This window comes from Pleurodeles waltl, chromosome 9, assembly GCF_031143425.1.
Source record: "Pleurodeles waltl isolate 20211129_DDA chromosome 9, aPleWal1.hap1.20221129, whole genome shotgun sequence".
Taxonomy (NCBI): Eukaryota; Metazoa; Chordata; class Amphibia; order Caudata; family Salamandridae; genus Pleurodeles; species Pleurodeles waltl.
The window spans coordinates 422,701,455-423,220,718 of record NC_090448.1 but is presented as its reverse complement, the minus strand read 5'-3'; the positions used below and the strand labels follow the sequence as shown (position 1 = coordinate 423,220,718).

The 519,264-nt window shown below is 45.2% G+C and overlaps 1 protein-coding gene across 3 annotated transcripts; it reads right to left on the bottom strand.

The window, feature by feature from the left end:
• Window positions 1-43,866: 43,866 nt before the first annotated feature.
• On the bottom strand, window positions 43,867-271,306 carry PRX (periaxin). Of its 3 annotated transcripts, none has more exons than XM_069207228.1 (7): window positions 271,218-271,306; window positions 149,416-149,471; window positions 110,092-110,193; window positions 104,883-105,002; window positions 99,070-99,229; window positions 88,064-88,257; window positions 43,867-53,825 (listed from the first exon to the last, which is right to left on the bottom strand). In XM_069207228.1, exons 1-7 carry the CDS (start codon window positions 271,273-271,275, stop codon window positions 47,094-47,096), a joined length of 7,422 nt encoding a protein of 2,473 aa, XP_069063329.1. In that variant the 5' UTR covers window positions 271,276-271,306; the 3' UTR covers window positions 43,867-47,093. The 3 variants fall into 3 exon arrangements, with proteins under 3 accessions (XP_069063329.1, XP_069063330.1, XP_069063331.1); XM_069207229.1 differs by having other exon boundaries at window positions 88,097-88,257; XM_069207230.1 differs by lacking the exon at window positions 271,218-271,306 and adding an exon at window positions 222,561-222,715.
• Between the last annotated feature and the right edge of the window lie 247,958 nt (window positions 271,307-519,264).

Below are 519,264 nucleotides of genomic sequence, written 5' to 3'. Positions count from 1 at the left end.
AAGGGATCAATTTTTGACCGTAGAGGCACGAAACATGTTGACCACTTTGTGTTAGGACTACGTACTCTACCTTTTTCCTTTCATGGAGTAGAATGGGACATTGTTCCCTGTATTTACTCCTCTAGTTTTCCCTTTTTTAATCTTGGCCTGTTCCTTTTTTTGAGTTATTAAATTATGATGCCTAAGGCTCAGAGCCAATTTTAACTCACTAGTCTCTCCTACTTTTTTCTATTTTTTTCTATTTGTCAGTATTTTCCGCAGACCCAACTACATCTGCTGGATTATCTACGGTTGAGCACCACCACCTTGATTGGGGTGGTCCGCCTGACATTGCAGTGCCGGTCTGACGAGGAGATTGCCCAATGATGACGCTCAGCATCCTAGTGGATGTTTGAGGGCTCTTCTGAAAATACTGGTACGCCCCCACTCTGCATGCTTATTGTATTGGAACAGTGTACTATTTCTATTTACAGGTTCAGGTCTTGGGAGACCGTACACTGGACCAGAATTCTCCCAGTCCCTCTCTTTTTTTGATAGTAATGTTTGAATTGCCAGCTTAACAGACATGCTACATAGCAACAAGTATATCACACAGACTGTTGGGTTTAAATTTGACAGCTGCTGCATTGTTACTCCATGTGAGGAATGTTATCTAGAGGTCAGTCCTTGGCAGGACAAGAGCAGTCAATACCCACAACAGTAGGTCGGTCTCAGCTATGTGACAATGCAGTGTCTTCATGTCTCAATCACAGGTGACAATTCATACCATATTCCTCAGTGACAGCCACATGCATGACAAATAGTGTGTGACATATAGAGGACACTGCACCAGTATGTCTAGGTCTTTGCAACTCAAATAAGTACTCATCTCCCATGTATGTCAAACAATGTCATGGCATCTCTCATTCCCTTGGCTAAATCCAAGTATCTATCAGGACACAGACATACTTTCACATGCATGTGTGTACCGCACCTGTCAGGAGTACACATACAATCCACCCACACTCATTGTGCTTCTGACAAAATATCTTGGTAGCAGATGTGTTTGTGTGCCCACCTTAATCACACACATATTGAAGGACAGCTGAGACACTCTTGTACTGAACTGGCACAGCCACTTTGTGGAGTGACTAACAGACTATACAAGTGCTACGGCTGGGGTCTGGAGATTTGTGGATGTCAGTCACTCATCCTGGATATAATGGATATTCTATGGTAAATATTGCTTGCCCTGTAGCAACCTCAAGGTTCATTGCCAAATATCACATGGACAAAATACAATGACATGCATGAAGGACTGGACAATGAGGATGATGAAGAGCAGTGCCAGCAATGTGCAGGTTGAGGCCTTCAGTTCACTATCTGGCTTCTACAGGTGGAAATGTCAACACAATCTCAATATATCAATCCACAGTACAACATTGTAGATATGTAAGGCCACACACTTATGGACACACATTGTGTAGGCTACTTAACATCCAATTTAGACTGTCAGCAAGTCCAACCGTGTGTTTGCCCAGCACAAAGAAGTATGAGTGATGCATGTGTAAACTGACAATATCTGTACCCTGGGTCGACAGACATGTCTGTGTCCCACTATCAACGAATGGATTGCTTATGCAATAAAGGCTCATATACCATTCCACATCACAAACTTATGAAATTCCCAGTTGATAAGAGTCCAAGTCAAGTACATGGTTACCAGGAACACATGTCCACGTCCACTAAGTGCTATCTACTGATCTCTGTTGCAAAGTCATGTACATTTGACCTAAAAACAATACACAGGGGTAAAGGGAGTCATGGCTGAGTGTGTCCTGTGAGTCATGTATGTGCAGAGTGACATTACAATTTGCCATGCTTGAATGTTGCAGTAGGATGTCATCTGCAATTACTTAACAATGTAGTCGTGACATGTATGTTAGGTTCCAGAATCTACGTGTACATGTCAGCCTGCCCTACCAATGTATGTCACTGAGACATGTATGCCATTATTGAGTATTCATCAACATAGGTATACTAGGGTTATTGGCAAATGATGTCTGATGTGCAATAGTTGTCCATAGTGTTCATTGTGCAACAATCACAGTGCCATGTTTCATATTCCCTCTTGCAGGGGGATCCCTATCATACACTATCGGAGTGGTGGCAAGCTTCGATGGCCCTGATGCAACCAGTGAGTCACAATCTGTATGTGCAAGTGTGGAGTGCGTAGTTGTATGTTGTATGCAGTGCCATGTACCAAGTGCATGTATGCTACCACAAACATAGTAGGCTAAACCTGGATATGGACTGTATGGTTGCAGTTGTGCCTAAGATGTGCATCCCATGAAATTAATTCACTGGTGGCAAAATGTGTAGTAACGCCATGGAAATGTTGAACATCGTACATGAATCCCCTAACTGTGACAACAGTATGGTCATGTGGCTGAAGTTAAGGGTCCAACACGTGTGCAGGGTTGCAAGATGTTATTGAATGTACATGTCACTGATTTGTGTGCCACACATAACACTGATAAGCTCAGGTCATGGTGTGATGCATAAATATGTGAATAGACACCTAATATTAACAGGTCAGTGGTAAACATACCACACTAGATATGCCAAAATTTCAACCACCATTGTGGTGCGATGCCCTATTACCAGAGTCATAGTTTGCAACATTTCTAGCCTATGTCATCATCACATAGTTTATCATGTATGTTTGGGAAGAGGGCTATCCGTACTACTCTGACATACGACATGCCATAACCCACAGCATTGTCTACTCGTGGTGATCCAGATGGTGTCCAGGATGTGATGTAAAAACAAATGACACACAATGTACAGCATTAGCCAGTGCTGTTCCAAGATCGATGTGCAGATGAGGTGTAGGACATGCATGCACCCACATACGAGATGATGAATCTGAGTGCTGTTATGTAGCTCGCTGAGCATAGTTTAGGACACATATACAACCTATTTCCAGCATAGTGGGAGAAAACAAGTCACTCTGGCACTATGCACCAAGTCATAGCACAGATTACCAGGTACAGACCTATGTCACTATAAGAGTAATGCCATCATTCTATGTGTGACATGAGTGACTGCACCACCCTACAGTTTCACATTTGATGCCTGTCACAACCAGTTTAACATTTAGCAATGTGTCCTGACATTTGTCCTTGCCATTTGTGGCCCTGTTTGGTCACATTTTATCTGCAGTCTTTGCTCAGATGAGTTTGTCAAATGTCAATGCATCTGAGGTCATTTGCACAGGCATGAGGGACATTGTTGAGCAAACCACCATGATGAGTATGACGTTGCATGGCCACATGGCAGATGCGTATGACAATCTTAGTCAATGGTGACATAGTCCTTCAATGATTTTCAAAATGGGTCACTGTTAACATGCAGCAATAGCTAGTCACGATACATTGGGCATGGGCAATGTGGAGTTGACGGTTGGTGTGCAGATGTATGTCCCCCCTGCCCTTCAGGATGTTATTGTGCATTATGGTGGACAATGTGTTACAACTGCAGATGGTGTAGTCATTGCATGTGTGTTGTTCACTTACCAAAAATACAGTTGTCTGGCATGTCCGATTCATGTTGCAGCTGCCAACACGAGTGCATCCCAGAAGCAACAATTTGTGAAGAGGGCAGAGAGGTAACACAACATTCGGCAGGTTGCCAAGGGGTATCGGAGGATGCAGAAAAGATATGACCGGAAGCAGGTATTGGGGCCTGGAAAACCTTCCCTCAAGTGGATCTAGCCAAAGAACCATCCACTGCCACCCACACAGCAGCAAGGCCTGTGGCTAGAGGCAGTGCCATTTCTCCTGGGGCATGACCTTCTACCTCGGCTCCATCGACCAGTACTCTGACGCTACTATGGCTGCACCAACCTACGAGCCCCCCCCACATGCAGGAGTTTCTAACGGAGTTGGTGAAACAAAAGTACTGTATTGCCCGGTTGGAGCACCAAAATGGTCAGATATTATTGTTGCTCTGTGAACTCAAAGCACAAATAATGATGCGCTGAGGGGACACTTGGACACAGACACAGAATGTGCCTTCCCTTTGGAAATATGCATGTATATTGTTGGAGTATTTAGTTAGTTAGGGTTAGATAAGATTGCATAGTGTATATTAGTTTGTAGTACTTAGTGATAGTTTTTTCTTAGGGGTGGGGGTTTTGGGTATTTCTTTTACTTTTTTGGTTGGGGAGGAGGTGACGTTTAGGGTATGTGTACATAAAAAAATAAAAATACAAAACAAATTAAATTTTTTCAAAAATGTACCAAAAAAATCTATATTTGTTTATGCCATATGTTTAGTTAGTCAATGTTTAGCTTTAGTTTGGGTTGTCCTTGTCATTAGATGTATATTAAGGGGGTTGGGGGGGGTTGATGTTTATCATGTGGCGTCATATGTTTAGAATAAGTAGAGATAAGTTACTTTAGTTTTAAGAAGATGTTAGGCTAAGCTAGTGTAGTATAGGTTAGTTTTGGTAGTTTAGTGTTTTTAGGCTTAGTTTTGTAGTTGAATAAATATTTTTTCTATTCCTAATATATGTTCTCCATTCTGATTTACTGTGTAGGTGGTAGCATGTATGCACATATCATGTTAGGCACATGCCTTTGCAAGTAGTATTTGGTTTACATGTCTGACTACGTGTATCCCCTATGGTCAAGTTCCTGTCAGTTGGCAATGGTGTCACATCAACAACTCCATACATCTTTCAGCAATGTACGTGACACTCTGGATGTGCATAGATACACATCCCAAAACAGGTATTCACACAGCATTTTCTGTATTGTTAAGTATTGTGACATGCATTGTCATTATGTTGTTTTTATTTGCACTCCCCCTAAATCTAGATGTCATGAATGTGAAAGCTCATGACTGTCCCCCGCATTCTTACACATGCATCATTTATCTGTCACATCAATGGTTGTCCTGTAACTACCATCCTTGCTAGGCCCAGCCACTTGTGTAGTTATTGCTGTCAGCTAATACATTACATGCATGATAACTGTCAGATGCTATGCTTGGGATGCTCTGGTAGCACTTGCAAGTTCACATAGCTATCAGTCACGCCAATCATGTTGCAGTGTGTGTGACTTTGTGTATGTAACAAATCCACATATATCCCTTAGGCAAGTAATCAGTCATATTGACAAGCCCTTGCATCACCAGAGCATCTCTTTTTGTGATATTCCAATGGCACTGTGCCCATTGACTAATTTTTAAGGTGGCATAAAGCCACTTTGGGTGGCTTCAACTCCGCATTGTATACCTGGCTCCCCACCAACTCAGATTTCTGTGGCAGAGGGGCATCCAATGGGTGTTGCTGTGGGGTAACCCATGCAACACCCATTCCATTTGGCACTATCTCAGATTTATAATGGAATGTAGACCCGACACAGTGCCAGAATAATGTCAGCCCAGGGATGTGGTTTGCATGGCACAACAGGGAGATAGACACATCTTTGGGGTGGTTACATAGTAAGAGCAAGGAGCTTTTACTGTTTGTATATGTGCAGGGAGGACAACTTACTACACATAAACATCCAATCCCTGCACTGCAGACACCATTACAATAAGCATAGTTCCACAGTTTCCAATTGAATACAGTACTCACCTGCATGTTAGTTATGACACAGCTCATCGCAGCTACATTGATTGTGGCATCACGCTGCCCTATTTTTTTGGTACCTAGGCCCCTCAGTGTATGAGCTTCACACAAAGCATAAAGTTCACACAGTTACTGCCTCAGACAAAGATTCATGACAATTGATCTTTAGAGTTTATTTATTTGCATGTGAAATGATGTAATTGGTTTTACTGTACAATACACAGGAGACTGATTCCAAACCACTGGAAGTCCAGACAGAGTCCATGGGGGGGGGCAACATGTCATGAGACATGTTTAGGAGATGAGTGCATCAGTGAGAAGGTGATCACATTGCCAATAGGTAGGAACTGGTCACAATGACAGTTCACATGTGTGATTGGTCAACGGTGGGAAGGTAAAGGGTGGACGTTAATATATGTTCTAACACTGGCATGATATTAAGCACAGAGCAGAAGAGAAACTGTCCACATGCCACAGACTGTAGCAACTGTTTTTTTTCCGGATCAATGTTGTTCCTTCAACATCTTCATCCTCTGATGTGTGCGGTGCCTCCCGTGCCATGGGTGGTGCTTGTGTTGAAGATGAGGGGGGCACACACACATCTGGGGCTGGAGATGTGGATTCCAAGGTCCTGACAGCTGTCATCTGAGGAAAGATGAATGGCATCACTGCAAGGAGGTACTGCTGGTTTCGCAACACAGCAGCTAAATCATGGTGGTGGGCAGCCAGGTTGTCACTAAGGGAGCGCAGCATCCACTGCATGGACTCCAGAACAATTTGGATAGCCCCCAGCCTGTTGTCAATCACACTGGTGCCACTTTGGGAGGACAATTATTCAAGCCTCTGCCTCAGGACACCAGCTATGTCGGCCATGGACTCCTGGAGTTCACGTAGCGGAGAGTGGGTGCCTTTGGTGGCAGCCGAGTTGTCTTTATTCAGACTGAGGCACCTCTAGACTCCTGGTAGGCTGTCCGCCATGGTCTCCACCCTCACCCGCACCTGCTGTGTAAGCTCCCGCTGGACTCCTACCACTGCATTTTAGAAGATGATGTCTGGGTCCTGGGAGTCCAGGGCTCTGGATCAGGTGGCAGATGGTGTGTGTTGTCTGTTGGGTAGTTCATTTGGAGAACCCACAATGCTGTGTGTATTCCTTGCGACCAGAGATGGTGTCCAGATGGCACCCAGGATCTGCTGGAGAGTGTCAGAATTGATGATTTGCAGCTGATCATCGCCATCATTGGTGAAGTCCAGGACAGGCAGCTGCCCGTGGAGTATGGCATTGTCCTCTGCAAGGAGATGGAGATATGTCAATGTTGATCTGTGTTAGCTGTTCACATGAGTGATTAGGTTGTTAATCATGGTGCCTCACTTACATGGCGCAAAGCCACACATCAGGTCTCTCATATGTGGGTCCCTAGTGGCACATTATGTCACTAGGGTTTAATTTTTTGGAACACACCGTTGGCACAATATGCCAGTCCACACTTCCAAGTTCGCGTGCCATGGGTGTTGCTTGGGGTGTTCCTATGCAACACCCATAGAAACGTACAGAATCTGTTGCATTGCCAGATCTCTAAGTTTTAGTATGTGTCACATTCTTCTGCCAACCCACATGTGTTGTAAGAGTGATGTAAAGGGGACAACTGTCCACATGAATTTTACTTGTCACCTCTTAACATGTGTGCTGTATCCAGAAGCACCCATTGTAAGATGCAACCACCTCTCAAGTATGGGATTGTACGGGAAGGTATCCCTTCCTGCACAACAACACTCATCCCTGCAACACAGGCCTCCTTGCAGCATGGATGCAAGGGTTCCTGTGTTGCAGGACTGAGTGTTGTTGTGCATTAAGGGACACCTTCCCATACATTCTCATTCACTGAAGGTGGTTGCATCTTACTATATATAGTTCAGGATACAGCACACATGATAAGAGGTGAGAAGGAGAATGCACGCATGTAGTTCTCCCCCTTGCATCACTGTTACAACACACGTAGGATGGCATAAGAAGGTGACACATTGTGAAACATGTCAATGTGTGAATGCATCAGGTTGCTTCACTGCCTCAGGGGTGGTACTGTAGTGGTGCTACATATGACCAACATTCTTATTAGTCCTTTTTTCCATCTTTCAATATGTGTTGAAATTGGCAACAGACATTGGAAGTGTCAGACAGCATTCCTGATTGTTGATGTTGCAGGATGTGTTCCTTCTTGCAAATGTGCAATAATACCTGCAACACAGGCACCCATACACCATGCTCAATGTGTGTGTAAGGAAGTGCCTCCTTGGCATGGTTACCCCCTGACTTTTTGCCTTTTGCTGATGCTAAGTCATGATTGAAAGTGTGCTGGGACCATGCTAATCAGGCCCCAGCACCAGTGTTCTTTCCCTAAACTGTACCTTTACTTCCACAATTGGCACAGCCCTGGCACTCAGATAAGTCCCTTGTAAATGGTACCCCTAGCACCAAGGGCCCTGATGCCATGGAAGGCCTCTAAGGGCTGCAGCATGTCTTATGCCACCCTGGGGACCCCTCACTCAGCACATGCACACTGCCTCACAGCTTGTGTGTGCTGGTGGGGAGAAAATGACTAAGTCGACATGCCACTCCCCTCAGAGTGTCATGCCAACCTCACACTGCCTGTGGCATAGGTAAGTCACCCCTCTAGCAGGCCTCAGAGCCCTAAGGCAGGGTGCACTATACCACAGGTGAGGGCATATGTGCATGAGCAATATGCCCCTACAGTGTCTAAGCAAAACTTTAGACATTGTAAGTGCAGGGTAGCCATAAGAGTATATGGTCTGGGAGTTTGTCAAACACGAACTCCACAGTTCCATAATGGCTACACTGAAATCTGGGAAGTTTGGTATAAAACTTCTCAGCACAATAAATTCACACTGATGCCAGAATGGAATTTATTGTAAAATACACCCAGAGGGCATTTTAGAGATGCCCCCTGAATACCAATCTGACTTCTAGTGTGGGGCTGACCAGTTTCTGTCAGCCTGCCACAACCAGACGAGTTACTGGCCACATGGGGAGAGTGCCTTTGTCACTCTGTGGCCAGGAACAAAGCCTGTACTGGGTGGAGGTGCTTCTCACCTTCCCCTGTAGGAACTGTAACACCTGGCGGTGAACCTTAAAGGCACACCCCTTTTGTTACAGGGCTACAGGGCATCCCAGCTAGTGGAGATGCCCGCCCCTCTGGCCACTGCCCCCACTTTTGGCGGCAAGGCTGGAGGAGATAATTAGAAAAACAAGGAGGAGTCACCCACCAGTCAGGACAGCCCCTAAGGTGCCCTGAGCTGAGGTGACTCCTGCCTTTAGAAATCCTCCATCTTAGTTTTGGAGGATCCCCCAATAGGATTAGGGATGTGTCCCCCTCCCTTCAGGGAGGAGGCACAAAGAGGGTGTAGCCACCCTCCAGGACAGTAGCCATTGGCTACTGCCACCAGACCTAAACACACCCCTAAATTTAGTATTTAGGGGCACCCCAGAACCCAGGAAATCAGATTCCTGCAACCTGAACCAAGAAGGACTGCTGACCTGAAAGCCCTGCAGAGACGACAACTGCTTTGGCCTCAGCCCTACCGGACTGTCTCCTGACTAGAAAAACTGCAACAGCGACGCATCCAACAGGGACCAGCAACTTCTTGCAACTTTTAAAGGACTTCACTCTTCCCGCCGGAGGCGTGAGACTTCACCCTCTGCACCAGACACCCCCGGCTCGAGATCCAGAGAACCAACACCACAGGGAGGACTCCCAGGCGACTGCGACCCCATGAGTAGCCCGAGACGACCCTCTTGGACCCCCCACAGCAACGCATGTAGAGAGGCTCCCCCTGACCGCGACTGCCCGTAGCAAGGGACCGACGCCTGCACCAAGCACTGCACCCGCAGCCCCCAGGACCAGAAGGAACCAAACCTCAGTGCAGGAGTGACCCCCAGGTGACCCTCTGCCTAGCCCAGTCGGTGGCTGGCCCGAGAAGCCCCCCTGTGCCCTGCCTGGACCGCTAGAGTGACCCTCGGGTCCCTCCATTGAATCCAATACAAGACCCGATGCTTGCTTTGCACACTGCACCTGGCCGCCCCTGTGCCGCTGAGGGTGTGTTTTTTGTGTGTGCCTACTTGTGTCCCCCCAGTGCCCTACAAAACCCCCCTGGTCTGCCCGCCGAGGACGCGGGTACTTACCTGCTGGCAGACTGGAACCGGAGCACCCCTGCTCTCCATAGGCACCTATTTGTTTTGGGCACCTCTTTGACCTCTGCACCTGACCAGCCCTGAGCTGCTGGTGCAGTAACTTTGGGGTTGCTTTGAACCCCCAACGGTGGGCTGCCAACGCCCAGGAACTGAGACTTGCAAGTGTCTTACTTACCTCACAAACTAACCAATACTTACCTCCCCCAGGAACTGTTGATTTTTGCACTGTCTACTTTTAAAATAGCTTATTGCCATTTTAACAAAAACTGTATATGTTATTGCTCTAATTCAAAGTTCCTAACTTACCTGTGTGGAGTACCTTGCATTTTATGTACTTACTTCAAATCCTGAACTTGTGGTTCTAAAAATAAATTAAGAAAATACATTTTTCTATATAAAAAATATTGGCCTGGAGATAAGTCTTTGAGTGTGTGTTCCTCATTTATTGCCTGTGTGTGTACAATAAATGTTTTTAACACTACCCTCTGATAAGCCTACTGCTCGACCACACTACCACAAAATAGAGCATTAGAATTATCTAATTTTGCCACTATCCTACCTCTAAGGGGAACCCTTGGACTCTGTGCACACTATCTCTCACTTTGAGATAGTATATACAGAGCCAACTTCCTACAGTGCGTCAGTGTTGGTGTTAGGCAGCAGTTAGTGCCCCATCACCAAGGGTAGTACAGGGATGCATGTTAGTGACAACTACACATCCCAGCACATTCATGATTTCATCATGCATGGTTAAAAATGGCCCCCCTTTCCCAGACACTCACTGCACACTGACCTACCAGAGCATCGTTTTTGTGTTACGATCCAATGTGGCAGAGTGCAAGACCATATTTACTAGGCCAAGGAAAGCCCCTTGTGTGGCTTTTGATGGCCAGGTATTATGTGTCCCTTTCATACCTCACACTGCATGTAGGTGTAATTCCATGTGTCTTGCTGGAGTTGTTCGCACAAAATACGCATGTAACCCACCCAACTTTGGAAACTTTCCAAATTTTCATGTCTGGGAAGGCTGCGATTTCATAAACCACCTCAGGGTTTGCATAGACACGAGGGGAGTGTAATCTTTGTTTGTCCCAGTAATGTCATGTTACTCTATGTGCTGCATTGTGCTTCACATAGTGAGGCAGAAACACCACTTGTGCCTGATGTTGTGCAGGAAGGTGTCCCATGATGCACAACAGCAATCATCCCCAAAATCACAGGCACCCTTGCAGCATGGTGCAGGTGTGCCTGCGTGAGCACATGGCAGAAAATTGTGCACCAGCACAGACGGTAATGACAGAAATGCATATGTTGTGTGCACGTTACTTTAGTGCCCGCTTCCCAGTGGTGCAAGAAGGCGTATCCATGCCCTTGCTGGCCCACTCTGCACTACAGGCCTGGTTCATGATGGCCAATGAGAGATAAACATGGCACAGTTGATACTTTGAAGGGAATGTTGTGAGGGTTGTGAAGTGGCATGTGCATGGGGTGGGGGTCAGTGCACATTACATGTGCTTGGTGTTTCACAATTATTGTGCCGCCATGCAACCCTTACACATGCATAGAGTGCCTCCAATGTGCCTCCCCCTGGTGCCATTAGTTATTTGCAACATTGACCCCCTCTGCAACTTACCCTGTGTTTGTTGTTGCTCATCATGTGCTCATCATGTGCTGGAGTCCTGTCCCTGGACTCCGGTGACCAACTCCTCCGAGTTGACTGCTGCCACTATCTCCTCCAGCTCATCCAGCACCTCCTGTGGTGCAGGACTTCCATCTCCGGTCTGCAGATCTCCCTTTCGGTTGCTAGCCAGTTTCTCTTTAGTTCTGCCCTTGCAATCATGCCAGCACTTCTTTCAATCTATCACAGTCCTCTTCACCTCTGCTACACTACTGACTTTATCAACAATGAGCTGCCATATGGCCAGCTTCCTACTTATTGGCAATTTAGAGGTGACGAAGAGCTGGTGTTGGTGCTCCGTCAGCTCTGTGATCAGGATCTGATTCTTCTCCTCACTGAACCTGCATTTCCTCTCCTTTTTTCCTTCTCCTAGGAGTCTGTCGGGACATCTTGGCTTTTACTAGGCTGATGGGGGGTCTCCTGTTCTGATTTCTCAGTTTTTTTATCCTCGCGGCTTCGTTTTCGCAGGCGTTTTTGATGCTTTTAAGGCAAAAAGTGACACTAGCACGATTAGTGTCAAAGAATGTGCCGCAAATTATGCTAGCGATAATTTCGCCGCACTAGCATCATTTTTTCGCGACATGCCACAAAGGTTAGTGTCATTTTTTTACGCTAGTCTTTCTTACCGCCATGCTCCACCATTTTGTAAGTATAATCAATAAAATGTTTGATGCACAACTGCACTAGCACAGTTATGCGTCATTTCATTTAAATATGCCCCTGTGTATGGAGAAACTGTCAAAACAGGCACAAAGTGAGGAGAAAGCTTTCACCAAACAATGGGGTCATCTATTGGAATAGTTTAGCATTAGCAGAAGCTTTAAAGAGCTGTCTTGTCCAGAGCGACTCTGAGTCCTGAAACTCCTAGACCCTTCTAATCTACACGATTACTATGCTGCAATACATTGGCGCCATGATGGACTACAGAGCCCACACGTAGCTGCAATTGGCACTTAATGGAGCATGAACTCTAATACTGCTGTATCTAGATTGCCTGGGCACAGAGGGATAGGCGGGCAGCAAGAGATGGCTGATTGGGGGAGATTAGGGATTACCTATTGTTCACTGTAGGGCCTGATGCACCCTTTTATATCATTTAGTGGATAGTTGAACATTGCAATAAAATGTCAATAAAATGTAGTTAACCCTAAACAGTTTTTACAAATTACTGACCTTGAAATTAATGGAAGTCCACACAAACTGGCTACAATATATCCACATTATGTACCACCACCATGGCATTATCCACTGCTAATTTAATTAATATGTTTTCCTCTCTCCCAGCTCTCCCTCATGCCGCCAGCCCACCGCTGCCGCTGCTGCTTCCCTGGTGATGATCTTGACTGCTGTTCTCTGTGTGCTTCTCCTGATGACCCACTTTTCTCCCCTTCCTCCTTCTCAGATCGTTGTTCTCCTGTGACTGATTTCTTATCCCTCTATTGTGCCTCCCTGCCCATTCTCCCCATTAATCGCTGTGCTCCAGTTACTGTTTGTTTTTCCCGCAGTTGGGCCTTTCTGCCCACTTTCTCTTCCTTTAATCGTTGTGCTCCTGTTTCTGTTTGATTTCCCTCTGTTTTGCCTTTCACCTCTGAACCCCCTTTCTCTCATTTTTCTCCTCCTTTAGATTTTCTATCCTGATAGCTGCTTCTTTTTCCCACAGGCTTTCCTCCCAATCACTGGTGTCTGTATTTCCCGCCTCCAACCAAGCCTTGCCCACCACCTCCCAGCGCTCCTCCTTCCTCCTAGGAATTACATAATGGAGGCCGCAGCTTGGGCATGCAGCGGATGCAGGCAGGAGGCAAAGGCAAGCCTGTCTGCACCCGTCCAAACCAGGACTGCAGCCAGTGCCAGGCCCCTATGGCCCCCTAGCCCACCTGCAGCTTCGCACGGCCGTCCTCTGCGACCTGAACACCGGACAACGCAGCAAACGCAGCTGCAAAGTTGCAACGCACTCTACGTTAGGGATGTTTTCCTGCACGAGATGCACCTTCTCCTCCACCAGCACGACCACCATCATGCCACAAAGCACTATGCTGACCCCTCACCACACTAGAAGCGAGCCACCAACTCCATGGCCTACTCCTCAGCACACACTCGATGTGCAAGCACTCCACTGAGTTATAGGAGCTCATCACTACCCTCACAACCGGCATCATCTTCCTCATTGAGACCTGGCTCCACCCGATCTCCACCGCCGACACAGCCACATTGATCCTCGAAGGATATAAATTCACTCATCTGGACAGCCCCAACAAGCCGGTAGGAGGAAACACCATCAGCCACGAAGAGGCCATATAGGGTACCACCACCACCACCACCAACAATGCCACCACCCCATGGAACATCTCAACTTCAAGCTCTACACGAACAACAAGACAACAATCAGAGGCACCACTGCATACCAACCCCCAGGCCCAAATTCCAGCTTCTGCAGCACCATCACATATTTAATTGCGTCCCTAACCTCGGAATCTAAAGAGTGCCTCTTCCTTGGCAACCTCAATTTCCACATCGGAGACCCCAACAACAACACCGCCCACCTCTTCGACACTATAAGCAGCCTCAGACTGACCCAGATTGTCCCTGACCCCACACACACTGCAGGACACATGCTAGACCACATTTTCACATCTAGCAACTGCATCAAATACAGCCATATCACAGAACTCACATGGACCAATCACTCCATCATCCATTTCAGCACCTCCAGCACCCGCACAACTAACCGCAAGATGGCCTGCACCCCCCACTGTAGAGGGAGCAAAATTTCAGAGACCACCAGGATGAATTCCCTCAACACCTCAAACCCAGCTGCTGCCACCATCCTGGAAATAGGGAATTAAGAACTTCAACACCAGGATCACCAACTGTGCCTACAGCATCATCCCCATCAAGAGCAACAAGCAGAGAAGATCCTTCAAAATACACAAAAGAACTCAGAACAGTGAAATGTGACAGCAAACAGCTGGAGAGTAGAGGGTGCACCAGGAAGGACACATCCGACAGATCAGCCTTCAAGACCACCCTCAAACTCTACCACTGCTTGCTAAGGGCAACTAAAAACACAGCCCTAGCCATATGCATCAAAACTAGCACTAACAACAGCAGGGAACTTTTCAACATTATTAAGGAGTTCTCCAACCTGGCTGCTAGAGAAAACAACATGACACCCTCACAAGAGTTCTGTGACAACATCACCCACTTTTTCCATGACAAGATCGCAACCATATACAGAAACTTTGAACTCCAGCTTACAACTACAGACTTCTTCGATAGACACCCCCCCACCACAACTGACATGAACCATCAGACTAACCACCTGGAACCACTTCTCCACCCAGGACATCACCTCCATCATGAAATCCATCCACTCGGGAGCTCCCACTGATCCATGCCTACACCACATATTCAACCTCAGAAACCAAAGGATCGGCCAGGAACCTACCACCCTGCTCAACACCACAATCACCACCGCAACAATACCACTGCAACATTTCCCAACACCTGGAAACACCCCAAGGTCAGACCTCTACTCAAAAAATCTCTATGCCGACCCCAGCAAACTAAAAAAATACCGGCCAATCTCCTGGTGTCCATTCCCGGTCAAGGTACTGGAATAGACTATCAACAGACCGACACCACCCTGACTGCAGCCAATAATGACATCTGAACCCCCCTCAACAGCAGCTCTAATCCTCCTTGACCTCTGGGCAGCTTTTAACACAATATCACACCACATGCGGATCGAAAGACTCCTTCACATTGACATCCAATTGGACACACTCAGATGAATCATCTCCTTCCTCACTGCAAAAACTCAGAGGGTCCGCCTACCATCCTTCACCTCCGAACCCAAGGATATGGTCTGCGGTGTCCCTCAGGGCTAATCCCTCAGCCCCACGCTCTTCAACGCATACATGACCCCACTGGCCAACATCGTCAGATCTCAAGGCCTCAACATAATATCCCACAAAGATGACACACAACTCATCCTCTCACTCACTGACGACCCTACCACCACCAGGACCAGCTTCCACAGATGCATGACAAACATCGCCGATTAGATGAAGAACAACTGCCTGAAGCTGAACAGGGATAAGACAGAAGTACTGATCTTCAGCAACAACAGCAACCCATGGAGTAATGGCTGGTGGCCCTCCGACCTGGGGACCTCACCCATAACCACCAACCACATCAGAAACCTCACAATCATTATAGATAACTGGCTCACCACTAAATCACAGATCAACGTCGTCTCCTCCACCTGCTTCCTCACTTTGCGCATGCTACATAAGATCTTCAAGTGGCCACCCCTGCACACCAGACGCACTGTGACACAGACCCTCATCACCAGCCGACTGGACCATGGCAATGCTCTCTACAAAAGAATCAACACATACCTTCTACATAGACTTCAAACCATACAGCATGCCGCAGCCAGACTCGTCCTCGACCTTCCCCGACGAACCCACATCACACCCCACCTCTGGCAACTCCACTGGCTCCCCATGCAGAAGAGATGCAACTTCAAAATGATAACCCACACACAAGGCTCTACACAACCAAGAACTGGCCAACATTAACCACAGCCTGAACTTCCACCAACCGTCAAGAAGATTACACTCCACTTTGCTTTCACTTGCCCACACTCTTCCCATCTACCGAAGCAGAAGCGGAGGACAAACCTTCTTCCACATCGGCGCAAATACCTGGTACAGCCTCCCCACACAGCTCCGAACTATCACCTCACTTCCCGAATTCCAAAAGGCCCTGAAGACCTGGCTGTTCGAATGAGCCTCCCTGGACCTGCAACAGCCTGGATACCCTATCGGGTGATTATCAGCACTATATAAATCCTGATTAATTAATTCATTCATCATCATCACACAAAAGCTTTATTCGGTCATTGACCATCAAAGCGTCACATTACATTTTAAATAAAAATAGGTTTAAATCCTAAACAACCCTTAATTAAAACAGTGAGTAATAAATACTTTTAAATGCTACTCATATAACCCCTCCAAACAATCATCACGGGGTCCCATTTAAAAAACAATTGCATTTATGCCACGCTGCCACTAAAAACTTACTAACTGCAAAAAATTAAAACATTAGAGCAGGAACTTTTTAAAACCCTTAATGCTATGTTACATTTCCTCAACCCCATCTCTTGACAAATTTTATATATCCATTTGGACCGGGGAAAGTAATAGGCAGGGCAAAAAAACATGAGGTGCTCTACTGTTTCTGGGGCACCACCACATGCCGGACATGTATCAGCAGTAACAATTGGCCCCCATCTACATGTCAATGACTTCAAAGGCAGAGTCCCAAAGCAAAATCTTGCATATAAACCTTTCCCTAATAAATCAGGAATCATATCTAGGTAGGGTTCATATTGTGGATACCACTTAAAATCAATAAAAAGGTTAGTTAGTTGACCATGAGAATTTCGACAAATGTAAGCATTCCTGACAAAAGCCCAGTATGCAGATTTCAAAACGATTTTGTGAGATTTCTCTAATTTGTGGGTAGTCTCCCGATAATCTCCCAACCCCAAGGTACGAAACCAGTTGGACACATGCCTGACCCAAGGAATATTAACAGCATTTGGTCTCTTTAATAAATCGAGTAAGAAGAACATGTATATTTCCAGTTCAGGGACAGTCCAAATCCTTACCCAATAAAACAGAGGTCTTAAAGCTATTAAATCAACTACTCGTTTTAACCCTACATCAAGGAACATTGGGATCAGTGGTGTACTGCAAGGGAATGCAATCAGTGCCCTCGCAAAGTTGTTTTCTCCCACAGTTAATCTGTTGCAATTCGATGACCCCCATATCTCCGCACCATAGGCTGCAGCTCCCTGCGCCTTAGCCACATAGATCTTAATGGCTGGAGATACAGCTTTTATTGTCATGCTTTTTTTTAAAACGTAGGATAGATGCTGCTCTATGTTGCAAGAGCCCCACGCTTTTACTAATCTGATCCTCCCAAAGTAATTTGCTAGTTAACCTCACTCCCATATAATCAATTAAGCTAACCTTGCTCAAAGGAGCGCCGTCTAGTTTAATGGTACAATTCTTGCTGGGGCCAGGACTGAACACCATCAGTTTTGTCTTACTAAAGTTCAATTCCAAGCCATAATCTCTGCAAAATGAGTTAAATCTATCAACAAGAGTTTGTAGGCCCATAGGTGTCTTAGAAATAAGAAGTGAATCATCAGCAAAGAGAAGGATAGGAATTTTCTGTGCATTCAAGCAGGGGGCATCATTCTGGCACGATGTCAGGACCTGTACCACTTCATTAATAAATAGTGTGAACAATAGCGGAGCCATTACACAGCCCAGGCAAACTCCCCTTAAAATAGGGATTTTTTTAGTCAGCTCGCCTTGATTACCCCATCTCACTTGCGCATTAGTGTTTTCGTGCAAGCGCATAAGTATTTAGATTATATTAACTGGGGTCCCTAGTCTATGCAACACTTCCCACAGTTTTTCCCTAGGGACCACATCAAAAGCAGATCGCAAGTCTACAAACACAACATACAAGTGTTGCTTGGCAAAAACTACATATTTCCAGTACAAAACAGCCAACCTAAAGACCTGATTTACCGTACTGGTTTTTGGGCGAAACCCTGCCTGAAGAGGAGAGAGGATCTGATTGTCTAGGACCCAGGTATTTAGCCTCCCTAAAAGTTGTTTGGCAAAATGTTTTTGTAAATTGTCAATGAGGCTAATAGGTCTGTAATTAGTTGGGGAGTTTGCATTGCCCTTTTTATAAATACGGATAATTTCAGCCCATTTCCATGTGCTTGGAATTCATTCATTAATTAACAGTTCATGAGCACAAGAATACGACTTGTGCAGCATTGCCTATATATTGTAAGAATAGCATAGCATTATTTTCTGACCCAAGGTAACAATTTCGGGGACATATTTATCAAGGGTTTAGGGGCGTAAGGCAACACAAAACCTATATTGAGATTACCAAGCCACGCAAGGCCATTTTGGGTAGCCATGCGTGGCTTGGTAGATCTGGAGTAATGCAAGGCAGTGCAAGTTGCTTCCTTGCATTACTCTGCCCCAGGAGGGATTCCATGGGTGGGGTGTGGGTGTTCCCATGCATCCACCCATGGATTCTGAAGCATTCACAGATTTACTAATACTGGTAGACCTGGGAATACATCAGAAAGCTATGCCTTCCCAGAGAAGGCATAATGAGGAGAAATATCTTTATTCATACTACGTGTGCTGCATTCTACAACACACATAGAAAGAGGAAAAAGCCTCAGAGAATTGTTTTTGTGCAGGAAGTTGTGTCTTCCCACACAAAAAACAATCCTGCCTGTAACAGAGGCACCCTTGCACCGTGGTGCAAGGGTTCCTGCATTGGCGCTAGGCAGCAGTTTGTGCGCCAGTGCTGACAGCAGGAATGCACCATGTCATAATAGATATGCGGCATTCCTTCCCTCTCCTTTTCACGCAGCGCAGAAAGGTATCTTGCTGCGTTGCGTGAAATAATGCTAAATATGGCCCAGCATCTCTAAGTGCAATGTGTCCTGTTCTATGATATATTTTATCACTCGTGTTGAATGATGCATGAATTACAGTCTGTTGACAGTCCTAATTACCGAAACTACATCTGTACTTGTATGATGTTTAGCATGCAATTTCTGGGTTGCCCTGAAGAAAAAACTGTTCAGTATTGTTCTAAACAATTTTAAAAGTGCTACGCATACTATAGTTTGTACTGGTTTTTGGGCTCTCTGCATTACCGTTGGCAGATTAAAATGTCATATCAAGAAATGCCTTTCACCTAACCCACGTTTTCACTACGTATTAACATTCAGCAAAATAATTCTAGCCTGCTACGCCTGTTGCCTACTTTATGTGTGCCAGGTGTGCTCAAGCAAGCCAGTATCTGTATTACACTTTTACAGCTCTACTAGAACAGTAATGTAGAGTCCATCTGTATTCATATTGAACAATTTAGAAGCAACCATACCTTTGTAAGACTTTTTTTGTACATAAGACTTATTTGCGGGGCGTGGCTTGCGCTTGATGGAGTAGGCAGCAGGAAAAGAGAGCTCTGTGTTCCTCGGCCCCATCCAGCCCCATCCTGCTACACAGAACCCCAGAATTGAGGGTATAATAATGCGTCTACAGTCCCCTGAAGTGGTGAGTACATGCGAACAGCGCTGACTGGTGCCAGGAAAGAAGGGACACAGAAGCACTTAGAGCGGGCGGCCACCACATGTTTCGGCCAAAGATGGTGGACCAGAGAACCAGCTATCCGTCCTGATCTGACGAACCTTGCTGGCCCTATTGGTGCCCCAGAGCTGGGTGCTGGGCACTGGTTTTTTTCCCTATTAGGCATGGAAACACAGACTGATCGGAGCTCCAGGGCGCTGCCCCAGGTCCCTGAGGCACGGCGGCCTGCTGCAGTGGTGTAGTGGATCTCACTTAGTTTTAATTGGAATTAGGAGTTTAGCTTAGCCTTCTGGCTTGCAGGCCTGTGCCCCTGTCACCTAGTGGCTTTTAATCTACTTAGCTTGCTCTGTTTTAACCTATTTATTTAATTATTTCTTTAAAAAAGGCTGCCCCCAGGTCCCTGAGGTGCGGCGGCCTGCTGCAGTGGTGTAGTGGATCTCACTTAGTTTTAATTGGAATTAGGAGTTTAGCTTAGCCTTCTGGCTTGCAGGCCTGTGCCCCGTCACCTAGTGGCTTTTAATCTACTTAGCTTGCTCTGTTTTAATCTATTTATTTAATTATTTCGTTCAAAAATACTGCCATGTTTATAGTTAGTGAAATATTTAGATTTTACGTTATCAGTGCCACTCTGTAAAGGCGTCACTATCAGCGTCAAAGTTAAGTGAGATACAGAGGTATTCACATCATCCACTCACATGTGATGGGAACATAGGGGGTCACACGGGAGCACCGCCAACAGGCTGGCGGTGCTCCCACGAGCATTCTGACCGCGGCGGTTCAGCCGCGGTCAGAAGCGGAAAGTCGGCGGTCTCCCGCCGACTTTCCGCTGCTCGGGGGAATCCTCCATGGCGGCGGAGCGCGCTCCGCCGCCATGGGGATTCTGACACCCCCTACCGCCATCCTGTTCCTGGCGGGTCTCCCGCCAGGAACAGGATGGCGGTAGGGGGTGCCGCGGGGCCCCTGGGGGCCCCTGCAGTGCCCATGCCAATGGCATGGGCACTGCAGGGGCCCCCGTAAGAGGGCCCCACTCTGTATTTCAGTGTCTGCAATGCAGACACTGAAATACGCGACGGGTGCAAACTGCACCCGTCGCACATACCCACTCCGCCGGCTCCATTCGGAGCCGGCTTCCTCGTGGGTTGGGGTTTCCCGCTGGGCTGGCGGGCGGCCTCCTGGCGGTCGCCCGCAAGCCCAGCGGAAAAGCCTGAATGGCCTCCGCGGTCTTTTGACCGCGGAGCGGCCCTATGGCGTTCCCGCGAGGCGGGCGGCTACCGCCGCCCGCCTCAATGAGAATCACCCCCATAATGTACTTGTGGAGGGAATTGTTTATATGATTGCCGCCTCGAGCATGCCTCCTTATCTATTGTTTGGTAACATATCTGCATCAAGGGTCCTACAAGATCTGTATAAATACATCTCATGCAGACAAGGTTATCAGAGGGATTCCTACCAGATGCTATCAATGCTATATGCTACACGTCGCCTTGATGAAGACCCAGACTTCATGTCACCACGGAGTCTGATTTAGAGACCTTATTCCAAGGTAACAATGGTTGGGGGCGCTTCTCATGGACACAGTACTGTCAGATTAGGTTTATCACACCTAGCTCTCTTGAGGGTAGAGATTAAGTTCTCCATGCTAGGATTTTAGGGATATTTTACATTTCATGTTTTTGCAAGATGATGGGGTTCTTTGTATTCACAACTCTCTTCTTTACCATTCTGCTTCTTGCATTGTTCATTATCCTAATCATTGCAGCTCATGCATTTTACAGTAGATTGCAGTATTTTTCGTAAACCAATTGAAAACTTTACTGCATCAACTTCATTGCCTGTGTGTGACTGAGACTTATTGTTCATGTGAGAAAAAGGTAATCTCCATTACACCAGGACTCCCCTGAGAAGTCGCACTCTTGAGTTCATGTGTAAAGTCTAGCAGAAATCAGCTTTTACTGTTTGGGTTTTTAGCAAGGTACTGCTTGTGAGCCGGGAGGGAAGGGCCCACAGTTGCAACGTGTTGTAGGATTGGCCCAGTCACCTACAAACAAAAGGGCTATTATGCCTAAACCAGCAGTCTCGCCTAGGAGCGAGGGTCCAACTACGACATGGCGCTACCATCAATGGTGTTTTGGCACTAATTTACGGATGTCCAGAGAATCTGTCTCACCCACAACAGGTACCTGAAGTACCATTATACGAAGACGTCCATGGTCTTGGGGATAATGCTCCTCATCTGAACAGAGAGCCCCTAACTAGGCTGTAGGTTGTTCGAGCTTGAATGCTTAAAAGGACTTTTCTCCCTATTTGGTGTTCCATCTCTTTACCCATTTCGCAATATCGCTAACGCCATAGACATTCCAGAGAATGTCAGACATGCAATAACACTACATCTAATAGGGCATGGCTTAACAGATGAGGGCAGAGATGTCACATTCATTCAATCAATCAGTGTATTTGTAGAGAGCGCTACTCACCGGTGAGGGTCTCAAGGCGCTTTGAGGGGAGGGGAGCTGTTACTGCTTGAACAGCCAGTTCTTAAGGAGTCTCCTGAAGGTCAGTAGGTCCTTGGTCTGCAGTAGGTGGATGGGGAGGGTGTTCCAGGTCTTGGCTGCGAGGTAGGAGAAGGATCTCCTGCCAGATGTTGTCCTGTGGATGTGTGGGACGGTGGCGAGGGCGTGTTGGCAGAGTGGAGCTGACGGTTCGGGGTGTAGAAGGTGAGACGATCGTTGAGGTATGCTGGTCCAGTGTTGTGGAGTGCTTTGTGGGCGTGGGTTAGGAGTCTGAATGTGATCCTTTTGTTGACAGGAAGCCAGTGTAGGTTTCTCAGGTGGGCTGTGATGTGGCTGTGGTGGGGGATGGTGAGGATGAGGAGTGCCGAGGCGTTCTGTATCCGTTGCAGTCTTTTCTGGAGAGCTGCTGTAGTTCCCATATAGAGAGCGTTGCCGTAGTCCAGTCTGCTGCTGACGATAGTCATTCTGGTTTCGGTAGGGGTCCACCTGTAGATTTTGCAGGGCATGCAAAGGGTGTTGAAGCAGGAGGACGAGACGGCGTTGACTTGTGGGGTCATGGAGATCGATGAGTCAAGGACGAAACCCAGGTTGCTGGTGTGGTTGGTGGGCATTGGTGCGGCTCCCAGTGAGGGAGGCCACCAGGAGGTGTCCCAAGCAGAGGGGGTGATGCCGAGGATGAGGACCTCTGTCTTATCTGGGTTAAGTTTTAGTTGACTGTTCTTCATCCAGGTGGCGTGGGCCTTCATTCCCTCGTGGAAATTGGTTTTGGCTGCGGCGGGGTCCTTGGTGAGGGAGAGGATCAGCTGGGTTTCGTCGGCGTAAGAGATGATGTTGAGGTTGTGAGAACGGAAGATTTTGGCGAGCGGTGCCATGTAGACGTTGAAAAGTGTCGGGCTGACGGAGGAGCCCCGTGGTACGCCGCAGATGGTCTTGGTGGCTTCAGATAGGAGTAGTGGGAGACGGACTCTCTGTGTTCTGTCGGTGAGGAAGGAGGTGATCCAGTCCAGGGCCTTGTCATGGATCCCTGTATCGTGGAGGCGTGTGCGCAGGGTATGGTGGCAGACGGTGTCAAAGGCGGCCGAGAGGTCCAGGAGGATGAGGGCTGCTGTTTCTCCTTTGTCAAGGAGGGTCAGGATGTCGTAGGTTGCTGCGATGAGGGCGGTCTCGGTGCTGTGATTGCTGCAAAAGCCGGATTGAGATGGGTCCAGAGTGTTGTTTTCCTCCAGGTGGTGGGACAGTTGCCTGTTGACGATCTTCTCGAGTACCTTTGCCGGGAACGGAAGCAGGGAGATGGGTTGGTAGTTTTTGAGGCCCGCCTGGGGTAAGGCGTAGATCTCGGCGTGTTTCCAGCTTTCCGGGATAATGGCAGTCTCGAAGGAGCTATTGATGATCAAACGGAGTTGGGGGGCGATGATGAAGCTTGCTCTGTTGTAGATGTAGTGCGGGCAGGGGTCAGATGGAGCGCCGGAATGAATGGTGTTCATTACTTTGATGGTGTCGGCGTCGTTGACGTGTGTCCAGGAGAGCAGGAGGTTGGTGTGGTTGGGGAGCGTTGAGTCAGAGGTGTTGGTGGCTGCTGGTGAGGTCATGTTGTTGAAGCTGTCGTGGATGTCTGTGATCTTGCGGTGAAAGAAGGTGGCGAGGGAGTCACAGAGGTCTTGCAAAGGTGGGATGTCGTTGGTGCTGGAGCTGGGGTTGGAGTGTTCCTTTACGATGTTGAAGAGCTCTTTGCTGTTGTGCGTGTTGTTATTGATACGTTCCTTGAAGGAGGATCTCTTGGTGGCTCTGATGAGCTGGTGGTGCTTGCGGATGGCGTTCTTGAGGGCTGTGTGGGTGGCTGGTGTCTTTTCCTGGCGCCACTTCCTCTCGAGTTTGCAGCAGACCTGTTTGGAAGTCCGGAGGTTGGTGGTGAACCAGGTGGCCTTACTGATGGTGCGGTTGTAAGAGGGTCTTTTGAATGGGATGAGAGTGTTGGTGCAGTCTTCGATCCATTGCCTGATGTTGCGGGCAGCTGAGTGGGTGTCGGTGGAGTCAGCTGGTGGGGCTCGGGCGAGGGCAGAGATCAGCCGGTCGTTGGTGATCTTGTTCCAGCTGCGGCGGGGGATCGGTTGCGGGAGGTAGTGGGTGGTGGGTTTATTGAAGGTGAAGTGGATGCAGCGGTGGTCAGTGCAGTGGAGTTCGGTGGTGTGTTTGAAGGTGATGTGTCTGCTGGCGGAGAAGATGGGGTCGAGCGTGGGTCCGGCGGAATGGGTGGGAGATGTAACAAGTTGATTGAGTCCGAGGTTGTCAAGCAGGGAGATCAAGTTGCTGTCATTGGTGTTTTCGAGGTGGAAGTTCAGGTCCCCGAGGAGGATGTAATCAGTAGAAGCTAGGGCTTGAGCACTGGCGATGTTGGCGATGGAGTCACTGAACTGAGGTCATAAAGGGGTCTGTAGATGAGGGTGCCCCTGAGGGTGGTCTTGGGGTCGATGTGGATTTGGAAGTGCATGTGTTTGGCGCTGCTGAGGGTGTCTTCAGTGTTGGTTGAGATTCTGATGGTGTTCCTGTGGACAATGGCGATCCCTCCTCCCGGTCTCTTGGTGCGGTCTCTGCGGGTGATCTTGTAACCGTCTGGGATGGCTATGGCGATGTCTGGAGCTGAGGGTGGGTTCAGTCAGGTCTCTGTCAGGAATGCAATGTCCGGGGAGGAGGAGACGAGAAGGTCCCACAGCTCAATGGCATGCTTGTGGACGGAGCGGGTGTTGAGAAGGATGCACCTGAGGTGGTTACGTCTGGTTCGTGCAGGTGAGGTGGTGGTCAGAAGGGTGGAGAAGTTGCAGCTCCGGAAGGAGAAGGGTCCGTGGGCGAGCTTTGGTAAAGCTTGAAAGCAGGTGGTAGAGCGTCCGGTGTTGAGGGTGTGGAGGGCGTTGGCATTGTAGTGCCATCTGGCGGTGGGGGTATTTCGGCGGCCAGGGGGACTGGCGCTGGGTGCGGTCCAGGCGCGGACGGCACAGACGGGCCTGCCTCTGTAGCGCCAGCGGCGGGCCGCCATTAGGAGGGGGAGGTGGGAGGGAGGAGCAGCTGGGAGGTGGGAGGGAAGCGCGAATGGGCTCGTGAGGAGGGGTGGGGTCACGGGGGACGCAGCGGCAGGGGAAACCACGGGGGAAGCCTAAGAGCAAGAAAAAAATAGAGGAAAAAGGCACAAAAAATGGGGGAAGAAAAACAGAGAAGCAGTGAAAAAAGAAAGTGAAAGACAGACACAAGGCAAACAGACAGACAATACTTACGGCACCACTGGACCACCAGGGAAAAGGCACAGGTGGGGTCTGCGATTGGAGGAGGGCCTCGAACTCGCTGTAGCAGCTGCGAGGGCGGGGAGAGGGACGTGGGCACAACGGTGGAGCTGTGCGGCGCGGGGAGCTTCTCCCTACCTAAAAAGCAGGTCAGGGGTTGCTCACCTCACCACGGCCGACTTTAAGAGGGGGAGGTGGGAGGGAGGAGCAGCAGCTGGGAGGCAGGAGGGATGCATGAATGGTCGCGTGAGGGGGGCGGGCCACACGGGACGCAGTGGCAGGGGAAACCACAGGGGAAGCCAAAGAGCAAGAAAAAATAGAGGAAAAAGGCACAAAAAACGGGGCAAGAAAAACAGAGAAGTAGTGAAAAAATAAAGTGAAAGACAGACACAAGGCAAACAAACAGACAATACTTACGGCACCACTGGACCACCAGGGATGAGGCGCAGGTGGGGCCTGCGGGTGGAGGAGGGCCTCGAACTCACAGTAGGAGCTGCAAGGGTGGGGAGAGGGACGCGGGCACAAAAGTCGAGCTGTGCGGCGCGGGGAGCTTCTCCTGACCTAAAAAGCAGGGTAATTGTAGAAGCCAATGAAACTTACCAAACAGAAACATTCTATTCCTGGAACACCTTTACTGAGGAAGACTCTACAATATACACATTCCACACATACAGGGTTGCAAACGTACTACAGTGGTACCAAGCATACCAGTATATTGAAATACCGATTAGTTATCAAGAACCTCAGAAATGGTTTAATGTCTCCCTACCACACGTAATACAACCCGTGAGATTAGGTCCCTTAGGTAATGACGGACCAACATGACCAATGTTTGCCACATATACACCACACCCCGGTGTACAAAACATACAGGCAGCTGATCTGCGTAATCTTTACAATGAGCTGGTAACATCATATAGACGACTTGTTCAATTTGTAATACAAACTGAAAACAACACCAGCGCGTCAAGCACCAAAAGCACCCACTGGATATCAATTGGCCGTTACTGAGAATCAACCCACAAACAGTACATTCTATCAGGGGCAAGGTGCCCACGGAATGAGAGAAAATACCGTTCTGGATATCCCAGAAAACTAATCAGCTGGAAGCTGTGTTTCCCCATAAGGGACTACAGGAAAAACTTAGAATTCTCACAATGTGCTTGCCATTCGGAAAAGTTCCCTCAGTGGACAACCGCTCCACATGGGGTACAGTCTTCGCTGCCATATACACTACCACACATGGTTCCCCCACCCTTGCAAATTTGCCGGAAGTATTAAAACAAATTTAAAATGAACATAGCGCTGCACCAGCCCTAGACTTGGGGATGAAATTGATGTGTAACTTCGATGCAGTCTCCTCAATAATTCTCGGTAATATTAAAGGGGAAGAGGTAGCATTAGCCATAGGCCAGTGGCTCTGGGAGATTCCATACCTGGAACAGGAGAAACAGCTACCGAAGATTATTTCTGATACCTATACTAGTATAGGACAGGATAGTTTGGGAGCCAAGCCGAAAAAGCCTGAAATTCAGAGTACCACCCCTAAGAAAGGTACCAAACAAGCACAGAAGGGTTCTAAAAAGCGCTGGATAAACAAAAACAAAATAAAGACAGACAAAGTCAGAGAGCAGACTCTCCATACCCGGAGAACTCTGAAAGGACATATGACCTCAAAACAGAGAAAATATAAAAGCTCCTGACGGATATACTGATTCATGTTCCTCTTGTTCCTTTCAGGATGCACTTGATAGACGTAGCGAGAGAGTAGGCCGGTCAGACTGACTACGTGAAACAGAAAACGACTTACAGTGGTCTTTAGACATGAAAGAAGACAAGTCCCCACAACAAAAGTCACAATTTAAAAAGAAAAAGGTAGCAGCACTTTCAATTAAAAATGCCAGCAAACTTGAGAACATTGCTGAAGAACAAGACCTGAGCAGTGACACTGCTGGACAGCACAGCAGAAGTCATGATATGTTGCTAGAGTCTGAAAGATCATCTGGATGCAACAGCAACTAGCGACTTTATTGCAGCCGAGACTGCGGATGGGCACGTTCTCCTACCTGACAGAGTTTATGATTTAAATATCCAAATTGAGGGAGACAGAGAGACCACCATTAGTGTAGTATTCTGGGATGAACTTAGTTATAATATCCTATTGGCCGAAAGAGACTGGTCTCCTGAACGTGTCCGTAAGCTCCCACATGGGGAAGGTGTAATTTTGCTGCCTTTCTCTGATCTTGTTCCCGAGGCGTAAAACAAGCCTACACTGTCAATTGGGCTTTGGTGCAGGCACCCGCGCTATACTACAATCACATAGGGTGAGATAGAGATTCCCCACCAAGTAATACCTATCAAATCTACACCCCAGACTCAGCCTCAATATTATGTTGAGCACGAGGCTAAAGCTCCAGTGACAGAGATCCTCACTCAGCTTGAGCACCAGGAAGTAATAGAGCCCTGCGTCTCTGCAATGAATAACCCATTATTCCCTGTTGCAAAGCCGGACCATTCATATAGAATAGTTTTAGACTGCAGACATCTAAACAGTCACACACACACATATGCATTACAAAATTCACACACACTGCACTAATTAAGAAAATTGTGCGTAAAAAATACAAAGCAACCTTGGATATTTCCACCGTTAGTTTCTGCCAGAACTTAGTGGATGAAAGTCAGGACCTGAGTGCATTCTCATTTGGCTCACAAAAACTCTTCTGTTGCTTGCCCCAAGGCTATAAGAACAGTCCAGGGTTGTTCTCATCCTGTGTAACATCAGTATTGCATGATATTGATCCAGAGGCGTTGTCCTATGTGGATGATTTCGATCTCACAGATGATGACATCAACATTCATCTTGCCAGGGTTGATCGGTTCGTTCTAGGATTCGCAGCCCTTGGCTACAAATTCATTTTTAGGAAAACTAAAATAGCCTTTCTCAGTGTATTGTTCCTGTGATACGAGCTATCAAACGAGGGCAACAGCCTGGCCCCACACGTTTTAGAAAAATGTGCTCAACTCCAACCCCCAAACACTATCAAGAAACTGCAATCTTTACTTGGTTTCTTTACCTTTGGCAGAACTTACATTCCTGATTATGCACAACACATGAAGCCACTTTATGATTTATTTCGCCCAGATTTCTCCAACAGACACTGGACAATTGAAAACATGCGCATACTTAGTGGATTGCAGCAAGACCTGCTAGAAGCAAAACACTTACAAACGTGACAACAAAATGAATTTGGTCATCAGAATAATTGCTGGTGCCATTGGGTTCACTTATGTCACCTTTAACGAAGGCGACACGGTGCCCATAGCATATAAATCACATTTATACTCCAATGCATAACAAAGCTTTACACCCATAGAAAAACTGCTGTACAGATGGCTGTCATCAAGGAAAAGCCATTTGCCAAAGGGAAACGCATTATTGTCGTTATGCCGCTGCCATCCTTAAGGGCCGTCACCAAAGCAAGTGTTCAAAACGCTAAATCATTACATCCACAATGGTTTCAATGAGCAACCTCCCTGACTGCCACTGATGTTGATTGCAACTTTGATCCAAAACTTCAAACACAAGAATTTCTCCAATACAAACAGGAGTACCAGCACCTCTTAACATCTTGCCATTTGATATCAAACTGTAATTTACACTGACGGTTCAGCACAACCAGCTCTAGGCACAAAACATCAATACTCAGCTGCTTGCGCAGCTGTGAGTGAGTGATGAAGGATGGTGTATTCCACCCTCACAATACCTACAAGCAGACCCAGGGGTCTGCACAGAACAATTGCCTGAACTCAAAGCCCTCATCCTGGCATAGGAACATACGGATCGAAGACACCTTAGATTGAAAGTGTGTGAATCGTTCTACTATTGTGTCCAGTCTAACAATGATTATCTCAATCATTGGCGGTTGAATGGGTTCAGAGACTCAAAGGGTACACCATAAAACACAACACTGTAGGGGAGGGTGGCTGATCTTAAGGATAAGCTAACTGATGCTCATGTAGTCCATACATTGGGTCATTACCGTGTAGGAGTACGTTATTGCAAACACCTTGTCTGATGAAGCAGCCACATTTGTAGTAGCTACAGCTTCTGTTGCTGCAGTGACTTGTTCTCAGATAAGATTGGATAATGAAATGCTAGCTGCCGTGAAAGCCTTGGCTGAAGGCAAGCCTCTCCAAAAAGCATACCCTACTAAATATTCTTACTCCATCAGTGCACAGAATGTTGCTTTTACGACAATTCCTGGGGTTCAACCCACATGAGGGTGTTGCTTCTGCTAATGCAGGTGTGTTGGCCACAATAACACTCTTACAGAAACAGTTCTGGTGGTCGGGTCTATACATACAGACCAAGCAATATGTTTTTACTGTGACATTTGCCAGCATATAAAGGGCTCAACCATCAAACGCCCACCGCATACATCCCTCTTAGTATCAAATAGGCCACTACAATGTGTGTACCTGGACCACTGTGGTCCTTTACAACCTGCATACCAATACATCTTAGTCGCTGTTGATTCTTGTTCTATATTCCTGTGGGTATGGCCACCGTGATAGGCTGTCACTCGAACTGTTATAAAAGACTTTCTGATCTTTATCGGTACATATGCGGTTGCAGCATTCCATTTGGAGCAGGGCCCTGCCTTTGCCACTAAGGCATTCAGAGACACCATGAGGACGTTGGGTGTTGAACTCCACTACTCCTTAACCTACCATCCCAAGGGTAATTCAGTCGTGGAGTGGTGGAATCGAGATCTAAAGCAGTCCTTAACAGCTAGAGTATTAGGTTCAGGTCGCGGTTGTCTTCATTACTTAAAGGTGGTCCAGAAAGCACTGAATAATCTGCCAAGACGGTCCTTGGGAGGACGCACCCCTTACAAGGTCCTCATTGGGATACCTATGTATATCCCTGATCTAGATGACCCTGGTATGGAGGCAGCAGACATACGTTTTGATATAAATGAACGTCTCACTCTTTTACAGGATCTTCAGCAATTTTGAGATAATAATTCATCCGCCAATGTTGCCAATTTAGGAATAAGGGCCTCATTATGACCCTGGCGGTAGAGAACCGCCAGGGCCAACGGGGGCGGGAGCACCGCCGACAGGCCGGCGGTGCTCCCTTGGGCATTCTGACTGCGGCGCTTTGGCCACGGTCAGAACGGGAAAACCGGCGGTCTCCCGCCGGTTTTCCACTGCCCTTAAGAATCCTCCAAGGCGGCGCAGCTCGCTGCGCCGCCGAGGGGATTCTGACAATCCTTACCGCCATCCTGTTCCTGGCGGCTCGCCCGCCAGGAACAGGATGGCGGTAAGGATTGTCGTGGGGCCCCTGGGGGCCCCTGCAGTGCCCATGCCAATGGCATGGGCACTGCAGGGGCCCCCGTAAGAGGGCCCCGCTAGTATTTCACTGTCTGCATAGCAGACAGTGAAATACGCGACGGGTGCAGTAGCACCCGTCGCACCTTCCCACTCCGCCGGCTCGATTACGAGCCGGCATCCTCGTGGGAAGGGAGTTTTTCCCTGGGCTGGCGGGCGGTCTTTTGGAGACCGCCCGCCAGCCCAGGGAAAAACTCATAATACCCTCCGCGGTCTTCTGACCGCGGAGCGGTATTATGGAGGGCGGCATCCTGGCGGGCGGCATCCGCCGCCCGCCAGGGTCATAATGAGGCCCTAAGTGTTTTTCCAACAACTTCTACAGGAAGGATTCCTAAAGTTGGGGATCTGGTTCGTGAGAAGATTGCTGTGAAGAAGGAATTCGGTCCATCCTACAGAGCACCGGTATCAGTCCTGGGAATACAAGGCACCAGAACAATCATCTTACCAACGCTGCCAGGTTCCAAAGGCAACAGATTTGTCTCCATCGACAACATCAAATTGAATCATGTGGCCGATCCTACACAGTAGACCAACAGATCACTTGGGTAGTTCCCGGTCCCCTCTTACTACCCAACAGGATATACCTCTTCAAAGAATAAAAAACAACACTTCTGACTACACCAGTATGTACAACAATGCTACAAATGCCTCTTCGAGCATGGGGAGGGCAGAGAATGAGCTTCTGCTGATTCCTGTTACCACTTCACAGACAAGAACTGTCCAAGATGTGGCTGTCTTCTAATCCAACTCAACACAAACAGACGACATTGTCTAATATGAACCTCCACGCAAAGTAGATCCATCCACCAGTAATGCATCGGCTCCTGTGTTTGCAGAGACTGCTTCTGGTTATTTAATCGAACTTGATAACTTTTCTTCAACTTCATCCGCACCTGAAACATTTTCAAAGACATGTAAGCTGTACATATGGCTTAGAAATGGCTTAAAAATAACTATTTATTTTATCCATGGAATTATCTGTGAATATTTCTGACAGTGCTTGCCTTTCTGTTATGGGTTAGTTTTGTGACTGTTTTCTTTCTCTTGATAAATGGTCATTATCTTCCTGAACGCTCTTCTCACATAAGGTCCAAAGAGACCTGTCCCTTGTGAACATTTCGGCAGTACCGATTCATGATGGGATTGTGTGGGCTAAATTACCCCTCGATATTTACGGGCCTACTGAGGTGATTCGAATTCCCTATGTTTTCAACATTTCAGAGACTGATGCAATTACACCTGGTGTTGTTTCTGATGACTTGGATGTTCAAACAGTTGATTCAATGCTTGCTGAGCTGCAAGACTACACTGTATTTGAAAGTGCTGATCTGTACACTAACACAAAGAATTATGGGAGAAATGTTCTGTTATAATAATTGGGGATATTACTGCCTGCACAAGCAACAAGACATAAATCAGTATTTAATTACACACAGTGGGAACACTGTTCAACTCCATCTGTGGGGAGCCCAAAGCTTTTTTTAGATACATTTGCATATTTTCCTGGGCATGACATTACAAATGCAGAGTCATACTACTTCAAGCTGCCACCTTATAGAATTAGGAAGATTTTGCTAACACTAAATCGATCTATTCAGATTCCTTTGTTTCCCGACTTGCACTTGAAGGATACGAACACTGGAAAAACATTATTGATGTAAAAAATGTAAGTGGAACACAAGATTGGCAGATTCAGGGTATAGAGTCTTTGTTTAGAACATGCCTTATTCCTGTTCAAATGATATTTTTAAGTGACACAGTTCAGCAGACACCCTGCCTATGATTTGCAAAAATGAAGGAAATGTGCCCAGTATCCCCACACCAGCCAAATTCACCAATTGGCAATCCTTCCTAAATGTCACCTAGGAAGAATTAGTTGCAAAGGTTCAGGCTGGTTGGTATCTGTAATTTGTCACTTTCCAGACCCGTCGGGTGGTTATTGTGGCCAATGGACACAAATGGGTGTCAGGAGCATTTTGTTAATTCCTCAGGGGGTTTCAAGATTAGCCAGCCAGATGCTCGCTTTGTCTCAGGTCAACACTCGGGTATATTTACCACATGCAGTGTGGGTAAACTGTGCCAACAATGGTTACCGACGAACACCTTTGCAGCAGTTAAGGAACATCTTCATCTCCTTTCTGTAGAAATGGACTTGCAGGATTTCTTGCTAGGTCCCAGAAAACCGAGCTCTAAGAGATTCTTGTGCGCCATATACAATGCAATGAGATATGGAAGCTTTCGCAATTAGAAGCGGCTGCACCTTTAAGGCAGATAGATAAGGAAAATTCGGAAAAGGCTTTAACTGTTGTAAATAATGGCATAAATACTCTGTACGACAGAATATACACTCTTAATAACATAGGGGGTCATTCTGACCCTGACGACCGCGGAAGCACCACCAACAGGCTGGCGGTGCTTCCATGGGCATTCTGACCGCGGCGGTACAGCCGCGGTCAGAAACGGGAAACCGGCGGTGTCCCGCTGGTTTCCCGCTGCCCCAGGGAATCCTCCAGGGCGGCGCTGCAAGCAGCGCCGCCATGGGGATTCCGACCCCCTTCCCGCCAGCCTGGTTCTGGCGGTTTTCACCGCCAGAACCTGGCTGGCGGGAACGGGTGTCGTGGGGCCCCTGGGGGCCCCTGCAGTGCCCATGCCATTGGCATGGGCACTGCAGGGGCCCCCTAACAGGGCCCCACATAGATTTTCAGTGTCTGCGTGGCAGACACTGAAAATCGCGACGGGTGCAACTGCACCCGTCGCACCCCTTCCACTCTGCCGGCTCCATTCGGAGCCGGCATCCTCGTGGAAGGGGTTTTCCCGCTGAGCGGGCGGGCGGCCTTCTGGCGGTCGCCCGCCAGCCCAGCGGGAAACTCAGAATGACCGCCGCGGTCAAATGGTCATTCGGCGGCTCCCGCCAGGCGTGCGGTTACCGCCGCCGGCGGGAGTCGGAATGACCCCCATAGTGTCATCTGTGATTGACATCATTCAGAATGATATGTCCCTTCTACACCATGGACAAACACAGCTGCGTTCCATCATGCAGTTAGGTTGGACGTTACAGATTCTGATTCAGATTCATTAACAGTAGTAACCTGTTTGCTACTTTTAATTTATCCAGGGAACAACAGCTAATGGCTAAAAGGGAATCAAATTTCACCTTGCTTCATGTAGAAAAGTTAGGAAAACTGCCTTTCACAGTTGCAGAAAGTCCATCAAAAGTATGGCTCGTACATGGCATTATAAATCTGCCCATTCCACCTTTCATTTCATGAAATGCTTGAAACGTCTTGTTGTGGGAAGATATAAGCTGCTAGGAGATAGCTATATTAAAGACAAATGGGAGTTGCTTGCTGAGTACAAATGTCTAAACGGCGAAACAGAGGTCTTTCTCAGCGGAAGCGAATGCAAAACTACAGTTAGTCATTAGAAGATTTGCAAACAGGTGTCCATTCATGGTCTTTGCAATGTGGGGGCGTCACAAACTTGGCCTGTTTTCTAAAGGGTATTTCCATCCCTTTGATTCGTCCAGCATTTCATATACGTTTGAATGGAAGTTATCTGGTCCTGAACAAACAGATCTGTTGCAGTATGAGACCAGGAATTGCCTACGTAATTTCAGTCTCTAAGATTGTAACTTGCTGTGAACATGTTCTATTCCCCCAACACAAGAGATAAAAGTAGCAGAAATGTGGCCTCACATTGATACCACTAATGTAAATTATGACAAGCTGAGCAGACTAAAGGTGCTACTGTTCCAGAAACAAGTTGCGTTGACATCGGCTTGAGAGACGTATGCTCTCCAGATAGCAAGATCATCAGTTGAGATACAATCCCTATTAAATACCAACTTCCCCAAGCAGTTTAGACAGCTGGTTTCCAGAATATTTGACATCCTCGAGCATTAAGAGGATTGTGCACTTCTTTAAGGCTGTTGGGTCTGGATTTGTTTCCATCTACCAGATTGTTTTCAGAGTCATTCCACTCACAATCCATTCACTCTTTTCAAGTGTGTTTGGCGGCTTTCGAGTGACAAAGCATTGATTGGCAAGATACTGCTGCTGCTGTTCCTAATACGCTGTGGTTGTGGCTTCTCAGCTAAGCAGATTGGAGCTACTACCACCAGCCCAGTTGTGCCGTGATCGCATGGTGCAGTTTTTTGGTGGTCTGTTGTTGGAAGAATTGGAGCATGATTGGTCACTGTCATTCTGGCCAATCCTATGGTGTGTGCAACCAGTCTTCCATTGCACCTGGTCCTCTTTGAGTGTCTACGTTTGGTGTGCCTTGCTGTTCCTCCGGTGCCTCCTTTGGACCAAGAACTGCTAGTGTCCCCGATGAGGGTTCATTTACAGTTGTGACCCATGAAACTGAGGCTGATTCGTGAGGCCACCTCTAAGTCACCCCTTGTCAACTATCTGGTTCCTTCAGGCACTTTGAATGGTTCTCCCTTCGCTGGTGATCCTGCGCTTGAGGCTTCTGCACACTTCTGCTCTGTGGACCGTCTGCCAATCCTGTCATCTACCTGACATCTGATGATGTGGAGTCATTCCTGGATGCACTTCCTTTCGGTGACTTCAGAGACATTCTTCAAGATCATGACTATTGTTAACTGATTTGACCATTGGCATTAGGTTCCCCCAATCTATGGTATCCCTCTGGTGTGGGTGGTCGTGGGGTTTGGGGTGGGCACCTGTGGGCCCATTCCATGGTATTTGGCCATGGAAATGGGTCCACGGGTACCTTAATGCCTGATCTGACCCAGGCATTAAATAATGGCGTTAAGCAAGCTTAGCGTTATTATTTGGGTCCGCCTCGTACCCGTTGATCATTTTTGAACAGGGGGATGAATTTAGCACTAAGGGTTTAGCGTCATTTTATGGATGGGAATGCCTACCGTGCATCTTATTGACACAAGGAGGGTTCGCGCATCCGAAAAATGATAACTCCAATATTTTGGCGCTAGACGTTTTAGCGTAAAAAAATATGACGCTAAAACAGAACAAACAAAGTATAAATATGCCCCTAGGTTTATTACACCTAGCTCTCTTTAGGTTAGAGATTAGGTTCTCCATGCTAGGGTGTTAGGGATATTTTACATTTCATATTATTACAAGATGGTGGGGGTCTTTGCATTCATGACTCTTGTCTTTACCATTCTGCTTCTTGCATTGTTCATTATCCTAATAATTTCAGCTCATGCATTGTACAGTAGATTGCAGTCTTTTTAATAAACCTATTCAAAACTTTACTCCATCTCTCTCATTGCCTGTGTGTGATTGAGACTTATTGTTCATGTGTGAAATGGGTACTCTCCGTACCACCACGACTCCCATGAGATGTCGCACTCTTGAGTCAAAGAGAGAGTCCAACTACGACAATGGGCCGCCCGGAGGCCAGACGAGAGTACAGGCAGAGGCCTACCCGGCTTCACTCGGTAGGGGCGCGGCCCGAAGAGGAGCAGCAGACAACAGCGGCGCGGCGACACCGTGATGGAGAAAAGTCCCAGGGTGGGTGCCTCTGGGAAGGTGGCAAGAGAACAAATTACCTCCTACTAGCAGCGAATCCATGCTGGCCTGGTTCCGCACGGGGGACAGTGGAGCGCACTGAAGGTGGGGCTGACTAACTGGAGACCGGGCAGTGCCCGCGATGGGGGCCCTGAAGTGCAGGCAACCGTAAGACTCCACAATAGGGACTATAAGAACACACAAAAGCACCAACTAGGCTGCAATGCACCATATCTGTCTAAGGTGGCTGGCGATTGGGGTGGCACACCCTCCCTCTGCCCAGGCAACTCTAGTAGGCACACTACTGGACCGTCCACATACCCATCCCAGCAGAGGGCGCCTTCACCACCAAGTGAGGAAGAAATCAAGGAGGAAACTTGAAAAGGGCTGTCACTCTCCCCAACGGGTAGCACCCCGTCCTACCCAATGGACTAGACACAGATCAGGAGAACCCCTCAGGTGAGAGGCGATAGTCTGCCCCTCCTCCCCACATCATTGCGAGCTGGAGTGCACCAAGTGGAAAAGTGAGGTTGACTGGTGCACTCCCATGAAACCCCTGCATAGAGCTGTTTTGGTGAGCTCAGGCATTGGGGAGACAGCGGCGTGCCGCATATAAAGGTCCTAGATCACAGCCAGTTTGCCTGCTCAACACGAGGCTGCACCATAATCCTGGGCAATGTGGAAAATCTGCGAGCGGTACAGCCCCTCCTCAGGGATTAACTGGGGCTTCCTACCACAGCGGAATGTACCAGGCCCTTCCTATCCACTTGGACGAGAGAACCCATCATGGGTAAAGCAGTGAGAAAGTGGGACAAAGAGGCTGCAAGCTTAACAACCAAATGAACATGGGATAACCCAATGGACATGTGGCATGGATGCATCTCTGCAGAACCCACCCTGGACCTACCTTGGCATCTTATGCTTCATGACATCCTACAGGCCATAACAGCCTCCCACAAGGCCCTCAAAACCAAAATTGATTCCTTTGCAGGCAGACCTGGGACTACTCAGAGATGATCATTGCCGGCTGGCAGAAAGGGTCATTACAACAGAGAGAGAACCTACAGATGTCTCCCCTGCATTAGCTGCAATGAACGGAAACCTCACCACCATGGAATCCAAGATCGGCACCATAGGGCTACGAGCCAAGGACGTGGAGAGCAAACCCTGCTAGAACAAAATTCTTGTGGTGGGATTACCTGAACGGATCGAAAGAAACAACATGATTATCTACCTTGAGACATGGATTAAAACAGAGCTGCAAGAGGACAGCCTCTCCCCTTTCCCAACGGGTGGCACCTCCGTCCTACCCAATGGACTAGACACAGATCAAGAGAACCCCTCCGATGAGAGGCAATAGTCTGCCCCCGCCTTCCCACACCATTGCGAGCGGGAGTGCACCAAGTGGAAGGGTGAGGTTGACTGGTGCACTCCCACAAAACCCCTGTATAGAGCTGTTTTGGTGAGCTTGGGCATTGGGGAGACAACGGCTTTCCGCATATAAAGGTCCTGGATCACAGCCAGTTTGCCTGCTCAACACGAGGCCACGCCACAATCCTGGGCAATGTGGAAAATCTGCGGGTAGTACAGCCCCTCCTCAGGGATTAACTGGGGCTTCCTACCACAGCGGAAGGTACCAGGCCCTTCCTATCTACCTAGACGAGTGAACCCATCATGGGTAAAGCAGTGGGAAAATGGGACAAAGAGACTGCAAGCTTAACAACCAAATGAACAGGGAATAACCCAATGGACATGTGGCATGGATGCATCTCTGCAGAACCCACCCTGAGCCTACCTGGGCATCTCATGCTCCATGACGTCCTACAGGCCATAACAGCCTCCTGCAAGGCCCTCAAAACCAAAATTGATTCCTTTGCAGGCATACCTGGGACTACTCAGAGATGATCATTGCCGGCTGGCAGAAAGGGTCATTACAACAGAGAGAGAACCTACAGATGTCCCCCCTCCATTAGCTGCACTGAACGGAAAACTCACCACCATGGAATCCAAGATCGGCACCCTAGGGCTACGAGCCAAGGACGTGGAGAACAAACCCCGCCAGAACAATATTCTTGTGGTGGGATTACCTGAATGGATCGAAAGAAACAACATGATTATCTACCTTGAGACCTGGATTAAAACAGCTGCAAGAGGACAGCCTCTCCCCCTTCTTTGCTCTTGAAACAGCCACAGGGTACCCGCACGGGGACCTGCTCAAGGTGTGCCCCACTGGCTGGCGATAGCCAGAGTATTATTCTACAAGGACCGAGACTATATACTGCCCCAAGCATGCCGAAAAGGTGACATCCTGGTGAACAATAGTAAGATGCACATCTACCCAGATTTCTCCTGCACAGTTCAGCAACGGCGTGCCACGTTTCAAGTGGCTAAACAGAAGCCGTCACAACTTGGACTACAATACGGAATGCTCTTTCCGGCAAGGCTAACGGTGGTTACTGTTGAAGGTACCTATTTCTTCAACTCCTCACAAGAGGTCTGGGAATGGCTAGACCTCCATCCATAGCCAGGCCCAAGGGCTAACACAACTCGCAGACCCAAGAGAGGTCCCAGCAGGAGCCGCCCCAAAATCAGCCATTCCAACTCAGGAAGAAGCACAGCTAGAAAGAAGATGAGCGATGGAGGTGTGGCTTTTCTCAGCGGCTCTGGGTCAGCCCAGTCATTTCCGCTGGCTGAAGGGCCTGCAGACAACTCTGAACCGGACAGCCTTCCCAGTGATTCCAAAACTTCCAGCCTGCAGTTACCACACGTTACACCTGGCACATCAGATTACATTATTTGACTGATGTGAGACCGGGGTGGAGGATCCTGGAGAGATGCACAGAGCTGAGTTAACACTTACAGAAAGCTAGGGGATAAGTATGAGGCTCAATGGTCACTCCGTGACGATGGAGATACTACAACTATTGAGAGTGCTGGATGGGAAGCCTGAGGGCAGGGGTATTCTCACCACCTGAACTTGACCTCTTTGACCCTGCAGATGGCACTTGTTTTGCTTCATGTTTGGATGAGGGATCAAACCCTACTTGTCCTGGTAAACAGGAGTTGGGCTAAAGTTAGGTTCAGTTATAGTTATGAACTAAATAGTCGTAGCCACACATGCATCATACCTGCAGTTGTCGCTGGATGTCAAAATCAATGTGGGGGTGAGGTTAAGGGGGGGGGGGGGTAATGACTGCTGAACACCATTAATGATGACACCCACACCGTATACATTACTCTTGTGGAACATCAGGGGAATACATACCATGTCTAAAAGATATAAAGTGGTGACATACTTAAACAGCCGGCATATACAATTGGCTCTCCTTCAGGAAACCCACCTAACAGAAAAAGAGGGACAGACCCTACAGAGGAGGTGGAGGTCAGCTCTACTATACCAAATATTCGGCCTTCACCAGGGGGCTACTAATCTGGGTAAGAGCGAGAGTACCTTTCCAACGAACCAAACAGCTGACCGATCCTGACGGCAGATATGTCCTTATAGCAGGCAGATTAGAGGGGAGAGGCATTACCATAATTGATATTTACGCAAGGATCAGAGGTCCTTTCTAGCACCCCTAACAGGCACTTTAGCTCTATACAGCCCCTAAACTGGAGACCCTGTATAATGCTACCAAGGCCTCAGAAATCCTACTGCTTACAACAAAAGAGGCAGTAATTATGCCCTTGTTAAAACCAGGAAGACCAGCACACGACCGAACGGGATACAGATCACTATCCCTGCTGAACGTGCATTATAAAATCCTGAGCACCATTTTGCAACTAGGCTCCTCCCATACATGAAGTTGCTTGCCCACATGGAGCTTCATTCCTGGCTGCAACACAGCCCTAAATATAAGGCAGCTTGTGGTCCTCATAAAGACAGGAAAGTATGACCCAACCTCAGCAGTGTTGTTCGCCATGGATATCAAGAACACATTTGATAGCCTGGAGTGGGAGTATCTGTATGAAGTATTGCACCATATGCAACTAGGGCAAAACTTCCTGAAATGGACCAAACTGCTCTATACTAACCCCACGGTATGGGTTAGAATGGGCTACACTATCTGACAGCTACGGGGTGGCACAGACCACCCACCAGGGGTGTCCTTTGTCCCCCCCTGCTTTTCGCCATGGCCATAGACCTTCTGGCAGCCGGGGTGCGCATGGGGATGTACATCCAGGGCCTCAAGGTGTGCGTGCTTTGGCATAGCATCTCCCTATATGCAGATGACCTATTATTCTTCCTTGAGACATAGTGGACATAGACGGGGCCAGGGTGATGCTGGAGCACTTTGGCTCCATATCGGGGCTCCGAGTAAACTGGCAGAAATCCTGTCTTTCCCCCTAGCAGCAGAAGGCCACCCTCCTGAAGAGCTCCAGCAGCTTCAGTGGGAGCCCAGATGTGTGCCCTATTTGGGTGTTAAAATCTACCATGATTGATTAGATGTCCTAAAAAAAGGGAACGTTAGAGGAGCCATTTGATCCTGCATGGCCTTTTGGAAAATACTGCCATTATCAGTGATGGGCAGAATAGCCTTATTGAAAATTATAGCGCTGCAGCGGCTCCTATATTTCTTCAGGACGCTCTCCGTTTGGATCCCTCGGACAGTATTCAGGGATCTTGATACCTTGGTTACTGCCTTGATCTGGGGATGGGCCATTGCATGGTCACCTCCACTACCTTGAGACGTCCAGCGCTCGAGCACAGCCTGGCAGTGCCGGACTTCGAATCGTACTATTTAGCAGTGCAGCTCCAGTGGTTGGTGGCTTGGCTGGCATGCAGGTGAATACCCAAAAGAGAAGTAGGTCCCTTTGTGCCATTGCACAGGGAGCTTGTGCTAGTACCGCTCCAAGTGAAACAACCCTCGATAACACGATAACAGGAGCAGCAGACATCAGCGTGGTCACACAATGTTGGTGACGCTGCCTGTGAAAAAAGCATACCAAAGCCCCTCACTCGCCAGGCGTAGAGAACTAGAGAAGTGGGTGAGCTGCAAGGGAAGGCTCCTACTTAGGGAGGCGGGCCACGGCATTGGGACCAGGGAGACAGCACAAGCACAAGCATAGGAGGCTTTGGCGGACATTCTCTGAGACCCAAACAGCTGCCACCTGAACTGATATAGTTTAGGCATGGCCTCATCAAGGATCCTAGTTATTACTATGACACCCACCCTCCTATCATGCATGGTAATAACACACACCTGAAGGCTCCAGAGAGGAGGGATACTCACCACACTCACTGACTAGTTGGCTGTGACTCCAGAGAGGGTGAAGGGAGAGGGGGATAAGACTACCTTAATATAGGTGTTGTTTTACCTTGCTTTTTGAGAAGTTGCACTCCTGCTTATCAATAACTCAAAACAATTGGCACTGACTTAAATGGGTATCTGTGTGGATTGCCTGATTATGTTGTATAAAACTTAATAAAGTTTGTTTACAACAAAAAATGATTAGACTTATTTGTAAGTTTTTCATTTATTTTATGATGAATAACCTAAAGAACGCAGAGACCATATTTTCATACCAACTTCTAAAGTATACCCTAAAGCCTGTTTTTTTGTTCTTCTGTATATTAACACGTATTTCCCCTACACACTCCCAGCCAAACTGCCACTACTCTTAATGGCACAGTTCTGAAGAAGTCCCTGGTATCAACCATCCAGAGGGGTTGAAATGTGTCAGTATAATTTCTTGTATACTGGGGTGCTGTATAAAAGAGAATCTATACCAAGCTGAACTGTTTGTGAATAATGGACTTGTGTTCCCAAAACAAAGACTGGTGATCTATAATTTCCAATTTTTGTGTACCGCTAGGTTACTCACCTTAGGCTTTATGCATGTTTTAGCATGACATATGTCACACTATTGGAGGGACATTTTTGCACAATTCAAGACAAACATGTTAAGCAATGATGTTAACCCCTGGCGTGCTCTGATCTACTTGTCTATACATTTTTTAGATATGTTGTTATAAAAGCAAAGTATTAAATATTGAGTATGAGATTTTTCCATTGGTAACAGTAGATTTAGGTGTACTGTTCCATAGAAAACATCAAATTCAAAGCCATTTCTTTTGTAAATATAATTTCACATGGCATACGTTTGGAGGGTTAAACCTGTAGGTTAGGGCTTGGCTTCTGTTTGGTTGATATGTATGGCTCTTTAGGATGATAAGCCCCTTCCCCTCACTCCCTCTTATGTTCTAAAATAGTTTTGGAGTGTCATCTGAGACAGCTTAACATGTTTAATCACATATTTGGTTGATGTTGTGAAGATTTGTATATTAATAATAACAATACTGATAATAATAATAATAAAAAAAATATTAATAATACATACATACTGTTTTTTTCTAGACCCATGGAAATTAAAATGTATTTATGCCAATGCAAACATGTTGATGTGTATGTACAATTGGTCTAAAAGATTACTAACATTATTCACTAATATGATATTACATAAAATTTGCGTATGGTTATTGGTTATCTGGTATTAGTTTTATTGGAGTACTAAACACTTTACACTATAAAAGGCCGAACACCAGTGGCAATTCATTTTTGGTCATTACCATGTGCCTGGCTTGTCTCGGACATTTACTTGGACATTTACTCAACACAGTTACAGCAAAAAAATTATCTATACCATCCAGGGTTTTATGTGGTGTCAAATTTCCAGGCAGATAAACCCAAGCTAAAGATTTGCTATCATCGAATTAGAATGGCATAACTCTTCTCACATTTAATTTGATTGGCATGCCCTTTTCTTAAGTTATTTATAGTCTAAAAAGAGGAACACCTTGGTAACTAATCCTTTTTTCTCTCCAAAGCGATCACAGTCTCTTGTTTTTAAATACTATCTGCTCTCATTTGCCACCTTTGCCCTTTCCTTTCTTGTTCAGTCCCACTCTTCCTCACTCTGCCCTTTCACTCCTCTTCATCTTCTTTTCCAATGTTTGCCCCTACCTTCCAATTTTCCTCCGACTAAATTCTTTATTGGTTGACGCTCTGCATGTTACTCCCGTCACCTTCATTTCCTTTCTCTTTCTATCCACTCCATGACTCAGTGGCTATGCTCAATCTAGGTCCTATGACCCCCTCCTCTTAACTTTGTTCTTCTATTTGCTGCTCCTCTGAATCCATCTTTACCCGTTCCTCTATGGGTCATAGTTGTTTGCAACAGGTCATCCCAGACCACAGGTATTGGTGCCTGCTGTGTAAGCCTGTACAGCAAATCAGTATGTTGTTTTGGCCAATCATCACTTTTGTTGATAATTATTTATTCTTTAGGTTCTCCAGAACTTGCTGATGTGCAATTTATTATTGCTTATTTCTCAGTCTATTGATATTTCATTTCTCTTTTTTCTTCTGTATGCCAGCATATCTTTGCCATAAATATCAACACCTTTCTGTACTACAATCAAACATTTTAAATCTGTTTAAGGACCATTAACAAATTCAACATACAAATAATGTGGAAGGAAAAAAATCCTTTTAATGACAAATACATGTATACAGGAGAAAGACAGAGCTCAATATATTACTGCAAAAGGCAAACTTCAAATATTTATAACAAGGAAAAAACAAAATACAAGGCAAATCTTTTAGTAAAAGAAATTCTTTTCCAGTATCTTTATACAACTTCAAATTAATAAACTAGCAAATAAAAAAGAAAATATGGAAGACAATGTTAAAGGAATGAAACAGAACTCAACACTGTTTTTAAAATATTAAAGAAAAATCTGATACTTGTCTTCATCCATGATAACTGTCTCTTTATCTGTATGGCTTTGTTAATAAATAGAAATCTCTGTACAATAAGTGTCCACAAGACGTTTGCAATTCCACCATAGCACAGGTTAGAAAGTACTGTAAAGGTCAATAAATCTGTCTCAGATCCCAAAGAAACCTTATTTCTATGTTACTGAAGGATTGTCTCATTGCAAATTCTGATTTACTCTGGCAGGAATTCATATTGTGAGACTGTCCTAAATCATACTTGGCAGTTACTTCCATTCCTGTGTGCTACTTTGTGGCAAGGGATCCATTAGCCGAATGATTACATTTAGTGGTTAGACCAGAAGGTGTAATGCTCATCTGATTTTGGCCAAAATGTTACCCTCTTTTACGTTTGACCCCTTAACAATATTATTATCACTTAAACATTGGCAATTTAGCATAAGATAGGTTTTGCATTGGAACATGAATTATTCACGAGAAAGAGCCTTCTTCCAGATGAAGGCCATGGTACGTTTGTGGGGCACCACTGGTAGCACACATTCCCCTCTAACTCTCTGGTGATATACATCACACTCGCAAGCACTCCAAATGTTCATGAAAAAGGATCAAATGTTCTTATTGTTAGATATTAATTTAATTTATAGCCGGGCTACCAAAATTTCCATTTGAAGTATGCCTTGGGTTGCTCAACCACTGTTCTCAGCTCACAACAAGACCTCATTTCCACTTTTTTTGCATGTCTCAAGTTTAAATATTTTTAGGATAATAACTGCTGAAAAAAACTCGGGATACGACACCTTCATAGATGAATGTTGTGATGAATACATTTTGTAAGTTATGCAGCCATTCTTCATCTGCTTTATTCCTGTAATAAGCAATACTGAATGGAGGACTGTTGAATACTGCCCATATTTTATTGGGTTACGATAGAGACGTTCACTGTAGGATGGTACTGTCTATTGGACAGCTACCTGTAAATACAGAGTTACGCAATCACACTAGGGCAAATCATAATTAACTCAGAAAACACTGAACTCTTGAAAATCAAATAAAACATAGGGTTGCAGTGTACCCTTTGACTTAATGTTGTGTCTTGGAGAAAAAAACTGAAAAAGTGTCCGCACTCTGTGTAGAAATACCACATATCTTTCTAAGGGAGCAAGCCTTGCTTTCTTTTACAATGTCTTTGAAGAGTAACAGCAGATACTGAATTCACTTCATAGACTTCAGGGAGGGTCCTCAGGGTATGCAAGCCTTCCAGAATGCACTGTAACACAGACTGTGACAAGTGGCCATCTCATCTTCAGGACAAAATTGTGAAGTTACAGAATACCTCCATGTGATCCTGAAAAGAGGTCCACTAATAGAAGAATCTGACAATTCATAAGGTAATCACAAAATACAGCTAAACATTGCTCCATGTTGACATGGATTAAAGAGGCACATTCTGGGAATCTATATTGCGCATGGTTATCAACCTCCCTTTAGACGTACAGATACAATTTTGATTAAACCATTAACACTTTATGCTATGCTTGCGGTTCTCAATGAGAAAAATGTGAGTAGAAATATTATTGAAGGTAGAGGGTGCACAGGACACCCAAATCCTGTATGCTTCAGTGCAACATACTTGATATATATACAAAGCAGAAATAGCTCTTTAGGAGTGCCCAGCATATTATGTCGATCCAAAGTCTAAACTAAGGGGTAGTAAATAAAAGGAATTTCAGGTTTAGCAACAGTTCCACCTACCCATACAACTTCTTGACAGAGGATCACGTGGTTTTAGATGAACAAATGAGATCAGCGAACCAAACTGCTCCTCTGTTCACCATCAGCAAATCTCAAGAACAAACACTTGCAGCCGAGGGTCAGCAATATGGAGCAATGGTTTAAAAACCCAGCTGCTGTCAATAGTAGACATCATAATTTCTATGGATCAATGCACTATCTTATGGCATGTGTTGCGCTGTTGTGACAACTAAGACTTGGCAGGCCATATTGCAAGAATATAGGAAAACTGATTTACATATTGTATTCATCACAAGATGCATCCTTAGCTCTCTTCCAGTATTATTTTTTTCTAATTATTTGGATGATATCTCTGTGAACAAAATACCTGATTTCCTTGACTGGCAGCACAGCTGTAGTATTATTTGCAAGCTATAAACATTTGTCACACATTCAGCCTGTGAGTGAATAGATACGTAAAGCCAACACAAATCTAGAACGGTTCTTAATCAAAGGCAACAAGATACTAATTTATCATTTGTAGAATGGCCTTTAACATGATGTTTCTTCAAGATCTCACCAGCACCCTAATTTTCCCAGGTTTAGTTGTTTAAATTGTTCTAAGATGCATAAAAATTAGTGCGGCTTAACTAATTGTTCAAATTCTTGATTAGTGTACCAGCTCATCCTTAAAAGTCTGCTATCAGTGAAGTGCATGTTCCCAGATTTTTTTATTGCTACATGCTCATTGTCATGCTTGAGAATCAATGCACCAAGCAAATTTCATTGCCCACACTATGAAGGTTCACATAGTTCTTTAAGTCCAAAGCTTTTTCTTGATTGACAAAAATAATGTAGTTTTTGTCCCAATTGCATGAGAGCAGGTCAAGATAAGTCAGCAAGACTCAGCAAGGCTAACAAGAACAAAGACCTGTCTCTTCTGCCAACAAGATCCCAAGCTTAAAAAGGGAATGATGGGAAGGAGGTCCTCCACATGAGAAACTGACAGAACACAACACATATGCAATTTGGAACTCCATGACAGTTGAATTGGAGATACAGTTGGGAGTTGGTAGAACAGCTATGGTTTCCAAAATCTGTTCACTTGTCATGTTTGTCTCTGGTGTGACCTAGGCAAAGGGGCTCTTCAGAGGCCATGAGAGTGACAGCAATATGGGTGCCACAGAAGGCCAGCGGTTTATTTTAGAAAATCCTTGCTGTCCAGTGAGACTCAAATAATTGATGTTTCTGGTCCTGTTTCTGTCTTTACCCGCTTTGTCTGTGTCATCTGCAGAATGCTGCCTCCTTCCTCTGTAATGATGTGCTCCTCGGAAGTGTGCTCCTGGTAAGTGCTGAAGCCAAGCTGTGGCAGGCTGACCTTGAAACCTGACATGCCCTCTTCTTCCCCTGTTCCTTCGCTGTAGACACCCTTCTCCAGGATGGAATGCCCTGATGTTTCCCCCATTCCCTGGGACTTCTGACCTAGTGATATCTTGGGAAACTTGAATCTAGCTGTCTTCTCTTTGCTGTCAGCATCACTCCCCTCATAACTTGCTACGTGGGCGCTTTCTGACTTGGACACACCTCCACTATTATCAACAATATACTCCCCTCTTGATTTGCTAGAGAAGAATCCTATGGAAATCTTGGATTTGCTTGACTTTGACTCTCCCTCACCTTCTGTTTCCATTGAAGCCATTTCAGTCCTTGCAGAAGAGGTCACAATGTTAGTAGACCCTTCTATGTCTTCGGTTTTATCTGTCTTCTTCTTGAAGCCAGAAAAGGACATCTTACCAGGTTTGAATTTGGTTCCCTTGATGGCACCAAATGTGCTGCCTTGGACTTCGTCCTTTGATGTCTGCTCTTCTGTTTTGACCAGCTTTAAGTTCATTTCAGAATCCGGTTCCTTCCCTTTGTAAGGTGAAGAAAATTCTAGTTTGGGAAATTTCAGCTTGGCAAGTTTAGCCTTATTGTCTTGTGAGCCGTTCTCCAGCGATGCTTCGTGGTCTCCATTAAGCTGAGGGGATGAACCGGATGGAGCAGATCCATTCACGTTGACATCTAGAGCATCAGTTTTAGAATTTGAAAATCCCAATTTGGGAAACTTCATCTTGGATCCCTTAGCATCACTATCGTCCCTTGCTGAAGCATCAAAGTCGCCATTTACTTCTGCACCTTTCTGCTTTGAGCGAGACATACCAAATGAAGGCTTCTTTTTTATTTTTGGCAGCTTTATCTTGACGTCTGCCGTCGGCTGCTCAATTTCTAAAGTTCCAGTTTTAGAATCAACATCTGATTCCAAGAGTCCAGAAGTGGCTTCTGCCCCTTTTTCTTTGGATTTCATTATGACAAAAACTGCTTTCTTCACTTTAGGCATCTTTACCTTACCCGCCTGCTTTTCAGTTTCAAGCTCAGCAGTTCCAGGTTTAAAGCTAAGTTCTCCAACTCCTTTGAGTTCAGGATTCTCAGAGTCTCCCTCCATTCCAACTTTTGGAAGACTGATTCCAAACTTGGGAAATTGTACTTGATATTTTTTCCCTGCATCATCATCCTCCTCTGTATCAGGTGTCTTTGTACCATCTTTTTTATCAGCCTTCATTTTACCACTAATTGTAACAGGGGAAGCCACTGCCTCCTTGTCTTTGTACGCAGCAGGTTGAACCATAGCATTCTCTATTTCATATTCACCATGAGCCTTGATTTTGGGGCCTGAAAATTCCACATCTGGCATTTTGAAGTGAGATTTCCTTCCTTCCATCTCCTCTGCATGGAAGTCTGCCTTGCTTCCAAGCGAGACAGTCATGTCATCATCAGACTTACCTTTCCAACCAGAAATTCCTATGGAAGGAACTTTCACATGAGGCATTTTCATTTTTGCATCTGATAATCCTACCTCAAGATCCCCAAAACCTGCACTTTTTGGACTCTGAACTTTGGTAGCTTTCAGTTTTTCATCAACCTTGAATTCAGCTCCAGGATGACCGGCTCCTACTTTTGCTTCACTTTCTGTGAAGCCAACATCAGGAATGGAGATTTTGGGCACCTTGATTTTCAATTCTTTTTCATCTTTCTTCGGATGAAGTGGCTGCATATCAGCATCACGTTCCTTAACTTCTCCCCCTCCCACTGAAATACCAACCGCTGGAACCTTAAATTTAATCTTTCCACTATGTGGCTCCAAGTCATGTGACATTATGTCTGCAGATGTTTCCTTGACTTTGACTTCACCTTCAGTAATTGCCTCACTGTCATCTGTTTTTCCCTTCAGAGAACCAAGTTGAAGTTTGGGCATTTTTATTTTTACACCTCTGATCCCCCCTTCCGCATGTTCACTTTCACTGCTTTTTCCTTCAGTACTTGAGCCACCAAACGCAGACATTTTCATTTTGGGCATCTTAAACTTTAAATTGGTTCTTTCCACATCTGGTCCACTCAGCTCAATGTCGGGAACTTTCATTTCAAAATGTGTCTTTCCAAATCCAGGATCCACAGGTACATCCCCATCTTTATGTATGTTGATATCTAGCTCTAATTCTGGCGCTTGGAGATGTGGGGTTGGTAGCTTAGGCAACTCCACAAACGGCAATGAAAATCTTCCTTCTACATCTCTAAATCCAGGACCCTCAATGTCGACATTTGCATCTGCAAATGGAATATCTGCATCTTGTGTCCTGATCTTGGGCATAGAAATGTCCAATGTGGGCATTTTGATCTTGGACCCCTTTCCGGTTGCTTTCTCATCTTCAGATGAACCTTCTGTGCCATCGCTGTCCAATCTTACATTTTGAGGCTTGAGAGTGATGGCATAAACTTTCTCTTTTTTGCCTGTGAGCAGGTGCATCTCTGCTTCCTTTTCTTCAGTGGCTGTACCTCGGCCTCTGAGGTCGGGCAGGCCAATAGAGGGAAGTGCTACCTTTGGCATCTGCAGTTTCACTTCAGACTTTTCCAAAGCAACCTCGCTCTTGCCTTCCTGCTGTAACAAAGAACCTACTTTAGGTGTTGGTAAGCTGAGACCAAGTTCTAGGCTGGGCGCTGAAACATCAAGAAATGGCATTTTCAAGTCTTGTTTGTATTCTATCAGATCTTCTCCAGATAAATCCGCAGTTGTCTTGGGTATAGGTATTTCTATGTCAGGTTTAATACTGGGAGCCAAAATTTCCAAGGATGGCATTTTCACTGTGCCTGGTTTCAAATCAATATCAGAGGTATCTTTTGGTAGGGTGGCATCAGCCCCAATATCAGTCTTACCTTCTTTGCTTCTAAACTTAGGCAGTGAGATTTGGGGCATTTTCATGTGGAGATTAGAACCCTGGAGGTCTTCTTCGGAACCTCTAACATCAGATTCAGCAGATACTTTGAGATCACTTCCATGTGCTTTACCTTTGGGAGAAGCCATCTTAAACTTTGGCATTTTCATGAAAGATAGTTTTACTTTCCCTTCTGGACTTTCAATATCCACCTCTGGTTCTGGGACTTCAGCCTTCTCTTTTTTTAATTTCACATTCATTTCTGGAGGAGAGATGCCAACCTCCACTTTTCCCCCAGAAACATCAACCTCTTTTTTTGACAAGTTAAATGAAGGAATTCTGAATTTTGGCATTTTCATTTTACCTTCCTTGATTTTCACTTTACCATCTGTCACAGTGACCTCAGAGCCACCAGGAGAACCATCAGCACTTACTTCTATTTTAGCTTTCGCTGAGGTCTTTGAACTATCAAAAGCTACATCAAGCTCTCCCTCTTTAGCTTTTCCCCCCATTGACGGTAATGAGAATGCAGGCATTTCCAGCTGCACGTCTGGGACCTCAATATTAATTTCAGGAGCCTGAATACCTCCAGCACTTGGAAACTCATTACTTCCTTCTATATGCCCATTGCCTTTAACCTTTGCAGCATTTATGCCTATGTCTACTTTTGGTACAGCAATGTCCACCTGAGGAAGTTCAACAGCTGGTAACTTAATTTTTGCCTCCATTAAATCTAGTCCATCTTTAGACCCCGCTATGGCAAGTTGTCCTTTTGGGCCCTTGAAGTCTGTCTTGGCACTGGATTCAGCTGCATCTGCAGAGCTCTCAAGGTCAAGTTTTGCTTTTGGGAACGATCTTCCAAACTTGGGCATTTTTAACCTGGGGCCTTTCACTGTTACATCTGGAATGTCTGCTTCTCCCTCCAACTGCGGGGCTTTCGTATGCCCCTCTCCTTTTTTGGTCTTAGACCCAGACATGCCAAATCTTGGGAGGGAAAATTTGTGGGATTTCAATTTTCCCTCTGACTCACCAGACACTGTTACTGCCACGTCGGCCTGCGCTGATGGTCTAAGAGAGGCCTTTGGGGTGCCTGCCTCAATATCAACTTCTGGAAGCGCGGGTGTCATGATTTCTACAGAAGGAAGTGTCACAGAAGGCAACTGTATTTTGCCTTCTAAACTTCCCTGTGTGTTATCATGTACTGTTTTCACTTCAGGGAGCTTTTTATCAATTTTAGCCTTCAATTTTGGGTCTTGAAGTTTCATTTCATCATCTAGTGCAAGTGTGCCTTCAGGAAATGAAATACCAATTTTGGGCATCATGATCCCCTGAAGTTTTCCTGTCAGACCTGCTCCTTTGACATCTACACCAACATGGGGGGTTTTCAAGTCAACCCCAAGCTTTGCAGAAGACACATCATGCTGCATGTCCATATCCTTCTCCTGGCCATGGAATGCTGGAAGAGACACTTTTGGCATTTTCCATTTGGCATCTGGTTCATCAATTCCATAATCTGAAATTTCAGTTTTTGCCTGTGGTAGATTTATATTGAGATCTACTTTGGGCACATCAATATTAAGAACAGGCATTTTAACTGAAGGGAGGTCAATTTTGTTTTTAGAACTTTCCATTTCTAACTCATGACTTTTTAACTTGATGTCTACATTTACAGGTTTTTCACCAACCTTTGGTTTCCCAATAGACAGGTCTACCTCGGTTTTTGAAGAAGTAACCTCTAATTCCATTGGTTTAATCTTTGGTACAGAAATGTTCACTTTGGGAATAGATAATTTGCCTGTGTGCATCTCCAAGTCACCATCTTTCAACCCAGATTCCAATTTTGGGATTTTAGCAACTGCTCCAATTTTTGGGGGAGACACTTTAACATTCATTTCAGGTCTTTCTGATTCTACTGAGGTGTCAAATTTTGGGAGGGATACAGATGGTAGTGTAAATTTAATATCAGGTCTTTCAAGACTTTCTGATTTATATGATTTCATCTCTCCTTCATCTCCAATACCTGAAATTGAAATATTAGCCTTTGGCAGTTCAATATCTGTTACTTGTGGGGCTTTGATATCAATCGAAGGCATTTTAAGGTCAGGGAATTTTAAGTTACCCTCAGCGGCCACTTCAGGTTCTTTTGTTTTAATTTCTACTTGTGCAGCAGAAACATCATGCTTGTCTTTGGTTAGTGAGAGCCCAAAACTTGGCATTTTCATCTTAGGTCCTTTTGTTTTCATGTCTGGGCTTTCCTCTTCAATTTCACCATGTTTTGTAAGTGTCACGTCACCTTGAACTTTTGAAGGCAGAGCATGCACATCTAAGTGACCTTCTTTACTCTTGACACCAAATTTTGGAAGAGAAATTTTAGGCATTTTTATGGTCACATCTGGGATTTCAATGTTTGGTTCAGAAGGATAACCAACATAATCTGAGGAACCATCAAGCTCTTGTTTTTTCTTTGGAAGAGTTATGTCAACATCCAACTTGGGAGCTGATATGTCAAGGGATGGTATTCTGATTCCAGTATTGTATTTTCCATCTGGAATATCACTATCCATTTTTGCCTTTTGCACTGAGATGCCCATCTCACCTTCTGCTTTGCTTTTAGGAAAAGAAATTTCAATTTCTGAGACCTTCATTTCAGGCATTTTAAATTCTGTCTTTTTCACTCCAGTATCAACTGTGTCTTGGCTTAGAGACATGTCCAAGTCAACCTTAGGGACCTTAGCAGAGACTCCAAATTTGGGCATTTTCATCTGGAAACCTTCTCCTTTCTCATGTACATCTTTTGGTATCTTATCTCCTGCTCTTGCAATAACAGCCCCTTCGACATTTGGTAGGCTTAAGTCAATGTCTACCTCCGGTGCTGCTATTGCTACTGATGGAAGTTTTACTCCAATGTTGGCTTTTTCCTCCAGGCTTTTAATGGTAGTGCCAGATCCATTTACTTCACTTTCAAGCCCAGGGAGGGAAACTCCAATTTTTGGCATTGTAAGCATCTTTGGCTTTTCTTGTGGGCTCTCATCTTCAACCTCATCCTTATCTAGTGACAGGGATGGTTTAACCTCCACATCAGGTATCTTGGAAGTGGTCCCGAATTTAGGTATTTTCAATTGAAAGCTTTCTCCTTTGCCAGACATCTCTAGACCCTCAGCTGCAACATCTGCCTTGCTTGTGGGCACAGACACTTCCAATTCCACCTGGGGAGCTTTGAATTTAATGTCCTCCTTGACTTCAATATCAGCTTTTGGTAAAGGGTTTTTTTTAGACTTTGGGAGACTGATCCCAAACCTGGGAGATTTTGCTTTGACTTTACCTTCCACTTCAAGTCCTTTCGTATCCACTTTATCACCTGGTAATGTTGAGCTCTTTTTCCCACTAGGCCCACGAACCTCCAGCGCTAGGCCTTCCACAGCTGCAGCTTCCTTCACCTTCATCCTAGGGAGTTTCAGTCTCATCACCTTTGCGTCTGAGGAAGAACGCTTCACTTTGAGGTCAGGACTGGCTCCTTCACTTTCGGCTGCTGTAAGGCCTTTAGCTTTTCTGAACTTTCCAAATTTTGGAAGGGAAAACTCAACATCAACAGGTGGAATGTCTATCTTCCCTGCAGATATCTCCCCGTCCACATCTTCTGCTTCTCTTAGGGTACCTTCTTTAGAACCTTTCCCTAAGCTCTTCACCTTCTTCACAGGCTTGAGGCTTTTCACAGTCTGTAGAGACAAGCAAACCAAAAAGGCCTTAGTTGGTTCTTATTCACAGGCAAGATATACTTTATATTAGGTATATTTCGGAGGCCTGGATTTAAGCCACATTTTCATTAAGATCATTGACTATATACTTTAATTCAGTTTAGTTTTTTTCGAATGTAAAAGTATCTTTTGTTTATATCTTGAAAAGCTGGCAGAAATCTGACACTCCTGGACTAAAGTTAGCTATCCTCAATCAATATACACACCACACTGCCTTGTGACCACCCAATATGTGTTAACTCAAACATATCTTTAGTGAATTGAGCAAGAATAGGGTTATTTTTAGACCTGGGTTTTTACAGCACAGCTACTAAACAGGCCTCCTGCTAACAGTTTAGGTAAAGTGAGCTTTGGGTTCACCCCATCCGCATTTGCTTTCTTTGACCATCCTCTTTCTGCCATTGGCGTAAAACGTTGTCAATCCCATTTTGGCTCAGCCCAGTGAAGTATTAATTTTTCCCCTAATGCTACTGGTTGTTTGGGAGTTTCTTTATGCCTCCAGTCATGCCCTTGCATTGAACTGCATGAAGGACACCTTTACTACAATAACTAATACTGCTGGGTCACTCTTGAATGTCTTGCTCTAATGTACTAACGCTGTACGCATTAGCACATTAAACTTAGATTATTGACTTTGCCAACCTTTTTTTAACTTTGGATCTGCTTTCTCACACCTTCATTCCCAACCTATTTTAAAAGCATTCAATAAGCTTGTAGTGGACTTTTTTTTATAAAGGAAAAAGAGTTATTTATCACCAGCTGCTGGTCACTGGAATTTACATTTAAGTAAATACGTTCCCCACTCAGGTCAGTAACACTTATAAATGATTAACAATGACTAATAACTGATTTTTATGTGCTCTGTAAATGGCAGGTGTTAGTACTTTACAACACAATTGTACTTTTTTTATCAAGTTCCACAGGTTGAAAATCTGAGGAGGGAGTATCAGGATTCAAATCTGTGATCTGTATTTTGCTTTACAACACTGAGCCGTATGACTAGCAGAGAGACAAGCAATGCGCTTTAATACAAATCTGACAGGCCACTGGAGTGGCTATGCATCACCACACAATGTAATTTGTTTCCAGTTTAGGACAGGGGTAAGAGACCATATTATGTATGATTACTCCATTAAATCTCTTCCACTGCATAGAATTTAAAATAAAGGACAGCTAATTTTGGGACCTATACTCAACATAAAATTATGGATGGGTCATAAGTGACTAATGGGTTTGCTTTTCACAGAGAGGTTCTGAGTGGCATCTCAGACATTTCAAGCTTCTGTCTCATTGTCTATGTGATGTCACTCATAATCCCTTGGTGAAAAGCAATACCCATTAATAACTGCCACACACCTATAATCATATATATATATTTCCATAGCAAAAGCATGTTTTGGCTTGCTTAAAACGTGGGCGCTGTTTGACCAATCTTCACAAACCTTTCTCATCAACCTCTGCTACTCTCTGAAAAGTTTGGGGTGATCCGCCAAGCAGGGGGCAAGAAATTATTTTTCCCATAGGAAAATTAGACACAGCTACCGCCAAAACCGCCAAACGGAATTACACCAAATTTGGCAGTAAGCTAGATCTTGTTCCAGAAAGCGTAATGTTTTGTGATTTGGTGTAAATCCATTCAGTAGTTCTGGAGACATTAAGGCTTAAAAAACTTTGGACATTTCACCTCGCAGAGCCAATGGATCTGAAAATGAGATCTGATTGGCTGCCACCACATCAAGAATGATGTGGTGGCAGCCATCTTAGGACTCGAGGATTCAGGCCCCTGTCCTAGATAAAAATTTTGAGACGATGTAGAAGGTAGGGTCGAGATACTCTGCCCTCCAAGGCCTGGTAGTGTGGTCCCAGAGGGTCCCCCCCTCAAGTCGCTCTAGGGCCCTGGGGACCCCATCCCCCAGGTCCGAATCTCAAATAAGAGGGACCATTATTGGGTACTGGAGACCCATTCCCTACAGCCATTTTAAAATAAAAAGGAGGAGGCATTGGCATCCCTCTCCTAGCCACTGTTGGCCCCCGGGGACCTTATCCTCCAGGCCAGTTTGACTGTTATGGACGGGGGCTTCAGGACCCCCTCCCCAGCCACACACTGGCTCTTGACCCCATCCCTTGAAGTCAGGTCCAGCAGTGACCTGGGGCCCCGTGACTTGCGACTCTGTATTTCCCTGTCTGGGATAGTGCAGGCATACCCTGCCAGCAATCTCTCCTTGACAGGGAACACAACTCTGCTCTCACCTGAGTGGAAGTAGTGAAAAAGGCAAAAGTAATGGAGCATTTTCCCACCAGCCCCCACAATGGTGTGGATGGGGAGCAGGCTGCGAGGTCTTTGGGGCTCCCCCCCAAGTTGAAAAAAAAATAGGTATTCATGCCCTGGGTGGGCACCAAAATATGTAATTTTAAAAAATGAATAAGAAAGCAGCAGGAGCTGGATTGCTCCGGAGAAGGAGTGCCCCATAATGCCCTGCAAGGTCTTATTAGTTTTTAGTCCTGCATTGCTCCGGAGAAGGAGTGCCCCATAATGCCCTGCAAGGTCTTATTAGTTTTTAGACCGTCTTCCACCTACATTAATTACCATATTTTTAAAGCTCTTCTAGCAGGAGCTCTATGCCCTTCAGCTGGAGTGCAAGGCCCTCTTGTGTTTTTTTTTTTTTAATAATTATATTTTATGGGCTGAAAATGTTAAAAGAAAAGACTCAGAGACATGTTGGTTACATTTTAATACAAACATGTCTCTGAGTCTTTCTTCTACCACTTTTCAACCCCCACATTACAAAATATTTTGAAAGAAAGACTCACAGACATATTTATTAAATTGTGTTATATATTTTTTATAATAATCTCTATTATTAAACATTGAATTGAATGTATTACTGAAATATACATTAGATTAAATATATTGGTGATTTTTTTAGACAGATAATAACTCTGCTTTATATATACTGATGTGCTCACCCCTTGAAAAAGCAAATAGGCTCACATTTTATATTTTGGTGTTGTGACTCTATGACAAAGTCAGTAAGTCTGCCTGTGTGTGGTCAGGACCTGCAAGGCCAACCGCACACTTCGCATGTCAGACAGTGATGCGTGAGGTGGGGTTCATTGCCTGCGGGGGCCAGCCTCTGCAGCCAACACCACGCTGAGCACAGTCGAAAGCCAGGGGTTTAACGCAAGCCAGGCTCAGCATGGGACTACTTGCCTTGTGGCCAACCCCAAGCAAGAATGACCAAATGCCATGCGCAGCTAGGGGTTGGCTTTACGTATGGTAATAAAATATTACTTAGGGTTTAAAAAAAAACTAGAAATTCAATGAAAAAACAAAGTTTAAAGTGCTGTTAAAGTTAGGTGAAAATTTCAGTGACAGCGTAACGTAAGGTTAAAGTGACGTTATAGATAGATTGGTATCCCTACCCTGCCTCCTTATGCCTTTTTAATAAAACATCTCAGGACAGGTTACTAAGTCCTTCACTCCTGTCATGGCTGTTGCAACATTTTTCTTCATGTTGCAGCAAGCCAATCAAAGCGCTTGCTCCTGTGGAAGCCTTACTCCTGAAAGAATGAGTTAGCCCAAAGGGAAAAAAGCCCCCAGGCCAATCAGAATGTTATATTTGTTGATAATGGGTTTGAGAGTGAGTCCCTCAAACCCAACTGTCCATAAGTACATTCATTTTTGTTCCCTAATTTCTAAAAAACATACTTATAGGAATTTAAAATTTGGTGCAATAATGTTCAGCAGAATTTGCAATAGTGTTGTTCTAAAAAGTCCATGGATAATGCATGGTGATTCTGCATTTTGGGACCACACTTTTTTCTCACCCCGCTTGACAGATCACCTCAAAAGGTTCCAGGAAGGAGCTGAGGTGGATGAACATTTTTTTGGAAAGTTTCATGATAATTTGTCAAATGACACCAAAGTTATAGGCAAACCAAAAATGTTCTTCCTATGGAAACACATAAGAATAACTGCTGACCTAGTGATCGCCAGTGTGTTTATATATATATATAAATATATATATATATATATATATATATGGAATATGGGCCAGATTTACAAGGCCCTAGCGCCTCCTTGCGCCACATTAGCATCATATTTGTTTACGCTAATGTGGCTCAATGAGGCATAAATCACTGCACCATATCTACAAGGTTGAGCATTGCATGCATTGCACCACTTTGAGGCCCCTTGCGCCACATTATGCCTTAATCAGGCATAATTTATGCAAGGACGGCATTCCGGCATTAGGAGACCCGCAAAAATGTCGCAATGAAATCTAAAAGATTTTTGGCGTCATTTTTCAGGCCTGCTCAAAGCAGGCATCAAAAAGACGCACCCATTGAAATCAATGGGCCTCCTTGTGCTTAACCCCTACAGTGCCTTGGACGAGGTGATCTCGTCCAAGGCACCGGTTCCCGGGTGCCTTGGACGGGATCACCTTGTCACACACCCCCGGTTGTGGTTGGAAGGGGAATCACTTCCCCTTGCACCCCCGACCCCTCCCCCTGTGACGTCAGCGCGCATCGCGCGCTGATTGTCACAGAGGCCTCCTCCTTCGCGCTGGAAGCTCAGTTTACAGCGCGCTCGGAAGAGAAATGCCGCGGAGGAGGCCGAGAGAGGCTTCAAAGGGAAGGAAATGTATTTCCTTCCCTTTGAAGTCTCTCTCAGCATTTCAAAAGCCGGATTGCAAATTAATCCGGCTTTTGAAACGCCCACTAGACACCAGGGATTTTATTTTGAAATTTCGGAAACTGGCATAAGGGAGCGACCCCTTGGGCAAGGGGGGGAGGGGGCATTTTTTTTAAGGCCTTTTCTGCCCCCCCCCCCCCCTCCCCGGGGCAGAAACCTCTCGGCACCAGGGATCTTTTCTTTTTTTTTTTTTGAGGTGGGGAGCGACCCCATAGGCAATGGTCGCTCCCCTAGGGGGCAAATTACATTTAGTCCATTTCTGCCCCCTTTGGGGGCAGATTGGCCTATTTTTATGAGGCCAATCTGCCCCCAAGGGGGACAGAAACCACTAGACACCAGGGAGGTTTTTTTGGTGGGGGAAACTGGCATAAGGGAGCGACCCCTTGGGCAAGGGTCGCTCCCAGGGGGGGGCATTTTTTTAAGGCCTTTTCTGGGGGGCAGAAACCACTAGTCACCAGGGGGCATTTTTTTTTGTGTGTTTTTTTTTTGTTTGTTTGTTTTTTTTGAGGTGGGGAGCGACCCCTTAGGCAAGGGTCGCTCCCCTAGGGGGCAAATTACATTTAGTCCATTTCTGCCCCCCTTGGGGGCAGATTGGCCTATTTTTATGAGGCCAATCTGCCCCCAAGGGGGACAGAAACCACTAGACACCAGGGAGGTTTTTTTGGTGGGGGAAACTGGCATAAGGGAGCGACCCCTTGGGCAAGGGTCGCTCCCGGGGGGGGCATTTTTCTAAGGCCTTTTCTGGGGGGCAGAAACCTCTAGTCACCAGGGGGCATTTTTTTTTGTGTGTTTTATTTTTGTTTGTTTGTTTTTTTTTTTTAGAGATGGGGAGCGACCCATTAGGCAAGGGTCGCTCCCCTGGGGGGCAAATTGTATTTAGACCATTTCTGCCCCCCTTGGGGCCAGATCGGCCGATTTTAGGTCAATCTGCCCCCAAGGGGGCAGAAACCACTAGGCACCGGGGATTTTTTTTTTGCGTCAATGTCATGCAAGGGGAGCGACCCCGTAGGCAAGGGTCGCTCCCGGGGGGGGGGGGGGGTTTAGGGGGGCAGGGGCCAAATTTATTTTAGGTCATTTCTGCCCCCCCGGGGGCAGATCGGCTTATTGTTATTAGGCCGATCTGCCCCCGGGGGGGGGCAGAATCCTCTAGGCGCCAGGGCAAATTTTTTTTGTGTGTTTATTTTTTTTTGTTTGGGAGCGACCCATTAGGCAAGGGTCGCTCCCCTGGGGGGGGCAAATTGTATTTAGACCGGACGATTTTAGGTCAATCTGCCCCCAAGGGGGCAGAAACCTCTAGGCACTGGGGATTTTTTTTTATTGCACCAATGTCACGCAAGGGGAGCGACCCCGTAGGCAAGGGTCGCTCCCGGGGTGGGGTTGGGGGGTGGAGGGGCAAATTTATTTTAGCCCATTTCTGCCCCCCCCTGAGGCCGGCTGAGCTAGAGGCCAAAATCCACAGGTAGGCACTTTGCAAAAAACACCTCTGTTTTCTGTGAAAAAATGTGATGTGTCCACGTTGTGTTTTGGGCCATTTCCTTTCGTGGGCGCTAGGCCTACCCACACAAGTGAGGTATCTTTTTTATCAGGAGACTTGGGGGAACGCTGGGTGGAAGGAAACTTGTGGCTCCTCTCAGATTCCAGAACTTTCTGTCACCAAAATGTGAGGAAAACGTGTTTGTTTAGCCACATTTTGAGGTTTGCAAAGGATTCTGGGTAACAGAACCTGTCAGAGCCCCACAAGTCACCTCATCTTGGATTCCACTAGGTCTCTAGTTTTCAAAAATGCACAGGTTTGGTAGGTTTCCCTAGGTGCCGGCTGAGCTAGAGACCAAAATGTACAGGTAGGCACTTTGCAAAAAACACCTCTGTTTTCTGTCAAAAATTGTGATGTGTCCACGTTGTGTTTTGGGGGATTTCCTGTCGCGGGCGCTAGGCCTACCCACACAAGTGAGGTATCATTTTTATCAGGAGACTTGGGGGAACGCTGGGTGGAAGGAAATTTGTGGCTCCTCTCAGATTCCAGAACTTTCAGTCACCGAAATGTGAGGAAAACGTGTTTTTTTAGCCAAATGTTGAGGTTTGCAAAGGATTCTGGGTAACAGAACCTGGTCAGAGTCCCACAAGTCACCCCATCTTGGATTCCCCTAGATCTCTAGTTTTCAAAAATGCACAGGTTTGGTAGGTTTCCCTAGGTGCCGGCTGAGCTCGAGACCAAAATGTACAGGTAGGCACTTTGCAAAAAACACCTCTGTTTTCTGTCAAAAAATGTGATGTGTCCACGTTGTGTTTTGGGGCATTTCCTGTCGCGGGCGCTAGGCCTACCCACACAAGTGAGGTATCATTTTTATCGGGAGACTTGGGGGAACATAGAATAGCAAAACAAGTGTTACTGCCCCTTGTCTTTCTCTACATTTTTCCCTTCCAAATATAAGAGAGTGTGTAAAAAAGACATCTATTTGAGAAATGCCCTGTAATTCACATGCTAGTATGGTCACACCGGAATTCAGAGATGTGCAAATAACCACTGCTCCTCAACACCTTATCTTGTGCCCATTTTGGAAATACAAAGGTTTTCTTGATAGCTATTTTTCACTCTTTATATTTCAGCAAATTAATTGCTGTATACCCGGTATAGAATGAAAACCCACTGCAGGGTGAGGCTCATTTATTGGCTCTGGGTACCTAGGGTTCTTGATGAACCTACAAGCCCTATATATTCCCGCAACCAGAAGAGTCCAGCAGACGTAACGGTATATTGCTTTAAAAAATCTGACATTGCAGGAAAAAGTTACATAAAACATAGAGAAAAATTGCTGTTTTTCACCTCAATTTCAATATTTTTCTTTTTCAGTTGTTATTTTCTGTAGGAAACCCTGGTAGGATCTACACAAATTACCCCTTGCTGAATTCAGAATTTTGTCTACTTTTCAGAAATGTTGCGGTTTCTGGGATCCAGCATTGGTTTCATGCCCATTTCTGTCACTGACTGGAAGGAGGCTGAAAGCACCAAAAACTGTAAAAATGGGGTATGTCCCAGTAAAATGCCAAATTTGTGTTGAAAAATTGGGTTTTCTGATTCAAGTCTGCCTGTTCCTGAAAGCTGGGAAGCTGGTGATTTTAGCACCGCAAACACTTTGTTGATGCCATTTTCAGGGAGAAAACCACAAACTTTCTTCTGCTGCCACTTTTTCCCATTTTTTGGAAAAAAACGAATTTTTCACTGTATTTTGGCTAATTTCTTGGCCTCCTTCAGGGGAACCCACAAAGTCTGGGTACCTCTAGAATCCCTAGGATGTTGGACAAAAAGGACGCAAATTTGGCTTGGCTAGCTTATGTGGACAAAAAGTTATGAGGGCCTGAGCGCGAACTGCCCCAGATAGCCAAAAAAAGGCCTGGCACAGGAGGGGGAAAAGGCCTGGCAGCGAAGGGGTTAACTGCACTAGTGTCAAAATTGTTGGTGCTAGTGCAGCAAAGCGCCACAATAGCGCCAAAATGTTTTACGCTATTCGCCTAACATGCGCCATGGTATGCTGTATTGTAAATACGGTGCCCCTCATGGTGTTGTTAGGTGGCAGTGGAAGGCGCAAGAAATCTGGCGCATCAGTACTGATGCATCAGATTCTTGTAAATCTGGGCCCATGTTACCATTAAAAAAAAACAATTTTTGACTTGCCTATATCTTTGGCGTCGTTTGACAGAGCTTCACAGAATTTTCCAGAAAAAGTGTGCCAATGATTCTTGTTACCCATGGGAAGTTTCAGGATGACCTGTCAAGTGGGGGCTGAGAAAAGAAGGGGGGTAAAAAAACGTGGGTTTCCCATGTTAATTCCCCTGGGAGTTTTGAACACGACTACAGTCTGAACCACTGGACGCAATTACACCAACCTTGGCAAAAAACTAGCTGTCAGTACGCAGATTGTGCTTTTGGTTATTTGGTGTAAATCCATTCAGTAATTTTTTAGATATTAAAGGGAAAATACATTTCTATATCTATCTGAGGTACTGAGGTTTTCGCGACGTATTCGCGAATACACGTGAGAACAGGAATGCTGTGAGTGGCTGATAGTAACCTGAGTAGAAAGCTGCGCCCACCATTTAAGGGAACCGGGGCTGAAAACTGAAATTAAAAGTGTCATAAAGTGTCAGGGTGGCATTACCCTGACTCCTGGGCTGAGATACAGGAGTTTTTGTAGGTCAAATTATGACCTTACAATGTTTTTTTTTCATGCTGCATGATATTCGCAAATACATCACGACACTCAGCGTAGCCTCAGTGTAACATTGTGACAAATTCACGAATATCGGCCACAACAACAAAAAATACTGAACAAGTTATTCATAGTCTAATTCATTCACTCACAGATGTAGTCAGAAACTCTTGCACCCATTCACTCACCCAGTCAGACTCAAACACACACTCACAGACCCACACAGACCCTCTCACACCCATACACAGACCAACTCAGACACAGATGCACCTCACTCACAGACCCACTCAGAGTCTCATACACCCACTCATAGACCTATTCAGAGCCTTATTCATCCACTCACAGACACACTCAGACACTCATGCACCCACTTACAGACCCACTCAGACACTAATGCCCTCACTCCCAGACCCACTCAGAATCTCATGCACCCACTCACAGGCTGAGTCCGAAACTGATACACTCACTCACAGAACCAATCTGATTCTGATGCACCAGTCACAGAACCACTCACAGCCTCATGCACCCACTCACACATCCAGTCAGACACTGAGGAACTCACTCATACACTCACTCAGAATCTCATGCATCCACTCAAAGACTAAGGCCCTCATTACAAGACTGGCGGTCATGAGATCGCCAGCCTCGCCATGGCAGTCCTATCGGCACAGAGCTGGCAGTATGGACCACCACATTATGGGTTGTGGGGCTTGGCAGACGCCAAGCCTCCGCAACCCTGCCTGGCCCGCTGGTGCGGTCGCACAGCCGTGGCTGGTGGGGAGCACCTCCAACCCCGATTACGAGGTTGCACACCACCCCACCACGAAAACTCTGCCGGTTATGCACCCGGTGACAGGAATCTTCATTCCTGTCGCCGGCCGGCACTCACACACAAGTCATCGCACATGCACACATCCCCCCCACCCGTCCACACACTTACAGGCACCCCCTACCCCTTCATGCATACATTCATTCACATACACACCCATTCAGCATACGCATACATGCACTCAGACACGCCCGCTCACTCGCATTCTCCATACAGACACCCCCATACACACGCACATACACGCACACAGACATACATATACACTCGCAGACACACACGCATTCACCACCCCCTCCCCAAATACACACACACACACACAACCACCAGTGACACCCCTCCCCTTTCGGCCGCCCACCTACCTCTTCTGTCAAGGAAAGGGGATGGGTCCTCGCGGTCTTCACTTGCCGCCATCGCCACGCCAGCAGGACTCCTCCAAGCCGTATTACGGCTTGTAATACAGAGGGCGGGGTCATGCTGGCGTGGCGGTGCCGGCGAGGGACCCGCCTCTGCAGCACCGACTGCCAGCACGACTGCTGGCTGCTTTCCGGCTCAATAGTGGCGGAAAGCAGCCAGCACTCCTAATATGGTGGTCTGCTGACCGCCAGCACTGGCGGTCGTCCGGCGGGTTGGGCTTTGGCGGTCAGTGGAATTGACCGCCAAAGTCCAAATGAGGGCCTCAGTCTGATACTGACACACCCTCTCACAGACCCACTCATGTTCTGACGCACCCACTCACCGACGCACTCAGACCTCATGCGCCCACTCACAGACCTACCAAGACCCTCATACACCCACTCACAAACGAATGAATGATGTAAAATGCAAGGCCATAAGCAGTGCATTACTGAGGCGCAAGTTATAGTAACTATAACTGCGGAATTCAACTAGTTTTGTACGTGGGAAAAGTCACCCTAACTATAACGTCCCTGTAATCTTTGTTTTGTTGAGTGAAAAAAAATAAGGTCATAGGGACGTTATAGGTTAGGTTCTGAATTTACTCGTACAAAACCATAGAAATTCAGCAGTTATACTTAGGAGTTCTTTCAAGTAATCATAACGTGCATCCTAAGGTAACTATAACTCGCGCCCTTGCCATGCACAGTTTTCTTATCACTAATTTTATTGCAAATGTTGCAGTGATAATATCAGATGCCAATCAAAATCTCATCAGTGATAAAATATGTGGAGTAAAAATAGCTGTGCATGGCGAAGGCGCAAGTTATAGTCACCTTAGCGAGCAAGTTATAGTTACTTGAAAGAACTCTATGGTTTTGTAGGAGTAAATTCAGAACCTAACAATAATGTCCCTGTAACCTTTAGTTTATTCAGTGAATTTCTATGGTTTGTGTTAGTAATTGTAATTATTATACGTTATTTCAAGCCCCGCTGCGCATGGCCTTTGGTCGTGCGCGACATGGGTTGATCGTAAGAACTGGTCTGCAGCCAGGCCTTGCATCCAAGCACTTATAACCACCCAACCCTGCCCGTGCGCAGCTGAGGCTGGCCACAGGGCTTAACTCTGTCAGTGGGCCTGAAAGTGGGTGTGTGAGTCTACGAGTGGGTCTGAGTGGGTGCATGAGTGTCTGAGTATGTGTGGGAGTGGGTGCCTGAGTCTCTGAGGGCATGTACGAGTGAATGAATTAGTGTATAAATTAGTCTGTGTTTTTGCTTTAAAAAATGTTCATATTTGCCAATATTTTGCAACTAAGTCGCAAATAATTTGCGAAAATTTGAGAATTTTCATGAATATCATGCATGGTAAAGAAAAATTATTTTCATCCTATAGTTTGCCCTAAAACACACCTATATCACACCCGTGGGGGCAGGGTACCTTCACTCTGCCCCCTATGCCACTTTCAATTTGGATTTTCACCCCCGTGGACCGTGTCCTGTGAAATAAAATGACGGCTGCAACTTTCTAGTCAGGTTGCGGTCAGCCAATTGCAACGCTTCTTTTCTCATGCGTATTTGCAAAAATCGTGAATTTTCATGATTTATTTGTGAAATATTTGTGAAGGCATCACGGCCAGAGATATACAAATTTATTTTCCCTTTACTATCTCAAAAACTTCTGATCAGATTTAAACCGAATAAATGAAACCGTGATCTGTATACTGAAAGCTAGCTTTCTGCCAAGTCTGGTATAATTCTGTCCAGCGCTTCGGGCTGTAGACGTGTCTAAAGGTTCTATGGGAATTAACATCGGAAACGCACCCCCCTTTTTGTTCTTGGCCCCCGCTTGACAGATCACCCCAAAACTTTCTGTGCGCAACAAGAAGCACTGCAACACTTTTATTGGAAATTTCGTGAGATTCGTCAAACGGTGCCAAAGATATAGGCAAGTAAAAAAATGCTTTTTCTTTTTTTTTTTTTTTTGGAAAGGAACATATAACAAATATACTCTTAAATCAATTTCCAATAACATCTTAAAGTTCAAAACACAGAGTGGAACAAACAAGAAAAGAACATTGCCTGACTATACAAAGAGAAAAAAAAAAAAAAAAAACAGCCACCCGTCTAATCCAGTCCGAAGATGGTGCCCCATTAAATTGAAAGAGGGTGGCCCTGATCATTATGGGCCCGTATCCAAGCCTGAAATGGCCCCCATATTGCCATCCCTTTCCTCCTAGCCTGTTTCCCCTTACGTTCATATAATGCTATCTCCAAATGGTATACAGGTATACAGACAGCAGCCTGGCCATCCATTGCTGCCAGGACGGGGGTCGTACATTCAGCCAAGCAGACGCTATACAGATTCGATGTACTGCCATAGCTACAAAGATAAATGCTCTATAAGGACCAGCTACTTCTTCATCAGTCCCAAAAACCATGATTTCCGGTGTAAGGGCTAAGTCATATCCCAAAACTTCCTTCAGAACAGATTGAATACCTTCCCTCACACCCTTTAATTCCCCGCAAGTAGCGATCATATGCACGATATCTATACCGTAAATCCCACATCTTGGACAATTTGTTCCTGACACACAACCCCACTTGGCGAGGTGAGCCGGAGTATGATACAAGTCGAACATAGTTTTATAGCGCTGTGCTTGCAAGGAAGATGATAATAAAGTACTACATCCCAGCGACCTCATAAAGTTGTTGCTCTCATCTACCAGCTGCTTGCTCCACCTCTCCTTATTCTTTTCTAGGTCATCTGGTTGTTCTGCCAGCAAAGAGGGATAAATTGACCTAATAGTTATATTGGGATTAGCCAGAATATCATTCAGCAATTGGTTGCTTCTAAATCTCTGCACTCCCCCTGTTTTTTTCCCTAAAAAATCCCATATCTGTAAGTATTTGAAAAAATCCCTTTGCTCTAAACCATATTGCTCCTGTAGATCACTAAACGCCTTGATCCCGAAGTTATCGAAAAAGTTCCCTAACCTATTTATGCCTAAGGAGGACCAGTTTGCCAGATATTTATCATGGAAAATTTCAGGGAGCAGTGGATTCTTCTCAATCATGGTATAATAATTATATCTACCGAATCCTTTCTTCTTGTACCATGTTCGCCAACAGTTCTGGGCTGCTCCCAATACCTTAAATCTAGTTTTCTTATAATATCCAGGCTCATGATATGTTACCAGACACCCATTAGCTGCTAACCCTATCTGCAGTTCGTATATATTGGGGACGTCCACTTCAACATTTCCTTCTTTATTGGACCCCCATAAAGGGCGCATATACTGAAAGGCTGCTGCCATTTGATATAATTTAATATTCGGTAAGGACCATCCACCCCTTTCCCGAGGGAGAGACATAAATTTACTTGCTCTCCTGCATTTACCATATGCCCAAATAAATCTCATGATCACTCTGTCGATCTCTTTAAATCTTAAATTAGTGAAACTTAGTGGGATGGCGCGGAATAGATACAGCAATTTCGGGAGAAAAATCATCTTTACCATATTACACCGCCCCACAATAGTCAGATGCAGATTATTCCATCTGCACATATCTTCTCTGACTTTTGCCAGTATAGGATCTATATTCAAATTGACAACATCCTCTACCTTTGATGTGATATCAATACCTAAATATACTGCATGATCCACCCTCCGAGTGTCTTTAGTATTTGTATATTGATTCGCCAACAGCTGCGTTTTAGTTCCATTTAACAAGTACCCAGAGAACCTTCCGAACTTTTTCGTCACTTCTTCGATCTCTTTCAGTGCTGGGTCAGGGGAGGGTGTTAATATAGCTATATCATCTGCGTATGCTAACACTTTTGTGTCCCATCCCTGCCTATGTATTGGCGGGATCTTACTATTTCCCTCCAATTGTCTAAGCAGAGGATCTATATACAAAGCGAAAAGGAGGGGGGAACATGGGCATCCCTGCCTAGTGCCTCTCCTGATCAAAATACTCTTGGATTGTCCTCCCATTAATTGTATTTTTGCAGCCGGAGTTCTATATAAAGCCTTTACTGCTATGATAAATTTCTTCCCTAGCCCATAATACTCCGTAACATACCATAAATACATCCAATTTACCCGATCGAACGCCTTCTCTGCATCCAAAAAAGCAGCCGCCATAGGTTCCTTTGCTACTTCCGTAGCATCAAAAAGTGCTAACACTCTCTGAATATGATTGGTTGTATCTCTTCCTGGGACAAACCCATGCTGCCTAGGGGAGACCAGTTTCTTGATCACCACTGATAATCGAGCGGCCAGGATTTTTGAGTATACTTTAACATCACTATTTATTAATGTAATCGGGCGATATGAGGCTGGATTTAGCGGGGGTTTTCCCTTCTTTAGAAACATGACTGTATTAGCCAAATCCCATGATGGAGGGATTTTCCCTCCATTCTGTGCCTGTATAAATACCTCTACCATTACTGGTAGCAATAATAATCTGAAAACTTTATAAAATTCTAAAGGAATTGAGTCAGGACCTGTAGCTTTCCCCGTAGGTAAATCACTCATTGCCCTATCTATTTCTGAGGCACCTATCTGGTCTCCCAGGCGTATACTGTCACTCATACCTAGTTTCTCAATCTTAATGGGATATAGAAACTCCGAAGTTTCTTCCTCCGAATACGCTGCTATATCATTGTAAAGTTCCTGATAATATCCATGGAACACCTTTCTGATTCCACCCACTTCTGATATTAACTGCCCTTGCCAGTCTTTAATCTCCCTAATGACCCCGGACGCTAATTTCTGAGTTGTCCGTATTGCTAGCAAACGCCCAGCTTTTTCTCCATACTCATACCCTTGTGCACGCTGTGCTAGATATTTCTCCGCTATTCTTTGGGCAATTACCTCATTCATTGCTGCTTTTGTTATGGCAACTTCTTCCTGCGCCCTCCTTATATCTAATCCGGTTTCTATAGCTATAACCCTTCTACAAGCCGCAATTTTGCTTGGGACTCTATTGTTCTACCTTGAGTTTCCTTCTACCTTTTAATACTAAAGCTTAATGTTTCACCACGAATACCTGCTTTCAAAGTATCCCAAACTATCTCTACTGAAGCTGACCCCTGATTAAACCCCAAAAATTAAATTATCCATTTTCTCATATGCTCACAGTATTCCGGATCCTTTAGAAGTCCCCTTTCAAATGTCCATCTACTGACTTTTGGCTGTAACCCATCCAATTCGATATAAAAAACCAAGGGATTATGATCCGATACTATCCGTGGATATAACTCAATCTTTCCCTGCTTTAAAAATACAGGAGAGATGAAAAAATAATCTAGCTGTGCCAATTTCGCATGAGGAGCCGAATAATAAGTGTATCCGGGGTCGGGTTTACGCAGCTTCACCCAGGCACCCACTAGCCCTAATTCTTGCTGAATAGCAATCATTGCCACTTATAACGGGTCAAAGCGCTTGTGCACTCGACCAAAAAATGCTTTTTCTATGGAAACATGGTCCCAACTATAACTACCTCGTGGTGACCGCCACTAGGTTATATATATATATATATATATATATATATATATATATATATATTATCTACTGGCGATAGCCAGAAGATAGTTATAGATAGGACCAACTTTTTCCATAGACAGAGCATTTTTAGGTCGAGTGCACAAGCGCTTTGACCCGTTATAAGTATTGTGGGCTTTTAATCACGCCCATCACTTTAACTTGTTTATGGGTTTGCCTTTGAAAAATCACTTGATGTCATTGGTAATTGCTTTATGTTTGTCCTAGCTCGAGGCTGTTTTTGTCACGTTTTGCAGACTGCCCGTTACATGGATTATTGCACGAGTGCCCATATATTTTAGCATGGGAGAACTATTTATTTTGTCTCTCCCCTTTGTTTACTCATTGAAGATGTGATGTAGCTCGCAGGACTGTGGTCCTGGCGCCAGATTTTAGGTGTGCAGTGCTATTGTCGTCACTAGTTGCCCCTCCCATTGGGAGATACATTTGCTTTGTAAGGCTTGTTTCAGTCCTTCAACCTGGGCTCTCTTAACCAACACCCTTCCTTTGCTTCTCTTCCATACTTTCTACTCCTGAGTCATCATTCCTATCTCTCCTTTGACACACGCGTCCTCACCTCTTCCCTTCAGTTCCTCCCTCACTGTATCGCTTTTCCTCACTTCTCTTAACTCCGCTCAAGCCAAACCTTTTCTCTTGCCTTTTCCTCCTGCCTGCACTCTCCCACTTCGTTTCTCCTCCTATGAACTACTGTTGTTGCCTTTTCCTTTTATTGCTCCTCTGAAATTTCAGTCTCCTCAAGGTCTATGTCCCTATATCGTCCTTCCTTCCGTCTCGCGTTCTCCGAGCACCCTAGCCCTCTTTCTGTTCTCACGTCACCTCCAGCCCCATTCTTTGAGCACCCTTTCACCGCAATCAGCCCCTTCTATCCCGCTCTCCTTTTCTCAGTTTCTTACTTCCTCTGTACCTCATTTCTAGAGTTCTCCTTTCCTGAGTCACCAATACAATATACACTACACTAAAGAGTGCATTAGTGCTCATTTATTTTCTTCGCCACATTACCTATTCTCCTTTCTCTCTCTGTGCCCTCTTTGAGCCCCTAGGCATGATTTCTGCTCCTCTTCACGAGTCAGCCGAACAAAAACATATTTCACTCCTGTAGAATCTCATCTTCCTTTCCCACTCGCACTCGTCCCTTCTCCCTGAATCATCGCTCTTTTCCTCTCCCTCTACCTGCCTCTACTCTCGCTCCTCCTCTTCCTCCACCCTCTTCTCACTTCTCCTCTTCCTCTCTCCTTCCCCACCACTCTCTGACGTAACCACCACACCACGGCTCTTCTCTATTTTTAGGTCGAGTGCGCAAGGGCTTTGACCTGTTAAAAGTATTGTTAGGTCAAGCGCACAAGCGCTTTGACCTGTTATAAGTATTGTGGGCTTTTTACAACACCCACCTCATGCCCATCACTTTAACTCGTTCATGGGTTTGCCTTTGAAAAATCACTTGATATCATTGGCAATTGCTTTGCGTTTGTCTCGTCTTGAGGCTGTTTTTGTCACGCCTTCCAGACTTCCCCTCTTACATGGATTATTGCACGATTGATTAAATACTACGGCATGGGCAAACTATTTCTTTTGTCTCTTCCCTTCGTGCTGCATGGTGGCCATGGCACTCACAGTGCGAACAGGCACAAAAATGTGAACTCGATCGGCGGTATTGGATTTCTGGTCATATTCTTCATAGTTACCTAATCAGAGTAATTTCTTCTGGCTCTCCCCTTAAAACACTTGAAATTGCTGAATGCTTTACTAAAACAGAAATCCTCAAAGCGAAAGCGGCTCTCCTGGCACAGCCGGAGAGCCACTACTACAATATTTACTGCACTCAGGAAACTCATTCCATAATGATATGCAATCATTCTTTTTCAAAACATTTTTGCTCTTAACTCAGCCTTGTGATGGTCCTAGGACAATGGGACCACCACCAAAGGTTCACAATAATGTGCTCTTTCTGTCGACATCATCTTTGGGTCCCCACACTAGGTTAGTGGGGACCCCAAAATAATAACCCTTCCCACCAATCAGTGTCTCTTTAATCTATCTTGTGGCTGGATCTTTTGTTTTGTAGTTGAGAGTAGCTTGAGTTTTAAGGATCTTCTTTGTAAAATCATTGCTATGGGCCTGTTAGTTTTGAATACGGGTAATATACTATGCATCCTAAGGGCTAAATTTGTGGTTGCACTGCATTACTTTCTGCCAATTTTGGTGTTGTTATTTCCTCTAGGGGCTAAGTATACATGACCATGTTTCTTATAAATGCTAATTTCATTGAGGGGTCCTCTAGGGGCTGTTCTAAGCATTCCAGTCATATCAACATATTTAAATATTCATGCCACGGAAACCTATCCCATAATGCTTTGCAGGGCATTACTTTTACAAAACAATTTTGCTCATAACTCAGCCTGTGGTGGTCCAAGGACAATGGGACCATCTTCTAAACTTTGCCCACAATGTGCTCTTTCTACCTACATAATCAATGGGTCCCCTCACTATGTTAGTGGGGACTACAAAATAATAATCCCTACAACCATGCATTATCTTTTTAAGTTTTCTCATGGTTAGAACTTTTGTTTTATAGCTGAGAGAAGTTATGTTTTATTGACCTGGTTTGTAATATCATTGTAGTGGTTCTGTTAACGTTGAACATGTGTTACACACTCTACTCTCTAGGGGGTAAATATATAGTTATACTTCTTTATTTTCTCCCATTCTCTTTTCATGTGGTCATGCTCTCTAGCTGACTGCATGATTACATGACCATGTTTCTTCCAAATGCTATTTTATTATGGTGTTCTCTAGGGGCTGTTCTGAGCATTGCAGTAAACATACTATACTATATGCAGCACAAAAACTCGTCCCATAATGCTTTGCATTACTTTTACAAAACATTTTTGCTCCTAACTCAGCATCTGGTGGTCCTAGGACTATGGGACCCGCCTTCAGAATGCTCTTTCTGTCTACATAAGCTCTGGGTCCCCAGACTAGGTTAGTGGGGACCCCAAAATAATAACCCCTCCCACCACTCAGTGTCTTTTATGCTTTTTCATGGCTATAACTTTTGTTTTACAGCTAGGAGAAATATTGTTTTAAAGGCCTTGTTTATAATATCATTGCAGTAGGATTGAAAACTTTAAAAATACTTTCTAGGGGATAAGTATATGGTTACACTGCATTACTGTCTCCTGTATTTCTTTCATGGGGTTGTCTCCTCTTGGGACTAACAATATGGGGTACATGACCATGTTTCGTACAAGTTATGAGCCTGATTTATACTGTGTTAGTGCCGCATTCGCGTAATTGTTTTATGCAAAAGCGGCGCAAAATTACAAAGTCCAATTCAATTTTGTAAGCTTGCGCTGCTTTTGCATAAAAAAATAATGCAAATGCGGCACTAAAAAAGTATAAATCAGGCCCTATATTTTTGTTATGGTGCTTTCTAGGAGCTGTTTTGAGCATTCCAGTCTAATGCCAAAAGGTTATTTCTGATAAAGGTTTGTATGATAATTGTATATGTTTTAATAATCTCTCTTCATCACAATTATGACCATAATTCAGGCCAACTTAACATCCTTATTACACTATGACTGTTTGAACACTCTTGATATAGTTGGGTGACCCTTCTAGTTTATTTCTCATGTCACTCCTCCGTGGCTATCTTGTGTTGTTTTTGGGGGGAATTGTGCTAGCCAGCCAGCAACTCTGATGGTGGGGTGGTGAAAGTGGCATTCTACTGGAATTAGCATGGCAGTTTTAAATTAGGATGCTAAATGGCAACATTTTAATTTTTTGCTGCAGATAGAGGAATAAGGTAAATGGAGGTGTTTTAGTTATGTGCAAGGCCACTGGAATGATATGGCAGGAAAAGACAAAATTATAAGGCACGGTTGACCAATTTATGTGGCAAGAAAAGTCAATTTCTGAATTGCAAATGCTTGCGCTAACTTTAGCGCCATTGGATGAATCTTCACAAAATATTCAAAACTAATACGACAGTCAGTTCTGCTGTGTGTTGAAAATTTTGGGGTAGTTCGTCAAGCAGGGCCAAGAAAGAGGGGGGAGTGCACTTTTCCCCATTCTATGCCTATGGGATGTTTTGCATTTTTGAACATGCTTACAGCCCGAACCACTGAACGGATTTACACCAAATTTATCAGGACGCTAGATCCTGGTCCAGAAAGTGGGCTTTTTATAATATGGTGTAAATCCGTTCAGTAATCTTTGAGATTTTTAAGGTTAAAAAATATATTTATCTAAGGACGTAGATCCTTTAAGTATCCAACCAAAGAGGATTCTCCGATCCGGGTGTAAGGCAAGGCCTTGATTGACTAGCCTGAACCTGGAAGGAAAGTTATGGCTGCCATTTTGTTTCTCGCATCAGCCCAGGGGAGGTAAATATATAGCATAAAAACTTTTAAGGGGTCAGGATGAAGGTATGCTGACCCCATTGGACAAATGGAGGGGTCTAAATTTACAACGTGGCACAATACATGCATTGTGCCACTTTGTAACCCTTTGCGCTACATTATGCCTGTGCCAGGGATAATGGATGCAAAGGGGGCGTTCCCCGGTTAGAGGGGCCGTAAAAATGGCGCACAGAAATCTAATAGATTTCTTTGCATCATTATTTTCGGCACTTTTAACGCCTGCCCAGCACAAGCGTTAAAAGGAGCCACACCATTGATTATAATGGGCCTCAATGGGCTTTGCAGGATTAGCGTCAACATTTTTGATGCTAATACTGCAAAGCTCTGAACTAGCGTAAAAAATTCTGATGCTAGTACCCTAACTACTGGCACGGTGCGCCGTATCTTAGATATGGCGCACACATAGTGGCGTTAGGGGGGCACTAAGGGGCGCAAGAAAAGTGGCGCTGCAATAGATGCAGCGCCAGTTTTCTTAAATCAGGCCCAAAGTATCCTGCAGGTCCAAGGATAACATCTAGCTGTCCAGATCGAGGGCAGATAGCACCTGAGCTAGTGTAAGCATTTTGATAATTAGAGGGCAAAGATCTAGAATAGGATGAAGGCCTCTATCCTTTTCTGGCACAAGGAAATAGCAAGAGTAATATCCCACCACAATTTCCACATACAGAACCCACTTGACGGCCCTTTTGGAAAGTAGAGCTTGCACCTTCGGAAATAAAATGAATAGGTCCTCCTCTGAAAGCCACTCTGATGTGGGGGAAAACTGCAGCAGTCAGAAAGGAACACAAAGATATAGCCCTCTTGGATGATTCATGTATCGGATGTGAAGGTTTGCACCCTAGGAGAAAATGTTTGACCCTGACTTCCACTGGGTGGTCGTAAACTAATAAAGGCAAACTAAAGAAGCCTGGGGGCTGATACCGCACAGGAGGGGGACTGAGAATAAAGGTATACCTGCCGCCTTGCACAATGCATTTTGGGGGTGAGCGGGCCTGGCATTATCTATATGAAAATGCTCTGTAGTACCCTTTGAAGGGTCAATACGGATGAGGAAACTGTCTAGAAGGGGTAAAAAGGCCCAAGTAATGCACTCTGGCTCTACTTTCCTTAAAGCCTTTGAGGGCGAAATCAGCCTTTTCACCAAAAAGGCGGGATCCATCAAAAGGCACCTCTGCACATCTCTAGAAAAGCCTGTGGATGGAATCTGCACACAGTGACAGAGCACCACACTAGTGCCAACTGCTCACTCTAAGCAGACCAGCCTGAATCACATATTTTATGGCATCCTGCCCATCTTGTATGGTTTTAGCCAAGGAAGCCCTAAACTCTTCTGTGACTGCTGGTAAGATCTACATGGCCATGAACCAGAAGGTTTGCATATATTGGCCTTAATGCCAACTTCCATTGAACAACCTCAAGACTAGGCTGGCCGAGGAGAACAAGGGGCATATTTATACTGAATATGTGTCTTTTTTTTTTTTACTCTAATTCAGTGCAAAACTAACTCCATATTTATACTTTGGTGCTAGACCCATCTAGCGCCAAATTTATGGAGTTAAAGTCATTTTTTGGAAGTGGAAACCTACCTTGCCTTAATGAGATGCAAGGTAGGCGTTCCCGTGCAAAAAATTACTCTATGGCCTTAACGCCATATTTATACTCCTGTGCAAAAATGGTGCACAGCAGGGAGGAGGGGTCAAAAAATGGTGCAAAGCTAGCTTTGCTCCGTTTTTTAACTCCTGGGTCAGGGCAGGCGTTAGGAGACCTGTAGGCCTATTTCCATGGTGGAACATCATGGAATAAGCCCAAAGGGGCCCTCCCCATGCCCAAGGGGCACCCCCACCCACACCAGAGGAACTGTGGAGGATGGGGGATCCCATCCCAGGTAAGTACAGATAAGTACTGGTAAGTACTGCATTTTATTTGTTAAAGTGCCATAGGGGGGCCTGAAATGGGCCCCCATACATGGCACAGGGTGCAATGGCCATGCCCAGGGGACCCTTGTCCCCCGTGCTGGTCATTGAGGGGGTGGGCATGACTCCTGCCTTTTTTAAGGCAGGAGTCATGTGGCATAGTAGGTTTAACACCATAAAATGACGCTTATCTGGTTAGGGTCATTTTATTTTACTCTAACCTGTCAAGTCATTTTTTGGTGCTAAACCCCCTTCTTCTACACCGCCAGCCCCACCTGACTAAAGTCATTTCTTTTTTACTCTAGCCTACCCTTTGCACCGGCTTGCACCATTCCATAAATATGGTGCCCGGCTGGTGCACAGAAATGGTGAGTTAATGCAGTTTTGCACCGAAAAGTATAAATAAGGGCCCAGGTGTTTCCCAAAACCTCAGTTCTTTTAGACTGCTTGCCACGGGGCTCATGGTAAACAAATTAGGATTTACCTTGCTGGGGAAGCTTGGACCACCAAACTCTCAGGATTAGAATGCTGTGTAAGAAAATCAGGGTCAAAAGGTGCTGAACTGCGGCACTGGAAGGCTTTGGTTGCTGGGACACTATTAGCATTACATAGTTGGGGGATGTTTGGTCTGGTACGCATATGACCGTCTTCCAAGAACTCCAGACCGCATATGCACTATCCGTGACCCATTCTGGTCACCTGCCTGTTAACTGGTGGGAAAGAACAAGGTTTAGAACAAGTGCCTCTAAAAGTACCAGTTAGACCTTCATTGAATAGTAGCTGGGGCTCAGAAGAAGCCAGACCTGGCTGTAGAACTTCAGTAAGTATATTTGTTTTAATGGGGCATGGTTTGGGAGTGTCAAGGTGGCAGTCGCACCCTCTGTCATCTGCTGCCATCTGCCATTCCTATAAAGAGCTGCCAGAGTGCAGATTTGGAAGCGCAGATCCCCTGCTGTTTCTGCCCGGCAGGGGCCGCCTAAAACACCAAGACTTACTCCTGCGGTGTGGGAGACATTGCAGCTGCCACACTTGACCCTAAGATAGTGGGCGAGGGAGGGCTATCTGCCTGCTGCCCGCGAGGGCTGCTGAAGTGGTGGGGGGCACTGGGGATTCAAGCATACTGAACTCTCCCCTCCTCTCCTTGCCTTCTGGGACACACCGCAACACTGCCATGAGAGATATTTAGCTAAAGACCCTCTCCTCTTGATTCCGGCATTCAACGGAGCACCGTGAGGGTAGGCAGGAATCTTCCCCTACCCCCTCCTTCTTTGACAAACACTGTAGGCATTTCCAGGAGAAAGAGAAGGAAAAGGTGCATGGCCATCACAGGCTGGGGCCCTATTCAACTAAATATGGAAGCTACAAGGGCTACTGTGGTATAGTCTCTGGACTCTGCATACTCTCACCTCTGGGCCCACTGGATGACTGTCTACAATCCTTGGTGGCCTGGTGTCAGTAGTGGGGCCCTGCTCCATAAGGAACATCTGTGAATTTGGGGCAATCCTCCTTCCTATCACGGCGAACCTGGAGCGCCACTGACTCCTCTATCCTGTGACAAGAACCCTGCGTGACACTGGTAAGGAGGCTTCATGAGGTGTTGGATGCAGAGGCAAAGGCAAATCTCCTCCACGTCAATCTGCAGACATTATTCTCCCGGGGCCGGAAGACTCCCCACCTCCTGTGATCTCTTACCCCAGTGCTTGGCTGTTTGTGCTAATGCACGCCTGCAACAAGCGGGTCAAGCCTAGATACACCTTGACGGCGGCCTTCTGCGCAATCATTGGGAAGGATAAAGTCCTGAAGCCTCACTTTTCCCAGCCACGGATTGATCAATATACTACAGGACACAGGGCGAATGGAAGTGAGATGACGGGCAGAGAGGTGCCTCCTGGGGATGATCTAGCCACAACATTGCAAGCCATCCAAGCATCACAAACAACAGTCGAATCTAAAATACGAGAGGTCCATGTAGATGTAGCACTCCTTCGTCAGGATGTATGATACGCCACTAACTTAATTACTGAGGGGAGGGGAGTCTACCTATGGTTGAAAACGAGGTGTCAGAACTTAAAATAAAAGTTGCTTGCCTTCTCTACCGGACAGCTGAGTTACACCAATGTGCAGAAGATGCAGAGAATCACTCCCGGCGCAACAACCTCAGGTTTGTGGGGTTTCCCGAAGTGTAGAATCTACACATCTGGCCGAATTCGTTGAACAATGGATTAAATCCAAGATTCCAGTGGATAAACTCTTCCCCTGGTTCGCAGTGGAACGTGCTTTCATGGCTCTTATTCTTAAACCTCCTCCTGGAGCACCTAATTGGCCCATAATCGCACGCTTCCTTAATTTCAAAGATAGAGACTATATCCTAAGGGAAAGCTCGAGCCCGCCCAGAACTCTACTGCCAAGAGACTAAATTCCTCATATTCCCCGACTACACCAAGGAAGTGCAGGCAAAGCGGGAGGTCCTATGAAGTGGTTAAGCAGAAACTTAAAACTCTCAACCTGTCCTATTCCCTTCTCTTCCGAGCTCGGCTTAAAGTGATCCATGCAAACAAAACGCAGTTTCTTTGAGACACCGGAGTCTGTATGGCATTGGCCTACTCCACAGGCCGGGTTGCTCGTTTCCCCCAAAAACGGACTTGGAAGTGGCCCGACGCAGAAAACTGACTCATACCCGCTCCCATAATGAGCCACCTCCTCGCCATCCCCCAGCTCTGGCTCGCCGAAGCCACTGATCAGGGATCAGACTCAAAGGGACTGTGCAGCCAGAGACACTAACGATCTGGCCCTTATGGGGGGACTTAAGCGAGGACAGCTTTCCCCTCCCTCGACCACCGATCTACCTGTTTTAGCCTAGCCTTGACATGCTCAGATGCAGATGATTGCTCCACTCCAGGGACTCGTGTGCACTCCACTGTTCAGCACACCCAGGCACAGTATTCATCCTACACCATGGAGGGATCCACCACTCCACTCCTGAAGACACATTGGTTTTATATTTGGTAACAGGTTTCAGGGTAACAGATGCTTCTTGGGTGGAGGTATGGGGTGTGGAGTTTTTAGAGGGATGGTTTATTTTGCTTTTATATTTACAAGGTTTTTATTTGTTGTTTTCCATACACAAGCTTAAGCTGTCATACTGATTTGCTACCAGTGCACCTGATGGCTCAAAACTGCACCTTTTCTGTGGAGAGTAGCACTCCAGTACAGGCCACCCCACTTGTCCTTGAGAGACCCGATTCTTATTTCCCTTGCCCTATCCTACTCTCTCATGGAATCCCTTCACGTCATGACCTGGAATGTGAACGCCCTTCTCGACTGTATTAAATGCTCCATTGTGCTGCATTATGCCCACTGATTCTTACCATCGGTCCTGATACTGCAGGGAATGCATTTGCTGGACACGATTTGGCCATTCCTGCCCACCAGGAACACAAAAGGGTATATCATAGAGGTTACACCAGAGCTCCTGTGGAGGGCTAATCCTTTTACGCCGTGCCTTCCCTATGGTAGTAACATGATCCTGGCTGGATCCCCAAGGCTCTTTTCCGGCAGCTGGAAGGTCGACCACTGAAACTGCTGCGCCTCTACACTCCCCCCACTGCGTGAGACTCCTTTTTGGCCACAATTACAGCAGTTACAGCCAAATTACCTGAAGGACCCACAGTTATAGGAGGGGATTTTATGCAGTCATTGACCCAGCAACTGATTCTACCAGAGCCCAGTTGGTGCGATGCCCCGTTGGTGCACCGTCGCACAGGTGCTCATCACTTACTTCAAAGGGTAAACACTCTAGGCCTTTGTGACAGCTGGTGGATATGGCACCCCAGAGCGCGGCAATATACACATACTTCTGCTGCACACTGATACACATGCGCACATTTGCTTGATCCTACTGCCTGCATTCACTATTTCACGGTTTCTCAAATACAGATCTTCCCACATGGAATTTCTGACCATGCCCATGTGCTCCTACAAATGAGTAAAGAGACTAATGCTGTGGTTTCCATGTGGAGACTTAACGCATGGCACCTTCAAGATGAGGCATACCCCTGCGAAGTGGAACAGGAGATCAAAGTGAACTTCCAAACCAATGAAGGCACATGCGCTCTGCTGGTAATCCCTGGGAGGCTGGCAAAGCCACCATTAGAGGCTATGCTAAAATATTTCCTTTGAGCGAAAGAGAAGGCAAGAACACACCATATTACCCTGCTAGAGGCCAAAGCCCTCCGGCAGGAAACACAGCTCCCCACAGACCCTCAAGGGGATGTAATCAGTTGATGCTGATTCAGAAGGAATACCTCCCTTGAAACTGTGAAGTAGCTCTGGCAAGCAACCGTCGCCTGCATCGTATTGGCTGGCTTCCAGGCCCCTGGTGGAAAGGGTCATACCAGAAATAAGGGACTACATTGGTGCTTTCCATCCCACCACTCCTGCTATAGTCCAGATATTCATGCATACTAAGCTCACCCATATGCTGCAGGTTCCCACCCTCCTGATGAAGTAGCCTCTCCTCTTCTGGGTGAGGTGCCTCTCCCCCAGCTCTCTCCCTCAGATAGGCAGGACCTGGATCATCCTATCACACTTGAAGAAATTGGAGTGGCTATCTCAATAATAGCACCTGGGAAGACGTCTGGCCCTTACGGCTACCCCACAAAGTTCTATGCGAAATATAGTGAACTTCTTGCTCCCTATTTACTGAACCTCTATAAAGAAGCGGTGGAGGTAGACTCTTTCCCACGTGATATTGATCACGCCACTATCGTGGTCATGCCAAAGGTACATCCTACGTCGATCTCAAGTGCAGAGAACCATCCTATCTCTCACATCAATGGTGAGGTCAAAATTGTAGCAACCATCTTACCCTCACACCTTAAAAGTGTTCTCCAGAATTCACCCTGATCAATGCAGCTTTATGCCTGCTAGGAGCACTGGGCATTTTTTGTGATGCCTGCATGTGGCCCTGGCTTGTTGCCAACTCTTCCCACTCCAGTTGCCCTACTCCTGATTGATTCTGAGTAGGCCTTCAATACAGTGGACTGAGGGTACCTCCCTCGCATAGGTCATGCAGATAGCCGGGAATGGGCCTCACTTTTGCAAATTTGTCTGAGTGCTTTACTCTAACCCTACAGCTCGACTATAAATGAATGGAGTGATACTTTCCTCATTCACAGAGGGACTAGGCAGGGCTGCACCTGTCCCCCCTACTGTTTGCACTGGCAATTGAACCTTTGGCCCATTTCTTTCAGTGTGACATGCAGATTAGTGGGTAGGCATGGGCTACTGGACATGAAGATCACAAGACATTATATGCTGATGATGTCCTCCTGTATCTTTAAGACCCCCCAGGCCAGTGGCCCTGTTGTCTCCAACTCTTGCAGATATTTGCAGAGGCCTCTGGTTTACACAATAATCCAGCAAAATCGATCGATCCTAGTGCTGCTGTCGTCAGTGCACAGTTGTGAGGGGTGGCAAACCACTATTCCAGTCAACTGCTTAAGTTTTTGTTATGTAGGCACCCAGGTGGGGCTTCACCCTGAGTTGACCTGGTCACTTAACATTACCCCTTGACTTGCCCGGTCAAAGCAGATATTCAGAAGTGGCTGTCTCTCCCACTGAATGTAATGGGTAGAAATGCCCTTCATAAAATGATGGTCCTGCTGAGGTTCCTGTACCTTTTCCAAAATGTTCTGCTGATGATTCCACGCCACTGGTTTCATGATTGGACTCCACAGCCATTGCCTTTTTGTGGCATAACTCTAGACTGTGTTTGATGTATGATGGAGGCCTTGGCATGATCAACCAATACTTATAGTTTATGACGTTGCAGCTCCTGGCGATAAATGATTGGCATACCTGAGGGTGGTCTGACCTGACCTACAGAGTCGAACTTAATTTGCTGAGGTTCCTAAGACTAATAGCCATGCTTTACAGTGACACTGTCCCAAAAGCACTACCAGAAGTGACCCGGATGTTTTTTCTGGCTGGAGGGCGGCACGTCGCCACACTGGATGAAACAGTACGCTTACCCAGCAGACACTGCTGTGGCAGGGTAGGTGGCTGGGGGAGGTGGCGGCACTGGAACGCTTTGGTCGCTGGGACACTATTGGCATTACATAGTTGGGAGATGTTTGGTCTGGTACGCATTTGACCGCCTTCCAAGAACTCCAGGCCTCATATGCACTATCCGCGACCCAGTTCCATAAATATTGGTAGCTGCGACACGTACTATACACACATACCACACAGGGCATGTTCCTCCCAGAGTTCAGTCCTCTTGAGGCAAACAGGATGGAAGCTCTTGGGAAGTGAGGTGCCTCCCACATCTACAGCACACTTATCATTAATCTCCTGACTCAATGAGTCAACGTAGAATTTGATGGGAGGGCTGGCTGGGTCCTCTTGAGGATGACGACTGGAGAGATGCAGTGATGGACCATAGACTCATCACAAAATCCTCCAGACTGAAAAAGGGAGCAGAGATCCAGATCCGTGTTCAAAGGTACAGAAAGAGGGCCTGACTTTGACGCACAGTGGTGACAGTTATATGTGGCTCCACTCCATCACTTCTGGGGTGGATCAAGGCCAGTGCAAAGCTGCACAGTGCCACCTACCACGGTGCAGGACCACTGCTGTAAAAACATCCGGATCCAGTCTGGTGCCTGGGGAATATTCTAAAGATGACAACTCTGTGGTGAGAAATATCCATCGGAAAGGTATGGTATTTGGACCTAGAACAACTTCCGCAGCGGGACCACAACAACCTCCCCTAAAGTAGTGTGCTCCATACATGGAAGGAGGGAAAGGTTTGCACTCATGCCTGCTTTCACTCAGGTTGAATGCATGGTCCTAGAAGAGCTGACTTTAAAATATTGAGGCCTATTCTTATATAATGTGGGTGGGCCTACTGCCAGGAAACTCTACAGAAGAGCAAATGACTGATCTTCTGGCACTGACCCCATATTACAAGCATCAGCCAACATATCAGCCATCCAACATACTACTAGTACTATGTGGTGCCTTTTTTGTATCACATGGCTCAGTCAAAGGTGCTAGTGGACATTTGCAATACCAACCTAGTGCCTACTGAATCCTCCCAGAAAACCAACAAGACATCTAAAAGACTGAAATCACTTGTTACCTCTAATAAAACATCCCACAGCACCTTAGGGTCTGATACTTATCTTGGTCAGGTTAATGTTCATCAGACTTCTTTCATCCAAAATTGAGTTTCTAATGGCCATAACCTAACTCAAGCGCATAATAGAACTACTACATACTCTTTAAGCCTCTGAACATTTCACCTCGTTCCACAGACAAAGGATATTCCTGGACACCATCAATCCTTGATTACCCAAAATACAGCTGGAATTGCATCTTTAAAAAGACATTGGCCCATATTTATACTTTTTGATCAAAAACTGCGCAAATGCAGTTTTGCGTCAAAAAGTATAGCACCAGCTTACGTCATTCCAGAGCACCAGCTGGGCGCCAAATTTATGGAATGCCGCAAACCGGTGCTAAATGTGGGCTAGCGTAAAAAATTTTTTTACGTTAGCCGGGTGGGTGTGGCAGTATGGGAGAAGAGGGTTTTGCACCAAAAAAAAGACGTTTGGCTGGTTAGAGGCAATAAAAATGCCTCTAACCAGCCTAGCATCATGTTCTAATGCAAAACCATCCATACCACATGACTCCTGTCTTAGAAAAGACAGGAGTCATGCCCACCACCCCAATGGCAGGCAGAGGGGACCAGTGTCCCCTGGGCACGGCCATTGCACCCTGTCCTATGCAGGGGGCCCCAAGTTGTGTCCCCGATGGCACTTTAATTTAAAAAAAAAATACTTACCTATATTTACCCTACTAACCTGGGATGGGGTCCCCCATCCTCCGGTGTCCCTCTGGTGTGAGTGGGGGTGTTCCTGGAGCTTGAGGAGGGCACCTGTGGACCCATTCTATCGTGGTCTGACCCAGGCATTAAATAATGGTGCACAGCAAGCTTTGCCCCATTATTTAGCCGCTCTTCCCACCCTTGAGTCATTTTAGCACAGAGGGATAAATATGGGGCTATGGGGTTAGCACCATTATTTAGATAGGAAAGCCTATCTTGCATCTCATTGATGCAAGGTAGGTTCATGCATCTAAAAAATGGAGAAACCTCCAATATTTTGACGTTAATAGGACTAATGTCAAAATATAAATATGGAGTTAGTTTTGTGCCAAATTTGTGTCAAAAAATGATGCAAGTTTAGCGCAAATGGAGTATAAATATGCCCATTGTTTTTCCCACAATTCCACATTCCAATGATTCCTCCGCAGAGTGTTTGCAGAATTTAGGTGGCTAGTGACCCTGTGCTTCTATTTACACTGCACCAGAGACCTGTGTGAACAATTGTGCAAGCCAACTGACTAGTAAGGCCACTATTTTCAGATAAATAAAGTCATGCCTCATCCGTTGCTAAAATCTGCATGGAACCCGACTGCTAACAGATATTGGAGCACTCTCCGCAAGGAATAAGGCAGCCATTCTGTTTGCCTACGTTTAGGGTCAGTCTCCAAGTCTTTCTTACTAATTCTCAATTGCTGAAGAATTATATCACGAGTTTAAGAATGGGAAAAAGCCAAGAAACTATGCAAAGGTGTAAGCCATCGGTTAGAAAACATACACTAATCGACTCTTCTTAGGTCTCATCTATAGAGAGCCCTAGCTGTATGCTGGCAAAGAGAACATCTGTATTTAATAATGACCTGGGGTGGGTTTTGGCCTCACTCTGATTCGATGGCTTTCTTGTCTCTCTTACTTTACTGCTCCAGATGTCATGGCTTTCCTCCCTGGTCTTCTGTTTGCCCCACTGGAAGAACATTTCAGTCTCACCGTGCTTTGATTGGAAAAGTTATATCATTCCACCACTGACGCCAGGGCTTTACATTGCAGTGCACAAGAGATTATTTCCCCCCTCTCTCCACTTGTTCTCCCGCTTCCCTTTACCATGCAATCTTTATATAAATGATTGCCACTCCCATGCGAGCCTGCTTCCCCTTCCACCTGTCGCTTTATTGGCTAGTGGCCATTTCTTCATAATTTTTAAACTACTTCCTCCCATTCATATACACACGCATAGAGGTCAACTTTGGAAGGTTGGTTCACTTTAAGACTAATCGTTCAAAAATGCCTGCCAATACAAATACATTTGCAGTCATCTTACAAAGTTTTTGCCAGATACAATGGCAAAATCAAAGAAAATTGGCAAAGTCATTAGGTCTAAGCTCCAGCATAAACAAGACCAACTGGCCCTAACATTGCTTGTTAGAAGAAAGCTACTGATTAGGACACACACATGCAGGGATGGGTTATGCCTTATATGATGCACGCAGGTTTTGATGGTACTAACACTCAAAGATCTTAATTTATCGCGCTTTAGGTGGCAAGGATACCCACAGGTCGTAGAAGCACATTGAGACTAAGGGTAATGGGCCACTAGGGGTCATCCCAAAAAGCTTACTAACAAATATCCCCAGCAGTTTCTAAGTTTCTGGATTCAAAAATGGGCACAGATAGCATACATCCAATAGACCTGATTCAGACAGGAGACTCACGATTTTTAAAGCCAAAAATGGTTTTAAGTCTCCCGCCTGAAAATGCCTCTGCTTCCATAAAAATCAATGGGGGAAGTACATTCTCCAGATTATTTTGTTTTTTAAGTCTCCAACTTTCCTCTTCTAAAACGTTGCCATGTATGAGATAGCAATGACGTTCTTATGCCTCCTAACTAATCTAAATGGTTTAACTTAGCCTAATATTAAGCATTATCTCCAAAATTCACAACTGACCGAAAGTAAGTCTAAATCTTAATATAAAGCAGATAACAGAGAATATTTGGGACACTTCCATACGCCCCACCACTTTGTAAATTGTATATTATAATCTGGTATAAAGACACATGTAAAAACATAACTTGTAATATAGAGCTTGGTCTCCCAGCATTATTTGTGGACTTTATTAATTCCTCCAATTAACATTACAAATGTAGCCATCAGCTATAATGAATAATATATTTAAAATGTCCACAGTACGAGAACTAACAAGATCACGAGCTTATCCAAACACTTGTTTTCATGCTACATGAAAACTGTAGTAAAATAAGAACATTATTAAAGATCACAATGGATGAACACCCCTTTAGTGTTATAGCTGAGCTACTCCCCGATTGTAAGATTTCTTAATGTAGAAATGAAATCAAATTTCATGATGTTCTCCAAGGACCAACCAATTGAGAAGCTGGGGTAGAAATAGCTCAATACGACTGGGGAACAGAGGGCCAAGTCTTTTTGGGAGACAGTTTTATCGATACAAAAACCAGTAATATTGGTCTGATAACTCCAGGATCACTATTCTTAGGATATAACATCAATATTATTTTTCTCCAAAGCAACTATTCACATTTCATCTGAATGGATTTTAATAGATCTCAATAATGTACTGTGCAAAATTATTATGGAAATGTCCCAAATTAAAAAGATATTGCAACTTATCACTGAAACAGAGACTTATAAGCAATTTTGAGACCACCAAATAACAATTGACACTTAAGAAAATATCCACTAAATGTGCATATTTGTCAAACAGACAGCAGATGAAATAGTGGAGATACATTTTAAACCAAAACGGATTTATTTCATAAAGCGCAATTGTGCTTCACATCTGATCCCATTATAAGAGTCCTGTTCTTAATTTTGGCATGAATGGGTATATAGTTAGAGGAATGACACATGCACAGTTGAGCTGAGTGACTGGGTCAGAAATTGCTTGAAATCCAACAGCTGCTACAATTACTACACTGATAACAGTTCTTCAGCTGTTCTCAGCTGGTTGCTTTCTTAAAATCCATTAGTCCTTATAATTCATGGTTATCTTTCCCTAAAATTACCCTCTTACTCACTGCAGAAAGGAATGTGGGATTGCTTCACATCTTAATCAATACATTGGATACACGACTGTCATAGTAGATGCAATTGTAAATCTTTACTCTAATTAGAAGTGAAAGAGTTTCAGAGTCATTATTTTGAAGGTTGCAGATGTACTAAAAAACATATTATCAGGAACCAATAACCCCTTGTATGCCTTTATAATCATTACAAGCCGGTTAAGATGGGTCCCAAAACATTTCAGAGTTCTGTACTTCTTTGTGTTTCTTTCTGGAGGCACTAGTAGCAGGTCTTAAGCTGATTTTTTTCTTCATTTACAGCACATAGAACCATAACTGATCAGGCACGTGTGTTCATAATTATCTATAGTAGTTTATGTGTGTCTCTTTGTATTTGCCTTTCTTTGTAATGCCTCTTGTTTACCAGACACAAATTGTTTTAGTGAGGGCCTCAGACAAACCATACGTTTGCAGGAACAGAGCCAAAGCAAATGGTTATGATCATTACTTACCTATTTGCCCTCCTCTATTGCTACCATTTATCAGGAGGAAACCTGCCAATAGGACGTGGAGTGGGTTAGCAATGTGTCATTCTATAAGAGTAGTTACCCACAAATGTTTTTTTTTTTCCAAAAAAGCTGTTCCTCATCAACAACAGCACTGGCCGTCATGCACTCTGTAACGAGTAGGAGTTGTCTGTCCCAGCTAAATCCAGGTTTCTGAGGTTGCTTTCATTTTTTTCAGTTGTGGATGCTTCATTTACACATAGCTAAAGGGATGAGGGCACTTCCTAATTTAAAACCGAGACTTTTGAAGGCAGATAACTATACATAAACTCTTGGAATTGTTGTGTCTAAAGACTCAAGTGAAAAGTCATTGATGAAGCCCAGAGAAGTGGAAACATGTCTGGATTGCTTATCATTCCAAGCAGTGAGAACATGGCAGCTGTTTAGGCTGGGCTGATGCTTTTGGAGTGTGCTCACTCTAATTTGCATGTAGATAATTGTTTCTCACAGACTCACAGGTGAAGGCAAAAAAGTGTCAGAATTCATGTTAGAGGGTATATTCTGAGAAACCCACAACGGAGATGGCTACTATTCCCATTGCAGCTTTCGGGTGATTTTATTCAACAGCATAGTAACTAGGAGTATATTTGAGCTGTGATCTAATGAAAGATGGAGGCCACATGGAAGGACACAATCTGAAAAGACATATAATCAGAAAACAGCTCAAGGTAGAAGAACTCATACCATTTTTGGCATCTTGGCTTTTGGTCCCTTTACCTCGAACGTGCCGGTTCCCGGTGACATGGAAACATCGGCCGATTGTACATTCCTCTTGAGACAGAAGGAGATCTTGTAGGGCTCAGCACACTGAAGGATTTGGAGGGCGTCTTCATACTTCACATTGTCAAAGTAGACTTTGGCACTCAGAATCTGATCTCCTACAAGAACAGATGCATGGCTTTTAATGGCATAGAATCTGCCAAGCTAATCCCAAGCACTTGGAAAGATGGCTTCATAAATATAGAATATGAAAGGAACTCATACTCATGTTAAAACCATCAACATGTAAACATTAAGTCAACCCAAAAGAAAACACACAACATCACTGTATATAACACATTCATGCATATGAAATCGTTTTCATTTGAATCTATTCAAATCATCTTTAGTTGGAAGTACAGACCTCCAATTGTGCTGATAACTATTGCTTTTATTTTGCTTTATAATTATTTAGGACAAGACCTCTATGAATAAATCATTTTTGTTATCCTCAAAGCAGGCATAAACATATCTGCCTGATACATGTCAAAGAACACATTACACAAAGCTTGAAAACAGTTGTAATTTTGGTACAAGTGGGTAGGGTTCCACTTAAATTGCTCCAACTATTATCATCTTTTGACATAGGTATGGAATGGGCTCCAGACGAGTTAGGCACCACACATCTATCTCTAATGGTATCAGACATCTTTTGTACAGCACACACTGCACTATACTTTCACCACCACACCTTCGGAGGAGGCAGTTCCATGGCTTTCCAAACCCATGCTATCATGAGTTGTGCTGCAAAGAGAAAATGTAAGATGTTTGCTTTTCACTTATTTCAAGTTATGTACATAATGCTTATCAAATTCACCTATTAGGATGACTAGTGTGCCAAGTGGTAAATGGAACCTTACAAGCCTCCCTTACATACCAGAGAGCCTCATTTAGAGTTTGGCAACTAGTTACTCCATTACAATGTGGCAGATATCTTGTCAACCTTATTACTAGTGTCACAGGTTATAATGCACTTGTAATAAGACGGACTGGATAGCAGTCACGTTTTGAGAGAGTAACCGTCTGCCAAACTCTAAATTCAGCTCTCAGTCCTCTTGTTGCTTGCAACTCCTACAACAAACAGTGGGGCCCATACATACGGTTCACAATCTTCCTAGAGGGTACCAATAGAAGCAAGGTTTTAGGTCATCTCTCCTGTTGAGAATGTTCCATAGGGTTATTCCATGATAAACATTCTTGTACCATCCACTTTAATGCTATTCTGCGTCAGCAGGTGATGGGTGATGATATTCAGGAACTTGCCTTTTCCATCAGCATAAACGCTGCTTCACAGAAGAGAAGTTCTGTGTGGATTATAGGAAAGAGTCAGAGGAGGTGCATTCTTCAATCTGAAGATGTCCCAGGTGCACCATGTGGGAGCAAAGTCAGGATTTTTCAATATCGGAGAGAGAGGGGCGGCAAGTGCAGTCCCACAGATTTCCTCCTGTGCTTGTGTAAGTCAGGGCTTCCCAAACTTCTTGTGATGTTTAGGAAGAAGCCACAAAAGTTTGCTAATTAGGGTTCAAGCTAATCTGCTCAATGGCGAAGCAATGTTTATTTACGGGATATGTTCATACTCTAAGAAGCGTTCAAATTAAGTTACCACAGTATATTTGATAAATTCCAGTATGCATAATCTCCCACCATAGATAGACCAAGGTACAAAACGTTCGGCTAACAGCTTCCGTCACTTTTGATGGGCATCTGTCAAACTCTTAACATTTTTAATTAAGACTCCCAAAGTCGGGTTTTGTTATTGAAGAGAACACTAATGATCCTCAAAAGCTGGACGTTTTCTCCTACAGTGTGGGGTATATTTTTTCTTTTTTTTCTGTCTCTCTCTGATTTTCCCTGGTAGTGACAGATTGAAAAAGAAAACATCGAACCTCCCATTCTAATAGACTAGATGGTTTGATGGCTTTACTCCGACAGACCCTACTCTATCAGGCCGTAGACAGTAGCTTCCCATTGGTGACAGGGGTTAATTCTTTGATGGAAAGCTGATGGTTCAACCTAACCTAGATAAGGTGATCGTCCCTTCAGTTTGACAGACAGGGTACCCTTTTGCTCTTGCAATAGAATACTGTGCCAACCCAACTCTAAATCATCCTCGTACTCTCAGTTACTCATCAAAAGAGTACACAGAGCATCCCACCAACTGCAGCCCCAACTCCAAACATGGCTCTGCTACTATCATTTATCAAAAACATAGCATGTTCATTTTCAAGCACTCAGCCTCCTGGGGCATGTAAAGATGTTATGTCTCTAGCCAGAAAATCGAAGAATGGTGCCTAAATTTCATGAAATTGTGGCTTTCATTATCACCTGGAGGCAAAGGATAGCATGGTTCTCTGCCAGTAGTAAGGAGGATATTGTTTTCATCTTGGTGCCGTTTTCATTTTGAGACCATTTACTGAGTAGTTACTTCTGAAAGGCCCCGAGCGATAGCACTGATGGCCTCCCAGTGAGTGTAACACTGATAATTGGGTGTATTCTCTCCAAAACGTAATTCTAGTAGCCATGCAGTTGAGGCAGGACCAAAGAATATTCCTAAGTGATTGTACTTTGCACAGTCTCTAAAACCGACATGTGACTGTCCATTATGACATCTATCTAACCAGACAGGGGCATAATGCCATTTACCTAATATTTTAAAGAACTTTTCTTTACCTTGGGTGTATTGAGCAAAGTTATTTTGCGTCTGCGTTATTTGCTCCCATTGATCGGCATCTAGGTGATCCCTAGTTCTCTTTCCCATTGTCCCTGAAATGGGAGTTTAATTAGGGTCAGTGGTGTTGTTTAAAACCTTGTAAATAAGTGGTACTGAGCATGGTTGAGCAGCTTCTCAAATGGTGTCAATGGACTCGTCCTCCTTCTCTAACCTGAGGTTGCAATGCCCAGTGTCTCACTTGTAAGTAAAGTAACCTCTCCTCTTCTTGGGGGGAATGGCATAATGGTGCCCTCCTGGAAGACGATCTGTCGCTGTGAAACATTCAACTGAATTCCAGGCAGAAAAATATTGTTGTCCATCAAAGGAAAGAAGTCAGCATTACTGAAGAGTCGGGCAAACAGCAAACGATAGATCAGATTAATTGTAGTACCTATTTCATCCCATGCTTCCAGATGAAGTGGTGAGGGTCTCTCTGAGTTCCACCTACCCATGCTACCTCTAACATAGCTCAACTCAAAAGTATATGACCAATGGAGCAACACTATCTTTGCATCTCCTATGCAACCCCTCCAGTACCTAAAGCAAATTCCCTCTAAAACCCCTTACTTCAGGCTGGACGTTTCATCTTGAAGTCTTGCTCACACGCAGGCATGGATTAACAATAGCCCTTCTGCACCCAACCCAAGAAGCATTTCACAATGCTTCTGTGGCCCCATAGCTGTGTTTTTCCTGTATACCTAATTTTGTGACTCTACTCAACTTTGCTTCTCGGCTATCAGAACCCTTCACACACAACCCCCGGACTGTCCCTCACCCACGGTGAGGAGGGTGTTCCAGTCACTAGTGGTGACAAACATACAGACGTAAGGGCCCACACCCCAGCCGTGGTCTGCTTGCGTACGCATTGCACTGGGTATGGCGTGCCCACCCTCTGTTGCTCTGGACCCTGCTCTGGACCCCCACATTTCTGTGGCCTAGTAGGACCTAGAGGCATCACAGATCTTTCTGGCACAGTATTTGCCAGCACTATTTCACTACTCCTTAAAGTTGCCTCCTTGGGCTGCACCACCCCAGCATCTACCCTGAGCCTGTCACCTCCACTTCCGAACACAGATCAAGTTGCATTTGTCACACTATTCAATCCCACTCATGCCGCCACCACCACCGACAGGGCATAGAGATATTTCTGCTGTTTGCAGTCACCACAGATGTTTCTGGGGAGCAGCTACCTGCTCTAGCACTCTATGGTGGGTACATCACATTGCTTGCTCTGTTGTTATCCTTGAGATTCCCTGCTCCTTACCATTATTGTGAGACCCTCTTTGTGCAGCCAGCGCTTGTTTACTTGTGCTCAGTTCACCTTTCTGCGAGTCCTCTGCTCTGTAGATCCACCGGCAGGGTCCTTCACTGATTTGTTCCGGGCCCTATAATGGCCCAGTCTCTACAGCCCCCGTGACAGGGTGGACATGGACCTGCTCCACCGCAGCAGATGCCGGGCCACTGATCATTAACCCACAAACAAATAGAACACATTACACCTGTATTGTTTCTGCTCTAATGGATCTCCTTACAGGCCAGACACTGTTTCAGCTTGGCCTGCATCATCTTCAGAGTGTTGAAATTGAACACTGTTAGCCTTTGAGAAGAAATCCACACGATGGCTCTATTCATTTGTTGTGCAACCATGCCAAAGCATAACAGGTAAAAAGAAAACTGCACAGTGAAACACTGTTGCTTTCGAAAATGTCTCTTATGGTCGAGTGACATGCATGTGGCTGACAGCCATGCGTTATGCAGCAATGATCGAGAGGATTCACAGAAGCTCAAAACTGTCTGTTTTGTGTACTGTGCTGGTGCCTTAACTGTGGGTGATGTGGCTATATGAAAACCCAAGTTGAAATGCTGTAAAATTCAACATAAAAGAATAGGTATGTAGTGAGTCAAGACAGTGATGCTGAGCCGAGATTCAGAGTTACATTTCCTCATCAAAATCTCTATGCTTGCTCCCTACATCATCTTTTTGCACATAGGCGCTATGGAAAGCCCTGCCTTTGTCAGGATCCAGTATGGAAAATACCATGTGACAGAACATGGACTGAATTATAGGAACAAGCCCGATCCACATAGAGCAGCAGGTGTTTTCCAAGGAGGACTTTGGCAACAGACTAAGGGCTTGATTCACAAAGGTAAACTTCCACTCTTGTGTAGGTTTACGATTATTTGGTACTCACAAAGGAGTTTACGAGTAGTACCTTTACGAGTGAATGGTATCCGCACATAAAAAGATAGGACAGTGCTACTCTTAAATCCCTTTGTGAATACCAAACAATAGTAAACTTACACAAAAGTATTAGTTTACCTTTGTTAATCAGGCCCATAGTGTATCTGCATCATTTAAATGTTATTAGTCACGTGTTCAATTAAGAGAAAGGCAACACAGCCTAAAGGGAGTGTGTAGACTATCCCAGATGTAAAAAATAAATGTAAATTTCGCAATTGTATAGCGCACTACTCACCCATTAGGGTCTCAAGGCGCTGTACGCATAGCGCTGTGGAACCCCTCCTGGCTTTTCCCTGTGACGCACCTACTCCTGGGCAACCCCTAGGGTGAAGCCAGGCATACAAGCGCTGTCAGGGCCGTTGTGGAGATTAAGCAAGCTATTGCCCAGAGTTACAGAGTGGGACCCATTAATTAGATTAGGCACTGAGGCGAGAATTATCTGGTCCAAGGGAATTGAGCTCAATACCCGCTGAGGCGGGAATTGAACCCTGGTCCAGGGCCAGATCTCCGCATCAGGGTCTGCGCTCTAACCCAGATGTTGGGCATAGCATGGTAGTGTCCAAACCTGCAGGGCTTTGAGATTACAATTAATGGTTGCAAGATAAAAAAGGGCCCCTATTTAATAAATACATGTAACTGTGGGTAGGAACCCAGTAAGTGAATCGGTAACTATAAGGTGTAGCCAGACTGAATGTATTGTGAAAGGCATAGGGCAAAAAGAGGTCACCCAAAAAATGTGAATGGAAATATACCCTACAAAACAGTCAGATGTTATCATACGAACCCCATGGTATATATGTTTATTTGTGAGCTCCGGTTACAAACGTCTTACTACTCCTTTGTGTGAAATGTAGGCAATTATGTGTATTTCTAAATAAGATTATCCATAATAAAGTTCTGATGTATAGCAAAGTTTGGAAGTCCATCAAAAATGCTAATTATATGTCAATGTGATTTGAACTCAGAGGGCAGCCTCGGGTAAAAGTCACTCTGAAATGGTTACCGTCCTTTTGTAAAAAAGAGTATCGGAGGAGATGTTTGAAACAGGCTAATATTCATTTTCAATGCCCTCAGCGCTCCATAAGTGTCTACGCTTATTTCAGGGTGGAACTAAAGTTGCTAACAGTCGAACCCATGCAAGGGGTTGGGTCCCATACAAAAAGAATATTAAAACACTTAAATAGAGGGCAGAAGGAAAAAGGAGAAATCAGACTGACGCTTTTCCCAATTCTTTCGCGTGATCTCTCATTTCAAAAATCTCTGTGAAGCACAAAATAAACTTTTGCCCACAATAAAATTGCTGCACACAACATAACATCTGATGCATGAATCTAGCACAGGCTGGCAAAAGAAACGGCAGAACTCCCTCTGAGGAAAAAACAGCTCCTGGGTGAAAGGCCACTGATTCAAAGAGCATATTTAAGCTTATGTTTGAGTCGGAATTCCCAGCAGTTGAACCTGATGCTGAGAAAACTCCTTCCCTCCCATTTTTCGACACTTCTGGTTTCCACCTTATATTGTCATTGAAATGGCTTTGGATTTTGGATACTTTCAGTTCCTGATTCTGGGGGTACCAATCCTTTGGACTGGCACAGCAAGCACCTGAAAATGCAGGTGGATGTTTTGTTGTTCCCAGCACAAGGTCAGGGCCCCTAGTCTGTGAGCGAATACTTTTGTCAGCGATTCATAGTAATACTTTGGCCTAGGTCTCAAGCATGAACCAATCAGAATAGCTTCTCTCTCTGTCCCATTTTTATCAAGATGTTGAATTTTATTTTTGGAAGCTTCATTAGACAACAAATGCCCTTCTTCCATTTTATTTTTAATCCTGCATATATAACTGACAGTAATTTAGGAATCCAAAATTCAATATTTGCACTTTAAGATTCTTTACAAACTGGAGCTATTCACAAACTGCACGTTATAGTGACTTTACTAGCATTACAATAGTAATATTCGCATACTACAAAATGCTATTCACTAACCTACGTGTGGAGGTCTTGTCCTCAGGCGCTCCTATCTCTTTGATGCAGAGTTCCACACTCCCGTTTTGGAAATCTCTGTACACATAGGTGTATGTTTTAGTAGTAAATGTGGAAGGGATGGGGGAGTAGAAAAATGGGAAATACCTACTACAAAAGGAGAGGAGTTTGGGGGTAAAGAGAGGTTGGGGGGGTTTAAAGAGGGGTTAGGGAAGAACAAACACCCACCCACAAGAGTAAGCTCAATCCAATCCACAAACTGCACTTCTGAAATTGCTACATCCAAAAGGACCCAAAACATTAGTACACGTACTCCAGCTCAGACATGGAGTAAGTTCAGCATGACACATGGCCAACCTAATAGGACTGCAAAGCAATTCCATATAAAATAATGGTGCCACCTAATAACTAAATAAATATATTGGAAAATAAAGGAAGATTGTGTTTTGGGATAAAATAATTTTGTAAACTTTGAAGAAAACCCTGTGTGATATTATTATTTGTTTTTTTATTATTTTTTTTAATCCAATTTTTCATCTTCATGGTTAATCCAGTTGATTTTATAACAAAGGCTTACAATATTTGCAACATGCCTCGTATTGCAGTTCTTGAATATTCTGAACTCCACCACCCATATTCAGGTGAAACACATTTCAACACCAACCAATGATATCCAGGCTGACAAATTAAGAAAAGAACCTCCACATCAAGCAACTTTTACTGCCTTCAATTAATGTGTTTGCTGCTGTTCCTCATTTTGAGGAATAATTCTTTAAAGAGTAGAGAGAGTCTTTAAAGGCAAAGGCAGTGGTGGCTGGTAATTTTAAGAAGGAGGGGGGCGGAAAGGAAGCACATACAATTATTCATTCACACACGCACGAACATCCATTCACAACACTCATCAACTTTCAAACATAAATGCACGCACCACACATTCATTTAAAAAACACACACACACACACTTACCTTCAGCTCGGAGGTCCCAGGAGGGTTGGGACTGCTGCCTTCCCTCTCTGGTTGACCTTAGCCCAGCTAAGTCCAGCCCAGCTGGGGTTAGCCCAGCAAAGCCCAGCAATGTTCAGCTCAGGCAGCTAGGAGTTTGCGCAAATCGTGCATATCACGCTCCTGGCTGCCCGATCTGAACATGAAGAGTGTCTGTCAGGATGACCTTTGCTCAGCATGACAGACACTCTTCATGAGGGGCAAAAGATGGAGGCGGGCGTGGCCCCTCCTCCCTAAAGGACAGGCCGCGACTGGGAAAAGGATCAACATCCTTGGGATGTCCTGGGAAGCTTTCATTCCAAACACAGCTTCCCACCTGAAGTGATCCTTGACATGGTCGCAGACTGGAAGCAGGAGGTTGGTTCACCTGCAGCCTGCCCCCAGGCTATCTCCGTCCATGTCAAAATACTGGCTGCACTCCATCTCATGGCCACTGGACCTTTCGAGGGAGGTCGGTTCTGGTAAAACAGGCGCATCAACAAGCAAGTGAACCAGTTTATTACCATGCCACTCTCACTGAAGGAAAGGCAAAGGCTGGTAAGAAACTTGTATGTGTTTGCCCACTTCCCTTGTATGCTATGTGTCACTAAATGCACCCTCACGTCAATATAGCCACCTAACCACAATGCACAGCTTTTCCGCAACAGACAGCGCTGGCACTTCATTAACATTCAAGCTGTCTGCGTTGCAGGGGGCTGCTTCACTAATGTGTACACTACCTTTGCTAGAAGCATAAACAATTGCTACAGCTTTCAAGGACCACCTCTTGCATGTCGCTTGGTTGCTGGATTTCATAAGATGTGGCTCATTGGTAAGTAACAACATCTCACACTGAGGCTGCAGGTGCCTCTGTGGAGGGATCATTTCAAAAATACTCATTAGTCACTACAACACAATGCAGACTCATGACCCTGAGAAACACTGCATGGCTGTGACCATGATGTATTTACCTTTAGAAAAGAGCCCCCTCGTAAAACATTTCAAGTCTTTTTGTAGGTTAAATCTGGTATGCTCTTTTCCCCCATCTCCTCATACCCTGTACGTCCAATCACACTAATTCAACTGAGATACAACAGGTTTCACATATTGTACATACACAAGCCATTATTGAACACACTTTTGGGATCCTTGAGTCCCAGTTCAGGTGTCTTGACCGTATGAAGGTGCAGTTGTGTACTCTCCAGAAGGTATGTGTGAGACTGCTGTAACCTGCTGTGCACTGCACAATGCTGCAATGTGAAGGTGCATACGTATAGATCTCGACCCTAATTCATGCCCACATCCATTTACCTGAAGTAGAGTACAGGATGAAGGTCAGGGTATACTGGTGAAGGATCGAGTAGTTAACGCACATTTTCCTTGAGGTCCTATTTTGTTTGCTGCATTTATGTGGGTGGACAGTCTCTTGTCAATGAAAAATGGTGTCTACCACATGGTCCACTTGTACCATCCGGAGACAACTCTGTTTAACTTATATACTTTCATCAACAAACATGCTAAGCTCTAGTAAAACTAAATTACCACTACTTTTTGATAGCATACAAATCCCTTTTATTAACAACACTTAAGTACAAGCTCTCACATGTTGGACTCATACTTTAGATCATTCATACTCAAAAACGTACTTTTGACACATAAATGACATACACAAAAAAATCTCAGTTACAGTTTTTGGGATTGTTTAAATTGTGTTGTGGTTATCTAATTGCAGGGTTCTCTCTCCCACATGCAGAGGTTTCTCCTCCACATGCAGTGTTCTTTCCTGAATGCGGCAGTTTCTGCCAAGTAGAATGTAAAATACAGTTGTGAAGTTGCAAGTAAAAACTTTACTGTCATAAATTACGTCGGTGCATATTACCCTTCCTAAACTGAGGTTGGTGAGGACATGTAAACCTGCACTCAGGAGTAAGTTTACACTGAGAAATGGTGATAGCGAAAAGTAGTTAAGTTGTAATAAACTGTGAGAGAAAAATTACAAATGGGTAAATCTACATGGGTAAATGTATTTTTGTGACTAGGCCCCACAGACTGTAACCTTGTTGTTAACTAAACTTAGTTACAATTAATGTTTCGTTATTCTTTTCTTAGCCTTACACTCTAATTTCTCTCAATTTAAAGCGCTCTAACATTCCTCAGGATGTCCACGCTTCGGACAAAAACACAAAAACAAAAAGATAACTACTGTATACACTGAGGAGTGGGAAAATTATTTTTGAAGATTCAGATAGACCTGTGGAAATTCTGAGGAAGGTTTTAGTTTAATCCGAACTACAGAAGCCAAAAAGAGGACCACTGTTAAAAAAAAACTTCTACAACCAGGTAGTTTAAAATTGTTTAGGCATCAGATTCATGTGACTGCAGTGTAGCTTATTGTTGTGACTATGCTGTACACAGTGAGTGAGTTGAGTGTGAGGTATTGGTATGTGGTGTTTTACCTCTATATTGTAAGTGGTACCGATTTGTGTATTTATGTTTGTTTGGATTGTTGATACTTCGAACCACTTGGTAAGTGAAAGAATAAGATAGCTGAATAGATCAGAAGAATCAATTTTGTACACAAGTATGGACACGAACGGTATTGAAAATTAGATATATGATAGCTCTTTTCCCTAATAGCGGTGCGCATTGAATCAAGAGACTTTTCTTTACAGAAGCCTATTTTAGTCTGTCAGACAGAACCAGACAGAACCAATGCAAGGCTAATCCCAACAGTTAATACACACTAAAAATTATGTTATCATTTTATCACATTTGAAATACGTGTCTGCATGACAGGTTCAACCCTGCTGGCAGGTTGGAAATGGATCTTCGGAGTAGGTGCGTTGACCCACTGAGCTATTGTCCTTGTTTGCAATTCAAATTCTGCACGATCCTTCCAGATGCCGACAGTGTTCGCTCTGCCCCTTCTTCCCCAGTCAACTCATTCGCTCCATGTTTGCACGAACCTCTTTCATTTTGGCCCAATAAACGACGAGGAAACTAAGACGCTGCTTACCTTCCTGCAGGCTCAAGGATTTGGCAGCAGGAGAATCCTTTTTCACGTCTTTGATAAAAAGGCCGCTTTTTCCGCCGCCAGAAACACTGATCCCGCTCACCCCAGCCTCCGCTTCCGTTTCCATGACGATCTGCACCATCTCTGATTTTTTCACATCCTCCTGCCAGGTGAAATACAGGCCGATAATTCGGGAGGTGAACACCAAAGTAGACAATTTTCTTAATGAAGACACCGACTATGCTTCTGTATATTGACAATACAGGGTCAGAACAATGTAAAAGTGCTATATTTTGGTTCACAGAAATTGGGAAAGTAACACTTTTCCTGTACAACAGATGTTTTCACATTCAAAAATTCCTCATCGCACATCCAGTTTTAAATTTAATGTTCTGCTCTCTAGTGCAGTTACATGAGCCGAAAGGATAATTAAAAAAAGACTTCCCACATTGGTTATACTACGTGCGTTTGCGTAATACATGTACAAAAATTGCTATAGTACTTTCAGCTGAGCATGTACAACAAACAGATTCACTTGCTTCTGGTGACCAGGTCGAAGGCATTGTTTTCACCAGCCCCCCTTTGATCTTTCTCCACATCTTTCTTACACAGAAGCTATACATAATTTTCTGATATTCAGCAACTGACTGTTTACACAAAAACAAAATCTTATATTTAATGTGCACCGCCATTTATTTGTAATGACCCTTGAAGCTCTCTGCACTTCATCTGACCTGTACAGATGTATGTAATTTTCGAAAAAATGCTGCCTCCGCGCACTTGGGATGATTAACTTGCAACTTAACAACTAGTCAATGATGTTGATAACCTGTGCCACTGTTTCAGTATGGAGGCCTACGATCCGCGATAACCAGGTGGGCTCATAGAGAACTATACCATTAAAGCCATATGCACCTAACTGAAGCTGGACAGATTTTCTTATTTCAGGCAAGCATGTTGCCATGGGCCGCCATTTGTCATACTATTTTGGGCGACCACAGTATCTCAGGCAAATATGCAGACATTTTTTTTAAATAAACAACATCAGTAACAGATTTAAGACAAATAGCAGGAATCGGGTGCTGATACTGGATTTGAATCAGCATTACCCTCTATAAAAAATCTCTTAAATGTTGGGACTACATGGAATAACAGGTCTTCTAACAGGGTTATTCTCCTTTCCACATGTCTTTAGTCAGGCTGGACTGGAGATCATTTTGTAGTATCACAGGCCTGGCACTAGGTCCTCCAGTTCATTGGTCAACATAGCTGTCTTGGGTAGCAAGTCAGTGTTAGGCACTCATAAGATCTCAACCCGTCATACATTTTTGGGTAGTCATGTTAATTCCAGCAGCCATATTGTCATGAAACTTTACTTGTAGGCGTACATGGGCTAGAGAGTACCAAGTGCAAACGTCACCATTCGATAAGTGGGGATGGGAGACAAAGTGCAAATATATCTGCAATAGTTAACATGGAGGCTTGTCTGTGTGTCCCGCCACTCTGTATGTATGTCACGCAATAGCTTTGAAACGTGGCGTGTATAAACTTTCAGCCTTTAAGAAATGTCCAGTTATTGTGAAGGATGAAACACATCCTGGCTGGATTAGGAAACAAGCTGCAATAAAATATTGCTGAACTGAACTCTCACAATGAACACATCAAAATTAACTGGCATTATGCTATCTGGCCCTATAGTTTATGGACCTTTAACTATGGTTGGTGTGCCACTCGTGCATATTTGAAGCTGTCTAAGATGTCTGCTCCATCAGCACCAAGGGAGACATCAGGGCCACACATTCTAGCAGCGACTGGAGGGAGTGAAGGGCACACAACTGGACAGTCTTACCATAGTGACAAGCAGCTTTGTGGGTACTAAGATCCTGGAGATTGTGCTTGCTGTTGTATTATATGCATCCCCAGCATGCATCCTGCAGACCTGCAGGCTTTGAATCACTTACACTGTGTGACTGCATAGGGAACGAGAGGATGGTGCGTTGGAGGGAAAGAGGGCAGGGCTGGGGACCCTTGGCCCTACCTGAACAATCACACTTACCCACCCCTCTTGCTTCCTTCCCAAAACAAGCCATTCTGGAACAACTGTTCTTGTCCTGTAGCAGTTTCATAACCTTAGATGGATCTTCTCGATGTAGTGTCTCCAAGCACAAGCTGAAAACCTACTGTGTGCCATGATTCCCAGCTAACGTTATGGTTCACTGTGTGACAGTCTATATTTATGGGGTGTCACATGAAGAGTACCAAAACCCTGTGTCACGTGGTGTGGCTGTGTCTGTTGGCAGTCCTGCTTTTGAATAGCAATTAGCCAACTGTTTGGTGAATCTGGCCCCAACAGGTCGTTTTGTTTGTCACGGTGGAATCACAGTGGGTTAACAGGGTTCCATGAGACCTGTGTTTTTTCGACAGGCCAGCAATCATAAGGGGGGCAAGGCGCAAGTGGAGAATGGAAACAAACGATGCAGAGTTTAAGTCTACGACCTATATGGTATAAACTCAAAGATCGAAATATACACAGACCAGATGGGTGGAAGTCTATGTGCCAGGTGGGGTAATAAACACCCAAATGACTCAAAGAACTGGACCCACAAAGCATTAAAGACCACAAAATGAGAATGTGAAATCCTAGTTAGGGCAATTTATATATGCAGAGGCTGGTCAAGGCATGAAGCTGCAGACCAGCAACTGTGGAAGAGTTAGGATAGGTTATGAGCTCCACAAAGGGTTTATTCCTTACAGATTAGAGAGGTAGCCAATGAAGGCAGTATAAGGCTGGGGTTCAAATGGGATTTGCAGAAAATAGTAAATTTCTCAATTAAATGGGCTTAAGATTCAAAATAATGGGCTTCTGACTCTAGGCTTGCACGGCTGTGGCAGGATGTGGAGCATCTGACTCCAGGCGTGCACCGCTGTGACAGGAAGTGGACCCCCTGACGCTAGGCATGCAACGGTGTCACAGGATATGAACCCTATGTGTCTAGCCATGCAACGCTGTCACAGGATGTGCAGCTTCCGACTCTATGCGTGCACCGTGGTCACAGGATGTAGAGCCTCTGACTACCTGACTCTAGGCGTTCACCACTATCACAGGATGTGGAGCCCCTGACTCTAAGCATGCACTGCTGTCACAGGATGTGGAGCCTCTGACTCTAGGCATGCAAAAATGTCACAGGATGTGGATACTCTGACTCTAGGCATGCACCGCTGTCACAGGCTGTGGAGCCCCTGACTCTAGGCTTGCACTGCTGTCACAGGATGTGGAGACTCTGACTCTAGGCATGCACCGCTGTCACAGGATGTGGAGCCCCTGATTCTCAGACTCTAGGCATGCAACACTGTCACAGGATGTGGAGCCTCTGACTCTAGGCAGGCAGCATTGTCACAGGATGTGGAGCCTCTGACTCTAGGCATGCAGCAATGCCACAGGATGTGGAGCCTCTGACTCCCTGACTCTAGGCATGCAACTCTGTCACAGGATGTGGAGCCTCTAACTCTAGACGTGCACCGCTGTCACAGGATGTGGAGCCTCTGGCTCTCTGACTCTAGGCACACATCATTGTCACAGGATCTGGAGCCTCTGACTCTAGGCATGCAACGATGTCACAGGATGTGGGGCCTCTGACTCTAGCCTTGCACTGCTGTCACAGGATGTGGAGCCTCTGACTCTAGGCGTGCAACGCTGTCACAGGATGTGGAGCCTCTGACTCCCTGACTCTAGGCATGCAACGCAGTCACAGGATGTGGGGCCTCTGACTCTAGGCGTGCACCACTGTGTCAGGATCTGGAGCCCCTGACTCTAGGCATGCACTGCTGTCACAGGATGTGGAGACTCTGACGCTAGGCATGCACCGCTGTCACAGGATGTGGAGCCCCTGATTCTCTGACTCTAGGCATGCAACGCTGTCACAGGATGTGGAGCCTCTGACTCTAGGAGTGCAATGTTGTCACAGGATGTAGAGCCCCTGACTCTAGGTGTGCAAAGCTGTTACAGGATGTGAAGCCTCGGACTTGCTGACTCTAGGCATGCAACTTGGTCCGAGAATGTGCAGCCTCTGACTCTTGGCATGCACTGCTCTCCCAGGATGTGGAGTCTCTGACTTGCTGACTTGCGGCGTACACAGCTGTCACAGGATGTGGAGTCTCTGACTCTAGGCATGTAACGCTGTCACAGGATGACTCTAGGCATGCACTGTTGTCACAGGATGTGGAGTCTCTGACTCTAGGCATGCAACACTGTCACAGGATCTGGAGCCCCTGACTCTAGGCATGCAATGCTGTCACAGGATGTGGAGCCTCAGACTCCCTGACTCTAGGCATGCAACTTGGTCCGAGAATGTGGAGCCTCTGACTCTCGGCGTGCACTGCTCTACCAGGATGTGAAGTCTCTGACTTGCTGACTCTCGGCGTACACCGCTGTCACAGGATGTGGAGTCTCTGACTCCCTCACTCTAGGCATGCAATGCTGTCACAGGATGACTCTAGGCATGCAACGCTGTCACAGGATTTGGAGCCACGTACTCCTTGACTCTAGGCATGCAACTTGGTCTGAGAATGTGGAGCCTCTGACTCTAGGCGTGCACTGCTCTCCCAGGATGTGGAGTCTCTGACTTGCTGACTCTCAGCGTACACCGCTGTTACAGGATGTGGAGTCTCTGACTCCCTGACTCTAGGCATGCAACGCTGTCACGGCATGACTCTAGGCATGTAACGCTGTCACAGGATGTGGAGCCTCTGACTCTAGGTGTGCACCGATGTCACAGGATGTGGAGCCTCTGACTCTAGGTGAGCAACACTGTCACAGGATGTGAAGCCTCGGACTCCCTGACTCTAGGCATGCAACTTAGTCCGAGAATGTGGAGTCTCTCACTCTCGGCATGCACTGCTCTTCCAGGATGTGGAGTCTCTGACTTTCTGACTCTCAGCGTACACAGCTGTCACAGGATGTGGAGTCTCTTACTCTAGGCATGCAACGCTGTCACAGGATGACTCTAGGCGTGCACCGTTGTCATAGGATGTGGAGCCTCTGACTCTAGGTGTGCACCGTTGTCACAGGATCTGGAGCCCCTGACTCTAGGCATGCAATGCTGTCACAGGATGTGGAGCCTCGGACTCCCTGACTCTAGGCATGCAACTTGGTCCGAGAATGTGGAGCCTCTGACTCTCGGCGTGCACTGCTCTATCAGGATGTGGAGTCTCTGACTCCCTCACTCTAGGCATGCAACGCTGTCACAGGATGACTCTAGGCGTGCACCGTTGTCACAGGATGTGGAGCCTCTGACTCTGGGCGTGCACCGCTGTCACAGGATCTGGAGCCCCTGACTCTCTGACTCTATGCATCTAACGCTGTCACAGGATGTGGAGTCTCTGACTCTATGGCTCTAGTCGTGCATCGCTGTCATAGGCTGCAGAGCCCCAGTACCAAGGAGAAGTAAATACACACTCAATGGATCTTCCTCCTCTATACAGGTGGGGTTAGGGGTCGGGTGTGTCTGTGATAGTATGTGCGAACAAATAGCACTGATGCCTTCTCTTTTTCGCAATATATGTGGACAGCTATTTTTTAAATATTTATCTCTGAGACAGTATGTGTCGGTCTACTGAGACCGGTATACAGTACCTGTGTAAAGTTGGATATGAAGGTACCTTAACCAACCCGACCGAAAGTATGAGGCCTAACTGGATCTGTGAATTAATTCACCAAGAACATGCATTACGTGCCTACAACTCTGTAGGGCTGTCAAGCCTACAGTGCATCTCTGTCAGAAATAGGACAAGGTCAGTATATTCCAGGGAAACGGTACCTCTGTTACTGTTTTTTTAGGGTCCATGTCGGCGTCAGATGGCTGTAAACTTCTCCTCTGATTCTGTCCTTTCAGCTGCAGTACCTGCTTTAGCTCAGCGTGCAGTTTTTCCTTCTGCGCCTAGGAAAGAACGACAGAGTTTGTCAGCAAAGTATTCCCTGCTCAGAAGAGGGCGCCAACAGACAACACATAAACAAAAAGAGCAGGCGACACCGGCATCGCTTTCCAAGAATACAATAATCAAGGCCTCTAGGGACTATTTAGTCTTTCCTCATCTTTTCATGCAAAGTCCCCTTGGAATGGTAAGCAACTGAGTCACATAAAAATGCAGAACATTGCTAAATAAGGTGATGCTCGCAGCCAAGGCGAGGAAGGGAATGCAGGAGGGCCTCGCAGGCTGATCCCGAGGGCTGATTCCACTGCGCTCTCTTTCACTCGGGCCTTTTTATTTTATTTTTGCAGTTTTTATGTAGCGCAGCTCCAAGGTCGGAAAGTATGGCCATTGGGCCTTATCCTCTGTATATTTATATGGACCCGGTGAGAGCCCCATCTTCCGAAGATACAGAGAGAAAAACAGCGGGCAAAGCATTTCTGGCCTCCGAGATGCTTTGGGAAATTCTTGGCCCAACAGCAAAGCGGCCTAATGTCACGTGTTCACCTTCAGTCACTAGTCTACACTTTTTATCCAACAAAACCTTGAGATAAACTCATAGTATAATGAAAATGGAAACTACAAGTCCCAGAATACATTGGGAAACAGAGCTTGCTGTATCACAAATGCCGTCTACGTGGGATACATACTTTTACAGCGCAAACATGGATACCAGGTTCTGCTGCTATAGGGATCTCTAGCCCTTTATCAGGGTTGCATGGCGCACAGATGCCTATTTTCTGCTTTGCATGGTCATACTTGTTTTTTTGAATTTGGAATATTTGAACCCAAAAATACAAGTAAGCAAATGCAAAGAAAAATGTAAGACTGGAGAAATACTCGCTCATGGCGCAATAGCCACCTTCCAACCCTGTGGGACCTTCATAGGATTTCAATAAACAGCCTTCGCCTTCGTTCCTCTACACGGTCACAGAATGCTAACGTCTAATATCCTTGTAATGTACAGAAGGGGGTATGTTATCCCATATATAATACTTGGAAGCCTGAAATCCTTTTCTAAAAGCCTGTCTCTAATTTCCCTCTCACACTCTAGTTGTGACATCATTGGTCACTGCAGGAAATCTGTCTTTTCTACATGGTCATCCCCAATTTCTCACCTTTTGCTGGACCCTATATTTCTGCTGGCTTTACCCCTGCTAACCAGGAACAAAAGTGTCTGTAAACCCTGCCCCACCCTTTAAATATGGTTGAATTGCATAATAGGTACATATTCCCTGCCCTTAAGTCCCTAGTATATGATGCAAAAAGTACCCATCACTGGGAAGTCAGAAGCCGCGAGTGGACTACAATACATACTGTGCCACCCACTACAGTGGCATTGCAAACATGGCTTCAGGACTACCACTGTAGCCTGCCTTTAACAGTGCAAAACATGCACTGCAACCTGTTAATATAAAGCCTTTTGACAAGTAAAAACCAACCATTCAAATATTACTGAGTTATCCCTATATAGACAATATAGCCCACAAGTCAGGGTACATTGTATTTAAAAGTAGAACATGTAGAAATTTTAAATTAATATATCCTTACAGTGGCAAGATTCTAAAAACTATTTTCACTGTGGCAGGCCTCCCTGTTCTATGTAAAAAATGAGAGAACAGATTAAAATACTAATACTGTATCTCAGGAGCAGAATCAGCTAGAATAATAATGAAACCATTATTTTTAATAGTTATTAAAAATCCGATTCAATGTTGAAGTCAGATTATAAATAAATATTAGGGAGAAGTAATTTATAGAAAGGTAAAGTTAACATTTACCTGCTTGAAATTTCAGAGGGCTAATTGGCATAAGTCTCTGCCAGCTCTCAGCCTGTGCTCAGCCTTGAATAGGTATGAAAAAGTTGTGAAATGAATCCTGGGGCTGACCTGAGTAGGCAGAGATGGTTCCTCCAAACTACACAGAATATGCAGGATGGGTCTGTGGTCTCCCTTTTTGACACCACAGTGTCAAATCCTGCTTGAGAGGTCTATTTAGCCACATGTATGACTTCGGGCATGTGTGAAAGGGAGAGAACACAATGCCAAGAAAATTATTGTGTGCCAGACATTTGTCTCTGGGTTTGCTGTGGGTTCAGGGGCTGCCTCAAACTGGATTTGAGAGTTAGATGTGGGAGGACACTAGGATTAAGATAGTACACTCCACACACTCTCCCACAATACAAGTCTAGTGTGGCTGAAGACTTTCACCATCTTGAAAATGTCCTGCTACATGGCATTGTGGGCCTGTTTGCAGTAAGGCAAACAGGAACTGCCGCACATGTGGGTAGAGGGTCCCCCTGGGAACTTTTACCCCAATCATAAGGGCATGCTCAGGAGTCATTACCACACACTTGCTACTGCCTGGCATAAATGTGGCACCCCAAGCACACACCTCAGGACACTTTCTGGACCTGAAGAAGATCAGAAAAGGACTGGACCTACCATCTATAATTTGACAGGAGCCCTGAAGGACTAGACCTGCTCCCTCTTGTACCCAGGGGAAAAAGTGAACCCCAAGGGTCAGTTGAATAACCTCCCGTGTGGCTACTGAGACACAAGCTGCAAGAGGCCTTTTGCTGTAAGCACCCAGCTGACAAGTGGCAACTGGACCTGGACTGCACCCTGCTGCTGGCCTCTCCCTGACCCCTTGTGAGTCTCTAACTGCCTCCCCTGAGCTCAATGGGCACTTTAGAAGTGTAATTCTGTGGTGGATTGGGATTTAAGAGACTAAGGATCTGATTTAGAACTCGGCGACCGGGTTACTTAATGACAAATGTGACAGATATCCTGTCTGCCGGAATCTAAATCCTATTATGTCCTATGAGATTTAGATTCCATTGGATGGGATATCCGTCATTGCAGTGGCAGAGTTACCCGTCCGCTGAATTCTAAATGAGGCCTTAAGTCAAAAGATAAAATCTTTGACCAAGAGAAACCTAATCGATGTAACTGACCCGTGCTTCATCAGCCTGAAATTTGACATTGACTTTAGGCGCTCATTGCCACTTTATGCTTTTTGGCGCTATTTTCCCTTCAATCTTTAAAAAATCATATCTCTGGTTCCCCTTACTGGATTTTTATCATTTTGGTGTCATCTTCTTTATTAAATTGTGCTCTATATTTGGCTAATTTAGTTTGGGAGTTTTATTGTTTTTATATTTTGGCTTTATTACTGTTTTGGCCCTGCATAAATACTTTAACATTGCCCTAAGTTAAGCTGTCTGCTCTATGCCATAGCTACCAGCGGGTAGAGCCCAGATTAATTTAGTAACTTGAAAGGTTAACTGACAAGGGTTGTGATATTCCATGAAGTGGAAGGTTCAATGCCCATGAGCAGTGGATTAGCAAGATTGCCATGGGCACTAATGCAAGTAAGCAGGCCAAACCCCTGGTTGAGTAGTAACAAACTGCCATATTTGGGTTTTAAGGGGCTTCTCACACTCTGCTTCAGTGCCACCGCTTCTGCTGCACTATTTACTATTATCATTAATACTTTCAGAAACAATTATATTGGTAGTTCTATATCTACATAGTGACAATCTCCCAGCATCAAGATAAGCAATACAGCAGGAGTACACAGTAGTACACCAGATGAAAGTTCGGGTCACGCACTTGTAAGTCCTATACACTACTTCAAAATATTTCATATCATCTTCACGTCCAAAAGTGGAAAAAGGAAATGGAGCTCTGCTGGAGAAATGTGTCCCACTGTAGGAAGAATTGCCTGGATTAGTCCACTGCCTCTGTATGAATTCCAGACATCCCATATTTTGGAATGCTTTTGTGGACATCCCCTACTTGCTGCACTAGTGATAGTCATGCCACTACAGAGAAACAATAATCTATCTCCATCTTATCTAAACATTCTAAAGGACAAAACATTATGTACCACTGTATTTATTATAAGGATTTATATATTGTACGTAAGTATGATATTGAATGTTAGCTCGGAGTTTGTGAACCTCAAAGTGTTGTTAAACCCTGACAAAACCAGACAAACACCATCTCATTACACTATTTGGTTATGAAGCTCCCTGGATACCATACTTACAGTTTCTAAATGTTTCTTGATACCTGGGTGAAATCCCACAAGAGTGGGAACATCTGGTCTGTGTGAAAACATGTCTATAGTTTCACAGGAAATATATCCTTTTCCTGGATTCTGTCTCAGTGGCATTCCTGCTTCGCAGAGCTTTCAAGTTTCCCAGCTCCATATGTGAGTAGCTCATCCATCCCAGGCTTACTCTTTGTATTCTGGGAATTGTCTCTGGATCCTGTATTAGGATCAACAGGACTACAAATTACAGAATGCAAAAATAAAACATAGAATGGATGAGTTACTAAGCAGGGAACTTGGGTTGGTGACTCACGCATAGAAGTGAAGAGGCCCAGTGTCATGATGGAGACATTTAGCCAGTCTTGGTCCATCAGCCACTAGCGTAAAGTGTTCTGGGCCTTGCTGTTTCAATTTTCTCATCTTAAACTATTAGCCTGTAAGCTCTGGTACAGATAGTTCTTCTGGTTGAAAAAATAGACCTGGCTGAAAGTCACCCCATGACACAGGGCCAACTGATATTTAAGCTCACATTTTTTGGTGCTTGCACTGTTTCGTGGCATCCACTTTCTATGGCAGAACTTCTCATTTTCTATCTGTAATAGTTTGACACTTAAAAGCGAATGGGGACAGGAAATATGCCAAATATCCTGGTAGTCATTGCATTTAAAAGGCAATGGAAGAACCCATCAGCCATTGCCTGGCATATAACTGACTCAGTCCCAACCTCAGAAGCTAAAGCTTGTGAAAAGAAATGTTCCTTTTTCTCTAAGGCCAGCATGCCTCTGGCGACACTCGATGGTCAAAAGTGAATCAACATGTTCCCAGCCCTGCTCCCTCGGCCAAGTCAATTTCCGCTCCTGATTACGCTCAGGAAGCCCTGCCCGCCGGGATGCCTGCAGCCTCTTGCCGATCAGTTTCCCGCCATCTGTTCCCTCTTCCTGTCCAAAAGCCCGCCCCCTGCTGGCCCAGAGTGAGTCAAAGGAAGTAGCCCATTCTTACCGCCCGCTCGGCGTTGCTGGCTTCCTCTGCTGACAGGGGCTGCTGGACTGGAGGGGGAGCCTGGGATTTCGGTCGCTTTTCCTTCTCCTTTACTTTCACTGCCTGGAAAAAACAGAAATTAGAAACTATCAATTTGAATCTAATTAACCAAAAATTACTGTTTCTCCGTGAAGTTAAAAGCTGGAAGGTGGTGACTGGGTGTTGAACTCCAAGTTGGGTTTCACCTGGGATCAGCAATACTCAAAGCATAGGCGTATGTCCCTGTGATTGACAAAAGCGATTCTTTATAGATCAATCCTTCCTTTCCCACCGAAGCACTCAGGGCTGTCAAAAACACAGAGAATTATTACCAGGCATTGAGGCTTGGTGACTCTTTAACCAGAGGACGCAGTGAAATCTTTCACATTTTAAAATTATGATTCACGTTTGTTCAGCCCTGAGAGAACAGGTTGGCATCTGTCGATTTTTTGATCAGCTACTTGAAGCGTCAGTCGCACTATGGTAGAATAAAAATGCTGAGATGGACACTGGAGGATGGTAAAAACACAAATGGTCCACTTTCAGTATCTCTTCTCTTCTCTTTTTCAGGACGTAAGAGGACATTGTAATAGGACAGCAGGCCAAAAGGGCACATCCTCCTCTTTGTATTTTTATGTTTGTATAGGAGAAAATATAAGTATATTTCCTTAAATCTTACCATACCTCCCATATATCCTCTTTTAGCTAAACCATCCTGGCTTTCAGACTTGGGCAAATGTGGAGATGTTTTATTAATCTTTTTTCTTACAAGCCCACTCTACTGAATACTGGAAGGTACATTTTTTTCTTTTAAAGGAGAATGAAACTTATAAACTGGCAGTGTGTTAGTTGCTCATAAATTTCTTCCAATTTCTTTTAATGTAGCCACAGTTTCTCATTTTGATCTTTGAACCTGCAGCCCTGGATTCTAAATCATGTGAATGATGGCAAGCGCAGGGTCTTCCTATATTTCAAATAACAGATTTGTGTGATGTAGAAGCCCTTTGTAATATGAAAAGTACAAGTATACTGTGCTGGATTACATGTTGGCCATTTCTTCACCACAGCCTGCCAGGGCTCACTACGGACAACTACAGCTGTCAAAGAGTTACATACTGCTGTGGTCACTTTAAATGCATCTAGTTTACTTTTGTAATTGTTGCATGCTACTATTACATAATAAGGTTCTGATTCTATGTCAGGACCGGAGGCTTCAGATTATGCTATCTCACTGTTTACTGTCAACACACAGCAGCCAATAGAAAAACAGAACTACATTTCCCAATACTAAAAGGAGCCTCTTTAAGTTCAGTGCGAATGCGTCGGGAACACGGAGCTCGGAAGGATTTGAGCTCGCGCGCCCCCCATTTTACACCCGGAGAGGCTGCAATAAACTTTAGAGCTCTGCTCTAGGGGGTTTTCTGGTGCCACTCCTCTTGTGATTTGCATATTATTAACAAAAATTACCGGCTGGGAAAAATTTCCAGTTTTTTCACTGCACCTGGGTGTTTTTCCCCCCTCCTTAAATATTTTTGTGCTTTGAGACCTCTAAAAAGAATTTAAATTACAAACAAAGTAATTATGGCACAGTACCAAGATGATAAGCAGTTTGGGGTCTATGAAGCCGGTCAATTTGATCAACATATGGAAGAGCGCCTAGTGGAAGCCCTTGACTTCCACGTGCAGGATTCTGTAAATAAGGCCCTGGTGAAAGCCTTGCGCCCTTTTGCACAACCCATTTTTAATATGGGATCAGGCGTTTTGGCGCAGGATCAGGGAACCCCAACCCAACAGAGGTCAATATAAATGAGCCTGGCCTGTCATCTTCGTATGACCCTTTGGATCAGTCCATGATTGCGATCTTAAATGATCATGAGCATGAATCTTTATGAAGCCACAAAGATGCTCAGTCCTCCCGGACTAATCAGGACTCCTCTGACAACTCCGATTCTTCTGACTCTGAGGATAAATCGTCCCCTGATAAAAGGCAGGGTAAACGCAAATGCAAAACGCGTCATGCTGAAGATCCTTTGAGCTCTACGGCTAGTAAGAATCTTATTTTTGATCCCGAAGCTCTGATACATCCCAGATCAACCGAATGGACCCCTTGTTAAGAAGTGGCTAAGTAAGTCGAATCTCGACTTCGGAAGAGCTTTGAAAAAGACATTTGCAGTACATTGCGTTCTGAATGCCCTCGACCTGCCTTAGCCAGTAAGGTTGCAGATACCCCCGAGCTAGATCCCCATATGGTTACTTTTCTAAAAAAAAGTATGCCAAGGATCCACAAAAAGGTATTGACAGGGCTTGGAGGAGATGTCAAGATAAATTACTGGATGTTTGGAATTGAAAATTCTTGTTACGCAAGCTAGAGAATGTTTGATTCTCGATTGGCGGTTGTTGCCGGCCCTGCCTGAGCTGCAGACAGTACTCTGCTGTCTCCAATAAATCTTCTAATTCATCTTGGGTGTCTACTCTTTGAATGCAAAACTGGCGATGAGGGAAAGAAAATACAGAGATACCTTGTACCAATATTCAGCACAGGAGTGGTATTGTGTTACTTTTGGCAACTGACTCATGATTTATTATCGAAACAACCTTTGAACCTGTATGTTCTGCTGCCTTGGACAGGATTTGTAGCAGAACCTGCATGAATCTTCACAACAGGAACGGGATTTTAAGCAAGGTATCATTTTAATCTTTAGTCTGACGTATATATTGTAAAAACTCAACGTTGGCTGTTCTGCGCTTGCTCTGCTGAGCGAGGACCTCTTGTGCAGTTTCTGAACGAGAATTCTGCGGCCCCTGCATTAGTGGTCATTGGAAATTCTGTGCAACGTTTAACTTTCCTCCAAGTTGGCTCTCGTGTGTAGATGTCGGCTTCCAGGAATGAAGAGAACACTTCCAATAGTGTAGTGACATCTTCACGCACACACACGCCATTTTTGATCGGGATTTGATATTCTGGAAGCACCTGAACGCCAATGCACATGGCTGGTTTATATTTACGTACAGTAGTGTTACAAGTGGTTTTGTTTTGGGATTTGATATTTCTGAGAGCATTTGCATGCCGATGCACACATCTTATTTGTATTTGCGCATGGCAAAATCACAAGTAATTTTGTTCGGTAAAATAAACATTAATGCGCACGGTTTCATCACATTAATGTACACAGCCCACAAGTCTGTTAGGGAATTTCAGTCATAACTACTGTTCGCCGACACACATGCTAGTGTGTGACATTACAACAGTTTGTCATCACTGTTATTTCACACTGACATGGACGGCTGCGTGTGGATTTCATTGTTTGATCTACACGTCGATGCACACGGCTGCACATAGTTGACTGAAGGCAATATTCTAAAATTTATTATAACTATATTACATTTTTATAGAGTATTACTACTAGATAAATTTTGAACTATTTAATTTAGTTACCGATCTTTGGAGTTATTGCATTGTCTCGTTATATAGAACCATCCAATTGATCCAGCAGCTACATTTTTGCAATCTAGGGTGATCCGCCTATTCCTTGGGCTCATTGGAAAGAGGAATTTTTAACATATTTGAAAAGCTATTGATGGGGTATAGGACGGGAGCTAAGAGAAAAAAGAACATATTAGTGCATTGCTTAGGTTCAGAAGGGCAACAGATGTTTAGAATTTTACCACAAATTACTCCTCAGGGAGATCTAAATGTGTTTGAGGAGGCCTTTTGCGGATGGAGTATAGATTCAAACCAATGTCAAGTATAGCGCTGAATTCTACACTAGAGCTCAAAATGAGGGAGAGTCTATTGAGTTTCTTACTGCACTCAGAGCGCTCTCTATACACTGTAATTTTGGTAACATCAATTATGAAATTATTAGGGATCAAATAATTGCAAATGAATGATAGAAGCAAGTAAATACAAGAACAGTTGTGGGTGATGGGAGCCCAAAAGTTACAAGATGCCAGAGCTACTGCAAAGATTTTTGAACAATCTGAGAAGTGGATTAAATCTTTACAAGATGGTTGTTCGAAAACTACGAATGTGACAAAAGAAGTATGTGCCATTAACAATGGTTTGAATTGCAAGAATGAGCATATGGGAAGGAAGTTTGATAAAAAATGTTATGTGATGCAAGTGTGGGATTTACAACCACATAGCCTTGTCATCTTAGTCTCCTGCTGTGGGAAAAGAGTGCAACAAATGTGGACAGGTAGGACATTTTACACATGTGTGCAGAGATAACCAGAAAAAACGAATTATCCGTCCAAGAGTAAGGGTGCGAGTATTAAAGAAGTATCATGTGTGGTGTGTGTATGCAAACGTGAAACAAGTAGTGAGAAAGAGAAGGGAGTAGTATTACTGGTGGGCACATGTGGAGAGCATCAATTAGCTGAGGAGGTTAACAATCCTACCAAATGCAAAGCAGCTGCACCAGACAACAGAGATAAATTACTCTGCAGGATTATGTGAACACTATAGAACATTGTTTACGGATTTTGCAACTACAATGGAACCACTGAGAAAACTGACCAGAAAGAATGTAGAATTTGTATGGTCAGAGAAACAACAGCAAGCTTTTGATAATATAAAGTCAGAGATTGTTAGGGCACCTATGTTGAAACCATTCTGTGTAAACAATGAATGCATCATAATAGTTGATGCAAGTGTATATGGAATGGGAAGTGTATTGTCACAAAATAGTGGTAAAGAGAAATGGAATGTGGTATTTGTTTCACTTACTTTAAACAACACTGAAAGAAGATATGTAGTCATAGAAAAAGAGCTTTTAGCATATGTGTGGACTCTAGAGCATTACTGCAATTATGTTTAGAGATCTTGTTTCACTTTGAGGACAGACCACAAACCATTAGTAGGAATATTATCACCTGGAGGAGGGTGCAATTCCATCACACACATTGCTAGACTGATGTTGAGACTCCAGGAGCATAACATGAAGATGGAATATGTCCCAAGAAAAACAAATGTTACGGCAGACTGTTTATCCAGACTGCCATGTACTAATGGAGAGGAAAAGAGTCAGATTACTGATGATAAAATGATAGGTGGCATTATTGATATTGTGTCAGGAAAGCTTGGTAGTCTGAGTCAAGAACTGTGGAAGAACGGTATGGACGTGGATACTTTGCTAAGAGAAGTGATAGAGCATGTGATGAAAGGGTGGCCTGACAGAAATCAAATTTCAGCTGAGTTGTCTCCCTATTGAAAGTTTGCAGGAGAACTAGAAGCCAGGTGATCTTCTATTAAAGGAAGGGAAATGTATATTACCTGTAAATTTGCGATATCATATTTTGTCAGTAGCTCATGAAGGGGATATGGAAATGTCAACAATGAAAAGATTGATAAGGACGACTTTTTGGTGGCCAGGTTTTGACATTAGTGGACAGAGTTGAACGCATGTGCAAAGTATCTGCCAACAGTGACAAGATGCTAAAATTGGTGCCAGGACCTTTGTGTCCCATGCAGTGGCCTTATTTTCCTTGGCAAAAAGTAGGATTTGACATTTCTGGACCTTTTAATTAATTACAGCAGGAAAGCAGATTTTCCATGGTTGTAGTCATAAGTGGCCTGAAGTAAAGTTTGTGTCTGAAGTTACTACTGATGTAGTTATAGAATTTTTCAAGAAGGGCTATCCAGGGGTTTTAATCACTGACAATGGAGTGCAACTGAAGTCGCATGATATGGAGAGTTTCCTCAAATTTTGTAATATCCGTCATGTCACTACATCTCTTTTTGAACCCCAGGTTAATGGTCAGGTAGACATATTTAATTGTGTGTTGAAGAGAGCATAGTGTGGGCACTGAGAATTTGAGGAGTGTGGAAGGACAAACTGCAGGAGAAAGTATGGTCATATTGCATTAATCTGCATGCCATTAAGGAAGTCCGTCCTTTTAAATTGCACAATGGAAGGAACCCTGTATCCAAGTTGTGCCCTTGGTGGTTCAAAAAGAAGCATAAAGGGAAAGGTGAGACGGAAAGTAGAGGTGGAGTAGCCTTGAGAGTGAAAAGGGAGCTGGAAAAGACCAAACATGTTTATGATATCAAGTGGAAGGTCAATAAGCCCAAGTCTGAAGTAGGAGATTAAGTTAGGATTCGCAAACCTGGAGTGGTGAGTAAGAGTGAATCCACCTTGGGTAAGGCTAAGAGGGTAGTCAAAGTCAACAGGAATAGTGTGGTAACACAGTATGGGAAAGTTTGGAATGTCAGGAGAGTGGAAACACTTATGTAACAGTGTGGCATGTGGGGTTAAAAAAAAAGTTCTGTGACATAAGGTTTCCAAAAATATGTTGATTATGTGCAGATCTGTTACCGTGGCTTCAACAGAATAGTAATTTATTTATTAATGTGTACTTTTCTATTGTCCTGTTGGCAGTAGTGTTTTTCCCATGTTCTCTTTACCTGTTGCTTTCCTTGTTTGTGTTGTTTCTGTGTTACGTACTGCTATGGCCAATTTAAACGCATCTGGTTGACTTTTGTGATTGTCGCATGCTAGTATTACATAATAAGGTTCTTATTCTAGAATGGAGGTTATTTCCCTCCGCCCTACCTGAGCTGCAGACGGGTACTGCACTGTCTCCAATAAATAATTAATCTTGGAAGTCTACTCTTTGAATGCAATACAGGTCTTATCATCAATCCATCAAAAAGAACCATAAAGAATTATAAAGAGAGAGTGGGCTTTAGGTTGTCCATCGTTAACCATTGGTTTGCCATTGCTTGTATAGACTCTCTGTCAAGGTGAAGGCATTTTGAGGATGGTTACATTGTCCCATTTGTGATCCTATTAGATTTTCATAATGGGATCAATCAATCTTTTTGTTAAACTGAGGATGCAACATGAGTTTGCTCCCTATTTGTGTTGATTGATTTTACTTTGATGAAACAGTGACACTTTAAATAGTGACCTATGTTTTTACTGTTTAAAGTCTGGGTGTCTAAGCCTCTCATAAAATAAAATCACACTGCTAATCACTAATCGCCTTGGAGCTTTTCTTTGTTTTAGTTTGTGTCATATTGACATGTTGTTGGAGGAACATAATTTTATGTTCACAAAGTAAAGATGTCTCGGCAGGCTTTCTCAAAGAATAGCTAAAATACCAGTCCTTTGTAAAAAGTATCAACTATGTAATATTTCACTGTGTATGACTTGTAAGTTCATCACTTGCAACGGAAATGTCATCTTCTGTCTCAATTTTATAACACTTCTCTTTCTGCTAATGTAATTTGTTCAGCCTGGGACCCTTTGAATTGCTCCTATAATAATAACAATGATAATAATAAGAAGAAGAATACAAATAAGAAGAACAAGAAGAAGGAAAAGCCATTCAAAAACCATTCATATTTAAGATAAAAGTGTGCTTGATTATTAAACAATACATGTTATAGTAGTATGGGTTTGTGTTATGATCTGTAAGCAAGAATTCTAGAAAATGCTTTCATAGCACAAACTTTTAAATGTTATTATATCCTACCATACCTAACCTGCTATACCAAACCTACCATACTTACCAGCAGTATCTACCATACCTAAGCTTCCTTACCTGCCTCCAAAACGAATTTACCATACACGACCTAATAAAAACCACAACTTCATTACCATATGTACCTACCATACCTAACCTATCTGCTGTACCTCCCTACATACTTAAACTATCAAACCTAATTACGATACTTATCTGCCATACCTACCACACCTATTGACCATATCTACTTACCTACATACCTGCTTACCATACCTTCCAATCATACCAGCCAACCAAACCTACCTGCACTATGTACCTACTATACCCACCTAACAAACTTACCTACCAAGCTTAATCTACATTATCTAAGATACATGCCATAACTAGGCCAAAATACCCTTTATACCTCCCATACCTACTTATCATACCTAACCTATCAACCCCAGCTTACCTATCATCTGCAACCTAGCTATGTTCCAATCATGGTTGTTTACCCATCATACATACATACCATACCTACGTACCTTACATTCCTACCAAACCTGCAATACAAAACCTACCTACCTATTATACCTATCATACCTATCTAACATACTTACCCTATTGTAAATACCATCCCTAACCAATTCTGCCATACCCTTCTACCATAAATAGCCTACCTTACATACCTAGCCTTCCTACAATACCCAGCCTACCATATATACCACACCTACGTCACCTCTGCAATGCATATATCTTACACCTGCCATGATGTGCAGATCTACTGAAAACTAGGCAGGTTATGCCTGTGGTATCACTAGTAAGGGCTTTAGGTACCGTAGGTTGCTAAAGAAAGCACTTGTGTGTAACTCATGAGACTTCTCGCTACAGTTTAAGTTACTGCAGCCTGCTCGGGAAAGGGCAGATTTCAGCTTTTAAAGGGCGTCAGAATGTGAATGTCATTGTTTCTTCACGAATAGTGAGGGCTATTAGCTTTTGCCAATGCATGTTTTTTGTAATGTGGTTTAAACCAGAGAATATGCACACTGTATTGTTCTATGATCAGTACCTGTGCTTTGAGATTCTTCTGCCGACATGAAAACAAAATTATCTCTAAAGTTTTCTCCTGTTCTGTGAGTTAAGACTCAAGGTAAGTTGATTCAGATGGCTGACCAAGTGCCATCTCATTCTCTTACTGGCACCCATAAAGTAAAACTGTAGGAGCCCATAAATGTACCCAACAGCAAAGGTTGGGCCTCATGCTGCTTTCTATGCTATTAACTATTATGTTTAGGGTAGGTGTAGTATAGTCACTAAAATGCAAATTGGAGATATGATTATAAGGTCGGCCTTCCTGATTGATGTGGATGAAGAGACAAAATTAGGGACTCCAGACCTATGCTTCATAACACTACAGACCCTAATAACCAAACATGATCAATTGTCACCTACATTAACAATATGACTTCTTATAACAAGGGCACAACTCAACAGTTGGGTTTAAGAAAACGACAGTCAACCATCTAATGTTATCACTGAGTGTTCAGTAACCTAAACGTTAAACCATATATGTTGGTAAGGAAGCATGTAAGCCCATTTAGAAAGCATTTATGTTATGAGACTTTCATTCATTGGAACAAAATACACCACCTTGCGTGGAGATCTATTTCATCATGTGCAAAGTGGAGTTGTGATGCTGGCAAAGTTATTTTTTTTCTTCCTGCATCTTTTCTTTTTCCAACAAGTTTGAAAACATATACTCTCCTCTCTTCATTTCTTCATTTGAGAGGAAAGCAGCACATGAAAGATCCCCAAATCCCAATAAAGCAACTACCTGCAGAATTAAACTAAATTCACAGTAGCATTGCAGCCTGCATGTATTAACTGTACCAAGTTTAACCCCCTAAACTTAACATGCATTTGCCATTTACAGTGTTGACAATTACACCTACAGAAAAGTGCTCCTTGAGGGCAATTAGTGTCAAACTTGCTTCGTCCAATGTAGATATGTTATTTTTTGTAGAGTGAGAGAACTATGCAAGTGTCAGGATTTAGTGTCAAAGGCACATCCAGGTCCCAAAATATCCCTATCACCTACAGAGTACCCAAGGGTTCTATATTGCCTTCCGTCATTGTCAACCATGACATAACACTGCTGGATGCCATACTAACAGACAACAACATTAAGATTCACTAATGTGCCAATGATATACAACTCTACTTGAAATTCTCCACTGCTTTAGACATGCAATGCCTCAAACACTGCTAGCACATCATCCAGATACGGATGAACAGCATCTACTTGAATCTCAAACCAACCACAAAAGAGATTCTTTCTTTTGCCAGAAACAGGGAACAGTACAAGCGTGGCCCAGTGAAACGAACCTTGACAGCTTCACACCCAAACTTTCACCAAATGCCAAGTAACTTGGATTCACCCCAGACACCATCGCCCTCAAGGAACACATTGGTAAAGAATAAAGACAGGCTGGCACCTGCTTTCTGTAATAAAGAAAGTTAAGCTTTTTCTTCTTGAAAACGATTTCATAACTGCTATTTAAAGCCTCATACTCTTGCATAAGACCCTGCTCCATAGCCTCCCAGACTCCACACTTGTGTCATACTTTCATCAAGGGCCTGGAGAAATATGATCAAATCACCCCCATCTTTATAGAACTCGATTGCCTCCCCTTGCTGTCTCACTGCATCTAAAACCAGCTGCATCATTTACAAAGCCATAACAACCATTACCCCCAATCATCTTGCAGACAAGCTCACCATCTCTCTGGCAGTTCTCGGCATATCTGCAGCCAGGACACTATCAGACTGCAGATTAAGAATTGTAAAAAAAAAAAAAAAAACAAGGTGGCAGGCCATTTTGATCCACGCACTCAGGATCTGGAAAACCATTCCCATATCCATCAGGATTGTCCCAACACTGCTTCAATTTAGAGAAGAGTTAAAGGTGCACTTCCTTAAAGAACAATTCATCACAATGTATTAACTATCCATAACCCACCTCCCTCTCCTATCACTCACGGACTCTATGCTTGTCTTTGATCCTGAACAGCACTCTGCTGCCTTTTGACCAGGTTTACACTATAGAAATACCATGTACGTACACGTAAATTCTTTTAAATTACCTTTTGTTTACATTTCACTATAGAACTAAAGGAATCATGCAAGAACATTCAGCAAATTAACAAAGATCTGGTTACCCATGTTGAATCTGATCACTTGGCTCAGGCAGAGCAGCAACAAAGCCACTGAAACTGACATAGTATAACAGAACAAGCATGCCTCAAAGGCTTCTTTTGAGGACAGGTTATCCTGTTAACAGTGACACCAAAGAAAACAATAGGTATCACAGCGATGTGCTGAAACTAACAAGCTCAATTTCTCAATCAGGATTTTTCAAGGCCTCTCCCTCTGAACCAACCCCCAAGCAAGCAATATCACATGCAACACCAGCATTATTTAACTGACTGGTTATTAGAATTTTTCTGTTGCAAACTTTTGAAAGGCACAACTTTTTTAAAAGTTTCGTAGTATGTTTTCTTGAAACAAATTCCAAGCACCTGCAATGAAAAGTATACTGCCTCTTGTAGACCCGGTCAAAAGTCTGGCCTGTAACTACCCTTGGTTAGGTAAGATCGCATTAGGCTTCTTTAGGTATGGGCCTATTAACTTACTTTCCAGCGGATTTTACCTTTTACTGTCCGTGAAATCAGAAAATCAAAAAATAACAATCTCCAGAAAGTGACAGAAGCCTTTCTCTTCATCTGATGGTCCTTATATGACTCATATTCTGGAAGACTTAATTTATTGATAGGACGATATCAACCTTTCTTTTCCAGCAGTGTTGTGGTATGATGTTAGGATCTTCTCCCAGTAATGTCTTCTAGTTGTTAAAATCCTGGATTTCTTCATAAAACTCGGTCTGTCCCAAAGATCCACACATCAAATGTATTTCAAAGTTTGTTTGATGTGGTGCAGCTGTTGATTTTTTTTTAATAGACACCATTTCACGTGCGGTTTCAATAAAGATTTATTTATTTGATTCTTAAAGAATTCGTGGTTTAAACGTATTTAGAATTTTGGAGATTGTGATGCATTTATGTGTAATATTTAACGTTCACTAAAACTTTTAAAATCCCCCCAAAAAAAGACATAGATTACAAGTAACCTGGTCTACGACTACAATGTAAAAAACTATCAATTTTTATTTCTTATGGTCTTTTATTTTCTGGAGCAGACACTTCGATAGGACTTGGAACGGTGCAGTAATTTAAATATGCTGTTATTGCTCCTGTTATTTTCTCCATATGTGGTTTCCTCTGTAGTTCAAATATGTGTTTGCAGTGAATCAAATGTTTCTTATACCACATACATGATTTGCAGTTATGCGCAAATATTGTTCTTGGGCACTGCGAAATACCCATAAGGACGTTTGAGAACTGCCCGTGAGACCTTTGTTTTTTTAGCCAATATATTTAAAAAAATTGGAAAAGTACAATGATTATGCTTTTCCCCTAAATCTGTCTGTGGGAGCGAAACTCACCTTCCGCTCTTGACCCTGGCCTCCCCTCCAACCACCCCCTTCCTCCGGGGCTGCACCGGCTTCTGTGATAAATTCACACGTTTGGAGTATTTTGAGTCTGGTATTTATTTTTCCAGGGCTGCTTTCGGTTCCCATTCCAGCTAATTCCACGTGAAATCACGCCTTCGTGTGTAGACGCCTTTCAACGACACTATGCATGCCACCTCAGAGCTCAGCCATGTAACCAAACCCACTGAACAATACTGAGCGCACGGGGGATCTTCTGCGTCTGGAAAGACGCCAAAGCACTTCTGTCAAAGACGTGCAAGCACTCCCAGGCCTGCTACTCAAGTGTGTCCTGTTACACGTAATAAGTGAAAGAGCCAAGCTTTGACGTCGTCGGCAACTCAGCTGACTCAAAGGTCTAGTTACAGACCTTCTTGGCGCCTCCTGCTGGAGGTTGAGACGCCCACTCCATCTTCTATATACTCTTATTTGGACGCCCTGACTCGAACCTGGCTCCGCAGTTCCAGAGTCGGCACCTCTGGCATTACGCCACACTCTCTCCCTTTATTCAACGCGTGTGACGTCAATGCTCCGTGAAATCTACATTTTTGTACAGAATGGCTCCCCGGCTATCAGGTGAGCGAAGTGAAAAAGGCCTACACACTCTAAGAGAGGTCCTTCAATCCCTCCTATCCATCCTTTAAGCCTTTCACACTTCCACCCATCTTTTCTTTAACACTCTGTCTATTCAGCCTTTTATCACAATTCTTTCCATCCTTCTTTCAATCCTTCCACTCACACTTCCAGGCATTAATGTATCCTTTTCCCATCCATACATCCCTTCTTTTTCGTTCATAACTCATTTCACTCTCCTTTTCCCAAGTCTCTCATTCATCCAAATTTCCATTCATCCATCCACACTTCGCTTCTCCTTTCATCATTCCAGCCTGTGTTTCCTCCACCCACCCAATGTTGTTTTACCTTTCATCCATCAAGCCTTTCACCAACTTTTCATGCTTCTTCCCCTTCCTTCCTGTCAGAGTTTCTTTGTCATTTTTATATGTTTGTTTCAGGCTTCCTTCCAGCCCTCTCTCCCACATTGTCCGTAACCAGTGAATTGTGGGCAGGGGCGCTTTCTCTTTTAGGGCTGAGTGGCTGCGCTCCTCTGAAATTCCTACACATTCAGATATATAAAATATTAAATAGATCGATTTGTTTAGAGATAGGATTTAAGTCTGGGCTGTCTGTCCCAGGCCGCCTGCCCCGCCTCGCTTTGAAGCATGAGACTCAACGTACTACATTGTGATGTATGATGCAGGGCTGACTGCTCTGAAGCCCTTCATTTTCATTGTGGTCTACGGCAGTATCCACTATAGGCCAGTGACGCTTCTAGCGTCATGATTCTGGGCATCAGAGTCTTCATCCCTGCGTGAGGGCAGCCATCTGTCACAACCAGGCATAGATCACACCTTTTCCTCATTTGTCACGCAGTAGGAGTGGATGCAAGCACGTGTGATTCAGTGCCTTGTCTTTGGTAACAGTAAGTGTTCTAATTTTAATCTTGTGTTGTTTTTATTGTACTGAGACCCCTTGTCATGCTAACCTCCCCATGTGACACCCCAGGCCTTGGCTGCAGATCGCTGGCTCCTTTAGAAGTGGAGCTGCTGTATTTGATCCTTGTGAAACTGTTCTAAAGGACGAGCAGGGTTCTTGATTCCTTGTGAAATGGATATATCTAAGTCAAGCGCAAGGGGAGAAATCAATGCTTACAGTAAAGGCAGATATCTGATGTATGACGTTAAAACTGTCCCTATCTTCATGCCTTTAACATTAATGTCAAGATACATAAAAGTCATACCCAACTTTTACGCCCCACCACTTTCAAATGTCACCAGCAGCCACTGTGTGCCCTACTGCAAATAAGTAAATAGATCCCCAGCTGCTATTTGAATGATAACATACAGCAATAAACAGGATTTAGTGGTCCCCGCAGGCAGACCCTCCCCTGCTGCTGTGACAGAAGATCCTCTTGAAGGGGGAGTGTGATCGGAGGATCAATGGCCATGTTCAATAGCTCAGGATACCAGACTCTTCATGTCCAGTCCGGAACAACAAGGATTACTTGAGCCCGGTTGTTCTTGATCTTCTTGAGAACTCTGAGCAGAATTTCTCCTGTACAGAAAGGTGTACAGGAGGCCTGAGATCCATTTAAGATGAATAGCGTCGCCATGCAAGTGCCACTATGGAAACTACAACAAGCAAAACTGCTGACATTGCACATTCTCTGCAGAGACAAACAGATCTAACCAAGGATTTCCCTATTGCTGAAAGAGACCTTGCATCACCTCCGGATGGAGACGTCATTCCTGATCGACCATGCATTGTCGGCTGAGTTTGTCTACTCTGGCGTTTAGAGAGCCTGCCAAGCATTGAACCACCAGGAAATGCCCTGATGTTCCAGCCATGTCCAGAAGCGAAGAGCATCCAGACAAAGGTTCCACAACCCCGCCCTGCTTATTGCAGTACCACATGGTGGGGGTGTCTGTGAACAACTGCCCTACTTTCCCTTTGAGAGAGGGAAGAATGCTTTCAATGCTTGTCTGATTGCCCTGAGCTCCAAAAGATTGATGTGGAGCCCAGACTCCGCCGGAGACCAGATGCCTCTGATTTACACCTTTTCCACGTGGTTGTCCCATCCTAGGAGTGACGCGTCTGACACTACTGTCAGATCTGGTTGGGGTAGGGAGAGGGATCTGCCTCTAACCCAATCATGGTTCAAGAGTCGCCACTGCAGATCTTGCACAATTCCCTCTGAGATCAGGACCATGTCAGAGAGACTTCCCTGATGCTGCGTCCACTGGAACTTCAGGTCCCACTGCAGAGCCTGCATATACCATCTGGCATATGTCACCAGCAGGATGCAGGAGGCCATGAGGCTCAGCAGCCTCAGAGTAATTATCACTGATTTCTAGGACAGAGGCTGAAACATCAGTATCATAGCCTGAATATCCTGTACTTGCCGCTCTGGAGGATAAGCTCAAAACTGCATTGTGTCCAGAACACCTCAGATGAAAGGGAGCATCTGAATGCGAGTCAGGTGTGACTTCAGCACCTGTATAGTAAACCCAGTGAATGCAGGAGGTCCATCAAAGTCTGGAGGTGGGAGAAGACAGCCTGGGGTGAGCCTGCCTTCAACAGCCAGCCGTCCAGATAGGGAAAAACTGAAAGCCCTGACCTCTACAGATGAGCTGCGACCACCGCCATCACCTTGGTGGACACCGGAGGGCTGCTGGTAAGACCAAACGGAAGGACGGTGAACTGAAGATGCTTGTGGCCTATCGTGACATCTGTGGGAAGGCAGGATCAGAATATGAACATAGGCATCCTGCAAGTCCAATGCTACCATCCAGTCTGCTGGGTCCAGGGCAGATAGAACCTGAGCCTGAGGGTGCATTTTGAATTTCTCCTTCTTGAGGAAGGGACTGAGGGACCAAAGGTCTAGGAGAGGACAGAGGCCCTTGTCTTTTTTGGGCACCAGAAAGTAGTAGAAATAACAGTCACAACCTACTTCTGGCACAGGGACCCTCTCTTTGGCTTCCATGGCCAAGAGAGCTGTAACCCCCCGCAGAGAAGTGCCAGGTGATCCTCCGTCAACTGATCGTAGGATGGATGGCCCCTTCGGACTATTTGCAAATCTCAACTGCCTGACGTGATGGACTGCCAGCAGGGTGGGCGATAGCGAATACTGCCTCCAACTGGTCCCTGGTGGGGAAGCATCAGGCTAGGAAGGTTTTGAGGCAGCTGCACGGGGGAGGGGTTGACTGACTGGGCCACTGGCTCCCTGATCCACAAGGACGTTGGATCCCACAACCCTGGCCAAGCAGAGGCTGGAAGCAGGTGCGGCAGGGTGGTTGGAGGGGAATGAACGTGGTTGGGCATCCACTCCTTAGTCACAAAAGGGTCAAAAAGCATACTGAGGGGGCGAGGGGCAGCTGCGAGGCCCAAGGACCTGGCCATAGCCCGGGACTCCTTAAGGTGCTCACTTTTTCTCTGATGAGACAGGTGCCATCAAAGGGCATGTCCATGAGGGTGGACTGGACAGACATCCCCAACCAGGCATGGCTCTTCAAGGCTACCAATTGCTCCCATCAGCTTGGGAGAGAATGGCCCGGGCCTCCTCCGGGACCTGTGGCCGCACCTGCGCAACCGTGTCCCATAAAGTATGGCTGTAACGGCCCAAAAGGCATGCAGTATTCACGGCTCTCAATGCCAGGTTGGAGGAAGAAAACATCTTATTCCCAAGTTGATCCAGCCCCTGGATTCCCTATCCAGGGGTGCGGACAGGAATGCACCCAGGAATGTTGAGGCTTGGATAACCAAGCTCTCAGGGGTTAGGTTTTGCATCAGGAACACTGGGTCATTTGGAGCGGGTCTATGGCTACAGGTGATTTTCCTGTTCACAGGATCCCCTATGCTGGGTTTGGACCAGGTCCCCGGCAAGACATCAGTGAGGGCTTCATGAAAGGGCAAAAGGGGTTCAGAAGAGGAAGCCAAAGGATGAAGCACCTCTGTCAAGAGGTTAGTCCTAACTGTCACTGTAGGCAGCTTGAGGCCCAGAATCACAGCCGTTCTTTGCACCACCACTGAGTAGGACACTCCCTCCTCCATAGCCACGGTAGGGGGAAAAAATAATGCCAGTGTCAGGGAAAGCGTCCAGACATCTGGCCTCACCCAGGTCTGTCCACTAGTCCATGGGATCTTTTAGTTCGTATTCCAAATGGTCCAGCGACCTCCTCCCAATCCCCACTGTGCCCCAACCCAAGAGAATAGGGGTCAGGATCCAAACTAGGGAGCAAGGTCTCTATCGAAGTCAGAATCAGCGGCCGTGTCGGAGTTGCAATGAGGATGGGGTCGATGCCACCCAGGGGCACAGGCAGCGTCAGGAGCATCCGCATTGGAAGTGGTGTCAGGGAAGGTCAGGGTGCTACGACACACCGGTTCAGATCCAGGAACAGATCCATAGGTGCCCCCCGGAGCCAAGGAGGAAGCCACTGGAGCAGAACCCAAGGAGGCACATGGTAACCCCATGGGGCCCGAAGGAGCTCTAGCAGAGTCTGACTGCCCAAATATGAGGTGCATTACCTCATAAAACTCTTGGAGTTGGGCAGGGGTCGCTCCGGCTCCCGGAACCTTGGGGAGGCAAGAAGCTGATGCAGGCTCCAAGGACAAAGGCTTGGAACGACGATGCTCCTTTTCCCTCGACTTATTGGCCGACAGACGGGGTGAAGTCGAAGAACGTTTGTTCTTCTTCAACTTCTTTTTGTGACTCAACCTACCTGACCACTCCGAGGACTTGGAGTGGGACTATGAAGAGTGAGGGCTCCTTGACCGTTCTCAGGACCTTTCTCTTGACAGAGAATAAGATGGAGGCGTAGCCAAGCACCGGACGCAATGAGCTTTAGTGACCGCTCCCTCGAAGCTTTCATATTCATGGCCCAGCACTTGGTGGACGACTTTGGGTTGTGGGAGCGCTAAAGGCACCATGAGCACAAGAAGTGCGGATCTGTCACAGACATTGCCCAATGACAGGATCCGCAGGGTTTGAATCACATTCAAAAAGTTAAAAAAGCCCAGTCAAAGGGTGACTGAGAAGAAGCTCTTCTTCAGGTCTACCCTGGCTCATGTGGAAAGAAAAGAACTGACGTCAGCGCGCCAGGGTGGCACCTATATAGGTCCTGTGACATCATATCCGGCACTCAAAAAGCCGACGGCGGACGCGGAACCAACCAACAACACCTGACGGCATGCAGGGGTACTACTCGTGAAAAATCTCCAGATCCAGACTAACACCTGGGGGGGAAATTCTAAGGTAAGGAATCTGCAACTAGAATATGTGTCTGCCAGATAAGACTTACCAAAGGTAAGTAACTTGTTCATCAAGTTATTTGTAGCAGCTTCAAGGCCGTTTTAGAGCTCTCATTTTCCAAAGTGGTAATTTCAAATATTTCTCTCATTACATGGACTTTATTGCTTTCTTTACTCACAAGTATGTGTCACTCAGAGTGACACAAACTTGGCAATATAATGTCAATAATATGTACACTGGAACCATGAAAACGTCATACATAGGAGGTCTAAAAACCTGCCAACTATGCCAGTTATAAAAGCATCAAAATCTTAACTGATCAGCTTGGACCAGTAAATAATAAGAAAAAATGGCACCTGCGTCATTTTGTAGGCATGTATGGGTAATGGTGCGTTCGTGCACCAACAAAATGACCCGACTGCTCCGGTGGGATCATCATGTCTTATTCTGCTTCTTTTTATTTTACTTTTGGTCATGCTGTACAGAGGTGTGGGGCCCCATTTCTCCCCAACTACTTGCTGTTTCTTTACTACAAAATATAAGGCTAGGAGGGAGCATCCTTCCTCTCATTAGAGCCTAAGGCACCCTTGCTACGCCACTGCAAGAGGTGGCCATCCTCTCTCTCCCCCATCACTCCAACAAACGCACAAACACATAAATCATACCTAGCAGTGGCATCCTCAGCCCCCTGCGTTCAAAGCTTAGGTGAGGTGATGTTGACCCATGATTACTTATGAACCTGTTCTGTCTGCAGTTCTTCAGATAAATGGTTTAAAAAAACATAAAGGGAACGCCATTAAAGATGAGAAGCCAGTCACAGTAAAAAAGGCCCAAAAGGTGCAAAGAAGAGTGAAAGAAAGAGTGTGCAGGGACGTGGCTTCAATTGGTGCAGCAGGTGGAGTGACACTGAAGCCCAAAAGCCTGAGGAGGCCACTTTATTGCAGTATTTGATCAAATAGCAGCCGAGGACCTATTTCTTTCCTTGCAGTAGGGCCCACAATGCACTGGCTACGGAGAATGTGGGAGAGGGAGAGCTGGAAGGAAGCCTGAAACGAAGAATATATGAAAATGATAAATAAACTGTGACAAGAAGGAAGGGCCAAAAGCATGAAAAGTTGGTGAAAGGTTTGACAAATGAAAGGTAAAACAGCATTGCATGGGTGGGTGGAAGAAACACTGACCGGAATGGTGAAAGTCTGGATTAAAGAGTGGATGGATGAATGGAAGTTTGGATGAATAAGTGAATCGATAAAAGGAGAGTGAAATGAGTTATTGATGAAAAAGAAGGGATGTATAAATGAGAAAAGGATATATTAATGCCTGGAAGTATGAGTGGAAGGATAGAAGGAAGGATGGAATGAATGATGATACAAGGGTGGATAGACAGAATGGTAAGAAAGATGGATGGAAGTATGAAGAGATGGATGGAAGCATGAAAGGCTTAAGGGAACCAGTTGATGGTCAGTGAAATTGCTGGAGAAATCTCTGTGCAGTCTAGTCACAGACTGGACTCATCATACATGAAGGCTTAATATGGATGCTGCAAAGCACAACGTGTACCAGGCAGGTCAGATTTGTATTTTATGTAGACAGCTCATTGGGTTACTGCTTATGTTTGAGAGATCATTTTGTTACCCGCATATACATTTTGGATTATACAGCTCAGTGAGCTACAAACTGGCACCAAGGAGCTGCATACAGCCTGCAGAGCATACATTTTTAACCTTACTATGTTTTTCTTTACTCTAAGGGTGCTGAAATGGGTTCCTTTGTGTAGCACTACTAAAATAATGTGTGGTTTAGAGTTATTTGTAAATTATTCATTTCGTCCTATTATATATCCGACCTTATTACAATTAATGCATACCTCTTATGATGAACAGATTGTGGAAAGTCAAAAACCTGCCTCCAAATCATAGTTTGAGCACCTGTGAAGTGGCAAGATGAAGTTCTCCGACAGCAATCGGGTTGTTGAGCTGCAGGTAGCCCTCAGCCAGGATGACATTCGAACAAAAGCATTGCTATCTGAGCCCCTTACCCTATCAAACATGGACAGCAGCAGGTGAGTACTTTTTACACACTCTCATCCGAAGAACCAGGAAAACATGATCTTGCCAGGAGGGCCTGAGTGACACCTCCTCTGCAGCATTAATCGGCACGGAGGTCACACGTGGATCACGCGAGACGCCAGAGCTGCCACTTGCCACATCAGGGGCCAATCAGACACCAGCATGGTCACATTATGGGTAGCGCCTTGCCACAAAATAACTGCGGGCAAGGCATCACCCTGGATCCACGTAAAGGCAGTCACTGCGGGGCGTGGACGTCAATTCACCAAAAGGCCAGGGGTAGCAGAAGAGATATCACACATCATTTGAACTTTATGTTCACTCAAACACACACGCTCCATCACATGCACACACTCACCTGCACACAAAATATATTAAAATATGTTTTATTTACCTCACATGCTAAGGAAGGTCATACTTGAACTCATTTTACTCCACTTTATTACACTAATCGGAATAATATGTTGTTATTCACTATTAGTGTAATAGAAATTAACAAAAAAAAGGAGATTGGAGCCCCAACCTATGTCTATAAGGAGGAGCTGCCCTCGTGTTTCTGGCACTGATTCTGCAACCTTTAATGCCAGGGGTCGTTAATTCAGTGCCAGGGGTGACAGAATGCACGTCATGGGCCGACCCCTGGCGACCTGTAAATGACCTCCATGCTGCGGGGTCCTCATTGCATTTATGTACACCACGCCTAGCTCTGAATGAGACCACGTGATATTGGGCCCTCAGTACCAAAAAGCAAACACTTCAGTGGTGTGTGTCGACTGTTGTCTCAGCATATTTATGAATAATTATCTTATTAAAGAGGTGTGCCACAGTTGATTTCAGACAGCAGGTAGGCAGCACTGAGTGCATTCACTAGGATCGCCGCGCTCACAGCTTAAATGTAGCTCTTTGTCAAGCACGCCTTACGTCGTGGTCAGGGTGCTACAAATGTATAACTAATGCATTTTAGTTTCATTTTAGTTTTATTTGGTTTCATTGGAACAACAATCCAAAATACACCGCCTGCAAACACCTGGCCAGCAGGTAAGCTAATAAGGAACGAAGGAAACAAGACCAAGCAAGGTGCCAAACCACCCCCAACCTCTTCTTCCTCTCCCCTCCCCTCGCCCCTTCTCCACCCAGCTGCCTGCTTCTGTCTGGTCCCTGACATAACTATGCTCTGATTATGCCCCAAAGATGATGCTAGTCAGTGGTCAAAGTGGGCAGGATCTGAGGGGCATGATGTGCCATACCTTTTTAATTTAAGAAAAACAGTTCCCCTACTTTTTTGAAAAGACAACCATCCCGGGACGGTTAATTCAGACAGCTAAAGTGCTTCAGCTGAAGTGTAAGGCAGAGGGAGTTCCTGTGCTGCGAAATCGAGAGAGGGACAGACAGCTCAGAGCCGGCGTTAGGCATGGGCATTGTGGGAAGCTGCCCAGCGCCCCGCACCTTCTCACTATGACGGGACACCCACCAGTCGATCACCATTTTAAAAAAAACATCAGTTGTATGATTGCCAGGAGGGCAGCCCCCTCCATTGGGCCTTGCAGCCATGGTGCAGCATTCATGGCCCAAGGACATGGCTTCCCTCTTCTGGGCCCTGCAGCCATGGGCTTTAAGAGCAAAATGACCCCGTGTCCCTGCCATGGCCTGGGCTGGTCTGGGTTTCTGGACTGTGTTCCAGTTCCATTGCAAGTATTTCAATTGCCCTTCTAAAGACAGACCTTGCTGGCACCTCTGTCTCTCTCACTGCATGATAACAGCGATCAGACAGGCGCTTGAAGTGACCTTAGGTGTGAAGTGAGCCCTGCTCCTACATGAATGAAAAGCAGTGCATCTTGCAGGGCTCACAAAAATGGCCTTGCATTACAATGGGCGCTGCTTAATTCCAATGAGGAGAAAAGGAGAAGAGCAGAAAACGGAGAGAGATGTGACTTTTTTTTACACAATTATATTTTATTGCTTTTTTTAAACAAGCATGTGAATACAAAAACATAAACAGAGAAACCCTAGTTGAGTATAAGTATGCAGTGTCTTTTACTGTCATATAATTTACATAAAATGAAGAAATAATGAACTATTGGGTATGTAACAAAGCAAGTAGGGTTGATAAAATTGAGTTGGAGCAATAGGGAAGGAGGGTGACCCCACATCCATTATTACCACCCCCGAGGGGAGCGCAATGAACCCTCCAAGTTACACTCAACACATATAATTTGTGAAGCCATCCACCATACTTTGTTTCATATATCTGAAAAGGTTGCACTAATCCGCACATCATGCTTGCTCACATCTGAAGGTCTGTTGTCCTCTTTTGCTTTTGTTATAAGTATTGAGGGAGGAGCAAATCTAGAGGGGTAAGACAAACTAAAGAAGGCAAGAGGTGGGGGAAATGATAGTGTACAGCAGAGAGCAGCCAGCCACCTGAGGTCTCATGCCTCAGTGACGGCTGTCATGGGGGTTGCGAAAGGTAAATTTTCTACATATTTAGCCACACAAGATAATAAGGTACTACTTTCAATGTACGCAACATGTTGCCCATAGTATACTCACTGTTTTAAACATGAAGGAAGGAAATCGATTCAAAAATAAAAAGGATAAGCCCTGAAGAAGTCCTGTTCTGAGGACAAAACACGTTGGCTGATGTTGTTATGAACGTGTTTTAACTTTGAGAGAAAAAAAGAGTAAAGAGAAGACAACAAGGAAACGATATTGAATGACTGGACTTTCTTAAATTTATTGAAAGTGGTGCACCATCGAAGTCTATATACTTTATAATCTACATGGAAGCAGTTAAAATAGGTGCTTCTAGAGAGGACCTAGCACCCGGTACTAAGTAGTGGTAGGGATGGAAACCTTCTGATCTGAAACAACTGGCCAATGCAGCAGACCGTTGTGAATGCGGTAAAAATCAAATAATTCATTATCACTTTCTATCTCTGTTAAGTGGGCAAGGGAATGATCAAGGGAGGAGAGCCTTCTTAAGCCACCAAATATTTTCCCAATCTGAAATGGTCACTGTAAGTTGACACATGCTGATTCTTGTTTGAGGCATGACATCACTTCATGATGCATACTAGCATCACTGCGTTCTTTTTAATACTCTTTTTTGCAAGCTGCCATCATTGGGGTATGATACACTGGAAAACCTCAGCACCATTGGGCGAACTCGAGGTGTTTCTGGGATTCATAGTTAATACATGGGCATGGCCAATAATATTTTATAGTGTTGGGGCTAACACGGTCTGGCTTTAGAGAGGACTTAGAACATAATATTGAATGGGTATAAAACCTGAAGGCCTTCCCATCTTATTAAGTCGGAGAATTATGCCCCGTTCCCTAGTTTCCATTTGCATACCGCCACTCATTTGTCTGGGTTTGATGATTCACCATCCCAGCTCGCCATTCTTAGGTGTGCATTGTGGTAATTTCACAATGCCACTTATCTGCCACCCACTGAGACTCTCAACTCAGATTGGTGTTTAATAGCTGGTTCAAGTTTGGAACACATTTTCAAATTCATCTTGTGTGTCTTGGTGAGCTCCTCCATTCTACCTTCCACCCATAGGTACTTAACATTCATCTTTTCAAGCGCCACACTCATTGAGACCTTGACCCCTTGTTCACAAAATATCACTTCTCTGTGGCAAACTTGTTTCCTTTTAATCTAATTAGCAACCACATTGTTATATATATGATGTTGTAATATCAGCGGTGAATGGCAAAGTCCTGATGAAGAACACTTGACACATGGAAGGCATCTTCCTGGAGAAAAAACAAAGGAAAAGGAGTAATATATCTCTGAATAAAAACGAAGGAATGATTAAAGACAGGAGGCTAGAATAGTTAAAAACATTCTATAGTTAAATACTTTCTTCCTCATGGGTGTCTGTTTCGTCCTTGTTAAAACCGTTGAGATGGTGGTATTGATTAGCCATAATAATAATGTTTTGTTTTTATATATTATTATTTGCTTCGTTGTTGCTTTTATTACTATTTCTTTTTGCATGTCATCATTTTGGATTAGTAACTAAAGAAATTCTGAAGGGTGATTCTGATGATGGATGATGTGTTCTGAAGTCACAGTTTAGTAATAAGTTGGTGTTCAGCTTCATTCTTCGGATACCAGTTCTTAAACAAGTGGCCAAAATAGAAGACATATGAGTATGTAGTAGTAATAAAATAATAGTGGCTCAACATTCAGTCCCTTTAATTCATTGTTGGGTGTCCTAAAAAAGCTGCATTGGTTCTGGTGATCGAAAGAGAAGAACATGAACAAATTAGTTCATGTCTATGTAGGGCGCATTTAAAATCCTTTGGAAGGAAATACCTTTGGTTGTGCCTAATTTTACACCCAAACTAATGAGTTACATTCTTCTTGTCTTGTGATGCTCAGATATTCCTTGTATACTACTTACTCTATGTTCACGTTGTTTTCAGGCCATAATCGGGATTAATGAAGATGCCTAAACTGGCTCCACCCCTCCCCCCTTGACCTTCCGCTCCCAGCACAATGCATATACTGTAGCTCTTTGGGCACTTGAGGAGAAGTCAGATTTGCCCAAGTTCCACTGGTGCACGACCACACACAATAAAAAAATCTAAAGTAATACTTATGTGCATCTGATCTTTTTTGGGGGCATACCTAATGCAGGCAAGCTTCATGGAACAAGCCACCACAGAAACAATGCCAGAAGATATTCACTCTGACTGACCATGCATCAGAGTGACCTCTGCAACCGTGCAAATGGACACAACAAAAAGTAAACACCTTCAAATGGTTCGTACATTGAAAGCTGGTCAAAAATTCTGTTGGAAATATATTCTCAACTGAGGACACTTTTGTGAGTTTGTCAAACACTAGAATATCCCTTTCAGTAAATCAGTGGTGTTCCGCTCCGGGAGTTGAAAATCTCATAAAGTCCCAAAATAAAAAGGTTTTTTTTGACCAAAAAAAAATCAGCCTGCGTGACATTGGTTCCTAATGAGTATTTCAACACCCCATGGTCTGAGAAATATCTCAATTAAATCAACGCCCTTCACTAATGTATTTGTGGTGAGAAGCTAGCCAGAGCAGAGTGCTCTAGATTTACAAATTTGCCATTTATTTTTCATAATGCTATCTGCATCAACACTCAAACTATAATTTCTGGTGAGTTGTGTCTAATGCCATTTGTAATTATTGCTTGCAATGTGATCATCAGGCCTAATGTTCCACGATGTTATTCCAGTCATATCATGATGGATTTGAAGCCTGAAAAATCTTTCCTCTTGATCGACACAGTGGCACATGTAGATGGCTACCACCCTCGAAAATCAGTGGTGTGGTGGTGGTGATTCTTAGTACTTTTTGAAGAATGGAAGATGTTATCACTACATCACTTTTTTGCAAGTGTTCACTGTGTCCTCATTTTTTAGGTTGCAATCTACCAGCCAGCGCAGATGGCTGGTTTGCTAAAGACATCATGGGACATTCAGAAAGTTGACCAATGAATGCATTTTGCCCGTTGCTTGCCATTGGCTTTGTGGTTTGTAACTCACATTATTTTCCTTTCCATTTTCTGGCTTTATTTGTTTTAGGCTGTCCAGCTTGAGTTTGTACGTTCCCTTACCCAAGCCTTATTTACAGTACCTTTCGGAGTGGTCCCTTTCTGCAAACAGGCCTGTAAGTCTTGTTCTTATCGCAACACATTTGCTGTGCATTCAAAGACCAAGGTCAAATGTCAAGCGCTGTCTTCAGAAAGCGCTTGTTCACTTTTATTTCTCTGGCTTCAAAGTGAGAGGATGTTTGTGGCAATTTTGTTGGGTACAGGAGGTAGGAAAGAGTTTGTTTCTAGCACACAACAACATTTAAATGAACTGTGTAAGTATTTCAAAATATATCAGAATTAGGTACACAAATTAAGCACATATTTATTTCTGAAGTGTGTTGGAAACAAATACTTTAATATGATTAAAACAAATCATTATGCAATGATGCAATTTTCACACATTTTGTCTGCAAAATAGTAAAATTGTATGTCTCTGTAAATGTAATGGTCACTTCAATTGAAAATGTGTTGCCTGTAATTGCAGTGTGCTACCACACCATGCATTCTCCACTCTACTCTGCACCACTCCACACCACTACACTCTACTCTGTACCACTCCACTTTACACCACTCCATGTCACTACACTCTGCACCACTCCACACCACTTCACGCTACACCTCTCTACTCTACCATGCAGCAATCTATTGTATGCCAACACACTTTTCCCCACTCTACTGTACACCACTGCACTCTTTGCCACTGAACTGTACGCCACTCCAGTCTAGGCCACACCAATTAACTCTGCACAACTCCACTCCACTGTACTCTACGCCACCCTGCAACAATGCACTCTACACCACTGCACTCTATGCCAATACACTTTACGCCAATACACTTTACTCTGTAGCACTCAACTCTATGCTTCTGTATTCTATGCTAATTCACTGTACTCCATTCTAATCTTCTCTCCACCACTGGACACTACACCACTTTACACTGTATGCCACTCTACGAAACTGCACTCTACCCTGCAATACCTTACGCCACTTTGCTGAACTCTGAAACAATCTTCTCTGTGCCACTCTACTCCACTCTATGCCACTGCACTGTATGCCACTCTACTCTTAACCACTGCACTCTACGACATTGCACACTACACAACTGCCCTCTATGTCACTGTCACTCTGGGTTACTGCACTCTACTATGCATCACTGTACTCTATGCCACTACTCTCTATGCCACTCTGACACTCTACTCTGCAACACTGCATTCTCTATCTTTGAACTCTCTGCCACTCTACTCTGCACTACTCCACTCTACTCTGGCCCACTGCACTTTACAGCACTATACTTTACTCTGCACCACTCTATGCTACTCTATTCTGCACTGCTCTATGCTACTCGACTTGACTCTGCCCCACTGCCATCTGCATCATTCAACTCTACGCCACTCCACTCTGCACCACTCTATGCCATTCTATCCTATCCTGCTGCACTCTGTGCCACTCTACTCAGTGCCACTCTAATCTGTGGCACTTCACTCTGTGCCACTCCACGCTGCACCACTGCACTCTACTATGCTCCACTCTAATCTATGCCACTGCATTCTATGATGCTGCATTGTATGCTGCTAAATTCAATGCCACTGCACTCAATGCTACTGCAGTCTACGCCACTATACTCTGCAACACTCTAAGCAAATGCACTCTACACCAGCCCACTCTACTCTATGCCACTCCAGTGTATGCCACTCTGTGACTCCACTTTATGCCACTCCAATACACAACATTCTCTGACACTCTACAACACTCTACTCCATTCTTTGCTATTCCACTCTACAATACTCCACGCCACTCTCCTCTGTACAACATGGCTAATACAACACTTGATGTACAACATGGCTAAAACACATTGACAACGCCAATAGCTCTTGCATGGGCGAGACCAATTGGCTTTGACAATGCTTGTTTTGCATACAGTTGAAAAAATGATAAACTGATTTACTTTTATATAATACACAGGTGCCTGCAATCCCTGTATAAAAGGTCTATAATTCTCTTATTAGTCGCCTGTAATAAAGACATGAAGCAGCCCCTCAACTGAAACAAGTTTTTACAGTTGAGTTCTGACATCACAATTTCTATTGCCAGCAGCCGGGGTCATAGGCAGGTCACAGGGCAAAAGGGCAGCAGAAATTTAAAGAACGATAAGCGAGAACTCCATTTTCTTTTTCTGATATGTTTTCCTACTATGAAAATCATTCAGCAGAAAGAAGATATTATTACAAGGTGTTTATTTTTCCCCACAATGTTCCTCAGTACAAGAAAGCTAGAATCTATGCATGTTTCAACACAACATTTTTAATCTTATCTACATGAAACTGATTCTAATATCTTTTGGCAAAAAGGCTACTGTTTACTAGCTGGTGTGTTTAATCACAGTCCAGATTCTGCTTTTATTTTTTGTGCCTGCAATGAACATGAAAGAGCAAGACACAAAGGGCCTGATTTATGAAAAGTTAGCGCCGCCTTTGCGATGTTTTTTGACGCAAAATCAGCATAAATTTACAAAATATAATTATATTTAGTAAGTTTACACCGCTTTGCGTCAAAAAAATTACACAAAGGCGGCGCTAACTTTTCATAAATCAAGCCCTAAAGATTTAAGCAGTTGGTGGGAGGGGTGATCGTGTGACCATGAACTATAAGCAATAAAATATCCTCTGCCATACATTATAAGAATATTTCAAGTCACCTCAGAGTTCCATGACCTTGTTAAGAAACTCAAACCTTTGGCTGTGTTTATCTATATGGGCATGGAATACCTTATAATGTACTGCAGTAGGTATTTTATCCCATATGTAATGTCACATTGGCAGCGGGACAACTGGTTGAAAAAGCAAGATATTTCATATTTCCACAAAGGACATTATTTGTCTTATTGCCTATGTTTTGTTGCATCCTAATTGTATTTTTATGCTTGATCCCTGATCTCTGCGCCTATTCAATGTACCAAATTGGTGCTTCTGCTTTATTCTACATATTTGTTTTTATCTTTAGTATTTAACTCTGGCACGCATAGATGTACTCTCAGTCTTTTTTGCTAAATGTTTTAGTGAACGTTTAATATATATGTTGTTGATACATGTAACACGTTGATCCCTTATAATCTTTTCATGGAGATCTCTAAATTTGCACAAGACTATGAGTGCTCTCAGAACAGACATACTGATCTGTCTCTCCTGGCAATTGCGTCATGAAGACAAATCTATGTCTTTCCACTACTATATTGACACTTGCCTTATAATTGTGCTCTAGTGCTTGAATGGCTATTTCATATTCAACATCATTGTGCTCCAGATCCATATTTTTCTATCCCCCAAACTCTACCTCTTGGGTAATGGTAACAACTAGAGTGTGCCTTAAAAAACTTTACACTTGGAACAAAAAATCCCCCCTAAGGCTTCCAGATAAGTCTGAAAGGCATCTTTCCAGTTCTTCAGCCACATTTCTGGTTTACCAGGAGACTGCAGCAAACATGGCTGGTGGTACTATGGATTCTATTATCAACTGCCTTTATTACAGTAAAGTAAAACAATAACATTAGAATCTATAGTCTCAAGAAAAGTGACTAAATTCATGGGGGAATGGTAAAGTATGCATTCTTGGCTCATGTTTTAATTTTGTTGCTTGTAAAATGGGTACTTGTTCCAAACTTCCGTAAATGTCTTGGTATGTTACCTTACTACATGCAACTACAATAGTTAATCGGAGTGCAATGTTCATAAACCAACTGTCACTGTTACCTAATGTCAGTGGTATTTGATCCTCACCAATAAGGAAAGGTTGTGTGCTGTTCAATTCTGTCATTTGTGGTGTTGCTCATTTCGATACTTAAGGGCATTGAACATAGTACCACAGCTTAACTGTTACTAGCGACTCCAGATGTTGCCTTACATCGCAACACACATACCAATGTCTTGCATGCCAGGTATGTGTACCAGTCTATGTGCAGAACATCAATGGCTGACTGCCTACTGTGCTTATTTGCCTGGTAGTTATGTTATGGTCTCTTCACCGATATAAGAAATGACAAGAAATTGGTATTTGTATTTGCATTTGTAAAGCTCATTAAACCAACAAGGTATCAAAACACTAGAATCCAGGTCAAAGGAGAAAAATGGCAAAAGTCCAAAGGAACGTGGAAGCCAAGTAGGTCTAGCAACCATTATACTGCTGCAAGCCAAGCAGCCAAGTTTTTACCAACCTCTGCAAAATCATATAGGAGTCAGTTCCTCTGATGAAATCAGGCAGCTTATTCCATAACCTGGCAGCGGCCGCTGCGAACACTTTCGCTGCATCTCGTTTTCTGAAATCTGAGAACATTGACTTTTCTCTGGCTTATGGATCTCAATGCTCAGCTGGGAGCATACCAGGTAAGGGCGAACCTAAAGTACTGTGAGCCTGGCTGGTGGGGGGCCTTGAACACCAAGCATAAGGTCTTAAAGCTAACTCACTTCCTCACTGGACTGAAATTAAGTCAGCTGCAACAATGAATCAAGTGTGATGATTCAGTTTAAGTGTCCCATGATACTGCTCCACTCGATCTCGGTAGCAGCAGCAAATTTCACCTCAAATGGATTTTAATGAGAAATTTTATTACAATCTTCCTTTGCAATACATGATGGTCACTAGTTTGTCTGCAACTCATCCCACTATTACAATGAGCTTCTGACCACTCAGAGATTAATTCGGTAAGTTCTTCACTGAAAACTCTCATAGTAAACTCCATAGATCAAGGGCCCATCATCAATAGCTTGCTAGTCTTGGAACCTTCCTTCCCTTACAAAGTACTACGTTCCAACCTATTAGCAGGGTCAGGCTGGCCTCTATGACCTCTCGTCAGAAAGGTCAGTGCCTGGGCCACTTTGTTGGCTGTTTGTGGGTCTGTTTTATAGTCTGCTGGTTGATATTCCTGATATTAATGTGAGCATTCCCTGCAGCAATCTTATACAGCATGTCTTTACATTTTCAAAACTGCCCCAATTTGCAAACTGCTGCAACTTTTTTAGCTATCAAATACACTAGCTTGGGCCACTTTTATTTTGGTATCCTGGCCTATTTTCTGTCCCAGCCCGATCCTGAATATCAGAAGCAATAGTTACATTGTACAGTTAAATGGGAATACATATAGCCGCAGATAGCACCATTAAGTATGAAAACAAATTCCTGTGATCATGGGACACAGGCAGGCAGAATAAACATGCAGAAATCACATAAATAAACTCTAGTTACTTGGCAGTAGTATGACATAACACTGTACTTAACATCAAGTATTTATGAACAGTAATCAGGGTCAGATTGGGACAGAAAATAGGCCTTGGCAGCAAAATACAAGCCCCCCTGTAACAAATCAGATAGCTACAAAAGTGGCCCACATTTGCAAAGTAAGCCAGTTTTGAACTTATAAAGACACAGTGTATAAGTGTTTTGCAAGCTATGGGAGACTGCATGCATTAGTTTGTTGCATGCAATGTTTGTGGTAATATCAGGGACAACAACACTAAAACTAGCCTACCAGACCATAAAACAGGTCTACAAATTGCCAAAACAATGGACCACACAGTGGCCTTTCAGTCCAGCCCTTCTACCACTGCCCGGTTGCCCTGTAGGCCCGTCCGAGAGGACTGATCTTTGAAACCACAAACTGCGGTGCTCTAAAACTGGAGCCTGGATGTGAAACAGAGATTAACAGGCTGAAAAACAGGCTCCAGCACAATCTAGATAATCTTTGTCTCCATCACTATGAACACTGGGATTTTTAGCAAGCAAGGGGCTGTTCCAGATGCCCAGGCAAGCACCTGCTCCAAGAGGAAGTGGGATTCATATGCCACCTGGCTCTGTATCCCAAGGCCTTTTGAAGCTTCCAGATTAAAGCAATCCTTGAAATCTCTAGCTCTCCTATTAGTTTTGTGTTTATCTCTTGGTATTGAAAGAGCTTCGCTTGGCTGTGCCACTACGTCTCTGGGAACAAAATGTGAAAGGGTGATCATTTTCTAGTGGTCACAATTTGGTGGTCACATCTTGTATAACAATTAATATGATTAATTTAATTCTTGCACTGCAAAGCATTTGAGTGGAGTGCATCTTTGTATATGGCATAAACTCAACATTTTATGAATATCTATTTGAGACTAACATTTTTAAAGTATTGTTTTCCATAATCATTTTGTATATTCTTACATGTAGTGTTTGAAATTAATTTAATTAGAAAGTATATTCATGTTTTATTAATTTGGTTGGAGTGAAGGCCTACAATTTTCTTTTTACGATTAACTTTCACTGTGAAGTTGTTTTTCTTAAATGTTTCTTTTGAGATGCAGGTGTTAGGAGCAGAGATGGAGTCAACAAGAAGCTCATTGTGCGTTAAAGATAAGAAAGCATGATACGAACTATGCAAGGGACGAAGAGCTTGACAGTCGTAACTCTTTTGAATTTGCTGAGACTGAAGAGCCCAAGATGGGATGCATGAGGGGTTGGAAAGTGTCACTTCTAATTCATTTTATTTAGGGTTTCATTTTAGAAGCTTCACCTGTGTCTCATCGTCTTGGGAAACTGTGATTTAAGGAAGGTTTAGTTAGCAAAAGATTCAAACCCTTTCCTATCTTTAGAGCTGAATGGACATACAGGCCTCATACTTTATTGTGGCTTCATGCCAACACATCTCTCTTAACAGACTATTCAACTTAATTTCTGTTTGCAGACCATTCTCAAGTACTTGTTAAGTATTAAAATAGTTAGGGCATAGTTTGAATGGTTAGGTAGGAGAATTTGGTTCTAGTGACCAAGAATCATATGCTTTTTCTGATCTTTTGCTTTGTTGCAATAGAAGTTTTAGTCTTTTACATGCTAACTAGGTTTAACACTGTACAAAGCTTTAATTCCCCTTTGGTGATCTTATATCTTTACACTGTGGAATTGAGACTCATTTATGTAACGTTCAGTTTGAGTCTGTAATAAATCCTTTTAACCTTATGAACTGACTCGGAATTTTATTATGTGACATTTGGGTTGTATAGAAATTGTTTAATGATTTAGGTAACTCTTACTCTTCACTCCTCTGAACTGAGAAGGAAAGATTTCATCACACCCCAGAAATAGTCAGTATCTCCTTTGTTTCTGTTGGCAGTGCATTACATATAATATTTGGTCCTCCTCCTGGTGCACCTCATTGAATATCTAGTTCTATTCACAGGTGTAATGAGAGACATTTTACATATTATTTGGTACCGATAAAGGCAAACCCTGCAATATTTGTGTTTTTTCCTGTTGCTCCTCTCCACTTATACTCCACCCTGCGTGACTACTGCTTTACTCTCCACCTTCAGTAGGATTATGATTTTTTTCTATAACAATACGCTAAATTACTGCTTGGTACAGCCACCCCGTATAGTAAATGTAAATATATAATAAATGAGTAAGCAATGGAAATGATTGGATAAAAGATAAATAAATAAAGCAAATAAATGCATAGATAAATAAAAAAATAAAGTCAAAATAAATGTCAGTCAGTCAAATTCTTTATTCAGTGAATTGCCTTAAAAATCACAAATCCATTAAATACAAGTTAAAATGTTAAAATATTTTAAAAATTTTAAATAACAATTATAAGACATTTTAAGATCATGGCCTGTATCTAAATCAAATTAAACAACTAGATCAGCAGATTCATATTGTTTCCTGGTAGCAATAGCAGATGTAATATAGTTTACGATATAATGACAAATTTGAGTCGTTGGTTGTTTTTGAACAAAGCTCACTGCATCCTTATAGTGTCTAACTTTTGACCTGCATAATAAAGGCAGTACAAGGGCATGTCTAGGTGCAGTATAAAGTGTGCAAAATAGGAGAAAGTGACAAGTGCTCTGCTTGGACCTGGGATCACAGGGACAAGTGGGTAGATCTTTTTGCCAGGTACACTGCTTGGGAAAGGCCACTCAAAAGTGTATTAAATGTAATCTAAAAATGGTTAGAAGAGAGCATACTAATGGACTCTGAAACCAGGCTAAGTAAGGTTCCATAGTATCCGTAGTTGAAATCGGGTTATAAGGTTTGAAAGATTTCAGTTTCAGCGCACCACGAAGTCTAAGTTTTCAGATATGAAAGCCAAGGAATTCTATTCATTTTGGCCAACTGTAGACAGTCAATTATGCAATCTTGTACCAAGCTGGCCTCGGGGTTTTTCCAACAGCTGACTCGCAATAAAAGGGGAGCAACAGCAATCAAGTCCTCCAGGTACTGCAGACCCAGTTCCTTGTGACAAATAATATTTGCTGGGTTCTTAGGTACCAGCACTATGTACAAATTTGTTCTCGATACGTTGTAGTGGATCTGCTTTACCATAACCCCACAGACCCGCCCCATATGTAGCTGCTGATAAACATTTAGATTTATAGAGCGTCATCATCTGAGGTACTGGTCTGTGACCTAATTTAGAGGCAAAGCAGAATATTGCTTCCATATTTCTCACCAATTGCTGAGTCTTAGCCTTAAGATGGGAGTTCCATAGCATAGAGGAGCTTATATGCATGCCTAGGTAACAAAAATCTTTCACCTTATTAATAATGTTTCCTCCCATTGTCAATTGTTTGGACTTTGTATTTTCTGGGGCCACATGTCATTACATAGGACTTTGTAAAATTTACTTTCAGATCAAGATCCTGCATAAAAGATCAAAAAAGGTCTAGCAGACTTTGAAGGCCATTTGTACTACGCACAATTAAAACAGCATTTCCTGCATACAGTAAGACTGGGAGCTGTCTCTCCCCCATCCTTGAAAAGTCCTTCCCATACTTTAGTAGGAAGTCATGTAATCCATTTACATATATTAAAAATAAGAATGGAGCTAAGATGCAACCCTTTTGTACTCCTCACATAGATGGAATAGGGGGCGTTCTTTCACCTTGTAAGATGTACTGCACCGAGACCATCAGGTCTATATGTAGACGTTTTATTAACTCCAACAGATTTAAAACAATATCTAGAATTCCCATGATTTGCCAAAGCTTCTCTCTATTCATCAGGTCTAAGGCGCTCAAGAGGTCAATAAATACCATGTGGATTGCTCCTTTTTTGCTGTTACGTATTTGCTGAGAATGAGGTGCAAATTTAAGGCTGAATCAACTGTGCGTAAACCGGGCCTGAAACCATACTGAATTGGGGAAAGAATCTTTGCCTCCGTCACCCATTCCTCCAGACGTAACAAGATCACATTTCCTGATATATTAGCGGTGGAATCTATAACGGAGATTGCCCTATAACAAGTTTGATCTTGTCTAGTACCCATTTTAAAAATGGGGATGATTATGGCCAGTTTCCATGAAGGAAGTATGTTACTCTTTACTACGCTTCTTAGGACATTTGTGACTAGAGGCCAATAAATGTTAAATAGAAATACAAGCTTTTTGAAACATCATTCTTTAGAACGTTTATTTTCAAACTTTGCCCTATCCCCATGCATCTCTCATTGTAAAACAAATTAATTTTTGGGAGTGCTATGTAACTACGTGGGAAGAAACCAGAGTACTAATAAATAGCTCAGTATGAGTATGGGGGAGCAGTGGGACATAAGGTTCTTTTCTCATAAGTGTGGTTTACAGAGCACTAACATATAGCCATATGGCCAGTTCTCAGCCTTTGATTAGCGGGCTGCCCATGCACAGTATCAGGTGGGTTGATTGGAAGAGTGTTCTCCAATTGATGGATCCCAGTAGCTTAGAAGGGGTAAAGTTCCTGTCCATTTCCAGTCAGTTAGGCTTTAATTGGTGTATCTCGTTTCTCTTACAAACGTTGAGATTACATGCAAGCAGGTTTGACTGCCATTATCAAGCTCAACGTAGAACATAATCCAGTTCATACTTTTTAACAGGCAGGGAGAACAAATGCCAAAAACTGCTTGTTATACCTCTCCATTTAGAGGTGGGTGAACCACGGGATTTCTGTTGGCTGAGCCTTAGCCTGCTCTTCTGGTGGAAATCCTTGACCTGGTGACCTGTCACTGTGACAGTCGCTGCCCTATCTAGGGCCTGGCAACCGTCACTGGAGTTCCTTGCCTGGGAACGCTATGCTCAGGTAAGCATGATGCTCCCCTACAGGCAACTCAATCAATGGTTGAGAAGTACAGGTAGAAAACTCTCTGTGTGTCAAAGCAATTATTGTTTTGTTATTATACAAGTCTTATTTTAGGACCACAAAATAATTTGCCACATGGGGCCAACAACACATGGTGCTCAGTCAGACTTGTGCTTGTCATACAAAGCATCTGTAATACCGACGGAAGGCAGTGTGATCCATGTAAGGCAGGCCTGCATTTAAAAAACGGTGGGCAGTCGTCAATGAGGAGACTGGAGGCCAGGGCACACCCTGGCCAACAGTGTCTACATGACAGTCATAGTCTCCTATCTCTCCCCTGCAATCTAATGTCTATTTGCTTTGCTGTCATTTTCCACCAGGGGACAGCACACAACTTTACCATCATCATCATGGTGGAATGGTAGATGTCACTGTTGTCTTTCCAAGGTCACTGCATGCAGAGGATAGTGTGATTCCCCACACAGCCATTACACGTTTGAGAGCCCCTTGATTTATTTGTAGCAATGTCAACAGGTTCCTGTGTTAACACAATAGAACAATATGCCCCACCAAATCAACTCCATATGCACTGCACTGTTTCATCATAATCTGATGCCCACACACATACTTAAAAACTTCAAAATAGTTCATGTCTACTCAGGGAAAAAATATTACACTTATACTTCAAAGGTATCTGCCTTTTCCTATTTTTAATTGAGTCAAAGTAAATAGGGACAACAGAAGTGTTCTTTTCCCAGAGAGGCAATTTTGAAAACTGGGTATCTCTTACTGAGCAACTTTGTACCAAAGCCTCAGTCACCTAAATTTCAAGAAATGGCAGGACGCCTGACTAATCCTTCAGACTTCATACTGCGTTCTTCTCTCTGACAGAACAGTTCCTCACCTGCACAGTAAAGCTGGATTACACACCTTGGGGGGTGCCAATATTGAGATAAAAACAGAGACAAGAAGCGTAGGCACAGCTGCACCATGGAGAATAGAGATGGGGCACAAGGGGGCACTCCCCTGCTAACAAAAAAAAGAAGAAAACCAGAAGCGTAGTGACACAACTAAGGAGGTGTACCACAATATATAAGCCAGTCATAACTTTGCACCCAGGTCGCAACCTCGCCACATTCATCCATCCCTGAATGCTGTCCTTTCCTGAAAAGACAAAAGAATTCCAGGAAAGAAATGCATTATAAAGAAGTAATACACACATTAAAAAAGAGAGGTCACTATGGGATTTTACAACAGGACTCACAGGTGCACAGCGCGTGTCAGTGACTGTAACACTGTGAAAAGTCCTAGAGCCCTTTTAGTTACTCATAATGCAAACAACTGCCCTCTGGGATTCTATCATTTTGCAACATCTCATCCAGCAACACAATCATGACAAAGACAGCATTAGCTCAGAAGCAAGATTCCAGAGTAATATCAGACAGAGCAACTGAACTATACAGCAGGAGGAGTAAACTTGAATAAGCTTTTGGAAAAAAAATAATTTAAACCGTTCTGACAATTCATGTTGAGGAGTGGCAACCATGGTAACCAGCGGGTGAGGCCTGTTGTGGAGACGGTATAGGGGTCAACTCACCTAGCCAAAACGATCATGAGCTACAGCACAAAATACGTTGTATCTTGAAAAACAGGGCATTTTTCCATGCCAATATGATGAACCAACTCAACTGCTGTAGAAAGCAACAATGGAAAGTCCAAAGCATAACTATATTAATATTCAAGGGGATCATGAAAAAAGCTGGTAACCCTAAAAAAACAGCATGTCACCCTAAGCTCCCAATACTGTACCAAAGTCCCTGAGAGGAAGGGCCCAAAATGAAAGATCGGGGGTAGGATCCTCAGAGAATTGAATGCCAATCTCACCTTCAAGCACACATTGCCAAAAAACACAAAGGCAGCCTGGTTCCTTCTCTCTCTTCTAAAGAAAGTGAAACAGTTCTTCCAGACAGTGACGTCAGAGCTGCAGTTCAAGATCTTATAGTCTTGCGTCTATATGGGGGTAACGCTCTGTCCCTTGGCCACCCGGACTCCACACTGTCACTGTGGACGGGTATCTAACATGCCACAGCACATCATGCAGGGCCTGAACAAATATGATTAGATATTCTCCGTCCTGATAAAAGTCCATAGGCTCCCAGTGACAACAAACACCATTTTCAAAACCAGCTGCATCATTTACAAAGCAACCATGATGGGCAGCACCACGCCTGGTGGTTCTCAGAACACCCGCAGACAGGAAACCATCAGACTGCAGACTAAGAAGTGTAAAAAGAAAAAAAAAACAAGGCAGCAGGCTTTTTCCATTTATACGCACAGGATCTGAAACATCCCTTTATCAAACAGGACCACCCAAACACTGCTCCAATTTGGGAAAGAGTTAAAGGCGTACCTCTTTAAAGAACACTTCATCACAATGTATTAACAGTCAACAAACTGACTACATCTCCTTGCACTTATTAACTTTATACTCGTCTTTACAGCACCCTGCTGCCTCTTGGCTAAATTTGCGCTATAGAAATACCACATATCAACACAAAGAATCATTAAAGCTAATCCAAAAGCAAAGGATCAGAACAGAAGGAAGGATTAGTATCAAAAAATCACATCAGTATGTATAGCAACGTAAGGAGTACTACTAGATCATATACATGAGAATATATTTAGGACTACTTCTTAAAATAAAAATGTGATATTTCAACACAGAAAGAGACAGACACTGAACTTGGTTATTGCATATTCAGTTGAAACCAAGAGGCTTCTAATTTCTTCAAAGGACTCAGGGATTAATGCCCCTTCCAAGGCACTCCTATCAGGTACAGCTCTTTGGAACAGTCGCCTATAGTGGACATCACTTTGTTCTCCCCTTAGAGTCAAGTGACACAGGTGATCCTATGTGGCGGGCAATGCCGACAATTCAAGTACAACAACAAAAAAACACTTTAATAAGTTGAGAAACTCAATGGGCAGGGGTGGGATAAGTGCTGCTTTTGAGGTGCTATTATCCCATGCTGAAAATGTTTCTCAAATGTTTTTGCTTGCTAGCTTTCTTCAAGTTACATTAACTATGGGAACAATTATGATAACTTCAAGCACTCCCATTTCTGATGTTTTGTCCCACTCAAATGTCCATTTCTGCACTCCACTTCTTGGCCAGGCTACCAATTTCCACATTTTAACTCAAATATGGCGACTTTATCACCCCTTCTGCCTAGATGCCTGCTTCTGGAGTGTCTGCCAAGATCTGCATCTGATACATTTGCCGCCTTCTTACCTAGTTGAGCAGCACTAAATATCCCTACCCGTCGTTCATCTCTTCACAATGCTAATCCCTCTTCAATAGTGAAGTGAACCAATGAGCATCTGCCAAAGCTGATGTAATGAACCAGTTTGTTACGCAGTTTATAAATCAATAATGTTGCAAAGTTGCTCAATGCTGGAAGTTCATGGAATAGTCTTTTTCAGGAATAAAGAAACAGTGAAATCAATGCTTGATAGGGAAGCAAATTCCTATCTTGTCAAGTCATGGAGCAGAACTTGGACCTAGGTCTCCCTGCTAATCCACCATGAGTAGGCCTGCTAAGACCCATCATGTAATCACAATGGAAATGTCTGTCCAACTGATTAGCAGAAAAAATATAGTCCCCTTACTGCATAATAATAAGCAACAAAATACTGTAAATGCAGTCAGTAACTTACCGATGGTGGGTTTCCTTTGGCGAGTTCATATCTTTCCTGCAATTCCTGCTCTGCGCCTGTCAAGGAGGAAATAGAAGAAGTCAGTAATCATATCCACAGAAATACTATGTGGCCGTGAAGTGGTGACGGCTGAACGAGGCAAGGAAGGAAACCCCAGTGAATCACAGCCCAACACCCTGCACATTGCTTCACACTGAGTGAACATCCGTTCCAAAACTCTGACATTCTGGAGAAAGGTAACACAAGAGAAGAGGCGTTGTCAGACTTGAGCACTGAAGTCAATATTTTTGGAAACAATGTCTGGCTTTGGCTCAGAATGACCTTTTACACCGTGGCTCATGCCACTATTCTGTTACTTCTTCTCATTCCATGAGAGCAGTTATATAATTGAGTCAGTGACAGATTCCTCAAAACCACTCAGTATGCCTATGAAAAAATTACGATTAGATCAATTTACTCTCACTATGTTACGTGAAATCCTGAAAATGCATGTCTGGGTCGTCTACATTGTATATTTAAAAACTTGACGTCAAGCCTGCTTTGTTTCCTGCTCACTCGTAGGATACGCATTTACTTCAGTTCTGGATTTACATCTTTTCTTGCTTAAGGTCAAACATTGCACCTAATTGACATGCACAAGATCACCAAAAAAGGCCTCCACCTCTGAGTGTTACCCAGAAACTGCAAGGACTGCATCTGTACAGGCAGGTAGGCTGTGGCCAAGAAGGTCCAATCCTTCTCCTCTGTACAAACATTTTACATAAATCAGAAGATTAACCAGTTAATATTTCATGCAGATCGCCGAGGAACACAAGCACCTCCTTATAAGCTAAAAAACATATCTTTCAGGGAACAGGAATTCAATGCAGCTTCATCACCAGCTGGCACCTAATTCTATAACTGTTTTAGCTGGATCATCATTAACTGTATAGGAGTGCTTCAAAATGTGTAAATAAATTTAACAGAATGACAGCAGGGCCCTGAAAAACATGGGCAGAAGAAATAGAGCCTCTTTAGCGCCTCCCTTCTGACTGTCCTGCCTCTGGAAGCTCAAAAGGGGAGAAAAATTTCCTGTGGCCGGTTACAAAGGAAAAGAAGCTGTGGTGAATTTGGGGAAGATCGCTTAGCATGAGAGTCATGAGTCATACACATTGCTGATACCTAACATGATCCACCCCATTAGTACATTTTTGGAGTCATCAATCTTTAAGAAAACTCCAAATTCCCTACGTTTAATTTTGCCTTTGGGTCTCTGAACCCGCTTCTTTACAAAAATCATCTAAGTTTCCAGAGAAAGTCAAAAACAAATGTTGGGAAATTTGTTTGGGAGGTCCGACAGTCATATTATTCAGCATGGGTGCTACCAATGTTCAGTTGTTAACATTTTGTAAGTGTGGCATCTTCTAAAGATTGGGCACCCCAATATTCCGATTCACCCTTCCCCTTCTAAATTCATACACATCTGTCTTATGAAAATATACTCCTCAAACCTTTGAAAGACCACTGGAGTCGGTATGTTCCAATTAACTTGCTTTATAAGAACACTGCTAACATATTAAAGAATAATCTCAACATGTGCCGAAAAACAAAACCCAGAAGGGCACTGAACAATAGAACTTGGAACAAAAGAACATTGTGTGATAATGACAGTGTCACTAGGAGCCAGTGCCAAAGGCATTGATGATTTAGGAATACAGGATCGAGACAAAGTTACTAAAACACGCAGACTATAACTAATGGGCGGTGACACAAAGACAAACCCACTGGGACAGGGACACCGAGTCAACATCACAGGGAAACAGATCCAATGGCACAGGACAAGGACATGGGGAAAAAAATATCATGATAAAAGCAAGAGGGGTATATCCAGAGACCAAGAATATGGATGCAGTAACACTGGAGAAAGGCACTGGGGTTCAGATAATAAGAAAAAGACATTGGGTCAGAGGATCAGTCATAGTTCACAGTGATTAACACATAAACACAAGGGCACAGGCTCATGATTTGGAACAAAGACCAAACACCAGGGGGCATATTGCCAAAGGTAAACTTACACAGGAGTAAATATACTTGAGCAGGTTTTTTCTTACACGTTTGAGTAAATGTACTACTTTGGTCTAGTCATCGTTTATGACTGTAAACTTACTCAAAAACATAGACCTACATGTGTCCACCCTCCCCTTCTAAACAGGAGTGGACCCAAAGTTACTAGTGTAAATATGCTACAACCAAAAATAAGTAGTAGTAAGGCCAGCACTACATATGGCCAACCACTAATACTGTAATGCAATACTTTCCCAAAAAAAATAATGGAGGCAGAGACTAAAAACTGAACTCCATCGGAACTAATGTTAAATGAAAATAATGTATTTTCAACTTTTTAAAAATGCATATCAATTAAACTGAATGTTAAATCACTTCTATGTATTTAAAAAATACATTTTACTTACTGATTTTAAAAAGCCTTTTTCAATGTAAAAATACATGTATCGTATTATTATAACTTGAATTAGTTTGATACATAATTTTTTCTACATTTTAATGCATAATAAGCAAGTACAAACATTTTACATAAATCTGTATACGTCATATGAATTATAAATTATTGTTTTTAACTTAAGATATTAAGTTAATAATGTTGTAGCATTTTATTTATTTTGTTCAACATTTAAAATAAATATGTACAATTAATTCACATTAATATTGAACCTAAAAATATTTTTACCATTTTTTTTCAAGTTTAATAAACTTTAAAATGTTCCCTATACTATACCATAGATGGTAGAGAGTTCCTTATGTTAAAGTATTGGGGAAAAAGTAAATAAGCAACCACATCTTCACCCTAAAGTGCTACTTTTCTTGAGTCCCCAATAGGCAGTTACTGTTACAGTGCAAAGAATGAAAATCTGATCAGACTTCAGTGTATTTATTTATGTAAATATGAATGAGAAAGTGAGATCATTTATACATTGCACACCAAGAAGGGAATCATCTCTCGACCCTGTGACCGTGAATCTAGCTGGAAAACAACAGAGCATGCATGAATCAAGACTGAACATACTCAGAGGTACTTGTGATATATTGAATGAAGTACCGCTGCTGCACATCATAAGGATACTGCAAGTCATAGAGGAGTTACATGACCATGTATGGGCATGAGGCCAAAGGCCGAGTTCCTCTATGAAGTTATGGAACTCTTTATCATGAACTGCAGGGCTTACATTATCCCAAATAATACATGGTCACACCATCATCTCACAAACCACTTAAATTCTTGGTGCATAGCTCTTTCATATGAGAAAGCATGTAAGAGAGAGTATGTCTGCCAACATGAAGAATAAAAATAGAATCTCTGGTGCAAAATTAAACACATCTATATAGCCGTTATAGGCATTTTTTAAACAGGTGCAGTAGCACGGAATATGCTGAAATATTCAGAATAATTCTAGCTTTTCAATAATTATAACAAGTTTCCATAAATGTCTCCTATTTGCTTGTCACTGTAAGCTAGAAAAACAGATCAGAAGAAAGGAAAACAACAAACTTTTTTAAACAGCTGCTATAACTATTCTCTGTGACCTGACCTGCCTTTCCTCGTGGCAGCCACTGAGACATCAGAACTTAATTATAATAAGTCATTACACAGGAGTTCTGATGTCAGTTCTTTATTGAAGGCAACTTGGTGCATTACAGGACGTCTATTATGAAGAAATTAAAGTTGTACTTGTATACAGGATTGCAGAATATGTATTAATAATAATAAATAATAATGTATTATTAAGATATAATATACGGAAATAGGGACGAAAATGTAACCATAGAGGGATTTTCGGGACGAAAATGAAACCACAGAGGGATTTTCGATGTTTCAGTTGCTTTCTAAACTGTAGCGCCAACCTGGACTGGCACACATCACCCTCCCTGCAATCTTTCATGGTAAGACCATAATGACGTCTTTTTCTGTGGACATAGAGTAGACCATTTTCTTTGTCTCATGTGCTTTCGGTGTTTTGTAGCTTTTCTAGCCAAAATAGTACAGTCTTATAGTACATCATCTCCCACCAACATGTCGTTCTGCATTTTTATTAATCACTCTTTCCTTCCCATTCATGCAAACAGCATGCTTTGCTCCACCCAGTCCCTTCCTGGATTTATAGAAAGGGCACTTGGTGCCAAGGGCACACTCTGTGATCTGGCATGTGAGGAATTCATGACTGTAGTTCCCTGGGGAGCTCCCTTATGACCCTCTTCCTTCCCCACCCAGAAGCTGGGAAGCAGCTTCCTGTCTGTGTGTATGCGACTTCCTGTCCCTCCGGGGCTGTCCTTAGCACAGCTGCTTTGATCAGCTTTGAAGATAATTAAAAAAGCTATGTGTTGACCTCATTACAATAGCATCACTGGTCTGGTTAAACGTAGAAAGCTCATCTTTTTAGCACGCCAAAAAAATATCAGGTTGACTTAATGTCCCCCTGAAGATCATCTCACTTGGCACACCACACAGTGGGGCAGCCATCTTGCTTCTTAAATCGAGAGCTTAGATGCACTGACCAGTAAGCCAATCCATACAGAGATGGAGCCAGTGCTCTCATGGGCTATGGTGACATCCAGGGCAAAACATTTTAGTGGGGCCCCTTAGCCCTGGCATTTTAGAAACTTTGGGGGAGGAGATGTGGCCAAGTGGCCACAGCTACTGACTTCAGAACTAGGAAAGCAAATTTGAATCCTGGCCTTTGCTTAACGTCCTGTGATTCTGGGCGAATCGTTTAATCTCCCCAATCCTAAAAACATGTGTGGTTCTCTTGTAAAGCAATCTGATGCTCACAGGCCAAGTTCGGGCTATACAAAAACTGCAAAGAAAAAACCTGAAAGGATGGAAGACGGGGTGGATTTGCCAGTATTCAAATCTGGGATATGTACACTAGACATATTAACATACTAAACTATACTAATTACACACTCAAAATAAAGTGTGCTTAGAAATTAGTGTAACACCAGCATGAAGCTCTACATATATATTTTCTCTCAATCTGTGTCACCTACTTTCCAAATGATTGATCATTACAAATAAAATAGGCATGGAAAAGTCAATAGGTCTCACCTTTGTGACCTATTGGCTTTACCAATGCTTTCTGCAGATGCTGTACAACATTGGCAAAAAAGCAAAATGTTTTTTGGTGAGGCTGTAAGGCATCTTCTCATATGTACCCCTCTTGTGACATTAAACTTTCTACATGACTCTCTCTCCCTCCCTTCCTCGTAACCCCCCTCTTTTTTGCTAGAAGAGCATTGCAAGTTGCTCTTGTAGTTAGAAAACAGTCAGCATATGGACAGAGATGATAGCCTCCAATGCACTGATTTGACTAATAGAAAATTATTAAGGTATTTTTTATAACATTCCAACCATGGGAGAGTCTCACTCAAAAGCACCTTCAAATGTATGGCTTGCAGTGAAGCTTGAAACAGTCATAAGACCACAAAACAAGAGATGAGAATAATGCTGAGATCAGGCCACCATAGGAAGTATATGTGTTATGAGGCAATTAGCACAGGGTCTGAAATCCTAATTCAAATACATGAAATGTAAAATGGCGAATACAATTTTAAATAAGATGAAAAGGGTTATTGAGAAGAATAATATAAAAAACTTTGAGCAACTTATTACTAGTGGTTTGGAGCTGAGTATTGTGGTAGCCAGCGCAAAATGTTAATCCCAATAGGAAGGCAATACATGCTCATGGGAGAAGGCACAGTCAATTTGTATGGGTATGAAATCATAACTGACCCTAGTTTTCGTCTCTCTAGGGATTTTCAACACATTTTTTAAAAGCATCTAAATCTGAGAGCTTAAATATCTAGCAAGTATTGTTTTGAGAAGGCATCGTAAATGATGGGTTGGTGTTAGTACCTGTGAGGGCCCGGAGGCTTGAAGTGGATCAGTTCTTGCCCTTGACTTTAAAAGGGGGGACCCCTGGTAAAGATACAATTATTGTTTAGCAGTCGCCCTCTTTATTTAGACTGGGTCCCGGACTGCTCATTTAAATTTGCATAATTGCTTACAGATTGTTAAACTGGCGACAGCGGCTTCTGCTAGGAAAACATCATTCCTGTATAATGTCTTTGTAGAATAGGGTGGGGTTCTGGCCCGCCTTGGCATGGGGCCGCATTCCCGGTCACCAGACAATTTTTCGGTCCACCACAGGTGGCAGAATTTGGTATTTATCTATACTCTGTCCACCTATATGTCAAAAGCTACAGCCAAAGACATCCAATTTTCCCCACACGTATGCGAAAGAAGTTTAGGCCAATGGCAAAAGACTTACCATCCTGCATTCCCACGTCTCCTGACAGACATGGTAATTCAAATTTGGTTGGCCTAACCCATGTGATAAGAACAGTAAAACTATAACAATCTGAGGATCACATTGGCAATCCACTGACGTCACAGTGTCCAAGTTTTGCCCTGTTTCTGTTTGGTATGGTAGGCCTACCCACTAATGTGGAGCACCCTTTTCATCCACAGAAGAGTGGGGATACAATAAAGTATGGGATGTGCTATTGGCTGCAATAGGTCAGACTTACCACAGCAAACCCTGTGCTGATGCCATTTTTTTAAAACAAAAATGCACACTTCCTTGCAAAGCAGAGGAAACTACAAACCCTGCATACAATTACAATCCCCAATAGGTGTGAAACAAATAACACAAATTTGGCCTGGTTATCCTTTAAAGGAAAAGGTTATGAAGGCTTAAGCACAAACAGCCCGGATATCAAAAAAATGATCAGTGCTCCCAGAGGGTGGGAGGTTTGCCGGGGCAGCTTCAGCCCTAAATAATGCTGATTTATAATGTGTTTTTGTATTGTTTGTTTGTGATGTGTTAACCAAATAGACATCTTTTATAACAACTGTAAAGGTCACCCTGTCCACATTTCAAGGGAGAGGATTATTCCAACTCTAGGAGAGAGCTGGTAGGTACTCTAACAGTAAAGCCACCACGAATAAAAACCCTCGAGAAAGACACGCCAAGCAGAACACACAAGTGTATTTTTATTTCTCACAGCGCAGCGGAAGTTGCCCTTTGGTGGGTGGGGGTGCCTTGTATTTCCCACTCTTGTGCAGAGGGTGTTCCAAAAGCCCTCTGCTAGTGTGGGATTCTGGGAAAGAGATGGTTCCATGATACAAGAAATGCCATATAGGTGCTATTTAAGCATTGAGTGGCTCTGGGAGGGAAGTGGCTCCCGGGTATCCCATGACACGCTCAACAAATTAAGAGCCTGATTTAGAGTTTGGCGAATGGGATACTAAGTGACAAACATGTTGGATATTGTACCCTATAGCACTTGTAATATGGTAGATGGAATATCTGTCATGTTTGTGATGGAGTAACCCGTCCAGCAAATGCTAACTCAGGCCCTCAGACCCCAACATTGTAGAAATGCCCCTCTCTACTTTCATAAAAAGAATAACTCATCTCTTTTATCTTTTACTTTTCCTTTCTTGCACATTTTTAAGTAGCCTCTCAGTCAGATAATATGGCTGAGAATCTGTTTTAAAGAATCAGAATGGGAAACTGAAACCCTACACAGTTCCCTATGCCCTTAGACAACAAAGCCATTCTCCTAGTTAGACTACAATCCAATCACTCGGTTTATAGAGATATTAAAGAATACGATAGCAAACACATTCCTTTGATAACACCAATCTTCAAGGCTCATAATCACATAAATCTCTTCTATGGTGAAGAGAAGGTCATAAAAAGCAAATATTAAAGCTCGTGAAATAACTCCACATGAGTAAATAAATTGCTATTGACACAGTGTCACCAAGAAGGCCATGCAATAACATCATAAATAAGTGCCCGAAATCAGTATGGATATTAACTCAGATATTATCTTGAAATATTTTAAAAGTAATAATCAATTTTGTTATAAAATATCAACTTATTTTTAGTGCCCAGAGATGAGCTTATCGTTTTCTTTAAATACAATAATATGGCCCTCAAATACCATTTTTTTTCATTTTAAGGAAACGCATTAATTAGACTGCCACTTTCAGAAAATATACTAATTTTTCCCCAAATAGCTCACTGCATAGCACGGCAAGCTAATTGTTGGGAATGACTGTGCCACGATGGGCCTCAAGCTGTTTTCAGTAGTTCTCTGTTTAAAGCAGTGTGTGCAACTTTTACGGTTGGAGAGTTCTGCCTTCAGCGTGGTTTCTGCTGCCTTGTGTGCGTCCGAAGACCTGGTGTTCTTCTGCTGCCAGTCAATCCTATCAGACGTCCATGCCCTCTAGCAGATGCTGGTCATTGAGATTATGTACCCCACCATATGTGAGTCACTGTGCCCTGGTACCCAGGTAGCTCCATCGTATGCCTCACATTGCCACCATGTGCCAACGGATCCCATCCTGTACGCAGGAGTGCCCTTCATATGCCTGTCATTTCCGCAGTGTCCACGTTTTCTTTATGTTTCGCCAACTAACAAGAATAAACTAAAGCACAGGCAGTGGCTGTAGTCTGGCCACCATGGAGTCATCACTCTACAAACATACAAGGCACAGATCGAGGGTAAACGGGTGAATCACTGCCTGAGAGGGCTCTTCCTTTTTCTGAGGTCCCTTCCTTCCTCTCTGACGCCCGTGATTCCTTCCTCTCTGACGCCCGTGATTTAGTGGTCCCACCCTCCTGCTATTGTTCAGAGAAGGATTCATTCCTGCTTGGAGGCGTCTGCCAGCTCACTTTGCTATAATATAACCACAAACAGTTCAGCTGTGAAGAGGGCTCCGGCCTGGACACAGCCTGATAACGCACATCCTGCACTGCTAAACCAGGGCACTGTGTCTTTTTAAGAAATACTTCTAGGAGCTAAGGGCCATACGTACGAACACATTTTCCCATAGACGCAGAATGGGCAAAACTGCTTGCTACATCTGGCCCTAAGATCTCAAAAGAACTAAGGGGTATATTTATAATGCCCTAGCGCCACCTTGCGCCACATTAATGGCATTATTTTTTACGTTAATGTGGCCCAACGAGGCTGAAATCCCCGCGCCGCATTTACAGGCTGGCGCAATGCATGCATTGCGCCATTCTGTATCCCTTTGCGCTGCATTATGTCTGCGCCAAGCATAATGCATGCAAAGGGGGTGTTCCCCTATTAGGGGAGCTGGAAAAATGGTGTAAGAAAATGTATGAGATTTCCTTATGCCATTTTTTACGGCACTTTTAACGCCTGCTCAAGACCAGGCGTTAAAAGGGGGTTTCCATTCTTTAGAATGGGGCCCTATGTACTCTGCAGGAGTAGCGCCAATATTTTGGCGCTACTCCTGCAGAGTACATCAATAATGTCATGAGAAGTGACGCTATTGCCCCCTACCCTGCGCCATGGTGCACCATATTTTAAATACGGCGCATACATGGTGGCGGTAGAGGGGTGCTAAGGGGCGCAGGGAAAGTGGCGCTGCACTTGGTGCAGTGCCTCTTTCCATAAATCTGCCCCTAAGTTCTAAACAAATGAGGAAAAGGACAGTCTCCCTTTCTTGGACCTTGTGTGCGCCTTGCGCTTTTGGTCTGTGAGTCAAAGGCGTTGTGAAAGAGGGCCCACAAAAAGTACAATCATAAGAACCTGGTCTACAAGCCAATCACAGTATGGGAAGCATAGAGCTACAGATTACTCTCTATCCAGCTAAGGCTACAAATCAGTGCCCTGTGCTAGAGTGTGGGTCTGTATGGCAAAGATGGCACCCTGAACTGGCACGATCCTTCCACCAACATGGCACATGTATGCAAATACCATCCAGGTGGTAATGAATTCTGTTTAACTTTAACCAGGCTGGCAGGTAATTTATTATGTTAATAATAATATTATTAATATTAGTATAATGTAGTACATGTTAGTGATTGGAATGTTCAGAGAGATATGACCAATCATGTTCCTTGGTTCTTTGCTTAAACTTCTTGCCCGCAGAAAAACAGGACTAAACCGGAGACCGGGAGGGAGTGACAATCTGTAACAAGTAAGTGGTTTCCAAGCCCCTCAGAGTACAGCACTGCTCAACACCAAGGACATATAGTTAGCAAAACGATGATCCCTATTGGTCAGGACCACTGGAAGTATGCAGCAGGGGAGGATAAAATTATGCGGCATAGTTGACTAAATTATGCAGCGAGAAGATTATAGTGATAGCATTGCTTCATTATTTTCTCATTTTTACACATCGTAACACTGTCTGGGCAAATAATGTCTCCTCATTAATACCAGTTTAACAACCAAATACAGCAATAAACAACTGAAAGATGACAGTCAACCTTTGTGAAGGCCTTCCAATGCACCCGAAAACACGTTGCCACATTTTTAGTACCTTTTGAATCAACTGAGCTGGAAACTATTTTTGGTTCAAAATCTGCAGGTTATACAGCAGATGGTGTAGTAAGTGGCGAATGTGGCAAATCAATAATTACGTGGGAAACATCACGGCCATACAATCACATAATTCCAGTGGCCCTGCCTACAGCATTAATACAAACATCATTCCCAGGCTAAATAAATCATATTGGTCCTTGCTGCACCATCTTGTGTACAACACTGCACCAAAGATAAGTCGACAGTGATGCTCTCAAACAGTACAACTCGCTACACAGACATATCAATGCACACAGATGCCAAGAAAACATTCGGCAGAACACCGTGACTTCTAGCAAACAAAATACCCACCATGGCTGTTTAGGGGTGCTTTATTGACTAACTATGCACACTCCTGAGCACCCGCCGCACTGCTACATTGCCGCCAGCTCCCTGAGGAGCCGGCGTCAATGTACAGGCCCTGCATTCAGCTGGCGGAAACATTGTTTTCACCCGCCGGCCCAGCTGAATGTACATATTCTGGCCGGCGGGTCTTTTGCACGCTGGCGGTCTTTTGTTGACCGCCAGCGCCGAACTCAGTGGGTTTTACCGCCGAGTCCATAATGAGGGCCATAGTGTCCAATGCATCGGAGACAACAAGTAGGATTAGAACCGAATGGTCTTTATCTAGGATACACAGAGCATAACCATTTAATTGTAGATGGACAGTTTTGGTACTGCACCCTGTCCTGAAACCAAATTGAAAGTGATGAACTAGCTGGCTTACTACTACAAACTGGTTTATTTGATTGAGCACACAACTTTCCATGCTTTTGCAAAAGAAAGGCGGTCAAGAAAAATAGTGGAAACTGCTGGGCTCACAAGGGTCTGTAGTGATTTTTTTTAGATATAATGTACTAGAGAGGACATGCACTGTCTGCTACAAGACGTATTGTAAGCTCAAAGTAGGCTTAGAGCACACCAATTGCTTACATCATAATCACTCTCATTTGCTGCCTTCTAATTTGGCAGTGCTCGTGATACATCACTTCCTCTGTCACTTCCTACACGATGTGTGGAGCGCTGCCGAAGTACAGATTAATTAAACTTTATTAATGTTCCTCCGCTGCTCGTGCTGTGATTGAGGTACTATTTTCGACTGGCGAAAAAAAAAGCATTTGTTTGACTTTTTATTTTTTTACTCGTTTTTTTCTTTCTCCTGTTGGATTGCACTGCTGATGTGAATCATCTCTGTAGTTTTGAGGTACTCGCAATTGCTTTATTTCCTGAATTGTAAAGTTTTGTTTGAATTACCGTAGCTTTCAGCACTATGGCCCATATTTATACTTTTTTGCGCCGCATTTGTGTCGTTTTTTGATGCAAAATCGGCGCAAACTTACAAAATACGATTGAATTTGTAAGTTTGCGCTGCTTTTGCGTCAAAAAATTACGCAAATGCGGCGCTAAAAAAGTATAAATATGGGCCTATATCTTTTGTATTGTGTTCAGGCTCTACAGCTTAATTCTTTCTTTATTTCCATATTGTACTTTAAAAAACATGTCTTAATGTATTTTAGGGGTAGATTGATGCTTATCACCTTTTGCTTGTTAATGATGTGTGTCAGTTTTTTGGGACACTTCATCCAAATTTTTGAGCTCCTATTAATACACACACATTATCTACATGTGGGGCAGCAGTAAAAAAAATCGATAAAGGAGCTGCGTTCTGCTTCCATCACGCAGCCAATCACTGGCAGGACAAGGGCACTCAGATGATAGTGCAATTTCAGATGTAAAGCATCAACCCTATGAAGCATGCCATATTTTATAACTTTGTTGAGAACTGCAAAGCAGGGTGTGGCTTCTCTCTTATTAAGATCCATCTGTCCCCAGCACTCTCCCAAACCCTCATTGTTACATGCCCACAATTGAAAATGTGGAGGCGCTGAAGAGAACTCGCAAGTTTACGAAAATATGTTCTTATAATTAATCTCACTCTCCTAACAAGAAAGCTTAAATTGGGTTAACAAGAGCACATGATTCAAAATATTAGTTAATATACTACACCTACTTAATTGTATCTAGAACCCAGAACCATTTATTCCACTCACCACGTTCAGTGTTACCACACTATTGTGGTCTGTAATTACTGGGCACAAGGCTGTCTTAAACTTATTTTACTACACAAATATTGCTGAAAATTTCCCTTGTGTTTATTATATTCGGAAGCCCCCTTCATGTGCAAGAGAAAAGCCCCATAAATATAAAATGGATTGGTCTCCTTTGTAAAAAATGCTTAGCTTGCACAAATGTGTGAGATTAAGGAGTAATTGTCTTTTTAGGTCTCACCTATCACAGATTATGCACTCTCACATGTAAGAGAAAAAGCAGTCACACTGTTTCGCTGCGTGGCTAAAAACATTACCAAAGCCAGTCGGTCTTATCAGCAAGACCTACTGGTTTTGCCAATGCTGGTTGTTTAGGCACTCAACAAGAGTGCGTGTGTTTTCTGTCTCCCTCCTGTACTTTTCTCACCCTCAGGTGCATTCCAGGTTCCTAACTCTCACCATGTGCTTCTTTCCATGTACTCTCTCGCCTGTTTGCTTTTGTTTAAGCACTCAACAAGAGTGCATGTGTTTTCTGTCTCCTTCGGGTACTTTCTCCCCCCTCGGGTGCAATCCATGTTCCTAACTCTGGCCCTGTTCTTCTATCTCCATGCTACTCTCTCGCCTGTTCACTTTTCTCACAACCGCACCTTCTGTGTTGCAGCTGCCCCCACTCGCACACTCTGTTGATTTCACCCACCATGTTGCTCAGTGCTCATTTTGTAAATAAAAACGTGCCAGTGCCCAAAGCCCTTCTCTTAAACACGAGGATGCTGCAATTAAAAATGCGAACAGGGAATAATACTGAGGCAGCGTAATCCTGAAGCCATCTCCGGGTTCTTCAGTCCATATAAAGCCACTCCCTGCCCCTTCAGCTCACTCTTGCAGCTTTCTGCTTTCTCCCTTTGTGACGCTTCTTCGTTTTACTCTTCCTCCGTCTTTCCCATATGTGTCTTTTGCTCGCAGTAAATGCTTGAGGCCGAAAAATAGGTCCCGGCCCTCAGAAATAAGTACCAGTGCTCAGCACCGGAAACAACAAGCACAAATTAAACACTGAATTGTCGCTTCCCCAAACCCACACTTTTTGTTTTGTTTCCACCTCCCCCACACACTCGTGTTGTTCCGGCTCCCCTACTCCCTGTGTTGTTTCCCACAGCCACATCCTCTTTGTTGCTTGTGCCACCCTGTTGTTTCCGCTACCATGTTGTCTCCTCCACCTGCTTTGAAAAAAACATGTTCACCATTTTTTTCCTTTTTCGTTAATGATTAAACTGGGATTGATAAATAAAAAGGAAAAAAAAAAGTGATGCAGCATTTTTCGGCATGCACATAGGTGGTGTGTGCACCTATAAAATGGCATGGCTGGCAACGTTAAAGGCTTTTTAAAAATGTTTAGCCATGCTGCACAGCACTAGCTGAAATAAATGTAATAATACCAAAAACAGAAGATGAGAAAATTATTCTCTCAGTGTTCAGTTGTCAGAAGCTGGTGTCTGAAACGTCACCCAAGCCCCAGGAATGCAGGAAACCTCGCCAGGCCTATGTAGCAACGATGGGCACAGCCCCTCCCCCTTCCACTGTACATTCCCAAACTATCTTTGGCCAATGTAATCTCCGTAGATGAAACTGATCCAAAACACACAGCAGCCTGGGCCAGATACAGTGCTCTGATCCTCCATTAACGGTATTTATAGCTTGTGTGGGGTAGTAAAGAAAATGGCGGCAAGAAAGAACAAAGGATAACACGCCTGCATCTCGGGTTTTATTTATTTGCCAATTCTTTTTTATCGTTTTGTAGAACTTTGAACATTCCTGTCGCAGCATTGCACAATTCTGGGTTCAGGTGCTCAGTGGATAGGACTTTCACAATTCAAAATAAAGTCTTCACAAAGATTTTATTTCAATTCAAATCCAAATCCATACACCAATAAACTACATAAAAATGCAAACTTAAATATATAATGTTTTTAAAGCTATTAAACGTCTAATTATCTTCTTAAAACAGTAAAAAAAAATCACGTGAAGTAAATAATACATTTATTTATCTAACAAACGTTTATGAAATGTGCATTTCTGATGAATACGTGTATGCGGTGGAAGATATTATGTAGTATGTAAATGGCTGACTTGGGAGCTGTAAACCTTAGACTTGAACACCCATTTTGTCACTTGACCAAAAACGTGTCATCCCTTTTAACCTACTTCTTTTATCTGGGCCTCAAATTGTAAATGCGCGGTGCTAAAATTGTTTTAAAACTAATGCAGGGTTTAATGTCTGTTTTACTTTGCAGGACTGTATGCGCCCCAATCAAGCCTGGGCTCAACATAGTGTTCCAAATGCAGCATCCTAATTTACCTGACCCCTTAATATAGTATGCCTGGTTTTAAAATCTGTTTATTGCTGTTTGGAGCTAGGTCTGCAAGGCAACAAACGCTGAAGCAAGCTATTTTAGATATATAAAAAAGGATTAAACATTTAAAAGCAGTACAAAATAGAAGAGCTCCATTTGAAAGATGCAAGAGTAGACCTGCAAAAATGGACCACTGAAAAAATAAAAAATAAAAAACATGAAGTGAATGGAGAAATGAAAGAAGAGTTTGTACTCCTTTCCTGGCACTGAAGCAGACTACTTTTTAGGTGGATGTGCACACGAAAAATACCATCACTCACAGTGGTGAGGAACAATGGCTGGACTAAGCAGACCAACTGCCCCACGCTGCATGATATGCTGGATTAAAACAACATGGAAATGACACTCGAACAGACCAACTGAGGAAGACAGCTGACCAAAATCCCCTATAGGTGTACACATATATATATATATACATATATATATATATTTTTTTTAATATGATATTTTGGAAAAACAGAAGATTGTCAAGAAAGCTACAGCTGTCTCTAGATCAGACATAAAAACAGATACATTCCACTAGCCGGTGTTTGACTCTCTGACATATATTTTTTAGTACATGGGCTGCTTTGTGCAGGCATCTGGGTCACTGTGCCCATCCAGATCTTCTTTGCGGTGCAAGCAATTACATTTTTACCAACCTTTCATTTGTTTTTTTTCCATTTGAACTTCTGAAGTCGCACCAATCTGTCTGAAAGCTTGAATTTCACACCCTTTGTTGGCTAGCACTCGACAAAACGTTTAATTAAAATCATCTTCGCCATTTCTGATTTGAAAGACGAGCAAAAATATAGAGGAAGCGGGTCCCAGAGACATAGTTCCTGATTACAGGCTTTCTTGACTGCAACACAAGTACAGAAGCAATCAATGCGAATTCTGAGTGGCATTAGACAGATACGAGGCCTTTCTTGTAAAAAATTAGCCATGAAGTGCCTTCAAGAAACAGCTAAGCATACCTCCTCCACCCCTGCGGCATTAACACAGTACTGCGTTCCCTGAATCCAAACTCCAACCAACCAACAAGACTATTAGTTTGACTTTTTATGGAGTTGCCAGAGCAATATTGCCCTATGGACTTCAAGACTAAGGGGGTCATTCTGACCCTGGCGGTAAATACCGCCATGGCGGAGGTTGGCGGTAGCACCGCCAACAGGCTGGCGGTGCTCCGCCGGGCATTCTGACCGCGGCGGTACAGCCGCGGCCAGAAGCGGAAAGTCGGCGGTGTACCGCCGACTTTCCGCTGCCCATGGGAATCCATGCGCTGCCGCGCCGCTTGCTGCGCCGCCATGGGGATTCTGACACCCCATACCGCCATCCTGTTCCTGGCGGTTCGCCCGCCAGGAACAGGATGGCGGTATGGGGTGTCGTGGGGCCCCTGGGGGCCCCTGCAGTGCCCATGCCAATGGCATGGGCACTGCAGGGGCCCCCGTAAGAGGGCCCCACAAAGAATTTCAGTGTCTGCTTTGCAGACACTGAAATTTGCGACGGATGCAACTGCACCCGTCGCACCTTCCCACTCCGCCGGCTCCATTCTGAGCCGGCTTCCTCGTGGGAAGGGTGTTTCCCGCTGGGCTGGCGGGCGGACTTTCGGCGGTCGCCCGCCAGCCCAGTGGGAAACCCAGAATGACCGCCGCGGTCTTTTGACCGCGGTACGGTCTTCTGGCGGTTCCCGCTTGGCCTAAGACTCTGCGAACATACTAAATTTGAAGTCTTAAGACACTGCGAACATACTAAATTTGAAGTCTTAAGACATTGCGAACATACTAAATTTGAAGTCTTAAGACACTGCGAACATACTAAATTTGAAGTCTTAAGGCATTGCGAACATACTAAATTTGAAGTCTTAAGGCATTGCAAACATACTAAATTTGAAGTCTTAAGGCATTGCAAACATACTAAATTTGAAGTCTAAGACACTGCGAACATACTAAATGATCCCACATTGGATACTAACCCGGTAGAAAGCATTGCTCCTGCTATCCTATAAATAAGTACTAATTGCTCATAAGCATGCCCCTCAAGTGCCTGTCGAACAGAACTTGGAAGATGCCCACTAATACTCAATATAGAAAAACAGACAGAAATAAAATTTGCATCTCTAGAAAAGCAAAATCAAAATTTTGCAGTTCAACCCCGATATACATTGCAAATTGAAACAGCAAACTAGCTCATCATTGACCACACCAGAGACTGAAAAGCACACTTCACGGAAATGGAACAAAACCCTGATCCGCGCTATCTGAAACGCTGAACAAAACAGTAATTTGCAAAGCCAATAGCTGATGCCTTTGGAACCTATTGGCATTATCAGTACTGTTTAGCCATGCTGTACAGTATGGCTGAATAAGAAAAAAAATGTTTATAGCATCATTTTGTAGGCGCGTGCACTCTGATTTTTACACTGAAGGGGTAAAACGAAAAACTGTACAACCTTACCTTCTCAAAAGCAAAACAAAAATTGCACACCCCTAAATGTGGCGAAGTTGTAGAAGGCGGAACAAAGAAACCAGAAATCTCAACTCAGCTTCCCTAGTTCAATGTTTGAAATCTGGTACGTTGGGGGTGTAAATCCCATTTTGGGTGAAGACACCCATTTCCACCCAAATTACAATTTGGGAGCCAATTGCAGCAGATGTGGCTGGTTGCTGCTGCTTGTAAAGCCTTCTGCATGTCCCAGGATGGATTAGCGCACCGACGCTGTCTGCACACAGATGCGGAATATCATGCACTCTTAGCTTGTTATTCTCCATTCTCAGGTGCCAAACTCAGGTCCGGATACAAGCTGCGCACCAGCCAATGAGCGTCCCCTGCGCGAACACTAACTAACGAAAGCTCCTTTTCCACCGCATTTAACAGCCTCGGTGTAAACTAAAAGGGTCGCTAATGAGACCCTGGGCAAAGTATGCCACTGCCAACTGCCTCGGTTCCATCTTCTACGCTACAAGCCGGCATTTAGTACCATAAAAATGACATTTATACAAACACTGGGTTTTTGAACTTGTCCAGGCACAAGTTCCATTTATTATTGTGAGTACACTTCTGCGTGAGCCACTGAGAAGCCCAGAAACTAATGTAGCGCTAATTAAGAAATAGTTTACTATCTGCAGAAGTTAAAGACTAAAAACATTGGAAACTCATTATCCACATACCCCATAATGCATGAATCTTTTACTCGAGAGAACTTCACACATCGGACTAAAAGCACAAAACACCAAAGGCGGGGTCTGCAAGCTAAAAACAGAAGGCTCTCCAGCTATGAGGGGAACGCATGCCGAAGGGCAGGGGGCATATAGATCTGAGAGGTACAGCTGCTCCCCTCACTCCACACCCTCCTTCTGACTGCAAAAGGCCCCCACGTGAGGTAAGGGCTGTTGGGTGGAAGATGCACACGGCTAGTGATTGCCTACTTTATCCCCACTAGAGGAACTTATGCCCATATTTATACTTTTTTAGCGCCGCATTTGCGCCGATTTTTGACGCAAAAGCGGCGCAAACTTACAAAATACAATTGTATGTTGTAAGTTTGTGCCGCTTTTGCATCAAAATATGACACAAATGCGGCGCTGAAAAACTATAAATATGGGCCTTAGCTTTTAGGAAGTTAAGACCCATATTTATACTTTTTCATACTTTTGATACTTTTTGACGCAAAAGCGACGCAATTGTATTACGTAAGTTTGTGTCGCTTTTGCATCATAAAATTACGCAAATGCGGCGCTAAAAAAGTATAAATATGGGCCTAAATGTCCACTGCTGATAAAGTTTGGGCAGAATTATAAACTAGTTTAAGTACTAAGCAACCGCAGCAGTCATCTGTCAAGGCACTTATAAAGCGCTCCACATGCGTGTGTTGTAGTGCTCTTGTTTAAGTTCCTTCTTGAAAGAGATGGGCTTGATTCAAAAGGGAAAGTATACACGTAAATATACTCTACAACTGATCTAAACGTACAACCTTAGGGAAGTCTCTCCAAATGAGAGACTGTAGCCTCCTGCAACAACATTACACTTACTGATGGAAATCTCCACCATCATGGAGAAGCCTCAGTGGCAAAGTATAGGAAAATGTAATGATGTTTATTTTTAAAAACATATTTTAATGTACAATATAAATGTAAATTAATCATTCAGTATTTATATTGACCTGGAAATAATAAAACAAATGTTTACAGCAAATTAACTCATACATTGTTTGTGTATTAAATAATATATATATTTTTTAAAGTTTAAAAGTATAATTTATGTTTAAACTATTTTTTTATATACATTTAAAAAAGCAACAATTCTATAAAACATTTTATTACTTATAACTGACTGTAGGAACTGAGTTGCTCTGGCAGACAGTGTGTGTGAGGTTCTGGCATGGGCACAGCTGAGGGTCTTTGGAGTGTATGACTTAGGTGCACTGATGGAGCTGCGCCCGAGGTCCCAGGACTGGAACAGCAGTGTGTACTGACTGTAAGAACTGAGGTGCTCTGGCAGACAGCGCGTGGGGTTCTGGCACGGCTGAGGGGCTTCAAGTGTGTGAACTTGAGGTGCACTGATGCACCGCTAATTACCACACAAATTACAGCACTCATTACATCTTTGATAACATCATTGATAATGTCACTGTAACATCTGCAGTAAAATTATTGATCAGATAACTGTGCATGGTACCTTAGGGCACAATTTATAGTTACTTGAGATAACTCTAACTAGAAGTAGTGAATTTCTATTGTTTGGAACGTTTAAAATGTGAGCCAATCTATAACTTCCCTGTATATATATATATATATATATATATATATATATATATAAAAACATTTTCCCCACCTACTTAGGCTTAAGGAATGAAACACGTCGGCTGACCCTCATTCACAAGTGTTGTCCTCTCTCAACGCATTACTCATCGGATTCATGCCTTATAAGTCCACGCTGAAAGTTTTCCAGCTTTGGACCATATGAACAAGAATACTTTCTGTCCTTCAGTGACTCTTTTATTTCTTATGGCATACTGCATTTTAGATTTCTAAGTTTACTTATTATCCACCAAGGACATACAAGTTTTGTTTATTTCTGGTTAATTCTTCTTTATATTACTTTGACTCTTAATATAGGGCCAGATGTAGCAAGATATGCTTTTGCGAGTCTGAAATTGCGAGTCGGTGCGACTCGCAATTTCAGACTTGCAAAAGCATATGCACAATGGAGTCTCAGACACCTTCTGCGACTCGCTATGGGGTCGCAAAGACCCACCTCATTAATATTAATGAGGTGGGTCGCTTTTTGCGACCCCATAGCGAGTCCCTGCACTCACAGGGATGGTGGCCTGCTGAAGTCAGCAGACCTCCATGTCTGTGACTGCTGTGTAAATAAAGCAGTTTTTTTTTTCATTTTGCAGCCCGTTTTCCTTAAAGGAAAACGAGTTGCAAAATGATAAAAATACCGAAACCATTTGGTTTCATTTTTTCAGAGTAGGCAGTGGTCCATAGGACCACTGCCTGCTCTGAAAAAATATTTTTGTCGACATTCACAAAGGGGTCCCATGGCGACCCCTTCCCTTTTGCGAATGAGTTACCACCAGTGTGACACTGGTGGTAACTGCGAGTTGCTTTGCGACCACATTCGCGGTCACAAAGCAAGTCTGAATTGCGATGCGAGTTGCAAATAGGAAGGGAACACCCCTTCCTATTTGCGAGTCGCATTCCCAAATTGTGAGTCGGTATCGACTCGCAATTTGGGAATGAGCATCGCGGGAGGCCGTTTGCCTGGCAAATGGCAAATGGCTTGCTACATCTGGCCCATAGTCTTAATTGCACGGTCTACTTTGGGTGTACAAGTTAGTTTCTTTCACTTCCGCCTGTTACGTTCATCATACAGGTGTTGGCTCTCCGGCAAAAGAATGATATCATAAAACTTTCAGACTCACAGCACGTCTATCCTCTAAAGTACACACAAGCCTAGGATTTGGTTTCAGATAGCAGAGCTATCCCCAGGCGACACAGAACCTAAAGGCTTTGCCAAACATCAGCAGAAGAGATGCTCTACTATACGGAATTGCAAAAGTTCAGATCTCCAGATAGCGGTGCTATCTTTCAGATGATACATATCGTGGAAGCACATGGTGCAAACAGAAGCACTATCACGTGGTGCAAACAGAAGCACTATCGCACATTCCCAGGCAGAGTGATCTAGTAGATTACACAGGCCTTAGAGTCTAAAAACTGAAAAAGTAAGGCCGTATTTCAGGTTCCATAGACCATCAGACTCTGGCTTTAGGCACCAGAGCACTCCTTAAAGGACACTACTCTTACAGGTATTAGCTTTAGACAGCACTGCTATCACTCGGTCATCGAGATCTTAGAGGTTTTAGCTTTTAGGTAGCAGAGTTACATTTTAGGTTTCGCACTGTTTACTGTTGCTGGTTGCATAGAGGAGCTATCCATTAAGGAACACAAAACATACAGACTTTGGCTATAGAAATTAGATTCAGGTCCTTTTCTTTGGTACCTTTTGATGCATTTGAGGTGTTAAAAACTGCAAATCATGAGCAGCAGATTGATAATGGGGAACGTGCTTTCAGAAAATACTGGACCACAATTTTCCGTAATTCCTTTGACCTCATGCATGTTCTTTCCCTGGGAAAGAAGAGGTGATGGTTGAGCGTAGGAGATTTAGCTGCACCGATTTTGTGAAGTGAATAAAGGAGATCAGAGAAAGATATTACTGGATAAACTACAGTTCTATGTAGGGTAGTTTCTCATAACAAGGAGAAAGATAAATATTGTTTTACCTAAAATAATTTAGGACCATATTGTCTTTTTTAATTTCTATCACCTGCCTGCTTACTCCTTCACGTACAAATCCAGGAGTTGGTGCGCACTGAACTGACTAAGGATGTCACTACAGTGACACAAGTATGTAATCTTGTTTTCGCTACAGTCTGTAACTTTCAACACCCATAATACCAAGTTCTTAATAGAATGAGCATGAAGTGTCTTTTTTGCAGTCTTATATAGCGCAAAACTCGAGCCGAAGGTACTCGAGCACTTTACATGAGCACTAGTTATAGTACACTAGGACAGATTCATTTTGGGGTCGAGCGCAAACCGCTTTGTCCCTGGTGTTATAGCTCTATGGGCTTTTAACCACGCCCATCAGTTTAGTAGGTTTGTGGACTTGCCTTTTAAAATTGCCTTTTCCGGTATTTAGCCCTCCTCGAGCGCACCGGCCAACTACTGAAAACATAAGAGGCTCCATACTTTCAGTATGGTTTCTGGACTACTTGTTCTCTTTATTTCGCAGGCAACGCGATCTCGCTGGGCAGTAGTCGAGCACTTTGCATGACATCGACCATGTTACATGGCTAATTGCACTTTTGCCAGTACGTTTCACTGCAAGCTAACTTCTGTTTCCTTTTATGTGTCTCCATCAGGCTTCATGGTGGTCGTGGGCTCACTTATGTGAAACTGTTTTACTTTTCAGTTTATGTGGCAAGAAAAGTCTGGTTAGGAGTTTAAAACGTGAATAGCTCTAACTCGAGCAAACGCGAGACCCGTTGCATTGCAAATGCTTGTTTTTTTTGTAGGCACGCAGAAATTAAGTGATTTGCCCAGGATCACAGGATGTTGAGCCGAAACTGAGACTCGGACATGGCTCCCCAACTTCAAAGACGGCAGCTCTCTCCATTATGCCAGATCCTCCCAACTTCCGTACTAGTCTGTCGAGCCTAGCTCCAGGGTGTACAGTTGTGTTTCTCTGGTTCTAGGTTTCTTCTAGTACGCAAAGTTCTAAAGGCACCCATCTCCCCTTTTGTCATGTTTCCCTCTGCCATTTGAGACTGAACTCACTCATCCATTCATTCAAGAGCCTCTATCTCTCACAGAGATTTAAGGGATATTGAGGTGCACGAAGGTGGTCTCCAGTGGCTAAGAAAAAACTCTTTAAATGAAGTGTTTTCACTATAGAGAAAGAGTCAAAGAAAAATATCATCATACTGGCTGCAAAAATTGACCTCAATTTGCAACCTGTATTGATCATTGTACCAATAAATTGGTTTCCAAAATTCTGAATCGGAGTGGGGCTTAATCCAACCTACCTAAATAATATTCATTAAGTGGGTCACAAACTGCGCTCACTCCCATTAGACGCAATCACTGGGATAGTAGCAGGCAATGGTCAGCAGTCCAGCATTTGGTTGCATTTAAATAAACTTTTTTTCCTTAAAAGAAATGAGGCTAGTTTCATACAAAAAATATATTTTTTTTAATGTTGGCAGTGGTCCTTAGAAAGAATGCCTACTACCCCAGAAATGTTTCCATAATTCATAAAAGGGCTCAAAGGGGGGGGCTCTTCACATTTCTGAATAAATCACCACCCCAACTTGTAAGGTTGTACATTTCAATAGTTTATGACTGGGATTCAGATCGTAAACCACTAATACTTTAGAACTGATACGGAATTTGGAAGGGATACCCACAAGTGCCTCCGAAATGCTGAATTGGTATCCATTTGCATACCAGTATTAGGAGTCTGTAAAACTTTACCGACACCTAAAATGATTTTTTTTTTTTTTTAGCCAGTACATTTGGCCCAAAGGGAGAGAAAAAGAGGGTAAGTTGAAAATACAAAGAGAAGAGAGAGAGGTCGGATAAGCGGTGACTGAGAAATTGTGCTTGGAGGCTTAAGTGCATGCACCAAGCAAGATGCATACTTGCAAATAGTATAAAAAATATTTAAAAAGAACTGCACTCAGAATTCTGAAATTCCATGATGCAGAATCGATCAATGAATCTCCGATTAGAGAGGGATCAGAGCAATGACAGCGAGACTGGGATTCAAGTTATGAGGCCAAACACAGTTGATCTTTGTTACCTTTATTGATCTGTTCAATAGGAGCATTATGGCCCGAGGGATAGCTCTGCAGTTTAAAGCTTTGAGACATTAGAAATGTATGTCTTGAGAAGTAGCTCTGGTGCTGAGGCCTCAGATAATAAGTTACATCTATTGTCTAGGGCCTGAGCTTGTAAAGAATAAGGATGCTGACGCCTGCACACACACGTTCTGTGCAACTGAAGAGAGAGCTCTGTTATCCAGACTTGAACATGTAAGGGCCTGTCTAACCTGCAGGACAGCTCTGCTTTCTTCACATGGTACCCCTGCAATGGCAGACCCGTTGTAAGAGTTAAGAGCCACCCTCCGGTTGCTAATTCGTGCGTTCACGTGATGAACTGATACTAATGAGGTCAAAAAAAAGTTACCCCGATGACATTAAGTTGTGTTAAAATGGCAAAATAGCGATATAAAACTACTACAGAATATGCCACGTTCTGCCACATAATATTGTTCTCCACTGCTGCATTTTATGGTGGCCCTGAGTATATTTTACATTAAAATAAACTCAGGTTGCCACTTAAAAAAAAGCGCTGTGGTGCTCCAGTTGTGGTGAAGAAAATTTAAAAAAAGATCTGGGGCAGATGAATGTGAGTCACTCTCATGAGAAAAAATGAAAAGTCAATTTTAGATTTAGGGGGGTCGTGCCCTATTCAGGACACAACTGATGACGTAACTTGGTTTCATTTTTGTTAATAGTATGTAAATTTAAGGTATGCGGATCTCCTGATAATCTGGCACGGACCCAGCCCTCTTATCTTAGACTTAAGTTGGACACCCATGGTCTAAGCATTACAACGGGAACTGGAAATTGCACGATGGCATTCCCTGTCTCCAGGCGATGCTATCTATTTATACAGGGGTTTCCCTCTTTATATGGTTCTCCCCTCTGGGTGTCTTGTCGTCTCGGAGTCGTAGGGCATGGGAAAAGTGTCAAAATGATGGCGGTGCTCCAAGGCCTGTTAGCAGCCTTCAGGGTGCGCTCGAGCTGATGACATCCATGATGACCTAGTGTATTCCCGTAAAGTTCCCACATTTTGCCACGGACCGTGTCCTGGGGCGCTTCCACGCGCAGCAGACCGCGCGCCGCGTGCCATGCTTGGCCTTCCCTTCCCACGCTCTCCCGCGAGGCGACCCACATTCACCGCCGCTGGAAAGGTCAGCCCCTGATGCTTGGCATTCTCGGCCGAGCGGTAACAATGGCCGCTGATGTCGGAGCCCGCTCACGTGCATATCAGGCATTCCACGGGCGGAGAACCCGCGAACAATGGCACGCTCGGGAACCCACGAAGACTGCTTGTGGAGACTAGGGACCGCCCAAGGGAGATTCTCATTGCCTTCCTGTTCGCGTCGGTTCCATTTCAAACTATCACGGCTGATATGTGACAGACTTTGATACAAGCATCCCAGCTTTATGAAGGCTGCAATTGAGTGATTCGCTACAGCCATACCATCCTTACAGGCACAAACCCCAGGCAACTGACTATGCTACAGCCCTAGCAACTTTACCAGGACATAGGCCTGAAAAATGACCGACTCTGCTACAGGCCCACCAGCTGTACAGTCTTACATGTTTGACTTCTACAGCCACAACTACTATCTGGTGGAAAAAGCCAACATCTGACTGCCAAAGCTACAGCTCTACCAGCCACAAATGGGCGTTAGTGTAAAATCTGGATGACTCCATTACAGCCAAACCGACTTTACCTCGGTGAACACCCAACATCTGGGGGACTCTGTTAAAGCTATACCTTACCAGCTATACAGTGGCATAGAATTGACTCTGAAACAGCCCTATAGTCACCTCGAGAAGCGAGAAGGCCTCTTATGTAACCGACTCTGCTACAGCCGAGCCTGCTATCCAGGAGTGTAGGGTTAACATCTGAGTGACACAGATACCAGGTAGGGGCACATGTCTAATATGTGACTGACTTTGCCAGTCATACCAGCTTTATATGGATGTAAGACTGCATTGTGATTGACTCTGGTCCAGCACTAGCATCCTTTTAGAGGCACATGCCTATCAGGAAATGAGCACCTGCTCATCTCCCTATTACCTCCTTCCAGCTGGCTTTACCATTGCACAAGTATTGCTTTTGTATTCAATCTTTTTCAGCTCTGGAAATAGTCTAGCTATGCTTATACATAAATGAGCATGTGACATGATATGATATAATAAAAGATAAATAAACTCTTTATGTTGTAATGCACCTTCAGAGCTGTTTGCTGCCTCGCTGCTATATTAGATAGCCCTGTTTTTTAGCCCAGACTTTAGGTGTTCAGAGGGTGGAAGGGGAAGACCAGGGTCCCAACTCAGATGTCTACTTTACCAGCACATAGGTTGAACACCACCGCCAACCCCTGTTTATAAAAAGTAACCAACATCACAGGTGATATCCTTCTGGAATGGACAGGTGGAAAATGTCCTCAGACCTTCGTTTGGTTTTACAGGGTGTGGAAGCGCAGCCAGTAAAGTTATGCAAGGTATACCCGGACCAGCTCATTTCAGGTATGGGAACACAGGCCAACTAGAACCAGCTTGGAGCTTTGGTGCTGGCCAACTCAGGAAGAGGGCCTAACTTCGTTATGAAACGGACAGGTCAAACGAGGAAGGTTGATTTTGGCTATTGATCATGGCAATTGTGTTGTCATTAATCCGAATGTCACTGTATATCTGTGTACCCCAAAGTTTATTGTGCTGGTCTCTTTTACACATATGATATACCAGTGCAGTTACACACCGTGGCTAAACGTACATCCCTATCCTGTGACTGTGTAGGTGTTGGAAAGGAGTACGTTTGACTCAGAATCTCTCAATTAGTTAACATAAACAAGAGCTGAACAAATATAAAAATCTGGACTAATGTTCCACAATTAAGTGGATGACAACAAGAAGGATTCCATTGCAATAACAGAAGATCAGCACCAGGTGTGTACCTGAACGCAAAAAAAACTAGATTTGGCTCAGTAAAACCAAGGGTTCGACCAAGGTGGAGTTGCCAACACTCCCTGGAATTGGCGCCCAGATTCTTCCACCTGTTGCATAAGTTTTGGTTAGCCACTTATCAACACACATTTCTTCAATGGAGGCCAAAGCCGTTGCAGTTGCTTCCATCTGAGATGCTCCATGTGGAAAGTCCATGCACCTCTTATGTTCAACTTCACAATTTATGATATGTCCGACATAGGTTTGTTTATAACTTTACCTAAAACTACAGAAGAATATGCTCAAATAACTCCAAGATGTATAAACAAAAGCTACCTGTGTCACCAGTAAAGGTAAATGACAAGACCAGTGCTTAATTTGACCTGGTGGTTTCCAGTGCAGAGTACCGGCACATATTTCTGAGTGCCGGCACATATTTTTCTGCTTCGAGAATTTACTGAGACAAAAGATACATATGGGAAAGACGGAGGAAGACAAAAATGAAAAAGGTTCACAAAAGGAGAAAGCAAGAGTGAGCCAAACACCTTCCTTTGTAGGAAGGTCTATTATCTTGGCTGCAGCCTACCAATCAGGCACTGGTGTAGTCTGGGATTGCAAGCTACCAGAATATCATAGCCAAAATATTGAGCACCAAAAAACAGAAGACCAAGGGGGTGATTCTAACATTGGCGGGCGGCGGAGGCCGCCCGCCAATGTCCCCCGTCAAAATACCGCTCCGCGGTCACAAGACCGCTGAGGGTATTTTGAGATTTGCCCTGGGCTGGCGGGCGGCCGCCAAAAGGCCGCCCGCCAGCCCAGGGCAAATCTACCTTCCCACGAGGATGCCGGCTCCGAATGGAGCCGGCGTAGTGGGAAGGTGCAACGGGTGTAGTTGCACCCGTCGCGTATTTCAGTGTCTGCTTTGCAGACACTGAAATACTTTGTGGGGCCCTCTTACGGGGGCCCCTGCAGTGCCCATGCCATTGGCATGGGCACTGCAGGGGCCCCCAGGGGCCCCGCGGCACCCCCTACCGCCATCCTGTTCCTGGCGGGAGACCCGCCAGGAACAGGATGGCGGTAGGGGGTGTCAGAATCCCCATGGCGGCGGAGCGCGCTCCGCCGCCATGGAGGATTCTGTAGGGCAGTGGTAAACCGGCGGGAGACCGCCGGTTTACCCTTTCTGGCCGCGGCTGAACCGCCGCAGTCAGAATGCCCTTGGGAGCACCGCCAGCCTGTTGGCGGTGCTCCCGTGGTCGGTGACCCTGGCGGTCACCAGCCGCCAGGGTCAGAATGACCCCCCAAATGTCAACAGGTGATTATTTAGGTAAGTATAGATTTACAGTTCTTAATTCCATATCTATGTACCTTGAAGAGATATATATCATCACGGTACACAAATGTGGAGCCAAGTATAGCAAACTTATATTTAACTATATGAATACCTGGGGGCGCTGGTAATAAAAGTGCTACAAAACTTGATTTACGGTTTTATTTTTAGACTATTATAGTATGTACATGAAATGTTCTTTTTAGTCATACCAAATAATAATGCTGAAGAGATAGTTTATACCTCCAAAAGGAAACCCAGTGAGGTCTGGAATTCATTGAGAATTAGCAGTGATACATACATGATTGATCCAGCATTTGAATTGTTAAACTGGGTTTGATAGAATGAAGAATGTGAGAAGAAAATGTTGAAAAAAAGCAAAATACGTGAAATTACTGAAAGGTTACTGGAAGATTAACTCATACTGAAAAAATAAATTAAGCCGAACCAAGTACTATTCTGAGGACTTGTTTGGAACAATTTGTGAAAAACAAGATGTGTACTAGCTATGCGCGATGGCATCCAAACAGAATCTGGGTGCAGGGCCTGTCAGATTTAATGGTCCAATGACTTGAGGGGCCAAGTAAGGCATGCTATGAAATGTTTCCACGAATAAATCAGGAATTCCATATTTTGCAGATCTGTGGTGTGGCTTCACAGTAGAAGATAAGTAGATTCACTAAAGAAGAATCACGAGGAAGAATTCAATCTGAATGCAGAAATACCCAGAGGCATCCCTGGGATGTTTACTAGAGCCACATCCAACTTGCAGTGGCATGGTTGGCATGTGACACTGGGACGCCAGATGTTCCCCACGCCAACTCATAGTTATGAACAATATGTCTTATGATGCTGAGACTCCTGACGAGCCGCCTCCTGGAGCAGAAACGATGGGGCTGGATTGCTAGGACGCTTGATCACAAGAGACACGGTCATGCAAGCAGTAATGCAAGTGAACATCCAGCTTCTTCTGTAATTGGTTACGAACCATTTCATATGGCTTTTAGCTCCATCTTGAAAATCAATGTAGCTTCCTTCCTCTTCTTGTTTAAATGCATATGGCGCGTTATTTCGTCACCATTCCACATGTCAACAGTTTCCAATGAGCTGGTTCTTTTTTCCCCAAAACTATCTTTAGCGTTTAAAGGTGTGTCAGGATTAATAGCCTCTATTTAAAAAACAGACCCACAAAACTATTCTTTCTCGTTCAAGAGTAATTTAAGCCGACATGCACTCAAGCCACATTTAACCTCATCCCCCCAAGAGACAGTCATCCCTGAATTCTCCCCTTTGGAGACAAAGATGTTGCTCACTGACATCTCAGAACGCAAGCTATCCGTTCTCTATAAGATGCTGCTGCGAAACCGACCAGACCTGATAGTGGAAGTGCGGTAGGTGTGAGTGTGGGACCTAGGGCCATTAGTTGACGATGACTCGATTGAGGAGGCGGCCACCCCCCAGGGATGCTGTGATAGCCACTCACTTCTGCTTAATCCAACTACAGATACTACACCGTGCATACCTCACACAAGCAAGACCCTAATAGGGATGATCGTCCTGGGAGCTTGCTTGTGCTGTGGTGACCCCATGGGAGATCTAATACACAATTTCCTGCATTTCCCTGCATTATCTCACTTTTGGGGTGGAGTGCTGGGACCCTAGAGACAGTACTGGGGTGGAAGATTCCCAGAGACTCCAAGCTCATTCTCTTACACATCACGGCAGATAATGGGGGAAATAAATGAGGGGGTTACTCTGGCTGTGGCTGGTAATAACCAAACACGACATTGCAAGGGCATGGAAGGATGCTACGGCCCCATCAGTGGCTCAATTGTCCTCAGGAGAAGACTACTCCATGGGCCTGGAGCGCCCCTTATACCTAGCACGGGGTCGTCCACAGAAGCACCACAAGGTTTGGAAGGATTGGGCCAAATTTAGGGGAACAAAACCGGCACCTTGCCTTCTTCGATCCTGGTCCTTGGAAGGGAAGAAACACACGTTTGGGACTGCCCCCGATTGACACTTTATGATATTGTTAGTTGCTTTGCTGCTCCTTGTGTGGCTGTCGGCGGGAGGAACATGTGGGCTTTTCGATGACACTGTGCAATTGAACTTGTGTATCCCGTTTTTCTTTACTGCTGGCCTACACCGTACCTGGGTGTGTTTGTGCTTAAAACTAACAAAAAAAAATATTTTTTATTTTAAAGTAATTTAAGGAGATTACCCCGTCCTTTAAGATTAATTTAAGGGAACAATGATGGCCTCAAGTTCTCTCAAACCCCTTTTGCACAATCAAGTGACAAATCATCTAATGGCAAGCACTGTAAACATCACAGAAGTAAACAACTAATTTAGGCAATAGATCTTTAATGGCAGGGTTGTCTTGTGTTGGTCATTGTAGGTCAATGACCCCTAACAAACTTGTGGACTAGTCACTGACCATGTAAACAACTCCACACATTGTATGTTGTTTGTTCTCTGTGTGTATGTCATGTGAATGGAAATCTAGCATGTATCAGAACTACAACTCTGTTTTAGCAGAAGTAAAATTGGGATCTATACTAACTGGATAATTCAGTATTAGTGATTACTGTATCACTTACATGAATTGCATGAGTTACTAATCCAGTAATGCCTCTGAATAGGATTCTTTTTTCTAGGTACTTTAATGTGATGCCACTGTTTCAAAGTGCTGTAGAGAACATGAGAGTCAGCAAGGATAAAGAAAAGAAAGAAAGAAAAAGAAGAGGAAATATTGGGAAATGTTACTGCTTGTTTAATTCAGCCTTTAGCCAACGTCAAAGCACCACAGGCAATATTAGAAGAGGAAAGAGGGCATAGGAAATGAGAAGGGAAATATGGGCATCAGATGATGAGGGACATTCTCACAGAGAAAAAGAAACCTCAAGGACGGAAGACACAACTTTGAGCACAACTGCGACTCATTCTACTTCAGTGGTTCCCAACCTTTTGACTTCTGTGGACCCCCTCTTTATCATTACTGGAACCCGGGGACCCTCACTGAATCATTATTGGAATCTCTGGGCCCCCCACTGAGTCATTGCTGAAAACTGGGGACCCCGGACTAAACATTGTTGATGATTTGAAGCGCAAAGCAATACACAAAAAATACAGAAATAAGGATTCATCAAAAACATACACAAATTATAACACATTTTATATCATTTGCAAACAAATTTAAATAAAACAAATAGAAAATGTAATTTTAATAGGAAGTGTGGATCTTTTATAAACTCAATTGATGCTGTACATCTTCCATACTATATTCTGTTTGATGCACCTGCACTGCTCCCAATCTGAGAATCCCAGTGAAATTTTTAGCCTCCAATTTCAAATTCCTTGACATTTACATTATGTTGTAAAATTTTCAATTGTACATTTACCCACTTAATTTATATACACATTATTAATCTGTTAATATGTTTTAATTTTCTAAGCAGTCGCAGACCGCCTGAAGAAGCTTACCGGACACCCAGGGGTCCCCAGACCACAGGTTAAGAACCACTGCTCTACTTCATTCTACTCCAAGCAGAAGAGCAGCTACACGATCACAACGATACAAGAAGTGCATGTTACCACTAAGCCCTCACCTCTCCAAAACACTTCCCACAGAGGCCACACCTAACAACTCACGACCTTCCAACCAGGCACAAAGAGATCATGCGTTCTATTGCTCACTCGGGATAAGAGCACCAACGTATTCATCACGCACTACTTTTAAAACACTGCACTTACAGGCCACACTGAAATTTAGCATTGGTCCAATCAAGCACTTGCACAGTGTACCATGCTGCCTGTATGCTAATGTGCTTCAGTGCTTTGTCAGTGGTATGAAGTGACATATAAAAGCAGATACACACAATAAAAAGTGCATATCATGCCATCTCTACTTGCCAATTGCTATTTTTCTCAGGTGCTGGAAGATCTCACAATAGTATTTGCGCATTCAAGGTTCTTAATTTCTGCAGGCGTTGGGCGTTACTGCACACTTTTGGGAACCTGACTTATGTTTCATTATCAGTTTGTTTCCGGCCAAGAACGATAAAGACAGTAAATCGACAACGGTGGAAAAAGAGAAAGGTAGGAAAACATGGATAGGGATAAAGTGGGTGAAAGATAACCTGCAGACACTGAGTTAAGGGTGACAGGAATTGGTCAAAGAAAGAGGCATGAGGTGGAATCAAGACCATCCAGTCTTGGCATTCGCTGCTGTATTTTGTTTTACAAATTAAGCAGTGTCAGAAACTGTGAATGAGGTTCCTTTAACACAGTAATTCACAAGCAGGCTAGAGATTAAGGCCATAATCCTTTTCTTATTTATCTATAGTCAACTGCAGTGCTTAAGTGTATCACTTGTCCCAATTGTACGGTATAAGGCGAGGAAGCGCATGGAGCATGGAAAAATATGATGCTTTAGCACAAAAGGGTTTCTGCAAAAGGAGCGATGATATTCAATATGCACACAATTATGCAGCTTTCGTACACCATAAGCACGGTTTGATGGAACCATTTAACTGGATTATGAGGCTAGGGAGGAGTTGGAAGAGTCACAGGCCAATAGGCACAGTAATGTAACATCAGCCTTTCCACAGGCCTTGCCATAGGTCTTCTTCAACTTTTACTCATCTTTATCGAGTCCAGTACTTGGATCCTAAGAAGACTTTGTGAATTAGAAGAAATAACAGGCTTCTGGTCAAAATCTCTCCAGACCACTAGACTTCCCCCTCCAGTTACACACTCAACCGAAGACATTAATCTTGACCGGATAACACTCACCCCACTGGTGTGACACAAAATGATGGCGCTCCATGCAGAATGTGGTGAGGGTTCCCACAGCCTCCCATATCTCACAGACATGCATGTATTGGGCTTAATGGGAGTCCCTAAAGGTTGAGGGCCCCCTGTACCTCATGGGCTTCACAGGTCTGTGTTACACCCTAAAAAACACCGTCCCCGCCAGCGTAGACATTGACAGACCCGTCCCGCAATGTTGTTCAACAAGCACCACACCTTAAACTTCCCTGCACGTAGGGCTGGCTAAACATTTGTCATCACCACTACAGTAAGGTAAAAAAAAAAAACGGAATCAGTCAGAAGCCCCCTCACTAGACTTTATTTAGAGTGTCTTGAGCATGCATTAATTGTGCAAGAATCAGATTCACGCATGCTGAATAGGTTCTGCTGACCACATTACATCATGCAATACAATTGATTATAACAACAAGCGAAAAGCTGGTGGTACCTACTCCAGAAATAAATGTGGAAAACCTTTAGTAAATATGATTATACCAAGACATTCTGCAATCATGAAGGTAAAGGCCCAAGGTCAATCTCACTAATCTCAAATACGGTAACATAATTATGACTTCATCATATTATCCAGATTTAGCATACCATTTAAAATGAGGCCATTTGAGCCCAAGGTTTGCAATGGAGTAATATTTTGGCCTTTATACAGTCTGCATAGCTCTGAGGTTCCAAAAGTGGGGGTGTGGTCCTCCATCTAAATACCAGCATTGACAAAGTCAATAGCTTGCATGTTTTGGACTTATTTACCTTGTCAATACAGTTTGCTGTTGCTGTGTACTTTCAGCAAAAAGCCAAATGCTTTTTGACAGTGCCGCACCTGTTCCCAGTCACGTCACTCTGCAGGCACATGCATGCGCCATACCACACACACACACCAGCGAAAGGATGCAAGCACCATTTTACTTTCTGTTATGTACTGATCCAAAACTGAACTAAAACTTGGATCGCTAAATAAAAAAATGTTTTTCTTATCATGGGGGACAAGGGAAAAGTTAGCGCCCAAGGAAGTGAGCAAAAGGGGTGGGGTAGAAGCACATGATGGAGAGATCAACATGGAGCGTGGAGGTTGGGAAACGCACACAAGAGAACGGGCAGCACACTCGGGAGAGAGCAATACAGGGCAGGGCAAAAGCTACAGAAGGAGACAGTAGGGAGCGGAATGGGGAATTTGGGGAGGGGGTGACGCATACAATACAGAGAGTGAGCAGCATATGAGGGACACAGCAACATGGGGGTGACTGATATTAAGTGGGGGGTGGCTTCACAAAAAAAAAAAAAAGTAGCTCCTTGAATGTTAGGGTGACCAGGTGTTCTGAACAAAAAAACGGGACAACCACTGACATAGAAATAGGACTAAATGTTGAGACTGCACTGACCAGTGTCAACATTTGGTCCTATTTCTATGTCAATGGCTTTTCCGATTTTATATATATATATAAATATATATATATATATATATATATATATATATATATATAAAATCAAGGCAGCCATATGGAACACACACCACACCATGGCCAAGGAAGTTAAAGACTCCCTTGGCCATGCTCAAGTGTGTTGCAATGGAAGCTTTCTTATTTTCTTATTCTGGCCTCAGGTGATGGTCTCTGCAGGGGTTTATTTGCCCCCATTAAATCCTGCTGTGCTGCCTGAATTAAGCCAGGCAGCACAGCAGGAGAGTTTTTTAAACAATACTCTGTCAGTGGTGTAATGAGAGGGCCGGTGTGAACACAGTGCACAGTGATAAATGTGCGTGCTCACCGCACCCTCTCCCAAAACCAGGACATTTGTGTATTTTTTAAACAAGTGTCAGGACACCAGGACAGCCATCGGAAAACTGGGACTGTCTGGGCAAAATCCGGGACATCTGGTCACCCTACTAAATGTGAGCAGTAGAAGTATACAAATCTGCCAATCAAAAGGATGATAAAGAGGCTATGCTCCAGGGAAAGGGAATACACAAGAAAAAGAAGGCAATACGAAGCAAGCTAAGACAGTTACAATAAAGCCAGCCAACAGGTTATGGTACCCAATAGACCTATTGCAACCAGACTGCTCGAAGTGCTTGGTATGCCAGACCTAGCAATATAGTAAATAAAGCAATCCAACCGAAAGCACTACATTAGATCTGATGGGAGGAAAGACCGGAGAAATATGCACAACAAAGGAAATGTCTGAATTTTCCCTTAAAGGCCAAGCTGCAAGCAAGTGATTGACTCACTTCCTGCTCTCCACGACTTGTGCTCTCTCGGAAGAAAGGAAACTACTTTGCAGTCATTGCTGAGGGGGGCAGAAGTCGTACCACAGGTCATGAGCTATTTTATTCTGGGGATCTGAGATAACATACATAAACAATTCTGCACTGATCCTTTTCCTTTGACCTTTGTCACGTTCCCAGACTTTGAGAGTTCTACTTGCGATTCAGGGTGTTTCCAAATTCCAATAGCCATTTCTGGCCAAAAAGCTGAAAGTTGTAAATGGTTGGGTTCCAGCCTGTGTGGAGAAGGGGGCTCGCCCTGTGCAGGACCTCTAAGTTATTGGTTTCTACTCAAACCCTCAAACATTTTGTTTTATTTGCAATAAACGTCTAGCAATTGATTGACACTATGGGTGCCTTGGGAGCGAATGGGCACATATGCAATAAAAGTAAATGTATATCTAAAACTTACAAAATATACCTTACATATTTATGGCCAAAAGCCTGAAGGCGGCAAACAAAAGTGCAGCAAACATTATGAAAATATAGGCAGGAGAGGAAAAACAGATGGAAACAGATAAGAGATACCAAGAGAATGTGAGAGAGATAGCAAGTCAGAGAATCTGTCAGTGGGACATTTATGGGTAGGCAATGCTTAATTTGTGCTGGTGATTGCAGCTGGCATTCATTTTTTGGGACTGGGATTCTTTTGTCTTTTTTAGAATTTGACCCAGAGTAAGACAGAGAAATTCAGAAAAAGGAAAAACGGGGGAAGATAAAGATAGTAAAACAATGACAAAGAGAGAAAGCAGGGATGAAAAAAATTGCAAATATGTGATAAAGAGACCGGCGCATTAGGTAGGTGGAAGAAAGAGGCATGAGGTGGAATGAAGACTTTGCAATCTTGGTATTCAGCAATCTTGGCATTCGGCAGCACCGGTGGCATGGCATCTATAAAAATATTTGGGCCCCTTCCTTATATATTTTTTTCGCAACTAAGCACCACCCATAGGGGTATTCGGATGACATATAAGCAGATCTTCGAGCTATGATGTGTAATTTCAGGTGTGGGTTATTGTCCATTTCAATTCCATCACAAGCTTGATGAGAGACCAGTTTAACAAATAAACATGCAAAGTTAGACCTGCAATCCTGGACATATCTCCTGGAAGTGTTTAATACAAAACCTGGCAGCTACTCACCATTTATTCTTTATTGTGCACTGTCAATTGCACAGGACTGAATTTTCCGAAAGGTTACACGTTTCGCATTCGTCCTAATGCATGGTCATTGGTGTTATTTTAAGGAATTACTTGTGTTATAGTTGACGACTTGGTCCAGGTCATACTGATGCTTGCCTAGAAGAGGCAGTGCACAGTCTTTGATGGATCAAAACAGTTCAGGGCAGGATTGACGTTTCCAAAGACCCAGCATATTTTGCTTTTGTCCTAACACTATGAAATTGCTGTTACTTTGTCAAAATTGTTGTGTTATAGTTGATGACTGGTCAGACTGATGCCCGCCTACTTGGTAGCATCAATGCACAGCCTTTGGTGGATCAAAGACATTCAAGTTTCATCACCCGCTAGTTAAAAGAGCAGAGTGGAGGTGTTGAGTACAGTATTTGAGTGAATCTCTATGCATCAAGTGTACATTACAGAAGAAGCTCAGTAAGACATTGAGAGCAGCTATTCGCCCGGTTACTAACGCCAGAGTCTGTCTCCATTGATTGTATTTCCTGTTTCTATTTCTGGGTGTCACGAGGCAGTATCTTCCCAGTGTCTCTCCGTCTAGTCAGGATACCTAGATAGTAGGGCGTTCACTCTTCCATGGTCACGCAAGGAAGTGCTGTGTAAAGGGGTCATATCCTCTCGCAACCAGAATACACAGAAGCAACCCTTAAACTATATAATTTTGATGTGTGCTACGTGTTACCTTACTACATAAGAGCTTGCGGGCAGGATGAAGCCCATCTAGAAGACACCCTTATACAATCTTGTATGTTTTTTGTCAAAAACATACATTCTCATTCACTCTATGGATAATAAACTCTGTATTGTGGCAAGTCCCTCTACACAAATGGTTCGTTCTACAAAGAGATTGTGCAACAGGGACAAAACTACAGCTCTTTCTTAGGCTGACCATGGTCTTTCTGTGCCAGAGTCGTTTTGGTATCGCTGGTCCAAGTCTAACTCTATGTCGGATCAACTGAGGAAGGGTACGTTGTAAGTAAAGGCAGTAGAGTGTTGTCAGGCTTGGTTCTTGGAAGCATCATGGGGAGAAAGGAAATATATAAATCAGTGTCTGGAAAAAGGGCCACAAGGGTCACGTGGACACCTGGAACGTGTGGTGATCTTTAATAAGGATTAGGCTTTCAATAGATCTCTCCCTTCCTCTAACAACTTCTCTGATGTTTCTCACTGACATGCTCCTTTTTGTCCGTTTAATTCCACAAGGCACAAAATAACACTTAGGGCCCAATAATGTCAGACCCACAAAAATCAACTCCAAATTGTGCATGATTTGCTAATTACAGGTGAGAAAGTTGTGTAGGAGTTGAGCAACTCGGAATGGGGTATATAGTGCTCATTCTCCTTTCCAAGCTATGCAAACACTACATTTGTGCATGTGCTTCCATGATTTACAGTAAGGTTCACCTGCTGAAAATCGCACAAGCCTATTCCTGTTACTGTAATATTGTAATCCCATTTTGCAGGAGACCAGAGTTTGGGCCACGAAAGAATTAGTGACTCCATCAAGATCGGACCCCAGATTTGGTCTTTTACTAGTGTGAAGATGGCCCCACCTTAATATGCAGTTAGAGCAAGGCTGTGGGGTTACTCAATGCCAACATATATTTATTGCCAGGATGAGGACCAGCTGGCAGTACCCAAGTGGATTTGATCCCTAAAGAGACAACACCTCTGCTTACGAGTTCCTAGTATATATCTCTGTGTGGCTCATTTGGGAGCTCTCCGAGAAAAAATTTACAACGCTTTTTCAAATCATCAAACTGGTTGTCGGAAGGAAGCCAACAAAGAACTAAAATCCACTGAAGAAGTTTTGTCAAGCTGTACAATCCTTCAAAAATCTTTGTCGGTCATGCAAAACATCATGTGAGTCGTTTATGGCATCTCTCAGTGAAAGATACAGCAGAGACAGGCCCTTCATTCTTCCAGTCCACGCTACATGATGGTCAATCATTGGGTCGAAGTTTGGTCATGTAAATCGAATCATCTCGGTTAAACATTAACAATATTTTTCTTTCTTTGCAGATTCACACGCCAGTTTTTTAACATCAGCTATTGTCCTTTTATAATGCCATTTATAAGCTTGAAAACTGTAATGAAAGGCATGATCCCATCCCTATTAAATTATTTTGCTGCACAAACTTCTATAGCCCAACAACCTTCCCTCCACCTCCAACCCAAACTGCAACAAGACTACCACTCTAACCCACCCACACCAGTATCCTCTATACCCGTTCCTCACCCACTAAGCACATAACCTTGTCAAAGCAACATGACATTCTAAGGAAAGAAACACAACTAAAATGCTTACTCTTTAATGCAGTACCCATGAACACAAATTGCTTCAACATTTTTGATCAACTCTCAGAAACCAAACCAGACCTCACATTCATTACAGAATCATGGCTCAGAGAAGACTCTGCACCCACCTGCCACAAAGCCATCCCACCTGAATTTTGCATCATCAACAAAAATGTTATTGCCAAAATTGGAGGAAGACGGCCATCATCCATATAAAAACACTAAAAATAACACACCAAAAACATCACTGTGGAAGGCTGCAAATCCTTGCTGATAAGACATCACTCCAGTCCAAATATCACTTATTCCTTCCTCCTGCTACATAGACCGCCACCGAGCAATGTAAACTTTAAAGGTGTCTTACTTGATACAGTGACCCGTATGAACACCCACATCTATTTATTTCAGGAGACCTCAACATGTGGTTTGATAATAAGAATATAACTGCAGCTATCACAGCTAACCCTGAGACTTTCAATCCCTCCAGTAAATTGTTTGTGGCTCAATTCACTCCACTGAACACACTCTGACTTTAGTGTCATATTCGTCCCCTTGGGACAAGCTAAGTGGCAGACAACTCCCCAGTAAAGTGGAACGCCCATATCACCATCACCTTCAGGATCAACACACATATCAACAACAAGAATTCAAAGCACCATAAACCACCAACAACACTCATACTGACAATGGAAAAAAGTAGATCTCCATAAACTCAACTTCTATCTCGAAAGAACTCCAGTAAATATGCAATCTCATAACATACACATCTATCTCCGATGCACTGAGCAGACACCAATAAAGACCTCATCCAGGATTAACCACAAAAGAACACCACGTGGATTAATGATAACATTAAACACAAAAAAGCACCACATGGATTAATGATAACATCAAAAAAAAAAAAAACACAACTCAACATACTACAAAGGAAGTGGATAAAATCAAGCGATGAGAAAGACACATCACACTATGATACTATAACAGAGCTAACAGAAGAGCCATCAGAACCACAAAAGATACCACTACTCCACATGCATAAATGAAGCCAACTGCCTTTCTGAGGGACTCTACAAAATTCCAGTATAATTCTGCATTTCAGAGTACTAAAACACAGAAACACCATATTCGCAATTCTTCTGAGACATAATATCTATGAAACTGATCTAAAAAATTAGAAAGAGTGGAAATTAACTTGAGGACAATACAAACAACACTACCCCAAAACATGGCCTAACCATTGTAAAGAGACAAAAGCAATCTTTCACCACTACATACATTCAATGCCCTCTCAGTCAAAGATTTCCTTGACATTATCAGTGTAAGAGGACCGCCAGCATCCTTTAAAATCCAGCACATTGAAAATGTTTAAAGCTATTCTTCACACAACCTGTGCAGTGAAGGTAGCTGTAAGCCTACTCAACAAGTCCCTGGACTAAGTTCATTCCTACCCAAGCTAGAAATCCTGTACCTTAGATCACTCCTCTAAAAGCAAAACCTTGACTCAACCTACTCAGCAAACTACAGACCTATATCAAAGGGACCATTCTTAGGAAAATTATTTTAAAATCGTACAAATATGCTGAAGAAAAAGATCTGATGTCAGACTTACAGTCCTGCTATAGACCAGGCAGAGGCACAGAGTCAGCCATCATAAACTCACAGTGGACAAGAACGGAGTGGTTGCCCTATTGCTTCTAGACCTATCCGCTACATATGACACTGTCCACCACCATACACCAGTACAAAGACTCCATCATCACAGAATATGTGAAAATACTCTAACATTGTTTCTTCACTCAGAAACAGACAAAACATAGTTTACCTACCACCTTTCACATCATCTCTTCACATCCAGCACCGTAGTGTTTCTCAGGGGTCCAGAATGTATCCTCTATTATTCAAACAATACATACTCCCTTACCACACCTGATTAAAGCCTTCAAACTCACTTGTTACAACTATGCAAATTACGTTGAAATAATTCTGAAAACAGGTGGCATACAAGCCATCTACAACTCAAAACTTGGCAAATGCCTGGGCACCATAAAATACATGACTGATGAGTAAGCACTTCGAGTACAACAAAGAAAAGACAAAGATCATGACCTGCAGACAATGACAAAAATGCAAGTCTAGGGCCATATGGCACAAGGAACTTGAGGCCTCCTCCAACAAACAGCACAAGAAGTTCAGAAACCTAGGGTATCCATGAATTCAATCCTATCCCTGATATCACATATCAACATGACAAAGAGTGCCTTCTACACAATGAAAACACTGCTTTGCATCTTCCTATACATTGTATACCAACACAAACTACAAACTATCTCACACTCACAGTCTCTTTGGCACAGCCGCATTAATCAAAAGCGACATATAACTTATCAAAAATGCTCCCACAGAACTACTTCTCAGCCTTCATCCAAGGGAATGCATGACTCCGGGCCTATATTCACTCCTAAGTTTATCCATTGTTAGAATAAAAAATGTTCAAGGCACTCTACAATCATCATAACAACTTACCATAATAAGTCCATTAGGGGCACTGCTTTGTCAGTACACACTACTAGTTCTGGAACTCACTTCCAGACAAGATTCGAAGTATTCAGGAGCATACACACTTCAGGAGCCAGTTCATTATCCCCCGCCCTGGTACAAAACCATGAAAGATAATTGCATTTTCAAGTACAATCTATATATAGTTCACAGATATGGAACAGCCCAACCAGCCACTAATGTTTATGTTTAGGGAGACTAAGAATGGCTGACAAATGGCTAACCTGGCTATTATATACAAATGTCAATTCACATACAAACTTACTGACCCACACTAATACTATAACACTCAGTATTCGGCAACCAACTGTAGCTTAATCCTCTGCTATGGGTCTTGTCCATCACCAAGATCTATACTAGCCCATAAACCAGCCATCACCAATTAAGCAGGCATGGAATTACTGAAGAGATCTGTCACACACTGCTGGCCCCTCAGAGGACTAGAATCTAGCCCATACTGCAGGTCCCAACTAGTTACTTCCATTTCTTTAAACCTCACAATGACATTCAGATATGGGGAATAGTAACAAAGCCAGTCCTGGCAGCTCTTTGCACCACTTCCCTCCCCAATTATGCCTGCCCAGGACCATAAACCTTAAACAAAATATCAGGTGGGACAACTCAGTGCAGTAACCAGCTATGTAAACTATGATCTTAAGAAATACCATCAATGGGCCCGCAGAGCTGCTCAAAGCTGCCAGCTTGCTGAAAACCATTAACTGTGCATCATGTCTCCCATCTCTTCATCCACCACACTGCTAAGCACTCTGCCACAATAACATGATAACCACACCTCAGTGGTCATCACGCAAGATATGGACACACATAGGGCCAAATTTAAGAAGCCCTTAGCGCCACCTTGCGCCACATGTGCCGTTAGGTTGGCAAAAATCCTGCGGCATATTTACAAAGTGGTGCAATGCATGCATTGCGCCAGTTTGTAAACCCTTGCGCCACATTAAGCCTGCGCCAGGCATAATGTATAAAAGGGGGGCGTTCCGGCATTAGGACGTCCAGAAAAGTGGAGCATTGGAATCTATAAGATTCCACTACGCCATTTCTAGCGTCATTTTAAATGTCTGCGTAAGGTAGGTGTTTAAATGAGGCTCCCATTGTTTTCAATGGGTCTCCTGTCACTTTGCAGGATTAGCATACATTTTTGGGCACTAATCATGCAAAGCGCCAAACTAGCATCAAAATTCATGACACTAGTTCCCTGACGTGTACCATGGTGCGCTGTATCATAAATATGGTGCACATGTGGTGGTGATAGGGGGGCGCAATGGGGTGCAAGAAAAGTGGCGCATCATGACATGATGTGCTACTTTTTATAAATCTGCCCAATAGAATCTAAAAACAAAGGTAACTTGCTTTCAACCACACGGTACACAGCTTAGCTTCCTGCCCATGTAGGCAAGTGCATCAGTGTCCCATTAGGGTTAGTAAATACTGCAATACAATACAGAGTGATTTGCTGACAATAAGGAATGGTTAGCTCTCAATTTACTCGTTTGAATACTGTAGGCATGTAGGCATCCTGGAATTAAGATCATCTTGTTAACAAACTAAACGCCTGTCCATAGCACAGTGGGCGTGGAAGCATGCACAGCTGGAAGAGCATGATAGCTGACAGTATTAATTTAGATAAAAACAATTGATTCAGCACCCCACTTTGATAATGCGCCTTCGTTTTTTTGCGTTACACACATAAACCCCCAAGAAATGTTTCACCTACTCTGAATTTACGAGGATCGGCCTATTACACCCGACACCAGCCTCACTGAAGAGTCAACAAGTTGAGAGGTGAAGACATGGTTTTGTGGGACAATGAGAATGACCAAAGTAAAAGGGCTAGCTTTGATGTTCTGGACGGGTTACACCAAGGTTTGGGGTTCAAATCAAAACCTTTATTTAACCAATTATTTCTAGGGCCACTGCAGTTATGCGACAAAAATGGCATAATGCATTAAAGTCTGTGGAAGTATCACAGATGTATTTTGTCATTCTAGCATACACTAATATTGTCTCATCAACATATTCACCACATTATTACCATTTTAACCCCCGAATAGGGAAATATAAAACGGACAGGTGACCAGTTAACCTTTACAAATAATCTCCCACTGTGCAGCATCATGTGTGATGCTTTTTGCAACTGTTTATCCATTTAGCTAGAAACACTCTTTCGCTCAAAACTGAAAATTTAGCAGCAAAATGGTGGATTATAAATCAAATCTGTTTAATCCATATTTCAGTGAAAAATACCATAGATGTACAATCCCAGTGGCACTGAGTGTATCTTAACTTCTCCTGTGCCAGCTTTGGAACTTGTGTTTGCAGCAAAAAAATCTGAATGTGAGGATTTGCAGGCCCCTTTCCCAGTTAGATGCTCAGATCCCCAGTGAAAAACTGGGCGAGCCTGAACATAGGCTTGCCGCAGTTTATTTCACTTATATTAGTTGATAATTCAGAACACCACCTGTTGGTGTGATGTTCTATGTAGGACAAGCGTAACTGAATTCCTGACAGCTTTGATTTACATCACTGTTCTAAGACAAAAGTTAGTTGGACCTACATTCTTTGACAGGAGTGGATAGCAAAGCATTTTTGGGATACAAATTTTTGGCATACGAACGAGGAATGAATGAAAATTTTCCTGGTGGCCCACCTTCTGCCCCCTGAAAATTGTCATGCTTGTAAATGTACGACATCTCTCTGAAGTGACTGCAAAGCACATGGTTGTCAATTTTTAACAAAATGTCAAGAAACACAGTGACATCAAGAGCCAGAAGTGATATTACAAACTTTTTGACCACCAAAGACATCAGAGGGTTGATCTATTGTCCCACCCACTGGTCTTCAATAGTCTCCTATTGCTGAAAAATCCTGAGACTCAGTGATAAACCTTCTTCTGACGACTCTAGAGTCATTCTTAGATCCCTCGCATGCTAGGAGCAGCAGCACTGAGGAGATCGGGTTCTGACCAGAAACCAGTGGGTCAGTCACTGCAAATAGATCGTTGGGCAACATCCAGGGGAGTCAGAAACCAACCTCCTGAATGAACACTGTCCAGAAGTACTTGGCAAATTTGTGTTGTCTGAGCTTCCATCACAGTAGTGGGTGATGCAGCCTTTAGGGGGAAGATGCAGCACTGTGGACTAGCTCATAAGAAAAAGAAAGAAAAGCAAATGGAAATCTACGTTAGAGTTCAGAGAAGTGGTAAATAACAAGACAAAGTTTTGACTAACAGAGTACTCCATTCTTCTGACAGGAAATACAGAATGATTGACACCATAGAACAAATTTGGTATCCGCCTCAATCTGGGGGCAGAGGCCAGAGACATCTAGCTCCTAGGTGGGAAACATAGATGTTTCGGTGCAGCTTATAATCTTGACCACTAAACAGAAGATGGTTAACAGTGCTCATAGTATATGTGTGTTTACCGGTTTTTGGAAAGTGTAAACGCTTATTGAGCAATGGACTGCTGACCTGGTCACATGCCCTAAGATATGATTCATTAGTTTACTTTAGAGGCAAAGTATTCAAGAATGTGACACATATCACAAAGAGATGTCTTAATGTCTGAAGGGCTGGTTAATCAGCTGATTATTGAATCTCCGGCGAATAGGGGCAGTTCTGGTGTTGACGGGATGTTGTTCTAGTTTCTGGGGGCAGAGATTGAAAAGGCCTAACCTCTTTTTTCTTACCATTTTTAATAGCAAGTCAGTCCTTTTTACGTGTTCCTGTCATGGAGAGTTGCTTCCTGGCCCCTGCCAACTTTAAAATTGATCTGCCAGTCCCCTGCAACCAGAACAATCACCCATTCATGCGGGACCTGGGCCCTGAGTATCGAAACCACAATATTGGCAGAATAGAATGTCAAGGACAAAATATTGAGGGAAAACAAATATCAGCAGGAAAGTATGTCTACAATTTCTATACCTACCACATGTTTGTACCAACATGGTACATAGCTTTGGAGTAAGGAATAGTAAATCAATAATTCCCTTTATGCACTTACGTATCAATATTTTGTCCCTCGATATTCTGTCCTCGTTATTCTTGTACGCTGATGTTGTTGGTGTCAATATTCAGTAGAACAACCATACACTGCATGTGTAAAGAAAGTGTGTGGAGCGGTGTAATTCATGTGACAGTAGCCACACTGGAATCCATTTTGTATGTAGTACATCTAAATGGTACCTAAGATTGATGGCTTGAGAGCGTGCAGATAGCAGATGTGATTTGTGGGACTCTACATGGCCTTCCCAATAATTCTTTGCAATCGTTCAGACTTTTGGGTGTGGAGGAAATGAGTCAAAAGGGGCGCTTTGAAGCTTGTGGAGTTACCCCTCCCTTTTCCTGGCCCACTGTGTACTAGAAGGCCTAACTCCACCCAAACCACTCCCTCCAGCCACCCCAACACACACATGTTACAGGTAATTCAGAGGAACAGCCTCCTCCTGCTTTTGTATCTTTGTTTTGGGTTTCTCATGACAGAAAAGTCACAGCTTCGCCACACCTTCTTGCTACCATCTGACAACAAAGGCATTGGCTTGACCAGTCTCAAAGGAATAAGAACAATGGCACAACTACCCAGAACCGATCTCAAAGGTGACTGCTGGAATGAACAACTACTGCCTGCAACTTCAGTATAAAGATGGGGGAAGAACTTCCAGGTACTGTACCAAAGAGTAACTACTAGAATCTGGTGTCTTTGTACTAGTGGTGAATGAGAAACTCTTTTGTGCGCCAGGAATGGGGAAGAGCTTATCTAACCCCAGCTCAGGAAAATAATCTGGGAGCCTTTGACAGAGCCCTTTGCATGAGGAAGATGTTGGTCAGAAGGAGATGGTGTGAAGGAGGAGAGGTAGGTTGAATCGAAGACACCCACTGCCACATCAGGAAAGGCCATACATTGCTCTACGAAGGTGAGGCTAAGGGATCCCAAAGTGACCTTGCAGTGTGATCAGAACTGTGTGCTCCTGTGGACCAAGGGTACTGAGGTACTTCTGCCCAGTGGAGTTCTGTTGCAGACATAAGCACCAAAAAGCAGACAGACTTCAGTCTGTGGTGTCCACAAAAAAGTATCAAGAATGCTGGATGAGAACACATCAACTGGGAGGCTTGCAGGTAGAAGTAAACACTCAACAAGAACAGTAAAGGTGGACACCTAGATTGGTTGGGTGGTGGATTTTGTGTTTGAGCGACAGGGTGAACCCAAGCCTCAAAATCCATTGAGCCGAGAGCACCACAACTACTCCACAGCCTTCTCAACTGGTTCAGCACTGCCTCGGTTCACCTCATGTCATAGCTGAAAACACCACACTAGCACCAGCAGGCCGGAGGCAGGATCATGGCTCTGCACACACTGTAGGCCATATAGTGCACACCATGTTGAGAAGTGAGCCCCCCTGGTAGAATGCATGCACAGCCTGCACCACCAACATCTGAGACAACAGAAAAGGTACTTTGCATACCTAGGAGATTCAGGAGGAAGGAAACAAGATCTCCACCAACAGGCGGAACAAATACTCTGACACACTGGCCCACAGCTTGTCTGTCACTCTGCAGAGACCCTCCAGAAAACAAACAGACTGGAACAATTCCACGGAGAGTATCCTAGGAGATTGTCCCATCAGAGCAAGATAGGCTGTCTCGACTAATTACTAAAGGATATTAGTACTGCCCAGTATAATTTGTTGTTTATGGACCAATTATCTAGAATATCATGTTGTCTGTGTGTTGAGTAAAAATAATAGTTTTTCAAGACAAAACATTTAATCGGTAGCAAAATGTGAACTAGTATTAGTTGTTTATTGCATTCTGAGTCTCTAGCCCACAACGTCTCCTTGAGTAAGCCTTAGACTACCAAACGTTTCTATCTTGGAAGTATGGGAGTGAGAAATCTGCATTATTTCTTTTTGAGTAATTGTTTCAGAAAAATTGTGCGAGATGGAAATCTGCAATAGCGCTGTATGCTAGCACAAAATGCATACTGCAGTCCATTTTGGATGCGAGGGCACATTTCATGCTAAAAAAAATAGCATTAAAACCACAGGTGTCACAACAGCTGCTCGCGTTCTGGTACTTTGCGTTGTCCCCGTGCTCCATCCATAGGATTTCACCACAAACTGTCTTTAATTATCTGACCAGGCATAATGGTGTACCTTTGAGAATTTCGCGCAACAAACGTAACTCAAAATCTCAGAAATTATCAGAGTTTATGTCAGATTAACGAAAATTTCACCCAGGCGTACTTCATGGTAAAATGCCAAAGAAATGTACTTGGTGCTAAATTTCGGCCTCAACAGTAAGGTTAGGCCCCACGACACCAATAGTTAAAGGTTTATATTGACACAATCTGAGGTCAATAAACCCGGATTGCCCTTGGACTTGAAAAACATTCCCACATTTCTGCTACTGCTGTGAATCCTGGTATAACACCCGCAGAGGAGCCTGCTAGGAGCAGAGCAGCTATTAAAACATAAAAGAAACGAATCCACCTGAGACACTTAAATCCGGTTATCTAATACACTTAAGCTTTAATGGACTTAAAAAGAGGCAGAGACATAAAGGTATAGTAAAAAAAATCGAATTATTCTGTTTAGCCCCCTTGTAATACAAGCATGTGCAATTCAATAGGTCTTGTATTTGATTGAGTTAGAGCTACTGGCATTGTAAATGCATAACTTGACTTTTCTTGCCACATAAATTGGTCAACCCTGTAGTATAATTTGGTCCTCTTTGCCACATAATTCGAGTGGCCCTGCATATAACTAAAACACTTCAATTTACCTTCTTCCTCTATCTGCTGCAAAACATGAAAATCTTTCTAGTATTTATTATATTTATTTATGTTATTATTTTGGGGTCCCCATAACTAGTACGGGGACAGAAGAGATGACCTAGACAGAAAGAGAATGTCATGCTGGCCATTTTGATGGTGGTCCCATTGTCCTAGGACCACCACAAGGTGAGTTATGGACAAAAATGTTTTGTAAAAGGAATGCCCCGCGTTTCTGAGTGTAGAAAATATTGTAGTATGAATAGCCTCTCGATGGTACCACAATAAAAACAGCATTTGTAAAAAACATGGTCTTGCAACCATATAGTCAGCCACTAGAGAGCATAACCACATCAAAACAGAACGTAATGCAGTGTAACCATATATTTAGCCCCTAGAGGGCATGATGCATTACACATTCTCAGGCCTAGCAGGCCTACTGGAACAATATTACCAACAAGGCTCTTAAAACACAAACTACTCCCACCTATAAAACAAAAGTTCAAGCCATGAGAGAACTTAAAAAGACACTGAATGGTGGGAAGGGTGATTATTGTGGGTCCCCTCAAACCTAGTGTGGGGACCCATTGTTGACCTAGACAGAAACAGTGTATCGTGCTGAACGGTTTGGCGGTAGTCCTATTGTCGTAGTACCACCTCAAGCTGAATTATGGGCCAAAATGTTTTGTAAAAGAAGTGCCCCGCAAAGCATTAGGGAACGATTTTACAGAGTGCAGTGTGGATTTCTGTGTTTTTTCTGTTTAAAATGCGCCAGCTTGTCCATTTTTCAACAGCTAAACTTGTAAGTGGTACTCATGGAAAGCGCTCCCCGGATCACGTTTGCGCTAAAATGAAACTTCATTTAAAAAAAAAAAAGAACCCCTGTCCAGCTTGCAGCCTTTGGGCGCAGACACCACAAAGAAACAGCAGCAAGTCCAAAAACAATAATCCATGTAACAGGGTCAGTCTCCGAGGCGGTAACAAAGCAGCCTTAAGGTGGGACAAACATAAAGCATTTACCTACGAAATCAAGGTAATTTTGAAAGGCAGGCCAAGGAGCAAATGAAAGTGATGGGAGTGAGATGGCATAGTGAAAGCCCACAGAACTAGATTACATGTCAAGAGACAGCGCATGCGCGCTCCCTAGACTTAACCTAAAAAGGACTCAAGAGAGTCTTAGAGTTAGAAGAAAGACTTCTATTGTGCTGAGGTCTTTAAAGACTCCAGCTCTAGAACCATCACAGTGGGGCCACAAATCACCTTACGTAGTAACCTGTCAAATAAGAATCTAAGGCCCATATTTATACTTTTTTAGCGCCGCATTTGCGCCGCTTTTTTACGCAAAAACTGCGCAAACTTACAGAATACAATTGTATTTTGCAAATTTGCGTCATTTTTGCGTCAAAAAATGGCGCAAATTAGGGGCTAAAAAAGTATAAATATGGGCCTAAATTCCTCCTCTTGGTCATACTGAGACCAATCAACAGAAAAAATATAACAAATGAAGAAGCGAGAGAGGAAACAAAAAAGGAGAACAAATTAAGGACCAAATTTCAAAACCAGTTCTACTATTTAGTTGTGCATCAGATAACTAAACCCTCACCTTGACATTGAGCGACTCAAGCAGCTTGTTTAAAGGTTTAGCACAACACTTGTAACTGCAACTCAGCATAATATTAGCAAGCTTCATGGCTTATACTGCGGGCACCACGAGTGAAATGTGCTTAAACAAAAAAGCTTCACAATTGCACACCTCAACCACAGCCATTGTACTGACCTCAGCGGGAGGACAGGTGAAGGGGACAACGCCCGGTGTAAAGCATATGGCCTTCAAGTTGTACATAACACTAGGCACAGCGCTCACTGATCTCAACAGTGGGCGCTCCTCTCAATCAATTGTCTTCCCAGCTGAGAAGTAGCTGGAAATTGAAGTTCAGGTTGCAGTTTAATATCAAGTTACCAGTATTTTACCATTGTGGCGGAATACTTTACTTTTTGCAGGCCCTGATCCTGGTTGTTGTTACATCGCCTGTCAATCATAGTATTGTGTGTTTTTTTTAAAATTAGCTCTCTTTAGTGTTTCTTACACTGAAAGAAGGTTGCAATAGAATTGCACAAGGGCAGTAGATAGTGGTGTCAACTAAAATGCCCATAGTAAACCTGCTCAACTTTGTTATTTGGTTTATTTAAGTTAATTTTGGCAATTTATAAGGCATAATAATTTGCTTAGGGTTCAAGCCACATAGGTTTAATTCACTGCATGTGCTTGTCACAGCGTAAGTGCGTCATCGGCTTCACATTTGACAAGTCTCAGAAGCCACACCAACTTTGTTTGAATCTCACACCTGATAATATTTTTTCTGCTAAAAAGAGCACTTGTTCCAATGCTCTCAAATCTTTACCCCTGCAAATATAAGGCCTTGAAATAGTTTGGGGTGTTTTTAAAACAGAGTATATTCACCTAATTCAAGTAAGTAAGACATCTGTCTTTTGACTGCGTTTTTTAAACAAGCATTGCCAAAGCCAAAAGTCCTAGATTTAGGGCCTGATTCTAACTTTGGAGGACGGTGTTAAACCGTCCCAAAAGTGGCGGATATACCACCTACCGTATTACGAGTCCATTATATCCTATGGAACTCGTAATACGGTAGGTGGTATATCCGCCACTTTTGGGACGGTTTAACACCGTCCTCCAAAGTTAGAATCAGGCCCTTAATGTCCTAATGCATGAAAACTAAATGTGCATGCTTTTCTTCCGTTCTTTACACATTAAATTCAGACCTACTAACTCTGCTGATGCCTGTTTGGTTTTAGCAACTGGATTGTTTGCCCTTATGCATTTTTAAAGCGTGTGTTTGTTTTTGCGCATGAGTGTGTCTGTAAATATACATGTGTACAAGTGTCAGTGATGTGATTCCTGGCAAAAAGTTGAAAAGCCTGCTGCTGTGAGAAAAAAAGGGTTGCTTTCTGTATATAATGCATGTATGAAATAAAAAATTTAATGCATGACGACTCAATTTACCTTTGAGATGTAAAACAGTTCCTCCTGCATTGCAATACAAACACTCCATAGGAGAAAGCGTGACATCAAACAGGCAATAACAGAAGGTGAGCGAGAAGCAATCCTCTTGGTGGAGCCAACGCCCATTCTGTGTATTTTAAAAGCTTGGTAACATTAGGTAAAGCAGACTACTGTACTGTTGTGCCAAATTTAAAAACGCATCTCACACTATTGACTGAATAGATTTTTACTTGTTCAAAGGCAGGGCTCTTAATCTTCTACTCATGATTCCTATATAGCCTCTTAGTACCTTAACATCCATAATCCATATGTAGCCACTTCTATTAAGGAGTGAGGCCACTGAGTATGGACTTAATTATAATACATTATATGTCTGTAGACACCAGGTTCAATTCCTAAACATACAGATAACACTCCCCATACTTGACATTTTATCATTTCTTGCCATCATAGTTACAATAAAGTAGATTTTTTTCTCCAAATTTTCTAAATTAGTTTACTTACAATGTTGAGCACATTATTAAACACAAGGCTGGATTTAGGGGCATTGCAATGGGAGCCTCACTGGTTGCCCAGCCTAGGAGTGCTGATCTATCATGAGCCGGCAGACCTATTGGAAGGAAATTGAGGTAAGGCCATTAGAGCATTCCATTGTGGAGTTTAGGAAAACGCTGCCCCTCTCAGTGGCGGTCCGAGGGGCCTTGTTGAAAATGGTGACTCTTCCTCAATTGCTATACTTTTTTGTAGCACTACCGATGTGGATCCCTTGTGCTTTTTTTGGAGAACTCAATAAGTTGGTTACAGGGTTTTTGTGGGGATCAGGTCATCAGACAGTGGAGCTAACTACACTTCAAAGACCAACAACAGAGGGTGGGTTTGCTGCACCTGACAAGGAGGTGGGTCCTTTTGTCTCTGACATTCAGAAACTCGCTAAAATACTACTTCGGCTCCACTGCCCCAGCATAGACGACACCACAGAGCTTGAAGTGTTACCCCAGTGCTGGACCAGAAGCCTGAGGAGGGCCTGGGTGAAACTGCGGTAATCGCCTGATATTCCGCTGGGCTTTCTAGAGGAGCTCCCACATGGCGGAGATTAGCGGGGTTCTTAGACTGGGTTGCAGCAGGGGCAACGACCCTGGAGGCCATGTTTGAGGCTGAGGCGCTTCACCCTCTTTAAGGAGTTCTGCTTGCAATATGACCTACCCCAAAGACACTTCCTCCTTCATGGAGCACTGACGGCACTGGGAGCAGTGAGTGGCCGAACCGCCTCAGACCAAAGGCTGTCAATAATTGGTTATCTCCTTGTGAACCTTTAAAGCGGTTACTTGCCTATGCAGGAGGTTACGAGGGGACATGATGTTGCCCTTAAATACCATTAAAGCCCGTTGGAAGGGAGATTTGGGGGTCCATATCTCAGAAGAGGACTGTGAGAATATACTGGAGCGCATGCCCAGGGGTCCAGGAACGCCAGGTTTAAACTCATTAATCTCTATGTCCTGCACAGAGCGTATCTCACCCCGGGGAGAATTGATAGCTATTTTGCCGTGGAGCGTGCCAAATGCCAGAGGTGTGGGGAGGTCAGAGCCGAGTTTCTCCACATGTTTTGGGATTGTATGGTGTTTGCAGATTACTGGGGAAGTATTACAGAAACAATGGCTGAGGTTACGGAGGGGACATGCCATGTATTCTGGGATCATGCTTATAAGCTGGTTCCTGCATACTGCTAAAACTAAAATAACAAACCAGCTCTTAGAGTTGATCATTTCCAAGAGAGAAATTACTAGAAATTGAAAGGATCCAAGGGGACCCTGGGTAGCAGTGTGGAGGAGGGAGTTGTTAAGATGGGTGAGCTATGAGGGTGCAATAAAGCTCCAAGACGCCAGGCGAGGTCAAGGGTACTTTGACGGAGGTAGGGCCTGGGAGACATTGGCGGACGTATTACAGAATACGGACTCTGATGTCCCTGAGGAAGAGTCGCCTACCTCCTAGACGTAGAACATAAGTAGTAAGCAAGCAGTCCTCCACAGAGCCTATGACTATGAGAATAGGAGGGGTGGACCTTCATCGGAGACTGGGAAAAGAATGCAAGACTAACTGGGGCCACTTCCGCAGGGGGTCAGAGGGACGGCATGTTTTAATATAGTGCTGTTAAGGGTTGTGAGAGGGTTAGGCTGAACGACCCTGAAATATCAGGGACAGCGTACTGCTGTTACAGTATATTCTTGAGCCATTCTACTGAACGCTGTAATATGATTGTTGATTTCGAGATCTTCTGATAATACTGTTTACTTGTTGTATATATCCAGCGGTGCAACACCCAGATTGTTGCGGTATATGTCAACTGAAACCCCAATAAAATCTGTTTGACAAAAATATATAAAATACAAGGCTTCCTTTGTTACATTTTAGGGATTCACTCCACTTAATAATCTCTGGAGTAGTTTGCATCTCCGTCAAAACCAAAGGAACTGTAGGATCGGAAGTTGAGCATGACATCCGTAAGGTTGGCCATCTAACGGGTCTTAGTGATTTCTGTGGACAGTGCTGTTTTGACACATTGTAATTTTAGGGTGCAGGGCCATTACCCACTTCAAGTGGCATACTTCTGATTGTCCCGTCTGGGTAGAGCATTAATCTGTGGTGGGCTCGAATAATTGGGAGATCTTCAGGAGAACTGGAGAATCTAGATGGGGTTTTTCCACTTAGAGCTGGAATTCTTCAAAGTGTCAAAGTCTATATTCTTAATCTGCTTTTGGTGGTTAAAATTGTGGCACATATTAAAACAACATGTCAATCAATCAATCAGAGTTTTATAAAGCGCAGCTACTCACCCATTATGGTCTCAAGTTACATCATGTTTATATGTCGACATATTTCTGGCCTAACTGCAGCCCAACTGTGTCTGTTACACTCGAAACACAGTGCAATTCTACGTTTTAACAAATACCCTCTGAAGTGTATTAAGGAGTTTGGTTGTCTGCCTAAGTAGGTAAAAACCCACAAACTTGCAAGATTGTGGGCATAGGCACACTTTTTATTTCCAAATTCACATTCAGAAGTGGGTTGAAGATTTACTCCTATCAAGGTCAGGAGTAAATCCATATTTGAGTGTGGGATTTAAGGGATGGGGACAGAACCACAATATGACGGAAGGGGTTGGGACGAGGTTTTTCTACAGGAGAAAAAAATAGTTTACCTGATGAGAAACAAAGTGAAAATTGAACATATGCAAGCGCACCGCTGAGTTATACTTATGTATGTGTAATGTTTGTCTATTACATTTATTTATGTATACATAAAAACATATGCATATGAGTGAACTAGGAAAACTAAGACTGTCGAGGTTTCGCAAGAATGCTGCTGGAAATCATTGGGACTGATGACATATAATATGGAAAATTAAAAGTCTCTGCAATAAGGCTGAAAGTTAAGATTTGCAGAAAAAAGTAAGTTTTTGTCTTTTAGGAAAAGTGTTGAGATGCAGACACTTGGGAGTGATGGATATCTTAATCAGGGCAGCCTTCCGCAAGTGTCTAGACATCAATCCTTCTACAGTGCGTCATAGGGTCAGACTAGGACAGGTTCGGGGACCACAATAAAAGTGACCCCCCCTTAGTGAATTAGATAGCTTAACAAGCATTTGCAATGCAGTGGGTCTCGCATTTGCTCGGTTTGCTCGAGTTACAGCTATTAGTGTTGTAAATTTGTAACTGGACTTTTCTTGCCATATAAATTGAAAACGAAAAGTAAAACAGTTGACAGAAGCGAGCCGATTCAAAGCGCCACAGCCGCCATGAGTGTGAGCGCGAGAGTTATTGGCACCCTGCGTGAATATCTACAAAGGATTGCGGCTGGGATGAAAGGCAACCCGAGACTGGAGGAGGGGCCATCGCACACTGTAACAGGAGGAAGCGTGACGTAGTGTGAGGGCCAACAAAAATGTTCACTTAGTGAAATCGCCATGGAGGGAACTCAGCACACAAAGGGGGGACATTTCACAAAATGCACCAATAAAAATGCAGCATTTAAGACAAGCACAACAAAGAGTGAATAGCAAGAGTGGGCGTGGTTAGAAACCCACAGAGAGATTACAACAAGCGAGAGCGCTTGCACGCTCGACCCTAGAAAGTGGCCCATGTTTGCAAATTGTGGTAGTTTTTAACTTGTAAAGACGAGGTGTAGAAGTGTGTTTCGCGATATGGAGGACAGCATGGATCTGAGCATGCTGCAGGCAATGTTTGTTTTAGCATCAGGGAAATCAACAGTAAAAACCGCCCCAGCAGACCTAAAAATGGGTTCACAAAAAGCCAGAAACCCGCCCCACAAACTGGCCTGTCAGAGCAGATCTGGCACTGCCAGATTGCCCTATAAACCAGTCTGGCCTTAGAGTGTCATTAAAACAAGATTGAAAAGAGCATTCCGGTTAGCCAGATGATAAACAGATGCTGACTTTTCCCACCAAAAATATCAGTTTATATTCAAACATCCATATTCATTATTTAAATACCAATAAATCCACCCACTACTGGTTTCGAAATGAGGACACAGTTTAGAGATATCAAAAGAGTCAGAAAATGGTCCCAAAATAAACCGAGAGAGATAATCTCCAGCCTCTAGCAAGCTAATCTCACCAGAGCTCACCAAAGTCCTTAAAGGGGTTTCTAAGAGGGCTTGATTCGGAGCACGGGGGGAGCTACTTCCTGGAGCCCGAGTCATTGCCCTCTCGCGGACTCTGATGTCCTCACTGTCAAAACTGGTAGTCCTTCCCCTTTCTGTAGTTCTGAGGCAAAATCTTTTAATGAGGAAACAAGACTGGCTCCCCAAACTTGAGTGTTGGTGCCCACCATCTTCAACCCCAGCATAAACCAAGCACTGGTTCAATGGTCAGGTGCAATGATACTGCCCTTGAGTGGTAGGTCCCTGTTGCAGATCAAACAAAGGGAGCTTGAAGCTAGCGTTAAGGGGAATGCTACTACAAAACCAGTTGCCACTGCTGAGAATCTGACACTTCAGGGCTTACTCATTTAGTGACCCTAAGAGCCACACCCCTCTCTTGAAGGGTTAGGGGCCCCTCCTGAACTTTCAATTTATCTTGTAAACATAAATTTTGGACTCCAAATTACATCAATCCTACCCCTGTGCCTCGAGATTTCTGAACAATTGCAGGAAGCATAAACAGGAAGAATAAAAATGCCCTCCAATTTTCTACCATTAACGCTGGCCTTGGCTAGGACTGCACAGGCTGTAAAAATAGATCTAGCAACAGGGCACGGGCGATCACTGTGGCTGAGAAGTACGCAAGGAATCAGGTTTCAAAAGCTCTGCCAGAGTATTTGGTAGAAGACATTCCAAAGACTCCTGTTTGTGTCTTTTCTCTCTCTTGATTTCACGTGCCCCTGCTTCGGATTCATGTTGAATCTATATTTATTGTCCAATATGAACAAAAAAATCTACACACTGTCCATTTTGACTACTAGGGAAATGAGGTAAAGAGAGGGATTTGCCCTTGGAGAATCAGACTATTTAATGAAATGGGGAACTTAGGATTCGAATTTTGTACTTTATTGTTGCCTGAAAAATGTTCTTGCAATTTTTTGTTTTAACTAAAAAAAATGTAGTCACAGGCTTTACTATCAATCCACTATTGCCCTGAGCAGACAATACTATGTTATTTGTAAGGCATTTCACACAGTCACATTGGGCACTTTCTCAGCTCATGACGAGACTCCACAGATCGAGAATAGTCCGTCTGGGCTTGACCATCCAATCAAGTCACAAGTGGATTCATTAGAAAGACCCTGTTTCATCCTGTGATAACTCCACCGACCGACGTTTACTGGTACCCAGGGATTTGTTTCTCCAGAAGGCGGAGTTACTGGGGATTACGAGCAAGATCCTGAAGATCCTATAAGAAAGGAGGAATTATCCATGAAATCTGTTGCTAGTTCTTATGGTAATTCTTAATTTTCCCCCGTAGCAGGTGACGCCAATGAGTGAAACTTTGGAAATTGCCATAATCTTGTATCACTGACGCTCCTAACCTCGATTCATCCAGTACCTCCTGCAAAATATGGGTTAATAGAGACCTTGTATTGAGGTCCCTGGTGCTCAGATATGAGGCATACTCTTATGACGCCGAATAAGGCCACAGTCGGATGATTCCTGCTCGCAGATTTGTAGGAAAGAACAATCCATTAATATTTGGTAAGATCAAAAATGAAAGCTCACGCTGGGCTGCGGTGGTGATCTAAAGCAAAATTCCTTAGTGAAGAACCAAAGGGGCATATTTATACTCTGTTTGCGCCGGAATTGCGTCATTTTTTTTGACGCAATTTCGACGCAAAACTAACTCCATATTTATACTTTGGCGTTAGACGCGCCTAGCGCCAAAGTCCATAGAGTTTGCATCATTTTTTAGCGTGGACACCTACTTTGCGTTAATGATATGCAAGGTTGGCGTTCCCGTCTAAAAAAGTGACTCCGAGGCATGTGCGCCGTATTTACACTCCCGGGCAAAATTCACGCCCGGGAGTGGGCGGGTCAAAAAAAATGACGTACGGCCGCTTTTGCGCCATTTTTTAGCGCCTGGAAAAGGCAGGCGTTAAGGGACCTGTGGGCTCTGAAGGAGCCCACAGGTGCCCTCCCATGCCCCCAGGGACACCCCCTGTCACCCTTGTCCACCCCAGGAGGACACCCAAGTCTGGAGGGACCCATCCCAGGGACATTAAGGTAAGTTCAGGTAAGTGTTTTTTTTTGTTTTTTTTGTGGCATAGGGGGGCCTGATTTGTGCCCCCCTACATGCCACTATGCCCAGTGACCATGCCCAGAGGACAGAAGTCCCCTGGGCATGGCCATTGGGCAAGGGGGCATGACTCCTGTCTTTGCTAAGACAGGAGTCATTTCTATGGGGGTTGGGAGTCGAACAAAATGGCGCAAATCGGGTTGAGGCGAAAAATTTGCCTCAGCCTGACTTGCCCCATTTTCTGGCGCCCAAGCTCCATATCCCCCTACGCCGGCGCTGCCTGGTGTACGTCGTTTTTTTTCACGCACACCAGGCAGCGCCGGCGGCTAACGCCGGCTAACGTCATTGAATAAATACGGCGCCCGCATGGCGCTTCAGAATGGCGTTAGCCGGCGCTAATTTTTTTGACGCAAAACTGCGTTACGCAGTTTTGCGTCAAAAAGTATAAATATGGCCCAAAGTGTCTTCAGAAACATGACAGCTGCTCACGCCCCAAAATATCCACCATTTGATTACTCCTCGGTCAAAATGTTTGTTAGATGACAATAATTAGAAATGCATTCAGCTTTTGACATATATTTCCATTGCATACCTAGGAGCTGAGACATCCTTTAATTTATTTATGAATGGATATTGTTTTTGTTAAACGTGGACTAGCCTAGTTCAGGTGAGCCTTAGGGACTTGAACTACGCCACACATATTGCATACTCGTAAGAGTCCAGGTCGTGTTCATTTACACCTATCAGCACATATATATATTTCGGTGACGCACAGCTTGTAAAAGAAACAGTTAAATGGTGGACCATCATTGTAAAGGGGGAATCTTGCTGGGTCCTGAGACAAGGGTGTACTGCAGGTAATACGCACTAAAACGTACTGAAAAGCTCTTTATAGGTGTAACACTGTAACAATCCATGAATATTTAATCCAGTGATCTGATCCAGACATATTTGGAAACTTGGCAAGAAATCCTGAAAAAAATCGATTTGTGGAACAGCCACCTACAAAATCTACTTTTGTTTCTAGAGAAATAATCTTAAAAATAAACTCACCCCTGACATAGAGGTTTTTTTCTAGGTGAACTTTGAAGAAAGTGACATTTTAGAATGTTGTCACCTGCGCAAAACTTTGACCGCAGTATTATAACTACAGTCACCGCTAAGGTAAGTGTTTGTTTTGAGCTGTTTTAACTGAAATTCGCGTTTCATAAATTAGCTGCTTTAACGCCGATTATAGAGCAATAACCAACCGATTTACGGCGTTCAGTCATTTGCAAATGAAGTATTCATCAACCACTACTGAAGCTAATGTGTACAAAATTAAAAATAATGTCCATTGCATGTCTGCATCTTCAATCACAGATTTAAATATGCACTGCAGCCTATGAAGATTAAACATTTAAATATAAACTTTGAGCATACAAAGTATATGATATATAAAAGCTGCAAGCATCTCTACATATACACATTTCTAAAAACAACGAACATGTACATGCCTTTGACACTACCTAGCCGGCCTTTTAGCGGTGAAGTTCTAAAACGTCAATTTATCATTGCTCGACCTACTTGGTGAAAAATGTTAGTTAATCACTTACTAGCAGTTTCAACTGAAGCCTGCCACTGCCTGTGGGGTGTAGGTCAAAAGACATATTGTGACCAGCAGGAAAAAACATGAAATCACTTTTCGTAACAAAAGGTCGCCATCACGGATGTATATTTCAGCTTTGTGTATTTTTGAATTTCGAATTCTGTCATATTTACGTCAATATATTTATGCCTGGGAAATGCAAACAGATGCGGGGCAATAACTCAGGTTATTTAGAACAACTGTACTGATAAAACACACATTCATTCATTACTACTGTACAGCAGATGTGACATTAGGAAAATACTGCATACTGCCTACAGACTACGTATTTTAATGACTCTACACAGTGAAATAACTATTTTAACAGTCGCCAGGCTCTTCAATGTGATTTTACAACACAGAATACATTTAATCCATGTGAACCTGGATTTGGCTGGTTTTAAAACACAATGCAAAAACTGACCTAACAGTCCAAAGTATTATTCTGGTGGATGGAGCTGCATTTTGAATGAAAGAACTCCAGGGTTAAATATCACAAAGTTCAGGGCCTTTTTAGGTCTCGATTATACAGTGCATGCGCTGTGATGCAAGGCGTATTGTTTACAATTCAGTGGATTCACACACCCTCCCAACCACAGCATACTAGTAGTTGTTTTGGTTCTCACTCTCACTTGAAATCTTTCCATTGCTTATCTCCTGTAGGCTTCCCTTCCTTTCTTGTGTTAACTCCTCCCTGGAGCATGGACCACGTATGTGTTGCTCCTCATCTTTCCTCCTCTTTTAGCAACACACTATTTTTTATTTATTTTATAAGTGTTTCAGTATTATTGCTGGGCATGGAATGTACTTTCCTACTTTTAACACAGACATGGCTTTTTATTTATGTTGCTTTCACCCTATCTGTCATCTCTGTTGATCTCTTCGCTACTTACACCGTCAACAGTACTACTCTACACCACTCTACTCTACTCCATATCACTCTACACCTCTCCACTTTACATTACTTTTCTCTATGACACACAACTCTAAGCCTCTCTACATCACTCTATTCTATGCCACTTCACTCTACCCCACATCACAACTCTACTCTATGCTACTCCCCTCTATACTACTTCAATCCACACACTGCAACTGTATGGCACTCTACACCACTTCACTCTGTGGCATTCTACTCTACGCCACTCTAATCTATGCAACTCCACTCTATACCAGTCTACTCCACTCTTCTCTACACCATTCCATTTTACACCACTCTACTCTCCGCCTCTCCATTTTACTCTCCGCCACTACACTCTATGCTACTCTACTCCACTCTACTTCACGCCATTCTACTCCACACTACTCTACTTCACTTCACTCCACCTCACTTTGATCTACACCACTCCATTCTATGCTATTGCATTCCACTCTAAGCCACTCTACTCCACTCTACTCTATGCCACCCTGCACCACTCTATTCTAGGCTACTCCACACAATTCCACTCTATGGCATTCTACTCTATGCCACTCCGTTATGTGCCACTCACCTCCATGCCACTCTACTCCACTCTGTGCCATCCTACTCTACATCACTCCACTCCACACAATGTCACTGTATGGCACTCTACACCACTCCACTCTAACCCACTCCACACAACTCAACCCTACTCTATGTCACTCTACGCCACTCTACAGCATTGTACTCCACTCTATGCCACCCCAGTAAGTAACTCTATTCTATGGCACTCCACTCTATGCCACTCTACACCACTCTACCGTACACCACTCCACAAAGTGCCACTCTATGCCACTGCATGTCTTTACTTTCCATGACTCTACTCCACCCCACTCTATGCTACTGAACTTTATGTCATTTGACTATACACCACTCTACGATACTTCACTCCATGCCACTCTACTCCAGTCTACGCCACACCATGCCACTCCACACTACACCACTCCACTCTAGCCACTCTACTATATGCCACTCCACTCTATGCCAATCTACTATTCGCCACTCCACTCTGGTCCACTCTATGCCACTCCAGTCTATTCCACTCTATTCTCTGTCTCTCTACTCTATGCCACTCTACTGTACGCTACTTTACCCCCACATCACTACAATCTACGCCACTGCACTCTATACCACTCCACTCTGCGTCACTCCGCGCCACTCCACACTACTCTCTTCAGCTGCACTCGCCTCTACTCCATGCCACTAACTTTTAGCCATAGTGAACAGCAGCCATGCTGCTGTACAACATGGTTACAAGATAATGACACAGCCAATAGCTCTCACATAGACAAGACCTATTGGCTTTGCTAATGCTTGTAAGGTCTAGTTTGACAGTGCAGTTGTCTTCATTACCTATTGTTACAAACTCTTTAAAACATTCATTGAGTGAGCTTTGGCTCTGCCCAGAGGAGTCTTTCCTGTTCACATTATGCTATTTGCTGTTCTGTGCATCATTCTGTCTCTTTTGTTGTTATTGCACTGCAATGCACGAGGAAATACTTCATCTCTCAGACGTAAACTAAATCATCACTCATTCAGTTATGATGCATTCTATACATGAAGCAAACATTTGTATTTTGTTTTTCGCAGAAGGCGTTTAAATATATTAGGACTCAAAATACAAGCCAGGCCTACCGGCTTTGCCAATGCTTATTGTACAACTCATCGACTGGAAACTGGAGTTTCTTTTATAAATGGCACTGTTGACAATGAATCTGAAAAGGCAGCAAAAATGACAATATCAGTAAGTTACAACTGGGAGGATGAATGTGCCTTTGTGAGCTTCCCACTGAAGGCACAGCTACTTCAAGGATCTTTCCAGAGGAGCAACAGCAGTTGCTATTTAGCCATGGATTTTGGAGACTTGTTGCTCTTCATACAATAAAAACCACTGTCCCGGAGGCAGCTTGGAAGATTTAAATGCCACTGTGTTATTATCTGGTCAGCTGCAGGAAAAGTGCATCCTCGCTCCGATCCGTGGCCTTCCGGCCTCGGCCACCGGGCAGTTCTTATTATAGACAACAGAGCAAGGTGAAAGTGAGCGGCATTGTGGGACTCCCAGAAGGACTGGGCAGGCCTTCTTACCCGCTGAGCTGCCCACGCTGACCCTTGCGTTCTCTACGTGCCGGGCCTCATTTGTGAAAAAAAGAAAAAAGTAAGTGCAGGGACCCAAACTTTCCTTAGGAATCTGCTTCAGGCGCTGCTGAATGTTTCGTTGCCCATACGAAGGATGCCTAGCCCTAATACCACCTCCTGCCTCTTTCTTTTACCACCCTCCACTCCAGTGCTTAATTTGAAAATGAAAACGTGCCGGTGCCCAAAGCCCTCCTCTTGAACACGCGGTGCTGCATTTACATGTGGAGCACGGAATACTGAGGCAGCGTAATCCCGAATCCATCTCGGGCCTCCTCAATCCATTTAAAGTCACTCCCTGCCCCTTCAGCTCACTCTGGCAGCATTCTGATTTCTACCTCAGTGACGCTTTTTCCTTTTTCTCTTCTTCCGTCTTTCCCAAATGTGTCTTCTGCTCGCAGCAAACGCTTGAGGCAGAAGAATAAGCCCCGGCCCCCAAAAATAACTGCCGGTGCTCCGCACCGGAAACAACAAGCACAAATTAAGCACTGCTCCACTCCCTCTCTCTTTATCGCACTCTTGTATGAGCCTTTTCATCCCTGCTTTCTCTCTTCCCCACTGTTTTCCTATGTTCACCTTCTTCCTCTTTCGCCTTTCGCTCTCTTGATCAATGTCTGATGATGAAAAACCAGTCCTTGTTTCCAAAGATAAGTGCGGGTGCCCACCTCTGCAAACAGCGGCACAAATTAAGCACTGTTCATGTGGTAGGAGACGTGATGAGAGCACAAGCAGCTGCTGCCACGCGGCCCGTGCACAGCTAGCGTTGCCTGGCCTCTCTGCAGAACTTGGCCTCTCACTGCGCTGCTCGAGGCGCGCTTGGCTGGCCTTGGCAATTTTGGTTCCATGTCTGAAGCTGGGGAGCCAGTGATCCATGGCCAAGCAGCCATGAGCTGTGGTTGGAAGATTCAGCATCATCACACAGTCCAGTAGAGCCTACTCCACTGTTTCCATGGCAAATTTACATTATTTAACCACTAATTCTGCAATGTAGTCACTGGAATGTCGTGATTTACCAGAAAACATTAAATATAGCATCTAGTGTTTCAAGAGAAGAGGGCTGTCCTGGCAGGGGATTATTCGGCTTTGCTCTTCAAATCTGTGAATGTAATCGTTGTTAACAACTCAAATGGAGCAATTTGATTGGACTCTGCCTTGTCTCTGTGCTAGATGTTCTGCAGGAGAGGGAGAAAGCCCAGGCAGCAGCCTCCAAGCTCCTCTCCTAGCACTGTGCCACTAAGATGAGAGCGCAGGCCCAGGTTCCGGTACTACCCCACTCTGCTGAGGGGGGGCTCTCATCTACGTGTTCCGCCAGTCACCTGAAGGAGCGGTGCTCTCTTCTAACACCCTGGGACTGGTTAATTGCCTGCTGCTCCCAGCCCACCAGCTACACACTCTGCTACTGAGCTCAATGGCTCTCCCTCGTTCCTCTCATCGACCACTGCTGAAGAAGTAGTGATGGGATCTGACCATGCTACCGCCGAGCTTAGAAAGCAGTGATCCTGCACCAGCAGGCCTCCACTGAGCTTAAAGGACAGCGATCCAGCCCTAGTGTGCAGCTGTTGAGATCAAGACGCAGAGATCCTGCCCCAGAATGCCTCCACTTAGCTTAAAGAGCAGCGATCCCATCGTAGCATGCTATTGCTACGCTTAAGGAGCAGTAATGGCCCATTGTATCATACCACCACTGAGCTTAAGAACCAGGGGCCGGGTCCTAGCGTGCTACCACTGAGTAAAAGGAACAGAGTTACCTTTGGGTGCTACCACTGAGCTTAAGGGCCACATTCCTGTCCTAGGGTGCTACCACTGAGCTGATAAAAACAGTGATCCCGTCCTAGGGTGCTACAGCTGAGCTGAAGAAAGCAGTGATCCTGACCCAACTTGGCTTCATCGAACTTAAAGGGGAGCTGATCCCATCCCAGCATGCCTCCACTGACCTTGAAGAGCAGCAATCCCGTCCTAACATGCTGATGCTGAGTTTAAGAAGCAGTGATCTGTCCCACCATGCCTTCACTGATCATAAAGAGCAGAGATTCCATCATAGCATGCTAACCCTGACTTAAGAAGCAGTGGTCCCATCCTAACATGCTAACGCTGAGCTTAAGAAGCAGTGATCACGTGCAAACATGCCTCCGCTGAGCATAAAAAGCAGTGATCCCATCATAGCATGCTAACGCTGAGCTTAAGAAGCAGTGATCACGTGCAAACATGCCTCCGCTGAGCATAAAAAGCAGTGATCCCATCATAGCATGCTAACGCTGAGCTTAAGAAGCAGTGATCACGTGCAAACATGCCTCCGCTGAGCATAAAGAGCAGCAATCCCATCATAGTACTCTAACACTGAGCTCTATCCTAACATGCTGCTTCCGAGCTTAGGAAACAGTGATCCCAGCATTTCTCCACTGAGCCTAACAACCAGCAATCCTGTCCTAGCAGGCTCACGGTGGACTTAAGTAATAATGAGTCCACTGTGGTATGCTGCCACTAGGCGTAAGAAGCAGCGATTGGGATCTAGTAAGCTGCCACCGAGTAGAAGAAGCAAGGATTCACCTTTGCATACTACCGCTGAGCTTTAAGGAGCACATTTTCATCCTACAGTGCTACTGCTGAGATTAACGACCAGCGAACCTCTCCTAACTTGTTACTACTGAGCTTAAGCAATGGTGATTGGGTACTAACACTCCAGCAGTGAGCTAAAGGATCAGTGATTCCATAGCAGCATGCTGCCACTAAAGTTTAATAAGAAGAGATTCACTCTTGGAACACTACTAATGTGCCAATTCGGGGAGTAATCCTTTTCTTCACTAAGTTAAAACTAAATTAAAAGAGTAGGGCCTCCGTCCTTCACAGAGAATCAGGGAACTAGAGAAGTACTAACCAGTACTCACAATCACTTCTGAGTGTCCACTTACATAGGGTTGCTGCATCACATTGGTGAGCCATATGTCGCACGCGATATATCGCATGGCAGTAATACTGCATCCACTAGATCGGCCTACAACTATATTATATGGTGAGTATATAATTAATATTCTTAATTGCACTTATTCTTTCATTCCAATGCAGTATGGGTGGAGTTAAGAATATTACATATATACTTACCTTACGAGATGGTGGTAGGTTTTTATTGTGCCTGTGATATTATTGAAGGACAATTTTACCATACCTGGTATAGTGTCATACAACTCTGCACTGCCACTCTTCTTACTTGTGCCAGTGGAAATAAAAGGGGACCACAAAACATACATTAAGTTCTCCAGAAAGAAATAGAGACGCATTCTCGACGCCGTATCTAGAATCAATGCTGAATTAGCTAAATCAAGCTTTCTTCAGGTGCAGAGTCTCGTGAGATCACGCAAATCTCGTTTCGGTGTATCTCACACCAGCCTTTGGCGCAGCACTCAAAGCATGGCCTGCTAACCTGCACTTGAAAACATGGACAATGAGCGTGAGAATAACGGGCATGTCCCTAAGGCCATTGGCAATGTTGGCGCATGACAAACTTTAAAAAATAATTATATTTGGTATTTGGCAATCCTGGCATTCAGCAGTGCCGGCGGCGGGCGCCTAAACATTTTTTTGGACCTCTACCCTTCAGTTTTTCACAATTTAAGTACTATATCGCTCCCTAAGAGGAACCGTTTGAGGATAGTATCGCAAGACAGTTTTACTCATATGCATTTTTATGTTTAACTTGGAACCAAGTACAAAATGTGAATCACGTCTGTTCCCTGAGGCGTCTCCATGAAGCAGGCTACAGCTATACACAATGGAAAAAAACTCCCTTCTAGCAGATTTGTTTCTGTGAGAGTAAAGTACACATAATGTCTGCCACTCTGGCAACAGTTTAAAGACTTTCTGGAAACACTAGAGGATCCACCCCAATGAATGTGCTTCACAATACATAAAGTTGATATCCTGCATTCTGAATCAAGCGGAAACATCTATGTAGCACCTTGAAGTCCATACCGCTAGATCTCTAGATTGGAACTCCAAGCAATATTTTGCCCCTCAGTTTTAGGGAAAAGGGAATCTACTGCAAAAGTGCAAAGATGAAAGGTACACGGATACACATGTTTTGGTCTTATGCGAAGGAGACTTCATCATCTATACAGGTTATTTTCAACCAAAACACCCATATCTGCTGCAGCAAGCAGATGCAAAGAGTTTCATGGTGGAAATTGGACAGTTTTCGGTTGCACCCAATTCTAAACAGGCAGATCTGAACCCTTAGAATACCAACTGACTAAGAATCTTTTTATGAGTATCTTAGAACTTCCTGATTACTATGGGGTATGGGCATTAGTTGGTGCGGTATTACTTTTTAAGTCTAGTCTAGAGACAGCTTTAGGTGGTTTGTCAGCTTCACGAAATAAAAACACATACGCATACACAGACGGGCTTTGGGTCAACCTTCTTAATCCTTTGGTCTATTCAACTGTCATTCACATTTCCACCCCCCACCAACCCAACCACGTCGAAGGGCAGGGGATCTGTCCCCTTCTGCCTTAGATTTTCTGACATTGAGAGTGACAGCATTTTCCCTCATCACGTGCACCTTTATCTGAAAAGAAATGCACTGCACTGTCAGGGCTCTTGGGCCAATACTTTTTCTTCTCCAGTGCTTTGATTTTTTTCAGCATTTACCCTCTTTAATTTTTTAGTCCTCGTTTTGTGTTTAAACTGTTTCTTCGGTTTACACTATTTCAAAGCTAATAGTATATTTTCTTTGCACCAATAAGGATCTAATCTTCCTTTAATTTTCATTAGAACTTAAAAAGGATTTTGTATATATGTTCTAAGAGTATACTTGCCTGTTAGGAAGCCCCATACTGCTCCATTAAAATCATATGCAATGGTTCTTTTTTTAATCTAAAACTTTAATTAAGCATATTGCACAATATTTAGGAAGTGGGAGGTCTTTTTTTTCTTCTTCTTTGGATTTTTGTGGCACAGGCTAGCAATAAAACAGTTAACAAAAATAACAATTATCGCACCAGTGTGCCAAGGTGAGACCTATTTACTTTGCCAATGCTCATCATTAATTATTATAGGCCTGGAATGTGGATTAACCGAGAAAAACAGTCTTTCTGCACCAATGTCTCCCTGTTTTCCTAAAATTCAGACACTTTTCCCAGGACAATCTCTTATGGCTTTTCGGAGGTGAAATGTGCCCAGGGAGAATCCCAAAGCTGTTAAATTACCAAACAGCATGTAGTGTTGATTTCGGCACAAATACGTGAGGGGGGGTTCAAAAATTTCAAGACACTCAAAATGAGGGCCTATCAGTGAGTTGCAGACCTTTGTACTATCTATAAATCTTACAGCACTGGGAAAGTAAAGCTCCTACAAGAACTGATGACTGGTTTAAGAAGATTTCTGAATTAGTGGTTATGAATAAGGCAGAGACTACTTTCCCTGGAGGCACACCACAGATTTCCGACTCTTGTCCACGTCGTAGATTTTCACTTTTATAATTTCTTTTTTTTTTAGCTTTAAGACTCTTTGGTAGTTGTATAAAATATAACTTTTTGTGCCGAATAGCAATGTGAAATGAGTAATGCAACACTGCAAAAAACACTAAATATTTCGTACAAGTAGAGAAGACGACTTTAACGCATGGGCAAAACCGCAGGTCCCATGGGCAGAATCTGGCTTCCCTGTAGTTTTCTTTAAGCTAGGCGTAGGAAACATACAGCCACAGGAATCAAACCAAGTACCAGCCCGAGTACTGCGGCGGGACCTTGCACCAAGGGCAGTTTTTCTATTTACGAAGTTCTCATTAGCGACCACAACACGAGCGAAGGTAGACGCCATGTTGCTATTAGCAGCCGGCCCTTCTGCGATTTTTTTTACTCACTGAGGTCCCAGCTTCTACAATCAGCGTGTGAAGGTAACATCTGCCTCCCTCTGCACAGCTGGCCTGTCCCACCGCAAGCTCATTTGGTGGCAACACACAGAAGGCTGTGCAGTACTTCCCCAGTACACAGACCTTTATTTGAAAACAAGCGAAAGGGCCCAAAGTTTCCTTAGTAGCACCGCGGGTTCCCCTGAATGCATAAATGTAGCTAGTGTACCAGGGGCCCAAAGCAGGAAAGGAAATCGACACAATGGCTGCTGTTTAAATCATAATGTACACCAATAATCAGGGTTTAGTGGGCCCCTTAGACCTCTGGGCCCTGGGGCCACTGATCCTGCTGCACCAGTGGAAGCTACTCCCCTCCCCGAATGATTAGCTGCAATATTACCAAGGTCCCCTAGTTGTGACACCACCTCATGACGCGTAAATGCCACCCCCTTACACTTTTTGTCTTTTTATCTCACTGATGCTGGTACTGTTTCATCCCTAACTTCTCACTTGGCCTCTGTTTTCTTTCTTTCATTCAGGCCTTTTTCTCTCTTGCTCTGCATCAAAGTCTATTGATGAAAAATAAGTCATACTCTCAAAAAATGAGTCCGGGAGCCAACCACCAGCAAACACCAGCACAAGTTAAGCATTCCTGTTCTGGTGTACTACCACACCACCAAAATATAATATCCATGAAGTCAACTACCGACATATTAGGAAGTGCAGTTGTACTATCTTTAACGCCACATCTACCTACATTCACGATAAGTTGGTAGTCTGTGCAATATGTTGGTGGTTAAGATCAAGAATGCAAAATGTTGGCAGGTCGGCATTAAAATAATGAAATTGTGATACATATTTACTGCTTCCACTCTTTCATCAAATGGACAAACCGTGACATGGAAATTAACCAATGCTTGTCTACCGCCTGCACAACTTCAAGAATGAGGCAGGTCCTGTGCCTGTGCAGGTTCACTGAGCTCCATCAAAAAGCTCATCTTAGAGGTGGAACCCGGAAGTGGCATCACTTTAAACAGGGTTAGTCGAAAGACACACCCCTCGAAAGGGTCAGCAATCACAGACATATTTCGCCCGGTTTGGGACTCACCAGCAGGACACAGATCATACGCCTGAAGGAACGGCTGGACTAAGTTACTCACCCTTCACAGGATGAGTAAATTCTTTGAGTTTTAGGCCGAGCCAGTGGAATTATGAGGAAACAGAGGACAACAAATGTGACAGAGGTAGATCAATTATCCGGTCAGGAAAGTCAAATTATACAACCTTAGGCAACATGTTCTGTAGGTTGTTAAGGCATTAATTTGACATTTTAAGACACCAGGGTACAACTGTTTCCTAACGCCGCAGAAAATACATATATTTCACGAAAATGAAAGCTATAAACATTGTGCAGATCTTATTTAAGGCAATATTTACTAACATATAATGAAACTAACTTGCACCCTTTCATTAACACAGTCCTTTCTACCTATCAGAATAATAAAGTGTGTATGAAATTTACAATGTTATGTACGCTCAATAGAAAATAAGTCACATATTTCAATAAAAGTCGCGCATCTTTTATTACCCAAAACTCAGTTATGTTTTAGAACGAGTACTGTGTTTTGGGTTTACCCTGTGTTCACTCTCTAGGGTCTCAGGAAGCCCCTATGTCCATTAATAAACAAGGAGGAGCTGCATGATACAAAGTACCCCAGCTTAAAAAAAGAATCAAAACGTGGACATCTAAACTTAGAGCGGTCTTTACATTTAACCACTACTTTCAGAACAGTGTCTGTGGAGTAACATGAATATGCACGAGTGAAAACAAATTTCGTCGAAGAAGGAATCATTCTTTCCACCAAATTTGAATTACATTAAATGTGTAAGGATTTTTTTTCCGCTTCAGGCAAAACATTTTCCCTCACTCCACCAATTTAGGCATAAACAGTACTTGGGCAAAATTCTCACCTCTCTGGGACCTGTCTATAACTCCATAACAAGGACGAAGCGCTTCAGTGGCATGTTAACATTTTAAACGTTTTTAACCGCTTCTTTGTACCCAGCGTGGCATATTTTTGGTAACTTTTGATTTGTTTCACCAAAAAATAAAGATTGCTTTTGTTGAAAGCTGCAAATTAATCAGCAGGTGGTAAATTCTGTGGCATGTGCGGCAAAGAAATGGTTTTGCACACAGTGCCACCGACGCAGAATCGTGCAATTTTAGTGGCCATCGTCAAGGCCACTGGAATTACGCGGCATAGGAGAAGCTAATTATGCGGCAGCCTTGACTGAACTGTGATGCAAAAGGCGAAAATAATGTGGAAACGAAGCACATCTTGTGATAGAATTACTTCATTCTTTCCTCGTTTTCACATGCTATAGCACTGGCAAAGCCTCATTAGTACCAATGTAACACCCAATACGCCCAAAACACCCAACGGCGAGGAGACTAAACCTTTCCACCGGGCCTTGCACTGCGTGGCAACAGGTGACATGCGTTTTTTAAGTAACCCCGAATCCGCTTGCAGTAGAGACAACATTTTTGTTTAAATCTTCAAATTACGCAGCAGATGATTGAATGTGCTCGAAATGTGGCAAATCCATAATCATGCAGAAAACTTTGAGGTTGCCGAATCGCATAAGTGCAGGTACCTTGTCCATGGTCGTACCATCAACTTTGGAAGGCCTTCTACACAGTACCCTAGTTTTTTCATAGATACGTTTTTGGCAGAGTACCATATATTGCATTTACGTTACGCACTTTTAAAGAGCTCTAAAATATCTATAGAGTCTTGGTGTAGACAGCTAAGGAGAATTATTAAGGAGAAGAGCCACGTTTTTAACAGTTTGAGACACAGCAAGTCAGTATCCTCCAAATCGGGTAGACAGGATTGCCATTTCCCCGTATATACCCCGTGGGTTCATTGGCGGTTGCAGATATGTGCCTGTAACCTACTAGTCATTAATCTGGACAACTGCAGCACTGACTCCGCCTTTCATTCTTCTGAGGTTGATAATGTGCGCAACCATAATGTGTTGGTTACTAACACCTTTTATTCACAGCACATTAAAGCTGTGAGCGTGTAATGAAAAGTACCATAAGGAAATATATTATTATTAGTAGTAGTAGTATCATTATTATTATTTCCATAAGAACTTCATTGGAGCACATCACAATCGAGTCTCTCTCTGAACTAGATGTTAAGGATACTAAACGTGCTTTTGTAAAAATAAGAGGAAAAAAAGCCTAGTGATGGACTTGAGGACTAGACACATCCGGCGCATACAAACAGCAGTTTGAGTAACTCCCTCCTCAGAAACACAGCCCTCAAACATTTATGGCAACAGCAGCGCTGTGGCTGAGGAGAGCCCGCCAAAGCCTCTTAGAACAACAGCTGCCAGTAAAGTACACTGCAATGTCCTGAATGTGCACGGACGCCTGGCAGCATGATGGCTCACACCGACTAATAACAATAAAGTTTTGTTTTTATAGTGCTTGCTCTCACTACTGTAAATAACAGGCGTCACGGACGTGGCGCATTCATCTACGGCGTCACCCTGTGATCTGTAGCTTGCGCGCAGAGTTCTGCAGCGGGCGCATTTACTTTCTCACCTATCCCAGAGCCTGTAAATCATCCACAGGTGCCTGCAGAAGGCGCGTAAACTTTCCGGACTAACTCACTGAGATTTAAACCCGTGACCGTCAAGCTAGACGTGGATCTGGGCAGCAGGGGCATTAACCCACTGAGCTACCGTCCATCTCTGTACCAGGCGCGGGATGTGACTGGACAGCTGCAGGTGGGGGTGTCTGGTCTGCGCGGTGCAGAACATTATCCTAGCGTGCCCTGACCTAGGAATGAAGCTCATGCCTGTCATCGCGTGCGCTCAACAACTTAACATGTTCTAAAAGCGCTGCCCCTGGTGGGCGACGGGTGAAAAGAGTATGTTTACAGGGGCATTTCACGAGCTATTCTGCCAGAACGGTGTCACAGGCTCCACCTCAGCTCATCTTCAACAAGCACCTAGATGTCAATCTAGATCACTGTGCTCTTTACCAAATTTTGCGACGGACCGCTCCGACCAATCCCCGCCCCCGCTAGCACCCACTCAGATCAAACCCACCCGACCTTCAGCAAAAGGCTTCCCACCCACCTGTTCGTTTAACTCCCTTCTCATAGCTCCCAAGGAGTCCTATGTCAGAGGCACGCTGCTTGCCCAGTCCTGGGTTTTTTTCCTTTTTAATTTTAGGGCCTATGGCTCCCCATGCATAACAGAAAAATAATGTCTGAGGACGTAAATTTTAATCTCTCCTACTTTTCCGAAAACGCCTAAAAGCTTATCTTTTTCACTTTAACTCACTTGTTTTACTAAGCCTTCCTTCAGCTATAGCGCCTAGATACCTACTGGTGGTTTATCGCGCTTTGCAGTTTCCCAGTAAAACATAACATAACAATGGCTTATGACGCAGAATACCTGAGCTTGGGGCATGTAGGGTCCTGCGTCAAATCGAGTGTTTAGGCGCTTTATAAAGAGACTGACATTTAAGCAAAGACGTACTTGACTGTATTGTGTGCTCCTGGCGAATTACTTTATCCGCCTAAGCATTAGTTCTCAACTGTCAAAACTGTGAGAGCTGAGAAACAGGCAAGTGAGGCGCTATATAAATAAGTAGACCATTACGGAAAATAGCTCACTCCCTGAAAGTTCCCAGAGAGATTCGCTTCTCTTATCAGTGCGCCACCACTGTACAAGCAGGTACAAATCTCTATGCACCATGGTCTCGGCCCCCTCCCTATACGAATAACTGTTATGACAGACAGAACTTATGAGTGATCCAACAGATTTAAAATTGCCAGCAAACTTTTAACTTTGCAGCAAACTTCAGTGAAATTGGATTCGCGAAATACTCTCTTACCGAAATCCCAGCAGCGGAAACGTCGCTCCTCCTCCTCCCAGAGACCTCCGGGCGCAGGGTGGGGTGAAAGATGGTTAAGTCTTCCCCAGATCGAAGCGCCTCGGTGGTCCGTGCAGGCCGCCTGGAACTGCCAAACCCATCTGCGCAGCTCCAACCAAACCCTCAGTGGGAAAAAGAAGAGGGAGGGCCAATGCACTCCAGCAGGCACCGGGAGGGAGGGAACTGAAGGCTCACTGGCCCTCCCTCCCGCCGGTGGGGGCTTCGGTAACCATGAAACGCAAGCTCTCTGTGGCACTGCGCGGTTACAGAGTGCCAGGACTGCCGCAGACCTTCCAACTCTCAGCTGCCTTTTGATCATCTCAATTTCACTTCCACAGCCTCTGTACCCCCTATTATATATAATCCTTTATTGGGCAATAAGGGATAGGGGTGTGTGTGTGTGTGTATGTATATATATATATTTATTTTTTTTACAGGAAAAAAAAACAAAGGTTAAAGAGAGGTATAGTTAGGTTCTGAATTTACTCACACACAACCATAGAAATCCTTTTGAAGTGTGCAGTGGGGGTTGGCCGCAGGGCTTGGCTTGTAGCCAACCCATATAACAACACAACCCCACACGTCCCACCCACCCCAAGCCAATCTCGGACCCGGGGACCCCATCCCCCATTCCCCAGCCAAAACATTAATTTTGGGGGGGAGAAGGAGGGGCAGCATGCCCCCCCCCGGCCAATATCGGCCCCGGGGACCCCATCCCCCAGGGCTTAGCCATCACCCAGTGACAATATTGGGGACCGTGGGGGGAGCCGGAAGGCCCCAATGGGTCCAGCTGGCTCCCTGCCTCCTCTGTGAGCAAGCAGTGCTGCACAGAGAGGGAGCTGCTGAAGCAGCTCCCTCTCATTGAGAACAATTGTTCCCTCTGTCTCCCTGCCTGCATCTCAGTGGGCAGGGAGAAAGAGGAAACCTCTGATTGCAGTGAGCTGTTTGACAGCTCTCCCTCGCTGCAAGCAGAGTGTTTGATGTGGCTTGGCTGCAACTGTCAAAGCTGCCTTTTCTATTTTTCTTTTTTAAAAATTTGTCCAGAGAAGGTGGTGGTCCCAGGGTATTGGGGGGGGGGGGGGAGGGGGGTTACCATGCGTATCCCCGCCTACAATTTAAGATGCCCTGGGTGGGGGGTTTCAAGGGGCTGAGGGGGTGCCACGTGGCCGCTCCCCCAAATACAATTGAGCATGTCACCGGGACCGCAAGGGGGAGGAGGGCGCACGGCCCTCCCATACAATTTGAGCAATGCCGCAGCACACATTTTGAGACATGCTCCGGGGAAGTGGTGGACCACAGGCCTGCGGGGGAGGGGGAGCAAGCGCCCCCTTCATACAATTTAAGAAATGCCTGAGGAAAGTAGTAGTCCCCAGGACTGTAGGGGACTGCATGCCCCTCCCGCATATAAGTTAAAAAATGCCTTGGGAAGGTGGTGGTAAATGGGGCTGCGGGGCCACCCGGTCCCCCCCCCCGGTCATACAATTTAAGAAATGCTCAAGGAGGTGGTGGTCCCTAGGGCTGCGGGAGGGTCACGCAGCCCCCGCACACAATTTGAGACATGCCCCCGAGAGGTGGTGGTCCCCAGGGCTGCAGGGGAGGGGGCATGCGCCCAGTGCATACAATTTAAGAAATGCCCCAGGAAGGTGGTGGTCCCAGGGGCTGCGTGGGGACCATAGGGCCCACCCACAACAAAATGTAAATGCCCCCGGGACCTAGCCCACCCGGGGGCCTAACAGAATCAAGTACTTGTTTTTCTTTTCAATTTTTTGCCCAGCCCCCACCCCTTCCCTTGAGATTTGTGACAGCCGTCGCTCCCAGCGATACTTCAGCTCGCTTCTGTACCGAATGGCTGCCACCCTTGCTGGCCTGAATTCAGTATTGGTCCCGCCCCACCTGGTTGTTGGCATAACCGCGGGCCTACAGCACCAACAGTGCACATGGTGCTGTTCTCGCCAGCCTTCCACCTCAGCCAAACGGCCTCTCCTCCCATGACTAATCTGTGTGGCGGTGAGAGCATCTGGATTGCTACTGTGTTTGACAATTAGGCAGGCCTACCATTCGACTGCTGAGTGGACCCCCACCACTTCATTCCCTCAACACTCCAGTTGATGACTGCCTGTGACGGTGGGCAGTGGCCCATTCTTTTCCTGCACCCACGGCTCACACAACCCTATCCTCTCCTCTAGCAGTGTAGTGAATCCTAGTTTGTTTTAATGGGAAACAAGAGTTAGCTTGGCCTTTGGCTTGCAGACGTGTGCCTCGTCACCTCGTGACTTTTACCCTTCTTAGCTTGCTCTGATTTAGCGCATCTATTTAATTATATCTTTTAAGATGGCTGCCTTGTTTTTAGTCAGGCCTGTATTTTAGTTTCACGTTATCAGTGCCACCGCGCTAAGGCGTCAATATCAAGCGACAAAGTTAAACAAACTGTAGGTGTTCACATTAGGTACCTATCCTCTTCACGCCTTCGAGGGAATTGTTTATATAAATTACTGTCCCAAGCATGTCTTGTTATCTATTGTTTGGGAACACACCTATGTCAGGGGTCCAAACAGATCTGTATAAATGCACCTCACTTAGACAGATAGTCAGAGGGATTCCGACTAGATGCCATCGCTGCTATCGATGCTGCCCATCGTCTTGACACTGACCCAGTCTTCGTGTCCCTACGTAGTCTGAGCTAGAGATCTCATTCCAAGGTAACAAGGGTTTGGGGGCTCTGCTCATGGACACGGCATTGGCAGATTAGTTTTAACACACATAGCTCTTTTTTAGGTTAGTGATTAAGTACATCATATTAGGGTATTAGAACACATCTTATACTTTATGTCATTTCTTGTCATTGTAAAATGGTGGGGGTCTTTGTATTAATGATTTGTCTTTACTCTTGTCTTTTACTTATCTTTATTTCTTTATTTATTAATTATCACAATCATTGCAGCCCATGCAACTTATCGTAGATTGCAGTTTTGTTAAATAAAACTGATTGAAACCTTACTGCATCTCCTTCATTGCCTGTATTTGATTGAGACATTTTGTTCATGTGAGAAAGGGATACTCCCTGAGATGTCACACTCTTGAGTCCATGTGTAAAGGCTGCCACAAGTCACCTTTTACTGTTTGGGTTTTTGGTGAGGTGCTGCTTGTGAGCCGGGAGGTTTGGGACAACAGTTGCGATCTGTTTTAGGATTGGCATAGTGGCCAACAAACATAAGTACTGTCATCCTTGAACCAGCAGTCTTGCCTAGAACAAGACTCAAACTACAACACGATGGTGTTTAGGCACTAATTTATGGATACCCTGACTATCACTGTCTCACATACAACAGGTAACCTAAGTACCATTATACGGAGACGTCCGTGGTCTTGGGGAAGATCCTCCTCAGCTGAACAAGGATCACCAATTAGGCTGTAGGTTGTTCAAGCTAGAACTCATAAAAGGACTTTGCGCCCCATTTGGTGGTCTATCTCTTTTACCCATTTCACAATATGGCTATCGCCATGGACATGTCTGAGAATGCTAGACAAGCATTAACACTACAGTTAGTAGCGCATGGCTTAACAGATGAGGGCTCAGATTTTACATTCATAGTAGAAGCTAGTGAACTTTACCAAACAGAAACACTCTACTCTTGGGTCACCTTTTCTGAGGAAGACCAAAGATCATTTACATTACAACACAAACAGAATTGCTAATGTGCCTCAACGGTACTAAGCATACCAGTATCTTGAAATACCGATTACCTATCAAGGAAATAAGAACTGGTTTAATGGCGTCCTACCACACGTAATACAACCCGTGAGATTAGGTCCCTTAGGTAATGAAGGACCAACGTGGCCTATGTTTGCCACATACACACCTCACCCAGGTATACAAAACATGCAGACAGCAGACCTGCAAAATTTGTACACTGAGCTAGTAACACTATACAGACAACTTGTTCAGTTCATGATGCGAACTCTGAACACCACACCAGCGTGTCCAGCACCACCAGCACCAGCTGGATATCATTTGGCTACTGGGATCAATCCACAAACAGTACATACTACCATGAGTCAAGTATCCACAGAACAAGAGAAAACCCCGTTCTGGATAGCACAGAAAACAAATCAGCTGGAAGCTGTGTTCCTGCAAACGGGACCACAGGAAAAACATACAATTCTCACAATGTGTTTGCCCTTTGGAATGGTTCCCTCAAGGGATGACTGTGCCACATGGGGTACAGTCTTCGCTGCAATTTATACTACCACACATGGTACCCCGACACTTGCCAATTTATTGGAAGTGTTGAAACAAATTCAGAATGAGCACGGGCTGCTTCAGCCCTAGATGTGGGGATGAAATTAACGTGTAGTCTCTTCAATCATACTCAGTAACATTAAAGGGGAAGCGGTAGCACTAGTTATACGCCAGCGTCTCCGGGAGATTCCACGTTTGGACCAGGAGAAACAGCTACCGAAAATGATTTCCGACACCTATACCAGTATAGGACAGGATAGTTTTGGAGCCAAGCCGAAGAATCTTGAATTACAGAGTACCACCCCGAAAGAAGGTACTAAACAAGCACAGGAGGGTTCAAAGAAACGCTGGGAAAAACAGAAACAATTTAAAGATAGACAAAATCATAAAGCAGATTCTCCAAACCCGGAGAACTCCGATAGGAGATATACTCTCAGAAATAGAGAAAATATAAAAGCTCCTGACAGGTATACTGATTCACATCCCTCTCGTTCCTTTTAGGATGTACCTGATAAATGTAGCAAGAGAGGGGGCCGTCGTGATCGACGTCCTGAATACGTGAAACAGAAGAAAGACTCAACACAGTCTACAGACAAAAAAAGAAGATAAGTCCCCACAACAAAAGCCACAGTTTAAAAAGAAAAAGGTGGCAGCACTGTCAGTTAAAAATGCCAGTACACTTGAGAACATTGCTGAAGAACAAGATGTGGGCAGTGACACTGTTAGACAGAGCAGCAGAGGTCACGATGTGTCACCAGAGTCTGAAAGATCATCTGGATGTGACAGCAACTAGTGATTTTATTGCAGCTGAGACTGCGGACGGCCGCATTCTCCCACCCAACAGGGTATATGATTTAAATATCCAAACTGAGAGAGACGTAGAGCGCACCATTAGTGTGATATTCTGGGATGAACTTAGTTGTGATATCCTGCAAGCCGAAAGGGACTGGCCACCCAAGCACGTCCGTAAGCTCCCACATGAGGAAGATGTCATTTTGCCTTCTTTCTCTGATCTTGTTCCGCAAGCTGTAAAACAAGCCTACACTATCAACTGGGCTTTAGCGTATGCACCTGCATTGTGCCGCAATCATGTAGGTTGGGACAAGATCTCTCTTTGTCATGAGGAGGAACTGTGATCTAAAGCAGCCCTTAACAGCTAGAGTATTAGGTTCTGGCCGCAGGTGGCTCCATCACCTATATGGGGTCCAGAGAGCACTGAATAATCTGCCAAGACGGTCCTTGGAGGGACGCACTCCATATGAGGTTCTCTTTGGGATACCTATGTATGTCCCAGATCTTGATGGCCCTGGTTTGGTGGCAGTAGATACACCTTTTGACATAAATTAACGTCTCACTGTTTTTTCAGGAACTACAGCAATTTAATGACGATAAATCATCCAACAGTGCTGTCACCTTAAGAATAAGGGATTTACCAACAACTTCCATTGGCTGGATTCCTAAAGTTGGGGATCAGGATAGTGAAAAGATCGCTGTGAAGAAGGAATTCGGTCCATCCTACAAAGCACCGGTCCCAGTCCTGGGAGTGCAAGGTACCAGAACTTTCATCTTGCCACCGCTGCCTGGTTCCAAAGTAAACAGATTAATTTCCATTGATGACGTCAAACTTCACCATGTGGCTGATCCTGCACAGTAGACCCAGAGGCCCCTTGGGTAGTTCCCGGTCCCATCTCACTACCCAACAGGACATACCTCTTCAAAGCAGAAATAACAACACTACCTTGGACTACCCAGCAATGTCCAACAATGCTACAAATACCTCCTTGACCGTGGGGAGGGTGGAACATGAGCTCTTGCTGATTCCAGTTACCACTTCTACAACAGCACATGTCCAAGATTTGGCTGTTTTCTACACCAACACAATACAGACTCACGACACCATCTACTATGAGCCTCCACTCAAAGTGGATCCATCTACCAGTAATGCACCTGCTCCTGCATTTGCAGAGACTGCCTTGGGTTATTTCAAAGACATTGATGACTTTTCTTCAGACTCATCCACTCCAGTTATTGAAAATGTATCAAAAACACGTAAGCTATACCCATGGCTTAAAAATAACTAGTTAATACACCCATGGAACTATTTATGGTTCTGCTTGACATTTTTTGCATTTTTTCTATGGATTGGTTTAGTGACTGTTTTCTTTTTGCTTATAAATGGTCACTACCTTCCTGAACGCTCCTCTGTTGAGCATGTGGATGAAGTCTTAACTACATATCATTCATCACATAAGGTCCAAATAGACTTGTTCCTTGTGAATATTTCAGCGGTACCAATTCCTGATGGGATTGTGTGGGGCAACGTTCTGTTTGATAAATACGGGCCTACTGAGGACATTCAAATTCCATATGTCTTCAAAATGTCTATGACTGATGCAATTACACCTGGTGTTCTATCTGATGATTGGGATGTCCAAACAGTTGATTCTATGTTAACTGAAATGAAGGACTATTCAGTATTTGAAAGTGATGATGTATATACAAATACAATGAATTATGGGGAAATGTTTTGCTATAACAACTGGGGACATTACTACCTGCACCATGCCACTAGACATAGACCAGTACTTAACTACACACAGTGGGAACACTGCTCAACACCTCCTGTGGGGAGCCCAAAACTTTATTCAGATAAATTCACTCATTTTCTGGGCAGCACAAAACATCCAGAGTCATATTATTTTAAACTACCTCCTTCAAAAATTAATTTTGCTACTGATTTATTCAGATTCCTTTGTTTCCCATCTTGCAGTTGAAGGTTACGAATACTGGAGGAACACTATTGACTTAAAGAGTGTATGAGGAACGCAAGATTGGCAAATACAGGGTAGGGAAGCTTTGTTTAGACCATGCCTTATTCCTGTGGAAATGATCTTTTTAAATGACACCATTCAACAGGCATCCTGTCTGGGGTTAGCAAAAATAAAAGAAATGAACATGCCCAGTATCCCCACACCTGCAAAGTTCAATAATTGGCAATTCTTCCTGAATGTCACCTTGGACGAGCTAGACGCAAAGGTTCAGGCTGGTACCTATAACTTTTCACTTTCCAGTCCCGGCAGGTGGTTAATTTGGCAAATAGACACAAATGGGGTCAGGGCGTTTTGTGAATTCCTCAAGGGGTTTCAAGATTAGCCGGCCAGACCTTCGCCTAGTCTCTGGTCAATACACGGGTATAGGTACAATATACAGTGCGGGTAAACTGTGCCAACAATGGGTACAGACTAACACGTTAGCCGCAGTTAAAAAACATTTTAACACTCTATCTGAGGACATAGACTTACAGGACTTTTTGTTAGGTCCAAGAAAGCTGCACTCTAAAAGATTCATCTATGCTATGTATAATGAGATCTGGAAGCTTTCTCAGATAGAAGCTGCTGCATGTTTAAGGCGAATAGATAAGGAAAACTTAGAAAAGGCTTTAGCTGTTGTCGATAACGGCATGAACACTCTGTCCAACAGGATTTTTTCCATGACAAACATAGTGTCGTCTGCGATAGATATCATTCAGACAGACATGTCCCTTTTATATCATGGGCAAAGTCAGCTGCGTTCCATCATGCAGTTAGGTTGGATATTACAGACTTTGAAAAATGGCCGAGTTCCATGGAAGTAGATTAACGGTAGTGAATTGTTCAACACATTTAATTTATCCAAGGAACAAAAGACAATGGGTAAAAGGGAAGTGAGTTTCACCATGCTTCACATAGAGAAGTTAGAAAAGTTGCCTTTCACAGTTGCAGAGTCCTTCAACAGTATGGCTCCTACATAGCATCATTAATCCGTCCATTTCCACTTTTTGTTTTTCAAAATGCCTGAAACATCTTGTCGCTGGCAGGTACGAGTGGCTAGATGATAGCTATTTTAAAGAAGAGTGGGAGTTGCCCTTTGAGTACAAATATCTGAGTGGCGAAACAGAGGTCTTTCTCAGTGGAAGCGAATGCAAGACTACTGTTAGTCATTCAATGATCTGCAAGCAGGTGTCCCTTCACAGCCTTTGCAATGTGGGGGTAGCAAACCTGGCCTGTTTTCTGAAGGGTACTCCCATCCCTTTGATTCGGACAGCATTTCATGCACTTTTGAATGAAAGTTATGTGGTGCTGACCGACCAAAGCTGTTGCCGTATGCGACCAGGAATTGCCATTGCGATTTCAGTCTCTAAGGTCGTTATGTGTTGTAGACAAGTTTTATTCCCCCCCACACAAAAGATAAAAGTATCAGAAATATGGCCTCACATTGATACTGCTAATGTAAATTATGACAAGCTGAGAAGACTAAAGGCTCTACTGTTCAAAAAACAAGTCTTGTTGACATCAGCTAGAGAGACGTATGCTCTCCACATTGCAAGATCGTCAGCCAAGATACAATCCCTATTAAATACCAACTTCCCCAAGCACTTTGGAGAGCTGGTATCCAGAATTTTCAACACCTTGATTGGGATTGTCCACTTCTTTAAGGCTGTTAGGTCTGGATTTGTGTCCATCTTCCAGACTTGACCATTCACTCTTTTCAAGTGTGTTTGGCGGCTTTCCTATAATTTTGGCATTGATTGGCGGAATACTGCTGCTCTTTCTTCTGATTCGTAGTGGTTGTGTCTTTTCAGCTACGCAAAGTAATGGAGCCACTGCCACCAGCTCAATTGTGCCGTGAACGCATGGTTCAAGTCTTTAGTGCTCCGTCGCTGGAGAAATTGGAGTGTGATTGGTCACTGTCATTCCGTCCACTCCTACGGTGCATGCAACCAGTCTTTTGCTGCATATGGTGCCAACACTTGTCTACAGTGTGTATTGCTGTTACGTCAGTGCCTTCTGTGAACCAAGCACTGCTGATGTCCCCGATGAGGGTTCATTCATGGTCATGCCCCTTGAGACTAAGGCTGATTCGCGAGGCCCACTTATGAGCCACCCTTGGTGAACAATCTGGCTCTTTTTGGAGCTGTGGAGAGTGCCACTCCTGCAGGTGGACCTGCACAAGAGACTACCATGCACTACTGCCCCGTGAATCCGATTGCTCATCCTGTGATCGATCTAACATCTGACGATGTGGCCTCTTTCCTGAGGTCCTTTCCATTCAAGGGCTTCGAAGATGCTCTTCAAGATCATGACTATTGTTAGAAAATGTGATGATTGGCTTATAATACAAATTCAACATTTGTATTCTTTGCCCTTACTTTGACCTGCTGTGCTTGTCATGCTCGACATTATGGCCCTCATCATGACATTGGCGGTAAATCCCATTTACCGCCACGGTGACGGCTGCCGAATATCCGTTCGCCATATTATGACACACACACACCAATCTGACAGAATACTGCCACATACACAAATCTGCCAGCCCAAAGGTCAGTGTTAAACTGTCGGTACCAACACCCATACAGTTATGCCAACAAAACAATGCCCACTACATCATGACCCACGAATCACCATGGCGGACATTCAATGGCGGTAAACCATTGACGGTACACACCGGGGCACTTAGAATGGACACATAAATACTAAACCACACAACATTGGCCAATGCCAAAAACACACATCTGACTCTCATACACACACTACACCCACCCACTCACAGCACTATAAAACACACACCCACATCACCCACAAACCTTTACGAATACAAATTATTGCCACCAGACTGACATCAAGACCACTGCGACAACTAGACACACACACCCATACATTCCTCACTCACCCCACTACGCACACCCAACCACAGTACCCAACTCCCAGACACTTACACACACCACACAACACCCATGTCCCCACAAAGGCACCCCCGTTTCACAGATGAGGAGTTGTGGGTCGTGATTGAGGAAATAGTCAGGGTAGAGCCACAGCTGTTTGGAGCACAGGAACAGCAAATATCTATTGCCAGGAAATGGAGCTATGGCAGAGAATCGTGGACAAGGTGAACGCCGTGGGACAGCATCCAAGAACAAGGGACGACATCAGGAAGAGGTGGAACGACCTACAGGGGAAGGTTCGTTCCATAGCAGCAAGGCGCCAACTCGCCATACAGAGGATTGGCGGTGGACCTCCACCTCCTCCCAAACAGCTCACAGCATGGGAGGAGCAAGTCTTGTCAATACTGCATCCTGAGGGACTCACTGGAGTTGCCGGAGGACTGGACACTGGTGAGTCAACATTTACTTTATCATACCCCCATACCTGCATGCTATCTCACACCCTCACCCTCACTCCCATCATTCCACTCCATCCCACACACTGCACCTTCGCATATGACTATCCTCAATGCCAAGCCTTGCATGCTATCGAAAGAATGGACAGCCCTCCCAGCCCTGCATGGACACCCATCACCAAAGCATGCACAGAATAGTTGAACTAACAATCCCACAATACGTCACCATACACAATCAAAGGTGGCAGGGCAACAGCAACAATAGAGAGGAAGCTAGGGATGTACAATATGTCACAGGCATGAAGCATAATACATCACTTAAATCCCCGCAGGTGCCCCTGCCAATGTCAGCGGAGAGGAGGTGCCACAACTCTCCAGTCCCCCAACAGTGATGACAGTAACTCTGGACTTCAGGATCTGGATCAACAACCTGGCCCATCAGGGACCACTGGACAGTCGGTCACCCCAGCCAACTCTCAGTCGACCACAGAGCCTACCCCATCAGTATCCAACACCACAGCACCTACCCAGCGTCCCCACACCTCTGTCCCCAGGACACGTGTGCCCACCTGTACAGGGACCCCAGGTCACACCTCACACTCAAGACAATAAGGGACCTGGGGTCAGTGGCAGTGGGCACACCGTTCAGAGGACAGGGGCACAGGGGAACAGGGACACTGGGAGGACTGCTGTGCGTCAGGGGGAGGACAGGCCCAGGGAACCGACTCTCCAGGAGGCACTCACCAAGATACTGGGGGGCCAACCAACAATCCCAGGACATGATGGGCCAGATCCTTGGTGACTGAAGGAGGAACACCATCAGGAGATCAGGGAGGACTTGTAGGCCGTCAACACCACCATGATCCCCATAGCAGGGGTGCTGGCAGACATGACCAGCATCATGAGGGAATCAACAGCACAGCAGCGGGCCCCTACCACTAGCAAGTCTATTGACCAGCCCTCCACTTACGCTGCAGCTAGTGGACAGGAGGCCCCGCCACAGGACCCACAGGCCACAGGCACCCCTCTCCCTGCAGAAGGTAAACTACCCCGTAACCGTTCCCTGCGACCCAGACAGAAGCCAGAGACACTTGCCAAGACCAAGACCACTGCTAAGAAATGAGACTCTCCTGATTGTCCCCCTTGTGTCCCACCCTGTCGCCTTGTCCATTTTGAACTGCCTTTGCTCCCCTTCCTATGGCCCCTTGGATACTGGACCTGTGCTACAAACAGACTGGAACAATACCCTAGACTTTCCTCTACCACCACCCCATTGCATTGCACCTTTCCCTCAATTTTATAGCACTACAATAAGCACCCTTGAACACAACTTGACTGATAGCATTTTATGTGTTGAGAATGTGCATTTAGGGGAACAGTCACATCTAGTGCAAATGATCTGAACATTGTGATAGCATACAATTACTGACCTGTAACTGTCTGTAGTGATCACATCAGGACACTGTTGTCATAGCACCAACATCTGTAAAATGACAAGCCATAGGTGACAGTAAGTTGAGATGCAAAGGAAGTGAATGCCATCATGCAACAGTCACACAGATTAAATCAATAGTCAGAGCAATGATCAGTTCCACTGTCTCACCTGTGTGTCATTGGAAGTATTGACGTATAACTGATGTCCTGTTGTCCCCATCCTCATCCTCTGCCTCCTCATCCTCACTGTCATCAGGGTTCACTGCTGCCACAGGGGCATCTCCATTCTCCTCCTCCTGCAGAAAAGGCACATGTCTTCTGAGGGCCAGGTTGTGCAACATGCAGCATGGCACTACTATCTGGCAGACCATCCCGGGTGAGTAGCACATGGATTCACCTGTCAAATGGAGGAACCTGAACCTGGACTTCAGGAAGCCGAAGGTCCTTTCGATTATTCTTCTGGTTTGCCCATGTGCCTCATTATAACGGTTCTCAGCCCCTGTCCTGGCATTCCTCACAGGGGTCAAGAGCCACAACAGGTTTGGGTAGCCAGAGTCACCTGCAAGTATCGAGGGACAAACATTAACCTAACACAATGCTATGGGGATAACACTTGAAGGCATACACTCATATACAGTGGGTGGGGACTCTGGCTCACCTATTAGCCACACCCTGTGCCTCCGTAGTTGGGCCATCACATTTGGGATGCTGCTATTCCTCAGGAAAAGGGCGTCATGCACCAACCAAGGATACTTGGCAGTGACGTGGGAGATGTACTGGTCCGCCAGGCACACTATTTGCACATTCATTGAGTGGAAACTCTTCCGATTTCTGAACACTTGTTCATTCTGGCGGTGGTGAGGACAAACGTAATATGTGTACAGTCAGTCTCCCCAATAATATTGGGGATATGCCCCATTGCACAGAATCCTGCCTTCACAGTGGCCAAATCTTCCACCTGGGGGAAAGCAATGTAGCTGCACATGTGTTTCACCAAGGCAGACAATACCCTTGCCAGCACAACTGAAAACATTGGCTGTGACATTCCTGCTGCCAAGCCCACTGTCACTTGGAAAGAACCAGCTGCCAGGAAATGGAGCACTGATAGCACTTGGACAAGGGGGGATCCCAGCGGGATGACGGATAGCTGATATCAGGTCAGGCTTCAATTGGGCACTCAGCTCTGTGATTGTGGCCCTGTCCAGTCCATAGGTGACTATAATGTGCCTGTCCTCCAGTGTAGCCAAGACCACAAGGGGTCTGTACACGGGGGTTGTCGCCTCCTATTAATCTGCAGCGGTAGGTATCTAAGGGACACAAGAGTGAGTAGGCTGTCATAATTTGAACAATGGAACCACCACCTCAGTGTACATACAGCATCAATGTGATGGGACAGTGGAAATGGCAATGTATGTGCAATTCTAGGCAATGATGCAGTTATGGATAATCTGATCGTTGTCCACCACCATGAAATGGCGACCGCCTGCCCTGTATAATGGGACAAGTGGAAGTGAGGTAACTCCGCCGACGTTGGGTGTCATGGCGGAAGGCGGTCTTGCACCGCCGTGCAATTCCTCATTGGCTAATATGGGGCTCTATGGAGCACAGTGGCCAATGGGGATCAGCGCCAGCGGTGGTGGTGTACATCGCAGTGGATGTGACCACCATTTTTTATCTAAATCCTCACTTGTTTCCTTACTTTCCACAGGACAACATCTACACTGTGTGTGCTGCTGTGACCTGTGTCTGGAACCTACCATGGCCCATGTGACCGGGGAAAGGGCCTCTGCCTTCACTTTGGAGGAGTTGGAGCGACTGGTGGATGGGGTCCTACCCCAGTATGGACTGCTGTATGGGCCTCAAGACCAACAGGTGAGTACACCTTGGGCACGATGCATGTAGATGTGTGCAAGCATTGTGTCATCAGGGGGAGGGAATGTCTGGTGGTAGTGTACATGGTGGGCGACAGGCAATGTGTGTGCCAATGGAGATGGAAATGGGCTTGGTGGGCCATATGTGTGACAGGCTGGATTGTGTGTGTAATGGTGTCCTCCCGTCTGTATCACCTCTGCAGGTCAGCGCCCATCAAAAGAAGGGATTGTGGTGTGCCATCGTCAAGGAGGTGCGGACCCTGGGGGTCTACAGTAGGCGGAGCACCCACTGTCGGAAAAGGTGGGAGGACCTGAGACACAGGCATGGAAGACCGCGGAGGCCCAACTGGGGATGGCCTCCCAATGAGGAAGGGTTGCCCGTCAGAACCTGACCCCTTTGATGGCCCGCATACTGGCGGTGGCCCACCCAGAGCTGGATGGGCGCTTGAGGGCATCACAGCAGCCACAAGGGGGTGAGTACAGTGGGTGTTACAACAATAATTGGTAGGTGGCATGGGATCCGGGTGGTGGGTGTGAGTTAGTGGGTGCCCCTTAATGCCAGGTAAGACATTGCTGTGTGATCCAGCTCAAGGGTAATGGGTGTATAGCAAATCCAGGTAACCCAGCTAGGTTGCATTCCATGTCAGACTTGGCTTAGTGGGCCCCAGGAGGGGTGCAGTTAGCAGTCGTTGGCCCTCATCTTGCTGTGACATCTAGCCAATTGAATGCCAGTGCAATACATAGTGCTCAATCCTGATCCCTGTGTGTGACAATACTGTGTATGCCAAATGTGTTGTTGGTGTTGTAATTGACCCAGTGCTCCCTTTCTCGCCCTCCAGCCTTTCTCCTTCTGTCATTCTGTTCATGTGTGCATTAGTATAATCTGGCAGAGGAGCAGGGGCACCAGCGACAGAGGGAGCTGCATCCAACAGGACCCAGGAGGCAGAGTCCACCGACACTGAAGGGACCAGTGGGACGGAGAGCGAGGGGAGCACCACAGCAGAGACAGGAGGTGACAACACTGACTCAGATGGAAGCTCCCTGGTGGTGACGAGCACCTCTGTGGCCACCCCAGCTCCAGGTACAGCCCCCCGTACCAGCACCGCCCTCCCAGTATCCCCTCAGCGAGTTTCCTGTGCCTGCTTACCCAGGAGGGTGGGCATCTCCTTCGCCCCAGGCACCTCAGGCCCTGCCCCAGTGAGCCCTGCTGCCATGAGTGAGGAGGCTTTTGACCTCCTGAGATCCATCTATGTAGAGCAGTCAACCATTGTGAATGCCATCTAGGGACTGGAATACCAGATGCAGCAATGCAATGTATTCCTGGAGGACATCCACAGTGGATTGTCGGCCCAACAGAGATCGATTCAGGCTCTGGCCTCCTCTCTGATGGCCACCATTGTCCCTGTTCCTTCCGTCCCCCCTCCAACTACCACTTCCCAGTTCCAGTCTCCTCAACCCCAACCCATCCCCTGCACACATACAGACGAGCATAAACACAAGACATCACACAAGAGTGGCACAGTCAAACACAGGCAGCACACTTCAGTCAACAAGCACTCACGCAAACACCAGACAGTGGCACACAAAACCTCATCCACTGCCTCCACTGTCTCCCCCTCCTCCTCCTCCACCTCCCTCCCAGTCATGTCCACACTCACACCTGCATGCGCTGCTTCAACATTCACCATCAGCATCACCGCACCAAGCAGCACACACACCTAACTAGCAGACACCTCCACAACATCCATCCACGCTTCCCCTGTGTCCTCTCCTACCCTGTCTGTTCCCCCCCTTAAAGGACACAAACATAGGCACTCAGACACCCAACAGCCATCCACCTCACATCAGCACACTGCTCATGCACCTGCACCCAAGTCCAGCAGACATACTCCTCCAAAAACCACTCCCTCAACCTCCCCTCCCATCCCTCATCCCTCTTCCCGCCCCACTGTCCCTAAGAAGCTTTTCCTTGCCCAACTTGACCTCTTCCCTCCCCCTTTCCCATCCTGCCCGTAAGACTAGGGTCCCAACGACCCAGCCCAGCACCTCAGCCAAACAGTCCACGGGGACAGTGAAGGCACCTCCTAGTCGTGGAGGCAAGACAATAAAGGATCCCACTCCACCAGCCAGGAAGGGGAAGGATCCCACTCCACCAGCCAGGAAGGGGAAGGTTCCCACTCCACCAGCCAGGAAGGGGAAGGTTCCCACTCCACCAGCCAGGAAGGGGAAGGATCCCACTCCACCATCCAGGAAGGGGAAGAAACCCACTCTACCAGCAAGGAAGGGGAAGAAGCCCTCACCTCCTGCCAGGAAAGGGAAGAAGTCCTCACCTCCAGCTGAGACACAGCAGCCCTCGCCTCCAAAGGAGGCTGCCCAGGAGGCCCCTTCCCCTGCTGAGACACAGCAGCCCTCACCTCCTGCAGTGGCTGGCAGGGTACCAACACCACCAACACCAGTGGGCACAGGGCCCTCATCCCCTGCTGAGGCACAGCAGCCCTCGCCTCCAGCAGAGGCTGCCCAGGAGGCATCTTCCCTAGCTGAGACACAGAAGCCCTCACCTCCTGCAGAGGCTGCCCAGGAGGCACCTTCCCAGGTGAGACACTGCAGCCCTCACCTCAAGCAGAGGCTGGCAGGGTACCAACACCACCAACACCAGTGGTCATGGAGCCCTCACCTCCAGCTGAGGCAATGCAGCCCTCAACTCCAGCAGAGGGCATGTAGGCCACCCTCCAGGGACTGCAGTACAAGGAGCCCCCTCCAGAACCAGTGAGCAAATACCCCACCTGAGAGACTGTGACCTTGCACTCCCCAGCAATGAGTAATGGGCATGGAGCCCCTTCCAGAACCAGTGTGCAAGTACCACACCTGGGAGACTGTGACCTTGCACTTCCCAGCAAAGGATAATAGGCGTGGAGCCCCCTCCAGAACCAGTGGGCAAGCACCCCACCTGAGAGACTGTGACCTTGCACTCTCCAGCAATGAGTAATGGGCATGGAGCTCCTTCCAGAACCAGTGGGCAAGTACCCTACCTGTGAGACTGTGACCTTGCACTCCCCAGCAATGAGTAATGGGCATGGAGCCCCCTCCAGAACCAGTGGGCAAGTACCCCACCTCAGAGACTGTGACCTTGCACTCCTCAGCAAAGGATAATGGGCGATGAGCCCCCTCCAGAACCAGTGGGCAAGTACCCCACCTGGGAGACTGTAACCTTGCACTCCCCAGCAAAGGATAATGGGCATGGAGCCCCCTCCAGAACCAGTGGGCAAGTACCCCACCTGAGAGACTGTGACCTTGCACTCCCCAGCAATGTGTAATGGGCATGGAGCCCCATCCAGAACCAGTGGGCAAGTACTCCACCTGAGTGACTGTGACCTTGCACTCCCCAGCAACGTGTAATGGGCATGGAGCTCCTTCCAGAACCAGTGGACAAGTTCCCGACTTCAGCTCAAGTGCCCCCCACCCGTCCTTCCCCCTGAGGTGCCTGCCCACTTCCAAAATGATGCCCCTCCATAGTTCTGTGCGAATGTTGTCAGGAAACAAGTTGGGCCTTGGACTGTGCCCTGTGGCCATGTGGGACCTTTGTACTTTGGACTGGCCATTGGGCCCTTCTGGACAATTGTACATATCTCTTTGTTATCCAATTGGTTATTTGGTGGCTGTTCCCATTCAATACATTCTCAGTACCGCCTTATTGTAGTCCTTGCATTATTATGACGTGTGGCCTGTGCCATTGTTTTTCGTCTGCAGCTGGTTGTGTGTGTGGTGTGTGGGTGTCTAGTTGTGTGCTGTGCGTGTGTGTGTCACTCTCCTGTTCCTCCCTCCCTCCCTTGTGTGCTAGGCAGCTGTACTCACCGTCGTCGTCTTTTTCGGCATAGGTGTTCCAGGTGGAGCATGGCGTAGAAGAGCATCGAGAAGACTTGCAGTTCCGATTCCATGGGCGCGTTGATCTTTTCTGTGTCTTCGATGGTGAGTCTTTCGTGTTCTGTGATGTGTTTTCGCCAGGCTTTTGATGGCGTTGGTAACGCTCCGGAAATCATGGTGGATTGCAGTGTCATGATATGGTGGGCGGTAACTTGTCTTCCGGCTGGCTGTTGTTGGCTACCGCCGTGGTGTGTGGTGTTAACGCCCTGGCAGATGGTGTGATACATTGGCTGTCCATGGTCTTAATTTGGCGGTAATTACCGCCAGCCTGCTGGCGGTATTACTGCCACTTTAACTGTCACTGCCAATGTCATAATGACCACCTATATCTCTTCGTATGTTTTTTAGCTGTTTTGGTTTTTAACATGTTTTTAGATATGATTTTTACCATGTTTTTAGCTTTTAGTCCGGAGCACTTTTTAGCATTTGGGTTCATTCGCCTTCGTTAGCGCCACTACTATGGCATCATACTTATTATGGCAATAGGGAGAGTGTAGTGAATCCTAGTTTGTTTTAATGGGAAACAGGAGTTAGCTTAGCCTTTGGCTTGCAGACTCGTGTCCCAGACCTAGCGACTTTTACCCTACTTAGCTTGCTCTGTTTTAGCACATTTATTTAATTATATCTTTTAAGATGGCTGCCTTGTTTTTAGTTAGGCCTATGTTTTAGTTTCACGTTATCAGTGCCACCACGCTAAGGCATCAATATCAAGCGACAAAGATAAACAGACTGTAGGTGTTCACATTAGGTACTTTCCCTCTTCATGCCTTCGATGGAATTGTTTATATAAATTACCGTACCAAACATGTCTTGTTATCTATTGTTCGGGAACAAACCTACGTCAGGGGTCCGAGCAGATCTGTATAAATGCACCTCACTTAGACAGATAGTCAGAGGGATTCCGACTAGATGCCATCGCTGCTATCGATGCTGCCCGTCACCTTGACGTTGACCCAGTTTTTGTGTCCATACGGAGTCTAAGCTAGAGAGCTCATTCCAAGGTAATGAGGGTTGGGGGGGGGCTGTGCTCATGGACATGGCATTAGCAGATTAGGTTTAACACAACTAGCTCTCTTTTAGGTTAGAGATTAGGTACATCATATTAGGGTATTAGGACATATCATACTTTGGGGCTCATTCCGAGTCCGGCGGGCGGCAGGCGCCGCCCGCCGGGCGGAAACCGCCCAAAGACCGCACCGCGGTCAAATGACCGCGGGGGTCATTTTGACTTTCCTGCTGGGCCGGCAGGCGATCTCCAGAAGATCGCCCGCCGGCCCAGCGGGAAAGCCCCTGCAACAAGGAAGCCTGCTCCGAATGGAGCCGGCGGAGTTGCAGGGGTGCGAAGGGTGCAGTAGCACCCGTCGCGATTTTCACTGTCTGCATAGCAGACAGTGAAAATCATGGTGGGGCCCTGTTAGGGGGCGCCTGCACTGCCCATGCCAGTGGCATGGGCAGTGCAGGGGCCCCCAGGGGCCCCACGACACCCGTTCCCTCCATCCTGTTCCTGGCAGGTTTTACCACCAGGAACAGGCTGGCGGGAAGGGGGTCGGAATCCCCATGGTGGTGCTGCAAGCAGCGCCACCATGGAGGAAACCGCCGGTTCCCCTTTTCTGACCGCGGCTTTACCGCCGCGGTCAGAATAGCCCTGGAAGCACCGCCAGCCTGTTGGCGGTGCTTCCGTTGCCCTCCACCCTGGCGGTTTCAAACCGCCAGGGTCGGAATGAGGGCCTTTATGTAATTTCATGTCATTGCAAGATGGTGAGGGTCTCTGTATTTATGACTCTTGTCTTTAAAATTCTATTTGTTGCATTATTCATTCTCCTAATAATTGGAGCCCATGCAACCGATCATAGATTGCAGTTTTGTTAAATAAAACTTATTGAACCCTTACTGCATCTTCATCATTGCCTGTGTTTGATTGAGACATGTTGTTCATGTGAGAAAGGGGTACTCTCCGTTTAACCATGGCACTCCCTGGGATGTCACACTCGTGAGTCCATGCGTAAAGGCTGCCAAAAAATCACCTTTTACTGTTTGGGTTTTTGGTGAGGAGCTGCTTGTGTGCCGGGAGGGTTGGAACGACAGTTGCGATCTGTTGTAGAATTGGCATAGTCATCTACAAACATAAGTGCTGTCATCCTTGAATCAGTAGCCTTTCCTAGAGCAAGAGTCAAACTACAACAGCAGCCCACTAGTGCCTGTAGCAGCCCCCACTGTCCCCAGCACGACAGTCCCATCCCTGCTCCTGTGCTCCAGGGAAGATGACATCTACACAGGCCTTGGAATCCTTCTATGTGACAGGCCCTTTGCCAACTCAAGCTGCGAGGTAGAAGGAATAGGTTGAGCTCCTTGAAACATACTTTGAGGCTGTGGGCATGGCAGATGAGAGGAAACAACCATTGCTCTTCCACCTGGGATGGGCGACATGCATAAGATATCCAAATTAGTTGTGGAAGCTTGATTGCCTCGCATGCAACACTCAAGAATCCAATCACGGCCATTACTGAACCATTTGAAAACTCAGCCTACAGATGTTTGTTCCTCTGCAAAACCGGATGACTCAGTAGATGCCTTCAACACCCATCTGAGGGACCTGAGTAGCACATGCACCCTGCCAAATGAAGAGGATGAACTCAGAGCACAATTTATATAAGGTTGTGTTTCTGTAAAGCTCCAAAAACAAGTCCTGCAGGTAAGCAACATGGCGATGAAAAATATTCTCGCTCTGGGGCGGTCCAAGGAGTTGTCGCAATCATGGGTGGGCCACATGGAAATGACTTGGCAGCAGACCATAAAGATGGAGCCCATTAACCTGATTAACCTGATTAACAAAGAACCTCATAGGTCAAAGTCAGAGACATCCTCACCCAGGCCACCCAACCAGCCCTTGTTAATAGTGTGGGATCCGTTTCCCCGTTTCCCCATCAAGGTGATTGCCCAGCATGGGGGGAAAATTGTTGAGCTTGAACGACATCTCCAAGGTCTGTCATTCATCACCAAAACATTCCAGCTCCCAGACTAAATGGAGTGTGCGCACCGTCAAAACCCACCGAGCAACAGTGGAAGGAAGTGATATGCAGGATGATCTGCAGGAAACTATTCATGTAGTGCACACAGTGGAGCAGCAGTACTTCTATACCGATGCCTCCCCCAAATGCCAGGTCGAGATACAGAACCACCCTATCACCTCCTTAGTCGATACAGGGGCCTCAATCAATCTCATGGCCACTGATCTGTACCAGGAGCTGTCTACCCCGTCTACACTACGCTCCACTAAAGTCAAGGTGTAAGCCTTGGGCAACAGCTCACCCCTGGGGCTTGCAGGCATATTCTACACCCACAGTGACCACCATGAAAGCCAAGATCTATGTGTCCAACAAAGGCAAAGACTTCCTGATAAGCTGCCAAATGGCCCAGGAACTCAGGACACTATGCTTCGCATTCAGCATCCATGCCAATGAGATTGACGATCTAACACAAGAGCTTATACCACTCTTCAATGGCATCTGGTGACTAAAATGCCAAGCAGTCCAACTCCACATTGACAAATCAATTGAGCCCGTGGCACTTCACCACCAACAGGTGGTGGTTCACCTTCATCCCAAGGTGGAGCAAGAACTGAGACACCTCGCAGAGACTGGCCTCATTGAAAGTCACTGGCCCCACCCCATGGATCTCCCCCTTTGTGGTTCCCACGAAACGCCAAATAGGCAGACTATGTGTGGATCTGCATAGACACGAGGGTGCCAAATGTATCACCATCAAACGAGAACATCACCGAACGCCCACCACAGACGACATCATTGAGGAACTCGTGGGGTCACAGTGGTTTCTAAGATGGATCTCAGGTCAGGTTACCACCAGATTCCCCTTCATCCAGACTCCTGTCCCATAACTACATTCTCACCCACACTGGCCTTCAGAGGTATAACAGGATGAATTTTGGCATCTTGAGTGCTGCAGAAGTTTTTCAGAAAAACATAAGAAACATATTGGCTTGCCTCCCTGGAGTCCTCAACATGAGCGATGACAATTTGGTGCATGCACCGACCCTCGACAGTCACCTCATGCGCCTCAGAGCAATGTTCATGCGGCTCAGAGGCACACCTCAGTGCAATGTTCTGAAGACTCAGAGAGAAGACTGTGAGTTTCTGCAAAGAAGTATCACCCTCTTCGGCTATCAGCTTTCAGGACAAGGCATGAGACCCAACCCAGCAAAGGTGAAAGACATTCAGGAGGCACCTGTCCCCAATTCAGTATCAGGGGTCCAGGGTTTCCTGGGCATAGTGACATAGTGCGGGCAATTTATATAGAACCTTTCAGACCTCACTGTCCCCTCCGTGAACTAACAAAGGCATCCATCCCCTGGGTAAGAGGTGAGGAGCAAGAACAAGCTTTCAAGAACACCAAACATTCGCTGTCAGCCAAGACAACCCTAGCGTATTTCAACCCACAGTCACTTATGCAAGGTAACCATTATAAATGTTTTCTTCTGCTACTCAGAAGTGGACGTCGTGGCCTCCACCTTTGCGTCCACTTTCAACAGCAGAGAGTGGGCCGAACACCTTAGGTTCTGCAAACCAATACATAGGCGCATTATGCAGAGAGGCCTCCAGACCAACCAGGAAGTGGAAAGGTTTGTAAGAACAGTGATAACAATTATCCAGATAGTGGCAGCCGAAGGCAGAAATTTGGATGGTGACATCTACTTGTTTCTGCAGGATTATTGTGTGACCCTGCACTTCACCATGGGGATAGCACCTACCTGACTGTGCCTAGGATGTGTGATCCAGGATGCAATTCTTCATCACACCCTTTGGCCGAACACCCAAACCCCCTGAATCGATCTGATCCTCGAAGGCAAGCAACAACGAATGCGCCTCAAGGAGGAGATATGCAAAACAGTTCCATATCCAACCAGGGGGATCTCATACATGAGCGAGATCGACATGCAGGAGGGAAATACTGTTTGACTTTAGAAAAAGCCTCTTGGGCTGTCACAGCCATGAAAGGGAGCATGTTAACTGACAACTGAGAAGCTGAAAATGTCATTCTGAACATTCCTCATTTTAGGAAAGCGCAGGTGACTACAAGCTCTAAGGAGAGGAGTTCGCCTGACCTCACGAGATGACCTCCGCAGAACAGTGCAAGGGCCTAAGCAAGGGTCCCTCACTGTCACCAAGTGTCTCACCCTTTCATCCCCAGAGCCCTTGGTCAAAGTCACACCAGGCATCCAGCCCCACATCATCACCTTTGGGAGGAGGGGCGAGGCGGTATCACCTCAGGGCGAACCCAGCCCATCACAATGACTCAGGGACTTTGTGTCGGTCTAGTAATATCCACCCCAGTTCTCTTATTGAAAATTGAACAGATGCTTTTTAAGTAGTGTTTGATTTTGATAGGGAATGATGTTGTGTTGTTATTCATGCATAAAGGAGGGATGTAGTGTTGTGGTCCGCAATGACTATCTCACTAGTGCTGGATTACAGAGGGACACCCTGTTGGCTTGCCTGGTTGGGGAGGGGAGGGTGTTGTCATCCAGACATTAGAACTGTCTGGCGCCCGACTTTCAGGGACGAAAAAAAGGAAGGCTCGCCTAGGCGTGGCCAGTAAGGAACTAAGTAAGCTGTGCCTGTATCCATAATCCCGTTATTGCTCCAGCGCAACACCAGACTATGATAGAATCGACAAAAAGAATGTTCAACAAGCTGTAAAATGAAGCCTTACCATTAAAATTGTAATTAAGAGTTTTGGGAGCAGAAGAGAGCTGGGCCCATAACCCAGAGGTCGATGGATCGGAACCATCCTATGCTACCAAAACTGCTGGTGCGTCATTTAGGCCTTATATTTCAGTAGATATCTTATTTTATAAGGGGACTGTTGGGGGAGGTCGCATGGACCTTTGGACTTCAACAGTGAGAAAGGGTATGGTCTCAAAACAACTCATCAATGAACATTTCAATCAGTAATATCACAAATTCAGATAGGGAACTTGAACGCACTATGACCGATTTGGCCACGAATCACCACACCAGTTTGTTAAAGTTTAAACATTTATTTCCCTAGATTAACAATGCTAAGATCATGTAATTCGAGTGCAGAACAAAATGATATAGCTACACAAATAACACGGGCTGTCCAAATTGCCTAAAGAAATTTAGCTTCTGCAAAGCTATTATGATTAAACACTCAAGAATAATCGCACAGAATAACAACAATATCAAATGAATAATTGAAACAGAATACATTGAATTATGGCAGATGAATCAGTAACAAACAATTTCAAACAACAGTCAAATTTGGGGTATGTGACACCCTAAGCTATTACCCTAATCAGATTGCACATATTTGTGCTTCATGCAAAAAAGAAAAATCAGGCCAAAATATAATTTGGAAAACATCTACATATGGCGCTAACCAAAATCAGCGGTTTGCTTCTAGATGGGTAAACATAAAAACCAGCAAGAAAACAGATACACATATATACCTGTCCTTAATTGGTTTCAGCAAGCAGCGAAGATTTACTTCAGCAGAGCATCTTCACAGTCAGCTTCAGATGGTAAATGACATAAGGGGAACAGTTCAGTAAAAACTAGGCTTAAGGTACCGAAACCATCAATGGCAGTATGCTAAGGTTAAGTATCAAGAACAGAACAGAAAAGACTGCAAAAGAATTGCGAAGCAACTGAAATATGAATGAACAGAAAATAATCTAAAGAGCAACTGAATAGAACGCTGAGCAGGAGCTAGAGACTGAAACTGCAAGAGACAGAGTGAGAGAGACTGACTCTAAAATTAACTTGCCTTCTCATCACTCTAGGTTTTTTATTAAAGTCTCAGAAAATATCTAAATTGCCTGCCATTGAACAATTACTAAGGTGCCTAGGAAAGGACCAATAAAAAATCAAACAAGTTTCATAATATAATAGCTTTCTTATGTGGCATCTTTTCAGGCTCCTGTTCTCACGTAGAGATTGTCACCAACTGCTTCTCACTGTATTCAGAAACTGAAGACTGTAGCCATTATTCTTCCCCAGCACACTATTAGCTAAGAGTTACAAATATGTTGCAGCTAAGAAACATTTTTCATGTGCTGCGGGATGCTCTGGGAAAGAATGAGATAGCTTCTTCCCTTCACATCATAAATTCTAAGCCTTGCTCTACATGTCAAGTTAAACTAACCCAACCTGGCTTTCAGCTGAAAGAAAACAGGTATTTAAAATGTGCAGTATAAACATTTCAGAAGCTCTAAACTAAAACTTTCATTTAAAAAATCATTAGTTAATCATTGTGCAGAGTTAGTAAAATACGAAATACATTTCACAGTGTGTTTATTTCAGTAATACATTTATGTAACATTGTGCAGTCATTAGTAAAGTGTAGGCCACATTTAAAATGTGTGCTCATAATATTTAATTTGTGCACTGTTTAAAAATACATTAGTTTAATTAATTAACCACTCAATTAGTCAACACTAAGAAATATAAGGTCTAAAGGATGCGCCAGCAGGATAAACACTGACCGGTCAATATCGGGAGTTTTGTGGACTTTATGTAGCGTAGATTTTGGTGTGGTAAGCACCAAAATCAATGTTATTCCCCCAAAACGTTTATTTGGATGGTATTTTTCACACCAATATATTTGGACTTAACAGTCTCAGGTTTTATTGGTTGCGATGAATATCACACCAATATATGAATATTAAATAAATATCATATAAATACCATTACAGTTACAATTACCAATTCATGGCCAGTCATAATGAGGGTCTAAGGCCAATTCCGATATGGTCAGTGTTTTCTGGGATAGGCGCTATTTATCAATCCAATAAATTCCAAAACCCATAGTGTTGGATTTGATCAGGTGCGATAAATAGCAACTACATCTCCCACAAACTCGTTATCAGGGCCTAAAGGCATGATTACAGATGACTCTTTAAATTGCGATCTGTGCATAAACACCAGTTTCTGAAGGGATTGCAATTAAGATCAATGCAATGTTTATTGTACCAGATCACCTGTTGTTACATTTGGGCTGTTCAAACCTATCAGAATTTAACAAGAGGAAAATACTCAGTATTTACCAGGACAGGCAGATTTTGGTGCATTACCTACTCTCCTCCTCTTTTTTATTTAGAATGTCCCAGCCTAGTAGGATATCAGGCCTTAAACCCCAAATTAGCCATGGAAACACATAAGACACACCTCCTTAAGCACTTACTTGGCCTTCCCACTACAGCTCATTTTTAGGTTGAGCGCACAAACTCTTTGACCTGTTGTAAGTCTTGTGGGCTTTTAACCACGCCCCCACACGCCCATCACTTTCACTCGCTCGTGGGCTTGCCTTTCAATAATCCTTTGTTATCGTTGGTAAATGCTTTACGTTTGTCCCTCCTTGGGGCGGTTTTGTTACCGCCTTGGGCACTGACCCTGTTACATGGATAATTGCACGTTTGCCGATACGTTTGACTGCGAGCAAACTTCTTTTCCTTTTGAGGGTCTCCTTCGCGCTCAGTCTCATGGCAGCCATGGCGCTTTGAATCGGTTCGCTTATGTCAACTGTTTTACTTTTCATTTTCAATTTATGTAGCAAGAAACATCCAGTTAGGAATTTCCAACACCAATCGCTCCAACTAGAGCAAACGCGAGACCCATTGCATTACAAATCCTTGTTACACCCTCTAATCTGACAATTATAAACTGGACAGGAGTGGTGGCTGGGTATTATAGAAATCATGATAAACATAGGTTAAACTTATGAAGTCAAGGGCGTTGGAGAGACTGGAAGCAGTCAAACGTTAATCAAAGTAGTTTAAATGTATAACCGGATTCAAACAATGTGTCAGTTATCGAAGTAGCATGCAATGCATATTGTTTAGAGGTGTGTGGAGGGGCCAAGTGGCTGCCTTTCAGATCATTTCAATATGAGTCTACCTTTTGAGAGCCCATACGGCTTACTAGAATCTACATATCCACATGAACAGAAATTTCCTGTACTGAGTGTTGTTCAGTAAGGAATAGCCACTGTTTAATTTGTAAAATATTTAAGTTTATTGACCCAAAGGATTTTTAGAACCACACTAACACCACTGCCAAATGCCGGGGCTACCGAATCCCAAGGCTGTCTATCCTTGATTCCAATTCATGCACCCTTCTTCCATTTCTGTACCCTTTCTAAATCTTTATCTCACAATTACAAGCCCTTTGCCATCCTCCCTTTCCCTCTTTATACTATTTTTCTTTTTCATTTTTTGCCTTTCTCTCCCTAATTTAAAGTCTGACAATGAAAAAATAATTCTTGGGCCCTAAAAACGGGCCCATTGCCAATCTACTGCAACATCTGGCACAAGTTAAGCACTAACTGAAGAGCACCACTCTAAAAACTAGACGTGCTGGAAGCCTTCCTACTGGGTGTAGACCCTCTGTATGTGACAAACAGTTTATCACAGTTAAAAAAAAAACAATTGTGTATGCTGTCAGGAGAGACAGCCTTGTGAACATCCAGAATGTTATCCTTTCCATCTCTACCAAAAGGTTACCAAAAATTCAGAAAGGGCATTGCTTGATACATGTGAAAAGCCAAGATGACTTTGGAAAGAGAATACTTTTGAGTTCAAATGACTACTTTGGCTTTATTGGCAAATGCTCCCCAGCTGATGTTACCTTGAAATTGCTTACCCACCAGGCAAACATACAGAGGTTTAGAAGATCTAATTTTCACAACTAGGGAACAATTAAGATGAATAAGCATGGAGACCAGCTTCAGAATGTGTGATTTGCCTTTGGGATCAGGTATGCAAACATTGACAGCAACATCTCATCTAAAAGTAAGGTATCATGAAAATCGGATATTCTTTTAATCCTTTCCAAGAAACAAGCCTGTCATATTTCCTGTTGTCTTCATAAGTAAAGGAGTTGAAGAAGGTGCTAAAATGTTCCTCCTTCTGAAGAGCCTGGTCATTAAGGGAATGTAGGTACCTGTTAAGCGTATCCACTAATGTGTTTCCTACCCATTATAGACAAGTCAGAAGAGGCAGAAACAGGTTCTAGACTATCACCTAAAACCAAATCTCCATAGTCAATCCACACATATGTTACAGCTGTGTCTTTTCATGCTTGTTTACATAAAACAGTCCCTGGTGTTGGTGGCAAATAGTAAGCCAATTTTCTGTTGACCACAGAGAGTAAAACTTCAGTGCTAGAAACATGGCTTTGAGTTGTAAGGTGTTCAGATGCAATTCTTCAACAATTGAAGGACACAAGTCTTACCACTAATGCTGACCCATACATGTTGTCACTAGTTTTTTTAGAACTGTTGAAAAATGGATTATTGGTAAGTACCTACACTTAGCAATAGGCCACTAACCTCCACTTAGGTCCAGTTAGGTCTCAAATAATCAAACCCAGCTCAACCCTTGGTAGCTTGACAACAAGCGACAAGACTTAACTTAGGAGACAAATATGTAAAGCATTTAAAAATCACAAAACAGTAAATAAGTAAAACACAAAACACAATAAAAATCCAACACCAATTCTATAAAAATAGATTATATTTGTATCTTAAGAATGACACCAAAACCATTGAAATTGAATAAGGGGAACCAGAGATATGAATTTTTCAAGAATTACTGTTTTCTAGCGCATAGAAACAAAAAGCGCCAATCTGGTCGCACCTCGACCAGGGCAAAGTCAAAGTTGAAGGCCAGGCCGCGATGAAGCCTCTGCCAGCTACAGCCCGCAGAGGCCGCGGTCAAAAGTTTACCTTCAGACTTGGTCGTTTTCTTGAAGATTTTCTTCAGCGGAACCAAGTCGCCAGTCCAATCCGACCTGGAACTCATCCTGAGATACGGTTCGCGGGAGCCCTCGGTGGAGATTTCTACATTCGGACATAGTTGTTTTTTCGAGATGAAAATCCTTCGACCGGGGCAATCCTGAATCTTGATCCGAGGTCCCTGATGCCCTCTTCGGATACACTGCCTGGGAGGTCCCGGTCAACTTTCTACGTTCGGACTTAGTCACTTTTTTGGACATTTTCTTCACCGGGAGTCAGGCCGGGTCACGGTTAAAGCAAGCCGGCTAGAGTTACTGTGGCAGGTCGGTCCCTTTAAGGAGCATTTTTCCAAAAGTTCTCCAAACTTCTGGATCTTCTCCCAGATGTTCTTTTAAGGTTCTTTTGAGGTACACAGCTCACCCCAAGGTTCAGAAGCTCTGAGATGCTCCTTGAGGGGAGCGGACTACAACACCCAGAATGCACCTGGTGCAAACTACAAATTGGCTACTGGACAGTGGTCAGCTGGTCAGATTCTTTAGGAGTTGGTGCAGGGGAGTCTGGTTAGCAATGTTTCACCTGTAGCAAACAGGGAGTCCCTCCTTGAACCAGTTAAAGCCAGGCAAAGTCCTTCTTGTGGTGAAGCCCAAGTGTGCAGTTGGTGCAGTTCTCCAGAGAGCAGTGTCCAGGTGCAGGTCAGGGGTCCAGCATGGCAGTCCTTCTTCTGCTATAGTTCTTCCTTGTAGGGATCTGGTAGGGATCTGAGGTGTGGGTGCAGCTCTGTCATATTTATCCTTGTTCCTGGGTGAAAAACAAGGGGGTCCTGGTTCTCCAATCAGATGCAGGGTCCTTCTCCCTGTGATGACCACTTCCTGGAAAGTGTAGCAAAAATCAATCCCAGGGAGCAACATTCTTCAAAAATCCATCATGGCTGAAAGTGATTTTTGGAGGTTACATTTCGCTGAGCCCAGCCACCGGTGTGGCTAAAAATCTTAAACACACCCCTCTCCTAATCTAATCAGGAGGGCACCTAATTGTTTGGGGTTACAAGATGTGAGGAAGGTGCTGGGATAGTTCAAATGTCCTTCCCTACCTTTAAAGACTAGTATGGCGTCCCTTCCCCATTCATGCTTCTCCATCTGCTCAGGGGAGTTCTCCTCCCACAGGCACATTTCTTTGTGTTCAATCCAGGCTACTTCACACCTCATCAAGGCAGCCTGGCCAGGCTGCTGGAGGCTGGCCAATCAGAGCAGAGCACTACAGGGCTGAAGTTGGCAACTTTTCAGGTAGAGTTTAAAACTCTTTAACTGAACAAGTTATATTAAATCCAACGATTGTAAGTTGTGGGATTTATTATAACAATTAATTTGATACCAAACTTGAGGTATCTGACACTGAAGGGGCTTTATATATTAAAATAAAGTCTCCCTATTCTAGCCTATGGATGCCACTCACTACAATGAGGGAAAACAAATGTGGCTGTTTTACCTCAGCAGGGCTTATAAAATTATTTTTGTAAGGTCCCTCCTTATAGGTACATGGCACCCAGCCCTAGGGGCACATAGGGTACACCTTAGGGGTGACTTATATGTAAACATAAGGTAGTTTAAGACTTTGGAAGTACTTTTAATTCCAAAGTCGAATTTGCATATAACTTTAAATTAAAAGCAGCCAGCAAGGTAGGCCTGCTTTTAAAATGACCCTGGACACCTCAGCAGTGCACCTATGGGTGCATTATCTATGCTGGGGTTCCTAAACCTACATGCCCTGCCATTTACTAGGGGCTTATAGGTAGGTTGACATAGCCAATTATAATTAGCCTAATTTGCATACTTATTTCATACGGAGCGCAGGCCCTGAGACTGGTTAGCAGTACCCAGGGCACCATCAGAGTCAGGAAAACACCAGCAAAAAGTGAAAATGGGGACAAAAAGTTAGGAGGCCTCTACAATCAGCCTTGTTTTCTCACAAGAACACATGGACATATTTGAGTTGGGTAGTTAGAATGTGCTTCCCAACCCACAAGAGTTGGTCATGGTGGACCAGAAAGAAATGGGTGCCTTGTTGGACTCTGCAACCATTTCCACCATCTCAAGATGAACAAGATCCAGCTGGTCTTCCTTACCAGCAACATTGTAAATAGATCTACTTGAACACAACAGGCAACAAGGCCCCTGACCTCTTGAGCCTTCACAGCTTCACTGTCTATTCCACTTAGTTAGTAGGTCTATAAAGGGCACACTCAGAGCTAAAAAAGATAATTGGCATTGTTTCATTGCCCAATCAGTACTGCATTGACAAAGTGCAATAAGCTAGCTCAACAATCATATACGTACAGGAAGGGTACAGAGGTTGGTCAGTCCGTCACACACCCTCTTGAGGCATAAAATGTACAACACAAATCTGAAGTTCCAGAAAAGTGTCAGTAACTTTCAATGGTACCAGAACTCCGAAAAAGAACTCCAAAAGGATTTCCGTCCGGTATTGCAACGAAGAGCCGGTCCCAAAGGTGAAGCATTTCACCTTGGAGGGTGAAAGATCCTGTATCTTTTTTGGGGTCTAACCACAATCCTTTTCAAGGGATTCATATTGAACACAATTTTAGAAATACACTACCAACAAAGCTATAGATTTTACAGGCCAGCCTGAAAATAAACACATGAAATTTTCTAGGCTTCGTTTTCTGAAACATTACATAGAAACATTATTTAATTGGCGCAGTAAATCATGTATGTGTCCCTAAAAACATTGTGTGGTGCTACATAAAGTCTCAGCAGGAATGAGATAGGATTTTTTCCAGATTGTTCAACAGAACCAAACTAAACAGGGCACCTGTCACAGATTCCAGAGGAAGCACAGAATTCTGATTCAATGATAAGTGAAACAGTCAATCTAATTTAAAGAAAGTATGTGGATTCCACTTTGGCCCCAGTTCAGAGTGGCAAACAACCCACTTCTGCATAGTGATCACAGTTATAAAAATGTATGTTAAGCACCAAACCCTCTCAATTTTCCTCTGGTGAATTTCAGATCAACCTTGCCAAAATTTGCCAGGTGAAACGGTGTGCTAAATTTTGATTAATGTGGAATTTGGTGTGGAAAGCACCACACTTTGCATGTTATCCCTCATTTGACTCTACAACTCAGAACTGAAGGTTTTTTTCTGCAAGCAGTAAATATGGTATCACAGACTGTCTGCATTTACGGAATGCAATAAACACTTCAAACCCATCAGACCAACTGAAAATTAGGGCCTAGTTACAATTGAGCTGCTTCTTCTTACATCAACTGGTAAATATTCTGGAGTTTCACTCAGGTCAAACCAAAGCACCTTGTCTTGCTAGTCCACCTACAGCCACATACTTGGAAATATCTTCCATGAGACTGCCTGACAAGGATAAGCAAATGGCCACTGTTGCACTCAGGTTCTGGCCCAACAGTACGTCTGTTTTTTTGTTGCTTTTTGATCGCCCAGTTTTTTTTACTTTTTACTGTGGGTGAGCCCTGTTACTGGTGTATCACCCACGATAACCACATGGTAAACGGACTGCGCATGTTTACTGACAGTGCCTGCCTTTTAAGGTAAGGCCGCTGCGACAAAGCAAGGGTAGGGACCACTTGGCTGGGTACACGTAAACATGTGTGCCCATGCATGAGCACACATGAGCAGGGTGAGTGTGGGAGACTACTGTCGTGCGCAGCCATAACAGGGCAGTGGGGACTTTGCAGGTATAGGGATTCACCTGGAAATGGCCTCATGAAGGAAGTGTACACTGTTGGGGAGACGTCAATGTGCTTTACTGTTTTAACTATAGTGACACTCCATTAGACACCTAAGGAGGGAACTGCCTTAGAGTGTAGTTTCACTCCCCCTTGGCCTAGCGAGATCATTAAGGTGTTGAACTAAAGTATAGCCTGTACAGGAAAATCAAATGTGACACTTCCAAAATGATAACTGCGCATCTTGTGGCTCATTCAGAGTTTTCATATTCCCCCTGGCTCAGCTCATGAGCAGAGCATAGGCCTGTTGTCACCCTGCTGTGTCCAATAATTTCATTCTCTCCAGCAGCAGGAACAAAGGCCGCCTCCACACAAAAGGAGCTATTAGCACTACTTCTCCTAGCTCCTTAGGAAGAAAGGGGTGGGATGGAATGACCTGTCACTCACCTAGCTGTCACACTGCACCAGAGATGGGCCTGCCCAAACCCCCTGAACAAAGAAGAGTGCCAAAACAACGGGAGCCAATCCACTGGGAGGGCTGCCTTTGAAATTCTAATGTGCAGGCCCCTGGCAGTGATGTCAGCGAAAGGTGGAGCGGAGGTCCAAGGAGCTGATGTGACCAGTGACTGCTTGGTGATGTCATTTTGGATTGTCCCAACATGAAGTGCAGGAAGGTTGGGACGTGGTGGAGAGGTGATGTGGCACCCCAGGATTGGTTAGGGGTGGCTGTCTTCTAGAACATTCCTCTCCCCTTTATAAACTCTTGCCCAAAGGGAAGACTCTCTCTAGCCTGCAGATTTTCCCACCACCATGCTGTTGGATCCTGAGACTGGCATGGAGGACTGGAAAGAGGAATATCACCTGACCCCCACTCAGGACCCAGGACTCTGTCCAGTTGACCACAGGACCAGTGGCTCTCCGAAGGACCTGTGATGCTGGCCCTCTTACTCATCAAGACTTTTCTTCGCCCACCAACAAAGCCCAAAGGAAAACTGGTGAAGGGAGCCAGGAGGGACCAGATTTTCGAGGGCTACACTGCTTTGGAGGCAAGGAGGGTACCCAGTTTTGCCCATGGCGGATAGAGCTCGCCACCAGGAGTAAAATGAGTCCTCGATCGTTCAAATCGGGCCAACTGGCCCGAGTTATGCCATTTTAAAGTTTGGCAACCTTTGACCTAATTCCTCTCTCGGAGCTCATGGGGCTCCACTGCCGTTTCATCAATTTTGTATCTTGCCCAGGGACCCCATCCCACTGGTGGACTTATGTTGTAGGGGCCAGAGCCCTATACCTGACCCCCAAGGGCTTCCAACTTTGGTAGGATGACCAGATTTTTATAGCGAAAAACCGGGACGGGCACGAATATAGAAATAGGACTAAATGTCATATTAGGGCTTATGTATATATATGTGTGTATATATATTTTCCCATATTCACTGCCTTTTCTGGCAAGAGTTCCTGGGTCAGGCTCCTGGTAGGCCGGACCTTGACTTACAGGCTCTGCAACACTGATTAACACCTCATTAAATCCTGCTGTGCTGGTTGAATGATGCAAGGCATGACAGCAGGCAGTCTAAACAAGTGATCTTCTGCACCCGGTTTTTGAGAGAGGGAAAACTGAAAGGTGAACACTGTGATTAATGTGCAGATTCACACTACCCTCTCCTAAAATCTGGGACAAGTATTTTATTTGCCAAAAGTGTTGGGACGCCGGCACAGTCCTTGAAAAAACAGGACTGTCCGGGCAAATTCAGGACGTCTGGTCACCATAAACTATGTGGAAGCATTGTTGCGCTTCCCCGAAGATCCCCAGGATGGGGGAAGCTCCATCACCCTCCCCGGCAGGAGGCAGAAAGAGTCCAGGACCCCATCACTGGAGCTTGCTGGATTTCCTGAGGATGGAGGCAGTGCCGCCGCACCCCCCCCCCCCCCCACCCCATGGCCTGCACTCCCCATGTCTGAAAGGAGCGGGAGGCAGCCACCACCAAACATGTCTGTCCACTGAAGCGGGCAGACACAACAAAAGATTGCCAGCTCCAGCAGTTGCACACAGGAGTGCGAGCCACGTAGGGAGCAGACAAGGGAAGCCGCGGTGGGCTCCCCAGGCTGTCCTCCAACTTTGACCATACCAAGGATGCCTGAGTTGGACAAGGCACTCCCCCTCCAGCAAAAGAAGAAAGGCAATGCAGCATGAGGCTGCCAGCAAGGAAGAAAACCAGGGAAAACCACAGTGCAGCTCTCCCCAGCACAGTGAGAGAGTCACTACTATGAAATCAGTGCACTCAGGAAACTCGTCCCATAATGGTTTGCGGGGCCTTCCTTTTTATATGCATTTTCATCCATACCTACACTTGTGGTGGTCCTAGAACCATGAGACCACCACCAAATTACTCAGCATCACAAGCTCTCTCTTCCTGGGTTGTCTTCTGGGTCCCCACCCTAAGTTGGGAAGGGGAAAAATCATCACCAGCCCTGGTTTAACTTATATTTTCAAGTTCTCCAATAGCTGGAGCTTTTGCTCTACAGCTGGGATTGATTCAGTTTTTAGAGGTCTTGTGTATACTACCATTTTAGGAGGCCTGGAAGGCCTCAAAGTTTTAGTGCTATGAGGTCCCGGCTTGTGGCAGAAAGCTCTGTGAATATGCAAGTCATTATTTTAAATTAGTATTACAATCAATACAAGATAGACTGCTACGGTTTTTATTCTTTTGCAGTTTTATATGGCGAGGACTCAGCCCAAAGGTACAGGGGCACTTTACATGAGCACCAATTGCATTATGCAAGGTCAAAGTATTTCTTAAGGCATGGGGAGATTAGGAATTTGCCCAGAATTACAGGATATTGAGCAGACACCAGGACTCAAACCTAGTTCCCCAGTGCCAAAGTCAGCAGTTCTAGCCAAAAAGCCACATCCTGAATTAGTATTTGAGATAAATGAGTTGCTTTTGAAATATATATTTTAGCAATAAGTAAATATATTGTACTTAGTGCTAACATTGTAGTACGTTTCTCAGTTACTCCTGAACTCAGTTGATAACATGCTTAGATTACCTCTTAAAGAGAAAAACATCTTTGTAACCATGACTCCATCAATTAAAGGCTGATGAGAAGCCCTTTTTATTCTTCTTTACCTCTCAGGCACAGGCACCCCAAGGTCAGCATTTCGTTCAAGGACAGATGTATTTGAAAAAAGTGAGTACAGGGGGTAGCAGGGAAGACGCAAACAGGGTTGTATTCAAATGCAGGACCCTTGGGACCTCAGAGTAATGGAGGAGAAAGAGGAAAAGAACGAGATCCTTAGAGATTGGAGGAGAAACAGGAAAGGGGCGAGGTCCATGGGTAGTGTCAAAGATATGGCCCAGAAGAGAGGCACTATGTGGGGGCCATCATTCTTGCAAAAGGTACAGAGACCAAAGATGAAAGTGAACAATTATGTGTCACTTACTATGAAAAATTGGAGTAGGATTGCATTGTTCTTGCTCGCATTAAAGCCCACGTCACACTTGCTGCTTTTTTTTTCTTTACCACAAATGGGCAGAATGTAGCTGCAGGTACAATGCCACCAGGGCCCCATGTTAAGAGAAGCCAACTAAACCCCAGTCATTGTGGTTTTACTATCCTCCTTTGCTTGCATGAGGACCCAATACACACTTGCTATGCCAATGTTGATTTTAGCCTCAGATCAATGGCTCAAAAAGGGGAAAACTGAAGCACAGGAGACACCTTAATTTAGCCACAGAGAGATGGCAAGGAGAGGGTTGTGGCAAGGTGGGAGCCCTGCCTTTAACAGACGCCAGAGGAGACAACCTGTTTTCCAAGCCAGTGGCATCCATTAGTGAAGCGGGTGCAGCGCACTGGGGCCTGGGACTGAGGGACACACTGCATCATAGTTGTAACTGTCTCATTTTGAGAAATGGGCATGGTGGCTTATTGTCCTATCTAGCTTTAAGGCACCCTTCCAGAAAAGGAGGACAACATGTGGGAGTTCTTAATTTTATTGAAAGGGGCAGAGAGCTTGTTGCAAGACTGGAGTGATGGTCAGGCAAGGTGGGGAAGGGGTAAATAAACAGCGGTTAGAGTGTGCTACTCAGGGCCTCAGTTATCATTAGATCAGCGGGTGCAGATGCACTAGGGCCCAGGAGAACAAGGGGCTCACAACACCCCACTTTTTGGAGGCAGTATTTTTAGGCCAATAACTGGTGATGTTTTTGCTGTTTTATAAGTCTCACATTTAATGATCTAGTGTTGATAGACCGCCAAACACACTCCTCGCTTCAATGGTGGAATCCTATAAATTTAAACCAAGGGCGGCCATTCCAAGACCCTGTGCCTCAAAACGTGATCACAACAGATGCTTCCATGGTAGGGTGGGGAGCACACCTCAACCAGCACAGCATACAGGGACAATGGGACGCTCAACAGCCCACAAACACATTCTTGTCAAAACAGACAACATGACAACAATGTATTACCTAAACAAACAGGGAGGGACACACTCATCACAGCTGTGTCTCTTAGCACAAAAGATTTGGCATTGGGCGATTCACAATCACATTCGCCTAATAGCACAGTACATCCCAGGAATTCAAAACCAGTTAGCCGACAATCTCAGCCGAGATCACCAACAAATCCACGAATGGGAAATTCATCCCCAGATACTACAAACTTACTTTCAAAACTGGGGAACACCACTAATAGACCTATTCGCAACAAAAGAAAATGCAAAATGCCAAAACTTCGCGTCCAGGTACCCACACCCTCACTCCAAGGGCAATGCGTTATGGATGAGTTGGTCAGGGATATTTGCTTATGCTTTTCCCCCTCTCCCACTCCTTCCGTATCTAGTAAACAAATTGAGTCAAAACAAACTCAAACTAATACTAGTAGCACCAACTTGGGCTCGCCAACCATGGTACACAACACTACTAGATCTGTCAGTAGTACCTCATATCAAACTACCAAACAGACCAGATCTGTTAACTCAACACAAACAACAGATTAGACACCCGAATCCAGCATCGCTCAATCTAGCAATCTGGCTCCTGAAGTCTTAGAATTTGGACATTTAGGCCTTACACAAGAATGTATGGAGGTCATTAAACAAGCTAGGAAACCTACTAAAAGACATTGTTACGCAAATAAATGGAAAAGATTTGTTTATTACTGCCATAATAATCAAATTCAACCACTACATGCGTCCACAAAAAACATTGTAAGCTACTTTTTACACTTACAAAAATCAAACCTAGCTTTTTCGTCCATTAAAGTACATCTCACAGCAATATCTGCCTATCTGCAGATTACACATTCAACATCACTCTTTAGAATCCCGGTCATAAAAGCATTTATGGAGGGTCTAAAAAGAATCATACCTCCAAGAACACCACCAGTTCCCTCATGGAACCTCAATATTGTATTAACACGACTCAGGGGTCCACCATTTGAACCCATGCACTCTTGTGAGATGCAATACTTAACCTGGAAAGTAGCCTTCCTAATAGCTATCACTTCTCTTAGGACAGTAAGTGAAATACAAGCATTTACTATACAAGAACCCTTTATACAAATACACAAACATAAAGTGGTTCTACGCACAAAATCCCAAATTTTTACCAAAAGTTATATCACTGTTCCACCTAAATCAAATTGTAGAACTCCCAGTCTTTTTTCCACAACCAGACTCAGTAGCCGAAAGGGCATTACATACATTAGACATCAAAAGGGCACTAATGTATTACATTGATAGAACAAAACAATTTCGCAAAACAAAACAATTGTTTGTAGCCTTCCAAAAACCTCATGCAGGAAATCCAATATCCAAACAAGGCATTGCCATATGGATAGTTAAATGTATTCAAACCTGCTATGTTAAAGCAAAGAGAGACCTGCCTATTACACCGAAGGCACACTCCACTAGAAAGAAAGGCGCCACAATGGCCTTTCTAGGAAATATACCTATGACAGAAATCTGTAAGGCAGCCACATGGTCTACGCCTCATACATTCACGAAACATTACTGTGTTGATGTGTTAACAACACAACAAGCCACAGTAGGACAGACAGTATTACGAACATTATTTCAAACAACTTCATCTCCTACAGGCTAAACCACCGCTTTTGGGGAGATAACTGCTTACTAGTCTATGCACAGCATGTGTATCTGCAGCTACACATGCCATCGAACGGAAAATGTCACTTACCCAGTGTACATCTGTTCGTGGCAGGAGACGCTGCAGATTCACATGCGCCCTCCCGCCTCCCCGGGAACCTGTAGCCGTTTACGTTGATGATAATTATATATATTATATGTTGATAAAACTTGTACATTTGTAAATTTGTAAATATATACAGGGAGTGCAGAATTATTAGGCAAATGAGTATTTTGACCACATCATCCTCTTTATGCATGTTGTCTTACTCCAAGCTGTATAGGCTCGAAAGCCTACTACCAATTAAGCATATTAGGTGATGTGCATCTCTGTAATGAGAAGGGGTGTGGTCTAATGACATCAACACCCTATATCAGGTGTGCATAATTATTAGGCAACTTCCTTTCCTTTGGCAAAATGGGTCAAAAGAAGGACTTGACAGGCTCAGAAAAGTCAAAAATAGTGAGATATCTTGCAGAGGGATGCAGCACTCTTAAAATTGCAAAGCTTCTGAAGCGTGATCATCGAACAATCAAGCGTTTCATTCAAAATAGTCAACAGGGTCGCAAGAAGCGTGTGGAAAAACCAAGGCGCAAAATAACTGCCCATGAACTGAGAAAAGTCAAGCGTGCAGCTGCCACGATGCCACTTGCCACCAGTTTGGCCATATTTCAGAGCTGCAACATCACTGGAGTGCCCAAAAGCACAAGGTGTGCAATACTCAGAGACATGGCCAAGGTAAGAAAGGCTGAAAGACGACCACCACTGAACAAGACACACAACCTGAAACGTCAAGACTGGGCCAAGAAATATCTCAAGACTGATTTTTCTAAGGTTTTATGGACTGATGAAATGAGAGTGAGTCTTGATGGGTCAGATGGATGGGCCCGTGGCTGGATTGGTAAAGGGCAGAGAGCTCCAGTCTGACTCAGATGCCAGCAAGGTGGAGGTGGAGTACTGGTTTGGGCTGGTATTATCAAAGATGAGCTTGTGGGGCCTTTTCGGGTTGAGGATGGAGTCAAGCTCAACTCCCAGTCCTACTGCCAGTTCCTGGAAGACACCTTCTTCAAGCAGTGGTACAGGAAGAAGTCTGCATCCTTCAAGAAAAACATGATTTTCATGCAGGACAATGCTCCATCACACGCGTCCAAGTACTCCACAGCGTGGCTGGCAAGAAAGGGTATAAAAGAAGGAAATCTAATGACATGGCCTCCTTGTTCACCTGATCTGAACCCCATTGAGAACCTGTGGTCCATCATCAAATGTGAGATTTACAAGGAGGGAAAACAGTACACCTCTCTGAACAGTGTCTGGGAGGCTGTGGTTGCTGCTGCACGCAATGTTGATGGTGAACAGATCAAAACACTGACAGAATCCATGGATGGCAGGCTTTTGAGTGTCCTTGCAAAGATAGGTGGCTATATTGGTCACTGATTTGTTTTTGTTTTGTTTTTGAATGTCAGAAATGTATATTTGTGAATGTTGAGATGTTATATTGGTTTCACTGGTAATGATAAATAATTGAAATGGGTATATATTTTTTTTTGTTAAGTTGCCTAATAATTATGCACAGTGATAGTCACCTGCACACACAGATATCCCCCTAACATAGCTAAAACTAAAAACAAACTAAAAACTACTTCCAAAAATATTCAGTTTTGATATTAATTAGTTTTTTGGGTTCATTGAGAACATGGTTGTTGTTCAATAATAAAATTAATCCTCAAAAATACAACTTGCCTAATAATTCTGCACTCCCTGTATATCATTTTTTACAGACATTATGTACATAAATACTTACTCCATTGCATGGGCACCTTTACTATATACACAACTCCTACCTCACCCTCTGCGGGAAGAGCGGTCTGGGATGGAGTCGACGCCCATGTGCGGTGGAGCTGAGGGGGGAGGAGTCCCTCGGTCTCGTGGCTCGGGGGGACTTCTTCAGGGAGGGGCGGCTTGTGGCACTCCGGGCCCGGCACTGGATGGCGGGGTGGTGCACAGCATGTGGGTCTGCAGCGTCACATGCCACGAACAGATGTACACTGGGTAAGTGACATTTTCCATATATATATATATATATATATATATATATATATATATATATATGAAAAAAACATCTTGTACTACCTGAGGAAGGCGGAAGCTGAAACGTTGTAGTAGAAATATATTTTTGTTCTTTAGTGAGATCATCTGTTTGAGTCACTTCCTTCTTAGATATTACATTTTCTTGTGGCTCTTTGTATCCTTTGGGATTCAGATTTTTGCCCTGGCTGGCTGTTGTTTTCTTGTGATCCTGCACCTTCCAGTATATATATATATATTTATATATATAATAAATACAAGAACATGATATTTTTACTCTCTTGTAAGCTTTACTTTGTCTATCCATCACCATGTCATGTCTCTATCAATCTATCCTCCATCCCCTCTCTGACTCATCCCAAACCCATTCTACTACTTTCATCTTCTAAGTAGCCCTGCCTAGGCTCTTCCCTCCTCTTCCACATCTAGCTCACCCAAACCTCAGTTTACTACCATGATCTCCCAAACAACCCTACTAAAGTCTCCCTCATTTATCTCACCTTTCACTCATCCAAAACCTCTCCTGCTACTATGGTCTCCCTAACCCTTTCCACAGACTCTCCCCTTTACTCATTCCAAGCCTCATCCTATTACTATAAACTCCCAATTAACACTTCTGGATTCTTTCCTCCTCCACCCCTCCATTACCCCAGTCAATCCAGCTAACAAACTCACAAATCCGCGGCTCAAATTAACTCATAATAATACTAAAACTGTACTCCTATTTCCCTACACTAATCCACCCCTAATTCCTTTTGGGTTCCGGAGTAGCGTGCTACTCGACGAAAAGCACTTCGATGCCTCGTCAGGGGTAGTAAGCGCTATACAAATACTATTACAATACAATACAATACAATGTGCGCTATTAGCTACAGATTAAATACCACTGAGATGACCTCTTAAGCTCTGCCCACTTCACTCAGCCCCATCTCTCCTCCCCCAATGCTTGTAATAAAGTTTTGGAATAGGTCGGACTTCAAAATATCTTGCTTAGGATGACTCAAAGCAACAGACCTCTGGTCTAAAGTGCCCACCTCACTCCAGGTCATTACTCCTGTCCTGAATGTTTTACTAACAATCGTTGATTTCAGGTGTTAGTCTAATTAGTTCAATGGCAGTAAAACAAGATTACAACAACCAGAATGCATTTGGCCAGCACAAAAAAAGTCCAGAACTGAAAACAGTGTCCATACTGACTGTGATGGAGGTGATCATTCTACCTGTATCTGAAAAGGGTGCTGCTTTTTATCAGGTGCTGAGAAAGGACAAAACAAAAACAGGATTTGGACTGAGGTATGGAAATGACATAGGAGAGGGACACTGCCATTTGAGCCGTGAAATAAGCAAAAGGTAATTCCAAGGTTAGACTGGCACGATGTTTTAGGATATTGGAGGAAAAGTCTGGCACCTGTCGCAGATGTCATCTGAAATCTGACTAAAAGGGTACAGTATGGGGTTTTTGGGTGGTACCTGAGTACTGGGCTGCAGGAGCAGATAACATGAAGGCTGTCAAAGGCAGTCTGGTTGAGCTGTTGTTCCAGCAATATATTCTTGGCCTGCACCTAAGCCAACAGAAGGGAAATATGAAATATAAGTTTGTAGCCTTAGTGCATGTTGCTAGCACTATGTAGGACTGACTGCATCAAGCGGGCCTTCCAGTTCAAAGTGACAAAGCACTGCATTGGAGAGACATTGGCAGGGGTGCTTCACATTCTCAAATCTCAAAAACCCTGAAGCTGAGAAGGAAAGAAATCAGAGGAGGCGTTTGTGAGGACACAAGAGTCTTGATCTAGTCTCAGGGAAATATTGTGTTGGGGAATTTGTTGGTTAGGATAACAAATTGTAGAATGCCAATAGTTTTTTCATCTTTTTTCTGTGTTTAGTGTTTTGGTAACGAGCAACACCAATGTATACATGAGCATAACTTCTGTGAATGTTTATGGCTTGTGTGTAAAATTATAAAAATATAATAAATAAAACACAAAAGTCTTTTTTCATCTCACTGTGCTCTTAACTCATGATGCTAAGCCTAGGGAGTAGTGTGGTACTTGTCCACGGTCAGTGCATCAGGGACTCGTTAGTGGTAGGAAGTGCGACGTAAATGCAACTGCAAAAAGACTGCACATACTCCTATAAAAGGTAGGCTTTATCGCTGGGGACGCCCAGTGCGACAATCATTTGTCGTGCTAACGCACAGCCCCCCATGATTTCCTCCTTCAATGCCCTAACTAGCACTAGGCAAAAGTGCCCCTCACCGCTCCATAGACCCTCTCCTACATACACTTAATTTATTTTAAAGCGCTGATAAAGGCTGGCTTTAATAATAATGATGTATATCTACCCAAAAGAACCCTTTTTAGCCACATTATGAATAGATAATGAAAGACTGGGTAAAAAAATATCATGTCATAACCTATTTTAAGCAGTTTGTAAGCAGGTCTTTGATGACAGTTCATAACAGTCATTGTTCTACATCAGGGTTGTATCTTGTCAACTGCTTTATCAAAAGAATAACTGTGAAAAAAAGCAGTAATCCACTCTCGCTATTCACATAAAATACAGATCTGTGATCTGCACGGTATGCGGTCTTTGGAGAAGGCATATTAACCCACTTTGCTACTTTATGGCGAGTCAAAACAGCCACTAGGCAGAACTCCGATCTATCTAACTAGCAGGAACATTATCTTGAGATTGTTACTGCTGCCTGGAAGCTAGACACACAAGGAACTCTGCAGCAGGTGTTTTTTTTAGCTCATAACATAGCGCCCCCCCACCCAAACACCCCCTGATCGGAGTTCTGCCCCACCTTCCCTAGGTCACCACCCAGTGCGGCCGCATCAGTGGCACTGACCTAAAGCAGCCCTGCTCTCATACATCATGTCACAAAGGGTATCTGCACATTCTTTAAGTGGCATTCATCTTTGCACAGGGGCGTGGCTCCCATTGGTGCATCAGGAGCAGTGGTCCCTGGGCCCCGAAAGAACGAAAGCCAGAAGAGGGAGAAAGAAATAGGAAGAGAAATCAGGGAACGAGTGATGATAATAATAGAAAGCAGGGATGAAAGATAACTTTTGTGACTGAATAAAGAGACAGGAAGGAGTTCCATGACACATGGACATTTTTATTTGACTTTGTGGCTCCAGCTTGCCAATGTCTGATGTACCCGGACCTGGCGCGTTCTTGATGTATGGCTTCTTCGTTCCCTTCCCTGTACATTTATTTCTATAGACAGGATATCCATGGAATTCTTGGGACATTACTCTCTGCTTTTTGTTTTTTATAACGCACCCTGTTCTGGTGATGCTTTATATCAACTTGGACGTGCACTATATGCGATTGTACTGGATTCAATGTTGTTGTTACTGTGAAATAATAAAAACAATTACAAAATATATATAAAGGTGGTAAAATGTTACAAATGTCTCAAACCATTTGCCTAGACATAACATAATTTGCCCTTTTTTAATTGCATTAATTTAGGCAATCCTGACGCATAATTTGGTCATCCATTGCCACATAATTCCAGTGGTTCTGGCTATACTGGTCTGCTATATTGTTCCCTCTTTGATTTGTGTAACTTGGTCATTTAATTATAAAGTGCTGAAGCATCTTGACATGTTACCCCTGCAGGACATCAAATGATGGTGGCCAGCAGAGTGAAACCACGACATTGAACAGCAGAAACTGCATATAAACGCGCTGAAATCCCAGCAGCGCGTTACATGCCCCATTCCCACTTCTACAGCAGGCGCCATTCAAGTGGAGGCCTGGTTGCCTGTTTGCTGTGGTGAGACTGAACATAATGTAAACAGGTCGGGAAGCGATCACACCCGCAGATTAGAGGAGGAAACCGCAACATAAAGCCAGGAAGTACCTTCGAGGAACTGCAAAGTTAAACAAGGCAACCAAACAAAATAATGTGGTCCAAATAATTCATCGCCTTGAGTCCGAGTATTCGCCCCCCCCCCCGTGCCCCCACCCACGTGCTTGATTACCCTTCGATTACAAGTGCCTAGAAGGTTGGAATTTTCCTGGTTTGACAAATTGCACATATTACCCTTTTAAATAATAAATACCACGAAAGTGTTATTGCACACTGCATTTTACTTTGGTTGGGTAGAAGAGCAATTTAGGGGCATCTGTAAAGATGAGAAAAAGGTAGGTCCCTCTTTGCAATTAAGGATTTTAATTTTTAAAGTAAATTAATGAGATCACCGCCAATAAAACCTACAGATGTATTGATTATCTTCAACTTCTTGCAAATACTGCTAAGATTGTTGAGAGTGTATTAACCAGCATGCATTGCCAAGCCATAAGACTCTGGAGAAAAAAACATTAAATTAATAGAAAGATGTACATCACCAATTTCAGTGAAACCAGACCACAAGATCAAACCAAATCCACCCTTAAATATTTATCCTTGATTTTGTGCATCAGAGAGATAACAAATTCACACTACAGTGCATACTCTACAGGGGCAAAGAACTCATTAAGTTCCCATATATTTGGAAACATTCTAGCCCTGAGCTGGAACTTACTGGGTCCAATTCAGTAGCAGAATGGCTGAGAAACAAAGGCTTGAAACTCAGCTCCGACATACTGTCCTTGGAAGCAGAAACTCCCAGTGGGACACCACCTGGTGGTGGACAGAACTAGGACCAGCACCTACATCCACCAACCACGCTAGAAATACGGGGATCATCCTTCATGACAAACTCAATTTGACAGCATAAGACAATGCAGTGAGCGCTGCCTTCTTCCACATTCTGCAGATACTGCAAAAATCTTCAAGTGGCTTCACACAGAACACAAGACAAACTATCTAGCAAGCACTCATCATAAGCGCACTCAACTATGGCAATACAATGTATGCCGGAATTTCCAAGCAGCTCCTGAACAGACTTTACATCATTCAGAACACAGTTGCAAGGCTCACACTCAACTTTCCCACATCTCACAGGTGATTTGAGCAGTCTACAAATTGATATGACATAACAAAGGTTATGTTGTTGTTCCCAGATACTTTAATGCCAGGTTTGAAATCCAAATTCCGGTTCTCACGGGAGCTACCATCTGGAAATATCTACTAGAAATTCCATCACTGATCATCTGCGTTAGGGTGAAGATTAAAATTAAATGAAAATCATGGAGCCTGACATAGAGTCGGATTCTACAATGGAGGAAAATCCACTGGTGGATTCTCCTCTGCATTTAGTGGACTAGAAGCAACGTAAAAGTGTATATTCGACCACCAGAAGGTGTTAACTTTTTGAGCCTCAAGAGGAGGTCTCAGTTGGTATGCCCAGTGGCTACCCCCCCCCTGGAGTTACCATTGCAAGGCACATGTTACTCCACAGCAGAGTTACCTGGGATTACAAGCGTGACCCACTGTGTCTCCTCAGAAATTCGGAATTATTGGGACAGTATGCAATCCTGCACTTCATGATAATCTGGGCAATGCCTAATTTTCTCGCCAGAGTAATACAGAGGGTTTCTGATGCTGACTTGCTGAAATGAAAAGGCTCATCAGTGCTCCAAGGGATCTCATAATTCCGAAGTGGAGGTAATTGTTATTACATGCCACATTCAAATTACAGAGTGGCATGTAATGAGGCCCTTAGTACGTGCATTTCAAACTAGAGGTTTTAAGGTAATATAAATTTGTGCATTTAAACCGCAGTTGATAAGAAGCTTTCAAGTTAAAAAGATTGCATACATGTGGTCAAAAAGCAGTCTGCTAGACATTTGAACTGCATGGCGTCAACCACAATCCTAGTAAATTCTCACATAAAATATAACATGTTTTCAATTATACAATGTTACATTACCATAAAACTACAAAAACATGAAAGAGTCTAACACAAACCTATTCGAGAAAAAAGTGCGTGCATATTGATAATTTTACCTGTGAATAAAATGTCCAAAAACGTCTTTATTAAGAGAAAGGGCTTACTAGTACATAATTAACTGACCTTTCCTTTACCATGGATACAGTTTGCTGACTTGCACACATTTGAAATACAACGTTTGTATAAGATTTGGAATTGTTGTAGGGCCTCAAAGCTGAAAGGCTATTTGGTTTCGCCGACATTAGGGATACAATTACATTATTTTCGATATTTTCAGAATACACACTGTTGACAATGTTGTCAATACCTTCCATTGCATTTGCAGCGATTACAATTCATTGGCAAGACAAGCAATCGGTCTACTGAAAAACTCAGTTAAGAAAAGTAAATCGATTTATAGCATGCAAGGAGTGTTGGAGCTTTGTAGCACTGCAAAAAAATGGTTGCCGTATTCATTACAACAGTATTCTTTTTTATGATTTTACTACTGAATATCGAACAGCAGAATATTCTGGTACAAGACTATCAAGGACAGAATATCGAGGGACAAAATATTGAAAAGTGCATATAAGGAAGTACAGATTTACTATTTGTAACTCCACATCTACTTACATTGAAGGTATATGTACTATGTAGGTCCATATATGCAGAGTTATGTATAGAAAATCAAGACTTATTTACTTGTTGATCATTTTTTTCAACATTTGTCCTCGATATTCTGGGATCAATATTCAGGGTGCATCACCATTTTCCCAACCATAGAAGTATGAAACTTTGAATTCACCCTCACTGGTATTTAAACCTAAGACTTGCAGACAGTGCACAAATTTCTTCTGCAGGTGTCTTCACATACTGAGCTATTTCACCATTTTTTTAAAAGAACATTTCAATCAAGCTACTCCAGTGCAGAAATCTATGCTTGTTACTGTATTTTCTGTATAGCAAATTGTGTGGCTAAAGTAAGGATGCCGATTAACAGACAGGTTGCTAGCTTTGGGCCCACAGGCACAGTTTTTCTATCTCTGCTTCCCCACTTGATCAATTTGCTTGATTCCCTGACAAATCAGTTCAGGTCCCTACAGGCCTGCTAATCCACCAAGCATTTCCCTGGTGGGCTGGAGCCAGCAAGAGGCTGTTTTTGAAGACCCAAGGCAGTACCTGGTGCCACTTTTCCCGGCTCCACAAGGTTAATTGCAGCAGGCACAGAGAGGCTTTAAGAGAGAGCGAATGAGATGGAGGGAGTGAGAAGTTAGAGCGAAAGTGATCAGAGAGGGAGAATAAAGAGAGAGAAGAGAGAGAGAGATAAAAAGGCTCTATACATAGAGAAAGATATAGCGAGGGGACAAAGGGAGCAGGGTTGGTTTGAGCATGTCTGGTAGGGCTGCTTCCACCCTCCCCCCCCCCCAAGTCCGGCTCTGATTCATTCTCCTCCATTTACCCCAGATTCGTCATCAGCATAAACTGTGAGCACTTAAATGCGGGTTAACCACCATACTAATATAATAAAAAGAATCTATATTTACATTCTCATCACAGAGCCCTGAATGGTGTCCTCTTCCTGAAGAATGTCTTTTTACACTAAGCCTGTTTTCTTTTGACCAATCACCTTTCCTACACCTTACCTCACAGGACCTGCTCTGATAATTTTCTAAAGCATGAAAAATCTACTTTTTTCAGTAGGCTATTAAGTAAAATACTACCCACCCCTGCTTCTTGCCGCACATCTTCTACACATGCAAGTCACAGTCAGAGGGCACAACACCTGAGTAGAGCTCCTAAGTTGTCACATGTGGTGCTAGAATCAAGTAAGTGACTGAACCTATGTTTTTTCCACTGTGTTCAGGTACTTGTAATCATAATTTTATATAATTGTAAATTAAAACCACCATTCGTAAGAAAATAAATGGCAATGTCTGACTACTCAAACGTGACATGGCACAACGTGACGATTGTGCTTGGAAGCACGATTTGAACAGAAGCCCTTATAATAATGGACACACAAAATTCCCCTACAGAGTCGGACTGGGACAGAAAATAGGACAGAGCACCAAAATGAAAGTGACCACATTAGAAAAATCAGAGAGCTAAAAAGGGCCCCACATTGAACTTGTAAATACACGGTATGGGAAACTGCATGCATTTGTGCTTGCTGCTGTCAATGTTGGTGTAATATTCAGAAAAATCGACGACAGAAAAATCAACAGTAAAAACCAACACACCATAAAGCAGGCCACAGACAGCTAAAACAAAAAGTCCCACACAGAGAGTTGTCTTTCCAGACCTTCTGGCTGCACTGCCAAATTGCCCCATAGGCAAGCCCGACCCTGTTTCCCAATGTCATCATAGTGATGACGTCATCGAACCTCCTTGGATTTTGGGTTCCCTCGTACCAGGATCGCAGCCTTCAAAGATGGCTGCCAAGCACCTACCGCGGGCGGACGCAGGTGACCAGGTAACGCCACAGAGCTGATTGAAGCAGTCGCACATGCTTGCACTCTCCGCGCGCGGTCGGTTCGTCTAAACGAATGTCGTCGGTCCATGCTGTGTCCAAGCCATGACCCCCCGAAAGTCTCGGGGCCGGAGGCCTGGGGAGAGTGCGCAAGAGGGTAAGCCTCAACATAAAGCGAGAGAATGGACTGAAACCCAGCAGATTAGAGCGAGCCCGGAGTCAGCATTTCCAAAGGCCCGTCAAAAACCTCCTCCATTGTTGCACACAGGATGGGTTTAACAAGAGAGACACATTCGCTGTTCGAAACTCCATTCAGACAGAAAGAACTTGAGGTTGCAGAAATCTCTCCGTCTGTTTGTCTACATGCGTCCAATATTACTGGGGCTCCGGTGGGGGAAGCTGGGGTCTTAGCTATATTCACGCCAGTCCTAGGTTGAGTTCGTAACTGGCAAACTTTAGAAACGCGACCCGTTCCCTTTCACACCTTGGGCCATATCATGTAAACAGGTTTTTGTTAGTGATACTGTTTGCTAACTATTCTGCACGCTGGATCCTTTGCTTACTCTCCCTATGAATTCGGTGGCTTATCCGCCTCTATTTGGTAGTGCAGAGATTGACTTCCTAAATGTTTTCGGACATAAATCTATTGCTGTTTTAGCCCTATCACACAAATAGACTTGTATTTGAAGTATTTGAATAGGAAGGTGGTTAAAGTCAGCTCCCGTACACCTATGTAAGGCGTACGATTCAAAAGTTCATTTTCACAGTGCTCTTTGAAATAATGTCTTTCCAACATTCATTGGGGCTGACATAATATTTAAGACCCACTGGCCACGATTGAAATAAATCACAAAAAACATCTTCAGTTCACCCATGGTGACTAGCACATTCCCGAACCTCTGATTCAGCATTCATAACATTAGAAAAACCCGAGCAGGCCAACATCTTCGTTCTTTTATTCATGGGCGCTGGAAGTAGTGGTGTGGAGGGTGCTGCAGCACCCCCAGAATACACAAGCTGGAATTCAGAAGGTGAATGAGCACTTAAGATGGCTTTACATTTTGTTTTTAAATTGTCATATTGCACTTCCGTTCAAAGGCAGGGGTCAAATGTCAGGCTATGTCGTATGGATAATTGTTGTTTATTCTTTGAAAATATAGATTGGTGTTTACATTTCTTCCTCTGATTGCAAAGCTATAAAATTTTGTGAAGTGATCTAACAATCTTTCTGAGGTACACCTCCCCCTCTGAAGACTGTTCAGGTTCCACTGCTTTTATTGCTTGTATCAAAGATAAAACTGCAACAACAAAGTGATGGGAGGAATGGTTGAATAAATCTCAGCCACTGGCAGTCGCTGGGGCCACATCCTAATCTATCATTTTTCAAGGACCATGCCGCCCCCTGGGTGGCATGGTGGGCAAAATAACAATGGGTTGGAATGCCACCTGAGTGATTGCCTGTTTTTAGACTTACTACAAACATCCTTCCATCACCTTTTGTGTGTTTGATGTACCACCCTGAGTGACTAAGAGAATGACCAGATGTGGATACCTAGCTCACTGTGCCACTCAAACCAAGCAACACCTGGCTGAAGAGCCACAAGCAGGGCAAAACCGGCCCTGAGTTCCTTGTATTCCATTTTAGAGAGGACCTGTCTTGGCAGTTTGGCTAGACTGTTCTTATTGGAGCATGGTCAAGACTGATTTGCCTAAAGCTGGGTCTAATCTGAGGTGGTATGGTGGGCAAAAGAACAGTGGGTTAGAATGCTACCCCAAACGATTTCCAGTGGTTACGCTTGTTGCAAGCACCCTCTCATCACATTTTGTGTGTTAAAAGATAAAACCACCAAGCTGACTTCCTGATCAGTGACATCTTAAGGATTTCTGGGGCCCTGGGCAAGATATATTTTTGGGTCCCCTTTCTGGAACAACTTTGAATTCATTATCCCTTTTCAGCTAATCCAAGCCTTCGTAATGCCAAATAATTTTGAATCATATAGTAAACTTTCTGAAACAGGTGCATGCAAAAACTGCTGAAAGCTCAAGCTGGCTGCTGTCCACTAGCCAAATGGTACCAAAAGAAAGCTTGAACAAGCATTGATTAAGCAATATCATTTTGAGTTTGCTTTTAGATTTTTTTACTTGAAACACCAACATTTTATGTAGAATTCAGTATCAAACTAGCTTGTTACTAAAATGCATATGCAAATATTTCCAAATATTCTTAATCCCAGATATATCCCTTCTCATTACTGGAGTTCTTGCTGCAACAGTGAAAAACAAAGTGTTGCTCTAAGGATTTACACCATTCTATTGAATAAAACCTAATAACGTCATCCTAATTTGTCTTCCCTTGACCCTTTTCTCGTCTGTGTGTAGGCACTTCTCTGGCTAGACAGTTATTTGGAACCCTGCAACCTAAGAGAAGTCAGTCAGGTACTGTATGCTGTAAATACCACCCAACTCGTAATTGCCTCCCTTGCACAGGCAGAGGTTTACGGAGGAATTGAAAAACATTGGCCCACCCATAATCAGGGCCTGAGAGATGGGAAAGAAAGGGAAGTGAAGTAGTAAGAGGAGGTGAAGAGGTAAAGTAATTAAAGAAACAACTGTAACTGAGGTAAGTCAGACGTATTCAGTAAGAAGGAAAATTGTCTCCAGTATCACCACTCAGCGTAAATATAACAGACTTCACCAAGATTGTAAATGAGCTCTCACAGGAATATACAAACCAGAACAGGGAGAGGGATGGGAGAGGAAAGAGAGAGAGATATTATAGTTAGGTTCAGATTTTACATATGCAAAACCATAGAAATTCATCTGTTATATCTTAAGGTGGATCCACAGCTCCAGATATATATACATCATTTTTCTTTAATAACTCCAGAACTACTGACCAGATTTACACAAGATTACAAGAAGAAAAAAGACCTTTCTAGACCAAGATCTAGCTTTTTGCCAAATTTGGTGTAACTCTATTTAGCGGTTTGGGCTGTAGCCTTGTTTGAAATCCCTATGGGAAATTGCATGGGGAAAAATGTTTTGGGACCCACTTTTGTCAGCCCCCACTTGACAAATCACCCCAAAACCTTCCAGACATCATCTGAAGTGAGTGGCAAACTAGTTTTGAAAATGTTAGGAAGATTCGTCACACGGCACCAAAGTTATTAGCAAAACAAAAAACAATTTTCCTATGGAACTAGGTCCTAACTATAACTACCTATTGGCGACTGCCAGTAGGTAATGTTAATATATATAATTATCTACTGGTTATAGCCAATAGCTAGTTATAGTTAGGACCTAATTCCCATAAACAAAGCGTTTATGCTGTTTTGCAAATAACTTTAGTGCTGTTTGATGAAACTTCACAAACATTTCAAAAGTAGTGAGCTAGTTACTTCAGCTGCTGTCTTGAAGGTTTCAGGGTGATTCATCAAGTAGGGGCTGAGAAAAAGTGGGGGTCCCAAAACATGTTTTCCCTATGCAATTTCCTATAGGGATTTTAAGCATGACTACAGCCCGAATACCTGAACAGAATTCCCCAAATTTGGCAGAAGGCTAGATCTTGGTCCAGAAAGATCTCTATTTGTGATTTGGTGTAAATCCTTTCAGTAGTTTGGAGTTATCAAAGAAAAAATAAATTTGTATATCTAGGGACATGGATCCAACCGAGGGAGATCTGTGAATCATGGTGAAAAGCAAAGCCCCGATTGGCTGACCGCAACCTGAGAGGAAAGTTGCAGCCAACATTTTTTTTTGTCTCATCAGGGCGGGGGGGGGGAAAACATGGAAAAACATACATAAGATTTCAGGATTAAAGTATTCTGACCCCACAGGATACCCACCATGAGCAAAAATTGCCAGTTTTTTTCTAGCAGATCTCTTGCAACACTCAGCATGGCCCACAGTGTAAACTTGCGAAGGATCTGCAGATTCTAAAAAGAAGAACAAAAATACACCCACTTACGCACCAAAACCCGCTGTACATGGCCAAAGGCAGCACATGGCGTTGGGTTAAATGCACTCTGCAGTTTGGCCGCACAGCCTGGCCACAGGCCATGAACTGCAGCCAATTCCCACTTCGCACTGCCAAAGACTGTTTGTGGCAGTGGTTGTATTAGTGTGTGGTAATTTGATATTACTTTACCCTTAAACAACCAAAGAAATTCACTGAGAAAACCAAAGGTTACAGGGATGTTATAGATAGGTTGATGTTTTACCCATACAAACCATAGAAATTCAGCAGTTATAGTTATACTTATGGTTATACTTATCTGAAGAAACTATACCTTGTGCCTTTAAGTAACTTTAGGCTATGAATTATAGTTTCTTAACATAAGTATAACTATACGTATAACTAGAACTGCTGAATTTCTATGGGTAAGACTTAATTCTAACTATAACATTACTGTAATCTATATATATATATATATATATATATATATAACACTTAGTGGCGGTCCCCACTAAGTATAGTTAGGACCTAGTTTCTATATAAAAAGCATTATGTCTGTTTTGCTAATAAATTTGGCGCAGTTTGAGGAATCCTCACAAAAATTTCCAAGAAAATACAAAGCTCACTTCAGCCTCTCTCTGAAGAGTTTCGGGGTGATCGATCAAGAGGGCCTGAGAAAAAGGGAGGGTCTCAAAACGCATTTTCCCCAATGCATTTCTCCATAGGTATTTTGAACAGGAATAGCACCAGAGCCATTAGATAGAAATACACAGAATTTTGCAGAAAGGTAGATCCTGGTCCAGAAAGCACCCTTTTTAGGGTCGAGCCTGCGTTGCATGCGTTCGCGCATGCGTATTGCAGCAAAACGCTTTAGTTATTAGAAAAGGGCTCGGAGCCCTGTCGACGTCACGTCTGTGTTTTTGATTGGTTCGTGGGCTTGCCTAGTAAAATCTGCTTGCTTTCATTAGTCGAAGGCATGCCCATGTCATGCCTTTTCCGGTGGTCAGCCCTCCTCGAGCGCAGCGACCAAGTACAGAAAACATGCGAGGCTCGCTGTTTTCTGTCGGATCGTGGACTACTTTTTCTCTATTTTCTTAGCGCTATTTAACTTGGCAGAAGTCGAGCGTTTTACACAGTTAATTTCACTTTTTCGGGTAACGTACATAAAAGCACTTTTGCCGATAGATGAAAAGTCGGGTTAGGAGTTTACAACGCGATCAGCTCTAACATGAGCAAACGCAAGACCCGTTGCATTGCAAATGCTTGTAGTTATTTGGTGTCAATTGGCTCAGTAGTTTTTGAAAAATAAAAGAAAACCCACATTCAGATATATATATAGGGACGCAAAGGGTCCACAAACCTTCCCGATCTTGTACTGAAATCTGATTGGCTGCCAACACTTCAACAGGGAAATGTTAGCAGCCATGTTGGGACTCAGCCTCAGAAAAAAAGATTTTAAAAAAAGAAAAGGGGCCAGGGTAGGGACACACTGACCCCTTTAGCTCTGGTGCTAGGGTCCCAGACCCCTTCAGAGCAAAATTGTATTAAAAAAAAAAACATTTTTGGTGGGAATCGCAGCGATTTTGCTTGGGTGGGCCAGGTCCCAGGGGCATTTTAATTTTGAACGGGGAGGACTCCTTGCCCCCCACAGCCCCCTGGGACTGCCACCTCACCAGCGCTTTATAGAAAATGGATGTGGGGAGGGCGCCCGTTCCCCCGGCAGCCTCAGGGATCGGCACCTCCCTGCGGCACAAGTTCCAAAGCACAGATCCGCCTGTCCGTCCCAGCCCCAGGGACCGCCACCTCCCTGAGGCAAAGATAGCAGTAAATGCCGGAGGGCACGCCCCCCGCAGCTCCAGGGACCACCACCCTCGGGGCTAAAATACAACAATGAGCTGACAACTCAGACCAAGCAAAAGCAAAGTCTGCTTTCTGACAGCGGGGGCTGTCAAATAGCTCCCACTGGCAGAAAGCAGATTTTTCATCTGTTTCCCTCCATGCAAATATGCATGCAGGAAACAGATGACAACATTGCTCCCACAAGCAGGGAGCTGCTATTTAAAGCAGCTCCCTGCTTGTGGGAGCAATGTTGGCTCCAGCAGGACGCGGGAAGCCAGCTAGGAATGCAGGGGCCTTCGCCCCCGTGATCCTGTCACTCTCTCTCTCAGCCATCCTATAATGGGATGGAAGAGAGAGAGAGTGAAAGAGATTGTCATTGCAATTGTCTCTCCATACAATACCTCGAAAGAGTAAGACTAGCAAGTTTGGTACGAATGTTATAATTACATTTGGATGCAGAGCAAAACACATTCACTTCTGGCCTGATGGTCAAGTTCTTGTGCTGTCACTCAGTAGGCTGAAGGTTCAAATCCTAGTGTCGCTTCACAGTATATTTATTTATTTATCAGTATTTTGACTGGTAAACCTTCCTAGTGACAGAACATTAATGTTTCTTTCCAGTCACATGCTTGAGTTGACTGTCACAGGTATGTCTGGAAGCATTACGGTAAGGAGTCACCTATGGCCTAAAGGTTAAGATCACAGACCCTCACAGTGAAAGCTGAGGGTTCTACTCCAGGTGTGTCCCTGGTCATTTTCCTTCTTTGTTTTCCTTTTAATGTCGAAAGTTTAAGGTCCATACTGAAAGGTGATCTCACTCTTTTTAATTGACAAATACATTTTTCTGTTCAATTTGTCATGAAATATCTCATTCTATGTATATCATTCACCAAACCCTAAAGAAACTCTCTCTCTCTTTCCCTCTCACTCTCTTCTCTCTCTCTCAATTTCTCTTTTTCAATCTTTCTCCCACTCACACACCCACTCAGACCCTTAAGCACCCACTTATAAACCCACTCAAACACTCATGCACCTTCTCACAGACCCACTCAGACCCTTGTGCACCCACTCACAGACACACTCAGACCCTCATGCACCTATTCAAAGACCCACTCAGACACTCACAGACCCACTCAGGCTCTCACACACCCGCTCACAGTCCCATTGAAACGCTTATGCACCCACTCACGGAACCACACAGACACTGATGCACCCACTCACAGACCCACTAAGACACTGATGCACAAACTCTCACATCCAGACAACTACTCTCACAGCCACTTTCACACAAGATATACCATCTCACACCTATTCTGACACATAGAGATACAGGCTGCGGCCAACTTCCGCCACGCACAGCCAAAGGCCGTGTGCAGCATGAGGTTGAGTGATTAGGGGGATTAGTTGTAGGGTCTGGCCGCAGGCCAAGCCCTGCAGCCAACCCTTGCTGCGCACGGCCAATGGGTGTTTACAGGGGTTGGCTTTTGATGAAGCATGTAACATTACATGAGTTAGCCCACCTCGTCCAAATCTTTGGGATTGTTAGTCTCTTAAATAGGAAGTATAGCAGTAGGGTTGCAGGAACTCCAGAGGAGCAACTTTCCAGGTACAAGTTACCACACACATTTTTGTGCTTTGAAACCTAATTACAACGTCCCTGTAACCTTTGTTTTTTAAGTGAATCTCCATGGATTTTTAAATTTGATTTCCTAACTCTAATGTCCCTGTAACCTTTGTTTTTTTCAGTGAATATCTGTGGGGGTTTTTAACGTTAAGTAATTTTAATTACTTTACGTTAATTCAAAGGCTGTGCCCAGCGGCAATTAGTTGTAGGGCCCCTATGAGCACCAAACAGCGTGCCAGACACGTCAGGGGTGCAGTCTACCTCCTACAAGCAACCATCCCTCTGCCAGGCATGCCTTTGGCTATGTGTGGCAGGGGTTGGCACTAGGGCCTTGCCTGCGGCCTACCCGTATCAGCACCCAAAACCGCACCACACATGGCCTTTGGCTGTGCATGGCAGGGGTCAGGCACAGGGCCTCGCAGCAGCCTACCCCCTACATGCACCCAACCCCGAGCCACACATGGCCTTTGGCTGTGCACAGCAGGGGTTGGCCACAATCTCTGGCCTGTGGTCAGGCCCTGAGGCCAATCCGCTATAAGCACCCAGCCGTGTGTGGTGGGGGTTGGCCGCAGGGCCTAGCCTGTGGCCAGGCCTTGTGGCCAACACCCATTAAGTAGTCAACCCTGCGGCATGCACAGCCTATGCCCAGAAAACAAAAGGGGCAGGGTAGAAATACCCTAACCTCTTAGCCTTGGTGCAGGGGTCCCCCCTGGGACCTCGCCAAGGCAAAAAAAGATTAAAAAAATTGTTTTTGTTGTACCTTCGCGGCGGATTTGCAAATCTGTGACAAAATGTTTTTAAAATAAAACAAGCTTGGGCTTCTGCGCTTGTTTTTTAACAAAGCCCCAGGGTAGGTCAGGTCCCAGGGGCATGACTATATATACAAAAATTAAAGGGGTGGGGGTGCACAGCCGCTCTCCACCCCCCCTTCTGTGGCTCTTATAAGTCCTAGGGACCACCACCTCCCCAGAGCTTTATTCATATAAAGGAGGGGGCCATGCAGACCCCCCTCCATTGGGCTCTTTGAGCTCCAGGACCCCCAACTCCCTGGGGCTTTAATTAAAAAAGGAATGGGGCCCCGTCCTGGGTTTCACTTTGCCCTGGGGACCACAACCTCCCCAGGCCTAAATAACAAAAAATGTAAGACATCCATGCGGACCCTCTGGGCCCTGGGCACCACCACTTCCCTGGGGCCAAATACATTGTCTCAAAGGGGAGAGGACCCTCCCTAGTTCGATTTCGTCCCTGAGGAGCCCGGGGCTTGGCCACTAGCACCTGGCTGCCATGGCCCCACCCAAGGCACCCAGTGTGCATCATTGGGGACCGCAGGGGAGCCTCAAGGCCCACATGGTCTCAGTCAGCTCACAGGCTTCTGCAAGAGCTGGCATTGCTCCTGCTCGCAGGGAGCTGCTACAAACGCAGCTCCCTGCATGCTGGAGCAATTAGTTCATCTGTTTCCTTGCCCATATGGCTGCATGCAGGGGAACAGATATAAATTCTGTTTTCACCAAGCAGAAGCAGTTTGACAGCTCCTATAGCTGGAAGCGGAGTTAGTGTTTGTTCTCACTTGGCAAGAGCTGTCAGCTGCTGTCAAGCAAGAGCAAACAGCTTTCTCCTGAGGGCGGGCACCTTGGGAGGTTGCAGGAACCGCTCCGGGTGGGGGGGTACCCCTCCATTATTTGACATGGGCTGGCCCGAGGAGGTGGTGGCCCCCAGGGCTGAATCCCCCCCATTTTAAAAGTGTTATTTGGCTTTGGGCAGTTGGTGGTCACTGCGGCCTGGGGATTCCGTGCAGTCCCCGCATAATTATTTGGTTAGCCCCGGGGCGATGGTGGTCCCAGGGACCATATGTAAGCCCCAGGAGTGGGGTCTGCGTGGCCCTCCCTCCTTTTGCATTTATAAGGCCCCAGGAAGGTGGTGGTCCCCGGGATCAAGGAGTGCATTAGAGGGGCTGTCCACACAGCCCCCGTTGTTAATAACAAAAAAAAGCCCAGGGGAGGTGGCGGCCTCAAGGGCTCATAAAAGTCTTGTGAGGGGGCCTGTGCCCCCCCTCCTTTAATTGTTTGTATATATAACCATGCCCCCAGGACCTGGCCCACCCGGGGGCTTTGTTGAAAACAAGCACTGGAGCCCACAGTTTTTTTTCCAATTGTTGATGCAACTTTGTGCTTTTTTTGCCTTGGCTAGGTCCCAGGGGGATCCCAGCAGCAAAGCTAGGGGGCCAGGGTATTTACACCCTGCCCCCTTTTCTTTATTTGTTATCTTTTTGTTTGGGACTCAGCTGAGTCCGAGTCCCAAAAAGGCTGTCAAAACTTCCTGGTTGAAGTGTAGGCAGCCAATCAGATCTCTGCAAAAGATCAGGAGAATTTGTGAATTATTTGAGCACCTAGATTTTCTTTAATATCTCGAAAACTACTGAATGTATTTACACCAAATAACAAAAAGACACTTTCTGGACCAAGAGCTACCTTTCTGCCAGATTTGGTGTAATTTCATCCAGTGGTTCGGGCAGTAGTTATGTTAAAAAATCCCCATGGAAATTAACATGGGGAATGCTTTTTTTTTTTAAACCCTCCCCCCCCTTCCCCTCCAGCGCGGATCACCCCAAAACATTTTATGCACAACAAGACCCAACTTGACATTTTCTTTGGAAAATTTAATGAAGATTTGTCAAATGGTGTCAAAGATATAGCCAAAGTCAAAAAATTATTTTCCGATGGAAACTAGGTCCTAACTATATTTAGGGCTCCCGGTTTTATGGTATTTATTTTTTTAACGTTTCCGTCTATATTTATCCATATATATTTTTTGCCCATTTTATTGGTATTTATCCATATTTATTTTATGTTTTGAGAATAAATGGAGTCTTAAAATGGCATATTTCCACATTTATTTAACTGGTAAACATGCACGCATACTTTGATACCTGTCGCGTTTTAGCTAATTAAGAAGGCAAATGTATCAAAACACTACACCGAGAGCTAAATATTAGCACTACATACAAATATATGTTAATATATGCCTGTATTTAAATAAATCTCATACTGTTTTTGAATCCCCATGGTGTCTATCTGCTTAATAGTTTGTCTGGAATTCATAAAGGACAACAAGGAGAGTCACTCAGAAAAAGCACAATTTTCTGTAGTTTTCTACTTTCAAGAATAAATACAGAATGAAATCAGTAAAAGCATAAACCTGGAAGCCCTAACTATATTATATACAAATTTTCCCATCCTATGGCGATCAAATAGGTTTCAAACAGTTTAATCCATATTTCCTAAGGGAAGTTTGACCTCCCCACTTCATTAAGGACTGGCAGAGGTCGACTCATGCTAGCTCCTGTAATATTGTAAAGATCAAGGTAAATACAAAAACTGTAGGTGATTAATTTAAAAATTGTTTCAAGATTATAAATGTCAATGTGTATACTTGCAAGTATTGTTTGAACCGTAAGGCAGACGATACATTATGTCAGTGTGCGGTAGGGAATTTTGAATGCAAGGGGGGAGAGCGGGCAACACACACACACCCATGCTTTCACGAAAGCGCACACACACATACATACACACCCATTCACAGCACTCACTGACAACAAATTCATACATTTACAGGGAGTGCAGAATTATTAGGCAAGTTGTATTTTTGAGGATTAATTTTATTATTGAACAACAACCATGTTCTCAATGAACCCAAAAAACTCATTAATATCAAAGCTGAATATTTTTGGAAGTAGTTTTTAGTTTGTTTTTAGTTTTAGCTATGTTAGGGGGATATCTGTGTGTGCAGGTGACTATTACTGTGCATAATTATTAGGCAACTTAACAAAAAACAAATATATACCCATTTCAATTATTTATTATTACCAGTGAAACCAATATAACATCTCAACATTCACAAATATACATTTCTGACATTCAAAAACAAAACAAAATCAAATCAGTGACCAATATAGCCACCTTTCTTTGCAAGGACACTCAAAAGCCTGCCATCCATGGATTCTGTCAGTGTTTTGATCTGTTCACCATCAACATTGCGTGCAGCAGCAACCACAGCCTCCCAGACACTGTTCAGAGAGGTGTACTGTTTTCCCTCCTTGTAAATCTCACATTTGATGATGGACCACAGGTTCTCAATGGGGTTCAGATCAGGTGAACAAGGAGGCCATGTCATTAGATTTCCTTCTTTTATACCCTTTCTTGCCAGCCACGCTGTGGAGTACTTGGACGCGTGTGATGGAGCATTGTCCTGCATGAAAATCATGTTTTTCTTGAAGGATGCAGACTTCTTCCTGTACCACTGCTTGAAGAAGGTGTCTACCAGGAACTGGCAGTAGGACTGGGAGTTGAGCTTGACTCCATCCTCAACCCGAAAAGGCCCCACAAGCTCATCTTTGATGATACCAGCCCAAACCAGTACTCCACCTCCACCTTGCTGGCGTCTGAGTCGGACTGGAGCTCTCTGCCCTTTACCAATCCAGCCACGGGCCCATCCATCTGGCCCATCAAGACTCACTCTCATTTCATCAGTCCATAAAACCTTAGAAAATCAGTCTTGAGATATTTCTTGGCCCAGTCTTGACGTTTCAGCTTGTGTGTCTTGTTCAGTGGTGGTCGTCTTTCAGCCTTTCTTACCTTGGCCATGTCTCTGAGTATTGCACACCTTGTGCTTTTGGGCACTCCAGTGATGTTGCAGCTCTGAAATATGGCCAAACTGGTGGCAAGTGGCATTGTGGCAGCTGCACGCTTGACTTTTCTCAGTTCATGGGCAGTTATTTTGCGCCTTGGTTTTTCCACACGCTTCTTGCGACCCTGTTGACTATTTTGAATGAAACGCTTGATTGTTCGATGATCACGCTTCAGAAGCTTTGCAATTTTAAGAGTGCTGCATCCCTCTGCAAGATATCTCACTATTTTTGACTTTTCTGAGCCTGTCAAGTCCTTCTTTTGACCCATTTTGCCAAAGGAAAGGAAGTTGCCTAATAATTATGCACACCTGATATAGGGTGTTGATGTCATTAGACCACACCCCTTCTCATTACAGAGATGCACATCACCTAATATGCTTAATTGGTAGTAGGCTTTCGAGCCTATACAGCTTGGAGTAAGACAACATGCATAAAGAGGATGATGTGGTCAAAATACTCATTTGCCTAATAATTCTGCACTCCCTGTATACATACAAACACACACACACTAAACATTCAAAAACATAAAACCTACCTGGCCTGAAGCTCCAGGAGAGGAAAGCATTGGTGCTCCCAGGGGGATTGTTAATGCTACTTTCCCAAATTGACTGACCTTCGGTCAGCCAATGAAGGAAGGTAACAGTCCCTCACTCGTCACAGAGTGGGAAGGGTTCAGTGAGAGTTGTTAACCCCACCCCACTCTGTGATGGGGTGTCACTGATTGACACTGTGCCCTGGGCAACTCAGGACTTAAAACTGGAACGGCCAGGTCGGAGACAATTGGTGATGCTCCTCCTTCTCATGAGGAGGAGGGTCTCACAGAAATTTTGCCAGGCTGAGGAGGTCAAGCCCACAGGGCTATGAAATCCTCAGCCTGGCAAAGTTGAGCTCAGGCAGTGAGAAGCATGCCCATTTAGCACATGTTTAGCTCCTGCCTGTCTGACCTGAACAAGAAGAGTGTCAGGCTGACCTTTGCTCAGTCTCACCAACACTCTTCCTCTCTGGATAAGAGTGAGGGAGCGTGGCCCTGTCGCCCATATGGACGGGCTGCAGCTGCATTATGCTATTACAGGTAGAGTAAATATGAATGATACTAATTTTTAAAATGTATTTAATGATATACATGGGAAAAGAAATAACTGTGAGAATAATAATGCTGTAAATTAGCCAGTATTTGATTGTTGCTAAAACATTTGCAGTAGGAAAAAAGACATGGAATACAGACAATATTTGAAGTAAGAAATAACCATACCCATATAAATGTTAAAAAAATAGACTTCCATACATTTTCTACTCAGTCATAGAGCGGTGCAGTTGTAGGAATCCAGGGAGGATTTTGGGAAAAGGGGGTTCCTGTACAAGGATAGGCGACACCTTAGAGATATTCAGCACGCAGGAGAACAATGTCAGATCTTTCTGCATCCTGTGCCCCATGGTGCACAGATTGTGAAAGGCGCTGTTTGTGTGCCACTTTGGGGATATTAAGCTGCAAAAGCCCTTCTTTATTTAATAAATAAATATGGCTCTGCCGTGCTCTCCCCCCCTGGTGTAATGCAGCACAGCAACTTTTTTTTTTGCTCTGCGATGGGATAAAAAAAATAAGATCTCAACCTTAGTGTGCATACTGTCCTGCCTACAGTTAACTCTTGCACTCTCAGGCAGTTGGTAACAATTAGATGAAAGAACACCTGTGTGCCATTTCTTTCTGTCATCTCTTCTACTTTAAACTTTTCTCTCATGCTCTCTATCTCGACTTCTCTATAAATCTATATTATCTCCCTCTCTATTTCAGCTCTCAATACCTCACCTCTCTCTCAATACACCCAATCTGCCTTACTAGACTTAGTTTTTCGCTATCTCTCTCTCATGACCTTTCCCCTTTCTATATCACTCGCTCTGCTTGCATCTATATCTATTGCTCTTGATCCTCCCCTACATCAACTGGGTACCTCATAGATCTTTTCTATCTAACCTCCCAGTATCTCTCCTCCATTTACTTCACTTCGCACAGAACCGTATGCCTATCTTTAGCTCACAACTTCCCATGGCTCTGTAACATTGCCCCATTGTACCTCTCAGCCCTTTCTGTGCCTCACCAACCACCACCACATCTCTATCATTTCTCGCTACTTTGCGTCTCCCTCACTACCTCATCTCTTTCTTCCCCAACCCTTTCTCTCACTACCTATCTTCTCAATTTACTTCACCGGTAGTTCATTACTGTTCTGCATTCTTACATTTTGATAAATGTGTCGCCACGTTTGCCTGTATTTATTTTCCCTAGTTTTTCTCATATATACATATCCTGTTCCCCCACCCTCTTTCTGAACTAGTTGGTACGTTCCTGTGAGAGCTCATTTAGAATGTTGGTTGCGTCTGTTATATCTGCCCTCTATGGTGAGACTGGAGACACTTATCCTTTCTACTGAATTAGTTTGACATACCTCAGTTACAGTTGTCTCTTCTCTCTTCATTGGTGATGAGGATGGAATGCTGTACAGGGGGCAGCAAAGTGTCTTCAGCCCTGCAGAGATTCTCAACGTAATTCCTTTACTTCGGAGAAGTTTCCTGAAGTTTACATTTACTAGAGTTTTCTTCACAGCTGTGCCTGCACCTTCTCAGCATATCATGAGGAGCTGGACTGCAATACAGGTGCCGGTCATTCCCAGCTGTGATAAGGTGCTACTCGAGCAATACACGGTAGGAGGGCTGTTTGATGTGTGAAGCACCACTGTGGACTGCTTTATATCTCAGCTGCCTGAAATCCCTTGCCTACACCCAGTCTTTAGGACAGTTGCAGTACTTAATGCATCCTCAGCAGACCGCTGATAATAGTGAGTACCTTGTACAGCCTCCCTCCATTACTTCTCTGCCCCGGTATCCTGGGTCACTTGCTGTGCTTGCAGAGCCTATTCTATAGTTGTTCTCTCTTCCCTAAGGAATCTTCAAAGGCGCCCATGCACTTGTACCTCTTGGTCAGCCTCAGCGCAGTTGGGTCTTACACTACGTAACTTCCAAGGACTCTTGGCAGTTTCACTCGGTAAAGAAACCATCTAGAGCTGCAGTTGGGCCTTCCACTGTGTGTCTCCCACCAAATGCATCTTTTTGTCATATTCTCCACAGTGGCTTAGTTGTAAGTATCACACGCTTCCCTTTTATCGCAGTCGATGAGGAGTCTTGCCTGCTGTTCTGCGCAGTACATGACTTTTGAGGGTGCCGCCTACTCCTCCAAAGGCACCACCCTGCTCCACGTTCCTCCCAAGATTTCCACTGCTGACCTTTTCTTTTTCCTGGGTGTCATAGGCATTATATGTAAGATTTGCTTTTTGTCCAGTGCATTTATTGGGGTGCTGCCTAATTCTCCAAAGGCACCGCCCTTCTCCACACTCCTCTCAGGATTTCCACTGCTGTTGTGCTGACTTTTTCTTCTTCCTGGTTGTGATAGGAGTTATATGGAAGGCTTGCTTGTTTCTCACTTAGGGCTACAATTGTAAAAAGAACAAGTGATGGATGGAATGCTGAACAATATCAAACATTCACCCCCAGTACAGAGATCTCAGCCTGGATCCATTGTTTTTTTGCTACCAAGCCATTCCAGTTTGGACCCAGCCATACGCAAATCAGTCTTGACTCTGTTCCCCATGGGAACAGTCCAGCCCGAACTGCTAGGCCAGGCCTTCCCTGGACTGGAAACAAGCATCCTGGGACCGATTTTGGGGTATCACCCCTCCTCAGCCAGGCTAACTTGACTCCAGTGGCATGGGGAGCACGGGACCCACGTCTGGGCATACCCGCCCACTTGGGGCTACATTTGGAAAAAGAACAAGTGATGGATGGAATGCTGAACAATATCAAACATTCACCCCCAGTACAGAGATTTTGGCCTAAATCCATTGTTGTTTTGCTACCCATGCCATTCCAGTTTAGACCCACCTATATGCAAATCAGTCTTGTACCTGTTCCCCATGGGAACAGTTCTTCCCTGGACTGGAAACAAGCATCCTGGGACCGGTTTCAGGGTATCACCCCTCATCGGCCAGGCTAACTTGACTGTAGTGGTATGGGGAGCATGGACCCATGTCTGGGCATACCCGTCCTACTTAGAGCTAGGGCTTGTTTGTCATGCCTGCCGCAGTCCTCTTTGCGAGAGCGGCAGGGGTGGGGTGCGGTAGCATTAAAGCCATTCTTGCCCAGCAGGAAACTGTTTAGCGTTCTGGCTACACATCTGCAGGTCCTGCCTTCAGGTACTTTCCTTCTGCTTCCAGGGCACAGGATGCCGTGTTGGCATTGTCACTGGTTCTTCAGTCTGGTTTTCTACTGTTTCAGGATCCTAGGGAACTCGTTTAAGGATGCTCCTGCTTTTTCTCCCGAAGTATACCTGTGAAGAAAACAAGAGGATAAGAAGATTTTACACATCCTACAATTCCATTAAAAGGCGGTAACGTGCTATGCACCTGCATGATTTATTTTGCTATGTCATGGGTGTGGAAATTAATAAAATATCCACTTGTCCTTGAGGCAGGTTGCTTTACAAATCTGCTTGTCCTCTAAAGAAATCATCTTGTCCCTTTGGTGCCATGTAGTGTGGCGCCAAATTATGGCAGAAATCTCATTATTTAAGAGCTCTGATAATAGCCTCTCTGATTATGCCAGAGCTCATAACACTGTAGGGTTTTAATACTAGCAATTCCCTTATTTTGCCACCTTTTTCAGATCTACATACTGGGGTTAGAAGTAGCAGTAAACAATAGTTCCAGCATTGGAATGTCCTTTTGAGTCTGTGCAAACCTACTAACTTGCATTTTTGCTAATCTTTTCCCATACTTAGGAAGGTTAACAATTTACTCCTGAAAAGGGCAGAAGTAAAACTTATTCCACAGTTGAGGGAAAATAGTGGTTGGAGGAAAAGTGAACTTGTAAAACGCTTAACAGATTTTCGCATAAACAAATCTACACATGCATATATGCTCATACAAAAATGAACTTCGCAAATATTTTCTAGGAGTACGTTTTCCTGGCCTACTTCTGTACATTCATGTGAATTTATGAAAGCCATATATCTGCACTAATGCAAGGACATTTACCATAGGTGGCTTTTGTGACTTTCTTTAAGAAATGGATCCCTAATTAAGTCTGGCATGAACCAAGACCTTTTGTTTTTATGAAATTCTGTCTCTGTCAGCTGGCTTTACTTTGAGTGACAGCATTCTGATCTTTAACAACAAGCATATCAGCACACAAAGTAGTTTTGTTCAGTGCCAGGGACTACTGTGGTAATGTGTGTGTTTTAAGACCAAAATATATTTTAGTTTTTTGACAATGTTTGTAATAGTGGTGAGGGCCCAACAGTTCCCAGAACAAAGTTTTACAAAACCCATGTCAAAACAAGATATACATTGACAAAACCAAAAGACTGGCCACCAATATTAGACCTGTTGGTTTTGTCAATGTCTGCTTATTTTCATGTTTCCCATAATATGCTTGAAACCGGTTACACTGTTTTTCCAATATGAATACTTTTAGAAATACCAGCATGTATCAACACATTTTACTAGAAATTGTATCAAAAATTTCACAGGCGTTTGTATAGGAAAACATTTGGGCCCTTATTACAACCCTGGTGGTAAATGCCGCATATCGCTGTGCTGACGGCCGCCAACATACCCTGACTGCGGTGGTATTCCGCGGCAGGTGTTATGACCCACACAGAGTAATCCGCCACTATATAGACACCCACACAAGTCCGCCAGACCTAAGGTCAGTGATAAACTGGTGTTACCAAAACCCACACCATTATGCCAACAGGAATACGCCCACAGTATCACGACCCACGAATCACTGTGGCAGTCTTTCAACCGTGGTAAAGCTTTGGCGGTACACACCGCCGCACTCAAAATACTCACACACTAACATAACTACACCTCATTGGACAATTCAAACTACACACACCTGACACACATACACACACCACACCCACACACTCACACCACTATAAAACACACACCCACATTACCTACAACCCTTTACGACCCAAACATTTTGGCAAGTGAGAGAGAGACAAGCCAGGAGCACCCACTCAATCAGAGCCACAAAACAACCTCACCCATACACCATCCACACACCTCAGACCACACACCCCAACACAGCACCCCACACACCTGCACACATATCACTCACACCATATCCATGGCACCCCAAAGACATCCCAGGTTTTCAGGGGAGGAGCTAAGGGTCACGGTGGAGGAAATCATCTGGGTAGAACCACAGCTATTCGGATCACAGGTGCAGCAGATGTCCATTGCTAGGAAGATGGAGCTATGGCGGAGAATCGTGGACAGGGTCAACGCCGTGGGACAGCATCTAAGAACAAGAGATGACATCAGAAAAAGGTGGAACGACCTACGGGGGAAGGTGGGTTCCGTGGTTGCAAGACACAAGGTAGCAGTACAGAGGACTGACGATGGACCCCTACTTCCTCCCCCACAACTAACAACATGGGAGGAGCAAGTCTTGGCAATAATGCATCCTGAGGGCCTTGCAGGAGTAGCAGGAGGATTGGCCTCTGGTAAGTCAAATCTTTACTACTATATCCCCCACCCTACCTGCATGCCATCACAAACTCCTACCCCTACCCTCACCCCCATCACTCCACCACCTCACATATACCCCACTATCACAACCCACCCATCCCAATACCAAGCCCTGCATTTAACACCAATCCATGGACCCCCATCACAGACCTGCATGGACAGCCATCACCACAGCATGCCCATTAGAATCACCTAGCCCACAAAATCACCACGCACACAAGGCAGAGCTGACAGGGCTATCCCAGCCATACAGGGAAACACACCTATGCACAAGATGGCACACACAGATACAATAACACTGCATTTTCATCCCCACGAACCCCTACTCAACGTCACCGGAGAGGATTTGCCAGCAACAACCAGTCCCCACCCCCCAGAAGAAGCCCACAGTGATGACAGCAGCTCTGCACGCCTGGATCAGGATGACCAACCTGGCCCATCAGGGACCTCCGGACAGTCGGTTACCCTGCCACAGTCCCAACCAATGTTCCCTCTAATTTTTTTCCACTGTGTGCGGCAGCATAAGGTCTCTGGACGCTGCAGCTAAGGATACGTGCGCCAAGAAATTAACCATTCACGCGAGCGCAGCGCATAACTACCAAGATCATTGGCATTTCCCACTCCATAGCTTTGTTTTACCACTAAAGCAAAAAAGGCAGGGCATTAGAAGTTAAAAAGAAGAAAATAGTATCTCGTTCACATCAGGAGCAGCAAAGGGGCACAGATTAAGTTGAATCAATCAGTGCTTGGTACCTGCTCCACACAGAGGAAAGCAAATGATGCTTGGCTTCCAGTGACGAATTACAAGACTGTAGAGAAGAGTGCCACGCAAGCCAACAAAAAGTAAGTGACAGGCAGGCTCCAAGCCCTTTACTGTACACAACAGAGTCTCCCAATCAAGACGCAGGCGCTAGCACATGCACTCACAGCAAGCAACAGAAAGGTGACCAGAACGGCCTTCCACTCCAAATCTTCATGTGGCGGTGGGTTTTAGTAATATTCGAACCGTTTGAGCTATAAACAATGTATTTTGGTTGCAGATTTTTGTTTATGTGGAAAATCTATAATTATACAAAAATGCTGCGGCCACACAATTGCATAATTTTAGTGGCCCTGAACATAGTGCATCTTACAAACTGAAGTCATGGCGGGGGCTCAACAAACAGACAACATTAAGGCATAGTTTGCTTAGTCCCAGGATTGTTAATGCGGACAGTGACTTTAGCCCATCCATAACCCTGGGTATTCCTCACAATAACCAGCTACCTAATCTGTGACTTGCAGTACAGAGTACAGCATTTGGCACTTATCCTTCTTGTGTTCTCCGGTTTTGCAGCATGTTATTAAAGCTAGGCATTCTGATTATCTAAATCAGTCAATTAGAAGGACAGTATATAACAAATATTTGCAATACAATAGGTCTTGCATTGGCAAGAGTGCAAGCTATTGGTGTTGTAAATGACAATGTCTTTTATTTATGTGTTTTGATTTGGAGTGTAGAGGATGTATGTGGTGTGGAGTCGGAATTTGTGGTTTGTATTTGAATTGTTACTTGTGGAATTGTGCGGTGTGAAATTGTGTGGTACTGAGTGTATTTGGGTAGTGCAATTATATGGCATGGTGAAAATATATGGGTGAGAGCTGCATAGAATACATAGAAAGGAAGATAGAGAGGGATAGGTAGTTTATATCTTAACTGAGAAGATACAATGCAAGCTTCCCTCACATAGAAGGTACTATGCAAGCTTCCCTCACAGAATTTACCATACAAGCTTCCCTCACACAAAGCAGATACAGTACAGGCAGCAGCGGTGCATGGTTCCCTCACACACAGCAGATACAGCACAGCAGCAATGCAAGCTTCCCTTACACACACCAGATCTTCATAGGCAGCAGCAGTGCAAGCTTCCCTCACACACAGTGCAGATACAGCAGCAGGGCAAGCGTCCCTCACACACAGCAAATACAGCACAGCAGCAGTACAAGCTTCCCTCACACACAGCACCGATACAGCAGCAGTGTAAGCTTCCCTCACACATAGCAGCTACAGCACAGGCAGCAGTAGTGCAACCTTCCCTCACACACAGCACATATACAGCACCAGTGCAAGCTTCCTTCACACACAGCACAGGTACAGCACAACAGCAGTGCAAGCTTCCATCACACACAGCACAGGTACAGCACAACAGCAGTGCAAGTTTCCTTTACTCACAGCAGATACAGTACAGCAGCAGAACAATATTCCCCACACACAGCACAGTTACAGCACTGCAGCAGTGCAAGTTTCTCTCACACTGAGCAGATACAGCACATGCAGCAGCAGTGCAAGCTTCCCTCATACACAGTGCAGATATAGCGCAGGTAGCAGTGCAAGCTTCCGTCACACACAGCACACATACAGTTCAGGCTGCAGTGCAAGCTTCCCTCATACACAGCGCAGATACAGCACAGCAGTAGTGCATGAAGCACTGGCATTGCCTTTAGGTCTTGGCTTTGGGACCTTATAAGTGTTTAGCCAGAGCTATTGGCTTTGCCAGTGTCTTGAATCTATATTGTAGAGCACTGTGTCTGCTGTTAAAACACCACAAAATGTACAAAGGCAGATTTAATTTGTTTCCTTCCTTTGTTTTATGATGCACTATACAAGTGAGCAAGCAGACAAATCACTGCACTTTCCCAAAGCGCTGAGAAGACAGATGTCAATCCCACTGAGCACTAGTCTGTGCACAAGGGTTTGGCTCTGTCACCTGCAGGTTTGAACAAGACTGGGGAACGGGATTGAAGTTTTGGCATGCTCTTCCTGCAGTAACAAAAAAAAACTAGGAACACATTTAAATACTTACGCCTTTGCTGGCGGCACTGCCTATGGGCGAGCCATTGGCTTTGGCAATCGGGTGAGGGCGGTGAACAGGCAGTCGGGTGGGGCAATGAATGGGAGGGTGAGTGGGGCAGTGAATGGGAGGGCGGGTTGGGTGTTTAATGGGAGGGTGGGTGGGAGTGATGAACAGGAGGTTAGATGCAGGTGGTGAATGGGAGGGCTGGTGAATGATGAGTAAAAGGACTGGCGAAAAAGTGTTCACCAAAAAAAGGGGCAATTACTTGAAAAAGAACAGATTCTGATCAGATAGCTGGTGTACACCAAATCAGAGAACGAGAAAAAAACATTTAATTAATAGTCAGCCTGGGTTCACAAAAAGCCAGTTTTGAAATGGCAAAGAATAGTGACTGATCTTCCGGGCTGGAACAAGTTTTCCAATGATGGGGAGGTACTTTTATCTAACTTATTTAAAAAAAAAAAAGATTTACTTATGGATTATTATAGGACCAAGCAATGGAAATGCCAGGTACAAATAAACTTGTTAAATATAGGTCACATGGTTCAGATGAACATTAAAAGAACCACATTTGAAACACGATGGTAAGGTTTGCTTTCTTTACATGTAAAATTATGTATAGAGCTTCTTTGGCACACTGAAACAGCTTGTTGTTCACAAGGAAGATCTGGGGTCCAGGGTGCATGAAAAACACAACATGCATTGTGAATGGCTTCTTTGGAGTACTCACCCATAAAATGTGAACTTTAATGTGCCCCATCAACAAAGGGAAAGCTTATTTCCTAGTGTAAAAGTCAAAGCCTGCCCCTTGAATTAATGAAAAGTATATACATGCTTAGTGGAACATCCCAGAAACAATCTATTTGCATTACAGATATGAACCCAAGAGAGTGTGGCTTAATGGCCAGAGCTGCTGACTTTGGAGCTGAGGAAGCCAGTTCAATCTTGGCATCATCTGAATATCCTGTGATTCTGGGCAGATCACTTCATCTTCCTGTACTTGCCCATACATTAATGTGTCCTTATGTAAGGTAACTGGTGCTCATGTAAATATCTCCAGTACTTAAATTTTGTGCAATGAGGGTGTTGGTAAACAAGAACTGCCAATCTTGTTTTTGTAAGCAAACACAGACTGCACTTCCGAGGCCTGCTCTACATTCCAGGTATTCCTCTGGGAGCGAGGGGCTCCAAAGAGACAAGCAATTCTCCACAGAAAATGCAAAAAGAAATATGTGAAATGCTTTACCTAAAGAAAGACCTTTTGAGTGTTCAGTTTTTAGTATTTTCTTCACTGTTAATAATTCTTTTTTCTCTCCCAGAGTGTGATTAAAAGTGTTTTTTACCCTTATAGTGTGATATGGGAAACACAGGTACGGTTTGTCAAAGGATGCTCCTGCACATTCAAATTTGTAACTGCATATAGTTAATGTGGTTTACACGAGCACCAGTAGCTTTATAGTTAGAGACATTTATTTTTAGTCATGGAGAAACTAAGCACCTTTCCCAAAATCACAGGATGTTGAGCCTCCGAGACTTAAACACTGTCCCAGCCTCAAAGTTGAAACAGCACATCCTCTTGCCTTTGCGCAAAACGTTTAACGAAATTCCAGTCATAAAGCCGGTGAAATGTACTTTGAAATGTACCTATGAGCAGCACTTTTAATTGCAGCAGCTCTTTGGGCACTGGCACCTTTTTTTATTTAAGATAAACGTTTTACTTGTTGTTTCCTATTTTTGAGGGCCGGTGCTTATTTTTCTTACTCAAGCATTTACGGCGAGTAAAAGACACATATGGGAAAGACAGGTGGAAAAGAAAAACAAAAAATAGTCACAATGGGAGAAAACAGAAAGCTGCACGAGTGAGCTGAAGGGCCAGGGACTGGCTTTAAATGGATTGAAGAGGCCCGAGATGGCTTCAGTATTATGCTGCCTTAGTATTCCGTGTTTGCACTTTTAATTGAAGCAGCAGCATGTTTAAGAAGAGGGCTTTAGTCACTGGCAAGTTTTTTTTATTTACAAATTACGCACTTGAGAGAACACAATGCCCTCAGTGACAAAATAAACATTTTATCTAGCAAGCGATCACCTCAGCCAGCCAGCCTGCTGATAAGCATGATTTATTGCCCTGAATGCAGCCCGGTGACAAAGCTAATAAAACTCCGTGACCTGGGCGCAGTGTAAAGGTGTGTGCGCAGTGGGAAAAGACATCCTGCGCGCATGCACACGCACGCACCTTAAAGGGAACATTGGTCCCAACCCACCACAGAGCCTCCCACCTCAGGAAACACCAGCACAGCACTCAACCAGCCGGCCCATGCCACTGTCCCCAGGACACGTCAATCAGTAGTGTGTCCACCCTTACAGGGACCACAGGCAACCCCACAAACCCAGGACGATCAGAGACCTGGGGTCAGTGGCAGTGGGCACACGGTTCAGGGCACAGAGGCACAGGACAACAGGGAAGCTGGGAGGACTGCTGTGCGACAGGGGGAGGACAGGCCCAGGGAACCGACTCTCCAGGAGGCACTCACCAACATCCTGGGAGCATCCCACCATTCCCAGGAGACCATGGGCCAGATACTGTACATGTTGCAGGAGCCCCAGTGAATGCAGGAGGAACAGTACCTGGGGATCAGGAATGACCTAAAAAACATCTATACCATCCTGGTCACCATTGCAGGGGTGCTGGCAGACATGGCAAGACCATGAGGGTGACAGTGGCATAACAACTGGCCCCTGACACTAGCCACACCGAAGAACAGCCCTCAACCTTCGCCGGCACTAGTGGACAGGAGGCCCCGCCACAGGACCAACAGGCTTCCAGCACCCCACCCCCCTACAGAAGGAGAACTACCCCGCAAACAGTCCCTGCGATTCAGGCAGAAGCCAAAGAACATTGCCAAGACCCCCGCCAGGAAATAAGACTCTCCTGATTGTCACCCTTCTGTCCCACTCTTTCACCCTGTCCACCTTGAACTGCCATTGCTCCTATTCCTATGCCCCCTTGGACAATGCACCTGTGATACAAATAGACTGGACTATACCCTGGACTTTACTCCACCATCACCCCAGCCCATTGCACATCCCCCTCTACTTATGAGCACTTAAATAAACACCCTTGGAACATATACAAATCTGGAGTCTGTCAAATGATTCAAATATGTATTAGTACAACATTATCAAAGCATAGCAAGTCATATGTACAGTTAAATGTTCATTGGAATGACCTTTAGTGGGCAGCAGTAAATACACCAGGAGCCAGAGTTGGCCACAGAGATCTGAAAATAGAGATGCCAAAGGGTACAGTAAGTGGCCATAGACATAGGGAAATCAGGCTGCCATGTACAAAGTCCAACAGAAAACTGAAATGTAAAGTGGAGTTACAGTGTCTTACCTGTGTGTCACTGGAAGTACTGCTGTATTATATTACTTCTGTTGTCCACATATCCTTTCTCCGCCTCCTCTTCCTCATTGTCCACAGGCTCCACTGCTGCCACAAGACCATCTCCAGGCTCATCCCCCTGCAGAAAAGGCACCTGGCGTCTCAAAGTCAGGTTGTGCAACATGCAACGATAATCTGGCACACCTTCTTGGGTGAGTAGTACAGGGATCCACCTGTCAGGTGGATGCACCTGAACCTGGCCTTCAGGAGGTCGGAGGTTCTTTCAGTTATCCGCCTTGTTCGCCCATGTGCCTCATTGTAATGTTCCTCTGCCCTTGTCCTGGCATTCCTCACTGGGGTCAGTAGCCATGAGAGGTTGGGGTAACCAGAGTCACCTGCAAATATCGAGGGACAACTGTTAGACACACACTAACCCTTGGGGACAACCGCATACCCAGACACCTACTTATACTGGGTGGGGACCTTGGGCTCACCTATTAGCTACACCCGGTGCCTCTGGAGTTGGCCCATCACATATGGTATACTGCTATTCCTCAAGATAAAGGCGTCATGCACAGAGCCAGGATACTTGGCATTCACATGGGAGATGTACTGGTCCGCCAAACACACCATCTGCACATTCATAGAGTGATAGCTTTTTCTATTCCTGAAAACCTGTTCATTTCTCCGGGGGGAGGGGAAGGACAAATGCCACATGTGTACCATCAATGGCACCAATGATGTTGGGGATATGTCCCAGGGCATAAAAGACAGCTTTCACTGTTGCCAAATCCTCCACCTGGGGGAATATGATGTAGCTGCGCATGTGTTTCAGCAGGGCTGACAACACTCAGGTCAACACGTTGGAGAACATTGGCTGAGACATCCCTGATGCCATGGCCACTGTTGTTTGGAAGGAACCACTTGCCAGGAAATGGAGCACTGACAGGACCTGCACTAGAGGGAGGATACCTGTGGGCTGGCGGATAGCTGACATCAGGTCTGGCTCCAATTGGGCACACAGTTCTTGGATTGTGGCCCGATCAAGTCTGTATGTTTTGATAATATGTCTGTCCTCCATTGTCGCAAGGTCCACCAGGGGTCTGTACACCGGAGGATGTCGCCATCTCATATTCAGCCTCAGCAGCTGAAGCCTATGGAAGAAAACGGTGATCAGTGGGTCATATACTCACATCTATTGCATTAATGATGCATTTTTTCCTTTACAGAACCAGAATGTGAATCCGAAAATCGGTTGCTGTGCCAATGTCTGCTGTGACGCAGTTAGGTGCCATGCCTTGTGCCCCCCTGAAATGGCGGCTGCCTGACCTGTGAGGAGGGACAAGTGGAAATGAGGTAATTCCACTGGCATTGTGTGCCGGTGCGGTAGGCGGTCAAAGACCGCCGCGCAACTTCGCATTGGTTATCATTGGGCCCTATGGGTTCCAGGAGCCAATGGCGATGTACGCTGGCGGTGACGGTACGCACTGCAGCGGATGTGACTGCCATTTTTTATATGTTCAGTCACTTGCTACCTGACCTTCAACAGGAGAGGACCTACGCTGCAAGTGCTGCTGTGACCTGTGTCTGGAAGCGACAATGGCTCATGTGTCTGGGGAAAGGGCCCCTGCCTTCATTGCGGAGGAGTTGGAGAAACTGGTGGATGGGGTCCTACCCCAGTACACGTTACTCCACGGTCCTCCAGACAAACAGGTGAGTACACTGTGAGCATGATGTGTGGGCCATGAATGTAGGGATTGCTGTGTGTGCAAGCCACATGTAGGGGGCCAGAGGCGTCCTGGGCAGAGTGCTGCATGTATGGTGGTCAATGTATGTGTGGAAGGGGATGGGAGGGATATGGTGGGCCATGAGTATGACAGTCCGGACGGTATGACTAATCCCTTTTCTGCTGTCTTTTTCCTGCAGGTCATCGCCCATCAGAAAAAGGGTAATTGGCATGCCGTCGCCAAGTAGGTGCGGCCCCTGGGGGTCTTTGACAGGCGGAGCACCCCGTGGGAGGACCTGCGCCGCTGAACAAAGAAGACGGCGGAGGCCCAGCTGGGGCTGGCCTCCCAAGGAGGAAGGGGTGCCCTCGCACCATGACCCCCTGATGGTCCGCATCCTGGCGGTGGCCTATCCGGAAGTTAAATGGGCGCTTGAAGGCATCACAGCAGCCACAAGGGGGTGAGTACAGATTCTGAATCCTGACTTTGCGCGCGTTAAGGGTTACCTGGGTGGGGGATGTGGGCTGTGGGTGCCCCTAGGCCAGGGCGAAGAAGGCAGGGTAGGTCCCTTGTTGAGCAGGCTCTGGAGCACTCCTACCCCAATGGTGTTAGTGGGCATCTACTACTGCGCAGGGTCCTGTGGGTTTCAGGTGTGCAGCTGATTGGCGGTAGGCATTGTACCCCATGGGCTGGTGACTATCTTAGTAACTGGTAGTGCATGGCCTAGTGCATAGGGCTGCTCCCTGTGTGTTGTATACGCCAACGGTGGTGGTGTTGCTGGCATTGACCAAGTATATCTTCTGTCTCTCCCCCCCTTTTTGTTTTGTCATCCTGTCCTTGTGTGCATTAGCATCATCTGGCAGAGTAGCAGAGGCACCGGCGACGGAAGGAGCTGCATCCCACATGGGCCTGGAGGGCACCAGTGGGACGGAGGGTGAGGGGAGCAGCACGACGGAGACAGGAGGGGACACCACAGACAGCAACTCCTCCTCCGATGGATGCTCCCTGGCGGTGGCGGACACCTCTGTGTCCACCCCAACAACAGGTACAGCTGCCACCCCCCCTACTAGCACCGCCCTCCCAGCAGCCCCTCAGCATGTTTCCCGTGGCCGCTCACCCAGGAGAGTGGGCATCTCCTTGACCCAAGCACCTCAGGCCCTGCCCCAGTCAGCCTTGCTGCCCTCAGTGAGGAGGCTATTGACCTCCTGAGATCCCTCACTGTTGGGCAGTCAACCATTCTGAATGTCATCCAGGGTGTTGAGAGGCATTTGCAACAAACAAATGCATACCTGGAGGGCATTCACTCTGGTGTGGCGGCCCAACAGAGAGCATTTCAGGCTCTGGCCTCAGCACTGATGGCAGCCCTTGTCCCTGTCTCTAGCCTCCCCCCTCCAACTTCCTCTACCCAGACCCAATCCCGTAACCCCAGCCTATCCCAAGCACACCTCCAGACCAGCATTCACCCAAATCACCACACAAAAGTGGCTCAGGCAAACACAAGCACCACACTTCATCTCACAGACACTCACACAAGCACCATGCCTTTGCAGACACACCAACATCCACTGCCTCCACTGTGTCCCCCTCCTCCTCGTCATCCACCTCCCTCCCAGTTGCATCTCCACTCACACCTGTATGCACTACATCCTCATCCAGTACCTCCATCACCAGCACGCCCATCACAACACACCCCTCACTGGCAGTCACCACCACAACATCCATGCACATGTCCCCTGTGTCCTCTCCCAGTGTGTCTGTGACCCCCTCCTCCCAAAGTACACACACGCAAGCACCCACCCGCCCAACAGCCAACCACCTCACAACAGCATCCAGCCCATGCACCTGCACCTAAACACAGCAGACAGACACCTCCTACAACCACTCCCTCTTCCTCCACTCCCAAATCCTCTCCCTCTTCCCGCCCAGTGTCTCTAAGAAGAATTTCCTGGCAAACATTGACCTCTTCCCTACCACCCCCCCCTTCCCCTCGGGCCAGGTTGTCTAGAACCCAGCCTAGCACCTCAGCCACCAAGTCAATGTCCGCTGTGGTTCCTGCAGCTAACAGAGGCGCAAAGGGGGCACCCGTCAGCCCAGCCAGTGTGCCACCAACACCTGCCAAGAACAAAACTATTCCGCCACCTTCCAAGAAGAGGGGGACAGCATGCAGCAACGGAAAGTAGCACCAACCACCCAGCAAGGCCACCTCAAAGACTCCAGCTGCAAGACCCAAAGTGACACCACCATCTGCCAAGGTGAGGAAGGGGCAGAAAAAAACAGGCAAGGCACTTCAGCCGTCGGAGGCTGCAGGTGAAGGCCTGGTGGCTACCAGCACAACCGCCAGCACCGCCACCTGCGCCGCGGCCAGCACTGCCAGCAGCCCGCCATAAACACCACTACTGTCAGCAGCAGCAGACCCAGTGGGCAGCCGTCCAAGGCTGCAGGAGAAGGGCTGGGGCCTCCACCCACCACTGGCAGCACCGGCACTAGCACCACGGCCAGCACCACCAGCTGCCCCGCCGCTAGCACCGCCCCAGGCACCACCACAAGGACCGCAACCTGCACCGCTGACACTAGCACCACTACCAGCAGCAGCCCTGGTGGGCAGCCGTCCGAGGCTGCAGGAGAAGGGCTGGAGCCTCCCACCACCACTGACAGCACCCCCACCAGCACCGGCACTACAACCAGTATGCAGCCTTAGCCGCCGCAGGATGGAGTCTAGCCCTGCCTCCATGGACTATCATGCAACCTGGTCCCTGCAAATCTTGTGCCTCAGACACCCAGGTGAGGGACTGTGAACTGCCAAACCCCAAGTGTTGCATCACTGGGCACAAGCTCCCTCCAGAACCACTGTTGATGTGCATCCACTCACCCAATCCTTGGCAGGATGAAGCACACTGGGCACAAGGCCCCCTCCAGAACCAGTGGAGAAAGGCATCCACTCACCAAATCCTTGGCAGGACGAAGCACACTATGCACAAAGCCCCCTCCAGAACCAGTGGAGAAAGGCATCCACTCACCCAATCCTTGGCAGGATGAAGCACACCGGGCACAAAGCCCCCTCCAGAACCAGTGGAGAAAGACACACACTAGAGAGACTGCTGCTTTGCACTCCCCAGGACCAAGCAGTGGGCAACCCAACCACTTGAGAGACTGTGGCTTTGCACTCCCCAGGACCAGGCAGTGGGCATGGAGCCCTCTAGAGGAGCAGTGGCGTTATTCCATCTTCTGGCTGAGGTGCCCCCCCCCCTTCCCAATCCCACTGAGGTGCCTGTATGTTTTCGACCTGGTGCCCCTGCAGTGTTAACTCTGTATTGAGGCAGGAGTGTGGGCTTAGCCCATGATTTTTGGCCCAGTGGCCCATTGACATTTTGAATTGACAATGTTCTGCCTTATGTACATATTCTATATTTTTGCAAATACTATTTTTCTATTTATGACGTACACCTGCCTATTTCTAATATATCACTGATTTGACTTTTTGTCCTTGCGTTCTTCCAGTGGGTTAAGGGGTGGCGGTAACAAAAATGGAATCACAACCACGACGGAAACCACCAACACATACAGCCACTTTAACACTCCGACCGCCACGGCGTTAGCAACAGGCACTGCGGAGGTAACCGCCAACAGCCAGGTGGAAGACAATGTACCGCCCACCCCATTACAATACGCCCATCGGCCAGGTTTTCCGGGGCGGTACCAACACCATCAAAAGCACAGCGGAAACAGTACTTTGAAGGTAAACCACTCACCTCTCGACACTCAACAAAGAACCAGGACGCCATGGAGCCCGAACTACAGGTGTTACCCATGCTGGTGTATCTTCTCATCTACCAGGAGTACCAACGGCGGTGGCGACGACCACGGTGAGTACTGCACCTAGTACACAGGGGAGGAGGGGAGGAAAAAGAGAGTGACGCACACACGCAACACCCCCGCCCTCACCCCAAACACCATACACACAAGCACATGCAGCAACATTACATATACACCCCATAACCCTCTGGAATAACGCAAGGACAAAAGGAAAACAATCAAATGAGTGTAATATTTGAAATTTAGAGAAAAACGTTCATAAATAAATGAACAGTATGTACAATATACACACTATATACAAAATGAGGAACAATGTCCGCACAAAAATAGTCCGTGGCCCACTGGGCTATAACACGTAGGCCAAGCCCACACTTGACTCCAAACGGAGAGAACACTGCAGGGGCATCAGGTCGAAAACACACAGGCACCTCAGGGGGAAGGAGAACGGGGGGCACCTCAGCCGGAAGATGGTACTACGCCACTGCTCCTGGAGGGAACTCCATGCGCACAGTTTGGTCCTGGAGAGTGCAAAGCCACAGTCTCTCAAGTCTCTCAAGTGGGTGGTTTGCCCACTGCTTGGTCCCTGGGAGTGCAAAGCCACAGTCTCTCAAGTCTCCCAAGTGGGTGGTTTGCCCACTGTTTGGTCCTGGGGAGTGCAAAGCCACAGTCTCTCAAGTCTCTCAAGTCTCCCAAGTGGGTGGTTTACCCACTGTGTGGTCCTGGGGAGTGCAAAGCCACAGTCTCTCAAGTCTCTCAGGTGGGTGGTTTGCCCACTGTTTGGTCCTGGGGAGTGCAAAGCCACAGTCTTTTAAATGGGTGACATGTTCCACTGGTTCTGGAGGGGGCTTTGTGCCCAGTGTGCGTCTTCCTGCCAAGGATAGGGTGAGTGGATGCCTTTCTTCACTGGTTCTGGAGGGGGCTTGGTGCCCAGTGATGCTGCACATGGGGGATGCCAGGTCACAGTCCCTCACCTGGGTGTCAGAGCCACGAGATTTGCAGCCAGGATGCATGATAGTCCATGGAGGGAGAGCTACAGTCCATCCGCCGGCGGCTACGGCTGCACAATGTTGGTAGTGCTGGTGCTGGTAGCGGTGCTGCCAGTGGTGGGGGTGGCTCCAGCCCTTATCCTGCAGCCTCGGACGGCTGCGCACTGGTGGTGCTGCTGCTGGCAGTGGTGTTACTGTCAGCTGTGGAGGCTGCGGTGCTTGCGGCGGGGCTGCGCACTGGTGCAGGCAGCGGTGCTGGCCGCGGTGCAGGTGCCAGTGCTGCCAGTGGTGGGGGGAGGCTCCTGCCCTTCTCCTGCAGCCTCGGACGGCTGCCTACTGGGGCGATTGCTGCTGACAGTAGTGGTGCAGGTGGCAGTGCTTGCGTTGGTGCAGGTGGCGGTGCTGGCCGCAGTGCAGGTGCCGGTGCTGCTAGTGGTGGGGGGAGGTTCAAGCCCTTATCCTGCAGCCTCGGAGGGCTGCCCACTGGGGCTGCTGCGGCTGACAGTACTGGTGCAGGTGGCGGTGCTTGCGGAGTTGCTTGTGGCGGAGCTTGCGACGGTGCAGGTGGCGGTGCTGGCCACGGTGCAGGGTCTGGTGTTGACGGTTGTGTTGGTAGTCACCAGGCCTTCAGCTGCAGGCTCGGACGGCTGACGTGGCTTGGTTGGTGTTTTGTGCCCCTTCCGGCCCTTGGCAGATGGTGGTGTCAGCTTGGGTCTGGCAGCTGGAGTCTTTGAGGTAGCCTTGCTTGGTGGTTGTGGCTCCTTCCCCTTGCTGGATGCTGTCCCCTTCTTCACCTTGCCAGGTGGCGGAATGTTCTTGCCCTTGGCAGGGGTTGGTGGCACACTAGCTGGGCTGACGGGTGCCCCATTTGAGCCTCTGACAGCTGCAGACACCACAGCGGATGTGAATTTGGTGGCTGAGGTGCTGGGCTGGGTTTTGGCCACCCTGGCCCGAGGTGAAGGACGGGGGTAGGGGTAGGGAAGAGGTCAATGTTTGCTAGGAAGAGCTTCTTAGGGACATTAGGGCGGAAAGGTTTGGGAGTGGAGGAAGAGGGAGTGGGTGTAGGAGGTGCCAGTCTGCTGTGTTTGGGTGCAGGTGCATGAGCTGGATGCTGTTGTGAGGTGGATGGCTGTTGGGTGGGTGTGTCCTTGTGTTTGTGTACTTTGGGAGGAGGGGTCACAGACACAGTGGGAGAGGACACAGGGGAAGTGTGCATGGATGTGGGGGTGGTGACTGCCAGTGAGGTGTGTGTATTGATGGGCGTGATGGTGATGGAGGTAGTGGAGGAGGATGTAGTGCATGCAGGTGTGAGTGGAGACGCTACTGGGAGGGAGGTGGACGACGAGGAGGAGGGGGACACAGTGGAGGCAGTGGATGTTGGTGTGTCTGCATGGGGATGGTGCTTGTGTGAGTGCCTGTGAAATAAAGTGTGGTGCTTGTGTTTGCCTGAGCTACTTCTGTGTGTTGATTTGGGTGAATGCTGGTCTGAAGGTGTGCTTGGGATAGGCTGGGGTTGAGGGGATTGAGACTGAGTAGAGGAAGTTGGAGGGGGGAGGCTGGCTACAGGTACAATGGCTGCCATCAGTGCAGAGGCCAGAGCCTGAAATGCTCTCTGTTGGGCCGCCACGCCAGAGTGAATGCCCTCCAGGTATGCATTTGTTTGTTGCAAATGCCTCTCGACACCCTGGATGGCATTCAGTATGGTTGACTGCCCAACAGTGAGGGATCTCATGAGGTCAATAGCCTCCTCACTGAGGGCAGCAGGGCTGACTGGGGCAGGGCCTGAGGTGCCTGGGATGAAGGAGATGCCCACCCTCCTGGGTGAGCAACCACAGGAAACATGCTGAGGGACTGCTGGTAGGGGGGGTGGCGGCTGTACCTGTTGTTGGGGTTGGCACAGAGGTGTCCGCCACCGCCAGGGAGCTTCCATCGGAGGAGGAGTCGATGTCTGTGGTGTCCCCTCCTATCTCTGTCGTGGTGCTCCCCTCGCCCTCTGTCCCACTGGGGCCCTCACCCTTGGTGGATTCGGCCTCCAGGTCCATGTGGGATGCAGCTCCCTCTGTCGCTGGTGCCTCTGCTCCTCCACCAGATTATGCTAATGCACACAAGGACAGGGTGACAAAACAAAAAAGGGGGGTGAGAGACAGAGGATACACTTGGTCAATGCCAGCAACAACACTACTGTTGGCGTACACAAAACACAGGGAGCAGCCCTATGCACTAGGCCATGCATTACCAGTTACAAAGATAGTCACCAGCCCATGGGGTACCTAGCATAACACCATCAGCTGCACACCTGAAATAAACAGGACCCTGACCAGTAGGAGATACCCACTAACACCATTGGGGTTGGAGTGCTTCAGAACCTGCCCAAAAAGGGACCTACCTTGCCATGTTCGCCCTGGCCCAGGGGCATCCAAAGTCCACATCCCCACCCAGGTAATACCTTAGCGTGCCCAAAGTCATGATTCTGAATTTGTACTCACCCCCTTGTGGCTGCTGTGATGCCCTCAAGCGCCCATCCAACTCCAGATAGGCCACCACCAGGATGCGGCACATCAGGGGGGTCAGGGTACGACGGGCACCCCTTCCTCGTTGGGAGGCCAGCCCCAGCTGGGCCTCCGCCATCTTCCTACCCCAGCGGCGCAGGTCCTCCCACTGATTGCGGCAGTGGGTGCTCCGCCTGTCAAAGACCCCCAGGGTCCGCACCTCCTTGACGATGGCACGCCAATTACCCTTTTCCTGATGGGCGCTGACCTGCAGGAAAAAGACAGCAGAAAAGGGATTAGTCATACCGTCCGGACTGTCATACTCATGGCCCACCATATCCCTCCCATCCCCTTCCGCACATACATTGACCACCATAAATGCAGCACTCTGCCCAGGACACCTCAGCCCCCCCATACATGTGGCTTACACACACAGCACTCCATACATTCATGGCCCACTCATCATACTCACAATGTACTCACCTGTTTGTCTGGAGGACCATGGAGTAAAGTGTGCTGGTGTAGGACCCCATCCACCAGTCTCTCCAACTCCTCTGAAGTGAAGGCAGGGGCCCTTTCCCTAAACACATGAGCCATTGTCGCTTCCAGACACAGGTCACAGCAGCACTTGCAGTATAGGTCCTCTCCTGTTGAAGGTCAGGTAGAAAGTGAGTGAACAGATAGAAAATGGCGGTCACATCCGCGGCGGTGCGTACCTTCACCGCCGGCGTACATCACCATTGGCTCCTGGAACCCATAGGGCCTAATGTTAACCAGTGTGAAGTTGTGCAGCGGTCATCGACAACCGATCGCAACGGCGCACAACGCCAGCGGAATTACCTCATTTCCACTTGTCCCTCCTCACAGATCAGGCAGACGCCATTTCAGGGGGGCACAGGCCATAGCACCTAACTGCGTCACAGCAGACATTGGCACATCAATTGACTCTCAGATTCACATACTAGTTCTGTAAAGGAAGATATGCATCATTATTACAATAGATGTGTGAATATGACCCTCTGGTCACCGTTTTCCTCCCTAGACTTCAACCACTGAGGAGGAATATGAGATGGAGACATCCTCCAGTGTACAGACCCCTGGTGGACTTGGCGACAATGGAGGCCAGACACATTATCCTAACCTACAGACTTGATAGGGCCACAATCAAAGAACTGTGTGCCCAATTGGAGCCATACCTGATTTCAGCTATCTGCCAGCCCACAGGTATCCCCCCTGTAGTGCAGGTCCTGTCAGTGCTCCATTTCCTGGCAAGTGGTTCCTTCCAAACAACAGTGGCCATGGCATCAGGGATGTCTCAGCCAATGTTCTCCAACGTGTTGACCAGAGTGTCGTCTGCCCTGCTGAAACACATGCGCAGCTATATCGTATTCTCCCAGGTGAAGGATTTGGCCACAGTGAAGGCTGACGTTTATGCCCTGGGACATATCCCCAACATCATTGATGCCATTGATGGTACCCATGTAGCATTTGTCCTGCCCCCCCCAGAGAAATGAACCAGTGTTTAGGAATAGAAAATGCTATCACTCTATGAATGTGTAGATGGTGTGTTTGGTGGACCAGTACATCTCCCATGTGATTGCCATGTATCCTGGCTCTGTGCATGACGCCTTTATCTTGAGGAACAGCAGCATCTCATATGTGATGGCTCAACTCCAGAGGCACCGGGTGTGGCTAATATGTGAGCCCAAGGTCCCCACCCAGTATATATTGGTGTATGGGTATGGGGTTGTCCCTAAGGGTGAGTGTGTGGCTAACAGGTATCTCTCGATATTTGCAGGTGACTCTGGTTATTTCAACCTCTCATGGCTACTGACCCCAGTGAGGAATGCCAGGACAAGGGCAGAGGAATGTTACAGTGAGGCACATGGGTGAACTAGGTGGATAATTGAAAGAACCTTCGACCTCCTGAAGGCCAGGTTCAGGTGCCTCCACCTGACTGGTGGATACCTGTACTACTCACCCAAGAAGGTGTGCCAGATCATCATTGCATGTTGCACAACCTGGCCTTGAGGCACCAGGTGCCTTTTCTGCAGGAGGATGAGCCTGGAGATGGTCTTGTGGCAGTGGTGGAGCATGTGGACAGTGAGGAAGAGGAGGCAGAGGATGAAGATGTGGACAACAGACGTTCTCTCATACAGCAGTACTTCCAGTGACACACAGGTAAGACACTGTAACTTTACTTTACATTGCAGTTTTGTGTTGGACATTGGACATGGCTGCATGATTTTCCTGTGTCTATGGCCACTTACTGTAGCCTTTGGCATCTCTATTTTGAGATCTCTGTGTCCCACTCTGGCTCCTGGTGTGTTTACTGCTCCCCACTACAGGTCATACCAATGTATATATAACTCTACATATGAATTGCAATGCTTACAGATTGTTGAACTAATACATATTGAAATCAGTTGACAGACTCCAGACTTGTATTTGTTCCAAGGGTGTTTATTTAAGTTTTAAGAGGTTGAGGGAGATGTACAGTGGGCTTGGGTGATGGTGGAGGAATTTCCAGTTAGAGTCCAGTCTCTTTGTATCACAGGTGCATTGTACAATGGGGCATAGGAAGGGGAGCAATGGCAGTTCAAAGTGGACAGGGTAATAGAGTGGGACACAAGGGTGACAATCAGGAGAGTCTTATTTCCTTGTGGGGGTCTTGGCAATGTTCTCTGGGTTCTGCCTGGATCGCAGGGACCGTTTGCGGGGTGCTTCTCCTTCTGCAGGGGGTGGGGTGCTGGTGGTCTGTTGTTCCAGTGGTGGGGCCTCCTGTCCACTAGCGTTGGTGGAGGGCTGTTCTTCGGTGTGGCTAGTGTCAGGAGCCCGTTGGTGTGCCACTGCCTCCCTCATGCTGTTGGCCATGTCAGCCAGCACCCCTGCAATGGTGACCAGGATGGTGTGGATGTCCTGTAGGTCCTCCCTGATCCCCAGGTACTGTCCCTCCTGCAGCCGCTGGGTCTCCTGGAAATGGTGGTATGCTCCCAGGATCCCTGCAAGTGCCTCGTGGAGAGTGGGTTCCCTGGGACTGTCCTCCCCCTGTCGCACACCGGTCCTCCCAGCTTCCCTTTTGTCCTGTGCCTCTGTCCCCTGAACCGTGTGCCAACTGCCACTGACCCCAGGTCCCTGATTGTCTTGGGTTTGTGGGTTTGCCTGGGGTCCCTGTAGTGGTGGACACACTGCTGATTAACGTGTCCTGGGGACAGTGGTATTGGCCCGCTGGGCGGGTGCTGTGCTGGTGCTTCCCGAGGGGGGAGGTTCTGTGGTGGTGTGGGACTGTGCCTGGGTACCCGACTGTCCAGTGGTCCCTGATGGGCCAGGTTGGTCATCGTGATCCATGCGTGCAGAGCTGCTGTCATCACTGTGGGCCTCTTCTGTGGGGGGACTGGATGTTGGTGGCACCTCCTCTCCAGTGACGTTGAGTGGGGGTCCTGTGGGGATGTAAATGCAGTGTTATTGTATCTGCGTGTGCCATCTTGTGCATGGGTGTGTTTCCCTGTATGGTTGTGATAGCCCTGTCAGCTTTGCCTTGTGTGCGTGGTGATTTTGTGGGCTAGGTGATTCTCTCTAATGGGCACGCTTTAGTGATGGGTGTCCATGCAGGTCTGTGATGGGTGTCCATGCATAGGTGTTGCATGCAGGGCTTGGTATTGGGGTGGGTGGGTTGTGATAGTGGAGTATTTGTGAGTTGGTGGAGTGATGGGGGTGAGGGTAGGGGTAGGAGTTTGTGATGGCATGCAGGTAGGGTGGGGGATATAGTAGTAAAGATTTGACTTACCAGAGTCCAGTCCTCCTGCTACTCCTGCGAGGCCCTCAGGATGCATTATTGCCAAGTCGTGCTCCTCCCATGTTGTTATTTTTGGGGGTGGAGGTGGGGGTCCACCGCCAGTCCTCTGTACAGCTACCTGGTGTCTTGCTACCACGGAACGCACCTTCCCCCGTAGGTCGTTCCACCTCTTCCTGATGTCATCCCTTGTTCTGGGGTGCTGTCCCACGGCATTGACCCTGTCCACGACTCTCCGCCATAGCTCCATCTTCCTTGCAATGGACGTCTGCTGCACCTATGATCCGAATAGCTGTGGCTGTACCCGGATGATTTCCTCCACCATGAACCTTAGCTCCTCCTCTGAAAACCTGGGGTGTCTTTGCCATGGATGTGGTGTGAGTGGTATGTGTGAGGATGTGTGGGGTGATGTGTTGTGGTGTGTGCTGTGAGGTGCGTGGATGGTGTATGGGTGATAGTGTTGTGTGGCTCATATTGAGTGGGTGCTCCTGGCTTATCTCTCTCTGTTTGCTATCTTTTATTTCGTGGAAAGGGCTGTGGGTAATGTGGGTGTTTGTTTTATAGTGGTGTGGGTGTGATGGGTGTATGTGTGTCAGGTGTGTGTAGTTTGAATTGTCCAATGTGGTGGAGTTTTGTAAGTGTATGTGTATTTTGAGCATGGTGGTGTGTACCGCCAATGGTTTACAGCGGTTGAAAGACCGCCGCGGTGATTCGTGGGTCCTGATACTGTGGGCATATTCCTGTTGGCATAACGGTGTGGGTTTTGTTACCGCCAGTTTATCACTTACCTGTGGTCTGGCAGACATGTGTGGGTGTCTGTATAGTGGTGGATTTCTCTGTGTGGGTCGTAATACCCGTAGGGGTATACCGCTGCGGTCACGGTATGTTGGTGGCTGTCAGCAGGCCGGTAGGCGGCATTTACCGCCAAGGTTGTAATGAGGGCCATAGTGCATTATTTTACAGAGGACTGAAAGATTAATTAAAATACTTATTGGCTCAGATAGTAGATCCTTCTGAATCCTATCGGTTTTGTAGTTAAACTTAATCACAGTCTAAATGAACGACACAGAGAAAAAGGATGTTCAGATACCAAAGTATTAGTATATAGGGTGAGAAAGACAGAAAATGAGACGATAACAGAGGAACCAGAACCAATGCACATTGGTAGCAGGCTTGGTCTTTTGAGTGATGAGCGACAGAGACGCAGAAATAAAAGACTATGTGGGTCATTCTGACCATGGCGGTCATTGACCGCCAGGGTCAACGACCGCGGGAGCACCGCCAACAGGCTGGCGGTGCTCCCAAGGGCATTCTGACCGCGGCGGTATGGCCGCGGTCAGAAACGGGAAACCGGCGGTCTCCCGCCGGTTTTCCGCTGCCCTGAGGAATCCTCCATGGCGGCGCAGCTTGCTGCACCGCCATGGGGATTCCGACCCCCTCACCGCCATCCTGTTTCTGGCGGTTGTGACCGCCAGGAACAGGATGGCGGTGAGGGGTGTCGTGGGGCCCCTGGGGGCCCCTGCAGTGCCCATGCCATTGGCATGGGCACTGCAGGGGCCCCCGTAAGAGGGCCCCTAAAAGATTTTCAGTGTCTGCCATGCAGACACTGAAAATCGCGATGGGTGCTACTGCACCCGTCGCACCCTTCCCAGTCCGCCGGCTCCATTCGGAGCCGGCTTCCTCGTGGGAAGGGGTTTCACGCTGGGCTGGCGGGCGGCCTTCTGGCGGTCGCCCGCCAGCCCAGTGGGAAACACAGAATAACCGCGGCGGTCTTCTGACCGCGTAGCGGTATCCTGTTGGGGGAACTTTGGCGGGCGGCCTCCGCCGCCCGCCAAAGTTAGAATCACCCCCTATATTTATACTGCGGAAAACAGGGACATTTTTTAACGTGACTGCCCTCTGAAATCCCCAAAAAGTGGTGAATCAGGAACCTAGCCCTCCCAAAACCTGCTGCGACAAGTATTTCGGGTAGTTCAGGTCTTATAGTCTCACAGGCCTTAACTCCTATTGCCTCTCTATCTTTCCCCATCATTTAGTTAGCAAAACAGATGGGGATTCTTCTATTACAAAAAGATAATATAGACGAAGTTTCGACCACTGACAGTAGTACCATCAAATCAGGTCCAATTACTCACTCAACTGTAGACCTTTATCTTTTCATACAGGACATGCTCCTCAATTCCAAGCAATACTAGGTATGCCTTGGCTCACGATACACAATTCAGACATTGATTGGACTAACTATACTGTCTCTGTGTCTTTTCTCCGTTTGTAGAGGTCAAAACACAACTACAACCGAGAAAAAGATCATGGTTACTGCTGAATGCCCTATACCTAAATTGCCACCATTTTATCATAATCTGGCACATGTGTTTGATAAAAACTAAAGCTTCTGATCTTCCCCACCATAGACCCTATGACTGTTGAATCAACAATCCATGTAGAAGGATATATGCTTTGACAGAAAAAGAAAATATACATTTCAGGGATTACCTTGACGAAATGCCTAGTATTGGTTTCCCCAGGCCTTCTAGGTCACCAGCTTCTTTTTGCCCAATAAAGAAGGAGGTCATCATGCCTGTATTGACTATAGTGCTCTTAATGAGGTTACCATTAAAAACCGGAATCCTTTGCCCTTGATCCATACTTCACTCAATCAAGTGAAAGATGCTAAAATATTCATCAAACTTGATTTATAAGGTGCATGCCATTTGGAATGAGTAAACGAAGGAAACAAATGGAATACATCCTTTCATACCAAATTTGGGTTGGTGTTTGATTATGCCTTTTGGTCTTTGCAAAGCACCAGCAGCTTTATAGTACTTCATGAATGAAGTACTGAGGGAATATCTGGACATTTGCCCCAGTGTATATATTGATGTAATTCCCGATTAACTCCCCCCCAACAATAGACAAGCGTAAGAAACATGTCAGAGCCATCCTAAGCAAATAAAAAGATAATTAGTTCTTCCAGGGCTACTGAACCCTAGGTCTCCTGAGGGTACATTGACCTAGATCCTCTGAGTGCACTATATCTTAGGACCCCCAGGGGTACCAAACTCTAGGTCCCCCAGAGGTTCTGAGCCTGGAGGTCTCCCTGGGGTTATTGAGCCTACGTCCCCAACGAGATACAGAACCGTAGGTCCCCAGTGGTACTGAACCCTAGGTGTCCTAGAGGTATTGAGCCATAGGACCCCTGGCATACCAAATAGTGGGTCTATCGGGTGCTAAGTCCCAGGTCCCCCAGGTATTTACAAGCACTTGGTCTCCTTATTTTTACTGAGCCTTAGGTCCTCTGGGGGTTTTGACTAGTGGGTCCCCCAGAGGTACTGAAGCTTAGGTCCCAAGAGAGTACTAAGTAGTGGGTTCCCCAGGGGTACAGAGTGATGATCGTTGTAGGCTTGGGCCCAGACTTAGAGAAGATGGGTTGCGGGATGTTGGCTGGAGTTTTGTGTCCTGTGATATAGTATCATGTAGTAGCTTGATAATGACTGGCAAGGTGCACTGTTAGGTTTGTTATAGTGTGGGTTTGTTAGGCATGGTTTTGAGTCATTTGGAGTTATGTGGTGGTCAATAGTGTGATACGTTTTGAAGCTTCTTTTGGTAGTTGAGCTTTTTATATCATATGGTGGTCGTTATTACTTATCTGTGTGGAGAGTTATGAAAAGGCCAGTGGTGTGATGTTTGCATTCTGTACTGTTGTGATGGTGACTGATTTAAGTTGCAGTAGCAGCATTTTAGGCTTTAGCTTGGTGCTCATGATCTTGCATGTTAGTGGATAATATCATGTAGTATCTGGAATGTTGTTCCATTTTAGGAACAATATTGCATTGGTGTTGTGTAATATGTATCCACTTGTTGGTGTGATAACAAGTAGTCTCATCTAAAGGATCGCCTTGGCCTGGCAAAACAGAGTCTGCGGTCCAACTCCTACTCCTACTCCTCCATCTAACAAAAGGCAGTGCTTCAGGAAGTCTAATCAGCAGTACCTTGCTAACAAAGGCCCTCATTCGGACCTTGGCGGGCGGCGGAGGCCGCCCGCCAAAGTCCCGCCGTCAAAATACCGTACCGCGGTCGCAAGACCGCGGCGGGTATTTTGACTTTTCCCCTGGGCTGACGGGCGGCCCCCGAAAGGCCGCCCGCCAGCCCAGGGGAAAACGACCTTCCCACCATGAAGCCGGCTCGTAATAGAGCCGGCGGAGTGGGAAGGTTCGACGGGTGCTGTTGCACCCGTCGCGTATTTCACTGTCTGCAAGGCAGACAGTGAAATACATTTTGGGGCCCTCTTACGGGGGCCCCTGCAGTGCCCATGCTGTTGGCATGGGCACTGCAGGGGCCCCCAGGGGCCCCGCGACTCCCCCTCCCGCCATCCGGTTCCCGGCGGGAGAACCGCCAGGAACTGGATGGCGGGAGGGGGAGTCGGAATCCCCAAGCCGGCGCAGCAAGCTGCGCCGGCTTGGAGGATTCCTTGGGGGCAGAGGGAAACCGGCGGGAGACCGCCGGTTTCCCTTCTCTGACCGCGGCTAAGCCGCCGCGGTCAGAATGCCCCGCGGGGCACCGCCGGCCTGTCGGCGGTGCCACCGCGTCCCGCGGCCCTGGCGGAAGTAATCCGCCAGGGTCGTAATGACCACCAAAGTCTCCAACTAATTCAAAGGGAGCCATCTCACCTTAGTGTCTGCCAAAGGAATACAGGCAATACACTTCCACTGTCTGGTAAGCTGCCCTAACCTCTGTCTTGTGTCATGTTAAATCAGACCCATCCTAAATGAATCTCATTGTGTTATATCATTAATACTGTGAGCCAAATGTGTTGATGGTAATCAGTAGACATCTGCTCCAGCACTTGCAGAATCTCTTTAAAATGTTTAGGTCCAGCTAATACTTTACACTTCCCACCCCTGAGCTTATCAGTTCTCCTTGCTGAAGTGGTGGTCTAGTGGTAGACTAGAAGTGGACAAGACAGTTCTCCTGATTCTGAGTGCCTATCAAACTAGCATAATATAGCACTGTCTTCACAAGAAAATCATTTTACTTTGTATAGTCTTGCAGCATCAGATTGCATGCTATTTAAAAAAATCCAGCACAAAAAGCTGATCTTTACTTAAAACTCCTGTTGGTCACCTCTTCCTCTTTCCTTTCAAATGGCTCTCTTTCCTTTACATCCTCTGCATGTGTCTCTTGGAGCACAACCACACGCAAGTCATACGCATGATTGCCTTAATCTCTCTTAATCACTCGTAAGGTATTTCTGCAAGTTGTCTAAGAGCCATTTTAAAGATCACAACCTCTCCTGTTCTAGGAAAGTGATACCGCTGTAACCTAACACTGCGTAATCTCCACTAGCTCCTCTGTTAACCCCACTGAATATCTGCAAGAACTCACATATCCTCATTTCCCCACTAATTATGAGACCTACTTGCTTATTAATTTAATCTACCACAAAGAAACTGAAGTACATGCATGGAACCAACAAGAGCTAACAACTAACCTTGGGTATCTGAGCAGGGCCCTTCAATGCCTCATCAGGCATAGTAACCTCTATATGCATTAACATTTTTGCATTTACATTTTTACATATGACATTTTGGGCCACATTTGAAAGGCAGAGTCTAGGATGCCAAGATAATTCTTGTCTATAACCTGGCTGGTTGTTGAAAGGCCCTTCTTTGTGCCACCAGACTTCTGTCTCTGGGTTTTAAATATAATACTGGAGGCGCACTTGAAGAACAACATACTTATCTTTAGTAATGCTCTTTCTGGTAGAGACTCTATCTAACTGCAGATTGCTCACCTCTTGGATTACTCCAGACTCATCAGACTAGATACAGAAAATCAACAGTACCCAGTGTGCCAGCAGGTTGCCCCGATGGCTCAGTGCTTGCGTCATTCAGCACCAAATGTGACATACTTGGACTTATACAGGCATCACACATGCGTGCAGGAATCAGTTACTTTCTTGACACTTCTGCGAACACAAACACAAAGCCAATCAAATTAGACGCTATCAGTGTATATATTCCTAATTTGGGATGTTTAATGTGAAGAGACAAGATCACAGAACAGGGGAGTGGGAGGATAGGTGAGGAATCTGTGGTTAAGTAGAGTCTATACCCAAAAAAGTATTACCAAAGGTAAATTATTTGTTCTTCCAATAGGGACTTTTAACCACAGATTCTTCAACCTTTGAAAAGATTCCAAAGCCGTACCTCCCAGGTGGTGTGTCTGTGAATTGGCACAAACCAAAAAGTCCTGCAGGACTGAGCGGGCAAAATACCCATCTCAACCAACCTGACTGTCTAGACAGCAGTGCTTCATGAGCATACGAAACGATGCCCAAAAAGGTGTCAAACTAATGTCTAGGACAGGCACCCCATGTGCCAGTGCAGTGGTAGCAGCCTTTGCTCTGGTAGAATGGGCCTGCAGCTATGTAGAGGCTCAAAGGACGCTCACATGAGGAACAGGAGAACCAAATTTAAATCCCATTGGGGCATAACAAATGGTGAAGGCAAAACATATATTATAACCATTTAAGGAAATGCATCACAACAGGTAACTTAAAGAGGGCATGTTGAACAACTAGTAAAAAAAAGGCAAGGCCGAACGAGCTGACAGGTACCCTTTAACAGTGCTCAAGACAAGGTCTTGCTGAGCTAATGACAACACAAACAGCAAAACTTTTGACAGCTTGGCATGAAGTGGGTCAGTTTGTTTAGAAGAACACTAGGCCACAAACTAATCCCAACCACAGACGTATACAGATTTGATTGAGGGATCCCTGGCTGCCAATATGACGTCAACTACTTTGGGGAGAAGGTCAAAGGCACTTAACTGTTGCTGCTTAATCTCCAAGCATGGCGATGTGAGGTGCGCAGAGTTGGGTGCAGAACTCTGTCCTGCTGTGACAAGAGGTCCTCCCAAAGGGCAGCTTGATCGAAGGATAGATGCTCATTCCCTGGAGTTTGAGATACCATCCTCTCTGTTCCAGTCTAACGCCACTAAGATGACTTGGGCCCCATCGGTCCTGATCGTCTTCAGAAATCGGGCATAAGAGGTGTTGGGAGGAAGACATAGAAATCCTGAGGTTCACTCAACTAGGAAAGCACAAAAGTGCTAATATTGCAAGTTCTATGTGGAGGTGAAAAGATCGCGCTAGGGTTCTCCCCACTCACGCAAATGGCCTGGTGCCACCTCTGGATGTAATTGTCACTCGTGATCCGTGAGGCATCATCAGATTAGTTTGTCCACTCTGGCATTCAAGGAAGCCACCAGGTGATGTATTTCTAGAAAACTCCCATGGCGGTCTAGCCACATGCAAAGACACAAAGCCTTGCCCAGTGTCCACAACTCCACCCCGCTCGTTGCAGTACTACATGGAAGTGGTGTTGTCCATGAGCACTTGCACCAGCGTCCTTTTGATGGAGGGCAGGAAGGCTTTCAAAGCCAAGCATTTGGCTCTTAGCTCCAAAAGGGTTGATATGGGTCTGGGCTTCCACCAGAGACCAGAGGCCTCTGATCTCCACCTCTCCCAGTTGGCCTACCCAAACGCATAAGCGATGCATTAATCACCACTGTGAGCACCAGGCTGGGGTAAGGAGAGGAGTCCACTGCTGACCCAGTCACAGTCCTCAGCCACCACTACAGATCTTTTGCAGTCTTTTCCGAGATCTGGACCAGATCTGATGGATCCTCCTGGTGCAGTGCCAACAATGATTTTAGATCCCACTGCAGAGCCCATATATGCAGTCTGGCATGCTTGACTATCAGGATGCAGGAGACCATCGGTCACAGTTGCTTCAGTCATTCTCCGTAAGATCCAGGACAGACGTTGAAACATCAAAATCACAGCCCAAATGTGCTGGACTCTCTGCAGCGGGATATAGGTGAGAAACTGCTCTGTGTCCAGAATGGCTCCAATGAAGGGTACCAAAGCAAAACACAACGCTGTGGGATAGCGTAACTGGATGGACGGAATGCAGAACCAATCAAACATTCACCCCAGTCACAGATCTGGGTTTAATCCATCCATTATTTTGCTCACCATGCCACCCCAGTTTGAACCCAGCCATATGCAAATCAGTCTTGACCCTGTTCCTCATGGGAACAGTCCAGCCCAAACTGCTAGGCCAGGTTCTCCCTGGACCGGAAACAAGCATCCTGGGACCGGTTTCGGGGTTTCACCCCTCATCAGCCAGGCTAGCTTGAATCCAGTGGCACAGTGAGCCCGGGACCCACGTCCCTGTGGGATAGCGTAACTGGATGGACGGAATGCAGAACCAATCAAACATTCACCCCCAGTCACAGATCTGGGTTTAATCCATCCATTATTTTGCTCACCATGCCACCCCAGTTTGAACCCAGCCATATGCAAATCAGTCTTGACCCTGTTCCTCATGGGAACAGTCCAGCCCGAACTGCTAGGCCAGGTTCTCCCTGGACCGGAAACAAGCATCCTGGGACCGGTTTCGGGGTTTCACCCCTCATCAGCCAGGCTAGCTTGAATCCAGTGGCACAGTGAGCCCGGGACCCACGTCTGGGCATAACCGGCGCACTTAGGGCGGCAAAAGCAAAGCAAAACACAACGCTGTGGGATAGCGTAACTGGATGGACGGAATGCAGAACCAATCAAACATTCACCCCCAGTCACAGATCTGGGTTTAATCCATCCATTATTTTGCTCACCATGCCACCCCAGTTTGAACCCAGCCATATGCAAATCAGTCTTGACCCTGTTCCTCATGGGAACAGTCCAGCCCGAACTGCTAGGCCAGGTTCTCCCTGGACCGGAAACAAGCATCCTGGGACCGGTTTCGGGGTTTCACCCCTCATCAGCCAGGCTAGCTTGAATCCAGTGGCACAGTGAGCCCGGGACCCACGTCTGGGCATACCCGGCGCACTTAGGGCGGCAAAAGCAAAGCAAAACACAACGCTGTGGGATAGCGTAACTGGATGGACGGAATGCAGAACCAATCAAACATTCACCCCCAGTCACAGATCTGGGTTTAATCCATCCATTATTTTGCTCACCATGCTACCCCAGTTTGAACCCAGCCATATGCAAATCAGTCTTGACCCTGTTCCTCATGGGAACAGTCCAGCCCGAACTGCTAGGCCAGGTTCTCCCTGGACCGGAAACAAGCATCCTGCGACCGGTTTCGGGGTTTCACCCCTCATCAGCCAGGCTAGCTTGAATCCAGTGGCACAGTGAGCTCGGGACCCACGTCTGGGCATACCCGGCGCACTTAGGGCAGCAAAAGCAAAGCAAAACACAACGCTGTGGGATAGCGTAACTGGATGGACGGAATGCAGAACCAATCAAACATTCACCCCCAGTCACAGATCTGGGTTTAATCCATCCATTATTTTGCTCACCATGCCACCCCAGTTTGAACCCAGCCATATGCAAATCAGTCTTGACCCTGTTCCTCATGGGAACAGTCCAGCCCGAACTGCTAGGCCAGGTTCTCCCTGGACCGGAAACAAGCATCCTGGGACCGGTTTCGGGGTTTCACCCCTCATCAGCCAGGCTAGCTTGAATCCAGTGGCACAGTGAGCCCGGGACCCACGTCTGGGCATACCCGGCGCACTTAGGGCGGCAAAAGCAAAGCAAAACACAACGCTGTGGGATAGCGTAACTGGATGGACGGAATGCAGAACCAATCAAACATTCACCCCCAGTCACAGATCTGGGTTTAATCCATCCATTATTTTGCTCACCATGCCACCCCAGTTTGAACCCAGCCATATGCAAATCAGTCTTGACCCTGTTCCTCATGGGAACAGTCCAGCCCGAACTGCTAGGCCAGGTTCTCCCTGGACCGGAAACAAGCATCCTGGGACCGGTTTCGGGGTTTCACCCCTCATCAGCCAGGCTAGCTTGAATCCAGTGGCACAGTGAGCCCGGGACCCACGTCTGGGCATACCCGGCGCACTTAGGGCGGCAAAAGCAAAGCAAAACACAATGCTGTGGGATAGCGTAACTGGATGGACGGAATGCAGAACCAATCAAACATTCACACCCAGTCACAGATCTGGGTTTAATCCATCCATTATTTTGCTCACCATGCCACCCCAGTTTGAACCCAGCCATATGCAAATCAGTCTTGACCCTGTTCCTCATGGGAACAGTCCAGCCCGAACTGCTAGGCCAGGTTCTCCCTGGACCGGAAACAAGCATCCTGGGACCGGTTTCGGGGTTTCACCCCTCATCAGCCAGGCTAGCTTGAATCCAGTGGCACAGTGAGCCCGGGACCCACGTCTGGGCATACCCGGCGCACTTAGGGCGGCAAAAGCAAAGCAAAACACAACGCTGTGGGATAGCGTAATTGGATGGACGGAATGCAGAACCAATCAAACACGCAGCCACCACTTCCTCCTCCTGAGCTGGCCGCGATATGAAGCTTCCAGCGCTGCCTTCTCCCATTGTGTACATGCCTCTCCTGCTTTATACAAGGATGCGTTGTTTCCTCTCACTTTTTAGAATACATTTATATTTTAGTTTTCCATTAATCTATGTTTGCTTACGGCCTGGAATGAATTCAAGCTCTGTCTCATCCCTTTCCACACCACTCCTCTCCTTTGCTCGGTTCTCTCTCTCTTAGCTATTTTTATTCCTATGCATGTCTTCCATGCTTCTTCCTTCACTTCATCGTTCCTGTCCAGCTCTCTAAACCCCTTCTTACGCCACCCTCCTCCTCCCTCCAGTTTCTTCAGCCTCCTAGTGAGGCTTGCCATGTAAGGCTAAAAGTGACATGTTTTTTGGACTGTGGTTCATACACATTACACTTCAATTGTATGCCTCACCTATGACCCCTCCGTCCTCTTTCCCAGATTATTTTCCCACCCTCCTTTCTCCTCACACCTTCTCCATCTAGTGCACTTCATCATGCTGGTCTTAGACCACCCCCCAATCCCTTCTGGAAGAGGTACCCCCATCGCCCGCAATTCAGGCATTATGTTGAATTCAATGAAGGGGCAGGCTGGCACCTACCACTCTATGACCAGGAGTGGCAACAGAGCTGATTCATGCTCATGGACACTGGATCAGCCTCAGCCTCTGGATGGGCACATCTGGGGGACTTGAGCACGATTTGTGGCACTCTGTTCTTTCCCCTAAGTTTATGTAGCACCAAGCGATTGATCATTCTCTGATATGTGCTGCACGCACGCAGAGTCTCAGAATCCATAATGGGCAAAGAAAGATGCCATTCTATCTGGGGTAAACATGAGTTGAGGTGCTCTGCTTCGATGTTTCACCCTAGGCTGTTGTGCCTACCGCAATGACACAAATTAAACGTAAACACCTGGCCCTTATTTTCAGCAAGAGGATTTCTGACCCACGCTCCGATTACGTGGTTTATAGTCAGCTCATTAACTCAAGCAGTCCCTGGACACCTGGTCCCCACCCACACCCTCCAAGGTGCGAGCAAGTCAAGTGTACACGTGAGGAGGTACTCCTCATCATTGTGATAGGGTGTTCCATCCATGGTGGGGCTGGTCTGGGCTCAGGCAGGAAGTCTGCGCTCCTATTCCTCAGCTGTTTCATGTCGACCCAATGTTGATTCTGTGCCAGCATAACAGGTTGTGCCTGACCCACTTAATTATCTTACAGGATTGCAGAGTCACCCTTCAAGACATTAATTGCTGGGACTGCTTCCACTCATTTTGCCTCTATAAATTTGTTCAGAATATCAAGCAAGCTCGTATGCCCGATTCAGGATTATCACAGTTCTCTGCAGTACATTTTGCCTGCTACCCATTTCAGCTGTGAAAAACACCACAAAACTCTGAACCTATTCCCTCCTGGTCCTTGCAGGTTGTTAATTCTATTGTTAAACAGATACTTTAATAGCGAGTACTGCACTTATTCAAACACCTCAGAGTTTTCAAAGGACCTGTTTAATTGTATAATTACATAACAGACCACCTCTGGGTTAAATTCATTAACGTTGCCTCATTGCAATTCTACTCCGGTTGCTCTTAGTGTAGAGGAGGTAGATTGCCCATAGCAGGTCCCTGTGCGATTTTCTTTGGTGTTCCGGCAACTTCTGAGTACCCAAATCAACACATCTGCCACTCAGCCATTGTTGCTTTGAAGAAACGGTTTCAATCATTTAATTTTGTCTTCACTTCAGTTTGCCGATGGCCACCTCACCCGGTTTGTTTTCATCCAGTAATCATGGATTGCAGGTATTACCGCTTTATCAAAGGCACAACATTTCTCAATGAGGATGTAGTCTGCTTGGGGACATCGTGTGGTTCTGTTAGTTTGGCGATGTGGTCATATCTTTTTTGAACCTCAATTGGTTTGGAACAGTGTTTAGACAAATATTTAAAAAACATTCACATTGGCAATGCCAAAAGCTCAGAACTCGACCATTGCTGAGACCTATTGGCTTTGCCAATGCTTGTTTCTACTGTATGCTGCTATTGTTGAAAATTAATAAAAATGTGGTTATCAAAAAAAAAAAACATTGACAAGGATGAACCTGGTCGGTGTGTCTGACTCATTCACCATTGTGGTCAGCATCAAATGGCCCCTGTAAAGGTCTTCCAAGACCTTTGACTACCATTGGCACTTTGTGGTCCTTAATGCTATTCCTATTTAAAACTTTGAAAAACATGTTTCCGGTTCCTTTTATTGGAATTTTGTAATTTTGGTCTCATTTTGTTTATTAAATGTTACTCTATTTTTCAATTTCAGTTTAGGATTTGTAATGTTTTGCAGTTTGACTTTATTACTGTTTTAGTACTGCATAAATACTTTAGGCATTTTGCCCTAAGTCAAGCCTGTCTGCTCTCTGCCATATTTACCAGGGAGTTGAGATCAGGTTAGTTTTGTGACTTTAATGGTTTTCCCTGACAAGGGCTGTGATTATTGCTTAAGGTGGTTTATCACCCACCCTGAATAATAATCCAAACCTTACAGCACAGATCAAAGCAATATTACATTCTGGGGATTATTTTGTCCCCCCCATTCCAAAAAAAAGTAAATCAACTAATTTACTGATGACCTCCACTGGCCACCTGTAACAGCAAGGATACATTTTAAATTTAGTCGCTTCAGTAAGCTGTAAACTCATTTATCCATCCAAATTATTTTGTGCTGTAAAAAGGAACTCAGAAGGCGAAACTGCTCACAACCTGAGATAACTGGGTTCAAAGCTTCTTGTGAACCAAAATCTCATCCACTTTTACTGTAACTACTGCTCAGAACTTACTCTCACATAATATCAGAAGAAACTACACTTTTATACTTTCATGAAGGGGGTTATTTTGGTGTTTAAGAAATGATTAATTACCCACCTTTTTAGGTCTCATGCAGGCAGCACATGTGCGGTTTCTTTGAGATATGCTGCATCTAGTGTATGGGCTTTTGGCACGCCCCTCGCTTTTCATTTGTGCTTTTGTGTGTCTTTTAAAATTCAGGTTTTTTTGGGTGGTGAATCCACCCCAATGGCCCCGCCTTTTGTGTTTAATTTCCAGCCCATGGCAACTGGCCCTTTCACATGTCTTATTTCTCAGGGGAGCATTTGGTTTTTTTTCGACGGCCTATTTTCTCATTTTGTCTTGCCATGGTATTTTGGAAAGATGTGTTTAGGGGTGGTGAACCAACTGCGCTTAAGCAGACTTGTTTTTTTCATGTGTTAAAGCAAACATGCTTCTTCTGATGGTGTCCTTTGTTTAAAGTTTTCCAGTAGTACTGTTCATGTTGTTCGTCGCTTTGAAAACACAGCAGTCGCGCACGCACTGTCTGTTTTTCTGCAATTTTTCACTTTCACCTCAGCGCTCCTAAGCTAACATTACAAATTTACATTTTTTACATTTCAGTATGGGGAGATTACGTGATTTGATCCCAGACAACAGATGCAGACGCTAAGTTGCTACACTCTTAGAGCACATTCCAGTGCTGAAGGTTTCTGTTTCACTTGTGTGCTTAAAAAACGGCTTTTATGCTTGCACTGTGTTTTTGTGCAATTTTCTCACTTTTACTTCAGCTCCAAAGCTTAGGTTGCTGATTTGAAAACGCAGCATTCGCGCTTGCAGTTTTGTTCTTTTGTGCAATTTCTTATGTTCACTTCAGCGCTCCTAAGCTAACATGGTGAATTTAGCTCTCTGTTTGAGTATGGAGAGATTGTATGCTTTGATCCCTTTCAGCAAATGCCAATACTATATTGCTGTATGCTTGGAGCATAACCCAGTGTTATAGGTTTCTGCTTTGCTTGTGGGCTTTAAATACAGCATTCAGCACGCACTGTGTGCATTTGTGCAATTCCTTAACTTTCACTACAGTGCTCCGAAGCTTACATTGTTAGCTTGAAAATGTGGCATTCGCACTCACACTGTATGTTTTTGTGCAGTTTCTCACTTTTACTTCAGCATTCCAAAGCTAACATTGTAAATTTACATTTTGGTTTTATTACGGGGAGATTATGTGAGTTGATCCCATTCAGTAAATGTCAATACTAAGTTGCATGTCAATACTAAGTTGCTGTACGCTTGGAGCACAATCCAGTGCTCTAAGTTTCTGTTTCCCTTGTCGGAATTAAACGCAGCATTCATGCATGCACTGTGTGTTTTTGTGCAATTTCTCACTTTCACTTCAGCACTCCAAAGCTAACGTAAATTTACATTTATTTGTTTCCGTATGGGGAGATTAAATGATTTGATCCCAAGCACCACAGTCCATTGTTATATGCTTGGAGCACATTCCAGTGCTATATGTTTCAGTTTTGCTTGTGCCCTTTGGCCTGAAGCCTTATTGAAAAAAATGACACATGTGGTTTCTGACTCCTGTAGTTTTTAAGGTTTTGCCTAGGCAGCGCGTGCGCTGTCTCTTTGGGACATGCTGTATCTTTTTATTTAGTTTCCAGTGCGTGCTTTTTTCTATCACCCTTGCTTTTTTCCCCTTTAAATTGTTTGCTATAAGGCAACCCCACAGGGTATAGTATTAAAGGAAGGATTTACATTTTTTGATTGGGTAATGTAAACATAAAATAATTTGTTAATCACACAGTGAGAGTTTTTTTTTTTCCAAAAAGTCTACAGGGTATAAGTCTCTGTACTTCTACATCCTGAGTGTTGCTAAAAGCTAAAAAGCAATGTAAGCTTCTATGCGGCCTTCTTATTTTGACTCAGATTCTTTTTGTTGCTGTCTCACCTCTGCATATATGTCTCTAATCCACATTGTATTATTTTACACATTTGGTTTCTGCCCCACTTCACGTTGTCAAATTTTCAATGTGTGCTGCTCCCAAGCCCTTTTCATTTTCCACAGTAGTTTTGAATTGGTATATAGTGCGAACACAAAGGTTAGAGTACTGAAGGGTGGTTTGCTATTATTTTTTTGTTTTAGGCATGGTAAGATTACATAGTTTGCATATAATGAAAAGATACTGAGGCCATATTGCTCCACACTATAATCACATTGCATTTGCGAGTAGATATTGGCATTTTTTAGGTGGTTGAAAATAGTCACTTTATAGCTCTGCACTCACATACGCACTGTGTGTTTTTGTGCAGCTTTTTCTCACTTTCACTTCAGCGCTCCAAAGCTTAGATTGTAAATTTACATTTATTTTTCAGTACAGGGACATTATATGATTTGATCCCATCACTAGAGGTCAATACTATGTTGCTGTACGCTTTGGAGCACAGTCGAGTGTTCTAGGTTTTTGTTTTGCTTATGGGCTTTTGTCCCTGTGACACAATACATGATTTCTCACATTCACAAAACGTTGATGCTATATTGCACAATTCTTTGAACACTTGGCATTTGCAGACAGGTGTTAACATTTTTTTCCACTAGCTTTAGTGGAGCTGGGTTTGTGCTTGGTGGGTGGGGTAAGTCAGTCATAGTTAGCTTTATTTCGGTAAAACACAAATACCATAAAAGCACTTCACAATTTTACAAAAATAGACTATAAAAAAAGATCCTTGATTGTAAAACATTTTCCCTTTAAGATCATACGATATAAAATCGTGATAGAAAAAATATTAAATTTTCCATAATAAATATCTTGACACATATATATTCCCAATTAAAAACGACAGATAGGATCAAATGAAGTACAGAGCATTCCCATTATGGACTCCTATTAATGGGATGACTTTAACATTTTTGTTCTAACACACCAAATTTCATCTAAATAGCTTGCTAAGGCAAATGCCACCGTGCCCTCAGAATTAGACCTAAAAATTCTGAGGGCAGTAAAACGATTCTGGAAGCCCATAATTCTACAAAGAGGTACAATCCATTTGATTAGTTGTTTATCATAAGCAGGACAATGGAATAGTACATGTGCACTACATTCAGGAAGGCAGCAGCCCATCGGACAAAAATTGGCATAAGGATCATCTTCAGTCCAAGTACAGGTGAAGGAACACAGCGGTAACGAGCCTAGACTGAATCTGATGTAAAGGGCACGGGCTCGAGGGAATGTAATCAGATCCATATATGATTCAAACTCGTACTGACATTTGACTGATGTAAACTTATCTGTCAGACTACCTAGAGGGACCTCTGCTAAATTTCCCACTTTTAGCCACCGCCAATATCCTTCCTTTACAACATGTGCCGCATTTTTGGGTAAATCATTAGGGGCCATCCAGAAAAGGGCCAGCCCCAGTTTAGTCAGACTAGCCTTAATATACTTGCACCAAGGGATTTTTTCCGTGTAGTTTCCAGTAATCAAAGCTTTCAGCCATGTCCTATACGGGCTGAGTGTATCCAAGGACCATATTCTGATCCAGTATAATATTGGTTTCAGCTCTGCTATATGTGCAATAGAATCAAGGTTCACATCCATGCGGACAGGCAACGTAGGAGAACTAGTGGGTATTCTGAGAATAGACTTTATGAAAGAGTTTTCAGCAATCTCCAGATCCTTTAGGTTACCATGTCCCCATAGCTCCGCTCCATAAAGAGCATTCCCTCTTGCTTGTAGCTTGTATATTTCCATTGCTGGAGTGATTGCGAACCTAAGGGACCTATTTGCAAATCTCAGTACCCCTTCCATAAAGATGCTCTTTCTTACTTTATGTTTGTTATCACTGAAGATCATGTACTTTGTTTTCATAGAATTCACTTCAAGACCGTGATCTCTACAGAAGGACGTGAAGTTTTGGAGTAGGTTTGCTAAACCAGAAGCAGTTTGGGATAACAATAATGTATTGTCCGCAAAGAGCAGACATGGTGTCTTCACCCCCCCCCTAGTTTGGGGGCATCGTTATCACAAGCAAATAGTTAAGGAATGCAAGCGTTTATAAATATTAAGAAGAGGGTTGGGGCCAAAACACACCCTTGTCTAACTCCCTTTTGATTGGGATCTCTCTTGTTACTTCCCCATTTGCTCCCCATCTAACTTTGGCAAAGGTCTTATTGTACAAGCTTATGATTGTATTTAATAGCGTACGTGGGAGTCCTGCTCTGTCCAATATCTCCCATAGCTTTTGGCGTGGGACCAAGTCAAATGCAGATCTAAGGTCCACGAAGGCTACAAATAGCTTCCCTCCTTCCAGGTCGACAGACTTCCATTTAATCGTGAGGAATCTAAATATCTGGTCGATTGTGCTAATTTTTTCCCTAAAGCCAGCTTGGAAGTCACTCAGGATTTGTGATTCTTGCATCCATACCTTGGTTCTCATCAGAATCTGATGGCAGAATATTTTTGGAAGGTTATCCAAAAGACTAATTGGCCTGTAATTTATTGGGTCAGATCTATTTCCCTTTTTATAGATAGGTATAATGATAGCACCCCTCCAGGTGCGAGGATAATTTCCAGTGGCCAAGACTGCATTTGATATTTTATTTATATATGGGACCCAATATCTCTGGGTCAGATTTATATAAATCAGCCGGAATACCATTGAGACCAGGAGCCTTTCCCGTTTTTTTGGCCATAATGGTCTCTCTCGTTTCGGATAGTGTAAATGGCATAGGATTGTTCTCAGAGAGAGAACCCAATTTGTACGCCTCAGGATCATGAACTTCCTCTTCATAGAGTTTTGTGAAGTGATCAGCCCAGGTATCAGCGGGGATATGGCAGTCAAGTCTATGGCCCTGGTTTCGCCAATTGGAAGCTACCAGGGACCAAAAGCGTTTTGTATGCTTTTCCCTGGCTGCTGTCAATAGATTCTGCCAGGCCACCATTTCCCAATTATTTTTGGCATGCTTTATTGTTAACGCATAATCTCGCCTGGCATTCGTTATCAGGGTTTTATCTCTTGATTTGACCGCTTTGATCAGGTCATTTCTAGCAACCCTGCATGTTTTGTCGAACCACCTGTGACAGAAGCGCACCGGGTGTTTGACTTCTCTACTGGTTTTTAGGAAAAGATCCCGAAGAGTAACAAATAAGGCCGTATGGAGGCTCAGGATCTCATTTGGAGAATGGAAAGAAGGGGTTTCAACAAGCTGATGTGTTGATACTATATCATACATAGTCTTCTGCAATTTTGTTGACTTTTGGAAGCACTCCCATTTCAAGGTACGCTTGTTAGAGGAGAGTGTTAGGGGCAGGGAAACTCTCTTGTTACAATGGGTATCCTAATTTTCTAGAATTAGGCCCTCGTAGGTGACTAAAATTAGGGCATGGTCAGGGTGGGGTAACACTCTGTACTTTATTTTACTTGACTTCATTGCTTTGTGTTTCCCAGTATCTCAAATGCATCTTGTAGTCCCAATAAAAATCTTAACAGATACTAATGCATTCGCTCAAATAGGCAAGCAGACTATTCTGTTAACAGAGCCTGCAAGATACATTTTTTTCCCACTCTACATGATGCTCCAACCTGGCGCTGGTTTCTTGCCAAAAAGGTGTGTCTGCCACAAGCTTCTACATAAAGGTTGGCTAAAGGTTAAAAGCAACCTGGTAGCTGTTAAATTTACGTCAAATGATTGTTTTATTTTATTTGCCAGTTCTAACGGATAGAGGATTTTTATAAATGCACTTAGTACAATGCATTTTGCTTTAAAAGGCTGCATGTTTGTCTTTTTAATCCGTGCAAAGGGAGTTTGTTTTCTGGTATACATTTTTGGGGGGGCTTTCAATTTTAAATGCACTGAATTAATTGATACACTACTGACCCAAATGTACCAGCCTTTTATGATTAAAATGGCTCACATTATGATTCAGTGGGAGCTTTATATTACTGTGAGACGTATTGGGGTTTTAGTTGTGTACAGATGAACTCTATTTAACAAAACTCCCATGTTGGTTGTCTGGTTACATTTGCTGATAAGTGGTTATTAACTTCGAACATACATTAACCTATTCTTTCATCTGGCCTTTTCGCACAGATGGTGAGATTTAAAAAATGTTGTAATTAAGCCCACAAGAAAAATACAATAGTTTTTTAGCCAACTCTAATTGTATGAGCCTCTTCCTTCTTCACGCTGCGTGTCACTGCCATCCGATGGGATTTATTTGGGGAAACAGTAAAAAATTGAAAGCCTCACACCTTGAGACAACAACATGTGGAGGCAGGAAGTAGGGCATTTTTTAAAACTAAATTGTATGAATCACCAGATTTTTATGGATCAAATCTGTTTATTATTAATTTTAAGATGTAAGAAACACATTACACAGCTGTGTGCCTACAACCTCTCGGGCCTGCAGTGTATATCATCTTCCGTTAAAGAGCTCCAGGAGGTAACGCCGGTGAAAAGGCCATACAGCCATAGCTCAACACATTCCCGTCCCTCCCTCAACAATGAACCCAAATCAGGACGAGACCCATCAAAAGCTGATGGCTCACTAAAAGAAACGACAGAGAACAGAAAGAAAAATCAAAGACAACATTAACAAATGAAGCAACATGACCCCTCACAGTAATGCTCCGTTATACACCATCCTGCGCCCACCTGGACCCCGCCCCCCAGCTATAGAATCTCCCGCTCAACTCCCCCCAGGCCCTACTACCCCCAACCCTGTCACTCATTACCAAGCGACCTCAGTACCTTCAGATATACGGGGCATGTGAGTTCATTAAATTCAGCAGATAAGATCCGAATAAAGGGTTTCCACAGCTCAGCTAGTTCATCTGCCCTCTGACTGGGCACTAGAGTTAACTTCTCCATCGCCAGAATATACCAGAGCTTGTAAAGCCAAGAGGTATAGCTCGGAACCCCATCCGTGCCCCACAGTCCTAAAATAACTTGGTGTGCCGCATTGAGGGCAAGGGCAATCTGACGACCCCTCAAGGAGCGGAGGGGAAAAGTGAGAGGATTGGATAAACCCAAAATGGTGTATATCGGAAGCCTTGGGACCTCCGTGGAAAATACTCTATCAGTCTCATCCAAAATGCAGTTCCAATATCTCGTCAGCTTCGGGCAATGCCACAGCAGATGAATAAGCATGCCCATGTTCCCGCAGCCCCTCCAGCAGAGCCCAGACTTAGTGGAGTCCCACTCTCGAATCCTCGCAGGGGTATAGTACCAAGAAGTAGCTATCTTATAAGCCGTTTCAACCCCCGGGATATGGTGAGCCGTGTGGTGCACCCTGAAATAGATTCCCTCCCACTCCTCTTCTGTCAATTCTCTCTCCATCTCCCTCTCCCAGCGCCTCTGCCCCCTCATCTTGGCAAAGGGTATGGTCCTGAGAAGATGTGCATAAATTTCTGATACCAACTGCTTATCATCTTTCTTCCCTACAAGCCACTTCTCAAATGGGGTGAGCGTTCTAGCAACCAAAGGCTTAACTTTTGGCTGCAGCACCCAATGCCGACCTGATAACAAGTCAGTCTATCTGCTTCCGTTAAGCCATAAGTCTCCCGGAGCTGATCAAAGGGAATAATACCATCTTTGTCAAATAGGCACCCCACCCTTCTGCACCCCGCGCATGTAGATGCTGAAAGCCCTCTGAACTTAAGCCGGGAGAAACTCTGGGTTCGCGCATATCGGTGTCATGGGTGAAGGGAAAGTCGTCAGACCGCATCTGAGCGCCACCGCATCCCACACCCCAAAGGTCGCGCCTGTAATAGGCGAGGAGTAGAGTCCCGCCGCTCTGTGTCGATGTCGTAGCCAGGGTTTCCTCAAGATATGGGACCCAGCAACCGCCTGATCCATAAAACACCAATGCTTTTCCGTCAACGGGCGGCCCCACTCCACTATAAACTGCAGCTGAGCCGCCTGATAATATTTTAACAGACAGGGAACCGCTAACCCCCCTCCAACCTGGGGCGATATAGAGTGTGACGAGATATCCGTGCGGGTCTCCAGTCCCAGATAAACTTCAAGATCACCGTCTGAAGCGTAGCTAGAGTGTTAGGTGGTGGAGTGAGAGGAAGCGTCTGAAGTAGATAGAGTATACACAGCAATATATTCATTTTAATTGCAGCAACCCTGCCGAACCATGATAGCTTATGCTTCCCCCATGCCTCCAAGTCCCTGAGTATCTCCCTGGAGAGAGCTGTGTAATTCAACTGAGCTGTCTTTGCAGCCGTCTTCGCTAGAACGATGCCCAGGTACGGGGCATGTGATGACGCCCATATAAAGGGAAATCTAGAGCGTAGCTCTGCCTCGTGATCCGACGGAACCGAAAGATTCAAGATCTGTGATTTCTGCGCATTCATTCTGAACCCAGAGACCGTGCCAAATGCATCTAGAACGTCCACCAGCACTGGGAGCAAAACCATGGGCCCTGCTAGCGTGAGAATCACATCATCTGCATACAGACTAATAAGATGGAGGTCACCCCCAAACTTAATGCGCCTGAATATGAGGAGCAGCTCGGAGTCTTTGTGCCAAGGGTTCCATATAGAGAGCAAATAGAAGCGGAAAAAGGGGGCACCCCTGCCTCGTTCCTCTTCCTATGTGGAACGGCAATGAAACCGTTCCATTAACGCGCACTACCGCCCTGGGCCTGCTGTAAACACACCTGATCCAGGCCAAGAGCGTCGCCCCCATACCGAAAAACTCCAACACCCGGAAGAGGTACAGCCAATGCACTCTGTCGAATGCCTTCTCAGCATCAATAGTAAGAAGGAGTGCCTCCCTACGGGACCTGTGTGTTTTATCTATCAGGTGTAGTATCCGCTTCGTATTGTCCCCACACTGTCGATGGGGTATAAAACCCGCCTGATCCGGGTTAACGAGCCCGGGCATGTACGGGTTTAGGCGCTGCGCTAGGATGCCCGTAAACAGCTTGGCATCTATGTTGGGGAGCAAAATGGGTCGATAAGATCCACATTCCCCCGGGTTCTTCCCAGGCTTAGGGATAACCGTGATAATAGCATCAAGCATACTAGGAACAAGAGTCTTAGTCTCCGCGAAATAATTGAACAGCTGAGTAAATACCGTGGCAAGCTCCGGACAGAAAGGTTTATACAAAAACGGAGTGAAACCGTCCGGGCCAGGCGACTTCCCAACCTTTATGCGCGAGATCGCAGATATCACCTCATCCAATCGAATAGGCTGATCGAGGAGAACTGCATCTTGCTCCCTGAGTGGCGTGACTGCGCAATCAGCGAGGTAGGAAGAGGGGTCGCAGTCAATAGCCAAGTCCTCCATATAGAGTTCCCAGTAGAAATCAGCAAAAGCCTAAGCAATCTGCACATCCATGCGCGCCTCCCCCGTGAAGAGGAACGTACCATCTGCACCGCAGTAGCTTCTCTCTGGGCCCTCAACTTCTGAGCCAGGAGCCTCCCATATCTATCACCCCCAACATAATACTTGTGCTTAAGGCGCGCCAAAGCAAATTCCGCCCTATCCCAGTCCAGTCTTTTCAATTGCAGGTGTGTCTTCTCCAGTTCCCTCCAGACTCTGGGAGCTCCCGTAGGCTTATGAGAACGCTCCAGTGCCGTTACTCTCCGTTCCAAGGCCTCCCGCTTATCCCTCTGGGCCTTGTTGTCTCTAGCCGAAAGGGAAACCACCTCCCCGCGCAGGACCACTTTAAGCACCTCCCACAAGGTCCCAATGCTAATCAATCCATTGTCATTCTGCTCAAGAAATATACCGGCGTATAGAATCTGCCACCTCCCGAGACTGCAGCATCATGTCCCGAAAACGCCATCCAGTACCCGGGGTATGACCAGTGTCCACGTGGGCCGTCACAGTTATGGGGGCATGATCCGCCAGGGCCCTTGGCTCAATCGAGGTCTCCTGAACCTGTTCGTGGAACTCCGAAGTGGCCCGGAAGTAATCTATGCATGCATAGGTTTTAGAAGCTGCCGAGTAAAATGAGTAGTCTCGTAAACCCAGGTAGGCTGCCTGCCAAACATCCAAGTCTCAATCAGCCAGCCACTGCAACCCTGCCATAGTTAGAGCCCCAGTCTGCCCATACCTATGCCCTGATCTATCTAAATCGTTGTCCAGAACAATATTGAAGTCCCCACCTACAAGTAAGGCCCTGTCTGAAGTCGTAAACGTCGAGGAGAGCACCTGCTTAATAAAACTTTCTTGTTGAGTGTTGGGTGCATATATATTGGCGAGTGTGAAATGAAAAGAGCCTATGCGGACTTTCAGGGCCAAATATCTACCCTTGACCTCATGGATCTTGGCAACCACCTCCCCAGGGAAGGACCTTGTGAAAAAGATCGCCACACCATCCCGCTTCGTGGTAGCAGAGGACCAGTACTGCTGGGGGAACCATCTAGAGCGCTTACGGAAGGCATCAGCAGCCAATAGATGTGTTTCCTGTAATAAACAAACCTGACTCCCAGAGCGCTCTAAGAAGGATAGGACCGCCAGCCGCTTCGAAGGATTATTGAGGCCTCGAACATTGAGGCTGATACACTTAAACCTCAGACCTATGAAGGGGGATGAACAGCAATGACAGCCGAGTCCCACTATAAGGCCAAGCTCGGCAGTAGCCCCGGGTAAGGCAGACAGGGTATTCCATGATAATCTCCAGCAAAGAGCAAATATACTATTTCAAAGTAAGAAATAGTGTGCACAGGGTCCAAGGGTTCCCCTCAGAGGTAAGATAGTGGCAAAAAGAGATAATTTGAATGCTCTATTTTGTGGTAGTGTGGTCGAGCAGTAGGCTTATCAGAGGGTAGTGTTAAGCATTTGTTGTACACACACAGGCAATAAATGAGGAACACACACTCAAAGACTTACTCCAGGCCAATAGGTTTTTATATAGAAAAATATATTTTCTTAGTTTATTTTAAGAACCACAGGTTCAAGATTTACAAGTAAGACTTCAAATGAAAGGTATTTCACTCAGGTATTCTAGGAACTTTGAATAATCACAATAGCATGTACAGTTTTGACAAAAATGGCAATAAGCTATTTTAAAAGTGGACACTGCAAAAATCAACAGTTCCTGGGGGAGGTAAGTAAATGTTAAGTTCACAGGTAATTAAAAGACTTACAGGGTTCAAGGTTGGGTCCAAGGTAGCCCACCGTTGGGGGTTCAAGGCAACCCCAAAGTTACCACACCAGCAGCTCAGGGCGGGTCAGGTGCAGAGATCAAAGAGGTGCCCAAAACACATAGGCTTCAATGGAAACAGGGGTGCCCGGGTTCCAGTCTGCCAGCAGGAAAGTACCTGCGTCCTCGGAGGGCAGACCAGGGGGGTTTTGTAGGGCACTGGGGGGGACACAAGCAGGCACAGAAAGTACACCGTCAGCGGCACAGGGGCGGCCGGGTGCAGAGTGCAAACAGGCGTCGGGTTTTGTATTGGAATCAATGGGGAAATCTGGGGTTCTCTTCAACTATGCAGGCAGGCACAGGGGGGGCTCCTCGGGGTAGCCACCACCTGGGCTAGGCAGAGGGTTGCCTGGGGGTCGCTCCTGCACTGTAGTTCGGTTCCTTCAGATCCTGGGGGCTGCGGGTGCAGTGTTGGTTCCAGGCGTCGGGTCCCTTGTTACAGGCAGTCGCGGTCAGGGGGAGCCTCTGGATTTCCTCTGCAGGCGTCGCTGTGGGGACTCAGGGGGGTCCTCTCTGGTTACTCACGGGCTCGCAGTCGCCGGGGAGTCCTCCCTGAGGTGTTTGTTTTCCGCAGGTCGAGCCAGGGGCGTCAGGTGCAGAGTGCAAAGTCATAAAACACAAAAGGAGAGTACTGGGAGTATTTGCTAACCCACACCACCTCCCAAACGAAATCTATAAAGCCACTAAGGGTGTGGGGTAGTAGAGGTTGAGGGTGGAACTTGACCAGTGTTCTCTCAAAAGGCGGTGTCAGTTAGGTCGCCTTAACGTACGGTTTGCAGAAGGCATGAGCAAAGAGTGTCCCAGGGATGAGAGACTGTGTTGTCCTAGGGGGGGGGAAGAGGGAAAGGGGGAGTCCCCTTATGGACTAGGTGGTCTCACACACATAATAGTGTCTTGCTTCATCATTTGACCACCTAGCCCCACCCAAGTGAGATGATACTACTTGGGCGGACTCAACCTCTTGGTTAAAAGAACCAGAGGGAGTGCTGAAATTACACTAGCTGGATAAATGCGGGGATCCAGATGAGGTAGAGATAGAGATAAAATTACCATACATGTCACCAGTTAGTACTAGTTAAATTTTAATGAAGGTGCATGTTGGTAAGATTAAGAAATAGGGAGAAGGCTCACTGGAGAATAATGTCTCCTAGAGTCTAAAACGGAATGTATATGACCAACATGTTTCTGCCCTCTCAAAGTGCTGGTAAGTCAGGGGCATTCTTCAGGGTCTAGGATCCCGGAGCACTAGCAATAAGTGAAGTGCTCAAAGTGAATCATAAAGAGCCTACCTGAACAGGTGGTTCATGGTGTGGTAGGTCTGTAATGGCACCGGCACGTAGGTACTCTCCACGGTAATCCCTTTGGAGTGAGTGTGACTACAAGGGAATACCCCTCCCCCGGCGCTATTCAGACCAGAGGCCATTTGCCCCTGACTCCGGGCCATTACAGACCTACCACACCATGAACCACCTGTTCAGGTAGGCTCTTTATGATTCACTTTGAGCACTTCACTTATTGCTAGTTCCTGGGGGAGGTAAGTAATAATTAGTTTCTCAGGTAAGTAAAGCACTTACAAGTTTAGTCTCCTGGGCATAGGCAGCCCACCACTGGGGGGTTCAAGTCAACCCCAAACACCCAGCATCAGGTGCAGAGGTCAAAGTAGGACCCAAATAATATAGGCACCTATGGAGAACAGGGGTGTTCTGGTCCCAGTCTGCTAGCATGTAAGTACTTGCATCCTCGGGGAGCAGACCATTGGGGTTTTGTAGAGCACTGGGGGGGGGTCCCAAAGAGGCACACAAAATACACCCTCAGGGGCACAGGGGTGGCCGGGTGCAGTGTGTGAACAAGGCGTCGGGTTGTAGATATGAATCAATGGAGAGACCCGGGGGGTCACTTTGGCGAAGCAGGCAGGGTATAGTGGGGCTTCTCGCGCCAGCCACTGACTGGGCACGGATGAGGGCCAACTGCTGGTCACTCACCGGTCGTTGGTTCCTCTCGGTCCTGGGGGCTGCAGGTGCAGTGCTTCTTCCAGGCGTCGGGTTCCTTTGTTACCGGGCAGTCGCGGACAGGGGGAGCCTCTGGATCCTCTCTGCAGGCGTCGCTGTGGGGGTGCAGGGAGGTCGACTCAGAGTGTCCACGTTGTTGGAGTCACCTGGGGGTGCTCTCTGCGGTGTTGGTTTCTCTGGACATGGGCCGGGGGTGTCGGGTGCAGAGTGTGAAGACTCACGCTTCCTGAGTGAGGCTGGAGTCTTCTTTAAAGTTGGTTTCTTTGTTGCAGATTTGGATAGAGCCGCTGTCCTCGGGAGTTTCTTGATCCTTTAGGGCAAGGTCAGTCCTCTGTGTCCTCAGAGGTTGCTGGTCCCGTTGGATGCGTCACTGTGCAGGTTCTTTGAGTCTGGAGACAGGCCGGTAGGGCTGAGGCCAAGTCAGTTGTTGTCCCCGTCGTCTCTGCGGGGCTTTCAGGTCAGCAGTCCTTCTTCTTTCTTCAGGTTGCAGGAATCCGATTTCCTGGGTTCAGGGTCACCCCTAATTACTCGTTTTAGGGGTGTGTTTAGGTCTGGTGGGCATTAGCCAATGCCTACTGTCCTGGAGGGTGGCTACACCCTCTTTGTGCCTCCTCCTTGTGAGAAGGGGGGCACATCCCTAATCCTATTGGAGGAATCCTCCAAAACAAGATGGAGGATTTCTTAAGGCAGGGGTCACCTCAGCTCAGGACACCTTAGGGGCTGTCCTGACTGGTGGGTGACTCCTCCTTGTTTTTCTCATTATCTCCTCCGGACTTGCCGGCAAAAGTGGGGGCTGTGTCCGGAGGGGCGGGCATCTCCACTAGCTGGAGTGCCCTGGGGCGCTGTAACACCAGGCTCGAACCTTTGAGGCTTATCGCCAGGTGTTACAGTTCCTGCAGGAGGAGGTGTGAAGCACCTCCACCCAGTACAGGCTTTGTTCAAGTATGGTCCATCAGAAACAGTGGTCTCCTGTGGAGGAGAGAGGAAAGTATTTAATCTAAAGGAACACGGTCTGTTTCTGCTTCCATAACAGCTCTTGGGAAAGATGTTCTCCTAAATTGAATTGGTGATGACTTTTCTCAATTCATGGAAATACTCAGCTGTTGTGATAGTTGTGATGTGCACTACATGGGGGCTTATGCACCTTCTAACGCACCTGATGTTATCAACAATCCTTTGAGATAAATGGAGACAAAGATACCCTGTTTACTGAGAACAGGATCTTCTTCTGCATAAATTTGGAGAAGACTCCCTAAGTAGGCCTCAGGAGAAAAGGGTAGAAATTTGGATGGGTAAGACAGGGCCAGGCTTTATACCCTCTGAACACCTGTATACAATGGCGCAGAGGCAGTCACTTTTGTGAATGGAAGGAGTTGTATGTTGCAAGGTCAACATCCGGAATTGGTTTCTCTTAATTAATTTTCTGTCAAACATCAAGTCCAAGATGGGTATTTGGACTTCAGCTAAGGTTTTCATTTGGACTAGAAACTATCTGGAGTGTTGTCATCTTTAACTCTTCATTGACTTCCCTTTTTTCAAACATCAAAGTAACTTTGCTGCAGAGGAGGCACCTGTGAATCAGTGGCTAAAACTGTAGAGTGTATCTTTTCTGACAGAAACTGAGAACTCATATACCTGTGAAGCTGTTGCGCCAGGACAGCCTCCGCTAAAGTCACTCCTTTTTAGGTGATGACAGATAATGCCTTTAGAAGCAATGTAGAAAAGATAAGTGGTTCTGAACCTTTTCCACAGACATATCATTACTGATTGAAAGACTCCTATTGCTTGTTGTGAGCAGATCAAACTTTGTATACCTCAGCTTAATGCAAGCCTTGTGTGCAACAGGCATTTTCAATGAATGGTTTTTCCTTCCAGTCAGTCCAATGGCCTTAAAGATGTCAATCAATAAGGTATTTATAAAGCATGGCTTATCACCCGGAGGGTCTCATAGCACTGGGGTGAAGAATGCGGATCAGTCAAAGAGCCAGGTCTTGAGGTCCTTTCTGAACCGGATCAGCGAGGGGGGTTGCCTGAGGTGAAGAGGCAGTGTGTTTCAGGTCTTCACCACGAGGTAGGAGACATTTTTTCCTCCAGCAGAGTTCTTACGAATCCTTTGGGTGGAGGTGAGGGCCAGCTGAGCGGAGAGGAGCTGTCTGGTGGGAGTGAAGCAGGAGAAGCAGTGGTTGAGGTAGGCGGGTCTGAAAGTTGTGCAGGGCCTTTTATGCTTGTGTGAGGACCTGGAAGCTGATTTTTGTGTTGAATGGTAGTCAGTGGAGGTCTCTCAAGTGTGTGGTGATGTGATTGTGGCGGGAGATGTCCAGATGAGTCTAGCCGAGGCGTTCTGGATTCTCTGGACTCTTGTTTGGAGTTTCTTGGGGATGTCAGCATAGAGTGCATTGCCATAGTGAAGCTTGCTGCTGATGAGTGCCTGGGTGACTGTTCTTCTTGCCTCAGTCAGAATACATTTGAAGATCTTTCCGAGCAGGCGAAGCGTGTGGAAGCACAATGATGAAATGGCGTCGACTTAGCAGGCCATTGAGATCGAGGAGTCAAGGATAATGCAGAGGTTGCGTGCGTGGTCGGTGGGTGAGGGTGGCCGAGAGCTGTGGGCCACCAGGAGTCGTCCCAGGTGGAGGGGGTGGAGCCCAGGATGAGGATCTCAGTCTTATCAGTGGTGAGCTTGAGACAGTTGTCTTTCATCCAGGCGGCGACTGCCTTCATTCCATTGTGGAAGTCGTTCTTGGTTCGTCTGTGTGAGGGAATCAGCTGAGTGTCGGCATAGGAGACGATGTTGAGACAAGGGTGTCTGATGATGTTAGCGAGCGGGGTCATGTAGATGTTGAAGAGGGTGGTCTCAGGGAGGAGCCCTGGAGAACACCGCAGCGGGGCTCCATTGGTTTTGAGGTGAATAGTGGGAGCCTGACTCGCTGGGTTCAGCCGGTGAGGAAGGAGCGGATCCACTCAAGGGCTTTGCTGTGGATGCCGGCGTCATGTAGTCTGGTGCAATGGGTGTTGTGGGAGACGGTATTGAAGGTGGCGGAGGGGTCCAAGAGGATGAGGGCTGCTGTTTTGCTGCGGTCGAGGAGGGTGCAGATGTCATCCGTGGCTGTGAGGAGTGCGGTCTCTGTATTGTGGTTGGTCATTGTGGTTGCTCGTGAATCCAGTCTGGAAGGGGTCCAGGATGTAGTTGGTCTTGATGAATTCGGTGAGCTGAGCATTGATGACCTTCTTGATGACTTTGACTGGGTAGGGGAGCAGTGAAATGGGTCTGCAGTTTTTAAGGTCCAGCTGGTCGGCGTAGGGCTTCTTCAATTGAGGGTTGATCCCTGTGTGTTTACAGTCTTTCGGGAAGGTGGCGGACTCGATGGAGCAATTGATGTTACGGCACAGTTTAGGGGTGATGGTGGCATTCGCTTGGTTGAAGATGTGGTAAGGGCAAGCTTCAGAGGGTCCAGAGTGAATTGATTTCATGTTCTTGAGGGTGCCTTCTGAGGTGAGGGCCTTCCAGTGGTGGAGGTTGGCAGAGGGGTGGAGTCTTTGGGTGTGGTGGCAGTGGGTTTGCTTGGTGAGTCTTGGGTGGTGAATCCATCATAGATGTCCTGGATTTTGTGGTGGAAGAAAGTGGCGAGGTTTGTTGCAGAGGTCTTGGGAGGGTGGGATGTCTGTAGTGTCTGTGCTGGGTTTGGTGACTATGGTGAGGAGTTCCTTCCTATTGTGAGCGTTGGCGTTGATGTGTTCCTGAATGGCCAATATTCTTGCTGTTCTGATGAGGTGGTGGTGACGCGTGGTGACGGCGGTTTTGAAGGCTCTGTGGTCTGCCATGTTCTTGCTGCTTCTCTACTTTCTCTCAAGTCATCTGCAGGTGCACTTGGATTCTTGGAGGTCGAAGGAGAACAAGCTGTTTTTTTTTGTGATGTTAATTGTTGGAGGGTTATCTGAGGAGTGCCAGAGTGTTGGTGCAGTCGGAGATCCGTTGGTGGAGGTTGTGGGCTGAGGCATTGGCTTCTGTGGTGTCCAGTTGTGGGGCGTGGCGGAGGGCTTCAGAGAGTTAGACTTTGGAGACATTGCTCCAGTTTCTGCAGGAGTAGTGGTGGGCGTGGTAGTGGTCGTTGTCCTTGGTGACGGGGAAGTGGACACAGTGGTGGTCGGTCCAGTGTAGTTTGGAGGTGTGTGAACGGAGATGTTGTTGCCAGCAGAGAAAACGTGGTCAAGGGTGTGTCCTGCTGAGTGGGTTGGGGAGTTGACCAGTTGTGTAAGTCCGAGTGTAGCGAGGTTCTTTAGTAGGCATGACGTGTTCTTTTCACTGAGGTTATCTAGGTGGAAATTGAGGTCACCAAGGATGATATAGTCCGTTGAGTTGAGGACGTGGGGTGCGATGAAGCTGGATGGGGACACAGTGTCTGGGAGTCTGTAGAGAAGGGTGCCGCGGAGGGTGGTGTTTGGGTTGTCTCATTCTGGAAGTGGAGGTGTTCCATGCAGGGTGAGTGGTTGTCGAAGCTGGTCGTGAGGCGGAGGGTGTTTTTGTGGACGATGGTGATGCCTCCTCCTACTCAATTGATTAGGTCTTTGTGAATGCTCTTGTAGTCGTTGGGGATAGCAGTGACAATGTCCGGGGCTGAGGTGGGGAGTCATCCAGGTTTCCGTGAAGAAGGCTACGTCTGGGAAGATGGTGTCGAAGAGGTCCCATATCTCTATGGCGTGTCTGACAAGGGAGCAGTTGTAGAGTAATATGCAGCTCAGATGCCCTGGTGGGCGCGTGCTGGGTGGGTGTGGTGGGCGGAGGCAGGTGAAGGTGCAATTATGGCTGGAGAGCCCTGTTTGTTCAAGGGCGAGGCATGGCGGCAGGTGGTGTATCCTCCGGTATTGAGGGCGTGGAGGACAATGGAGTCAAACCATTGGATGTTGCGGGAGTCGGCGTGGTCCCGGCATGGATGGGTGCAGACGGGCTTGCCTTCGGCGCACCAGCGGCACACCCGCTGTGCGAGGCCACCATAAAGAAAGGCAGGGAGGTGGGAGGGGCTGGTCATCTGGGAGGCGGGAAATGCAATGCAGAGAAAGGGGTGGGGCCAAGGGCCAGGCAGGGGTGGGTGGGAATTTAGAGAAAGGGAAAAGGGGGGCTGTGAGAAGTGAAGGCAAAAGAAAAGCAGAATAAAGAACAAAAAGCAGAAATAAGAGGCAAAAGCAGAAAGGAGGCAAAGACAGACAGAGGCTTTCCACTGGGCCACCTTGGATAAGGCACAGGTTGGAGCCTGCGGGTGGAGGGGGGCCTCAAAGTCACAGCAGTATAGCTTGCAGAGCAGTGTGAGGGGCAGCAGCACACTGGTGGAGCTACATGGTGGGGAATGAAAGACGCTGACCAGAGGTCAGTTTAATCTCCCTGACAGCACGCAGCAGCTGCCATTAAGAAGCACCCGCAGTTGAGCTCCTCACCTAGCCAAATAAATTACTCCCTGAAAAAGGAAGCACCATTATTTCCTTATGGTTGTCTGCTCTAAGTGATTTAAATAATAATGAAACTCTTCAGATAGTTTGCCTCATGAGCCACAACTGTGCCTTGTACATCTGCTAAATCTGCTGATGCTCAGATAATGTAATGGAACATGACCTGCCTCTCTGCCAGCAGATTGTGGCTTCTCTGCAGAAAGATAGTACACCTTACTTCCCAATTATTCCACAAATACCAGTCAAAGAAGCCAAGCAATGCCGGGCAGCTTACTGCATGCATTGCGGATGCATTGGTTGTGCAAACATTTTAGCCGCCCAGCAGAATACTTCAACTAGACAATGCCAAAAACAAACCCAAAAAACGATTACAAATTGTGAAACAACAAGCACCTTCCCATTCTAACCACCACTCTGAAGACACCAGAGCATTGACAAGCAGTGATGATTTCTCCGCCCGTTTCATTGATAAGATAAGGAGGATTGAATCTAAACTGCAACTCACCTCCCAGCCAGGACCAGCCCAGTCTCCTCCCCTTGCAGCCCCTTGATAGAGCCCTCATACTAGCTATACTAAAAAAAATAAGGCTACAATTATATCAATAAAACCTTGCAACCACTTTAATGATCCTGTACCTACCAAGCTCACCAAACAGCTTAGATCTTCCAGTATGCCTCTATGGATGAAGATTGTCAGTGCAACTTTTGCCTCGATCATAATTCCTCATTACCTAAAGGTAGGACAGGTCAGCCCAATTTAAAAAAAAAAACAAATGTGGACCAGTCCGACCTCAACAATTTCCATCCGATTTCCAACATCCCCACTCTTGCAAAGCTACTTCAGAAACGTGTACACCTACAACTCTGCAAACACATTCAACAGTTTCATCTCCTAGACAATTTCCAATCTGTTCAGAAATGGACATAGCTCTGAAATGACTGTGACACACATTGTTGACAATGTCCTGAGATTGCTTGATCAGAACGAGCCCTGCCTACTTATACTTCTTGATCTCTCCTCTGCATTCAGTACAGTCAAACATGACAGTATGACTGACCTTGAAAAGGGATGGGGCTGCATGGTCCCATTTTAAACTGCTTTTCTTCGTTCCTTCATAACATAACCCATAGAATCAAAGTCAATCAAACCCTATCTGACATTACACCAGTCACAACTGGAGTTCCTCAAGCATTCACGTTCTCACACGTTATTCAGCTTGTTCATGGAACCTCTGACCGAAGTTTTGAAGCTCTCAAACATTTATTACCACAGATTAGCTGATATGCAGTTGTATTTGAAAATCTTCTCACCCGATGATATCAAAGCGCTTAACTGTACCCTACTGAAAACTCAACGATGGCTGACCTATAATCACTTCATGCTTACCACCCTCAAAACAAAATTCTTTTTGATCGCCCATCACAATCACTCTGCCTCCATAGAATGGCCCAAACATCTCACAGCTGATCACCCCCACAGTACTGAGCCTACTTGATCTTTAGGGATAACATTGGACAAATACCTGAATATGCAAGATAACAGTTCAACCACCAGGGGAGCCAAATACCAAATGAACACGCTAAGGAAAATCAAACACTTCCTGCCACTGATGACTTTCAGTTAGCAGTACAATCCCTAGTCATTTCCTGATTAGATAACCAGAGTGCTACTCTTGCTGGCTTACCCAAAGTAAAGCTGGATCCGTTAAAGGCTACATTGAACTCGGCTGCTACGCTCATAACACAATCCGAAAGCGTTAAGCACATCACACCAGACCTAAAACATCTAAAATATCTCCCATTTGAAGCAAGAGGCCAACTGAAGATTCCGGGGTAGTTGTTCCTTAAGAAGCGCAGACTCCCTACTGTATAAACCACATAAGTTCAACAAAAAGAAAACTTATAACTGCTCTTTCTCTGGCCTTGCTAAAAAAAAATGGAATGCTTTACCTCCTGAAACCAGGAGAAACCCCTTGACTACCTCCTTCAAAAAAATAAGTAAAAAAGCTTCAGATGCCTAGATTCCCTCACTAGTAGTCCTGAAGTTTCTCAGCTTGCTTATTTTCTGGTGGACTTCCCTGGATCTTAGATCCGCCATGCTGAATGATATACTGTATTTGTTTTGTTCCTTGCTTTTTCCTTCTTGACTGTTACTTTCTGTTTCCTTTTCCCTGTGTTTATGACTTGACTGCTATATGTACAGTGCTCTCTTGCCCAAACGGGTCATGTTTACGCTATATAAAACTCCTCAAATAAGATATCTACCAAAATACAAATCAGCGAGCCTCGTGGTACACATTATGCCTTGGGGTGGTAAAAATTAACCTCTATGCTGTTTTATGATGAGTGGAATGTGTAACTAGAAGGCACAAAGATCTCTCCAGCAAGTGCATTAATCACTACAATCATCTTACTGTTATGCTCTGGATATCACTAGGTACACAAAGGTCTCTGTACCAGAGGCCTTATCCCTGTAGGCTATAATAAAATGCAACTTATGTGTGACCAATAAGTAAGCCAGAACAAATTTGGCACATTTGTCACTTATTAATTTCTTTTAAACATTTAAAAAAAAACATAAATGTCTAAGTAGACTGTCAGACTCTGCTTCTCATGACTCTGCCCCTCATGACTCCCCATCCTTCTTGTTGCCACCCAATGCCCCCCCCCCAATTTATGGGACCCTTGAGCAAATTGTTTCTATTCTTAGCGCAACAGTTTCTGGTAACATGTTTGATACAAGAGACAATCCATATGGCTATAGTCTGCTTTGAGGCTAAAAGTTCTGAATGTATAGCTCTATATGTGACAAAAACTACTTGGCTTTGCTTATTGCTGGGATCTCATCTAAGTAATAGAGCAATAAATGTGTGCAAAAATCTCCATATCATCGATGTGGTATTTGGAAAGAAAAGGTTTCACCAGATGCGACAATGTTAATATGCTTACTGCACTTCCAACCTTGGGCTTCTGAAAGGCAAATCAGCAATATTCTGCCAACAGCTGTCAAACTGGGCAAATCAATGGCAGGGACTCTGACTTTGTGTCCCAGCAACACATGCACCAGTATGGCACAGTTACGTATGACATTGGGCACCCCTCAGGCCAACTAGCATAGAGTCTAGCATTCCTGCCACCGACAGACCCTCTAATTGAGCCAATCAGTGGTAGGCAAGATTCCTAAGTAATGATATGTGAGTTTTGGCATTGGGCATCTCCCAGGCCAACTAGCCCACATTATAGCATTCCCTCCACTGGCTGATCCTCTCTCCCCTTTTTATTTTAACAGAAGTTTCTGGCAACCCAAAAAAGATGCTCCCTTTAGCGGCTTGTCTGGGCCAGAAATAGCTGAAGGCCAGAATCCCTGCAATGCAGGTAAGCAACCTAAATCATTTGGCTCACGCACCAGGCAAACTCCTGCATGCACCCTCATGCCCAAATCACACATACACACTCACTTCAAGCTCCTCATTCACATGCCACTCACTGGCACACAAACCACCATCATAAACTCTCCATCTCACGCTCATTGACACACATTCTGCTGACATTATTATGTAACATATCCTAGTTGCGCTTTTCATCATAGAAACATACTTCACATTCTCCTCCACACCTATATTTGATGAGCTCCTCCCCATAGGATACAGGATAAATACACAGACCACCCACAATAGACAGGAATAGGACTCACCGTCAACAACAAGTCAATATTGCACTTCATTTTGAAAGAACTTTGAAGACTCAAGTCGTTCAAGCTCCTCCCCTGCCACTTTCCACTCTCAGTTTCACTGACAGCCTCCTTCAGTCTGATTGTCTGACCCCTGGTATCCAAGAATTACTTTATAGAACAACTTCTGTACCTCATTTCTCCTTCTCGATTCAGCACACATCCATACTTTTCTTGGGGACTTTAGCCTTCCTGGCAACATCAGCATGAAGATAATAAATTAATTCCTCTACATACTGCTCCAAAATCTGGACACCAAGCAGTACACCAAACTAACATCCCAACACAACACCCTACACCTCATCATGACAGCATCTTACAATTCCCTGTAATCCCCAAAAATCCTTGACTGGAAAGACAGTTTTAGTGGCCTGTAACCCTATAAATCAAGGACACCTGAAAATAGAAATGAATATTACTGCTCCATCTAAGACTTACACATGAACTCCATCCAGGAAGAAACAATTAACGTTAAAACTTCCATCCGATATCAACACACTTCTCGTCAGTCTCCGACACTGGATTAAAATAACTTGCAATGATTCAGAGAAAACAGAGCCATCAACACGAGTGACTCTCAGTAAACAAATGTGCCATGAAAAGGCAAGAAAAGAAATGGAGGTGGGCCAATTACCTTGCACAGCTCAAAGCGCTTTTTTAGCACACACAGCCCTCATTACCACAAGTAAAGCGTGCTTGTACAACAATAAGGTAAACAAAGTGACTAATAGGACAAAGCAAACTTCATGACTGTCAATCATTGTGTGAACCGGCTCCCACATGCTCCAATCCAGTCAATCAACAGGTGCAATGCCATCAATTACTTCTTCATCAAGATCAAAAAAATCAGTTCCCACAACAAAACACAGATGCCATCCACTTCACCTCTATTAGCCCCTAACTTCTTTATTCCTAAGTGAACAGTCTTCAACATCCTTTTGCATGTCTAACTCTCTCATGTCCCCCTTCTACAAAGACAAGAAGAAAAAGACCTCACTCACCAGATATCATATGTGCCAACTTCTAAAAAATAAATCTTCCCAGATGCCTTCAAGATAGGACAGAAATGTCCCCTGTTGAAGAAATCAGTCAGTACAATAGAACCTGATCTAGGACCCTCCTAGATTTCATTAGAAAAAATGAAAAAGCGGCCATGAGAAGATCAAGAAGAATAACCTTCTACAGGACTACAAGTCTGGATTCACATAACGCTGCAGCACAGAGACAGCTGAAGAGCCAGAGGTCATAGACCAGAATGATTTCTGCCTTCTGATCATGCTTGACATCACTGCAGCTTTCAACAGTTGACAACCAAACACAGATTCATGATGTAGAAATTTGCATGGATTTCTACAACATTGTGCTGCAAAGGTTCCACACTTACTTTGCCAACCTCCACTTGTTCATACATATGGGAATCCGTAGATTGGGAAATTCCTGCTGAGTGCTCCAATAATCCATCCTTCGCTTCCTCACTTTAAATCACTATATTGAGCTATTACAAGCCATACTAACCAACAATAAGATGCAGACCCATAAATACTCAAGATGACACACAGCTGCCTCTGAATCTCCTCATTTCAGGTCATTCAGAGTCAAAGCCTGCCTCGAGCCAATCAAAGGGGTGGGGGGCAGAAGGGGAACAAAGCTGAACTCCACAATGATGCAACTCTCCTATTTGCTGACAACTCCAAAAAAGCACACATTACTCTTGGGCTGTCAGGCGTGAAACTTGATCGCTTCACATTACGGCTGACAGAGAATGGAAAATCATTTGAGTTTACCCCTTGATAAAGATCTCTCTTTCAAGCAACACATAGCCAGTGAAACTAACAACATGTCACCGTCCTGGAAAAAGTGTAATTCTTAATATTTGAAAATAAATTTCTGACAACAGTTTAAACATTGACCCTCTACCACATCGATGGATGCAGTGCTTCTCTGTACAGCCTTCCTCGGATCACACCGGCCACCCTGAAGCATTCTTCACACTTAAGAATGCTCCATAAGGGGCTTACATAAGTTCAACAACATCATTGTAACACTGGAGGAACTTCACTGATTCACTCTTTAGGACTGCATAATCTTCAGGACCAGTTGCGTAACATAGAAGGTGCCCAGCAATGGGAACCAGGCTTCCTGACTGAGAAACTAAGGCCCATATTTATACTTTTTGACGCAAAACTGCGCTAACGCAGTTTTGCGTCAAAATAATTCGCGCCGGCTAACGCAATTCTGAAACGCCATGCGGGCGCCGTATTTATTGAATGACGTTAGCCGGCGTTAGCCGCCGGCGCCGTCTGGTGTGCGTTAAAAACAACTACGTACACCAGGCAGCGCCGGAGTAGGGGAAAATGGAGCTTGGGCGTCAAGAAATGGGGCAAGTCAGGTTGAGGCAATTTTTTCGCCTCAACCCGATTTGCGCCATTTTTTTCGACTCCCAACCCCCATAGAAATGACTCCTGTCTTAGCAAAGACAGGAGTCATGCCCCCTTGCCCAATGGCCATGCCCAGGGGACTTCTGTCCCCTGGGCATGGTCATTGGGCATAGTGGCATGTAGGGGGGCACAAATCAGGCCCCCCTATGCCACAAAAAAATAAAAATAAAATACTTAACTGAACTTACCTTAATGTCCCTGGGATGGGTCCCTCCGGCATTGGGTGTCCTCCTGGGGTGGGCAAGGGTGACAGGGGGTGTCCCTGGGGGCATGGGAGGCCACCTCTGGGCTCCTTCAGAGCCCACAGGTCCCTTAACGTCTGCCTTTTGCAGGCGCTAAAAAACGGCGCAAAAGCGGGCGTACGTCATTTTTTTTGACCCGCCCACTCCCGGGCGTGATTTTTGCCCGGGAGTATAAATCCGACGCACATGCCTCGGAGTCGATTTTTTAGACGGGAACGCATACCTTGCATATAATTAACGCAAAGTAGGTGTCCACGCTAAAAAATTACGCTAACTCCATGGACTTTGGCGCTAGACGTGTCTAACGCCAAAGTATAAATATGGAGTTAGTTTTGCGTCTAAATTGCGTTTAAAAAAAACGACGCAATTCCGGCGCAAACGGAGTATAAATATGCCCCTAAACACCTACAACTGACAGCACCACACAAGGAGCTGGGGCTTCACCATACTGGAGAAAAGAAATACAAGAAGGAAAAGACCAGAAGGGAAGCCATCTTCACTTTCGAAGCCATGATCTGGAACAACATCACCATCAACATCAAAATGGGTCCAAACAATTCTGAAAGAAAGTGAAGACACACTTCTTCAAGGAGCATTACCACCCTTCATGACAACAACCTCCTTAACGACCCCAAACCATTTCACAGAGATCCAACACTTGTTCAGCACTGCACACATCACATAAGAACACCTCTGTTGGTATTTGTGACGGGGAACCTGAACACCTACTTCTGAATCAGGCACAATAACTAGCTCTCACTTGCCTTCAATTATCCTCTGTCATGCCAGTAGGTGATTGGATACGGTTTCCACCATGTGGGTGACCCGTAGGGGTGGGGTGGGAGCGTTGAAAATGGTAGCATCACTGTCTTGAGGCATGGGGGCTTTGCTTAAAGAAACAGAAAGTTGCTGGTCTCCTCTGCCCCTCTTGGACTTCTTTGTTGGAAGGACGTTGTGTAGCTGCCTCAATGTCACTGACAAGACACAATGACTATGATGCCCAAAATCAGAGTTAAAATCCTCAAGGATGTGCTTGTAGATCAGAGGTCAAATACAGAAGGATGTGAGGATCATTTCAAGGGTGAAGCAGGAGGAATATGTCCCACTGTCACCCTCAAGACCGGATGCAGTGTGTGCTTGTGGCAGGCTATTCAGTAACCAATCACGGAGGTATTCATACACAAAGAATGTAATCTACTACCACCATCAAGCACTTTGAAAGTGCACAAGGGGCTGATTACAGGATCAGTGGAAACAGTCTGTATCCATAATGTTTGGTGACAGTCCTAAAATCCAGGAAATAGCTGCGCCTTATTGCAAGTCATAATGTGTAAATTTGCATCCTACACACCTATATCATACAACCAGTGACCCTGAAGAATCTAAAAAAAATTTTTTTTTCTCTTTTGACCCTTCTGTTTGCCATCTTCAAGATCAGAATAGGTCATACGAGGGTTATGTTCCTCTTTTGGCCCTTCTTTCCAAGGGTACGCAATCTTAATTTTCCAACTTCTCCAAACAGGGTTCAGAGGCAAACACTCTCATATTCCCCCAGCTTTCCTTAGAACTTTTCTTGACTAATGTCACACACTTTAATAATACGAGAAGCTAGAAGGCCGATTGCACAAACTTCGTGGTCATCCGTCTGAGACATTTTCAACTCTTAAGAAAGGTACTTGTTAAGGCTGAAAAGATAGAAGGTGGTTGTTGGGATGGAAAGGTCCCCTACATGGTAAGAGACACGTACCCTTACCGTGAGAGCCCAACTCTACTGTTGTCTGAATTCCTAATGCTGATTTTCTCGCCAACATGAGTCATTCATGTGCGCCATGAAATAGGTCTGTCTCATGGATTATGGATTATGGTCTTGTTGGACTGAGAGGGGCACCCAAAGAGCCACCCTCATAGTGGTGGAAGGCTACCACCTTCGCCAGGAGTTCAGCAGCATAAGCACAGTAGTACCAACATACTGTGTAGTTATCATTAGTGAACAGGACCTTTTAACATTTATGCCATTGGAGTGAGACCTGCAGGCTCACTCACCTCTTTATAAGTTCCACTGCTGTGTGATTATTTCACTCCTGGCCTACATCAGGTAGATGTGTAGTTCTGTGCAGCGCAGGAGTAGTGACTTTGCGTTAATTGTATGTGTTCTTTTGAAGGGTATCGTCAAAGATGGAGAAGGACTATGCAGTGCATGTGTGGTTAATACATGTACTGAGTGTATGTATGCCTGAGAGGAATACTTTACATGAGCAATGCAGTGCACGGGTGTATGAATCATGCTGGGTGTACGTGTGCTTGTGTCAAGTACAATACATGAAATATGAAGAGTTGTGCAGCACACATAGTGATCCCAGAGCTATATAAGCCACTCCACTGCAGGCATTAATAGGGGATCGGAACTAGAAAGCCAAACATTCAATAGTTTTCTGAAGGGCAGTCAAACGGCCATGTTTTCAGATGTTTCTGAAAAGAAAGTTCCGAATCAATTAGCCATAAGGGGGAAGGCAGAGAATTCCACAGCCCGGCGGAACTATACCACCACTCCTTGTTCTTTTGAAGCGGGGAATCGCTGCAAATCGGGCATTAGTGGACCGTAAGCTTCTTGTAGGAATATAAGAAGTAATCAATGATTTACAGATATGAGGGCCAGTATCCAGCAGAGCCCTACTGGTAATACAAAGAGATTTAAATTTGATCCTTTGGGCCACAGGGAGCCAATGGAATGATTTAAGAGGCTGCTGTGTTGACACATGACTGGAATGTTGTAAAGTAGATGGGCTGCGGAGTTCTGCACAACCTGCGATTTCCTAATTGACGATTTAGGCGCAACTAGGTACAAGGAAATTCCGTAGTCCAGGCATGCTAAAATAAATGCCTGAACTACTATTCTTTAGGAAGAGAAGGGGAGCAGAGAAAGGATTTTCCTAAGGATTCCATATCATGATGAGGCAAATTTTGTGGCCCAAGTATCCATAGAGCATTGTCCAGTCAGACTCCCAGGCTTGGGGGCAGGAGGAGAGCCAAGAGGACTAGGCAATCCCATCTCCATCTGGGGTTCCAGAGAATCACCCAGGATCATAAGTTTTGTCTTTTATCCGTTTAATTTTAAAGCAGAATTATTCATCCAATTTGCCACTGCGGTACGACAAGGGCCCAAGGCAGATTAACAAGGAGCCTGAGAGTGAGAAAAAGATAAGATCAATTGTGTATTATCTGCATACGAGATTATAGTAATGTTGAAAGCCAATACAATATCCACCAGAGGCAGCATATATACATTGAACAGTGGCGGGTTTAGAGATGATCCCTGAGGAACTCCATATTTCAGAGAAAACATATCTGAGGTGCAGCCACCCTCAAACACCGGGAAAGCCCTACTGCTAAGAAAGGATTGAGGCCAAGATAGAGCATGGCCAGCCACTCCCACACTCTGGATTTTCTCAATGAGGGTCTCATGACTGACTTAAAAATAGGAAATCTTCTGTGCTGAACAGTGTGCACGGGGAAAAGGCCTAGACACATCTCAGGAAGGGAGATGGGGATGATAAGAGAATTATAAAGAGTAGGACTGGGGTCTGGGATTACCCTTTGATGCATAAATCACTGAGGCTGACATCCAACTCTGGTCACTCCCATGAATTATTTTTTGGACAGTCAGCTTCGGAGTCGCCTTTGCTGTGACAGACCTCTTTTATGAAGGAAGATGAAAAGGAGAAGTGCCCAAGAAGCAGAAGCCCATCATAAAACTTCAAAGACCTAAACCCTAAATTATATTTGGTGTCTAGAAAAGGATTATAAGAAGAGGAGGCTGAGTTTCCAAAAATGTGTCATCTGCCAAGCAGCCAGCCTGACTGTGTGAGAAGGGGACGCTCTGCAAGACTTATCCCTGTGACCAGGATTGGGGCAAAGACCTGCTAGTCTCCCCGCAATAGGATCACCAGCCCTGCAGCCTCATCGCCTGCCTGCTTGCTGAGTCTGGTGAACGCTGGAGGGAGTGAGGTCCAGTAGGGAGCCCTGCATAAGGATTTCCTGAGCGAGGTGTGAGGCAATGCATCGATCCGGCTGTTGCCGTTGTGCAGTATCAGCTCTACCGCTCCTGAATGCCCGGAGAGGACTGCATTGTTCTAAGTCATAGTGAAATCACTGGGTGAGAAGCATCACTGTGCCGCAGTGACTTTGTATGCTAGAGGGGGGTCACCTGTGATCTAAGTTTGGGCCAGATTTGCAGGACCTATGACTACTGAGTTGAGCAAACCCGTATGCCGGGCGGGGTTGCCTTAGGAAGGTCAATCGCCTTAGGAGAGTCTACGCCCAGATCGTGAATACCATGGCAACCCCATACACCAAGAGTGCTGCTGGTGCCACCTTGGCCTAGAGTTCGGGCCATCGCCGTGGACCAAATAACAGCTGCTGTGACCAGTGGTTTGAGTCTGCATGCCAGGATCTGCTCCTGACAAAGCTATTGAGGCTTGCTGAGATACTGTCAAAGGTGTTAAACAATTGTTGAAGCTCTGGTCCGAGCCCAAGTATCACACCAGCAATGACCCCCTGATCCTCCTAACCCTTCACAAGGGGGAAGAGAAACATACCAGTTTTAATCCTCTGAGCGGGAGCAGCTCCTATCACTGCAACCCAACCAGCAGCGGTGCTCAATGAGAAGATCCTGCACTGCCAGGTACTGCCTTGTCCGTCGTGAGCGGCCTACCTTCCCGTACAGGATTCCAAGGAGAGGGCACTTACTGCACCGCTTAAAACTGCCGTACTAACAGAGTGGGTAAGACTGAAACCAAGATTTGGGGCCCTGGAGAACTTGCTGATAAAGGTGCTGCAGCACTGTAGATACTTTTGACTAAGTTCCTAAACGGTCAGAAGGGAGAGCTCTTGGGTACGGCCTAATAGTTTGCATTCTCTGATGCGGCTACCAGTACATGGGGAATAACCCTGGACATGTTACATGAAGGTGAGTTTGACAGGGATTTGACTGACAACTACCAGAGCCCTGACTTCAAGGGGGATTGTATTATTGCTTCTGAATATAATATCCCTTTGCATGTGTAGAACTAGAAATAAAATATTACTTTTTTGGCTGTACGTGATTTATTATTTGTACTGTTTGCATTTTAAGTTTTATTTGCTGACCTGTAACTACATCCCCCCCAGAGGGAGCCTTGACTGCTCAACCACAGCCACCTCTTTATTATTATTTTATTGTATTCAGTATACATTGGAAAATACAAATAGCATGAAATCAAACACTGCCACATCCTGAAAGACAGAGGCCCATATTTATACTTTTTTAGCGCCGCATTTGCGTAATTTTTTGACGAAAAAGCAGCGCAAACGTACAAAATACAATTGTATTTTGTAAGTTTGCGCCGCTTTTGCATCAAAAAGCGGCGCAAATGTGGCGCAAAAAAATTATAAAAATGGGCCAGAGTATGCAACTTGTCACACCGTACATCAGCAAGTGAACGGTCCAGTCAGTACATCCCAGTCTATGCGTTAGCATTCGTGCTCACACCGTTAGGAGGAATCCGGAATGGTTAGCAGGAAGGTAGTGAGGGGGGCCATATGTCCTTAAGTCGTGAGGGTGCCGGTAGTTCCTCAGCATATAGTTCTAATTGTTCTTTACAGTAGGTCATGTCATTTTTTGTGCGTTACTTGTTTGCCCCAGCATATTGCAACTCGCCTCTTGGCCAGCAATAATGCCCCTGTGGTCTGCGCACTGCTGGCTGCAAATATTTTACTAGACCAAGAAGACAAAGGTGCAGGCAACACGCTACAGGCTCCAGTGGTGGAAAGAGCGTCAGTGACCTGCATCCAGAATTGCCATATGTGGGGGCAAGACCATGCCAGGTGCATGAAGTCAGCATCGGTGCACTGCATCTTAAACAGTCAGCAAATAACTTAGCAGGGGTATACTAAGTGTACAAGTAAGCGCCCAGTTAGCTGGCCAGTGGCGGCCGGCAGCTTTTGGAGGGAGGGGGGCGGGCGGGATACACACACACACACACACACTCATTCTTTCACAGACACGCACGCACGCACATCCATTAACAACACTCATACCATTCAAACATGCACGCACGCACCAAACATTCATTTTAATAGATCGCACACACTCATCCTTTCACACACACGCACGCACGCACGCACAACACTCAAACATGCACGCGCGCACCAAACATTCAATTTAAAACATCACACACACACACACACTTACCTTAAGCCTCCAGGTCCCAGGAGGGTTAGGACTGCTGCATTCCCTCATTGGCTGACCTTAGGTCAGCCAATAAGGGAAGGCAGCAGTCCCAGCCTGTCACAGAGTGGGATGGGGTCAGTGAGACTGCTGACCCTGATGAAGCTGAAAATGAAGGTTTTCATTTATTAGCGCTTAAATGTAGTACTGCAATAATCATGTGTGGCTTTAACCGAACTAATAAAGATTGTACGGGGACAAAATGTGCCCTTAGAGTAGTTTGCCAACATTATAAGCGTCCTTTATATAACGTGATGTATTAGAAGTGCACTAATCCGACATAATCATAAACGTGTGCTATGATTTGCTTGTTTGAAATGTTTTAGCTTAGCATAACTTTAGTGGAGGCTTTGGCCTAGTTGCCTGGTCTCACGGTTTAGATGCTCGTATTTTTCCAATGTGCTATTAAACGTGTATTTTGCTTGAAGCTGTACTTTTCCACTGAGATCGTTCACATGCTTATCTTAAGGTTTCGTGCCAGCTTGGCATTTTTCTCTTTGCTCCAAGGTCGATCTGCAGGTGCGGACAATGGAAGCTCTGAAAGTGAGTTAATTGGTATAAAATGTTGCAACTTGCGTACCCGTCTCCAAGGATAATGTATGCTTAAGTAAAAGCTTGAGAACTGTTGTTTTTGATTGGACAATTTGAAGCTAACCTATGAACCCTCCAATGGAAGACCCTACTGGATTTGAACTGTTGTCTATTTAAACCAGGTGCACGAGGAGAAAGTGGCTATTACCCGACATCGCACCCATTGCGCCATTTTGCAGCTATTATGGCCCACCTTGCTGCGACGCCATTTTGAAAGAGACTTTGATGCTTTCTCTAATCGAGAGAAAGAGACTTTATATGATTCTGGCCCTAGAGACTTTAACTTTGATCCCTTTGCATGAAGTAGTAGTTTATCTTGCCGCCGTGAGGCAATTGCCCCGTCCACCCCTTCCCCTTTGCCCCGTCCCATGCTGATCGAGAAACGGTACCTGTGAGACGAAGACTTCCTTCAATGCTGATTGTAATTGGTAAATATGAAAGGAAATTGTACAATTGCATTGTGTTTCTTTTAGGTAACCAACTGCTGATTTTTTATAAGATCCCTAGTTAGGAGTTTTCCAAATTAATGTTGCTAAATTGTTTTGCATGAAGTCCCACATGCCGATGCTAATTTGAGGTTAGATGAGGATTCCTTTTGTTGCACGATGCAATTCGAGACCTTGTTATTCTGACTAAATGTATGCAATTAGCTCATTACAGATTATAGTTTTAGTGATTTGCATTGCTATTATCGAATGCCTTGTTATTCAAATGCTGCATAGATTGCATCTGTTTCGCCGTTATGGACAGCTATTAATGTTCATTTATGTTTATCATTTGGTGTTGAGACACATCTATATTGTGCTAGCTTTGTTAATATAGGGAAATAAATTCACTAACTTTGAATAAACTGGTGTGGTCATTCCTGACTGAAAGGTCAGGGTTCGCCAAAATGTATTCTGGATTAATTGTTAAGTGTTATGTTGATCAGGGCATTGCTTATGTCCGTTATTGATTTGATTAAATTGACCGATCTCGGGTGAGGAGAGTCCCACTTAGCCAAAAGATTCATCGGCCTAAAGAGCGTCCAAACACAGGTAAATTATTAGTACGGAACGCTCTATCAGTAGATGGTAGCAGAGGATGGTTTCGCCTTTTGGGACCCCTCACTCTTAAAGTACATGGTGTTGAATTAACGGTTACGCCCTTTGAGACCCCACTCGAGAAGTTGAATTAGATTTTCTTGGGTAAAACAGATTGACAGAATGATGATGGGCTAGGTCCACCGCGACTTTCCCGGGATCTCGGAGCTTGCGAATGAAGAGCGCTTGCACAGCTTATTGCCGCAGATTGTGTGAAAAGGTTGCGAGGAATTTTTTTTCTTTTTAGAGGATAGCGGAGGTGCGACTCCGAGTGTAGAAGTAGGGAAGTCGTCGAACTTCATAGAAATAGCGGAGGTGCGACTCCGAGTGTGAGAGTAGGGAAGTCGTCGAACTTCATGTGCGTGTGGCGCTTTGTGCATAAAAAGGTCCACATGGTTGTTGTTGTTGAGACGGGCCCTGCGAGGTCAAGAGGTTCCGGAGTATGTTGTTTTATGTTGTGGTCTGGGCGGTTTAGTAGGTTGATCGGGCGTGGTCAACGAGTCGGTATGTGTGTTAAGGGAGTGAAAGGAACTTCGACTTCGGGCTTTGACAAAATTCTAAGTGCACTAGAATAGATCACTGACAAGTTGAGAGCAGTCTGCGGGTCAGATTTGCTTGCGAACGTGGGGACCGAGAAAGATGGAATAACTGCCGAGGCTAGTGAAAAATCCCTAAGGTCCTGAAGCGATTGTGTTACCCTTCCTGTAGTAAACCGACAGATCTGTTTTATTTTGGTAGCTCGCGATACATGCCAGAAGCTGTTACGAGAGGAGTTGAGTGAAGGAGGATTAGCCGCAAGGCTTTGTCAGCCGCAGTGTGTGTGAGTGTGACGTCACTAGGAGCCGCGCTGGGATAGGTTGGTTGTAGAGAAGGGTCGCGCACGGATTGGACGCAGTCCGTGGGGCTCGATTGGAAGGGGAAAGGCAAGCGAAGAGTATTCCGGGAATTAAAGTCACCTATTGATTACAAACTTTGTGAAATAAAAGACGAGAAAATGAAATTTTTTAAAGCATTAAGGAGTGCGATGAAGGGGGAGTCTTACATTAAAGCGAGCATAGGAGAGGAAACGCCACCCGAAGGCACACCAGCTTACATTGTAATGGAGGAAAAAGGGGTAGCTCCGTGCCTTTGGCTAAAGCAATGGCACAAACTGACAGAGAAACATGGGAGCGTAGCGTTCCCGATCCATGGGACATTCAATATAAGGATCCTAGAGAATTTGAGATTTGCGATGTACGACATGAAGGTACCTCCAAGGCCAGCACAGTTTGAGGCTCTAGCAATTTGGGAACTGATGGCTAGACAGCAACAGCAAAATAAGTTCGAGACCAGGATAAGGAAGGTAGAAAAGACACTAGCGGACGCTAGGTGGGATAATGCACAGAAGGTGTGGAGGTCAGATGTATTGCAGGGGATAAAATTGTTTCCCGCAATTACTAAGGAAGAAGAGGAGACAGGTAAGAAAGCTACCTGTAAGACAAACAGGAGGTGTTCCAAGGATAGAGAGGACGAGGAAAAGTTGAGAAGAGAAGAGGAGTTAGAGGATGAGGAGTTAATCATGCAATTGTTGAACGACCGTCCGCCACCTTATGCAGAGAGTGGACAAGGTCCAAGTACCAGTTCTGCCCCTCCGGCACCGGTACAGAACAGTGGAACTCAGAGTTCTGAAGCATCATCGGGATCTAAGGATCCGAGTTTACTGTTTACCCCGCAGATACCGCAGGTTAGGAGAATATATCCAGATGTGCCCATGTTGAAACCAGCAGAAAATTATCAGCCGCAGGTCCCAAGGTACTGCAGCAGTGACAACAGTGCAGGAATGATTCTAGATCCGACCGTAATGGGAGGACAGAATGGTCACAACCCGACATTGGCACAAGCCGAATCAACCCAGTTTTTGATGCCTCAAAAGCAGATGCAGGGGGGAAACGCACATGCTCAGATGACGGGGAGTCAGATGGGCATGCCGGCAATGATGACCCATAGTTTGGGAATGAACATGTCTCAGAACATGGGAAATGGACAGAACCCAGATGCGATATCACTACCCATTACTGTAGGTCCACCGGTACCTTTATACAGTCAGCCTAACTTGGGTATGAGCGGCCAGGGATCAATACTGCAGAATGGGACAGAAAGGAGGTGCATAGAAAACACTCCAGGGATAACTCCGATAGCGGCTCAGCCAACTGGATCTGGGTCCTTGATGGAGTTTAGTCCCATATGTGCTCAGTCAACACTGGTGAGGTCGAGTCCCCCACTGGTGATACCGCTGTCATCGAATACTGAAAAGTTGCCGCAACCATCAATGGCAGTCGATGTGAATCCTACACTGATGGGGTTGAATGCGCAACAGCTGACACAGTGGCTCAACAGTCTGAATTCCACACAAAGCTCAGCCAGTGGGAAGGGAGAAGATTATCTGAATAGGGTCAGGTTGAACATGGAAGCACAAGAATTGGTGGAAGGGACTATGGGTGTGAATAGGTTAGAGTCCTACTCGGAAGAAGAGCTGAGGTATCTATGTCCCAGGATTACGAGAGAAGTGAACAAGGTACATAAAAGCTTGCAGGAAATAGCTGACAAAAACGGGGTTGATATAGACAAGACAAAACACTTGAGCAGGAGCTATAGGTTGGATTTCGGGACCACAGATTTTGAACACATGAGGTCAGCAGGCATGAAGGCGCACCTTAGAGAATTGCTGCAGAGTGCACAAGTGTGGAGGTGCTTAGACAAATGGGAAAGCAGATGGGTAAAGAGAAAGGAAAAGAGGAAAGACAGTGTCTCAGAGCTCAACGAGAAAAGACCGCAGAGTAGTGATGCAGTAACCATGTTACCAATGAGGGAGACAGCAGGGGGAAAATTAATACATGTACCATGGCACAGAAGCGACATTCAGTCTTTCACGGATGATTTTCCCAAACTGAGAGAGAAACCGATTGAATGGTATCAACAGACTGACAGGTTTGTGAAGCTTGCAAAATGTCTCTGGGAAGACCTGAACACTCTCTTTGAGATTGTGGTTCCGGCAGATTTGTGGGAGGATTGCAAAAGAGCTGTAGGTTGGCCGACAAGTGAACCAGAGAGAGACAGGGATACGGGTGCACCATCACCTATGGTGATGAGCCTGTACTACAAGGTGATTGAGCATTTGAAGACGAAGGTGGCCGCGAAAAATGTGGATTGGCAGAAGATAGATCGAACTGCCCAAGAGGCTAAAGAGTCGATTCACAGTTACTATGAGAGGTTGTTGAAGGCGTTCAAGAACTACAGTGGCACGGAGACAATAGAGGCGAAGGACATGCTTCATTTTGTGTTCAGATTTGTGGAAGGGCTGAGACCAGAGATAAGTCAGATGATAAAGTCGCATTTGATTTGTTGGCAGTCGAAACCTATTGATGAGGTGTTGAATTATGCGAAATACTGTAGCGACGAAATTGAAGTGAAACAGAAAAAGTTGAAAGAGAAAGTGATGATGATGCAGCTTAAAGCAGCTCAGACAGGTCTGCAAGGTTTGCAAGGGTTGCAAGGGTTCCAACAGCAGGTACCGCAACCGCAGCCGCAGTTGCAGGGAAATATGATGTTTCAGCCACAGGCGAGAGGCAGAGGCAGAGGAGGTTTTGGAAATAATGGTCCGGATTTGAACACTGTTGTGACTCCGAATGGTGTGCAGGCATTGAAAAAGGTGATGCCGTGTCACGTGTGCGGAATAGTCGGACATTGGAAACGCGAGTGCCCGATGGTGGTGCAGGAAGGTGCAGGTGTTGGTCAGCAAAACAATGATGTCAATGCATTTCAGACAATGAGGGGACCGAAAATGAGAGGTCCAAACCCAAATTTTCAGACCGTAAATCAGTTGCAGGGATTACAACCTATGCAGCCGCAGCAGATGCAGATGCCCCGTATGCAGATGACGCAAATGCAGCCGATGCAACAGCAGTTTCCCATGGTACCTAATCAGCAAATGCAAATACCTTTGGCACCAATGAGTCAGCAGCAAGTGATGGTTCCTCCACAGGTCTCGGGTCAGGTAATGAATACAAATGGCACCGTACAACAGTTCCCATTACACAGTGAGAGTGGAATAAACAATGTATGGGAGAGTGAAAGTTCAGGAGAGGAAGGAGATTGTGTGCTTGCAGCATCCTTGGAAGTTGATCAAAAGGGTCCGTACGTAGAGGGAAGAGTAATGGGTCATCGTGTCTCATTCTTGGTTGACACAGGAGCCACACGTTCAACTGTTAAGAGCAGTGAAGTACCAAATTTGCCACTCTCAGGGAGAACAGTTCAAGTGGTGGGAGTAGCAAACAGGCACCTGACGAACCCAATAACAGATCCGGTACCAGTCAGCATTGGTAACTATCAAGGGTTACATAAATTTGTGGTATGTGATTCAAGCCCGATAGCACTGTTAGGGAGAGACCTATTGTGCAAATTGGGATGTTCGATTATGTGTTCGAACGAGGGAATTAAAATTCAGACGAGCAGTGATGGGGAAGAAGAGGACAGTGTAGAGGGGGATGAGAAGGAAACTGTTGATGAAGAGTATCCTCTGATTTGTCTTTTCCCGATGATAACTGAAGAAGATATTCCAGCTGAATTACGGGAAACAGTCGGAAAGGAAGTGTGGGATATGACAGGGAAAGAGGTGGGATTGATGAAAGGAGTGGAACCAGTGAAAGTGACTGTAAAACCCAATGCAATCTTTCCCCAGACCCCACAATACCACATGGCACAAGACACCCTCATGAAAGTTGCCCAACTCATTGACGAATTTGTAAAACAGGGAGTACTGAAAGAAGTGTTAAGCAGTCCATGTAATTCACCAATCATGGGACTAATAAAGCCAAGTGGAAAGGTCCGAATTGTGCAGGACTTGAGGAAAATAAATGACATCATAATTAAATGTTGCCCTGTCGTACCAAATCCAGCTGTGATAATGTTTCAAGTCCCTTGCGATGCCGAGTGGTTCTCAGTCATCGACTTGTCACAAGCATTCTTCTCGGTGCCTCTTCATGAGGACAGCCAATTTCTCTTTTGTTTCAAATTCTTAGACAGAGTGTACAGTTGGTGTCGAATTCCTCAAGGGTTTTCTGAGTCACCGTCAATATTCAATCAGATTCTAAAGAAAGACTTGGAAGCATTAGAATTGCCATTCGAGTCAACCCTAGTACAGTACATTGATGACTTACTGATCGCATCAAAGACAGAAAGTGGCTGCACAGCCGATACCATTGCTCTGTTGAACCATTTGGGAAGGAATGGACACAAGGTGTCTCCTTCAAAGTTGCAGTTCTGTCAGAAGAAAGTGAAATACTTGGGTCACCAAATAGAGAAAGGGTCACAGAGAATAATAAAGGAAAGAATAACAAGTCTACTTCAAATGAGTCCACCAAAGACAAGGAGGGAGGTGAGGAAGTTTTTGGGAATGGTGGGCTACTGTCGCCAGTGGATTCCCAACTTCTCAACTCTAGCAAAGCCTTTACTGAAACTGACCCAGAAGGATGCCTTGGATCAAATTGAGTTGAAAGGAGATGAGATGGATGCTTTTATCGAATTGAAAGAATGCATGTGCAGGGCTCCAGCTTTAAGTATGCCTGACTACACAAAACCTTTCACATTGTTTTGTCATGAACGTGATGCATGTTCTTTGTCTGTCTTGTCTCAAGCCCATGGTGGCATAAACAGACCAGTAGCGTATTTTTCAGCTACTTTGGATCCGGTCGCAGCAGCACTTCCAGGGTGTTTGCGCGCCGTAGCAGCAGTTGGTATCAGCCTCCCTCAGAGTGAAGGAATAGTGATGGGACACCCAGTAACAGTCATGGTCCCTCACTCAGTTGAGATACTTTTGACCCGCTCCCGAACGCAACACATGACTGGAGCAAGACTCACAAGGTATGAAACGATAATTCTGGGCTCACCGAATGTGCAGCTGAAAAGGTGCACTACGTTGAATCCAGCAACCTTGCTTCCTGGTGAAAATGCTGAAATTGAGAACGCTGAAGATGTCGAGCATGACTGCCTTCAGGTGACTGAATTTTGCACGAAACCTCGACCTGACATTAAGGATACTAAGCTTGATGAAAATGACCAAATTGTTTTTGTTGATGGTTCATGTCTAAGAGATGGGATGGGAATTTTGAAAGCAGGATATGCTGTATGTACTGTAACAGGTGTCTTGGAAGCGTCCTGGCTTCAAGGAGTCTATTCTGCACAAGTAGCAGAACTTGTAGCCCTTACAAGAGCATGTCAACTGTCTGCATTGATGAAAGTCACCATTTACACTGATAGTCAGTACGGGTTTGGGATTGTGCACGACTTTGGACAACTATGGTCACAGAGAGGTTTCCTGACTTCTTCAGGATCCCCAGTGAAAAACGGGGAGAGAATAAGGGAATTGTTACACGCCATTCAAATGCCAGCCGAAGTTGCAGTGGTAAAGTGTAGTGCTCATACAAAAGGACAGGACTATGTTTCTCTGGGAAATGCATATGCGGATCAAGTCGCAAGATTTTGTGCCTTGAACTGTATATTACTCAGGGATGAATGGAATTCGATAAGTGAACCAGAACTCAAACCAGCTGAAGCATTTGCCTTGAAGGTCGTAGATACAATAGATGAATTAAAAGCATTACAGAATAACGTCAGGGAGGATGAAAGAGATTCCTGGATTAAATCACAATGTATAAAGAGACCAGACGAGTTATGGGTTTCAAATGAGGGAAAATTTGTTTTGCCAAATAGTCTCTTATCACAGCTTGCGCGGTTCTATCATGGGCAAGCTCACCTAGGGAGAGATGCCATGATAAGATTGTTCAAAACTGATTGGTTTAACACCAGATTTCGTCAAGCTGCAGAAGCAGTTTGCCATCAATGTGTCACTTGCCAGCAGATGAACCCAGGAAAGGGAACAGTTGTGAACGCGAGCCACATTGGCAGGGCCAGTGGCCCATTTAGTAGGATGCAGATGGACTTCATTGAGATGCCTGTGCATGGAGGTCTAAAGTATGTGTTGGTGATTGTGTGCATTTTTAGTCACTGGATTGAGGCATACCCCACACGTAGAAATGACAGCCTTACAGTTGCAAAGCTATTGTTGAGAGAGTTGATACCACGCTTCGGATTCCCGATCTCTTTAGAATCAGATAGGGGAAGTCACTTCAATAACGAGGTGATAAAGTTACTTTGCGCAGCGCTGAACATTGAGCAAAAATTGCATTGTAGCTATCGCCCTGAAGCATCAGGACTGGTGGAGCAGATGAATGGTACACTGAAATCAAGAATGGCAAAAATATGTGCATCGACAAATTTGAAATGGCCTGACGCATTGCCCTTGGTGTTAATGTCAATGAGAAACACCCCTGACAGAAAGACTGGATTGTCCCCGCACGAAATTCTCATGGGCAGGGCTATGAGACTTCCTGCAGTTCCCGCAAACGCGCTTTTGAATATTACAGATGATATGGTGTTAGACTACTGCAAGGGTCTGGCTGACGTGGTTCGCTCTTTCTCTCACCAGGTGGAAGATTTTCATTTATTAGCGCTTAAATGTAGTACTGCAATAATCATGTGTGGCTTTAACCGAACTAATAAAGATTGTACGGGAACAAAATGTGCCCTTAGAGTAGTTTGCCAACATTATAAGCGTGCTTTATATAACGTGATGTATTAGAAGTGCACTAATCCGACATAATCATAAACGTGTGCTATGATTTGCTTGTTTGAAATGTTTTAGCTTAGCATAACTTTAGTGGAGGCTTTGGCCTAGTTGCCTGGTCTCACGGTTTAGATGCTCGTATTTTTCCAATGTGCTATTAAACGTGTATTTTGCTTGAAGCTGTACTTTTCCACTGAGATCGTTCACATGCTTATCTTAAGGTTTCGTGCCAGCTTGGCATTTTTCTCTTTGCTCCAAGGTCGATCTGCAGGTGCGGACAATGGAAGCTCTGAAAGTGAGTTAATTGGTATAAAATGTTGCAACTTGCGTACCCGTCTCCAAGGATAATGTATGCTTAAGTAAAAGCTTGAGAACTGTTGTTTTTGATTGGACAATTTGAAGCTAACCTATGAACCCTCCAATGGAAGACCCTACTGGATTTGAACTGTTGTCTATTTAAACCAGGTGCACGAGGAGAAAGTGGCTATTACCCGACATCGCACCCATTGCGCCATTTTGCAGCTATTATGGCCCACCTTGCTGCGACGCCATTTTGAAAGAGACTTTGATGCTTTCTCTAATCGAGAGAAAGAGACTTTATATGATTCTGGCCCTAGAGACTTTAACTTTGATCCCTTTGCATGAAGTAGTAGTTTATCTTGCCGCCGTGAGGCAATTGCCCCGTCCACCCCTTCCCCTTTGCCCCGTCCCATGCTGATCGAGAAACGGTACCTGTGAGACGAAGACTTCCTTGAATGCTGATTGTAATTGGTAAATATGAAAGGAAATTGTACAATTGCATTGTGTTTCTTTTAGGTAACCAACTGCTGATTTTTTATAAGATCCCTAGTTAGGAGTTTTCCAAATTAATGTTGCTAAATTGTTTTGCATGAAGTCCCACATGCCGATGCTAATTTGAGGTTAGATGAGGATTCCTTTTGTTGCACGATGCAATTCGAGACCTTGTTATTCTGACTAAATGTATGCAATTAGCTCATTACAGATTATAGTTTTAGTGATTTGCATTGCTATTATCGAATGCCTTGTTATTCAAATGCTGCATAGATTGCATCTGTTTCGCCGTTATGGACAGCTATTAATGTTCATTTATGTTTATCATTTGGTGTTGAGACACATCTATATTGTGCTAGCTTTGTTAATATAGGGAAATAAATTCACTAACTTTGAATAAACTGGTGTGGTCATTCCTGACTGAAAGGTCAGGGTTCGCCAAAATGTATTCTGGATTAATTGTTAAGTGTTATGTTGATCAGGGCATTGCTTATGTCCGTTATTGATTTGATTAAATTGACCGATCTCGGGTGAGGAGAGTCCCACTTAGCCAAAAGATTCATCGGCCTAAAGAGCGTCCAAACACAGGTAAATTATTAGTACGGAACGCTCTATCAGTAGATGGTAGCAGAGGATGGTTTCGCCTTTTGGGACCCCTCACTCTTAAACAATACATGGTGTTGAATTAACGGTTACGCCCTTTGAGACCCCACTCGAGAAGTTGAATTAGATTTTCTTGGGTAAAACAGATTGACAGAATGATGATGGGCTAGGTCCACCGCGACTTTCCCGGGATCTCGGAGCTTGCGAATGAAGAGCGCTTGCACAGCTTATTGCCGCAGATTGTGTGAAAAGGTTGCGAGGAATTTTTTTTCTTTTTAGAGGATAGCGGAGGTGCGACTCCGAGTGTAGAAGTAGGGAAGTCGTCGAACTTCATAGAAATAGCGGAGGTGCGACTCCGAGTGTGAGAGTAGGGAAGTCGTCGAACTTCATGTGCGTGTGGCGCTTTGTGCATAAAAAGGTCCACATGGTTGTTGTTGTTGAGACGGGCCCTGCGAGGTCAAGAGACTCCGGAGTATGTTGTTTTATGTTGTGGTCTGGGCGGTTTAGTAGGTTGATCGGGCGTGGTCAACGAGTCGGTATGTGTGTTAAGGGAGTGAAAGGAACTTCGACTTCGGGCTTTGACAAAATTCTAAGTGCACTAGAATAGATCACTGACAAGTTGAGAGCAGTCTGCGGGTCAGATTTGCTTGCGAACGTGGGGACCGAGAAAGATGGAATAACTGCCGAGGCTAGTGAAAAATCCCTAAGGTCCTGAAGCGATTGTGTTACCCTTCCTGTAGTAAACCGACAGATCTGTTTTATTTTGGTAGCTCGCGATACATGCCAGAAGCTGTTACGAGAGGAGTTGAGTGAAGGAGGATTAGCCGCAAGGCTTTGTCAGCCGCAGTGTGTGTGAGTGTGACGTCACTAGGAGCCGCGCTGGGATAGGTTGGTTGTAGAGAAGGGTCGCGCACGGATTGGACGCAGTCCGTGGGGCTCGATTGGAAGGGGAAAGGCAAGCGAAGAGTATTCCGGGAATTAAAGTCACCTATTGATTACAAACTTTGTGAAATAAAAGACGAGAAAATGAAATTTTTTAAAGCATTAAGGAGTGCGATGAAGGGGGAGTCTTACATTAAAGCGAGCATAGGAGAGGAAACGCCACCCGAAGGCACACCAGCTTACATTGTAATGGAGGAAAAAGGGGTAGCTCCGTGCCTTTGGCTAAAGCAATGGCACAAACTGACAGAGAAACATGGGAGCGTAGCGTTCCCGATCCATGGGACATTCAATATAAGGATCCTAGAGAATTTGAGATTTGCGATGTACGACATGAAGGTACCTCCAAGGCCAGCACAGTTTGAGGCTCTAGCAATTTGGGAACTGATGGCTAGACAGCAACAGCAAAATAAGTTCGAGACCAGGATAAGGAAGGTAGAAAAGACACTAACGGACGCTAGGTGGGATAATGCACAGAAGGTGTGGAGGTCAGATGTATTGCAGGGGATAAAATTGTTTCCAGCAATTACTAAGGAAGAAGAGGAGACAGGTAAGAAAGCTACCTGTAAGACAAACAGGAGGTGTTCCAAGGATAGAGAGGACGAGGAAAAGTTGAGAAGAGAAGAGGAGTTAGAGGATGAGGAGTTAATCATGCAATTGTTGAACGACCGTCCGCCACCTTATGCAGAGAGTGGACAAGGTCCAAGTACCAGTTCTGCCCCTCCGGCACCGGTACAGAACAGTGGAACTCAGAGTTCTGAAGCATCATCGGGATCTAAGGACCCGAGTTTACTGTTTACCCCGCAGATACCGCAGGTTAGGAGAATATATCCAGATGTGCCCATGTTGAAACCAGCAGAAAATTATCAGCCGCAGGTCCCAAGGTACTGCAGCAGTGACAACAGTGCAGGAATGATTCTAGATCCGACCGTAATGGGAGGACAGAATGGTCACAACCCGACATTGGCACAAGCCGAATCAACCCAGTTTTTGATGCCTCAAAAGCAGATGCAGGGGGGAAACGCACATGCTCAGATGACGGGGAGTCAGATGGGCATGCCGGCAATGATGACCCATAGTTTGGGAATGAACATGTCTCAGAACATGGGAAATGGACAGAACCCAGATGCGATATCACTACCCATTACTGTAGGTCCACCGGTACCTTTATACAGTCAGCCTAACTTGGGTATGAGCGGCCAGGGATCAATACTGCAGAATGGGACAGAAAGGAGGTGCATAGAAAACACTCCAGGGATAACTCCGATAGCGGCTCAGCCAACTGGATCTGTGTCCTTGATGGAGTTTAGTCCCATATGTGCTCAGTCAACACTGGTGAGGTCGAGTCCCCCACTGGTGATACCGCTGTCATCGAATACTGAAAAGTTGCCGCAACCATCAATGGCAGTCGATGTGAATCCTACACTGATGGGGTTGAATGCGCAACAGCTGACACAGTGGCTCAACAGTCTGAATTCCACACAAAGCTCAGCCAGTGGGAAGGGAGAAGATTATCTGAATAGGGTCAGGTTGAACATGGAAGCACAAGAATTGGTGGAAGGGACTATGGGTGTGAATAGGTTAGAGTCCTACTCGGAAGAAGAGCTGAGGTATCTATGTCCCAGGATTACGAGAGAAGTGAACAAGGTACATAAAAGCTTGCAGGAAATAGCTGACAAAAACGGGGTTGATATAGACAAGACAAAACACTTGAGCAGGAGCTATAGGTTGGATTTCGGGACCACAGATTTTGAACACATGAGGTCAGCAGGCATGAAGGCGCACCTTAGAGAATTGCTGCAGAGTGCACAAGTGTGGAGGTGCTTAGACAAATGGGAAAGCAGATGGGTAAAGAGAAAGGAAAAGAGGAAAGACAGTGTCTCAGAGCTCAACGAGAAAAGACCGCAGAGTAGTGATGCAGTAACCATGTTACCAATGAGGGAGACAGCAGGGGGAAAATTAATACATGTACCATGACACAGAAGCGACATTCAGTCTTTCACGGATGATTTTCCCAAACTGAGAGAGAAACCGATTGAATGGTATCAACAGACTGACAGGTTTGTGAAGCTTGCAAAATGTCTCTGGGAAGACCTGAACATTCTCTTTGAGATTGTGGTTCCGGCAGATTTGTGGGAGGATTGCAAAAGAGCTGTAGGTTGGCCGACAAGTGAACCAGAGAGAGACAGGGATACGGGTGCACCATCACCTATGGTGATGAGCCTGTACTACAAGGTGATTGAGCATTTGAAGACGAAGGTGGCCGCGAAAAATGTGGATTGGCAGAATATAGATCGAACTGCCCAAGAGGCTAAAGAGTCGATTCACAGTTACTATGAGAGGTTGTTGAAGGCGTTCAAGAACTACAGTGGCACGGAGACAATAGAGGCGAAGGACATGCTTCATTTTGTGTTCAGATTTGTGGAAGGGCTGAGACCAGAGATAAGTCAGATGATAAAGTCGCATTTGATTTGTTGGCAGTCGAAACCTATTGATGAGGTGTTGAATTATGCGAAATACTGTAGCGACGAAATTGAAGTGAAACAGAAAAAGTTGAAAGAGAAAGTGATGATGATGCAGCTTAAAGCAGCTCAGACAGGTCTGCAAGGTTTGCAAGGGTTGCAAGGGTTCCAACAGCAGGTACCGCAACCGCAGCCGCAGTTGCAGGGAAATATGATGTTTCAGCCACAGGCGAGAGGCAGAGGCAGAGGAGGTTTTGGAAATAATGGTCCGGATTTGAACACTGTTGTGACTCCGAATGGTGTGCAGGCATTGAAAAAGGTGATGCCGTGTCACGTGGGCGGAATAGTCGGACATTGGAAACGCGAGTGCCCGATGGTGGTGCAGGAAGGTGCAGGTGTTGGTCAGCAAAACAATGATGTCAATGCATTTCAGACAATGAGGGGACCGAAAATGAGAGGTCCAAACCCAAATTTTCAGACCGTAAATCAGTTGCAGGGATTACAACCTATGCAGCCGCAGCAGATGCAGATGCCCCGTATGCAGATGACGCAAATGCAGCCGATGCAACAGCAGTTTCCCATGGTACCTAATCAGCAAATGCAAATACCTTTGGCACCAATGAGTCAGCAGCAAGTGATGGTTCCTCCTCAGGTCTCGGGTCAGGTAATGAATACAAATGGCACCGTACAACAGTTCCCATTACACAGTGAGAGTGGAATAAACAATGTATGGGAGAGTGAAAGTTCAGGAGAGGAAGGAGATTGTGTGCTTGCAGCATCCTTGGAAGTTGATCAAAAGGGTCCGTACGTAGAGGGAAGAGTAATGGGTCATCGTGTCTCATTCTTGGTTGACACAGGAGCCACACGTTCAACTGTTAAGAGCAGTGAAGTACCAAATTTGCCACTCTCAGGGAGAACAGTTCAAGTGGTGGGAGTAGCAAACAGGCACCTGACGAACCCAATAACAGATCCGGTACCAGTCAGCATTGGTAACTATCAAGGGTTACATAAATTTGTGGTATGTGATTCAAGCCCGATAGCACTGTTAGGGAGAGACCTATTGTGCAAATTGGGATGTTCGATTATGTGTTCGAACGAGGGAATTAAAATTCAGACGAGCAGTGATGGGGAAGAAGAGGACAGTGTAGAGGGGGATGAGAAGGAAACTGTTGATGAAGAGTATCCTCTGATTTGTCTTTTCCCGATGATAACTGAAGAAGATATTCCAGCTGAATTACGGGAAACAGTCGGAAAGGAAGTGTGGGATATGACAGGGAAAGAGGTGGGATTGATGAAAGGAGTGGAACCAGTGAAAGTGACTGTAAAACCCAATGCAATCTTTCCCCAGACCCCACAATACCACATGGCACAAGACACCCTCATGAAAGTTGCCCAACTCATTGACGAATTTGTAAAACAGGGAGTACTGAAAGAAGTGTTAAGCAGTCCATGTAATTCACCAATCATGGGACTAATAAAGCCAAGTGGAAAGGTCCGAATTGTGCAGGACTTGAGGAAAATAAATGACATCATAATTAAATGTTGCCCTGTCGTACCAAATCCAGCTGTGATAATGTTTCAAGTCCCTTGCGATGCCGAGTGGTTCTCAGTCATCGACTTGTCACAAGCATTCTTCTCGGTGCCTCTTCATGAGGACAGCCAATTTCTCTTTTGTTTCAAATTCTTAGACAGAGTGTACAGTTGGTGTCGAATTCCTCAAGGGTTTTCTGAGTCACCGTCAATATTCAATCAGATTCTAAAGAAAGACTTGGAAGCATTAGAATTGCCATTCGAGTCAACCCTAGTACAGTACATTGATGACTTACTGATCGCATCAAAGACAGAAAGTGGCTGCACAGCCGATACCATTGCTCTGTTGAACCATTTGGGAAGGAATGGACACAAGGTGTCTCCTTCAAAGTTGCAGTTCTGTCAGAAGAAAGTGAAATACTTGGGTCACCAAATAGAGAAAGGGTCACAGAGAATAATAAAGGAAAGAATAACAAGTCTACTTCAAATGAGTCCACCAAAGACAAGGAGGGAGGTGAGGAAGTTTTTGGGAATGGTGGGCTACTGTCGCCAGTGGATTCCCAACTTCTCAACTCTAGCAAAGCCTTTACTGAAACTGACCCAGAAGGATGCCTTGGATCAAATTGAGTTGAAAGGAGATGAGATGGATGCTTTTATCGAATTGAAAGAATGCATGTGCAGGGCTCCAGCTTTAAGTATGCCTGACTACACAAAACCTTTCACATTGTTTTGTCATGAACGTGATGCATGTTCTTTGTCTGTCTTGACTCAAGCCCATGGTGGCATAAACAGACCAGTAGCGTATTTTTCAGCTACTTTGGATCCGGTCGCAGCAGCACTTCCAGGGTGTTTGCGCGCCGTAGCAGCAGTTGGTATCAGCCTCCCTCAGAGTGAAGGAATAGTGATGGGACACCCAGTAACAGTCATGGTCCCTCACTCAGTTGAGATACTTTTGACCCGCTCCCGAACGCAACACATGACTGGAGCAAGACTCACAAGGTATGAAACGATAATTCTGGGCTCACCGAATGTGCAGCTGAAAAGGTGCACTACGTTGAATCCAGCAACCTTGCTTCCTGGTGAAAATGCTGAAATTGAGAACGCTGAAGATGTCGAGCATGACTGCCTTCAGGTGACTGAATTTTGCACGAAACCTCGACCTGACATTAAGGATACTAAGCTTGATGAAAATGACCAAATTGTTTTTGTTGATGGTTCATGTCTAAGAGATGGGATGGGAATTTTGAAAGCAGGATATGCTGTATGTACTGTAACAGGTGTCTTGGAAGCGTCCTGGCTTCAAGGAGTCTATTCTGCACAAGTAGCAGAACTTGTAGCCCTTACAAGAGCATGTCAACTGTCTGCATTGATGAAAGTCACCATTTACACTGATAGTCAGTACGGGTTTGGGATTGTGCACGACTTTGGACAACTATGGTCACAGAGAGGTTTCCTGACTTCTTCAGGATCCCCAGTGAAAAACGGGGAGAGAATAAGGGAATTGTTACACGCCATTCAAATGCCAGCCGAAGTTGCAGTGGTAAAGTGTAGTGCTCATACAAAAGGACAGGACTATGTTTCTCTGGGAAATGCATATGCGGATCAAGTCGCAAGATTTTGTGCCTTGAACTGTATATTACTCAGGGATGAATGGAATTCGATAAGTGAACCAGAACTCAAACCAGCTGAAGCATTTGCCTTGAAGGTCGTAGATACAATAGATGAATTAAAAGCATTACAGAATAACGTCAGGGAGGATGAAAGAGATTCCTGGATTAAATCACAATGTATAAAGAGACCAGACGAGTTATGGGTTTCAAATGAGGGAAAATTTGTTTTGCCAAATAGTCTCTTATCACAGCTTGCGCGGTTCTATCATGGGCAAGCTCACCTAGGGAGAGATGCCATGATAAGATTGTTCAAAACTGATTGGTTTAACACCAGATTTCGTCAAGCTGCAGAAGCAGTTTGCCATCAATGTGTCACTTGCCAGCAGATGAACCCAGGAAAGGGAACAGTTGTGAACGCGAGCCACATTGGCAGGGCCAGTGGCCCATTTAGTAGGATGCAGATGGACTTCATTGAGATGCCTGTGCATGGAGGTCTAAAGTATGTGTTGGTGATTGTGTGCATTTTTAGTCACTGGATTGAGGCATACCCCACACGTAGAAATGACAGCCTTACAGTTGCAAAGCTATTGTTGAGAGAGTTGATACCACGCTTCGGATTCCCGATCTCTTTAGAATCAGATAGGGGAAGTCACTTCAATAACGAGGTGATAAAGTTACTTTGCGCAGCGCTGAACATTGAGCAAAAATTGCATTGTAGCTATCGCCCTGAAGCATCAGGACTGGTGGAGCAGATGAATGGTACACTGAAATCAAGAATGGCAAAAATATGTGCATCGACAAATTTGAAATGGCCTGACGCATTGCCCTTGGTGTTAATGTCAATGAGAAACACCCCTGACAGAAAGACTGGATTGTCCCCGCACGAAATTCTCATGGGCAGGGCTATGAGACTTCCTGCAGTTCCCGCAAACGCGCTTTTGAATATTACAGATGATATGGTGTTAGACTACTGCAAGGGTCTGGCTGACGTGGTTCGCTCTTTCTCTCACCAGGTGGAAGCAACCACCTTGCCACCGATCCAAGGTCCAGGACACACACTGAAAGCAGGTGACTGGGTCGTGGTAAAGAAGCACGTGAGAAAGTCGTGTCTGGAACCCCGTTGGAAAGGCCCTTTCCAAGTGATCCTGACGACAACTACCGCTGTGAAGTGTGCGGGAGTTCCCAACTGGATTCACGCCAGTCACACAAAGAAAGTGTTGTGTCCCACAGATGAGGAAGTTGAAGCGCTGAAACTGCCAGTGCCTGATAAAACAGTGCTGAGTGCTGAGACAGAGCAAAACGGAACGGAAAGCGAACAGGCAGGAACAGAAGAGAGGGAAACATTCTCTGAGGACGAAGCAACAGACTCACTTGGGGAAGGCCAAGGAGAAACCTCAGACAGCGACGAAGCAGCTGAAGGTGACAAAGAGCCTGAAGCAGCTGAGGGTAGCAAAGAGCCTTAAGCAGCTGAAGGTGACAAAGAACCTGAAGCAGCTGAAAGTGATAAAGAGCCTGACGAAAGTAACGGTGACGAAGGGCTCGAAAGAGGTGAAAAAGCAGGAGAGCCTGATCAGAGGAGGGCTTTCCCAGAAGCAGACGATACAGAAAAAGAAAAAGAGAACGTGATTGATTCCCCAGAAGGAGGGGACAAGGCAGAACAGAACGAAACAGTTCAAGCTTCCACAAAAAAGGTCGCAGGTCCATCAAATGGACACGGTGCAAAGAGGAGACTAAGTATATCACCAGTAAAACTAAGAACTAAAGAAAGTTTGAACAACGGAGGAAGGCCAAAAGTGAAAGAGAAAAGAAAGGAAGTGACTGTCGTGGTACCATCCTCGAGTGAAGAAAAAGACTTGACAAAAGTGGAAAGTACCAGTGAGGCAGAATCGAAAAGAGAAGCAAAATTGAAAAGGAAAAGGATACCAAACAGAAGATATTCCGGTCCAGAATGGGCATATGCAGTCAATGACGATTGGACTGACGAATTTGTATCTCTAAGCCTCGAGAACGAAGAAGAAGAGATACCAATAGAAAAGAAAAGTTTTATGGACTCTGTTGATTGAAAGGGTGATAAATGACATTGCTTGCTACAATTTAACGTGATACAAACAACCAGCTGAGACATTGCTAAACCGGATGAGACATTTGCTGAACCGATAAAAGACTGAGTAATTGATTGAACTTTGAAAAAAAAAAAAAAAAAAAAAGGACTGAGTTATTGCCGAATTGAGTTATTGCCGAATTGAGACAAATGCTGCTAACCGATAAGTGACTGGCCTCTTGAAGAAAACTGTGTGAACATTGCGCTCGTTCAGCTTTGTAACTGAATTGCTAAATAGTTTCTTTATAGGTGCTTCTAGCTCTCTGATTCTATACAGATCATGGCTACACAAAACAGTAGAATGAAATATTGTAAATATGCGTGTATAGGCTTGATAATTGCATGTGTACTAATAATAATGGCAATAGTGCTTGCAATGCATGGAAAGGGTGAGAATGAGAAAATTGACGCTTCTACTTTTGCTCCTGTTACTGCCACTGAACTAACCGCACTAAAAAGACTAGAATTAGATGAGAGACACTTGCATGATAAAAAGGAGCTTTCGTATAATGTTTTCTATCGCTTGCTAACAGAATATGTTGAGACTATGGATGCGAAAGATTGTTATGTGTGTGCACAGATACCGACATCAGTAAAGGAAGGGGTGACTTATCACCACATGCCTCTTACATACGGGATTACATGTAGTATAGTAATGTCTAGATTTTATGGTCAAACTAACATACAGTATTTTTACTCGAATTATGATGTTACCTTTGCATATGTTCCTATAATAGCGCAGCTAAGCCAGATTGCTAAAGATTGGGATGCTAAAATAATGAGGGAATTTTTCGAGCCAATGCTACCTTTTGAAACGGCTCACGCTCATAGGGAAAACCTTACCTGCTCGCTCTCTGCAGTAGAAATAAGCTTTTTAGATCGCACAGATGATAGAAGGGCACAAATGAATGCGAAATTAGAAAAGGAGCTAAGTAAGAGGACTTCAGTAGATAATTATGATTTTGCCGCAATAAAGACACAAGGGAGAATAGCTTTAGATGCTTGGCATGTAGGGAAATTTTGTATATATCGAGGTGAATCTTATTATGATAACATTTTCGTAGGAGCGAGTGAGTGTAAACATACGTTTATCTTTAAGGCCAAATGGACATTCATGATGAACGGACTTGGCCCTGTCATACCAGGTGTATATTACATTTGTGGGTATAATGCCTATTATCGTCTTCCAAAGGGATGGTGGGGGAGATGTTATTTGGGTATAGTGTTCCCAAAGGTTTATCAACTGGATGACCTATCGATGATTTCAAAGACATCTGGATCCCATCGTATCCAGAAAAGAGAGACCGCAGCTGCTGTGGTAGGAGATATATTTGGAGCCATGATTCCTTCATTGGGAGTTGTGTTGAATTCCATAAAAATAAGAAAGTTGTCTACTATAGTGGATAACATGTTGACAAAGTTTTCAGGTGCTATAATCCTGATAGATGCTGAACTTGCAGCGGAAAGAGCTATGACTCTTCAAAATAGGCTTGCTTTAGACATTCTTTTAGCAAAGGATGGCGGCGTTTGCAAAATGCTTGGTGCGCGACACTGTTGCACGTATATTCCCGACAACAGTGTGAAAATTAAAACTATGCTTGCTAATCTAACAAAAGAGAGTGCAGATTTGAAGGAATTGAAAGAACCAGGAGTGTGGGAGAAGGTTGGAAAAGGACTTGCTTCAGTGGGAAATTGGATTGGGGGAATTTGGAATGGAATATTACTAAAAATAATACAGGGAATATTAATAGTACTGATTTGCATATTTGGAATTTGGGGAATAAAAAGGGGAATAATAATGATCATGGAAAGAATTAAAAGAAGAAAGGAAGAGAAAATGATGAAAAGAATGGCAGAAGAATATAAAGAAAGAACTAGGGGAATTAAAAGGAAAAGAGAACTGACAGAATTTTAATGGAATAAAATTTGTGGGAATAGTTTTGTGTGATGACAAGTAGTCATCAGAGGAGGGATTGATGAAGCTGAAAATGAAGGTTTTCATTTATTAGCGCTTAAATGTAGTACTGCAATAATCATGTGTGGCTTTAACCGAACTAATAAAGATTGTACGGGGACAAAATGTGCCCTTAGAGTAGTTTGCCAACATTATAAGCGTGCTTTATATAACGTGATGTATTAGAAGTGCACTAATCCGACATAATCATAAACGTGTGCTATGATTTGCTTGTTTGAAATGTTTTAGCTTAGCATAACTTTAGTGGAGGCTTTGGCCTAGTTGCCTGGTCTCACGGTTTAGATGCTCGTATTTTTCCAATGTGCTATTAAACGTGTATTTTGCTTGAAGCTGTACTTTTCCACTGAGATCGTTCACATGCTTATCTTAAGGTTTCGTGCCAGCTTGGCATTTTTCTCTTTGCTCCAAGGTCGATCTGCAGGTGCGGACAATGGAAGCTCTGAAAGTGAGTTAATTGGTATAAAATGTTGCAACTTGCGTACCCGTCTCCAAGGATAATGTATGCTTAAGTAAAAGCTTGAGAACTGTTGTTTTTGATTGGACAATTTGAAGCTAACCTATGAACCCTCCAATGGAAGACCCTACTGGATTTGAACTGTTGTCTATTTAAACCAGGTGCACGAGGAGAAAGTGGCTATTACCCGACATCGCACCCATTGCGCCATTTTGCAGCTATTATGGCCCACCTTGCTGCGACGCCATTTTGAAAGAGACTTTGATGCTTTCTCTAATCGAGAGAAAGAGACTTTATATGATTCTGGCCCTAGAGACTTTAACTTTGATCCCTTTGCATGAAGTAGTAGTTTATCTTGCCGCCGTGAGGCAATTGCCCCGTCCACCCCTTCCCCTTTGCCCCGTCCCATGCTGATCGAGAAACGGTACCTGTGAGACGAAGACTTCCTTGAATGCTGATTGTAATTGGTAAATATGAAAGGAAATTGTACAATTGCATTGTGTTTCTTTTAGGTAACCAACTGCTGATTTTTGATAAGATCCCTAGTTAGGAGTTTTCCAAATTAATGTTGCTAAATTGTTTTGCATGAAGTCCCACATGCCGATGCTAATTTGAGGTTAGATGAGGATTCTTTTTGTTGCACGATGCAATTCGAGACCTTGTTATGCTGACTAAATGTATGCAATTAGCTCATTACAGATTATAGTTTTAGTGATTTGCATTGCTATTATCGAATGCCTTGTTATTCAAATGCTGCATAGACTGCATCTGTTTCGCCGTTATGGACAGCTATTAATGTTCATTTATGTTTATCATTTGGTGTTGAGACACATCTATATTGTGCTAGCTTTGTTAATATAGGGAAATAAATTCACTAACTTTGAATAAACTGGTGTGGTCATTCCTGACTGAAAGGTCAGGGTTCGCCGAAATGTATTCTGGATTAATTGTTAAGTGTTATGTTGATCAGGGCATTGCTTATGTCCGTTATTGATTATTGATTTGATTAAATTGACCGATCTCGGGTGAGGAGAGTCCCACTTAGCCAAAAGATTCATCGGCCTAAAGAGCGTCCAAACACAGGTAAATTATTAGTACGGAACGCTCTATCAACCCCACCCCACTTTGTGACGAAGTGTCACTGATTGACACTCGCCCTGGGCACTTCAGGGCTTAAACCTGAAGCGCCCAGGGTGAGTGTCAATGGGTGACGCTTTCCTCGTCACCCAGGGGAGGGCCTCGAGGCACCTTTGCTGAGCCGATGAGGTCACGCCCATAGGAGCTGTGACCTCCTCAGCCCAGCAAAGTTCAGCTCAGGCAGCCAGGAGTCTGCACAAATCGCGCATGTCTGCTCCTGGCTGCCTGAGCTGACCATGGACAGTGTCTGTCAGGCTGACCAGTGTTCAGCCTGACAGACACTCTTCATGAGGGGCAAAAGGTGGGGGGGCGTGGACCCTCCGCCCCATAGGACGGGCCGCCACTTCAGCTGGCTCCAGCGGTCTATCCAGTACTGCATTCCATTTATCCTTTGCCACCTCAGGGGTTGGTGGCCTGTCATTTTGTACGAAGATATATCATTTAGTAATGAGCCCTTAATGGGTTGTGCTAGTCAGCAGTGTATGTAGCGCACAGAGAGTGGAAGGTTCACCCGGGAATTGAGGGAATAATACTTGTACCACGGCATGGAGGCGGAAGTATATGAAGGTCAGCAATGGGATGCAAAGTTGTGAGAGAGAGATGTTATCTAGGGTGATGAATGTACCCCAGGGTATATGTCCCCCATAGTCTTCAAACCTGCCATTACAAGGGATCTCCAGTGCTCTCGGGTCAATTTGTAAATGAAATAATAGAGGGAGTGCTGGTGAATACAAGAGTTCTTTCGTGGCACGTGCCCAAGCAGGCCCCATGCCCTCATGGTACAGTGAATCATGTAAAACTAATTCTGGGCAATGTGAGGTCGTCTATGCATCAGGATAGCATTTAACGGAAGTGTGCTGGCATCCTCGTGTTCCATCGCTAAATGTGGGCTGTTATTATGGGGAGATACCAGTAGTGTGCAAAGTGGGCTTGTGCACATAAAAAAGAGAGATCTAAGTATGGGGAGTGAAAACCCTCCTGCGTGTACGGCAGTGCTTAATTTTTAAATTAAATAGTGCCGGTGCCCAATGCTCTGCGTGAAACATGCGGCTGATGCAATTAAATGTGCACACATGGATTTCCAAGTCAGTGTAGTCCTAAATCCACATCGTTCATATTTAATTCACTAACAGACACACTATTTGCCTCTATCTCACTTCTGCAGGTTCCTGCTTGTCCCCTTTGTAGCAGTTTGTATGCCTTTCTCCTCCTCCGCCTTTCTGTTGTTTTTTTTTGTTACGTCTCTGGCTCCCGGTAAAAGTCTAATGCAGATAATTAAGTGGCAGTCCCCACAAATAAGTGCAGTGCACGCTACCGGCAACCACCGACTCAAATGCAGCAATGGTGTATGGTAATGTGAGCGTCAACCACCGTATTCTGGGCTGCATTCCCACCAATGCCAGTGCTAACGCGTCCGTCTATGTCAATTTATACACATCAGGACTCGTTTTAGGCCGATGAATCTTTGGGCCCAGTGGTGAGACACCGTAGGACAAGATAACTGATCAAAATATCAATCAATATGTCAATAACATTGTCTACATTTAACACCAAAATATCTCTTTCTTTAGACATTAATAAACATTCGGCGCAACCATGACCTTTCAGTCATGAATAACCACACCTTAATGAAGTTTATAAATTTTATTCCCTATTGATTACAATCTAGTAGCAAAGGCATTAATCTCAAAGTCAATAAGCATATAAGCACGATTACAAGATGACAACCATAATAAACTTTCGATAATGCAAAGATCAGTAACATAGACAATCAGATAGATATAAGCAGATTATAACGCATCGAGCTTACTAAGATACTAGTTCAGCATAGCACCACGTCAGTCACGTCAGTTTGTCAGTCAGAATGAATACCTTGTCTAACCTCTAATTAGCATGTTGGGCGTCATGCAAAACAATTTTGAACACCAATTTGGAAAACATCTAACTACGGTCTCTAATAAAACATACAGCAGTTGGTACCTAGAAAGAAAGGCAAAATGAATTTTCATTAGCAATTTTATAATTACCCTCCTCTGATTAAGTCAGCATTCAGGATCAGTCTTCATCTTCAGGACATCAGTTAGATCGCCGTCAGTCTATCTAAGTTAAGGGCAAGACACTCTCCTCATAAGGAGTAAAGTGTAAAGGGCAGTAATATGGGCAAGGATGGTTTGTCTAAACCTCGAGTCACAAAATAGTGTGACAGAGTTTCGGGATGCAATCAATGTCATTCCCTACCTAATGATGATTATTTCCTGTGTCATGGGTTTTTATCCCTTTCTAGTAATTCATTCCCCCAAAATTCTATTGGTTGGTCAATACACCCCATCATTGTTAACCTATCAAATTATACATTAAGTAATGCATTTGTCATCTCTCGATATTATTTGGTCTTCTGATTGGTCTTCATAATCGGCTTTCCGTAGGTGGCATATCCGGAGTTACTTCATCATCTTGGCACACGTCTCAGGTTAAAAGTTCTCTTTCCCTCGTTCCATTGTCCTTGGAAGTATCTACAAATGTTTCGAAGCACATCATTTTATACTAAAAGATGCTAGCATGCGGATGGGAAAATGTCCCCATGTTTCAAACTATTACAGAAAGAACAATAGCTGGGTCATGGCCGTTTGCAAGTCCGCACACTGAAGAGACAGGAAAAATACGCTTTTAATATGAGAGCTACACAGCTTCTGCTTGGCTCATGCTAACTTAAGATATACAAGTTCTAATGAATGCAGTTCTATACGTTTAATGTACTCTGTTAGGCAAACTATAAACGATTATTTCTTACAGTTGACATTAGTTTATACATATTAATGATTCTCCATATTTGTGAGTACACTTTAATGAATGTTTTATTTAGTACAGCATTGTTAGACATAAGCATTTCACGTCTAAAATATGTAATCGCTGGGTCTTGTCCATTTAACATAAAGGTCCATTTGCTCTGAAACAAAAACACATGCCTACATTCACTCGTTCCCACAAACAAATTATCTTGATCAGATTTTGGTCTATATATGCAGAGTCTACCTACGTGTAATGCATCTATAGCTAGCTTGCCTTGTGTTTTAATTTCAGTATAAGCATAATCATTTGCATAAGTGCGTTTTTCTAAGCCTTTTTCTAATCTTTCCTTTAATGCTTTTCGTCTATCATCTGTGTGATCTAAAAAGCTTTTCTCTACAGGAGACAGTAAGCATGTTAAGTTATTGCGATGTGCATAAGCAGTTCCAAATGTTAGTGTTGGCTCAAAGAATCCTCTAACTAATTTTATATCATGCTCTTTAGCTAACTTATTTAAGAATTCAATAACAGGCACAAAAGAAAACACAACGTCTAAATTTGAATAAAAATATTGCACATGCTCTTGATCATAAAATCTTGTTAGTAGCAAGCTACAACTGATCCCATACGTAAGAGGGAGGCTATGATAAGTAACTCCCTCCTGCACAGATGAAGGAATTTTAGTGCACACATAACAGTCTTTCGCATTCATAGTTTCCACATACTCATTTAATAGGCGATAGAAAACATTAGTAGAAAGCTCCCCTTTTGCATTCGCTCCCTCATGCAGATGTCTTGTGTCTTGCTCAAATTTCTCCCATGGTGATAATTTATTAGTTGTAGTAGTAGTCTCAGGTTTTGAAGTTGCATTAATAGTTTCACTCTCTCTCCATGGCATTCCCACAATCACTCCCACAATCATTATTACGCATACAACACCTATCATAAGTCCTAACCAGCCACACACTTTACTTCCTTTGTTACTATAAGCCATGTTTGTATAGAATCAAATAGCAGATTAACAATCGACTCTGAGTAGCAAACTCTTTCTGCGTAATTTACAGCGTCTTCACTCACTCCAGGACCCTTTTCGTCAATTCAGGTTAGCAGCTTGTCGTAATCAGGTTTCTATAAGTCAAATCCAGGTTTAATGTCACTTTCCGGTAGTTTTATTTCTTCTCTAAGATTCTTGTTTATTATTTTTTCAGCTTTCACAATTTTCGATCTTTTTATCTTCAGTTTTCTTGTTGTATATTCTTCAGGTACCGTAGTACTGGCCTGGTATTTCTCGATCAAAACAGAATGCTAAGAATTCTTGTTGCCATTCAGAGGTTGTAGCGTATGCCCATTCAGGACCGGTATATCTTCTGTTTGCTATTCTTTTTCTTTTTATTCTTCGTTCACCTTGCTGTTCTCCTTCACTCAGATCGTCTGCTCGTGAGGTATTGCTTTCCTCTATTATTGTTTCATTTGCTATTTCTCTTATTCTAAAGTGTGATTTGTCTGGCCAATTGTCACCTCTGTTCGTCTTACTTCGGCGTTTTCCTTCAGTACCTTGGACAGCACCCTCTTCTGGTAATATGGTGTTTTCTCCTGATAGGCTTGGAACTCGTTCGGCAGATCTTGATTCGTTCTGATCTAAATTTGCCACTTCTTCGTCTCTCTCTCCTTGTTCGACACTGTATTCAGATTCTGAATTGTATTCGTCTGCTTCTGGGAGAACCTCTCCTTGACTTTGTTCTCCTGCTGCCTCCACTGAGATTGGCACTTCGTCACCTCTCTCGAACTCACTGATAGTTTGAGGGACACGGCTGTTCTCAGCGGGCTCTCCTGTAGTCTCAGATCCTTCTTGACTGATCTCTGACTCTGAGACTTCTCCTCTTGAAGTTGCTGTACCGGAATTTTCAAGTTCCTCTTCAACAGGACACGCTACCCTCTTTGTATGACTGGCATGTATCCAGTTGGGAACCCCGGCACACTTCACAGCAGTGGTGGTCGTCAATATCACTTGATATGGCCCTTTCCATCGCGGCTCAAGACACGATTTCCTTACGTGCTTCTTGACAACCACCCAATTTCCAGCTTGCAGAGAGTGTCCTGGTTCGCCGATTGGTGGTAACGTGTTAGCTTCCACCTGGTGAGAGAAAGAGTGAATCACGTCAGCCAAACTTTTGCAGTAATCCAACACCATATCATCTGTAATATTCACTAGTGCATTTGCAGGTACCGCCGGTAACCTCATTGCTCTGCCCATGAGGATTTCATGTGGGGACAATCCCGTTTTCTTATCTGGCGTGCTTCTCATAGACATCAGCACTAGAGGTAATGCATCTGGCCACTTCATGTTTGTTGCTGCACACATTTTTGCTATTCTTGATTTCAAAGTACCATTCATCTGCTCAACTAGTCCTGATGCTTCAGGGCGATAACTACAATGCAGCTTTTGGTCAATGTTGAGTGCGGCACACAGAAGCTTAATCACCTCATTGTCGAAGTGTCTTCCCCTATCCGATTCTATAGAAACCGGAAACCCGAACCTGGGTATTAATTCTCTGAGTAGTAGTTTTGCAACTGTAAGACTGTCATTCCTACGTGTGGGATATGCCTCAATCCAATGGCTAAAAACACACATAATCACCAGCACGTACCTCAGACCTCCACAAACAGGCATTTCAATGAAATCCATTTGTATCTTATTAAATGGACCACCAGCTCTCCCAATGTGGCTCAAAGTTACCACAGTTCCTTTTCCAGCATTCATCTGTTGACAAATGACGCATCTGTGACAAGTAATCTCTGCGGCATGTCTGAATTTTGGATTGAACCAATCAATCTTAAATGATCTGATCATGGCATCTCTTCCCAAATGTGCCTGCCCATGATACAATCAGGCAAATTGTGACAGAAGACTGTTTGGCAAAACTAGTTTTCCCTCTCCTGATACCCAAATAACGTCTGCTCTCTGTACACACTGCATTTTCTGCCAGGAACGTTTTTCTTCCTTACCAACGTGGTTTTGTAATGTCTTTAATTCGTCTAAAGTATCAACCACTCGTAATGCTAGACTTAAGGCTGTGTCATTCTCAGGTTGTGGTAACAGTTCCCACTGCTCTTTAAAAGATATACAGTTCAATGCACAAAATCTGTCAACTTGGTCTGCATAACCATTCCCCATTGACACAAAATCTTGTGATCTGGTGTGAGCACTGCACTTCACCACAGCAATTTCGAGAGGCAACTGAATCGCATGTAACAAATCTCTTATCTGTTCTCCATTTTTCACTGGTGAACCAGAGGATGTCATGAACCCTCTTTGTGACCAGAGTTGACCAAAATCATGTACAATTCCAAATCCGTATCTGCTGTCTGTATAGATTGTGACTTTCAGATTTACAGCAGCATGGCAGGCTTTTGTGAGAGCTATCAATTCTGCCACCTGTGCAGAAAACACTTTCTCGAGCCAGGAGGCCTCCACTATACCAGATATGGTACATACTGCATAACCAGCTCTCAAGGTTCCTGATGTATCTCTTAGACAGGACCCATCAACGAACATAATGTAATCGTTTTCCTTTAACTGGGTATCTTTTATATCTGAGCGAGGTTTGGTACTGAGCTCAGTTACCTCCAGACAATCATGCTCAAACTCTTCCCCATCCTTTATTTCTGTATTTTCAATGGGAAGTAGAGTTGCCGGGTTCAGTACAGTGCACCTTTTCAATGTGACATTTGGTGACCCCAGAATAATTGTCTCATATTTGGTAAGTCGGGCATTTGTCATGTGTTGTGTCTTAGTTCGTGTCAGCAGAATTTCAACAGAATGTGGAACCAATACGGTCAAGGGGTATCCCATCACTATGCCTTCACATTGTGAAAGGCTTTGACCAACTGCTGCGACTGCTCGCAAACAACCCGGTAAGGCTGCTGCGACAGGGTCCAAAGTAGCTGAAAAATATGCTACAGGGCGATTTGCATCTCCATGGACCTGTGTTAAAACAGACAAAGAACAAGCATCACGTTCATGACAGAACAACAAAAATGGTTTCTCATAATCAGGCATTCCTAATGCTGGAGCCCTGCACATGCATTCTTTCAGTTCTAGAAATGACTCAAGCTCTTCTTTTGTCAATGTGATTGTGTATGGTTCATCCTTAACGTCTTTTCCTGTCAGTTTTGTTAATGGTTTTGAAATGATCGAGAAGTTGGGTATCCACTGGCGACAGTAGCCCACCATTCCCAAGAACATTCTGACATCTCTCTTTGTTGTTGGGGGATTCATTTGTAAAACAACTGTTATTCTCTCTTTTGATATTCTTCGAGACCCTTTTTCAATCAGATGCCCCAAATATTTTACTTCTTTTTGGCTGTACTGCAGCTTTTTAGGTGACACCTTATGTCCGTTTTTCCCTAAATGATTCAATAAGGCAATGGTATCATATTTGCAGCTGTCTTTGGTTTTGGATGCAATCAACAAATCATCAATGTACTGCACAAGAGTCGAATAATAAGGTAGCACAAGAGGTTCCAAATCCTTCTTCAATATCTGATTGAAGATGGATGGTGACTCAGAAAAACCCTGAGGAATTCTGCACCAACTGTATACCTTATCCAGGAATTTGAAACTGAACAAAAACTGGCTGTCTTCGTGAAGTGGAATCGAGAAAAACGCTTGTGATAGGTCTACTACAGTAAACCACTCAGCATCACAAGGAACCTGGTACATTATTACTGCTGGGTTGGGAACCACAGGGCAGCATTTTATCACGATTTCGTTTATTTTTCTCAAATCCTGCACAATTCGAACTTTCCCACAGGGCTTCCTCAAACCCATAATTGGAGAGTTACACAGACTGCTCAGGACCTCTTTCAAAACTCCCTGTCTGAGAAAATCTGCAATTATCTGTGTTACTTCAATAAGGACATCCTGAGTCATGTGATATTGTGACACTTGTGGGAACACTGCGTTCGGTTTTATCTGCACCTTGACTGGTTTCACTCCCTTTATTAATCCAACCTCCTTTCCAGTCAAATCCCACACCTTCTCTATCACCGATCCTTGCAGATCAGCAGGTAGATCGATCAAGGTGAACACTGGGAAAAGGGTAATTAGAGGGTAATCTTCATTCATCTCTCCTCCTTCTTCCATCAATTGACCCTCATCTGCCTCATCATCACTGTTTGTCTGAACCTCTATTCCACCATTGGAACAGGTAATTGAACATTTGGTTTTGCACAATAAGTCTCTTCCTAACAAGGATACTGGACTTGAATCGCATACAACAAATCTATGCAGGCCCTGGAAATTTCCAATTTCAACCTGCACTGGGTCAGTGATTGGATTAGTCAGGTACTGATTAGCCACACCAACCACTCGTATGGTGCGCCCTGAGAGAGGTAATCTCGGTACCTCTGCACTGCGAACCGTAGAGCGTGTAGCTCCTGTATCGACTAAAAATGAGACTTTGTAGCCCATTACTTTTCCCTCCACATATGGGCCTCTCTGGTCTACCTCTAGGGATGCGGCGAGTCTGCACTCTTCACTGTCTGAGCTATCATCTGACCAGTCCTCATTCATCTCATTTTCACCTCGTAATGGGAATTGTTGTACAGTGTTGTTTTGATTTGTTACTTGACCTGTGGAGGAAGCATCACCTGTTGCTGTCCCATCGGAGCTAGGGGTAACTGCATTTGCTGTCTAGGCACCATAGGGATCTGCTGTTGCATTGGTTGTACTGACACTGTTTGGAAACGCGGCATTTGCATTTGCTGCATAGCAAACCCCTGACATTTGCACCAAATTATTTTGATAGTTCTGATTCGGGTGTCTCATTCTTGAACCTCGTGAATTTTGCAATGTACCGGCATTGATACTCTGCTGAACTGTACCATCCTGTATTATATTTGGACAATCCCGTTTCCAATGTCCCACGCCCCCGCACGCATGGTATGGTGACATCTTTTTCACTCCTTGACCATCACCTTGAACAACAACATTATTCATGTCCGAACCACGATTCACAAACCCTCGACCTCTACCTCTTGGCTGTGCCTGAAACACACCATTCAATTGTGGTTGTTGCTGTATCATTTGCTGAACACCATTTCCCTGTATTCCAGCCTGCTGTGCAGCCCTTATCTGCATCACCATCACCTTCTCCTTCAACTTTTTCTGCTTTAACTCAATTTCGTCACTACAGTATTTCGCGTACTGTAATACTTCATCAATCGGTTTAGCTTGCCAACAAATCAAATGATTTTTAATCATTTGGCTGACTTCCGGTCTCAGCCCTTCGACAAATCTAAACACAAGATGATTCATGTCCTTCGGTTCAATTGTGTCAGTACCACTGTAATGTTTGAATGCCTTCAACAATCTTTCATAATATGCATGTATCGACTCTTTAACCTCTTGATAGGTCCGGTCGATTTTCTGCCAATCAGTCACCTTCGGCGACACCTTTTGTTTCAAAAACTCAATTACTTTATGATAATATTTCATCACCTCTTCAGAAGGCGCTCCAGTTACTTTATCCCTTGCTGGTTCCTTTGTGGGCCAATCTACCCCTCTTTTACACTCAAGCCACAAGTCTGGCGGAACAATAATCTCAAACAAGGTATTTAAGTCTTCCCAGAGACACTTCGCAAGCTTCACGAATCTATCTGTCTGTTGATACCACTCGATCGGTTTTTCTCTTAACCTGGGATAATCATTCGTAAAGGACAAAATGTCTCCCCTGGACCAAGGCACATGCACCAAAACACCACCAGCTGTTTCTCTCATAGGTAGGATTTTCACTGTCTCTAGGTTTGGTGTGACTGTTGTTTCATTAGATACTGGACTATCTCTTTTCCCCTTGTCTCTTTTCTTCATCCATCGGCCTTCCCATTTCTCTAGTGCTCCCCAAATGTGTGCGCTTTGCAGCAGCTCTTTCAAATGTGTCTTCATGCCTGCAGATCTCATGTGTTCAAAATCTTTTGAGTCAAAATCTAATCTGTAACTTCATTTCAGATGTTTCGTGTTTCCAATGTCGATATTGTATTTGTCTGCCAAATTCGTTAATTTCTGGTGTATTTTGCCTACCTCTTTGGTGATTTTAGGGCATAGGTACCTTAATTCTGCCTCAGTGTAAGAATCCAACCTATTTATTCCCATTGTTCCTTCCACCAATTCAGCAGCTTCTGCTCCTAGTCGTACTAGATTTAGGTATTCATCGTGTTTCTCTTTCTCAGGTTCGATTGCAGTTGCTGTAGCCTTTTGTGATGTGCAAGTTTTCTCTAACCACTCATTTAACTGTTGTACTGTAAAACCCTGCAGTGAAATGTTCCCTGCATGTATCATTGGAGTATATGAGGCATTTGTACTCATAGTTTGGGGAGTCAGGACTCCCAATCCTGCTTGTCGCATTGCCTCAAGAGGTGCCCCTATTGGACTAAGGTCCATTAAGGGTCTTGATTGTTCACAAGCCTGCTCTCCCTGTGCCATTATTTGTGGGGTTATAATAGGCCCTCCTCTTATCATTTCATGAGTTATGACTTCCTGTTCACACATCCTTGTTTTCTCCTGTGCATACAACAGCACCGGGGGACCAACTGTAATGGGTAGTGATATAGCGGCAGGTGTCTGGCCTGCTCCCAAGCTTCTTGGAGCTTCAACACCATAGGTCTGATCTAATAATCCTGGTGCAGGTTCTTTTAAAGGACCCGCTACTGGGTTATACCCAGGTATCAGTTGTGGCGGTTGTGACACTAACTGCGGAGTTGACTCAATCTGCATTAACCTTGGCTTTGTATATATCGGGTCTGGCTGCACCACCAAGTTCGTAGTAGTCTCAAGTACTGGAACATCGGGATAAATTATTTTTATCTGTGGTGGAGGCTGTAACTGTATCGGCGGGTCTGGAGCAGTGGGTACACTGACACCATTCTGTATCAAAGCTGTATCGCTAGTCTGCACTGTATCAGTAACACCCTTCTCTTTCGTCTGGTTCCCAGGATCCAAGCTAGTACTTGGAGCACTGTCGTTCACCGCGTATGGTGGCGGACGATCATGTAACAATCTATCCATAAACGCCTCATCATCTGAGTCGTCCTCTTCTTCCCAAGATCTTTTATTCTCTTTGTTTTTGCCTGGTTCTTTGTCAGTTTTGCAAGAAGCTTTCTTTCCCTGTATTTCCTCTCCCTGGGTTATTGCCGGAAACAGCTTCAACCCATCCACTATTCCTCGTCTCCACATTTTGTTCTCATTGTCCCATCTAGCCTCTGCATAGGATTTTTCTGCTCTTGTCAATCTCCTGTGAAATCTTTCTTGTCTATGTTTAAGAGCCATCAGGTCCCAAATTGCCAAAGCCTCATATTGTGCTGGTCGAGGAGGTGGTTTCTGCGTACTTAACATCCACCTCAGATTTTCTAACACCTTTTGATTAAACGTTCCATGTTCGGGAAACGCTAAACACCCTTCTTTCTCTGTTAGTTTACACCATTGTTTTATCCATAAACACGGTGCAACACCCTTTTCCTCCATAACCGTGTAAGCTGGTGTACCCTCAGGTGGTGTAGGCTCCCCATCAGTTGCAACAATATATACATCTCCTTTCAAAGCACTTTTGAACGCCTTAACAAAATTCATTTTATTTTATTTTTACTCAGGAAAACGGCTTAGTTCCCAGGACACTCTTCACCTACCCTTTGCTCAACCTATTGCCTCTCACGGACGGCAGTCAATCCGTGCGCGACCCCTCTCGACATCTGTCCTATCCCAGCGCGGCACCTCTGACGTCACACTCACACACACTGCAGCTGACAAAGTCTTGCGGCTTGTCCACACCTCACTAATTCCTTACAACTCATACAACTAATGCAAATTATTGCTAGCACTTAAATGACAACACAAATCTGCCGGTTTACTACAGGAAGGGTAACACATTCGCTTCAGAACTTTACAGAGATTTCACTTGAAGCCTCGGCCGCTACTCTCTCCTTCTCAGTTCCCTCATATGCAAGCAGAATTCGACCTGCAAATCCTACTCTCGACTTGTCAATGACTCCTTCTAGTGCACTTTAGAACTTGTCAAATCTCCATCGAAGGTTACACGCATGCATCATAACTCGAAACTCGACCTGTCAACCACGCCCGATTGACCTATTAAACCGCACAGATTACAACATAAACCATTTTAATATCATACTCTGGAGTCTTAGACCTCAATAGGCCCGTATACAACAACCAACCACGTGGATAATTTTGAGCAACAAGCGCTGCATTCACATGAAGTACGCCGACTTCCCTACTCTCATGCTGTGGAGTACGCCCACTCCTTCTAAACAACACTTAATTTGGCCTAATCACACTCAAATATTCACAACCACCTGCAAAAGTGCATAAGATTTAATAAGCGCAAAAAGTCCCTAACCACACATACTATGGCGCCGAGAACATTCCCAACTCATTTAGGCAGGCTCCGAGATCCCGGGAAAGCCCATGGCAGATCTAGCAACTCATCATCTTTCCAATTTGCATTATCACAAGAAAACAATTGAACAGTGAAAACTCCGTCCTAGGGCCCCCAAGGGCCAAACCGTACTCTGCTACCAGAACTGCTAACGCGTCTGTCTATGTCAATTTATACACATCAGGACTCGTTTTAGGCCAATGAATCTTTGGGCCCAGTGGTGAGACACCGTAGGACGAGATAACTGATCAAAATATCAATCAATATGTCAATAACATTGTCAACATTTAACACCAAAATATCTCTTTCTTTAGACATTAATAAACATTCGGCGCAACCATGACCTTTCAGTCATGAATAAGCACACCTTAATGAAGTTTATAAGTTTTATTCCCTATTGATTACAATCTAGTAGCAAAGGCATTAATCTCAAAGTCAATAAGCATATAAGCACGATTACAAGATGACAACCATAATAAACTTTCGATAATGCAAAGATCAGTAACATAGACAATCAGATAGATATAAGCAGATTATAACGCATCGAGCTTACTAAGATACTAGTTCAGCATAGCACCACGTCAGTCACGTCAGTTTGTCAGTCAGAATGAATACCTCGTCTAACCTCTAATTAGCATTAGCATGTTGGGCGTCATGCAAAACAATTTTGAACACCAATTTGGAAAACATCTAACTACGGTCTCTAATAAAACATACAGCAGTTGGTACCTAGAAAGAAAGGCAAAATGAATTTTCATTAGCAATTTTATAATTACCCTCCTCTGATTAAGTCAGCATTCAGGATCAGTCTTCGTCTTCAGGACATCAGTTAGATCGCCGTCAGTCTATCTAAGTTAAAGGCAAGACACTCTCCTCATAAGGAGTAAAGTGTAAAGGGCAGTAATATGGGCAAGGATGGTTTGTCTAAACCTCGAGTCACAAAATAGTGTGACAGAGTTTCGGGATGCAATCAATATCATTCCCTACCTAATGATGATTATTTCCTGTTTTTATCCCTTTCTAGTAATTCATTCCCCCAAAATTCTATTGGTTGGTCAATACACCCCATCATTGTTAACCTATCAAATTATACATTAAGTAATGCATTTGTCATCTCTCGATATTATTTGGTCTTCTGATTGGTCTTCATAATCGGCTTTCCGTAGGTGGCATATCCGGAGTTACTTCATCATCTTGGCACACGTCTCAGGTTAAAAGTTCTCTTTCCCTCGTTCCATTGTCCTTGGAAGTATCTACAAATGTTTCGAAGCACATCATTTTATACTAAAAGATGCTAGCATGCGGATGGGAAAATGTCCCCATGTTTCAAACTATTACAGAAAGAACAATAGCTGGGTCATGGTCGTTTGCAAGTCCGCACACTGAAGAGACAGGAAAAATACGCTTTTAATATGAGAGCTACACAGCTTCTGCTTGGCTCATGCTAACTTAAGATATACGAGTTCTAATGAATGCAGTTCTATACGTTTAATGTACTCTGTTAGGCAAACTATAAACGATTATTTCTTACAGTTGACATTAGTTTATACATATTAATGATTCTCCATATTTGTGAGTACACTTTAATGAATGTTTTATTTAGTACAGCATTGTTAGACATAAGCATTTCACGTCTATAATATGTAATATTATACGCTCTCTCACCAGTGTTACTAAATGTGCTTTGAGCGTTTTGAAGAAGTGTTGCGACAGTACAACAGGGATGTTAATAAAAAGAGAAATGTAGGTAACACCACAATTTTCATTACAGCCACCCTGTATGTCATTGATTGTGGGAGTCCGGACTGTCTTTGCACTTGATCTTGAAGCTGCGACATGGCCCTGCCATAGTTGTAATGAAGCACCAGATCGGGATCTTTGTGGAGCCAGATCCCTAAATATTTCACAAGCTCACTACTCAATTGCAAAGGGAATTCCCGTACATAGGACTTAGTGGTTGGGGGTCAAAGGAAAAATAATTAACTTGGATCAATTTGTGCTCATTCCCAAATAGTGACCGAACTATATGTATATTTGCGCATTATACGCACCAAGTAAATGGCAGGGTCTTTCACATATAATACCATATCATCTGCAGATAGTGAGATGCCCATAGGTCGCAGTATGAATTGTAGAGCTGAGGCTGCATGCCTTTGGAGGAGGACACGTGCTAATTGCTCCAGAATGATCACAAATAATAATGGGATGGGGGCATCCCTGCTTAGTACCTCTATGAATAAGCAGCTCAGCAATTGTGGCCACATTGACTCATACCCAAGCAGTCAGGTCAGTGTACAATAATTTAATCCATTGCAGAAAGCTTTTGGGGATTCCAATTTGTCTCAAAATTGTAAACATATATTCCCATGAAATTGAATCAAAGTCCAGCTGATGTAGTACTGCAAATATCGTACACAGTTTATGTGCTGTAGAGCAAGTCGGTACAAATGCAGACTGATCTGGCAGCACTAAGCTGGGGAGAAGAGGCTGTAGTCGGGTTGCTATTTTTTTTAACCAGGGTTTTTACGTCTGTATTAATTAGAGATAGGGGTCGGCAGGACTCAACGTACTCCGGCACCTCATTGAGTTTTAATAGAGCAATAATTAGTGCTTGCCTAGGGATATACGTTTGTGGTGTGCTTCCTCATACAGCACGTGGAGATGGGATGCAAGGATGGAGGCAAATTCTTTATAACATTTACTTGTTAGGCCATCTATGCCTGGTTCTTTATCATTGGGAAGTGCGGTTATAGCCATCCTAATTTCATCAACTCTAATAGGTTGAGATAGACATTCCCCCTGGCCAGCCGACAGCCACGCCAGGGCAATGCCATCTAGATAGTTTGCTATGTCACATGTGAAGCAGTATTGCACGTGTCACAGATGTGCTTGTAGAAGTCACTAAAGCTTGCCCAGATGGCGGGAGTATCATAGTGATCTGTGCCATCAAGAGACGTTTTAACAATTTGCGCATGAGTCTAGGGTGTCTTCAGTTTAGCAGCCAGACAGCATCTTGGGCATCTCCCCTCTTATACGCTCTTGCCACACATCATCTGGACATGTGACGTTTTCTTGTTCGGATATGCCACTGAAATTGGTGATCTGGTCACGTATAGCAATTAGAGTGCAGGGATCAGTATTGGATTCATAGTTACACTTAGGAGTGCGCAGTTTTTGGCGCATGGTCTGCAATTGCATTCACTGTGGCTTCCGTATGCCGGGTGTGCTGATACAGACCGCCCTGATAGTGACCTTAAAGGCCTCCCAGAGTGTGCTTACATTGTCGACAGAGCCTACATTGTCTGTGGAATATACATTTATCGCAAATTGCATTTCCTCTTGGAATACTAGGTCTAAGAGGGCTGTTACCTTAAATCACCACATAAACTGTGTAGGAGTACGAGTGGGGATATCAGCACAAGGCGCACTGGTGCATGATGTGATAAAGTCTTAGGCAAGTGTGTTATGTCACACACCCAAACACAGGCATCCCGGTTTGCCAACCAGTCATGTTGGCGGGACCAAGAACCATAAACAGAAGTGGTGAATGTGCCTTCTTGCTGGGTGGGGTGACAGAGTCTCCAGAGATCCACTATCCCATGTTCCTCCATCCCAGTCCAAATAATTTTCACAAAGTACTTGCTGTGCCAGTATGCCATTGGCGATCTATCTAGAATGGGATCCAAATATATATTAAGGTCGACACCCTATATTATGTTAGTCGGCATGAGTGTGAGAAGCTGGTTCCAAAGTGCTATGCAAAAATCAGGGTGGTCCGTGTTTGGCTCATATGTGTTAACCCAAGTGACAGGGGTGCCACACAGCACTCCATGCACAATCATGTATCACTCTGTTCATCTGTTTGTGTGTGTATAAGGTGGAAGGAGACCCCTTTTTTTGATGAGTCATTAAACCCCTCGAATACGTAGAATAAAAAGAGGCTATTCTATGTGCAGCCCAACGTGTGTCCATAGTATGTTCCGTATGTCGTGTCAAACGAGTTTCTTGTTCAGATGCAATGTGAATGTTATGGTGGTCTAAATTGGCTAGCACCTGCTATGTTTTTCATAGGTTGTTTAGGCCCGTAGATTTCATGTCAGGAGCGATATGTGACTTCGGGGTGGTGCTGTCATCTTTTGTTATCAGAAATCCACTAGAATAGACAGGACAGTTGTGATGCACAGTCTACAAGTGTGATATAAGGGTTTACAGTATTAGTGTCGCATAACAAACAACTGATTCCAATCCCTCTCACCTCCCACATTAGCATCCCAATCATGCCAAAGACATTCTCAGACCTCAAAAATAGCAATTGAGAAGGATACAAGAAGATGTGTCCAAACAACTTTGAAAACTGCAACCATCAACAACTGTAGGGGTGTTCCCAAGGGAGGGGAGGCTGTCAGAGCTGGCCTCAGTCTCCTAAGTCCCAGAATTGAACCGGGAGAGATGGCATAAGTCCTACCATAGCAGCTGGGTGGGGGTGAAATGAGCAAACCGTGCCCAAATTCCTCACATTATGTGTCCCATTCAACTGCTCAGTCTTGTTCAGAGGACATTTCAGGGGGTATCTGGTTAGTGTTCTCATCATCCATGGCGGAATCTGGTACATCCCTTCGACACTTAGAGAGTATTTTAAGGTGCTTTATGCTGCCACTGGGGGTCATGAATATGTTCTGGTATCCGCAGTGTTCAATGCGGAGGCGTGCCGGGTACAGCATAGCATAGGCTATTCCCACGTTTTGCAACTTTCGCTTGACAGGTAGAAATTCCCTGCAGGCCGCCTACACTGCCGCTGTAAAATCCAGCAAGAAGGCAACGTTATTGCTCTGGTAAGTCAGGTCTTTCTTTTTTCAGACTAGACAAAGGACTGCATCGCAATCTCTGTAATTTAAAAGCTTCTCTGTGATGGAGCATTGATGGGCACCATGAGGCGGACGCGCCATGAGCGAGCAGTAGGAAAAAAAACTAAGAAGAGGTGTAATGTGGGAACTAATTGAAAAACACAATCACTTGCATGGTAAACGCTTAAATTGACACCTGTATATTGGTATAATAATCACAAAGACAATCAGTAAAACCTTTGTACACAAGCGCAAACCCTGGTTTCCCAGTGCTCCTGTCTGGAGCGAATTTGTAAATCACTATACATATAGCACTGCGGTATTGTACATATTGACACACATATAAAATTACGCTGTATTGCTAACACAGTTCTAACAAGCCAAAAAGCACACACAAGAAACGTTATGTTTAACACAGTTATAACATAGATATACAAAATGGCGCAAAAGATGGTGACTTAAGAGCTTTTTATCCAATCTTCCATTGCTTATATATATCTGTGGCGTCTCTAAAACTATTTTTATGTAAAGTCCACAATCAGAGGAAGTCCTCGTACACGGTGCACAAACTGAAGACCCCTTCGTCTTCAGCTTCTTTAGTCTGTGCACCTCTAAATATTTAAAGTTTAAACCTCTAATTTGCTAGAGGCTCCTCCAAATAAGTGTCAACATGTTTTGGCCTTTCTGACTTTGGGCTTCTTCAGGACATTGGGAGAAAGAAGACCTAATGAGAAAATATTTAAATAGTTTACTGTCACTGACTGTATAAGCTCAACCTTTCTTGTTTGAGTCCCAAATCATCAAAAGTGCACCGCAAGTTGTTAGTGACATGCAGAGCCTAAAAATGATTATCCACTAAAAACTTCCATGTGGTGCATTGAATATGTTGCTCAAATCCTACGTGGCAAGGCATTTAGTGTCATATCAGGGGCTGCACACAAATTACTTAGCAAAGAGGCTGAGGAATATGTTGTATGGGTGCACCCAGCAACGCACCACCTCGTGGATCCGGGATGGCCCAAGCGCCTCTAGGTAGTTCTTAGATGGGTCCCTCATAGGTGGGCAGGCTGCAACAGGTAGTCAGACAACAGGGCTTCAGTGCACTTCCAACATCACCTCAAGAACGCTCATCCCGTCCAAAACTCCTCTGGGTGGGGGTCAAAGTCCAGGGACAGCAGCAAGGCATGTGCCACGGTCTCACCTCCAAACATGATGCAAGCAATACTGTATACTTGCCACCATCTTCCACTTCCTTTGTTTGGGACCCGCGCAGCCACCGAGCACCACAGGCAAAGTCCAAGTCAGGCTTCATGCCCCGTCTGGTGTCTCTGGGAACGATCGCTTCCCTGCCACCCCGCACTCCCAGGCCCAAGGAATTTGAGGGCAGCCCCTGGGAGTCCCACCATCCAGCAGAAGCAGATCACTACTGCCCTTCTTCGCTCCTTGAATCTGGGTCCTGTGCAGCTCACAGCGCCACAAGCAAGGCACAGACAGATGTCGCCACCCGGCACCTGGCACGACTCCCCTCTAAGCGACTCACACCGTCAGCCTCCGGAGATCATAGGGCAAACACTGGGGGATCAAGCACTGCACAAGCAGGCACAGGGCCAGGTACTCCCCCCACATCAGCACCAAATCTATCCCTTGCTGGTCAGATCTTGTCTAGCGGCCCACGTTGCAGTGTGGCGAGGCAGTCGATCTTCGAAAGGTGGCTCACAAAGTGCCTTAACAGCTTGCTATTTCAGCTTCCACAGATGTTTTCTGATGCTATCTCCACATAACTGGTCGCCACAGGGCTGGATTGCAAAATAATTAGCGGATGATGGTTCATAGCCAGCAGTGAAGCACTAAGCTGCGGCAATCCACCAATGGGCTCTCTAATGCCCCCTAACCACAGCTACTGCTGAGAGTCAAGTGAAGAAGAGGTACTTGGCCCTGTTGGGCAGAATCCATAATAGGTCGGGCCCCAGGATATCAGGAGTAAAAGCCTCAATATCCACGGTAGGGACAAGTAGCCCCTGTGTGTCCTGTGACCCTCTGAAAGGGATTTGTGACAATGGTAAAAAAAACTTTTACAAAAATGAAAGGCAATAAAATGTTGTAGAACCCTAAGTGAAGACAAACCAATCTCATAAAAAAGCACCTTAGAAAGGCATAAATTCTTTGCTCAGTGAGTAAAAAAAAATAACGTTTCATTGACTCTGCCTTCCAAAATATGATAGGTATAGCTTCTTGAATTATAAAAGGACTGGGTGTACCTTCTTCTTTTATTACAGACTATTTTTGAACAGATTTTACTGATTCACAGTTTATTATGTCACTTTTTTGGCTTACTGATGAATTCAGTCTAATATACCTTGTTTGAAAGAAAATAAGGCCAACTCTGTGCTTGATTTCTGTTCTAAATTGATTCCAAAATTGACGTGTGTATTTAGAAATCTAATTTAGGACCCCATTTGAAGATAAGAAGTCATCTTGTTTATGAATACGGACGCAATCCCATAGTGGAGCAAGACACGAATCTGCCTTGTGCTGGACGACAGGCCTGTTAATATAAAGGGCATGGAAACCGAATATGTGATTAGGTTTTATAATTTGTGAAACAAAATGTCACAACAAAAGAGCACTAGATGCAAAATGCAATTGGAGGAAAATAGGAGAAACCCAAATGGGTTTTTAAAACAAAACCTAAAAGCAATGTTCTCTCCCAGACCCAGAGAGTGGGCAGTAACACTGACATCGGATAGCAAAGAAATGGAAATGAGGGGTGAAAGGAGATGGCAGGGCGTATGATGTGCAAATCTTGTACACTGTCTCTAACACTCAGGCTTCTAGCACAGTAGTTTTTATTTACAATTGTGAAGTACTCAGTAACTTGCTGTAAGGGACTGTCATATGAGAAACCGTCCCATTTGTGGAACTGAATGGAGTGAGATGTAAGAATAACTAATAATGGAGTTGCAAGTAGAAAAAAAGGGATGTAGTAATATTGCAGTATACGTTAGCAAAAAAGGAATCTTTAACTCAGTTAGACTGACAAAGAGCTCCATACCCTACTGGGTTGATCGCCACTGTAAAGAATAAAACATTTAAACATTTCAAGAATTACATAATTGGGACCCATTTGTTGTACATTATCGCGGATGTTTCATATCCTCTTGGTACGTGTAGATGTAAGATGCAGATAGTATAATGTGAGGGTTTGAGAGTAATAACATTGGTGGCAGTTATTGCAGACCAGCTAAGGTGTTGACAAGGTAGTATTGTTAAATCCATGCAAGTCGGTCTGGACTGAACTAATGGTAGTGAATGCTGTCACGACCGGGGCAAACAGGCAGTAGATTTAAGGCAGGTAGAGGCAGAGACTAATCGTCCTAATGCAAAAAAGTAATGTAGGTATATTCTCCATGAACAGGCAAGTAAAATGAGACTTCTCGTGGCCAGGCAACGAATCACCAGATTGAGAGATTTGTTGGAGCTTTATGTCATGCACACTGAGCGACAAATCACACATTGCTCAAGAGACTCCCACTGACCAGAATAAACAGGGTGAGTTGGCTTGCAAAAAGTTGGTGTGGTCATTTGAAGGTCATTCAGTGCTAAAGGAATGTAGGAAAAGTTTTCTGTTGTGGGGACGTATTATTACTCAAAATAACCAGATGTCAGTTTTGTGAATGAGATCCCAATGAAAGCGGTGGTGGATTTTAGGGAGGAAACCTTTGCCGGAAAGTTTACACAGAGTGTGTGGTGACAGACAATGGTCCATAATTTACATCCAGAAGTACTGAAGAGTAATTGAGAAGGTATGACATCAAACACCGCAAAACTGCTTTACACCATCCTAGGGAGACTGAGTTGGTGAAGAGATTCAGTTGTGTGTTGGATGAATGTGTCCAGAGGATCACACAAGGTTTGGAATAGAAGAGAGAAACAAAGATGATTCTTTGGGACTACAGGTTGATCCTGCATTCAGGTACCAATGAGATATCTTAAAGTATGTTGAGGGGAAGAGTTTCTTGTTCAGGTGTCTCTCCTGGGTGGGTGTCCTGCGGTAAGACAAATGGGTGGATGATTGGAACATGCTTCTTTGAAGTTTAAGGTCAAAAAGTGGATGCGGTTCAAAAGTAACGTGGGCTGTAGGAAGGAGGACTTGGAATATTCTGCTCTAGAATGAGTAACCATTACTTAGAGACACATTGAAAATCGATGAAGGAGAATAAAATATTTGCCTAATTCAGTTAAAACAACCGTGGTACAGGGACTCATTACTTCTAGATTAGATGATGCAAAATCGCTGTACATGGGCCTTCCTCAAAATCGCACCCCAAAACCCCAGGTAGTACAAAATGATACAGTGTGTCTTTAATATAATCTCCTAAAAAAATCAGTTTCTTCCAAACTGGTAAACCTGCATTGTCTACTCATAGAAAAAAGGATTCATTTTAGAATTATCTCACTCATTTATGGAGCTTTTTATAAAACTGGCCTCATCAGTATCTAAAACCTTTATACACCGTACTCTCCCTCAAGAACCCAGAGATCATCTAATTCTGGTTGTCTTCTCCCCTACCTCAAATATCACCTGCAGAGGTGGGGAAGACAAACCTTTGTGGTATTAGGTGTGACCCTCATGGAATCAACTCTTGATCCAGCTAAGAACCATGCAGTCCTGCGCAAGATTCTTGAAAGAACTGAAAATATGGATCTTAAAAAAAACCTTAAATAGGAAGCCTGTTGCCATTTTCCATTCCCTGTCTTAAGCCCCTAGAAGTCCATTCGCTATGGCAATGTTTGCGCTTTATAAATGAATTTTACATGACATTATTCTTGCCCTGAGTACACAACAGCTTGTGAAACTGATATCCAGACTTATTTTGGCCCTGCCCTCATGCTAATCTAGTGTGTGATGAGACATCATAGCTTATCCTCCACAATGGACGGTCCAGGACTTATCATCTGACCTGGAGGGGCGCACCAAGCGTGTCCTCATATTAGGCAATGAACTACATTTGTTGCTCTGGATACATCATGTAAAGTGATGGCGGTAATGGACATTGTTTTGTGAAATTGTAGTATTACCAGATCATTTTTTCAGTGCCAATCAGATCACAGTCTACTGACCCTTGTGTAAAGTTCTATTGTTATGTGAAAACTCTAACCTTGCACAGACATTCTGAGTGTATGCCGAGTGTGCGTATGTACAGTGCATGTATAGCACATGTTTGGCACTAGGACTTTGGGTCAGTGGCATTCATTTTGGATGGCTCTGGTTTAGCATGGAACATGATAGCAGAGAAGAATAGCTTCCCTAGAGACTGGAAGTACATTGTCTGCATTCCTGTGGATGGAGAGGCAGTGGCGTAACGAAACTTGAGCCCCCCCCCCCTGCAAAGCACATAGAGGGGCCTCCTCCGGACTCACTCAGGAGCTGTCAGCCAGAGTTCTGTGCTGAGGGGGCCCAGAGAAGTTTGGGGCCCCCACACTGCAAGGGTTATAGGGGCCTTTGTTACGCCACTGTGGAGGGGGTAGCCCTTGACACATACGTGAGGAGGATTGAGACAGGGCTACCTTTAGAAATTCAATGACGGCCTTGTTTGCAACATACTGCTGATTAGATTTTCCTGCACACTGTCATTTGCTGGATGGTAGAGGTAAAGAGTGGAATGAAGTTTGTGTTGTTCAAGGTGCAGAAATGTTTGACAGGGCCTACCCTTTTGTCTGTATCCGATCACTACTTCAGGCAAGCTATTGACAGCCAGGTACAGATAACTCACTCTTCATTGTGCAAGTGTTTTGGGTACCAATGCTTGGAGTCACCCCATCTGCTATGAGATGCTTCACTTAACCCAAAGGCCCAAGTTCTTCTTGATTAAAGAAGGGTATGCTTGACAAATTGCTGCCAAACCACAGCTGATGTCTGCCTTACAGCCAGTATCCAAGAGATAAGGGTCCATCACCAGAAGTCAGCACTTGCTGCTGTAAGAGCTGACAATTTGACTTAAAAGCCTGCCTGTTGAGGGGAGCAACTAGCCTGTTCCTGGAGGAGGAAGGCTCTCCAGGAGGAGAGGCCCAGTGCGTTCTTGGCTGAAGATAGCCCCAAGAGGGCGATCCAGGGATGATCTCCACAGTAAAAGGGTCAGCGCCAAAGCAGAATCCACATTGGATGGGCAGGAATGCAGCCCGCGTGAGCAACAAAACCGGACTGCCACAAGAAACCAAAAGGTAAACCTCTGAGCTTAGCCTACACCTGGAGACAAAAGACTGAGGCGTGGCAGGAGAATCTGACACGTCCACTTTGAAACGTTTTAATTGTGAAGGACATTGAAGTGAGTAACCTGTAGGACCATTTTGAGCTCTCTGCACCTGAGCCAAACTCTACACTAGTGAATTGGGACCTCAACAACTCAGTACAGTTCCTGGTAAGGGATAGACATGTAGTGCCTCACTATTAAAGTGCTACTTACAGCACGGTAGGACATACTCACATGATTGTGTAGTATTTAGTTCTGCTGTCAGATGAAAGTACTTATACATAAAACAATAACAATAAGTACTGGACTGGACATTACATTATTGAGTTTGTTTTTTGACTCTTAACCCTTTCTGTGCCGGGGACTTAATGATTATGTCCACTGGTACAGTGCTCCTGTGCTGAGGACGTAACCATTATGTCCTCAGCCAGGAGATCGGAGGGAGCGCTAGCACTCCCTCCGTGGTCTTCCCTCCCACCCCCCCAAGGCAGGGATTGGAAGGGGAAGCCCTTCCCCTTATACCCCCAACACCCCCAGTGACGTCTGATGACATCAGCGCGTATTCACAAGCTGACCTCATCAGAGGCCACGTCCCCATTGCGTTGGAAGCTCAGCTTCCAGCGCGATTGGAAGAGAAATGCTCAGCATTTCTCTTCCGATCATGTGATGGGGGCCTGAGAGGCTTCAAACGGAAGGAAAGGAGTTTCCTTCCCTTTGAAGTCTCTCATAGCATTTCAGAAGCCGGATCGCGAAGCAATCCGGCTTCTGAAATGCCCACTAGACACCAGGGATTTATAGTAAAAATGAAATTGGCATAAGGGGAGTGACCCCTTGGGCAAGGGTCGCTCCTCAGTGGGGCAATTTTTTTCAAGGACTTTTCTGCCCCCCTGGGGTCAGATTGGCCTTTTGTTATTAGACTGATCTGCCCCCAGGGGGGCAGAAACCTCTAGGCACCAGGAATCTTTTTTTTTTTTCTAGAGGTGGGGAGCGACCGCTCCCCTGGGGGGGGCAATTATATTTAGACCATTTCTGCCACCCTTGGGGGCAGATCGCCCAATTTTTGTTAGGCCAATCTGCCCCCAAGGGGGGCAGAAACCACTAGGCACCGGGGATTTCTTTTTGCGCCAATTTTATGCAAGGGGAGCAACCCCTTAGGCAAGGGTCGCTCCCCTGAGGGGCCAAATTTATTTTAGGCCATTTCTGCTCCTCTTGGGGGCAGATCGGCTTATTTCTATTAGGCCGATCTGCCCCGGTGGCGGGGGCAGAAACCACTTAGGCACCAGGGATTGGTGTGTGTGTATGTGTGTGTTTTCTTTAGGGGTGCAGCCCCTTGGGTAAGGGTCGCTCCCCATGGGGGCACATTACTGTTGGCCATATCTGCCCCCTCTTGGGGGCAGATTGGCCTATTTTTAGAAGGCCCATCTGCCCCCAAGGGGGGGGGGGGCAGAAAGCCCACCAGAGACCAGGGAAGTTTTTTTTTTCCAAAATAAGAGGTTGGGGGGTATGGCCATACCCCCACCCCCAAAAAATGGGGCCAAAGTTGTTCTGCCCATAAGCGGGCAGATGGGGCAATTACCCCTGATCCACACCCTGGGGGGGGGGCAGAAAGTCTACTAAATGCCAGGGAATTTTCCAAAAATACAAAAAATAGTGGGGTGGTGGCTACCAACCAGTATGGGCCTGGTTATGCCCCTACCACAACTGAAGAGGGTAACAGTCTTTCAGCTCTCCCCTGCACACTAAAACATCTTATCCCACAGCAAGCAAGAAGACATTTGATTATTTTGGGTTTTGGTTTTACATTTGGGCCATGAGAGCTTGGCTAACTCTCAAAATCGTCCCACTTGGAATGGTGAGGGCTGCAGTTTATGGACTTTGGGACGCTGCCATGTACAAAAATCCACAAGACCTAGACACATCTGAAAACTAAACATCTAGGTGATTCCAAGGTGGTGTGTTTCACATGCACCCGCACCATTTTCTTACCCACAATGCCCTGTAAACTTCCAACTTTGCTGGAAATCACACATTTTTCCCACATTTTTGTGATGGGACCTTCCGGAATCTGCAGGAATCCACAAAATTCCTACCACCCAGCATTGTCTCATCTCTACCGATAAAAATTCTGCTGCACTTGTCAGCCTAAAAATGTTTTTTTCAAACTGCCCTTTTGGACCCGCTTTGGTTCCCCTCAATTTCAACATGTTTTTGGCTCTTCCCTGTCACAAGCACTTGGCACACCTACACAAATGAGGTACATTTTTACCAGGAGACTGAGGGGAACTTTGGGAAGTATGAAATTTGTCCCAGTGCGGTGAACCCACACAGAAATGTGGGAAAAATGTGATTTTTTAGCTAAATTTGGGGTTTGCTGAGGATTTTGGGTAAGAAAACATTGAGGAATCCACGCAAGTCACACCTCCCTGGACTCCCTCGGGTGTCTAGTTTTCAGAAATGTGTGGGTTTGGTAGGTTTCCCTAGATGGCTGCTGAGCCCAGGACCAAAAACGAAGGTGCCCCCCACCCAAAAAAAAAAGGTAGTTTTGTATTTGATCATTTTGATGTGTCCAGATAGTGTTTTGGGGCATTTCCTTTCGCGGGCATTAGGCCTCCCCACAAAAGTGAGGTAACATTTTTATTGGGAGACTTGGGGAATGCTGGGTGGAAGGAAATTTGTGGCTCCTCTCTGATTCCAGAACTTTTTGTCACCGCAATGAGAGGAAAACGTGTTTTTGGGCCAAATTTTGAGGTTTGCAAAGGATTCTGGGTAACAGAATCTGGTCTGAGCCCCACAAGTCACCCCATCTTGAATTCCCCTAGGTGTCTAGTTTTCAAAACTGCGCAGGTTTGCTAGGTTTCCCTAGGTGCTGGCTGAGCTACAGGCCAAAATCCACAGCTAGGCACTTTGCAAAAAACAGCTCTGTTTTCTTTGTGAAAATGTGATGTGTCCACGTCGTGTTTTGGGGCATTTCCTGTTGCGGGCGCTAGGCCTACCCACACAAGTGAGGTACCATTTTTATCAGGAGACTTTGGGGAACGCTGGGTGGAAGGAAATTTGTGGCTCCTCTCTGATTCCAGAACTTTCTGTCACCGAAATGAGAGGAAAAAGTGTTTTTTTTGCCAAATTTTGAGGTTTGAAAAGGATTCTGGGTAACAGAACCTGGTCAGAGCCCCACAAGTCACCCCATCTTGGATTCCCCTAGGTGTCTAGTTTTCAAAACTGCGAAGGTTTGCTAGGTTTCCCTAGGTACCAGCTGAGCTAGAGGCCAAAATCCACAGCTAGGCACTTTGCAAAAAACAGCTCTGTTTTCTTTGTGAAAATGTGATGTGCCCACGTTGTGTTTTGGGGCATTTCCTGTTGCGGGCACTAGGCCTAACCATGCAAGTGAGGTACTATTTTTATCTGGAGATTTGGGGAACACAGAATAGCAAAACAAGTGTTATTACCCCTTGTCTTTCTCTACATTTTTACCTTCCAAATGTAAGACAGTGTGTAAAAAAGATGTCTATTTGAGAAATGCCCTGTAATTCACATGCTAGTATGGGCACCCCGGTATTCAGAGATGTGCAAATAACCACTGCTTCTCAACACCTTATCTTGTGGCCATTGTGGAAGTACAAAGGTTTTCTTGATACCTATTTTTCACTTTTTATATTTCAGCAAATTAATTGCTGTATACCCGGTATAGAATGAAAACCCATTGCAAGGTGCAGCTCATTTATTGGCTCTGGGTACCTAGGGTTCTTGATGAACCTACAACCCCTATATCTCCCCACAACCAGAAGAGTCCAGCAGAAGTAACAGTATATTGCTTTCAAAAATCTGACATCGCAGGAAAAAGTTACAGAGTAAAACGTGGAGAAAATTGGCTGTTTTTTTCACCTTAATTTCAATATTCTTTTATTTCAGCTGCTATTTTCTGTAGGAAACACTTGTAGGATCTGCACAAATGACCCCTTGCTGAATTCAGAATTTTGTCTACCTTCAGAAATGTTTATCTGTCTGGGATCCAGCATTGGTTTCTCACCCATTTCTGTCACGAACTGGAAGGAGGCAGGAAGCAAAACAAATAGTAAGAATGGGTTATGTCCCAGTAAAATGTCAAAATTGTGTTGAAAAATTGAGTTTTCTAATTCAAGTCTTACTGTTCCTGAAAGCTGGGAAGATGGTGATTGTACCACCACAAACCCTTTGTTGATGCCATTTTCAGGGAAAAAAAACACAAGCCTTCTTCTGCAGCCCTTTTTTCCCATGTTGTTTTAAAAACATCATTTTTGCTGTATTTTGGCTAGTTTCTTGGTCTCCTTCAGGGGAACCCACAAAGTCTGGGTACCTCTAGAATCCCTAGGATGTTGGGAAAAAGAGGACACAAATTTGGCATGGGTAGCTTATGTGGAGAAAAAGTTATGAGGGCCTAAGCACGAACTGCCCCAAATAGCCAAAAAAAGGCACGGCACAGGTGGGGAAAAGGCCTGGCAGCGAAGGGGTTAAGTTCTGAGCTGTGGCCCCCTACACTATCTCCCTGAGAAGCTTGTGACTCCTTTTCCTCACTACCCTGACAGTCAAGTCTGCAAAGGGTTGTATTTGGCTCAGTTTCCAGAGCCATAATAGGACAGATCCCAGAACATCTCTGGCCAACAACCTCAAAAACCACAGTTGAGGCCAGTAGCTCTGGTCTGCTTTGTGCCACTAGGAGAGGTGCCCCAGTGGCCAATCATAGGTACTGGCTACAAATGAATGCAGGCATTAAACAACACTACCTGCACTAAGGGAATCACATAAAATTACAAACTGCACACAACACATCCTTTATACGTATACATCTACAAAAGTAGCAATATATAAAAACTATTGACACATGCACACAACATTTAACAGGCAGAAATATTCAACTTCAGACTGAGTAAAGAAAAAATACAGCATCAAGCCTACAATGCCCTTTGACACACCTGTCAATAAACACAAGTGGGAATCAATAATCATTACTCCATCACTCGTTATCAGATTAAAATCAGTACACCAACAATCAATTGCACACACAGCCTGACCACAGGATAAAGAAACGCACAGCCAAACCAGTTTTTTTCACCATGTCTGTCAATGTCTTTGTCATCTTGCCCCTTATTTTGAGGAAATATATACGTCCGAAGGGGTGAAAGAGGATAAACAGGCAGAGGATGATTAACTTTATGTGCAGCCAAGCAATAGTGGCATCATTGTGTTTCTCTCCTGATGTGATCCTAGACATGATTGCAGACTGGAAGCAGGAACCACAACACCAACAGCCTGCTCCACTGCTATACCTGCAAATGTTAAAATACAGGTTCTGCTCCATTTCTTAGCCAGGGGATGTTTTCCGAGGGCCATTGGGGAAATGGTAATAACTGCACAGCAATCCAGGGATGGAAGGTATACCATGTACGGAGATGCATTAACAGATAAGTGCACCAGTATAGCACCATGCAGCAGTCACTCGTCATAAGAGAGCAACCACTGTCTGTAAAGCAGTCCACATTTATTTTTCCAGTGCACAAATGAACACCAGTGGTATTTACCTAAAAGTCCCTGCTAGGTATGGTGCATGATACCTCTGCAGGAAGAACAGGACACTCAGTGGGTGCAATTTCAAGACTCCAATGAGGAAACGGTAATCATATTAAGTATCTTCAAATAATCTCTGCCTTGGTGGGCAGACAGGAAATATCGCTGTCGGTCTAGCCTTCAGTTAAATGATGATTACAAACACCTCCCTGGAAGACTGGGTGGGACATCTTCAATCTCTTTTAACAAGAGCCATGTGGACACGAAGGGCCAGATGTATCAAAGCTTTTTGCATTCGCTAACTGTGCGAATGCCCGTTTGTGAATGCAAACAGGCCTTTCAGAATGTATCAAAGGCATTCTGAATGCAATTTTAAGGAATCACTAAAATAGCGATTCCTTAAAATTGCGACCCTGTTTAGAGGCTCTCTAATTAAGAAATCGCAAATAAAATAAGAAATCGCAAATAAGGAATCCTTATTTGCGAATTCTAAAGCACATGTATGAAGCAATTCCTTAATGCAAATTGGGCATTAAAGAATCGCTATTACCACCAAGTTGAACTTGGTGGTAACTATGTGCAAATTTTAAAAATGCATTTAAAATGCATTTTTAAAATTTACATGTAAAGAACACATGCCCTATTGGCATGTGTGCACCTTACATGTTGTTAAAAAATGTTTTGGGGTGCAGCAGAGGGGGCCTGAGGCCACCAGAACCCTGGACTTTGCATTTCCCAAATTTCCAGTTAGGAATTCGCAATTTGTGACATGCAAAATATTCACAAATATGGGCCGACAGGCCCATAGATGCGAATGGGGGCTGTATCGCAATTTGCGATTCGGTAATAGCATTTGCGATTTTTAAGAAATCGCTATTACCGATTCGCAAATATGATACATTGCATTTTGCGAATCAGAAACAGCGATTTCTCAAAAATCGCTATTTCCGAATCGCAAAAGGCCTTTTTCATACATCTGGCCCAAAAAGAGGTGAGAACAACTACAGAAGTGTACAAAAACGTCCAACTCACAAGAAAACAATAAAGGAAAAAAATCCTCTAGTATTTGTAAATATGATATAGTCTTGAACCAAAAATATACAAAAAACAAAACTTAGTAAATATTTATTTTATACAATCTCTAAAAATATACACAAAAGTTGTTCCTTTTTTACTTCATAATAGTATTTGACATAATCATTTTCATTTCACAAGTATTTGTACACAACCAATAAATGTTATTTAACAACATCGCCTGTCCTCCCAAGCATACAACATGTAGTGCTAAAACATACACTCTGTTAACAATCACACTCCATTCATTCAACCACTCTCAAACTAAATTCCTTACAAATAATACAATGTAGTGATACAATGTAGTGAACCAGATGACATCCTACAACAGAATATTTGTTTTTACACAGTGTAACTCTTATTATAAACACATGGATCTTACAGTGCAATACAAGTACAGATATCCAAAACCTTATTCAGTGGTGCTCACATAGGGCTGCATTTACAAAGTAAGAAAACCTAAACAGTATATAGCTTAGGAGTCAAAAGCAAACAATCATTTCGTGATACATATAGCATGTGGTCAGCTGGTTCACTCTTTGTTCTCAATGGTGCTGACACATGTTTCGGTGACAAACAAGATGGTAAACCACCTTCCTCAGGGTGCAAAGAAACCGGGAAAACTTCCAATTGGTTAGTCAGACAAAAGTGTTTATAGGCTCTTCAAAATATTGGAACGGGCTCAGTGCCCAAGAACAAATAAACCCATATTTTATAGAAGCATATGTGTTCTGACATGCAGTGTACTAAGTGCAGACAGATGCTTCCCAAAGGCAACTGCCTAGACAATAAACACAATTACAGTGAAACGCACACCTACTACACTCATTGTGAACATTTCCCCAGACAGCCCCTATGACAATGTGATGAATGGAGCAACCCACATGCAGGTGAAGCTATGTCAGACGACCAAAGGATGGGCTCTTTTACCCACTGTGAAGAATATATAACCATACAAGGTGATTGTGGATATCACACCTCAAAACATAAAGCCATGATGATCACCCGTGCAGGGAACACTCTGAAATAATAGAACCTCTCCTGCTGCAAAGTCTGCGGCAAACTTATACCCAAGGCGGGAGGCCATAGGGTACATAACAGCCACCTTGTCTTGCGAAATAAGGTAAATGGGACCAGGAGGTAACTTCTAGAAAGGGCCCAGTGCGTAAGACAAAAAAGGCTTACGTTATGCAACTAGGTCGTATCTAATGACCAAGACAGACAAAACAACTTGTTATATACTTACCCTAGCGATGAATCTGTGAACACAGATGCCTAGAATGGCATCATACAGCACATTGAAACAAGGAGTCCCTCAAGTGAAACCAGATAATCCAAGGTTATCTCACGAGTGGGTCACCATAATAGCAAATGCTTCAAGATGACCCTCACAGTTGCACAGATAACTATGTCCAGGATGGAAGGATAATATGGCGAGACCCCCAAAAAAAACAAATAAGACAACAGAGCCCACAAAATACAGATCAGAATTATAAACTAAAATAAGAATGCAAATACACAAGAAAAACCACCTTACACAATTACACAGGTGAGTGAATTGGCTAAAGATAAGCCAACATAGCCATGATTCATGCAGCTTCCAGTGCACTAACAAGGGAAGTATAAGAACGGCTGTTCCCAAGGGAGCTTCAAGAGCTATAGCCAAATTAGTACCAAACCCAGCAGAACTGCAGATATACACGTAAAGGAAGTCTGATATTGCAAATACGTAGCGCAGGTGGAATAAACTCCCTGGGGAGGTATCGCATACAAGGCAGACAGGTCCTCCAAGGTAAGCGTGACTCCCCTTAAGAAACACGGTAAAAGCACTACATATGCACAAACTTGATAATAGCTAAAGTCACGATCGGAGACGGATAAATACACAATAGGGACCAAGGTCCAAAAGAGTGCAAAATCGCTGTCCCAGAACTGTCAAAACAATCCTTACCCCCAAAGTGAGCAGATGTGAAGCTTGTCACAACCGCGAGCATATGATGTCCCGATACACGAGTAGCAAAGGGAGGAGGGAGAGGATCAACCTCCATTTAAGACATCCTTCCTAATGTGGTCAAGCAGAAGTGGTTAAGCGCTACCACGGACCTGATAGCATGCCGAAAACAGGTGCACTATCGGATGCAGTCAGACACGTCCGAGGCTACAGTACTGTAGAAATAAGGAAAACAGGATAGAGCCATACCAGATCAGACACTTAAATACAACAAAGTATGGAAAAAAAGAGGAAGCAAGATACACACATAAATATACCCTAAAACCAGTGATATAGAGGAGAGTTCCTAGAAGACATTAAGGGAAAACATCAGCCCCCAACCCTTCTAGATAGAAATGGATATGGACATGGGCCACCTGTTTACACTGGGCTACAAATACAGTACTGCAGAACGAAGACAATAGAAGTGGGCCTAAACAATCCCCAGTAACAAAAACTGGAAATTATGATCAACATTTTTTTTTTAAGCATATTTTATTGTTTTCTATACAAGTCATACAGTAGTTATCATTAACGTTAGTCCAACAGCATTTATGTTGATAAACAGCACATATTGGTATACATCAGCTGTAATATCCCAATGTATTTCGCATATATGCATTATTATAAATTAGCACATTATATAATCTCTTGACGACAATTGTAATCACTACGACTTCTTGGATTCTTAATATTGAACATTACTACTCAAATTTTAACTATTAACTAGACATCTTCTTTACATTTGATAGGGGTCGTCTGCTCCTGCATTATAAGCTGTCGTCTTTTGTATTTGCCTCCTTGTATGTATAAAAACATCTGTTCATCTATTCCATTGAGGGAAGTACCATATCCATTACTTGTTCTAAAGGACCTATTGTGGATTGCTCCACTCGGGTTGTAACGATTTAATGGCATTCGTTATCGTGACTATCTTCCTTACTAAGTGATGCGAACGTGTCTAGTAGTTCATCCAATTCTTGGGCTATGAGGTCATTCCTAACTCTGGCATATTCTTCCCTTCTAAGGGCAGCTCCTTCCACTTTTCCCCATTCCATCACTTCCATACTCCATTGTGTCACTGTGGGTGCTATTGTGGCTTTCCAGCGCCTTGTCAACAGGCTCTTTGCTAGTATAAGTGCAAGGTTTATCAATTGTGGAAGCACTTTCCTTTTCTTGGAGTGTGGGAACATACCCAGTATACACACTTCCATTCTACTGTATATGACATTTCCTGACAACTTATTTAGTATGGTGTTATTTTCTTCCAGTATTCAGTTATGCCTGGGCAGCTCCAAAGCATATGTTAGAGCCCTGCCTCATCCCCCCTGCATCTAGGACATGACGACCACAGTTCCGGTTATAGTATTAGTAACTTGTGCAGAGTGAGATATGCTCTGTGTAATATAGCATATTGGATGAATTTGAATCTCGTATTACGTGATATTTGACTAGGACATTTTAGTATGGTAGTCCATTCCTCATCCAAAATCTCTCTCTCCATATCTGTTTCCCATTTAAGTTTAAGCGCCGTCAGAGGCCGAGACAAGACATCGGGTAATGTTGTTAAATAACATTTATTGGTTGTGTATATATACTTGTGAAATAAAAAAAATTGTGTCAAATATTATGTTGTAAAAAGGAACAACTGTTGTGTATTTTTAAGAGATTGCTTAAAATAAATATTTTATACATTTTGTTTTTTCTATATTTTTGGGCTAAAGACTATATAATTTCTCTTTACTCTTATTTTGTGAGTTGGCAGTTTTTGTACGCTTTTGCTGTGGTGTTCCCCTGGTCCTGTCACTCTACTTGTACCACAGGAGCCATCTTCTGTCTAGTATACACACAGAGGTGAACCTGCATATAAAGGTGTTACAACTTATGGTTACATGCAGAGTCCTTTCATTCTAGATTATGTAAATCATCAGTCCTCATTTGGATAACACCAGACCCGTGTTTTACATGAACAAGCAAGAAGGGACTTGTTCACAGACACCTATCAGAAGAGACACAACACTTATTGACGCGGGTAATTAAGCAAGTAATCACTCTGAAAGAAACATCTCCCCAGATACAGCATCGATTGGTAAGTAATGATCAGTAGATTTTTGCCTGAATGCCACAAGTGGCTCAAACCAGAGAATGTTACACAACATAAAATATCCACCTGTGGAAGCAACCGTTACTTAACGAGAAACAGCGAGGAATACCAGTTCTTTGCCTGCAGACGCAGGCAACCATGAATGGGAGCAGATTAATTTTCGATGACTGGTGCCTATATCTAGAAGGAGAGCTGTTGTATCATTGTAATAGCATGCATGTGGCCCAGGCAACAATGGTATACAGACCTCTTGCAGCTGCAGATGTCCAATGCGGCTCCGATTCTTCTGGACAACATTGAGTTTCTTCTGTCCCGCCACAGCACCCAAATATTGCATCCGAAACAATAAAAGCTTGAGAGCCTGACTCCTGAGCACAATGAGTTTGCCAGGTTCGACATTTTGCACTATTTAAAAAAAATAAAAACTTGCCCGCGTAAGCACAGCCTACGAGCAGAACGTATAAAGCTAAATGGACATTTTCTGTACTGTAATCAATGTCTGCTTTCGCTTCATTCTCAACCTCAACAACTGCTCCTGTATCTTTTGCAGCTACCTCAATCAGGACCTAAATGCACCTTTGTGAAAGTACACCTTGTGGTGATTTCTAGATACTGCTCCTCCAGTTCTGTGTCATCACTGTTGTCTTTTAGGTTAATCAAGGAATTTATCAATAGCCTTTACAGGGCATTTCTACTGCTGAGAAAGTTCAGTGGGGGCTAGTAGTTTTGTCACAATCAAGTAAAAGTGCATCTCTACCAATACATAAGACACATTTGAAATATGTCTTATGGAACATGGCCCTGCTTTTAGTCGTGATGTCAGCCAGAAGGATTCCGATTAGGATTGCACTGCTATTATGGGCAACCAGAGGCTCTCAGCTGAATGACTGGGAAATGTTCCACGAAGATAACAACTTGAAGAACGGCATTTACAGGTAACCTATTTCAGATTTCCACACCTCTTAGCTGTGGATGTGCATATAGAGTCATCACCTTTGCATGTGGGATGCATTCATTTACTCAGTGTCATCCTCAAATTACCTCATGATCATGAAGAGGAATGTATGCACAATTCTGATGCTGGTGGCACACACGGCTGTTAGCTTGAGATGTGCTCCAGATACTTGCCTTCTACATTGCTCTAGGCCAACATAGTAGAGAATTCTACCAGTGCTACATAGCACTATTCTACTGTGGTGTGGAAATAGGGAAAACAGAGCAAAATATATTGGGAAAACTCTGGGGAAAAATAAGTGTGAAATGTATAAAGAGAAGTGTGTGGGTGCACACCTACATATGTTAGAGTATTTATTGGGACACTTCACATGGGTGTCCTGACCTGAGGGGAAATGTTAAGCGTGGGTACACATTGAAGGTACAAGAGAAAGTTTGGTTGTGGCATCATGGTGGTGCCTCAGAGTGCAGTGGGGACAATGTCGAAGTCCAGCTGATCACTGTGGTTCACTGTCCATCTACTGGGATACAGCAAACACAATAAAAGCCCAAGTGAAATGGGAGCGCACCAACTGATCATGTATCTGCAGAACTTGACCTCTGGGCTGTGGCGCATGCCAGCATCCTGTATGCAGCTGTACTTAAGAGTTGAGGTGTACTCATAAAAGCTGTTGCATGGCAAATTTTGCAACACCCAGCAGGCTTCAATGACCTTGCACATTACCTCTGGGAAGGAAAGGAGCACATCTCTTGTATGATTAAGGCATTTGAAGCAGAACTTAAGGTGCCAAAATGTCCTTTTGATGGCTTACTTACGTATATGTGAACTGTTGTATCTTTGTTGAGGCACGATGGCTGGATGTCAAAATGTGATTGAGGAAATCAGATGAGTAGCCATGCCAACCACTCCCTGCTAAAAAACAAGTGATATCTCTTTTTGAGTGGTTATCATAAGAACGCAGAAGACAGTTCATCGATGAATGCAATCAATGTTACCCTCATGAGTGTACTGGGATGGGGTGACTTAAGAGCGAATAGTTTTATTAAGCCAACTTACCTAGGAGCCACTTCACTGGAATCCCCAGCACCAACATGACAAAATAGGTGCCTGTTGGAAAATGCAGCTGCTGAGTGTGCGCCTAGGAAAGCCTTGATATCTGTTGCATAAATTGTGTTTGCCGTCGTGGGATGGTTAAGGTTGATGTATGTGAATTAATGGAGAAACAAAAAAAACATTAGGGGAAACCAATTCATTAAAAGACTATTTTAAAGAAATACAAATAAATTGAAAATTAAAGGAACCATTTTGAAGGATATAATTTTAGGGAATTAAATGAATTTAAAATTACATTAAAATAAAAAAACTAGAATAAATAATATTTAATTGTACTTCGAAATTAAAAAGCATACTAAATCTGTAATTGAATATATGCTAATAATTGCAAACAGTAGCATACTCCCTACCCAATGGAATAACGCTTTCAAAATATACCACTTAACTACAATTACAAACGTCCACGGTTTCTTAATAAAGCTTTTGTATTGAAATTCTTGTTCTATGAAAAAATACAATATATCTTTTTTTTCCCGCAAAAAATTATTTCAACAGCATAAGCATATGGTATTGGTTTACCACCGATTCATATCTTTGTTTTTCAAGGTATAGGAGCACATTAAGAATATATTTTAGATAATTGCTTATTGCTGATTTTTTACATTGTTATGGTTTTAATTAATTAAACAATAAAGGTTGTCTATGTATGAAAGTAAAGTAACAGCATAAAGCAGGTGCTATATATACATATACACACACACATATATATATTTATATATATATATATATATATATATATATATATATATATATATACATACACATGTGTGTTCTCTAGTTATATGTCATCAGTATCCTCAATAAACAGTAAAAGCAATGAAAAAGGAGATACATGGATTTATTTATGGAATTCTAACTAAATAGCCCAAAATGGATCAGGTGTGTCCAGAACAAAGCACGGGCAGGTGCCAAGGAGTGGACAGGAGGCCGCTAATTAATCCAAACCACTCCTTTTTCCCAAAAAGGAAGCACTGGCACTCCGAGAGGCACAGTAAAAAAGATTTTATTTAGAGCATGTCAGCTCGTCCACTTCTTCTGACCTAAACATGTCTTCGTCAGACATAAAGTCTATATATAATCCACCATCACAATAAACAAATAAAAAAATCTTTATTAATATTAAAATAAAATGGTTTTAGACCTCAACTGTGATCAACAGTTAAAATGACATACGTTTAACAGCCATTTCCATACTTTCCCAACCACAATAAAACATTACCAAGAAGCACTTACAAATTATACAGGTTAAAACAAACACATTCAGACCTTCGGATGGCTCTTGGACAACTGCTAGGGGCATAAATTAAAATATATGGCCAACAAATTATTCTTATGAAAGATTAGACAAATGTACTGTCCAGCTTCAACTCTAGTCTTGATACCTGTACTGCAACAGCTGAGCCAAGCAAACAAATTTCCCGAAGGATTTTACCCCCAGCTCTACTCTTGAATGACCATTCACTAGATGGAGTATATTTTACTGCATAGGACAGGGTAGAGGGGGTTTTCGTGTTGTAAATGCTCCATAAATGCTTGAAATGTCTCTGCTACATAGAGATATAAAATGTAAGGTACCCTATTTGTGTGAAGCAATGTCTATCCATGAGAAAATACACTATCAAAATAGGTATAGTGCTTTAGCTGCGCAAGATGCTGTGTCCGTAAGTACAACCCAAAAAGTTTACAGTATTTCCTGCACTTAGACACAACCGCTTTGGTTTTAGTTACATTAACATTTAAGAATTTGTTCTTGGCATATAAATCTAAAATATCTAGGTTGTGCTGCAGCTCAATTGGGTTTAATTCAAAGATAGTCACATTGTCAGCATACATCAATGTGTGGGTAGATCATAAAGGAAACTAGAAAACAGTAAAAACAGTAAAGGCGCCAATAAACCTCCCTGTTTCAGCCCATCTCTTGTTTGTATTTTTAGCATTAAGCCTGTACTCCCACTCAACAATACCCTGCACCAAGTAATTATATGCAGTGCTATTATTAATTTTAACAAATTCGATGGAATACTTAATTTTGTAAGTTTACTCCATGAGGTAGGCATTTCGACCTGATAGAAGCAATTGAGAAATCTATAAAAATAGTAGATTGGAGATTTAAAAAACAACACATTGGTCTAAATTAGATTGTTTTCTTGGAACAAGTACTTTCCCAAAAGCCCATTCTTGCAGGTGATCAAAGTTACTTCTTGTAAAGCTTTTATAGCTGCATCTAATAAGGCAATTTGCCCATAATTACCTGGGTCTGTATGAAAACTTTACTTGTGTATAGGAACTACAATATTCATTACCTAAGATTTTGGATTTTATGTAACATTCATTTTCCTCATGCATCCCGGTGATATTTTGGCAGAGTTACTTGCACCTGATAATGGCCCTTTGCACACAAACATTCAGCTCTTCTTACTTAAGCTCATGTTTGTTTACCTGTTGACAGAGAAATATCATCTGTGCTACAGCAACCGATTTCAATTGGGGTAAATGTGTTTTTGTGGAAGAAACCGGGTTCACAGACTACAGTTGAGCCATATAGTCCTTCCAGACGTTAGGTGGTATAAGCATGGTGACTGTAATTACTTTTCAACCTCAGTGTCGTGCCAGAATTTACCAAGATTGCTTTGATGTTTTTCTTAGAGCAGCTTGATGGAGATCATGCCAATTTTGGTCAAATATTTTATTTTTTTGCACCATCCAATGTCTTTTTTCTCTTCATCCTTAGCTCCTATATCACTTTTCCCTGATAGTACAAAACTGCAGAAATTGTTTCTGTGTAAGTCAATTTATTTCTGCATGTAGATTCCCATCTAAAGAAACTTTTAAATGTTTTGCCCTCCTTTTGTTTGGGTAACATTGATTTTTACCTCTTGTATAGACTTCAATATCCAATTCTCAAATGCAGGAATTATCCCATGCTCCTGCTAAAGATAAGGTCTAAAGGTCTAAATTTGGAACGAACATTTTAATGAGTATGTTTATATTAGATGCATTCCAGGGCATCCGACCCCGCTATCGTTAAATTTCCATTTTTCCGTTTCCCAACTTAAACGTCCAGTTAAAAGTTTCTTGAAATTGACAGATGATGGTTACTTGGATAATTACATTATTACTAACATAAAAAAAATGCACTTTCAATTGAGTAATTAAACAGAACGAGCTGTAATGTTGAGTTCTCAATATTTGCATTAAAATCCCCAACTATTAACACAACTATATTTCTTTCCTTTTCAGCTACATGTACAAGTATATCAATTAGTATAAGGTACATAATCATTAAACAACAAAAGATTTCTGCTGTGTATCAATCTCTGCTTTGATATTTTTTTATACATTTTATACTTTTGTTGGGAGATGGAAAAACCTTGTAACGGTAAATGTAAACTACAGACAACAGTATCTCTAGACCACCTTTTACACAACCTTTTGTTGAACTTTGTGCCAAACTGACTATCACATAAGAAGCTTAAAAAGAGAAATGCTCTAATGACCAGGTCTCTTGTAGACATATAGTAGCTCATTATGACCCTGGCGGCACGATTGCGGTCGGACTGCCGCCAAAGTGGTGGTCTGACTGCGACATTACCACTGTTGCTACTGCCGGTCTCGGTGGTTGTAATCAACCAGGGCAGCGCTGCTTGTAGCGCTGCCCTGCTGATTACGAGTCCCCTTTCTGCCAGCCTTTGCATGATGGTAGCCCTGCCATGCAAAAGGCTGGTGGAAAGGGGGTGCCGGAGGCCCCATGGGGGCTCCTGCATTGCCATGCTCTTGGGCCCCCATGGACAGCCCCGTCGCCCTTTCCACTGCCCGAATTATGAGCAGTGGAAAGCACGATGGGTGCTGCTGCACCTGCCACACCGCCACATTGGCGCCGGCTCGATTACGAGCGGCACCAATGTTAAGGCCTTGTTCACCGCAGGGCCTGCGGGCGGAAAAGGTGTTTTCGCCCGCCGGCCCTGCAGTGAACTCCTAGTAGGGCCGGGGGTGTTCTCTTTTAGCTTTCCAGAGAGCCAGGACCAAGATCTTTAATTTTCTGAGTTTTCAGGTAGCCAGTGGTTGAAAGAACTTATTTTCCGAAAGTCAGAAAGCAACAATACAAATATAGAGATTTGCAAAACCAGGGGTATTTGTACCCTATCCATAAGAAATATCTATGCATTATTACAGAAAAATGAGTTAGTTCTGGATCTGCTCATGTAGCTTCAGACAGTTGAACAGGTAAACATTAAAGCCACATTTATGGAAAAAACACTTTCTTGCTAAATTATAGTTGGGATCAAGTTAGACTAAAATTCAACTCTTTCCCTTGATAAATGTTGTTTATTTGGGAAAGATACCATCTTTATTTCAGCAGAGGATAGGGTTTGAAACATCCCATGCATGCTTAAAAAAAAAGGATCCTTTGCCTAATCAAAGGACTATGTCCAACTGGAAAGAGATCCAAGATTTCAATAATCTGCGAGCACCCATTGAGATTAGTAAATGTTTGTTCAAGATTCAATAAATCATGAGTACTTCCTGATCTGCACGTTCAGAGTTGACATCTGGGTGGTTAACTAGTGAAGACTGTTCACTAGTTAAGAAGTGTACCTCATCTAGTGATTCCTTTCAGTGAGAAGATGGAGAGAAGACTAGAGATGCACTTGGATTGGATGGTATAACAGCGGAGGCAGCTTGGTTACCTACAGACTGAAGGATGGTTGGAAGGGATACTTGTGCAGCTTGGACAAGCATCTGTGACTTTTTTTACTGGTGTCTTGGCATTTGCAATGCAGAATGGAACTCCGGGGGTGAGGGGACTGTTGGCAATCAGTGAGGTGTTTCATGTGTCGCTCTGCATGAGAAAAACAATCTCCTCCTCATCTGCAATAGTAGGAGCCGCAAAGATGGCAGCTAGGAGAAGGATTGGTTTTCATCCTGCAATTGCACACAATCCTCTGCTCTAGGATTGGATGGCATCACTTTCAAGCTGCTTGCCTCCAGGTACTACTAGAGAATACAAATAACAGTTGAAACTGCAACAGTTTAGAGGGTGTTGAGGTAATAAAAATACATTTTGTATTCTTACTTAAAGATGCAGATGACACAAAAAATGCAGCTGTGCTTAACATTGGCATATAAGAATATCAGTTGCATAGCGAGTGCCCACTGGCATGAATAGGATTATCTGGCAGTGTCACAGAGGTTTGGTGTATGGATGAACCCACTACCATCAGCTCCTCACTACCAGACTCTGAAGGTGGTTGGAGACATCTCTTCCTGTTCCTTGAAGGAGTAGCTAAAGAAAAGAGAAAGAATAATCTTTAGAAGTGTGACAAAGGACAAATGGGACAGGTGTAACAACTTGCACTGGAGTGGATAAATGTGAAAGAGGGGCATAACGTTTTCTTTCAAATGAACAAAATGATTAAAGTAACCGTGCATATTATAAATGAGAAATGGGGTGAAGGAGATAAATGGTTACTTTTTGCATTGTAGAGATAATCAGTGAAATCATAAACATGCAATAATTCCTCTCTGCATGTGAGGACCCTAGAACACTTAAAGCGATACTTTAAAGCTACAATTCAGGTAAAAAAACAGCATTCTCTTGAATATTATAGAATTCCAAATTCAGCCCATTTGCAAACACTAAACTATACCAAATAATTTCTTGCTAAGTGGTGAGTTATAAAGGAAAACCCAGACCTGATAAGCTTAACGTTAACATTTAGAATATAAGAAGGCAATCTGTGCCTTTCAAGAAGAGAAAGGTGTTGAAACTCATGATGCATTGTCCTGGCAGTTGACAGTAGAATGCAAATAAAACTGAGATCTTTATCCAGCATAGGCAAGATAAACACCAGGGACACTGAGGGTAATTTCTGACTTCAATAGTGATTGCTAAATTGTACCAGGAATACAAGTAAACCTATGTTAGAATAAAGTAGCAAGCACATCCTACTCTATATGGGACTCAGGCATCAGGGAGAGACAGAAATATAAAGGCGTGTAAAAAAACGACTGTAATGAGGCGGTAGACAAAAAGGTTCCTTAGTGTTGCTAGACCGACTCTTGAATAGTCTCTTGAATCTGAGTTAAGATAGTAGTATCTTGTAAAAGGACAAGCAGATTTCCAAGTAGCTGCTCTACAAAATTCTGCTAATGCAATATTCTAATATCAGTTTGTAGGAATCCTTTCCTCTGACTGTATGAGATTTGGGTTTAAGCAGTAAATGTTTGTTTGCTAATTGATACGATATGGAAATACAAGGCACTATGTTGCAAGACATTGACTGTTTCGAAATTGCTAAGCTAAATGTACCTAATCAAAGTTAATGAAAAGCTGATAGGATTTCCTAATAAGCTTGGATTTCTCCAGGTCGAAGCATAATACTCTCCTAATATGTAACAACTGTAGAGATTGTTCTCCTAGAGTGACAGGTGTTCTAAAAATACTGCAAGTGCATTGGACTGGTTTATATGAAAATTAAAAACGTCTTAAGTAAAAAAGCAGGATGCTTTCTTGAAAGCACACAAGTGGAAAAAATACTCTAGGGCAGTTGTGTCTCCGTAACCATTCTGGCAGAAGTAATAGCTATCAAAAAGGTTGTGGTTTTTCAGGTTAAAGGCTACAATGAAGCTTTGTAGGTGGATGCAAAGGGTAGGCCCAATAATTTAGACATACTAAAGATAGCTGCCATAGAGGCAAAGACATCCTCACTTGAGGGTAAACTTTCTCTTACACTACAAGGAACTCTTTAACTATCTTTAAGTCTTGAAAGTTGGAAGAAAGATTGTGATGCAGCCCTTCCTTGAAACTGGTTATTACTGGCATGTGAGAATTAGTAAATGAAAATTACAGTCAGTTATTTTCTAGATAAGCTAGGCCAGATGAGAGCAAGTATGCTACAATAACATCTAAAACGGCAGAGAGTAATTTTGTTAAATCCACAACCAAAAACGTTTCCATTCAATGGTATGACAATCTGGTTGCTGGACTTTAAATCTATTTCAAAATGTCCATACAAAACTGAGGTTAGTTCATGTGATCATATGGATTAGCCTCATGAGTTATACTGCCCAACTGATGGAACAGATTTGGAGGGAACACTCAACATTGTAATCTAATCAGTAGGACTGGTTTGCACATTAGTCTCTTTTGTGCTGTTATCGATAACTGCAGCTGATCTTGAAAGTAAAATTATCTAGACCACTGCGGGTTCATTGGAGTTGTCTGGGAAGCTCACAGTTCTAGCAATACTGATGGAATTAGAGAAATGAGAGGAAAAGTGTAAGGTAAACTTCTTGACCAGTTAAAACAGCATTGCCCAGTGAATATGGTCCTCATTTCCTGGAGGGATGTGAGACATCAACGGCACCAAGTTTAGGGACTAAGTTAACTCCAGGAGGAGGGTCACCCATATACCCAAGTACCTAAAGCTCAACCGACGGCTGGACATTACTTCCTGCCAATCGTAGCAATTTCGTGGAGGTGTCAAAGGTATCAATACCGATTTGGCAGGGTTCATTTTAAGCCCTATGCCTGTTTATAACAGCAGAGGAGATGAAAACTCCACAGGCCAGATTCACAGGTTTCCGCCATGTACACTAAAACATCGTCCGCTTATAGAGCCACACGGTCTTCATATGTGTTTCCCCAGCTCCAGCCGCGATACAGAGGGTCAATTCTAATCAACTGTGCCAAAGGCTCAATGGACAGGGCAAAAAAGAGGGGGGACGGGGGAAGCCCTGATGCGTTCCCCGGTGGCTGTGGAAGGAGAAGGATAAGATACCATTGACCTGTACCCGGGCCATGGGATTGGAGTATAAGGCACGCACCAAGCGACAAAATCTAGGCCCCACGCCAGCAAGCTGCAACACTAGAAAAAGAAACCCCTAGTCCACGGTATTGAAAGCCTTCTCAAAGTCACCAAAGAGAAGTTCCAGGTCCTGGGAGAGCTGGTGACGTCGCTCTAGTGCCACATGCAGATGCCGTACACAATGTTGCGTGCTTCGGTTGGTCATAAAACCACACTGTTCTGGGTGGATCAGCGTTGGCAGGACCCTCCTAAGGCCCGATGCAAGAATCGTGGCATAAATCTTCACCTCACTGTTGATAAGGGAGATTGGTCTATAGTCCGCGCAGCCTCGTGACGGTGATTGCGTTTTGGGAAGCACTACAATAATGGCTATGTCTACTCCCTCCGGAAAGAAGCACAGTCGGTTAACTTCATCATATAAGGCCTTTTAAGGTGTGATGTTAAGTCATCTCGAAACACATTATAGTATTCCAACGGAAACCGTCCAAATCCGGGAGTCTTGCCGGTTCCCAATGAGAAAACTGTGTCACTGATCACCTCATTCGTTATGGGGCCATCTAGGATTGCTGCCTCTGCAGGCGGCAGTACAGGAAGGGGAACATCTACTAAGAATTGGCAAGCGTGTTCCTGATCAACCGCCGATGAGGCCCTGTAGAGCACCTCATAGTAGGAGGCAAATGTATCCGCCACGTCTTGTAGTTTGGTGACAGACTGTCCATGCACGTTAGACATTTCAGGGATAATTCTAGATGATTGATGGTTTAAGGCCAACCAGTAAATAATTTCCTATTCTTGTCCCACTACCCATATACCATGGCATTGACTGCCCGCCAGAGGTATTTAGCCACCTCTAAGGAATGATCACAGATCTCATCCCTTACCAGCAAGAGTTGCCTGGCCACCGCTTCCATCCTCTTAAGTAGACTGTTCCATTTCTTTTTGGGTGGCTTGGGCCTCTAGTTGGGTAATTTGTAGAGTCTAGGACCACTCCCGGGAGTGGATGAGGCCCTTAGCCACGCCCCATGCCACTGCTTTGCTCGCCCTCCAGAGACTACCCAGTGAGGAAACCGAATCTGTATTGAGATCAAACTATTCCTGCAGTGTTTCCCAGTTGTTGAACATGCGGCTAGTGCTGCAGGTACCAGGCGTTCATGCGCCACATCAGGCGAACCCCGGTTTGAGCGGACCCCAGTACGAACCGGAGCGGCGCATGATCCGATATACCCCAATAGTAAAATTTCAATGTGTGCGAGATGGCAGCAATCTGTAGCAGGTAACAGAACAAGATCAATTCTAGATTGTGTGCAGTATGCTGCTGAGGTATGTGTAAATTGCCGGCGCCGCTAGACTCGACACGCATCACAAAGCCGCATGGATGCCAACCAATACGATAGTCCTGAGGCCGCAGTCTGCCTATGGGCCAATTGGGACCCGTCACATCCAGTGCTGGGTCCGGGACTGCCTTAAAGTCTACCCCCAGAACCGTGACCCCCTGGGGCGAAGCCAGCAGCAGGGCAGTAAGGTTGTGTAGAGTCCTGCGTGCGGCCACCGGCGGGGCATATACACTGATAACGTTAACGGTGAGGCCCTCCGCCCACCCAGTCAGGATCACATATCGCCCATGTGGGTCCTTCTGAACATGGGTGACCACCACAGGGACGGAGCAGTAAAGCACCACAACCACCCCCTTCAATCCCTGAGTAAACCCCACATGGTACACCCTGTCAAAACCCCTGCGGGCCAAGAACAGGCAGCGGTCCCCAAGAAGTTGGGTCTCTTGCAGCAAGAGCATATTGGGTAGGTGGCAATGAACGTGCGCAAGTACTGCTGTGCGCTTAATCTAATCTAGAAGACCATTAACTTTCCATGAAATGATGTGCATCGGGCCCCTCGTACCTGTAAAAATATGTCAGGTGAGTGCTTCTATGGGGGGTCCATCCAGACACCATCCAGATCCCGAACTGATGGAGCGGAATTCTTGCCCTGTTGTGTGTCATGATACCTGTCGTAGAGCCGTGTGTGTCTACTCCCCTGTGCTTGTGATATTAAAGGCAAACAATCATTGATTCTGATTAACAATAACAACTGCCATGCAACCTGGCACAAACTCCCACACCCCCCAACTCCTGCCCCTCCTCATACTTCCACCATGAAGCATCTGTCGCCCTTATAAAACATTGAACTCTCTACTTTAAAAAGTTCTGAAAACCAATCTGATGGGCAGTGGTGGACCCCTCCCATACTGACGGATTGAAGAAAATTCATTGGCAAGCAGTTGCCTCTCAGCCCACAACCGAATTGAGGCTGTCTGAGCCCTTTCGGTATTCCTTTCCCAGCAGGAATGTCACAGCGCAGGATTACGGGAAAGGTCAGAGTCACTGGAAGCACCCAAGCGCTCAGGTGCCTCCCCTTCTGCTCGTGGGTCCTTATTAGTTCCTCCACTGCAGGCAAGTGGCAGATATTCGGACACCGCCAGCCGCGCGGTCCCTACCCGCGGGGAGCCAACAGGGGAGCCGGACCGTGAGACACGCCATGCCACGCCCTGCGTCTCCTGGGGCGCGTGCGTCACCACTGATCCAAGGGTCACCGCGGCTGGCCAAACACTGGCAGCGCCCCGCGGCTTAAAATCAAAGAATCGGAGGATCAGTCGCGTGGGAGAGTGCTCCGTCAGCATCTGCGCTTTAAACCATACTTGAGATTTAATGGCAGTCATTCCGTCCTCCACAGTAAATATTCTAGATTCCGCCTCAGTAATCCTTGCAATTGCGTTGTGGAGATCCTGGCGTACTGGAGCCACATCGACTTCGACCTCCCCATTTTTCGTCTCCACCACTGATTGAGAGGTCTGAATAGCCTGCAGAATGGTCGCCACATCTCCGGCGGACACTGATTTGCCATCTGGACTACCCGCTGCCTGGCTGCCAGCGTGAGTCAAACTTGGGCCTGTGGTAAACTGCTCCATCGGGGTTTGCACCGAAGTGGACCGGGCCGGCTTACCCTTACCCATTGTAGCCCTCCCGGGGTGTGTGCACAGAAGATGGGAGCTCAGCCGGCTCTGTAGAAAGTCTACTACCAATTACAGTGGTCGCGCTACTCCAGGATATCCATGCCTGGGGCATAGACTGATCACTGTAGTAGCAGCAGTACCTGGGTTGCAATATCTTGTGAGCGGCAGCATCCACAACCGAGGCGGCCACAGGGGATCGCAGAATACACTCCCTTCTTCTCCACCCCTGCGGCAATGCAGGAACTGAGCAGTCTAAAAGAGGGAGACCTGGAGGCCACCACAGTAGCCACAGATCCAGTCCGTGCCAGAGACACCCCCCCCCCCCCGGAGTCCCGGGCCGCTGACCCAGACCTACACTGGGACTGACATATGCCCCAGTAAAGTCAACTGTTTCTTCTTCTCCCGGGGCCTTAGGTCCCACAGGGCCACCGGGACAAAGTATTGCCCCACAGTACAGTGACCAGCAAGAGGCACACCGGTGCGGCGATCTCACCACCGGTAGGCCCCCAGCCCGGAATGGCAAATCAGGCATGGCCGAGCCCATGCGCCACGCGTCTCACCTCTTCCCAGCATGGAGCGAGCACCTTGGCACCATGTAGGCAATCTGTCTAAGAGGCGCAACTCGAGGACCTATCCGGTGAGGGCAGCACGGCTAGTGCCTCAGCTCCCACAATTCCAACTCTTGCGCCGCACAGCTATGTCCTGCGCTGGTAGGCTGCAAAGTCCCAGGCCCCCGACGCAGGCCCAAGAGCCGTCTCCTCCAGCTCTCACCCAGTCTCTTGTGCCTGAATGCGGCGCCGTTATAGGCACGCGCCACGGCAGCTCGACGGGCCACTCATCCAATCTTGCCAATGGGGCCCGTCAAGATCTCAGCCTCCTCCGCGTCCAGGCATGCGCAGCTGCACCCGGCCACCACTCCACTCCACGGCCTCGCCCTCCTGTGCATTAGCGATGCCTGGCAGCCACCGGTCGGGAGCCCGTCAGCTGCTCCCTGCTGCCATCTTATGGTGTGCGCGGCCTCTTCGCGATCGTGTCCCATGGGCCCCTCCAGCCCCGTCGGTCGGGCACAAACATTGCCTCAGACTTCAAGGTGCATCCCGCACCTATTTCAACACAGGGCACAGGGGAAGGAAGGGCACTACCAGAGGCAGATGACGGAGGGGTCCGGAGCACTATTAAAGTGCGACCACCATCTTGACGCCTTGTGAAAGCCCCCTCCATGATTTATTAATATGCACTGTTTTGGAAAATGTGTGGTTTTGCAAAGAGCACTCATATCATTGGTTGTTGAAATCACATGATGAGTTAAGAAAGGAAAGGCAAGATGGAGTTTTTAGGTTGACAAAGGATCTTGGTGCTGAAATGCATTTTGCTTTTCATTGCACGCAATAAAGGACTCTACGAGCACAAGGAGTGCAGTCCTTCTCGTTATCCAGAGGAGAGAGTGTGGAGTTTATGAGATGCTGTGGAGTGGTGTTGTGACAGTTGTTGTGTGCAGCTCAGCATCGCCTTGGTAAAAGTGAAGATATATATATATATATATATATATATATAAAGAGAGATATCTATATAAGAGATATATATCTATATTTATATACAGTTTTCAGGCCGCAAAAAATTGTCAAGTTACTCTTGGGATTATGTTCCTGCTAGAGAGGGATTGGAGTTTTTTAAGTAGCAGTTTTGACGCCATAAAGTAGTGCAGTGGGTTAATATACCTGGTGCAAACAACAGATTAGTACTTTATGTGAACAGCTGAGTAGATTAGTAAAGCCAGACAGTACAACCGTTTTAAAACAAATGACGGTACCACTGCTTTAAAACAAATGAAATGTATGTGTGAGAGGGGCTATGGAGAGATGAGAGGCACTTTTGCTGGATGGTGGTGAGAGAATCCAAGGAAGAGGTAATGTGAGGGGGCACGTCAAAAACGTTTGTGGCTTTGGGTGCCAACCGTGCTGTAGGCTGTGATGATGGGTATGTTGCAAAGTGAAGTAATGCCTTCTTTTTATTGCTTTTAGTGTCTTTGGAGAACCTGTTATTTGAGAGAAGAAGACTAGGTATGGTGACCAACGTTATTTACTGTTGCACAGATCACTCACACACATCCATCAACAGTTTGCAAACAACATATCTGCCTTCTACGTGGGGTAGTGTTTTAGAAGGTTGGTTTAGCCAGTAGCATGGCGTCTCTTTGGATGACAGCTGCTCAGTCTCTAACTTGGGTTATGGAGGACAGCTCTGAGACAGGATCAGAGATTGAAACAGCAGGTACTGAGGCAGCATCTGAGGGAGAGGACAGTGGAGCAGAATCTGAAAGTGATTTTTTTTTTCAGTCGGCGGAGTCCCATCCGACTACTCCTCCTACAGCGATTCTGAGGGAGACGATGATGACAGTTGTGCTGTCCCTTCAAAAGCACAGTCTGTTCAGCGGGATAACAGTAGCAGGTTAGACCAACCCAGAAAGCAGGCGCATGTGGCGGCAAGCACAGATGGAGTGCTCTCTTGGCAGCCCTCCAATTTATTTCAGCCCCAAATTACACCTTTCACTGGCGACGATGGATGTAAAGTTAATACGGCCAACATTCGGCCAATTGACTACGTCCAAATCTTTTTGAATGTTGACTTCCTTGAGCAAATTGTGCAGAAAACAAATTTGCGTGTGAACACTTTTTGAGGGTGCTTGGGGGCACTCTAGGGCCCCGTTCTAGGGCACGCCAGTGGATTCCCATTTCAAGGGAGGAGCTGAAGATATTTTTGGGCCTTATGCTCAAAATAGGGTTAGTGCAGAAACCAACCTCTACTGCCACGATTTGGGTAACCCCAACTTCGCACCATACTTGAGCAGAGACTGTGTTTGCTATTGCAGGGCATGCTGCATTTCAATAACAAATCTGCTGCTGTGCCCGGGACCATCCAGACCATGATAGGTTGTTCAAAATGCTACCTATCATGGAACATTTATCTGCCATGTTTCCAGAGATTTATACTCCTGGAAAGAATATAGCTGTCAATGAGGCCTTGATCCTGCACAAGGGGCGGCTGCTGTTCAGGCAGTACATTGCGAGAAAAAGAACTCGCTATGGCATCAATCAATACATGCTGTGTGAGAGCTCTACTGCCTATGTATACAGCTTGAGAGTGTATTCAGGTAAGGACACCACTCTAAACCCGGTAGGTTGCTCTCCCACACTAGGAGTCACAGGAAAGATTGTATGGGAGCTTGTCCAGCCACTCCTTCACAAAAGTTATAATCTTTATGTGGAAAATTTCTATACGGGAGTAAGCTCTTCAGTGAGCTCTACAAAGCTGGTATTGTGGCCTGCTGTACAGTTTGTTGCCGCCACAAAGGATTCCTGCAGGAGCCTGTTTGCAAGAAGCTCCTGAAATCCCAGAGCACTGCGTTGTATTTCAACGAACTGCTTGCAGCAACGTTTTCAGATAGATGTGATATGTACATGCTCACTACAATTCATGACGAGAGCACTTCCCCCGGAAAGGTTCACAAGCCCACCTTTATACTTGATTACAACAAGTACATGGGCGGTGTGGACAATAACAACCAAGTTCTTCAGCAGTACAATGAGTCTTGTAAAACTTGCACTTGGTACAAGGAACTGTTTACTTACCTGATCCAGATGGCAATATATAATGAATGTGTTGTTTATCGCCACAGGAAGACTAATATCTTTCCTTGACTTTTAGTTGTCTGTGACTGAAAGTCTCACTGCTGCAAAAGAAGCAGCAGCGTCCACTTCATCATGCTCTGGATGACCTAGTAAGGCTGCAGGAGTGACACTTTGCTGATTGTATTTCTAAAACACCCAAAAAGGATATACCATGTTGTCATTGTAAAATGTGCTCGTTAGCAGGGAAAGAGGCAGAAGAGTTGTGTTTACTGTACCCAATGCCCATCTCAGCCAGGCCTGTGTTTTCCTACTTGCTTTATATTATATCACACTAAAGCAAACTTCTGGGAAATTGACTGAGGTGGAGCTGCCGTTAGGTAAACTGTTCAATGGCTGTACATGGATACCTACTGTCCATGGACCACTACTGCGTTAGGCAAGCAGCCACAGAATGTTAGTTCCTCTACTTCAGGAAATCATGGACTTCCTTATGGCCTACTCAGCACCTTTATCTGCTGTCAAAACGTGGTAGGTGTTCTGTTCGCTGACTGACAAGTTCATAACAGTCTCCTACACTGCACATACTGGTGGACAGAACATATGCCACATTGTCACTGAGTACCCTGTGTGGCCAAATGTTAAAGGAGTGACTAGATTTTGAAGTGCTTTCGAGGGAACTTACATATGCTACACAAGGACCACCTTCATTGCCTATGAGAACCAGAGTAAGTGTAATAAGTCAAATGTCCAGTGGGACTTATTCTCCGACATTTCCACTTGCTTTGAACATGTGTAAACTCAATTAGTAACTTGTATCCTAACCAGTATTATCGAATAGGGGTACAGAACACAATATCTTGTTTGATGATTGTTCTCATAACTTTAGTATAAGGTGTGAAAACAATCCACATACAAGATATTGTGCCATGTACCCTTCTTCAATAACATTGGGTATGGTACAAGTTAGTAATTGAGTTTTCATACTGTCAAAGCAAAAGTAGAAGTGTTGATGAATGAGTCCCGCAAGATATTTGTTTGACTTATATGGATGGGACATATGCTACATTCTTATGGACTACCCTATGTGTCACAAACTACCACTCTTCATAGTTTATGATGTTCTCTTGAGGGAACTTCGCAAAAATTCCCCAGCATGTCTGCCTTAGTTTCAACTGTAGATATGCTTGCTCAGTTCAAGGAATAGACCTTGCATGGCTTCCCCGGAACCCCCCCAAACTTGCATCCACAAACTGGAAGGACTTGGTTTTAGCACAATGAGTGCGCTTAAGGTGCATGAAAGGCATATCTTCCTGACCCTTATGTGGCTGTCATGGGAGCCACTAGTAATGGTTCACTACCCATGCGTTCGGTAATGTTGAGGAAGAAGGAGGTGGTTACTTGACAGGTGGTAAAATGTAGTCAAACTTTTTCCGTCCTGTGGCGTATGAATGTGATGGGCCCCTACTTGATGGTGGTAAGTTGATGTGAGTGCACTGATCGGTTGGATTGGGCCCGTGGCAGTATAAAAGTCTTGTGTGTGGTGCATGAATGGCTTGTAAATGGACCATAAAGAAGTTGGTGCTGTGACAATGCTTTATGGCTTACCATGCAGAAGGCTTGATTTCGATATTCAGTAACTTTGATAAATACTTATGTTTTGATATCAGAATTTCTGGAAGTGCTAAAACCAACTAGTTTAAGTGGTGGATTAACTTAAAAAAATTTGTACCAGATTTATATCTGTGGCTGTAAGATGGCCCTTACTAAGAACGCCTTGTTTTGTCACTATGGGTAGCTGTGGATTTTGGGCCCTAGCTCAGCCGACACCTATCAAACCTGCACATTTTTGGAAACTAAATAGCCTGGGGAGTCTAGGGGTGCATGACTTGTGTGGCTCTCACCAGTTGTTTTTACACAGAATCCCCTGCAGAGCTCAAACTTTGCCTAAAAAACACATTTCATTGCATTTCCGTGATGAAACGTCCTGTAATCTGCAGGCAGCCACAAATGTCCTACCACCCAATGTTCTCCCATGTCTCCTGAGAAAAACGATGCCTCACTTATGTGGGTGGGCCAAGTGCCTTCGACAGGGAAGGTCCCAAAACGTATAGTGGAGACATTAAAATTATCTATCACAAAACAACCTGGTTTTATAAAGGGGACACCTGTGTTTTTGGTATTTGGCTCAGCGGTCATCTAGAAAAACCTAGCCATTTTTGAAAACTAGACACCCGGGGTAGTGCATGGAGGAGTGGCTTGCATGGATTCCCTGAAGTTTTCTTACAAAGAATACCCTGCAAAGGTGAAACGTTGAATAAAAACTAATTTTTTTCCTTGCATTTCTGTGATGTAAACTACAAGAATGTGCAGGGATCCACAAAACTCCTACCACCCAGCGTTCCCCCACTTCTTCCAATCAAAATGCTACCCCAACTGTGTGCCTGGGCCTAGTGCCCTCATTAGGAATGAATCACCCCAAGGTCAACAATAGTCCTCATGCAAGGACAACCTTTGACCCTTGTATGATCCATTCCTGTCACGAGCACTAGGCCCAGACACACTAGTGGGGTAGAGTTTTATCGGGACAAGTTGGGGAACACTGGGTGGTAGGAAGTTTGCGTGTCCCTGCATATCCCTCTAGTTTACTTCACAGAAATCAAATGAAAAATAGTGTTTTTATTCAATGTTTCACCTTTTCAGGGAATTCAGGGTAAGAAAACTTTGGAGGATCCACACAAGCAATACCTCCCTAGAATACCCTTGATGTCTACTTTTCAGAAATGTCTGGGTTTGATAGAGACGGTTACCGATCCCAGGACTAATTAGTACACCCTCCATAGGTATCACTATCGCCACAATATGTTTTGGACCCTTCCCTGTCGTGGGCAATTGGCCCTCCCACACAAGTGAGGCACTGTTTTTCTCTGGAGACATGGGGAACGGTGCGTATTAGGAAATTTATGATTGCCGCCAGATTCCAGAACTTTCCATCACAAAAATGTGAGGAGAATGTGTTTTTAGTCAAAGTTTGAGGTTTGCAAGGGATTCTGGGTCACAAAACATGGTGAGAGGCACGCAAGTCATCCCACCCTGAGTACCCCTAGGTATCTAGTTTTCAAAAATGTTCAGGTTGGCTAGCTGTCCCTACATGCCAGCTGAGCTAGGGCCCAAAATCTCAAGCTACTCACATTGGAAAGAGGGCCCAGTGGAAAAATGTGCTATGTTCATGTTGCGTTTTGGGCCGTTTCCTGTCGCGGGAACTAGGCGTACCCTCACAAGTAAGGTACTGTTTTTATCGGGAGACCTGGGGGAATGCCAGGTGGAAGGAAATATGTGGCTCCCCGCTGATCCCAAAACCTCCATCTCTGAAATAGGAGGAAAATGTGTTTTTTTTATTTCTGAGTAAACAATGTGGTGAGAGCCATGAAAGTCTGCCCACCCAGGATACCCCTAGGTGTCTAATTTAAAAAAATCTATGGGTTGGCTAGGTTTCCCTAGGTGCCAGCTGGGCTAGGGTTCAAACAAAATCTCGAGCTACCCACACTGGAAAAAAAGGGGGGGGGGGGCAGTTTTTGGTGGAAAAATTAGCTGAGTTCATGTTTTGTTTTGGGACGTTTCTTGTCGCTGGAACTAGGCCTGCCCTCACAAGTGAGGTGCCATTTTTATCGAGAGGCCTGGGGAAATGATGGGTGGAAGGAAGTGTGTAGCTAACTGCAGATTCCAAAACTTTCCATCACAGAAATGTGTTTTTTTTTTTTTACAAAGTTTGAGGTTTGAAAGAGAATGTGGGCAAATAAACGTGGTGAGAACCACTCAAGTCAGCCTACCCTGGATACCTACAGGTGTCTAGTTTTAAAAAATATAGAGGTTGGCTAGGTTTCGCTAGGTGCCTGCTGAGGTAAGGTCCAAAATCTCATGCCACCCATATTGGAAAAAGGCCCAGTTTTCAGTGGAAAAATGCGCTGTGTCCATGTTGTATTTTGGGCTGTTTCCTGTTGCAAGAACTAGGCCTACCCTAACAAGTGAGGTACCAATTTTTATTGGGAGACCTGGGGGAATTCTGGGTAGACTAAAGTTTGTTGCTCCCTGCTGATTCTAGAACTTTCCATCACAGAAATGTTAGGAAAATTGGTTCTTTTTAGTCAAAGTTTGAGGTTTGCAAGGGATTCTGAGTAAAAAAACGTAATATGAGCCAAGCAAATGAGCCCACCCTGGATACTTCTAGGAGTCAGGTTTTCAAAAATGTACAGGTTGGTTAGGTTTGCCTATTTGCAGGCTGAAGTAGAGTCCAAAATCTTGAGTACCCACATTGGAAAAAAGGGTCCGTTTTTGGTGGAAAAATGCTATGCTTCAATGTTAAGTTTTGGGCCAGTTCCTGTCACAGGCACTAGGTGTACCCACACAAGTGAGATACCACTTTTACCGGGAGACCTTGGGGAATGCCAGGTGGAAGGAAGTTTGTGGCTCCCTGCAGATTCCAGAACTTTTCATCACAGAAATGTGAGGAAAATATGTTTTAGACAAAGTTTGAGGTTTACAAGGGATTCTGGGTACAAAACGTGGTGAGTGCCACGCAAGTCAGCCCACCCTGAATACACCTAGGTGTCTAGTTTTAAAAAATGTACTTGTTGGCTAGGTTTCCCTTTGTGCCAGCTGAGCTAGGGTCCAAAATCTTGAGCTACTCACATTGAAAAAAGGGCCAGATTTCGGTGGAAAATAAGCTGTATCTATGTTGCGTTATGGGACGTTTACTGTAACAGGAACTAGGCTTACCCTCACAAGTGAGGTACCATTTTTATCGGGACACCTGGGGGAATGCCAGGTGAAAGAACGTTTGTGGCTTTCGCAGATTCTGAACTTTCTATCACAGAAATGTGAGGACATTTTTTTTTTTTAGTCAAAGTTTGAGGTTTGCAACGGATTCTGGGTAAACAAATGTGGTGTGAGCCACGAAAGTTAGACCACCCTGGATACACCTAGGTGCCAGCTGAGCTCGGGTTCAAAATCTCAAGCTACCCACATAGTTAAAAGAGAGCAAGTTTTCAGTGGAACAATATGCTACGCCCATGTTGCATTTTGGGCCATTTCCTGTTACGGTCACTTGGACTACCCACACAAGAGAGGTACCATTTGTATCTAGAGACTTGTGGGAGCGTAGAATAGTAGAAAATGTGTTATTACCTATTGAATTTCGCTGCAGTTGTGCTTTTCAAATGTATACAAATGTATAAGAAGAATGAGATTTTGAAAAATACCCTCCAAATCATACGCTAATACGGGGTCCCACAAATTCAGAGGTATAGAAATAACCACTGCTCTTAAACTCTATATCTTGTGCCCATTTCAATAATGCATACGTTTCCTTGATAACCATCTTTCACTCTGCCTATTTCACTCTAAGAATTGGTCTATACTCGATACACAATGACAAACCATTGTACTGTGCAGCTCAGTTGTTGGCTCTGGGTACCCTGGGTTCTAAGAGAACCTACAAACCCTATATATTCCCGCAACCAATAGGGTCTAGCAGACGTAATGGTATATTGCTTTTGTCAAACGGTCATAATGACAAAAAGTTACAGATTAAAATGTTGTCACAAATGCCCGTTTTTTTCCTACTCATTTTAAATATTTATTTATTTCAACAATTATTTTCCTTGTCAAAATCGTGAGGGATCTACATATATTGCCTCTTGCTGAATTTGGAATTGTGTCTACTTTCCAAACATCTACAGGTTTTCTGGACCATCTATGGGTTTCACACTGGTTCACACCAAAAACTGGAAGTATTTTAAGAGCACAAACAAATAGGGAAATTGGCTACCTTTCATACAAATGGTGGTAGTGACATTCTTGGCAGCGAAGCATACCTGACTGGGTGCTGTGGGTGCACAGAAATGCCACTACTGATTTGGGCCCTGCTACAGAAGGTAAGTTATTTACCTTTGGTAATGCTCTTTCGATTGAATATTCTATCTAACTACAGAGTCCTCGAAGACCTGCACTCCTCTCCTTTCTGAGGAATGGGCTCCTTTTCCATCTACAAAGGTCCTAATCTAGAGATAGGCACACTAGTCATACCAATTACTGCTGGGTTCTGCAACTAAGAGTGTTGACAAGCCTGCAAAAGAAACAGATGTCAGCATGCACGGTTGGCACTTCCATGTGGCTTCATTTTTAATTCCTGGAGCAGAGCAAAGTCAGTGTGGAGCTGCATGGCACCACCTACCGGCACACAGAATTGATGCTTCGGTGTTTTTCCAGATTCAGTCTGGAAATAGAAATAGTATTGAGCAGAAAGAGTGTTACCAAAGGTAAGTAAATTGTTCTTCAAGGCTATTGCTCATTCAGTCAACTTTGGTTTAGTTTATAATAAATTGAATGCTGCTTGAGGAGCTGTAGAGAACATGACTTTCTGGTCGATACTCTAGCTAACAGCAGATTCCTCACCTTGTAACTATTTCCGAAGGCATCAGACTGGATCTGGCAACTCAAAAGCAGTACTCCTGTGGGCCGGTAGGTGGTTTTGTGTAGCTCAGCGCTAACATCATTCCACTCCGTAAGTGACAAATGGAGCCACATATAAGAGCTGACATCAGTTGCTTTTGAGGCTTTTCTGTGCCTTCAGGTGCAGATCTCTAGTCAGACCTATTAAGACAAAAGAGTCATTTCCACAGAACAGGGAAGTGGGAGGGTGGTAAAGAATATGTTGTTTTATAAAGTATACACCAGAGTTACTAAAGGTAGTAGGTCATTTGTTCTTCTCATGGACACTTCTAACCACAGAATCCTCAGCTAGTGAATAGATAGCAAATCACTACCTCCACAGGTGGTGGCTCTTTAAAATGGCACAGACCAAAAAAGTCCTGCAGGACTGAACTGGAGAAATGCCCATCCCAACAGACCTAACTATGAAGACAATAGTACTTTTATAATGTGTGCACTGATCCCCAAGTCGCAGCCTGATGGATATCAAGTTCAGGGTTACAGTTAGCAAGGGAACCCGGGGATAACCGACAACCTTCGGTAACTACATATACAAGAAACACTGGTCCTACAGTTGAAAACAATACAATAAATACAAATGAACCAAGTGCCTATTTTAATCATTAGATATAATACATCATATACAAATAATTTTTAATTAAAAAAAGCTTTTACTTTGTGACTGTGCAGTGAGTGTGTAGTGGGAAACCTGCGCAATGCTCTGATCAGAGTATTACACATGTAAACAAATTCAGTGATCAAAATTGTGTATCTTATAAACAAGAACAACACAGCCCATTTATGTGTATTATAATCTGTCTAGGGTCCATAGTGGTAGTCAACTAAGTTTCGATCCCTCAAAAAGATGTGGGGACCATCGTCAGGACTCATAAAATAAAGAGGAGCCGAAACAAGGAGAAGGGGTTTGAAGAATAATAAACATAGTTAAAAAAAGATAGTGTTACAGTGTGAGGTGTAAGCCTTTAATATAGTGTATTCTCACAGAACGAAGATTGAAAGCTTTGATTAAGAAGAAAGGCGGCTATCACTAAAATAGGATGTCAGAGTTCAAGATATAGCCAGTTGACCTCCCAAAAAATGCAAAAATTGCAGAAGTGGGGAGAACAAGCTGTACCTGAATCCTGGTAGGCCGAATGAACAGTTACCAATTTTGTAACTGTGATGTCTGTCCCACTTAAGTATGGTTGAAAAAGACAATTATAAAAAAGGAGGGGAAAAGGTCTTCAAGTGTCCAGAGGGAACTAGTATGAATAAAAAGACATAAAATGAAAAAGACCATACCTTGCAGATTTTCTAGAAGAAAAGTTATAACGGGTGGTGAATACCACTGATTCTTTGATATGAGAGTTAATGTGAGGTTCAAAAAGTCCTTAATGTATTATCTAGTAAGGGAGAAAGAAAGCCAGCATTTATGCACATAGAAATCATGCACACTGTGTCACAGAGTGTGTGAGCACAGAGTGATTAGCCGCTCTCAGAAAATAAAAGGGGATTCCCAAAGAATGGTCTGTGGACAGCAGCTCTACAATTTCCAGTCAGGCAAATTCCTGCAAAGGGAGACCTATGCTCTCATATATAGAGAAGGGTCTCTCCCAGCACGTACTTAGTGGGGAAGGCACACAATGCCATAGGAGAGTAGTGGAGGGCAAAGAAGGACTAATAGGCAAAAGGGATGATGGGAGAGCACAAATTGATGTATGGGAAGATCACGGGAAGAATAGGAAAAATATCTAGAACAACTGATTAGAAACAGATGTATTGAAGGCAAAATAAATTAACAGAGGTCATGTGTAACACAACAGTATAGTATACATGATGAATACAGAGAACAGCAGGGTGAAACTGCTTAATCAATACAGAAGTATACTAAAGAAGTGCCAGTCATCAAAACAAGGCAAAATCAAGGGAGGAAAAATGATGGTGTTGAAAGTAGTCAAGTTGAGAATCCAGAACTGATATCAGGATAATTAAAGGGTTCATAGTGAAAGTGCTGATCGTCACACACTGGGGATTGCTCAAATCAAATTAGTCCAATCTTCCTGTCGGTTCAAGCCAGTCCTTATTGTGTTCATTCTGAGGATCCATTTTAATTCCTCCTTGAGTAGCTGCTCCAAATTGCCTCCTCTCTTGGTTAATTTGATATCACTAATAACTTGCCATCTTATGTCATTCTCTGTATGGCTTTCAGCAATAAAGTGTTCTACCAGGAGGGCATTAGGGACCTTGCAGCAGATACAACTTCAATGTTGACAGATAAGTAGTCAGATTTGTTTGTGTGGTTTGCCCAATTTATATTTAACTGCATGGACACTTTATACTGTTGATCACATTACAGGTACTACAATTGGAGAGCGCCTGCAGGAGTATCTCAATATTGACATGTTGAATTGATTTAGATTCTATACAGAACAATACACTTGACACATTTAAAGTGTCCAGTGGCGGGGTGCTGTACCCAATGGTAGGTAAGGGTTTCTGGTGAATTTTCCAGTATGAGTATGGCCCTTACTTAGTGGTCTTTAAAATGTTTACTCCTTATGTAGGAGAAGATCAGAGTTTCCAGAGCAAGATCCCCTGCAGCTAATACTTTCCAATGCTTATTAATGCTTTTGGACACTAAGATAGACATTGGAGAGAAGGTAGTCACACATATATGTTTTTCAGACATTTCTCCCTTGGATTTTGAAGTAACGTATCCCTGGGACAATACCATGTCCTCTTCAGAGAGCATTTTACAAGGTGTTTAGGACAAACCCCGGCCATGAGCTTTTTCACCCAATATGGCATTGTCTCTCTAGAAGCCAGATCTGTGAAGATAATTTTTATGTACTTTAGGAATTGATAATAAAGCAAATAGCCTTTCAGCGAGCGATGTGGAAGCTTGAGTATTGCAAGAAGGTATTTCTCTCAGTGGGTTTCAAGTAGAGTGTGGTGTACAGTGTCATTATTTACTTTGACCATCACATCTAGAAACTAGATCTCTTTGTTACTGCTTGTCAAAGTAAAAGTCAGACCATGGCAGTTTTGATTTATCCAGGTATGAAAGAATGGTAAAGCCTCCAGGGAACCCTTCCAGATCAATAGAATATCAACAATATACTGTTCCAATGTTATGATGTGTTCTCTAAATGGATAGGAATTGGTGAGAATAACAGAGGATTTCAAACTATCCATGTAGATGATTGCAAAATCCGAGGAGAAAATTGCTCCGATAGAAGTCCCCTTTATTTGCATGTAAAAGTTAATTCCAAATTTGAATTGTTTTTCAATTCAATTCAATTCTTTTATTCGGTCAACATTTAGACCATTAGAGTACAATCAACCATACATCAGTACATAAAAAGAAAAAGAGCAAAAAAAAAAAAGTATATAGGAAAATAAATGATAAAACTATTGATAAATATTAAAAACAGAAACAACCATTGGCTTCTTTATAATCTGTGAAAAATAACAAGTGGCCTTCTTGCCTACTTAAAAACCAATCATCAACACATTTTAGCAGACTCCTGCTGGAGGCTATTGAATGTCCATTCACAGCTATTTAAAATGAGATGTACTTTTAACCATTAGTAAATATATAAATGCGTAATAGAATCAGGACTTCATTATAAGAAAAATTCTAGGACCACTGGTCTAGTGTTCAATGTACCATTGTCCTAAGGAAAGACACATTTTGTAGTCACAACCGCTTGTATTAAAATAGTTCTAGTACTAACAATCTAAAGTGCAATGTGCAGTCATACAATAAGTGAATTTATAAATGAATGCTATATCTCGACCATCAGTCATAAAAACCATTCAAATCATAACAATCTAAGATGCAGTGTACTGTAATACAGTAAGTAGATTGATAAATAAGTACTTTACCTCAACCATTGACCATAAAAGCTATGAATAGAATAAAAAAAGGCAATACTTTTGTTATCATGATATTATCACTATAGATTACAATAAAATTTGGTATGAGAAAAAAGGGAAGAGCCATTCAAAGGTCGAATTGTTTTTGTTAACGTCCAGGGTGAGTAAATCAATTATGAAGGTCGTCAGGACCTGATATGGTTTAGGTCTATTATTAAGTAGGTTTCTGATAACCTAGATCCCTTCCTGTTTTGGTACTTTAGTGTATAGAGACTCAATGTCCATAGTTACTAAAATACATTCTGATTGTGAAAACAGCATCCCTTCATTTAAGTTAATGAAGTCCATAGTGTCCCATATGTAGTAAGGTGCCAAGGAAGTAAAACGTTTTATAAAGACTTCTATATATTATCCTATAGGTTCCAGTATAGAACCACACCCAGATCCAATGGTGTTGCCCGGGGATTGGATAGGTTTTTGTTCACTTTGGGCAAGGTGCAAATCATGAAGGTTCTTTATATACAGAAAAAGGAACTCATTTTGGCTGAGGATCCCCTCTTCTTAGCATCTTAAACTGAGTTTAAGAATTTCCATCTACATGCCGCTGGTGGCTTACATAACGATCCTTATTAGACAATTGGAAATCTGACTTGTAGGTATTCCTATCCTGTAATACAAGGCTGCCCCCTTTGTCAGCTGGTTTGATTATCAGAGATGTATTGTTTTTTAGATCCTATATAGTCTTACATTCATCTAGGGAAATGTATGGTGTGATGAATTTTCTTTGCTGAACATTGTGAATATCTTTTAAGACAAGTTTCTCAAATGTAAGGATTTCAATGGGGGTTGCTACTGGGCAGAGGTAATTATACAGAAACAGGTTGGAGTCCTGAGGCATCTGTGCAACCACATGGCTTTGTTCCCGTAAAGAAGGCTCTCAGTCTAATCTTTCAGAAAACCCTCAATAAGTCCATTTGTAAATCTAGAAAGTTTACTAGTTCCGTAGGAACATATGAGAGTCTCCATCTGAGTGGGAAAATAGCTGTGTGTGAGAAATTATGTGTAGATTAACTAAAATGAGAATTGCCTAGGGTTCAATTATTCCTGGGGGACTCCCATTGATAATGCTTCAGTTGTGTCTGTCTCTCCCCAGGTGTGTAGTTGTGCAATTTCTGATATCAAGGACAGGCAATCTGCATGCCAGTACTGTAGTAGCAGCCTTGGCTCAAGTCGAATGAGCACCCAATCCTTCAGTGGCCACTCTTAGCTAGGGCAGAGCAGATTTTAATGCTGAGGTATATTCACCGAGATACAGTTTTTTTCTGTACTGCCTTGCCTTTCTTTGCTCAGAAAAACCCACAGAGTTGATCCTCTCTGATATGAGTCTCTGCTCCTCCTTCGAGGGATGAGGTGAGTAAAGAATGCCAGAAGGGTGATAATCTGCCCTATATGGAAACATTTTGCTGCTTTCAGCAGAAATCCAGCTTGAGGTTTGTACAACAGTTTGTCTAGAAAATGTTGTGTAAGGCAGCTGGACAGAGTGTAACTCACTCAAGCAACGAGCAGATATTATTGTTACAAAGAAATACTCCTTTCAGGGTCAGGAGACATAGGCCCTCATTCTGACCCTGGCGGTCGGTGATAATGCGGCTGCCAAGCCGCCAACAGGCCGGCGGTCCAAAATATGCAATTCTGACCCTGGCGGGAACCGCCAACACAGCCCGCCGCATTAACACTCCGACCGCCACGGCGGCACAAACAAACAGCGCGGCGGTCCCCGCCAACAGCCAGGCGGCAGACAATGTACCGCCCACCCTATCACGACCCACCAATCCGCCACCTTTTCCGGGGCGGGAGCACCGCCGATAAAAACACGGCGGAAACAGACTACGAACGGGAAAACGCTCACCTCTACGCACTCCACGCGAGATTCCGGCAGTATGGAACCCGAGTTGCAGGTCATCCCCGCACTCCTATACCTGCTCCTGTACCAGGAGCACGCCCGGCGGCGCGGAAGACATCGGTGAGTACTGCACCTACGACACAGGGGAGGGAAAAGATTACCGGCACACACCCACCCACCCATACCCACTACAACACACACATCAATGCATTCCCACAGATCACTGTCACAACCCACAAACCCCCCCCTCCGAAATAATGCAAAGACCAAAAGAAGAGATCATAAACGGGCAGATATATTGAAATATGGACACCAGTAATCCCAATAAATAAATAAACTATGTACAAAATATATACAGCTACTAAATGTAGTCCAACCACTGTCCGTGGACCACAGGGGTCCTGTGCAAAGGGGCAAGGCCCAGTCCCACGACAAGAACTCCACGGAGAGAACACTGCAGGGGCATCAGAAAGAAAATAGGACAGGCACCTCAGGGGGAAGGGAAGGGGGGGCACCTCAGCCACTTGAGTACACGACGCCAGATCCACGAGGGGACTCCATGACCACTGGCCCTTCCTGGGGAGAGCAAAGCCACAGTCCATACAGTCCATACAGTGGGTGGCCTGGCCACTGGGCCATCCTGGGGAGTGCAAAGCCACAGTCCATACAGTCCATACAGTGGGTGGCCTGCCCACTGGGCCATCCTGGGGAGTGCAAAGCCACAGTCCATACAGTCCATACAGTGGGTGGCCTGCCCACTGGGCCATCCTGGGGAGTGCAAAGCCACAGTCCATACAGTCCATACAGTGGGTGGCCTGCCCACTGGGCCATCCTGGGGAGTGCAAAGCCACAGTCCATACAGTCCATACAGTGGGTGGCCTGCCCACTGGGCCATCCTGGGGAGTGCAAAGCCACAGTCCATACAGTTCATACAGTGGGTGGCCTGCCCACTGGGCCATCCTGGGGAGTGCAAAGCCACAGTCCAAACAGTCCATAACAGACCCCACTGCCACTGGAGGAGGCATGTTGGCCAGAGGACATCCTGCAGCCCTGCCCGAGACAGATCCTGCCCTGCCACGTCTGCCAAAGGGCCAGCGGTTCTTGCCTGGAAGGGCCCAGTTCAGCGCTTCTTGCCTTGAAGGGCCCAGTTCAGCGCTTCTTGCCTTGAAGGGCCCAGTTCAGCGGGTCTTGCCTTGAAGGGCCCAGTTCAGCGGTTCTTGAGACGGCGGGGCCCAGTTCAGCGGTTCTTGAGACGGCGGGGCCCAGTTCAGCGGTGCTTGAGACGGCGGGGCCCAGTTCAGCGGTTCTTGAGACGGCGGGCCCAGTTCAGCGGTGCTTGAGACGGCGGGGCCCAGTTCAGCGGTTCTTGAGACGGCGGGCCCAGTTCAGCGGTGCTTGAGACGGCGGGCCCAGTTCAGCGGTTCTTGAGACGGCGGGGCCCAGTTCAGCGGTGCTTGAGACGGCGGGGCCCAGTTCAGCGGTTCTTGAGACGGCGGGGCCCAGTTCAGCGGTGCTTGAGACGGCGGGGCCCAGTTCAGCGGTTCTTGAGACGGCGGGGCCCAGTTCAGCGGTGCTTGAGACGGCGGGGCCCAGTTCAGCGGTGCTTGAGACGGCGGGGCCCAGTTCAGCGGTTCTTGAGACGGCGGGGCCCAGTTCAGCGGTGCTTGAGACGGCGGGCCCAGTTCAGCGGTTCTTGAGACGGCGGGGCCCAGTTCAGCGGTGCTTGAGACGGCGGGGCCCAGTTCAGCGGTTCTTGAGACGGCGGGGCCCAGTTCAGCGGTTCTTGAGACGGCGGGGCCCAGTTCAGCGGTTCTTGAGACGGCGGGGCCCAGTTCAGCGGTTCTTGAGACGGCAGGGCCCAGTTCAGCGGTTCTTGAGACGGCGGGGCCCAGTTCAGCGGTGCTTGAGACGGCGGGGCCCAGTTCAGCGGTGCTTGAGACGGCGGGGCCCAGTTCAGCGGTGCTTGAGACGGCGGGGCCCAGTTCAGCGGTGCTTGAGACGGCGGGGCCCAGTTCAGCGGTTCTTGAGACGGCGGGGCCCAGTTCAGCGGTTCTTGAGACGGCGGGGCCCAGTTCAGCGGTGCTTGAGACGGCGGGGCCCAGTTCAGCGGTTCTTGAGACGGCGGCCGGTCTATGGCCAACTGCTCATTGCCTGGTGGTGCCCTCCTGGGCAGCGGGGATGGTGCTCCTTCAATGCCCACCTGGGCTGTGGGTGGTGGGGCCCTCCTGGCCAGCTGGGCTGGGTCCTCCCTGGGCAGCGGCTATGGGGGTGGTGGGCTCCTCCTGGGCAGCAGGCCTGCAGCCTGACCTCTCCGACTTGCTGCCCTTGCCCTCCTTAGTCGGGAGTCTGTGGCCCTTTCCTCCCTTTGGAGCTGTGGCTGGTGACTGTCTCTGGGTGGTGTCCGGGGGGGATGTAGAAGCCGGGCTCCTGCGGCGCCCCTTCCGCCTTCTGCTCCTCTTCCCAGGGGGTGGGCTGGCTGTCCCCTTGCTGCTGGGCGAAGATCCAGACATGCGGGCTGGTGGGCTCCAATACCCCTGCACCCTTGTCAAGGGGGCTGCAGGGCTGGTGGTGGCTGAGGTGCTCTTCTTACCCCGACGAGAAGGAGGGGGGGGCTCAGGGTCAGGAAAGAAGTTAGCAGTGGCGAGGAAGAGTTTCTTGGGACAATGGAGAGTGGTAGGTACAGTGGGAATGGGAGTGGAGGGAGAGGATGTGGTTGTAGGTGAGTCACGTTTGCTGTCTTTGGGTGCAGGTGCAGGAGGGATAGGCTGTCGTGAGGTGGATGGCTGTTGGGTGGGTGGGTGGCTGTGTTTGTGTGGTGTGGAAGAGGGGGTGACAGACACAGTGGGAGAGGACACAGGGGACGTGTAAATGGCAGTGGGGGTGGTGACTGCACGTGTGCGGACTGGAGTGGAGGGTGTGCTGGTGATGGAAACACTGGCTGATGGTGAGGTGAATGGAGGTGTGAGTGTAGACGTCACAGGGAGGGAGGAGGGAGACGAGGAGGTGGGGGTCACAGAGGTGGTAGTGACTGTTGGCATGTCTGCATCGGAATGTTGCGTGTGTGAATGTCTGCGTGATCTGTGGTGCTTATGTTTGGATGAGCTTCTCTTGGGTGTTGAGGTGTGTGCAGGCTGGTCTGATGGTGTGGGTGGGACAGGCAGAGGAACAGGAGACTGGGAGGAGGGAGTTAGTAGAGGGAGGCAGGAGACAGGGACAATGGCTGCCGTCAGTGCTGAGGCCAGAGCCTGGAACGATCGCTGATGGGCAGCCTGACCCAAATGAATGCCCTCCAGGTACGCATTGCTGCGATGAACCTCCCTCTCCACCCCCTGGATGGCATTCAAAAGGGTAGTCTGCCCAACAATGAGCGTTCGGAGGAGGTCAATGACCTCCTCACTGAGGGCAGCGGGGGTAACAGGGGCAGGGCCTGAGGTGCCTGGGGCGAAGGAGATGCCCGGCTTCCTGGCAGAGCGGGCACGGGGCGAACGCTGAGGGGCTGCTGGGAGGGCGGAGATGGTGCGCTGGGTGGCGACTGTACCTGTAATGGCGGGGGGCACGGATGGTGCCACCCCCGCAAGGGAGCTCCCTTCCGAGGACGTGTCCGTGTCGCTGCAGGGTCCAGTCATCCCCGTTGTGGAGCTCCCCTCGCCCTCCGTCTCACTGGTCCAGTCTGACTCTGTGGCATGGCCCTCCTGGGCCATGTGAGATGCAGCTCCCTCCTGCCCCGATGCCACTTCTCCTCCGCCTGATGATGCTGATGCACACAAGCACAGAAAGACAAACAAAAAGGGGGGGGAGAGAGAAATAAAGGGATATTGAGTACATGGATCTCCGGTACAGTTAGCGGACATGACAGACACAGATGCCCCCTGCACTAAGTTGCGCACTTGGGGTCCGCTACGCATTCCGTGGAACATGCCCTACACGCCTAGAGTTGACAACTGCACCCATGGATGACACGGCCCAGGGATGGCTGTACTGACAAACTACTGAGGGTGGTGGCTGGGGACACAGGGGCTTACGGGGGTGCCCAGCCTACAGATATCGCCCTGGCCTAGGGGGACCCACAGCCCTCCTCCCCCACCCAGACACCTCCACTGCGCGACAACAGAGTAGATAATGCTTGGACTCACCCCCTTGTGTCTGCTGTGCTGCCCTCACGCGCCCATCCAAATCAGGGTAGGCCACCGCCAGGATCCGGAACATCAGGGGGGTCAGTTGACGGCAGGCACCCCGCCTACGTTGGGAGGCCATCCCCAGCAGAGACTCGGCGGTCTTCTTGGTCCCGCGGCGGATGTCCTCCCACCTCTTGCGGCAGTGGGTGCCCCGTCGATGGTGGACCCCCAGGGTCCGGACTTCCTTGGCGATGGCACGCCAAATCCCGATCTTCTCATGGGCGCGGACCTATGTGACACATACAGGGAGGGAGAAATACCACGTTCAAGTTTGTCTGCATTTTCGTTGCCAGTGGCCCAACGCCCCCCATCCCCGCCAGGCCCCCCGCCATGCCCCCCACCAGGCCCAACATGCCCCCCATCCCCGCCAGGCCCCCCGCCAGCCCCAACATGCCCCCCATCCCCGCCAGGCCCCCCGCCAGCCCCAACATGCCCCCCCATCCCCGCCAGGCCCCCGCCAGCCCCAACATGCCCCCCCATCCCCGCCAGGCCCCCCGCCAGCCCCAACATGCCCCCCCATCCCCGCCAGGCCCCCCGCCAGGCCCCCAAGCCAGCCAGTGGCCCCAAATCCAGATTGAATTAAACTCACTTGTTGGTCTGGAGGACCGTAGAGTAGCGCATACTGGGGGAGGACCCCATCCACAAGTTTCTCCAACTCCTCTCCAGTGAAGGCAGGGGCCCTTTCCCCAGGCGCAGCAGCCATTGTCCCTTCCAGACCGAGGTCACAGCAACACTTGCAGTATAGGTCCTCTCCTGTGAAAGTTCAAGTCGCAAGTGGATAAGTAGATAGAAAATGGCGGTCACGTCCGCGGCGGTGCGTACCGCGGCGGTGCGTACCGCCACCGCCGGCGCCCTTCGCCATTGGCTCCTGAAACCCATAGGCTTCAATGTTAACCAATGCGGCTTCGCGCCGCGGTCTTCGCCCGCCGCCCGCCGCGGTGTGCCACGCCAGCGCATTGACCTCACATCCCATTGTCACACTTCACAGGTCAGGCAGCCGCCATTTCGAGGGTCCATATGGCTCAATTTCAACTGCGTCACACAGGCCTAGGCCTTGCATAGCCACTCAGACACGCCATTCACTGCATAGAGAATCGTTTACTGTGCTAGCTGTGAGTACGTACCTGTGGGTTGCTTGACTGTGTGCTCCATGTTGTCCTTCCTAGGCACCGTCCGCTGGGTTTGGCGAGGAGACGGATGAATCCTCCCGTGTACCGACCGCTGGTGGACCTGTCGACAATGGAAGAACGCCACATTATCCTGACCTACCGTCTTAACCGTGCCACTATACATGAACTGTGTGCCCAGCTGGAGCCCGACCTGATGTCCCCCATCCGCCAACCCACAGGGATTCCCCCTCTGGTGCAGGTCCTGTCAGTACTCCATTTCTTGGCAAGTGGGTCATTTCAGACAACAGTGGGAATTGCTTCTGGGATGTCTCAGCCCATGTTTTCGAAGGTGTTATCCAGAGTGTTGTCTGCCCTGATGAAATACGTGAGGAGCTACATCATTTTCCCTGAGGTGGGCGAATTGGCTGCAGTGAAGGGTGATTTCTACACCCTTGGACATATTCCCAACGTCATTGGTGCCATTGATGGGACCCATGTGGCTTTGGTTCCCCCAAGAGACAGGGAGCAGGTGTACAGGAACAGAAAAAGTTACCATTCAATGAACATCCAGGTGGTGTGTTTGGCTGACCAGTACATCTCGCATGTAAATGCCAAATTCCCAGGGTCAGTGCATGACGCCTACATCCTGAGGAATAGCAGCATCCCTTACGTGATGGAAGAGCTAGAGAGACACCGTGTATGGCTATTGGGGGACTCTGGGTACCCCAACCTGTCGTGGCTACTGACCCCAGTAAGGAATCCCCGGACCAGGGCAGAGGAACGGTACAATGAGGCCCATGGGCGTACTAGGAGGGTGATCTAACGCACCTTTGGCCTCCTAAAGGCCAGGTTTCGGTGCCTGCATATGACAGGTGGATCCCTAATGTACTCACCTAAGAAGGTGTGTCACATCATCGTGGCCTGCTGCATGCTTCACAACCTGGCTTTGCGCCGCCAGGTGCCTTTCCTGCAGGAGGATGGTCGAGACGGTGGTGTTGTGGCAGCGGTGGAACCTGAGGAGAGTGACGAGGAGGAAGACGACGGGGCTGAAACAGACAACAGGGACAGAATCATTGAACAGTACTTCCAATAGGACACAGGTAACAATTCAAAGATAATTTAGTAAATGTGAACTACTCTCCTGCATCTCTGCTGCCTGTCTATTTGCTCCAGTGTATGATGACTGAGTTGTGGCTTTTCCCTCCCTATTTCAGATCTGGGGTCCCCACTACGAGTCCTGTGCTTCGTTTCCCCATGGACTACAGCTTTGTGGCAGCTGTTTGTTGACTTCACTATGTACAAGGACATATTTGCACTGTCATGTCAATTACAATATTTTGAAATCACAGCCAGACTCCAGATAGTTTTGTGCAAAATAGGTGTTTATTTAAGTGCTCAAAATGGGATGGGTGGTTTCAAGTGGGTGGGGGCTATGGTGAAGGAATGTCCATGGCAGAGTCCAGAGTAACAGTCACACAGGTGCATTGTCCAGAGGCCTGTGGAGAGATGGAGCATGGGCAGTTCAAGGATGGACAGGGTGACAATGTGGGACAGTGGGATGACATCAGGTGGTATCCTTTGCTGGCGGGGGTCTTGACATCCTACTCTGTCTTCTTGCGAGATCTCTGGGCCCTCTTGCGGGGTGGTTCTTCTCCTGCAGGAGGTGGGGGTCTGGTGGGCTGCTGCTGTGCGGGGGCCTCCTGTCCACTAGCGCCGGCGGAGGTGGTTGGCTGTTCTTGGTCCAGGCTAGTGGCAGGGGCCCTTGGGTGTTGTTGAGTGTCCGTCCTGGTGTTGATGAGGTCCTGCAGCAGCCCTACCATGGTAACCAGGGTGGAGGTGAGGGCTCTGATGTCCTCCCTGTACCCCCGATAGTGTTCCTCCTGCAGTACCTGGATCTCCTGGAACCGGGCCAGTACCGTCGCCATCGTCTCCTGGGAGCGGTTGTATGCTCCCATGATGGTGGTGAGGGCCTCGTGGAGAGTGGGTTCCCTGGGCCCGTCCCCCCCCTGTCGCACAGCTGCCCTCCGAGTTGCCCTGTTTCCCTGGGCCTCTGCCCCCTGGCCGGTGTGCCCACTACCACTGCCCCCAGGTCCCTGTTGTTGTTGGGGTGGTGGGTTATCCTGGGTGCCCTGTAGTGGTAGACACACCGCAGATTGACGCGCCCTGGAGACAGAGGCATGGGCCCGCTGGGTGGGAGCTGTGCTGGTGTTCCCAGAGGGGTTTGGGTCTGTAGTGGCCTGGGCCTGTGTGAGGGGAACCGACTGTCCAGAGGTCCCCGATGGTCCGGGCTGGTCATCGGTGTCCAGGTCGACAGAGCTGCTGTCATCGCTGACGGCCTCTTGGGTGGGGGGTGTGGAGAATTCTGGGCCCTCCGCGGCGGTGTGTTGACGGTCGGGTCCTGCAGGGGTATAGAGGTATGGTTATAGTTTCAATGTGTGGCATATGGGTGTATCTGTGGGTTCCCGTGTCCCCAAGTGCTGGCATTCGTGTGTGGGGGCTTTGGTGAGGGTGGCTTGTGGGGGGGATGTGTATATGCATTGGGCATGCTTTGGTGATGGGTGTCCATGCTTAGTGGACGCATGCAGGCCTAGGTTTTTGGATGTGTGGGTTGTGATGGTGAGACATTGGCAGGGAATAGGTGTGCTGGGGGTGGGGGTGAGGATGGTGGTGGGGGTGAGGATGGTGGTGGGGGTGAGGGTGGGGGTGAGGATGGTGGTGGGGGTGAGGGTGGGGGTGAGGATGGTGGTGGGGGTGAGGGTGGGGTTCGAGGATGGGGGTGAGGGTTGGGGTATGATTTGGCATGCAGGTGGGGGGGAAGCAGTAGTGAAGCTTCAACTTACCAGTATCCATTCCTCCGCCGACTCCTGCGAGGCCGTCAGGATGCAGGATGTTCAAGACTTCCTCCTCCCATGTTGTAAATTGTGGGGGTTGAGGTGGGGGTCCTCCGCCAGTCTTCTGCACGGCGATGTTGTGCCTGGATACCATGGAACGCACCTTCCCCCGTAGGTCGTTCCATCGCTTCCTGATGTCTTCCCGATTTCTGGGGTGCTGTCCCACAGCGTTGACCCTGTCGACAATCCTCTGCCATAGCTCCGTCCTCCGGGCAATGCTGGTGTATTGGACCTGTGTGCCGAACAGCTGGGGCTCTACCCGAACGATTTCCTCCACCATGACCCTGAGTTCTTCGTCTGAGAAGCGGGGGTGTCTTTGGGGTGCCATGGGGTGGTGTGTATGATGTGTGGGGTGGAGTATGTGTAGTTAAGTGTGTTGAGTGTGGTGGTGTGTGTTGTTTTGTGTGTGGATAGTGTGTGGGTGATGGTGTTGAGTGGCTGTGGCTGCTAGTTTGTGGATGGTGGTGTCTCGCTCTGGCCTTCTTTCAGAATTTTCTGTCGTAGGGGTTTGTGGGTGATGTGGGTGTGTGTTTTATATTGTATTGTGTGTGTGGGAGTGGTGTGTGTATGTGTATCAGGTGTGTGGTATTCAAATCGGCCAATGTGGCTGAGTTTTGTTCGTTTGTGTGTATTCTGACCGCGGCGGTGTGTCCCGCCAATGGAATACCGCGTTTGAAAGACCGCCGCGTGGATTCGTGGGTCGTAATGGCATGGGCGTATTTCTGTTGGCGTGACGGTGGAGGTTTTGTCACCTCCACTTTTCCGCCGACCGCTGGTCTGGCGGTCTGTTGTGGCTGTCGGATTTTCGGAGGTTTGCCTTCTGCGGGTCAGAATGACCGTGGCGGGTTTCCGCGACCGCGGCGGGATTATGGAGGATTTCTGACCGGCGGTAGGCGCCTTTTACCGCCGAGGTCAGAATGACCACCATAGTGTACCACTGTGCATTGGCTCAAATAGGGTGCCCATTAAACATGAAAATCAAATTTCAATTCCACAGTGGCATCCCAAAGGGCTTTGGTGAAACATATCTTGTAAACCATTAAGAAATCTCATCACAAGAGGCGATTTAAACAAAGAAAGCTAATCCGGAAACCTTAAAAAAGACTAAACAAATAGCTTTTAACAGTGCCCAGCCAAAGACCGTGCTGGCCAACAAAAAAACAAACAGTTCAGCTGGTCAGTCTGGCAAGTTCAGCATAAACCAACAAACTTGTCTCAGTGCCCCACGCACACCAATTTCGAAGATGGACACAGCACCGGACTAAGAGCATAACTTTAATGACTTCGGGAGGAAGACTGAAATAAACTAGATGCTGCATCTCAATCTCCACACATGGAGGTGCAGATTTTCTTCTGCTAGGCTTCCCCTGTGGTTTTCCCTTCCGCTGCGTCCCCCGTGGCCCCGCCCCCTCACGCACCAATTTGCGCTTCCCTCCAGACTCCCAGCTGCTCCTCCCTCCTACCTCCCCCTCTTAATGTACCCCTGGCCTCCGAGACCCCTGGCACCAGACACCACTATGACGCCAACGCCCTCCACACCCTCAACACCGACCGCTCTACCACCTGCTTCCAAGCCTTACCAAAACTCGCCCACAGACCCTTCTCCTGCCGGAGCTGCATCTTCTCCACCCTCCAGACCACCACCTCACCTGCAAGAACCGGATCCAACCACCTCAGGTGCATCCTTCTCAACACTCGCTCCGTCCACAAGCACGCCATCGAGCTCTGGGACGTTCTCGTCTCCTCCTTCCCAGAAGTCGCATTCCTGTCAGAGACCTGGCTGAACCCATCCTCAGCTCCCGACATCGCCATAGCCATTCCAGACGGCTACAAGATCACCCGCAGAGACCGCACCAACAGACCCGGAGGAGGGATCGCCATCTTCCACAGGAACACTATCAGAACCTCAACCAACACCGAAGACACCCTCAGCAGCGCCGAACACATGCACTTCCAAATCCACATCGACCCCAAGACCACCCTCAGGGGCACCCTCATCTACAGACCACCCGGACCCTGACCTCAGTTCAGTGACTCCATCGCCAACATCGCCAGCGCTCAAGCCCTAGCTTCTACAGATTACATTCTCCTCTGGACCTGAACTTCCACCTTGAAAACACTGTCAGCAACTCTATCTCCCTGCTCGACAACCTCGACAACCTTGGGCTCAATCAACTCGTCACATCTCCCACCCTTTCCGCTAGACACACGCTCAACCCATCTTCTCCGCCAGCAGACACATCACCTTCAGCCACACTTCCGAACTCCACTGGACCGACCACCGCTGCGTCCACTTCACCTTCAATAAACCCACCACCGACTTCCTCCCGCAACCGATCCCCCGACGCAGCTGGAACAAGATCACCAACGACCAGCTGATCTCTGCCCTTGCCTGAGCCCACCAGCTGTCTCTGCCGACTCAGCCGCCCGCAACCTCAGGCAATGGATCGAAGACTGCGCCAACACTCTTGCCCGCTCAAAAAACCCGCTCAGAACCACACCATCAGTAAGGCCACCTGGTTCACCGCCGACCTCCGGACCTCCAAACAGGTCTGCGGCAAACTTCGAGGCGAAGTGGCGCCAGGAAAAGACTCCAGACACCCACACATCCCTCAAGAACGCCATCCGCAAGCACCAGCAGCTCATCAGAGCCACCAAGAGATCTTCCTTCAAGGAACGTATTGATAACAACGCACACAACAGCAAAGAGCTCTTCAACCTCATAAGGAACTCGCCAACCCCAACTCCAGCACCAACGACATCCCACCTTCGCAAGACCTCTGCGACTCCCTCGTCACCTTCTTTCACCGCAAAATCACTGACAGCTTCAACAACATGACCTCAACAGCAGCCACCAACACCTCCGACTCATTGCCCACCAACCTCCTGCTCTCCTGGACACACGTCAACGACGCCAACACCATCAAAGTAATGAACACCATTAATTCCGGCTCGCCATCTGACCCCTGCCCGCAGTACATCTACAACAGAGCAAGCTCCATCATCGCCCCCGTTTCATCATCAATAGCTCCTTTGAGACCGCCAGCTTCCCAGAAAACTGGAAGTACACCGAGATCAACGCCTTACTGAATAAACCCCAGGCGGACCCCAAGGACCTAAAAAACTACCGGCCCATCTTCCTGCTTCCGTTCCTGGCAGCTGTCCCACCACCTGGACGAAAACAGCACTCTAGACCCGTCTCAATCCGGCTTTCGCAGCAATCACAGCACCAACGACATCCGGCCCATCCTGGACAAAGGCGAAACAGCAGCCCTCATCCTCCTGGACCTCTCGGCCTCCTTTGACACCATCTGCCACCATACCCTGCGCACACGCCTCCACGACGCAGGGATCCGCGACAAGGCCCTGGACTGTATCACCTCCTTCCTCACAGACAGAACACAGAGAGTCCGCCTCCCACCATTCCTATCTGAAGCCACCAAGACCATCTGCGGTGTACCACAGGGCACCTCCCTCAGCCAACACTTTTCAACGTCTACATGGCACCGCTCGCCAAAATGGTCCGATCTCACAACTTCAACATCATCTCTTACCCCGACAACACCCAGCTGATCCTCTCCCTCACCAAGGACCCCGCCGCGGCTAAAACCAGCTTCCACGAGGGAATGAAGGCCGTAGCCAACTGGATGAAGAACAGTCGACTAAAACTTAACTCAGATAAGATGGAGGTCCTCATCTTTGGCCCCACCCCCTACGCTCGGGACGTCTCCTGGTGGCCGCCCTCACTGGCAGCCGCACCAACGCCCACCAACCACGCCCGCAACCTGGGATTCATCCTTGACTCATCGCTCTCCATGGCCCAGCAAGTCAACGCCGTCTCGTCCTCCTGCTTCAACACCGTTCGCATGCTCCACAAAATCTACAGGTGGTTCCCCACCGAAACCAGAGGGAGAGTTACCCAGGCCCTCGTCAGCAGTAGACTAGACTATGGCAACGCCCTCTACGCGGGAACCACGGCAGCTCTCCAGAAAAGACTGCAACGGATACAGAACACCTCTGCACACCTCATCCTCAACATCCCCCGCCACAGCCACATCACAACCCACCTGAGAAACCTACACTGGCTTCCCGTCAACCCAAAGATCACATTCAAACTCCTAACCCATGCCCAAAAAGAACTTCACAATGCCGGACCAGCATACCTCAACAATCGTCTCACCTTCTACACTCCACACAGTCAGCTCCGCTCCGCTGATCACGCCCTTGCCACCGTCCCACGCAACCTCCTCCCCTTCAAAAGCGCCTTGAGACCCTCACGGGTGAGTAGCGCACTCTACAAATACTCTGATTGATTGAAGCAGCCTGGGTACAGGACCTTGCCCTCCTGCTGCAACAATAGATCCTCCCGAAGCAGCAGCTTGATCACAGAACAGATGTTCATGCCCAGATGTTCTGCGAACCACACCCTCCTGGCCCAACCCGGAGCTACCAGGAATGATTGGTCCTGATGTGTCCTGATAGGTCTTGGCCTTCGACAGAAGTCGAGACAGGAGGGGTAGAGGCAGCAAGGCATAGATGAGTGCTGAGCTCCACTCTAGGCAGAATTTGTGTCAGAGAGCATCTTCTTGGGAACCCTGACACAAAAGTGTTGACATTGCGCATTCTTGCTGGTGGCGAAAAGATTGAGCTTGAATGCTCCCCATTGCTGGAAAATGCCTTGCGCCACCACCAGGTGGAGCTGCCACTCATGATCCACTAGGCGTAAGTGACTGAGTTAGTCCTGTCTAGTGTTTAGAGATCCTACGAGGTGATTCATGACCAGATTAATGTCCTGATGAGTCAGCCACTTCCAGACGCATGGAGCTGCCTGGCACAGGATCCCAGACCCGACATCAGCCTGCTTTGTGCAGTACCACATGGCACTGGTGTTGTCTGTGAGTGCCTGCACTTGCTTCTCATTCATAGATGGTAAGAATGCCTTTACTGTGTAAAGATGAGGACACATGTAATCTTGTATTTCTTAAGTTTATTTTCTCAAGCTGGTCCACACATCCTTTCTCAACCGTCTCCATATCAGAATGCCTCAACCTCCAACCCCCAGGTTCCATCTCCCCACATTCTACATTCCACCCCTCAACCTTCCACTATACTTAAACATACAACACGCTTTCCCTCCTTAAACAAAACTAACAAAAGAAAAATAAATATTAAAATACATATAACAACAGAATACAGAAAATGTATTGTAAATCAAAACATAATGTAAACACCATACTTTTTTTCTAAACAAAGTCTTTGAGCTTTGCAGGCTGTCGTCTCGTCCTGACATAGGACTTTACACGTGACGCAACAGAATTATAATTCACAGGATGATAATTCACAACAGAATGATCATCCATAGTAACATTACCATTACTGTCACCCAACTCCATATTAGCCTCTCCTTCACAAGACCATTCTCCATGACTTCCTGTTGTTCACAACTTGCCCCTTTTTTTATACAAACACCAGATTGCATCCCACTTCCAAACATCACTAACGGATCAGTTCCACAATTTCCGTCATGATACTCAAAATTACCAGCACATTTTGCCAATCTGCTCACATTCCACACTTTACCATCCTGTGTAACAACACTTTTTTTGAACACTTTTACAACCTTCAAAGCCCTGCCAAACTTAGATGCACCTTTTCTCACAAAACCTGGCTCACGCACCTTTACCCAATCACCAACCGAAAAACTAGGTTCCCTCACCTTCCACTTGTCATCATATCTCTTCTTAAATTTCTCTTGTTTCCCCTCACCCTTTCTCTAACTTCCTCCACTGAGATATCCTCCCAGTCCTTACTCAGTTTCTTCTTAAACCACCACGGACACAATTTAGACATAGGATATCTTCCTTTCAGTAATTTGAATGGACTCACTTCCGTGGTACTTTGCGGGGTAATGCGATAATACCACAACTTCTCCCTTAATTTCTCTTTCCACATTCCCCCAAATCCTCTTGCCCAGCAAATACTATCCTTAAGAACTCGATTGAATCTCTCTACTTGACCATTCCCTTGAGGATCATACAGAGGTGTAGTAACATGTTTGATATTACTATATTTAAAAAAACTTTGCATTTCACCAGAAGTCAGTTTGACGCCATTATCCGAAATCAACACCTCCGGATATCCTTCCCTAGCAAATACCTCCTTGAAAAACTCAATAATAGCTGCAGATGTCACCTGAGCAACCAACTTCACCTCTGGCCATTTGGAAAAATAGTCAATTAACACCAAAGCATAGCGTGTATCTGTTGGAAGAGAAAAAAATGGGCCAGAAACATCAAAACCTAACTTCTGCCACAGACAATTTGGCCAGGGAATAGGTTCAAGGGGAGCAGGTACTGTTCTCAGCATTTTCTCCGCATTTACACACACACAACACTCCCTCACAACCCGATCTGCCATTTTGTCTAAACCAAGCCACCAAAAACAAGTGCGTATCAATCTTTTCATAGAAGACATTCCAGGATGACCACGATGTGCCAGTTTCAAAATCACATCTCGCATACCCTTGGGTGGAATGCACTTCCCAATCTTAAACAACAACCCACTCTCTATATGCAATTCATCCCTAACTTTACCATATGGTTCTAACTCAGCAGCTATACAATTCCTTCCTGGCCAACCGTCCCTTACATATCTCTTAACCTCTTGGAAAACTAAATCCTCCTCATCACACTTCATCCACTCATCTTCATGTATACTACCAAACTCGGCAGACATGTATCCAGACACAGAAGATACCACATCCCTTTCCACAATACTCACACCTTTCCCTTCATCCTGTGGAAGACGCGACAAACAATCCGCTACAGCATTACTTCTACCCGGCACATACTCCATTTTAAAACAATACTCTTGCAACCTGGAAACAAGTCTGGCAATACGGGCAGTGGCATTCCAACCTCCCCCAGGAGATAAAATACCTACTAAAGGCTTATGATCTGTCTGCAGAATGAAATTGGACCCCCAAATATAGTCCTGAAAGTGCTCCACAGCCCAAATGCATGCTAGCAATTCCTTCTCAATTACTGCATACCTTCTTTCTGCATCCGTCAATGTGCGAGAAGCAAATGTAAGATTCCATTTGTCTCTCCCACATCTCTGAGATAAAACCCCACCAATCCCATACATGCTTGCATCAACAGTAACTATGCATTGTGCCCCCACACAAAAAGGTCTCAAAGTAGGCGCCTGTATTATCTCTTTCTTAATCCTCTCAAATGCATTACTCTGTTCTTCTGTCCATACATATTGGACTCCTTTTCGCGTAAGCTCCCTCAAAGGCTCAATTTTTGTAGCAAAATTCTCAATAAATTTGCTATAATACTCACACAAGCCAGTGAATGATAATAATTTTTCACGATCATCAGGAGCAGGAGCATTTACTATTGCTTCCACTAGGGATCGTTTTGGTACAACACCTTCTCCCGAAATTGTATGACCTAGGTACTCAACAGATTTCAAGAAGAATTTGCACTTCTTCTCCCTTAAAGTCAAACCATTCACACTCAACACTTTACAAACATTTTCTACATGCAGTTTGTGTTCAACTTCATCTTTTGAGAAAATTAAAACATCATCCTGAAAACACTTCACATATTTGTCCATGTCTTTAAACAAATGAAACATCGCTCTCTGGAAGACTGACGCTGCTGACGCCAATCCAAACGGCATCCTCTTAAATTGGTATAACCCTTGCGGGGTGATAAACCCCGTGAGATGTCTAGAATCTTCCGTTAATTCAATTTGGTGATACGCGATCTCAAATCCAATGTGGAAAAAACATTCGCCCCCTCCAACATACTAATGACCTCATTTATCTTGGGTAAAGGATGGCAATTCACAATGATGTTAACATTTACAGCTCTCAGATCCACACACAGTCTCAAAGAATTGTCAGATTTTCGTGCTAAAACGATCGGAGAAACCCACTCAGAGGATTCAATCTCTTCTATCACACCCTCATTCACCATATCTGACAAGATCTTCTTTAATTCATCTCTGACACTAATGGGAACATTCCTAAGTTTCTGAATTACAGGTTTGGCATTAGCCTTGACTTTAATTCTGTGGCTGTAGTTGATCAATTTGCCCAATTTACTAGTGAAAACTTGTGGAAACTTAGAAGTAATCCACTCTGTTGCCTCCCTGGACTCTATCACTAATACAGGTTCACTACACCGGGGATTCAAAATTACACCCAATTTTCCTTGGTCCCTCCATCCTAGGACATTAAAGGGGTCATTCTGACCTCGGCGGTAAATGGCTCTTACTGCCGGTCAGAAGACCGCCATTCCACCGCCGCGGCCGCGGAAACCCGCCACGGTCATTCTGACCAACAACTGCCAAGCTGCCAAAAACCCGACATCCACGGAAGGCCGCCTCATCAGCGGGCAGCGATAAACTGGAGATGACCAAACCTCCACCGCCACGCCAACACAAACACGCCCATGCCATTACGACCCACCAATCCACGCGGCGGTCTTTCAGCCGCGGTATTCCATTGGCGGTACACACCGCTGCGGTCAAAATACACACCCAGGCTCCAAAACCCAGCCACATTGGACAATTTGAAATACACACACCTGATACACATACAAACACCACCCCCACACATCCAAGCAACTATAAAACACACACCCACATCACCCACAAACCCCCACTAGTTGGAAATCGGAGAGAAGGCGAGAGAGAGCGAGAGAGAGAGAGAGAGAGAGAACAGCAATCGAAAACCCCAACACACACAGGAACCCAACATCATCAACCACACCACATCTAGGCACACATCACCACACACCACCACTCACATCACCGCAAACACCACCCCACACCTCATCCACACCACCCCATGGCACCCCAAAGACACCCCAGGTTTTCTGACCAAGAACTCCGGGTCATGGTGGAGGAAATCATAAGGGTAGAGCCCCAGCTCTTCGGCACACAGGTGCAACACACCACAATAGCCAGGAAGGCGGAGCTATGGCAGAGGATTGTCGACAGGGTCAACGCTGTGGGACAGCATCCCAGAAACCGGGAAGACATCAGAAAGCGCTGGAACGACCTACGGGGGAAGGTACGGTCGATGGTCTCCAGATACAACATCGCTGTGCAGAGGACTGGCGGCGGACCACCACCCACCCCTCCCGAATTCACAGCATGGGAGCAAGAGGTCCTTAACATCCTGCATCCTGCGGGCCTCGCTGGAGTAGGTGGAGGAATGGACTCTGGTAAGTCTAGTCTCAACTACTCCCCCCCCCAACCACCAGCATGCCAACCCACACCCCCACCCTCACCCCCAACCCCCCAGCACACAGCCTCCCTGCCAATGTCTCACCAGCACAACCCCCCCAACCCAAAACCAAACCCTGAATGCCAACACAAACCATGGACACCCATCACCTATGCATGACCACTGCACATACCCATCCCCCCCACAAACCTCCCTCACAACTCCTGCCACAAGGGGATGCCAGCACTGGGGGACAAGGGCACCCACAAATCGCACACCATGGAACACACAGAAGCAATAACCATACTCTTTCACCCCTGCAGGGCCCGAACGCCAACACACCGGCCAGGAGGGTCCAGATATGTCCATCCCACCCCCGAACAGTGAGGACAGCAGCTCTGTCGACCTGGAACCTGATGACCAGCCCGGACCATCGGGGACCTCTGGACAGTCGGTTCCCCACACACAGACACAGGCCACAGCAGACCTAACCCCCTCTGGGAATATCAGCACCGCTCCCACCCAGCGGGCCCATGCCTCTGTCTCCAGGACAGGTCAATCAGCGGTGTGTCCGCCACTACAGGGCACCCAGGCTGACCCAACACCCCAACAACAACAGGGACCTGGGGGCAGTGGTAGTGGGCACACCGTCCAGGGGACAGAGGCCCGGGGAAACAGGGCAACTGGGAGGGGTGCAGTGCGACAGGGGGGAAGGACAGGCCCAGGGAACCGACTCTCCAAGAGGCCCTCACCACCATCATGGGAGCATACCACCGCTCCCAGGAGACGATGGCGACGGTAATGGCCAGGTTCCAGGAGATCCAGGCACAGCAGGAGGAACGGTACATGGGGTACAGAGAGGAGCTCAGGAACATCGTCCAGGCCCTGAACCTAATAGTCACCACATTGCGGGACCATGTGGCACCCCAAAGGGCCCCTGTCCCCAGCCCGGACCAGGAACAGCCTACCACCTCCGCCGGCACTAATGGACAGGAGGCCCCCACACAACGACGGGCCACCAGAACCCCACCTTCTGCTGAAGATCAACCACCCCGCAAGAGGAGCCTGAGATCACAAAGGAAGACAGAGTAGGATGCCAAGACCCCCGCCAGCCTAAGATCCCCCCGGATGTCATTCCACTGTCCCACATCGTCACCCTGTCCAACCTTGAACTGCCCCTGCTCCATCCTTCCACAGGCATATGGACAATGCACCTGTGCGACCGAGAACTGGACTCTGCCATGGACATCACTCCACCCCCACCCATCACCGTTTTACTATCATGGACCTATATGTAGCACTTTAAATAAATCACTTATTGCACATAAAACACTCAGGAGTCTGCTTGTATTCTTAACAAATGTATTATGCATAACGGGTCAAAAATGTACAGTTACTTTGTGATGACAACATACCAATGTCAATTTGCTTTACTCCATGGCCGAACAAACCAGAAGTCACGCAGTGGGTCATACAGCTCTGAAAAGCCAAGGGAAAGTGACAATTCAGTTGAAAGGAACTGGGGGGAAACACAGAAAGTAGAGATGCAGGAGGCCAGAAGTAAATGTAAAATGACGTGGGGGATTCTTACCTGGGTGCTACTGAAAATACTGTTGTATGACCGTGTCCCTGTTGTCCGTGTCGTCCCCGTCGTCTTCCTCCTCTTCACTCTCCACAGGCTCCATAGCTGCTACAACACCACCATCTGGACCATCCTCCAGCAGAAAAGGCACCTGGCGTCGCAATGCAAGATTGTGAAGCATACAGCAGGCCACGATGATCTGGCACACCTTCTTGGGTGAGTACATTAGGGATCCCCCTGTCATATGCAGGCACCTAAACCTGGCCTTCAGGACCCCGAAGGTCCTTTCTATGATCCTCCTAGATCGCCCATGGGCCTCATTGTACCGTTCCTCTGCCCTGGTCCGGGGATTCCTCACTGGGGTCAGTAGCCACGGCAGGTTGGGGTAACCAGAGTCACCAATTAGCCACACACGGTGTCTCTGTAGCTGTTCCATCACATAGGGGATGCTGCTATTTCGCATAACATACGCGTCATGCACTGACCCAGGGAACTTGGCATTTACATGGGAGATGTACTGGTCAGCCAAACAGACCACCTGGACATTCATAGAATGGTAACTTTTCCTGTTTCTGTACACCTGCTCATCGTCTTTTGGGGGTACTAAGGCCACATGGGTCCCATCAATGGCACCAATGATGTTGGGGATATGTCCAAGGGCATAGAAGTCAGCCTTCACAGTGGCCAAATCACCCTCCTCAGGGAAAATTATGTAGCTCCGCATGTATTTCGTCAGGGCAGACAACACTCTGGACAAAATCTTAGAAAACATAGGCTGAGACATCCCTGATGACATGGCCACTGTTGTCTGAAAAGACCCACTTGCCAAGAAATGGAGGACTGACAGAACCTGCACCAGAGGGGGAATTCCTGTGGGTTGGCGGATGGGGGACATCAGTGCTGGCTCCAGCTGGGCACACAGTTCATGTATAGTGGCTCGGTCAAGTCGGTATCGAAGTATTATATGACGTTCCTCCATTGTCGACAGGTCCACCAGCGGTCGGTACACGGGAGGATTCATCCTTCTCCTCGCAAGTCCCAGCGGACGGTGCCTAGGAAGGACAACATGGAGCACAGAGTCAAACAACCCACAGGTACGTAACTACAGCTTGCAAAGTACACGATTGTCAATGCATTGAATGGCTTGTATGAGTGGCAATGCAAGGCCTAGGCCTGTGTGACGCAGTAGTAATTAAGCCCTGTGGTCCCTTGTAATGGCGGCTGCCTGACCTGAGAAGTGTGACAGTGGGATGTGAGGTCAATGCGCTGGCGTGACACACCGTGGCGGTAGGCGGTCGAAGACCGCGGCGCAAACGCGCATTGGTTAACATCGAACCCTATGGGTTTCACGGGCCAATGACTAGCTGCGCCTGGCGGTCGCGGAACGCACCGCGGCGGCACGTGCCGCCGCGGGCTTGTCCGCCATTTTCTATCTGATTAATCACTCGAGACCTGATCATCCACAGGAGAGGACCTATACTGCAAGTGCTGCTGTGACCTCGGTCTGGGAGATACAATGGCTGCTGCGACTGGGGAAAGGGCCCCTGCCTTCACTACAGAAGAGTTGGAGAAACTTGTGGATGGGGTCCTGCCCCAGTATGCGCGACTCTACGGTCCTCCAGACCAACAGGTAAGTACACTGTGTGCACGTTGAATGGGCTATGCCTGGGTTGTGTATGGTGGATGTAAGATGGTGGGGTGGGGAGCGAATGAGGAGTGCAAGGCACGACAGATGAGAGCATGTGCCACATGGCAAGGTTGGGGAGGGGGGGCCAATCGCATCTATCATGCGGAAAATTTCAATTTCCACCCTGTACATGTCAAATAGGTCAGCGCCCATCAGAAGATCGACATTTGGCGTGCCATCGCCAAGGAAGTCCGGAACCTGGGGGTCCACAACAGACGGGGCACCCACTGCCGCAAGAGGTGGGAGGACATCCGCCGTGGGACCAGGAAGACCGCCGAGTCACTGCTGGGGATGGCCTCCCAACCTAGGAGGGGTGCCAGTCGTACCCTGACCCCCCTGATGTCCCGGATCCTGGCGGTGGCCTACCCCGATTTGGATGGGCGCGTGACGACATCTCAGCAGACACAAGGGGGTGAGTACCAGCACATTCAGCTATCTTTACACGCAGTGGAGGCGTCTGGGTGGGGGAGGAGGGCTGTGGGTGACATTAGGCCAGGGCGCTTTCTGTAGTGTAGTCCCCTCCTTTAGGCATGGCCCTGTGCCCCCGCCCCCAACCTCTGTACGGTGCCAGGTACAGCTAGCCATGGTCCTGCATCACCCATGTGCGCGTTTGTTGTCCCTAGACCTGTTGGCCCAGTCACAAGTACTCAGTAGTGTACCCCGATTGCGCGGCTTAGTGCATGAGGCTCCTGTGTCTGTCCTCTCCGCCAACGGTGTTGACAATGCATGTACTCAACCTTTTATTATGTCTCCCCCCACCCTTTTTCTTTATCTTCTTGTGCATGTGTGCTTCAGCATCATCAGGCGGAGGAGACTTGGCACCGGAGCACGAGGGAGCTGCGACTCACAAGGCCCCGGTGGGCCATGGCACAGACACCGAGGCCACCAGTGATACGGAGGGCGAGGGGAGCTTCACAACGGGGAGCCGTGGTGAAACCAGCGACACCGACACGTCCTCGGAAGGGAGCTCCCTAGCGGTGGTGGCAACATCCGTGCCCCCCGCCTCTACAGGTACAGCCGCCACCCAGCGCACCAGCTCCGCCCTCCCAGCAGCCCCTCAGCCTACGCTCCGTGCCCGCTCGCCCAAGAAGGCGGGCGTCTCCTTCGCCCCAGGCACCTCAGGCCCTGCCACTGTTACCCCTGCTGCCCTCAGTGAGGAGGTCATTGACCTCCTGAGGACCATCATTGTTGGGCAGACTACCCTTTTGAATGCCATCCAGGGGGTAGAGAGGGAGGTGCATCGTAGCAATGCATACCTGGAGGGCATTCATTCGGGTCAGTCTGCCCATCAACGATCGTTCAATTCTCTGGCCTCAGCACTGACGGCAGCCATTGTCCCTGTTTCCAGCCTCCCTCTTCTAACTGCCTCCACCCTGTCTCTGTCTCCTGTTCCTCTGCCTATCCCATCCACACCATCAGACCAGCCTGCACACACCTCAACACCCAAGGGCAGCTCATCCAGACATAAGCACCACAGATCACACAAACATTCACCCAAGCAACACCCAGATGCAGACATGCCAACAGCCACTACCACCTCTGTGTCCCCCACCTCCTCGTCTCCCTCCTCCCTCCCTGTGACATCTCCACTCACACCTGCATGCACACCACCAACAGCCAGTACACCCATCACCAGCACACCCTCCAGTACAGTCCGCACACGTGCAGTCACCACCCCCACTGCCGTTTACACGTCCCCTGTGTCCTCTCCCACTGTGTCTGTCACCCCCTCTTCCAAGACACACAAACGCAGGCAGCCACTCACCCAACAGCCAACCACCTCAAGACAGCCTGCAGCCCATGCACCTTCACCCAAGGACAGCACACCTGACTCTCCGACAACCACCTCCTCTTCCTCCACTCCCATAACCACTGCACCTACCTTTTACCTTGGTCCTAAAAAGTGTTACCTCTCCAATCTTGACCTCTTTCCCTCACCTGACCCACCCCCTCCATCTGCTAAGAGTCCCAAGAGCACCTCAGCCACCACCAGCCCGGGTTCACGTGTCAGCGTAGTCCATGGATTTTGGAGTCCCCCCTTTGCCAGCAGTGAGACATCGGTCAGCAGCAAGGGGACAGCCAGCCCCCCCCCTGGAAAGAGGACCCGGAAAGTGAGGGGCCGCCGCGGGAGGAGTGCCACGGCTGCCCCCAAGGACCAAAGTTCGGACACTTCACCTGCCACAACATCCAGGGGAGGCAAGGCCCAGAGAGCCACAGCGAAGGAGGGCAAGGGCAGCAGGGCGGAGAAGTCAGGCAGCAGGAGCGCGGACCAGGAAGGCCCCACAAGCCCCATCCCGGGTGTGAGGGAGGACACCCAAGGGCCCAGGACACCGTCACCGAAGGGTCCAGCAACTGCACGGTCGGAGGGCGACTGAGCAGGGAGTCCTGCCCAGGTCTGACTCCCTGGAATTACAGGACAAACACCGCTGAAGAGGGCCCCGCCGTGCAGGAAGGCACCGCTGAAGAGGGCCCCGCCGTCCAGAAAGGCACCGCTGAAGAGGGCCCCGCCGTGCAGGAAGGCACCGCTGAAGAGGGCCCCGTCGTGCAGGAAGGCACCGCTGAAGAGGGCCCGCCGTCCAGAAAGGCACCGCTGAAGAGGGCCCCGCCGTCCAGAAAGGCACCGCTGAAGAGGGACCCGCCGTCCAGAAAGGCACCGCTGAAGAGGGCCCCGCTGTGCAGGAAGGCACCGCTGGGCCCCGCCGTCTCAAGCACCGCTCCGCTGGGCCCTTCCTGTCAAGCACCGCTCCACTGGGCCCCGCCGTCTCAAGCACCGCTCCGCTGGGCCCTTCCTGTCAAGCACCGCTCGGCTGGGCCCTTCATCTCAGGCACCGCTCCGCTGGGCCCCGCCGTATCAAGCACCGCTCCGCTGGGCCCTTCCTGTCAAGCCCTGCTCCGCTGGGCCCCGCCGTCTCAAGCACTGCTCCGCTGGGCCCTTCCTGTCAAGCACCGCTCCGCTGGGCCCCGCCGTCTCAAGCACCGCTCCGCTGGGCCCCGCGGTCTCAAGCACCGCTCCGCTGGGCCCTTCCTGTCAAGCACCGCTCCGCTGGGCCCCGCCGTCTCAAGCACCGCTCCGCTGGGCCCTTCCTGTCAAGCACCGCTCCGCTGGGCCCTTCCTGTCAAGCACCGCTCCGCTGGGCCCTTCATCTCAGGCACCGCTCCGCTGGGCCCCGCCGTCTCAAGCACCGCTCCGCTGGGCCCTTCCTGTCAAGCACCGCTCCGCTGGGCCCTTGCTGTCAAGCACCGCTCCGCTGGACCCCGCCGTCTCAAGCACCGCTCCGCTGGGCCCTTCCTGTCAAGCACCGCTCCGCTGGGCCCCGCCGTCTCAAGCACCGCTCCGCTGGGCCCTTCCTGTCAAGCACCGCTCCGCTGGGCCCTTCCTGTCAAGCACCGCTCCGCTGGGCCCCGCCGTCTCAAGCACCGCTCCGCTGGGCCCTTCCTGTCAAGCACCGCTCCGCTGGGCCCCGCCGTCTTAAGCACCGCTCCACTGGGCCCTTCATCTCAGGCACCGCTCCGCTGGGCCCCGCCGTCTCAAGCACCGCTCCGCTGGGCCCTTCCTGTCAAGCACCGCTCCGCTGGGCACCGCCGTCTCAAGCACCGCTCCGCTGGGCCCTTCCTGTCAAGCACTGCTCCGCTGGGCCCGGCCGTCTCAAGCACCGCTCCGCTGGGCCCTTCCTGTCAAGCACCGCTCCGCTGGGCCCTTCCTGTCAAGCACCGCTCCGCTGGGCCCCGCCGTCTCAAGCACCGCTGGGCCAATGACTGTGCCGGTTCTGTGTCGTGCTAATGTTCACGCTGCACTCGGCCCACCCTGCCTCCTCCATTGCCTGTGGAGACTGTTATCCACTTGATGGACTGTGACTTTGCACTCCCCAGGATATGACAGTGGGCAAGCCACCCACTGTAGAGACTTGAGAGACTGTGGCTTTGCACTACCCAGGATTGGACAGTGGGCATGGTGGCCCCTTCTTGGATTTGGCGTCGTGGACTCATGTGGCTGTGGTGCCCCCCCTTCCCTTCCCCCTGAGGTGCCTGTAGTTTTGTCATGTGATGCCCCTGCAGTGTTCTCTCCAACGGACTCAGGTCTCCTGTGTGGGCTTTGCCCACGTGTTGATACACTTCGGCCCACGGACATTTGCCATTTCTGTGACTGTGCGGGACTTTCTGCCTCTATTTCTCGGTCACGCAATGTTTACATTAGAAATTTTTTCCATCATTTTCCTATTTTGCCATGTCTTCAATGAACCTATTTTGTACATAAATGTTGTTTCTCACTTGAATCATATCTTTTCGTTATTCCGGGGGGTTTGGGTGGGGTAACTTTGACTTGGTGCTCTGCATTGGTGTGTAGATAGTTGGGGGGTGGGTGTGATGCGTATGTGTGTGCCCGTAACCCTTCCTCCTCCCCCCCTCCCCTGTGTCGTAGGTGCGGTACTCACCGTTGTCGTCTGCGCCGGAGTTCGTACTCGTGGTAGATGAGCAGGTAGACGAGCGGGTAGGATGTGTAATTCGGGCTCCATGCTGTCCTCCGTCCTCGTGGAGTGTATAGAGGTGAGCGTTTTCCCGTTCGTAGTCTGTTTCCGCCGTGTTTTTATCGGCGGGGCTCCCGCCCCGGATGAGGTGGCGGATTGGTGAGTTGTGATAGGGTGGGCGGTACATTGTCTGCCGCCTGCCTGTTGGCGGTGACCGCCGTGCTGTTTGTCTGTCCCGCCGTGGCGGTCGGAGTGTTAAAGTGGCGGGCTCTGTTGGCTGTTCCCGCCAGGGTCAGAATTCCATTTTTTGAACCGCCAGCCTGTTGGCGGGTTGGCCGCCGCTTTATCACCGACCGCCAGGGTCAGAATGACCCCCTAACCCCCTTAACTGCAACATACAATTTAATATTGGCACGTCTCTCTTTAAAAGTGATTCCAGTTTCAACAAAACCAGTCACATCAATAGTCCTCCCTTCAAAACTTTCAGCAATAATATCTGGTTCCTTCAAATCGGTCAAATCCCAAATTCCCTCAAAGACTTGCTTAAAATAATCTTGTGTAACAATTGTCCAAGGTGACCCCGAGTCTGCCATTAACTCCAGCCTCCTCCCAGCGATTTGTACCTCACATCTAGGTCGTTTTATCTGTTCGCACCGTATTTCATCCCCATGCTTGAGTGACAACACCATGCCCTTTTGCTCATTACCACCCTTCAGCCAATCATGACCATCTTTACCACTACTAACACACGCCATCTTCCCTTTGGCTACATAGTTACTTTTCTTGAAATCTTTACATACCTGAGCAAAATGTCCCAACCTTCCACATTTCATACATTCTTTTCCAACTGCCGGACATTGGGGCGACGATGCAAGATGGTTCACACTACCACAACGGAAACAGGATAGTTTCTCCATCCTATCTTGTCTCACCCATTTCTTACCCACACCAGTATTCTTGAAACCAGGATTACCACTCGAATTACTACCCATCATTGCTCCCACCACCTCAGATGCTATATTATTAACTTTATCGACATCCTGTACAGATCTCATCCACTTCTCAGATTGCTCTAGAGCTTTCGCAGTAGAGATTACATCTTGCAATTTAGGATCCCCCATAACCCACAGATGTTCTTGGATCTTCCTGCTTTTCACATGCACTATAATTTGATCCCGAATCATCTCATCAGTCATATCACCAAAATTGCAATTTATAGATAATCCTCGTAGTGCTGTTAAAAACTCATCAAATGTCTCATCAGAATGCTGTGCCCTAGTATAAAACTTGAATCTATTTAATGCCAGACTTGCAGTAGGTTTGAATCTCTTCTCCAATCTCATTAGCGCTTCCTTGAAAACGTCCACTTCTCCCTCCGTATGATCTGGTAACAGTACTGGTGGTAAAGTTCTGAAAACCATCTGCCCCTCAGAGCCTAAACAATGTAATAAAATATTTTTCTTCCTATCTTGTGACATTTCGTCATCATCAATAGCTTTCATATAAGTCAAAAACTCTTCCTTCCACCTAGTCCAATGCAATGGTGGTTCTCCCTTGTTCTGTAAAAACTTTGCAGGAGGTTCAAACTGCATCTTTTCTCCCTTTTCCTTTTAATAAGTATATTTATATATAAAAAGGGGAAAGAGAAAAAAAATATGAAAAATAAATAAATAAAAAGAAATTTATGTAAGTGACTTTAGTTGTTCATAAAGTTAATGAATATTTGTCACAAAGATGTTCCTTTTCCGCATTTTTCCTTTAAAGACCTTCTTTAGTGACAATAATAGAAGAAACCATCCGATAGTCCTCTGTTTATGTCTAGAAGACAAAGTCCCGGCTCCGCCCAGAACAATATGCAGAGAACAGCACAGACGGCAGGAACAGCAAGAAACAGGTGTACTCCAACACAGGGCTGCGCAAACAAGTAAGGTATATTGCTAATGTAATCCTCATGTAATCCTCAACACGGCAGTCTTCCACTTAAATTCAATCCGGTACGATGCGAAGATTCGCTACTGCGCGTAGAGCACAGAATGTACAGCACGCTCTAGAATCCAAAAAAGGATGTCGCGCGGCGTGTTGTTTAAATTAGGCCGCGTGACCAAACCCACAACGGCAGTTCAAACGGGCAGGCAAAGGCAGCGAAGAAGGAGGAACAGAAAGCACCAAAATAAAATAAAAACTGAAAGCCCACCTTCACTGCCGTGCCTCCATATCGCGCACCCGTTCAATTCATGTGTTTCCTTCTGTTGAAATTGCGTGAAGTACTACTCCTTCACCTCCTCCGTAGTGTGCGCCTGGAGTACATCCTGTCAAACCTTTAAAAGTCCACTACTTCTTTCATTGAATCTTCCTTTCCCTCGTCGCCAAAATTTAAAGATGAGGACACACGTAATCTTGTATTTCTTAAGTTTATTTTCTCAAGCTGGTCCACACATCCTTTCTCAACCGTCTCCATATCAGAATGCCTCAACCTCCAACCCCCAGGTTCCATCTCCCCACATTCTACATTCCACCCCTAAACCTTTCACTATACTTAAACATACAACACACTGCCAAACAAATCTCCTGCAACCTCAACAAACTGATGTGGAGGCGGGTTGCTGAAGGATACCAGAATTCTCTCTCTACCTTTAACAGATGCCTGACCCATCCCAGTAGTGATGAATCGGTCACCACTGTCAGATTTGGGTAAGGTAAGTGAAGGATTCTGCCACTGACCCAACCTTGGTCTAGGGGCCCTTACCGCAAATCTTTTGTAGTCTACACCAAAACCTGGATGAAAACCAATAGCTTCCCCTGGTGCTGTGCCCACTGGCCCTGCAGGTCCCAATACAGAGCACAGATACAGGAAGCAAGTCAGAGCAGCATCAAAGTCATCCTAAGATCCAGGACAAAGGCTGAATCATCAAGGATCACAGCCAAAGAATCCTGAATCTCTGCTCCAGGGAGAGGAATAAAACTGCACTGTATTCAGGATGGCTCAGTTGAATGGGAATCTGCAAAGGAGTTTGATGTGACTTTGGCACTGTGATAGTGAACCCCAATGATGTTAGTTTTGCCATTGCCTGGTGGTGATCTACGACTGCCAGAGGTGAGCCCGCTTTCAACAACTAGTTACTTAGGTAGGGGGAAGACTGACAAATCCAACCTCCAAAGTGTGCTGCAACCAACACCATCACTTTAGTCAGCACTTGAGTGGCATTTGTAGGGCCAAAAGGGAGCGCCGCAAACTGCAAATGCTCCTGGCCCACTGTAAACCACTGCTAATGCCCGTGGGCCTGCACAACAGGAATTCGCAAATGAGTGCCCTACAGGTCTAACACTACAATCCAGTTTCCAGGTCCAGAGCAGGCAAGACCTGGGAAAGTGTGAGCATCTTGGATTTGCCCTACTGCAAGAAGGCCTTTAGAGGGAGTAGATCTAAAACAGGACAAAGACCTCCGTCCTTGTTCGTCACAAGAAGTGGCAGGAGTAACAACCAATTTCTACTTCCGAGGCCAAAACTCTACAGGTCCTTCGGCCAAAAGGGCCTGCACTTCCTGTTGCAAAATGAACATGTGATCCCCCATCATCCGTGCTGATGGTGAAAGTTGCTGCAGGATAGAAAGAAATGGGAGGGCATAGCGCAGTTAGATAATCTGGAGGAACCTTGTGTCTGAAGGGGTCTCGCCACACTTGGAGGGAATGTCCCATTCTGCTTCCTTCAGGGTGGGTAGGTGTCAAAACGGAAACACAAAAGTTGTTTTGGGGTTCTGGCATCCAAAGGGGCAGGGGACTGAGCTTCAAGTTGTACCTGATGCCATGAACGTTGCTGCTGGGAGATGTGGCCTCAGCCTCAAAATGGCTGAGAAGTATGTTGCGCTGGTGATGGGTCTCGTGTTGACGATATTGGTAATATTGAAAATCCCTAGCATATCCAAACCCCACGCCCTGTGGCATGAACTTCTTGAAAGCGTTCCAGGACAGAGTCTGCTTTCTCACCAAAGAAGCGAGAGCCATCGAATGGCATGTCCATCACTGATGCCTGGACATCCCCTGAGAAGTCTGTAGTTTACATCCAGGGTTAGCTCCAAAGCACCACCGTCGTGGCCATATCGTGACTCACAAAAATCAGTTGTGTCCAGGCCAGACTAAATAACACTTATTGCTGCATTCTGGCTGCTCTGGATGGTTTGGGCTAAAAATGCCTATAATTCTTCACAAACTGCAGGTAGAATGTATCCTACCATGTACTACAAAGCTTGGGTGTAGTGACCCGAAGGCAGCTGGTTTTTACAGATCATAAAAACAAGACTGACAGAAGAGAACATGTGCTTGCCAAAGGTCTCCATGCATTTGGATTCATGGTCAGAAGGGGCTGCAGTAAAGGCATTAGGGTCTACTCTTCTGATGGATGCCAGTACCACCAAACTCTCCGGCAGTGGGCGTAGAGTCAGGGTAATCTGGTGATGGTCTGTGGCAGCCAGCTACCTGCCTATTGATTGGGGGGTCCAGAACACAGTTTTGCCCAAGTTTCAAAGAGTGTATCTGTAAGGTCTTTGTTAAATGGCAGGAGAGGTTTGGTTAAGTGCGAAGTGGGCTGGAGAACATGGAGAAGATCCATATGCTCACGTGAGGTGAGCATATGGATCTTCATTGCCACAGTAGGGAGCAGCAGGTCAAGGATCTCTAGGGCAAGTTGATGGGAAATAAGCACTCTCCTCTGTGGCAGGACCAAGGGAAGGGACGTGTTTAGTGTGTGGGTAGGTGTTTATATCACTGGCATTCTGTAATTCTGCATACCAATTGTCCTCTTCATTTTGTGGGACAAATTCATCCTCTTCTTCTTAGTCATTGTCAGAATCAGAACCAATGTGCTGGTATAATGTATGAGCTCTGCCACATGGTAAAAGCAAAGTATCACAGTGAGTAGGGATGGCTATTGGATGCGCTCTCATGAGATCAAACATGACCTCTGTAGAGATTGAGATGAGGATGACTCAGGTCAGAAATCACTAGAGAAGGTGTATCCTTTTCTGTCATTGCTATCAGGGGAACTGGTGCAAGGAATGGCACCAAAACCAAAGCTGCAACCAAAGAAAGTGTGGAACCTTAAGCGTGTTCAGGAGGCGCAGATGGTGCCTAAGAGCTAATCTGCCGGTGGGACCCTGGCTTGAAGCCTCTGTGGATCCGTGGGACCTAAAGTCATGCCAGAGGAAACTGAAAGTGAGCGAGATATGTGCATGTGGAGGATCTGCCAGGGAAATAAATTAGGGAGCAGCAACAAGACCTTCCTTTCGACTAGTCATGGTGTAGTTTTCCTATTCTTTTTGACCTGGGGTTTTGCCTCGTGGTGCAGTATGGCCTTCGACCTTATCTGCATGCAATCGCTGCATGCCCTGAATGTTGGGGTGCTCCAACCCTAAGCACCATAGGCACACATTGTGGGGATCTGACAAAGACCTTTGCAACAGTGTCAACAAGGTTTAAACCATGTCGTTTTGGCAGAGGGCATATTTCCATTGCTAACTGGTAAAAAGAAAAAAAAGTTTGGCGTAAAACTCACCAAAGACAAGAGTAATGTTCCTGGTATGCGCCTATAAGGGAGGAAAGAAAGGAATTGATATCAGCGCGCCTGGGTGGCGCTTATATGCAGCCCCCTTCATCACTTCTGGAGCAGATCAACATCAGTGCAGAGCCACACAATGCCATCTACTGGCGCATAGGAGTACGGCTACTGAGTTTCCAGATCTAGCCTGACACCAAGGGGAATAGTCACAAAGTGAGGAATCTGTGGTTGGCAGCATCTATAAGAAAGATGTGTTTTGTTTGTACCTGGCCTGAAATTCCCTTGAATGCTCATTAGTGTCAATGAACTGGTAGAGGAAAGGTGAATGGAGACAGGATTTAGGTTTGCCCGGTCTGCTGGGTCCCCAGGCAGAGGCTTTAGCCATCTGTATTCTGGGAAACTTCACCCACGTGCTCTCCTCCTGCCTTTTGTTTTAGATTCCCCACAGAGTGTACCTCCATCCCTAAAATATTAAGTGTATGTGACCTCCAGGAACATGGTCGCCATCTCCCCTCCACTAAGGTTGTACAGAGGTGAATAATGTAATTCCCCGTATTGATCCACAGTCACTATGAGTTTGGTCTCCTCAGTAAAGATTCCTTTTACTCCTGAGTGTGGCGGTCTGCATCCTGGAGGCTGTATCTGGTGTCCAAATTGTCACACAGTACAAAGGAAAGAGGGCAGGGAGAAGGTGCAGGCTGCATTTATGCATTTCCCAATGTTAATAGCTGTTAGTACTGTGTGACTTTCCAACGGCGATGGCTGTTTTCTGATTCTTTTCAATTTGTAGTTCTGTATAGGCTTGGACATCTCCACCTAGAACTATGCTTATCATCATGCACTTGACATATGCCCCTAAGGTTACTAGTGGTCACTTCATAGACATGCTTTCAGTCAAACCTGTCTCTACTCCCACACCCCACCCCTTCAATGTAAATGAGTGGGGGGGGGAGGGGACTGCGATCGGCATGAACTAAAATATGCATGTACGCCCACTTTGAACATAAATCTCTACCCAGAGTGATAGAACTTGATTTACACCCATGAGTTTATGCATACAGAAATTTCTCCACATGGATTTACCATTGTGAAACTGGCCCACTGTGTTCAGACTTCTTCCTGTAACCTAAAATGGTTCCTTGGACAAGCAAGGATTTGCAGCCTGATACGCTGGCCATATAGGGTTATAGCTGTCTCAGCAGTGTTAACATAATTTTCTATGGAAAGTCTTCCAAGATATTTTTCTGGCAATAGATAAAAATACAGATGAAGCACATCGCTATATAGCACACCACTGGCAATAAGAAGGTGCTTGCTATAATTGGATGGCCATAAAAGTCTCCAGTTGAAACTTGAGTAGCACATACCTAGTTCTAGTGATGATGCTGCAGTGCACCCTGGATAAAATAAAATGGGAAACAATAAAACAGTTGTACTGTGGCCTTTTGTGCTAGCAGTGGAGAAACACCACAATTAAACCTGAATTAAATTCCAACCATCTACAGAAAGCAAATGATTGTTTCAAGAGTTAAGTGCTTTCCCAATATGTTATTGAACTGTCCATATTGCCACTTACATTAACTGAACATCTGACACTACTACGGTATACAGTGGTTTCATGACCATAAACTGCAACAGAAAAAGTAGAATACTTGAGTACTGTCATATTTTAGCAAAGGACAGGTGATTTTTTTTCAACCTAAATTTTCAACAAATGAAATACAATGCCCTTAGCAACATTTATTTGTAAAGGCGAATACATAACCTCATGCGTACAGTAGCAACAGGCAGAAGGACAGTGAAAAATAAACATTTCTTCTTTCAGCAGATCAATCGCTATGAAAGCAGAAGATCACTCTTTCTTGAATCCTAATACACTTCTGTCCACTTCCACTGGAAGGTTTCAAATCATTGTGTAAAATTGATTCCAAGTCATGTGCTCTGCTGCAATTTCTTTCCAATCCTCACATTTCAGTCCAAAGCTTCCTATGAGCTGTATTAATAATTTGCAAGCCGGTTTTCAAAACACTATTAAAAAAACACAGGCACGCTTTAGCTATCAAACGTAGCAATATATTTAGTAGGCTGGTGAGTACAATGCATTGGAACATGGTCAATCAACTATTTTGTGTAATGACTTGATATATTCATTTGTGGATTGTGTAAAGCAAGAACGACAAGCTTTGTTCAGGATCTTGAAACTTTAAAAAAAGGTACCGAAATATGTTTGAATTTAGAGAGAGTATATTTTTTAGAAAGATAAAGGGCGATCCATAACAGAGAAAGTGTTTAGAGTCAAAGAATATTCCTAACTATATAGGCAGGGTAACACAGGTTGAGACAAGAGTTTAATATCCAAACACATCCATTCGTTTTCAAACAATATTAAGGAGATTTACTTTCAGTAAAGAGTGGAATACGTATGTGGTATTTTCAAAAAAATATTTTAAAACATAGTTAAAAGGGATGGCCATGGAAAATCTCTATTTCACACAATCAGATAAATGTTAAATAAATCTTAATACAAACGTAGAACCATACACATTGTCTCTCATTGCTCCTTTCATATCCTGCAATAGAGGAATGAATACCTGACAGACCGGAGATATCCCAAGGGTCAGAATTCTAGAGGTGCAGCAACTGCCCCTCTCATGCCCACAGGCCAATAATGGATTCTCTAAAATACTACTTGATGTGAGAGTAATTGGTAAAACTTTGACGAGAACATGAGAAATGGACACATGCCACATAGTGAAAGGTCTGGCTCTCATGCACGTCTAGGAGCGTAGAAGAAATATTTACAAACTGACTGTGTTGTCTGAACGCCTTTTAGGGTTTCATCCAGTTTGATATGTTTAGCCTTACAAGAGGTATTATGCCGATGCTAGACGTCTTGAGATCTGCTGCAATGGAAAATTGCCTGCCCCAGGCAAATTGAGTATTGGAGTGATAGAAGGGGACTTCTCTGAGAAGGACATTTTTGTTGGATGTGTCTGAAACAACCTTTGCAGAGGCAAGTTTTTAAAATCAAATATAAAATTTACAGTTGTTTTTTTACTTCAAGCTCGAGCAAATGCTTGATGCGTTCTGCAATTATCTGTGTCAACCAAATCATGATATTAAGATATAGAAATTGTACGTGGATCACAGAAACATTACTTGACAAATTATATTGTTATAATTTGAGAAGTCAGTGAGAGCAAATGTAACATTTGCCTTAGGACTTTTGGTGGACTAATTGGTAGGAAAAGAACACAGTTGAGGGCAAGTGTCATGCGTGATCATTTTTATACCTTCATCTACAGTTACTTTTATCTCGGTGTGGCATGTAGTACATTTGAATAAAGATGATGTTGATTATGAAACATTATCATCATTATTTTTTTTAGAACTTTATTTTATTGATTTTCCATAGAACTCAAATACAAACCATACAGTGCAAGAGTCACAAGATCACATGGGTAAATCTTCAGTTAAAGAGAGACCCAAACTTTCATAGGTGAGCAACACAATATGCATGTCAGAAGAGGAATAATCTGAAATAACCCCACTGTGCATGTCTGAGCGTAATACATAAACCAAGTCACATAATCCAATCATAGTGTGATGAACTTGACACTAAGACAGTTGGGGCCCACATTAGTCATGAACAAACAGGGTGGTCAAATAAATCAGCCTGCTACATCAGTGCTAACACCAGACGCTAAATCATCAGCCTTATTAAATTGATTGAGTGTCCCCATGCCAGTATCTTCTCCACTGCCCCATCATCTGTATGCACCAGGCGTATATGCTGCTCCTCTGCCGCTCCCCACTCCAGGAGATCTCTAAACCAGTGGTCAGCTAGCGGTCTCCTGAACCCTAGCCACCCTATGGCCGCTTTACGTTTGGCCAGCAAAAGAGCACGCTATGCAAGTTTATGTGAGATCTTCCACCTTCTAGGCCTGGCTACCACTCCCAACATGCAAGCCATTGGGTTCAGAAAAATCACCAATCTAGTAACCTCCTCTTTCCTGGGGACCTCTACCCTCCAAAACTGTTGAACCCTTTCACATAGCCAAGACAAATATAGGAAAGTAGCATCCTCCTTCCCACATCACTTACATCTAGCTCCCCTAGAGGGATCCATTTTGTTCAATCTGTAAGGAGTCACATGAGTGCGACGCAAAACTTTGAAATGTAACAGCGTAAACCTGTTATTACAAGAGATAGTATGCACCAATTCTAATGCTCGTGACCAATCAGTGTTAGAAATCGGACCCTCCAGCTCCTGCTCCCAGGCGCAACACAACGCACAGGGTTTTTTCGACATATCTTCCCTAAGGGCCTTATAAAACAGGGTAATCAAGTGCCGCCCTTCTCCTCACCGAATCAGATCCCACCCCCCCGCTCCACAACACCAGCGATGCCCGTGGCACCGTCGAGAAGTCATGCAATACTTTCCAGTTTAGCACAGTATAGAATGGGCCTTGGGCCTATTTCAAACGTGTCCTGGGCCTCCCGGAATGAGAGAAAAAGTTCCCCAGGATACAAATCGCCTGCCTCCAGACAGCCCCCAACTCTCCATTGTTCCTTAGACAAATTGTCCTCAATTGCCCGGAATGGGTCGAGTCCCAAAGTCGCAATTCCCTATCAAAGGGGGCCCAACGGTGCACCCTCTTCACCACCTGTTCCCAAAGAGCTGCAGTAATTCTGACCAGGTACAAGACTGGGTATTCTAAATCGACCTCCCTTCATCAACAGTTGAGCTAACATGTTTGCACCCAGCATGCCCTGGAAGAGCCGCTTCTCCCACGTATTCGTCTCCATCAGCCACCTCGAGGCGTCCTGTAGATGTTCTGCATAGTAGTATAACTTGATATCCAGGATTGCTAATCCCCTGTCCTCCAGATCCCATCTGAGTGTGGTTGACGCTACTGAACTGCGGCCCCCAACCCAAATCAAGGAGACTAGCAGAATGTCCAGTCGAGAAAACAGCTGCAGAATCAATGGAAACAACAAATTCTGGACTAGGTGCAGACAATGGGGGAGGAACACCATTTTGACTATGGCAGCCCTACCCATCACCGAGGGGGGCAGTCTGCTCTAAAACAGAACGGAGCGTTCAAGGCCCTACACCACCCTGTCTACAGAGGCACTTATGAGCCGCCTCATTGTGAGTGACCTAGATACTTAAATATCCCCTCCAATTCCCAGTGAAGACCGACTTCAGGCAGCTGATCCACCGACCTACCATAAAGTCGCCCCCCAAAGGAAACAGAAGAGATTTGTGAGCATTTACCTTGAGACTGGAAACCCCTCCGATCTCAGTCAACAGGCGCATCAACAAGGGAACCAACTCGCCCAGTGACCTGAGATACACCAATGCATCATCAGTTTAAAGGGACACAACGTGAGTAGAACCTCCTACCCAAATCCCTCAGCAATCAATTTCTCGACAAGTAACAGAGCCAATGGCTCAAATGCTGATGCAAATAGGAGCAACAATAGGGGCCTCCCTGTCTGGCCCCCTGCCAACCACCCAGGCCTCAGACAGATCACTGCCCACTCAAGCTACAGTGATATCCCATGAAGAACTCAGTCACCATACACAAATCTTAGAATAGAATACATTTCAATCTGCACCCCTCCTCCCCCAAGATAACGGAGAGGAAAAATAAGACACAAGGCACACAGATATCATAAAGCAGATCAAACAAGAGTGAAATATCAGCCTATAGCATTCCCCAGCTCCATCCCTGACTCCGGAGCATCCACTGACTCCTCAACAATGGTTACAGGATTTAAGGGTACCAATGCCATGGTTCCTACTCCCTGAATCTCGACCCTGGAGGAGCCTTCACCACCAGACCACAGGGAGTTGTCTGACCTTGGAGACTCATGTAACCTCCAATTGGGACTGCAGCCCTCCCCTTTGCTTTCTCAGAGCCTGGTTGACTAAGCCCTAACCTGTCATTTGGTACCTTGCCCCATATCTAAAGCCAAAGCCATACTTCTTTCGAGGTATCAAAGAAGTGGCATTTGCCCCTGCAATGACACACACGCAAGCTGGACATAAGAGCATGTGGCAGACACCAATGGGGCACAGATAGGCCTTCACCTCCATGAAGCTCTTCCTGGAGCCCTGGGCCTTGTTGGTGTAGCCCCGATACATGGATATTCTATGATTTTCAAATAGGGCAGTATCTGTTTCCCGGGTAGCCCGGAGAATGCAGTCATGGACTCTGTTATTCAGGATCCAGACTATTATGGAGCGCGGAGATGCTCCAGGCCTTGGAAGCCCCACCAGCACCGGGGGTGCTCTTTCTAGTGAAAACAAGGTGTATAGTCCAGACGGCTTGAGCACATCCCTGATTCAGCACTCTACAAACATCTCTGTGACACTACCCTCAGCATGCTCCAGGAACCCAACAAAAAGAATGTTATTATGGTGACCTGCCCTCAGCATCCTCAATCCTCACCTCAAGGATCCCGGACTTGGAATTGACCATCGCCATCTGCCTCTGTAGTGTAGCAGCTTTGGTTTGAAGTTCAGAGATGGCACCTTCTGCCACTCAGATTTTATCCAACACTTTTCTGAGATCAGCACAGAGGAGATTAACTTCTAGCACCACTGTCCCTATTTTTCCCTCAAGAGCCTACCTGGACCCTTGTATGGCCACCAACAGTTCCGCACAGGACGATTCTGCAGATGTGCCTGGGCTAGGGTCCACCCTCTGTCCTGTCTGTAGTGTTTGCCAATTAGGGAAAGGGGTCACAGTTGTGTATTGCTCCATAGTGTTCCCCTGAGGGGATGCATGCTGTTTATTTCTTCCCATGTGTGTGTCATCAAAGAGAGCTGCCCAGCACCTCTCAAATGAAATCACCCTCACAGGGCCATCTTGTAATGTTGTCGGGTCCCTCATCCATATAGCCTATTTGGTGAGTGATTACAGCATTCTGGAGCTTTCCTAGACCGGGGATTTAATGTTCAGGCCCCTTGTGCAGGCTACAATGGTGAACGAGAGTCTGCACACCAGCCTGCCATTGAGCCGTCATTAGGGTAAGGGGTAAGGGAGGGTCGGTCGGTCTCCAGCGTGCAGTCTGTCTCATAAACTGTCCCCCGCAGGTTGAAAAAATATTTAAGCGCCCGACCTCCTCAAGCACTGTACACAATCCCCAGGAGTTGGGGGCCTCTGCCCTCACAGGCCTCTGTGCACTTCCAATCCCCCTGCGTGCTGCACCACATCAATCGTGTTGTCTGCTTCGCTTCTCCCAGGCTGCACTGCCCCCTTATCGGTCGAGCCCTTTGCCAGCAGTCGTCTCTAACTGGGATGGGCGGCTGCGCAGGGAAACCAGCCCTAGAGGCCCAATCCGGCCACAGAGACGAGGCCCCCACACAGCCTCCTCTGGCCGCCGCAGTGCCCTGGCTTCACTCAACTCGCCAAACCGCAATGCCCTTAATTTCTGGCTTTTTTTAAATTGTAGGCAGCACAGAGCTTTCAATGCTGCTGCATTGTGGTCTAATAGTTGGTGCAGATACAGCAGGATTATGTAGGATTAGGCCCGGGGCCGCAAGGAGTTTTCTAGAAGCGCATCCTGCCGGCCATCTTCCTTGGTCACACCCCTCACAATATCGCTATTATTATGGTTGGTGCTGTTATTCGTTGAAGTATCAGCTGAAGTATTTCTATTAATGTTATAACAAAACACCGTTTTGTGGTTGCAGCACACACAGTGGGCAGGGTGGTCCAGAGAGAGGAAAGCTTGCTGTTGAAACAGAAAAGCCAACTTGCCCTTCTGAACTCAATAAATTGAGTAGGCTTGGGTTCAGTGGTAGTAATATAATACCTTTCTGTGCTGTACTAAAAAAAGGCAGAAGGGCTGTATAAAGTTTTGAACAAATAAAAATAAGATATTGATATTAGGGCATCTAATTTCTGTGTTATACAATATAACACATAAGCTTCTTAAGGTGAATATGAAAGATGTAACGGATGCATTTATTCCTAAAAGCCTGCGTAAAAAGGTGCCTCGCAGTTTGCGTTTGTATTGGGCCAAACTCTTGATCTCTGCTTCCTTGCAGTGCCTCCCAAGAAATTTGCATAGATACTTGCTCCACGTGGAGGTAAGCAGTAGCTCTGTTGGGAGCCTGAACAAATTGAGAGTGATGATCAATCACTGTATATCATCCGTCAGTGTCCTGCCATTTGATAAAGTTTGTTTTGACCAATGACTTTGTGTTTCACCACTGCGCATATTAGTTGCTCAATGTTCACCAGTAGCACATGGTATGTTTTATTCAGTTGAGCCGCCTATGGGCTTTGACATTGCATTAGCCATTACATTCTGTATTGTGCCTATTGGCTTTGACATGGCATTAGCCATTACTTTCTGTATTCAGTTGAGCCGCCTATGGGCTTTGACATTGCATTAGCCATTACATTCTGTATTCTGCCTATTGGCTTTGACATGCTGTATCCAGTCTAGCCGCCTATTGGCTTTGACATTGCATGCCTATTGACTTTGACATGATGTATTCAATTTAGCTGCCTATTGACTTTGACATGCTATTAGATATTCTGCCTATGGGCTTTGACATGATATTATATATTGCATTTTGTATTCAGCTCCGCTGCCTATTGGCTTTGACATGATATTATACATTGCATTTTATATTCAGCTCAGCTGCCTATGGGCTTTGACATGACACTAGACATTGCATTTGATATTTAGGTTAGCTGCCTATTGCCTTTAACATGACATTGCATTTGATATTTAGGTTAGCTGCCCATTGCCTTTAACGTGGAGTTCTGTATTTTTCCAAGCTGTGTTTTTGCACCAGAGAACCAAGATGTTTTGCTCTCACAGTAGACTAGACCTGATAAGAGAGAGTACATGGGTGTCGTTTCTCTTCCCTTGAGCTTGGGAACAGGAGTAGTCTTGGAGACCTGGCCAGTCTCCAAAAGGCTTGCTCAGTTTCCCAGGTCTGAGAGGAGGGGGCACACCTTTGTAACGAATGTAACAGGCTGCAGAGAGTCAGATTCGAATCTGCCGGACCTCGTGCTGGAGCTTGGCGCCAGCTGCCAGCATCCCGTGTGGGTAGATGACACTCTTTCTCGCGGCTGACAGGGGTCATCAGCTTGCAGACCTTAGAAAGATGTAGCTGTAAATAGTTCCTACACGGTGAAGTATTTGTTTTGCTTTGCATTCAATATCTTATAAATATAACCTGCTGTGTATATTGCAAACTGATATATTTTGTTTGATTAACGCGGACTTGAAAGCTACTAATTCGTCATTCATTCATAAACATTGTGGTTGGGGAAGAATAAAATAACAATAAAAGTCTTCTTTGACCTCAGAAGTGCATTTCTGTTGTGTTATGTTAGTGCTTAGAAACTAAATAAGAGGAAAGCACTACAATTGGTACCTGGAGTCGTGGGGTCGGTCATTAAGAGGTGATTAAAGGGTTTGACGAGTTAGTAGATTTCTAAGTGCACACTTTAAAAGTGTAATTGTTTTTTTGTTGTTTGGAGAATTACAGAAATTGTTTTCTGTTTGGGGAATCACAGTAGCACGGCAGACCATGTCTGAGAATACATGTGTTGATGAACTGCCTGATGGTGCTAAGAAAAACTGTGAATTGTTTTCTGTTTGGGGAATTACAGAAGAAAATGCATGTGTAGCTAAAAGGCCTGATAATGTTTTGAGAAATAATTCCCGTTGTATATATGTAGAAAAAGTGTGTTTTGGAAGTAATGATGACAGAAAGGTCTGGATACCTTTATCTGCTTACAGAGAAATGCAGGAGAAATGTAGGAAGTTGGAACATGAAAATAGGAATTTACGTGAGCAAATTAGCCAGGATACGATAATTCAAAATTATGCTGAAAGTTATAAAAATGAAGAATCTTTCTTGTCCCATTCCAGTAATGAGGGGGTTAAGACAGCTCCGAGCTGCACTGAGTTTCCGTGTGAGCCAAGGTTTTTGGCAGCCAAAATGCATTCCTTAACTGATAACACGGACGAGAGAGCTCAGAATGTGATTTACGAGTTACCGTTGCAAAATGCACAAGTAAAACGAAGGATTTTAGAGCAAGACACCCCGAGTTTCATTAGCTTGTTTGATTTTTGGAAAAAGAATAGCCCTCATTTGAGAGAAATCCTAACACTTTTGTACATGGTCACTGTGAAAAATAATATGCAGCTGCGCGCTTGTGATTTGGCAAATGAAATAATGCAGACTTTAGGTTTCTGCGCAGTGCAAGAAGGAAATACTTATGTACATGTAAATCAAGAACAAGGAAAGAAAATAGTGCCCCTAGCTAGAATCATACAATGGATCTGGTACTTGCAAGACAGGGCTAGAGTACCACAGATAAAAGAATTATCAATGAAATTGTGTGCACCATTTGAATTTGTGTCTACTGAAGATAAAAAGCATGTTTGTTTTACTAATGATTCATTGACTGAAATGTTGTTTTCTGGCACAGGAGAAGGAACAGCGTTGTATAATGTGTGTCAGATTTTAAAGCAAGAGCTACGTGAGATGTGTCATTTTTATGCTGATTTTTGGTTCTTTGATAATGTTTTAGCCACATGGCTTGTACCTAACTGGTTCAATTACCTTGCAGATGTTAATGAGAAAAATGCAGAGAGAGAAGTGTTCACCCAGAATTCTGCCTTAGTGGGGATGGCTATGTGGGTGCCCCAGAAATGTGAAAAGGCCACTTACAGGTGGGCAGAGATGAGAGAGATGCACATTCCCCTAGATTTGATAAAAACTGTGCAGCACACACAAAAGCAATCTGTCATGCAAGCAGTCACAGAGCAGTTGGGGAGAGGAAAGTTACCAGAACAGAAATGGCAAATTGATCAGGTTTTAGGGAGAGTGATTGCTGCAAATTACCAAGGAAAAATCGAAATTCTGCTGATACCTAGAAAAGAATTTGATTCATTCATACAAATTGGAGACAGAATGGCCCAACTTGACAAAAATGCAGTGAATGGAGGTTTGGTAAAGAAGGAGTCTGCCCCAGCCCTTCTGACAGTGCAAGAAAAGGGAAGCTGTGGTGCAGCAGATAAAAACCTCAGTGCTGATGTGTGGGCTGAAGCCCCAAGTGACCCTCCAGAACCTGCAGAAAATATAACAAAGGGCCCCAAAAACGTCCTGCTGATTATAAAACAGGGAAAGAAAGAGGAAGGGTGCAGTTTAAATGAAAAATGTTATTTGCAAGAAAAGTCATACTTGTTTCTTTTGCAGATCCGACCACGTTTCGCCACTGTCCCTGAGTGTGCTGTGTGGTCCCCCTTCCGGTGTGTGCGTGTGGGGTCGGGGAAGGGACCGAATCCCCAACCTGAACCTGGCTGAGTAAAGTGCCAGCACCATGGATCCATTTTGCGCAAACTGCGCCTTCAGTTCAAGTTCAACTTGTTTGCTGTGTTTTTTTTTTTTTTCCCCTCTCGTATGGAACTCTGACTTTTGCTTACCTTCCAGAAAACCTTTCAGGTGGACCGTGCACCTTTACATGAGCAGAACTCATGCCACATCAAATTGCTAACACTGTTGAATTAGAGACTCATTCAGAAAAAAAAAAAAAAATTGCCCAGTCTTTTCTATGTAGATGTATCTGATGTGAAAGGTTATGAAATCAATGTGTTAATTCACTTCTATTGCTTTACAGGGATTGCTTTGATCATTGAAATTTGATTTGATCATAATGTTTTTTTTTTGTGCTGATGTTTTTTTTGTTTGTTTGAAATATGAGATATGTGAAACAAAAATTCATTGGTCAAAGGGCGGAATGTCCTGCCATTTGATAAAGTTTGTTTTGACCAATGACTTTGTGTTTCACCACTGCGCATATTAGTTGCTCAATGTTCACCAGTAGCACATGGTATGTTTTATTCAGTTGAGCCGCCTATGGGCTTTGACATTGCATTAGCCATTACATTCTGTATTGTGCCTATTGGCTTTGACATGGCATTAGCCATTACTTTCTGTATTCAGTTGAGCCGCCTATGGGCTTTGACATTGCATTAGCCATTACATTCTGTATTCTGCCTATTGGCTTTGACATGCTGTATCCAGTCTAGCCGCCTATTGGCTTTGACATTGCATGCCTATTGACTTTGACATGATGTATTCAATTTAGCTGCCTATTGACTTTGACATGCTATTAGATATTCTGCCTATGTGCTTTGACATGATATTATATATTGCATTTTGTATTCAGCTCCGCTGCCTATTGGCTTTGACATGATATTATACATTGCATTTTATATTCAGCTCAGCTGCCTATGGGCTTTGACATGACACTAGACATTGCATTTGATATTTAGGTTAGCTGCCTATTGCCTTTAACATGACATTGCATTTGATATTTAGGTTAGCTGCCCATTGCCTTTAACGTGGAGTTCTGTATTTTTCCAAGCTGTGTTTTTGCACCAGAGAACCAAGATGTTTTGCTCTCACAGTAGACTAGACCTGATAAGAGAGAGTACATGGGCGTCGTTTCTCTTCCCTTGAGCTTGGGAACAGGAGTAGTCTTGGAGACCTGGCCAGTCTCCAAAAGGCTTGCTCAGTTTCCCAGGTCTGAGTGGAGGGGGCACACCTTTGTAACGAATGTAACAGGCTGCAGAGAGTCAGATTCGAATCTGCCGGACCTCGTGCTGGAGCTTGGCGCCAGCTGCCAGCATCCCGTGTGGGTAGATGACACTCTTTCTCGCGGCTGACAGGGGTCATCAGCTTGCAGACCTTAGAAAGATGTAGCTGTAAATAGTTCCTACACGGTGAAGTATTTGTTTTGCTTTGCATTCAATATCTTATAAATATAACCTGCTGTGTATATTGCAAACTGATATATTTTGTTTGATTAACGCGGACTTGAAAGCTACTAATTCGTCATTCATTCATAAACATTGTGGTTGGGGAAGAATAAAATAACAATAAAAGTCTTCTTTGACCTCAGAAGTGCATTTCTGTTGTGTTATGTTAGTGCTTAGAAACTAAATAAGAGGAAAGCACTACAGTCAGTAAACCATCCAACACCAATCATTAACACTGCAGACCCACCACCTCCCACTCCAGCCACTTTAATACATACCAACATCAAAAAAGGACCAATTGTTTTGCAAGATACTAGCAGGTCTTAGTCATCTCCCTCCAAACACATCTCCCCTTCAATGGCATCCAGACATAATCATCCATTGCTAATGCAACCATGCCTATTTTGTCTGCTCTGATATTTCACTGAGGTGTATTCAAGAAATGTAGTGAGTGAAACAGAAGTAAAAGCTGCTCTGGCAAAACAATATTTACCATTTCCCAAAGGCTTTAGTTACCTCTCTTTCAGGCTAGACATCCCCTCCAGCATTTGCGGAATCTCCCTTTTAATGTTTGCATGATTTATCCAGTATAATCTATCCTGTTGCTATGATCGTGAGGTTACCACTGCTTTTGAGCACAGCCTAAACCTCTTGATATTTTCTATAACAGCATCCAACCATTACTTTATGCTGCTAGCCCATGAGGTGATCAGCTGATCTTGCTAAAGTGGTGGTCTTGTGGTTTCCTTTCAGGAGATAAGACAATTCGCCTGATTGTAGTGCTTATAAAAAGTACCTTGTGAAGCACTATCTCATACGCAAATTAGGTTTCTTTCTAGAGTTTTTACACCCTCAGATTGTTGCATGCAATCTCAAAAAATCATCCTCTGTAGTCCAATGAAAACTGACCTTAGCTTAAAACCTTTAGTTGCTGAGACTCCTTTTCTTCCAAATTAATCTCTTCTTACTTTTCATCCTCTAAATCAGTGTTTTTCAACCTTTTTTATGCAAAGGCACACTTGTTTCATGAAAAAAATCACGAGGCACACCACCATTAGAAAATGTTAAAAAAATGTAACTCTGTGCCTATATTGACTATATATAAAGTAATTCTCTTGAATAGGAATCAAATAAACACAAAGAAAGTATTTTATAATTACTTTATTATGAAATAGTAAGTAAACAGAAATATGAAAAATTATAAAATACTTTATTCAGTGCGCAACCTGGGCCTGTTTAGCTGAACACAAAGCTGATATTCTGGCTGGAATCGAAGAAAGACACACACGTAGCTCTTCGTCAACAGCTCTCAGTCTCTCTCTGTATTTAGTTTTTATAGCAATCATGCTTGAAAAGCTCATTTCACACAGATATGTAGTGGAAAATGGGAGCAATGTCAAAATAGCTTTGTTTGCCAGAACGGGGAACTCCTTGGCAGTATCCAACCAAAAACTGTCCAAAGGTAGATCAGCAAATCATAGCTTGAAACCACGATTTTATCTCCGTTCAGTTAGTTCCTCCTGCTCCTGTAAAGTCATGTCCTTTCCACCAACTGATGCTGAGCTATAAGGGTCCCTAACCCAGTCAAGGCATTCAGTGGAGACTGAAGAGAAATAAAATGACAACTTCTCCTCGAGAGTTTTTAAATGTTTAACTATTATCTCACACAGTGCAGCAGTGTGAACACCTTGCCATTGCTTGGTGAGTGTGAACATTTCAAGATTGCCACTTTCCACGTGTTGATGCCAGAGTTGCACCTTTGAACGGAATCCATTTATTTTATCTGTACTTGTAAGCAGGTTTTCATTTCGGCCTTGCATTCGTGTGTTCAGTTCATTCAGATGATGAAATATATCTGCCAGGTATGCCAGCCTTGCACACCACTCATCACTTGCAAGCAGCTTTGCGTAATCTGACCTCTCATTTGTCAGAAACACTTTAAGTTCCTCCCGCAGCTCATACACACGAACCAAGACCTTGCCACGCGACAACCACCGGACCTCCGTATGAAACAGCAAGGTTTTATGCTTCGCTCCCATCTCCTCACACAAAGCTGCAAATATGCGAGTTTTCACGGGTCGTGACTTTACAAAGTTTACCATGCGCACAACATCATCCAACACATGAACTAGGTCTGCTGGTAAAGTCTTGGCTACGAGGGCCTCACGGTGTAAAAAACAATGCGTAACAATAACATCTGGATTTCTTTCCTTCACTCTGCTTACAAAGCCTTTGGTGCGCCCGACCATGGCTGCAGCTCCATCGGTGCAGACACTTGTGCAGTTTTCCCACTTAAGTCCTCCTTGTTCAAGGTATTCTGATGTGACCCGAAAAATTTCTTCTCCTGTTGTTTTTTCTGGCAATGCCTTGCAAAAAAAGAAGTTTTCTCTAATTGCATCACCATCAACAAAACGCACATTGGCCAAGAGTTGAGCATGTCCACTGATATCAGTAGACTCGTCAAGTTGCAATGCAAATTTCTCACTGATACGGATCTTTTCCAAAACCACACTTTCGATGTCTGCAGACATGTCATTAATACGTCTGGAAATTGTGTTGTCTGAGAGAGGGACTTTGGCTATTTCCTTAGTTGCTTCAGGTCCGAGCATCTCCTGTACCATAGCTTTGCAGGCGGGAAGTATTAATGTCTCTGCCACAGTGTGCGACTTTTTTGACTTGGCTATAAGTTCAGCAACTTGATAGCTAGCTTTAAGAGCTCTTTCATTTACCTTTGTGGTTTTTCTCATGAAAGTTGCCTCTTTCTCCGTGTTTTCACGCAGGCGAACAAAATAGTCTGCATTCTTGTTTTGAAGCGAAGGGTGTTTCGTTTGGAGATGGCGTTTAAGTGTGCTTGGGACCATAGCACTGTTAGCTAGCTTTTCACCACACACCACGCACAGTGGAGTTGGTTTGTTTGCATCTCCGGTGAAAGTAAATCCAAATGAAATATAGCTTTCGCTATATTGCCTTGTGCCAGAGAATTTGCTTGAGCTAACCATCTTTGCTTTCTTTTGATCCCCACTCATACTTGGGCTCTCATCTGGCTCCAAATTTTGTTCAGAGTCCAGTTCTTTCCTTTTCAAAAACTTGTCCATCACTGCAGTATCTCACTGTCACTCAGTACTTACTGCGCTTGTCTCCTCCAGATAGCCGCTGTCCAGATCCATCAGTCAGTGCTCTTCTGCTCATGTTTCCTCCAAATCCAGATCCATTGGCGCTCTTCTGCTCATCGGCGATCTACTGCGATGTCTCCTCCTGTCCTCCTCCTGTTAGTGTAACAGTGACACCGGAGCTATTTATAGTCCTTAACATCAGTGGTGGGATTCAAACATTTTAGTAACCAGTTCCGACATTCAAGCATGGTTTAATATTTGTTTCTTTAATGGCAAACAAAAACGTTGCGGACCGTTCTCTGCTCAGCGGGGATCGATCCGCTGATCCCCGCTGAGCCGGCGGATGACAGCTCCGTCTCCGCAGCTGACATCCGCTGCTCCATAGCGCTGAATAGGGCATCCAATCAGATCTGACAGGCGGATCTGATCGGAACGCCCGTGTGCAAGAGGCGAGCCCTTACTTTTATTCGATGAATAATAAGTACTGAATAATAAACTTTCCAAACTACTGCATAATAAAAATCATAGTAATAGTCAGAAAAAATCACAATGGTTATTGCTATTTTGATTTTTTTTTTTTTCATCTTAATTTGTCTCACAATATTATATGAATGAATGCGTGGTTTCTACATCTTGCTCCCAGAACGGATCATGTGACTCACGGGCATGTGCCGGGGGCCTATTAGAGTGGAAGCCCCTTTATAGTAATAGGCATTGCACAGGTGATGGTACAGGCATGGCACAGGTGTATTTTTTGCACAGGTTAACACTAACGGCGCAGTTTCAAGGGTCAAGTATCAGGTTTTGGAGACTGAGTTCAATCTGAAACCTCGGAGACGCTGGTTTAGAAGCATCTGGTTACGTAGACATCAAATTGGTTCAGCACCTCTGCAGCACGTTTATGCAGCATCGGGGTCCCTGGAAGCCACACACTGTGACTAATCTAGGGCACTGAACCACTTATCTTTCTAATCACCTGAAACACCTGTGGTTTGTGTCATCTTTCTACAGTTAAAGTGCTGGAACTTTCATTGCTATGGGGCTCAATGTTACCAGAATAAAAGTACATATATGCATAACTCCATGATGAATTCCTCCATGAATTCCACCACGATGCCCCCAATGAAATCTTCAATGATGCCCCCGATGAACACTTCCATGATGCCCCCGGTGAACGAATCCATGATGCCTCAGATGAAAAACGCAATGAATTGTGACTCTGACTCCTTCTGTGAGGTAAGTGCCATTCTAGTTTTGAATCCTAGGTACTCTGCTTGAGAAACAACTTGTGTTTTGGTGTGTATGAGAGGAAGAGGTGTATGATACATCTTTAATTCTTATTAACTCGCTGTAGCTCACCTCAATTTTGAGCACTCAATTTTACTAAAATTAGCTGTAACTACAACAATAATACTGTTAGACCTGGCAGCCTTGCTATGGTTTTCTCTAACTTTTTGCATTCAGACCACATGTTTTAGAACTAGACCACAGTAACCTTACCTTCTCCGTGGTAGACCTCCTTCTCCTTGTCTCTCGTTACCGCCACTCTCTCGTCCTCCTCGTCCCGCTCCTCGACGAGACTCCTTCGTCTCGTCCTGCCCTCGTCGCGCTCTCCCTCTCTTTCGGCTCCGGCCCCTTTTCACCACTCCCCCGGAAGTCCTGAAGCGTTTCCCTGGAAACAGGGAAACGCGTCATCGACGCCCGGAGCGTTCCCATGGAGACATGGGAACGCGCAACGGGCTTTGTCGGCGAGAAGCTGGTAGGCGCTGGCATGGACGTGGTCCCCCGTTCACAATGCCCTACAGTCCGGCGCCCGCCACCCTAGTGGGCGGAAATTTGACACGGCACACCAGGCAACATCTCGCGGCACACTAGTGTGCCGCGGAACAGTGGTTGAAAACCACTGCTCTAAATGCCTCCTCTCTAAACACAGCCTACCCTAAATCACATGCCTGTTTGCCTTAATCCATATCGTTGTATTTCTGTAAATTGCCGACACCTCATCTCAAAGATCACAATCTCTCCTTTGAAAGTCAGACACCTGCAAGCTAACAACACCCAATCACCCGTAGCCCATCTGCTAATATTCCATTTGGATAAAGTCACATACCCCCAGTGGCGTAGCGTGGGTTGTCAGCACCCGGGGCAAGGCAAGTAATTTGCGCCCCCTAACCCAGGGCAAGGCAAGTAATTTGCACCCCCTAACCCGTGGATTTAGTCTCTTCCAAGATGTTGCGCCCGGTGCGGCCGGCCCCCCCTGCACCTCACGCTACGCCACTGCATACCCCCTTCCACAACTAAATAATGTATTTAACTTGTTAATTTAATACATCACATATAATCTGGAGGAAATGCATAGAATGGTTTCCTTAAGAGCACAAGTCCAATCCCAATTACCAGCAATAACTGCTGAAAAACCCAGCACTAACCTTTCGTTCCGGAGCAGCCAGCTGCTCACTGTAAAGTGCCTCATTGGGGATAGTAAGCACTGTATACATGCAATTACAATACAATACAATACACAACTTTCCTGCCCCACTAATACCATAACACTCAGCACTCGGGCAGTCGACTTCAGCTTATACATGCTACGTAATAATTCCCTTATATTGCTCAGCACTCCTAAATCTACATAAGATAGAACTGCTATGGGTAATGTCCATTCTAGTGGATACTCTATCCAGCTGAAGATTCCTCACCTTGTGAGCAATGCCCAGGAGTTAGACTAGATCTGGAAAAACTCTAAAGGAGCACTCCTGCGCTCATTTATTGTCATCCTGATTTTTATTAATTTCCTATATTAAACCTTAATTTCATTTCAGATCAAAAGAGAGTTTCAAATTAAAATACACAGTGGAAATACAGTGTGGGTGCATGTATGTTGCAGGCAATACTTCAAGATGAAACCTCATTTTTTCAACTATTATTATAGTAAAACATTCCTGATTTCCAAGGTAGTACGTCAGAGAGGAGTATAAAACAATCAAAAGGGAATTATTGTGAGCTGGTTTGACAGGGGTGTTGGAACATGCACTGAAACATACAACCAATAACTCGTGGTACATGAATTTAAGGTTTTCCCAGCTGTAGAGAAAATCTGGAATATATTAAAGATGCCGATGTAGGGTGTTGGGTGGGATCCTAGGACACCTTTTGTAATGAGAAATGGCTCTTCCAAAAAAAAAAAAAAAGAGTCTTACAGTTTTCTGTATGTAAGAAACAAATCAACATTTTTTTAAATGAAATATTACAAATTAAAAAAAGCAAAGTAAACTTAATAAATCATGTATGCTATTGATATCTTTCTAAAACTTCTCTTAAAAGTAATAAAGAAGGAAAAAAAGAGCATAGACATAAGAGTCAGAGCAGGGCAGAAACTGCAAGTACTCTTAGATTTAACTGCAAAAACATGAACAATATCTTTAGCTCTTTTGTATTCCATGCCCATTCTCCAGGCTTGAACAGAAAGAAATGAGCTCGTTTATTAATCTGATGTAGATAGTAATGTAAGGAAATGAGAATTTCAAGTAGGAAAATTTGCATTCTCTATTATGGACTACTTACCATAAAGGCTAGCAATTATGGAAGTAGAACTAAAAAGAGGAAGGTTAATAAGAAAAATCAATTAAACTGATTCTGCAGAGAGGCAATGTGCATGTCTGCTCTGGGGTCTAGAAAGTGGTGTTTGACTAAGGTATGGCATGTTTTCCATTAAACTGTACTCACATTCTTGCTTGTAACAATACTCCAAATCAAAGGTAGCCATAGATGCTGTACTTCTAGTATAACAGCTTCCACCTACCAGGTCAGGGACTGATAGCTTTATAATAACACGTGATGACCGATTACAGTATACACTTCACCATGGATTGGTTAGAATTTGCAAGCTTGCACAAACAGCCATGGTAAGCAAAAATACACTTATCTGATTCTTCTAATAACAGTGATATTGTCAAGATGATACCAAACGGGCCTTTGCACATCTCAAGTAGGATGAAATCTCTGTTAGAACAAAAGGCTTAGGGAACAGCAATGGAAAACTACTTTGATCCACATAAAATCTCAAACAGCCTACAGAAAAAAAGATAGTGAATACTATTTAGTGTCTAAAAAACACAGGAGCTTACATCAAGTAAACGTTTGATTTTCATGGTAATTGAGAAACCTACTTCCCATGAAAGACTGTGTGTAGACCTGGCATCCTTGGCGTGGTCTACCCTGTCTTTGTTGCCTCTGCTCCCATGTTTTGACTGCGTGCTGGACTCTGTTTTTGCTGTTTTGGTACTCTGGGCACTTTACCACTAATGCCCAGTGCTAAAGTGCCAGTGCCCACTGTGTAAAATGTATGTGTAATTGGCTTTTCCATGATTGACATATTTGATTTACTAGTAAGTCCCTAGTAAAGTGTACTAGAGGTGCTCAGGGCCTGTAAATCAAATGCTACTAGTGGGACTGCAGCCCTGGTTGTGACACCCACATAAGTAGCCCTGTAAACACGGCTCAGACCTGCCACTGTAGTGCCTGTGTGTGCAGTTTTAAACTGCCAATTTGACCTGGCAATTGTACCCTACTTGCCAGGCCCAAACCTTCACTTTTTATACATGTAAGGCACCCTAGGGTAGGCTCTAGGTAGCCCCATGGGCAGGGTGCAGTGTGTGTTGAAGGAGGGACACGTACTGATGTGTTTTACATGTCCTAGCAGTGAGATACTGCCAAATTCGGTATTCACTGTTGCAAGGCATATATCTCTCAAAGGTTAACATGGGGGCTGCCTTTAAATAACTTTTAAATGCTGTTTCCCTTTGGGAGCAGATAGAAATTTGGAGTTTGGTGTTTGGTAAAGTTTGTTTTTAAATTGTCAGTTTGAAAATGTCACTTTTAGAAAGTAGGCATTGTCTTGCTTAAACCATTCTGTGACTGCATGTTTGTGGATTCCCTGTCTGGGTCAGACTGACAGTTGGGTATAAATAGTGGACCCAAAACCACAGATTTTTCAATCACTGCTGGATTCAAGAGGAACTTCTGCCAAAAAGAAGGGCTGAGGAGAAGTGTTGCTCCTGCTGTGACTGTGCTTTGTTGGGCTATCCTGCAGTTGCTGCTTCTGCCTGTGAAAGGGGACAAAGCCTGGACTTTGTTGGACATTTCTGCTTGAAGAAGAATCTCCAAGGGCTTGAACTGAGCTTGCCTTCTGTTTTGAAGTCTCAGGGTCATCAAAGACTTCCTCTGCCAGCACCTGGACTCTCTGCTGAAACTCCTGCCCTGCCAAGTGTTGCCCTACCCAGTCCCTGGGCCCTTGAGAAGTGAAATTGGCAGAACAAGGACTGAAATCCACGCAGAAAACGCTGTGCTGGGAAATTTTTGACGCATTATCTGCAACAAGGCTGATTAACGACGTGCCACCTGCTTTGCGGCTGAAATCGATGCTCCACCTGCATCACGGCTGGGAGATCGACACATCGTGGCTGGAGAAACGACGCAACACCCGCTTGCGGCTGCTGATAACAGCACACCCCACGCAGCGTGGTTTTCTAACACAGTGTGACCAGATTTCTCATGCATTGTCCCTGAGCGTCAAAATCATCGTGAGCCTGCGCGGACCAGAGGTGCCCCGTCAGAAATCAACACATCGCTCTCTTGCGAGGGAGGAAAGCAACGCAACGCCTACCCGACTGGAGAGTAATTGATACAAGGCCTCACTTGCGAGTAAGGAATTGACGCATCGCCGACACACACTCGCCCATGTGGCTGTATTATTTACGCAAACCAGGTGCTTTGTGTAAAATCAACGTTTCCCTTGTTTACCATGGAGTAAGACTTTTATTCTTTTTAAAATCATATCTTCACTTGTGTATGTTGGATTTTTGTTGTTTTGGTCTTGTTTGATTTAGATCAATCTTGCCTATTTTTCTAAATTGGTGTGGTGTTCATTTTGTAGTGTCTTTACTGTCTTACTGTGTGTGTTGGTACAAATACTTTACACATTGCTTCTGGGATAAGCCTCCCTGCTCGTGCCAAACTACCAAGGGGGTGAGTGGGGGCTAACTAGGTGTGTTTCTCCTTTGCCCTGACTAGAGTGAGGGTCCTTGCTTGGACAGGGGGTAACCTGACTGCCAACCAGATACCCCATTTCTGACACTGTGTACAACAGATTTATACAGTTTTTCAAAAGGAGGGCCCATCAACCCAGAAAGGACTACATTCAGAAACAGACAAGAAGATATCCTTATGGAAGGGTGGACTTTTTTTGGATGACCTCATGAAAAAAAAATCTATCCATGGAGAAATGGTGCATTTCTAAAAGGTTATTTGTAAACATAATACATCAATGCATAGCATGTGTGAAGATAACTCTTCTTGTCCAGCTATCATATGCAAAATCACTTCAATTTGAAGACTTAGATCTTGCGTTGGGGCAGTTGCCCTTCAAGACACAGGCACTCAAGTACAGCAAATGAAGGCTGGAATGCAGTAGGCATGCTTCTTGACTGGACTGGAGACCCAGCCTATCTAGAAATCTCATGTACAGCAACAATGAAAGAAGGGAAGATATCTTGAAAGCAATATTGGCATGACCACATCATGTCAGAAGAAACTGGACCATATTCAGTCTGGATGGATTTTTCCAGCCTAAGAATGGGGAAATAGAGTTGGGAGTGGGGAAAAACTAAAGAACTTTGGAAAAGCTATTAAAAAAAGAGCTTTCTTCTTGGAGTTGGGTTACAGTACCTGGACACGTCTCATTGTTATGTGTCTTTTGCTGTTGGAATGAACTGCTGTTGGAAAGGCATGTTGCTTTCCACTTTTTCAGTAGATTGTTATCACCATCTGCCCTTGCAGCAGATATAGTTACTTCTTTTTTGGCTCGCTATGCAAGGTCCTATACTTTGTTCCATCAGCTTACCTAGGTAGCAGCACATGTTAGTGTTTTGAATGTTCGCACCATACATTTCACAACTATTACAGAAGCAATAGAAGACTTGGAGAAGCTATACTTGCATCCTTCAGATCACACATGTTAATATGTCAGGAATTTTCCTTGAAATAAACATTCATCAGGTGATTCACGTGAGCTCTCTTCCCAACCATGGAGTCATGTTAATACTAACTGAAGATGAAGTTGCTTTTTGAAGGTTACTCCATCGATCATGTGTTATTCTGAAAACACCAGGTAAGATGTTGAAGAGTCTTGGTTGTTTTCCTTCGGTTCTCTTTATGTCTCTCCGAGTTTAGCATTTGTGAACTAGGAGAAAACCCACTCTTGTAGAGGCCTTCTGCAACAACACGAGACAATGAAAATACAGCATGCCACGCATCCCAGAAAATAGAAAAGCACTTTTATGAACAGTAGATGCAAAGTCTGCAATATCTAAACATATATTTAGCAAAATACAAACAGCATTACAACATTGAACGGTAAGTAAAACACAAATTAACATTACTGCTCAAGAGTTGTTTCTTATTTTGCACTTGTACATGATTCCACCAAGTCCAATCCAAATATTTAACTCTGCAGTTAGGAGTCTGCCACATGCTTTGATGAAAAAAAGCTGTGCCAGACAGAAAACAAATGCAAGATGTGCTCAACATCCACCGATTTCAAATACTTTGTTTGCTTAAAAAGAACAAAGGCAGCTTATTTATGCAACATCACTCTTATATTTTAATTATACAACTTCTCAGCTTCGCTATACAATTACCCATAGCTAAGGTGTGGCCTATTGGATAGGAACTGGACCAAAAGACTTCAGCACTAAAACTTACAAAACGAATGAAGACGGAGTACTTAAAGGTAACATTTTTGCAGGTACACAGCTTGCAAAACATCCCCACATACAGAGTCAGTGTCTCTTTGCCTGGTTTTCTTGTAGCATGAGAAACCTTACTGTTCAGCGAGACCAACATGAACAAAATCCCACAAGCTGCTGTCTGATTTTATCACTCACAAGCTGGACACATGCAAGACCAGATTTTCAATATGTCACACTCATTCGTGTAGACAATCCAATCCTTTTATTCTTTTTGTATCACAGTGCCATGCCAGACTCTACTTTAAATAAGATCCAACAAACATTTTGACACAGTATATCTTATGGTTGCAATTAAACAGTCTGCGGGTCCAATTAAACTGTCTCTGAAATGATTTGCGTGAGGTTGCAGAAACAAAACAGAAAACAAGATCACCAGAAAGGAAATGAAACAAATAGTACAATAAATTGGATTGTCTTATTTTACTCAGATTCAGAAGACTGTAAAGATCTGGTCTTAGGATACATACAATACACTTCTTTTCTAACATAACACTGAATTGGTCAGTTCCATTAATTATTTTTTTTCAAGCTAGCGAATTAATTAAAGAACTATGATAGGAAGCTTTCTTCATTAAATCTTCTAAGAACTGAACAAAATGTTGACATCTTTTTCAGTAAAACTGTGACAAACATTGAGGAAATCGGAGTGAAACTTCACATTTTCCACTGAATCACTCTCAATACTGTGATGTTTCTGGCACAGCCTCGAATAACATCTAATGAAATGGCCACTTACAGACATACTATCATTCTTCAGTCGACCTTCAAGCATTCAATCTCTTGCGGATCAAGAATTCATACCCAGGCTAGCAAGAATCTCCATATGAATTATGTGTTGTTTCTGTCACTTTTCAAACGGTTTTCAGCTGTGCTAACTACAAACTTTTACCTGCTGGACAATTAATTTCACTTCAGTAACTCCCAACGGTGCAAAAGCCGCAGTCTGATCAACCCAGGTTAAACTGATTGGCTGTATGTTAGAAAATTGTTGCTTGAATATGGTCTGACAGAAATACTAGGCCTAAATATCGTTCACAAAACTACTGCTTCATTTTGGGCAGATTTACTACTATCAAATTTAATGGGGCAATAGGTTTGTAAGCTATGTTTAGAACACTATATTTTCCAGCCGATATGTGGCCAGTACAATTGCTGCCATTTACTGTTAATCTATTGCTATTTAATCTACCTAATCCCAGCAAAACTGACTGAAGCATGAGATCCAGCTTTTACTTGAAAAAAAACTTTTGACTCATCATGAGCAGGTTTTTGCGCAGCAGGGGCTAAAACTAAACCAGTTAAGTCAACTCTGAATGATGGCTTTAGATGCGAGGTTGCTGCTGGCAAACCAGAGATTTAGGGCCAGATGTAGCAAAAATTTGCACGTCGCAAATGGCCCGAATCGCAATTTGAGACCCTGCAAAATCGGAAATGGGATGCAAAAACCCCATTTCCGAATCGCAAATTGCACCGTGAGCCATTACCGGCTCGCAAATTCTGCGACCCCATTGTGCGACATGCAAATAGGGAGACGCAATTTGCGAGTCGCAAACCATATGAAAAAGCCACTCGCAAATTGCGACTAGTCGCAAAAAGCCCATTTTGCACACCCAAATTACCACTAACTCAGAGCAGGTGGTAGCCATAACCAAAGTATAAAAGGAGACCCAGAAGGCATCTGGGTTACACAAGATGGCTGAAATATATGTGATAGCAAGGAGGAGGAGAGTCCACGCCGCCCAGCAGAGGAGGAGGAGGAGCCAGAGACAGGAGAGGATATACAGAACCAGGCAGACACTTTTCCAACAAACTGAGGAGGAGATTTATGACAAATACAGACTCAGCAGTGCAGCTATATTAGAATTAATAGATCTACTCAATCCGCCGCTTCAACGCCAGACTGTGCGCGGCAGCGCCATCCCCACACATGTGCAAGTGCTATGCTCACTGCACCTCTTGGCCTCGGGTAGCTATCAGGGGGTGATTGCTGTGGCAGGTGGGGTATCTCAAAGTGCACTCTCACGGTTCTTCAGATGTTTCTTAGATGCCATACTCACACACATGTCCAGATACATATACCTACCCAGGAATGAGGCAGAAATCAACAGCACCAAGTTGGAATTCTACAGAATTGCCAACTTCCCTCGTAATAGGGTGTGTAGACGGGACACATATACAAATATGCCCTCCTGCGAATCTGGAATATCTGTTCCGCAACTGGAAGTGTACCCACTCAGTGAACATCCAGGTGGTATGTGACGCCCATTATGTCATCACTGACATGGTAGCCAAATTTCCAGGGAGTACACATGACTCCTACATTTTCAGGCACAGTGGGATACACCAACGCCTAGAACGTGGGGAGCTTAGAGACGGATATCTATTAGGTATTGCTGCAGACACCCTGACGACATACACACAGGTCACTGTAGAAACCATCCATGCCCTGCTAACATTGTTCATTTTTGCCAAACAGGTGACAGTGCATATGCGCTAAGACCATGGATACTTACCCCGTACCTAACACCCAGCAATGAAAATGAGAGGCGATATAACAGTGCACATAGGAGGACCAGAAATGTCATAGAGAGGACCTTTGGACTGTTAAAGGCAAGATTCCGATGCCGCCACAGAAGTGGAGGTGCGCTCCAGTATGCCCCAATAACAGCATTCAAGATAGTTGGCGCATGTGCTATACTGCACAACATTCCCACCAGACGTGGGCTACATCTCACCCCTAAAGACCCAGATTCGGAGGATCAAGAGCAAGAGCTACCACATCGCCATCCTGGGGATAGAAGCATTGCAAATCAAGGCAGACAGAGACGGGACCACATTGCAAACCAATACTTTGGAAGGTATGTGGTAACTGTCACCACACACACTTATGTCACACACAAAGAGCCCAGTTGTGAAGTGGAACAAACAATACGTTTTATTACGGGAACCTAATAAGTGAAGAACTGAACTTTTGTTAAGGGGCTTTAAATGTCCACCTGCAATGAGGACACATTCACTTCATGTGCCTCATGTGTCCTGCAGTGCATGGGCCTAACACCTCCGCCTGGGACGCCCAGCATGGCTAGTGCTAGGTGTGTCAGCAGACCCCTGACGTGCACTGCAACTCCTCAAGGCATGTGTGACTGTGGCAGATGCGCTGCTGATGGTGGACCCCTCCTCACTATCCTGAGGTGTCTCTGCCGTGCCCCTAGCCACCTGTCTAGCCTCCAGCATGTCCACAGGGTGGCTAATGCGACCCAGTCCCCGAGGCACATCCCCTGCAAAGTGGCCCAAGTCCACCTGCAAACTCACAGTACGGCGTGACAGCCTTGTGGTGTTGACTGTGAGACGGACGATGGATGCAGCCATGCGGTCCAATCTGTGTACCAGTTGCCGCTCGCGGCGCCTTGCACTCTGTCTCTCTGACACTAGTTCTGTCACTAGTTGCTGTATGGAGAGAGCAAGGTCACCGACATTATCATTCAAACGTGTGAACTGTGTGTTCACTTGTGCCAGCCCATTGGTGAAATTATGCTCCATCCGTTGCATTGCCCCAGAAATGATTCTCACCTACCTTGTTTGCAGGCGCTGACCAGATAATGAGGACTGCCTCAGCTGCAGATATGGATGAGTCACCTACATCCTCCTGGGACACTGCTTGGACATGGAGTCTGCGTCTGCGACGCAATGGTGCTTCAGGGTCCTGCTGTCTGACACTGTGGCTGGGACCAGGTGCTGTGTCTATTTCCACCATGTCCATTTGTTCAGCTGGAGGGAACTGTGGTGGTGTGGTGCTGGGCCCTGTAGTGGCTGCTTCAGACTCCTGCGCTGTCTGTTTGCTGCTTTCTGCACCCTGGACGGTGTGGCTGGTGGGGGTGTCTTGTGAGAGACCTGTGGGACATAGGGAACACACTGTCAGTATCTAACATCTGTTGTATGCCTCCTAATAAACAGTTGCCTATAAGCTGACTACTGTACTACATTGCCCATAATGCACCATTCTGGTGGTTGCAAGTCTGGAATGGAGCTCGTTTGGTTGTGCATGCTGCTGTGTACTGGGTGGGTGGGGCAGTTATGGGTGTACATGCATGTTTCATGGTACTCACTTTTTGATGTCCCTGGCGCTGACGTGTTCAGTACTCCCATTCCTGACACTGCCTCAGGCTCAAGGGTCTGTTCCACCAGTTCCTCCATGGCTGTGGGTGGTGGGATGGTGGATGGGCCTCCTCCTGTGCCCCTCATCTCCCTGAGGTGCTCTGCCACCCTCTCCTTTGTCCTGGAGCGCAGGTCATACCACCGTTTTTTTATTTCTTCTATACTTCTGTGACTCACCCCTATGGCGTTGACCCTCTCCTGGATGTCTTGCCAGATTCTCTTCTTTTCCGTGTCTGGAACACTCAGGGCAGCCCTTCCAAACAGCTGGTCATGGTGCTGGCAGCATTCCTCTGTCAGCACCTCAAGTTCCTTTTCAGAGAACTTCAGTTTTCTCTTCCTGTCTGCACTGCCTGAGTCTTCCATTGTTGCTGCTGTTCCTCCAGGTGGTTGCTCAGCAATTAGAAAAGGGTGTGGTCCTCCCTCCTCCCAGGTGTATTTGATATCTTCCTGGCTGTGATGTCATCAGCAAGAGCCAGGAAGTGTTTTTCCAACTGTTTTGCTGCACCTGCATGCAATTTGCGGCACAGTCGCAATTTGCGACACCCACTCGCAATTTGCGAGTCCGTTTTTAGCGAGGTCGCAAATAGCAACCTCGCTAACAGCGGACTCGCAATCTGCGGTGCGACTTCATTTGCGAGTCGCAAAATGAAGTCGCTTTTTCTTGTTGGATACCATTTTGCGAGTCGGAAATTGCGAATCGCAACGACTCGCAATTTCCGACTCGCAATTTTTTGGCTTCCTACATCTGGCCCTTAATGTTTCCTAAATTGTCACCTTGTTTGTCCTCCTGTCCGAGCTCTAAGATTTAGGAATTGGTAAACCAGTCCTTGACTGCATTCAGCCTTTACTTTTGCTATAGTCTAGTTTCAAACAATCATATTTCCCCCTCCACCTCTTATTTTTAAATGTGCCTGCTAGGCCCCACATTGCAAGTTTCACTTTGTTTTAACTTTACCAAACATATGCAACTGATGTGCAAACTAAGGGCCAGATGTAACAAACAAAAAATTTGCGACTCGGAATTTGCGAGTTGGTGCGACTCGCAAAATGCAAGTCGCAAATCGGAATGCAGGCAAAAAAACAGTGCCGAAATTGCGACTCGCACCCGGACTCGCAACGCAGTGTGCGAGTCCGCCGATTGCGAGTGTGCAAAAAACGAACTCGCAATTAGCGAGTGGATGTCGCAAATTGCGATTAGCTTGTTAATTGATTACAGGTGCAGCAGAACACTCCAGAAACCACTCCAGAACACTCTGGAAACACTTCCTGGCACATGATGATGACATCACAGCCAGGAAGTTAACAAATACACCTGGGAGGAGGGAGGACCACACCCTTTTATAACTGCTGAACTACACACAGGACAAACAGCAGCTGCCATGGAAGGAACTCCAAGGAAGAGGAAGCTGAAGTTCTCTGAGAGGGAGCTGGAGGTGCTGACAGACGAATGCTGTCAGCGCTATGACGAATTGTTTGGAAAATCAGCCCTCAATGTTCCTGAAGCCACCAAGAAACAGCTGTGGCAGGACATCCAGGACAAAATAAATTCCCTGGGGTGAGCCACAGGAGCATAGATGACATCAAGAAAAGGTGGTATGACCTCCGCTCCCGGACCAAGGAGAGGGTGGCTGAAAGGCTCCGGGAGATGAGGCACAGGAGGGGGACCATCGTCTGTGCCACCACCCACACCCCTGGAAGAAAGGGTGGAGGAAACCTTGGAGCAGGAGGCAGTTTCTGGATTTGGGGACCTGGACACCTCAGAGCCCAGCACATCAACCGGTGAGTAGCATGTGACATGCCTGTACCCCTATCAATGCCATACCCCCACCCACCATGTACACAGGGGCATGCACAACCAAGATAGCTCCATTTCAGGGTAGCAAACGCCAGAATGATGCATTATGGGAAATGTAGTCAAGTAGGCAGTTCATAGGCAAATGTTTATTAGGAAGTGTGCAACAGATAGTAGACACTGACAGTCTGTTCCCCATGTCCCACAGGTCTCCAACAAGACACCACCACTACTCCAATCAGCCAGCCCCATGAGGACACCTCAGGACCTGCCAGCACTCCCACCTGCACGGCCAACAGCATCCGTGCAGTAGCCACACCTGCTGCAACAGTATCCCAAGAGGCTGCCCCAGCAACAGGCAGGGATGGGACAGGGGAAATCACAGGGCAGCCACCGCTGCGCAGGCGTTGCAGGTCCAGGACATCAGGGCTGCAGTCTGCATCCGGCCAACTACCTCCCAGCACCAGTGAGGCACAGCTGCTGCATGGTCAGCGCCTACAAAATCGAATTTTAGGGAGGATTAGTGGTGTGCTGCACCACTTCGTGCACAATAACCAGGCCAGCATGCAGCAACTGAACTCCAGGATGGACATGATCTGCACGAACACTGGGGACCTTGCCCTTGCCATGAGGGAACTGGCGGGAGGACTACTGGCCCAGGCCGAGGGTGGGCGGCGCAGGGACCGTCAGCTCCTGCACAGACTGGACAGGATGGCCACATCCATCGGCAGGCTCGCCATGAACACCACAGGCCTGTCGAGGAGGACAGTTGGGCTGCAGGTGGAAATGGGCCATTTCGCTGGGGATGTGGCTAGGGGCCTGGGACGTCTCACCCACATCATTGACTTGATGGAGGCACGGAATATGTCTAGGGGCACAGGGGAAACACCCCAGGACAGTGAGGAGGGCTCGACAGTGAGCAGTGTCTCTGCCACTGACAGCAGGGTACTCAGGAGTAGCAGGCAGAGCACCACGGAAGCACCAGGGACCAGCCAGGCTGGCAGGAGGGGCAGAAGGTCATAGAGATCACCCTGGACCATTAGAAGTGGCACATGACGTCAATGTGCCACATGCCTGGTTTGCATTTTCATGCCCATGGACATTCAGTACTTGTAAATAGTTTCATTTCTGCACTAATAAAATAGTTATGTTTTTTCCACTTAACAAATGGAGTTTTTGGTCAATAGGTGAGTATGGTTGGAGTTGACACGTACCTTCCAAAATATTGGTTTGCGATGTGTTCCCGTCTCAGTCTGCCTTGATTAGCTATACTCCTGTCCCCATGATGGCGATGTGGTTGTTCTTGCTCTTCATCCTCAGGATCTGGGTTTGCAGGGGTGAGAGGTAGCCCACGTCGGGTGGCTATGTTGTGAAGGATGGCGCATGCGACCACAATTTTGAATGCTGTAATGGGGGTATACTGGAGGGCACCTCCACTGCGGTGGAGGCATCTGAATCTTGCTTTCAGGAGTCCGAAGGTGCGCTCTATGATGTTCCTGGTCCTCTTATGTGCATTGTTGTATCGCCTCTCACATTCATTGCTGGGTGTTAAAAACGGAGTCATAATCCATGGCCTTAGAGCATATGCACTGTCACCTGTTGGGCACAAAAAGTACACTGTTAGGAAGTCCTGATTTTTGTGCACAGTGACCTGTGTGTATGTTTGCAAGGTGTCTGTAGCTCTACCTAGGAGGTATCCGTCTCCAAATTCCCCACGTTCCAGGCGTTGATGTATCCCACTATGCCTAAACATGTATGAGTCATGGGTACTGCCTGGAAACTTAGCTACAATGTCCGTGATAACATAATTGGCGTCACAAACAACCTGAATATTTAGTGAGTGGGTACACTTTCTGTTGCGGAAAATATGTTCCAGATTTGCAGGTGGGCATATTTGAATGTGTGTCCCATCTACACACCCTATGACATGGGGAAAGTTGGCAATGCGGTAAAAGTCCAGCTTGGTGTTGTTAACTTCTGCCTCATTCCTTGGTAGGTATATGAAGTGAGACATGTGCGTGACTAAGGCATCTAGGAAGGCCCTGAGGAACCTTGACACTGCACTTTGGGATACCCCACCTGCCACAGCAATTACCCCCTGATAGCTCCCTGAGGCCAAGAGGTGCAGTGAGCATAGCACTTGCACATGCGTAGGGATGGCGCAGACACGCAGAGTCTGGTGTTCTAGCTGTGGTTTCAGTAAATCAATTAATTCTAGTATGGCTGCGCTGCTAAGGCGGTATTTATCGTATATCTCATCCTCAGTTTGCTGAAAAAGAGTCTGCCTTGTTCTATATATCTTCTCCTGTCTGTGGCCCCTCCTCCTCCTCTGCTGTGCGGCGTGGACTCTCCTCCTCACTGCTATCAGGTATATCTCTGCCATCTTGAGTGACCCAGATGCTTTCTGGGTCTCCTTTTATGCTTTGGTTATGGTTACCACCTGCTCTGAGTTAGTGGTAAATGGGACATGCAAACTGGGCTTTTTCCGACTAGTCGCAATTTGCGAGTTGCAATTGCATAAGCTTTGCGACTCGCAAATTGCGTCTTGCTATTTGCGGGTCGCAAAATGGGGTCGCAACTGATGCGACTCGCAAACGGCTCCCATCGCTTTTTGCAAGTCGGAAATGGGGTTTTTGCATCCCATTTCCGATTTTGCACTGTCGCAAATAGCGAATCGGCCCATTTGCGACTCGCAATTTTTTGCTACATCTGGCCCAAGGTTTTTCTACTGAGCAAGCTAGCTCAAATGGCTACCATTAGCTCACAGAAATAAGCAGGTGGATGTTGCTGAACAGTCTAACAATAAACCATGCATATGAGATACCTCAATGGCACGAGCAAGTCTACCTATCAACTGACCCAACGCATTATGGAATGCTGTACTGGGAAATTGTCTATACCTGGCTGAAGTGGCCTAAAATCTGGGTGTGACACTTGATTTCAACTTATGATTCAAGCTTGAAGAAGCATTATTTTTTTTAAAGGTTTTTTTATTGTGAGGGCACAGAGGAGAATGCTCTGCTTCCCATTTTGTCAACCATCAGGTACATTCAACAATGGTCCTTATTTTACCTCAACAAAGCAAACTGCACTATTCCTGGCCTACCCAAATGCCTAATTTACAGTCTAAGATCTCCAGACGGGATAGAATATAGCTGTTATAATAATTCTCTAGCTACAAAGCAGCATCACTGGCTTAGGGATCTCAACAAGAGACCTCAAGCATGCTGCCTGGCTCACAGCAAGTACCTAAAAATAAGGACATATTTTCTTGTTGAGTGATTACAATGGTACCATAACAGCCCATGAAAGCTTTAAGATCTTTCTCCTCTCTGGTACTGGCTGAACTCATATTTCAAAAGAATTGTTATATTCAATCTGCACTGTCTTTGCACACCAAGAACCACAGGCTGTTTGTCCCCTGATCGACCAGTCAAATAGAAGCTGGAAAGCTACAGAGGGGGAAGACTTCGTCTTAAATCAGAATAGATGTGACTAGAATTGATAGTGATTGTTTCCTACCATGAAAAAAAAGCCCCCAAGGGCCATATTTTTAAATGGTCGACGTAAAAGGTGGAAACATTTGCTCAAGTAGGATTTATTTTACACCTGGAGCAAATCTGACTTTTATAGAAATGCAGGAGCACTCCTAATAAAATATAACAATTTTTAAGGTGGACATGTATAAAATTTACTCATGTGGAATTTCCACGAGGTGCACAATTCTGTGCTTGGAATTCTGACACAAATGTGAATTAGCTGGCCTTCCAGCTCACGCTCTGCTGCTCCTAAATGTGGTCATTCACTCCATTGCTTGAGTGGTCACTGAGTAAAGAACATCTGACCACTTCACACCCATACTAATAGTTTTCCACTAGCTCCCATTAGAAACTTGGATACAGTTTAAACTTTGCTGGCTCACACATAACGTCCTTCACTCAGGCGAATTGAGTCACTTAACTGACCTCACAGATTCAGGGGGTTCCAGATTATCTTGTAGCAATGTGTGTTCCTGTTAAAAAAACACCCAAGTACATTCTTAAGGACTTAGGGCCATATGTACGAACACATTTTCCCATAGACACAGAATGGGCAAAACTGCTTGCTACATCTGGCCCTTAGTTTCTCCTCCTCTTAGGATGTTTGACTTAATGTCATGGAGGTTATACTCTCTAACCTACCACCTGCCTTGAGCTCTTGCCATTTTGTTCTGCAAATCTCATTTTATTCATAACCCTCTCTGCCTTTCCCCTACCTTCTTTCAAGCTTTCACACTTATCTAATGCCTTCATTCTCCTCCCCAACCCTTGGTTAAGTCAGATTTCAATTGCTTTTGTAAACCTAATTTTCATATAAGTAAGTAAATAAATAAACTTTATTGGATTTTCCAAGAAAATCACGAGAGAACCTCTAGGTGACATCACAGCAGACTACAAATAACAAGTATAAGACAATCAGATGATGCACTGTAAAAAGCTACAAATATAGTTAAAATCACTGCGTATGAGCTAAAAAAAGGGGCATAACCCACTAAAAACGTGATAAAATTCATTGCCCATGCAACACCCCAGATAAAAAGCGAATCTGAAAGAAGCAGATAGTGGGCGATTTTAAAAAATGCAGAAAAAGAAAAGAGGGCCTCACTTGAATAAAATTCATAGGCAGGAGGAGCGGGTGAATAAACTTGTGCCGAAGATTGTTAAATCTTGGGCATGTCATGACAATGTGAAAAGTGTCACGGAGAGAAACATCATCGCAGGGACATGCTGGAAGGTCGGAGACTTTATACCAAGACCCTTGGAGCAACAAAAGTTGGTGGAACAAGTTGAATCTAATATAGGTCAGCAACCTGCGGTGGAAATTAGAGATCTCAAGGGACATGTAAGACTCTGTTCCATGAACAGTTTCACCATAACATACATAGTGGTGCCTCTGGTTCCACAGTTGCCCTGGTGAAAAAGACCTGCTTTAAACATGAAATATCCCTCCTTACTATGCGCTCCGTTTCTACAAAAGCTTGGGCGACCCAGGGAGGTTAGGCTACATCCAATGTATGAAAGCCAGGGAATACGTGACATACCATCCAAAGCCAGGCAGTCACATAAATGAGCGTGTTGAGAGACAGGTCCTCCTTCAGCAAAATGGACAGCTAGGGTAACAGGGCACAGTCCAATCAGGTTGCAGAAATACCCCAGACCCACTTCTGCATAAAGCGTCTCAGAGGGTGTGCTCTGGGAGACTTTGGAAAGATTTTTCAAGAAGGAATTCACAACCTGAAGCTGAGAGGAGGACACAACCCCAGATGACACATCCATAACAAGCCATCGTAACACACTTAGCCCTGAATATTCTAAGCATTGCCTCCACAAGCGCAAAGCCAGGACGCTGACTCCATTGATAGCAGATTTGAACCTAACACTGTTTTTCTTTAACAAAGGTTGCCAGTAGAGACTAGAGTCTAGTAGGATCCCTAAACAAAAAAAGTGATCCACCCTCGTAAAGAGCTGGGCCTTGATTGAAAAGCTTTTAGATCTGCTATTTTTTGGGCCCACCGCCATAACATGAGATTTAGAATAGTTGGTGGTGAGATCAAGCCCCTCCATATAGGTGACAAAAAGATCTAGGAGACACTGTAGGCCCTTAGCTGTATAAGATATAGGTACAGCGCCGTCCGCATACAGGAGAAAAGGCAGACGCCTGCAGTCGGAACGTCCGCTCCTGCATCCATTAGGGCCGCTTCCAAGCTGTTATTGTGAAGAGTGGAAGAGAAAGGGGGCCAGAACGCACCCCTGCAGCACCCCTCTCTTCAGATTTAGGGGCAAGGTGCATTTTCCATCCAGTCTGTATCTAACAGAGGCAGATAAATCCTCATGAAGAGTGTGCAAAAAGGAGAGCAGGGCCGGAGCTTAGCTCTGTTTACCCTTTCTAAGGCTACGCTTAGATCCATGAAGGCCAAGTGAACCACCCCTTCCTTTACCCTGATGTACTTCACGACCAGCATATAAAGGATCAGGGTCTGGTCGTCACTGCCTCGTCCAACCATAAAGCCATATTGGGCTTCTGAGAGGACATTCTTATCTTTAGCCCAAATGGAAAGGCGATTCAACAGAACCCTTCCCAACCCCATGACCTCACTATTCACCAATGAGATGGGGTGGAAGCAAGTAGGGTCGGCCTTATTACCTTTTGTAAAGAAAGGGACAATAACAGAATGCTTTCAGCTGGGGGAGCCCACTCCCCCCCAGTGGGGGCCGCATTAAAGTGCTGAGTTAATATTGGGGCCAATAAATCAACCTCCGATTTGAATAAGTCCCCAGGGATGCTGTCTGGAGCCAGAGCCTTGCCCTCTGAGAGGGACATGATGGCTTTCCTGACCTCCTCCCATTGAAAACAAAGACCAGTTGACATCCATTCATCAGGCAATGCAGCTTCACCGGACTCATGGTTGTAAACGGCCCCAAAATGGTCCAGCCATGCCTGAGGGGAAATCATCAGTGCCTGCACACTCACTTGATTGGTGGGGGAAAAAAAGATGGTTCACAACCCTACAAAACTCTGTGCTATTGCGCAGAGCACTAGCCCCCTACAGTTCCCAGAGCTCCCTCTTCAGAGACGTCTTCCTCTCCGAGCGAGCCATGCGATAACAAGCCCTGGCCCTCTTCACTTCCTCTCTGCCCCAGGGCTGCCTATGCAAGGCAACCGTAACCACCCTATGAGCCTTGGAGCACGCTTTATCAAACCAGCTACTGGGTGGCGCAGCATGAGTTATGGTGGGGGCAGTAAAGGCCGACTTAATATGCAATATTAGCAAAAGTGAGCAAGATGTTAGAGTCAGAGGCCCCATTGTCTAGACAGGTGCTGAAGTCCTGTAGACAACAAGAGGAGAGAGAAATGGAACTCTGATGGGACCACCTTGGCCTGCTTGAGTCTTTGTCCCTGTGCTATGGGAAGGACCGGTTCCAGAAAAAATTAATCAGGCCCTGCCTCAGACGATGACCAAATAAAGTAAGCCAGAAGAGGGTTATGGTCACTCACCGGGTGTCAGACTACCATAGTCAATTAACCAAGCAAACAGACAGTTAAAAAACAAAAGGTAGTTGATGATGGAACTAGTGCCTGCCCCCATAAAAGTAGGAATCTGCAGCTCGTTATCAATGCCCCACCAGTTAAGAAGATTCACCAAGGAATGATCTGCGAACAGTGTTAAATAGGTCTACTAAGGGGGTATGTTTTACGTGTGCCTGACCCCAATCCAATGGGTCACCATCTTGGGATGAATCAGGACAGGGGTGTAAATTAAAGTCTTCCATCAAAAGGAGAAGTGTAAACCTGGGTGAGCTGGCAATGATGTTGCTGAGAAGCTAGCGCAGCTCACTCACAATTGCATGCTCCCCCCAGGGTTGGTGATAAACGTTAACAAATAAAACCTCAACTGATTAGCAAAGGTCAGGAGAGTGCCCAAGATAAAACGTGATGGTATATCAACTTTCTCCATTTTACATTGTACGTTTATTAAAGGGAGCTAGCTCGCCCTTGACACTGCCATGAGGGGATGGCAAAGCAGGTAAAATAAACTAAACATAACCGTTTAAAACAAGGGAACCCTCAGTATGCCACGTTTCTTGTAAACAGAAGATATTAGTGAGACATTAAAAAAAGTTGTCCACGAACTTCCCTCTAATCCCTACAACATTCCAGTTCAAGTCCTTAAAGGAATTAGAGGGTGGCAGGGGAATGTGGGATAAACACAGGGAGGTATGAGGTAAGTAATCGTTTAAACCGGGACCCAGTCAATTCTGTGCATTAAGGTCAGACAAAGGCTCGAAACGGATGCTCAAGGTTAAACTAGTGGGTGGTCAGGGAAGCACAGAGGGCCCTGGACCCCTGTACCATAGGCCAAGGCTGCTCTCTCCTACATGTCTTCACCTGCTGGAAATGGGAGGGGATTTATAGAAATGTCCCAAAGAGAACAAAAGGATGATCCCATCTTGCGAAGGCCTGCTCAAAATGTGTTCTAAAATATCACCTGCCCTCCAGTTATTAGAGAAGTTGATTACCACGCAGTCAACTGCAAGGGGTTTGGGGGAGGGGTAACACTGTCCATGACAAGGACATAGGAAGCTGCAGCTGGAGGTGGGGGGGAAGGGAGTTGTAAGGTGACCTCACTAGATGTAGTTCCCGTGGGAAAACTAAAAGGATCCGGCTCACCCATGTCCAGCTGAGGGCAAGACTTAGTTGAATGTTGGGTGGGAGAACTTATCGCAGTACCAGGGACAGTAACTGACATGAGGAATGGGATAGGGAAATAAGAGCTGGGAATATTGGCTGTCTGGACAGTGGATTTTCGGCTCTGGCCCCCACTATCCAGAGGAGGGGAGTCAGACTTATTAAGGCTAGCGCCCAGAGGGTTGCTGGACACGCCCTCCTGTTTGCCAGATAACTCCCACAGAAAGCTAAGAGTAGGAGAAGTTAAAGATGCACGAATTTCCACCAGGGGTCCCCCCGTTAGCTTATAAGGTTTTCCACCTTGCATATACGAGTAACCAAATCATCAAATACCCTAGTCATGAATGCTTCCAGTTTTGGAAAATGATCAGAGAAGAAACCTGCATCAATTGCGGGTGGGAGTGCTAAGGGTTCTGTCTGTACAACCACACTTTCAACAGTGTTGTTCTTCTTGGAGACTCCCACTCCTCTTCTACGCTTATTTCTCGGGCTAGTAATGGGGCCAGGCTGGAAAAATCCCCCTAAGGCCCCTCCCCAATAACAGGCCCCCTTGGCAGTGAGGAGACAGCTGCAAGGGATCCAGTCTAATCGCAGTCTCCTATTTGCACACTACTGAGATAGTATGTGTAACAGGGCCTGTCTGTGCCCTAGGGGTGCCTGATAGAGGGAAGACAATGCCACCCTTCAATGGTGGATATCCACAGGGTAGCCTGGGGGACCTTAGGATGGGCCCAGTTGTTTTCTTCTTCAACATCCCGAGAGTTCTCACAAGTGAGCAAATGAACTACAAAATGGACTAACACCCCCGCTCATGAGACACCCCCACAAAATATTACAAAAATAAACAGCTGAGACCAAATAATACACTGAAAGAGTAGGGCAATCCCCCCTCACCCTTTGAGCCCTATAAGTCAATGGTTGTGTCAATGTGGAGTAAAACAAACCTTAAAAATAGGGTAGTTGGAGAATGGTAGTCAAAAGAGGGACACAAATCCTCTAAGAAGCAGCAAATTATAAATATAACAGCCAAATAAGAGGCAAAGTTGCAAGTATCAATGTCTCCCAGAATTGGGACAAACAATCAACTGAATGAGTGTCACCGCAGGAGGAAGTCACGTACTTTAGCCCCTCAAACAGAACATCATCAAGACAGCAGGTGAGGTCGGGGGCAGTCAAATGCAGAATCAAGGGGGCGGCCCCATGCCACCTCTTCCTGGTGCTGACAGGCACAGGACAGGCCCACCCTTCCCCTGGGCTCGTCCCTCGCAGCCTGAACCAGCTGCATCCTAAGTAGTGCTGGAAGGGGGTGTTGCTGCTCCTGCCCTTCTCGCTTTGGCACTTCCTGGCTTTAAGGGTCCTGCTCCTCAGAGTCCCTCAGCAGTGATAGATGCCCAGATTGTGGTGCTTCCCCCAGGCAGTGGGAACCCGTGATGCGGTAAGTAGCGCTGGAAGGAGGTGCGGCGCTCCTGCCCCCAGGTCTCGCGTTGGTACCTCCTGGCGCCAAAAGTTCTATTACTCAGAATCACTCACCAGCGATTAGTGCCTAGATAATGGTGCTTCCCCCCTTATCTTTCATAATATGTATTTCCATTTCTCTGTAAAGGCTTGAATACCTTGCGGAGCACTGACGCAATAGGACAATAGTTAACTAACTAAAATGTAATTTTATTTTATTTTTTTCTCCACAGGAGAAAAACACCCTGTTAGGTGAGCCCTTTCCCAAAGGTCCATATTAAAATGTGCCTGTGTCAGGTGTTTGTGGGTGTTCATTTACTTTATAAGGGGACCCTTGGTGAAATATTGTTAGGAAGGGAATGTCCCCTGCATGGTGTACAGTTCTTTTCTATAGTGAAGTGGGTGTATCTGATATCACGGTTTTTTATTTTTTTGTCCCTGGTGTTATATTAATCTAGTGTGTGTGCAGAGGCCTAGGCCTGTTCTTTGACATGAGTTAGATCCAGACAGGCGAAGCAAGCGAACCCTCATAGACAGACAGTTTACTACTACATAGACAGACAGTACAGATTGCTGTGGGAAAGCAGTCACTGATCGGCTAGTAGAAGCCAGCAACACGCATACCCCTCTGTAAAACCAAACAGACTAGACGACAGGACTCCTAAAAATGGTTCTCAGAACTGATCCAATTCAAATATTTACACTGGGTACACTACACACAAGATAGGCTTTGGAAGATCGGGTAATTGCTTACCCTGCTTGCTTTCGATGTTGCATGGCTGAGGGAACTTTCTTTCACCTCGTATGGAGCTATCTTGAGTTAGACAAATTCTGTCGGGGAGTGCTGATGTGCATGGGTAGAGTCCTGCCATGGCAGGTCCAGAGGAACCCACGTGTCCCCCCTCCTCCATCTCACGGAGGACCTTGGTAGAGATGAGTATCAACTGACTTTGAATTATCTAGGACTGACACTAGTGAAATGAGATATAGCAGGGGAATGGAAAGTGGGAGCCCCCTCCCATGCTTAGTGGAATGGAAAAAGGGGTTGGATCACTGTATGGGGCTGGAGGTGGCAGTATATAAAATAAGAGGTGCCCTCATAAACACCACAGGATGTGGAAGGAATGTGCTGACTATACAGGTATAGATTTGGGGCCAGCCCTCCCCGTTGTCTACTCACCTGATTATTCCAGGTTGATGGGCAGGCCAAGTTGGAGTGGGATGATTAGTCTGTCATTTTGGCTTTGTCTCAGTCTGGTGGAAGAAACTGGGGCCGGTGGTGGTGGGGGGGGGATTAATTGGTAGGTATTTTTGGATGACTTTTTTTCTAATTTCTTTTCAGTTGATTTAATCATCATTGTAGGACATGGGGGCCAAGTTGCCTATTGCATTCTCAAAACAAATAAAACATGCTTTAAAAAAAATGTTCTCAGAAGAGCTGACACTAGCCAAATTGGAACTATACTGTTTCAAAAGTAAATGGCGGAACAGCTTCTAGCTTGACAATAAAGAAATGTACGTAAAACACCTTAAAGTGTATAAATCACATATCAGGCAAGCAAAATCCACTTTTTTCATCATCAAAAATCTTGGACTCCACTAATAAATCAAAATAGATATTTAGAATCATTACAGAACTCATTAATCCTGATGGGATCCCTCCCACCCATTCTACCTACCCAAAACCTTTGCGATTCTCTCAACTCATTTTTCATTAACAAAATTGAAATCATCAAAAACAGCATTCCTCTCTGGTCTCATCTCAATGTAACGGCACAGAAGATAGAAACCCATTTACTCTCATGGCCTTTCCCAATATCAGCAAGGATAGCCTCACGGACCGTCTGACTGAAGTCAAATCGGGTTCCCCCAATGATACCTGCCCCCTGAGTGTCTTAAAAACTGTGTTTACTCTTTTGCCCGATCCAGCCATCTCTCTTCTCAACCCGTCCCTCAATCAAGGAAATGTTGCCAACTCCCCTAACTTAGCAAAAATATTAGAAGCAGAGGCTGCTCATAACCTCTGCTCCTTTTTTTAGAGGAATAAAATATTTTCTAGCTTACGCGTCAAGAATTTTCAATTCTATTAAGGGCACGGAGGCGAGGATTATGCTTTCTCTTTCGTTACTGACTTAAACAGCAGCCAATCAAATACAAGTAAACAGAAAAAACTAAACATCCCATGATGCCTCACATCTTATCACATGGTCCAATCACTGAGCATGACCGCTCTCCATAAGTCCTTTGACCCTTGATGTCACTTCCACTTTCTTTGGTCAAAACAGATAAGTTCAACATGAAATTGAAACTTCTTACACCATCTCGAATAACAGGAGTCAGGAACATCCACTCCTACTGGATAATCATAACCTGAAGAGCTCAACACCAGGGAAACCGTCACAGGAAACCGCTACACACAAAACTTTTCCATGAAGCCATGAATTTTCAGGAATTCTTCTGATCAGAACCTGTAAGTAATAAACAGGAAGGTAATATCCAAAAGGAATTGAACACGTCTCAATAAAATGATATTTCTATAAATGACAATAAAAATGGGAGAGCAATATAACAATAGATCATAAACATCCACATTAAATGGATATTCAATATGTTATTGTACTTAAGGGAGGGATAATCCTCGCCTCCGTGTCCTTAATAGGATTGAAAATTCTTGACACGTAAGCTAGAAACATTTTTATTCTATGTCAGGACCGGAGGCTCCGATTATGCTAGTTTAAAGCTGTTCCATTACTACAGTAGCAACGTCCAAGACCGGTTTGTGATAAAACTTACGAAAAGTATTTTCTGAAGACCAATCTGCTGCCTTCATAATGTCTTCTAAGCGGGAACCCAAGGCAAAAGATTTAGAGGCCATAGCTCCTCTAGCAGAATGAGCTCCAAACAGAGAGGTATCAATACCTGCTTCCTTCTTTAACATCTCATCCATCTGGCTAACGTAGCTGAGGTAACTGGTTTAAAAGGTTTTTGCAAAGAAATTAACAGTTGACCTTTAACATCCTGTCTAAATTCTTCTGTGACAACTTCATAATCCTTTAAACATTGGACTACACATAATTTAGAATTGTCAGTATATACTGGATAAGATACTGACCTGTAATTTGTTTTAGTCCTTCTTGTCACCGAAAATGTGACCCCATCCGGGGAATAAGCTCTACCAGCTAAATCCAATGCCCTGACATTAGAAACTCTTTTACAAGAAATAAGAAATAAAAGCATGGTCAGTTTAGCTGAAAGCTGCTTGCGAGATAAATACCTGTTGGCAGGCCAAGAGTCTAAACATTTTAGAATACATTAATATCCCATAATGCAGAATATTTAGCTTGAGGAGGTTTAGAGAGACGTATACCCCTCAAAAGTTTACAAATTAACGGATGTTCTCCAACGGGTTTACCCTCTGGATGAGAGTGCCCCGCTGAAATGGCTGATCCAAAGTTATTGATCGTCCTATAAGCTAAACTAGAACTAGCTAATTCTGCTAAAAAGTTAACAATCAATTCAATATGTGCCTCCACTGGATTGGCACCTCTTCCATCACACCAACCAGACCATCTGCACCAAGCTGAGGCATATCTTTTATGGGTACTACCGGCACAGGCCCGTTTAATGTATTCCGCAGCTTGTTTCGAAACGTCTGGGGTACTCCATCTTGACCTGAAATCAACTAGGCTAACAGAGTCAACTTCCCTGACGAGATCAGTGGATGTTGAAGGCCCTCCAGACTCAAGAGAAGATTCCGACGAGGCAGAATGAGAAAAGGAGAGGCACAAGCTAAATGTAGAGCTATGGGGAATCAAGGTTGTGCTCTCCAAAAGGGCGTCACCAGAACAATCTCTGTCTTCTGTCTCCGAACATGAGACAAAACCCTGGCAATCATCAGAAATGGTGGAAAGGCATAACCCCAAAACTGGGACCAATCCTGAAGAAATGCATCTGTCTTTATCGCACAAGGGTCTGGATGCCAACTGTAAAATTTTGGTATCTGGAAATTGAGTCGGGAGGAAAACAGATCCACTTTGCAATTGCCCCATTCCTTGACTATCTGAGAGAAAATCAAAGGATCCAGTTTCCAGTCGCTGGAATCCGTCAGGTATCTGGAATTCCAGTCTGCTATAATGTTCTGGTCCTCAGGAAGGTATTCCGCTATGACCACTAGCCGTTGTGTCAGACAATAATGCCAGAAATCCTTGGCAATCTCTGCCAAAATTCTGGATTTCGTGCCCCCCAATTTGTTGACATACCTCACTGCTGAGACATTGTCCATCCGTAATAGTATGCAACAGTCTGTCTTCTGAGGGGATAGACTCTTTATGGCAAATGAACCCACCAGAAGTTCCAGGCAATTGATATGTAAAGTTTGTTCCCATTCTGACCATCTGCCCCCCGTCACTAGGGAGTTGCAGCGTGCTCCCCATCCCCATCGGCTGGCATCGGATTCTATCACCACCTCTGGGGGAGACCCAAAAATCGCTCTGCCATTCCAGGCTTCCATATGATGAAGCCACCATTGAATCTCTGATCTTACTTCGACAGTCAATGGAATCTGTTCTGAATAACTCAGACCCTGTTGTAGATGTCTGATCTTGAGTCTCTGCAGGGCACGATAATGTAGGGGGGCAGGGAAGATCGCCTGAATAGACAAAGCTAACAAGCCCACTATTCTGGCTATATTCCTTAATGAGACGGTCGGGCTGGCCAGAACCGATCTCAATTCCCTCTTGATGTTGCAGATCTTTTGAGAGGGTAGAAGGAGCTGACATAGAGTAGAATTTATCTGAAACCCCAGGGAATCTATCACCTGAGTGGGTTTCAACAATGACTTCTGCACATTGATAAGGAAACCTAAATCTTGCAGAAGGCTGATGGTCCAATTCAAGTGAGATAGGAGGACTTGAGGAGATTGGGCCGTCAGAAGGATGTCGTCCAGATATATGATTAATCTGACTCCCCTGGCTCTTAGCCATTCCATCACAGGTCTCAGAAGCTTCGTGAAGCACCAAGGTGCTGATGACAGACCGAACGGGAGAGCAAGAAACTCCAAGCACTGACCTTTCCACTGGAATTAAAGAAACCTCCTGTGGGGAGGAAAAATTGGAATCGACAGATAGGCAACCTTTAGATCTAGCCGAACCATCCAATCTCCTTCTAACAGGATATCTCTTAACATGTGGATGCCCTCCATCTTGAAGTGCCTGTATAGAATCCAATGATTGAAATCCTTTAGGTTCAAGACTAAACGGTGTCCTCCTCCCTTCTTGTCTACTACAAATATAGGGCTGAGGAAACTGTAAGGATGAGGGGAAGCAAACTGGACGGCTCCTTTGTCTAATAAGGCCTGAACCTCTTTGTCTATAAAATTTTGATTTGCTAGGGAAAAACACATCTGTAACGGTGGAGAGAGTTGTCTGGGAGTACTGATAAACTCTAGGCGAAATCCCCTGACCGTTTGGAGAATCCATGGATCTCCGGTGATCCTTTCCCAATTTACCAAAAACAATGCCACTCTGCCCCCAAGTTTGACCTGAGAGAAATGAATAATGCTCACCTGTGAAACTTGTGTCTTGTATGGCTCCTTGTTGCCCCCTGTGATAACCTCTGTGGAAGCGAGGACGTCCTCCTCTGGGGCGAGTGGGATAGAAGGTGGGGTCTTGTTCACCGTACCAACCATCTCTGCCTCTGGGATAATAGTTTTGGGGACTATTGAATGTTCCTCGGCGGGGCATACGTCCTCCGTAACGACCGGCCCTGACAAAAAGGCCTTGTCTAAAAACCTTCTTGAGAGACATTTGGGCTTTGTCTAGCGAAGAAAAAGTAGAACAGAACTTAGCCAAGTCTTTAATAAAAGATAATCCAAAAAGAAGTCCCTCGGCCGAAGGACCAGCTTCCGAAGTTGCTAGATCTGACAACTTTGGGTCAATTCGCATTAGAATAGATTTCCTGCGTTCTGCAGAAATAGCGCAGTTAGTGTTTCCTAGAAGGCAAATGGATCTTTGGGCCCAACCAATAAGAACATCTGTGTCCACAGGAGATCCTGATTCTTTAGCTACATACGCCATCTCAAGGATCTTGGTCAGAGGTCCGGAAAGATCCAAAAGTTTGTCTTGGCAATTACGCCAGGATCGATCCAGGTTTTTTTGGGGGTTCTTCGCAAACTTTCTCATGAAAGTGACCATGGTAGGGTCTATTTCCGGGGTATCAGAAACCTTGCCCTATAAGTCTGGGACATCCTGCTTTTAGTCGTGACCGGGCTTCCTTATCAAAACTTTTCCTTAAGTTAGATTGAGCATATTGAGCCACTTCAGGAGGAGGAACCCAATTGGAAGCTCTGGGGTGTATGATTTCTGTGGGGTCAAAGTCCAAAACCTGGCAAGGAGGGGCAGCTTTTTTAGCTCTTTTACTAGGAATCGGAGTATCCGAATCTTCTGAAACTTCAGAAGAGGAGTCTTTATCAGAGGAAGAGGGGGAGAAGGAGGCTTCCTTCTTAGAGCTATAATTATGTTCCCCACTACGTTTCTTACGTAGTTTTACGAATGCGTCAGCATGAATACCGCTAACATTGGCTCTAGATTCCAAATTTTTTGTCTTATCTTTTACTTTTTTACCTTCGGGTTGGGGTTGTTGTCCTTGCACCCAACCCTGTGACCGTGCGTAATCAAAAAGTTGCCCAGAGAAGGGGCCCAAGGCTCTCACCAGGGCATCATTTACAGATTGCTGGACCCTGGTATCAAGGGCTTCCACTAGATCTACTTCCAGCTGATTGCCCAACTCCTCAGTATAGTATTCTGCCTCTTGATCATCCCACTGAGCCATGACCAGAATGTTAAAGTACAATAATCTTTTAATAAATTTTCAAATATCTTTGACAATGTTTTGGAAATCAAGGGGGAGTGCAAAAACCCCAAATCAGGCAAAGTAATAAAGTGCCCCTAAATAAAGTGTGGAGGGAGCTGCCTGATGGCACTCTCGGCAGAAGCCTTGTCAAAATTTTACAACCCAGGCTATTCTTATAGCTGGGCGTCAGGGAGCACAATCCTTAATGTCAGGACACACCTGAACACACGCGTAGGTAATCCAACAAGCCGATCGATTTCAGGAAGAAAAATAGACCGGCTCGTTTAGATGCGCGCGTGCAGGGCGAAAGAAATAGAAAAGAGACTGCGTAGAGCACGTAGCTCTGCTCCTGCTCCACAAGAAAAAACGGCCATAAATTTGACGGCAAGCCGAAAATAACAAAAAGCGCGAGAGCGCTTCAGAAAATACAATTAAAAAAGTGCGCTGAATCGCGACGCTTAATAAATCTACGGTAATATACAAACAATGTTATAAAACACATCAAATGGTAGAGAGAAAAATAGAGTATACTTATCTGCTGCGAAGCAGCAAAGAAAGAGGAAGCGGCGTCAAGGGTCAAAGGAGTTATGGACAGAGGTCATGCTTAGTGATTGGACCATGTGATAAGATGTGAGGCATCATGGGATGTTTAGTTTTTTCTGTTTACTTGTATTTGATTGGCTGCTGTTTAAGTCAGTAAAGAAAGAGAAAGAATAATCGGAGCCTCCGGTCCTGACATAGAATCAAATTTCTTTGACACCTGCCAAACAGGCTTCCGTCTGGCTCATTCCACGGGAGCAGTCATCCTCTCAGTTGTGGACGACATGCGGGAGGAAGTGGACAAAGGTTTCACTCAAGCTCTAGTCCTTCATGACCTCTCTGCAGCCTTTGACACAGTCGACCATAATCTTCTGGTAAACTGTGTCAGGGCCGCAGGGTAGAAGGACTCAGCACTCAAATGGATCACTTCCTTTCTAAAAGACAGGTCACAATCGGTACGCCTAACTTCCTTTGGGTCATCTAAAGTTCAACTGAACCACACATTTTTAACCTATACATCCACCCCCTGAGCGTTCTCTCAAAAAATGAAGGTTAAAATATATACCTATGCGGATGATATGCAGATTCTTTTTTTACAATTGATAGCTCTCCGGAATCTAAGAAGTTCTTCCAAGACACAATTTTGTTCATCCGTGACTGGATGAACAGCAACCACTTAAAACTAAACTTTGATAAAACAGATATAGTAATCTCAAAAAATAAGCTTAACCCTTGGAGCCCCTCATTTGGGCACGCAGCGATGGCTGCCCCCTTCCCCTACACCCAAGAAGTTTGTAAAAAGCCTTGGGGTCCTTACTGACAAGGAACACTCTCTGAAACCTCAACTTGGATCTGTGATTTCATTTGGTTTCCTACAACGCTGCAGAATCAAGAAAATAGGGAAATTCCTTACTGTGGAGGCACTGGTTCAAGCCACAGTTACCCTGGATACCAAGAATAGATTATCCCAACTCTCTCTACCTGGGACTCCCCCAAATGCCTCACTCAAAGGCTCCAATTGGTGTAGAACCAGGAAGCCCGGCTGATTTTCCAACTTTCTAGACAATGTGACATCTCCCCAGTGATGAGAAAACTCCACTGGCTGCCGGTTGCACAGAGGTCTATTTTGAAAACCTGCTGCATTATATTTAAATCCTTCAACAGGAAAGGCCCAGCCTTTATGAAATATCGAATTAAAAAATGCATTCCTAATCAAAATCTAAGATCTGCCCATTTGTACCATTTATCAATCTCTCAATTCAAAAGGAAAAGGACTGGTGGATCCAGATTTTCAGCTATTGCTCCCCACATCTGGAACTCCCTGCCCTTGGGGATTAGGAGGATCCCAGACTCCCCACTCCCCCCACCCCCCCAATTATACAGGCAAATGTAGACAACAACTAAAAGAATAAGGCTCTTTAAGCAGGCTAACAAAATTAACATCATGAGTTGCTGACTGGATTATGCTACCTTAGCACCCAGAAACCGTCTGGTGTATGTGCGCTTTACAAATGCCAGTAACGTACCATAACATAACAGAGATATATGTATCCCAGTGTCAGTAGGCATGTACCCCAGTGTCAGTAGGCAACAGACTCCACCACGTTTCCTGGCTAAATCTGTGATGTGACCAGAGGATTATCAAAGCAGAGTTAGGAATGGGATCAGAGGTGCTGTGGCCTGTACCACCAATAGTACCTAGGGAAAAACAGCATGCACTTTTCTGCTGTGCCTAGAAGAAACCGCAGCATGACCCTAACTGCCATGCCAGGTCATGTCAAGCAGAGATCAGCTTGTGAGTCATCACACTGTTCTTGAAAACTAGCCTGTGTGTGGCCAGGAAGAGGGGGCTTGAGTGTGGCCAGTGATCCCATGACCATCTCTTCAATTTGTGATCCATTCTTTTGAGAGGACTGCCATCCCTGTCCGCAAGGCTGCTTTCTACAGGTATCAGAGATGTGACGCAGCAACCTCCCCGAAGACTCGTCTCCCTAGTGGACGATAACAGGCAAAGAGGAAGCCCTGTCATATCTATTTGTGCTCTCTCCCTGAAATGGGAGACAAGTCACATAGATACAATGCCAGGCAGCTGCCCACTTGCACAGAACCCACAATGGAGTGAGCAGCCAAGCCTCAATGGTGGGAACTGTAAATGTAAACTGTGAAAAACTGGCTACATATTGCTATTGGGGAGCTAAACTGCACTTGACCCAACAAGGCAACATTACTTTGGCGGTGATCTGCCTAGACTAAAAAAGGCATACTAGAAAAGTGTAAGGAAATGCCTCCTTGGCATGGTTACCCACTGACTTTTTGCCTTTGCTGATGCTAAGTTTTGATTTGAAAGTGTGCTGAGGCCTGCTAACCAGGCCCCAGCACCAGTGTTCTTTCCCTAACCTGTACTTTTGTTTTCACAATTGGCACACCCTGGCATACAGGTAAGTCCCTTGTAACTGGTACCCCTGGTACCAAGGGCCCTGATGCCAGGGAAGGTCTCTAAGGGCTGCAGCATATCTTATGCCACCCTGGGGACCCCTCACTCAGCACAGACACACTGCTTGCCAGCTTGTGTGTGCTGGTGAGGACAAAACGAGTAAGTCGACATGGC

Excerpts from the sequence above, each read along its gene's own strand:
- PRX (XM_069207228.1), bottom strand. The coding sequence starts at position 271,275 with ATGTGCGACTGCTTCAATCAGCTCTGTGGCGTTACCTGGTCACCTGCG. Across the intron at positions 105,003-110,091 it reads CCAGCAACGCCGAGCGGGCG|GCGCAGAAGGAAAAACTGCA; the intron begins GTAAGAATGGGC and ends GTTCTTTCCTAG. Across the intron at positions 88,258-99,069 it reads ATCCTTGAGCCTGCAGGAAG|GAGATCAGATTCTGAGTGCC; the intron begins GTAAGCAGCGTC and ends CTGTTCTTGTAG.